Below are 539606 nucleotides of genomic sequence, written 5' to 3'. Positions count from 1 at the left end.
GGTCTGACATTCTCTTCTGGCCTTCATAAGCAACTATACTCATGTCCCCTCACACATACAAGAGAAATGAAATAACTCTTCAAAAATACAACTTGCATTTTAGTCAGGCAGCTAGGATTTCCTTGGGGTTATAACAATTAATAGTTACATTGGATTCTACTTGATTATAACTTTTAGCTGAAATTGCTTTTGATTTAGTTGCATAATAGTTTCAGCCACTCAATGAGATTGATTTTTAGGTTTAGTTGGCTTATAAAAATCTTATAGCTCTGCACTCTTGATGTACAGTTCTACTTACAGAGTGATATGTCCTACTAACATTGTGTTTTGAATCTCTCCGATTGAAATAACCGGAAAGAGTTCCTGTGCTGACAACTCTGTGTTCCCCTTCCTCACAGCCACCTGGAGTGACAGTGTTTGTAAATAGCTCATATCGAATTCATTCAAGAAATTACAGACATTCTTTGGCAAAAGAAATGAAATAATAAGGAAAGTATTCTATAGTTGATCTTGAACTCTGTCACCAATGGTTTACTGTAGCACATACTTTGAATACTTAAACATTGTGGTCAGCAGCACCTATATATGGAGCCATTCTTTTATATAAGGGCTCTTTGTTGTCTGGTTGATTTTCCTCTTAGTTTAATTTTAACTTTTGTCCCTAATCCCAATTTCCACTCAATATCGTGAAATATGAACACCTCCCTTTAATGTATGCAGCATATACGGTTGGGAGCTGTGTGGCCTAGTTTTGTATCATCATATGAATGCTTGTCCAAGTTCTCCACAAGGCAAAGCCCATAGAGGTAGTCTCTCACTCATCAAGAACCAGTGACTATAGCACAGAATACTGCTGGGACCACACCGCCTGTATACTCTCTTCTCTCTTACAGTGTTGATGATTTTCCAGACAGTTTTAGCATCACTTTTTCAGTCACACATGGAACTGATGTGATCAATTCCAGTAACCCCACTTTTTTCTCAAATATTATCCCCTAAAATTCTTTGAAAACTGTTGCTTCTCAGGGTTCTTATCTGCAAATACCAGCTATCACTCCAGACCCTGGAAACTGTTCTGATTCAGCACTGACAGGATCAGAGGCAATAAAAGTTAATGGGCAGTTGAAGAAGTGCAAGCTAACTATGCAGGCAGCTTATGGCAGATCACCCCTATTTCTGTAAATATGCTTTCAGTTTTGAATGATACTGTTCTTCAGAATGTGTGCCTATGTTTATCACCTTTAGCTTTGTAAAGACAGGATGTGCCTGGCTCAATATTTAGCCAAACTAGCAAAATGGTGAAAGCTGTTTCTGGTTTAAAAGTTGTTTTGATGTAAAGGTTGGGAAAAAACATATTTGAATTTTTTTTTCTAATGAAAGTTAATGCTAGAGGGTGGGAAAAACATGCTAGTTTTTGAAGTGTTAATAGTGATGTCTTGAGCTATTTTGGCCAGCCACTTGTGTGAAACTCATCTGGTAGTTGGATACTTCTTCATGTCAATGCCCCTTCCCTGTCTCAGGACCTGAACCCAGGCTGCAGTGGGACTATGGCAATATACCCTTTTCATGTCATTTGACAAATGTAATCACATGGCCAACTTTTCTTCCTCTGCAAGATGACTGACTCTGTTGTTTCTGGGGCTCATTGCAAAATCCAAGGTATCTCCTTGTTGAGAATTATGTAAAACTTCCTAATGGTAACAGGAGATTTTCCTAAAGGGTGAAGTTTTTCTGAGTATATCACCATGGCTAACTGTGTGTCTTGTAAGTCCATAACACTAGCACCACCTCTGAGTACACAGAGAGTTTCAGCTTCCTCACATGGCTTGTAAATTAGTCGTTTCTCTTAGAATTCTACACATTCACCCTTTCACTATTTTATCCTTTGTTCACTTCATTCCCCACATTTCCTCACCATGATTCACACCTTTAGGGAATTCTGTGAGGATTTTTCAATAATATACATCTGGAAACAAGATGGGTTTGCCAAAGATCATATAGTTGCTAAATTCAACTACCTTCTACCATAGAGTTCTAGCATATGCAGTGTGTTTTCATCAACATACTGAGAGAACCCATTTCCCCATGTACTCAATTCACTACTTGTGATATGTAAAAAGTTATCACTATTTTGTCTTTTCTCTAATCATTTCATCTATGATTTAATTCATTGAACAGAAAGTCATCTCTGTTTACAAGTTGTCTTTTTATATTAAATGTAATTTGGGGATCCATATTTCTTTCACTTCCCTTCAACAGCATGCTGGTGGGGTAGGTGTTTTATCAAGGTTTCTATGATCAAAAGACATTTGGGCAGAGCAAGGAAAGTGTGGAAAAACCTCTGCTTTTGCCCATGTTGCTGATACAACAAGGTCATTGTATTTATTTAGCTGCTTGTGCTTTGGGTGTTGGGAGGTACTAAAGGATACATATCACTTAGAGTGGTTCAGATCTAGGTTCCCAGATTGCACACACATACAAAAAGTGCCTATAGTTATGAATCAGGAATTTGATGTTATTTTCTAAAGGTCAAATAATTTATATTTAATGAACTATCTTGGCTTGGTTAATTGGTTTGGCATACTCTTCCATGAAGTACATATTTTTGAGTTTATTGGTGGAGAGCTCTGTGTTGAATATCTCTTGAAAATGCATGTGCACAGATATTTCTGCTGTCTTGAAGATGTTGTATTGAAGATTATGGTTAAGAAGGAAATAAGATTCATGGACAAAGCAAGCATTACAGCTTATTCCCCATGATAATAAATGTAGCACTTCATCTAGGCATAGAAATTTTTCTAGAAGAGAGTCTTAAATATATGATATTTTATTGATTCCAAGATGTTTATGTTTATAAAATGTGTCATTATGTATTGTATGATTAGGAAAGAAAAATATCAATTATATTTGTAAGATATCATGCAATTTTAAGTCAATGGCATAGTCTGTTACAATGGTAGGGCCATAAATCCTGTAAAATGTGTTTTATGTTTTATATTTATAAAATGTGTCATTATGTATTTTATGATTAGGAAAGAAAAATATCAATTATATTTGTAAGATATCATCAATTATATAAAAGCTTTGATGTACAGAGCATAAATAGAATTTTAACATGTAATTTTAAGTCAGTTTTATAATCTGTTACAATGGTAGGACCATAAATCTTTATAAAATGTGTTTTATGATTCAAAATTATATGTTCACTAAAAAGTGATGTCACTTAGTGTTCTGTACCATAAGGATCTTACTCCTTTAGTTTTCTAGAGGATGTAATCTAAGAAACTACAATGGTTCAGAAGAGCGTCCTGAGACAGGCAACCCATTATCATAAATTGTCATCTATATCCTACATGATAGACATTGGACTCTCCAACATGCAGCTTAGGAGCTAAAAATTCAGGGACATTACAACTTGAAGGTAGAACTTTTTGAATTGCAACCGCATTTTGCCAAGAAATTTTGATTTGACCCACACATGTAAGTAAATAAGAAAGGTACACAAATAAAACACCAATGACAAATCATAAGTTTTTTGTAAACCATTTGATATATAGAATAATATCATTTACTAATGAAGAAGACAAGCCTACATACTGATTATATGGATGCGCTTATTTATTATTACATAAATGACTAAATCTTAGTTGTATACTTGATTCTTCATAATAGAGAGCATCTTCAAAATTTTTAATAATTGATCAATAGTTTAATTTTATAATTGTCAGTGATGACAACATTTTCATAAAAATGCATAACAGAAAATGGCATAACTATGTTTAGTGTAACCAGAAATTGCTGGAAATTTTGTCTGTATCCCAAGCTACAATTTACAATAATTTTAAAATAGATCTCATGTCAGTAACTAAAGATCAATTTTTTAAACCAAGCATTCTAATATAACACAACCCACAGACAAGTTTTATAGATACTGATATGCTGAAGACTGACAGTAGAAACATGCTGACTTTTCATTTTCTGTAATAAAGCAATGTGTTTCTGTGAGAATGGAAAGCTTTACATGTATAGTAAAGTTACTGCAGTTCACAGCATACAATGGTTTTGGGATTGGAGCCAAGGTGTTTTCAGTTGCATTCATTGGTGGTGTGGTTAATGGTATGCACAGTACCAGTGCACATGTGCATTCAGAACCAAAGCTACAGTGAGCTTGTGCAAGGCAACGCGAACCAGTACCACCAGAAATACCGCTGATTTGGAATTCATTTTAGCTCACTTCATGCTTAGTAAATTTTTTCTTGGAAAGGTTTCATGACTCTCACATTTAGTTGTACAACTTCTGCTGCCATATAAGGTTCGGTTTGGTCCCACAGCAATAACACATTCATGACCAACAGTGGAACACTTTTGACTTTGTTTACAGAGGTTTTTGGTGAATATTATCTGTACAGATGCTTCTCGGTGATAGTAAACTTTCTTGTGAAATGTAAATATCAATACTAACTTCAGAAGCAAAAGAAAGTATGAATAGATCTGAGAAAAATGTGAAAGGCAATAAAAGAATACGAATAAGATATCATTATATTTAAAAGAGGTATAGATTATAGTTCTATCAAGTCATGACTATTAAAGAGTATAAGAAGAATGATGTTTAAAAATATGTGTGTATATGAGCCTCCATGTGCTGAGATGAGCATATGGAGACCAAAGAACAATGGGACTTGCTTCTCTCCTCCCACCATTCTGTTCCTTGGATATAGCTGAGGTAGTCAGGTTCAAATTCCGATCATCAGGCTTCGTAGCAAGTGCCTTTACTTGCTGAGCCATTTTGCTGGCCCCATGAAAACTGTAATGTATATGACAAACTATAATAAACCTGGTCTAAAATTAAAAAGATAAAGACTTACCTATAGACTATACTTGCTTATAAATTAAGAAAACAACACAAAATAAAACACCCACAAATGTTACACCAAGGGGGAAAATAACACAATAGATTAAAAAATTCAACACACAAATGCATTTCACATCAAGACAGAACACAAAATTGCTTAAGATTGATAAATGAAGGTAGATTATTTTCCAGATAGCATTAGGGCAGTTAACTAAATATTTGAAACAAAATAAAGTTAAATAGCTACTCTATGCCAAACAGCAAAACAATTCCACCTGAATTAGAATTTAAATATCAATTAAGAAAATATAAAACCAAAAGAAATGAGGGTGAACATTTTTAGAAGATTTGAAGGAGGAATGGTTTTTCAAATATGACATCAAAGGCGAAAGTAACAGAATTAATCATTAAGATACATAAAATGTCTATTTTTCTGTTTCTGCAGGTACAGCAAAGAACTTTCTCAAAGCCTACTTCAGTTGATAGTCATGTTAAGGCCTTACTTAATCCTCTTCTCCTTGCTCTCTTGCTTCAGTGGCTTCAAATTATGGTATTTTAATGCTAAGTACTATTTGGTGGTCATGTGTTCATACTTCTATATTTAAAAGAAACTTGCATTTTAACTTGCTAGAATTAACTGAAGACTTGAGGAAGAATAAAGATTATTCTTTATTCTGTTATTTCCTGGAATTTTGCATTATTTTCTTCGTAAAGAACAATGCTTGTACATATATACACAGACATCCATATACAATTGTGTCTAGATGCACATACAGATTATCACAGAGGTTATGACTTGTGTGTGTGTGTGTGTGTGTGTGTGTGTGTGTGTGTGTGTAGCATTTCCCTCCAGCCAATCACAAGGCATATCCAACAGAGTTTGTAATCTCTTTTTTTCATGTTCTACATTTAGGCATTTGATTTACTGTTACATCTTAAAGCTTACACATGTTTCATGTATTCTTTTGAGTATAAGTGTTACTTGATAATATTTCTTAAAAGGAATTTGTGATAAATACAATTTAGTGATGTCTCTAAAATGTACACAAATAACTAACAAAGTGAAAATCTGAAATATTTAGATCATTGTGACTCAAAGAAATGCAGTCCATGCAGAATTTTTCAGCCCATTAGTAAAGGACAACCCAGCTTTGAGGTAGGTAGAAAACTTCTTTAGTGAACACTGGAGACAAAGGATACTCAGTCTTAACCAAAAGGCTGAGAAGGAATGTTGGAGACAAATTAATCTTGTCATTTAAACTTACAGAGTTTCATGGTTAAAGTTTTATTTAGAATGTGTGTGTGTGTGTGTGCGTGTGTGTGTGTGTGTGTGTGTGTGTGTGTGTGTGTGTGTGTGTGTGTTTTACAGTTGTGAAAAAATATATTTTAGAGTGTTCTCTATCAGTGGAAGAGCTGGATGTTGGTAACAGAATTCATGTTCTAGAAAGGGCATCGTGCTACCAATGGCTATGATAGCAGAGCTGTGCCTCCCAAATTTTAATATCCAAATAAATAACCAGAAGATATCATTAAAATCATATTAGTATCCAGTAGACTTTTTTTTAGAGTGCTGATTCAAACTCTATTGACCTGTGTAGAGTCCATGATTCTCTATTTCTGTCAGTCTGGTTGCTGATACAAAAGTCCTTCTAGAATGTGGAGCACGTTTTCACTATTGGCAAACTAGGGTAATGGTAATGCAGTTTGGAAAACAGTTCCTAGATTTGAAGTCTGCATATTACTTAACAAGTGGTTTGGTTTTGCAAATTCGTCTTTTTTTTTTCATTAAGGACAATTATGTAATTATAATAATAAAGCTACCATTTAGAACGTCAGCTATGGGCCAGCACTATGCTATGTGTTTGGCCTACATATATTAATCCTCGAAACAATCTGACAAGGAATGACTGTACTCTCTTACAGTTGACCGTACTGTGATTGGAATGGTGAAGCCACCCGTCCCAGGGGCATGGTAAGTGTTTTGCTTTTTCCACAGTGGGCTCTTTTTCTAAAGCGATGTCAGAAACCAATGTTGACAGTGCAAGCCGTGGGCCCAGAACAGCACTTGATATCTAATAGATCAGTATTAAATAATACCTCCTTTCACTTCAGACAGGGTCAGTATTACACATTTAACTGTGGTCATCAAAGATAACATTACAAATTGACAAGATTTGGGAAAGAGATCACTTTGGTAGCCTGTGTCCCTAAATCCTATATTTCTCTATTCCTCGGCTCCATTTGTGTGTGTGTGTGTGTGTGTGTGTGTGTGTGTGTGTGTGTGTGTAGGAGGTATTTGTGATTGGTGGTCACAATCTTATTATCCTGCTCCATGGAATTTGATGAGACTGGTCATCAAAAAAAAAAAAAAAAGCCTAATCCCACAGCTTCCCCTCTCCACTGACACCATCTCTACCCAATGTGCTCCTTCCCTTAATCCTCCCTCATTGCTTAAATTCTTTGTTTAAAAGTTCATTTTTAGATATTAGTGTTTTTCTTTTTTCTTTTTTTTCAGAGCTGAGGACCGAACCCAGGGCCTTGTGCTTGCTAGGCAAGCGCTCCACCACTGAGCTAAATCCCCAAACCATGTTTTTCTACATATACAAGCTGTCTTGTCTGTATGTTCATTAGATTTTGTTAGCTCCCTTGGAACCTTGGTTGTGAGGCACCATGCAGATGTTGGGAACGGAACTTGGGTCCCTGGGAAGAGCTACAAATTTTCTTAACTGCTGAGCCATCTCTCCCGTCCTGGCTTTCTAAACCTTGCTGTCAGGGTCCTTCCTACCCTCCTTGAGGAATCGGTACAGTGTCGTGTTCCATACAGTAGTTTGAAATGGTTTTAGTTTTGTTGGGAGTTGTCAAAACTGGGACTGCAGCTGAATATGTTCCTGTAGTTTTCTTGTACAGTGCAAATTAGACTCGGTGACTATCAAGAGTCAGTGTCTGATGACCTAAATAGATGCAGGTGAGCTGATGTAGCCATGAGATCATTTGATAGGCCAGGGTTTCTCAGATCAGTCTGTAGAACAAGGATCTCTGGGAACTTGTTTAAGTACAGTTTCGTGGGCTCCACTCCAGACATAGTCAGAGTCTCCACTCTGAGTCAGAGTCTCTGAACTTGGATTTGTATGTTTGATCAAGATCTCTAGATTAAAGCACAAGCTAAAGTTGGTTCTAATCTAGAGCTTCATTTTCATATGAATTATTTTGCAAGTTATAAACACACAACTTAGATATTAACACTTATAGACAACTACTTATTAACTGCACATTCCACTGGCTTTATGAAAATGGAAAAGAGTACTTCCTTCAGCTCAGCAAAGGCTATTCACAGGGTCTGTAAGCAGCAGATCACACTCGCCCATCACTCATTGCCTCCTACAGTCTTGTGTAATGAGTTATCTGAATATCTTCATCCAATGTCAGGTTTCCATACACACATGGTTGTGATGACAGAAAAAGCTATCAATGTGAAGGAGAGATGTAATCTGGAATTTTTCTTCAGATTGTAAATTTAATCCTGACCCATGTCCTTCCTCAATATTTCCCCTACAGAAGGAAGGAGTCATACTAATGTGAACAAAAGAATTATAGTGCATATTGTTACTCAATTTTAGATTACCCCAGTTATCCTATCAAGCATCTCTTCTAATCCAAATCTGACCAACCAAAGATCAAGTTGGGATTTTTGCATCTCTGTTCCTCAGATTTTCACTCTAGGTTTTTTCAAGTATTAGATTCATGACTGTTTGGTTAGTTGAGGCATTTTTCTTTTTCTGTTCAAAGAGATACTTTGTTTAATTTTAGGAAACAGATAACTCCATGCTAAAGGAAAACTCGTAGAAGCTGTAAGAAAATTAAGAACACTGTTCAATTATCAAACCCAACTATTTCCCTTCACTACTGTGCAATTCTACACTGTTTCATCTCATCTCAAGGGATGACATAGGAATTCACCAGCAAGAAGTGGGAGGGACTGTCTCCTGGAGTCTGTGTCTGAGCTCCAGTTGACAGCAGTTTGAAAAACTCAAAGATTTTGAAACTTGTCTTTGAGTGGTCACAGTTGCATCTTGAATAATAAAAACAAGAAACTGTGTAGAGAACTACACAACATTATTTAAAGGCCCAGATGACAATATCAATAAGTTAGGACAGTTAACACTTTTAGTGTAAATAACTTGGAAAATTATTCAAACTTTTGAAGATTACTGGAAAGATTTAATGCTCAATCAAAATTCTATTGATTTTTGAAAACAGTGAAAATTTAATTTTTTTTCAAGAATAAATGTGACTGTATGAACATCTTTAAGAATATAGATTTGAATCTTAACATTATTTTTAAATAGATTTTAAAAGCTAAAGTGTTGAATTTTGTGGATAGAGAACTAATTGATCTCATTCTATAAAGGAGAATAGACAGACCAAAATTAATTATAAAATAGCAAAGTGTCATGGAAAATATATTGTGTAACATATGATAAGACTGAATTATACAGGGGCAGAGAAAATGGTCAAGTATGAAATGCTAACACACAGACATGTTGGAGAAGACTGTGATCTTAGAGCAAAGTTAGTGAAAGGAATCAGCAGGATACAAACATTCTCAAATTCTGAGATAAACCTTACCCCCCAAAAACATTATTAGTAAACTAATATTGGTGTAATCTGTTCTAACTATTCCTAGAAAGGGACAAATAAATAAACAAACAAATGAAGGAAGGAAGAAATGAAGGAAGGAAGGAAAAAATAAAGGTGGAAAGAAAAAAATCTCATAGCCAGCCAATGCTTATATCTTCTATATTAGTGGTTCTCAACTTGTGGGTCGCATCCCTTTTGAGGTCAAATTTTCATAGGGGTTGCATATGAGCTATCCTGAATATCAGACATTCACATTATGACTCATAACAGTAGCAAAATTTCAGTTATGAAGTAGCAATGAAAATAATTTAATGGTTGGTGGGTCACCACAATATGAGGAACTGTATGAAAGGGTCATAGAACTAAGAAGGTTGAGAACCACTATTCTATATAAACTAACCATGACTTTAAGATCTATAACTACTTTTGAATACTTTTCAGGTGAATTTTTTGTTATATTAATTTTATTTTGAATTATGTGTATGTGTGTGAATATCTGTGTGTGGGTATGAGCATGTGAGTGTTGGTACCTGAGAAATTCAGAAGAGGGAGTCAAATCCCCTGGAGCTGGAGTCGCAGGCAGGTGTTAACTTCCTGATGTGGGTTTGGGAACACATTTGGCCCTCTGGAAGAGCAGTGTGCTGTTCTTTACCACTGAGCCCTCAATGTTTTAGCTGTGATACAGGGTTCTAAAAAGTTTGGAATCATCTCAGCCCCTCCAGTCTAGTAGTGTAGCTATTCATGTAAGTAGCTCAAAAACCTAAATAATTTGCTAATTGTATTATGTATTAACTTTGGCTTTTATGAATTTTGGATTACTGAGAACTAAAGTACAAGAGTATTTTTTAATAAGGGGATTTTCCTTAACAATTTGGAAACAATTGCCGGGCGGTGGTGGCGCACGCCTTTAATCCCAGCACTCGGGAGGCAGAGCCAGGCGGATCGCTGTGAGTTCGAGGCCAGCCTGGGCTACCAAGTGAGCTCCAGGAAAGGCACAAAACTACGCAGAGAAACCCTGTCTCGAAAAAACCAAAAAAAAAAAAAAAAAAAAAAAAACAAAAAAAAAAAAAAAAAAAAAAAACAATTTGGAAACAAAAATGACTTTGCTCAGGGAAGTTCTTGCAGAATCTGCAGTGGACATCATATTTCTCTAGCAGTAACCTCAATGTTCTTGAAGATCTCAGCCACTATGGTGAAAATGCCTTTCTGACTCCATCATGCTGCCCATTCATAGAATACAATAAAGATTCCAGAAAGAGCATTTAATTGTTAGGAGTGGTGTAAATGAGTACAAATCCTGACACAGACAATGGAGTAATCAAACAAGTCTAGGGAGAAAAACAACCCCATTGTACACCAATTATTCTTGAAGGCATACCTTGATACTTTGATAGGAGGGTAGGAATTGAGGGAATGGTGATGTCTTCCTTGAAGCACAAGGTTATTAACTGTTAAAATCCTATCATAGCACAATGGGAGAAGATCTCCAAAAGAGACTCAGAAGTAAACAGTTCTGCTTTAGTAATTAAGTCCCCGGTTATCTGTGTGAGAGCCTTGTGTTGACTTTGACCAGGGAAGATGCCATGACAAAGAAAGCCAATGCAGATATTCCAGTAGAGCCTTAGAGGGCTGATGGGAGGAGATGGTGGAAGGAAGAAACAGGGAGTGGCATGTTATGGGGATTTAGTACTTATAGATACTTTAAATGCAGTCTTCATGGTTTAGATATAAACTGTCTTCCGGGAAGGCCTACGTGTCATCATTTGATTTCCAGGTGGATCAATTTTAGAAGGTCACAGAAACTTTGAGAGGTGGGACCTGGCTGGCAGAAGTAGGCAGGTGGTATCTGGCCCCTTCTCGTTCCTGTCCTCAGCAAGATGACAAAGCTTCCCTGCCACAGGTTCCCACTGTCATGGTGTTATTTTTCAGGTGCATGGGGCCAAGTGGCTGTGGACTGAAACATTTGAAAATGAGTAAAATCAAACTTCTTTTTAACATTGTTTTCTCAGGTATTTTGGTTATCGTAATGTAAAAGTAATTGATTCAGGGGCATTTTTTTTTAAAGAAAAACCTACTTTAAAAGTGAAAACCTAGATATAAAATTCATAGCATTGATGGTCTTGGAATAAAGGAATTATTAATGGAGAAAATAAAGTCCCTCTGAAGCATTCTCAAGGACAGATTACACTACCCAAATTGAGGGAGGAAAAACAGTAAGTAAGAGCAAGGAAAAACAAACAAACAAACAAGAATGTAGTCTTAAGATACTTACATGTGACGTAAGGCCATATTATGCCCTGAGTCTTGAGTTTGTAGAAGGATGTGGAAATCCTATCTATATGGTAGTGATACTCTAAGTACTTTTATTTATTTCTTTGTTGTTAGCTTAACCCAAGCTAGAGTCATCTGGTAAGTGGAATGCAAAATGAGGAATTGCCTCCATCATATTCGCCTGTAGACAAGACTATGGGGCATTTTCTTCATCAATGATGGATGTGCATAGGCCCAGCCCATTGTGGGCGGTGTTACCCGTAGATAGGTGGTTCTGGCTGTATTAAAATGGTAACTGAACAAGCCATGGGGAGCAAGCTGGTAAGCATCCCTCTAGGCCCTTGATTCAGTTTCTGCATCCAGGTTCTTGCCTTGACTCAATTCCCTTCATGATGTTTTGTGATATATAAAGTGTAATAACCCTTTCTCCCCAGTTTGCTTTAGGTTATAGTCTTTATCACAGCAATAGAAAACAAACTAAGACAGTAGGCAAGGAAAAAATGCAAGAGTTTTAGGATAGTGGACGTTTATACCAGGGTTCCTGAAAACTGCTGAGTCCAGACAGTATGCAGCAGTGAAGCCCCAAGAAGCCGTAATGTGAAGCTGTGAAGGTGAAGCCTCAGTTAAATAATAGCTCGAAGATGTTGGAGATGCTTGGATTATGAGCTGTCTACTGAGGAAGGATGCAGTCTGAGAAAGAAATGACATGTATTAAAGGACTCCAAACTGGAGCAGTTGTTTCCTCAATCCTGAAGCCCAGATAATGCCATCATAATTCTCCGATACCAGACATGGAGTTTCAAGGTTATTCTGAAGCGTTTCCATCTTGCTTTCATCTGAATTTCCTTGTCATCCTCCCACTCTTCCATTTTGAAATGTGAATGCTTACCTTGTACTTGTATCACTTTTGTTTTGTTTTGTTTTTCATGACAGGGTTTCTCTGTGGAGTTTTGATAGCTGTCCTGATCTCACTCTGTGGACCAGGCTGGCCTCAAACTCACAGAGATCCACCTGGCTCTGCCTCCCGAGTGCTAGGACTAAAGGCGTGTGCCCTCACCGCCCAACCTTGTAACACTTTATGCTGGAAGTTTTCAATTTTTTTTTTAAAATAACCTTTTCAGGGTTTCACAGTTAAAAGCCTGAATCTCAGGAGAGTCTCAGTACTTAGACTTCTGGGAAACAATGGGCACGTTAAGATTCAGACACCTCTAAGGAGTGATTAAGTGTATTTCACATTAATTATGAGGGGATAAGACTGTAGGTCAGGGGTGAAATACTACTTTTAAAAATGTGTTAGGTAATAATTAAGATGTGGAGCAAATCTTTTATATCCATGAACAGATGCATGGATAAGTAGAATGTGTTGTACATATACAACAAAATTACATTCAGTTAAAGAAAAATGAAACCATGGCATTTTCAGGAAAGAAAGTGGAGTGGAAATTTTCATATTAACTGACATAGGCCAGACTCAGAAAGACAAATGCAGCACAGACAGACACACAAAGGCGGACTCACAAGACAAATAAGTTTTTCTTAACATGTGAATCTTAAATTGTAAGGTTCCTATGTGCGCACGTATGTTTCTGTGGAGGCGTGCAAGCCTCAGAACATGGAAGAGGATCGTTCTTCTCAGTCTGCTTCTTCACTGATGATGGCTTGCGGCCAGGCATCACTCTCCTCAGCCATCCCTGCTCTACCGTGATGGCCCGCACTCACAAATCAGGAGCCAAAACAAACCCTTCATCCCACTGGTAGCTTTTGTTGAATATCTTTTAGCAGCAGCAGCAGCAGCAGCAGCAGCAGCAGCAGCAGCAGCAGCAGCAGCAGCAACAACAACAAGACAAACCCTCCGTAACCAGCACAGTAAACTGGTGATGCTGGGCTTGTCCTTCCCTGATTCTCATTTTTTAAAAAATTTTCTAACATGATTTATTTATTCTTTTGTGATTTTATGAATTTTTCCCTCTTCTAAGTGTAGTTTTAATTAACGTGGTTTCTGTAATGCTGGCTTAGTGGTAACACATTACTTTTGTTTATTATGAGTGAGGAAGATTTCTATCCTTCAGTTTTAAAGAATAATTTTTCTGGATCTTAGTCTTGGTTTCTCCTGGATTTTAAGTTTTTGTTTTTTTTCTGAGAAGTCTGTTGTTTCTGTGATATATCTGACTTTCTGAGTAACTCATAATTTCTCCTTTGTGGCTTTCAGCCTTCTTTCTCTGTCCTGACCCTTGAGACTTATAAACATTTTAAATTAATTAACTAATTAATTAACTTGTTTTTTTCCCCAGCCAGATCACAGTTCCCCCTCCCTCTCTGCTCTCCTCCCAATCTCTCTCCCAACCTCTCCCCAACCCCATCCACTCTTCCTCCTTTTCTCTTCAGAAAAGTGCAGGCCTCCCATTTATATCAGCCAGCCATGGCATAACAAGTTACAGTAAGACTAGGCACCTCCTCTATTAAGGCTGGATAAGGCTACCCAGTAGGAGGAGAGGGTCAAGCAGGTAACAGAGTTAGAGACAGCACCTGCTCCCACTGTTAGGAGTTTCACAAAACCATGCTACACAACTGTAACATGTGTACGGAGGGCCTAGGTCAGTCTCATGCAAGTACTCTGGCTGGCAATTCAGTATCTGTGAGTCCCTATGAGCCCAAGTTAGTGGCTTCTGTGAGTTTTCTTGGAAAATCTCTGTGCCACATAATAATCAAACACTAAACATACGGAACAAGGAAAGAATATTAAAAACTGCAATGGAAAAAAATGTCAGGTAATATATAAAGGTAGACCAACCAGAATTACACCTGAATTCTCCATGGAGACTCAAAAAGCCAGAAGGCCCTGGACAGATGTCTTATAGACTCTAAGAGACCATGGATGCCAACCCAGATGACTATACCCAGTAAAACTTTCAATCATTGTAGATGGAGAAAACAAGATATTTCAAATAAAGTTAAATTTAAATAATATCTATCCACAAGTACAGCCCTATAGAAGGTACTAGAAGGAAAACTACAACCCAACGAGGTTAACTACACCCACAAAAGAACAGGCAAATAAATAATCTCACACCAGTAAAACCCAAAGAAGGGAAACACACACACACACACAAACACACACACACACACACACACACACACACACACACACACACACACACTACCACCAACAACTAAATAACAGGAATTAACAATCATTGGTCATTAATATCTCTTTTCTTATTTTATTTTTTTATTAAGAAATTTTTTCATTCATTTTACAGACCAATCAAAGATCCCCATCTTCCCTCCTCCCTTAATATCTCTTAATACCAATGGACTCAATTCCCCAATAAAAAGACAAAGGCTAACAGAATGGATATGAAAACATGATCCATCCTTCTTTCTACTTCATAAGAAAGACACCTCAACACCAAAGGTAAACATTACATCACAGGAAAGGGTTGGAAAAAGATTTTCCAAGCAAATGGACCTAACAAGCAAGCTGGTATAGCAATTCTAATATCTAACAAAATAGGATTCCAGCCAAAATTAATCAAAAGATATGGAGAAGGACATTTCATACTCATCAAAGGAAAAATACACCAAGAAGACATTGCAATTCTTAACATCTATGCTTCAAACACAAGGTCACTGACATTTGTAAAAGAAACATTACTAAAGCTTGAATTACAAATTGAACCCCACACATTAATTGTTGAAGGCTTCAATAACCTACTCTAACCAATGAACAGGTCATCCAGTCAAAAACTAAACAGAGAAGTAATGGAGTTAACAGACGTTATGATTCAACAGGATCAACCAGATATCTATGGAACATCTCACCCAAATACAAAAGAATATACCTTCTTCTCAGCACTTTGCATAACCTTCTCCAAAATTGACAATATACCCAGTCACAAAGCAAGTCTCAACAGATACAAGAAAACTGAAATAACCCCCTATACCTTATCAAACCACCATGGATTAAAAAGTTGGATTTCAACAACAATAGAAACAACAGAAAGCATACAAACTCATGGAAACTGAACAACTTTCTATTGAATCACTATTGGTCAAGGAAGAAATAACGAAATTAAGGACTTCCTAGAATTCAGTGAAAATGAACACACAGCATACACAAATTTATGGGACACAATGAACTCTTTAGGTTTTAACTATATGCTGTGGAAGCTTCTTTTCTGGCCATGTCCATTTTGGGAGAGTGTCTTCTCTGATTTTTTAAATAGTCTATATCTCAGTTCCCCCTTCCACACCACTTCTTTAGAGGTTTGGTCTCTTCAATGTGCCACAGATGTCCTCAGTATTGTCATCATTCTTATTTTTTCTCTGTTACTGTTTAAATGTAATAAACTCTCAACATTGTCTTCAAATGGTTTTTTGTCTTTTACATTATATAATATGTTGGTAATGCTTTCTACTATGTTTTATAATTTGATTTACTGAGATGTTCATTTTCAACATTTGTCTCCCGCCCCCAATCTCTGTCTCTTTGCTGAACATCTTGTCCAAGTTGCTGAATTTTCCATCCGAGTCTTCAAGTGATGTATTTACTTTATGCATTTATGTACTGACGTCCTCTCTGAGGCCACTGAGCATTTTTGAACAAGATTGAATTGTTTTTTAAAACTAGGTTGAATTTGTATCCAACATTTCAACAGCTTCAGGATCTTTGGATTGAGTTAGTGAGAAGTTATGACCCTAGAAGTCATGTTGCCTAGCTTGCTCATGGTTCTTTGATGTAATCTGTACATCTGTTGAGATGACCATCTGTCTGTTTTATATGAGCATCTTCAGAGTGAGCAGCCTTCTCTTGAGGCCTCAATTGTGGTACCCACTCAGAGAGTAGACAACAGAGCCCCATAACCACAAGACAAAAACAAACCAGATATAGAAATTTAATAAAAATCAACAGTAAGCAGAAGAAAAGGCACCAATAACCAATGAAAAGAGAGGGGGAAGATAATATAGAGTGAATTACAAATTTAAAAATTAATGAAGGTAAAGATGATAATAACACAAGAATAAAAGTATGGAGGATGGTGGCAAAGGGGGAAAGAGAAGCAAGATTAAAGTATAGCAAAGGCAAAAGAAAACAATGCAAAGAAGAGAAATAAAGAGACTACAATTTGATTACAAAATAAAAATACTTAAGTAAACTGTATAAAAGATGGAGAAATATAAATTAAAAACATGTAAAAATAAAAATAATAAAATAAAGTTGGGCCTGTGCCACAGGCTTATAACCTTGTTTACTTAGGGAAACGAGGCAAGAATAATCATAAATGCAAGGCATGCCTGGGCTATGGAGTGAGTTAAGGGCCAGGCTGGGAAAATTTGTGACACTCTTTCTCCAAACAAAAAATACAAAAGAAGTTGAGAAAAAAGTTCAGTGGTACAGGCCTTAACCTAGTCTATACTGGGCCCTAGACTCAATTCCTACAAATAAAAAGTAGAAACACATAAAAAAAAATTATAAAAGAAAAAAGGCTATTGAGCTTTGTTTCAGTTCCTTCAATACTGGAACCGGTCAGTCCTGTCAGGCCGTACACGGAGTGTATTGGAGTTTCTCTCTCTTTGCACTCCGTGTAGGTTGGTGTAGGTTGACTAAGGGCAGGTTGGCCAGGGCTATGTTGTCAATATCAAGGTTTGCACTTACCTGAGTTGTGGACTGAAACCCCTTGCTGACACTAATGACCTCTGTGGCCTGCGGGCCCAGGCAGGTTCCTACTCATTCCAGAGACAGTCTCATAACCAGGGACAGCCAAAGTCCAGAGAGCTGGGAGTCCCCACAAGAGTGGGAGCAGCAGAGAGCTGAGCTCATTCTGGAGTAGAGATGCAGAGCTGAGGAACAGACTGCCTCCCGGGCTCGGCTTTCTTCGACGCCACAACAGGAAACTACCGAGCGTGCTCCATAAAGTTTAATAAGGAGGATAAGATGTGGGGTAAATCAGAGTAACTGCTTCCCAGCAAAGAAAACCATAACCACCAAATCCACCGCGCCCTCTGGTGGTAAAGTGCATACCACATTGTTCTTGAGACTTCTGTCTTAAAATGTTTCGTAATTCAATGGCAAGTGGTCAGCCTTGAAATCATACATATTCCAGTAATGTTATATGTGCTAAGCAGGTTATGCATACAATTACACTATATTCTAACTTATATTAAAAATTGTATGTGTGTGTGTGTGTGTGAAACAAAGAAACAGAGGCCATAAATTTGAGAGTGAGCAAGCGAGCATAGGAAAGGATGGAGGGAGAAAAAGGAAGGAGGAAATCAATATAATGATATTTTTATCGCAAAAATTAAAAAATCCAAAAAAGTAGGTACCCTTTGTAGAACAAAAATTTAGGTAAAGGGAGAATGCTATTTAAGTAACTATTTTTGTGATGGTATTATTAGCTATGTTTCCATGTCTATCCACTTAAGGAGTTAACTTTATTATAGTTACATTTTGTTTCTTAGAAGCAAAATTCTGTTAGACTTTTAGTAATTCCAATGTAACTACAAAACATTTTCCTTTCTGATGGCATACATTTCTAGACCTGTATGTGATTTGAAATATTTGGTCATTGAAAACTAAATTTTATCTGCCAAAACTCTTCATACATGAGGAGCTGAGGGTGCACCTTATTGGATGTAAAAATAAAACAGTTGGTTGTGAAGTAATTAAATATACAACCTCATCAAAGTTAAAGCTTACACAAGGTGGGGCATTTGCACCTCAGGAAACAAATTTAGTAAAATAGCAACCTTAGATAATTTGCACTGTAATTTGTACTGTTATGGATTCTTATATGTTGATACAAATTTAAACTATTTTATATTCCTGTTTAAGATAATTTGTATATTGATACAAATACAGAACTATGTTTGTTACAATGTACATGTATCTCTACTCTTATTTGAAATATTTTTATATTGATACAAATGTAAATTTATATCTGTCATACTTTATGTATGTTCTACTTCTGTTTAGGATATTCAGTATATTGATATATATTTAAGATTATTGTCATATTGCATATCGCACTATATATTCCTACCTCTGTTATAAATATCTTGTGTATTGTCACAATTTTGAAGTCATCGTTCTTCACCATACATTTGCTTATAGACTGTTTACCTTGTTTACATGAAGCCTTAGTCCTTAGGTTATTTCAGTAGATAAGACTTATAGATTTATAGTCACCTATGCCTGTCATCTCTATAGTTACGTTAGTTAGTTTATCCAGATTTACAGGTACATAGGTCAGATGGACAGGTAATCTTCAAACACTTTATAGACCTAGAGAATATGGCATTTAAATAACTTAGAATTCTGTTGACGTGAGACACAATTGCTTCTGGCTGCACCAATTTGATCCTGAGAAAATGTTGGGCTTCTAAGACATTTCCATTTGGAAGTTTGTCTTTTTGGCACAAAACGGCCTACTGGGCAAAGAACTGCCTGACTGATGACTGACAGTACAAATGCAATGCTGTCCTTTCTGGACAAGTGGGACACAAGGAAAGCGACCACTGTACTCTGCCAAGACAGGGTAAAATGGTCTTTCAGAATTCCTGCTTCTGAAAATGGTCTGTCAGATACTCTAGGCCTGTAGCCAATTTGAATGCACCAACAATGCTGAGAAACATTAGGTGACTGTCCAGGCTGCCAGCTGTCTTGGTCTACTCTTGCAAGATTCCCGAAATTTGCTTGCATCCATCTACCATTTCTCAGGTACCATTATGTTCCTTCTCAGGTCTTTGATGGGATTGAAGACTAACAGTTATAGTTACAACTTAGTATATATAATATCTTAGATAGAACATATTAAGTATTAGATTCAGGTTCTTTAGGATAGGACACCTTTTGGAATGATCTTTATAACAGGCCATTTACCTATGCTCTATACTTCTCTGGATTTTAGTATGTGTTTCTTGCTTGATATTGTTTGCATTGGTTATAGTTCCATCTTATCTAGGTCATTATCGCTCATTATTCCTGGACAATATTTGATAACCATTCCTTTGTATATAGTCTTGTATTAGTTTAGAACCTTATTATTTAGACAAAAAAAGGGGAAGATGTAGTGGGTAGCCATTCCAGCTTTGATCTGGAAGTTCCAACCCCCATTGAGACTCGGGCAACTGTCACACCTATGAGGCGGGGCCGGGGAGGTGCCTGGAGACCCGAGAGCTGGATGGGCGAGTGCTCTCTCTGTGCCGGGACCCTGAACAGTGGAGATGGACTGAGCAGAGCTCCAGAGAACACCACTGGACTGTGATACACCTTCCCCAGACCCTGCGACCTACCTTTCCCTTTTTGTAAGTTGCCCACTAAATAAATCTTCCTTTTAACTAAGTGGAGTGGCCTTAATAATTTCACCAATAAGCTTTACATCATGAGATGTTATCCAGGGGATGTGTGAAAGAATGCCATGTGAATAAGCCCCCCAACACTGGCGGCTCTGCTCACAATTCAGAGTAGCAAACGAGAGAGTGAAACTGAGCTGCCGTGGAAGCAGCTACAGTGACATCTACCTCTGTTCAGAGATAAGAGCCAAACTGCCCATGTCTGCTAGACATAGACTAAAAGAAAGGCGGTTAGTGGGGGAAATGCCAGAAACTTAAAGAATGCAATGGTTGTGCTTTCTCAAGATGGTATAGATGATATATTTGGTCCTTAACTGATTGTCCCACCACAAATATTTATCAGTGACTATTCTCTGAGAGCCTTGTGTCACTTTGGTGATGTGGCAACTTTTACCGAAATTTGAAAGGCTCCTAAGTGATCCTCTCTTACAAATTTCTTCCATGATAATAATGAAGGGGAAATGTAATGTAAATAAGAAATCTTCAAGAGACCTAGCAAGAAGCAGGGGGCTGCACAACACAACAAAAGTGGACATTTTTGTGAAGGCTTTCTGTCTTTTCTTCATTATGTAGACAACAAATTAGCCTAATTTATATCTCACCCATTTAATCCTACTCTGAACAAAAAAAATAGAAATCACAATGCTTGGTTTCAAAGAATCTGAATCCACATCGAAATTTGGAGTGTGTTAATAAAACTCCTAAGCTGGGGGTGTTTTGGGGGTATTTTCCAAATTTGAGGCCTTTTTTATTTTTCACCAGCCTGTGGCAGATGTCCATTTTGGTTCATATGTCACTGGAAATGTTTCTACATCTTCTTATAGTTCCCAGGACTTTGCCACTGGCCTTTAGAACAGTTTTGTTGGCTGGTGACTGCTTTGTGGCTGAAGTCTGGGGTAATGAAAGCACACCGTACATCTCCCAGCTTCCTGAATTTACACTGGGGCTGTCTCTTGCTTCCTCACCCATATTCAGTACAGCTGAATTTCTTATGAGTCTCACAAACAAACAGTACTTGATATTTTCAGTATGCAGATAGGCAGTGATCATAAATGGTGATTGGGAATGATTTGATCACTGTCATACACATGAGAAAAGTCATCATTCAGTTTCAGGATTCTGAAGGAACCATGGCTCTTTCTAATCTACACTGAGTCTAGAAAAGAATTTTGGGATGATCCAAAGAAAAAAATTTTTCACCATGCCCCAGAAATGTATTCTCTCAGGTGTTTCTAATATAAGCTTCCAAATGAAGTGTTGTATCTCTTTAAATAAAAAACTGACAAATGAGAACTTTGTTGATGCATATGTATTTCTAAAGTCAAAATTACATCAAAAAATATTCATTTTAAACACTAGAAAACTGTGTATGAGGGAAGAAAGGATTTTGGAATGCATGTAGATAATTCTTTCAATCTTTTTCCATTATGGAAATCATCTCATTGTAGACTTCTTGAGGAGCATTCATTGCCCAGATAAAGTCAAGGTGATTGTAAGGAAGAACCTCTTTGTGGTAAATCAGGTTGGGGAGTTTGGGAAGCAGCATGTCAACATCTCGGGGATCAGCCAGGATGTCATGGCCACCATTCCACACTGCAATTGGCACAGTCATATCTGACACATCATATTCAGGAGGCGTTTTCTAAAACATGACAGGTGAAAGAAGTGAAGTTGAGGCAACCATACTTCAGACAGAAGCAGTGTCAATTGTGTGCTAGTTCCAAATGAAGTCTCATGACAGCGTCAAGAAAATCACCATTGCCCACAGAGTAAAGTGAACACATAATAGTTTGGGTCAATGTTTCTCAACTGCTAATAGGTCTGTCAATCACCTAGGAGTCTCGTTAAAATAAAGACTGACTCAGCAGATCTGGGAGGAAAGTCAGTGATCTCACACTCAACAGTGATGCTGCTGCTGCTGGTTCTAAACTATGATCTAAATGGTTGGGCTTTAGATGACAATTCATACCAATTAAAAACCTAGTTTTCAGTTCAGTTGAAGGAAGAGGATTTAACTAGATTCTTTTGTGTGTATATGGGATGGGTACATGCAAACCATGTGTGCATGTGGAAGTTAGAGTACAGCTTTCATGCTCTCCTTGCCATCCATTATCCCCTGGTGGATATACCAGGCCAGCTGGCCAATGACCTCCTGGTAATTCTCCTGTCTCTGCCTCCCTCCTAATAGGGGCACACGGAAGTGATTACAAACTGGGCTTCCATAGCAAACACTTTACCCACTGATCCATCACCTCAGCAAAGATTTGACTAGATCAAATCTAGTCAAATTGATTGCAGCAGATTGAAAATTAGGGTTATTTATATCTACCACTTGTGGAGAAAAATTGGGGAGGTTTAAATAGGAAGAGTGGGTAACAAACTAACATTGGGGACTTGCCTTGCTCAAAATTAGCCAATGGTAACCTGAGAGTTTGCCTGGAGCAAAGGGTTACAGATATCCTTTCATATCCTGTCAATTAATTTCCTACTCTGTGAATTATTGTGCAAATTTGTATTGACCACCAATTACACCAACTCCAGGCTCTGAATCCTTTGTACCATAGCATGTATGAGGATTACAAGGCATCTTCATGCTCAGAACTGTCTGTCTTTGACCTGAAAACACACCACCTTTTTCTTTTATGTGGAAAATATGTTTCATAAAATCATTCATCTGGTTGTCCAAAGGGAGAGGCTGATATATGAGAAAACCACTTAATCTCATGAATACCCACAACTGTTAACTTATTTCAGCCCGTTCCACTTTAGAAAGTATGTATTGTGAAGAGGCTGGGTTGTAAAGCTGGGCTGTGCAAAGACCATACTGTTAATTTGTGGAAACTCTTTGAATGGGACCTGACTTTACTCTGAGGGTTCATTTCCAGAGCATGGTAATTGGATGATGGGAAACTGGATAGCAGCATTACTTTGAAAAATGGATACTCAATATCATACTTTTCTTTCCTTTATGTCTCTGTCTTTTAAATTGTGAGCAATTTGAATCTCAAGAAACTTACCTGATTGTAGTGTAACATGTTCTGGGATGGGCTTCCCCAGTTAAAGGCTTGAAATTTCTTAGATCTGGCAACCTAATAAAAAAATATAAAGATAACAATTAATTTAAAAATTAGAAGGAATTAAAATTAATTAGGTAAAAAGCTCTCATAACCCACTTGAAAGCAATTCAACCTCCAAATATCTCATTTTCAATTTTTTGTAATTATTGAGAATATATTTTCTTGTTCCAAATAATTACTAACCATCTAGGATATGTGATGCTCAGTACAGAGCATATGTGAATGGAAATTCAGGTTTGTTTCAATTTTTTTTTTGCATGTCAAATTATAAAAGTAATTATTTCTTTGTTACTCAAGCACATGTTTTCATAAGATTTTCATGCACATGGGTTAAGAGTTATTTTTGTAGGTTGACATATATAGAAGAATTGTCTGTCAGGAACATCTTAAGAATGTGCTTTAGGTTAAGTACAAAGGTTCAATGTCACAAAATGAATGTTAACAACATTTAATAATGATACCTGGGCCCAGTGGAGGATGTCTTGAACGGATGTTCCTGCTGGATTATGCCCTAGATACACATCGAATCGACTCTAGAAATCAAACACACACATATATACTTAGGCTTAGATATATTTGTTTTCTGAAAAGTGACCATCAGTATGAGGCCAGAAAGTTTTATCTAATTTCTGAACCTAAATTCTCAACTTTCTATTTAGTATCAGAGTACAAGAGATTAAATATTATATACAAGTTCCTTGCTTTGCATGATTTTAATATATATTAAATAATTGTACACATACACACATATATATATATGATAGCTATTGTATATATTTAATTATAGTATTTTGTCTGGTCTCTAAATCACTTTGCTCAGACTCATTAGTGTTCTGAAGTTCCATTTCCAGATTGTGTAGGTCAATTCAATAAGGGGTCTTAGACTGTGGAGTAAGTCAACTGCCATCAAAGAGACTGAGTGAGACCTCCCTCCATATAAACAGCATAAGGAAGACCAGAGCTCTACTTTTGTTTGTTCTCTACATCCTTATTTTACTGTTATCTTTCTCTGAAGACTCTTATAGATATAACACAAGAATCAATCTGTTTTTTTTTTGTTGTTGTTGTTGTTGTTTTGTTTTTTGGTGGAATAAGGACAGGTTGTTCAGCTACCTTCCTCATCCATAATGAGAAATAGCCTCAAACTGAAAAGAAGAAGGAGTCCCTTACCACCATAAAAGGAACATAAAGAAAAATATAAACAAATGTAGATGCCCTTATCCATCTATAGGTGGATCACTGGTACTGAGAAGACAACTGAAATTCCTTAGTCTCCATAGAGACAGTAGCTGAGTTTCACTACTGTGTTCCCAATGAGTACAGAAGTTAGTATACTACATTTTCACAATAAAATTAATTTTTTAGGAGTTCAACGGTATAAATTAGTCAGGATAGCCCTGTAATTCCAGCTACTTGGAGGCTGAGTCAAGAAGATCTCTGATTAAAGCCCTGCCTTGGCTGTGGAATGACTGGGAAACTTACCAAGATCCTATCTCTCCCCAAAAATTCTATTTAAAAAATACTGACAATATACTTCAGTGGTAGAACCTGGTCCTAAAAAAAGCAAAACGAAAGAAAGCAAAAACCAGCAGAAGTATGTGTATGTGGAATAGTAATGTATGTGTGTATGTGAAATAGTAATGTATGTGTGTATGTGGAATAGTAATGTATGTGTGTACGCTATGATCATTGTTATGTGTTTTATGTTATATTTTATCTCTATTAAATATTTCAGCTAATTTGAACTTTAGAATAGTGTGTGTGTGTGTGTGTGTGTGTGTGTGTGTGTGTGTGTGTGTGTGTGTAAACCAATACAGGAGTTTAAATCAGTTCCAAAAGTAGGATTTAAATTAGGCTGATATGAATCCATATGTTTATGGACCTCATGATATTGGATTTTCTCATGAAAACTTTAGAACTCTAACTCAGAGAATAAAAATGCAGGTCAAGATATGGATAAGCTGTTATACAGCTTCACTGCAATGAGTTTTTACAAAATCAGTGGATGTGACCAGCAGTATTAAAAGCATCTATGACATTGATTTGATGACTATGCATTGTCTTCAGCAGAGTCTGCCCAATAAGGTTCATTCCCTTCTGTCACAGAAGGTAAATGCCATGCCAGCCAAAGGTTTTGAATGGGAACCAGAGATGAAATTGGAATGAGCTTTGTGATTTCTCTGAGGTCTACTGTAGTGCTGTGGGCACAATTGTAAGATGACTCTTAGTTCTTGTGAAATACCATGTCTAAGTGATGATAAAGCAGTCAAAAGCATTTGAAAAGAGTTTCTTGAATGGAGGTCACAATGCATACACACCACATTCAAATTCTGCCTGTCAAATCCACACATGATGAATAAAGCGTTACTGCAGAGACGGTCTAGCAGCTCCCGGGAGCACACTTCAGTACCAAGAAATTGATCAAAGAAGTTGTGTGGCATGAATATTTTGTCACCAAATATCATCTGAAAAACAAAAGCATCATTAGAACATGGCAGCAGCCAAGCTGTAGAAAGCCTACTTAACTGATGAAGCCACTCATTCAAGTGTGATTATACTTGTATTTTTGTTTAGTTTTATAAGTTGTTTTAGGAGTTTCCTGTTCTTTAGACCTGTATCTATCACCATGTACAAAAACCAACTCCAAACAGATCAAAGACATAAGTGTGAAGCCTGAAACAGTGAAACTTCTAGAAGAAAGCATAGACAGTACCATATATGATGTAGGTATAGTGAAGGATGTTCTGAAGGAGATTCAGCCTAAGAAGGCCAACACTTGACAAGTGAGATCTCATAAAACTAATAAGCTTCTGCCCAGCTAAAGAAAGAACCAACTAGGCAAATAGGAAGCCACAGAATGGAAAATAATTTTTGCTAGTTATACCTCTGGCAAAGAATTAATATCCAGAGCATATAAAGGACAACAAAACAAAAAAACAACCCATTAAAAAAATTGACATAGAACCCGAAGAGAGAGTTCTCAAAACAAAACAAAACATGGTAGCTAAGAAATACCTCAAAAATGTTAATTGTCTCTAACAATTAGAGAAAAGCAAATCAAAACAACTTTGAAATTTCATCTTACCGGAGTCAGAACGGCAAAGACCAACAAAACAACAAACAACAATTGCTGAGGGGAGGGGAGGGAAGCCCCACACTCCCTGTTGAGAGCACTGCAAACTTGTGAAGCCACTCAGGAAATCACTGTGGAGAATTCTCAACAAAATAAATCTACCTGTCTATACCACTCATTGGCATGTACACAGAGGACTCCATATCATACTCTAGAGACAGTTGCTCAACTATGTTCATTGCTGCTGTATTCACAGTAGCTAGGATGTGGAAACAATCTAAATGTCCTTCAGTTGATGAATGGATAATAAAAAAGCAAAGCACATACAACATGGACTACTATTCAACTGTAAAGAAAAAAGAAATAATGAAATTTGCAGTACATAGATAGAACTAGAAAAGACCATATTGAGTGAGGTAACCCAGACTCAGAAAGACAAATGTTCCATGTTCTCTTTCTTCGAGGCTCCTAGCTCCAAATGTTTAGATATGTTAGTACATATCCTAGAGCAACAATGAAACCAGAAAAGTAAAAAGCGGCCATTGCCAGGGTGGGGAAGTTGGGGAACAATAAAGATAGGAATATTAGGGTACAAATGATCTGATTGAGGCAACGAGATAAAGAATGGGTTCTAATTAAGGAGGAGAATGGAGATAATTACAGAAGAAGAGGAAGGAGGGTAAAATAACATCAACAATGTCTGAAAAAGTCATGAGGAATTTTACTATTAACTATCAACCAAAAAATTACAACACATGAAACTTTTTATATAAATATACATATAGAGCTTAAATGAAAATTTCTCATCTGGACTGATAACACTCTCTCCAAGAGCCAAAGACCTTTTACCAAAAACCCCAACAACAAGCATGAGAGGCTCTCATTTGATTGATTGAAGTTGTTGATCAGGATTGTCCAAGAGACTTCCAAAATATTACAGACTATTGCTATTGCCCTTGGTTGCCCACCACAGGTGGAAGGTAAGATCCTACTATTGAAAACACCAGGCTAGAGAGATGGCTCAGTGGTTAAGAGCACTGACTGCTCCTCCAGAGGTCCAGAAGGCCGGGCGGTGGTGGCGCACGCCTTTAATCCCAGCACTCGGGAGGCAGAGCCAGGCGGATCTCTGTGAGTTCAAGGCCAGCCTGGGCTACCAAGTGAGCTCCAGGAAAGGCGCAAAGCTACGCAGAGAAACCCTGTCTCGAAAAACCAAAAAAAGAAAAAGAAAAAGAAAACACCATGCAATTCAGACATGGGACCCAGAGACCCTTGAGCTGGAACTGACTGAAATGCCTCCTCCAGGAGAACTAGCTTTCATGGTCCCAGAAGGCATCATGCAAACTTCCAAAGGAGGTAGCAACTAACAGTTCTAATCAGCTATGACAACTATGAACCACACAATGACCAGCATGGTGAGATAACCCTAAGGATGCAGTAGTCACACACATAGCATGATGGTAACAAACAGCTCTCTAATTGGACTTAAGACCCACTCAACAAGAGGAAATTGTTTGGATACAAGAAAGCTATCTCACTTCCCAGACATAGTAAAGTCATGGATTTTTGGGGAGAACCTACAACTACCACTTTGCTAAACCAGCATAATCCCTAACTACATTCTAAATAGTTTGCCTTTATGCCCACAGGTAAGTGTAGTCCTCACCCCTCATAAAGGAAACTTCTCTTTGCAACAGGCAAGAGATCATTATAGAAAACTACAATCAGTCAAAATGCAGAGTTGTGCAGCCAAATGTCAAGTGATACATCTACAATACCATCCCACACCTAAGATTCAGAGAACTGTGGAGGATGGCCAGAAAGACTGTGAGAGCCAGATTGCCAGAGAGTTTGCTGTGACACTGTGGATCCTTGTCATGCCAGAAGCTACATCCACAAAGTCTCACCAGCGTGACTCCTAAACATGAGCTGAACAAGGATGACACCATGAGACATGGTAATGTGGACAGGAGGAAAGACTATGAGGACTCTATCCTACACAAGGAACTACAGGCAACTAAGAAAAGCTGATAACTAGAGAGGTAGCCTTTCCTAAGGAAGCAGAAACCAATTGTTTATCCGATTCCAAATGGTCATCCCTGAAAAATATATATACAAATAACACTATACAGATTGAACAGGTTATATTAGGAATATATAGGTATGTGAATGTGTGTATATGTGTATAGCAACAGTTAATGAAAAAAGAGGTCATGAATTTGAAAGAGAGCAAGGAGGGATATGTGGAAGTGTTTGGAGAGAGAAAGGGGAAGGGGGAAATGATGTTATACATTCTCAAAAATAAAATATTCATTATGTGTGTGGGGGGGGACGGAGGGGTACATATGTGCCACAGAAGGTGTGTGATTAGAGGACAACCCGTGGGAATCTTTCATTCTCTCCTCCCACCATATGTGTCCCAGTAGTTGGACTTAGGTTGTCATACATGGCAGCAATGTACTCATTGAGATATTTTACCCCCTCTTTCTCTCATTTAATTCTCTCAATGAAATTGTGAAATGGAAAGAGCAGATTCAGTGTGTATTACTGAATTGAGGACTTTTATAGCCTCTTGGAGCAAGTAGAAGACACGATGAATTATAAGTCAGCCGGAGTAATAAAGATTATGGAATCAAACCATGAAATAACATGGCAGACTGTCATAATTACATATCAACACATGTGATTTGAGTAATAAATTATGAGATCAGGAGGGAAAAAATGGGGACTCAGAGAGATATCTCTAGGAAAATCTTTAGACTCAGTTGTGTTGAGGTTTGAGATATTTTGCTTTCTCAATTTTATACCCAAGGAAACATGGCTAGGAAATAGTGTTTCAGACTAATTAGTACTAGATTATACCCGCAATTCTGTTTCATGCCTGTGATTTAATGTCTGAGTGCCTTCTCCTTTCAGTTTCTCTGTACTTGCTACCTGATAATCTGAACATAAGAGGCTCGGTGCAGCAGGAAATGGTCGCAGCCATCTCAATGCTTCATAAAAGCTTTTTTTTTTTTTGCATAAAAGCTTTGTTAATACATTTGACTGTAGGCAGTGTTTTTGGCTTTAGGTGTGCATGCTAATTTAGAGTGAAAAGAGAAAGATATAATTACTGTACTGTACTTATAGCTTCAGACTGAATCATTCTTATAAAGGAAATTGTCCAAATGTGCAGGTGTGTCTGCATGTGTTGGCTCAAGTGCAAGAAAAGTAGGGCATTAAGCATTTGAATAGGAAAGTGCTATTATTTCATTCCTAGATGTACCTGTTCAACAGGCACTAAATATTTATGGTCTATTCAAGTCCATAGTACTGTCCTATGAAATTTCCATTTCTTGGGACAAGAGTTCTTAGGCAGACCAAGAGCCTTTAATTGGAGGTTATACAGTATTTACTTTGTTCATTTGTTAAGTTCTTTGCTTTATTTTTTCCTTCCCTTCTCTCCCTTCTTTTCCTCCTCTTCCAAGTTTCTATGGCCCTACCTACTTTTCTCTGTTTTTAACATCCCATTTCCTATTTTGGAGGTAGAAACGCTACCTTGACACAGGTGTGTAGAATGCTTGGACAGTGAAACACCCTTGAAAAAGCAAAACACTTATGACATTGACAACCCACTCTATCCTGATCAAAACCAAAGGAATAAATGGGGATCTCAGAGGATAGAGGGTATCAATACATTTTAACACCATGAGAGAGATAATATAAACACATACAATTTAGTTTGCGGATAAGAATATGTTCATCCCTAAGGAACATAGATTTACTTTGTTCACTTTGAAATCCAGTGGCAACTGGATACCTTAAATAGAATCACATACCTTGAAAAGAAATGAAGGAATAACTGAAAGCTTTTTCAAAGGGCTTTGTGCATATGTCACAGTAGCAACTGGAGCTAGTGCATAAAAGGTCTTGATTCTTTTAGCCAGTTCAGGCATGGTAGAAAAGGCAATAAAACCTGAAATAGAACAGACCATCAGTAAAGAAGGTGTGTGCATGTGTGTGCTGTTCTGTTTTCACAAGTGTGATATTATTTTGGACTTGCTAAAATGCCACATGAAGCAAGCTGTGAAACTGGCACATTAGTTTTTCGAGATAGTGTAATCATAGCGATGGCTCTTTAAATATCCACTAATGAGCAAGAATTAAGACGTTCAGTCTTCAGTTAACTCAAGATAGAGGCAGAGTGGAGTAATTCACTGTCAACACAAGTGGTTTTACTTATCTTGATAAGCTGTACGCACACTGTTGCATTACGCCTCAATTCAATAATTTTATAACCTGTTAGTTACAAAACACTAAGTTATATTAAGTGTGTGCAACAGAAAGTTAGTGATATGAGAGCCCCTGCACCAGGCACAGTTATTGGCAGATGCCCGCAATCTCAACACTCTGGAGGCTGAGTCAAGAGGTCAGGAGTTTGAAGTCAACCTGAACTACACAGGACAGCCTTGTTTCAAAAAACCACCAACAGCAACAACAAAGATGCCTATGATTTCTAGGAAGGTAATTCCAACAACTACCTCTCAGGCTTCGTTTCACATAGCTTTTGTAAGTAGTAAACACATCCTCCTTTGGGATTCCAGAATTCTGGGCTGCCCCTTCCACATCAGGATGACTACCTCTGACTTTGTTTCCTTTATCACAGAACTCTCATCTTGTAAATGAAGGAATAACTCAAGCATGTGCTAAGACCTCGCCTCTCCTTTATGATTTCCTTTCTACTGATATTAAAGGCTGATGTCCTTATATTATTTAAAGAACCCTGAACACGCTGTTCTTCCAAGCTGCTGCAATGTCATCACACTCTGTTTCTCTCTCATTGTCCCTTACTCTGACTCATTCCCATGATGAACAGTGTCACTGCTGCTCCCTGAACTTGTTATTCATCTTTGGATATATTTGCTGTTCTCCCTCCTTAGAACATCAGGCTACCACGCATGCACATGACTCTTCTATGTCTTTACTCAAAGGGTGTTTGCAGGATTTCTCTGTTGAAAATAGCTTCAAAAGCCCTCTGAAGCTCCCTAAAATCCTCCATGAGGTATATTTCCCATAGCATTACCATAGTTTGTTGAACTCTATGGTACTTTTAATCTGTTACTTTTCTGCCCCCTCCCCCATTTAAGTAATATAAAGCCAGAGATTTTAATTTATCTTCTTTGGTATATTATTTGGGCAAATGATCTGGTATCCATTTAAAAAATGATGAAATGGAAAGAACAAATTTAACTAGGAAGCTTGAACATGCTGCCTTGAGAGTCAGGTGATTTGACTGGTATTGGAGCCATTCTATTGAACTATTGATGAAGACTCACGCTGCTTGCTAGAGTTATTAATTTCACTGCTTGATTTGTCCATCTCCAGTCCTTATATCACTGGATTGCAGTGGTTATTGCATTTTATAAAGTTGCATAGTAGTGGCTATGCTACCGGGCAGTGGTATAGGAACTGTATCCAGTGTCAGTGTTTTTACTCACCAATAGTGGTGCCCTGAGAATGGCCAACATAGTGCAGCTTCTCTTGTCCAGTTTTCTGTACAATGAAGTCTATTGTGGCTGGAAGGTCATATTTAGCCATTTCATCAAAGCTGTAAGAAAAAAGAAAATCAAACAAAATGCATTTTCTTGTTATAGTTTCTAAAACTCGAGCATATTTACTGAGAAAACTCCATCTCCACTTGAGAAATAGAAAAACTAGACACTTTAATTATTGCCAATTATAAACCCTTAGTTGGTGCCAGGTGCCTCTGGTGGGGGGATGCTTGTAAGCAAAGGTCATCTTTTTCAAACAATGCATAACAAACGGCTGCAATAAAATCTAAACAAGATAGTATCTGTGAGTGAGAATTATTTTCATACCTGAAATAGGATAGCAGATTTAATAAGCGCTTGAACTCTATATTAAAACTCCATCTAATATGAGTCCCATCCCTGTAATACATTCTTCTCAAATCACCCAGAGTGATAAATGAGAACTCGAACAATTTTTAGTGGCTTCTCATAGTGCACAGAATGAACTTCAACACCCTCTCTACACCCAGTCCTTGTCAACATCACTAGTGCTGTCTTGTGTCACTGTCTCCCTCTTACTCACTACACCATGCACACATGGGCTTCCTATCAGCTCTCAGAACCATTGAAGCATTCCTGTACCTCAGCAACATCAGCCAGATGCTCTTCTGACCTCCAAGAGTAGGGCACAAGAAGGAATTGGGTACCTTTGATAGCTTCCCTGTGCCCAAACTCTGGACTTTTGATGCTGATGCAGGTTACTGTCCCTCCTTCCAGTTATGACACCTCCCCAGTCTACTGGCTTCTCTCCATGGAACTTTCTAGGCATGGGGAGTTGCCTTGCATCCTCCCCTTGGCTGTGTTGTTAATTTTATTTGGAAAAGCATTTTTAAGCATCTCTTGATCTTGGGTATGGAGATAATAGCAAACTTGAAGGAAAACTACCCTAGAAGTGAGGTATATAGAAGATTCAAATGTTGGTTTAGAATGATACGGTTCTTCACCTCCTACCTAGAGTAGGGATGGGAAAGTGACAACGGCCCTGCTTGTAGAGCCCAGATACATGCCCATTTTGAATTATCCTCTTTCTTTACCTGAAAGCCCAGAATTGAACTGAGTCTGGAGAAAAATATAAATTTCTCCTGGACCATGTGTTCCCTCGGCTGTTCCCCAGCCACACATCATAGCCAGCGTCTGCCAAAATGAAGGCCAGGCTGTTGTTGGGCAGATTTGCGATCCAGTTTGTGGCTGATGCGAGCAAACCATGCTGCAAAAACACCACAGGTCTGTGGCCTAGGGAAGAAGATTATTCAAATGTTATGAACTTACTCTTTATGGTAGATAGACATGTGGTTAGAATCAAGTATGTTCACTTTGTTAAGGTTGTCTTTGACATCTAATTATCTTTTTCTCCAGCTTGTTTCAATGTGCCAAAAGTGATCAAATTGTACATCTTATTTATTTATTTATTTATTTATTTATTTATTTATTTATTTATTATTTCTATGTATTTGTGTAAACCTGTATGAGTTTATATGCACCACATGTTTGCAGAAGTCTTCAGTGACCAGAAGATGGCATCTGATCTCCTGGAATTGGAGTTACCGACAGTTGTGAGCAGCCAGCGTGTGGATTCTGAGAACTGAAGCCAAGTCCTATGTAACAGCAGATAGGGCTCTTAACCGCTGAACAATCGCTCTGGTGAATACATTTTATTTTTATTTTTATTTATTGCATTCACATTTATCAACACAAGACCTTGTATATGCTAGGCAAATGTACCACTAGCTACATCCTCATCTCATTTTGTATACATGAAATATGCTCACTGTGTTATATGCCAGTTGTATGTAAATAAACATATTACAAGGATTGTCTAAGGAAATTAAGCACTGTGTAAATGTAAGTTAAGAGTAATAAAGTTATGTTTCACTATTTTTTGTAATGAGAAAAAGAAATGAAAATTTAACAATATCGTCAAAATAAAATGACCTTTATCTATTTAGGAAATAGACTTCTTGCTGCCTCCCAACCTTCCCCTCTACAATACAAGTTGGTTAACTCTTTTCATGCACTGGGATTCAGCTTACTTACTGTGTTGAAAGAAATGGTCCATGATTTCTTTCTTTCTTTTTTTTTTACATTTTATAAAATCTTTATTGATAAATAATTCACATACTATGAAATTGAAGACATCGATGTTCTAAAATAGAAAGTGGTGATGGTCCCCGATTTCTTTAGCTGTGTTAGAAGCCTTTAATAGTCTGTATATAGCGACAGGAATGCATTTTTATCATGATCACTTTCTCATTCCTCTGCCTCCTTGACTTGATTGCTATCTATTTAAGATTGGAAATACAATTTTGTGTTGCATTTCCAGAGTGATCAGGACTTATTTAGAAAGTCCTTAGAAAGAAATGAAAAGGGAAAAAAGAAGTAGAAAAAGATAGGGGATGTATGGAGAGATGGAGGAAGGAAAGGGGAAATGGTAAGGAAGAAAAGAGAGACAATGAGGGAATGGAGGGAGTTTGTACCTAAATTCTCTGAATTTTTCTTCCCATAAGGAATTCTGTAGATCCCCAGAATGTAGCCATCTTCAGTAATAACTTCATACTCTTCACTAGGATATCCCCAGTAATTTATCATCTGGCTCTGAGAAGAAAAATTAAAAATAAAAGTTTATGTTTTAACTAATTTAAAATGCATCTAACAGATTTTCTAATGAATTTTAACTAAAAGTTAAAACTGCACTAAACGTATAGACCCATTGTGACTCTAATTCCAGTAGTATCCCTCAGTAACTCACAATATTCATGTTTGCTTCAGGGCTTTCAGGAGCCAGTCTCCCCAGTAAGCCATGTGTCCCTCCGAATGCAGATATCACACTTGTTACTGTCAACAGCAGCCACATCTTGGTCTGCCCTGAAACAAAAGGATAAGCTATATTGTGGTTAACCCACAGTGCTTCTATAACATTCAGAGTTTGTGACGATTTTACTTCCAAGAGACGTATAGGGATGATTGAGTTTGATTATAGTCTGTTGAGCAAAAACCTGGGAGATTAATGGTAGCTTGGGGGGCCAGCCTCCAGCTACCACTTGGGTATGCAAAAGAATCCACAAAGGTAGAAACAGTTTAGGAAAAAAAATTATCTACCTGAGGGCTAGACTTTTTCTATTTGAGGGTATTTAGAAATTAGTTTCTACCTATCTGAGGGGTAAAATAAGAAAACACATGCTTTCTGATGGTAACTTACTCTTTTTCATCTAGAAAAATTTCTTTCTCTGAAAATCTGTCTCCACAAGATACATTCCACATTGTTATATTCTCCATACAGCCAAGTTACATTTCACACTGTTACATTCTCCATAAATTCTCCACACAGCCAAGTACCTCTTTTGCACAGTTACATCTACACATTTCTTCTCTCTACTCTGTTACATTCTTTCAGATATTATTACAGCATTTATTCACTCTTTATTCACTCATTCTCTCATTCATTCACTCTTTCATCTTACTCTCACACTTCTTCTCTGCCCAACTTTGGACAATTGTATGTTACAATTTCTCTCTGCCCATTCAGCTACATTTCTCACTTAGCACACACACAAACGCACACTCACACATTCATTCTTATCCTCTGCCCATCTCTTAAACCATTCCTTCACATCGCTTGCTCTCCTCACATCCAAACAATGCACAATTACATGTTACACTTTCAGGGTGTGGCCCATTCTTATAACACATGACAAGTCATACAGTTTTTTTCAGGCTAGGAAGGTTGTGTTGACTGGCCAGTGTAATGCTTGGCTAAGCATTTAACTCTAAGATGGTGATAGTTCCCAGATAGAAAGTAAACAGTTGGCTGCACCTAGAGCCTGCAACATAAGTCTCAGCATAGGCTGAGACTACATGCAATAAGTCAGTTATTATAGGAGGTTATGTCTACTAAAGTTGCTTCAGTTCTGACCCTGATTCAGCAATACTGGGAACTAGTCTTTGTGTATTTTCTGTATGGGCAGCTTAGTCTACTTTGAATTTTTTCTAAAGTCTAAAATTAGTGGTCTTTGAGACTGAGAAAACTGTTACTTTCCTGTGTCAGCAAAGAAAAAATTTTGGTATTATTTCTATTCATCAGAATTATACAGCTTAAACATAAGTCATCTTCCTGACCGTCCAAACTATAAGTGTGCCCAAAGATGGAATATTTACTCAAGATAAATGAACAAGCAATGGGGAAACACCTATAGCAGTTCTAAGGGAGGAAACACAATAGTATACAAGAAATTACAGACAGAAACAACTGGTCAGTAATAGTCAGTGACCCGAGCTCTGTCAAGTGAGGCTCCCTAACAGGGATTGATTTGGCTGGTGGGTCGACCAGCCAAACAATAGCTGTCACCTGTTGTATACTCCCATGGCCCTCAGAAAGTCCCCCTTTTTTGTTTTTTAAAAAATGATATAAATCTTTCTTTATAGATAATAGGTGTAGATATAGGTAATATATAGGAATTTTTATCTTAATGTTTGACATAGTTTAACTGTGATTGTGTCTTCTCTCTTTCTCGTGTGTGTGTGTGTGTGTGTGTGTGTGTGTGTGTGTGTGTGTGTGTGTTTTCAAATGGGTCTGTGTAGAGAGACAGAGAACAACTTGGCTGTTTTCCTCAGGATTTAGAGTCTTTCACTAGGCTGGAGTTTGCTGAATAGGCTGGGTCATTGGTCAGAAAGCCCCAGGGATCAACTTGTCTTCAAAGTTGTTATCTTTTATGTAGTTATAAAGCAATGCAGGCTGATAATAAATGAGTGAAAATTTGAGATTGCAAATAGCCAAACTGATGATCCTATCTTGCTATATCTAATCACTCATAAAACCTGAATAGATTCTACCTCCTTGTGTTTTTGCATTTTGATTAGTATTTCAAATTATAAACTTTGATTTTGGGAATGGACATTGCAACATGCTTTTTTTATTATATGATTGTAATTGCCATTTATCTTTTAGTAGGGATGATACTCAGGCCATCTTAGCTTACTTCAGTGTTGTAAGAACCAACTACCAATTCTAGAATATTCACACATTGAGGTTAAGAAAAAAATATGAGAGAGAAGTATTATTTTTTTCAAGTTTGAAGAGATGCCATATACAGGCTAGTTTTAAACAAAGATCTTTTCAGTGTGTCTGAAATCTGTGGTGGTATTGTGTTCTCCAAAATATTGTGCACCCTAATAAACTTATCTGGGGTCAGAGAACAGGACAGCCACAATATTAAACATAGAGGATAGGCAGTGGTAGCACACACCTTTAATCCCAACATTCCAGAGGCAGAAATCCCTCTGGATCTCTGTGAGTTCAAGGCCACATTGGAAACAGCCAGGCATGGTGACACACGCCTTTAATCCCAAGAAGTGAGCCTTTAATTGCAGGGAGTGATTGCAAAAACAGAAAGATATATAAGGCATGGAGACCAGAAACTAGAAACATTTAGCTGGTTAAGCTCTTGGTTGGTTAAGTTTCAGGCTTTTGAGCAGCAGTTCAGCTGAGATTCCTTTGGATAAGGACTCAGAGGCTTCCAGTCTGAGGAAACAGGATCAGCTGAGGAACTGGCAAGGTGAGGTATCTGTGGCTTGTTCTGCTTCTCTGATCTTCCAGCAGTCACCCCAATACCTGGCTCTGGGTTTGATTTTATTAATAAGACCACAAGACCATTTAAGCTTCCTGCTACAGAAATCATTTCGTGTGTGTGTGTGTGTGTGTGTGTGTGTGTGTGTGTGTGTGTGTGTGTGTGTATGCTGTGTGCTAGAAGCAAATTTGGTGATCATATATGAAAAGATTTTAATTGTGTACAGTAAAGAATTTGTAAAATTTGGATCATTTGTTTCAAATGGTGTTGTTTGAAAGAGGATCAGGTATCTATTGTGGGATATTTGTATACTGTGTGAAAATGTATTGCTGTGATTGGTGTAATAAAAAGCTGAATAATCAATAGATAGGAAGGAGATATAGGCAGTACTTCTGGGCAGAGAGAGAGATAAACTAGAAAGAAGAATCTAGGTGTGGAGGAAATGCCAGGAGACATGGAACAAGTTAAGTGTACAGAAATGGAAAAGATATTTTTAAAAAAGCCATGTGGTAGAACATAGATTAATAGAAGCAGATTAATTTAAGTCATAAGAGTTAGTTGGGAGCAAGCCTAAACTAAGGCCGAGCTTTCATAATTGATAAGAAGTCTCCATGTCATTATTTGCAGAATGATGGTCCCAATGAAAAAGTACTATTAGAAGTGTCAGTTGTTGTCAATATTTCAATAAACACTGCATGATTACTTATTCGTGTAGTACATTTTGTAAAGTTCCTGACTTTCATGGTGCTGAACTAGAGATTCCAAGACCTAAATCTAATCATCTGGTCTGAGAATTTAGCCACTTAGTGTTGAAATTAGATATAATGATATCTCTGGAAATAGATTTAACTAAAGCTTTGCTGTACAATGAAAATTCATGAAGGGATAAACCAATTTATAAAGAACAATCACCTATTTAACATCAAATCAGATGGCTGTCAGACTATTAAATAATTCATGCTTTCTTTTTAGCTTTTGTTGTCTCAATTAAGTAATTTGCCTTTTTAAAATGAGGCCATTCAGCCAATGGTTTGAGTTATTGGATGGCCCAATAACAAAACAGGCTTTGAAAAACTTGAGGCATGATTAAATTCCTCAAAATATCTGACATCAAATTCCAGGATAATATCAGTAACTATCATGTATCCAATAGTATACTCACACATATAACATGCAAGTGAGCTATTTTCATAATTTTTTCCTTTTTCGTAAAACAGTGCTAACAAGAGTCTGTTCCTTGGTGCTATAAGCATTCATTATGTAAATAAGTAAGCATAAGTATTGTTGCTATTATTATAACTAAGTATTATTGTTATTATAACATTTAATTGAAACATTCCTATTAAGTACTTGGCATCATGTTCTTTATTTTGCAGGTGAACAAAGCAAGACCCCACAAATATGTGGAATGCACCCCACCCTGTATTTAAAACTGTGCTGGCTGTTTCTAAGGAGTATCTTTTCCACTACTATAATGCTTCATTGGAATGATCTTAAGTAGCATCTATAAGGAGCAAACTGGGGACAATTTCCCCAATGCATTCCATAATGCAAACCAAACTTTTGTTTTCTTGAGTTATAATTTGAAGAAGTGATTAGTAGCCTGTTGATCAATGTTACAAATAATGGTTAATTCAATACCAGTTGGTGGATAATGTTATGCTATCATATCAAAAATAATGCTTTCTATGATGCTAATAGGCTGATTTCAAAAGGACAACATGAAAGAATAAATCCTCACAGTAAGTATTTATGACACTAATAGACAAATTTACCAGTTAGTAATAAAGAATTTCATTTATACATAACAAAGAAAAATGTAGGCCAAATTCTAGAAGGATAATACATAAATTAAATGGACACATTTATATTGTGATAGTTGAAGTAAAGAACAAAACAGACTGATTTCAGTTAATTTTGATCCTCAAACATACTTACAGTGTCCTCCAAAACAGGATTCTGCTTCTCTGGTTGCCTTCTTTGGCCAATGGGCAATTGTTCATTATATACAAAACTTCAACAATGGCCCGAATTGATTGTTCATTCTTTGATTAAATTATCATAGGTCCTTAATATCTGGACATCATCTGATATTAAAAGTCAAACCTTAAAATCAAATATTGCAGTTGAGTGCACATAACATTGGCTCCTCATCGTTAACCTTTAACTAATGCAAACATTTGCCAAAGGCTTGTTGATTAGAAATGATTTAGGAAACAATAAAAATGATAACTGGTTAGAGATAAACATAAGCTTAAACATATAAAAGCCATTGAGCCTAACTTACAATCCAAATGGTTCTGCAGTTGGACTTAGATTAAAAGGCTTATGGTGACCTCTGAATGTTAAGAACACATGAGTCATGTCTTGCAGTCTTTGAAATTTACTGGTTAGAGTTTAAACATTGTGAACTATTTTAGCATCTGTATTTCCATGCTAGTACTTAAGTATATGGCAGAAATAGTGAGGAATAATTATTTTGGGGGGAAAAAGTCAATCCATAATCTAACACTTATCTCCACAATACAGCGAACTGGAAGTATATTGAATAATAAGGAAGCATTTGGAATTATCAAATAGTAAGTGTAGTTATGTATCTCTATATGCGAAGGTTCCACTTCCAGTGTTCCCTGATTGTCATTGACAGCCACTAGATTTGTAAGGGCAAAGACGATACTTCATTATTAAGAACAAGTTGGAAATGAAAACTTTTACTGTTCTAAGACCATTTCAATCCAGGTAACTAGCAAATAGAAAGTAGATTTTATGTTTCTTCACCCACTTGCTTAAATAATAGCAGGGAAGCATATGGTGTGTTCTTTTGTTCTTTCACCCTAATCTAAGAGGATTTAACCTAAGAGTCTTTGGGAAAAAATGCAAATCCTACTAGTTGTTGAAAGATCCATGATATTTGCGAAGATTGCAGCTCAACAGCAAACACATTCCTACTTTTTACCCTAAATTTACCTTAAATCTGATTCTCTGGGGGTAATTAACACAGCCACATAAGCTACTAAAGGGGAATTTGGTTTCCAGTTTACCACATGATGTTTTCTTAGCACGCGGTCCTCACATCCTCTTTCTTCTTTCTTTTATCCTCACTTCATCCTGGGTTTCAGCTTAGCTGTCATTTCCTACAGGAAGGCTACCCATACGTTGTTCTTTATACATAAATATTGGGCTAAGGAACTGATTCCTACATTCCTGCAAGAGTCTGTATTTACCTCTATTCAAGGACTTACTATCTGATAGGTTATGATAGCTATTCATTAGGACACACACATACACACACACAAACACACATACCTACACACACTTCTGAAGTCCAAGAACTGAATTTTGTTCATTTACTCTTATTTTCTCTGCCTAGAATTTGTCTGAAACAAAATGTGTACATGATCAGTAAATGTACATATTGTTTTTAATTAGAAAATATTTAAAGACATAAAAATAATTGCAAAATTATCTTTAGAAATTTGTGTGTGTACATAACTAGCATGCAATATGTACTTTTCAGCAACCAACTCTGTGATTAAAAATTTCACATGATTACTTTTATGGAAGTATAATACAAAAGAATATGCTTAAGTATCCATGAGGAAAAGTTAAATAAAATATAATTATTTTTATTGCTAATATCAACAGTAAAAATATTGATGACAATAATAGAAAACTAGTTTTTTCTTTCAATTTTATTTTAATTGTATAAGATTATGGTATATAGTATGGTAATTCCTTATAGGAACAAGTTATATACCTGTATGTCATGTGTAATGAACAAATTCAGGCAATTAATGTTTTTATTTCCCTAAAATATTAAAAAATTACTAATGTATAATACTTGTAATTTCTTCTGAGGTATAGTACACATATTTACATATATTAATTATATAAAACAATGCATTTTCATACATACATATATATATACATAGCATACTTTGATCATACCAACCCTCAAATTATCCCTCTACTTTTGTTGTTAGTGTGGGGATCAAATTTAGAGCCTCTCATGTGTTGATCCAGCATCCCCACTTTGTGCTTGGCCCTAAAGATTACAAATAACAAGTAATAATGTAAGTGAAATCCAGCATCCCCACTTCTAATCCGTGGGGTAATCCACTAAGCCCACCCCAGCACATGGTATTTCAAAATATATATACAATATGTGCTGATACAGTTGAACAGTTAACTTTCTATCTTCTCATTATTTTGTATGAGGAGCTCCAGGTTTTTCTCTCCTAGTCATTCATTACATGTATAATATTTCATCATGAATTCTAGTCCTTCCAATGTTCTATAGTTCATCGTAACATCACTTCTATACATTTGTGCTTGAATTATCAGTTGTCTAACCTCTCATTATTACCACTTGCTACTCCCATTTTCAGCTTATAATACTTACCATTATAAATTATGATCAACTTTTAAAAAACACCCATACATGAAAGAGAGCAAATGCACTTTGTATTAAAAAAAATGTATAAACTTTCAAAAGAAAAGACTTGAACAAATTGTCCCATGGATTCTAAAACATATGATATGGGCATGAAAAAAATCCATTGGAATCCATGGAATTTATTCTCAGCATAAGAGACATGTGAAAAAGAACATGAAGCAGATACTTAGTTGTTCATGGGAATCTGGAATTCAAGAAAAATACCTACATAGAGAACATGAATGTGTGAGTGTAATAAGTATACATAAGGTAGCTAACCTTGGGATTAGATGAAATCACCAAGGGAAAGTAACTCAATTTTGACTTTGTATTAGAATCTTGAGGAGAAAATTTAAATATAGATGGCTGAATCTCATTCATTCTGAGGATTTTCAAAGAAGTATAACTGTGACAAGGTAGGAGAGAAGAGTGAGTGTATGGTTCATGATTCCTCCATAATTTTAAGAGTTTTAAGGTTTGACATGAAAGAACCACCATCTTATGATGACCTATAAAGAGGCAAGAAGGAATTTGCTCCAAATCCCCTCCTGTCTTTTCATTGACAAATTCACAGCTGAACAGACTGTTTAGTAGTAGAGTCTACTTGGAGGAAACAGATAACAGGCATGCTACTAAAGGATCGTTGAGTTGTTTTCTTCTCCCTGTATTCTGTCCATCATTAGACATTGCTGCCCATGTCCTCCCACTGTGATATTCTGCCTTGCCATACCTAGGACAAGGAGCAGTGGGGTGAAATGAGCTCTGAAATCAGGAGAGAAAGGAAATCTTTCCTTCCTCAGGAAAGGAAAGATTTGTTAGAGATAGAAAACTGAGTAACACATTGCCCTTCTACACCAGATAAGATAGGGCAGGAACATTTTTTTTTATTCTTAATCCTTAAGACTACAGTAGAACAGATTATTGAAAATCAAGCCAGACCTGTTTTGTTGACTTCTTTAAAGAGAGTAAAATAGGTATGTTTTAGAGTTTCTAGACAATGGTTAATTAGTCTTATGGAGTTGGTCATGCTACTACTTAACTAGTTAGTGTAGATGGAAGTTTCTCTGGTCCTACCCAGCTCTGCGGTCCCACAGCCATTTATAAAATAATCACTCAGAGGCTTGTATGAATTAGAAACTGTGTGGCCATATGGCCAATATCTTGCTATCTAGCTCTATCATCTTAAATTAACCCATTTCTATTTATCTATGTTTTGCCACATGGCTGTGGCATTACCAGTCTGTTGGCATGTTGTTCCTTGCATGGCATATGGTGATATTTTATTTGTACTAAAATGTTATTTGTATGTTAATAAATAATGTTGCCTGGAGGTCAAAGCTATTAGCAAGCCATAGGAAAGCTGGGCTGTGGTGGTGCTTGCCTTTAATCCCAGCACTTGGTAGGCAGAGCTAGGTAGATTTCTGTGTGTTCAAGGATATAGCCAGCATTGGAGACACACACCTTTAATCTCAATAACAACCATAGAAGACCTAAAGGTCTGTACAGACAAGCAGTGATGAGGTGGTTATGTGGTTGGGTTTACAACCAATGAGAAGGCAAAACAGAAAGTCTTTATAAAGACAAAAACACAGGAAGTAGCTCTCTTTCAGAGAGGTAGGACAACCACGAGAGGAATGGTAAGGTTTTTAGCTCTTAGTTCTGACCTCTTGGCTTTCTTCTTTGCATTGGTTCTGTGTTTCTTATTTAATAAGACGGTTGGTTACATCTACAGTGGTGGGCTGCCATCTCTCCAGACTCCACCTTTCTCTTTCCTGTCTCTCTCTTGGATTTCTTGCCTGCCCCTAAGCTGCCTTGTCATAGGCCAAAGCAGCTTATTTATTACCAAGGGGAACAACATGTATTCACAGCCTACAGAAAGACATCCTCCCCACAAGTTAGTCTTGAATTAATCACTTAAGTATAGAGATAAGGATACTGATCTCACTCCCAGAATTAAATTATAGCTTTAGTCCTTCTGAGGCTTGCCTCCTCCATGAGGCTCAGTTGCAATAGGGATAGGAAATATTTTAAAGGACTCTGATACAGTGAAGTTAATCATAAGATAAGAAAGGTATTGAAAAAGTTTTATCTAAAGATTCAGAGGTACATGGATAAAATGATGAAAAGATGATTAGGAAAAAGAAAAGTCTGAGATGTCTTGACTCAAACTTTCTAGTCAATTTTGCCGCCTCACTCTTAACCAAGTATATTGTATAAGCACAAATATAGAATTGTCTTTGTCTGTGGAATGAAATGACCAGAACGGGATACACAGTTGTGAGGTTATTAATGGAATGATCTGTTAGGTAAAGATAACGCTTTGTTCATTACATGGAATTTTACTTACATTATTATGTGTTATGTGTAATCTTTAGGGCCAAGCACAAAGTAGCATAGTAGGTACCAACTCTAATTTAAGAGCAAGGAAAATATCTTGAGTAGGTCCACTCAGCTAAGCACTGGTGAAAGCTGATGCTTTTGACAGTTATGGCCACTTACCATTTTTATCAACCTTGTGAACCTTCTACATTCTTTACAACTACAAGGGAAATTGTCATAAGCTAAGATCTTGTACTGACATATTCAGTTCAGTTTGGGTACTTTTTGGTCTTGTCTTTTAAGTTACATTCTCCCTAAAAGATGGTGTTATTTTGGTTTATCTCAGCTGTAAAGAAAGTTGCTTGCAAAGATTTGCTATGACTAATGACAGGTGTCTATTTATAACCATTTGGGACTCTGGATATTGAAAACTAGTACTTATCTTCCTCTTAACAAATTCCCCATTTCCCATTCTCATGGTTCCTTACTCCTTTAAGGACTACTACATTTGAAATTAAGTCTCTGCTTGATGGTACATATACTTTTGGAAGCAGTGGTCTTCATTTGCTCTCCATCAATAATTGATTTTATGAGATCCATACAGATTAAATCTCCAAGTTTCCTTTGGGAGTTAAACAAAGCATGAAGAAACTAACGGACCAGGGAATGTTTATTTCCCCAACTCTCCTCACCTCCACTCTTTTCTCTCTCTCCAGCAAATCTTTTTCTGAGTGAATAATCTTCAGCATAGCTGCAAAGAAGTTGACGGTCTGATGAATAGAAAGCTTCAGAAGTGTTTGATGGTTTTCTCCAGTATGTGACAGGATGTGAATTCCTACCAAGGCAATTCTTACTGTTTTCTCAAACAGGAAGTTATTGCCAAAGGGAGGAGAACATAGTTTCCTGCATGTTTCAAGACCAGGAGGGAAATAGGAAGTTTAAGAAAAATAGTCATAGCGTTACCTAAAATCCTAACAACAATTGATTCTCTGCAAAGAGTGCTGGAGAAAGTCAACAAAAAAAGCTTGGCCTACTAACAAATTTTCAAGATAATATTAGCAGACAGATAATCTTCCTAGTGAACTAGCAAACCGTGATATGCACCATCTCAGAAGAAAGGAGCAAGGGACAAGAATGGAATGACCTCTAAATCTGAGAAACAAAGTGTTACCGATTGAACTTGAAAATGCTATTTTTAATACTGACATCAATGATACATTTTTGATACACAGAATTGAATATTGATATCCAAATTATAAAGCATTAATGTATATCAGTAAATTTAATGCAAGGAGGAGGAGCCATTATCAAATTCTTATTCTAGAGTTTGTGGTCGTTTTGATGATTACATTTATGTCAAAAGTCTTGCCAGATTTTTCTAATGCCGGGGTAACCTCAGCTGAGCAAATTCTCTCCTGATACACAAATCTTATCTTGCTGATATGTACTGTTCCAGTTTGGTATTGTAAGTTTCTGTCTCCAAAAACCACATTGTGGTTCTGCTTCCTGCTTTTTAATTAGCACTTTTGATACCCTGGCTCCAGAAAGCAAGCTACATCTGATGTTAGAGATAAATAAAGAAAAATGAACATACCCAGGAAACTAAGAATTCTGAATCCACAAACAGGAGTTTTACATACATTAGAGCATAAAATACAAAGGTAATCAAATATCAGAATATATCTGTTGTTCTGTTTTCTTTTTCTTTTCTTCTTTTGGGGGGTCAGAGTCTCTCTATTATGTAGCTCCGGCTGTCCTGGAACTCACTATGTAACAAGGCTGAGCTCCAACTCACAGAAATCCACCTGCCTCTGCCTCCTGAGCACTGGGATTAAAGGCATATGCCACCATGCCCGACTAACTTTTCTTCTTATTCTCCCCCCGCTGTTAATTAGCTTTATTGGGTACAGTTTACAAGCAATAAAATGTAACTTATTCCTGATGTCTTAGAATTTTTGATAAATGTCTGCTATCCAGAACCATCACTATAATAAAGAGAGATGGCATTTCAGTCTTTCCCATCCATACCTCAGTCTCAGCCCTGAGGCACACTGGCCTGCATCCTCTCACAGTACTTTTGTCTTTAGAAGTTCATGCAGATGCAATCTTATGACATGGGTTCTTCCTGCTGGGCTTCTGTGACCTAGCATAATGTTTCTGCTGCTCAACCATGCTCTCACATGTACCATTCCCTTGGTTTCATTGAACCTACTACAATCTCTGGTGTGACATTGACTGGAAATTGTGAGCAGCGCTATCCTAGCTTCATCTCTGCTCTAAGAGGCACAGCACTCAATCTTTCAATATTAAGTATGATATGTATATATGACTTTTATTAGAAAAATTATATATATATATATTATTAGGAAAAACTCTATTTTTTTTTACAGTGCTGGAGATGGAGCCCACAACTCTGTCACTCAGCTATATTGGTCAGACAATGGTGTTTTGGGAAAGGGTCTTTCTATGTATGTTAGCCTGGCTTTAACTCATGAGAAACCTGCTTCTGTCTCTGGAGTAGTAGAATTGCAGATGAATTCCTTCACCACCTGCTTGGCTATGGTGTGTGTGTGTGTGTGTGTGTGTGTGTGTGTGTGTGTGTGTGTGAGAGAGAGAGAGAGAGAGAGAGAGAGAGAGAGAGAGAGAGAGAGAGAGGGAGAGAGAGAGAGAGAGAGAGAGAGAGAGAGAGAGAGAGAGAGAGAGAGAGAGAGAGAGAGAGAGAGAGAGAGAGAGAGAGAGAGAGAAATGTTTGTGTTTGCATGGGTGAGTGCATGTGTGTATGAAGGGTGCATATGTACACGTATGTACATGCATGTGGAGAGCAGAGACAGATGTTGGGTTTCTTCATTGATTGTGCTCCACACTTTGTTCCTTGAGCAGAGCCTTTCACTGCACCTGGAGGTCACTGATTCAACTAGGCTGTCTGGATGATGTGTTCCAAGGACCTGCCTGTCTCCACCTCCCAGCGCTGGGATTACAGATGTTTGTCACCATTTCTGAATTTTACATGGATGCTGGAGATTCACACTTGGGTCCTCATGATTGTGCAGCAAGGACTTCACTGACTGAGCCATTTTCCCAGCCCTAAGCTCTTGTTTGTTAGGGGATAATAGTAAAAGATAAAAACAAAACAGAAAGTAACACATCAGAATTGAACAGAACAAACAAACAGTAGAAAAAGAATCCAGGAGAAGCTCAAGAAACAGACCCACTCATTTGCACACCCAGGAATCCTACAAAAACACCAAACTGGAAGCCATACTATACTGTCAAAAAATCTGATGCAGACCTGTGTAGACCCTGTGCATGCTGCCTCACTCTCTCTGAGTTCATACAAGTATCGATCCTGATGATTTAGAGAGCCTTGTTTTCCTGGTGTCCTCTCTCCCCTCTGGCTCTTAGACTCTTGGTGTCTCTTCATCTTCCTCTGGATTCCTGAGAGGAGGAGTTTGACGGAGATATCGCTTTTGTAGTTGAGTGTTCCAAGGTCTCTCCTTCTCTGTGTAGTGTCTAGCTGTGAGTCTCCGTGATTGTTCCCATCTGCTGAGGAAGAAGCTTCTTAGATGACAACAACTGAACAAGTCTATGAGTGTAGTAGACTGTCATTTGCAGTTATTTTTATTGCTATGTTCTTTTTTCTTTTTAGAACGGTGGCATTTAGTTTTACTCTAGGTCCCTGGGATATCTAGTCTCAAGTTCTTGAGATCACCCAGTGCTGGGTATGGGTTCCATCTTGTGGAGTGGGTCTTAAGTCAAATCAGATATTGGTTGGTTACTCCCACAAGTTTTGTGCTCCCATTGTCCTAGCGTATCTTGCAGGCAGGACACCATTGTAGATCAAAGGGTGTGTTGTTCAGTTGTTGACATTTCTCCTTTAACAGTACGCAGAATACCTTCCTGTATCGCACACTAGAACTAGGGGTGAAGGACCTATCTATGTAGGCACCAGCTTGTTCAATGAGTCGTGTAGATGTTGTCTTCAGCAATGAGGCCTCGCTGTCAGTTTGTGAAGAGCAACCTACAGTCTTAACAACAGCCTGAGTTGTTTGGGCATTCCCATAGGACGCTTTTGACTGAAAATTCAATTAGTCATAACTCAATCCTGATATTGGAAGCTTTACTTGGTGACAAGAGACAGCCACTGGGGCCCATCTCCTGCATTATTTGGCAATTTTATTTAGATTGCCTTTATATATAACTTTCATTTTCTTAAATCACTTATCTTGGAAGTATTCTCCACTGATGGCTGCAAGTTGGATGAAGTCCTTAATTAACTGTCACCTGGTCTTTCAGCCTCTTGAGCTCACCTGTGCAGCTGAACTCAAATAGTAATTCATGAAGCCATTTCCTAAATGCTGCAGTCAATACAACTTTCTTACTAATTAGGTAGATGTTTAGTGTAAGATAAAGATTAGTCACTTGTGGTTGAATACACACTCCAGAAAAATGTATCCATCACGAATTCAACTAAGGATTCATTTTTATGAATATCACTCAGTTCTCAAACTTTTGTATTAAGAATCTTCACGGGGGGCTGGAGAGATGGCTCAGAGGTTAAGAGTACCAACTGCTCTTCCAGAGGTCTTGAGTTCAATTCCCAGCACCCACATGGTGGCTCACAACCATCTGTAATGAGATCTGGTGCCCTCTTCTGTATACATAATAAATAAATAAATCTTTAAAAAAAAAAAAAGAATCTTCTCATTGTTAAAATTATTTGGATCCTAGAAGAGAATGTCTCTTTCTATATGTGTACACATACACCATACACATGTTAGTGAATCAAGTAACAATTCTTCATATTTTGAGAATCTCCCTAATATTTGGCTTCTCAGAAAATGGTGGGATTTTTTTTTAAGTGAATGTATTCACTATTTTGTGATACCATGTATCAGGGAAAACTAATAAGAGATTCAGAGAACCAAAAGTCAAATAATGCTTTTATGTTATTGTGAAAATATTTTTTTAAAGAATTTATTTATTTCTATTTTATGTGCATCAGTGTATGTATGTCTGTGTGAGGGTGTCGGGTACCCTGGAACTGGAGTTACAGACAGTTGTGAGCTCCCATGCGGGTGCTGGGAATTGAACCTGGGTCCTCTGGAAGAACATTTAGTGCTCATAACCACTGAGCCATCTCTCCAGCCCGAAAATATTTTAATTTATACTTCATTATATATTACCATTATCAATTAAAACTCCAATAAGTAAATTGTAGTATTAGGTATGTCCTATATCCATGAACATGTCTTTATATTAGTATTTGCTGAGTATCAAAAATTTGATTCCTATAAAGTGGCCAATAGCACAATAAAATACTTATACTTGCTTCTTCTGTTCTGTTTTTGTTTCAAAAAGAGGAGCTCCTGTGACCATATGCAGAGGTAGAAGTAGCTGTAGCTTCTAAAGTACCCTTTCTCCTCCATTGGGTATCAGCAAGATCTACAGTTACAGCTTCCTTTTTTGTTTTTATTTTTTATATTTTAAAAATATATATATTGTATTTTTCTTCTTAAAACTTCAGACAAGTTGAAAAAATTTTGATTTTTTTACATGATTCTGTGTGGATTTATTTCATAGGGGTTTATCTGAGTAAAATTGAAGGAGTACTATAATTTCAAAATTATCTAATGTAGTAAATCATTCCATATACCCAACTCTTTTTTTCTTACCTATTCCTTTCTTGCTTCCTTTTTTCTTTTACTTTTATTGATTCTTTGTGGATTTCACATCATGCATTCCGAACCTGCTTATCTCCCTTCCCCCTCTCATCTGCCCTTGCAACCCCCCCCCAAAAAAAAATCAAAACCAAATTTAAAAGAAAAACCAAAAACCAAACAAGCAAAAAACCCAAGCAAACAAAAAAGAATTGTCTGGAAGCTGTAGTGTGGCCTGTTGAGTCAGTTAACCCTTTAGTCCGTTCATCTTTACTTGGAAGTGTTCACTGCCAGGAGTCACTGGTCTGGCTCGAGGCCTCTGGTTTCTGCCACACCACCTATAATGGGCTCTCACTGGGGCTCTTCTTGGATAGCCTGTTGTTGTCCTGTGTCATGGAGATCCTGCAGTTTTGGATCGGTAGGTTCATCCCCTTTACACGCTCCAACAGTTCATAGATTTGGTGGATGTTGGGTGGCCAACTCATAGCCCTGGTTCTGGGCCTGGGTGGTGGCTGGGCTGGTCAGGTCGCTAGCTTTCTCTCATTGTCACTGCCTGGATGAGCTCTCCAGCACAGCCCAGGCTAGCTCACCCACTGCAGCCTACAGCAAGGAGCAGGACCAGTTCTGCTGCTCTCAGGCTCTCTTATCTAGGTCCTCCTCTCTCACACTGACAGGGCCAGTTCTACTGTTTTGCCCAGACAAGGTGCAGGGTCCTCTGTCCTGATTGTTGCAGGGTGAATAAGAAGGGATGGCAGGGTCATCTCTTCTGCTCTCTTGCCCTCGGGGCTGGCTCGCCTGTGCCCCCGAAAACAGGATCAGTTCTAGTGTGCTGCCCAGTCAGGGTGCAGGGCCTGCTCTCCTACGTGCTGCAGCTGGTGTGGGGAAGGGCTAATTCTCTCACTCTCATGACCCCGGATCCAGCTCTCTTGCCTGCCACAGGTAGCAAGGGACAAAGTGGGGAGGGCATCTTTCCCTCACCCATGCTACCACATGACAGAAAAGGGAGGGCCAGAGTCAGCTCTCCTGTTCTCATGTCTTCAGGGTCAGCTCACCTGCATCCCTACCAGAGTCTACTCTAGTGTGCTTCCCAGATGAGGCGCATGTCTATGGTGAGGGGTGGGGCTATCTTTCCCAAGTGCAGGGGATGGGATGGAATGGGGAAGTGGGGAGTAGCTCTCCCGTGAGGAGTAGGGCCAGCTTGCCTGCTATAGTATTCAGGGAAGAGCATGGCCAGCCATCCTAGGGCCAGTGAAGGACAGGGCTGGCTCAACACAGCATGGTTCCACTGACCCCCATGCTAACACCAGCCATGGACATCACCACAGACCCCAGCTGCAGCAGTACCATGGACCCAGACTTGGCCCTTGGCAGCAGCTCGGGCCCAAATGCTACCACAGCCCTGGCAGCAGCCTACCCAGATCAACATGGCTCCAGAGGCAGCATGGCCCAAGGCACCCACATGGTCTAAGGTGGCTGACCAGATGCCAGACATCTGCAGAGCCCTAGGTGGCAATTAGAGTCATGGACACCACCCTAGACCCTGGCCTCTTCAGGGCTATGGACCCAGACATGGTCCGAAGCGGTGTTCTGTGCCTGGATATCTCCATGGTTCTAGGTGTCAACACCAGCCACGCAGAGCAGCATGGCCCCTGGAATAACACAATTCTTGGATATTGACATGGTGACTGACTAGACCCTGGTCATCTGCATGGTCCTCAGTGACAACTGGAGCCCCAGATATCAATCAACTCAGACCCTGGCTGCTGTAGGGCCATGCATGTAAATATGGCCCTTTGCAGCAGCCCTGGCTGAGATGATTCAATGACTCCCATGTGACTCAGATCAAGATGTCCCTGGTGGCAACATGACCATTGGACACCCTCATGGCCACAGGTTGCAGCCCAGACCCCAGGTATCTATGTGGCCTTCTGTGACAACATAGGCCATGGACATCAATACAGACCCTGGTTTTGGTAGGATCACTGACAGGCAGCTACTCAAGGCCTGGATGTTACCATGGTCCCAGGTGGCAGCTCAGGCCATGCAGGCTGGCCCTCAGACACAAAATGGCCCCAGGGGGCAGCCCAGATCCCCAACATTGGCATGGTATTCTATGGTCTCAGGAGCCACAAATATCAACAAAGACTGACTGCAGCAAGTCCATGGACCCAGACTTAGGCTTCAGCCTCAGCCTTAGTCCAGATGATACCATGGCCCCAGCTGACAGTCCTGGACACCCAAATCAGCTTGGCCTTGGTGGTGGCACAGCCCTGGGACACCAACATAGTCGCATCTGAGTGGCCCCTGGTGGCAACATGGACAAGGGACATCAACACAGACCCCTGTAGGACAACAGACCCAGACATGGTCCTTGGTAACAGCCCAGGCCAGGTGGTCACCATGGCCCCAGGTATGTACTTCCCTTTTTAATCCTTGACCTTTCATTGGCTGTAATTCCTTACTATATAAATCACTCACTTCTAGTGGTGACTATGTGACATTCATTCTTTGAGACATCCCATTATTGTGTAAACACTTGTTTCACTTATAAAGTCCTTTTGCTTTAAAGATTCCCAATGGCTTATTTATCCTGTCAGAACCTCCAATTCTTTACAGGAAAGTCAATTAGTATAAAGTGGATATTTTCTTTGTTTCCTCCATGTTATAGTAATTTCATTAAATAGTATTAGTATATGCTATTTTGTAATAACTATTGTATCTCACTAGGACACACTTTTATATACTCTTTGAAGATATATTTTTATTTTTAATTATGTTTGCATATTTGTGCATGTGCATGTATATGTGTCTGTGTCTCTGTCTGTATGTGGGTGTGCATACTTGAGTACATATGTCCATGGAAGCCAGAAGAGGTTATAGGATCTCCTGAAGCTGGCATTATAGATAGCTGTGAACCACCTGATGTAGTTGCTGGGAACTGAGCTCATGTCTCCTGCAAGAGCAATGTATTCTCTTAACAGCTGAGTCTTCTCTGTCGCCCCTACTATATTCTAAAAAGATAAATACTCATTATTTAAGAAGTTCTGCCTATGGAGACATAAACAATAGTAAGTATTAGGCCGTTAGAGAAGGAGGACTGTAAAAAGTGATTTGCTGAAGTATTTTCATGTGTTAATAGAAATGTCAAGACTAGAAAAGCAAGCTAGCCTGACCTAGAGCTTTCTTCACAACTTACAAAATCCCAAAGCAGTAAAAAGCCATTTAGCACAGGAGTTTATCAATATATGAGTTCTGTGCATTACTTTGGTTCACTGTGTCATTTCAGTGCCCATCTACTCTTCACACCCTTTCTTTGATTTGACCACTGTCCACAAAAAAAATTCCAGTATCTTCAACCTGATCTCTCTCTCTTTTCCCCCTGCCATGTATGTGTGTGTGTGTGTGTGTGTGTGTGTGTGTGTGTGTGTGTGTGTGTGTGTGTGTCTTTATCTGTCTCTGTCTTTCCCCAACCCATTCTGACTGATGCTATAACTTTGGACCACGCATATAGTGGGCAAACACTCTATAACTGAGCTACATCCCCAACTTTACCTAATCTTTTCTATGCTCCAGTGTTAACTTGGGGTCTCATTTCAGTTCTGTTGTCTGAGTTTGTAGGGTCCTTGGCACATTGCTTAAAGGCTACAAAGATTTCTTTACCATTGAAATAGAACTGTATACCTACTTCAGAGCTTAAAACTCAGTGAAGTATATGCATAAACATGACATAGAAAGGATTCAGTTAATACTAGAGATTATGATTGACCAGATTTTCTTAGTGCATGAGGATACTTACTCTTCTGTTGTACAAATGCCTATCATTCATTGATATCATTGATTTACATGTGCTTTCAAAAGACTCAAAGAATGGGAAACAGGAAACAACCCCTAAAAGGTATTTCATAGTTCATGCCGTTAACAAATGTGGCTATATATATTAAAAACAATGAATGTTTACAGAAAGGAAGAAAGAAGGAAGGAAGGAAGGAAGGAAGGAAGGAAGGAAGGAAGGAAGGAAGGAAGGAAGGAAGGAAGGAAGGAAGGAAGGGAGAGGGGGAGAGAGGGAGAGAGGGAGAGAGGGAGGGAGGGAGGGAAGAAAGAAAGAAAAACAATTCAAAGTGACTTCTTCATGTGAGTTCTACAGTAAGCTTTTGTGTAACACGTGGAAGGTTCTTTCAAATATTTGCATTGTTGCTGACACCTGGCAGTTCATGTTCTAATAATGACAGAGATGGATTTGTTAACAGCTTTTATGCATTGAAAGTTACTCAATCACTACAACTCCAATCCAGATCCAGGCTTGAACATGAGGGTTCCTTTTAGGTATCAAAAGCTGTGTTTTCCTGGTACTAGAACTTTTCTTAAGAAGGATTATATGAGGGAAATGGGGTAGATACACTTTCATTCCAAAATTCGCTCTTGCTCAACTATTGAAACTGCCTTGTGGAGTCATTTGCATGTAACCAGTCTCTTCCTTCTCTCTAACCTCTCAAATTAGCTCTGTTAGCAATCAAGATTTCTATGACTGCTGCAGGTTCTTTGTAATCTCACTTCCCCAGTAGTAATGCTTTGTTACATACATATTATGTCCTCACTACCTTTGTCCCTCCTGACTTGAATCTAGAATGTCTGTTTCTGGCCATTTATATCAATGGGGTCATGAACTCTCCTGAGCTGAGAAACAATAACCAAGGAAGCCACTCCTACTTGCCAAAAATATTCAGTATCTTAGAAATGTGTAAATTAAGCTGGCTAAGGTGTTGCACTCCTTTAATCCCAGCGCTTGGGAGGCAAAGACAGGCAGATCTCTGTGAGTTCGAGGACAGTGTGGTCTACAAGGCGAGTTCCAGGACAGCCAAGGCTGTTATACAGAGAAATCCTTTCTCAAAAAATTGTACGTACACACACACACACACACACACACACACACACACACACACACACACGGTGTAAGTTAATTTATATAGTGAATTAAAGTTGGAATTGTCAGCTTAGCTCAGCAGTGGTTCTCAACCTGTGGGTTGAGACCCCTTTAGGGATCAAACAACCAACTTTCACAGGGGTCGCATATTAGATATCCTGCATACCAGATATTTAAATTGCAGTTTATAACAGTAACAAGATTAAAATTATGAGGTAGCAATGAAAATAATTTTATGGTTGAAGGTCACTACAACATGAGGAACTGTGTTAAAGGGTTGCTGCATTAAGAAGGTTGAGAGCTACTGGCTTAATGTTTAAAAGGATTCAATTAGGATTCAATTTAATCTCATTATTAATTGTGTTTATACCCTCTTCTCCAATAGGACACGTGCCTTTTTAAATAGTAAATTCTCTCAATAGGCATGATTCTCATTCTGAAAAAGTTTTGATAAACATGTCTGTCATGTGGTGTACTGGAAAACAACGTGGAAACCACACATTCAGCTTCTAGTCTCTTTGAATCCCTAAGAGGTCCCAAAATGTTCACTGTGGACTCAGTTTTAGGTTTGAAAAGCTCATTTAAGATACTTACTCTGCTGTATATAGAAAATAGCCAAACAGAATCAAATATAGATAGTGCTTCTTCATGGCAATCTCTGCACTAATGAAAAAAATAACCTTTCCTTTCCTTTTCTTTCAGGAGAAACTGGCTCTGTTAATGATTCAGCCCTATAGTTTTTTTCTAAAATTCTACATATGTACTGTCTCAATAACAGGGACAAAAATGTGGGGGGGGGAGGGAGCGAAGAGAGAGAGGTTGTGTGTATGTGAGAGTGTTCATGTGTGTACACCTGAATATGTGCTATGGAGGCCAGAAATCAACTTTAATGTTCCTTAGGAGTCATCCACCTTGGTTCTTGAAAGTCTGATACTAAGACCTGTCAATCACCAATTAGGCCATACTGAGTAGCCAGTTTGACCTAAGAATCTTCCTGTTCTATGTTTTAATAATGAGATTACAAGTGCATGCCACCATGCCCATGCCTATCTTTTTATGTGGACATTGGGAATTGATCTTGGCTACTTAGTTTGCATTGCAAATGGTTTACCAATTGAGCTATCTCACCAACTAGCTCCAAGGAAACAAAATTTTGCCAAAAGTATGTAGCAAAATCAAAATTCTGACTTCAACCATAACTGTAAACATCTATATTTAAGCATGATCTTTTATAGTGTAATATGCTGCTCCACAGAAATGTGTGGTGTTATGAGAGGATAGTCATGGTTTATATAACTTGGTTTTGTAAATAGAGAACATTGACTTATCTCACATGGCATTCACATTTGTAAAACATACCTGACAGATCTTAAAAGCAGGATATGACCTTCCTACAGTGAGATGAAAATGACATTGCAGAAGATCCAAAGGATAGAGTGGATGAAGCCAAATACTCAAGGTAGAAGACCAAATGACAGGACAGAGTAGAGTGATGGGGGAAACCACACAAGACTGCGCAGGTCATATTCAAGATCTGGAGTTTAATCCTAAAAGCAAAAGAAACGAATGAATCATATAAGCAATGAAGAAATTTTGAGGATTCTGTGGTTTTTGAAAGCCTCACTCATGCTGTATTGTGAGAAATGAATCAGAGATGGAAAGGCAGCACACAGGGAACCCAGACAGAAAGCTTTTATCAGAGTCCTGGGGGAAACATAATAGTGAGTTAGAAAAGAATCATGATCTTCAAGACAGTAGGTATGAAACACAATTAGCAGGGAGAACCAACAGACGTTAGGAAATAATGATTTGCATATGAGGTAATAAGGAAGTAGAGATGCCAAAGAGAATGATTAGGATCACATTTAGCAGATTGCCATTCACGTGTCATCCTCATAGATGGGTACCCTTCAGGGACCAACAATGAGAAAAAGTGAGAGACTGGTACACATGTGAGTTGTCAGTAAGAGCCAATGAAATGGTAATTAGATGTTCCAATATATGTATGTATGTGTTTGTGCATGTAGGTATATGTATAAAATAATATTCAGAGAGAAGGGGCCAATAATATAAGTGGTGGGGGGCATGGAAGGGGTTGGAGGGAGGAGATTTGGAAGTGTCTGGAGTAAGGAAGGGGAAGGGTGAAGGCTATGTAACTATATGTTAGAAAAAATTTTATAGCATAGTATTAAAATGAATTTTTTTACAAAGGCAGTTTGAGTTATTCTCCTAGAACTAAGTGATAAGATTTGGGTGGAAGAAAAACATTTCAAAATTAACACCCTAAACCATAGTAATAATTTAATTTAGTGAAAAAAGACTTACTATTAATGCCTCTGTAGATTGCCTTTGAAAAGATATAAGGATATGCTCACATAAAACATGCTAGCATAAGCAAGGACAAATCCAATTAGCTAATCTCTGGGTCCTTTCACAAATAAATAATGAAGCAAGATTATTTATTTTAAAAGTCACATAGAAGTAAGTATTGTTAACATCATTACCTTTCCTGAAAGTACTTTATATTGGCAACCAATGTCCTTCCAGACTCCTCCTCTGAGGAGATTTGATTTTGAGCCATGAAGCATAGGATAAAATATAAGGAATAACTCCAGCCTTTTGCCAAGAGAAGTAGCGATTCAAGATTTTGGTTAGAGAACGTTGATAGGATTCAGGAAAATAGTACTAAGCTAAGCATGTATCTCTTGGGACATTTGTCTCAATTGTTTTCTTTGTCTCATATTTTTTTGAGAGTCCTCTGATTCTGTTAAGTGATGCTATGATTAGCCCTAATCTACTCAGCCTTAAAGTACCTTTCAGCCAGTTATGAAAATAAGTTCCACATCCCTGATCACCTTGGGAACCTCCTGCATTCCTGATCGTCTTAGCAACCTCCCATCCCTGATCACCTTGGAAACCTGTACTTCAGTGTCTAGATAACAAATGAAACTTCAAAATTAAAAAAGAAGAAGGAGGAGGAAGAGGAAGAGGAGGAGGAGGAGAAAATATGTTGTTTGTTACAGGTGACAATAATTTATTTACAGATATCTCTTTTCTTTTGGATGTGCAAGGAGTATATACCACTAATACCATTTAAATGAAGTTTCCTAGACTCCACCAAAATAAAGCCTTGATATATAGTTTATAGTTTAGCAAATGTCATCTCAAAAAGGTGTCCAGTTTAATTTTAATGATAATAGAGAAATTAATAACCTTTGAAAATCATCTAAGCTAGCCCATGTTAGAGAGGATAAAGTGGGGTCTTAAAGTGTTGAGGTAATTTTCCCAAAAGTACACAGTTGGTTTGGAACAGCATCATAACTAGAACACAATACTGTGACTTATTTATTATACTATGTAGCCAAAGGTGACTAGAATATCATCAAAACTAAAAAATTATCATTTGTTTATTGAAAAATAAAAACAAAAATAGTTTGAATATATTCAGTCAAAACTATCCAAATATCCAGTGTAGACAATGCCCACCTGGTACTATTACCATAATGTAGACCTTAAATTTTTCTCAAGTATATGATAAAAATCTGCATTCACATCTCTGGGTAATTTGATGGAAAGTCATGATTAGATCATTTTACCTTTGAAATTAATATTTTTCACTTGCTGAGTTAAGAATAAGGCAGTGATAGGAACACAGAAGATTTTGTATTTCATCATTCTAGATAAGTAGCAAAGCTAGTACCTTTTGTATGCTATAGTTTCCCCCTTCAAGTTGTAACATATGTAATAGAATAGAGGGGATTCCATATATCTTGAAGGCGCTTGTTCAAAGAAATAAGTACAACACAAATACAGTTTTAAAAATGTGCAAAATCTGGGCTCCAATCCACCTGCCCCTCAGCCTCCATCTCATTGCTTCTTCTTATTCTCTACAGGCCTTGTCTATTCCTGCTTCCCCTCTCTCTTCCTGTCCCTTATCCTCCTTAAATCCACAGGTACAGAGGTTCAGGAATAAAAACACCCGAGTCACATGGAAGAAAAGATGTGGGGACTCCTTATGAAGACACCTGTTTGGAAATTTAATCATAGCGATGGTTTTCATTTCAGTTGGCTATTTAGATCTAGCTACGGGGCTGGCAAATTATAAGCCATGGTTTAAATCTGGCCCACTGCCTGGGTTTGCACAACCTGTGAGTTAAGAATCCTTTGGTACATTTTAAATGGTTAAAAAGTAAAACCATATCTATGACTTGAAAAAAATACATGAAATTCAAATTTTAGTTAATAAACTTTTAACTCAACACAGCCATTCCTACCTGTTTACATGTGGCCACATGTGAACTATAATAAAAGCTGAATAGTTGCAACAGGCACTGCATGGCCGTTAGAATCTTACAATTTCTTTATGACTTGTGTAGTAAAGCTATGTTGACCCTGATCTAATCTATTGCCCATTACTGGGCCTCTTGCTTACAACCTGCTTATCAGCAGCCTCGTAATCACTGATTGAGACTGAAGCCTCACTCCAAGTACTGATTTATTTCTAGATAATGGAAAGTTATTTTTGAAATGTATTAGTAGGATAACAATGCATAAATACTAACTTTTAAAATGATTTTATTATAAATCTAGAGACAGATGTTATCAGGAACTTACAGCATGAAGGTTTGTCAAAAATTGTGACCGGAACTACCATATGGCCCAGTAACACTACTAAATGGCAGTTCTAGTTCGTTTTTTGGCCAACTCCATGCTGTTTTACTAACTCTCACCAACACTGTGCAGGAGTTCCTTTTTGTTTATATCTTGCCAGTAATTCTTTTTTTTTTTTTTTTTTTTTTTTTTTGGTTTTTCGAGACAGGGTTTCTCTGTGTAGCTTTGCGCCTTTCCTGGAACTCACTTGGTAGCCCAGGCTGGCCTCGAACTCACAGAGATCCACCTGGCTCTGCCTCCCGAGTGCTGGGATTAAAGGCGTGCGCCACCACTGCCCGGCTCTTGCCAGTAATTCTTATCTTTTGTTTTTTGATGATAGCAGTTAAAACTGTAGTGAGTCAATCTGTATTGTGGTTTTGAGTTTCATTGCTTTAATGGAAAGCTGAAGATATGTGGGTGTTGTTGAGACAGATTAAGGCAAACATGCTTTCTCCTAGTCAAAAGATACAATCTCAATTCAACTTTTGGCCTTGGATAGAGACCAAACATTCTTCTTTTTTAAAAAATTTTGTTTTGTATTAGCTTTCTTTTCTTTTTTCTTTCTTTTTTTTTTTTTTTCTTTTTTTTTTCCCCCTGCATGTGAGTCTGGGCAGAACATGCATGCTTTGTGCCTGTGAGGCCAGAAGAGGGCAACAGATCCCTGGGAATTGGAGTTACAGAGGGTTATGAGCCACATGTGAGTGCTAGGAATTGAACCCAGGGGTTAAGAAAGATCAGTCCATGCTCTTAACTGCTAAGCCACCTCTCCAGCCCCAAGACCTAACATTATAAGATATGTAAAATATTATACTCTACTGTCCTCACTTTTTAAGAGTCATCCAACTGGGCCTGTCAATCACCTGCTTTCAAGTCTACAGGCTGGTTCACGTGAAGTCTTGCTAAGGAGATGGGAGGAATAATTACCCCCTTAGTGAGGTTCTCCCAGAAGCTCCTCTCCGGGCAGTTGCTTGCAGGGCTTCCATCATGACACATTATAACAGAAAAGTGTAATTTCTTTTTTTTTCTTCTATTCTTTCTTTCTCTTTCCTTTTGGATACTGGACAAGGCCTGGGCATACCTTCCTGGGAACTCTGGGCTTTCTCACTCTTTTTCTCTGAAGCCACTCTTTCCTCATCCACCATGGTCTGCACTTGTGTAGTCTGTACATTCCATACTTCTAAGAACATGTATGCCTTGACCTTTGCAAACACTTGCAAGATGGTAAATTGGCTTTTAGATTTAGATTGCATCCAAAAGTGGTCTAAGGTTTATCTCCATCAGTACATAAATTATCAATAGCAGGAGGTCTGGGTGTTGCCCTACTGGGAATGGGCGGAAAAAAAAGTTTTCCAAAGTGGGTGGTGGCCTAGATTGCTGGGTTGTTAGCCACATTTGTTTGTCTTACAAGCCAATACATTTCCTAATAATTACAGCCCTCTGAATTGTTTTTTCACAACAGTGGTGTCCTAACAGTGTGGAAGCCTCAGACAATCGAGTTAATTGGTTTTATGTCATCTGCTAGTGCTAAGTGAACCAGGATGAGTCCAAATGAATGTCACAATTGAAACACGAAGAAAAAGTTTAAACCAAAACCCAAACACATCACGTCAAACCAGACTATCCAGAAGTGCAAACAAGCTGAGAGTATTCTGTCAAATAATATCTCAGTTTTCCTGCCAAATAGCTATACAATCATTCAGCAAATGATTCAATAGAACCTTCAAAATGACAGTTACTTCTCTTAGGAGAAACTGGCATCAGAAACACAAAACAAAGCAAACCAAGGTCTAGACTGAGAGAGTTTGCCAGCATCATTTGATATCATGAAACTAAATAACTAGAATATTCCTCACAAATAATACTTCTTCCCCCAATCTCCCCCCTCCCAAAAAACATTTTTTTACAGTTTTATCAGTTTACATTTATCAGCAGCAGATGCCCAAGACTCAATGAACCAGGGGCAAAGGCAAAGTTAGGTACATATTTTCTTACTGGTTGTCTAAGCTGAATTGCTACTGGATACTTGGTTCCATGAACTTTCCATCTTAATTCCTGCATATTTCAAGTGATGTTAGGAAAAGAAAACTAATGATTTTGATTTGATTTATCTACAGTTTGGCTAGGCTGGGGAGAAAGGACAGATCTTAGATTCTCTATACTGTTGATGTAGCAGTGTAACAGGTTTATAGAAGAGATAAAAAGAAAGCCAGCAAATGTAGGTAGTGGTGACACAACAGTGAGGTCTCTTGTGAGAACTCTGAACACTTATCCTGGGATGAAGGGTCTGACTTTGACACCAGGGCCTCTGTTTATTATCTTTCCAAGGATAGGGCTGTGGGGCAATTTTAATTCTTAGGGTCTATTGTTTTAGTGTCTTTCTTATTTTTTTTCCATTTCTGTTGTGGTTAATACTGATTTCTAACTTGATTGGATTGAGATATGCACAGAGAATTATCGAAGTCCAGTTGTGGGTGTCTGTGACAACATTTCTGACGGGCTAGGATTGCACTAGCCCATATGCTGGGGTCTGGTTGAGTAGAAGTGGAGGAGAAAAACTCCCATGAACCCAAGCAATTCCTGTCTTTACTTCTTGGTCATGATAAGGTAAACCTCATCAGCAATGGTGTCAACATGTCCAGGGCCCACAGAGTCAGCTGTGGTAGACTGAAGCATCTGAAACTCTGAGCCAGAATAAGTAGTTCTGCCTTTTGACATTTTTTCTCAGATATTTTGTTTCAGTGTTGGTAAAACAAATGCAATTTCTTAAAGCCAACATAGAAGTAGATCTTTCTTCATTTCCTTATCTCATGTCTCCCTTTTAAAAAGCCTATGCTAACCCAAGTCGAAGTAAATTCTATGGTACATCTAAATGACACGCCTGATTTTCATCCATCAGTGCGTATTTCTTTTGAAATTTCTTAAATTAAAAAATATACAGTGCACTTAAAATTTTCAATGTATAGTTATTATTTATATATACAAACATCCTTCAAGAAATGCAAAGGCATGGTTCCAGGATTGCTTAAGACACCAAAGCCTACAGATGTACAAATCTCCCACTAAAAAAATGGTAGCATATTTGCATAGAACTTACATCTTCCAATAGACAAAGCACTAATGTTCTCTGTTGTGTAATTATTTCTGGAAAAATGCCACTCATTGTATGATTTTGTGTAAATATGGCCTTGAAATCAGAAGGCCAAATACAATCATTAAAACACAGTTTGGTTAAACAGGATTTTAAGGACTAACTCTGTACTTTCTAATGTAAACATCCTAAATAAAGCCAAACAGGATGAATATAAGAACAGAAAAGAAATAAACCAGAATCAATCAAAAGGGAAAGTGAAGCTATGTTAATTGCCAGCAATGTAGAATTTAGGACATAGAATATTGAGAGAGAAATTGAAGAATTGCATAGCAGGAGCACTCCATTAAAAGCATATAAGATCCGAAATATATATTTACTTAAGGCTTCACAACATGGAGAAAAATCTGGTAGAATTGTTCAGGAGAAATACACAAATCCACAATTGCATGCAAAGATCTCAGTTTTCCTCTATTAATAATTTGTGTCAGAGACAGAAAATCAGTAAAGATATGAATTTTGATACGGTTTTGGATAACATAAACTAATTAGCATTAAAGAATAGTCCATCTAGCAGTATATACATTCAATGTATATTTTTAAAGCATCAGATGAAGTTTTTTTTTTTTTTTTTTTTTTTTTTTTTGGTTTTTCGAGACAGGGTTTCTCTGTGTAGCTTTGCGCCTTTCCTGGAACTCACTTGGTAGCCCAGGCTGGCCTCGAACTCACAGAGATCCACCTGGCTCTGCCTCCCGAGTGCTGGGATTAAAGGCGTGCGCCACCACCGCCCGGCTTTCAGATGAAGTTTATGAAGATAATTTTTGCTAAAATCTGTCTTAGTTACTTTTCTATTAATGTGAAGAGACTTCATGATCAAGGCAATTTATAAAAGAAAGCATTTAATTTGGGACTCACAGTTCCAGAGGATAGTAGAATCTGTGACCATCATGGTGGAGATTATGGAAGCAGGCAGGCAGGCATGGCACCGAAGCAGTAGCCAAGAGCTTAATGTTGAGACAATAACCACAAGGCAGAGAAAGAGAGCCAATTGGAATGGCATGGGGCTTTTGAAAACTCAAAGCACACTTCTCCTCCATCAAAATCACACCTTTGAATTCTTCTCAAACAGTTCCACCAACTGGGGACCAAGCATTCAAATATATGAGCCTGTGAGGGCCATTCTCATTCATACTGTCACAAGATCTATAAAATAGTGTGCTGTGGGATATTGTTCTGTATGCTGTGAATATGTATTGCTCTGATCGGTTGATAAATAAAGTGCTGATTGGTCAGTAGCCAGGCAAGAAGTATAGGCAGAGTAAGCAGACGAGGAGAATTCTGGGAAGGGGAAGGCTGAGTCAAGAGTCACCAGCCAGACACAGAGGAAGCAAGATGACAAGACAGAACTGAGAACAGGTACCAAAATAAGAATTATGGGTTAATTTAAGTGCAAGAGCTAGTCTGTAACAAGCCTGAGCTAATGGCCAAGCAGTTATAATTAATATAAGCTTTTGAGTGATTATTTTGTAAGCAGCTGAGGGACTGTACAGCTGCGTGGGGCATAGAAAAACTTCAAGCTACAATAGTGATTATACAGTGATCGAGGGAGGAATATAGGTAATATCCATGAACAGACCACTAAATTTCAGGGGAACAAACTGAGATAGTTGAAGAGCAGCTGCCCTGTAAGTTGGATACATGTAGAAGAACATTGGTTTTCATAGCACATAAAGAAAGTGAAGTTTAGAAGCATAACAGAGGAAGAGAATCCAGAATGCATTGAAAGTTTGGCAGGGATGAGTTGGGAATGTGGGGTGGAGTGGTGGTGGTGAGAGTAGGGGTGGAGTAGAAATGATAGTCATGGTTCAACCCCTGCAACCCAATTCACTCTTCTCAGTGTGGACTGTGTGCAATTGCGGAAGTTTGAAATTCTGCTGAAGACAGAGGAAGAGCCTCAAGAAATTTGTACTCTATTTTCAATAGGAAACAAGTAAAAGAAGAAAAGAAGAGGAGAAGAAAGGAGAGGAGAGGAGAAGGGGGGAGGGGAGGTGAAGGGGATAAGGGAAGGTAAGGGAAGGAAGGAGAGGAGAAAGGAAAGGAGAAAAAGAGAAGATGAGAGGAGATGAGAAGAGAGGAGAGGAGAGGAGGAGAGGAGAGGAGAGGAGAGGAGAGGAGAGGAGAGGAGAGGAGAGGAGAGGAGAGAAGAGAAGAGAAGAGAAGAGAAGAGAAGAGAAGAGAAGAGAAGAGAAGAGAAGAGAAGAGAAGAGAAGAGAAGAGAAGAAGAGGGGAAAGGAGGAGAGGAGAGGGAGAGGGAGAGGGAGATGGAGAGGGAGAGGGAGGGAGAGGAGAGGCATCCTTTGCCAGCACTAGATCAAACTGTGTGAGGACATAGACTCCAAGTCACAAACAACAGTGGATGTACCATTGAGATGTTATATAATTAACCAGTTCGGAACCTTGGGGTCCACATAACATATTGCTATCTCTTCTTATCACTAAACTGTACTCTATGACATGGCATGTTGAATACCTCTAGATAGAGGAGAACACTTTTGAGTCATTTTAAAGTTAGGAATCTAATCTTAGCCTTAAACTGAAGAAAACTACATACAAACTAATCCTGTACCTTCACCCATGGAAATGACTACATAGAGCATGTCCCTTCACTGATACCCATGCAAGGACCACATAAAGGCAGGACCTGTGCAATGGATTTCATAGACACAGGCCCTGTACCTGGACTCCAGTGTGGGAGTGCACAGAAACAGGCATCATACTGCTCTCTTATGGGTGCTCAGGAGAGACAGTGCTGTATCGGGGTCTTGGCAAGGGACCACACAGAGATTATGTTTCCCATCCAGCTTCTTCCCTTTGCTTCTGTGCTTCCCTTTTAAATATCTAAGTTCAATTTATTTGATCCATCTTATCCTGCCTAGTTCTGCTTCTCTGAATTAGAAAATGTTCTGATTTTCTTTTTCTAGAAATAAGCTTCCCAAAATACACAATAGGGCTAAACTGGATGTGCCTTGATTCTCTGATGGCATTTCTTTGCCTCTTACTCTTTTCATTTTCCCTTTAACTGGAATTGCCTTAATGGCTTCATTGTCTTTCTTATTCTGTATGCTTTCCCTCTTCTATTGTTTTCTGTGTCTCTGCTACTAACAGTCTTGTTTATTTAAATTTTTTTTTGCATTGCTGCTCTTACTAACTAAACTCTTAGTGTACACCATGCTACTAATACTTTTTTCTCCAAAATTGTTTGGTCTGAAAGGGCACTGAATTTCATTGCCTGGTCCTATATTTCCATGATGGGACTGCACATGAGTTATGCTGATTCTGCACTATCATTCAACTCTAGGAGTTAGGCTAGAGATTGGGCTAGTGTCCCAAGAATGTGGGCTGAAGGTATAGCTACTGAGACTCAACCCCAGTCCAGGAAGGAGAAATGATGCTCAATGTTACTATATTAGTTTCACTTGAATTCACTTGAATTTGCATTTCAAAAAAAAACTAAATTTGTTGAGTGAAAACAAATCCAACCTACAATCTAATTGGGATCCAAAAGTCTAGAAATAATACAAAGAGATATGAACCATTAGCATAATGTTTGTGAAAGTCGAGAGATGTCTTATTTAACCAATTCTGTTGCTATGGTAAATGACTAGGACAAAGAGAAACTTAAGGAAGAAAGAGTTTGATTTGGATCATATTTCTAGACTCTAGAATCGAGAGGTTCAGAGGTCATCATGGTGAGGAAGGCATGACGTCACAGCAGGGTAGGTAGCTGGCTGACCACATCTCATCTATACACAAGAAGCAGTGCTCGCTGGTTTTATCAACTTGACACAAGCTAGTCATTTTAGAAGAGGAAACCTCAACTGAAAATACGCCCCCATCCATTTGGCCTATGGACAAGCCTGTGGTACATTTTCTTATATTTTTGGGAGCCTAGCTTTTAAACAGCTGAGCCATCTCTCCAGCCCAATAGTAAATTTTCTTGATTGGCGATTGACGTGGAAGAACCTAGCTCACTATGGACTATGCCAACCCTGGGATGGTGGTCATATGTGCAATAAGAAAGTCAACTGAGAAATGCATGAGTAGCAAGCTAGTAAGCAGCACTCCTCCACCTCCTCGGTATCATTTCCTGCCTCAAGCTTCCTTTTCCGCTTGAGTTGTAGCCCTGATTTTCTTTGATTATGGACTGTGATACAAAAGTGAAAGTGAAATAAACACTTTCCTCCCCAAGCTGCTTTTGATCATGTTGTTTTACCACAAAAATAGAAACCCCAACTAGGACAGAATGATGGTTAACAGAAAGTAGCCCATGGCCACAGACCCCTGAAGCCCACCAACTGTGACCTACTTCCTCTAACCAAGCTCTACCTTCTAAAGGTTCCATTTAACTCTCCAAACAGTGCCATCTGGGAACCATGTGTTCACAATCATGAGCCTATGGGGGACACAGACAATAAGGCACTGGTCTCTTAACACAGGTATTTATGTAAGGGAAGGGATGGTAAAGGTGAATTAAAATATGGTTCCTCTTCATATAACTAGTGTTTGGTGACAGTGAGTATAGCTCTCTGGAAATATGATGTTTATTGATGAAAATACTCAAGTAATATACTTATGTTTGAAGTGTATTCTACTTTAGGTAAAGCATGGCTTTCTTTACAAATTTAGAATCTTTTTGAAAAAATAATTTTAAATTATCTATTTATTTATTTATTTATTTAATTTTTCTCCTCCCATAACCTTCTTCCTACCCGCATCTGTTCCAAACCCCCAATTCACTCCTCTTCCATTTCTTTTTAGGAAAGGGTAGACCTTCCGTAGAACATCAACAAAACATGGCCTATCAAGTTTCACCTCCCGATGACTAAGCACCTCCCCATGTATCAAGGATTGCCCTAGCATGAGGAATAGGGTCTCAAAAGCCAGCAAAAGAGTCAGAGATAGTCCCTGTTCCCAGTGTTAGGAGTCCCACAAGAGGACCAAGCTACATAACTGTAACATAGATGCAGAGGACCTAGGTTAGTCCCATGTAGGCTCCCTGCTTGTCAGTTCAGTCTCTGTGAGCCCCTATGAGCCCAGGTTAGTTGATTCTGTGAGTTTTCTTGTGGTATCTTTGACCCCTCTGGCTCCTACAATCCTTTCTCCCCTTCTTGTACAGAATTCCCTGAATTGTGCCTAATGTTTGGCTGTGGGTTTCTGCATCTGTCTCCACCATTTGCTGGATGAAACCTCTCAGATGACAATTGAGCTAGGTACCAATCTATAATTATAGCAGAATATCCTTAGGCATCATTACATTGACATTTTTTTTTCTTCCAGTCATATAGAATCTTAATTACAAGGTAAGATATATGTTAATGAGTTTCTCAACTTGATGATAAAATATCTGACAGAATAAACTTTAGGGCAGAAAGGTTTGTTCCAGAACATAGTTGCAGAAATGAGTCCATTATGATAGCAGAACCATAGAAATTTGTATTGTTCAAAAAATTCAATGATACATGCTTTATTTCACAATATCACATGAGGTTATCTGTTGTGTATTTGCAAGAGCTATGGAAAATTGTATCTTTCAAGTCAGACTAAGCCAAGCTGTCTCAAACCAGCCATTGCAATACAAAAAGTGAACACAACAAAAAGCCAGGTTCTTGCCAGTAGAATGAGACACATGACTTGGAAAGGTCACATCAGTCCACTTTAAAATTATGTAAAACCATGATGTGTTCTGAACCATCCAACAGAATACTATTTATTCTAGCTATTGGATCTAGTCCACAAGGAAAAGTATTCATAATGTTTCCTGTAAGCTTTTAGTGCCTGAAGCTACAAGTGTCTCACAAATATCCTGTTCTTAACTAGCAAACATCTTTGAAGTTATAAAAGAAGCAGCATTATTATAAATGCCTTTTAAAACTTCAAAAAATTGTCACCTACAATTTATCATTCTTATGCTATAATTCAGCATTTTAATGGCATAATGGCACATCATGATGGCAAACTTCAGTACTGTGGTGTCAGAATTTAGTGTTGTGATGTTGAAATGTGGGATTTAGATGTTGCAATGAAAAGTAAATTATGAAGGCATGTGCTGTGGAATGTCTTTCTGTGAATGTGTGTTGCTCTGATTGGTTCATAAATAAAGCTGCACTGGCCTATGGCAGGGCAGGATGGAGCCAGGCAGGAAAATCCAAGAGAGACCCTGAAAGGAGAAAGGAGAGTAAGGGGAGATGTCAAACCGCCATCCAAGGAGCAACATGTAACGGGACGCAGGTAAAGCCATGGTACATGTGGCAATACATAGCTTAATAGAAATGGATTAATTTAAGATGAAGGATCTAGCTAGCAAGAAGCCAGCCATAGGCCATACAGTTGATAATATAAGCCATTGAGTGATTATTTTATAAGCAGCTATGGAACCTGAGGGCCAGGCAGAATGCAGGAAAACTTCCACCTACAGGCATGATAGAGCATTGTGATAAATATGAAACAATAATGTCAAAATTTAGCATTGTGATATCACAATGAAGCATTCTCAGCGCACAATGGAGGATCATGGTGTCAAAATTCTTCATTGTGGTGTCAGAATACAGAATTTTGATGGAAAAAGTGAGCACTATGATAGCATAATTGAGCACTGTGATGTCACAATTCAGCATGGTGAGGGCAGAATACAGTATAGAGGTATTGCAGCAGAGTATGATGTTGATGACACAGTGGCACACTGTGATTCCACAGGAAAAAAAATCATAATGGCTTGATGGAGCATTGTGTTGTCATAGTACAGCATTGTGATGGCATAATGAAGCCACAGTTTTGTTTTGTTTTGTTTTGTTTTCAGTGTGCAGTGTTCCTTTGTGAGCCTTCCAAATTGGCTTATTGGCCATAAATTCATAGTTCATGTTTAGCATGAAAAATTTCTTCCTTCTTTGTTTATGGATAGCATGCTGCATACAGTAATCTGGATTGAGAATTGCATCCCAGAGCTTGAAATCCTTTCTGGATGTTAGAGCCTCTGTTGAGAAATGCCCTGTTAGTCTAGTATGTTTCCCTTACACTTGGTGCTCCTCCCTTACAATTTTCAAATATAATTTATTTGTTTTGCATGTTTTATGTTTAATATAAAATAATCTCAGGAGGTTCCTTTTTGTTCTTGTTTGTTTGGTATTCTAAATGTCTCTTGATGTTGTATGGTCATCTCCTTTGCCATATTTAGGAAAATTTGTGATATGATTTCATTTTTCACTGCTTATATTTTACTTATATTTATTTATTATTCTTGTGTTTCCTTAGTATTAGATTAGGTCATTTAATGATATCCTATAGGTCTCATGTGTCCTATTTGTACTTTCTTATTAATTTATCTTTATTTTGTTCTAACTCACATATGTTGTTTTCAAGTCATGATATTCTACCATAACTCTATTAATTCTATTGTTGAAGCTTTAATTGAGGTTTTCCCAGACCTTCTAAAAGTTTCATTTCCCATATTTCTTTTCTGCCATGGTTTGACAGCTTTTTTCTTTTTGTTAGGCATATGTGTCTCCTCTGGGAACTTGCACAGCTTAGACTAAATAATTGTATGAAATTTAATTACATATATTATTTCAGTGGTGGCATTCACAGTGTTTAAGTGGGACTAAGTTGTAGTTGGGTTGAGGTGCTTTCTCTCTCCACTAGATAGAAATGAATATCAATACTCAGAACCTGCCTGAGTACTAACTATATTCCAAGCACTGCCCTGGCCCTTAGCTCTCCCTGAAAGATACAATAATATCGAACCAGCCATAAACAGTGGTCATGTTACCTGTAAAAACACTAATTAATTAAAATAAAATAAAGTTTAAAAACCAAATAAATAAATAAAAAAGAAAAAGGAGAATCTTAAAACCTTTCCCATGTTAAAAATTGGAAATATCACAATGTAGGGAATAAGGACCCTGTTTACTGCTACTGTGGATGGGATGCAAATAAAAGATAAATGAGGAGATAAACAACATAGCTGGGATCAATTTAATTTTGGTCATAATTATTATGAAATCGGTAATTCATATATTATCCTTAAAAATGGTTAATTATGTCAAATATGAGAAGTTGACTGAAAAGATATGAACCCTAGAAAAACTTACTCTTCAGAAGATATAAGCCTTAGAAAAGGTTACTACTGATAATATATAAGCCTTACTAATAATTACTAAACAAGATAATAAAATTTTGACTGCTAAAATATAAGTTTTGGGAAAACTTACTAATACAGATAATTTCAGACACAGAGAGAGAAATCTATTTCACCACTAAATTGTGAAATTAAAGAGTTGCTGCCTAACTTTATAAAAAAAAAAAAACCCTCAATTATCCAGTCACTATACAGAAACAAGCACCAAGCAATTGGAAGAGCTCACTGGAATCCTGTTGAAATGTTGCATTTGAGGAGATTAAGGTAGCGATAGTTCCATGTGGCATGCATTCACCTTTAGTGAGGCAGATATTAAATTCATGGGCAACTAGTAGCAGAATTATTCCACAAGACTGCAAAGATTTGGTTACAGCAGTATTGGAACCTGATCCACAGTTACAATGGCGGTCTTGATGGATATATGTGGCTAGCGTCATCGAACAACAAAGTAGGGCTAGAGGTAGTGAAATTCCCCAAAATCACTTTCTTGGTGAGAATGATTATATTGATTCACAAAGATGGTCTATATATGATGGATGAACACATCTTGGCTCTATGCAGTATATCAGCTCTGAATGCTTGGGGCAGAGTTGAAGAAGCTAGAAAGAGAACTGAGTCATTTACTAAAATTATACAAGGCCCAAAAGAAACCTTCATTAATTTTTTAACAAAGATGGACTTCAGCTGTAAATAGAATGACATCAGATCTCAAAGCTAAACAAATACTAATTGAATGTTTGGCTTTTGAAAATGCTAATTAACAGTGTCAAAGGGTAAACAGGCATTTAAAAGTGAGATCAACACCCATAGATGATTGGATCCGACATACAGTTAATATTAAATCTCATACTCATGATAATACTTGGGTAGGAGAGGTGATTTCTAAGAACTTTAAGAAAAATAAAAATGTCAGATATTTTAATGGTGATAAACAAGGTCATCTAAAAAGGGATTGTAGGCCAGGCATTCCTAGAAATGTTTTTTCTAGAGATAATCCAAACACAAGGCCCCAGCCTTCTGGAATATGTAGAGGGTATGGCAAAGGTCAACATTGGACTAATGAATGCAGATCAACAGGGGACAGACAACATAACCCTTTGTCAATGGCATGCCAAATTTGGTTCAGTCATTCCCTGTCACCACAGGGGAAACTCTTCCACATAGCAATTAAAGAACCTAATGCCTACTGGGGGAAAAAAACTGCTTTAGATGATGGAACAATTTTAAAAGATAAAACATAATTTTTAGGAGAAACCATAAAAACTAATATTTTGGCAAACTTCTATAAACAGTCAAATATGGAAGTTAAACATATGAATAAATGGCATTACGTTGAGGGTTGGTAGACACAATGGCATATGTAACTAAAATTGCACCAAAATCCTGGCATCCACATTGGCTTCTTCAGGAGGTAAATATTGAGCTTCAAGGGATTGAAACTTATCTCAGGTGAAACAAAGTGCAAGATGGGCTGAATGTATAGGGATAGGAAGACAGAGAGGAAAATTAAAGTCACATGTGGCTAATAAAGCAATGAAATGATGGGGACATGGTTTGTTACAGCAGTGGAAAACACGATCAACATTGCTCCAATCTCCAAACCAAACCATAAGATAGGGAATGGTTCCGAAAGAAATGTTGAAAGGTATTCTCTAGAGTGGTCACAGATTATTCAAGTTATACATAAATAGAACCCAGCAGCTAGTGACCTTTTAAATGTACCAACAGCCCTACCTTTAAAATTGTTAACTAACAAACCTGTCTGGGTGGAACAATGGCCTTTAACATCAGAAAATTACAAGCATTAGAACAGCCGGTACAGGAGCAGTTAGATGCTCAACATATTGAAGAATTAACCAGTCCCTTGGAATTCTCCTGTATTTGTTATTAAAAAAGAAATCTGGAAAACAATAAAAGTTAACAGATTTGAGAGTCAGAAGTAAAGTTATTCATCCTATGGGCTCTCTACAGCCTGGAATTCCCCTGCCTTCTCTATTGCTTAACAGATAGTCTATTATAGCGTTTGATTAAAAGACTGTTGCTTATGTTTGTTTGTTAGTTTGTTTTTACTATATTGCCAAGGGCTGTGGGAGTATTCAGCAGGTGACAACTAGTGTTTGACAAGTCCACCCACCAGACATATAACTCCCTGATGGGAAGCTTCACCTGGTAAAGCCATGGGTTTGCTGGCTGTGGAATCCAGTTGTTTTCATCTGTAACTTTCTCATGTGCCACCATTATACCTCCCTAAAAGAACAGCTGTGGGGTTCTTTCCACAGCCCTTTGGTGGTGTGTTTTACATATTTGGACATACTTATAGTTGTGGATGGTCAGTTTATGATTTCTGTTTAAGCTGTATAATTTTGATGTATAGAAATAATACTGGGATATTTTACATTACTCAGACTGACATAGGATTCTCAGTCACAAAGACAGACTTTTACATAGACAGCTAACTTTAGACTTCAGAGCAGATTCAAAGTAGGCTGGTTGCCCCTAGAGACAAATACATGAGGTCACTTTTCCAGGTGATGTTTTGCTTATTCAAGGTCAGAGCTTGAAGCAATTTTAGATGTAACTTTCTCAGTAATTGACATTTTGCACATAGTCCAAGCCTCAGTTGATGCTACAGGCTTAAGTTTCAGTCAACTGTTTACTTACTGTCTGGGATTCTTCACCAACTTAGAGCTACGTGCATGGGTCAATGTGACATTACTAGCCTAAGAGAAACTATGTGACTTATCTTGTGTTTTGAGAATGGGTAGGGCCTTGAAAAATGTAATTTATAATTGTCCAGATTTTGGCTGACAGAGAGCAGCAGCGTCTTGTGGAGATAGATGGCTGTGTAGAACCGTGTGAGAGCTGCTGCAGAATATGAGTGTGTGTGAGTGTGCGTGCGCTGAGAGATGAAGAAGAAGCATGAGAGAAGTGTGAGAGAGTGAGTGGATGAAAGAGTAAGTGACTAAAGAATGAGTGAATAATGTACATGTGTGTGTGTGAGTGAGTGTGACAGAGAGAGCTGTGTGAAGGAGCTGCTGCTATGTAGAGGAGCTGTGCCTAAGAACTGTGTAAAGGGCTGTATGTTGAGAGAGCTGTGTAAATGAGATGTTTAGCTGTAGCTGTGTGGAGATTTGTAACTGTGGAACAAGGAAGATGAACGTGTATAGAAAATACATGTAGAAGAAAAATGTAAAAGCTAGATTGTAGACATGAAAACAGATGGAACTGTGTATAGAGATGTATAGTCATATGTATGTAAAGAAAGATATGTAGCTGTATGTATGGAGTGTAGCAGTGTGGAGACAGAGTCAGAGACTATTTTTTAGATTAAGTAATAGAGAAAGTTATCATCAGAAAACGTGTCTGTTTCCTTATTACACCAGTCATAGACAGATTAAAAATTATTCCTGAATCCCCTCAAATAAAAAAGTTTCCTAACCCTTGCTACTCTGAGGCACCCTTTTATTACCTTGAGCTGATAGTAAGAGTTGGTCTCTCATGGTACATGATACTATACCATTACAAGAACAGGATAGAAAAAAAATTGGCTTTCACAGTGCCTACTTTTAATAACTCCCAGCCTGTTAAAAGATATCAAAGAATAGTTCTCTCACAAGGGATATTCAACAGCCCCAGCCAGTATCAATATTTTGTACAACAGCCAATGAAAATAATTCACAGTTTCCTCAATCTACAATTTTCATCATATGGACCATAACTTACTAGCTAGTATAAACGTAGATACCTTAGGAAAAAATGTTTATTAAAGAAGTAAAGAAAATATTGCTTTGCTGGGGCTTACAAATTGTTCCTGAAAAAAATACAAAGAGTAAATTTTATTAATTACCTGGGATGGAAAATTTACAAAAAAAATTCAACCACAAAAGTTACAAATCAAGAGAGATCAACTGCAAACTCAATGATTTTCAAAAATTGCTGGGAGATATTAACTAGCTATGACCCACAATTAGATTAGCAACTCAAGAATTAAGTAATTTGTTTCAAACCTTAAGTAGTAGGGACTTAAATAGTCCAAAAAAAATTATCAGCTGAAGCTGAGATATAATTGACTCTGGTAGAAAAAAAAATTACAGGATGTACATGTGGATTGCTTGGATCTAGAGCTTGACTATATTCTAGTTATTGTATCTTCTACTCATTCTCCTACTGCAATTCCTATGCAGAAAGAAGATAATATTTTAGAATGAATATTTTTGCCACACAAACAGAACAAAAATTAAAGACCTATATAGAAAAGGTTTCTGAATTTATTCTAAAAGGAAAATTGAGACTTCATCAATTAACAGAAATGGACCCAACAGAAATTGTACTAATGCAAAAATTTCCTCTTATGGGCAGAAAATGAACATTGGCAAAGAGCTTGCTGTAATTTTTTGGGAGACATTAATAATAAATATCCCAAAAGCAAGAGACTTCAATTTATAAAAAGAACCAATTGGATCCTCTTTTATATTGTACAGGGAACACCAATATCTGGAGCTCCCAATTCTAACCTGGTGTAAATAAATTAGAAAATTTAAGTAAAATGGTATAAAGCTCTTATGATTCTATTCAAAAGTCAGAATTATATGTTATTCTCATGGTATTATTAGATTTTCCAGAGCCTCTTAGTATAGTTACTAATTCTCAATATGCAGAAAGAGTTGTTTTACATATTGAAATGGATGAACTTATTCCCAATGATTCAGAATTAACTTTGTTATTTATTCAGTTACAGAAAATCTTCAGAAACAGGAATCATCCCCTATATATAACACATATCAGATCCCATACAGGTCTACCAGGCCATCTAGCACAAAATTATGATCAAATTGACTGTCTATTGGTAGGAAACGTGCTAGAAGCTTCAGAATTTCATAAAAAAAAAAAAACCATGTTAATAGCAAAGCTTAAAAAAAAATTTCTGTCATTTGGCAACAAGCCAAAAAAATCATAAAGAAAGTCCTACTTGTTTTTGTATAACCAAACTCTACTACCTGCAAGAAATAACCAAAAGGGAACTCAAAGTTATAAAATTGGGCAAATGGATGTGTTTTATTTTGCAGAGTTTGAAAAATTAAAATAGGTACAGCACACCATAGATACATATTCAGGATTTCAATAGACAACTGCTTTAAGTTCTGAAAAGACTGATGTTGTAATTACATATTTATTAGAAGTTATGGCTATAATAGAATACCTGTACAGATTAAGACTGACTATGCTACAGCATATGTCTCTAGTAAAAATGAAATTTTTTTCTGTATATTACCACATAAAATATATTACAGTTATACCACATAATCCTACAGGACAAACAGTGATAGAAAGATCTAATCTCACTCTAAAAGAAATGCTTAATTAACATAAAGAGGTAATAACAACCTCTAGAGATAGATTACACCATGATTTATTAACTTTACATTTTTTAAATGCTAGTGAAAAGGGAACACCAGCTACAACAACAAAAAAAAAGAGAGAGAGAAGAAAAGGAGTAAATTGGCCTAAAGGTATAGCACACTTCCAACAGGGTAAAATTTCATAGACCTTTTAAAATGTCTGGGTTTTTTTCTGTTCTCTACAGACCTGTTAGGCAGGTGGTATTTATGTAGTTCCAAGTCAATTAAAAACTAAATCTGGCTTTGGAGTTGGAGCATGGTTCTCTCCTTCTCTAAACCCAAACATGTTTGTTAAACGAAAATCCAAAGTTTCTATCTCATATCAGAAGAGCCACCTGGCATGGGACAGAAGAAAACCAAAAATCTAGGGACTTTAATTGTCACTAATCTCATATCCCTTAGATTTATTTTGATTCTTTAGAACTTTTCTTAAGGTATACATACTATCTCAAAATTAAAACTTTCTGTTTTGATATTAATACTCATAGAGTACTAACTAATTCTAACCTTAGCTTTCATGTAGCTTCCTGTATGTGATTTCAGGTTGGATTCTGAATTACAGAATTAAGCCTGTTTATCCTGGATGTATTTAATAGATTATGGTGCTGTGGGATGTTCTGTATGTTAAATGTGTTGCTCTGATTGGTTAATAAATAAAACACTGATTGGCCAGTAGCCAGGCAGGAAGTAAAGGTGGGACAAGGAGAGAAGAAAATTCTGGGAAGTGAAAACAAGGCAGAGAGACACTGCCAGCTGCTGCCATGACAAGCAAGATGTAAGGTACTGGTAAGCCACAAGCCATGTGGCAACTTATAGACTATTAGAAATGGGTTAATTTAAGATATAAGAACTAGATAACAAGAAGCCTGCTTGCACATTTGAGTGGCAAGTGTCTTTACCAAGTGGGCCATCTCATGTCCTTTCTTTCTTCATTTTTATACTTCTCGTATTTAATATCTTATGTCACTTTAATGGACCAACTTTGTTCTGCCCCCTGTCTTATTCTTTTCTCCTTCCTCTTACTCCTTTTTCTTCCCTCTTTCCTTCCTCCCCCTTTAAAATATCCCCTACTGAAAATGCAATGCAGACTTTCTCATTCTTTCTCTCTGTCTTAGGCTATGGCTACAGCCTGCTGCAGTTGCCTGTTCCCGGAAGAAGCAAACTCCTCAATCAGGGAAGAGTCTTTTCTAATAGATTCTGGGCTCCCTCTCTGTTCTGCTCTGCAAAATAGATATTTCTTTACTAATGAAGGCCAGTGTTTTCTACTGTCAGCTTTCATTCAGATCCTGGCTCTCCAACTGATATTACTATCTATTATTATATCTTTCTCCTGTTACTCTAGCAATCTGTGCATAGATATTGTATGGCATATTCCATCAGAAAATCTTTACATTGAATATTTTTGTTCTGCTATAACAAAAACATAAAGTTGCATACATTATAAAAAGAGTCTCATTTAGTTGCCAGTTATGGAGATTTTAGACCAAAACAGACATTGGCTATTGTCAATGCGTGATGCTGGATGCTACAACAAATAAGAGATATGACATGGTATCCTAAGAAACAAGAGTTGGGGACAGGACAAACAGGAGGCTTTGTTGTTATTTTTTGTTTCTTTGTTGTTGTTTTTTTAAAATAAACTTACTTATGAAAAAAGTCCTTTCTATCCAAGCCTAAGCCATGCCAATGATACATTATTAATCCATTTATTGATGCAGTCACAAAAACCTAATGATGTCCCCAAGGGCCCACCTCTAACTATTCTACCACCACAGCCATGACAGCACTGTTAACTCTGGACACCTTGCTTCCAGCATGTGGACCTTTGGGACATAAATCACATCTCATATGTGTGGTAGGTTATTTTGCAGTGTGCAAAGAAGTGGAAGTATCTGGGCAATTCCATTTAATTCCCAAATAGATTATTTCAATTTATTCTTCTATAAGGAATGTGAAATATATTTGTTAGTATTTGTGGTAGGATTTGCTGTTGTTGTTCTTTGTTTTTTCCTATTGAGACAAGATTTTTTCCTAATGAATTCATGGATGTTTCTGTTCCTTTTGGCTATGAATGCTTTGTTTTCTCTGTTCTGAAGTTATCACCTACCAATTTTTATCAGGTTTTTGTGAATGATTAGTTGCAGAAAAATTGCATTTAAAGACTTGGTGGTTTAAAGTACTTACTACTCTTGTGTAGAATTTGGGATTGGTTCCCTGCATCCACATGGTGGTTCACAGCCACTTGTATCTCTAGTTTCATGAGATCCAAAGAACTCTTCCAGCCTCTGAGGGCACCGCACATAGCTAATGCCCTTACATATGTGCAAGAAAAATACTCATACACAAAATAAAAAAAAACAACAACAAATCTTTAAAAGTAACTCTTTTCACATTTGGAAGGTTTGAAATGATTCATTTGATTATTTTTCATTTATCGTGTGTGTGTGTGTGTGTGTGTGTGTGTGTGTGTGTGTGTGTGTGTGTTTCTGAATGTCTGTATGTCTGTGCTGCCATGGAGGTCAAATAATAACGGTAAAGTTGATTCTTTCTTTCTACCATGTTGGCTCTGGGGATCAGTGTCAGACCACCATGGTTGACCACATGTGCTCTTTTCATTGGCTAGGCATCTCACTGGCCTCATGCTTCACTTTCTAACTCTACAGCAAACTTCAACAATTTTTATAGAATTGTTAGCCCTAATGCTTTGAGATACAACAGGCTTTTGTCATTATGACTTAAACACACATACTGATGAGCTATGGTTTTGTCACCTAAAAGCTGAAGAAGGTATTTACAAAGAACACCGTGGGAACCAAGATACTGAGATTAAGGATTTTAGCAGGTAACTTAGCAGTGGAATGAAACTACAAAGTTGTTTTGGAACCATTTCCATCTGGAGGGCTTTACAATGTTTAACTTCTTTATCAAACTTCACTACAAAGGTAGCCACTATTTACTTTTAGGGAAGGTTATCTGAAAAAAACAAATATTTACAATGAGTGAGAAAGTAAAGGGAAATAAAACAATTTGTCCACCAGAACACATATGGTAACAGGGTCATATTCTGTTATCATAAATCTTTTGATTTCAAATCATAACATTTATAAATGAAATTTAATTATATCTTGGTTAAAGTCCGACTTTCTGTTGAAACCCACAGCCTTGATTGTTTTGCACAGAAAGACATTAAGCTGGTGTGCCCTTTGCTCTGCTCTTTGGGGTCTCAATGGTAAACAGCTTGGAAAGTAAGTGGAACAGAGCAGATAGATAGGTTGTGATAGAATTCATAATTATTGATCTGATGATATTAGTAGAGATAGAGTTCATTGTTAGTGTCTAGACTGTGAGGTTAGGGTTTGTTGTTGTTATTGTTCATATTTGTTCAATAATCTACATATTAATCTTTGTTTCACAAAAATATCCTTATTTCTGTACATTTGTCTTTTCCTTTCCATAATGCTTAACTCTTTATTTAAAACAATATAACTTATAAATTTAGAAATTAGAAACATACAGTGAGGATGAGCTGTAGAGCAGGCTCAGGGATTAAGAGCTCTTACTGCTGTTTTGGAGGACCAGGGTTCCCTTCCCAGTGCTCATGTCAGGAAACTCATAATAGGCTATCACTTCAGTTCTAGGACACCCTCTTCTGGTCTCTGGTGGCAGATGAACTTCCATGTACATACCTTACCTATATGTACATAATTAAAAGAATTCTTTTTAAAATCCAGAAATGTATGTTTATTCAGAGGGGGACAGGAAGAAAAATAAAACAATGTTTTTGCCCTAAAGAATAATGAATAACTCAGGCAGATGGACGTTACCCACAGGCCAGCCTGGGTTCTCAAGGCTTGGGCTGGCAGGAAGATATCCACAGGACCTTCCTGTTGCTGACAGGTGGATGACATTATGATGAGCAAATGTGTGGTGGAGAAATGGGAAAGAAAATGCAGGATAGTTCATGTGCTGTGGAAAGAGGAGGAATAGAAGAAGTAAAGGTGGTGAGGAGTAGACTGATGAGGGAGGCCTGCTTGCCACCTGGGGCCAGGGTAATGTCCAGGCCTGGGCTGCTGCCAAGGGCCATGTCTGGGTCCATGGTCCAAATACATCCAGAGTCTGTGTTTATATCCATGGCCCGTGTTACCACCAAAGGCTACAAGGATGCCCAATGTGCTGCCACCTGTAACCATATAGGTGTCCTAGGCCATGTCACCACAGGGGCCATACCCACCTGGTGCCATGGTGACATCTGGGCTGGAACTGGAGCTGAGAGTCATATCTGGGTTCATGGCCCTATTGCAGCCAGAATCTGTGTTGATTGCTGGTAGCCAGGTCAGAGAAGCAGCAGGTGGTAATTGAAGTTCAAGGTTTCAGCCCACCAGAAGGAAACTCTCTTATGGGTCAATCTTGGACAGGCAAGTCCCTGAGACCACAGACCCTAAAATGTCTTTTGCTTCTGCTGTGCCTTTACATGTTTGTTGCTGCTGTCTTTCTCTGGTATCTGGTATGGTGTTATTGGATGTGGGGAGAGCCCTACTTTATGTAATGTAGTGTGTTTATCTCATGGAAGCATCTCATTCTACTGGACATTTTTACTGGTGGATTTTTATGAGGATGATTCCTTCCTAAGCTGTACTGTCTGACTGATAATAATGTTAGCTTATACAGAGTTTTGATGATTAAAAATATAAACAAGGAGGAGGTGGCACACTGCTACAACACATGAGTTTCTATTGAGGAGCCATATAGACTGTGACTTAGGTTAATGATTGTTGCTGGAGGGCTTCTCTCCAGGTTCCACCAAGCCCTGCAGTCCCACAATCCACGTATAAAATAATCACTCAGACGCTTATATCACTTATAAACTGTATGGCCGTGGCAGGCTTCTTGCTAACTGTTCTTATATCTTAAATTAACCCATTTCTATAAATCTATACCTTGCCACATTGCTTGTGGCTTACCAGCGTCTTCACAAGCTGCTTGTCCTGGCCGTGGCTGCAGTGTCTCTCCCTCCTTCTTCCTGTTTCCCCAATTCTCCTCTCTCCTTGTCCCGCCTATACTTCCTGTCTGGTCACTGGCCATCAGTGTTTTATTTAAATAGAGCAATATCCACAGCAAATGATTAAGAAAAACAATTGAGTCCCAGTAGCCCAGCTAGCTTAAATTCTTTTAATATTAATGTTGGGAGATGTGTTTACAGCTTTCAGAGTGCATAATAGCTGAAATAAAGCTTTGAAAACAACTTAAATTTAGACTAAGATGTTTATTATCAAATAGCTTTGAGGTGACAAACCTAAGAATATAATCTAAAGTTTTAGAAAGGCACATAGTTGAATGCAGAACTCTTTAAAGACAGGGAACAAGAACAAAGCAGTCCAATTATTACTAGCTGACACACTTTTCTTGCTAAGATTGGTTGATGACCAAAGGTAATGATTAATTCCTTCCACTCATTCTGCTTTCAATCTTTTAATATAAAAAACTATTGATGGGGCCGGGCGGTGGTGGCGCGCGCCTTTAATCCCAGCACTCGGGAGGCAGAGGCAGGCGGATCTCTGTGAGTTCGAGGCCAGCCTGGGCTACCAAGTGAGTTCCAGGAAAGCGCAAAGCTACACAGAGAAACCCTGTCTCGGAAAACCAAAAAAAAAAAAAAACTATTGATGGATGGGTATGTACCCTAGAGATTTAAAGTAGAGCTGAACTGAACTGAATCTTTTTCATAAACAAAAGTGTAAGTTTGTGATTCCTTTAAGAATCCTTATAAATTACCTTTCAAGATAAATAATAAAATAATTGGCCCTTTCTTTTAACTGCAATATGCAGCCTGCCAACAAGAGTTAGCTGAGAAAAAAAAATGCTCTTTGCTTGTTCATGTTCTGTTAATCTGTAACAAGTTACTTAGATATAAATATATATGGGTTGTTGGGGTGACTGTTTTTTTTTTTTTTTTTTTTTTTTTTTTTTTTTTTTTTTTTTTTTTTGGTTTTTCGAGACAGGGTTTCTCTGTGTAGCTTTGCGCCTTTCCTGGAACTCACTTGGTAGCCCAGGCTGGCCTCGAACTCACAAAGATCCACCTGCCTCTGCCTCCCGAGTGCTGGGATTAAAGGCGTGCGCCACCACCGCCCGGCATGGGGTGACTGTTTTTAATCATGTAAGGGAAATGAAAAACATGTTTTTACCTGTATTCATTATAGTCATTCTCGTGAAAAATGGAATGTAACCACATTGTGCTTTCTGTATTGCCTGAAAGATTTTGTTGGGGTATATAAGCTATAAAAAAAAAGTTTACTAGAGAAGGAGGAGGAGGAGGAGAAAGAGAATAAAGGAGGGAACCATCAAGAGAGTGTGAGTGTCTTTTTCTCTAACCCCCTCAGATAGAAAAGTCTAGTACCCACTAATGCAGTGGATTTCCCTTCAGGCCCTAAGGTATCTGGAAGCTGATCCCTCTATTATAGAGATTCAGCTGTTTATTAAAGCTATACTTTGACCAACCAAGGGCCTGTCAAAAAGCAAGCCATTTATTATGAATATCTGGTGTTATCCAGCTTTTAATACTTCAGCTGTCTTCTGCTATGAAATTCTTGCATGCCCAAATATTCCTAGACCATTTGGCAAACAGTTCAGCTCCTTGGACCTACTGACTAACTCCCCAGTTGAGCCTAGGAGACAAGCTGGCTGGAGATGCATAGCTTTGTTTCTTGTGCAAATGAAGCTCAGACCATCCCCTTCCTCCATGCTTAGTGGCAAGGCAGAGAGACTGACTGAAGACAATAGAGCATTTTATGTAACCAGGTGCACTAAGGACTGGAGCAGAACTACAGAGGCCGACACAGAACCACAGAACCGCATGGCCAGAGAGAGGAGAGCAAGAGTGAAGGATAAGGCAGAAACAGAGGACACAGAACCACATGGCCAAACAGAAGGGAGGAAGACAGAGGTTCAGTAGAGGGTAAAGCAGATCTCTTGTAGAGTTTATCAGGGCCAGGGGTAAGGAGGCAGAAATGATAAAGATGGAGGATGAAGGAATGGAGGAGGAAGATCAGGTAAAAGGCACAAGAGTTTACTAAAACTATGAGGACAGGATAACGGGCCACAGAGAAGAGCTGAATGTGAGGACAGGGCTGAAACTGTATAGATAGAATTGGCTTAGAAGAATAAAGTGAATGGACTAAAGATTCAGTGTACCTAGATGCATTCCTGCGCCACTGGTAGTGTCCCTTCTGGACCCCCTGGGATAGTAGAATATTAAGGTTGGTCCACAGTTGATGTTCATGGCTCTTTGTGGTAATGTATTGTCCCGTCCCCTGTCCTCCCAATATACTGTGTTTCCCAATAAAATTTACCTGAGGATCAGAGGAAAAAGCCACCCACTATATTAGCATAGACGTCAGGCAATGGTAGCTCACACCTTTAATCCTGTTTCTTAGGCTCTGTGTTGATATCCACGGCTCCTGTTGCCATCAAAGGACATGCATCTGCTCTGGGTCTGGGCTGCCACCCGGGGCCATGTTGGTGTCTGAGGGCCATGCTGCCAATGGGGCCATGCCAATCTGAGTGACCTGTGCTGCCACCTATGGCCATGGTAACATCCAGGCCTAGGCTGCTGCCGAGGACCATGTCTGGATCAGTGGTCCTACTGCAGCTGGGGTCTGTGTCGAAGTCCAAGGCCTATGTTGCCACCGAAGGCCACACAGAAGCCTAGAGTCTGGGTTGCAACTTGTGGCCTTGTCGGTGTTTGAGGGCAATGCTGCCACCCAAATCCATGATGTTAGCCAGGCTCAAGCTGCCTCGGAGGGTCATTTCTGGGTTTGCGGTCCAGCTGAAGCTGGGATCTGTGCTGATGTCTATGGCCCTGTGTTATCATAAGGAGCCATATGAACCATGCGTGATGAAATCAGAGGGCCTTTGGCTGGCCCTGGGAAAGCTAGCCCTGCCCCTTGCTAGACATTGTAGCAAGAGAGCTGATGCCTACCCTCTCAGAAGAGTTGTTTACCCCACCACCCTGGCACTTGGGAGAGATGGCCCCACCTATGGGCATGGAGAGAACTGGCCCTGATGGCATGGATGTAGAAGAGCTGGCTCTGCCCCTCAACTGATGGAGGTGCCCCACGGGCCCAAATTGAACAGCTCTGCTGCCACCCAGGTCAACATCCAGGGCCTTGGGCAGGCCCTCCCTAACATCTACTCATCTGTGTTCTGCTGGAGCAATGTGAAAGGACTGATCCTGCGGGATCTCCATGACTGGGGGTAGCTGTGGTATATCAGAGAGGAGTTTTGGTGAGGGTCCAGTGATGATAGTTTACCAGAAACCAGAGGCCTTGAACCTGACCAATGACTTATTGTAATGAGCATTTGCAAGTAAGGCTGACTGGACAAAAGTGTACACTATGTGACACACCATGGCTCCCAATGCCACTAACACGAATGGAGAGATGTTGGAAGGATGGGAAAGACAGAGGAACAAAGAGGTTTTTGGTTTTTTGGGGGGGAGGGGGAGATGCTGCAAGGGTGAGGGGTAGATATGGAGGGGACTGGAAGATTAGCAGAATCTAATTGGGATGCATGATGTGAAATTCCCAAAGAATCAAAATTTCCCAAAGGAAGTTTGTTAAAAAAAATAAAATTGAAATAAATGTAAAAAAGAATATGAAATAACATTCACAAATATAACATATGAGCAATATGTTAACTCATCTTTTGAAATTATAAGTCAATGACTTTTAGCTATAAAATGGTGACATAAAAGTCACGTTATTAAATATTTTCCCTGAAAGAAATAGTATTAAAAATAAGAAAAATGGAGGATGTGAATTGTGAGAAAATTATGATATACATGTATTAATATAAAAATGTAATGATGAAATACATTATTTTGTTTGCTTAAAATAATAACAACAATGGGGTGCTGGTGGCACATGCCTTTAATCCCAGCACTTGGGAGGCAGAAGCAGGCAGATTTCTGTGAATCTGAGGCCAGCCTGGTCTACAGAGTGAGTTCCAGGACAGCCAGGGCTACACAGAGAAATCCTGTCTTGAAAAACCAGAAAAAAGATCACAATAATGACAATTTTCTATGTTCTCTTTGAAGTTAAAAAGCTTGTAGCATATTTGAAGCCTATGTTGACTATGTTTTTATCTCTGGGTTGTCAATCCACTCAACATTAACCTGGGCTTCCTCTGGCAAATGCTGGTTTTGATGTCTGGGCAAAGAAATGCTGTACCCAGAAAACAGCTGTAGAAGTTCAGATTGTATGGAATAATTGGAATTTAAGTAGGAAGAAATATCTTTATTTTTCCTTAAAATTGGGTACTCATTTTTATGTCATTCTAAATTTACTGATCTAGACTAATAGCATTTCACTCAAATATCTAAATATTGAATAACATTTTAAAAGTTGTACATAAAAAAGTTGCTTGGAATTTTATATTGTTATTTACAATGGTTAGAATCAAGATAAAGAACATTAAAATACTATTTCTGTTCTATCCCTTTGCTTCCCAACCACTAGTCAATTTGCTGTAGTTAGTATATGCACTTTCATTAGTGTAGGCATATACATATGTAACTCACAATTTTATTTTTATTTCTGGTTTGTGTCTTATTATTCTTGAGGGGAGAGGGAAAGAAAGAAAAAGACAAACAAACAATAGAAACCTCCACAAAATATCAGAAAAATTTTGGGAAATTTCCCTGTCAATTTGTAGAAACACCTTCTTTTCATTGTCATCTTTGACCTTCCAACAAGTTTTCCAAATGCTTTAGTGTTTCTTCCTACAATAACATAAATAGAAAATGCTTGTGTTTATTATATATGAAGCTATATGAAGTGTCCATGTTTACTATATGAGAATACTATATAAAGTGCCCTCTTGGTGGTCTGGCTATAGAGCAAATGTGCTTTGAACTTTAATCATTCAAATGGCTATGATTCTTGACATGTTTCCTTAGCTCTGTAAAATGTGTACCAACCGAAGAACATATCAAAATATTGTGTGGACAATGAATGAAATAGTGTTTTATGATCGAGTAACTTAGTACCTAATGTAAATAAGCATTTGATTAATGTTATCTCTTATTTTCTGGGACTCTCTTGAGAGGCATTTTAAAGGTCACAATTTAAAATACAAACATTTTAAATTATTAGTAAGTAATTCACATTACTACTGGTTTTCTAAGAGACACTGAAATCTGATCATGTTGTAATTTTTATTATAAAAACACAAAAACTCTTAAAAATAATTTTATTTTTAGAAACATTTCATTGTTAGTGCCCAGAAAGCTTTAGAAAAGTCAAAAATTTGAAAATTCATTCATGACAACTATTTCACGTTAGTAGTAGACATTCATGACACTTGAATCTTCATGGGAGAACACAAACATTTTTTGCTTACTGTGAATCACATCACCCATTTTCCCTACATCAGACTCCATCCTGATGTTTCCCTCTCTCCTGTACAGATAACCAGATTGGCAGGATGTTTCCTTACACATTTGTGATTGAATGGCTCTAAATACCTCCTGCTTATTTCTATGCATTTGTGAGGATCTTAATCTTTGGTTCAAAAGACAATGTTGTAAAAAAAAAAAAAAATACCAGTGAAGCACAAAAGACCACTCATCCTTCTATGAAACTGCTTTCTAATATCTTATTAAAATACCCTTACGAAATGTTTTTCTTAATCCTCAAGTATTTCATGTGTACAATAAAATACTAACTTATCTACTCCAATTCCTCTTCTAACTACTCTCATATTCCACCAGCATTTTCTCCTCTCAACTTCATGTATTCTTTTATTATAATCTGTTAAATCCATACTAGATCCAGTGAGCACTGCCCATTTGTGCACAGGTGTGGAGCTGTGCACTGGAGCATTGGGATGCTCTCTATAGCCACATCTTCAAAAAGAATAATTTTTCCACCATAGAAATTACTAACTGCCAATAACACCTCCGTAGGGCTGGTCCTGGAGATCATCATCTACCACATCTAAACTGGAGTTTTTGCTGGTGTTATCCTGTGCATGTGTAAGGCAGACAACCAGAGCTTCTTCCAGTTCTGAAGTGCATTAGCTGTCATGTTCAGAGGAGAGCCTTTTGTAGCCCTCCAACCTATCCTCTGGACCCTTCAACAGTCGCATCAATATTGCACCAGGGAGCACATCTTGTCTTGCAGGACAGTATTGCAGCATGCAGGGCCCAGAGCTAGGTAAGAGCACTGATGTCTTTTCTTTCTTATCTGCCTGCATAGCCCTATCTGACACCATGAAAGCTAGCTAGCAGGGGAGAAAATTCCTAGGTGTGAGATTGCTCTCTTTAGGTCCTGAAGTCAGAGTGTTTGGTGTTTTCGGCACTAAGGTCTTAACCTGAGTCATGGGGAGATAATCAAGGGCAATGGCAATGGCAATAGCCTGTCAGGGACAAGGACAAAATCTCTAGTTAGTGGAAAAATACAGACCCCCCCCCCATAAGACAGGGAACTAGATCATCTTACAGTCAGCCTAGCAACATGACATTGAGTCAGAGCCCTAGACCCTTTCACCCTGTAAACATCCTATACAAACATCCTGTTAGCTTGCCCCACCTTATGCAGATGACAGCTTCTTGCTCCCTCACACCCTGCAGGAACTATATAAACCCTTCTGGAGAAAATAAAGTTGCACCTTGATCAGAATCTAGACTTGGTGTATTTTCCTTTGTATCTCCTGTCCCTACATTCACTCCTTAGGGTGATCAAGTACCCGTTGTAGCCCTGCAGGCTGGGCAATAGCCTGTGCTGTTTGGGTGATTTCTGGGTCCTCCTAGACCAGTAACTTGTAGATATGTGTATCATGCCTGCAGGGTGAGGAAAATTCATTCTTGAGAATATCTGAAGGCAATTCAAAGATATGGTGAAGTTCTCTCTCCCTTCTCTCTCTCTCTCTCTCTCTCTCTCTCTCTCTCTCTCTCTCTCTCTCTCTCTCTCTCTCTCTCTCTGTGTGTGGTGTGAAAGTTTCAGTGTATAAGAAGTTTTTAGTAGCTTTTTATACCACCCTGGAAACGATCATGACATTTTGGATCAAATTATACTATCACCACCTGTGTGAGTAACTATGTCTATTCTCCACCTCCCCATTGTCCCTTTTCTGGGATGGCCTGCCAGCAGCCACATGATTACACCTGTGTCTGTGCAGAAGGATTTGCTATGGTTTCAGGAGAGGAGTGGGTTCATAGTTTTGACAGAGGAACTTGGTGAAGAACGTTGTTTGGCAACAGTCTGATATTCTAAGATGAACATAGATCACAGGAGTTCCCCTAGAATACAAATGACTGGCCTTATGACCTCTCTGAAAGAGAAATAGAAAAGCCCATAACACAAAATGAAAGCATTTGTTTGCATGGAGTAAGGCTTTTTTAGAGTTTGAATGGGTAAAGACCACTTTTAACTTTCACATCTTGTTCTTTCAAGGAATGTGCAGATGAAAGACATTAGTGATGAACTCCCAGTCACCATTAATCCAATGGTATTGCATTAAGGAAAGAAATAAGAGCACCTGTAGCTAGAGTTTTCCTGCCTGGCCCACAGTCAGGACAAATCTCTGTCACCTGCCAGTCCCACAGCTGCTCAGACCCAACCAAGCAAACATAGAGACTTATATTGCTTATAAACTGTATGGCTGTGGCAGGCTTCTTGCTAACTGTTCTTATATCTTAAATTAATCCACTTCTATAAATCTATACCTTGCCATGTGGCTTGTGGCTTACTGGCGTCTTCACATGCTGCTTGTCCTGGTGATGGCTGGCAGTGACTCCCCTGTCTTCCTGTTCCCTCCTTTCTCCTCTCTGTTAGTCCCACCTATACTTCCTGCCTGGCCACTGGCCAATCAGTGTTTTATTTATTGACCAATCAGAGCATTTGACATACAGACCATCCCACAGCAAGCACCCTCTCTCCTTGGAGTTGTTTAACCAAAGTGAGCCCATATTTGAATTCTCGACTTCATGCTCCCTGCATCTCCTGTCCTTTGTGTATTATAAGAGTCTGGATCTGTGTCTGCCTGGGGCTGTCTTGTGAATCTGTTCCTGTCCCTGTTTCCATGTGTGATTGTGTGTTTTTGTGCATTTCTGTCTATTGTATGGCTGTATGTGTGGTGTTCTGTCTGTGTGTTTCCCTAACAAATACTTTATCTCTGTGTTTATTGAACAGTACAGAAAGCATCATACAGGGAAAAATGGTACACTTTACAGAAATTGTTAATGGAATTTTATAAGGAATTAAGTCACTGACTGACTCAAACAACAAACAGTATTACAAATATCATTGTTTATCAACCAACCATAAATAGATGTTAATTTTAGAAGGCTGCTTCTGTATTTGCTGCTTTCAGCAAATGATATACATGCATTGTTCTGGGTCAGGGGCATGTAAGAATACATAATTTAAGATTACAGCTGTGTAGTAGTTTAGGTCATGAAAGTTGATTACATGGGAATTCTAATGCAAGTAAGATTAGTTCTTACATCACTCTCTTAAAAAACAGGTTAAACAAACAGGCTGAGTACACAGTAAACTAACAATCTTAAGTAACCTCAAGTGTATTATTAACTCTGGCTGTGAGGTCCAGCAAAAGTTCCTGTCTCTTAGAATGTAAGAGGAATTTTCATAATATCGCATCACCACAAAAGAGGTCTTAGTTTTCTTTGCATAGAAAACCCTAACATCACAGATAGGGTCGCATCCATAGTGCCTTGATTATGCCATTTGGTGTCAGATAATTATAGAGAAAGTAAATTAAACATACTCTCTTGTCAGGTTGATAGCTGAAAAGGAACCCAATCTTCTACATAGAAATCACAAGCCAGGATACTGAGCTTCCTAGAAATCAGTGTGAGTTGAGCAGGGCTTTGTAATGTTCAAATATTTTGGGAGGTGAGATCACCTTCAAAGGGCTTGGACTTGTATACTGTATACCAGAAGACCTTCATGATTTGGGAGGTTATGGAACCTTGGTACCATAGGCTTGCCTGGTAAATGTGGTAGGTCTCTCCTTCTCTTTCTCCCTCTCTCTTACTCCCTCCTTTCCCTGCCTCCCCCAACTTTTTTGTTTCTTGCTATCCCAAGATGTTAACAGACCAAGCCACATCACCTGGTTTGCCCAGCACCAAACGGAATCCTTTTTCTGCCTGGCAAAGAACATTAACTTCCATCGTTCACCCCTCCGTTGCTCAGATTACATAGGATCCTCCTCACAGTCTGAAGCATTGGCCTTTATTTATAGAGTTTTTCTTTAACTGTATTAGTCAGACTTTCATTGCTGTGACACATTCCTGAGAGAAACAGGGTCTATTTGGACTTAGGATTTCAGAGGCTCCATAGTCCATGGTCGGTAGGCTCTTGTTTTGGGGTAGTGGTGAGGCATTAGGAGATGGCAGCTGAGTAGGAGCAAGAGAGACAAGAGATAGAGAGAGACAGAGGCAGAGAGAAATCAGAGTGAGATTTAGCCCTAAGGGCACAATGCAGCAACCTATTACCTACAATAAGATTTACTATCTAAAATTCCCCAAACTTCCCAAGATGATTCTGTATGTTGGGAACCAAGCATTCAATACAGGATCCTGTGGGAAACATTTCAAACTTAAGCAGTGAGAACATTTCCTACTATAATGGATATGTTTCAGAGTTTATCCCTGTTGTACAGAAAAGGATAGGACAAAATTGGGACCTCAAATGTTTGGGGACTACATGATTGAAAAAGGGAAAGGTGAATGAATGAGGAGGTGAATGAGTTAATCCTTTAACCACAACATTGAGTTACCACATGGGCCAACATTAACTCATTCACAACACAGATCTCATTGTTTCCTGTAGTATAGAGTGAGTCAGAATTCAGAAGTGTGAATCTCTTCTGAATCCTGGTGTGTGTGTGTGTGTGTGTGTGTGTGTGTGTGTGTGTGTGTGTGTGTGTTATGTATATTTATTTGGCTACATTCTATTAAAAATTTCTCAGACTATAAGGGTTTTTCCCCCCAACAACTATGCCTCCGTTTTGCCCTTTTAACTCTGAATCTTTGGTCTGGTATAATTTTTCTACATACTCCGGTTAGGAACTATTTTTGTTATCATGTCATCATTGCAAAACTTTCTTGACCAACCTTACAAAGATGTTTTCATGTCTTTTTGTGTGGGAAAGGAGGGAACTGTGTACATGCTGGGCAAGTACTACTTGAGTGAACTGTACTGCAGCCCCATCTGGTGTCATTATTAAGAAATATCAGTAAACACACATTTGAACACATTGTGTGAATTAAATTTGAAAGTGATTGATGGTTCTTATGTCACTTTTTTCATTTTAGAAAAGCAACTGACTTCAGATAAAGTTACTTTAAATGTAATATAATTAAATTTTGGTGAAATTATTATCAAAAGTAGTTTAGGGTAAAAAGTTAAAGATGAAGTTCAGCCTTAGAGAAAGACTTGGAGAGATGCAGACATTCTAGTTACTAGAGCAGATGGTGAGAAAGAACACAGGCAGCCTCAGGCCACTGGGGTGCTGTGTTGCTGTATTGCTCAGAGTGAACAGAGGAAGACCAAGTAGGAAAACTTGTGGAAAGAGATGCGGAATAGTATGTGTACACACACACACACACACACACACACACACACTTTCATTCACTGCAGGTCCTATAAAGAAGTCCTTCTGTCCTTAGTATAGTAACAGATAACTTCAAGGCCTCTGTTTGAACATCAGAGCTGCCAATTGAAGGAAAGAAATCTCTACTCCACTCTATTTCTATATTTGATGCCATGAGTGAGAAATCTGTGGCATGTGTACCCTATGGGATCATGCATTTGAGCATGTGGGAAGTTATGGAACCTTTTTGGAGGTGTAGCCTTGCTGGAGGAAGTATGTCACTGGGGAAGGACTTTGAGAGTTGTTGCCTCTTCCCACTTCCAGTTCACTCTCTCTGTTTTCCAGGTGTGGATAAAGATGTGATCTCTAGGGTTCTTGTTTCCAACATCATGTCTGCTGCTTGGTGCCCTGCCTTCCCATAGAAACAGACTCATCCTTCAGGAATGTAAGTAAAAATAAACAAATTCATCCATAAGTTGCTTTTGGTTGTGATTTTTTTTATAACAGCAACAAAGAGGGAATTGACAGACCTACCAAATATATTTCTCAATGCGCATCACACAAGTTAATTCTGCCTGAAACCTTATGACATTATTTGTGTGAATTTTTGGGAAAGGAATATATAGGAACTTGTGGCTCCCAACACAAACTCATGTGCAACCTCAAAATGGCTTCCAGTTACAGGTTGGTTATTCATTCCGTGACCATCCCAGAGCACTTCTCAGGAGTCTTCTCACTCTGCCACTGTCAGGTAGTTAAGATGCTATTCTGCATCTCTTTCTACGCCAATTTTTCCCAGTCTGTGTCTCTCACCCTCTGATCTATAATCACAATAGTTCAAACTGAGGGAAGTAAGTCATATTTTTTCTAGGCCTTTGAGTTCTCTAAAAACTAGAGAACATGAGGTTTTATACAAAATTATGTCATTTATTGACCCAAAGGAATATGGTTAAATTATTTTTCTAACATCGCCCCCATCTACACAGATATCTGCTTCTGGATTACTACATGAATGGTGAATATAATAGCTGTCAAAAGGCTGGAATGTTGGTGGAAGTTTCTCTTCCACCTGCCTGTTTCCAAATACCCAGCAGCCACTTCTTAAATAATTGACTTGGAGGCTTAATATTAATTACAAACTGTTTGGCCTATGACTCAGGCTTATTACTAACTCACTCCTATTCTTAAATTAACCCATAATTCTTATTTATGTTTAGCCACCTGGCTTGGTACCTTTTCTCTATCTGACATTCTCATCTTCCTTCCTCTGTGTCTGATTGGTGACTCCTGACTTCCTCTTCCCAGAGTTCTCGAGTCTGGTCACCCCACATATACTTCCTGCCTGGCTAATAGCCAATCAACATTTTATTAAACCAATTACAGTGACAAATCTTTACACTGTACAAGAGAATTATTCCACAGTATTTCCCCATTTTTGTTTAATTAAAAAGGAAGATTTTAACCTTAATATAGTAAAATAAAAACAGTTATTAAGAATTATAGTAACAATATCCAATCCATTTGCATTTGACAAAATTAGAGAAAATACTTAATTATCTATCTAACCTTGGTGATTCTAAAATTTAATATCTAATATACTTTCTGTTATAACTAAGGGAAACTATAATTATAACTATTTAGTCTTCAACTCCATCAAAGACCCCATAAGGATGTAATGTTACCGAATAATAAGGACATCTGGCTGCCTGGACAGTCACCCAACGTTTCTCTGTGACATTGGGGCATCCATCTCTGGCCTACAGGCCTAGCATATCTGACAGACTTATCTGTAAAGCAGAATATTCTAAAGGGCTGTCCTACCTTGTCTTTGCAAGTTCAGCAGTCACTTTCTTTTGTGTCCTGCTTGTCCAATTTATACAGCATACTGTCAACAGTCAAGGCAAAGGCACTTTTTTTTTTTTTTTTTTTTTTTTTTTTTTTTTTTTTTTTTTACCCACATGGCTCATTCTTGCTATAAAGAAAACAAACTCTATATGGAGTTTCTTCAATGCCCATCATCCTCTTTGAAGTAATGGGTGCTGCCAGGAGCAGATGTGTCTGCATATCTCTTTTTCTGACCACATGAGCATTTAATCTGCTAAGCAGGCATGGCTAGGATTAAAGCAGCTGGCTTCACCCTACTCCTTGCTTCCTAAGAGTCTGGCTTCATGGTGGAGGTACTGGTGGGAGCTGCATGTATCCCCCCCAACTCTGGGGAGGTTTCAGGTCCATGCCACCACTGAGTAGCATGCTGCTGGCAGTTCATAAATACCATATAAATGTTTGGCAGCAGGGCCTCTTAAAAGAGCCACACTGTTTTTGAAACTAACACAGTCAGGAAACTGTCTCTTAAAGAAGCCATGGACTCTGCTGCTATCTTATTACAGATGATTGTGAGCCACCATGTGGTTGCTGGGAATTGGACTTAGGACCCTTGGAAAAGCAACCAGTACTCTTAACCACTGAGTTATCTCTCCAGCCCCACTTGGCTTTCCAGCATGGCACAGGTACCAGTGAGTCACACTTACCTCCCCAGTTCTGGGAAGCAGTATGAAATAGCATGGAGCTGTGTTTTCAAGCCTGTAGGCTGCAGCTGGGAGAAGTCTCTCTATACTGTGACCCTTGAGAGACTGTGGGATTCTGCCACGTTGCTACTGAAGCCCACCACAATGAGGGAGGGAAATGTGTTTCTGTGCTGTGGCCTCCATGAGCGACATGAACTAGGAAGCTGCTCTTGGCCCCATTCTAGAATTTCTTCTTAAGCTCTTTGAGGTTTTAGGTACAAACTCTTGCCACCATGTCTGGGCACCAATTGTAGCCAGATTGTTGCGGCAACGCCCGTGTTACTGATACCTGTTCACCATGTCCGATAGAGGGGCTGCTGATTAAAAAATAGAGACAAGAGACAGCGAGTCATTCGCCATGGCTGAATGCCAAATGCCATTTATTGAAAGAGGGAAGAAACCTTAAATACAGGCTTACAGTACAATAGAGGATCCCTGGAGGGCAGAAGTTCACTACCCAATGTTCTACATTCTTGCATCTAAGTTGTTTATACCAAATGCAGGATACAGGAACAATAACCTCCGGTGAGCTCTCCAATGATCATTAGGTGAGAAGGAAACCGGCAGGGAATCTGAATAGGGAGGACATCTGGTCAAGGTCGGCAAGCAAGGTGGCAGCCACTCACAGTTGGGGGCCAGGGCCCACAGGTCCCCCCTTTTTATTAAAAAAAAAAAAATGAGCTTCTGACTTAGGTTGCGTGGGACGTCAGCAGGTCACCTTACCCGTCATAGAGACACCTGCCCAGGCCACACAAGTGCTCTGTCTTAGGTGGATCACCACCCCCAAGCATTACCCGTCTCTGAATACTCATTATCATACAGACTCAACCACGTGAGCTGTAGAGTAACTGCTGCCAAAGATCTCAAAGTGGTGCTGGGCTTGCAATCTGTGAGACACAGAAAAGACCAACAGAAGTCCTAACCCACCCATAGCCAGGAGGCTAAAGGCAATTGAACCATTCCCTTCTTTAAAAGCCTTACTGCAAATTGGAGTCCTTGTAAGGTGGTATCCCATAAGCAAATGGAACTTGAGTTTTAATAATTTTTACAACTTTCAAAGCCAATTTTAATGTATAATAGTGGAATTAAATTTATCATGCCCAATAAGATGAAAGATTAACTAACTGTGGTAGCTACTTTTGCTGCCAGGGTCTCCATTGTGCTAGCTGTAGTAACCAATTATGAAAAAGCAATCCCAGAAGCAATAGCAACAGTGGCCACCACCACTATAACAGCAACAAAGGCAACAGCGATGTCAGAGTCTCTTCTGCAGCGTGTGAGCATCATCTGTGTCTAACTGCCACGGTCCACTGGCATGGACACAGCTCCAGGAACACAAACTACCAAGGCCCATTTTTCTTGATCCCAGCACTACTTAGGCTGACAGGTCTGCAAAAGAACAACTGAGAGCCATAAAGAAAACAAAAACAAAAACAGCAAACAAGGAGCAGAACTAATGGTCTCAATAATGGCTACATTCAGGCTCACAAATTTTAAGGTATCTTCAAAAAGGCTAGATGAATTTCAGGAGGCCAATAAATGTTTCACAGAGCCATTCCTGAAAAGTAGATACTATAACAGCTTGAAGAGGGTTGCAAAATGTGAAAAGGCTTAGCTGGCTTGCTACTGCTAGCAAATGAAGGTCATTGACCTTCAGAGTTATCCTTAATCTCCAAGGTGTGACACATTCTCAACATTTTTGAAAAAAGTTACCATACATTACCTTCTGAAGAATCCAACCACATGGCTACAGTTCCTAGGCTTACAATAATGTTTGCCAAGTGTAGCTAGAGTTTTCCGCCTTGCCCACAGTCAGGACAAATCTCTGTCACTCGCCAGTCCCACAGCCGCTCAGACCCAACCAAGTAAACACAGAGACTTATATTGCTTACAAACTGTATGGCCGTGGCAGGCTTCTTGCTAACTGTGCTTATAGCTTAAAGTAACGCATTTCTACAAATCTATACCTTGCCACATCGCTGGTGGCTTACCAGAGTCTTCACATGCTGCTTGTCCTGGCAGTGGCTGGCAGCGTCTCCTTCTGCCTTCCTGTTCTTTTATTTCTCCTCTGTTAGTCCCGCCTATACTTCCTGCCTAGCCACGACCAATCAGGTTTTATTTATTGACCAATCAGAGCAACTTGACATACAGACCATCCCCCAGTACAGCCAAGTGCAGACCATCTCAGACACCTGCACTCAGGCCCATGGTCCTAATCATCCTCTATGCAAACCTGCTGGGTAACGCCACAAGGAACCCAAGAAGGGCTCCCACAGGACATACATTAACATCCCACAGCAGCCAAGGCTGGCCATATTGGGCTCTCAATCCCCATTGGCATCAGAAGGGGAGAGTTTTTTACGAAGACCCAATAGGTCTCTGCCATGTTGGGATTCAGCAGCAGCCACAGAGCGCACACAGTGTTCAGGAACCCAAAGAGAACTTCATTGTCCTGTGGAAAGACACAAACAGATCCCCGGGCCCACACCAACACTGGATCGGGTCCCCTCCAAGTGCCAGTAGAAAGATCCTTCCATCGCACCAGAGGATGATGTGCAACAGGAGCCCTCCAGTGCTTATCTGCAGCGGATACTCCAGCAGAATCCACCAATAAAAAATTTAAAATATATAATATATATTGCCATGGACTGGCCCACCGGGAGTACCATGACCATAGGAGAATCAGGGCTTGGGTAGTCAGGAAGGCAAGGATTCGGCGACTGACAGACAGACAACAAACACACTCAAAAGTGGTTTGAATCTGCTGCAATTTTACTTCTGCAAATCAGTAGTTTATATACAGAAAAGAAAACTATCAAGTCATACAGGGAACAAGAGCTTGGCAATAATTCAATTACATCATCTTTAAAAATCATCAAGCACACAGTTACTAATCGGCACTAGACATATCCTTTCACTCACAAGAACTTTATGACACAAAGAGCAGTCTGTTTTTTTTAAACTTAGTACAGTTCCTAGACTTGTGTAGGCTTCTTGCAGCTGTGTCCTTCATCTTTATCTCAGCCGCTCGCTAGTTTATTATGCACTTCTACTTTTCTGGTTCTCATGACCCATTTAGCCAATTTGGATGCTGCAGATCCTCCCTAAGTCTTTCTTCAGTTCTTTACCATATATCTCTTCTAATATAAAATCTTTTTACCTGCTGGAATATGGACTCTTGTACTTTTACACCTGTAAGGGGAAAAGGTTCTGCTCTAGTCCTTAAGTTTTCCATGCTGAACTTCCTCAACAGAGGGGCCCACTATCTGCCTCCTATGAGATAATGTTTTCTTCCATAAATCACTTTAGTTGGGATTCCTAGTGGGTGAGTGTTAATTCCCTAGAAGTGCCTGAACTATTATACTTTCTATTATCTAGTGGCTTGAGGCTTGAGGTCTTTAAGGAATAGTTCATTCTGCTATATCTAAATAAGGTCCATGTCCAGCTTCCCCTTTCCTCCACAGTTCACAACCCAAGCATTCATTAATTTTGGCTGTGTTTTATAGATTAATTAGAACATTATCAGAAAAGCAGTTATACAGAACCCACAGCCCAGAGAGCTCATGATCTGTGAAGCACGTCTCCTTCGAGAAGGAGGCATAACACGGGCACTCTGCCAGGGACCTCCAGGGAGCTTAGTCCCGTGGGACACGTATCTCCCGTCCGCTATTATTGACATAATTGTTCATGTCACACGGACGACACTGGAGTTGGTGTGGCATTTCCCGGTTTTTTGTTTTTAAGATGCAGCTCCAGCAGATCACGCCTCACTGTGTGTAGGGAACGTAGGATAATTTTAAAAAGACAAGGAAATAATAACATAACCAAAAGAAAATAAGAATCAATACCCCAATGAATGTAAAGTATTGTGTCCAATCTAGAGGATTTAAGAGAGTGGACATCTGACTCAAGATCATGAGCTAAGGCATCTAAAGAGCCACTCTCCAAATGAGCTTTACTCATAGTCGTGATATCTTTTTGTAAAGCTTCCATGTTATGAGTGGTATCTGAATCTTTTTAGACTCCTTGTAGATGATTCTTATTTTTTTTTTAACTTTGACTAGCGTTATAAGGCAGGGGAGTGACATAAATATATTAATATGCAGCATGATATCTAGTCTCTAATCTATTTTGAATATTAGTCAAATCCTGTCCAAGAGCCAGTACCATTTTTTTAATACATTAATCTTTGTTTCTAATTTCTTATCTATAAGGGACTGTTTTGACAAAGCCAAGGTAACATTCTTGTTCAATTCATTAACAAAATGAGCAGTATGGATTTCTTGTACTAAGGCGGTGGTAGCTACAGCAAAGGTGGTAATAATAGCTATTAAGGCAGATATGCCCAAAATTAATGTAGCAACAAGTCTCTTAGGTCTAATAAGTGTATATAATTTTTTTTAATATCTGTAAAGCAGAATTTTTATATCAATCCTTTTTTATCAGATCAACAGGCAACATAACATAAGGTAGTCTCTTAACCAAAATAATAACTGATAATTCTTTATCTAAAGTTGAATCAATGCAATTAGTCAAGCGACATGTATGACAAAAAAATCTTATAAGAACCATCTACAACAGTAATATCTACATGCATAGGATGACCAAGTAATATAGCAAAGGGATAGCTTACACATGAGCGAACAGCATAAGGAATAGAAACTGTTTTATTAGGCCTTTTTTGAAGAATAACATTAGCACTGGCAGCCAATCTAAATAAATGAGGGGTATAAGACCAAAAACTGTCTCCATTGATGGAGTGCGCCTGAGCTGCAAGGATAGATAAAAGAGCAAGAAAATTAAATTCAGGGGTCTGTGGCTTATTCTGTGTGGTCACAAGTTCCGTGGCCTGTTGAGTCAGATTCTTTAATTGTGTCCAAGTTGGTAGGCTCCGAGGAGTCAGCGAAAGGTGTTGTAGTTTTTTGTTTTTTGTTTTTTTGTCTTTTTTTGCTCTTGTTTTTGTTTTTTCTGTTGTCTTCTCGAGAGGAGCCGGTGGGACAAGCCAATCTGGGATCCAGACTGGAGAGTTGGCATCCTGAGGAAAAACACATGCATATCCTCTCCCAGAGGAAATTAAGACATCCGTACCTTTCCAGGTGCTGGGTTAACAGGTCTTTTCCACATTATTTTTGGGAGGGCCGTATTTTTTGGTCCTCCCCCAATGAATCATATTTGGGGAATCTCCCTGTTCGTTACATTTAAATGATTGATAATGAAGAGAGAATGAGATAACAAATGATATGGAGAGAAATACACATTAGCTGCCTTTAAATGAGCTATTTGATTTTTTTTAATATTTGATGTGAATGTTTAATTACTGCTTGCCCTTGTAGGTTATAGGGGATTCCTATAATATGCAAGATACTCCATTTTTGTAAAAATTGATTAAAAGCTTTAGAGACATAAGCGGGGGCATTGTCAGTTTTTAACCTGTGGGGGAGTCCCATAACTGAAAAACTTTGTATCATATGTTGAATGACATCTTTTACTGCCTCACCTGTTTTTGTTGATGCGAACAACATATGGGAATAAGTATCCACTGTGACGTGAACATAAGTCAATTTTTCAAATTCAGGAATGTGGGTGACATCCATCTGCCATAAAGACAGAGGCTTCAACCCACGAGGATTGACCCCCACTTTAATGGATGATATACTTGAGGGCAATTTCCACAATTTTTAACAATTTGTCGAGCTTGTTCTCTAGTAATTAAACATCCTTTTTAAAACCAAAGCATTTTGGTGATGTAGTTTATGACTCTCCTTAGTTTTAGTTATATTTATAATACATCCCTTGGTTAATGCATCTGTTAAATGATTGCCCTCACTCAGAGGTCCTGGCAGGGCAGTATGTCCCCTAATATGTCCTATGTAAAACCTCTCTTTTCATTGTCTGATTAAATTTTGCAGTCCCTGAAATAATGGCAAGATATGAGAATGTCCTGATAATAGAGCAGTCTTAATAGCTGGAAAAAGTTTACCCACATATTTTGAGTCTGTATAAAGGTTAAATTTTTTTTTGAAACAGATCTAAACACAAGCAAGACAGCTTTTATTTTTGACTGCTGTGTAGATATCTGAGTTTCTTCTTTAAGTAACGGAGATCTGCCAAAGATGTAAACCATAGACCTTCCATTAGAGGAACCATCTGTAAAAATACAGACAGCAGCTTCCAAAGGCTGAGAAGAGGTTTTTGTAGGAAAAATAACTTTAGCTTCCTTAAAAAATTTTATAAGGGGATGCTTAGGATAAAGATAATTTGCCCTGTAAATTCTTGTAAGGCTATACCCCAGTTTTTATCTTTCTTTAAGAGACTTTCAAATTGTAGCTTATTATAAGGGATAATAATATCATCCATCTCCTTACCAAATAATTTTTAGCCTTTTGTTTAGTTTTAATAATTAACAGGAAGCAGAGATAAGGATAGGAGGCCAACATTTTTGACTGTACATGAGGAAGATGTATCCACTCTAAAATTACTTTTTGTCATAAACACCCCATAGGAGTATAGGGTGTCCTGAAAATAATAAAAGACCATTCCTTTCCATATGTAAATTGTTTTAACTTTGCTCTATCTAACTGTCTTTCTACCAATTCTAAGGCTCATAAAACCTCAAAAGTAAGGACACGAGGAGATCTTGGGTCAGCATCTCCTTGTAATAAAGAATACAATGGACTTAATTCTTCTGTAGTAATTTTTAAACAGGGTCTAATCCAGTTGATATTTTTTAACTATTTTTGAAAATCATTTAATGTTTGTAACTTATCTAACCTGAGATTTATTTTTTGAGAACATATATAATCATTATGTATCCATTGTCCTAAATAACTTAATGGCTTATCTCTCTGAATTTTATCAGGGGCAATAACTAATCCAAAATAGGTCAGTTGTTCTATAGAACACTGTAACAATTTCTCCAATACTGACATAGTATGATGAGCCAATAGGATATCATCCATATAATGAATGATGTAAGCATCTGAAAAGAGCCTGATCCATAAATTTTTGGCACAAAGAAGGACTGTTTTTATTCCTTGTGGCAAGACCCATTATTGAAATCTTTGATAGGGTCTCTTTAAATTTATTAATCGAATGTTAAAGACAAATCTTTTACAATCATCTGGATATAGTTTAATTGTAAAAAAAAAAAAAACAACCAATCTTGAAGATCAATAATTATAATATGTCATCCTTTGGGCACTGCCACAGGAGAAGGTAACCCTGGCTGTAGGGCCCCCGTGTCTACCATTGTAGCATTGACAGCTCTAAGATCTTGTAATAATCTCCATTTTCCTGATTTTTTTTTTATTACGAAGACAGGAGTATTTCAGGGACTATTGTTCTCTTTAATATGTCCTTTTTTTAATTGTTTTTGTACTAACTGCTCAATGGCCTGTATACCTTGTATCATTTATTTTTCCTGACCTATGTTATAACTTAAGCTTTTATATCTCAGACCTTATATGAATTTGTGTATTTATATTATAAAAAAACACCTTTTTTATGTCTTAAGGTATTTTTATCCTTATAGTTTAAGCTTAATTTTTATATCTTTCTGTTCAATTATTTAGCAAGAAACATAGATGGTTGATTATTAAAGTAGTTATTGTACAGTGGGTTTCTTTAAACAAAGGAATAATAAAAAGTTACTTTGAAACTTGTTTAGTGAGCTATCCTCTATTTGGAATTTGATAACAAGACAAATTATTTTTAGACCTGGAAATTAAAAATGTAATCTAAATGACCCAAAGTGTAATTTGAACAAAGCCCTGGTGGTAAGTAAGAGGCATAGTATAGTTTTATGTATAGTGGGACACTTAAACATTTTAAATGCCAGGGGGCTGAGTCAGGAATTTTTTAAGTTATTTATCATATTTAGTATGTTTATAAATTTAGTTTTGAGTACATTTGAGAAGTTGATCATTTATATGATAATCAAGCATTAATTTATATCCTTATAATTATCTTTAATAGCTCATAATTTGAGTAAAAGTTATTTGTAACAGTTTGTAGTTTAAACTAGTAACTTATAGTAGCTGGATGATTAGTCATTTGTATTTTTAATTATCTTCAATAATTCACAATTTCAGTGAATTTTTTTAACAGTTTATAGTATAAGTTAGTTATCTTTTGGAACTTTGTTTTAACTCTATTAGATTTGGCTTTAAAGTAATTATTTTGAATTGAAGTTATTTTAGCATTGAAATAAAACCTTTGAATCATAAGTATTATATATAGGGATATTGAAAATTTTATTAACTCTTTTATAGCATACTATGAATGAAAACAGATACAATAATCAGCAGCCCCTTGCTCGAACATGGTGAACGGATATCGGTAATGCGGGCGTTACCGCTACACCAGATGAATCTTTTCTACCTGATAGTACCTGAATAACCAGTCAGAGGCTTAATATTAATTACAAACTGTTTTGTCTATGGCTCAGACTTCTTGCTACCTAGCTCTTTCATCTTAAATTAGCTCATTTCTGTCCATCTATGTGTTGCCACGTGGCTGTGGCATTACCAGTCTGCTGGCATGGTGCTCCTTGGGCAGCAGGCTGGCATCTCATTGACTCCAACTTTCTTCTCCCTGTATCTTTGCTTGGACTTTTCACCTGGCTATAACATATCTTGCCATAGGCTAAAGCAGCTTCTTATTAAGCGGTGGTAGCAACACATATTCACAGTGTACAGAAAAACCATCCCACAGCACTGGAGCTTCATCAGATGTTGGAATTTAGCACTAAAAATTGTAACAGACTAGATCCTTGGTGCTCAGGGAGGTGTCTCTGAACTCCAGTCATACAGATGATTAGGACAATGTAACATAAAACTTGTACTGGGATGATAGCTCCATCTATCACAGTAGAATTTTCATGTTATATGTTTTTCCTTCACATTAACTTTGTGAAAAAAAGATTTCCAATATCTTCCGTAACAATTATGTCCTTTCCTTAGATGTACAGTTGTTACTGATAGACTTGTTCTTCTTATAAGTGATATAGTGTAGAGGTTAAAAAAATAATAAGCACACAAAACAAGCATAGCACAGTGTACTAGGAGCTTATAAATATTCATTGTTTGATCTTGAAAGTTTCTTAAAGTCTATTGGCTATAGACAGAATAAAATTGCATGCAATAAAGAAGTACATCTTAAATTAAGGACGTTCTTTTTTTTAGTAACAGAGAGTATACCCCAATAATTTTATATTTTATTTATTTTATATATTTTAAATATTTTATAATTCCTGAATAGTTACAACTTTTTGCTTCTTGTTGCTGTCAATCTTTTTTTTTTTACAAGTTTGGTTTTTTTTTTTTCAAATTTTGTTTGAGAGGAGGGTAGTTTTGATGTAGCATATTTAGAAATAGGTAGGTCGTCTTAGATTTTTTAAAAGATATTTAATGGATCTCTTGTATGTGAGGCAATACATATATTCCTCCTGTTTTTAGCCATCACTACACATTCTGTGTTTGCAGTATTGTTCCTATTTCATTCTTTTCTTTTCTCTGCTGTTATTACCTCCACTTTTTATTTCTCCCATTTCACAAACTGGTGTATGGAATTCCATAATTAAGGGTATCAAGCAAGGCGTTGGAATAATTATCAAAATTTAGGATTGAGGAAAATCCTAGATTAATTTACCTCTTGTGGTCTAGTGTTTTAGAGTGAATAGTAAAGAGTCCAAATCATACTGAGCCCTCACAGGTTGTCTTATTTCTTTGTTAGTTGCTATGGCAACAATGTGCTTATAGCACCACCAGGAAAAAAATCACTAAATTCCTGAGATGTTAAATTAATGAGAGTCTTAGGTGACAAGTCTCTATCTGACTTTCTTTTCAAATAGTGAAACACACTGTTAAAACCTCTTTTTAGATTGGGCATTCCACGTAGATGTATTAAAAACCTGATTTATTTCAGGAATATCTTATTGTATTGAAAGGTAGACACACTCTTAAATGAGTTCTTTTCTCCGTGGAGTAAGTTCTAATTTTATGACTTAGCATTTGCAAAGTGAATATTTTACTAATGCTCTTACTTTTAGGACAAATGCAAGTAATTTAGGAAAATGATTCAATGACTTACAAATCAAAAGTAAATAAAAATAAAGAGAAAACTGAGAAATTGTTTATACTGAGAAAATCAAGGGATCTTCAAAACAGAAGAAAAAATCCCCACAAACATATAAAAATACCCCACACATAAACAAATAAATGAACAAACAAAATACACACAAGAAACAATAAAACTTCAATGTGATTGATCTTCATTGATGCATGATAAAATTTCACTGAAAATGTGATCCAAAACATCTAAACCTATTACAAAATCAATTATGATTATAGTCAGGAATCCTCTTATGGTAAACGAGCTTGGAGATATTAGCTTTTAAAATCACAACATCTGTTGGATCTGCCGAAGCATCCTGTCCACACCATTCCACATGATAGTCAGAACCTTCATGTTCTCCACCTTGTAAAACAGAGGTGTGGTCTGAAGGAAAATGGGGAAGGATAACATTTAAGACTGGAAAATTCTATTCAATAACATGATAATGGTGATCACCTGATTAAACCATAAGCTTATATATGAAATCTCATCATTGGTCATTTAGGAATAGATTTTTCATTGTGTCTTAAATCAAATAAACTGAATGATTTTTCAAACTAGAAATTCTCCAAAATTTAGTTACTTTGTATATAAAATTATGGGATCAATAATGTCTGACAAATCACAACGCTGTGAACTTCAAATGAACATGGCTTCTAGGGATGTGCTTTGTACAGTGTTATATCAGAGAACTAGTTACTGTGCCATTGTGAACACATTCCAAGGTCTCTCTCCATCATGTTCCTGGGAAATATAAAGTAACTCCATAATAAGGATTCAGTTTGATATTTTCCTTCTCACAGGGAAGAGTCATTACATTTAAATAAAGGAAACTTGATTGTAGTGTTGCATATTTAGAAGTGTACTTCCCCAGTTGTAAGCTTGAAATGTACCTTTATGAATAATCTTAAAAAAAGACATAACACATTATTACTTAAAAATAAATAGAATCAGAAATTTCTGTATGTTTATTGTCTCTTTGTATAATATAAGTGTTGGGTGAAAATTCAATGTGTTCCATCATAAGACTACTCCTTACCACAATTACAGGTGCCACTAGATAAGTATCTACAGAACATTTCCAAAGAGATTATATTTCAAACAAGTATAAAAAATATTGGAATTAGCTGGGCGGTGGTGGTGCATGCCTTTAATCCCAGCACTCGGGAGGTGGATCTCTGTGAGCTTGAGGCCAGCCTGGGCTACAGAGTGAATGCCAGGAAAGGTACCAAAGCTACACAAAGAAACTCAGTCTCAAAAAACAAAAAACAAATTGAAATTATAATATTATGGAAGGAAAAGTTTGCACATATTTTAATTATTTTGAACTGTTTAACTGTTAGACTGTCACCTAAGAAAATGTCTGAAAAATGACATATAATAACTATTATTATAATTTCATAAAAATATTTGTTCTTATTTTAAATGGAAACTTTAATAATATCTGTTTTGTAGTATATCTAATTTTAATCATGGCAAATAAATTACATCTTATAAATAATTTTAAACAAAATGCTTTGAATTATTAGAGTTCAAGTAGATAAATTCTTACATGAAAAATAGTATGTATGCAATATCTATTTTCTAGCAGTATAAAGATTGCTCTGGTGGTTTATAATTCAGCTGAAATCAAACAATATTTGAAATTAGCATTTTCATTCAACACTGACATATGACTAAATTTTTTATTCATTAGACTTTCCTTTGTATAAAAAACTTTTCAATTTTAACTAAGAGAGAGGACATAAAACATAACACAGATTTGTGTTGAAAAATTGTTAATGTAATTGTTAATTCTACTGATTTGAGAAGAATAAAGAATGAGGCTGAAACAGCAGCCTGTCTCAGACACATGGAATACAAAGATGTTTGCTAAAGTGGAAATGCTAAGGTTGACGAACTATCTAAATATTAGTTCTGAAATTAAAATAAGACAACGAATCTCTTAATGTGAGTTTGGTTGCTTTATTGGTTATCAGTCACTGAATAAAAAGTCCCTTTCTCTGAAGACATGTGAAATTCAAGAATGTGTCTTACCTATAAAATTCAGGTGGTAAATAAATAAAATGGAAGTTAAAATAATTCACTAAATTTGTTTGGTATTCTGAGTTTAGAAATCACCTTATACACATGACAAATGGAACCAATGAGATAAAGTCATTTTGTATTTAATATCTGGACTACCATGAGTCCTAACATTTTTTTTTCTTGTTGTTTGTTTGCTTTTGACTAAGCAAGGACAAAATGTTTCATAATTTATAAAAACACATAATGGGCTCCTGAAAGGGTGGATTGAATTGGGTGAAGACTTCTAAAAACAAAACAAAACAAAACACACACACAGTATTCAATAAATTGTCAGGACAAAAATAGAAAAAATAATATTGGAAGGAACATAACTCAATATCTATCACAAATTCACAACAATCTTACTAAATGGGAAGGAACTCACATTTACCATAAAATAAGGAATGAGTCAGTATTGCCTACTTTCTCCCTTTTAATTCCATATAGTTTTTGAAGTCTTAATACAGCAATAAGACAAGAGAAAGAAATAAAAGAGATATAGATAATATATAAATGTATATTATATATAAATAACGGGATATAAACATGAAGTCAAGTTTCACATAATTTCAGATACTACAATCTTGTATATGCGAGATCCTAAAAACTCGACCAGAGCATTCTCAGATCTAATAAACATCTTCAGAAAAGTAACAGGACACAAAATCAACATACAAAGTTAACAGCTTTCCTATATGCCAGTTATGAACACAATGACAGGAAAATTAGGATGGAAAAAATTCCATTCACACTAGCTCCAAAACATTTAATTACTTAGGAAAAAATCTAACCAAAGAAGTACAGAAAAACAAGAACAAGGAAAGACCGTACAAAAACTTAATAAATGAAATACCTACAAACAACTTGATCAATAAATGAGCTAACAAAATGACTGGATAATTCTCAAACTGTGAAGACTAGCTGATCAATAGATAGGTTAAAAGTTCAAAATCTCTAGCCAGCCAGCAAATGCAAATTAAAACTGTTAAGATTCCACCTTAAGAAAGAAATCACTCTTCCAAGTAGTCCCCTTACTTCCATGTGTGGTCTATGGCAAATGCATGCTTGTGCATGTGTACACACACAAACATACACAGAGAGAGAGAGAGAGAGAGAGAGAGAGAGAGAGAGAGAGAGAGAGAGAGAGAGAGAGAGCGAGCACTGTCCTGCTTTCTTTTCTATTGCTGTGAAGAAGACCTTGACCAAAAGCAACTTTGGTAAGGAAAAGGCCATTATTGCTCCTTTAGTCATAAAATTTTGAAAGACTTTACTTATCTTCGTTAACATATCCCCTGAAGGTTTTGTCACATTTATACATGAATCATATAATCAAAATAAAGACTTAAAGAACAGAACATAGTTCTCAGAATAAGCTGTGGCAAGACAGTGATGAACACACACACACACACACACACACACACACACACACACACACACACACAAAACATATCCATTCTATTGAAAACAAAGTTAGAAAAATTTAAAGGTGATGATGGTAAACTTGATAAAATACAGATTGCACATTTGCCTATGATAGAAAGCATTAATAAGGATTTCAAAAGGCAGGGAGGACTGATGAGTAAAAAGAAAAACATGATTAACAATTTAGCACCTTTCAAGATGCATCCCCAGATGCAGAGAGGGCTGATTCAGGGAATTATACATGTTCTAATGTGAAGACTGTGCATTTTATTTTTTTAAAAAATAGTATTCCAATGTTTTGTGAATTTGTTTTCATGAACTCTTTTCCTTTTATTCATCTACAACCATTGAGCTGAGAAATAGAGTAGCTGTGAGACTCCTTGTTTTATTAGAACATAGCTGAGAAAACGTGGTTCTCAATGTTCTAACTAAAGAGTCTCGTGGCCACTCTGTTTTGATGAGTCTCAATGATATCTCTGATCTCCTCTCGGATGTTGTACTAATTGGCAACTGTTTTACTTCCTGATTACTCTTGGGAAGCAGTCCTAACAAAACCAGATGAAAAATCCTTTTCCCCCTTCCTATGATAGAATCACTACTAGTTAATCTTCTTATAAATTATAAATATGGCTCAACAACTCAAATTTTTCATGATCAACATCTGACCATGTTCTTTGTTATATTGTACAACATCAGGATGAATTTCAAATCAAGCATCCCATAGGATCAATTAAGGTATTGATACTCCTACTAAGAGGTTGCTCTGTGCCATATTTGGCAATTAGTTAAGATTTATCCAAATGAATTTTTTAGATTCCACCATAGAACTTTTACATAAATTATTGTTTTCTTCTTGCCTGTTCTCTCTTCTCTGAAACCCCTCTTCATTTTATTTTTACCATTTCTTCCTCAGACAGTGCCTTGTAGTACTGTCTGAATCCACAAACACAATGGAAGACACTAATGAATTCTTCACAGGAGCAAAGTGTTTGCTGGTGTTTTCCTCAGTGGATTCCACATAAATATGTAGATCAGTATCTCTCAAATGTTAATTTCTTCTACTACCCACCAGAGAGCTAACTCAAGAATGCAGATTCTTATGTTGTCTGGGTGAGATGGAAAGTTCTAGATTCCTGATACCCAACAGATGAAGCTTGTTGCTCTTCTGCAAACTATACAGAAATAGGAGGAAGAACCTTTTCTGCACTTGAACAAAGAAGTCAAATGTGTTTGCTGGCATCTCAAGGCTTCCTGTTGCACAAAACATAGAAGTCTTTGTGCTTGTAGCATTTTGTTTTACCAGTTGAATTGTAAAATTTCTAAGATGGGGTTTACTGTACTTTTGAAAAGAATTGAAGGCAACCAAACAAGTTGGGATTTGTTTTTTCTAATCTCTAAAAAAATTTCCCATCTATCAAGATAAAGAACACACTGTGAAGTACCTGTACTTTCAGTCACATAAATGCTTCACGGAAACATTACTGATGAGTATTTATTCATGGACATCTCTAAGTGCTAGAATAAATATTAGTTCTGAGAGATCATATGATACATCATAATATTACCTGATTATGGGGTCACAGCCTGTGCTCCAACAAGAAGGGTTGGCCACACATCCTTGATTTACCACTGTACCAGTTACATCCAACTAAGCAAGTAAAGGCATGAAAGGAATGTCTCTCAGGTCACGGATACCTGGACTCTATTCTATCTGTCCTGAGGATAATGTTCTAACACCTTAAAAATATTGTCCTGGTTCCTTTATCAGAGCTAATCTTGTGCAGAATGTTAGTAGTCATTCAAGAGGCTTTACAAAATTATAACTATCAAGAATGACCACTTTTGTGGAATATGAATAGACAATAATTATAAAGCTTAACAAAAACTACTCATTTAATAATTATGGGTAGGTTCTGCTTGGGCTTTCCAATATTTGGCCTGCATAATGTTCTTTTCTGAAGACCATACTCATAACACCATCAGGAATACTCAAACAAAATCTGGAGAAAGCTGGCATCAGTAACAATTCATTGTAATTAACCACATCATATAGAAAATCCCACCTTTTAAATCTGTCATTTAAGGGCAAACAAAATTCAAGATGGTAAAACCACCATGAATATGTGAATCTCAAATGTATTTTTAATTTTTGTTGAGTTAATGAAAATATGGGGCAGATCTGTGCAAATAGAATGGAAGATACTTGAGTTTTGCCTTTAAGAACAAAAACTACCAATATCTAGGTTACAGTTTGAATTCCCTTTATGGTGACTGGTCATTCCAGGTATTTATGTCTGTAAGGAGATGTTTCTGCTTCCTGTCTGTAATTTCAACACAATAAGGGCAAATCTATAATTTCCTCAAAACATGCTATTTATTTCTTCTCCATTCAAATATATTGGAGAAGGAGGGTATGGCTGTCAGGATGCTTTCCCCAAAAGTCCTTGTTTTCTGTGTCCTGTGGCATCTTGCTGTTTTTTTTTGTTTTGTTTTGTTTGTTTTGTTTTGTTTTGTTTTTTTAACTGTATCCTCCCCTACACAACACTATGTGACTTGTAGCCAACTCCTTTGGTGAAGAAAAAATGAACAATTATCCAACTATGAATGGCTAAAGACACTATAGTTGAAGCCTGTCTTTCTCATAGCACCCTATGGTATTTCAGGTTGTGCTATCATAGTAAAGCTTCACTGCATATTTAACACATTGCATATGGTAACTTCCCCTTAATATTTTTAATTACTGTTCTTATTAAATTATATCATCCAATATTCCGTTGCATGGGCCACAAATGTTAGTTTTGTCTTATGTAAATTTCAATGTCTCTATGAAATGCAGCCTTGTATTGTTTATTTCCACATTTCTTTAGACACCGTTTTCCCTCAAAGTAGTGTACAACTGGACCTCCACCAATGCTCAATTTATAACAAAAACGTAATAGGCAAACCTGAATGTCATATGTTTGGCAACATTATCCTATGTTATCTAAGAAGCTAAGAGAATCCCATTTACCTTGGTGGAATCTACCTAAGGCATGGGGAATTTTTAGAAATATTCTGTATTATCTATACTTTTTATTTTTCCTTGTGTCAGGTTCCATTTTGAAATACGTATTCTACCATTAAGAACACTGGCAGGGCTATTTATTCCCCATCAGGAGCTGTTTGAACAGCTGCAAATTATCCTGTGTATGTCGACAGTTTCCAAAAGACAGTGTTAATAAATGTCCATAGCCCTAGAAACTATTCATGTTGAAGTGAATTTATTTACTATTTTTCTATAAGAAGAGCCTCATTTGAAACACAAATGCCCTCAGAGAAGTAAATTTATCTCTATGTACGAGTTTGTTCTTTCACATTTTATGGAAACCTAAAAAACATAAAAGTTTTGAATCCCTAGTATATTTTTCTGCCTGTTTGATTTTAAGGATACACGTTTAGCATTTTAATTTATGTTATTTAAAAAAAGGCATGAACTTTCTCACTCACTGACTGTAACACCTAAACCATTATCCTTGCCATTTTCCATGGCCCCATTTTCTCTGTTCTGGAGCACTGGTGGCAGTCAGGTGCTAGGCCTGAACTTGTGGAGATGGTGTCTAAAGAAATATAGAAATAAGCATTACAAGGCTACATTTCTTGTCCAGTGTTGAAGGAAAGAGACTCCATCTTTATAGGCCTACAGTTTAATGGAAGTGGGACAGCTGTTTAACAATACTTTTCTACCCCCAAATGATAGAAGACATCTTAGTATCTCCTTTAGAATATAAATGACTGACTCTAAGAATCTTCATCTTCAAAAGAATAAAAAAAGTCTCTTGGGTAGAGAAATAAGAAAGTCCGTAAAAAAATGACAGTGTTCTTCTGTAGGAAGCATGCTATTCACTGAAAGCAAACAGATCACCAATATTGACTGTCTAGCCTTGGCCTGTGACAGAAGTTCTAGCATTCTTAGTTCAGAACATCCTAATCAGAGAGACACTTTACCGCTGACTTCTGTGCCTTATGTCTTCTGATCCTTCAATAGTTAGAGGCAGATACAGATCACAGATCTGAGAGCACAGACTTGTTAACACAGTCCTTGGAAGCTTAATTCCCATCTACTGAGCAGTGATGAGCCAGGACCCTGACCTTATAGTAAGCAGTACAGACTGCTATTTTATTCAGATCACCAGACAGAATAATCACAAGGGCAAGCCACAATGGCAGACAATTTGCAGGTGACAAAACCATGTTTTTTCTTCGAGGAATCTAAACATTTAACAATAGCCAGTTGTAATGAATAATCTAATGTAAATTCACTCTTATTCACTATACTTGGAAGGGGCATAAAGCATAATCCAAGAACAATTCCGTGTTTTTGAGTAAACTGACATCACGAGACTTTTGTCTTGGTTTCTTGGAATTTTCTCGAAAGCACTCAGAATTCTCACATGACTGTTCTTGGATCATGTTCTGACAGTAGGAGGGCATGGGCATGAAAGGTCAAAACTAGGCTGGGGCTTTTAAAAGTTAGGCTGTGACTGTCTTGCTTCTAATTTCTTGTCTGCCAAGGTGTTAACATACCTGTCAGTGTCACATTTGTGTGTTTATGCTTGTGTCTGTGGAGGTGGAGGGCAAATTTTCATTATATATGGCAGTTGCTGAATTTTGCAGTGAAGTTTCACACTTTTCCAGTGAGAAATCAGGTATATAAGTGAACAATTCAAAGCAGGATGTGGTTCCAAAGATCTTGAGAGACTCATTTTCATTATGATTTTTTGGCAGCAAAAACCCTTCCTCTCCACATGCTTATTTGGAGTTTTCTATTTTCTAAATGTCATTAAAGCACTGAATACCATTTGTGTAGGATACTAAATAAATAAATAAAAACAAACCCATGATATTTGCTTCTATTAAAAGAATAATACCACCCTCGGATTATTCTTTCCAAGAATTCAGATACACAATTTTATCAAAAGCTTAGGTTTTTTTTTTTAATTTAGAATTATGGTTGCAAATTTGAAGAAAATGGCTGTACTTCTACATTTACATGACTATAGTATCTGACAGAAACACACAATGGGAGGAAGATGTGTTTTGCTTTCATTTATTTTAGAGGGCTTCAGCTCACCACTATGGGGAATGAGTGTCAGAGTTCATCACAACAGAAGCCCGTGGTGGCAGGCAAAGGCATAGCCAAGAAAGTGTGTGACTATCGTCCCATTAGCCCTAGGCCAGACGAGGCAGCCAAAAGCCTGCCCCACTGAGTTCATCAGAGTTGAAGAAAACATGCAGAGGTCTTTTGAGAGTACTCCAGGATGAGACAGCTAGTTAATTACAACAAACAAAATCTTCTCTTGCTGTACTTGACCTTGCTAACAGTTTACTTTAGTGTCTTTAGTTGAGATCACCTGACACTTGCTTGGGAGGGATGCCAGTAGACTTTAAGAGCGCTTCACCGAGGTTATGTCTGTAATCCATAGTTCGTTAAAGATGGTGGGTCAAAACTTCATGTTGTTGTCCTTCCCATCCTCTGCCAAAAAGCTTCACTGTATATAAATAGTATAATCCTGACTCTCATCATAAAATAAAGTGTTTTTTACAGATTTGGAGACTTATTTGAGTGACATGTAAGTTACCTGAAGGAGTAAGGATAGGAAGAAAGTTCACAAAGTGTACAAGGGCCCAATGAAGCTGTGAAATTCCTGGGAGCTTTGTGACTGAGTAAGATTCAACTGATGCCCACAGATGTTTAAGGAAATCCTGCAACAGCCTGGACAAGCAAATGCTGCAGAATAAACAAGGATGTCTTGTGAAAACACAAACAGATACTCCTCAAAGACCCGAGGCTGTTAAAAACCCCAGTGCTAGGAGTCTGTGACCTCCTTAGGAGTATGAGCTTTGGCCTCACTAGATGCCTCTAAAACAATATGGGAGCTACTGTTGTCAGTGTTCATTTATATGGTTTTCTATTTACAGCCTGCTACTTTTTCTTACTTGTGTTTTGTAGCAGAAAAAAAAATACCATCAAGTCTTGCCACCAGCCACAGTGAGGGAACAGGAAGGCAGAGGAGACTGTTGGAGCCGCCACAAGGACAAGGAAGATGTAAGGTACCAATAAGCCATGAGCCATGAGCAAAGTATAGATTAATAGAAATGGGCTAAATATAAGAGTAAGAGCTAGACAATGATAGGCCTGAGCTAATGGCCAAGCAATTTAAATAATATAAGCATCTATATGTTTATTTTATTAGTGGGCTAAGGGACTGCTGGGGCTTGGCAGAACACAGAGAGAAAACTCCAGCTACACCACACTCTGGAGACAGAGTGTACTAGTTCTTGGTAGCACATTGAGCCTGAAGAAGAGGCCGACTTCTACATCACACACTCCAAGGCTCAGGAGACACCATGAAAAAGGCGGCATAAAAGATATAAGAGCCAGGGCCAGGGAAACAGGTAGGTGATCTTCAGACCTTCACCCTCCCCCTTTTCACCAAATCCAACACCCCCCACCAAGCCTCATCCCCATCTCTGTAGCAGACCACATATAGCTTCCTCTTTCTCTCTACCCCATCTCCAGTGATCATGAAGATCTCTTTTTTCAGCCTCCCTCACTACTCCATCCCTTTGCCTCAACTGCCAACTTCTGCAGGCATTCCCTGGAAACCTGCCAGCCATGCCTGCCAGGGAAACAGATCAGTGCCCTGCTCAGCCATCATCAGAGAAGCCTCCTCCCACAGCAGATGGGAACAAATACAGAGACCCACTGTAAGGATTATGTCCTTATTACATCACCAGCCTGTGATGGTGTCCCAGCCTAAAAAGTGGGCTCTCTCTCCCTGTATTCCCCCTGTCTTCCATGTGGTCTCTGTCTCTGTCTATGTCTCTGTCTCTGTCTCTGTCTCTGTCTCTCTCTCTCTCTCTCTCTCTCTCTCTCTCTCCTCTCTCTTCTAATAAAGCTCTAAAAGGTAACTATGGCTCATGATTCTTCTGCCACCGCAACGTCCAATGCATGGGTACAGCCACAAGCACTGCTATTTAACCAACACCCACAGCCAGACAGACCTGAGATCACTCAATCCTAAACGGGATGTCCCCTTCAAATCCCTTCCCTCAGGACACTATGCAGAAGGATGTAAGAAGCACAAGAGATGGAGGACACGCGCGCGCGCGCGCGCGCGCGCGCGCGCGTACACACACACACACATACACACACACACACACACACACACACACACACAAAGACCAATGCACCTGTAAACTTGCAGAGACAGAGGCAGTATACACAGTGCCTACACTGGTCTGTACCAGATGCAGTCTTCAACTTGAAAGAAGTAGACACCACCATCCCAACCCAGAAACTATCTCCAACTGATAACCACTTTTCTAATGAAGTTAGTTTTTTTTTCAAAGGAGTCTCACCAGAGAAACAAACCACATCTTAAGGTTAGGCCAAATGTCCCCTAGTAGACGGCCAACACAAAATGAGCTTAATCGCATTTTGGAGGTACTTTGTCTCATAATGTTGAGTCACAGCATTTTTTTTAACCTTACAGGTTCCATTGTAGCAGTTGGGGATGCCATCTTGACCAAAGCAACCATGTTAGAGGCTTGAAGCCAACCCTGACAGCAACCTGATTCTGTAAAGACAATCCCAGGAATTTAAGCCAGATAAACTATTCCATGGATGCAAAAGACCAAGAATGTTATCTCAGGCCTACAGGAATGCATATTTGCAGGAATGAAGTAATTGTGGCTTTTGCCTCTAACAACTCCTTCCCAGTTTCAGTCATAGCCATATTCCTGAATCCAACCAAAAGGCTGTGGTCAGTTGAAACTTAAATAAAATTTTGCTGATTGAGTCTGGGTGGCCTTTAGTGATCTCAAATTCTGCAACACTTTGTGTATATATTATGGCTTCCAGTTTTGTGTTTTTTAGGGATACCTGTGTGTGCAAAAGTGTATGTATCTGTGTCCATATGAGTTTCTTTTGCTTTTGAGTGTGTGTGTGTGTGTGTATCTATTTCCTTCTGTTTGTTTGTTTTGTCCTATCTCAATTTTGTTTGCTTGTTTATCCTATCTCATTATTATTCCTTATATGCCTGTTTGTTTTCTAAGGAGAAATAGAAAGGAAGTAGATTCAGACCCAGACAGGGAGAGAAGTGGGTAAGACCTGGAAGAGTATGAAAAAAAAAAAACTATATTCAATTAAACAAAAAAACAAAATTAAACAAACAAAAAATGTATAAGATGACTGAAAAATAAGAATAAGAATGTAAGATCTAGATTAGGGACAGAGTGTTGTTCAATAATTCCTCCAGATAAAACATCCCATCATGGAGGAAAGCTTACTGTGATAAGAATGGACTAATCCCCGAAACTGTAAGCAAAACCTCAATTAAAAGTTTTCTTTTATAAGAGTTACCTTGGATATGGTGTCTTAACAGCAACAGAACAGTGGCTAAGACAGAAGTTGGTACCAGGAATGAGGTATTGCTGAGAGAGCCTGACCATGCTCTTGTTGATAGTATGTGGACTTTGGGACTGTGTATTACAAAAGCAGTTGAATGTTCTAAGCTGGGCTTACTGGGCCGATCTAGTAGGAACATGGAAGACAGTGGTGATGAGAGCAATGTAAATTATGACAGCCTGGCTCAAGAAGTTTCAAGATGTAGATGTAACCATCTTATTAAATAACAAACACAGAGCCAATGCAAAGATGAAAGCCCAAGAGGTCAGAGTGATAGCTAAGAGCTAAAAACCTTACCCTTCACTGCCGCTGCTATCTTCCTCAGCAAGAGACCTACTTCCTGTCTGCTTGTCTTTTTTATAGACTTTCTATCTGCTTTCTCATTGGTTACAAACCCAACCACATGACCTCCTCGTCACTGCCTGTCTGTATAGACCTTCAGGTCTTCTATGGTTGGTATTGAGATTAAAGGCGTGTGTCTCCATGCTGGCTGTATCCTTGAACACACAGAGATCCGCCTAGCTCTACCTCCCAAGATCTAGGATTAAAGGCTTGTGCCACCACTGCCTAACCTTTATGTTTAATATTGTGGCTGTTCTGTCTCTGACCCCAGATAAGTTTATTAGGGTGCACAATATTTTGGGGAACACAATACCACCACAGGGAAGAGTATTACCAGGTAGCTTAGAGACCATTCTTGTGATATTTTGTCAAATAATGTGTCTACATTTTGACTTTCTCTTAAAAATCTGCCTGAGGCTAAATTAAAGAATTTTGGATTAATGACATTGACCGAGGGGATTTCAAGAGATCCTAGTATTGGTTGTGTCTTGTTTTTAGTGATCACTCTTATGTAGATCTATAATGAGAATGAGCAATCTGATCAAAAGGAAATACACGTATAGTTTGAGGAGAAAGGGAGAACCAGAAAATATAATGTTGGAGCCAAGTCTAGTCAGTGCTCAAGGAAATAAAAAGTTTAAAGAAAAGCCTGATGTTAATGGAATAAAAAGAACTGGTGAGCTCAGAGCAATATCCCATACAGCTAAGTTTCCAAATTATAAAAAGATATTAAAGAAAACTTTGAGAAGTAAAGGAAATCATCAACAACAGAAAGCTGATGCAGATATAGTTGACCAAGGGGATCAAGTTCCAGTGTCATCAAGTAGCAGGACTTGGCAGCTCCAGCCATCTGATTCTGGCTTTAGAGTCAAGGACACAAGAAAAGGGTCATGGAATTTATCTCCAAGACCAAGGAAAGCTGCTGAGGGCAGGCATGTGTCAGGGGTATCCCTGCATGGGGGCCCAGAGAGGCCATTCTGTGAAGCCGTGAAGGTGAAGCCTGGATTGTATTTGAGACATCAAAATGTCAGAGATGCCAAAGTTGTGGGATACCTGCCGAGGAGAGCTACAGACAAGGTGTGAAACCAGCCCAGGAGAAAGAAGTATGGTCCAGTTAACAAATCTGGGAAAATTTAGAGATCTGAAGAGCCACTTGGCATTAGACATGGAGATGCAGGGTTTGGAGTTTGCCCTGCTGGTTTTATGTCCTGTATTTCTTCACTATGCCCTTTCCCCCCACTTTTTGAATGGTAATGTATATTCTGTGCCATTGTATGTTGGAAGTATGTGATCTGCTTTTGATTTTGCAGAGGATTATATTTAAGTGATTGCCATTAGTCTCTGAGACTTTGAAATTTGAACTTTTCAACAGTGTTGAGACTATGATAGACTATGGGGACTTTTGAAATTGGGCTGGATGTATTTCTGCCTTATGATATAGCTACAAGCCTATGGGGGTCAGGGAGTGGAATATGCTGGTTTCAATAAGAAAGGCCTTCATAGGCTCATATATTTGAGTGATTAGTCACCAGGGAATGGAACTGTTGAAAGGCTTATAAGGATTAAGAGGTGTGACCTTGTTGGAGAAGGTGTGTCACTGGGGATGGGTTTGATTTTTCAAAAGCCTATGCTTGGCCTAGTCTCTCTCCTCCTGCTGCCTGCAGATTGGGATGTAGTGCTCTCAGTTACTTCTCCACCACCAGGTCTTCCTGCATGCTGCCATGCTTCCCAGTGATAACAGATAAACCTCTAAAACTGCAAGTAAGCTCTCAATTAAATGCTTTCTTTTATGAGTTACCTTGATCATGGTGTCTCTTTTCAATAATAGAACAATGACCAAGACACTTACCCAGACACCAATTGTTCTCAAAGGAGGTAACACATTCTGTCCTGCAGGGGAAACTCCTTGTGCTCAGGAAGTAAACAACTCAAAAGCTTCAGAAAATCCCTGAAACTGACAAGATCCATTAAATTCCTCACTTCTCGATTGTGTATAAGCCATAAGGACTTCTGAGAGACACTTTCAGGCCAACTGAGTCATGTGGAAAAGGCAAAAATGAGCTGAGCTGCCTGCACTCTGAGCATCTGAGGTTCCTAGAAAGATACTTTCAAACCTGTGGAGCTGTCTCTGAGTTGTGCAGTCCTGGTTTGTCAGCTGTCACGCGTGCCGTGGGATTTGGTGATGCAGCTGTCTTTGTGTTATTTCTGCTTTGTAAGAAACCTCAATAAAACTCATGCATTCACCAAGTTGGGCTGTGGTGGTATCGTTACTTTGCTCTGTTACTTGTTTTCTATCTGGGGAGTAGACAATTGTTCATGTGTTACCAGGAGGAGTGTCACACAAAAACATTCCAGTATCCTGAGCTCTACTGTAGGCAGCACAGATGACTTGGAACTCCATTTCTTTCAACGTGTGTGCTTGCCATACTTCAGCTTTCTCCTAAGATTTTTTTTTTTATAAACCAGTATAAGGGTTAATATAAAAAGACAATAGTCTTAATATATTTAGTTTAGATATAATTATCTAAATAAATTTAAGATATATTTATCTTTAGATATTTAGATATTTCTCCCAAATATAGTAGGTCTTATAAATTATCACTAGAGAAAGTTTGTTAACTATTCATGCATCATGTGCAGGTGGAATCATTGTGTTTGTGCTGAGTTATAAATATATACAAGAATAGAGTGCATGGATTCTGAAAAGAGTGACAGAAATCATCTTCTTCCTCTGAACTTTTCCAGGAATTACAGCTGACCTACATATCCAGAAAAGCTTCTCCAGAACCCTCTGTAAAGGAGTTTAGGGATATATAGCTGCAGTTGTTAACCTGGGAGAGAACATCCTGTCAAGGAGTTAAGGGTGCATCAGATCATGGGGCTCCTAATCTGAAAGCTCTGATGTGAGACTGACAGGTATTTGTGATGGACAGCAGAGAAGTTAGCAATCATTCAGCCATCTTCAAAGCTATGTCTTGTTTTTGCTTTTTTCTGAAAGCACTCTATAGGGGTTGCTTCTAACATCAGGATGAAACTTTTAATGGGAAATGAAAAATGTGTACAAATAATTATTTTTCTATGCACAATATTTCAAAAGACAATGGCATGAGGGCATGTTACTTTTTGAATTGATTTATTTGTTTTTTGGAGCTATTAATCTCTTTTTCCTTATGTTCTAGTATGGGGATTTGAAGTGTAATTAGAAAGTATCACTAAGTGAATATCCATCCTATGTTGCTATCTTTCAGAGGATGTAGGTGACAGTCTGTATTTTGATTCATTTATCATCAGTGTTATTTATGGAATTGTTCTGCACTTGGTAAGGTTCGGTGAAGCTGTTTCTGAATGGGGAGTGATGAGTGAGGGCTTACAGAGCACCACACTAGCTGAGAAGCTATACCTCAAATAGTCCACTATGGAAATGCATGAAGCTTACACCTGGGCTCTTCCAAAGATTGTGATTTGGCCAAAGCACTTCTCTGTAATCAGAACCAGGTCAATAGACAGATTTTTCCTGAAATCCTCCACAAAGGCATGAGCGTCATCTTGCAAAGTGTCCATTCAGACACATAACCAAGGACCTCTCTCACTCCGGCATATTATTAGAAGTGAAGATGGATGTGTATGCTTTGTGGAGAATTATTGCTGCCTGATAAAGAAGCATCCCTGCTGCCCTGCTCATGAATCACAGTCATGAGAATCCACTTATATCATTGCAGACATTTGTGGTTGCTATGGATTCTTTATGACAACAATGTTCTCTTTAATCTGCTCCTATTTATTTTGGAATAATACATACAAAAATTAGTTTCATTGAGACACTTTAGGAACACATTCCATTATCCTCTGTTCTTATTCTCCTCACCTCTATCCTTTCTGATCCGCCCCCATCGTGATGTCTGTTGTCTTCTTCCACCCAAATGGACTGTCACACACATACAGATTTCTTTGTACATTGTCCATAGAAAAGACGATTGAAGAAGATAGGACCGAGGTACCCACAAGATAACACTACAGATATTTTCAAATAAGTGTTTTCAGACATCATAGATTACATAGGTTACTAGATTTTCCTGTGGTTCTGTGTTGTGAAATCACTGGGTTCATTAGAACTGAAGATGCACTACCTAAGCAGACAGTTACAAAATTACAAAGGTTTAAATTGAATGAAGCCATATCCTTTCATTTACCTTTTTCTGGAAAAAGATAACCACGTGGGCATTGCCTTTCATTTTCAGAGACAAATAACTTTGATGATGGCTTAATGATTGCTGCCCAGAGGTTGAAGACTAGATCTGGTAGCAGATTTGTTTTCAAGTGTACCAATATCAGAATGATCTGGGAACATACCAGAAACTTACAGTGGGCCAGAGAACTTTAACATGATTTCCCAGCTCTGATATGTGCCAGTGTTCTAGAACCTCTGTTTGAAGGACACTATTGTTTAATGAATATGGTTTAAATGTATGGAGGCAATTGCTTTTGCATGTGATTGTTTCATAAAATTCTGAAGTTGAAGTCACCAAATCCCTCTGTAACAGTCATTCTACTATTTACTTTTATAGTATACAATTTGAAAACCTATGAGTGGAATAGAAAACTGTTTTCAGAGTTACAGATTTCCTTCTTGTTCTATGAATTGTTTGAAACACTAACTAGTTGACTAACTACTTTATAAGTATCTTCCAATGCTATAACAACTTATTGACCTAACTAAAATGTAGAAAAAGAACCTTCAATTTACTTGTCAATTTACTTCAACATACGTTGATTCCAAAGTAAGGGCCACTGAAATATTTTTGAACTATACACAAGTTGTTTTATTTAATACAGTATAATATAAGAAAAGGCATACTGGAGGAAATGAATATACAAATAATTGTTAGTTGCACAACCATGATAATTGGAAACATTTTGGGAAAGAATCCAGACACAGGGAATTGGTAGCAAGGGAAATTAATTTGATACTAAGTTTTATATATGAATGTGATCTCATGAAAGGAGTCAAGACAGAAAAAGAGTGAGGCTTAGAAGACAAAAGGTTCCCATTGGAATTCATAATACACATAATGTATATGTTATTTTTATATTATCAGGTGTTGGAAAAAATAAATGGCTGATACATAAAAAAATGAAAAAATATGTTTTACATCATTCTACTGTGCTATTTTGTACATTTACTTTTCTGAGTTCATTGCTGTATGAGAATTAAATGAGACATAATGACATTGGTGCCATCAGTCATGATCTATATCTATGTGACCAAGGAACGAAAATGTATTCATACAGAAAGTACTGAAAAAAAAAAGACTTAAGTGAGTCTCAGATGTCGCTTAGAGGTGAAACATTTGCTAAGCATGCACAATCTCACAAAATATGACAAAAAGGTACTTGTATGCCTCACTGTGGTCAAGAAAAAGCCAGAAGACAGTGAACTCTAACCTCTCACACCTTGAGACTAAATAGATCCCTTCTTAAAAATGGTTCTCCCAGGAAGGTGTCACAGCAACGAAAGTCTGATTGACACAGATATATAGAGAGTTAATTCAGGTACTGGAAAGATTGCTTACCGGGTGAGCATGTACTGCAACTCTGGCTAAAGGTAGAGATATGTAAATGTCTTCTACACCTCAAACAGTTCTGACACTTGGCAAGCTAGGCTAGGAAAGCTCTAACCCTAAGCCTAAGAAGAAAAGGGGGGAGGGAGAGAGAGACAGGAAGGGAGGGGAAAGGGAGGGAGGGAGGGAGGGAGGGAGGGAGGGAGAGTCAACTGTAATAGTTTCTTAGTTTTTGTGTTTTTATCTGTATGTGCATATGTGCAAATGTGTGTCTGCATATTTGTGTACTTGGGTGCACATGTCAGAGAAGAACCTTGGGTTTCATCTGTGAGGTGACTTTTACTTTCCAATGGTGATGCAGTCCTTCATTGACCTAGAAATTCATTAAGTGGGCTATAATAGCTGGCCAGCAAGCTTCCAGGATCTGTCTCTACCTCCCATCTCCCCATCATTGAGATTACAGGTGCTTACCACTATATCCAAGTTTTTAAAATGGGTTCTTAGGTCATCATACTTGGAACCATGCAAGTTGTGGATAGAGCCATCTGCACAGCCCTAAAGTAGTTTCTTGTTGCTTCTCTGGTTAATTGCTAAGAAAAGAGAGCTTTCCTCATGCCTCCTTTTCTGTGGTTCAGTTACATGGCTTTTGTTCTGCGTTTGTCCCTCTTCTTCAATTCTTTAAAGTATCTTCTGCTGAAATCCAGGGCAGAAGTTCTGAATCTCCTTCTTGTCTGAAACCATGGTTCTAACCTTTTTTAGTTGTACTCTTGGTCTGGAAAAAGAACATCCTCCTGTAATGTAAGATCTACAGAATGAATTCTGGACTCTCTCACTGCTCTATGCTACAGTTTTCCCATTTTTACTTTACTACTACAACCAGTACTTTCTACTGTTAACTACATACTAGGAGTGACTTTTCAATAATCCGTAGTGTATTGCCATGAATGTCAGTGTGCAGTGCCAGGTTGTCACGGACTGGCCCATCAGGAGTACCACGACCATAGGAAAGCCATGGCTTGGGTAGTCAGGAAGGCAAGGATTCGGTGAATGACAGACAGACAACAGTACCATGACCATAGGAGAGCCAGGGCTTGGGTAGTCAGGAAGGCAAGGATTCAGTGAATGACAGACAGACAACACACTCAGAAGTGGTTTGAATCTGTTGTAATTTTACTTTTGTAAATCAGTAGTTTATATACAGAAAAAGAAAACTATCAAGTTATATAAGGAACAATGAGAGCTTGGCAATAATTTAATCACATCATCTTTAAAAAAAAAAGCAAGCACACAGTTATTAATCGGCGCTAGACATATCCCTTCACTCACAAGAGCTTTATGACCCAAAAAGCAGTCTGTTTTTTAAACTTAGTACAGTCCCTAGACTTGTGTAGGCTTTTTTGTGGTTGTAGTTGTCGTTCCCTAGCTTATTATGTACTTTTACTTTTTTGGTTTTTATGACCCACTTAGCCAATTTGGATGTTGTAGATCCCCCTAAGTTTTTTTTTTTATCACATATCTCTTTTAATATAAAACCTTGTTACCTTTTGGAATATGGACTCTTACACTTTTACACCTGTAAGGGGAAGAGGCTTTGTTGTAGTCATTAAGTTTTTTATGTTGAACTTTCTCAGCGGAGGGGCCCACCACCATCTGTCTCTTATGATATAATGTTTTTTGCTTTTTGCTTTTTTTTTTTTGTCAAAAATCACTTTAGTTGGGATTCCTAAAGTATTTCTAGTGGGTGAGTGTTTATTCCCTAGAAGTGCCTGAAACTTTATATTTTTTTATCTAGTGGCTTGGGGGTCTTAAAAATAACTCATTCTTATGTTTTTGGTTGTGAGCCTAGCCTTTAACGGCTGAGTTATCCCTCCAGCAAGTGAGCTCCAGGAAAGGCACAAAGCTATGCAGAGAAACCCTGTCTCGAAAAAAACAAAATAAATAAATAACTCATTCTGTTAAATTTAATTAAGATCCATGTCCAACTTTCCCTTTCCTCTATAGTTCACAACCCAAGCATTTATTAATTTTGATTGTGTTTCATAGATTAATTAGAACATTATCAGAAAAACAGTTATACAGAACCATAGCCCAGGGAGCTTATGATCCGTGAAGCACGTCTTCTCTGAGAAGGAAGTATAACGCAGGTACTCTGGCAGGGACCTCCAGGGAGCTTAGTCCTATGGGACACGTATCTCCCGTGTTTATGTCACATGGACAACACTGGAGTTGGTGTGGCACCAGGTGGCACAAAAGAAGGTATTTAGGAACACAGGAGTAGAAACATTCAAGGAAGAAGTTTTCAATCTTATTTTTAGTGGATAATGCCATTATGACATAACATAAGAGGTTATGTCAGTTTGTATAAAAAAACGAGGATGTATTTGTTGGCATTTCCATAAGACTTTGCTATTCTAGCTCGTAGTTTTATCCTTTGAGTTGTGTTTATTACTAAGGAATGCATGGATGTTTTCATGCATGTTTGGCTACTAAGATAGTTCCCAGATTTTAAGAGTCCTTTGCATTTCATTCAGTCATAGAAAAAAAAGCCTTAAATTGTGTTTGTTCACATTTGCAAGGCTTATTGTGAGTCATTTTATAACTCTGTCAACAACAACCTCCAAAAGCTTGTGATAAAATTATTGACCATAAACCCTTCTAAATCCACCAGAAGGTCATCTTTATGGTTGTAACAAAGATATATCAGCAGCAGCAATATTCTCTTACATAAAAAAAGAGGGCATTCATGTTAGTTACAATAGGGATCATTCAGGGAAGCAGGATGTGAGGAGGAAGAGTTTTATCAATTGATACATCATAGACCTAATGGGGCTTGGAGGATGTTTAATAATCATGCTCATCCTGAGAACTTATGCAATATTTGATTTTGTATTCAAAAAATATCAGATTTAACTACAAAAATAACTAACACATTTTAAAATAAGGAAAGGTCATCCAAAAACCACATTCACACCAATATTTATTGGAACACTAAGGGAAAAAGAGACTTATAATTCCCTTTACACCAGGAAACCTGAAGGCTTCACATTTGGTGGCAGTGAGTGAGTATGTGCTCTGGGATATCAAACCTGACTGATTTCAATTCACAATAGATATATCCATAAGTGAAGTTCATTCTATCTTAAAGACAACAAGTTTTAATGAAAGTTTCCCACCTTGATTCTATTGTATAGAATATATTTTATTAAAGTGTGTCTTTCTTCTTTTCTTCACCTTGGTGGCCTCAATATTAAGGAATTAAGAAAAAAACAACAGAAGAGAATATTCCAAACTGTGTTTGTTTCAGGGCAGAAAAGCAGGGCAGAGTGAGTAGCCTGTCTCTGGGCTCTGTCCCTTCTATGATAGAGGTAATGATTTAATTTTTTAAAATGTGTGACTTTACATCACTGTTCACAGAATAATACTTTAATAAGAATCTCTGTAGAAAGCAGCAAGGTGAGATTGAAAACAATGTACATTTTTATTACCAGTATTTGTGCTTCTGAAATCATGTTTTTTGTACATTCTAAAAACATCAATGTGATGTTTGTGGTATTATCAAAACAAATGAAACACCATCGAGCAATGGTGACAAAAGAAAGTCCTTCAGTTCTCACAAGTACTGGTTTATGAGAATGGTCACTGTCTTCCTCTCTAATCCCTGCCTTGTTTTCCTGTTATTGTTCTTCCCATCTTCACTCTACAGTTACATCGTAAATGCCTTGGATTAAGTTATCAGACAGTTCTGAAGGAAGAATCCAAATACTAATCTTCATCATTTAGGCCAACTAGCAAAGAACTTCCTGTGAAGTTTTTGCACAGTGGCATAAATTTATTTAATTTTTGGTGAAAAGTGAAGGGATAAATGGGTGGCTATTATGAATAGTGGGGTCACTTACTTTTAATGACATCCATCTTGTCCTTTGATATGTATAAAGTTATTTCTAAGTGTCTTATTAGAAGATACAGCCAACTTTACGGAGTGCAATGTGTGAGCATAATTAACATTCAATAATCTGAGTTCACTCTAAGATATTTTCTACATCTTGCTAACAACTATTTCCCAGCAGGCTTAACATGTGGGGGTTACTGAGAACAATATACCTTGTTTATATGTTTGGAAGTATATTTTGCATATTCAAGCAAAAACCCAGGAATCCTGAAGCCAATATGAATGTTGTAAGTTATTATCATCATTAATGAACATAGTTTCAATGACTTTGTCACTATTAATTTTACTCATCATTTCCAAACTGTCATGCTTATTATAATCTGAAGGATCTGTTTACATAGGAATTGTTACCCTGTTCCATGAGGAATTTATACTCTAAGAATCATAGATATGTCCAGATGAGCAAATTAATGAAAGTCCATGTGTTTTCTCTTTTCCATTTAGAGTGAGATAATCTCCTTCTGGGGTTATGTATATGAAGAGTATGAAGTTGTGACTGAAGATGGTTACATCCTCCCACTTTACAGAATTCCACATGGGAAGAATGAGTCTAGTCATTTAGGTAAGCTCAGAGTGAGAAAAAAAACAAAACATTGCATTGTATTCAGTTAAATATGTTCTATGCAGAACCTTCCTATTCAATTACTTATAATAAGAACCCTCAGACCTCTGTGATGCAGATATCCAAAGCTGAGGTTCTAAATGACACCTGGCTTATGTTGGTTGACATGATAGCAAGGATAAACGCAAATTACTTCATGGGTTTAGCTTTCTGGACAGGGTAGAAGCTCAGAGACCTGATGGGAAAGGCCCAGAACTTTCAAGCACATTGACTCTGTAGAAAGCTTTAGTTCCTGCTGGGAGAATTCATGCTATTCCTGATGTATAGCACCCATGTCATGCATCCATCTAGAATTTCAGACTACAAAGGCCATGTTCAAGTTCAGAGTTTTGTTGATGTTTGGATTATTTGTTAAATTATCTACAGACGAGGCTTTCTATCTCAAACATTTGTATATATTTATTATATTTTGTTTTTCATGAGTTTGAACTCTACTAGATGGGAAAATTACTCATAAATTTTAGAAATTAAAAACTTCCAGTTAGCTGGGCCATGGTGGCACACGCCTTTAATCCCAGCACCCGGGAGGCAGAGGCAGGTGGATCTCTGTGAGTTCGAGGCCAGCCTGTTCTATAAAGCGAGTTCCAGGAAAGGCACAAAGCTACACAGAGAAACCCTGTCTCGAAAAACCAAAAAAAAAAAAAAAAAAAAAAAAAAAAAAAAAAAAAAAAACTTCCAGTTAGAAAATTCATATTTATTCAAGGGGTATAGAAACAAAAATGGAACCCAACAGGTGTGATGATTACTTTACTAAAGAATATAGAGATATGTTTATGACTTTAATGTAAGCATAATGGCCCACTAACACTTCTTTTGTGGATACCAGGATATAATGGTGACCCAAATTCATGTTATTAAACACTTTCCAGAATGGGAATAAGGGGTCAAAGAGGTGATCCTGGAGGATGTAAATTGGCTGAAATTACAATACTTGCATATAAAATGTAGCAATGAGTCTCATTATTTTGATGGGGCATAAAAATAATGATAAATAACAAAGATTTTCTCTCTTTGGTTTTTAGTTTCAAAGCCAGTAGTGTATTTGCAGCATGGGTGGACTCTATCTGCCTCTATTTGGCTTGTCAATCCCCCCAAGAGCAGCCTGGGCTTCTTTCTGGCTGATGCTGGTTTTGATGTGTGGATGGGGAACAGCAGAGGAAATATATATGCCAAGAAACATGTGTACCTAGACTCAAATTCTGAAGAATTCTGGGCTTTTAGGTAAAGAACATAAACCTTTATTTTTCCTTAAAACTGGGCTAAACCCTTTTATGTCATCTTAAATTTATTATGCTCTAATACAGGCATTTCATGAAAACATCTTCTTATGGAACAATACTTTAAAAGATTGATGGACAAAATTTGCTTAGAATTTTGTAATTTTGACTAGTAATTAAGAGGGAAGTAGATTGTATATTACATATACATGTATTTTACATGCAAAAACTCATGAATTAAACATATAGTACAAGTCAGGTCTAGAGTGAACGTGCCTTGAAATTTAGTCTGTCACTTAGCTGTCTATGACAACTCCTTTCAAAGTACACAAACATAAGATCCTATCAAGGTTTCTGTGGACATTGAATGAATGGACCATCTAGACAGCTAACAGTGAGTAAAAGATAGGAGGTATTTGATTAATGCAATTTCATTATTCAGATTTCTCTTTAGAGAAACTCCTCTAGTTCATTTTTTAATACATAAAGTGTAAGTTTTAATTATTAATAAACAACTAACTCATACTATGTTCTTTTTGTGTCATGCAGTTATGATGAACTCATAAAATATGATCTTCCTGCCACCATTGACTTCATTGTGAACAAAACAGGACAGAAGCAAATTTACTATGTTGGCCATTCCCAGGGCGCCCTTCTTGGTATGTGGAGAGATGGAGATCTGATTGTTTGTTATTTTTATTGTAAAAGCTCACAAAAAAATCTTCTGAAAATATATTTATATTTTGGAAATGACATTATCTCATTATTTAGAGATACTTAGACTAGCCAATGATCCTGTTATTAAATGGTTTTAGGTAAGAAACATCCAAGCTTCTTGTTGTTTAGTAGAGGGGTTTGGTGTGTAGCCCAGGATAACTTTAACCTCACAATCCTGCCTTAGCTTCCTGAGTGATGACATTACATGTTTGAGCCACAGGATCTGGCTAAGTTTTCAAATTAACAGCAGGCACAATTAATATATTTGCTTATCTACTTTTTTTTTTTTTTTTTTTTTTTTGATTTTCGAGACAGGGTTTCTCTGTGTAACTTTGCACCTTTCCTGGAGCTCACTTGGTAGCCCAGGCTGGCCTCGAACACACAGAGATCCGCCTGGCTCTGCCTCCTGAGTGCTGGGATTAAAGGCGTGCGCCACCACCGCCCGGCTGCTTATCTACTTTTTAAACATCATTCCAAACATGTAACACCTTTAAATAATGATTGTGTCACATATATTTGGGATTCTCTGCAACTGGAGTTTCTAAGACTAAGTATGCGTATTTGTTTCAATGTCCTTATACTGATATTTTAATAGGAAAATGATACGTAGGCACTGTTTGGGATTTTTTTTTTTTTTTAATTTGGGCTCTTTGAGCAAAGTCTGAGGGCCCAGTGAGCTTCCACAAAGCTTCACTCTCCTTATATTTTTTCTGGACATGTCTAAGGCATGTCAATTTTATACTAAAAATCCTATAAATAATAAATGCTTCCAAATCTGACTACCTGGAAAAACATTGCTAATTAAATTGCATATCATTTGTTTAAACATGTGGTGTCATTACTACTTGAAAGATAATTTGCTGTCTGTTACAATATATAGTGTACACTAAAGAAATCTGATTTTTCTAAACCTCAGAAATTAATGAGGGGGGCTATGTCAAGAACAATATAAATCCTCATACATTTAGGGTCATTTTTTTTTCTTGTGGGACCATCTTCCTAGGAGATTCATTGCAGGATGAATTATTCAAGTATCTACCAATTTGATCAGCTCATTCCCCTTTGCAATTATGCCAAGCAAAAAATATATGTGCAAATCACAAATGTTGCTGGAGCTCAAAAGCATTGTTAATAAAACAAACACCACGAAAGGCAGAATGACAATCACAGAAGTTTTATTTGATAGTCTTGTAGATAGTAAGTAGGAAAGCAGAGAGATGTGGTGCTGCCAATCTGTGGCCACAACAGAATAAATTTCTAGAGATCAGGAGAGATTTAAGAGCTCCAAATATGGTTGATTTCTTTAAAATCTTGAGACTTTTGTATCAATAGTCATTAAATATGATTATATACATGTGGACATACATACACACACACTCACACACACATGCAAATCAGGACATTGGAGTAAGGAGCACACAGAAAGCCATAGAGATTGTTAGGTGGCATGGAAGGGACATCTCCACTCTCATGGAAGACTGTAGGCCAAAAATATTAAGCTTAACCCAAACTTACAGGCACACTTTTGGAACAAAGATTACTTAAAGACCACAAGCAATTGTAAAAAGTGTGATGATTATGTGAAGACCCTTAATATATGCTAACTACTGTCAGGGTGACCAGAAGAGAAAAGAAATGTTTAAAAATGTGCACTGGCTACACAACACTTAGTAAACAGGATCCCAACAGTATAAGTGTGTTGGTTCGTTTTTTATCACCTTAATGCAAACCTAGACATATCCCAGAGGAGGGAACTTAATTAAAGTACTTCTCTGATGAGACTAATCTTCAAACGTGTCTGTTGTTCTTTTTCTTGATAGGTAATTGATGTAGAAGGGCTCATCCCACTATAGGAAGTGCCATTCCTTTGCAGTTGAGCCTGGGCTATTTGAGCAAGCCAAAGGAAGTAAGCCAGTAGGCAGCATCCCTCTGATATCTGCTTCAGTTCCTGCTTCCAGATCCCTGCCTTGAACACCTTCCCTAGCTTTTCTTGATAATGGTCCCAAATCTCCAAAAATGATAAACTCTTTCCCCTCCAAGTTAATGTTTTATCACAAAAACACAAGGCAAACTAGGAGAGGAAGAGAGCTTTATTAGTAAGTTCAGGAAAGGTTCATTTATCTAATTGTTGTTTATTAAAAATTCAGTAGGAGCTGGGTGGTGGCGGCACATGCCTTTAAGTCCAGCACTCAGGAGACAGAGGCAGGCAGATCTCTGAGTTCGAGGCCAGCCTGGGCTACAGAGTGAGTTCCAGGAACAGGCTCCAAAGCTACACAGAGAAACCCTATTTCAAAACAAAATGTACTAGGAGTCACCCAATGTCAAGCTCAGCACCCCAAACCATTCATTCAAAGAAATTGATGCAAGTAAAAGAAAGAAATTCAGTGGTGCACGCACAGGTGTTTTAGAGGGGAATTATCAGAGATAGCCTTGAAATATATGAGAAAGAACACACACTTAATTACGGTGGTGAACTAGCCAAATGACATAAGGAGTTTAAATCAAGGTATTAGAGTGATGGCTCAGTGGTTAAGAGCACAACCACTCACTCATCCAGAGGATCTAGGTTCGATTCTCAGTACCCATAATGCATCACACAACTGTTTGTAACTCCCATGACAGGCGATCCTTCATTGTATTCTGGCCTTCTCAGGCACCAAGCACAAACCTGGTGCACAGACCTACACACAGGTGAAACATCCAAACACATAAAAATAAAATAAACATATGGAAGACTAGTAAATTAATTTCAATTTTATTTTCTTTCAGCCTTTGGAGCATTTTCAACCAATACACAACTGGCTCAGAAGATCAAAATCAATTTTTCACTGGGTCCAGTTGCAACTATTAAACATTCAAAAGGGGTCATCCGCTCAATTGCATTCTTGGAAAAAACTACGACCAAGGTTTGTAATACTACTAGCATGGTGCCAGAAACAGCAACACACTTAGAGTTTTCAAAACAAGGGAGTGCTGTTTTCACTGCTGTTTCCCTCATGGCCATAGTATAGTGTGGGTTTGAGTGTAGCATGTCTTGGTATGAGTTCTACTGTACTGTGTCTTGGTGTGGGATTGGTTGTAGCATGTCTTGGTGTTGAGTCTACAGTAATGTGTCTTGCTGTAGCTTTGGCTGCAGCATGTCTTGGTATGGCTTTTAATGTAATGTATCTTGGTGAGTCTGAAAAGACTATACTTAAAGTTTGCTCACCTTTTTGTATATAGGGGTGTTCATGGTTGACATCAAATTTGAAATTTTTCAGCCATCTTTTCTTCAAATGTCCTATCACACATCTTTTCACTCACCTCATCTACTTTCTAATCTTATGTGTGCTAACATGTTAAATGCTGTCTCATTATTCTCTGAGAGTAATAGAATTTCCCTTATTAGAAAGCTACAAATGTGTCAAATAATGACAAACTCTATAAACTGGTCTGGTTCAACCTTGACAGACAAGTCAGACTGAGAAATCCTTGATATTTGGTACTTCAGAGGGTTTGCTCTGACAAAATTGATCAGAATTGTTTTACGTGCCTACTGGTTTTGATGGACACTTTTCTTAACTTTGTGTAGAATTATGCTGCAGTGAAATAAATCATCTAAATGTTTATCAGCATCTTAAAATGCTGCTTTGTGGTTAGCATACATTCCTTCTATCCTCATTTTTTTATTGAATAAAATTCACTCTCCATGTGATAGCTGCTGTTTTAACATGTCATTTGCAGACCGTCTTCGGTGAAAAAGGCATACTTTTCAATGAAGATGCTGAGTATTTTGTGCAATTTTTCTGTCAGCGTGAGAAAATTGCAACAGTTTGTAATAATTTACTTACTTTGCTATTTGGATATAATCCCCAAAATTTAAATGAGGTAAGCATGAATTTTGATTTCAATCAATATTTTGTGTGACTGCCATCTTCTATTTTTGTTTTTTACTGCTGCCATCTTCTTGATAGGTGAACATTAAAATTGAGAACTATTTATTTACATAGTGTAGAATATATTTTAATTTTTTTCCTTTTTTATTGAAAATAGATTTTAATATAATATATTCTGATTATGATTTCCTCTTTCTCAACTCTTCCCAGGTCCAACAGTGGGTCCACACCCACCCAAACCCAAACCCTTAAGAACAGAATATTTTAAGCTGTATAATATGTAATTAATGTGATAAAGTGTGACACAATTTACATATGATTTATAAAGTTACAAATAGGACTATGTCAAAAGTTCTATCTATTTATGAACAAATCTGAATATCATGCACAAATAATATTTTTATTCAAACTTCCTCTTTTTAAATAAAACTTGTATTAATAATCATTCATCATTCAATTTAAGACTTCTTTCCAGAGAAATACTATCATATGAAACATGAAAATATTTGCATTTTAAGTTAATTAAGGCAAGATTTGATTCATAGAAGTAGCACAGTTTTAGAACACTATTTTAAATTTTCATGTTCTTAGAAAGACACTAATTATGTCTTCCTGTCTCCCAGAGTCGTATTGATGTGTATGTGGGACATGCTCCTGAAGGAACTTCAGTTCAAACCCTGCTTCATTACACTCAGGTAAAATTTGTCCATGCTTTCTTCCTTTTCCTGTTTAAAATCTCCTCTGATAACACACGACAATTCTATCTGTTTTAGTAATCAGTATATTGCATTTGTTTTCAAATAATAATAAAATTTTAATATTTTAAGTTGTAATATTTCTATAAAAATTAGAAATTCAGTACAAATATATTTTATGTAAAATGAACACCAGTTTTGTCAGGCTTCAGGGGCTGGTGGGAGATAAGAACGTCAAGTGCCCACAGGAACAGACATCAAACTAAAAAGTTTTCCTCCCAGTTAGTAATAAAATGTCTCCTGTTAGGCAACAAAGACATTCAAATGGATCCCTATAAAGCATGTCCACTAATTAATTTTTTTATTTTGAAATATTTTAATTTTTAATTTTATGAGGAAGAGGTATTTTGGGGGGTTGCTTATACTCACTGGAATGAATTTTTTGGTTCCACTGACATATAAACTGACATATAATTTTTAGAGTAACATGTCACATTCTGATAGCTGGCTCATTCAATAACATTTGACTGAGGAAATCTGTTTATCATCTCTCTATATATCAGAATTTGAACTTTGTGAGGAAAATCTATGTGCTCATGTTTAAATATTAGACTGCTATGAAAACCTTAGTCCTTATTATTATATATTTTTTACAAATCCAAACAATTTTTTTTATCAACACAAATCTGTGATATTTTTTGGCAAAAGTGTTGGGAGTCATTGGAAACATTTTATACAAATTAAATTATACATAAATGATGAGTATTTAAATTTTATACCAATTTTGAATGCAAATATCATTTTAAAGTATGTATTGATGTAAACTAAATATTATGAAAACAAAAGTTTTTATAAAGCCAGGAAATTAATATTATATGTGTTTTAATTTGGGTTCAAATAATTTTAGACATTTGGTTATTTTCATAGAGTTATGTTTTCATGCACATATGTGTGTTTATAGCTGTGTGTCTGCTGGTACATGTGAGTATGCAAGTCCTTTTCACATGGGTTTACCTGCATTTGTAGCTAGAGGAAAACCTTGTGTTTTGTTTTTAAACATTGGTCACCTTTTATCTGAGACACTGTGTTACAAGACATTTGATTCCACTGTAAATATATGTCACTGTGATTGATTTAATAAAAAGCTAAATGGCCAATAACTAGGCAGGAGATATAGGCAGAACTTCTGGAAAGAAGGAAGAGGAATTCACCAGCTGGATGCAGAGAAAGTAGGCCATGCAGGAGGAGAGGTAAAAGCCATGAGCCACATGGCAGAATGTTGATTAATAGAAATGGGTTAGTTTAAGTTATAAGAGCTAGTAAGAAACAAGCCTAAGCTAAGGCTGAGCTGGATAATAAGAAGTCTCTGTGTTGTTATTTGGGAGCTGGCTGGTGGTACAGAGAAAGATGTAATTCATCACTGTCTCTCATTTGTACAGAACTTGCCTAGTAACCCAGTATGATTGGCCAAAGGAACCCAGTGTTCTATCTATTACAAATGCACACCATGATACCCTACTTTACAAACTCAGGATTAAGGGCTAAATTCAGACCCTGGTGTTTGCAAGACAAGTATTTTACTGATTGAGATATCTCCCCATCCCTAAATAGTTCCTTATTAATAATTATTTACCAGTTGAATTTTACTTTATCTCACTAAAAGTAAATTTAATGAAATTTCATATTATAATGAATTTACTTTTAAAAAGTAACTCAAAAATAGTCTTCTCTTTTTAAATTATAATAACTAGATTTTTTTTCAGGGTTATACTACATATAACATTGAGCTAAAACAACTTAGGTATTATTAAAACATATATGAAATATACTTTATTCACTAGTTTTTCTCAATCTTTTTTCTGTATTTGTCTGATATGAAATATCTGCATATATGCTTTAGTCTCCATTAATCCAGGATCACATGGTGTGGCTATAGAGTTCTACTGTACATTTATATGGCCCCATTGAATCTGAATCAATGGTCATACAGAAAAAAGGAATTAATAAAGCTCCACTATCCCCAGTTCTTTTTCTTTTGAAAGGCTTTGTAATGGTATGTTTTATCATTCAGGGAATGAGAACAGGCATATTCCAAGCTTATGACTGGGAAAGTCCATTTCTGAATATGCTGCACTATGGTCAGGTGAGATTCCTTTTACAACGTGTAATCACTCCTCCCTTTGGAAAATGTATGAAAGAATTAGATAAATGGGGTAGGTTTACACTTCCCAGGACTTTGGTGGAGATAGACAATAGAATGGCTTCAAAATTAGGAAACACTTCTTTATATAATATTAATGAAATATTATACAGTAACTATTTCCAAATATCTTGTCATTTGAACTTCACATTTTTTTTTAAATATTAGTCATTACTGATACCATAATTTTACATGTAAAGAACCTAAGATTCAGAAAACTTCTGTTTTGAAAATCATTCAGTTTTTTTTTTTTTTGATTTAAGGGTTTGTCATTGGCATATTCCTATCTGAGAAGGCTGAGATTTCACAACTTACTCTGTAGTCATAAATTAATAATTACCACTTTCATTTAATAAAAAAGAATCAACTTGCTATCCATAAAGTGATATGCCATTAATTTGAACATTACTGTTTTTCACTTCCTTTAGCCTACACCCCCACAATATAAGATAAAGGACATGAAGGTTCCAACTGCTATGTGGAGTGGTGGAGAAGATTTTCTGGCCGATCCAATAGACGTTGGACAATTAGTAGCCGACCTCTCCAATCTCATTTATCATAAGAAGATTCCTGAGTATAGTCACATGGATTTTGTGATAGGTTTAGATGCTCCCAACAAAGTTTTCAATGAAATTGTTGCATTCATCAATGAAGATCAATCAAGTTGAAGTTTATTTAGCTCTCTATGTATTTTTCTGCTTCTTTTGAGGATCTGTTGATTTTCACAATGTGAAAGATTCCTGATTTTCTCTTTAATCAGCTTTAATTAGTACATCATTAAATCACTTTGCTAAATTATGTGCATTTGTCCTGAAAATAAGAGCACTAATAAAATGCTTATTTCATCTTATGAAAGCTTTCTGTTTCATGGATGCTTTTACATCACTAAGAAGAAGATTTTTTTGTTTATTTCAAAATAATATTTATTTAATTCTATGTCTCTCTGTGTGCCTGAGTATATGTGTGTGTACCACCAGGGACCAGGAGCCCAGAGGTCAGAAGAGACATGAATCCCTTGGAACAGGAGTCATGGATGGTTGTGAGCCACCATGTAGTTCCCAGGAACTGAATATGTACAAGATATGTGTAGGCTATGGTTTTCTGAATAAGATGTAATAAATTATGAAATAATAGCAGGAACTTACATGTGGAATTTCATAAGATTTTCTTAAATTCTTCATAGAAAATAGAACAACTTTTATAATCAAAAGACAATCTATAGAGTAGTAAGAAAACTCTGACAGCTATTCGTGTGACAAGGGATTAATATCCAATACATATCAAGATTTCAAAATTAAGCACAAAAGAAGGTAACAACTCAGTCAATATGTAAGAAATGTACTGAACATGTAATTTTTAAATGAACAAATAAATGATCATTGCTTACATGAAAACTATTCATGCCCTTCACTATGAGATAAATGAAAATCAGAACTTCAATCAAGATTCCATCTTATCCCTTTAGAACAGCTATCATTAAGAATAAAAAGAAAACAAATAAAAAAATTAAGGTAAGGCTGCATTATACACTGTTTATGGAAATACAAATTAACCCAACCACTATTGAAATGAGTATGGAAGTCCCTCTAAAAATAAAATCAGAACTATCAGATTACATAGTCATTTCACTTCTAAGGATATATTGGAAAGGATTAAATAAAATGGAGAAATCTGAATACCCATATTTGCCATGCCACTATTTAGAATTGTCATGAAATATAATCAGCCTCAGTACCAAATTAATCAACAAAATGTCTTTATTGTGCATGTGTGCATATGTGTTTGTATGTAGATACACATAAATAAATGCCATCATTCAGTCACAAAGAATAAAATTACATCATTAACAAGAACATGGATGGAACTGGAGATCATCATGTTCAATGAATGATCCATATTAAGAGAGAAAAACTTTCATATGGTTTTTGTATAATTTAGAAAAAAGAAAAAGCACATGGTAGTAAAATTGGTGATGGAGAAGAGTGTAATACAAAAGGACCAGGGAGATAAAGGAGGATCAAAGGAAGATGAACATTATCAAAACATGTTATATCCTTCTATAAAAATGTAAATATATCATTGTTTTTCACTGCTGAGTAGTATTCCATTGTGTATATGTACCACGTTTTATTTATCCATTCTTCAGTTGAAGGGTATCTAGGTTGTTTCCAGGTTCTGGCTATTACAAACAATGCTGCTATGAATATAGCTGAGCAAGTGCCCTTGTGGTATGATTGATCATTCCTTGGGTATAAGCCCAAGAGTGGTATAGATGGGTCTTGGGGGAGATTGATTCCCAATTTTCTGAGATAGTGCCATATTGATTTCCAAAGTGGTTGTACAAGCTTGCATTCCCACCAGCAGTGGAGGAGAGTTCCCCTAGCTCCACATCCTCTCCAGCATAAGCTGTCTTCAGTGTTTTTGATCTTAGCCATTCTAATAGGTGTAAGATGGTATCTCAGAGTCATTTTGATTTGCATTTCCCTGATGATTAGGGATGTTGAGCAATTCCTTAAATGTCTTTCAGCCATTTGAGCTTCCTTTGTTGAGAATCCTCTGTTTAGTTCTATAGCCCATTTCTTAATTGGACTGTTGGGCATTTTGATGTCTACTTTCTTGAGTTTTTTATATATTCTGGATATCAGCTCTCTGTCAGATGTGGGGTTGGTGAAGACCTTTTCCCATTCTGTAGGCTGTCACTTTGCCTTGTTAGCCGTATCCTTTGGGTTTGCAGGCAAATGGATGGATCTAGAAAAAATCATCCTGAGTGAGGTAACCCAGACTCAAAAAGACAAACATGGTATGTACTCACTCATAGAAGGATACTAGATGTAAAACAAAGATGACTAGACTGCTACTCACAACTCCAGGGAGGCTACCTAGAAAACAGGACCCCAAGAAAGACACAGGGATCACCCAATGACAGAAATGGATGAGATCTACATGAACAACCTGGATGTGAGAAGGGGTAATGAAGGGCAAGGTTCGAGGGAAAGAGAGCTTAGGGGAGTGGGAGATCCCAGCTGGACCAAGAACAGAGAGGGAGAACAAGAAATAAGAGACCATGATAAATGAAGACCACATGAGAATAGAAAGAAGCAAAATGCTAGAGAGGTCCACAGAAATCCAAAAGATACCTCCACAATAGACTACTGGCAATGGTCGAGAGAAAGCCCGATAGGATGGCCAAACACCCTAATTGTCGTGCTAGAAATCTCATCCAAAGATGGGCGAACCGGATGCAGAGATCCACGGCCAGGCCCCAGGTGGAGCTCCAGGGGTCCAATTAGCGAGAAACAGGAGGGATTGTATGAGTGAGAATTGTTGAGACCAAGATTGGAAAAAGCACAGGGACAAATAGCCAAACGAATGGAAACACATGAACAATGAACCAATAGCTGAGGAGCCCCCAATTGGATCAGGACCTCTGGATAAGTGAGACAGTTGATTAGCTTGAACTGTTTGGGAGGCATCCAGGCAGTGGGACCAGGACCTGTCCTCAGTGCATGAGCTGGCTGTTTGGAACCTGGGGCTTATGCAGGGACACTTAGCTCAGCCTGGGAGGAGGGGACTGGACTTGCCTAAACTGAATCTACCAGGTTGAACTCAATCCCCAGGGGAGTCTTTGCCCTGGAGGAGATGGGAATGGGGGGAATTGGAGGGAAGGGGGCTCGGGAGGGAGGAGGACAGGGGAATTCATGGCTGATATGTAAAATTAAATTTAAAAAATGTAAATATGAATTTTTAATTAAAAATTGTTTATTCTAAAATTTTTAAATGACAAATTAGAAAAGAAATAAATATCAATTAGCCTTTACATTTTAGCCTTCTAAATTTTTATTCTACAATGACAGTATATAATGGCTGCTGAATCCTTAAACAGTTGAATTCCTTAGTCTCATAGGAAGACTTGGGTGCTCTTGAGCGCCCCCCTGAGGTGGCCTTGGAGTTGGTGCGAAGATGGTCAAAAATCAACAGCCATCACAGCTCCCCAAATGGGAAGGCAACTCCAGGTTTGTGACACACATTTCTAATGATTGAAACCCTCAGAGAGTAAGTGAGTGCAAAAGAGAAAGAAGTTAATGAGCTGCCGTGGGAAGGGGAGCTCCCGAGAGCTGGGCAAAGGTGCTGTCATTCAGCTCAGCCATCACCACAACTGCCTATCAGGAGGTATCCCAAGGGCAGATTGTCCAAATTGGCCTTGTTTTTGTTTCAAGTTTTTAAAAATGCTTTGCAAAGTGGAGAAGAACTGCAGGGAGGGTAGACGTAAGCTGCCAATCTTGTCACTACAGTTTGCTTGTCTCCATGGCTTCTCTAGGAAGCAGGAAGTCTTTAGCTGCAGCCCTCATGTGGTTGTCCCCACACAGCAATATGTCCACTCAATAGCATGGACTGGGGTCCCGTCCTGGCTTCCTTCCGGGAAGCAGATGCTGCAGACAGACCCGAGGTGAGTCCTGCTGAGACCCAGAAAAGAACATTGCACCAAAATCGAAACACACAAATACCAAACCAAGATTTCTAGAAACAAGGTGAGTGGGGACTTTGTCAAAAAAGATCTTAACTTCCCTGTCAAAATCAATCACTCGGAAGTTATTCAACTGAGATTTCCTTCACAGGCATTAAAAATATCCCTGGATTCTCTCAAGACAAAAATGGAAGCAGGGGCACAAACCCAAACAAATCAAGGTCAAGACTAAGGGAGTACCAGAAAAAAATCGAAATCATAAAATTGGAATCATTGAAGAGTCTCCACTGATAATACCAGGCTCCCAAGAACAATCCATTGCTTCACTAATTCATCAAAATGAGTTTACAGAAAACAAACACCAAAGTGGCAGGGAACCACCAGGAAAGATTCAGTTAACTATGCCCATTCCTCCTTGATTACTACAAGCCCACGCTGTTACTGAGTACTTAAGTCCATGACACTGCCACGTTAATTTCTACTTTAAAATGTGGGATGGGGTTGGCTGGAAAGGTGTCTCGGTGTTTGCCGCTCTTGCAGAGAACCCAGTTTCGATTTTCCAGCGTCCACTGGTGGCTCACAACCATCCATAACTCCAATATCTGGGATTCCAACGCCTTCTTTTGACCTACAAGGGCACCAGATGTGTGCAGGATACATAAATACTTGCAGGCAAAACAGTCATTCACATAAAATAAAATAAAATAAAATAAAATAAAATAAAATAAAATAAAATAAAATAAAATAAAATAAAATAAAATAAAATCTAAAATTAGGACTCAGAATCAGGCAATAAAATAAATGAAGATTTGTAAAACTGAATATGGCCTAATATCTTCAGAATGGTGAGAGATCTGAGTGCCTGTTTTGTTTTTTACATTGTATACTACTTTCAGTATTTTGTTACAAAAACACCTAGTGTCAAAAATATTTTTTAAATTTCTAATTTTTTTCATAGTGAAAATACAAAGGAAGGATATATATAATAATGAATAATGTATAGTGACTATGGAATTAAATAAAATGTGTTAATGCTCATGTAATAGTAATAAATATTATTATTATGATGTTTAGTTTTTTTACTTTTTATTTGTTGCAAAGACTCCTTATTTTGTTATGAAATCATATGCTAATTTTCTATAAAGCAGCTTCTTTTAAAAATTAATATTACTAGATACATTATGAATCTGTCTCTTTGCACATGATTATTCTTTCTATGATGCCATTTTATGGAAGTCTGAGAACCATGTGTTATGCTACTGTAAGGAAATACTCATTCTATTTGTATTCAGCATAAATATTAACTTGAATGTTCAGTGTAATCTGTGTATATTTTAATTTATATTATACTAGAAAAGAGCATGAGATTTCTTGATCAATCAAACTGTGACACCTCAAGCAATAGCCTTATAATTTCCCCATGCTCATGTTTTCTTGCTTATGGAATAATCTAGTGGTAGCTTCATGAATAGGTGTGGGCTTGGACAGATTGATTTTGCAGTGTTTCAGGAAAAGTGCCCATCACGATAAACCCATAGTTAAGTTGAAATAGGACAGTTGTTTAGTAACTTTTTGATACTCTGTAAGGGTAGAAGACACCTTAGGATTTCACTTGGAATTGAAGTAACTGGCTACACATTCCAGATTTTCTTACATCTTTGAAACATTATCAAAGTCTTTTGGAATGAGAAAGAAGAAAGTCCATAGCAAAAAATATAGAATTCTCTTTGATGAAATGTGTTGTTACTCTCCGAAAGGAAACAGATCACTGATATTGAGCACCTAGCCTTGGCCTGTGACAGAGTTCTAGTGTTCTTTGCTCAGAACATCCTAATCAGAGAGATGTCTCATTGCTGACTTCTATGCCTTGTGTCTTCTGATCCTCCAACAGAGTTACAGGCAACTGCAGACATGAGTGCACAGAGGCCTTAACACAGTCTGGCATTCCTTCCGTGTTTAAGCAACAGGTTAATGGCCATCTACTGAGCAGTAATGACTCAAGACCCTGATCTTATAGCAGATGGTACAAATTAAATCAAATTGTATTAGTGTCGATAGTCACACAGTAACATTGGTATGACTTGAATGTGAAACTGTTTGAATATGTTGTCCCTAGCCTGGGGCACTACTCAGAGTGGTTCTAAGTATTTAGGAGGCTAGGCTGACATAAACATCAGAGTTAAGAACTGTGTTTGGGCCATTAAGGACTGTGTCCACACCTCATTTCTGGTCCTGCTGCATAATTCTTTGCTGCATCCTTGCATGGTCTTGAAGACTTGACCTGACTGGGCCAATGAGGAAATGAAGACAAGCATACACTTTGACCAAAAAAAAAAAAAAAAACTGGGAGAGGGTGGGCTCCATCTCTGATAGAGAAGCCTCAGGTCTCTGGAAGCTCAGGACATTTATTGTATCTAGTTTAACCAGGAGTCAGGGTTGTTATAAGGAGGTAAGAAATATGATTGGATTATTATATACAGCTGAACAAGGAGACAGGTTTAGCTAATCTCAGTTGGAACATTTATTTATTGTTCATTCATTTACTCATTTATTTGTTTATTTTTGTAGGAGAGTCATCTTCAGGCCTGTAAGTGTCCCAGGGGCTGGGCAGGGGGTGGTGGTTATGGAGGACATTTTCTGCACACACCATCAACATTTGCACTTGGACCAAGAGGGAAGACATTGTCATTTTCCCATGGGTCTGTGGCTTTGGAATCCTTGACATGGCTGTGCCCATGTCAAACAATATATTTTCGTTTAGAATTTTACATACTCAGAGCTCCCTACACTTTTTGATCTGTCAAGGTATTAATAAGCCATGTATGAATGTTGCCCTGTGTGAGAGAATATGCATGTTTGTGTTCTGTGCTTTCAGTGACATTTTATTAAGAAACACTGTTGCTTTCACATTTATCTAAGGGGAAATCAAATATCACATCATGTGACCAATTCTAAGCAGGATGTGGTTTCAAAGCATCAGAGGACAGCTTCTGATATCAGTCCTTCCATAGAGTTTCAGACCAGGGTCTTGCTGTTTACAACAGTGTCTGCTGAGCTAGCTGGCCCAGGAGCTCTCAGGCCCAGTATTCTTCTACTTCCCACATGCCTGTAGAAACCATTGAGATTACCAGTGAATGCTATAGTTACTAACTTCACTTGGTTTCTGGGCATTCAAAGTCAGGTCCTCATGACTGCAAGAAAAGCAGTCTACATAGTGATCTTTTACCTAGTTCTTGTGCCACATTCTTATGAAAATTCTTTTGAATTGTTTACCTGGATTTTCTCTAACTCACTCTCATTGGAGGCCATTACTATGGAAAGGGTAATTTATGAGGAATCGTGCTACCTTGATGCTTTGTTTTTCGTGTGTGTGTGTGTGTGTGTGTGTGTGTGTGTGTGTGTGTGTGTGTGTGATGGAGGTTTGACTTTGTGATTAAGTCAGTGACTAGATTTTGGTTTGTTTGTTTGTTTGTTTGACTAGCATCTAAATTTGCAATGTTCCAATGGTACTAAATTATACTAGGGTTGAATTAACATTTCTCTCCCCCAGACTAGGAATCTATTTTGCTAATTTGCAGGTCACAAGTTCAGGGCACTTAGCTTGATCACTTATATAAGCAAATATCACTGGTTTTGTCCACTATGAAAATGTAGTCATAGTCAATTAAATACAGTTGCCTCTTGAACATCAACACCAATAATTTTTCTGAATTATTTTATCTTTTTGAGCTGTGAGATTGTATCTCCTAAGAATGTCAGCTGCCATCTGCATAAATTCTCACCAACATGACTATGTGAACATGAGCTGAACAAAAACAACAAGGGATACGATAATTTGGGCAGGGGAAAGTCTATGAGGCCTCAACCCTATACCAGTATCTTCTTGAGGGTAAAAGGATGCGGATATTATTTTGTTTATTAGAATATTAGTAATGGTGGGTGTGAATGGGAAGCAAGTCGGCAGAGTAAGACTGGCGATTGTTGCTAGGACAACAGAGATAAATTAGAATGGGATAAAACAAGTTGAAGGGGTGAACAATAATGACAAGGCAGGGCAAAAGGTGGTGCTGGATAAAGATAGAATGATGTGAAAAAGAAGTAAAGACCATCAAAATACTAACGCAATCACAGTACTCAGCAGACGGAGACACGGTGAGCACTCTGCTAAGATTTATGGCCATTTGATTGGGTTGTTTCCTTGATTTTATTTTTTATAGATATTTATCTTGTGTCAAATGTAGAGTGGGAAATTTTTTTCCCTCTCACTCTGTTATCTGCCTCTTCACCGGATTCATCATTTCCTTGTCTGCTCAGAGGCATTTCAGTTTCCTGGTACGTCATTTGTTGTTTGTTGGCTTTATTTCCTGAGCACCCAGAGCTGTGTTTAGATGTGCCTGTACTTACAATGACTTAACTTTTCTTCTAGTGCAGGTTTTACACTGAGCACTTGATCCATTTGGGTTTGATTTGTGTGAGAGTGAGAAATACAGATCTAGTTTCTCTCTTCTGCATGGAAACGTTCAGTTTTCCAAGCACCATTTGTTGAGCACACTGTCTGTAGTTGGTTTCCTTGACTCTTTGGTCTTTGGGGGCCTGCCACCCAGCTCCTAAATAAATACAGAGACTTATTCTTTTTTTTTTTTTTTTTTTTTTTTTTTTTTTTTTTTTTTTTTTTTGGTTTTTCGAGACAGGGTTTCTCTGTGTAGCTTTGCGCCTTTCCTGGAACTCACTTGGTAGCCCAGGCTGGCCTCGAACTCACAGAGATCCGCCCGCCTCTGCCTCCCGAGTGCTAGGATTAAAGGCGTGCGCCACCACCGCCCGGCCAGAGACTTATTCTTACTTATGAATGCTCGACCTTAGCTTGGCTTGTTTCTAGCCAGCCTTTCTTAAATTACTCAATCTACCCTTTGCCTCTGGACTTTCCCTTTCTCTATTCAATATGTCTTTCTTTACTTCTTACTCTGTAACTGGCTGTGTGGCTGTGTAGCTGGCCTCTGGCGTCCTCCTCTCCTTTTCCTTTTCTCACTTCTCCTCCTTCTCCCCATCGTTCAATTTATCCTCTCAGTCTAGCAGCCTCGCCTATCCCTTTCCTGCCTATCTATTGGTTGTTCAGCTCTTCATTAGACCAATCAGGTTAGACAAGCAAAGTAACACAGCTTCACAGAGTTAAACAAATGAAACGTAAAAGAATGCAACACATCTTTGCATCATTAGACAAATGTTCAACAGCATAAAAGAATGTAACACATCTTTAACTAATATTCCACAACAACTGTCCTTTCTCCATCGTGTGATTTTGGCATATTTGTTAACTCTTTGGAGGCTGTGAATCGTGGACTTGTATCTGTCTGCTATCTATACATGTGTCTGTTTTTGAACCAGTCTCATGCTGTTTTTATTACTATTGCCCTGCAGTACAACAAGGTAAGGTGCTGTAATGCCTCAGCCATTCTACTTATCTATTTATTTATTGTTTATTTATTCTTACTTTATGTATATGAGTGTTTTATATGCATGTAAGTACACCACATGCTTGAATTTTCCTCAGAGGCCAGAAGAGGGTGCCAGATCTCTCAGAACTGGCAGCAAAGAACTGAGCCTGGATGAGTAAGTGCTCTTAACCAGGGAGCCATTCCCCTGGGCTCAGCATTATCATTTTATAATGATTTTGTTCAGGATTTCTTTGTCCATCAGGATTCTATTATGCTTCTATGTGAGTTTGAAGATTCTTTCCTCATTTCTGTTGAGAACAGCGTGTGGGTTTCAACCACATTCAGTCTGCACATTGATTTTCCTAGGATGATTCTTTTCACAATATTAATTTCTCAATCTGTGAGCATGGGATGTTCTTTCGTGTTCTAGTGCCTTCACTGATTTCTTTATTCAGAGTTTTAGTGATGAGTTGTAGAGGTTCGTCATCTCCGAGGCTAGGTTTACTCCAAGGTATTTCATTTTCTGAAGTTATTGTGAATGAGCTTGTTTCCCTCATTTCTCTCTCAATATTTTTGTTATTTGTGTACAGAAAGACTACTGATCTTTGTACATTACTTTTGTGTACTTTGACGGCAGCATTGCTGGTTCTAGGAGTTTTCTGGGACAGTCTTAGGTTCTCTTAAGTATAGAATCATTTCTAGGAACAAGGGTAATTTTATTTCTTTTCCTATTTGTATCCCTTTTATTTCCTTCCTAAGACTCTGAGAACACTTGAATGGAATTTAGAGAGTAGACAGCCTTGTTTTCTTCCTCCTTCTAATGGGACTCCTTCAACGTTTTCTCCATGTTAGCATGGTGTTCACTATGAGTTTGTCAACTCTAGCTTTCCTGTTGAGATCTGTTTGCTCCATCCTATTCTTTTCAGGGTTTTTTTTGTCATGAAAGAATTTCAGATTTTGTCAAAGGTATTTCTCTACCTATTGAGATGACCATGTGATTTCTAATTTTAAGGCCATTTATATGATTTGTTACATCTATTTTCATGTGTTGAGCAGCCCCTGTTTTCAAGAATAAAGCCATCTTTGTCCTGGTATATGAACTCCTTCATGTGTTGCTGTATTCAGTTTGCAAGGATTGTGTCAAGAATTTCTACAACATCATAAACATAAGTCTGTAGTTCTGGTTTCACATTTTATCTTTATTTGCATTTGGCAACTAATTAATACTGAGTTCATAAAAGTAATATGAGAATGTTCCTTCTGTTATGATTATATAATAACTTGAGAAGCATTGTTTGTAGTTCTTTAAAGGCGTGTGGATGCTTTATTACTGCTTCAATCTCTTTGCTTGTTTCAGGTCGGTTTAAATTATTTATCTAATCTGCATTAAAAGTTGGTGGGTCAGACACAGGGGGAAACATTTGTCAGCTTTCATGGAATTTAGGTTTTTAAAATATGTCCATATAATCTGAATTTCACTAAAATATATTACTTTGTCTCTCTTTTATTTGTAATTTTATTAATTCTGGTTTCCTCTTTTGCTTTTGGTTAATTTTGCTAAGGATTTCTCTAACTTATTTATCTTTTATCATTTTTTTGGTGTTGGTTTTGTTGCTGTTTTCATTTTATTAACTTCTGCTCTTGTTTTAATTATTTATGCTTATCCCCTGCTTCTGTGTGGTGATATTTTATTTGTGCTTTGATAAATAAAGCTTTCCTGGAGAATCAGAGGGGAGAAAAGCCATTACAAGTAAACAAAGAAGTTAGACAGTGGTAGCACATGCCCTTAATCCTGTCACTTAGTAGGCAGGATCTCGGCATGTTCAAGGCCACACTAGGGAACACAGCCAATCGTGGTGACACACACCTTTAATCCCAGTACAACCATAGAGGGTCTGGAGGTCTGTACAGGCAGACAGAAAGTGACAGAGCTGTGTAGGAAGAGGAAGCGATGTAGGTGGACAGAGAGCAAATCAGGTGGCAGAACAGCAAGGCATATGTACATGGGTAGACAGGAAGTAACTTGAATTTGGAAGCTGCAGAGTTGGTGAGGTAAGGTTGGCTGGTGGCTTTTCCCTATTTCCCTGATCTCTCTAAGGCTTTCACCCCTATATTTGGCTACTTTTTTTTTTATTTAATAAGACCATTTAGAAACTCATCTACACTTCTGTATTCTTCTTTCTCCAAACTCTTATGATGCATTAAGTCATTTATTTTAGTTCTATATGACTTTTTAACATAAACATTTAAAATTGTAGATTTCCTTTTTACAATTGCTTTCATGGTGTTTCAGAGACATTGATACACTGGGATTTCATTTTCATTTAGTTTAGGAATTTTTACATTTCCTTCTTGACTTCTTCAGTGGCACATTCCTTGTTCAATAGAGTATTATTTAATATCCATGAGGTTGTATACTTTCTGTAGTTCGTTTTGTTACTGATTCAAGCTTTAATTCATATGGTCAGATAAATATAAGGAGTTATTTCATATTCTTATAATGCTGAGATTTGCCTTGTGACTCAGTAAGTGTTCTATTTTAGAGCAACTTTCACGGGCTTGTAGGAAGAATACATATTCTGTAGTGTTTCTGTGGAGTATTCTATAGATATCTGTCAAATACATTTTATCTGTGATATCATTTGACTACAATACTTTTACATTTATATTTTGTTTCAATAACCTGTCTGTGGGGCGTTTACTCACCACCCCCACAGTTCCCCAGAATTTTCTTGAGTGCGAGCAGCAGGAAATATTAGATAGAAGGATTTATAGCGGAGAATCTTGCGGAGATCAACAGATAGAAAATAAAGGATAGCCTCGAGAGGGCCTGGAACCTATTCCAACGGGCCCGGACTGTCTCTGGCCCAGGGTTTTTATAGAGACGCCAAGGGGTGGAGCAAAAGACCTCCTCCCCAGCACAGCCAAGTGCAGACCATCTCAGACACCTGCACTCAGGCCCGTGGTCCTGATCATCCTCTATTCAGACCTGCTGGGTAAGCCACGAGGAACCCGAGAACGGCCTCCCACACCTGTCCATTGGTTAAAGTGGGGTGCTTAAATCCCCTACTGTCTTAGTTTCCTTTTCTGCTACTATAGTAAAATATCCCCACAAAGCAATTTAGGGGACAAAGGGTCTGCCATAGCTTATTAGCCGACTACTGAGGAATATTCAATCTCAACTGGTTGTGTGCACTTTTATATGATTGTTATAGCTCTACTTCAAAGTAGAAGAAATTGGAGTTCACAATAAACACCTTGAAATAAAACCACTAAAAATACAATGATAGACAACAGAACTTAAATTCGTGTCTCAATTGAAAACTAAGTACATGAGACTAGCACATCCCAGGAGAAGGATGAGCTTAGAGATCTTGAAGTCATTTGTTGTGCAGACAAAATGGGCAAGGCAATCAACTGAGTGATGTGAGCAAGGAGAGCAGAGGAAGGACGAGGATAGGATGACACAGCACGGCATGACGTTGTATAACAGTAGAGCTGTTAGGTACTGGAAAACAGGGCATAACATTTGTTTATTTTCACTTTTAAAAACAAGGCTTTTTGATTCTCAGAATTTTTTAAGGTGTGTCTGACTAGGGTGGGCTTGAACTTCTAGGTTTAGCTTATCTCAACATTTACGTGGATCTTTCAGCAAGCCTCTTTGGTAAAGAGCCCTTTATTTTCTCTAGTAGATTAATATATAGATGTTCTTATTTATAAATAGGCAATAAATTTCAAAAATAGGAGATATAGCACATCCTTTCAGAAAGCAATAAATCATGTTCTAAACTGAATATAGTCCCATAAAATAACTTTTACATACTATGTCTAAATCCTAACTTCAAAATGGATAAAGCAACCAGTCTTCAAATGCTATTGTTGGACATTCTATGAATACTGCAAGTAACTGTGAAGCCATCCCTGGTGAGGTATCTTGTGTGCTGCAGGCAGCAGACCCATAACAGCCCAAGTGTAGTAGGAAGGTTTCTCTGGTCCTACCCGGCCCCCGCAGAAAAGGTTTCTCTGTGGCCCGCTTATTTAAAAAAAAATCACTCAGAAGCTTATATTAGTTATAACTGCTTGGCCATTAGCTCAAGCTTATTAATGACTAGCTCTTACACTTAAATTAACCCATAATTTTTATCTATGTTTAGCCAAATGGCTTGGTACCTTTTCTCAGTTCTGCCTTGACATCTTGTTTCCTCTATGTCTGGCTGGTGACTCCTGACTCAGATCTTCCTCTTCCCAGACTTCGCCTCATCTGCTCACCCCACCTATACTTCTTGCCTGGCTGCTGGCCAATCAGTATTTTATTTATCAACCAATCAGAGCAACACATATTCATAGCATATAGTACGAGATCCCACAGCACCCAAGTGCCTTGGAGTTCATAACACTGTGTACCTCAGATGCTGAATATAGAGCATGCTGCAGGATTTTATGTTTACTCTGCTGGATTTCTGTCTTACTTTTATCCAATCTTTTCCTGCTATTCTCCCATCCCATCATTTTGGAATAGGAATATTTACTATGACATTGTATCTAAGTAGTATCTAACTTTTCTTTTTTGATATTAAAATGCTAACAATTAAAAGTTTGCTTTGCATCTCAGGATATCTCTTGATATCTCACAGAAGAGATTTTCACAAGGTGTTCACACTTGAGGACTCGAAATTTAACTAAATTTGTTTAGACAAGAGACACGGCCAGGAGCCTTTGAGGAGCAGTGACAGAATGTTGTAGTGTTAATATGAAAACTCTCACAGGCGCTCATCTAGTAAATGACCATTTCTCTACTGGTAGCACTATTTTAGAATATTGTAGAGTCTTTAGGGCATGGAAGAATTCTTGTAGTGGGAAGTTAGCAGGAATGTGCCCTTTAACTTTATAGCCAGGCTCTTGGTTACAGAGCCCTCTCTGCTTCCTGATCTTCCACATTGTGAATAGCTTTCATCACAGGTTGTAGCCACCATAGATAGAATAAACCACTCTTAAATGCCACCTTCCCTTGGGACATTTACAGAATGAATATTTCTCTGTGGTTTCTATGGGGTATTTTAGTCATAGTAGTGTAAAGCTAATTAATACAGTCATGTGCATAGATCAGAGATGGATTTGTGTGAACTACTTTTATTGGTGTTTACAAAAGTATGATTTAATGTGGGCTATGAATTTGTTCTCTGAATGTGAATGGAAAATCCTTCACACAAGGTTGATGGTAATGGCTTAATCACTTTTTGAAAAGTTATTTAAATATCCAGACTCTGGAGTCAGACTTCGTGCTTCTGTGAAGCCTTTCTACTCACTGCTCTAAGATAGTGAGCTAAATTTTACTTCTCTGCCCAGATTACATCATCTGCAAGTTAAATTCAATAGCAGTTCATAAATTATAGTTAATTTTTATTTACTAACAGTTCTAAAATTACTTAGAATGTGTTAGCTGCATTACTGCCTGTAAAATTTTTAGAGTACATTTTTAAGTTACATAAATATTAAGTACTGTTATCCCCAATTACATTTCTCTGAAGATTTAATTTTATTCACTGGATCCGAGATACATCCCTGTGGTTTAGAAATAGTCTAATTATTACTTAGTACTCTGTGAAGTATCTGTTGAATGACTGAACTTCTCCAGGCTCTGCTACATGATTAGAAAAGAAGAGAGAATGTCTGAGAAAATGTTTAAAGAAACTATGGATGAAACTTTGTCTGGGTTGATGAAGACGTTAATCCTGACATGGGCATTGGTTATGTTTCCAGTGAACTGCAATATTTGTCAAATGAAATGTCAAGTATTACATAAGAACTTGTATCACAGAAGGATGCATCCTGAAGTATTCCAAAGCTGCATTAACTCATGATTTACCCTCTTTCCCACATCTTCATTCTGTGATTGTTCCATGTTCCAAATGTCCTAAAACACTTAGAAAAGAAGATAATATTTCAAGATGTGCATTTTCCTTAAAGCTGTGACTGTGACACTACTTTTCTTTCAATTGCTGGAGATGAAAAATTCTACCAAAGCTTTTCAATGTTTTTGAAAATAGACATGTAAAATTACTTATACCAAAATCTTGCAAATATGTACAAAACAAAATTATCAGAATACTGGAAGACATTCCTCCACAATACATTTTCTAAAATATTAGTGACCAGGCTATATGAAAATACCCATGAACTGATGAGCAGAAGAACAATTCAACAGAAAAACAAACAAGGTGTAGTTGGTTGTTTCTTAACTCTTTGGCTTTTGGGGGACCTGCGACCCAGCTCCCAAATAAATACATAGAGGCTTATTGTTTCTTATGAATGCCCAGCCTTAGCCTGTCTTGTTTCTAGCCAACTTTTCTTAACTTAAATTATCATGTCTACCTTCTGCCTCGGGACTTTCATCTTTCTATATTCTATATACCTTTACTTCCTTTTCACTCTGTTTCTGGTTGTGTACTGGGTGGCTGGCCCTGATGTCTTCCTCTCCTCTTTTTCTTGCTTCTCAATCTCCTTTTCCAAGATTTCTCCTCCTCTTTATTCTCTCTGCCTGCCAGCCCTGCCTATCTTTTCTCCTTCCTTGCTTTTGGCTGTTTAGCTCTTTACTAGGCCAATCAGGTATTTTAGACAGGCACAGTAACACAGCTTCACAAAGTTAAACAAATGAAACATAAAAGAATGCAACACATCTTTGCAAACATTAAACAAATGTTCCACATCATAAACAAATGTAACACATCTTAAAATAATATCCCACAACAAGAAGGTTCCACATTCCTCCAAAAATGAGCATGGTGCTTTGTGGCAGGGTCTTGTGTTGTTCCGTTTGGGGGAGGGAGCGAGTAGGCATAGAGTCAACAGACTGGGAGGATGTTGAAACAGCAAGCTCAGTTTATTCAGGAAGAGCCTTATATACCCTCCACCCTGCCCTGGGAGAAGTTCTGATGAATATGCATCTGCTGATGTGATATGGCTGCCTCTCATTGATACAGGTCATCTCCAGATCATGTCTCAGTTGTTGTTGCTAAGGCCCTTAGGCAGTCCCAAGTTGACTCTCAGAAAGTATCTTATTACTGGTTTGGGCTGCCTGGCCCTCAAACCTGTTAGGGCTGAGACATCCCACAGTGCATATCTATTTTACATATGTTGGGTTTTATAAATAATTTCATATTATATCATTCATTTTGAATGTATACTCTTATACCCTTCCCTTCCACCTCTTCCCTCTTACTTTTCTCCTTCCCTCTTTCTCCCTTATAGACTATATGTGTGTACACATACACATATATACATACATACATTCATAAAACACATATTTGGTTTTATGTACTTATAAAAAAAAATCTAAGATCCACAAATGAGAATAAACATGCAATATTTGTCCTTTTGAGTCTGGTTTATTTCACTTAGTAAGAGTATTTCCAGTTGTATCCATATTTTAGCAAATAACAGTTTCATTCTTATGTTAGAATAGAACTTCATGTGTATGTTTTCTTTAAACAATTACCTGTTGATGGATGTCTGGATTGATTCCATAACTTCCTACTGTGACCAATAATGCAATATGTATTGATGGGCAGGTAACTCAGTGGTATATTGACTTGGAGTTTTAGTAGATATGTAAATAGGTTATAGTTAGGTCATCTGGTAAATTTGTTTTCACTTTTTAGAAGGCTTTGGATTCTTTTTTATCAAAATATAGAAAAGATTTCTCAGAAAAAGTTCCTCAAGAAGGTTGAGTTAACTCTACTTAGCCTTTGTTTACTGTAGAATTTATGTATTATTACAACAGAGAGATATGGAGGTCATCAATATGACCAAGTAATACATTTTAGCAATGCTAATGATAGGAAATCCCCTACATTTGTCAGTTTCATTGCTATGATGAAACGCCTGAGAGAAGCAATTTTAGAGGGCAAAGGTATTTTGGTTCTTATTGCCAAGCAATTTCATTCATCCTTGTCGAAGGGTGTGATAGCAGCTTAAATATGGTTTTCAGGAAGGAAGTAAGGGGAAAACTATCTGTCCTTCTCCTTTTCCTAGGAATGTGTGGTGGTCAGAATCACTCTGAGGGTGGATTATGTTCCTTAGTTAATCTGATCTTGAAAAGCCTCCACTTACAAGCCTATATGTATGCTTACTAATATCTTGGTCCTTCAAACTTCAAGACGGCCATCAAGAGTGGCAATAATGATAGGGATATTTCATGATCTTACTATCTTCTTTGCTGTAGAGAAATGCAGATGTGATTATTATGAATCTACTTTCCGAAGTCTTTATTCATAAATTCAAAGAAACATTGAGCCTGACTTTATTACTTTACCACAATGAAATTGATGGTGACTTATTGTGCTGTAGTTGCTACAATTTAAATGGAACTTCAAAATTATAACTAAGCTCAATTTAAAATAAATTTAAAGCCGGGCAGTGGTGGCTCACATCTTTAATCCCAGCACTCGGAAGGCAGAGGCAGGCAGATCTCTGTGAGTTCGAGGCCAGCCTGGGCTACAGAGTGAGTTCTAGGAAAGGCACAAAGCTACACAGAGAAACCCTGTCTCAAAAAAAAACAAAACCAAAAACAAAAAAAATAAATTTAAAATGTAATAAAATAGACTAACATATAAGATAAAGATTATATATATATATATATATACATATGATATGATTTCTGTGAAAAAATTCTTCCAGGCTGAGTATGCTACAGACATAAGCACATAGAGGACTAACACCTTCCTCTCACAAGATCATATTTACACAAAAGCTTGATGTCCAAACCACATTTCTGGAGAGAGACTTTCAACAGCTGGGTTATTCACAAGGATTTCTCCGTGTGTTGCTCATAATGAAAATACTCATTCTTTTTATGTGACTTTCTCCCACTCACTGTATTTTATACTTATTTCTAATCCAACACCAAATAATGATTATATTTGCACAGAAAGTATGGGTTACTAATTATTTAAAGTTAAATAACAAATAATATAAAAGAGCTATTACATTTAGGGAATATAAATCTAAAGATAGTTGTATTTTGGCCTTATCCATATTCTGGCTTATAAAAGAGTTGTTTATAAGGAATCCGAGGTATGTTATACACGCCACCAAAAAATGTTGTTTATTGAGCAAATGACCCCAGATCTCTCTACCCTCCCCTTTCTGGTGACTTTGCCCCCTACAAGTCCCCTTTGTTCTCCTAGTCTATGGACTTCAGTTTCACGTTATATATTAACACAAATTTTATGTAACTGTTGTATTAAGTTTTCCTGAGGAGACACAAAGGAAGTCCAGTTACCTCAGATGGGCACTAAGAACAAACTGAAATCTGATTTCATGCAAGTCCAACTTGGTGAGACCAAGGAGTTCATTGGGCTTTCTAAAAGAACATAGGTGAGGGGTTACTTACAGGAGCATGGGTGATCCCCCAAGCAACTATGTCTCCACAAAGCCCTAGCCCATCATTGAAGGTGAACTCATGAAAGATGCACCACTATACGCTATGTGTTGCCTTTAACTTCATTCATTCTGAGCAAAGCAGTTGAGAGAATTCCATTTGACCTTGCTTGACCCTACCTAAATGTTTATGGAATTATTTGTAATCTTCTGTGTTATTTACATCACCTTTTATTTTTCCCCTATGTCTGGTTCCATCTTTAAATAGCTCCTGCCTGGATTCTACATCTGTGAATATGTATCTCCCTGTTTGCACTGTCACCAGGGTGATAATACTCATTCAGTAATTGTATCCATAGCTGAAAACTCCTGTTGTGAGTTTTAGTAAGGACACCTTTAGTTTAAAAAGGCAGTGCTGGTAAATCAATGCAGTCCTAAATTCTTCATACTGATATAACATCATCTTTAAATGTTCTATAAAAATAGCCTCTCTAGAAAAACAGAAATGGTGAATTTGTCCCTATATCCATGGATTTAATTCATATCTAGTTGACACTTAAGGGAAACCTGAAAATTTTTATGTGTTATATTACTATAACAAAATTCTCAGAGTATTTGTTTTTTGCTTTGGTGTTAGCTGAAATGTTTTAACTAAAATGCTAGTGTTTTAATTTGCATATCCTTGAAATAAGAATAAAACTTATATATCTGTCTGACCGCAACACCTAAAGCAATAGTGTTATGCTTCCCCATGACCCCACTTTCTTACTTCTGGAATAATCTGATGGCAGCCATATGGTTGGACCTGGGCATGTACAGTGGGGTTTTCCAATACTGCAGGAGAAGACCCAGTCACTATAAACCTATCGTTTATTTGAAGCAGGGACAGTTGTTTAGTAAAATTTTGATACTCTGTAAAGGCAGATGACACCTTGCTGGATCCCCTGGAATACAAGACCTAGCTACATGCACCAGATTGTTTTTCATTTTGAAATGTGAACATAGTCTCTTAGGATGAAAAGAAGAAAGTCCATAGCAGAAAATGATAGCATTCTTTTTCAGGGAATGTGTTGTTACTCTCTGAAAGGAAACAGATCACTGTTATTGAGAGCAAAGCCTTGGCCTGTGACAGCAGAGTTCTAGTGTACTTTGCTCAGAATATCCTAATTGGCAAGACACCGCACTGCTGACTTCTGTGCCCTGTGTCTTCTGATCCTTGAGGCACCCGCAGATCTGAGCACATGGAAGACTTAACACAGTGCTTGGTGCTCCTTTCATCTTTGAGCAGAAGCTTAATTTCCATCTACTGAGCAGCAATGAGCCAGGACCTTGACCTTATAGTGGGCAGGGCATATTAGGGAGCACTGTGATACGTTCTGTAATCACACAATAACACTGGTTTTCTTTGAATCAGAAATGTCTCCACTCTGTTTAAAGATTTCTGTCCCTAGTCCTTGGCACTATTTGTAGAGTTTTGAAACCCTGGTAGAGTATGCAGGGATGGATGTCAGTCAAGAATGTAATGTGGATTTGAATTACTAGGCCAGACCCCATTTCTGGTCCTGCTCCCTCACTTCATCTGGCAAACTACGTCCAGTGTTCTACCACTAGGGACCGAAACACCGCAGCCCTCATATCTTCCACACTGATGGTGAACTGGGACCTGTGAAACTATGAGCCAAACAAACCTTCCTTGGAAGAAGTTTATTGTCATGTATTTTAGCACAAAAGGGAGAACCTTGTTACATTCATGACCCAGTTATATAATCAAACTATAAATCTCAATGTAAAATTATCTTTACCTAAAGTAGAAAGACATGTATATAAGATATATGGTATATACTATAACACAAATGCACACACACACACACACACACACTACAGCTGGAACTGGAAAAATAGATTTCCCATCTTTTGTGATTACATGTCCTTACTCTCAATCTGTCTAAAGGCAGTACTCAGTCGTTTCCTGCTGTAAGGACTGTGTCTATTGGCTTTTGTTTCGGCTTCTTACACTGCTGGTTCTATTTTTACTGAGCTGCTTCCTTTTTAAAATAAATTTTTGGACCTTTTAACACTTTTTTTTTTTTTTACTAATGTTTGTCATTTGTTGAATTTAAAAATACTGCCCCCAGGTATACAGTGTAGCCTTTTCTACTTTGTTGAGTTGTCAAGAAATTCTTTGTAAATTTTATTCTTAGGATTTAAGTCTGAAAATTCCCCTCAAAGGTTCCTGTTTGTATTTTTGGTTCACAGGTGGTGAAACTGCTTTTGGAGTCTACAGAGCACAGAGAAGGTGGACTCTACTCAACGGAAGTAGACTAATAAGGGTGGAAATGCGAAGATTTCGGCCTGACTGCTTCCTGACCGACCCTTTTATGAGAAGTGTCCACCCCCAGCTCATGCCGCCACGAACTCAGCCATTCTTCCTCTGCCAGAATGGCCTGGATTTTGCTCTCATCATTGATTTCTGTCGGGTATTATGGCCAGAAAAAAAAAAAAAGAATATCTAATCATTTGGTTCATATTTACAACCATAATTTTAAATATAAACACCTATTCATATTTTAATAAAATACATATCCCAAATCTTGTTTTCCTGCCTTGCCCACAGTCAGGACAAATCTTTGTCACTCACCAGTCCCACAGCCGCTCAGACCCAACCAAGTAAACACAGAGACTTACATTGCATACAAACTGCATGGCTGTGGCAGGCTTCTTGCTAAACTGTTCTTATAGCTTAAATTAATCCATTTCCATAAACCTATACCTTGCCACGTGGCTGGTGGCTTACTGGCGTCTTCACATGCTGCTAGTCATGGTGGTGGCTGGCAGTGTCTCTCTGCCTCAGCCTTCCTCTTCCCAGAATTCTCCTCTCTCCTTGTCCCACCTACTTCCTGCCTGGCCACTGGCCAATCAGTGTTTTATTTATTGACCAATCAGAGCAATTTGACATACAGACCATCCCACAACAATATTTACAAACATAATTTAAAATATAAACACCTATTAATATTTTAATAAAATACGTATCCCAAATCTTGAAACAAAATGAGTTATTTGCATAGATGAGGAAAGCATGTGTGACATGCAAGGCTTTGATGTTAGTTAGAAGATGGAACTATCAGAGAATGAGAATGTGATGTATAGGGGCATGAAAATGTGATTGATGGTGGGAGTGTAACACCTAAGCAAAACACTGTCTTCAGGATGGCTATTCGAACTACGTAGAAATTGGTTGAGATATATAGATTTGGGACATGACAAGTGTCTGAGTGGCTACATTAGTTTAATTTTCAGATGTTTTTAATTTGTGAGTTCATAACAATAAAGGGGTGTTTTATAAAATCCTTCAAAAATAATTGTCATTGTCTAACAAAATTGAGAAACTTTATAATGCCACATACCTACATTAAAAGTTTGGAAAGACTTTAAAAATCATGATTTAATGATGGATCTGAAGGCTGTGCATAAACAGGCACAAAGCAAACTCAAAGAGTAGACACAGGGAAATAGCCAAAATTAGTGTTTTGCCAGTTTTCCACACAAGAGAAGAAATGTCAACTGTGCTATGTTTAACATTTTATGGTTGCAATTTCCATCCCTGTATTACTTTGCCAATGGGCATATGCATAGTACTGTCCTTAAATTACAATACAGTATTGAAACAATATTTTGCACTTAATAATTTCAAAATGTTAGCTAATTATCTCAAATGATTAAATATAATATATGTATGTGTTTATATAATTATATATGTAGGAAACATTAAGTTTGTAAATTATGCTTTCAGTAGGAGTAGATAAATTTCATTATGTGGCTAAGACACTTAAGCATTTTGCCAATTTCAATATACAAAGTTCATAATAGTTTCTTAACCTAAGTATAAGTGACATCTCATGCTTCAAAGAAATATACCAATACTGAAAAACTTAAAGTGTGGAGGTGGAAAGACGTGGAAGATACTTGATGAGAAGATGGCAAAAAAAGAAAGAGGAAGAGATCCAGAGAATATGGGGAGGCAGAGGAGGAAAAAGAAATATTTGTCTCATGGTAAAACTGTGTCTAATGTGTATGAATTCAATGTATTTTATTCCAAACTAGCATGTGGAGGGAAGTTAAACACTATTTCTTCTGTTAATATCCTTTTGTAATCTCTATTGCTCTTTAATAACAGTGTAGCTCTGTTTATAGGAGAGTTTTATAGATGCCACTAAATTAGACTTAGTTACACCTGCTTTTTCTGATATTGGACATAGCTCAACATGGACAAGAACAAGAAAAGTTTCAGAAATGTGTCCTAGATAGTTTTATGTTGATCTAAACTAGAATCATTTAGGAAGAGAGACTCAAGAAAATGCGTGGCCTGTAGGCAAGGCTATAGAATATTTTCTTAATTAGTGGTTGATGTGCGGGGGGGGGGGGACTCAGTCCACTGTGGGTTGTGCAACCCCTGGACGGGGGGACCTTTGAAAGTAGGCTGTGCACGACGTAGGGAGCAAGCCATGGCACTTCTTCATGACCTCTCCATCAGTTTTCTGCCTTTACTTCCCTGGATGATGAACTATAAGATATAAGATGAAGTAACCCCCTTTCTCCTGAGGTGGATTTTGGTCATGGTGTTTTGTCACAGTAATAGAAACTCTAACAAATACAGAAGGCAACAGCTCTACTTTCAATATAATGTGCCACATTGTGCTAGTAAACAATTTATATGAAGACAAATAAAAATAATAAAAATGCATGGCTTATATTCTTTGTCTAATTTGATGATATGGTCTCTGTTTTACAATACATTTGGAAGTTATAAGATTTGTATTTGGTAATGCTATGGGAATTTGGATTGTTCAAGTTGGTATAAGCCAAGTTGTTTCATTTGCCTTTGGGGAACTGCATGTCAATGTCCTTATCATTGGAAAAATAAAACAAATGAAGCTGGGGGCAGGATGCGAGGTCACATCCATTCACTTGGAACTTATTTAGATCTCTAATGTTCCACATCCTCTGACAGAAGTCTATTTATTCTAGCATGTGTAAATAATCCATGAGGAAATAAGCATTCATAAGTATTCCTTAATCATGCCTGTGACCTGAGTTACAGGCGGTTCCAGGTTCCAGTTACAGGTGTACCCTCTTCTTCAGAACTGGTAAATTTTCTCTAGGGTGATTAAAGAAGACTACCTATGTTTAACCCCTTTTTGGAAATTTTTGCCATTGCCAGGATACCAAGTAATGAAGAAAAAAATGTGACCAAAAGAAAGACTTTGACAGGCAGGGCATGAGAAAGGTCCTGTGACATGGTCAGTCAAGGAACATAATCCTTTCAGCTTGGGTGGTTGGGTCTGTTAAGAATCCAGAAACTTAATCTCACCCACACTACACAGAGGTTGCATTTAGTTACATCATGGTGGTTTGCACATACCAAAATTTAAGAAGCACTCATCTAGGAATTCATCACTTTCTCTCACCATGACATTAATCCATTAGGAAAGCCACACATGGAAGAATACGTTGATCCTGAGTTTAAAGTGGCAGGGTCCTTCACAGACCCACTGTGTTTCTGAGGATTAAAAGGACTGGAGGACACTTGATGAGAAGACAAAAGAGGGAGGAGAGAGTGCAGAGAAATAGAGGGTGTAGAAGAGAAAAGAACAATATTTAGTGAAAGAAAGTAGTGTCTAAGCCTGTTTGTGTTAAAAAAAGAATATACAGACAGTGATTTACCAACCATAACCTTTGTTGATCTCATGGTACTGATGTCTGGGTATTTCTAGGTCCAGGGGCTTTGTCTACTAAAGATTTTCTCCCTTGTGTGGACTCTAAACAGAGGCTTGAAGCAGCATTGGCATCTGATAAATGGTAAACAGGATGTATAAGATTGTACAGCTCACGATAAGGATGATTCAGTCCATTCACCCATAAATTCATGAATGTATTAACTCCTTCACTAGTCATCAATTAATACTTCACATTAGGAATTAAGTTAGCATATATTCTTCCTGCACATATTCACATACTCAAATCATGGAAGGTGCTGGATGAAAAATAGCATCCTTCCCCTGAGTTTTACAGGAAAAAACCCTAGAAAGCCATGTTTACACTATTAAAATAGTGAAAGACAATGTTCTAAAAATTATTTCATCTAAAATGCTTACAATTCTAAACAATACAGATAAAAGATAAAAATGTTATTCTCGGATATGAGTTCAATGGGCAGAGGTAGACATGAAGAAAAAGTTTATTTCCTTTCCATCTTGTTCTATCACAGATTTGTTTATTGGTGGTTTTTCCTTTCGCTGTGTTTGTTTTGATTTCTGTGTCAAAACTTTCTGTCACCAATGGCACACTTTGAGTTTTATAAGATGAGGCTCAATCTTCAGTCTTCTATGTGTCACTCTCCAGTTTCCCCAGCACCGTTTATTCAGAGGCTGTCTATTCTCCAAGGTAAGTGTGTATCCTTTCTGAAAAAATAAAATGGTTAACGCTGTTTAGTTTTGAATTGTTCTATCATATCCCACTGTATTTTATTCTATACGTTTGTTCTATTAAATTGTATAATTGGCTTCTGTTCTATCCTGTCTTTTGTGTTTGTACAAAATCCATGCTGTTTTTGTTGCTATGTCAAGCCTGACTTGAAATCAGACATTGTTATACACACAACAAATATTTAAATTTAAAAAATTAAATTAAAAAATAAAATGTCAGGGAGTAGTGGTACATATCTTTAATCTCAGCACTCAGAAGACAGAGGCAGGAGAATTTCTGTGAGTTTGAATGCAGCCTGAAATACAAAGCAAGTTCAGACCAGCCAAAATTACCTAGTGAAACTGTGTCTTAAAAAAGGTAGGTAGGTAGGTAGGTAGATAGATAGATAGATAGATAGATAGATAGATAGATAGATAGATAGATAGATAGATAGAGTTAGACAGACAGACAGACAGACAGATAGACAGATAGATAGATAGATAGATAAGCAAGCTACTGAAAATCCAGTGCAGATATCCTAAACCTCTCTCCCTCTCTTAAATTGTGGTTCCATCCCTCTGTAGTTTCAGTCTCCTTCATTGCATTAAGAACATCCTCCTTTAAGGGCCAATTTCTACAGAATGGATTCAGGAATCTTTCATTCCGTTCCTCTTTGCAAAATTCCCTATTTTACTTTGTTAGTGTAACCAGTGCTTCCTGTCATCCTCCTTTTAGGATGATGCCTCTCCAGCCATCCCTAGTATATTCCCCCCAGAGATTCTAGTATTCTATGTATGGCTGTTTGCAGCCATATTCTACCTGAATCGATTTTATATTAAACATGCTTAGATAATGCCTTTTGTGTGTTGCTATAACAAAATGTGAAAAACTGTGTTCATTGTAAAGACAATCTTTTTTTGTTTGTTTTTTTTTACTTCCTGTTCTGGAGATTCTAGAACCTGGTGCTGGAGACAAAGCAGACTTTATTTTTAATATTATTGTTTATCTTTATTATTATTATCTTATTTTACTGTGATTGTGCCTTAGTGCATGATGAATATGTATAAGCTTGTGCACATGTGTGTATGTGTGTGTGTGTGTGTGTGTGTGTGTGTGTGTGTGTGTGTGTGTGTCTATCAGAGGAAAATTTTGTGTAGTCAGTTCTCTCCCTCTACCTTTACCTAGAATCCAGAGATAGGACCAAGCTCAGGTCATCTAGAAAGAGGGACCTCAGTTGAGAAAATGTTTCCATTAGACTGGCATGCAGGCAAATCTGTGGAGCATTTTCTTGAATAAGGATGGAAGTTGGGAGATCCAGGCCACTGTGGGAGATGCCACCTCTGGGCAGATGGTCCAGGATGGTATAAGAAAAGAAACTGAGCAAGCCGTGAGGCAAGCAAATAATCAGAATCCCTCTAAAGTCTCTGTTTCAGTTTATGCTCCCGAATTCTGCCTTGATTTCCTGCCGTGGAATCTGTTAATGATGGACTATGATCAGGACACATAAGCCAAATGAACAATTTCCCTTTAAGCTGCTCTATGCTATCATGTTTATCACAATAAAGAAAGCACATTAGGATAATAATCATGTGTGTTCTCACATATCTTGGTTCCTAATGCTTTGCCATGTATGTGTTTTGAATATCTCCCAGGTTCAACAGCTTTTTTCCCTTAGGTAAGTTACAGAAAAACTGCTTTCAAAACCTGACTTTGTTCACTCTTGCAAGATTTATTAGTGTGTAACTTCAATAACAACAAACAGTAAAAGTGTCTGAAAAAAATCTGTCATGCCTAACTGCTGTGGTATATGTGTCAAATGCTCTGATTGGTCAATAACTAAAACACTGATTGGCCCGGGGCCAGGCAGGAAGTATAGGCAGAACTAACAGAGAGGAGAACTGAGAGAACAGGAAGGTGGGAGGAGTCACTGCCAGCTGCCACCATGACAAGCCGCATGTGAAGATGCCAGTAAGCCACGAGCCAGGTGGCAAGGTATAGATTTATAGAAATGGATTAATTTAAGTTATAAGAACAGTTAGCAAGTAGCCTGCCACGGCCATACAGTTTGCAAGCAATATAAGTCTCTGTGTTTACTTGGTTGGGTCTGAGTGGCTGTGGGACTGGCGGGTAACAGAGATTTGTCCTGACTGTGGACAAGGCAGGAAAACTCTAGCTACATCTAACATCTCAAAGTACAACAGAGGGTCATATTTACAGCTTTACCAAAAATATATACTGATTAATTATCCCCTTCATAATCGCTGAAGAACTCTTTGATGATATTTACCTTAATGAACAGTCAGGGTACTGGGAAGTGAGAAAGAAGCTTTCTACCATGTGACAGATCACAGAGATAGAAAAGCAATAAAGAAATTTAAGAGCTATTCAAATGTTTGGTTTCTTAGCAAATGTCAGAGTTCACTGAAGTCATACCCACTGTGCATTATAGGGAAGGTCATCCAAAGACATATTTGTACAGATATTTATATAGAGAGGAGAGGATACAGAGAATTAAAATTTCAATTACACTCCAGAAAGCCTAGAGACTTTGCGTTGGTGACAGTGATAATGAAGTATGGTATTTCAAACTTTTTAAAATTTCAGTTCATAATTAACATATTAATAAGTGAAGTTCATTCTATTTCAGCACAATTTCCATCGAAATTTGTCAGCATGATTTATTGTACAAAAAATATTTTACTAGAGTGTATCTTTTCTTCTTTTCTCCATTGTGCTTCGATGTTAATCATTTATGGAGAAATAAAACACTAGAACAGAACACAGAGCAGGGTTTACTGTGACTGGACTTTATATCAATGAGAGAGTTAATAATTGGTGTTGAAAATATTTCATTACCAGTATTTGTACTTTTTTAAAAGTATGTCTACAAAAAATTCTACAAGTATTTAGTGGAATATCTTTTGTGTTAATACTTATCAATAAAGGGGGGCAGGTTGGCAGTAGTGACTAGATGAAGCCTTCTGAGCCACAAACTTTAGTTCCATGTGACTATTCATCCCACTTTGCTCTCTCAAACCCTGTCATAGTCTTTCTTTCACTCTTCTTAGCTTTATTCTGTTGTGGTCAAGTCGTAAACGGTTTTGGGTTAACTTACCCAACAGCATTATTAAAGAAGCCAAATAATGATCTTGATTAAGCTAAAACAAGTTCCAAACACCTTTCTATAACATTTGCAGAAAGTGAGATACAATTATTTAAGTTGCATGAAAAAAATTAAGAGACAGAAAGGTGGTTTTCTGGACAGTTTGGGCAATGACTTCAAATATCATTTAAGCTGTCCTTTGAAAAGTGTAGAGGTATTTTTGAGTCTTATAAGATGATATGACCAACTTTCAAATATGGGAGGTGACAGATGGACATCATGTACATCCAATAACCTGAGTTTACTTGGGAACACGTAGTGTATCAAGCTAATAACTATTTCCCAGCAGGTTTAAACGTGGTGGCTACTGAAAACAATGTGCTTTGTTCATGTAATTGGAAACATATTTTGTTTGTAGAAACCCAAACTGCAGAATCCTGAAGCCAATATGAATACTGTAAGTTATCCTCATTAATCAACACACTTTCAAAGACTTGTCACTATTAATTTCACTTACCCTTTCCAAATTGTTGCATTTATGTTAATCTGAAATTTCTCTTTACATAGACATTGTTACTATATTCTACAAAGAAAATTTACTGAAAATTCATTAAAGTGTCCAGATGACTAAACTAATGAAAGTCAATGTGTTTTCTCTTCCATATTTAGAGTGAGATTATTTCCCACTGGGGCTATAAAAGTGAAGTATATGAGGTTGTGGCTGACAATGGTTATATTCTACTTTACCAGATTCCATGCGGGAAGAATGAACCCAGAATTTCATGTAACAGTGAGAGACAAAAGGTACTGAGATTTAAATGCATTCTGTGAAAACCCCTCCATCAGTTACCTCTAATAAGTCCCAAACCTCCCTGGATTCCACATGCAAAGCCAGGAGTGTGTGTGTGTGTGTGTGTGTGTGTGTGTGTGTGTGTGTGTGATACCCGCTGTGTTAGTTGATACTATTAGACAAAACAGCACCATCTGTCTCATGAATTTAGATTTTCAACAGGATAAAAGCTCAGAATCCCTGCCTTAAAGGCCATGAACCTCCAAGCACAAAGACTCTGTAATGCTTGAGTTACTGCTGTGAGAATTCACAGTTCTTGATCATGATAGCTGCACCTGGTTCATTCTGACTGTATGTTTAGACGTGCCACAAACGATACTCATGTTCAAAGACTTATTGTTGTTGGAGTTATTTATTAAATATTTTTCATATTATCTTTTGCTCTACATGAGTTTGAACTCTTTACTAGAAAATAATAAAGCTCAGAATTTTTCTGAATTAAAAATAATTAGTAAGGAAATTCATATTTATTCAATAATGAGCAGGAAGAAGAATGGAATCCAATCCAATGAGCACAGTAATTATTTTACTCTGAAGGAAATGCATGATATTTATGGCTATAACATGAGGATAACCAGCTGTTAACACTTCTACTTGGATTATATCTGCACTGTTGCAAACAAACAAACCAACAAACAAAAAGACGAGCCTTGTTGCCTTTAATCACAGCACTGGGGAGGCAGAAGCAGGTGGATCTGTGTGAGTTCAAGGCCACCCTGATCTACATAACAAGTTCCACTGAGACAATGTCACAATGCAAAAACAAACAAACAAAAACACTAGCCAGAAACAATAACAACAGCAACAACAACAACAAATCCAACAGTACTATGATGACTGAGAATATTATCAAATATTTCCCAGGAGAGAAATAGATGACAAAGAGAATAAGGGAGGATGCAAATACAAGAAAACTGCAATATACATGTATAAAATAGAATGAGCTCCATTATTTTGCATTCTTAAAAGTCAATAATAATTAGCAAATATGTTTTCTTTTCAGCCACAAAGCCAGTTGTGTATTTGCAGCATGGGTTGACTCTATCTGCTTCTGCTTCGCTTATCAACCCTCTGAGCAGCAGCCTGGGCTTCCTTGTGGCAGATGCTCATTTTGATGTGTGGCTGGGGAACATCAGAGGCAATAGCTATGCCAGGAAACATGTGTACCTAGACCCAAATTCTACAGTATTCTGGAATTCTAGGTAAGAGGAAAGATATTTCTGTTTCCATTTTTGATAATCTACCAACTTTATTGATCATTTTAACATGTCTTACCCAAACATGAATAAAACCTGGTCAGACATAAGTCATAAGAATACTATATGGTATGTTATCTTATAAATTCAGATCTAGAACAAAAGCATTTAGAGATATAGTCAGTCACTTAATTGACTCTGATCCTTGGCTCTGTTCAAAGTGCACAAACAAAAGATTGTGTCAAGGCATTCTGAGCATTGTAGGAAATAGGGATGTGAGGAGGAACATGATGGAGACTATGCAGGACTTATTGATCAGTTTTATCTCAGTACCTATGCACCCCCTTAGAATTTTTTTCAAGTCAGGGCTTCCCCTGTAAGGATAATGTTCAATTATTATAACTATCTAAATTCCTTCATTTCTGTTTTATACAGTTTTGATGAACAAATAAAATTAGACATTCCAACCACCATTGATTTCATTGTGAACAAGACGGGACAGACACAAATTTACTATGTTGGCCATTCCCCAAGGCACCCTTCTTGGTATGCTGAGAGAGACCAAAATCTGCCTGTACTGTAATTTTAATTGCATACCGCATAAACATTCTCTAGAAATAATTTCATTTATAGAAAGCACATTTTTGTCAGCATTTAGAAACATTTAGACTACCCAAAAAATTAAAATCCAGTTATTATAATGGTTTAATTTGGTAACAGACAGCCACATTTGTTGTTGTTTAGCCCAGGATATTGCTGTGTATTCCTGGCTGGATCCCACCGTGCAAGCCTCTGATTCCACTTCTCAGATGGTGTGATTACAGGCATGAACAACTGTCCCTGGCTAATCTTCTTCAAAATAACAGACAGAATAATACATGCTTTTGTTATCTGCTTTTTAATAAGCATCTTTTCAAAGATACGAGACATGTGAATAGTGTAAATGTATAAGAGTTGCTTGGGATTATCCACACTTTCCAAAATTAAGCCTAATACATTGTCTTGATGTCCTTAACTGATTTCTTAAAGAAAAACTGATTTATACATACTGTTTAGGAAAAGTCTTATTCATTTGGATACTCTGAGCAGTTAAATTCTGAGGACCCAGTGAACATCCACAGAGCTTCAAGTAGTATTTTATTGTGCTGATGTGAGGCATGATAATTTACATGGTGTGAATACAAGAAAAAAAATGCATGCTTCTAAACCTCATACTCCCTGGGAAATCATTTCTACTTAATTTGCATGCCACTAGTCTAAAATAGTGTTCTTACTACTTGGGTACTTTGCTGGTTGTTAGCTACAATGCACATAGCACACCAAAGAAATGCACTTCTCCCTAAACTCACAGTCCATTGCGGAAAGGTGTGGGTTGAATAGCACAGACCCTCATATTTCTTGGGCCACATGTTTTCTCTTGAAGATGTCTTTGTAGGATATTCATTGCATGATGCTAAGTGGTATCTGGAGTTTCCAATAATTAGATGGGAGTAAATGGATCCACTCATTGTGCTTGACTTGTAACAAGCAAAATTGTCTTTCCCTATTAGTAATACTCTCTGAGATCAAAGAAATCCTTAAGGAAGAACTACTACAAAAATGGAATGATATTTACTGAAAGTTTTCCAGGTAATCTTAAAACTATAATTTGATTATTGCGTATGTGTACGCACACACACACACACACACACACACACACACACACACACACAAGGGATTGGAGAACAGACGAGTAGGAATCCACAAATATCATTCTCCATCCATAGAAGGGGGCATATCCAACTACTAGAGAAAATTATTATTGTAAAACAAAAGGTTAAGTTGCAACCTACTCTTCAGAATTAATAGCTCCCTTTTTTATTTCATGCATTTACACATATACAATTGCTAAACAGATAAAATTGCCAGCTGTTCTTTTCGCATATATGACACGGGCTAACAGCCTCAACTCAGGGATATTAAAAACAGGGAAAACCACTTTTTAAATCTCATTTGGAGCTCTCTTGTCCTGTTTCAGTTCCAGAGCAGACTAGTGGCCATTTATCCCCGTGAAAACCTTCATGTCAACTCTAAAGGTCAAATAGGTGACTCCTCTAGACTTCAAACCCTTTTTCTTTTTTTAATATTTGTTTTTATTTATTTTATCTGAATGTTTCTGTGTAAGCGCATGCTGTATGTGTTTATGTGTATACATATGTGTGTGTGTGCATGTGTGTGTTGTGTGTGCGTGAGAGCACCTGTGGAAGTCATAGGACCATCAGATCCCCTGGACCTGGAGTTAGAAGCAGTTGAGAGATGCCTGATGTGGGTGCTGTGAATGAAACTCATGTCCTCTGGAACAGCAGAAAGCCCTCTTCAGATTTCTCTCCAGCATCCACATCTTTATTCCCAAAGTTGTTTTCTTGGTTTTGTTATGTATACCGTGTTAAAGTCAGCATTCTACTTTTTATTAACTGAACAAAGCACACATTTCAACAAAGTCAAGCAAAGAAATTATTAGTATTCTCATGTTTTAGCATTAAGCCCAACCTTTAGTGGCTGAACCATGTCTCTAGCCTGGTGTCTTGAACCTTCAAACTTGTAAGAACAGAGTATCTTTTCTTTCAGTTAATGCTTCATTAACTTCTCTGGGTTTGTTTACCTTGATACCTCATTGTCTGTTGCTAGTATATGGCAAAACTTCATTTCATACATCGAGGCTGTATCTTACATTGTTGATAAATTCATAAGTTTTGCCCACTTTTTTTGAAGATTTTATCTTTCATGTCTAGAATATCAGGTTTCCTTTAATACAGTTTTGTTCTATTTGTAGTTTTTAGGGTCTTAGTATCTACATTTGCTTTCAATGTGTGTAAGTTGGCATCTGTGTTTGTGTTCCTGTGTGTGTGTGTGTGTTTCTTGTTACAAAGGCTGAAAAGTACAGCTCAATGATGCAGACACATAATGCAAACTCTCTATTATGGATTCAGAGGGAAACTATTTTATCCTTTACTGTGGTTATAGTATTAATTATAGTCCTACATATTTAAATATGTCACTTTCAGAAAGTGTTTGGAGAAAAGGATATAATGACCAGACCAGATGATAATTGTGTCCTCCAGTTCTTGTGCCATCGGGAGACAATGCGAACTGTTTGTAATAGTTTACTTGCAATGCTGTTTGGATATAACACCCAGAATTTAAATGAGGTATGTGTGATTTTTGTCTTCAGGTCAATGTTTTTTTATAGTGATTGTTGATGCTATGATCTTCTTACTAGGTAAACATTAAAAATGAGAACTACTTACTTGCATAGTATATAATATCTTAACTCACATAATAATGAATAGTTCATGTTACAAAATGTGGCATAGTTTGCATATAATTTCTAAAGTTATAAAGATGGCTGTAAAATACATCTATATTATATATGGATGATTATCTGGATATCACAAATTAAATAACTAATATTGTTTCTCTGATTTATCTTCAATCATCATTTTAAGATTAAAACTTATCTCCACCACATACTATCACAAAACAAACAAAAATACCTAGCTTCCTTGCCATGATTCAGGAAAGATTTGAATCATGAAAGTCACAGCATTCTGAAATACTATTTTAAACTTTTATACTCTTAAAAAGATACTAACCTTGCCGGGTGGTGGTGGCGCATGCCTTTAATCCCAGCACTTGGGAGGCAGAGCCAGGCAGATCTCTGTGAGTTCGAGGCAAGCCTGGGCTACCAAGTGAGTTCCAGGAAAAGGCACAAAGCTACACAGAGAAACCCTGTCTTGAAAAACAAAAAAAATAAAAAAATAAAAAGATACTAACCATGTTTTGCTGTTTCCCGGAGTCATATTGATGTGTATGTCAGACAAATTCCGGCAGGAACTTCAGGTAGAAGTATACTTCATTTTTCTCAGGTAAACATTTTTTGTGCTTGAATTCCTTTTCTGTTTTGTTTGAAATCTTCCCTCTTGGTGAAATATGCCAATATCTCTATGATGATGATGATGATGATGATAGAGTAGATAGTGTGTGTGTGTGTGTGTGTGTGTGTGTGTGTGTGTGTGTGTGTGTGTGTACCTGTGTGAATGTTCTTTTGCGATGGTGGACATGTGTGTTCCAGTGTCTTGGAAAATGAATGTGCTTGCATGTGGATAACAGAGAACATCCCTGGGTGTTGTTTAAAGACACTATCCATCTGTCATCTGAGATATCTCTCACTGTTCTAAAACTGGCCAGGCAAGTTAGGCTTTTAATTAAAAAGCCCCAGGAATTTGTATGTCTGTGTCTTCTGAGCTTTAGGATTTCAAATATACACCACCACACTCTTCTTTTTAACAGTGGATTATGGGAACTAAATTTAGGTCCTGATGATGCCTTCAAAGCAAACATCCTACTGACTAAGATTATTCTCCACTTCCAAAATATTTCCTTATTAACAATTATTTAAAATTTGAATTTCATTTACAGTACTAAATTTAAATATAGTGAAATTTAATATTATAACAAATTTACATTATAAAATAACTTTATTTCCATTCATCCAGGATCACATGATGCGATCATAGAAGTATAGTGGACATGTATGTGGTTATAGAGAATCTGATCCAGTGGGTCACATGAAAAAGGAGTCAATATAGATCCTTAATTCCTAGTAATTTTGCTTTTGGAATGTTTTGTAAGTAACAGCCTATTTTATCTTTAAGGGAATCAGAACAGGTTTTTTCCAAGCTTATAACTGGGGCAGTGAGTCTCTAAATATGCAGCACTACAATCAGGTGAGTCTTCTTTTACAAATAGTAATGATTCCCCCCTTTTGGAAAGTGTATAAAAGGTCTAAAGAAATGATTATTTTAAAAATACTGTTGAATATTTTTATACTTCCCAGGATATTAGTAGACAGAGGTCATAGAACAGCATCAAAAGAATGAAAATACTTCTTTATAATACTTTACATAGAAATAAGTATTTCTATAGCTTACCTATAGTAATAGAAATGGCTTATCTATAGAAATAGAAGATAGCTTATCTTTAACTATAGAAAAATGTATTTCTATAGCTTATCATCAGAACTTCACAACAACCTTATGCATCATCTCTACCATAAAGAATGTAAAGTTTACAGTATTTCTAGTTTCATAAAATTGTGTATGATATATGATAATGCTTTACCAGTAGTCCATTCCTGCCTTGACACATGTTGAGAGTTCCTAAATGCTTTCTGTGGTCTGATGTATATAATCACTGGATCAATTTATAAGTTAGAATGTAAAACTTACAATTCCTACTTTGGTATGTTATTAATATAAATAAGCTATTCTTCCTTTTCTTTTATTCTACTCCTCCAATATACAAGGTGGAGAACATGAGGGTTCAAACTTTCATATGGAGTGGTGGACAAGATATTCTGGTAAATTCAATAAATGTTAAAACCTTGGTAGCCAAAACCTACAATCTAGTTTATCACAAGAAGATTGGTGACTATAATCATTTGGATTTTATAATTGGTAAAGATGTTGCTGAAAAAGTTTACAATGATTGGATTGCATTCATCAAAAAAGATGAATCAGGGTGAAGTTTCTTTAGTTCCCTTCATGGTTTTTTCTGCTTGTTTTGGAGGGTGCTATGCCCTTTCTTAACGAAATTTCTTGATTTCCTCTTTTTAAAAAAAAAAAAAAATTTTGCTGTAGCCCTGGCTGTCCTGGAACTCACTCTGTAGACCAAGATGGCCTCAAACTCAGAGAGCCTCCTGCCTCTACCTCCCAAGTTCTAGGACTAAAGGCATGTGCCACCACAGACAGGCATAATCTTCTATTTTTATCCTTGTATAATTTATGTAAATTGTTTCCATATGTCCAGAAAATATAAAATCTAATAAAATATTTAATTCATCTTGCAAACAATTTCTAATTTATGCATACTTATTTATTCATCACTGAGAGAAGAACTCTTTGATGTTAAATTTTATCTGAAATAAGAAAATTTCACAATAGTGATGCAGGAAGAAGACCCATGATATGTCTATGGTGGACATATAGTTATTTCTTTTACCATTTATTCTAAATAAAACCTGAGATAATTACAAGCAGCCTTGACACACACCATCAATGTCCACTTCCCAGCTCAAAAAGGCCACACAATCACTTATCCCCACCTCATCCTCATCCAAGGCCTTTCTTTCTCTTGTCCTGAGTCCACCAGAAAAATTCATGATCCAGTCCAGCTAGATGAATGTGAACACTACCTCTCAAACCAAATGCTCTATTCCATTGGATATTAGACCACAACATAGACAAAATCCCCATAACATTTCCCCGCTTTTTTTCTAATTAAAAAGAAAAGGTTCTAACTCTAACATAGTAAAACTATATACAATAAAAGTAATTATCAGGTATTGCCCAAACAGAAAGAAAAAGTATTAACCTTAACAAAATGAAACTATATACAACAAGAACAATTATCAAGTAAAAAATACATTCACAATGTCCAGTCAATTTGTATTTGGCAAATTAGAGAAAATACTCTCTCTGCTGTCCTTTCTTGAAGAGTCCAAAGTTTCATACCTAATTTACTTTCTACCATGATTAAGGACAATTGTAACTGTAACTATCTAGTCTTCAACCCCATCAGAGACCTGAGAAGGATATAATTTTATATGAGTAAACAGGAAGTACAGAGCAAGCAACTTTCCAAATTATAAGAAATGACAGAAAATAGCTGACTACCTGGAAAGTCACCCAAGGTTCCTTTGTGAGAGAATCCAACTTCAGCCTAATGGCCTAGAATATCTGACAGACTTTTCTGAGAAGCAGGAAATTTTAAAGTACTGTCCTATTCTATTTTGGCAAAGTTTGGCAGTCCCTTTTCTCTGTGTCCTGTTTGTCCAGTTTGGACATGATACTGTCAGCAGTCTAGGTAAGAGCAGTTTCTTGCTCAAATGGCCAGCTTTTGCCACAAAGAGAATAAACCCCATTATGGAGGTTCTTCAATGACCATCATCCTTTTATGAGATAGATTTGGTGCTGCCAGAAACAGACATGTCTCATTGCCAAGAAAAGCCTTATGTTATTAAAGCATTTTAAATGCCATATTCTGTAGACCTTTGAAGTCTTTGAAGATCACCTATCATATCTCTGTATGACCTTGAAAACATACTAACATGACTGTAAGCTTGATAGTTATGGGTGACTAACTATTAACCTGTATTTCTTTATTATCCTATATCTTTTAAGGACTAAAACTTTATATTACCTAATTAAATGAGCTGCATAGGTACAATACCTTAAATAGAAATAGAAACATATGTATAGAATAACAAAAATAACCTTAAAGTTGTATCAATATGCAAAAACATCTTAAACAAGAGTCAAAACATTTATACAGTATAACAAATATAACTTTAAATTTGTATCAATATAAAAAATCCATACCAATGTAAAAATTTTCAAGATTAATAGTTGCCTTTGGGATTAAAGTAGATCCTATAATCTACCCTTTTTCCTGTCATTCTTATATCCCTCTTTTTTCTTTTCAGAAAAGGGATCCCTGAACCTTAACTCCTATGAATAGCATTTTCTTGACCATGATCAGTAACAACTTGCAACCAACCCCACTAAACAATGACAAACACACATGACCACTGAACAACCAAAAACAATCCACACCACCTCTTGGGAATGTGGGCATTGTGTTTTCTAGACTGTTTCCTGTTGACATGGGGTGCTGGCATCTCTAGGGGATCCTGAGAAAATAGAGATAAAGGTCAAGTCCGGGGAATCCAGCTGTTGTCCAGTCTGGTGTGACAGGACGATGCAAGTTTATCTGAAATCCTGGCTGCAGTAGTCTAAGAGGCTGAACCATATCAACTAACTGTCTTGAAATTGTCCTGAGCAGTTTATAGTTCAAAAATGGTCTTCAGATGGTGTTTTTCAGCCTAGTGGTGTTACCACAATTCAGGTGGAGTCGTCATTATGGGACCCCATAATCTTTTGGAGACTTCAAAGTTCACTGTTAGGAATGTTAATCGTAAGCTATGGAAAACTTAAACATCTTAAGTGTCATATGCAGCAGATTGGAGATGTTAAAGAATCATAATCTATTAAATACACCTGGGATACATATGCTTAATTCCTAAATACCTGCTTTATACTCAAGCCTGAAATCATGTACAGGAAGCTACATGAAGCCTAAGGTTAGAATTACTTAGTACTCTATATGACCATTAATATCAAAACAGAAAGTTTATATTTTGAGATAATATTTATACCTTAAGAAAAGTTTTAAAGTCAAAATAAATCCCAGGAATATTAGATTAGTGACAATATAATAGTCCCTAGATTTTGATTTTTTTCTGCCCCATATCACATGGCTAAAGAAGGATGTAATTCTGAGATCAAGTCAGGTTTATTCAATAAGGAACCAGGTTCAATCAATAAAGAACACTCACAATACAGAACAATGTGGTGATATTGTGTTCCCCAATATATTGTGCACCCTAATAAACTTATCTGGAGTCAGAGAACAGAACAGCCACTAGATATAGAGGCCAGAAAATGGTGGCATACACCCCTTTAATCCCAGCATTTTGAAGGCAGAAATCCGTTTGAATCTTTGTGAGTTCAAAGCCACACTGGAAACAGCCAGGCATGGTGACACACGCCTTTAACCCCAGGATGTGATGGCAGGAAGCAGAAAGTTATATAAGGCATGAAGACCAGGAACGAGAGCAGGTTAAGCTTTCAGTCTTTTAGCAGCAGTTCAGGTGAGATCCCTTCGGATGAGGATTCTGAGGCTTTCAGTTTGAGATCAGCTGAGGAACTGTGAAGGTGAGGTTAGCTGTGGCGTGTTCTGTTTCTCTGATCTTCCAGTGTTCACCCCAATACCTGGCTCCAGGTTTGTTTTTATTAATAAGACCTTTTAGGATTCGTGTTACAGAATGAGGCTGCAACACCACTACTGAGTTACCACTGCTCTCATTTCCAGTGGCAATCTGGCAGGTCCAGAGGAGGTCACCAAGCCGTGGCTTCAGTGAGCCCTCCACAGTCCAAGAGAGCACATGACCCTTCTCCCTGGCTTTTATGAGGTCACATATCCCCAGAGAAGACCACACCCTTTGGGCCAATCTTCCCCATGGAACTGGCTATCAAGATGAATCCCCACAACAGCTTTCCCTTTTAGTCTAAGAAAGAAATTTCTAATCCTAAAAATAATAATAATAATAACTATATACAATAAGAACAATTATCAAGTAAGAAATGTCCAGATCATAAGTAATAGGCAATTTTATAGAGATTACTCCAATAGCTGTCCTTTCTTGAAGAATCTAGACTTGTACCTAATATGTCTTTAGCTAAAATTTTTGAGGATTATAACTCCAACTATCAAGTCTTCAATCCTGTCCAAGACTTGAGAAGGAAAATAATATTACCCCAGTAAGCAGGAAGTATGGAGCAAGTGACTTTCAAAAAATGCAAGAAATGACAGAAACAGCTGGCTGCCTGGACAGTCATCCAACGTCTCTCTGTAACATTGGGGCATTTAACTTTGGCCTATAGGCCTAGAATATCCGGCAGACCCTTTTTAGAAGCAGGGAAATTTGTAGGACTACCCTGTTTTGGCAATGTTTGTCAGTTGCTTTTCTTTATGTTCTGTTTGTCTAGATTGAACAGCACACTTACTGTCAGCAGTCAAGGCAAGGGCAATTTCTTGTCCAATAAGCCAGTTTTATCTAAAGGAATACAAACTCCTTATGGAGTGTCTTTGGTGCCCATCATCCTCTCAGGAGTATATCAGTGTGGCAGGAGCAGGCATGTCTCACATCAAAAGAATTTTAAGATATTAAAACATTTTAAGTGCCATATTCTGTGGGTCTTTGAAGTGTTTGAAGATCACCTATTTGGAACATAAATCTATATGCCTAGAAAACCTATAATTTTGACAAACATGGGTGACTAGTAACATGTAAATCTTACTAACCTACATAGCTTAAGGACTAAGGCTTCACATTATAAATACACAAGCTGTAGAGGTAATACCTTATACAAAAATAGAAACAGATGTACAGTATAAGAACAATAACTTCAGTATTGTGACATTATACAAAAATATCTTAGAAGCAGAAATGTATAATGCAGTATGACAAAAATAACTTTAATTTGCATCAATATACAAAAATATCTAAAACAGAAGAAACATATACACAGTACAACAAAAATAATTTTGAATTTGTGTCAATGTGCAAAAATATCTTAAACAGGAATAGAAACATATATACAGTGTAACAAAAATAACTTTGAATTTGTATCAATATACAAAAATCCATATCAATGTAAATTATTTTAAACTGATAGTTGCTTTTTTAGTTACAAGTAGATTTAACAATGTACCTTTTAATCCTATTATAGCTCTCTCTCTCTTTTTTATTTCAAACGAGATCCTGAGTCTAATCTTTATTGCCCCACCAACAACCCTATAACAATTTATTACCAACCCCCTACAGATGGCAATTATCTATAACCCCAAGAAAAATAAGAACTATCTACCCCACCTATTGGGAAAGTGGGATTTGTGTTCTTAGAATTACTTTCTGTTGTCTGGGGGGTAACAATATCTCTATGAGACCCTGCAAACTAAAACAATGGTTAAGTCTTAGGAGGACTAGCTGCAACATTTGTAGCCAGTCTCTGAGAAATGGGTAAAGCTTGTCTGAAGTTCTGGCTGGAGTGGTACAAGTGGACCATCTCAGTTAGCCACCTTGGAATTGTCCTGAGCAATATGTAGTCAAAGCTGATCTTTGAGTGTTTATTGGCTCAATGGCATTATTATAATCCAGGTAGAATTGTTGTTGTAGGGCCTCATCATTCTTTTGGAGACTTCAGATATTGCTGTTAGGAAAATTTATTGTTCACTGTGGAAAAGTTAAACATTATTAATATCAAAACAGAAAGTTTACATTTTAAGACAGTATTATACCTAAAGAATGATTCTAAAGAGTTAAAATAAATATGAGGGGAAAGAGATTTGTGACAATAATTATCCCTAGATTTTGATTTTCTTCTGTCTCATACTAGGTGGCTCTTCTGATATGAGACAGAGACTCTGAATTTTTCTCTTTTTTTAAAAAATATTTATTTATTTATTTATTTATTTATTTATTATGTATATGGTGTTCTGTCTGCATATAGACCTACAAGCCAGAAGAGGGCACCAGATCTCATTACGGATGATTGTGAGCCACCATGTGGTTGCTGGGAATTGAACTCTGGACCTCTGGAAGAGCAGTCAGTGCCCTTAACTGCTGAGCCATCTCTCCAGCCCCCATGAATTTTTCTTTTAACATGTTTGGGTTTAGAGAAGGAGAGAGCCACACTCCAACTTCAAAGCCAGTTTTAGGTTTTTTGTTTGTTTGTTTGTTTGTTTGTTTGTTTTGTTTTTTTTTTTTTTGTTTTTCGAGACAGGGTTTCTCTGTGTAGGTTTGCGCCTTTCCTAGAACTCGCTTTGGAGACCAGGCTGGACTCGAACTCACAGAGATCCACCTGGCTCTGCCTCCCAAGCGCTGGGATTAAAGGCGTGTGCCGCCACCACCCGGCCAGCTTTAGTTTTTACTTGAGTCAGGACTAAACATATTTTGAGATGTAATGAGATTTTACCCTGTAGAAAATAATTGTACCAATAGACCAGATTATTTCTTTACTTGGTAATTTTTTCCATATAGTTTTTCCTTTTTCTTTAGAAGTCTATATGTCCAAAGGACTTTTACTTTTTAAAGATGGATATTTTTATTTTCCTATAAAGATAAAAATAGAACTCTGCCTTGACCCTTGTTTGGTGAATTTCCTTTTGACATGTTAAATTGCCATATCAGTTGATAAATTATCACTTTCCTTATCAAGAGTTTTTCTGTTGTTCAAATCAAATCTTTATTAATTTTGATGGCATCCATTGCTTTTCTTCTCCTGTGGAAACAAAATCAAAACCACTTCCCCAGTGTAACATATATTTTCATTATGAGATCAACACATCCTTAAAGTATATAGACTGATTTAATTTAGTAGTTTTTTTCCTATTGTCCAATGTCCCTCTGTAGCTTTTGTATCTTTCTCATTAGCATTTAGAAAATTTAAAGTTATAAGGCATTATGCAATCTATTGGGGGGGGTGTCTTTATTTCCCCTTTTGAGGCAGGTAAGGCCAAAGCACTGGGCTATGCCTTAAACAAACAATGAGCTGTGACATGTGCAGTAGCGTCTTGACCCAGAGAAGCCTGAAACTGGACCCCCAAGATGACAATTGCTGACATAAGACCCAGAGCCAACCAAGAAATGTCACAGCAGCTAGGAGCAAAAGCCTGCCAAACAGCCCACATATAAATAGCTCAGCTCTTTGTGTAATAAACAAGATTGCTTACAAACTCCTGGAGTCCGTGCCATTAACTCTGCATCTACTCACCCCCTCCCCCCGGGGTCAGAGAGAGCAAGACCTCAGCTGCAGAGCCAGCAACACTTTTTTGTTTATTAAGCATTTTTAAGAGTGTGATTAGGTCATTCTATAACTGTTTGTCCTGTAGGATTGTGTGGTATACCTGTAACATGCCTTATATTTTAATATACAAAAAAAAAAAAAACCTCTTTTATTTTACTAGAGACATATGCTGGAGCAATGTCAGTCTTAATTTGTACAGGTATTCCCATGATGGCTGAGTTCTATTAGATGTGTAATTACACAATCAGCCTTTTCAGAACTTAAAGCAGTTGTCCATATTCAGGATTTCAACAGCAGGCCTAGGATACACAACAAAACCTCTCAAATAAACATAAAAAAGCAAAGAAAAACATATAGAGATTAAATTTCTGTGTACTTGTCATAAATTTTAAATCTGTGCTCAACAATATTAACATTAAATGCAGGTAACTTTTTTCCCTCATCTGTAACTCTCTTGGCCTTTTAAGGTCATGAGAAGGCTAGTTGGGCATTACATGCTATGACGATCTTCATGGTATTCCCAGATGTCAGCTATTCTAGATCACCTAGATTTGTGTGATTGCAGAGCATATGTTGTACTTTAAATCACCATCCTAATATTCCTCCAACACATAAGGAAAACAAACACCTTGTTTATTTTCTCTGCCTTTCATCTTCCCAAACCAGATAAACTGGCAACTTCACTTAGGGTTTTGTTTAAACTGATTTCTGATGTTTGTTAGTATCTTCAATGTTCAATGGTGTGTGTGTGTGTGTATGTGTGTGTGTGTGTGTGTGTGTGTGTGTGTGTGTGTGTGTGTGCATGTTTGATCCTGTACCCTGTAAGTTTGCTCCACACAATGACCAGCTTGGTCCAGTTCTTTTTGGCCCTTTTGTGGATTTATTTATTGTAGCAGGAATCTTAAAGAGTCTTATTAATAAATTCAATCCTGAGCCAGTTATTGGGGTAAATGCTGGAAGGCCAGAGAAGCAGAACAAGCCACAGCCAACCTCACCTTGCTAGTTCCTCAGCTAATCCTGTTTCCTCAGACTGGATACCTCTGAGTCCTCATCCAGAATGAATCTCAGCTGAACTGCTGCTCGAAAGCCTGAAAGCTTAACCAGCCAAATGCTTCTAGTTTCTGATCCTCACGCCTTATATACCTTTCTGCTTTCTATCATCATTCCCTGGGATTAAAGGCTCATTTTCTGGGATTAAAGGCGTGAGTCACCATGCTTGGCTGTATCCTTGAACAGATGGATTTCTGCCTCTGATATGCTAGGATTAAAGGTGTGAGTGCCACCATTTTCTAGCCTTTGTATCTAGTGGCTGTTCTGTCTCTGACCCCAGATAAGTTTATTAGGGTGCACAATATTTTGGGGAACACAATACTACCACAATTTAGTTTTGATATATAGGATTATGTTTTATATAATAGTTTCTTCTTTTCCTCTATTTATTTGACCACAGCCTAGTGTATTCAACATAATGATACCCCATTATCCTTTCTTATCCATCCTCCTTAAGCCAAATGCCACCTTCTTTCCAACTCATCTCCCTTTTTTTTTCCGTAATCTGATTTTTTATTAACTGGGCCTAGTTGGGTTTCTTTCATGGACATGGAAGGGGCTGTGTTTAGATGAACAACTTACCACTGAAGAAAATGATACCCCTGCTTCTGGACATATATTTGTTAAATTGTCTTTTTCTATTTAAAATTTTGCTTGTGTTTTATTATATTGGCAATCAGTTGCAAAATAAATGTTCATAGATGTACCACGAGAAAATATTCCATCATACATTTAGTTGTAGATGCAAAGTATTTAGTCTATGGACTTTTCACAGAGATATGGTTTCATGGTCTGAGAATGTTAACTACCATTGCTAGTTGTCAAGAAGAAATGGTTGGCAGATTGTTATTGATGAATGCTTTCTATATATTTTATCATGTATGATCTTTTTTCAGTCTTTTAACATTGCAAATTACCAATTTTCTGAGAATTAAGCTAACATTCATTCCAGGGACAAATCTTACCTTTCTGAATGTATCATATTTTCTATAAATCTATTTTTACCAGAGCAAGCAGAACAACTGGGATTCGTATTTTCTATGTTCTTAGCATTTACATTTGTTTTCCATTTTATTTTATTATTTGAGACAAAGTTTTATAGATTCTAGAGTGTGCTTGAACTTGCTGTGTAGCTGAGGATAGCCTTGAACTGTTCTTGATCCTCTTTTCTGCACTTCTTAAGTAATGGAATTGCAGGTGTTTGTTATTATGTAGGTTTTCATCAACTGAGCCACACCCCCTGCTGCCATCTTCATTTCTGAGAAGTACTGGTTGTGTTTTCTTCTCATTCTAAATTTAGTGTTCAAGTAATGCTGACCTCATAAAAGGAATAGGGAAATATTCCAATACTTTCTTCTTTATTGGTTTTTCTAGAGAGGATTTCTCTGTCTAATAGCCCTGGCTATTCCAAACCTCACTTTGTATATCAGACTGGCCTGGAACTCACAGAGTCTGCCTGCATCTACCTTCTTAGTGTTGAATTAAGGCTTAAAACACCACCACCTGGCTTTACTTCCTTTTTTGTAAGATTATTGTATTTGGTGCATTTCACCTGTAAAATCATGTGGGTATGAGATTTTCCTAGCTGGAAACTATAAGATCATTTTTTTTAAATGGATACAAGACTACTTAGATTATCCACTTTTAAGTGAAAAAACATACAATTTGACTAAAATCCATGGCCCTATTTAATCTGCAACACTGACTTTATTACCATAGGTTATCCCTCTATTATTACACTAATAGTTACAAAATACTAAAATATAAGCTTTACAGAGGTCTAATTTTACTCTCTGGGCCAAGAATTCTTTTAGGGCAACATATGGGCAATTGTAGCACTCTGTTAGATTCATATTTTGAGAGAAGCAAGAGGGCATGCCATGCTGAGGAAAAGTACCAAGCCATGTGGCAAAGCATAGATAAAAAAATATAGGTTATTTAAAATGTAAGAATTAGGTAGTAACATGGCCTAGCATTTATAATTAATATCACACCTCTTGATACTTGGTTTGGTTTGGGAGCGGCTGGCAGGATAGAAATTTCTGCCTGGAAATGGTGCCCGAATGTTAGGCACCCTCATCCACATAAAGCCTAAGAAAGCTTAAGAAAAGGTTCCAGGCAGGGTGGTGGTGGTTCATGCCTTTAACCCCAGCAGTCGGGAGGCAGAGCCAGACGGGTCTTTGTGAGTTTTAGGCCAGCCTGGTGAGTTCCAGGAAAGGTGCAAAGCTACACAAAGAAACTCTCAAAAAACAAAAACAAAACAAAACAAAAAAAAAAAAAAAAGAAAAAGATAAAAGAAAAGGTTCCAAACACACAAAAACAGAGCCAAGCATGGCTTTTTACTCATTCTTACAGTCTCGTGACAGCCACAGTACAGACATGTCTCCCAGCAGCTGCCTGCAAGATGGAAAAAGCTGCCAGCTGCCATGTGCTCCCACCATGCACTAAGCTGAACAGTGCTAACAGGTGACATAACAGCTAAAGATTTAAAGATTTGCCTCACATGATCAGAAAACAATACAGATGCTCTGTAAAGAGAGATCCAAACAAAAATGTGGTGGTATTCTAATTGTACTGAAATGTGATTTTGATTGTATGTTAATAAATAAAGTTGCCCCGGGGGTCAGAGCTATTAGAGCCATAGACAGAGTGTGGCGGTGGTGGTGCACGCCTTTAACCCCATAGATCTCTGTGTGTTCAGGGATACAGCCAGCACTGGAGACATACGCCTTTAAGACCTGGGGGGCTGTACATACAGACAGTGACGAGGCAGTCACGTGTTTGGGTTTACAACCAATGAGAAGGCAGAATGACTATGAACCGACTTACACACAGGGAAATAGCTCTCTTTCGGGAAGCCAGGACCACCGCAGGAGGAAGGGTGAGATTTTAGCTCTGAGCTCTGACCTCTCGGCTTCTCTTTTACATTGGTTCTGTGTTTCTTATTTAATAAGACGGTTGGTTACATCTACACAAAAAAAAAAACCTCTAAATGTGTTACAGTGTATTTAATAATATACATAGGCTTGGGAGAAAAAAGAAAAAGGATATATACAGTCATAAATTAAAAATAGTAAAGCCCTTTAGAAAGTGAATAAGGTAATAAAAACTAATATGCCATATAAAGATAGAAAATACACAGAGAATCTGGATCCTGTATGTTATTGTGCTGCCTTTATATTTTTGATTGCTGATGAACAAGCAATAGCTGCTAAGATACATTGGATTATAGAGACTGCTACATTAAACTGACCTATATATTTTTAAAATGCCTTGACTTCAAAATGGAAGTCAAAGATGTTGGATCTTTATGTGACTTAGACATCAAAGTGACTATGACAATGTTTGGTTTCTATTTTGTGGAATAATTTGAGTATTATTGGAGTTAATGCTTTTTTGAAACTCTTGTAGAATTCTATCTAAAACCATGTGGCCATGGGCTTCTTCTTTTGTTGGGAGATTTTAATTATTGCTCCTGTTTCACTAGGTTTATAGGTCTGTTTAAATTGCATGTCTGATCTTGATTTAACTTTGGTAAGTGGTATATATTAAGAAAATTATCCATTTCTTTAAGATTTTCCAGTTTGGGGTAGCATAGGTTTTTAAAGTGTGTCCTTATGATTCTTGGCTTTCTGTGGTGTCTGTTGTTATGTCTCCCTTTTCATTTCTAATTACATTACTTTGGATCTTCTCTGTGCCTTTTAGTTTATTTGAATAATGATTTGTCAATTTCACAGCTTTTCTCAAAGAACAAATTTGTTGTTACATTGTTTTGTATTTTTTTTTGTCATGGTTGTTTCTCTTGTTTCTATTTTATTGATTTCAGCCCCAAGGTTGGTTATTTTTTGCCTTTCTACTTCTTTGGAGTATGATTTCTTTTTGTTGTAGAGCTTTCAGATATGCTGATGACTTTCTAGTGAGATCTCCCCAAACTTTTATGTAGGCACTTAGTGCTATGAACTAAATAATAGATCAATATTTATCACCCTGCACAAAACTCAAGTCCAGGAGGATCATGACTTCAACATAAAATGAAACACACTGAACTTGATAGAAGGAAAAGCAGGGAATATTCTTGAACTCTTAGGCACAGGAGACAACTTCCTAGACAGAACATAGATAGCACAGGGACTAAGATCAACTATTAATAAATGGGACCTCATGAAACTGAATACTCATGAAAAACATAAACAAAAAAAGCAAAGCAAAGAAAATGGGGCTGGAGAGATGGCTCAGTGGTTAAGAGCATTGACTTCCATTGAAACTTCCCAGACATGCCACTCTTGCCCTGGGACATGTAGACCGTGTGGCCATGGCTCTGCAGGATGTTGGGGTGTGCCAGCTCAGAGGCCTGGATATGTACATGGGTGGTTGCTGAGTTGGTCAGCCCTGGCCTCTTGAACCATTCCCCTCATGTGAGGGGTGAGGTCATCTCTCCCAGGATTGTGGTGAAAGGTGGAGCCATCTTTCCCAAGTGTGAGGGGCCAGCTCTCATATTAGGGGCATGACCAGCTTTCCCATGCCAGGGTGATTGGGGTCTGTTATCCCAAGATCATTGGCAAGGGCTTGGGTTAGCATTCTGGTGAGGTGGAGATGAACCTCCCCCAGCCAGTGAGGGGCAGGGCCAGTGAATGGCAGGGCCAGCTCTATTCAAGCCACCCTGATCTGCATGGCCCTGACAGCACATGATCCTTGGTCACCAATATGTCCTCAGATGTTGGCCCAGACCTCAGGCATCTGCATTTCCTTCAGTGGTAACGTGAGCCACAGACATTGACGTTGACCCTACTCTTTCCTGTGCCTCTCTCTTACCGTATTTTGGGTCCCCCAAAATCTCTATTGCTGATTCTAGTCAGCTAGTAATTGACTCTGCTTCCAGATTCAAGGGTAACTTTATTAACAGTTTCAGAGTATCACAGTGCCATCAAAAATCCCACAACACATACACATAAAGTGCACAAATAAAAAATAACACTCAGCCTTGTGTCTGTATATATCACTCCATATTCAAAGTAATATAATTATCATATCTACTTGGGTCTACTCTTCATTATACTATATGAATAAACATGAATCTCTGTAGTAGGTATTCTTCATTTCAAAAATTTAGAGGCTATAACTTTTTAAATAAAAATTTCAAAGTTATTAAAGCAAAATGTAATGTATAAAAATGCATATACAGATTATTTGTTATAACTGCTACAGAACAACAGAACCTGGGACTTGAATATTACCTGTGGAGCCCAAGAGTCTGGGACCTATGGAACCGGGAACAGCTGTTGTCACCAGAAGATGCTAGTGAACTCTTAACACAGTAACTAAAGGTCTACAGAGAGCCAGTGAACCTAAAAGACCTGGGGCTTTTATGTACACAGGGACTCTGACCTCCTGTCTAGTACAGAAAGTAAACTATTTCTAAACCTTTGTTGTGAAATTACAAAAATTTCCATCTTAACAATTCCAATTCAAATTTTCCCTCTATTTGTTTCTGCATTTGGACTTGCACATCCTTGATATAGATATAAGTGAATTTTTTTTAATTATATTGAATCATAAAAGACTAAGCAAAGTCAAACAATTCTGAACAGAAATAATGGGCCAGGGAGTATTATCATACTTAATTTCAAATTATAGTAAGTAGCTATAGTAGTAACAACAGCAAACTACTGACAAAAAAGCCGACACACAAATCAATGGCATAGTATTGGGAACCCAGATATAAGTCCACACAATTTCAGTTGTCTTTATTTTTGACAAAGATGCCAAAAAATATACACTGCAGAAACAAATTTTTCAGCAAATGGTGCTGAGAAAACTGGATTTAATCATATAAAAAAATAAATTCTTATCTCTAACTGTGCACAATTGTCAACTCTTACCGTATCAAAGACCTCAACATGAGACCTAATACCTTGAAAGCTGTAAAGGTAAAAGAGGGAGCAGGCTTCAACTTATAAGGTAAGGATGCTCTGAATAAGAGTCTGACACCATAGAAAATAAGACAAATTTATAGGGAATGGTATTCAAGTGGAGGCAAATGTTTGTACAAAATTTGTATAGATATTATTGTAAGTATTGATATACTTACAGCATTTGTGTTACACACTAGAAGCTGTTGATGCCAGAAACTGAAGGATCGGAGAGAATAAAGGAAGTTATGGACTGTGATACACCCTCAGACACAAGGTCACATAATACAGGATTGACTTTTGAAATTAACTGTGAAAGTAAATATACGTAATAATCACTACATAATATGAATGTCTAATTATAATTTCTATTACTTAAAATAAAATATTTTATGAATCACATGAAACATACTTCTATTTTATATGCAGTCATATGTTCTATTATTCTTTAACTGTCACAAATTATTTTTAACAGTTTGGTAGAATCTCATTGTCCTCTTTTTGTTTCTAGTATCAAAAGCCTGAATTTCTGTGTGTTATAAAGAAAGCAGAATTTTTTAGTTTATAATTTTGGGGGGGTAAGAATATGGCAAAGATACCACCTCAACACTGGTGAGGAACTCATGGTAGTTGGCCTTACAATGGTGGGAGAGAAACCCAAGATATTTGGTGAAACAGGAACCAAAAGGATCCAGGTTTAATTTCCAGAACGTAAATGGTGGCCTACAACCATCTATAATTTCAGTTCTAACACCATCTACCACTCTCTTTTGGCTTCAGGCACACATGTGGTGCTCTGACATGCGCGAAGACAAAAGATCCATACCCATAAAAGAAATGCCAGTTGTCTCTGGTGAACACATTTTGGTTGAATTTCCCATCTCTAGGGTACCATGTCAGTAAATATAAGTATAGAACTCCTAATAAATGACAAATTTATATAAGACAATATGGTTTGGCAATGTAATTAATTGTATTATATTGAAATATTATCTTGTACTTTGTAGCACGAATCTTAAAAGTTCTTATTAATAAAAACAAATCCGGAGCCAGGTACTGGGGTCAACGCTGGAAGATCAGAGAAGCAGAACAAGCCACAGCCACCTCACCTTGTCAATTCCTCAGCTGATCCTGTTTCCTCAGACTGAAAGCTTTTGAGTCCTCATCCGAATGGCTCTCAGCTGAACTGCTGCTAAAAGCCTAAAAGCTTAACCAAGCTAGTTCCTGGTTTTCATGCCTTATATATCTTTCTGGGATTAAAGGCTCACTTCATGGAATTAAAAGTGTGAGTCACCGTGCTTGGCTGTTTCCAGTGTGGCTTTAAACTCACAGAAATCCAGATGGATCTCTGTCTCCAGAAGGCTAGGATTAAAGGTGTGAGTGCCACCAATTTCTGGCCTCTATGTCTGTCTAGTGGCTGTTCTGTTCTCTGACCCTAGATAAATTTACTAGGACACAGATATATTTTGGGGAACATAATATATCACCACAGTACTTAATATTTTCAAAGTATTTAAGAATGATTTTCAATAACTTTTAAATAGATAATAAAAAACTTGTAAGCCTGTAAATGATACCTTCAGTAGGAAAGGGAAAATTATTTTTATTGTGTGTCTAAAACACATCCTTTGCTAACGTCACTACACAAAGTTAATGATGGTTTCTTAATGTAGGTATCAATAGCAACTTAAACCTCACAGAAATATATCTATACCAAAGCACTGTATTTGTGGAGGAAGAAAGGAGTGGAAGACATTTAGTGATATTTAAAAAGAAAAAGGGTCCAGAAAAAGACAGGAAGTAGAGAAGGAAAGAGATGCATTTCAATGAAAGTACAGCAGTATCTAATGCTTTATGGATTCAATATATTGCCTATTTCAAAGCAACAAGCATAGAAAAGTGGAACACTTTTAGCCTGTGAAATCCACATTGCTTTTCAACAACAGAATTGCTGTATTGATAGAAAAGTTTTACATGTGTTATTAAATTAGAATTAATGACATCTGAATTTTCCTGTGTTGGACTCAGCTCAACATGAAATAAAAAGAAATTACAATTTGAGAAAGGTAGGGACTCGGTTTAACAGTTTCTCTGAAGAAATCCCCAAACACCATGGCTTATGGCATTTGATGAATTTAATGATATGCTCTCAATTTTACAATTCCATGTGAGGTTATCAGAGAGGGATTAAGAAGCTATGGAAATCTGAATCTTTTAAATTGGAAATAATTCAATCTTTCTCCAATAGGCTACTGGAGGAATTTCAATCAAAGCTCTTGCCAGTGGAAGAATTAAAAAAAAATGAATCTGAGAGGGAGGTCATGTCCTGCCAACTTGGAAGCTGTGTGAAGCCATAATGTTCAATATAGTTTGACAGAAGTGATATTTATTCTAGTCTTTATCAATAAGATACAAGGAAATAAGCATTCATACGTTTCCCCTTAGGCTGCATGTGACATAAACTACAGGTGCCTCAAAGTTATTCAGGGCTAAAAAAATCTCCAGGAGTTGACCAAAAGGAATCCCTGCCTCTTTCAGGGAGATTGCCTCCATCACTGGCTTGTGGGTATGTCTGTGGGAGCATTTTCATTCTTTTCTTTTTTTATTAAAAACTTTTAATGCAATATATTTTATCATGTTTTCCTCTTTTTCAATTCCTCCCAGATCTTCACCACCTCCCTACCCACCCAGCTTTATATTCTCTCTCTCTTCCTCTCTTTAGAAAAAAAGACAAAAAAAAAAACCCCACAAAAATGAGAATAAAAGCAAACAGGCTAATGACCAATTAAAAAAATTGCCCAAAGTAAAACAAAACAAAAGGTCCATGAAAATGCCATGGAAAGGACCCCTATTTCTAAACCTTTCTTGTGAAATTACAAAAATTTCCATCTTAACAATTCCAGTGTTCAAATTTTCCCTCCATTTGTTTCTGCATTTGGACTTGCACATCCTTGATATATAGATTCAAGCCTGTATATTTGAGTCATCCAACTTCACTTCCAGGTCTGTCTAGCAACCACATGACAGAGTTGATATTAAGCTGTCTTTAAATCTCCTCTCTAAGGAAATTAGTCCACTACTTCACAATTTAGCCTCAGTACAGAAAGTAGCCACATTTTTTTTTCAAACTACATGTGTGATCTCTAACCCACTTGTGAATATTGTTCTCGTTGAGACCTCTTGAGCTGGGTCGCCATAGTCTCCATATGTTGGTCCATATGGTGAGAAACACGAGTACCAACTGGTTCATGAGTTTAGCTTTATGTACTAGACAAGAGGTCAGAGTCCATGTCTGTATAAAAGCTCCAGTCTTTTAGGTCCACTGGCTCTGTGTGGACCTTTAGTTACTGTGTTAAGAGTTCACTAGCATCTTCTGGTGACAACAGCTGTTCCCGGTTCCATAGGTCCCAGACTCTTGGGCTCCACCTGTAATATTCAAGTCCCAGGTTCTGTTGTTCTGTATCAGTTACAATAAATAATCTGTATATGCATTTTTACATTATATTTTGCTTTAATAACTTTGAAATTTTTATTTAAAAAATTATAGCCTCTACATTTTAGAAATGAAGAATACCTAGTACAGAGATTTATGTTTATTCATATAGTATAATGAAGAGTAGACCCAAATAAATATGATAATTATATTACTTTGAATATGGAGTGATATATACAAACACAAGGCTAAGAGTGTTAATACTGCCTTTTGGGTTACAACTTAGTTTCAGTTATACAATGACTTCTAAATCATATTAAACACTTCTTAGGAGGGAAGTATGGGTAAAACAGAAGGTAATAGATATGAATATGAGAATATTTCAATCATACATATGTATAAAATACAATAATGAGCTCTATTATTTGTATGCTTAGGAACAAATAATAAGTAACAAGTATTTTCTGATTTTCTTTTCCACCACATGTCTAGTCATGTATTTGCAGCATTAGTTGACTCTATCTGCTTCTGTTTGGATTTTCAACCCTCCCAGTAGCAGCCCAGGGCTTCCTTCTGGCAGATGCTGTTTTGATGTGTGGCTGGGGAACAGCAGAGGCAGTAAGTATGCCAGGAAATTCATGTAATAGCCCGGGATTCTAAAGAATTCTGGGCTTGTAGGTGAGTATTGAGGGAGGGGGAGGTCACTTTTACTCTAGTTTTTTTTTTTTTTTAACTGCTTAAAATGTTTTGTTTCATCCTAAGTTTATCAAACTCAGTTGAGGGAATTTCACTAACATATCAAAGTATTGAACAGCATTTTTTTGAAATGTTGACAGACAAAATTTGTTTAGGATTTTATGATTTTAATTTTATTAAAATTAAAAGATGAAATAAACATAAGATATTGATTCCTATATTACTTCCTGCATCCAAACTAATAATTATTTTGCCAATTCACCTACTAATTTCAGAAAATAACTCCATTGAAGTATGTTTAAATAAAAAAGTTTATATTTCATATATAGAATTTCATTAGTGTAGCCATTTGTAAATTCCCACAATAAGCAATGTTTCTTTTCATTTGCCATGGTTATTTGATTTTTCTGATAAAAGAAGGAAGGAAAACTATATATAATTAATTAATATAAAGAAAAATACTTTCTATTCCTCTCAAGTTATTAAAATGTCTTCCCATTTTGATCTTTGCATATCTACCAGCTTTACTGACAACTTTAATATGCCCTTCTCATATACAAATATAAAACTTGTCAGCTGGGTGATAGAGTTCTTAGGATCTGAACACAAGCTGGTAGTTTGGAAAAACTGCAGCCTTGTTTCCAGTGGCCACACAGGGACCAGGAAGTGATGCTGTCATCCATGTCATTCCACTTTCCTATGGGCCACCAAGGTTAGAAACGAGCATTGAAGGAAGTTTCCTGGACTATGATATTATCCTTCTTGTTTCTTGGATACAAGGGTCACCCTTTCCCTAGAGCCCCAAGACCTTGCAGCCTTCTGGTATCTAGGGTACCACTTTTCACATGCAGAAGCACTGAGCACTCAATGAAGTTCATGCTAAATGCATGTTAGCCCTTCTTTAGTTCTCTGACACACTTTCTCTCTCTCTCTCTCTCTCTCTCTCTCTCTCTCTCTCTCTCTCTCTCTCTCTCTCTCTCTCTCTCTCTGTGTGTGTGTGTGTGTACTAAGAATCTGTATTTCACAGCACGTAATCTCCTGTGTTATTTCACCATGATATAAATTCTATTTAAAATATTTATATCTATTCTATTTTATCATTTTAAAGTGCATTCTTTGAGAATATATAGGGAAAACACAAAATTAAATTTAGACCAACTCATAGATTGGTCTCCAGATACGTGTCATGCAGGGAGATGAATTACTCTCCACGTGGAAATCATTTAAATCTTTCTCCTTTTAACTATATATAGATTATCATGGTTTATGACTGAAAGGTCTTTCAAATCCCTTATGTTTTTAGGACAGTTGTTCATATGCATTTATGGTCATTATGTTATTTACTTCCCACCAGCATGTAGAGGGAAGCAGACCAGTATTATATGATAAAAGATACTAAGCAATCTCCTGTATGCTCTACCAACGTCTGTCACAATGTTCTACTAATAGATGTATTTTATAAATATCAGGACATTATTCTAGAGTCATCTGACTTTGTTTGCTCTGGATTTATCTCAATATGGAATAGAACAAAGCAATAAAACCTGAGGAAGGCTTTAGTTTTGTTTCGTAGCTATAGATGGTGATATCCTGGTGAGCAGTCTCTCAAAAAGAAAAATATTGCATGGTTGGGCCTGTTCTTGATTTTGTGCTGCCAATCTGTAGTAATTGAATGTGGATTCCAAAAAGGCTGAACTAGAGTATGGGCTCTTTCAGAACAACTTCAGATGAGCTGCCCCATGATGCTATTGAAGAAACAATAAACAGGGCTGTTGTCAGTACAAGCATAAAACAAGAGAAGTGGAAGAATAGGACAAAACCTGCCAATTTGAAAATACTATAAAACCAAACACTGCATCATTCAACAAGACTAAGACTAATCCTAGCATTTGAAGATAGGTCACATGGACATATCTACATGTAAATTTCATCTAAACATGCATGTGACTGATACTGCACATGTTATTTAGGATATCTTGTTAATGGGTGGCCAAACAAATGTTTTCTGAGCCCATCAGAGAATCTTGATGTTTTTATTTCAAGAATTTTCATCTCCCAAGTTTCCGTGTTCAGGAATGAAGACAGGAACGTGACCAGAAAAAAAGACTCTGGGGAGCAGGAGCCACAGAGCCCACGATGCCTGATGTTCTAAGCACATCTGGCAACAGCGGGGTGAGGTGCAAAGCTCAACGTTTCTAACTACTAGCTAAGCACTTTTTGTTCCTCCTTCACTCACACACACTAAAAGAAGCTTGGTGTGTGACTAAGGGAGGAACATGGTGGATTGTAAATGCATTGGAGTCTGGAAAGGGCCACTTTTCTCTGACTCTACTTTCAGACGAAATTCTAGGACAAACATCTGGAAAGCAGTTGTTTCCTGAGATGAAAACTTCCAGTGTGTCCCTCTCAAATGCTCTCTTTGTAGATGATGGACAGACTAGAATTTACTGTGTCTGTGCAGGGTACTGCAATACACAAGGGATTGTGGTCTACTATTCTGCTTTACTTTCAATTTTATCTCCTTTATTTGTGAGATTATAGTAAAATTCATAACTTCCTTATTCCTTTCCAACTCCAAACCCTCCTATATAACCCTCTTTTCTCTTTTTAAAACCCATAGCCTTTATTCCATTAATTGCTGTTACACACACACACACACACACACACACAGGCATGTACACACATTTGCATGCTTTGTTGTTTGGTTGGTTGGCCTTTGTTATGCAATTCTGGGGAGGGACTGAGCATAGAGTCATTTTCATGCTGCTAAGCAACCCCAGGTGGTGGTAGTTCTCACCAGGGTTCTAAGGAAAGACAGTTCAAAAAAGGTACATTAAAGAGATGCAAGCCAGCTGGATTTTATAATCAAAATCTGACCAACTGCATAGGAAATAGAAGGTACACATGAAGGACAAGTCATTTACCAAGGAGCTGGAGTGGGTGGAGCACTTGAAGGAATATAAGCAGCTGAACCAGAACAAGTTCAATGCTGTGCTAAAAGGCTAAGAAAATCTTAACAAAAGAATCAAATGTACAAGAGGTTTGCTGTCCTGTTACTGTCTGTGGAGATGTGCATGGCCAATTCTATAACTTTGTGGAGCTCTTCGGAATTGGTGGGAAATCACCAGATACAAACTGTCTATTCATGGGTGACTATGTAGACAGTGGTTATTATTCTGTGGAGAATGTGCCTCTTGTAGCATTAAAAGTGGGTTATACCAAGTGCATGACAATATTGCAAGAAAATTATGAAAACTGACAGATCACCCAAATGCATGGTTTTAATGATGAATGTATTCAAAAGTATGAAAATGCCAATCAACCCGTGGAAATACATTGTACATCTCTGATTATCTTCCACTTATAGCTTCAGTAGATAGAAGGTTATTCTGCCTCCAAGGTGGCTTCTCTCCATCCATAGATACACTGTATCATAGAAGAGCCCTGGATCATTTACAAGAAGTTCCACATGAGGACCCAGTGTGTGATTTCTTAGTCTCATCCAGATGACCATGATGGATGGGGCATTTCACCATATGGTAAGGACTACTCATTTGGACAAGATAATTCTGAAATATTTAAGCACCCCAATGCCAATGGTCTCACACTGGTGTCTCCTGCTTGTAATAAAAGGATATAATTGGTGCCATTATCTGATGTGGTTACCATTTTTATTGCACCCAATTACTATTACCATTGTGGGAACCAGGCTGCTATCATGGAATTAGATGACACTTTAAAATATTCTTTTCTTCAGTTTTACCTAGCAGCTCACTGGGAGAGCCTCATGGGACAGATGCATCTCAGACTGCTTCCTATAAGTTCCTTCTCTGGACCTTTCTTTGTATGTGGAAATATACCTGATATATATGTATTTATATGTATGTGCGCGCACACACACACACACACACACACACACACACACATATATATATATATATATAATTGTGATGTCGTGACATTAAACTACATCATGGATTAAACATGCCATACTGGTGATGAGCGATTAGCACAACTGAGACTGAACTTCAGTACACCACATCCTTGATCAGGCAGCCTAATGGTCTGCCTGCTGTGTTGTAGGAACCATTTTTCTTGACTGGTTAAGCAAAAATGGTCATTGACTACTTAATCCCCTTTGGCTCACTTGAAAATTTTGTTACAATGTTTAACTGGCATGAATTAATAGAGTTGTAGTTATATTTTTTAGGAATTCACAAGCTGTCTTCCACTTAATTCATTATTCTTTATTTTATTGAAATATAGAATCAGAAGGTGCTTGGAAGTATGTTGTCATAACATTAAAGAGATTGCCTTTCATTTAAACTAAATTAGTGTTTGATGTTGGTCTGCATATTTCTGAATATTTGTCATGACAGCGCTTATGTCCTATCTGGTGTACCGAAAAAAAAATAAACTTTGCAATTTAAACAAAGAAAAGAAATTTTTTATTTCAGTAATACCCTGAATAATTTACATTGCTTTTCAACAATGGGGTTGACAACTGTTTTATTGATAGAAGACTTTTTATAATTACCATGAACTTATATTTAAACATTCAGGTTGCTTATGTTGGACTTAGCTGAAAATTGAATAGTGGCCGGGCGGTGGTGGCGCACGCCTTTAATCCCAGCACTCGGGAGGCAGAGGCAGGCGGATCTCTGTGAGTTCAAGGCCAGCCTGGTCTCCAAAGCGAGTTCCAGGAAAGGCGCAAAGCTACACAGAGAAACCCTGTTTCGAAAAACCAAAAAAAAAAAAAAAAAAAAAAAAATTGAATAGTGCAAGTGTAGGAAGGCATTGGCTTTGCTTTCAACATGGCATTCAGTAATGACTTACACTAGGCAGTTTTTCTGAGGAATAAACAAGCATGTTCTGTATTATTTTGCGATTTTGATATTACATTTTTCATTTTGATATCTGAATTTGATATTTTTTAGGATGCATATTTGAGAAAGTTATAGACATCTCTTTGAAGTTGGCATAGGCAGTGTGAAATGAACAACTCAGACACTGGAGAAATGTAAGAATAAGACTCTGGCCAGTGTTTAAAAACGATACAACTGACATTCAAGAACACCAGTTTTGTCAACTTCAGTATGCAAGACAGTAATGTAATATCACCCAGCAATCAATATTTACTGTAGCATTTGGAAATAAGCATGGTTATATAACCCCTTAATGTTTTATTCAAACACACGTGTCCTAAACTACACGTGTCTCACTGTATTCCTGTTCTTCACAGCTAGCAGAACTCTCAGGCATTCGAAGAAGAATTTTGGTTGCCACTCCCTCCCATAATTTTTGAAACTTTAAAAATTGTTATCTTTGTTAGACACTAACCGCAGGTGGCTACTGAGTCATCAAAATGTGACAGGTTCAAGTTAAGATGTGCTATAAGTTTTAAAAAATAAGAAAGCACACATATTAAAAAAAAACATTTTTGGGAGAAATAATGTAAAACATTATAATATGTTAAAGCAGTCAATGTTGAAATAATACATTGCATACAATGGGTTAAATACAATGATACATTTTTTAAAATATACAAGTTCTAGCCTTCAATGAGTGGAGCAAGAAGGCATCCAGAAGGAAGGCTTTGGTGTTCTCTGCAGCAGGGAGCCTGTGACATGCAAATGCATCTGACTTCAGTGCTCAGCTCTTGAGAGTCCTTCTCCCTGTTTCTTTCTCTTCCAGTGTTCAGCAGAGGAAATGTTCATCTGGGGGATGGGAGTTAACCCAGGGCCCAGAGCCTCCTTCTACCATGCATTGCACTATCAGAATCTGTACTTATTTAGATCGCTGGTGGGTAGTAGAGAAAATAACATTTGTCTAATCAGCTTAGTCATCATTTTGCTTTGAGGAAAAAAAAAAACTATTTGGAAAGGACACTTTTCTCCTGAGATGAATTTATCAGAGTCCTCCAGTGAACCACTGTATTTGTTGATAATGTCTACGAGAGATACTTGAGGAAAGATAGTAAAAGAAGAAAGTGGATAGGACAGGGAGAAGGAGGGGAAAATAGAATTATGTAACTCAAGGTAAAGTTTTATCTAAGTCTGTTTTACACTAAGTGGATCTCACAGACAGAATGACTTATGAAGCAAGAAGTGTTATCCTTTCATGGTTTAGAGGCAAGGAGTTCATAGGCCAGAATTTTTATTTTAGTTTTTTTTTAAATTTTATTTTATTTACTTACTTATCTATTTATTTTGCCCGTGGGTGAGGACTCTAGATGGAGGCAGTATAAACACCTCATAGCAAGAAGGGTATTTGAAAGGAATAGATCTGATTGAGATTTTTGTGACAGACCCATAGTAAAGATAATCATTAACCCACTAATCCACAAATTCATGAACCATTAAACCATTCACTAGTCACCTCCTAAATGCCCCACACTTTAATACCTCACAGTGGGAATAAAGTTAAAACATGGATGTTGGTGGAGACAGGTAATCTTTAGCAAGTGGTGGACTAGAAGTCTGAGCTCAACAAACACTTAGAAAAAAACACTTAAATTCATGTCTAGATTATCATAGATAACCTAATTAATGTAATATAAAACAATAACAAAAATTTAGGAAAATCATGTTTAGAGTTGTAGCCCTTTCTGTAAAATATAGCCTGCCCTATAAATTAAATGAACACAGATGAAAACATAATAAGAAATTTAAATTTCTTTTATGTCTATTTTTTCCTTTACTTGTTATCAATCCGATAATTGAAAATTTTCTCCATTTCTTTGGTTTTCATTTCTTTCAGTACTTTTTATTGTTTGTTGCTAGTAAAATACATTTAGTTTTTTGATCATATGAACTATTATTTCTGTATTTCACTGACTTCAAATTAATGTTACTTTCTTAATCTCTTAAAATTGTATTACAACATGCAGCAATACAAATGAACTAATCCACATAAACATCAATAAATAACTACATATAGCATATGAGAATCACTGACTAGATAGATAGACATAGATACAGATATAGACATAAAACCAATGTTTTATGTGGTTAGGAATATGTATGAAAAATATAGAAAAATATGTAAGAAATTGGCACCATCATGTAGACAAGGTCAAATTCTACTGAAAAACTTTATTGAAAAACCCTCTTAAGAAAGGTTGATTTTTACACTAAACTCTGTGAATTGTGTGGCCAGGTAAAGGCCGGGTCCTAGGTCTTCTACAGACTATTTGCAGGAATGTCTATATATCCTTGGTTGACTAGGAACTCACTGCGTAGTGCAGCCCACATTGAACCCATGGGCCATGATCATGTCTCTGCCTCCTGAGTACTGTTCTGAGCTGCCATGATCAGCTCTATTTCTGTCCTCCAATATTTCTCCATAGACTATTTGTAACACAATAAAACATTACTTGCATAGATAATTCAGTCAACTACATTTTAACTTTAATTAGAATCTATGGTTTGTTGAAATGTTTAAATTAAACATAAAATAGTGTTAGTAGAATAATTAATTACTATCAGTTAGTTTCTTTGTAACATGGGATGGAATATCCAATGTTCAAATATTAACTCAAAGTTCTGAAAATAGAGAAAATCATTTTTACAAGTCAGATAAAGATTCTCCATGATTTCTTATCTGATAAATTTCTTCTCAATATATGTGTAGACAGGATAAACCAGGGGTAGAGATCACAGGTACAAATGCAGAAGTGGAGATCAAATATCATAACCATTCCCTTATAATCTGAGAAATTATTGACAGCATGTATACCAGAGAAATATATCTGTCACAAAAAATCAAACTCCTGACCGGGCAGTGGTGGCACACACCTTTAATCCCAGCACTTGGGAGGCAGAGCCAGGCGGATCTCTGTGAGTTTGAGGCCAGCCTGGGCTACCAAGTGAGTTCCAGGAAAGCCACAAAGCTACACAGAGAAACTCTGTCTCGAAAAACCAAAAAAAAAAAAAAAAATCAAACTCCAGATGCTGGCTTTCTTTACCCTACAGGGAATTAAGAGTTTAGACCAATGTCCAATGTTTTAACTGTAGTCTCCTGAATGAATTAATTAAGGCAAATGATATATTTTCTAAACACCCATTCATCCTTTTATTCACCACTCTCCCTCCAGCTCTCTACGCTGCAAGTATTGTTGTCCCATTTTGCCAAACATCATAACAAAGTTAGAAGTGCAGGGAGAAGAGGTCACATGAACATCTAGAAAGGAAGACTAGGAGTTTGATTTTTTATGACAGATATATTTCTTTGGTATACATGCTGTCAATAATTTCTCAGATTATAAGGGAATGGTTATGATATTTGATCTCCACTTCTGCATTTGTACCTGTGATCTCTACCCCTGGTTTATCCTGTCTACACATATATTGAGAGGAAATTGATCAGATAAGACATCATGGAGAATCTTTATCTGACTTGTAAAGGTTAAAAGTTAAAGGTTCTACCATATCAGCACTGTAACCCTGGACATCAACCTCGAGCACATGGACCTTGAGGTTCAGGTCATATTCAAACAGTAGCATATGCATTCTCTGCTATCAATATGCCAGACTTTTTTCTAGGAATATAGAGATAGAAATTTCTGCGGGAAATTTTGCTGGACAATGAAATTTATTTTCTCAAGATATTCTACTTTATTACAGGGAATATGAGTTTGCAGATATTTTCATAATCTTTAGGTGAATGCAGTGTGTTTTTTCCTATTGAAATTTTTACATGTTCCTGAATGTCTTCAACATTCTTGCTTTTAATGCTTTGTCATTTTTATATTCTGAAAATACCATCATCCACATTTGTACTCATGTTGTACTTAAGTCATATATAGAGGAAAAAATGCTTTTAAAATGGCATTGTTCACAGTCTCAATGTTTATGATGACTCATTTTGTAACTCTATACAGCAGCTTTCACATTTATTCAGTTAAGAACAAGGGTCACTACTACAGTTTTGAGGAAGGTATAACACAGTGAGTTCTTCTCCAGCCTAAAAGCTAAGGAAAGCTTCACTAAGAATTAGGACATGGAGAAAGGTGTTGGCATGTGAAGATCCCAGAGCTAAGGAAACTCAGTAGAGGTTTTGGAACTATGTCAAATTTTAGTGCTTTGCAATATTTGACTTCTAATTGATAAACACTTGAGTTCATTGTTAAAGTCAGAACTGTTCATTACTAGGAAAGGTCATCCAAAAAATACATTCACTGATATATTTATGGCGAGCAGGATGAAAAAGGAGAAATAATTTTTCATTCAGACTACAGCAATCAAAATAGTGAGTATGATACTCTAAACTTTATGTATTATGTTACTTTAGGTTCATTATTTAAAAAAAGATTAAATTATTTAGACCTTGGGTGCAACATGATTGCTGAATTTTACGACCTTGATTTTATTGATAAAATTATTGTGCTAATGTGTATCTTTCTTTTTTCCAGCTTATCTGGCATCTTGATTTAGAGAGCTGAACAAAAAAAATTAAATGAAAGAAAGATCAGAAGCTATATCCTGTGCTCGGGACAGGAGCAGGGACACTATCTGTGGGGTCCATTTCTTCTATCAACCTGAATTGACAAATATATGATTATTAAAATTGTGTGTACAGAGTAGCACTTTAAAGTAATACTTATAGGAGGTGGAAAAGAGATGCTTATTACTCATGTTTGTGTTTTTTAAAAAGCATGTATTTTAGAAATTCTAGTAACATTAGTGGAATATACATGCTCTTCACAGTTATGAAAGGAGGCCAAGATAGATGTGGTGGCCAGACAAGAGTCCTTGGTACTCAAAGCTTCAACATGTGAAAGCTCATTCACTCTGCTTCTTTTTATCAACCTGAGCTATCTTTTTCATTAACCTTTTTGACTGTCCTCATTCCACTGTTAAAACTAAAGTGCTCTGAATTAATTAACTTCTTTAAAGTCATTAATAAACAAATTATATGCTAATCTTGGTGCTTCAGGATAAGGAGGCATCAGTGATGTTTTATTAGCAAATGAGTGAGAAATATTTTATTTTTATGAACAGCTAAGGGAAAGACAGATAACTTATAAATAGTATAGTCAATTTTAATTTCATCTAAGCTGTTCTTTGAAAGGTATACAGTTCATCTAAGACTCATTATATAATATGAAAACTTTCGGTTATAGACGATTTCATATGGACATAATACACTTGCTATAAGCTGAGTTCATACTGTTCTGTTAGCTACTTCATGACAATAACTATTTCCCTGCAGGTTTAAAATGTGGTGGCTGCTGAGTACAATGTGCCTCATCCATGTATTTGGAAAGATATCTTGTTTATCTGCAATAAATATGAATCCTGAATCCCACATGAACGTTGTAAGCTACTCTTATCACTAATAAAATTACATGCATTTGCTTTATCTCTATGCGTTTCATTCATCTTTTCTGAATCATTGTATCTCTTACAATCTGAACATTTATGACTTCATTCCAAGAGGAAATTCTATTTTAAGAATTATGAAACATGACTGAGTATAAAAAAAGTCATGAAATTCATTACTGTGTGTTTTCTTTCCTAGAGTGAGATTATTATGTATTGGGGTTATCCAAGTGAAGAGTATGAGGTTGTGACTAAAGATGGTTACATCCTCCCAATTAACCGCATCCCTCATGGGAAAAACAACACTAATAGTTCAGGTAAGATCTGAGTGAGGTAAATATTGAAGCATCCTGAGTAAATGACACTTTAAGCAATGACTACCTAAATAGTTACCTTCAAATTGAGTAATTTCAAAAGAGCAATTGTAGCTCCTTGACTCCCATAGTTAAAGTTGGGGACTTAATGGAGCCTGGTTTCCATTTGTCACTGTGAAGACTGAGATTCTGTAGGAAAGACTATTCTTTTGCACAGTTAAATATTGATTAATGTTAACTGACATCATAAGTAAAATGAAGTCTTAGCACATTCCTGTTCACTAGCTTCAAAATCTTTTCAGTTCCATTGTGATTATTTGAAATTTGTTGCTTTCATGTTCAATAACACTAACATAAAACATTTTTATGATTGTTTTTGCAGCCCCAAAGACAGTAGTATTTTGTCAGCATGGCTTATTTTCAACTGCTGGTGTGTGGGTTTCCAATCCTCCCGACAACAGTCTGGCCTTCATTCTAGCAGATGCTGGTTATGATGTATGGATGGGGAACAGCAGAGGAAATACCTGGGCAAAGAAACACTTGTACCTAGACCCAGATTCTAAAGAATTTTGGGCTTTTAGGTAGGAAAAAATTCCATGTAACTTTACTTTTGCCTTAAAAGAATGTCAAATATTTTAATGGTTGAATAAATCTGTGTAACTAGATTGAAGGCATTTCACTTGGGGTGATATTTTAGAAGATTGATTTGGATGACGTAGTTTAGGACTTTATGTATTATGGTTACTATGCTTAATAATTATAATAAAATTCTAATTTTAATCCTATTTTTTCTACTCTCGAAATACTAATTGTTTTTCAAATCAATCCACTTATTTTAAGAATTATACCTCTCTCTCTCTTTTTCTCTCTTCCCGAGTGCATGTGTGTGTGTACAAATGCTTCAGTGTGTATTTGGAGGCCAGAAAACCAGGCTCTCTTCTGCAACCATGTTAGTACTGGTGATTAAACTCAGGGCAACTGGCTCGGGAAAAGGTGCCTTTGTTCACTGAGTCATTCACAGGCCTCGTCCATGTCTTTATAAAAATTTTTATTGAAGTAAATTTGATATATTTAAACATTAAAACAGGGCTGGAGAGATGGCTCAGAGGTTGAGTACTGGCTGTTCTTCCAGAGGTCCTGAGTTCAAGCATCTGTAATGAGATCTGGTGCCCTCTTCTGGCATGCAGGCATACATGCAGGCAAAACACTGTATACATAATAAATAAATAAATCTTAAAAAAATAAAATAAAACAGTAAAACAATGATTTGGAAAATGTAGAAGTATGCATACAGCCATCCTCCATTACTTTTTACTTTGAGTGTGTATCCGGATTGTGTGTGTGTGTGTGTGTACATGCTTGTGTGTATAATACATGTGTATATTCATGTCCATGTGTTTGTGTGAGGATCAGAGCACAAATTCAGGTGTAATTCCTTAGACTCACTGTCCAACCTTGAAATCATTAAGTAGAAAAGGCTGGCTGGTCAGCCAAAAGCCTATGATATGTTTATTTCTGCCTCTACATTGCTGGAATTTCAGGCACAGACCAGCATACTTGACTATTTTATTTGAGGTGGGTTCTGCAAATCAAACTCTGACCTCAATTGCTTTCCAAATTGAACTACCTCCTCAGCCTGATGCTATTGATGTTTTGTGATTGGAAGGAGTAACAGGCAAGGGAGAAAAGACAAGGGTAAAAGTACATATAAGTACTTTGGGTCACAGAGTACTAGAATATCTCCTGGAGTTTATTCTTATCAATCTGCTTAAACAAGTTCCTTCACATTTACATCATTGTACCTCTAACAACCGTTCTCTTTCCCTCTCCCATATTCTCTCTCTCTCTCTCTCTCTCTCTCTCTCTCTCTCTCTCTCTCTCTCTCTCTCTCTCTCTCTCTCTCTCTCTCTGTTGGGGACTGGGGGAGATTTTATGACTTGCTTCCCAATCTTAAATAATATGATGTTCATATGGAGAACCTAGGATTTTAGAAATTTGGCTCTAGAGCAAAGGTGCTCTGAATTAGTCTTAACTATTTTCACTGTGGACAGAGCAATGCTAGCTTAATTCTGTGCCATGTGTACAGTTGTAGAAACATATCATGAGAAATCTGTGAACATGGAGAAATGATGCTTATAAGGTGGTACCATAGTAAATATGCAAGGAATAATTGATTATTGATACCATTTGTATCATATAGACTCGATAAAGACATCATTTGAAACAGAAATTATTTACTTATTGGTTAATAACTGGGTCACATTCTGTCCATTTTTTCCATGCAGTTATGATGAAATGATAAAATACGACCTTCCAGCTACCATTAATTTCATCCTGAAGAAAACAGGACAAAAGCAGATTTACTATGTTGGACATTCTCAAGGCACCCTTATCGGTATGCTAAAATTTTATCCTGAAGAATAAAAATATATATGCATAATTTGCAACTGTTTGTAAAATACAGACAAGCTTTTTGACAGCTGATAATAATTGCAACCTGCTTTTAAAACACCAAATGTTGAAACTAGTTTCTAACACACAAGTTATTTAAATGAAGTGCATGTGCGAGATACCTCTAATTTCTCTTTAGCCAGAATTTCTGAGACTAGTGACTCACTGTGTGTGTGGTACTCCTCATATGGCATTGTACATGTGGAATATTGGTGTGTCAATTCTGCTTAGGAAAAGTTTTATGAGTCTGACTTCACTGAGCTCTTAAGCTGTACTGTCTTGGTCATTTCTCAACAGCTTTTACTGGTATTGTTTGAGCTTGTACCAAGTATATATTTTCAAACAAAATGTAACAAAGGACAGATGGTTCCAACTGTCTGACTGCCAGGGAAGTATTTCTAATTCATGTATTTGTTCAATTTATGGTGCGATAGATGACTGATAGACAGATAAATTGATTGTACACAGATAAGTAGATAGATTTGTATATATGTGTTCACCTGCACAGGTGGACTGGAGCTGATACAGAGAGGACTTCTGAAGACAGAAATGACAGAGATTATAAAATCAGTATGTGACCTTTTGGGTCTGTGTCTTCTCCAAAAGTTAGGGAAGAGTTTAAGAGTGCTCAGCAGATCCTTAAATATGGTCAGTCTGGCTACTCAAATATGTGAGCCAACAGTCAGTAAATAATAAGCAGAACAATTCACAGTCAGTGTGGGAGAAAAAAGCAAATTGAATGGAATTTTAAAACTCTAAAGTCATAGCACTCTGGTAAGCAAAGTAAGGGAAATCTCCAAGGCCAATTTTAAATATCTGACAAAGGGCAGGCATAAGCTCTGTAGAATAGCCTAACCATCCAGACAATTTAAAGGAGGAGGGAACAGAAGCAAAATAATCTCTTTTTATTTCTTTCAGCTCTGGGGGCTTTTGCAACAAATCAACAACTGGCTGAAAAGATTAAAAAATCTTTTTTACTGGCTCCAGTTGCTACTGTTGAATATATCAAAGGCACCGGGCGCCTTCCATCTTACTTCACTCCTACGGCTTTTAAGGTTTGTGGTGAACTCACAGTGGTGTTAAACTTCAAAATTAGCTTGTTAAAGAAGAGATCTGCCTGTACGGTCCAGTGCTGACTCACCTGGATAGCCTCACTCGAATGGCTACAGTGAATCTCACCGCAAATTTGGGCAGCCTGAGTACTGTCTTACGCACTTTCTCTAGAATGATAGTATTTTTCTTTTATCTCTGCTTCTCACTGATTTAATTTTTCACCGTTGAGAATTTCATACATTAATGCTGTTAGTGTCAGTGTTTTTATAGTTTTGCTCATTTAAAACTCTTTGTGTGGACCTGTTTTCATATTATAAGCATACACCAAAATTTCCACGTCCTGTTTAACTTAGCAAGCCTGCCAGTCATTAACCCTGAGTAACTTCTCCACAAGATAGAAACTGAGACTGCTGGCAAACCACAATGCTCATGATTCTCAGAAGTTTTTATTCAATTGAAACTGATTTAAAAAAAAAAAAGTCTAGTACATTTTATAGGATGCTTCTTCTCAAATTATGTACTGATTGTCATAATAATAAACTAAGCCAATCTACCATTCAGTAACATGCTATAGCTTTGTTCTATGCCTTTCACTCCCTATAAACTTTGTGCTTTCTACTACACAAAACACTTTCCCAGACTAAGAGCTGCTCTTCAAATTTGTCAATTTCAGCTCCTTTTTGGTGAAAAAGAGTTTTTACCCACCGCTGCTTTCAGTAAGCTGTCCGGATACACATGCAATGTTATGGTAATCAACACTGCATGTGCTGCTCTATTAGGATCACTGGGCGGATATTCCCCGGGGCAATTAAATAAGGTATGTGACGTTTTCTTTCAAATTCATTGTTTTTTCATGCAGATGAGATAACAAGTCTATATGGCAATGAATCTTTAATTCATTCAGTATGATCTGTGTTAAAGTCAAGATGTGCTTTGCATACAATTCCCAAGTTATCAACATAGAAAATCTGGTATACACCACATATAAATGAATAACTGGGTGTCATGCATGAGCAAGTTTCATCTTTTTCTTCTACTCACCTTGGTTTAATGCATCTGCTGTCACTCATCTGTAACTGATCATCCAGTTCAGCACTTCTGTTTCAGAACTAAGGATATTTCCACATAAACTATCATATAAAACATCAATCATTAACAAAAGGAAATTCTTTGAGAAGACAAGTAAATAAATTGACTCATATTTTTAAGAGCTAAACTCTGCTTAATATTTGACCTTCATAGCATGTTACATTCTTTGAACAATTTAACATCAAAATCCACAAAATATATGTTTATAGTGATTCTTAAGACAACTAGAGTTTGGGTTGCTTCATCCAGCCTTAATATGAGGGGAGGTGCTTAGTCTTATTGCCTTGATCTGTCCTGTTTGGCTGATATCCCTGGGAGGCCTGTCCTTTTCTGAAAGGAAACAGGGGGCGTAGATCTGGGGGGGGAGGGGCTGTCAGGGATTGTACTAGGAGGAAAGGAGGGAATTTAGCCAGGATTATAATACATAAGAGAATAATGAATAAATGAATGATTAAATAAATAAATAAATAAATAAATAAAATTAGCGTCAACTCTCTTGAGAAGCTCACATTCAACCAAAGGTGTGTGCACAAAATCTACTTAATAAAACTCAGTGGTGAGCCATGAAGTCACAGGCATACAAGTAATGTTATGTGACTTGAGAAGATTGTATTTACATATTTAGGAATATGTAACATCAATTAAGGAAGATATAGGTAATGAATGTGAGATGGAGCAAGGCAGGGGTATGTGATAGAGGTTAGAGAACCAAGAAAGGGGAAAATCACATAATTGTATTTTAATTTCAAAAAATTAAAAAAACAAAACAAAACAAGAATATTTAGACTCTTCACCATGTTCAAAGTCCAGTCTTTTCTTGTAAACTGATTGGAGATATACTACATGAGTGTTCTATGTGCATGTATGTCTGTGCACCATCTGGTGTGCGTAGGGTCATTGAATACCCAGAAACTGGAGCCATGGACAGTTGTGAGCCACCGTGTAAATGCTGGGGAATTGAATCTGGATCCTTTGCAAGAACAGCAAGTACTCTTAACCACTTAGCCCTCCCTCCAGCCCTGAAGATATGTTTTTATGGGAGCAATACAGTCTCAGTATTTTTGAGTGGTCTGTTTCTGTGGAAGGAAACTAAATATTGACAAATACATGTGGTGTCTGACTTTCTCCCAGAGCCGCATTGACGTGTATATAACACACAGTCTAGCAGGAACATCAGTTCAAACTCTTCTACATTATGCTCAGGTACAATTTTTTAAAATATGTCTCTTTCTTTTCTCCTGCTTTTGAAATTCTCCTCCTTTATAAGTTTCAGAAAATCTCTCTCCAGTTGGCTTTGTGGTCAGGGTATTACATCCCTGTAACATGAATCTTAAAAGGTCTTATTAAGAGAAAATCTGGAGCTAGATATTGGGGTGAAAGCTAAAATATCAGAGAAGCAGAGCAAGCCAGCCACAAGTTCTTATCTCTACAAAATCCTCAGTCTAAAGAGAGCAAGTTCTTGTTTCTTCACGCTTTATATACCCTTCTGTGTCCTGCCATAGTACTTCCTGGGATTAAAGGTGTGTGCTACCACTGCCTGACCTCTAAAACTAATTTAGTGGCTGGCTCTGTCCTATGATCCCCAGGTAAACTTTATTGGGGTACACAATATATCACCACACATCCCTTTTGTTACATTAAAAGGAGTATATCAGTAAATAGGATCTTTGTAGGAAAATGTGATAAAAGCACAGTGGTTATATCATTTTATTCTCAAAGAAAATGGCTTTCTATTCCAATAGGTAAATCTATATACATACATTTTATGTCAAATTAGCACCAGTTTTAGTAATTAATTTTATAGATTAGTGTAAGATGAGAACTGTAGGTGCCCTTAAGGTCTATGAGTAAAGTGTGATAGCTTCTCTATCTACTTATTTAAAAGAATCCCCTGTGTGACAGTGAAGATGCTCTACATGGAGTGAGGTCTTCATATAGTGTCATTTGACAAGAGGTAAACTGGAACCTGCACATAGGGAGCAAACCCATCTTATAAGGGTTTTTAAATTATTTTCTAACATATACTTTTAAAATTCTATACATAAACATAACTTTTGCATAAAATTTGTCTTCACTGACATGGTAAATTTTATTCTATTAGTCGATTACCAATAAATCAGTATATGTCACATCCTAAGAGATGTGTCTTTATAATGCTTTGCTGACAAAATTCTATTCCAGATTCTGCAACTCTCTTTAACATTTCCAGTTTGTTTATGTTACTTACTTCTGATCACTAGAATTCTCATTTTTTCTACATTTAGATACAGAGATTAGGCAACACTTATCTTAATATTTTTGAAAATTCTTGTGTAATTTTACAGAACTACTTAAATTAAATTATATATGAAGGATACAAATTTTGTTACATATAAAATATTAATGCAAATAGTAACGCACTAACACTGAAGTATATTTTGAATTCAATTGAATTATAGAGCAGTAAAGAAACTTTTACAAGTAGTAATTTGAGATTTCATATATTTGAATTTTCTAATAAGCATTAATTTAGATTCTTATAATTAAAAATATTTTATAATTAAAATATTTATAAGCTGATATTTACTACATACTACTAAAACTAAATATACCATAAAATGATGCATCAATTTTGCATACTTAAGCAATTAAGCTTTTTATTTCATGGATGATATATTCTCAGCTTCTTATGGGCTTTTCTGGCTGTGGAGTATGTATGAATTGATACATTTTAAATAATATTAAAATGTTTGCAAAGTATATTTTATTTGAGGTGTTATAAAAGTAAGTTTATATTTTTTGGTGGTCTTTTTATATATATTCATATAGTGTGCAATTTTCTAGGACTGTAATTTAGTAACCATTGATCAGGTAGTACATACCATTGAGACAGAAAATGTACTGGGTTTAATCAGAGCCAATGTGTCATTATTGTAAAATGAGGTAATAAAACTCAATAACTTCTGTTACTATTATAATATAAGGCTTTTTAAGTAATCCTATGTTTTATCTTTATTTAAGGCAATTAATAAAGGTGTATTTCAGGCTTATGATAGGGGAAGTCCAGCTCTAAACATGCTCCACTACAATCAGGTAAGTCTTTTCATCCAGTTTTAATGATCTGACCCTTACACAAGGCATATAGTATATGAAATCTAACCAAAGCCCTCTTTTTTTTTTTTTTTTTTTTTTTTTGGTTTTTCGAGACAGGGTTTCTCTGTGTAGCTTTGCACCTTTCCTGGAGCTCACTTAGTAGCCCAGGTTGGCCTCGAACTCACAGAGATCCGCCTGGCTCTGCCTCCCGAGTGCTAGGATTAAAGGCGTGTGCCACTACCGCCTGGCCAAAGCCCTCTTTTGAATAAAGGCACATTTTATTTTTCTTAGGAAGGTGGACTGCACAGAACTTTCAGAGGACTAAAAACAAATAGCATTATTTTTTATAAGATAATACTGTGAAAAACAATATCCTATCTATCATGTCATTTTAATGTCACAAAATTATATGGGATTTATCATTTAATGATATAGTCATTTCACATGTAAATCCAAGGTTCAGAGAATATAGGACTTACATGATTTCAAAATTAAATAACAGTCCACTTCAGTCTTTGTGAGGTGACACATCCTGGTAACCTCAGGATTAAGAATGCTGACTGCAGAGGATTCTGACAAGAATCCAGATTAGGAGAGAATAGAAAAGTTAGAAAGTAGCCATGTCCAAAACTAAAGTAAATAAATATATAAAAAATAGAGTCGAAGCCGGGCGTTGGTGGCGCACGCCTTTAATCCCAGCACTTGGGAGGCAGAGCCAGGCGGATCTCTGTGAGTTCGAGGCCAGCCTGGGCTACCAAGTGAGCTCCAGGAAAGGCGCAAAGCTACACAGAGAAACCCTGTCTCGAAAAAAAACCAAAAAAAAAAAAAAAAAAAAAAAAAATAGAGTCGAATTATTTCCTGACAAAGGCTGAGATCCTCAGTAATTTTTATGGACAGAATAAGCCCATCACTATTATTATCCTGTCAAGAAAGAGAATAACCCATCAGCAGTGTTACATTTTTTTTCTGTTACGTTCTTTATGATTTTCCATTAGACCACTCCTCCGGTATACAATGTGGAAGCCATGAAGGTTCAAACTGCCTTGTGGAGTGGTGGAAATGACTTTTTGGCTGATCCAAAAGACGTTGCAAATTTGAAACCCAAAATCTCTAACTTTATTTACGATAAAACTATTCCTGAATTTAGCCATCTTGATTTTATAGTGGGAATAAATGCTAATCATGAGGTTTCTCAGGAAATTTTAAAACTTATTGATGAATCTAAGTGAGATTGAAATATTGCTTTAGTTTTCACATTTTTCAAACCCTTCTGAAAGTTTCTTGCTTTTATAAGTGCAAATATTATCTTTCTTGACACTTTTCTTCTTAATTATCTATGATTTTAAGCTATTACTTCATTTATTAGATCATTTGTATTAGTGAAAAATTGTGAACATCGAGAAAATAAATCATTTTGTGATGGTTTCTTAATTGATGTAGTTTTTAAAAATAGTTTGGCATGCACATTCTTGAAGAGAAGGCCTCCTTTTGATTTGAGGTAATAAAATGCTAAAACACTGAAGCAGGACGAGGCCAGGCCAATAGTGTGATTGCAGATATTATGCTGTCTTGAGAGCAGACTGTAAAATGTTTCACACATTAGGACCAAGACTCCGTAAGAACAATTAGTCTTGTTGCTTAGAATCCACAAGTCTTTTTTTTTTTCTTTTTCTTATTAAGACTTTTTTTTTCATTTTACACACCAATTAGAGATCCCCCCTCCCCTCCTCCTGCTCCTCCCCAGCCTTCCCCCCCGCAACACCCCCCCCATTCCCCTCACAAGAAGTCTTATTCATTAGTCTGTGGAGGCCCACAAAGATTCCTAGTGAGATCTGAGCTTGCTTTACCCAGCAGAGCTGCATTAGGGGATGGCTTGACCATGTGTGTGGTTACCAGGTATTTGGAAGGGTCTGCACTTGGCTGTGCTGAGGACGAGGTTTTTGGCTCCACCCCTTGGCATTCCTTTAAAAAGTCCTTTAGAAGAGACAGAAGGGACCGGTGGATAAGGATCCAAGTCCTCCTAAGGCTATCCTGTGTTTCTGTCTTTTTCTCTCCCCTCTATCCTATCTAAATCTCTTGTCCCTCACTCCTCAAGAGTACCCTGGGCGGGGGGGGGGGGGGGGGGGGGGGAGACAGGTCTCCCACACTAGTCTCAGTGCAAATTCCCCAGTCACACTACCTGTGAGGACCAAGCACTGTTTTGAATAAGTCACTCTGTCAATATTCTCTGGTTTGAGAGGAAGAAGAAAACACTTCAAGTGATCTGAGCCATTGACAGATAATTTTCAGCATTGATAATTCATGGAAGGTCCTGAATAATGTGATTAATAAAATATTATATATATATATGTATATGTATATTATATATGGTCTGGTACTCTCCTTGCAACCTAAACTGACTGAAAATTCAGTGTGTGTGTGTGTGTGTGTGCGTGTTAAGATATGTTCCTTCTATTCCAAGTTTCTTCAGGACTTTCATTGATTAAATGTTGGATCCTTATGAAAATCCTTTTCTCCATCTATTTATGATCATATAATTCCTGTCCTTTAGTCTATTTATATGATTATGCATTACATTTATTGGCTTGGAATATGTCAAACTATCCTTGTTATTTCTGGAATAAAGTCACCTTAATGATAAGTAAGTTTTGCTCCTTGAAAGTATTATTTTTATTTTTCTTTCATACATTACATCCTATTCACTGTTTCCCCTCCCTCCAGTCCTCCCAGTCCCTCCTATCCCACTTTTTTTCTCCCTCAGATCCACTTCTCAGAAAAGAGCAGGCCTCTCAGGGACATCAACAGAACACAGCATAAAAAAGTACAATAAGATTTGGTACAAAAATCATCCTGAGTGAGGTAACACAGACCCAGAAAGAGATACATGGTATGACTCATTTATAAGTGGACATTAGTTGTTAAGTATAGGATAATAATGATACAATCCCCCAGACCTAGAGAGGCTAAGTAACAAGGAGGGCTCTGTGGAATAGCGCATGGATATCCCTGGAAATGGGAAATAGAATAGATTTTGCAGGTGTACTGGGGTCAGGTTGGGATAAAAACAGCAGAGATGAGGGGAATGGAGAGAGAGAGTACTGGGAAAGATAACTGAAATCTACACGAGAGAGCCTAATGAAGAGTCCTAGTAATGAGGGATACAGAGCCAAAAGAGTCATCTTCTGTAGCCAGGCAAGGCTTCCGGTAGAGGGATCAGGACACCAACCCTACCACAAAACCTTCATCCTACAATATGTCCGGCATGCAAGATATGCTGGAGTATTGATGGCACAGAACTCGATGGAGTAGCCAATCAAAGAGTGATCCAACTTGAGGTCCACTCCAAAAGAGGGAGCCCATGCCCGACATGCCTGGAGGTCCAGGAACCAGAGGCTGGATAGCCCAAAGACCTAGCATTGAACCAAACATGACAAGGGAAAAAGTCAATGAAATGATTCCGAAAGATATTCTAGTATATTCATGGGTGCCGAACGCAACCATCCAGCAACCACTGGGAGCAGATGCAAAGACCCACAGCCAAACATTAGAAGGTAGGGGGAGGGAAGTAGTACAGGAACCAGAGGGGTTGAGGACAACATCAAAACATGGTCCACAGAATCAACTAACCTGGACTCATAGGGGATCTCAGAAACAACTGAAAATCATGGACCCTAGATGGGACTGAGCTACGTCTTCTGCATATATGTTATGGTTGTGCAACTTGGTGCTCTTGTGGGACTCCTAACAGTGCAAGTGTGACTGCATGTGGAAGAGGGTGTCTCTCTGACTCTTTTGCCATCCTTAAAAGTTAAGTTTTTCAAGTATTTTCATTGAGAAAATTTTCATCTGTGTTCATCAGGGAGTTTGAGCTATAACTTTCTTCTCCTTGTGTCTTTATCTGGTTTGAGTATCGGGATAATATGGCTCCATGAACATAATCTGTCAGTGTTGTAAGTGTTCTACTTTCCTATTTTATGGACCAGTATGAGAACAATTGGTGGTAATTCTTCATTGTTGAGCTGATGGAATTGAGTTATGGGTCCATTTAGCTGTCTAATGAGCACTTTATTTTCTTTAGAGTTTAGAGAATTTTTAGTAATGCTCCAGTCTATTTGTTACAAATTTATTTAAATCATCTCATCTTGGTTTAATCATGGTTGTTTATGTGCATCTGGAAAATTATCCAATTCTTACAGAATTTTTTAATTGACTGGAATATAGGCCTTTAAGGAACACTCTAGAATTTTTTTTTTATAAATTTCATTGGTATCTGACATAAATGTCTCTTTTATTTGTATATTTATTGATTTAGTCTCCCTCCTTCTCTTAATCATTTCTTCTACCTGCTAATTTGAACTTGGGATGCTCTTGTTTTCCAAGTGGCTAACACTGTTGAATCATTTTATTGAAAACTCCCTTCTTTCTTCATAGAGGTCATTAAAGCTACGACTTCTTTCATGATGGCTTTCATCATATCACACCTGTTTCAGCGTGTTCTGTACTCATTTCAATTCTCGTAAGTGATTTCTCACTTTCCTTCTTGATTTTATCTGACATATTCATTCAATAGTGTGGAACCTGATTAATCTCCATGAGTTTCTGTGTGTTCTATAGCTTCTTTAGCTATTAATTTGTAGCTTTGTTCCATTGAATGATATAGAAAACAATTATTTCCCTTCTTCTTATATTTGTTATGACTTATTTCATGACATAATATGTGATCTATTTTAGAAAACATTCTATAGGCTGATAAGAAGAATGTATATAGCACATTTTGGGATGGAATATTCTTTAGAGGTCTGCTAAGTCTAGATGTCATTTTACTCTGACATTCCTTTTATTTTCTGCCTGGATGACCTTTCAACGGGTTAAATGAGCTATGGAAATCACCTCCTATTATTGTATAGATGTTCACACATGACTTTCCATTCAATAGTATCTCATGTAATTTAGTGTGCCTATGTTTGGCACATATATGTTTAGAATTTTAATTTATTCTTGATGGGTTGTTACTCTAATGAATATGAAGTGTCTCACCTTCTCACTGTTGACTAGTTTTAGTTTGAAGTCTACTTTGTCAGATACTAGAAAAAACGTGTCTGCTTTTATCTGAGTTTCAGCTTTCACCCTAAGGTAATATCTGTGCTTTATAAAATGCATCTCTTGGAGATTAAATAGATAGATCCTACCCTTTAAGTCAATTCTATTATTCTCTATTTTTAATGTTGAAATAAAGTCCACTGATATTCACTTATAACTGAAAGACAAAAATTATTCCCTATCATTGTTGATTTTGTAGTGTTTCCTAATCCTCTTGCTAAATAATTATTCAAACATTTATTCTTTCTTGTGGCTTTATACATGCATCTGTCTCTTTTTTCAGTATGAAGAATTCCTTCAGTATTACTCTACAGATGCAGCTTAATAATAATGAATTATCTAAGACTAATTTTACTGTGGGAATTTTTCCTTACCTTTCAATTATGATAGCCTGTTGGATATAGTAATCTTAATTGAGGTTTCTTTCAGAATTTGACATGTTTTTATAAATGCCTCAATCTTTTGACATTTCTATTGAGAATTCTTATGGAACTTGTGCAATATACTTACTTTGTTCTGAATATTTAACAACTTAGTCATGCTATTATGGGAGAGTTGTCTCCTCAATGTCAATTTAGGGTTCCCCAATATCTGTAGTATCTGTAATGACATATATTTAATTTAGAGAATTTGGGGTTATAATTTTATTGATACTGTTTTCTATTCTTTAGAATGAAATTCTTTCATCTGAATACAAGATCCTTTTTAATTTTTAAAATCATTTTAATTTATGTGTATGGATGTGTTACCAGAATGTATGTCTGGCACCAAATGCTGGCATGGTGCCCAGAGAGACCATCCAACCAGAGTTACAAATGGTTATGAGCAAACATCTTTGTGCTAAGAATTAAACCCAGGTTCTCTGAAAGAGAAGCTAGTGCTCTTAACCTCTGATATATCTCTTTAGTCCCATAATATACAAGATTCTTAGATTTTATTTAAATGGTGTATTGCATATCCAGAAAATCCTATTTGTACCTTCTTAATAATTTATATTTTCTTCAAGCTGAGATAGTCTGTCCTCTCCTTGAACTAGTATATTAGTGAAACTTTCCAGGATCTTTTGATTCAACTTACTGTGTTGTTCATTTCCATTATTCCCGCTTCACTTTTCTATTTCTTTATTTAGTTCCATTTTTATATCATATTTAGAATTTCTTGTTTCCTTAAGTTGCTTGTGTTCTTTTGGAATTAGTTCAGGAATTTATTTTCTCAATTTTTTTTTAATTTCATGCTTTTGATTTTACATATATTGGCAAAACTAAGTGGACACTGGTTTTTTGAAAAGAAAAAACAAAAGTACATAAAATAGGAAAGGAATAGCAATGGAGGGGATAGGGGAGAGATTACAAGAGAGAAATAGGGGTATATTAACTAACATTAAAAATAAAAAGAAATGAAAAAAAACATAACTGACCATAGTTGAAAATATTCTATAACACACACACACACACACACACACACACACACACAGAGAGAGAGAGAGAGAGAGAGAGAGAGAGAGAGAGAGAAACAGGAGGAAGGAGAGAGATGAGAGATATATACCAAGCAATGAAAGGAGGTGGTTTGTAATGCTAAATGCAAAGAATGAGAACTGCTCACACACACACACACACACACACACACAAAAAAAAAAAAAAAAAAGCTGGAATTTAAAAGCTATGTAATAAAGTTAGAATCCTGAAGTGGAGGAGACATTTACTCAAACATGGAAAATCTATTTGGTGAAATTATGGCAAACCTCCCCAAATATAAAAAAAGAAATAAACGTCTAACAGAACAGTCATTTAGAACCACAAATAAATGTGACTGGGAGAAGATCTTCCCATCATATATGACAGTCACAATATCAAAACTGCAACATAATAAAAATATTAGAATTTGTAAGTAGAAAACACTTAAAAGTCAAACATACCAAATAATATCAGATATTTAACAACAACAACAAAAAAAAAACCCTTAAACCAAGAAAGAATGAAACAATTAACAGCTAAAAGTAAATAATTAACAAGCTAATTTAAAGCTACTCTGAATGGGAAACTAGGCAAAGAAATTCTGTTGACCATAAACAGTTTACAAATGACTAATCAAGTACTTTGACTTCCTTAAAACTCTGGCTGACAGCATTTTAGAAAATCTTCATTTACCTACACATGCCTTTATTTGAGCATTCCTCTCCAACCAAGTACTTCAGTCCTTGAAATATTCCCACCACATGCAAATCCAGTTTCTCTTTAAAGACTTCCCAATGGAACAGCTACTTCCTAAGAACGTCTCTTCTATTTTTAGATGCTTCTAATCATTATTTCAATATATTCTTTGGTTAGATCCAGAATCTACATTTTGTTTTAAGTTACTAATTTTAGTATATCGAAAATACATAATTCCCCTATTTTTCCACATATATTAATATAAATTTCTCTAGGTTGGACATCTCTATCTTCTTTATCAGCTTTTCACTTGAAATACCACCAGTTTCTGTATGATAATTTTAAAATCTGAAGCCCAATACTACCAAACATAGTATTGATCTGGCCAATATAAATGTTGGCCATCAGCTCTCTATTTCTGGGCATTATAATACATTTACCATAACTTAGCTTCATTCATGAACTTAAGGATAACTGAAATCTTGAGTTTTCTCCCCTTATTCTGAAAAGTTGTTGTCTAGATATAGATTAAAACTAAAGAGTCTAACCCAATTGGCTATTAATTTCATAGACAGCATGTTGAAAAAATTTAAAGGATTAGTTTTGTCATTTACATGGGACACATATTTATTTTATGCCACTTGTGCCATCAATGATCATTTGACTTACTAATAATATAGTGAAATCAAGTAATCAATAGTACAGTTAAATAAGGTCAGAGAGATGTACAACAAACACCCTATGACATGTGTTCTTGGCTGAATGGCATTTGTGTATTTTTACAGTTGTTATATAATTAAATACATTCTATAGGAAAGAGTTCTAAATCATTCAACTGATGTATATATTATCTTCAAAAATCATGTGTATCTTCTCTCAAAAGTGAACTTCATGCTGGGCGGTGGTGGCGCACGCCTTTAATCCCAGCACTTGGGAGGCAGAGGAAGGCGGATCTCTGTGAGTTCGAGGCCAACCTGGGCTACCAAGTGAGTTCCAGGAAAGGCGCAAAGCTACACAGAGAAACCCTGTCTCGAAAAACCAAAAAAAAAAAAAAGTGAACTTCAGTGTCTGAGAATTCTTTTGATTCTAGTTTCCAGGGATACTATAATGGCATTGTTTCTACCCATTTTGGTGATTTTTTTCTTTAGGAGAAAGACAATGAATAAACAAACATGTACAACACAAGATGATGTCTACAAAACGATTAAGTGATAAAAAGACATTAAAATGGGTTACTAATATATGAAGTCACTGGCTGGCTATTTTAGGTTGAGATGTTAGAGATGACCTTTTTTAGGTGGCTTTTAAGCAGGACTATAATAAAAATATGACACCATTGCAAAGATCAGTAATCAAAACAAAATAAAGGTAAGTAGGGAGAGTAAATATAGTAGAACAGGAACATGCTTCAAATTATTTTGTAACAAAAGTCTTCTCTAGGTTACAGCATCATTCCCACTTCTGCAGAAAGATGTATTAATGCAAGCAGCCAACTAAAGGCCCACTACCTTATACCAGTAGCTCTCAACAAAGATTATAATGCACTCTGGAGGTAAAAAGTGATGAGAATTCACAAATCATTAAGTTACCTTTATTCTATGGCTGTACCAAATTCTAATTCTGAAAAAATTTCTTACAAGAGCACATCATTTATCACAAGCAGAAAAATTAAAAGAAAAAAAAGTGGGAGATAAATGTCTGATTTAAACAGAAGTTAAAATATAATGAAAACGGCATAAACAAAGGTCTTCCATTGCTGTGGACTGTGGAAAATGTGGGTAGGAGTTCATGAAACAGAAATTTCATTAACTAAACCATGTTCCGGAAATATGAAGACACCAAAGTAAGATGTAAAGATGTATTGTAGAAATACCATTGAATACTTTTTAGGCTAATGCAATCAGAGAAAAACTTAACTCTATCTGCCATCCAGAGGTGTGCAAGTTTATGGAACCAATAATGACTGTTCTACAAAGTAGGTTCAGAATAGAGACTGGTAGCAAGAAAACCAATTAGAGAATGACTGTACTAATTCGGGTAAGAATTAATGATTGCTTGAATTCAAGTGATAAACACTGTGAGACAATTGCTTTTTAAAATTTGGAATGTCTAGTTCATAAGAATAAGGTGAAAAGAGCTCCCAGGCAATTTAATACCTCCTTGACAGACATGTAATTTGGATACCTTTTCTGTTCTAAAATTCCATGAAATCAGATACAAAAGACAATGGAGAAATTGTCAGAAAGACCTGATGATAAGTCAATGCCATGGATGAGAAAATAGTAGTCCTGGAAGGTGACTGTGAAGTTTCAGGCCTAATTGTCTGAGATGATTTGACTATTAACAGAAACTGAGTAACAACAAAGATGGTCAAGTGCAGAGAAGCAGGCTCTAAGGATGGATGGTGAAACCCATTTGAGGCTTACTATTGCCATGATTTATAGCCCTGGGCAAACTTCCTTAAACTTAAGTGTATTTACCAAGTATACCAGTCTTCACAGATAACAATCAGAATCAATGGCCTCAAATACACCTTACTATTAGTCAATTTTGAGACATCAGCACTGTATGACTAAATACCACGATTTACACTTCTAATTTCAGAGAATTATCTCAGACTATAATCAATCTGAATGCAGTAACTTACCATCTCATTCTTTCAAACATGCTAGCTTTATCTTACTTATAGCTAAGAAATAAATGGCTATATATTTTCTCCACAATATATTTGAAATTATATGTGTCTTCTCCTGTATTTCTCTATTATTGTATATGTGTGTGCATCTATAAAAGTGTGGGATTACACTATTTTGTAGCCTTGTTAATCAGTATTATGTGAAAAGTAGTTTTCCATACATCTTTTTTGTGTCTTTAATACAGATATATGGACAGCCATATCTAACCAATCATCTATTTATTGTATACTTCAGTATTTCTAGTAGCACTGCATTAAATAAATTTATAAAGCTTAAGCTATACCTGGGTATTCTTTCCTCCAGCGGAAATAGCTAGCTTGACAGTTTTAAGACTTTTGAGACAGGCTTATCTCAGAGATATTACAGGTTAGATACCAGACTTCTGAAATTAAAAAAAAAAATGCAATGATAAAGTGATGTAAATTTTTGATTTATGAAAAGTTCTTTTAATACTATATTACACTAAAGTATCATCTATGAAGTATACAATAATAGCATGCCAAAAAATGCATATGCCTGGGTTTATGTATTATGTCTCCCAATATACTGTGTCCCCCAATAAAGTTTATCTGAGGATCAGAGGAAAAAGCCAGCCACTATATTAAACATAGAAGTCAAGCAATGGTAGCACACGCCATTAATCCAATCACTTGGGAGGAAGAGATCTGTCTGGATCTCTGTGAGTTCAAGGCCACACTGGAAACAGAGCCAGATGTGGTGGCACATGCCTTAAATTCCAACATTAGTTAACTATGGAGGTCTGTACAGACAGACAGGAAGTGACAGAGCTGGGTAGGTAGAGGAAGAGATGTAGCTGGACAGAGAGAGCAAATCAGATGGAAGAACAGCAAGACATATAGGTGTGAGTATACAGGAAGTAGGTCTCTTTAGAAGCTGAGGTGCCAGTGAGGTGAGGGTGGCTTGTGGCTTTTCCTATTCCTCTAATCTCTCAGGTTTTCACCCCTATATTTGGCTCCGGAGTTTTATTTAATAAGACTGTTTAGGAAATTTGTCTACATATTGTGGTGGTAATCTAATTGTACTGAAATGTGATTTTGATTTTATGTTAATAAATAAAGTTGTCCGGGGGTCAGAGCTATTAGAGCCATAGCAAGAGTGTGGCAGTGGTGGCACACCTTTAATCCCATAGATCTCTGTGTGTTCAGGGATACAGCCAGCATTGGAGACATATACCTTTAAGACCTAGGGGGCTGTACATTCAGACAGTGACGAGGCAGTCACGTGTTTGGGTTTACAACCAATGAGAAGGCAGAATGACTGGAAAATCGATTTACAGACAGGAAGTAGCTCTTTTTCCGGAAGCTGGGACACCTCAGGCGGAAGGGTGAGATTTTAGCTCTGAGCTCTGACCTCTCGGCTTTCTCCTTTACATTGTTTCTGTGTTTCTTATTTAATAAGACGGTTAGTTACATCAATAACACATGCCTTTAAAAAATACTTTACTGGGGTCAGAAAGATGGCTCAGTACTTAAGAGCACTGACTGCTCTTCCAGACAACCATCTATAATGAATGAGATCTTATGCCTTCTTCTGGTATGAAGCCAACATGCAGGCAGAACACCGTATACAAAATAAATAAATCTTTAAAAAAATTTTTTTAAAACACTTTACTGTTGAAATGATTATCTAAGATGCTGATGAAATGATACCCACACAAACTTGTTCAATTATTACTGCAGGATTGTCAATCCTTCAATTTGTTACAAAATAAAAGGAATACACGTGAAACACAATGAAACAACAGATTCTTACATATTGCAAAACTGTATTCCTGAAAAGATATCCATTATATTTGAGTGATTTGTCAGTATTTTTTTTGCTTTATCCTTAACAAATGTAGGCATTTAGTATTTTAAATGAGAATTCCTAACATGGAATGTCATTTTATTACCAGAGTCCTAATAGAGGTCTGCAGTTGAAATGTATGAATAAGTTAGGTCCAGTCACTCACTTCAAGACAGCAAACAAGTTATGCTGAGAAAGCAGGGAAGGATTTTAATCAATTAAGGTGGAAGACAGAGGTTAAGTTCTCAGCCCCTCTGCAGACCTTCCAACAGTTCCCAGATTACATGGGGGAAGGCACAGAAGTTGAGGCAGGGGGCATAAACACCTGCTAATCTATTTTGGACAACCTGTGTCTGATTGATCAGTATCTCAGGGTTGGTAAGGTGGCTCTTAGCTCCGTAAGAAAACCACTATTGAGGTTGTAGTTTCCACTCTCATTACTGATGTCTGTCCATTAGACTTTCCTGGAGTCTAAGATGTCCCAGGAAAGAATGAGAGTAAAGGAGACAGACACAAAATGAGGGTAGTGATATTAAGTCTTATCCTAATTCTTGGACAATTGCTGGCCACCGTTAAGTCGTTTTACACTTACATTTTTAAATATATTTATTTATTCTTCTCTCATACGTTACATTCCCTACCGCAATTTCCCATCCCTCCAACCCTCCCAGGTCCGCACCACCTTCCGTCTCCCCCGGATCCACTCCTTATTTTTGAATGTAGAACAGTTAAAGATATCTTTATTGAGTTTTGTGGTTTTTTTTTTAATTTTTAGAATTCTATTTGATATACATACTTTTGGTTTTGTCATTTGTGTCTTATAAGATTTTATAAAAAATTCATTTTCACACATAAAAATTTATTATTTCTACTTTGTTAAAAAACAGTTGCAAATCATTATGCATTCAATCCTTTGTCTGTTCTTTTACTGCTATCCACAGATGTCTTCTGAGGGTATCGGGGTTCACCCATATTTTCTTGAAGTTCTTTTCTTTGATAAACAAAAAACTGATCAACTAAAAATTTGATTCATGGAAACATTTGTCATCATGTAGACATTAAGCAAAACTTGATTTTTAAACGTTTTCTTGCTACTTACTACTGCCACAGCATTTTCCAGGTAACACTTTATTTTCAATGGTTCCTATTTTTCAATTCCTTTTTGTTTCATTGAGAACTTCTAGAACAAAGTTGAAGGTAGGACAGTGAGTGGTGGTGGCAGAATCCACTTCCCATTATATCCCCTGGTGCACAGTGAACCTATTCGGACACAGAAGTTAGCATTTGCGGACGGGATAAGTGATGTAAAATTTTCTGGTGAACCTGTGAGACCAAAATAAGACCAAAATGCTCTCACCCCAAAACTAAAGGCCTAAGACTGCTCCTTTTAGCTACAGGCCATAAGTTACTGGAACAGGCCAGAAGTTACTGAGACCAGTCAGTTCAGATTCCAGAAACCAGGAAGTGTAAAAGTACAGAGCCACAAGATAGTCACGAGGTAATGCCTGCCAGACTATGGAATGTCCTCTCCCTGGTTTCCAGGGTAACTGATCACAGAAATGCCTCCACCTGAGGGCAGCCAATGAGAAATGGTGGCGGGCAACCACTCCCTTAGAAGTAATTTCTAGAAGTCCCTAGAAACGAGCCAATCAGAATTGTATCCATACTAGCACCCCTAAGTGATGTAACCTTGTGACTTTTCCCTTTAAAAACTGAGCTTGCAGACAGGTGGGTGCTTCCTCCAGCCTCCACTGCGTTGGATGTATTGGACGAAGTCCCTGCCTAGGCTTGTAATGCTTTTGGATATCCAGAATTAAACCTTGCTTTTGCATTCCGGCATGCTCGTCTTTGGTGGTCTCTCTGGGGGTCACGATCTGGGCACAACAAACCAAGTACCTGTCTTCTTCAGAACTCTGAAAAGGACGCATTGTTTCCCACATTTCATAGATGGAGATGTCAGGAAAGACACATCATTTGTGGAAGGATACATCATCTGCAGTCTACGAACTACAGTCACAAAAACATCTTCCCGATTTCCAAACCCTTTTCTGTCACCAGAAGCAGCCTCTTCAGACTCCAGAAGAAACCCAGCTGTGGCATCGCGGCTGTTTCCGCCTCCTCCCGAGGCCGAGGCCGAGCTTCCAGATTTTTCTCCGGGGGCCGATGGGATTGGGGACTCACCAGGCGAGCTCCTCGCTGCAGGCCGGGCTGGGGCGGGCTGTCTGGGTCCGGGTCACGGCTGCGGGCTTCCCCGCCCTCTCAGGCGCAGGCGGCCCGCCCAGGGCACGGTCCTGAGCCTCGCGGGGCCACGGTGGCCGGGCGCGGGAGACGGCGCCACTCGGAGCCGCCGCCGCCGCCGGGCCCGCGGAGAGCCTCGCCATGCCCCGGGTGCTGGTGGTGGGCGCCGGGCTGACGGGAAGCCTGTGCGCCGCGCTGCTGAGGAAGGCCATCGCGGGCCCCCTGTACCTCGCCCTGTGGGACCAGGCTGGGCACGCAGGTGAGTCGGAGGGGAGAAGGCCTCCGCGGAGCTGCAGGCCGGCCACCCGGCCACCCGGCCACCCGGCCACCCGGCCACCCGGCCACCCGGCCACCCGGCCACCCGGCCACCCGGCCGCCGCCGCCGCCGCCGCCCGCCCGCCGGCTCTCGGAGCGCGCGCCGTCACGTGACCCGAGGCTGCGGCCGCCGGCAGGCCGGGTGCGCGCACGCGCGCGGCCAGGGAGCGCGGCCCGGGGGAGGCCGGCGCCCCTCGACCCCGGGCCCACCGGGTTCCTGCGGGCCAGGCCTCGCTGTGCCTTTGCGGCTTTCTCTAGCGTCCGCAGATTCCCAAGCCTCCCCTTGACCAAGACTTTCCGAATGTCTAGACTGAATGTCCTGACTGAACAGCCTGCCTTGGTCATTCTGGCATTTCATCCATTTCCTTGTTCACGCAGTATGAACTAGTAACACTGCGAGGCAGTGGTGCATGATTCCCGAGTCCTTTATTTATTCAAATAAAAATTCCAGTGACCTAAGGCCCGGGACAATAAGCAATGATAAAGACTTCAGCTTAGAATTATATATATACATATATATGTATATGTATGTATGTATGTATGTATTTGGACAGAGACAATAAAGCCACCAGACTATCTAGGATGATTTGTATAATTTCAAAAGGTTCATTCTATGCACTGACAATTGTTTATGAATTATTTTAAGGGGGAAGAATGATTACTGCAAAAAGTCCTCATAATCCCCGATGCACAGCGGACTTGGGAGCTCAGTACATCACCTGCACTCCTCATTATGCCAAAAAGCATCAAGAGTAAGTTAGTCACTACTCCGGAGTCTTACTTTAACACATTTTAAAACTTAGCCTCTTATAACAGTGAAATAAATGTTCTTATGATCCTTGTGAAGATTGTATAAGATTATGTATGGAACAACAAGAACAAAAAAAGCTCAATCCATTTTAGTAATTGTTAGTGTTGAAGATGGCAGATAGTAATGAAAGTCAGTATTTCTAAGCACGTTTAGATTGGGGCATATAATACTTTTCCATGTGCTTTTCTTGACTTCACTTTTATACAGAGAAATAGGACTTGAAATAGAAATTATGTCAGTAGACAATTTACAGACTCTTGAAGGATTTTTTGTTCTTCACCTGAATTACAAGTTTTGTTTAACACAGTGTACATTGAGTTGGTCGTATGAGGATTTATAGAGCGATTTGATTTTTTTTAGAAGACAAGACAGTGATTACAGAGCTAATCAAACTGTACATTTCCATGTAATTGTTTCAGATTTTATGAGGAGCTGTTAGCTCATGGGATTTTGGAGCCTCTGACCTCTCCTATTGAAGGAATGGATGTGAAAGGAGGAGATTGCAACTTTGTGGCCCCTCAAGGAATTTCTTCAATTATTAAGCACTACTTGAAAGAATCAGGTAGGACTTGGATTTTCTCTGCCTTTTAAGATAAAAGTTGTGCATTCAATGTTCATATCGTATAGATGATTATAAAAATAGTTATACAGTTGTCTTCTCCTTTAAAATTAGCCTTTCCTTCCTCCAAAGTAAGCCTGGAATCAGTTGCAGGGTGTGTGTGTGTGTGTGTGTTTGTGTTTTTAACAAATGTTTATTTTCCTATTGAGCTGTATGGCTGTCTCTATTTACTACTAATCTGTTTATATTCGTTTCCTTATAATATAAACAAGGCATTATTTTATATAAGCTATTCAGTATCCTCTTTTGTTTCATATCTTTGGCCTATTTTTCACACCAACAAATTTAATTTGCTTTGTTTTCTTTAATGTATGTCCAAAATAGTATAGTATGTGTATATAATTATTTATTCAACTTTCTTGTGTATATTTATATTTTGAGGAATGGGAGCTGTCTTGAGTTTTAAGTATACAAACAGTTTTTCATCTCTCACCTTGATGTGGTTATAGGATTGAATTCTAACAGGCTGTGTTACTCTTAATGACTATCTCATTAGCAGAAAATGAGAATGTTCCTCACACCTTAGTGTTATGGAAATTTTAAATTTTTACTGGCATCATAGATTAAAAACATCATATTTTTGTAATTTTGTTTTTTTAGTTCCTAACTTTTGAGTAAATTTATACCTCTTTTGCTTTGTTAACCAGCTCTTTGCAGTCTTTCTTTGGATGTCTTATTCATAATTGGACCATATTCTATTAGGATTTTTATTTTTTTCTATATGCAATTTATGAATGCTATGATAGTTGATATTTTATAAAAGAACAAATAGAGGTTTTCATAGGTGATAAATTATTTTTTCTATTATAGAGCAAGCTATATATATTGGAATATTTGTAATTTGGCTAAGTACCCCATTCAAGATTACTGTAGAAAGGTATAAGCTAAAAATTTATAGTTTCATGGCTATTTGTAGAATTATTACAATTTTTGTCTTCTTTGTCAAACATTACTTAATGAAAGCCTCAAGAATCTGAACATGAGAAAGGCCGATGAGATTGACTATACAAGACACTTAAAAAATACAGTTCTGGGTCAGGCCATTTCTCCATTCAAGATTCAGACTATGAACCTGTAATCGAGTTCTTCAGAGAAACAGAACCAGTGGGGTATATTTTGCTCCCCCACCCCCATTCAGATATTCTATGTCCAATACCAACTGTAGTTCAGAAACATTGAAAAAGGGCTAGGCATGGTGGCACATATGTTTTCTTAGCACTTTGGAGGCAGATGCAGGATCACCACAAGTTCAAGGACAATATGGGCCACATAGTGAGTTATAGGCAAGGAAGGACTGTAGTGTGAGATCCCATCTCAATAAACAACCAAATAAACCAAAATTTAAAAAACAGTTCCAGAAAGTTCTAAAAAGCAAACATGAAGTTGCTGCACAACTTATAGTATGCTCCATGAGAGGGGAGTGATGTGTAGGCACATTCACTGACTCACAGACCCTTAGTCTGTCATTAGGATATGACACCTTGTTTTTTAGTCCATGTGCAGTGATATGTATAGTTGTTTGTGTGTGTGTGTGTGTATGTGTGTGTGTGTGTGTGTGTGTGTGTGTGTGTATGTACTGAATTTGTATGCTTTTTTCATTCCATAATTCTCTAACACATTATAAAAAATCTATTGGTTTATCATGTTTTAGGTATTGTGAGTAATCTAGAGATATTTTAAAGTGTATTGGAAGACATGTGTTAGTTACCTACAAATATTTTATGTAAGTGACTTGAGCACCACTACAGAAAATGGATAGGGAGATTGCTTAGTGGGTAAGAGGCTTGCTGGGAAAGCAAGATGGCCTAAGTTTAAACTTATTTGCATCCCCAGAACCCACATAAAAGCTGGGTGTGGCAACAAGAGCCTGTGTCCCCAAGCACTGATAGGGCAGAGACAGGAAGGTCTCAGGAATTTGATAGCTAGCCAGCCTAGCTGAGGTGGCCAGCTTCATGTTCAGTGAGAACTTTCCTAAAAACATTAGGTAGGGAATACCGATTTCTCTTCTGACTTTGACATGCTTGAGCATAGCTAGTTATCTATGCATGTGTATACACACACACACACACACACACACACACACACACACACACACACACTGGAAGAAATTGGGATGGAATGAAAAACTATATAGTAGGAACACATTTGCTTTTATAAAATGTTTAAAGCTGAGTAGTCTTCTATCTTTATAGCTATGTGCAAAATTAAAAAATTCTTTTTAAGTAGCGTAGCATGCACTGGATGTTGTAGAACTCTGTCCTCTGGGCATCGCTTGGCTGTTCAGTCTTTCAAATATTAGCAAGCTATGATTACTTGTCCAAGACCCTCGAAGGCTGTCCCCAGTAATACTTCTATTGACCTGGTGGTAAAGACATCACGAGGCAGCTCAAGAGGTGCATGAGTTCCACTCTTCCCTGACGATGTAAGTGGTTAGTGAGCTGCCTGTAAGTAATCCCAGTTAAACTCATTAGTTTGCCAACTTGGACTGGGGTTGAACCATTTCTTGGGTGTTGTTGCCCTCTCCTGACTGAATAGAAAAAGTGCAACGTGGAGAAACTGAACAATTAGACAGTTCCTGTCGATAACGTAGAGTGCAGTAGTGGGATAGGGAGACATTAAACTGTTCCTTTATAGTAAATGCTAAGGAGGATGTAAGCACTGTGAACAAATATTTAGTAAAAATACCTAATGTGACATAGATTTTGGAATGGTGAACTGAAAAAAATGTTAGGAAAAGTGTCAACAGGGGAATTGACATTTCATGGATACATTAAAGTCAACAAGTGTGAACTAGGGCAAGAGGCAAGGGGTTAGAGTTCTACAGAGCAGGATTTGGAGCAGTCATGAAGTAGACACAGCAAAGTGCATTCAATAAATTAGAAGTTTATAACTGGGGAGTAGTTTGAATGAGCGAGAACGTGGCAAGATGAAGTACAAGATTAAACTTGGTTCAGGTATAAGTGCTTTGTAAACAGTGTTAGAAGATTTTACACTTTATCTTAAGTGTGGTAGGAAGCCATTGAAGATTTTCTGCGTGCAGTTCATGAATGATCAAATTTCCTAAGCTCAGAGTGCCTCTTGAGAAAATGTAGGTTATTCTCCAGAGGATTTATAATTTTAATGTGTCATGTCTTAGGAAAGTTATTGATTATTTCTACAAGGAAATTCCTCCGTCCTGGAAACTTTGATCCAAACGTAAGAAAGACAATTTTTCTTTCTTCTTTGTAAATACTAAGTATGGGGTGGATTTTTTAGGAGTCATATTAGCTTTGGGTCTGCTCATCTACTGTAGTGATTTTGCATTTTTTCATGTGTCATACTTTACTTACCCTACTAAATAAAGGAGCTTGTAAAAACAAGGTTTCTGGGCCTAATCCTTGGAATTTAGTTTTTGTGACTTGCTTGGGGCAATGTGCACATGTGTTCCTAGTGCTGCTCGTTTCGGGTCAGCACTTACAACACTTCTGATGGTCAACTTACAGAAGACCTTGAGCCATTGGAATTTATGTCCAAGAACTTCAGCTCAAGCTCAGAGAACTTTATAGGCTAGTGGATTGTAATCCCTTTAAGTACGCACACAAACACATACAGAGAGAGAGAGAGAGAGAGAGAGAGAGAGAGAGAGAGAGAGAGACAGAGAGAGAGAGACAGAGAGACACAGAGACAGAGAGAGACAGAGACAGAGAGAGACAGAGAGAGACAGAGAGACAGAGAGAGAGACAGAGAGAGAGAGAGAGAACAATAACAGTTCTCTTTTTAAAGGATTATTTATAGAGGACAATGTAAACAAAATAGAATTATTTGCTTGAATTGGGGTCTGGAAAAGACCATGGAGTAAGGTAAGCAGAGTAAGACATTCCAAATAAGTAAAAAAATTAAACAAAGTTGCTTTGTTGGGATAAAGAAATGATGGGTAAAAGTGAAAATTATTGTACCTTCCCAAAGCAGAGACCTCGGAAAGGCTCCAGGCACCTTAGTAACCCCCCCCCCCTTGCCTTCATGTTTGAACAGAACAATGTAGGATGACAAAGTAGTCAGTGATTCTCTTAGTTCTGATCCTTAATGAGGACTTAATCTCCCCTACAGCCATATTTTAAGATTGTGTAAGGGTATATTGCTAGGTATTACTAGTGAGAATTAATTGCTGATACATTTACTGACTGATGTGTATTCATAGAGTCTGCAAAGGTGACAAGCTTGCTCGTCATCTGTATATGTTTAAGTCATGATTTAACAGATTGCTATCTATTCTTTATTTTTGAAATAAATTGGTATAATATGTAACAAATAAATTAGTATAATATGTAACAAATGTTTGACTAGTATGGTGGCCCTCATATAGATACCTGTGTTTAAATACTTGGTCCCTAGTTACTGGGACTGCTTGAGTAGGATTTGGATGTGTGGCCTTGTTGGAGGAGTTGTGGCCTTGTTGGAGGGGTTGTGGCTTTGTTGGAGGGGTTGTGGCCTTGTTGGAGGGGTTGTGGCCTTGTTGGAGGAGGTGGTTCACTGGAACTGGGTTTTGAAGTGTCAAAAGCTCACACCCTTCTCAGCTAGTCTTCTCTCTCTGTCTCTTGCTTGTTGTCTCAACATGTAAGCTCTCAGCTACTTCTCTAGTACCATACCTGCCTGCTTGCTGTCATGCTTCCCACCATGATAGGCACACTCACTCTCTGAAACTATAAACAAGCCTCCCCCTCGTTAAATGCTTTCTTTATAAGTAGCCTTGTCATGGTATCTCTTTGTAGCAATGAAAAAAGTAGCTAAGACAGCTAATAAATATTCTTCCCTTTTATTGAAAATAGATTATTTTCTCATACAATCTAGTCCTGATTCACATACTCAGGAGTTCCATTAAAAAAAAAAACACATTAAGTTAAAGCCATAATATATATGCAGAGACTGGTGAAGACCTGTGCAGGCCCTGTGCATGCTACTTCAGATTCTGTGAGTTCATGTGAGCTTTGCTCAGTTGATTTAGAGGGAACTAACAAATTCTTAATGAAAGTTAGCTATGATGTAGTAGAAATAGATTTAGAAGAAGTAGTAGTAGTCACTGTAGTAGTGTTGCATAATTGTTTCCTTCATAGCAAACGCTGACTGAAGGCCCAGGGGTACAAGTGGTAGAGGGAAGAATCGCTATTGAAGTAGAGGGCAAAGAAAGATTTGACTACAGAAGATAAGGTTAAGGAGTGTTTTGTTTACCTGAATGGATCTAGTTTGACTTTTCACTTCCTCCTCATTCATGTGGAAAAGTCTGGTAAGCAGCACCTGATTTTGCCTTTGGAGCAGGTGCAGAAGTCTTCTTCAAACAGCGTGTGACCCAGATCAACCTGAGAAATAACAAGTGGGAAGTCTCCAAGGAGACGGGCTCCCCTGAGCAATTTGACCTTGTTGTCCTCACCATGCCAGTTCCTCAGATTCTGGAGCTTCGAGGTGACATTGTGAACTGTGAGTATGCCTTGCTATTTACCTACTCAGAGAACAGATTGAGAGGGCTCAGATTTGCTCTTCCCTTTGAGAGAAAGATCTATTATCAATGCTACCAATGTTACATTTAAAAAATTGTTATGGTATACTTCCTGAAGTTAGTCTGGGTCGTAATGAAACTTACAGAATGGTTTTTAATTAGTTAGAAATTGAATAGTTCTCTTATTGCCCTTGGTTTAAAACAATTTAGTATTGTTTTGGATGTGCTATAATGTGGCTCGAAAGAGCAGTGTCTGTGTGGTCATCGTGAAGAAAAACTGTTCATCGTGACTTCTTATTGGCTTGCCTCATCTCCTATCTTCTGCTCTCTGGGATACTGCTAAGTATTTGCTACTGTTGGATGAAGTCACTTAGCCTCACTGATGAGTAGGTGGATGTGATAGAGGATACATTGCCCTGATGGAACTAAAATTATTTTAAAAGAGCCAAATGTATAAAAAAAATAAAAATAAAAAGGAAATTCTTCCTTTGAATAAGAAAAAGGCAAAAAGAGAATTTTCTCCCTAAAATTGACATATTTTAAGAAGGAATTTGGTGGGCCATTGAAAAGCAGAATAACTCATCTTCATAAGCAAATCCAATATTATTGTTTTATATTCTGTTTACTTATGTGGAGAATCTTTTAAATATTATAGAGGTTTTGTTGAAGAAAGCAAACATTCATTGTGAACCTGGGAAATGTTGATCTATCTAGTGGGGTGGTCAGTTTTTTATTTATTTTATGTACCTGAGACATGACAAGTGGGAGGTCTTCTCAGAAGCCGTTCTCTCCAAGGGTTTGAGCCTGTCCCCATGGTACCAGTTGCTCCTGCTTCCTAGGGAGGCAGACTATGAATCTCCATTTTCATAGAACCTAGATAGTAAGGGCTGTGGAGAATCAGTCACTCCCAAAACATGCTATGGTGTGTTCAGAAAGAGGACCAGGAAACCGGCATAGACTGCTTTGCCTGGAACTTACTCAAGATGACTAACTTACTCAAGATGACTTTGAGCTCTAGACTCCCCCTCTGATTCATGATCCTGCCAACATGATGGGTTTTAACTTCATTGTGAGCCAGAGGAAACCCTGCTTCAGTGTGTATCAGGGGAAACCACACTTCAGTGTAAGCCAGTGGAAACCCCTCTTCAGTATGAGCCAGGGGAAACCTGTAAAAGTGACTAGTATAGTTGGTGTATACAGAATTGTGATTTCATCGGGCAAAATTGTCAGATATGGGAAATTTCATGTGAGCCAACCAAAGTAATAATAGAGATAAAGGAGCTGGAATAAAATAATGAGTAAGGTCAGTCATTAGTGATATGGATTTCAAGTTTTCTTAGGACAGTACAGACTACTTTGAAGCCAGGCATCATGGGAGTCTGAATCAAGAGCACTACAGATTTGCGGCTTGTATGGGTTAGGGACTGACTTACACACACACACACACACACACACACACACACACACACACACACACACCACTAACAACTTTGGCTGTGTTTTTTCTTTTCTATTTAGGTTTTTCAAGATAAGATTTCTCTGTGTAGCCCTGTCTGGCCTAGAACTTGATCTGTAGACCAGACTGGCCTCAAGCTCAGAGATCCACCTGCCTTCTGCCTCCCAAGTGCCGGGATAAAGGCATGTTCAACCACTGCCTGGCTCTTTGATGTGGTATTTCTGATTATGGTGTTATTCATTTTTTTATTTTTTTCACAAGTTACCAAAAAGTCTATAATAGCAAAGTCTTTCATTTTTTTCTTTTGGAAGAGCATTTTAAGTGTTACAATTGGTTTAGTGTTATTGACTTTAGATAACTATCTTATTTTATTTATTTTTCATATAAAATATGCAATGGCTAGAATATGTGTAATGGAATCGGATTTCCTATATTTTCCCCAGACTCTAATCTACAATTTAGGAATGTGCTTTAAATGTAAATATCTTTTCTGTGGGCAACTGTTATCTACCTTCGTGGGTGGGTAGGGAAAATTGGATACCTAAGATTTGATTGAATACATTTAGTGATAGGAGACATCCACTTGCAAAGTTACATATTGCCATCTAGTGGCACAAATATATTGCACTTCCCCAGATTAGGCTAGAAAATGAGTAGAATGTAGGAAAACACTTTGACTATAGTATAAACCACACATCACAAGCAAATTAAAATAGTCCCAAGATAATGCATTAACCATGTGCCCAAATCTGCAAAGTTTGCACAAAAGTTAGTATGCTACCAGTCCCACAATTGTATCAACTGTGAACAGCGTGCTCTTCTCTCTCTAAATCATGTCTAAGCTGTAGAGTCAACAAACTACCATATTTTACCTGAAAAATTTTGACTATTGTTTCAGTGTATTGTGAGTTATCTTATCTACTTATCTCCTTTTCTATTTTGTCTTTTATAGAAGAAACAGAACTATTTCCTTTCTTCTGGCAATTAATAATTATTCTTTTTCTTAGCTAGGAGAATAGTGATGCGTTAAGGACCATATAATTAACCTCTCATGACTTACTGCTCTGTAATTGTGTTACTTTTTCCATGTTAATATTACCAAGACTGTCTCCATCTCCAAAGCAACCCTAGGCATTATTGTCCTCTCCATTCTTGCTAGAAAGACTGAGATGTGAATCCCCAGCATTGTGGTCAGAAGGCCAGTACCAATGGAGTACTGAAAGCATCCACTCCAATTGTGATGATGTTACTCTGTGCCATTGCATCCAGTAGATTTTTGTTATTGCTGTTGTTTCATTTTTTAAAAAATGAAATTGAATGCCCCAATGAGTATGTTTGGACCCTGACCCCCATTCCTTGAGTAGCTGTTGCCTTGCTTGCTGACCTTGATCAGATGTCCTCCCTGTGCTAATTCCCTGCAGGTTTCCTTCCTCCTAAAACAGCTTACCTGAGGTTCCTTGTTTGTGTATCTTGCATATTGGTATAAACAGCTAGGATGCAAGAATGTAAAATATCTGTAGCAAACTTCTGCCCTCTGGGGTTCTCCCACTGTGCTGTAAGCCTGTATTTAAGGCCTCTTCCCTCCTTCAATAAATGGCATCCGGCATTCTACTGAGACGAATGACCAGATGTCTTGTCTCTGTTTGTAATCCTCAGCCCCTCACTCGGACATGGCGAACGGGTGGTAGTGTGAGCACTACATATGTTAATGTCCATATATATTTAGAATTGATATATCCTTATGACAGACTGTCCCCATAATCATTGTGAAACTTTGATTTGAAGTATAATTTGCCAAATATTAGTATAGCTACACTTGCCTCTTTTTTTAGTTCTATTTACTTGGAATGCCAATTTCCATCCTTTTTTTCCCCATAAGGTATATTTCTTGTAGGCAATAAATACGTGGGTCTTGTTTTTAATTTAATCTACTAATCTGTCATTTTTTAATTAGAGACTTGAGGTCATTAACATTTGGAGTTATTATTGAATAGTATGTAGTAATCTGGGTTGGAAATTGCAATCTTATAGAGTTTAAAATGTATTATTCCCTATTTTCCTTCTGTTTCTAAATCTGCTGTTGTTCTGATGGTTTTGCCTTGTATGTGATTTGTTCTTTCTAGCAACTTTTCCTATTCTTTATTTTAAATAATGTTGTGTGTGTGTGTGTGTGTGTGTGTGTGTGTGTGTGTGTGTGTAGCTGGAGTTTTCTTCAGTCCTGCCTGGGCCCACAGTCACTCAGACCCAAATAAACACACAGATGCTTATATTAATTAAAACTGTTTGGCCTAATGGCTCAGGCTTCTTGCTAGCTAGATCTTACACTTAAATTAACCCATAATTCTTATTTATGTTTAGCCACATGGCTTGGTAACTTTTCCCAGTTCTGCCTTCACATCTTGCTTCCTCTGTGGCTGTCTGGCAACTCCTGACTCAGCCTTCCTATTCCCAGAATTCTCCTCTCTCTTTGTTCCGCCTATACTTCCTGCCTGGCTACTGGCCAATCAGCACTTTATTTATTAACCAATCAGAGCAACACATTCACAGCATACACAGCATGGATATACAGTTCTTTTCTTTTCCTTTCTTGCTGATGTTCCAAATGGCTCATTTCTAGGTGGACATTTATTTTTCTAGATAAGGGGAGTTTACTGCTACAGTTTTATTGATTATGTTTTCTAGGCCTTTAGTCTGTGCTTCTCCTGTGCTCATTTATAAATTTGGTCTTTGTCTTATTTACTTTTCTATTGCTATGACAAAACATATGAACAACACAGCTTACAAATGAAAGTTTTTAATTGAGCTTACAGTTTCATAGGGATAGGATCCATGGTGGCAGAACAAAGACTTGGTGGCAGGAACAGCTGGCAGCTCAAATCTTAATTTGCAGGTAGGAGGCAGAGAGAAAGGAGAGAGAGAGAGAGAGAGAGAGAGAGAGAGAGAGAGAGAGAGAGACAGAGAGACAGAGAGAGAGACAGAGACAGAGCCAGAGCCAGAGCCAGAGCCAGAGAGGAAGGACACTAGGAATGGCATGAGTCTTTGGAAACATCAAAGCTCTCCCCATTACCCACTTCCTTCAATAAGAACATACCTCCTAATCCTCTAAAAGTTCCACCAACTAAGGATCAAATATTTAAACATATGAGCTTATGGGGGACATTTGCATTCAACTGACTACATTCCACTCCCTGGTTCCCATAAGTGTGGCCATATCCTAATACAAAATGCATTTAGTCCAACTTCAAAAGTCCTTATAGTTTTTCAATCTCAACACTGTTTAAGAGTCCAAAGGTCAAAGTCTTTTCTGAAATTCAATACAATCTTTCTATTGTAATCTACTATAAAATAAAAAGCCCATTCCATATTTCCAACATATAATGGCAAAGAATATACATCAGCATTACAAAGGGGATAAAACAGGACATAGTGAGGAAATACTGGAACAAAGCAAGATCAAAACCCATCAGGGCAAACTCCAATTCCTTTAGCTACATCTCTAATGCCAAGTAGCTTATATGGCTCTGCTGTTTAGCTTTCTTGCTTACAAGATGCATCTGTCTCTTGGGCTAGGTCCACCCTGTGGGTAGGACTTCTTGACAGATATCCCTAGCTTTGGCACTTGTACCCTTTTGGCATCTCCAGTGCAATCCAGGTTTCACTTTCACAGCTTCACACCTGACCTCAGTGGTTTTCTGTAACTATGGAAGAAAATTCCATAACCCTTGACTAGTGCATCCTTAAGCCATGTGGATGACACTGCCAAGTTTAGCTACCAACTTGGAGTGAACCCTAGCCCCTTGGATCATATTTGCAGCAACATGAATTGTTACTTTTTAGGAGCAGAAAAATTTCTTAGGCATTTTCCTTTTGCAGGCTGGAAGCTTAGCCGAGTGGGCTCTTGCTCTGAGGGGACCCCACCTTTATTTCAGTGAGTATCAGGCCTCCCTTTAATCTCTTTATCCCTTTTAGCACAAGTCTTGGCTCCAGTATTACATTTCCTGGTGCTCTTTTACACATAGACTGTACATTTTTTATTTTGTGTACCCACATGAAAATGATGACTGATAACCATACCTCAGAGTCTATATTAGGTTGTCTTTAAATATTTTTCCATAAAATAATTAGTTCATTACATTTCAAGTTAGCCTCAGACAAATTCTTAGGACAAGGGCAGAAAGCAGCCACAGTTTGAGCCAAATATCACAAGAACAATCTCTAGCCTAGTTGTAATATTGATCCTGTGTGAAACCTCTCCAGCTGGGCCTCCGTAGTCCATGTTGCTTTAAGTACTTCTATCTTCCAAGATTCTACTAGGATGGTCCATTACGCTTTGCTTACAACACTCAACTTTTTCTAGCCCAAAATGCTAAAGTCTTCCACATCTCTCCAAAACAAAACAAAACAAACAAACAACAACAACAACAGCAACAAAAAACCCAGTCCAATTTTAAAAAATGGGCTATAGAGCTAAACAGAGAATTCTCAACAGAAGAACTCAAAATGGCTGCAAGACATTTAAGGAATTGCTCATCATCCTTAATCATCAGGGAAATGCAAATCAAAAGGACTCTGAGATATCATCTTACACCTATCAGAATGGCTAAAATCAAAAACACTGAAGACAGCTTATGTTGGAGAGGATGTAAAGCAAGGGGAACACTCCTCCACTGTTGGTAGGAATGCAAACTTGTATGGCCACTTTGGAAATCAATATGGTGCTTTCTTAGAAAATTGGGAATCAACCTCCCTCAGGACCCAGCTATACCACTCTTGGGCATATACCCAAGGAATGCTCAATCATACCACAAGGACACATGCTCAGCTATGTTCATAGCAGCATTATTTGTAATAGCCAGAACCTAGAAATAACCTAGATGCCCTTCAACTGAAGAATGGATAAATAAAATGTGGTACATATACACAATGGAGTACTACTCAGCAGAGAAAAACAGTGACATCATGAGGTTTGCAGGCAAGTGGATGGAACTAGAAAAAATCATCCTGAGTGAGATAACCCTGACTCAGAAAGACAAACATGGTATGTACTTACTCATAAGTGGATACTAGCTGTAAAGCAAAGGATAACCAGACTGCAACTCACAACTCCAGGGAGGCTACCTAGTAAAGAGGACCCTAAGAAAGACACAGGGATCACCCACTGACAGAGAAATGGATGAGCTCTACTTGAGCAAACTGGGGTTAAGGGGAAGTAATGAAGGACAAGGGTCGGGGGAAAGCAAGCTTAGGGGAGCAGGAGGTCCCAGCTGGATCAGGAACAGAGTGGGAGAACATGGAAAAAGAGACCATGATAAATGAAGACCCCATGGGAATAGGAAGAAGCAGAGTGCTAGAGAGGTCCCCAGAGATCCACAAAGATGACTCCACTACAGACTACTGGCAATGGTCAAGAGAATGCCTGAGCTGACTTGCTCTGGTGATTGGATGGCCGAACACCCTGTCATGATCGAACTCTCATCCAGTGACTGGTGGAGGCAGATGCAGAGATCCACGGCCAAACCCCAGGTGGAGCTCCAGGAGTCCAATTGACAAGAGAAAGGAGGGATGATATGAGCAAGAGATATCAAGACCATGATTGGAAAAAGCACAGGGACAAATAGCCAAACTAGTGGAAACACATGAACTGTGAACCAATAGCTGAGGAGCTCCCATGGAACTGGACCAGGCCCTCTGGATAAGTGAGACGGTTGATTAGATTGAACTGTTTAAGAGGCCCTCAGGCAGTGAGACCGGGACCTGTCCTTAGTGTATTAACTGGCTTTTTGGAACTTAGGGCCTATGCTGAGACACTTTGCTTAGCCTTAGTGCAGGAAGGAGGGGACTGGACCTGCCTCAACTGAATCTACCAGGCTGAGATGACTCCCCAGGGGAGACCTTGCCTTGGAGGAGGTGGGAATGGGGGGTGGATTTGGGGGGAAGGCAGAGGGGTAGGAGGAGGGAGGACAGGGCAATTCGTGGCTGATATGTAAAATTAAATCAATTATAAAATAAAAATATTTATAAAAACTAACTAACTAACTAAATAAATAAATAAATAAATAAAACTCTCCTTGGAAGATGTCATAGAAACAAACAAACGAAAACACATGATCAGGTCTGTCATAGCAATAGCCCACACTCTTGTACCAACTTATGTCTTTTTTTTTTTTTTTTTTTTTTTGGTTTTTAGAGACAGGGTTTCTCTATGTAGCTTTGCGCCTTTCCTGGAACTCACTTGGTAGCCCAGGCTGGCCTCGAACTCACAGAGATCCGCCTGCCTCTGCCTCCCAAGTGCTGGGATTAAAGGCGTGCGCCACCACCGCCCGGCCCCAACTTATGTCTTAATTAATTTTTGTTTGCTTTTACAAATCACCAATGCCAAGACAACTTAATTGGTCTTAGAGTTTTGGAGTGTTAGGATCTATGATGGCCAAGTAAAGGCATAGTGGAAGGAACAGCTGAGAGCTCATGTCTTGATCTGCAAATAGGAGGTAGAGAGAAAAAATACTGGAAATGGTGTGAGTCTTTTGAATCATTAAAGCCCACTCCCATTTTACAACTCCTTCAACAAGAACACACTTCCTAATCCCTTCTAACTGTCCTGCCAACTGGAAATCAAGTATTCAAGGTGTGAGCCTATGGAAGCAATTCTGTTCATTCACCACAGTCATCTAATACTCAGAGATCTGGCATGATATGTTTGTTCTTTCTTTTAATTTTATCTTTGTTGTTTGTTCTTCATACTCAATATTCTACCTTCTACCTAGTCTATTCTATCAAGGAGATTTCTTACTAAGCCTTTTTATTTGAGATTTTTGCTTCTGAAACTTCAATTATATTTTTTTCAGTATCTGTTCCTTTTCTAATCCTTTATCATATTCTGTATTGAGTTTGTCCTTTCATTTAACGGTTTTCATTCATTTTGAAATTCATGAGCTTATTCTTGACCTGTTGGACTTTATTCTTTGAATCCTCTGATGTTATATCCAATTAACTCTCTCTCATTGGAATCTATCACTCTGGAATTGGCTATTTGGGGCAGAGTTGTACTCTCTTTTTCATGTTTCTTGTGTTTCTAAGTTATGAGTAGCACATCTGGTCATTGGATAACCTTTTTTCTTTATAATTCCTGTATTCTTTCTATTGCAATATTTTTAGTATTCAAATTGATTGGAGTGTATTTCCTTCCCTCTGGACTGAATGTGTTGCTCATTAGCTAAATCCTTATCCCACCTGATCATTGTACTAGTCACTATCTCTAGCACCATTCTGAGAGTAGGCTATTATTCTACATTCCTTCAGACAAATACTCTATTTCATTACCAAGTGCATAAACTTTTCCATAGTTTGGAAATTCCATGCCTTAGATTTTGTCCCTGTTGATTACTGATTGATAAACATTCATGTGATTTCTGGCCTTTTCCTACAAAAAGGTGTGTATCAGTAAACATACTTGTCTACATATGCTTATGTCCTCATGCTTTTAATAGTATACTGAGTAATAAGTATCCCCTGAGGGTAATTTGTAGGTCAAAGTAGCCATATGTCTTTTTTTTTTTTTTGGTTCATTTGAAAACTTATTGAGCAGCATATGAAGGCATTAAAACATGGTCAAAGATATAAGGCATATGTATGAATAGTAGAAAGCAGTAAAGTTCTTTCCCTCACTATAGTAAATGAAAATGCTTTAGGAAAACAAGAGATTGCTTCCAGCATTCAAGGATTGGAGGGGAATGGGTGGCCAATCAGGAAAGGGGATTGAGATGAAAATAGAAGACTTCAGTCTGGATTGTTGATGGTACTCAGTATGGACTGTATTTGCTTCTCCTTTTCCTCTTTCCCCATCTTTTAGCTTAATTTACCAGGTATGTCCAATGTTCTTTTTCTATACTTGATTGTATCTTTGCCTTAATGTCTTCTACAGAACCAGGTCCTTTTGGTGTTTTAGGAGGTTTTTTTTTTTTTTTTACTGTCTTTTGAAGGACTCTTGACCTTTTGATCTTGGTGTTGATGGTTTTGTCTTGTCCATTTTGGTTTAATTTTTGTGCATTTTTTTGGCTGTGGTATCATGTACAGATTTCTTCACTGGAAATTTTTCTTCTGTTTTCATCTCTTAAATCATCATCATCTTCATCATCATCCTCATCATCTTTGACAAGTTTTACTTTTTTCTGTGGACCTTGTTACCACCTCCAGGAGCAGATCGCTTTCCAGACATACTTCTGAGTTTTATATCCTCCTCATCTTCGTATTCTGACTCTGCATTTTCCTCTCCAGGTACTAGGTGCTATCCACTAATATGCACATTCCCTGAACCACACTTCAACCTTAAGACAACAGGTAGTGCAATCTCAAAACCCCAGGGGAAACTGTTGGTTGTACAGACACTTTCACAGTTGCCAGAGTTACTTTAATTGCTTCTGCCTACTATGATATGTAATTCGTCTTTTGCCCTGCCCCCAAACTGATGGTTCTTAGTGATAACTGGTGTTCATTTTCATCATTATCACCGTGATAATTTCATAAGCCTTTAGTTCACAACCATAAAAGTATATCTGAGGCCTAAGAGGGCTCATGTCCATGTCCATCAAGTGTTCCATGAGGTGGAGGCATGCACCTGGGTGTGAGAGAATCCAGACAGAGAAAACCACCTATTGCTTCTCAGAACAGACATGAAAGATGGAATCATACCAGACATATCTGTATGTCTTAATGGGCTTTGCCATATGTTTGTAGCTAGTCTTCTTAATGTTGGATAACACATGGGGTTTTTTGTACATATATCAGCACTTAGTATTTTTAATTTCATATCATTCTTTTAAAATTTCTGTCAAAGGAATAAAAAGGTGCATAACTCTGGCTTTAATTTGTAGTGTCCTTTACTTAAAGTAAAATTCAGCCTTTTTAAAAATAAACATATCTGTCATTAGATTCCGTCTTCTGCAAATAACCTGGTCATCTCCTGTGCTTTGGGTCTCAGTCTCTGTTCTTTGAGAACACTGCACGTGAGGTTTGTCACGTGTTATTGCAGATGTTTACAAGACTGTTGCTTGTCTTTTACTTTTGTTTAGGTCCGTTAGCATAATAATTTCTTGAGGTTTTTACTTAGTCAGGAATCCTTTTTTCTTAAATATATGATACACTTCCTGACTGTATAATGACAAGCTACTACCCCACTATGAAGTCAAACACATATCCCTAATTTAATTATTTATGCTTTATATTTAAATATTTATTCCACCTAGAATATGTGTGTCTTAGTTAGGATTTTATTGCTGAAGAGACACCATGACTATAGCAAATCTTATAAAGGAAAACATTTAATTGGGGATAGTTTATAGTTTCAGAGGTTTAGTCCATTATTGTCATGGTGGGCAACATGGTGGCATGCAGGTAGACATGGTGCTGGAGAAGGAGCTCAGAGTTCTACATCTTGATCCATAGGCAGCAGAAGCAGACTGTGACCCACACTGGGTATAGTGTGAGCATACAAGACCTCAAAGCTCACTCTCACAGTGACACACTTCCTCCAACAAGGACACACCTACTCCAACAAGGACACACCTCCTAGTTGTGCCACTTCCTATAGACCAAACACATGGGGGCCATACCCATTCAAACCACCACTATGTGTTTATTATGAAAAGAAAAAGACAGGTTACTGACTTTGTTTCCTCCTACAATAACAGCCAATTATATTGACACCACTCATTTAATGTGAGAGTCTTTTCCCTCTGAGCTGAGATTCCTCACTTGCCATATGTTAGGTCCCATATACACTTCTTTCCTCTACATATTTATTCTGTTCTATTTTTTTGCTTCTTTTTTTATATCTTTGTTGTTTTCTTTTATAGTCACTTGGTCATTGTAACTCAGTTTTAGAGTCTAAACTCTATGGTGATAGGCATGAGACAGCTTGATTTTACCCAAAATTGCCCTCAAAATTCTTCATATTTGTACTTCATATTTTTCTAGAGGGGGCTGTTTAATCATATGATTTTCATTTACTACAACTTTCAAGTTATTTTGACTGAAAGTGCCACTTTGTTTTTAGGACTCTGTAGTGTTTAGGTTTAAAGTTCAGTAAAAATGTAGAGCTCATTCTGTCTAAATTTCACTTAGAGCTACCTGTGATGTGATGGGCTGGCAACAGAGCTTATTAAGTAGTCTGTTCTTAATTGGAATATCTCTTCAATATCTATTTATTCTTGGCTAATGTTGTAAGGACATGGCTTTGACTCCATTGTTGTTCATGTGCCTTTTCTTACTATTGGTAGTCTATTTAGAGACAATGTGTAATTTGTTTTCTTGATACAGTGAACAGTGAGTGCTTAGGTTCACATGACCATTTCAGTTGCTATGAACAGCCCTGTCTTCTAGCCTAGGCAGTGCTACAGCCAGAACTTTGCCAAAGCCCTGAGGACTCTATAGTTTAACAAATACCAATTCACAAATGAAGGTTTGGTTACTCCATGTGGAAGCTTCCTCCCAGGAGGAATCATTTTTCTGAATCATTCTCTTCCAAGGAGGGATATAATGTCCTTTCCCATTTGCATGGTTTGTAGAATAGAGCATGCTTCCACTAACATGGTGTCCTCCAGAAGCCTGAGCTGTCACATCCCTTGGGGTTTTCCTGTCTTGACTGGCCAGTAGAACGCAGAGTAGTAAGGCCAGTTATTATCAGTCTTTCCAGAACTCATTGTGAACAACTTTTCCTAGTGACTTCTTACCTTCAAATGTGAGATCATTATTCCTTCTTGTCTCAAGATTAATAGCAAGAAGGATAATAGGGTTAAATATTGTTGGATTAAGTTATTTTATTTTCTGTGAGGCAGTCACTGTGTTGCCCAGGCTGGTTGAGGACTCATAAACTCAAGGAGTCTGCTTACTTTAACCTCCTAAATGACTGTAAATAATGGCATGTGCCATCATACCCCACTCAGATAACTTAACGTCTGGAATGCAAGGATTTTTCCTAGTTATATTTTTATTGATATGTCATAATTTAATAACAATCATGACCCTATAAAGAAAATTGCTTATTGATCCCCTCTACCTTATTTTAGGTTCCTATTTATCCCCAAAACTCAATTCGAACCCATTCCCTCAAAAAAAAATTCCCTACTCCTTGTTTTTTTTGTGTAATATTTTTAATACAAAACTTATTGTGATTTATTAATGGCTAAATCCCCTGTGTAATGTGTACCTTAGCTGATAGGGTTTAAATAACATAAAAATAATTGCTGACTATGTCTTTCCCACTCCTGTTTTCCCGGGCTTCTCTTCGGGACCACACAAACTGTAGCTCATCAGTCTCTCTCTAATGATTAAACAAATGAAAAGGAGGTAGGAATTGCAACTTGAAGGGCATTCAGTATCAAGAGAGAGACTGCTTTAGAGAGAACCAGTTCTTAGCAAAGAGAAAGTTGGAAATAGAAATGCCTTTTAAATATGGGAAAATGAAAATAGATTATCTTGGCAGGAGAAGCTTTGTAGTGAGAATTTCAGGAGATAAAAGTAGATGTGGATTTGGAGGAGTGTGTGGTGAGCTTTGAATCTTAACATTTGTTGAACTTAGTTCATCGGGAATACTGAATCTATCTTTGAAAACTTGGTTAGGCACATTAGATGGTAATTAACTTTACTTAATCGGATTGGAAGAAAAAGTACTAGTAGAACTTAATGAAATATTATTGAAAGATCTTTTAGCTATAACATATGTTCATTTTTAAATGATACTTAAAATATGAATAAGCTATACTGCAAAGTCTTCGACCTTGGTGTCCAGGTGCTGTTGTATGACTCTTTCCTGGAAAGAGATGAACTGTCTATTCTCTGAAGATGTGCATTGACAACATGCCAGATGAATATAGCTTCCCAAACAAAGCTTGGTGAGACAAAGACTTTTCTTGGTTGATTTACTTGAACCCACCCCAGCATGGGTGATAACTCCCCAGAGCTGTATTCCTGGAACTCCTTGTCCAACCTGCAGTCAGGCAGTTCTATCAGTCTTCACCTTGCCATTATTAACTGCATTTATAACTGTGAGGGGGAGCCTTGTAAATCTTGTAATTTTCTGAGCTTCCTGAACCTTCTAAGTTTCCTTAGCTTCCTTAGCTTTATGGGATTCCTGTTTTCTACTTCCCACCAGAAGTGAATATTTCAATTTGGCGGAAAGGGCTACTAAGCATGTGCTTTGGAATATGGTAAAACATTGCCCTAGTGAGTACATTGATCCTCCTTTTTGGAACTTCTAGATCTTTCTATATAGAATGAACAAATCAGATCAAATGGTTTAACTTAAAGTAATTCAAATGTTTGATTTGTCTTTGCCATTGTGCTGTAAAGATTTTGACTTGAAGCACAAGAAACAGTTATTTTGTTGATCCAGCAACATGTTTCATTGCTATTTTAGCCTGAAGTTTCCATAGGAAAGGTGATAATTCAGTTTCCCTGTGGACCTAAATGATTGTGCCTAGCTACCTACAAGCTTCTGAACTGAGATCTCAATTTTAGAAGAAGCAAGCATTAACCAGTTATTCTATTTGATTTTTACCTTTAATACTCACCTCATCTACTTACCTTTAAAAATAAAGTGTTTGCAAAACAACAGATTTGGATCCATTTCTACTTATTGTTCTACCTTTAACGCTAGAGCAACAGCCCAAATTGAGCTTTCCCTCTGCAAACACAAGAGTCACCAGAAACAAAAGAGATGGCCCTTGCTGTACTTGAACATGGTTTGAATGTAAAGTGTACCCTGAAGGATCATGCATTTGGTATGGGGATCCTCAGCTGGTGAAGCTATTGGGGAGCTGGTGACACCTGTAGGAGATAGAGTTTCTGTGGAGCAAGTACTGCACAGAAGCAAGTCTCCAGGTTTATAGACAGGTTGTTTCCAATCTGTTCTCTCTTCCTTTCCCACTGAGATGTAAAGATTTGAGTCTGCTCCACACTCTAACAGCAGCCATGAAGCCCCTGTCACCATGCCTTCCCTACCATAATGGAGCATACACTCAAATAAGCAAATAAATCCTTTCTCTCAGGCTCACTTCTCATCAGGCCTGTGGTCACAGCCACAGAATAAGTAATATTGTCTTCATTTTGGAGTTGCAAGTGACCAGGCATACCTAATTGTTTATTCTCGTTTCCCATCTGTGGTCTCAGCCAAACATAGGGAGATTTCCTACTTGAGTTCCCCTCTGAGACCACCTAGAAGATTATGGTGGGTCCAACATCAAACACATTTTGTGAATATGAAGTAAGCATTTGTATACATTGTGTCCCTTTTCATAAACAAATCATAAGAACTATTTTTCCTGATTTACAAAAGAGGAAAGAGAGACCTGGAAAAAGTAAGTTAACATAGCTGTTGAATAGTTTCAAGTTCAATTATGGCTTCCAATTCTGCTCCAAACTTTAGTAATTGTATCAGTTCACCTGTGTCTCTTTTTATCGAGCACTGATACATGAGGATGTCCCTTGCTTGAGATGGATGCATCTGTGATACAGTTCTTTCACATCTTCATTCTTAACACTCATACTCTTGATAGGGTAAGATGATTTAACTAGCATACCTGGCTTCTACCTAACTGAAGAAAATGCTGTAGTGCTGCCTTGCTGGTACTTCCTCAGAACTCAGAATGATTTTTCATTCAGAGTCCTTTTATAGCAGAAAGACTTGAAAAGAGTTATCAAAACTAGAGTTAATGTGAGAGAGGTAAAAAAGGAAAGCTAGAATTCACTGAATTGCATCGTTACCACCAACTGAGTCATTGAATCAAATTAAACATTTTTCCTATCTGAACTGACAAAGACATTTTAAAGATAGAACACGTTTGAGAACTAAGATGTTGGCTTTTGGGCACAAGTTTCCAACGATTCATATAAAATGTACTGGATTCAAAATTAGAAAGTATTGCTGTAATTACTAACTTAAATTATGGAATTTTAAGCATTAGGCTTAAAAGAGACAGAATAATAAAGGAAAGGAGACGTCTCAGCATTTTTAACTGGATGAGCTCTTGCCTAAGTTCATTTCTGTTTTTCATAACAGTATGTTATTTGAGAAGTTTTGTGCCATATCAGAGTATGACACATGCTAAAGACTTTTCCTGAGCCTGACTTGTTCTCATTCTGACTTGAATGTTTTCTTCTAGAAAAGATACATTACAAAATAATTTGAGTAGCCAGAAAGGAACACATCTGTAATTTTAACTGGTATATTAGTCACAGTTGATTTAGTGAAGCCTTTCAAGTATTGATCTGTTCTAAATTTGCTATATGAAGTAGCCAGAGAAAAATCACTATATTCAGAGCAGAGTTTACTCCATTTCTGTGAGTTCTTAGGTTTTTTTTTCTTAAAAATTTATAATTTTGTTTGCCAAGTACATATGAAATTTTACTCTAGGAAAATGAATTGAAATCCTTTTTATTTTTAATAATGATTATTGATACAGCTTTACTTTTACTTAAATGTTAAATTCATTTTCTACTATAAAATCTACATTAAACATTTTCTATGTGCTAGAAATTTTAAGTACAGCTGTGTCAAGAAACTTTTATTCAAATGTATTCAAAACAATTAGATGTGAGATGATACTAATAGATGAGACACTTTTCCATATCATTTTAAAACAGTAAGAAGAGAAACAATTAGAGATCCATGTGTAAGGATGGTGAGTGCTAAAGGGAAATAAAGCAAATTAGTACATGAAAACCATGGTGGGGGTGTTGAAAACCATGAGCAGGGCTGTGGGGAGGTGGAGGATGCGTGACCAATGAGACTTTCTGATGGGATGTCCCAAAAGAAGGAGCTAGAAGCAGAAAATCACCAAGAAATGGCCACGGAGTCCATGTCTGGTCTGGAGAGAGGACAGTGGTGGGAAATGAAGCAGAGAGGAAGCAGGGGCTGGTTACCGAGGGGTTTGTGGACTATGACAAAGACCAGGTTTTGTTCTGTGTCAGAATGAGGAATCATATGATCTCACTTGGATTTGAGGACCATTTATCTTATTGTATGAAGATAAAGACTTTAAAAAGTGCTTTCCATAAAGCAATAGAAAAGCTAGTTTATTTTTAATTGACAAGTTATCATATGTCTGTGGTGGTATTGTGTTCCCTAAAATATTGTGCATGCTAATAAACTTATCTGGAGTCACAGAACAGAACAGCCACAATATTAAACATAGAGGATAGGCAGTGGTACACACGCCTTTAATCCTAGCATTCCAGAGGCAGAGATCTACCTGGATCTCTGTGTGTTCAAGGATACAGCCAAGCATGGTGACTCATGCCTTTCATCCCAGAAAGTGAGCCTTTAATTCCAGGGAGTAATGGCAGAAAGCAGAAAAGTGTATAAGGCATGAAGACCAGAAATTAGAAGCTTTTGGCTGGTTAAGCATTCAGGCTTTCGAGAAGGAATTCATCTGAGATTCATTTGGATAAGGACTCAGAGGCTTCCAGTCTTAGGAAACAGGATCAGTTGAGGAACTGGCAAGGTGAGGTAGCTGTGGCTTGTTCTGCTTCTCTGATCTTCCAGCATTCACTCCAATAACTGGCCTCAGGTTTGATTTTTATTAATAAGTACCTTTAAGATTCATGCTACATATGTCCTTATGGGGCCCAGTGTGGTACTTTAATATATGTGTACATTATAGAATGATCAATTCAGAATAATATATCTCAATTTTTAGACATTTTCCTAATACCCTGCTATAAAAATCTTTCACAGACATAATCATGTTATCAATACATACAGAATAACATGCTTTATTATATAAAATAGTTAGACATTTTTGCCAGCAAGAATCGAGTTTTGCTTTGTGTGGGAGATACCCAGTGCTACTGAGAAAGGCATGTTAGAGATGGTTCTTCAGAAGCATTTTTCTGTGAAAGAAGGGGCAAAGAATTGGGCTGGTAGTTAGCAAATGAAGTAGGATAGGTTTTACTGCATTGTTTTGTAGGTTTAAGATGGGTGCATTATGCTTTCATGCCCATGGAGACAATCTATTAAGAGAGAAACAGGTCATATAGAAGCAACCAGAGGTGTCACACACAACCTGGTATTGAGGAAACAGAATGGACCTCTGTTAGCAGCTAGGTACCATGAGGCAAAGGAAAGCCCATGAGCACAGGTGGAAGAGACTTGGGACCTGTGGCGGGAAGTTCTGTACTGAATGATTTGTTTTCCAAAATCATTAGCTGAACTTGAAGAAGGGCTACAGATATTGAAGACTTGTTGAGAAGAGAGAGGCATTATACAGTCCCTTCACACTTGAGCTAAGTGGAAATTGGAAAACTGAGCAGCACCAGACCCTTTTGTGAGTTTCTTGAGCTCACTGTGAGACTAGGTCATCAGTCTTTTTTTTCTCTTTAGCCTTTAGATCAGTGGTTCTCAACCTTCCTAATGCTGTGACCCTTTAATTCAGATCCTCATGTTATGGTGACCCCCAACCATAAAATTATTTCATTGCTACTTCATAACTGTAAATTTGCTACTGCTATGAATCATCATGTAAATACCTGATATGTAGGATATCTGATGTGTGACCCTCAAAGGGGTCACAACCACGGGTTGAAAACTGCTGCTTTAGATGCTTTAAATATTTGAATGAATAAATAAAAAGAATCAAGAAGCGAATCAGCACTGTTTGTGCTGCCTGTGCCTGAGGTGTTTTTCAGTTTACTACTTACATGGTTTTAATTGGAGTGTTTTACCAAGCACTGCTCTCATTCTTGCAGTTCTTGTGATTGATAATTAAAATCCGCAGTGCTCTGAGTGCCATTTTTTTTGTTTGATGATATGAGGTAAAACTGAAACCTAGTTTTGAATATGTATATATGTGCATATGTTTTACATATATATAATTTTCATGTAAATGAAAGAATTAAATATATATATATTTAATTATATATATATTTATATATATATAAATTATATATATATATAAATATATATAAATTATATAATATAATTTATTTAGAAATATATATATATATATTTCTAAAATTCTGAGCTATGCTTAACCTCTCACGAATCTGTTTATATTTACTCAGCCTATTCTTGGCCTGCCATCTCTTCCTAGTCACAGGAGGGATGAAACTGAATAAAACATGGCTCCTACCTCTGAATGCCTTGTAGCCATCTGGGTGTTGGGCATTTTTAGAAGAGACATGTATACTGCTCCTTAGAATCCATAGAAGATATACTCAGTATACTTAGGAAACTAGGTTCCTATATAACATCACATAGAATTTTCTATCACTGAAAATGCAGAATGTTTTGAAATTTATAAAATAAGAAATGAAACATGGTAAATTCAGCATACAACATACAAAATCTTCCTGACAGAGCGTTTGTTTCTCATAGGGTCTGCTTTGTCGTTGCTATAATTGAGTACTTTGTAGAATGATAATGAAAAATAATTATTATATTATTAAAATTGCTTGACTTTTTTGCAAGATCAGTTGGGCTATGGGGTGGCTAACATAAACCTGGCAATACTTTGTTCAGCCTTCTGAGGCCCAGGGGACTCAGTACTCTTGGACTGCAAAACACAATACTGAACAGCAGGTGGCACCACATGTACGTTCTTTTGAAAGCCAGTACCTCAGCCCTAAGACACTTTGCAGTGGTTCTCTGCAAAGATTGCAGGTGCATCCCAGGATTCTATTTTCCCTTTAGATTGCTATTTGCCATGCCTTGTTTGCCAAACAAGATACAGAAAATGAATAGGCTGTTTGCTAATGCATTTCTTAGCAGTCAAATTGTCAGAATAAACTCTATTGCTTAAGAAACAAACACAATTAGTTAATGGTTTGTCTATATAGATAGTTGCTAGGGGGAAGTTTAACTGGACAAATGTTATTTAAAAAAATCTAATAGATCAAGGTTCTATTTTTTTCATAATAATCCCTCCCCCAAGGAAGTAATCTGCCAGGTTGCTAAGGTACCAGTGTAAACACAACATTGCACATATTGACTCAATAAATTGTGAGTTGATTTTGCTATGATTTTAACTATTTGAATAAAATGACTCAGTGTCCAACAACTTCTTTATGTAGTTTCCTTTATATAGCATATACAAGAGAATATTTAAACTGTACAAACTGTGGGGGGGGATATGCACCTGTTTGTGTATGTGCTTGTATGCATATTTGTGTGTGTGTGTGTGTGTGTTATTGTATATTGTATGTTTGTGTGCATGTGTATGTGTTCTTGTCATTGACCATCGGGTATTGAGATCACATCACTCCACATTTGAAATGTCATGTAATGGTATACTGGGGAAAACCCTAGGAACACAGTAGCTCTTATAAGACAGTCGATGTATAGAGCAATTTCTCATCTGAGGCTCTTTGTCCCTACATGTGAACATCCTTTCATCTCTTCTGTTTTCATATGTGCTGTCATAACAAACACCTGCTATTGAAGGACTTAGAAACAGTTTGGTTTCATTTCACTCCCTTGGTGCTATCCATTCTTATATGGACAGATGAGAATTGAGATCTTGAGTGAATAACTGTAGCAATTATGAGCATTTGATTGATGTAATGACGTATCAGCAATCATTGCACGTGTGAGTGCATGTGTGCACGTGTGTGAGTGTGTGTGTATATATGTGATTGGTATTTGAATGGAGTTACTTGAACACAAGTTCAGAAAGTAAACATAAAGGCAGGTGAAGGCATTTTATTGTTATTTATAAGCACCTTGGTGATAAGTTTATATTTTTCTTTGTAAGACTAGATTTGGAAGGAAAAAAAACAAAATCAGGATTCAGTTGAAAATTTAAAAATAATTGTTTCTCTCTCTCTCTCTCTCTCTCTCTCTCTCTCTCTCTCGTTTGGTTTTTCAAAACAGGGTTTCTCTGTGTAGCTTTGGCGCCATTCCTGGATCTCGCTCTGTAGACCAGGCTGGCCTCGAATTCACAGAGATCCTCCTGCCTTTGCCTCCCAAGTGCTGGGATTAAAGGCAGGCACCACCAACACCCGGCCCAGTTTTTGTCTCTTTAATCTAGTAAATGAGTTTCTTGAGTTATTTTCTATTACCATGTAGTGCTCCAAGTAAATATTTCTTAGATAAATATTTAATTGAATAGCAAAACCCTTACTATTACATGTTTCCAGGAATCAGAGAAAGTCATTTTCAGGCTTTGTTTTCAACTGCTCCATGCCCAGCATTTGCTTATATTGTGTTGAGGGATAGCAAAAACAAGTAACAACCCTTTGCTTCTGTCCCTTCATTAACCTTTCCATGGTGGCTGGAGAGATGGTTCAGCAGTTAAGAGCACATGTTCTCTTGCAGAGGACCTGGGTTCTGTTCCCAGCACACACGGTGTCCTACAACCATCTATAACTCCAATGTCAGGGAATCCTGGGACATTTTGGCTTCTGGGGACATCAAACACATGTGCAATGCACATATGTACATTATTGGTGGAAGTATTAAGGCAACTCCACGTAGTTAAATGGGAGGTTTATTTCGTGGGGTAACTTACAAGTAAAGGGATAGGTTACAGGGTCCGGGAGAGGTGAAGTGCAGTCCAGTGGTGTTCTCTGGAGAACTCTGCTCAGTCTACTTCCAGAGTCCAGAATCCAGGAACCAAGAGAGTGGGCACATCGGGATCTCAGGTCCTAAGCACTCCTGTCTTGGCCCCACCTTGTAGGTATGACAGTTACCGGAAGCCTCAATGGGGGTAGTACTTCCAGGACAAAGCTGGAACAGCTACCCATACCATACATGTAGGCAAAACACTCATATACATAATAAAAAGAAATAAATCTTTAAAAAAAAAGAGGCACAAATTGTTCTGTTTGCTTTCTTAATTGCTGATAGAATGATTTTTTTGAAGTGTTATAAACACAATTTTCATTTCTATATAGACAGTTACAATAAAGCCACTGGAGAATACAGGGGGGAATCTGGGTAGGATTTTTCTACAGATCTGCTGCTGCTGCTGCTTTTGCTTCTTTGTCTTCATCCATATGTAGAAACCAATTCCACATGGATAAAATACCTAAATGTAATCTAAAACTTCTGTAAAGCTACTAGAAAAGTAAAAAATCAAGAGTGGAAACTCCGTGATGTCTGGGCTTAGTTTCTTGGATAGAACTCCGAAGGCACAGACAATCACAGCAGAAACACATGAGTGAGCTTGCATCAGTCTTAGAAGTCCTGCCCAGGAAAAGGATCTGATTAAATAACAAAGAGACTACTAATATAATACATATATATAAAATACATATATAATAATAATTTCTTTTGACACCAGGAAGCATGCCTTCATGTTTGCATCTAGGCGCTAGTAGAATGATATATACTATGCATTTATTTAATGAATGTTCTTTCAATGTGTGGAATAGGAAACTATGTTTAAGCTGCCATGATGTCACATTTCTGTTACCTCAGCATTGAGGAGGCTGATGCAAGAGGATTATTAGTTCAAGGCTAGCCTGGGGTAGTGGGACTCTACCTTCAAAACCCAACAAGTATGTATAAAATGTGTGACTATATATGTGTAATTATTTAAAAGTGAGCACAACTAGTTATTTCATGAGGTTTACCAAAAGTGAGTTTTAAAATTTCATTTAGGTAATCTCTTAAAATAGTGAATATTTACTAAATGACACCAACCCCTCAAATTCTTTACCTCAAATGCTTGTTCTACAATTGTGGATTGGCCTGTTCATATGAATATAGCAAATAATTACCTTGTCATATTTGGAGGCATCCACTCAGACACATGACTAGGACAAAATAAATTGGAGACAAAATCAGAGGAAACTGGTTTGGGGCCATGAGGAAAATTAAAATATTGTTAGCAAATAATACAGATAGTTTTACTCGATGTCTCAAGACCTGAAATGAAGGTCATGTGAAGAATTTTCAGCAGTGTTTAGAGGGCACTGGAGTTAGGGAGTATATTGAAAAGTACACTTTTTCACTTTGGAAGACCTTTTTAAAGGCTCTGATATTTATTTCCATATTGTCCATAGTAGCTTATTCAGGAAGAATTTCTAAAAGTTTTGGTGGACTTCACTGCATAAGCTGCTCAGCGGGTAGATATTCAGCATCTGTTAAACTCCTGCCTCTGAAGCAGCACACGTTACATTATTTAGATATGGTATCTCGTCTAAAAACATAACAGTGTAAACAAGACAGACAAACGAGACTAGAACAACCAGATGTAATTAATCCCAACTGTCTAAACTTTAATGAGGCCTCAGCAAAGTCCCTTGCTCACAGCCCCTGAGTAATGAATTAGAAGATGAAGAGTCAACATGGTCAGTTTGAAGGGCATTATAGACATATTATGCTAAACATATTTAAGAAAATAAATATCACTCTCAGTTAAGCCTCTCAATTAATTTTTTTACTATTACTACTACTACTGCTACTACCATTGTTTCTTAGATTTGTTTTTTGAGACAGAATCTTATCCAGTGGGCTGGCTTGAACTCACTATGCAGACAAGGCTGGTCTCAAATTCATAGCAATCGACTTCAGTGAGTCTACCAAGTGCCAGGATTATAGCCGTGCTCATTTTCAGTTAAATTTTCACTATCGTTTTCATCACTGGAATTTGTAGAGTATAGTAGTTATTGGGAATTTGTGCTGAAGTCTTGGGTGACAACACTGGTGTCCTATATGGCAATTCTCAAGAGAGCCTATAGCTTCAGCATGAGCAAAACTCCAGTTTAAAAAAAAATATACATTCCCATACATTCATATTTCTTTGTAAATTTTTTCACAATGCATAACATTTCTTTAAAAATTTTGTGTAGCAAGGTAGGGAGTATCCCTCATTAAAGATCTGATCTGCAATGCTAAAACCTCCTGAAACAGCAATGTTTCTGAATAAAAGATACCAAAGGTGTATAGCTCAGGGCTCATCTAGCAGGTGTAAGAGACAAAATTTGATCCTCAGCTCCACAAATAAAATAAACATATCAATTTTTGTATTAGAGTCATGTGTTATGCAGTGCTTTTGGTTGATGATTGGCTGCAAATACAGTGATTTTTCCACAGATTATAGTGGAGCTGAAAAGTCCCTTGTAACCTGCTAGCATTGTAGTCATGTTAATCTCCAAAGCACAGTACATGACTCCCCTGTAGGTGATGAAGCTGTTATAAACAAACCCTCTCTCAAGGTCATGTGAAAGTACAGAAAGTACAACTGTGGATATGGACAATAATAATTTTTATGATGATCATAAATAACCGTTAGTGTCTTATGGATTTTATAAACTATACTTCCTATGATTGTTTGAAAAAGTACTTCAATTAATTAAAAGAACATTTCCTATAAACAGTATGATGTGGGTTGTTTTTTTTTTGTAACAGCCTCAAGCACATTATGTTAACTGTTTCTCTCTCTGTCTTTCTCTTTGTCTCATTCTCTTTACCCTTCCTTCCTTCCTTCCTTCTTTCCTTCCTTCTTCCTTCCCTCCCTCCCTCCCTCCCTCCCTCCCTCCCTCCCTCCCTCCCTCCCTCCCTCCCTCTGTCCACACCCTTTCCTCCCCGGTCTTCTTTTAGATAGTTTCTTGCTGCAGAGTCCACTGTGGCCTTGAACTGCCAATCATCCTGCCTTTGCCTCCAGAGTGCTGGGATTAAAAGGGTCCACTGCCTCCATACCTGAAGAGTTTAAATTATTGTTAGTAGTACTGCATTGCTCTGGATTAAACTCAGAGCACTGAACACATTAGGCAAGCACTCTGCCATCTCTAGCTCTTTTCTACATCTACTGATTGCATTTTATTGTCTTGTTCTTCACGACACTAGGAACAATAGATTATTATCTACACACACACACACACACACACACACACATAGTTATAGATATGTAATATGTGTACATTTATTATACTTATTTATGTGTATATATTATATATACATGTATATCACATGTACATATATTGCATAGCCTACTACATAGTAGGCTATACTATCTAGGTATGTTATGTATTCTGTATGTTTTCACAGTGGTGACTATTCATTTCTCAGAAAGTATCCTCTCAATCCCCATGTTATAAGTGACACATGATTTACATGATTTTTTTGTAATAAATCTCCCAGGAAGCCCAATGTAGCATGGCACTCATATAATGCAGGGTGGCCTTAAGTTCAAAATACATCTGCTTTGGCCTCATGAATGCTGAGCTGACAGGCATGAGCCATCCTGTTCAACCTACATATACTTTGGATATAATAATGATTCTTTATTTGGATTCAAATTTTTAAGATTTATTTCCTTTCCTTATTCTACTTATGGTTGAAAGTAGCATTGATATTTATTTAAGATGTAAAACATGATGTTTTGATGCACATACACATCATAAAGTGTTTACCACTATAAAGCTAAAAAACACATAAGGTATTCCATATATAGTGAGCAATTTAGTCTTCACAAGAATTTAAAGATGAGGACATTGATGATTAAGTTTACATGGCTGAGGGAACTGAATTTGTAATCCAGAGCACATGAATCCATGAGCCATATCTTAGCTGTTACATCCCACTCTTCATCGGTGTTTACATCGCTTTTCATACCAAAAGCTAAGTAAGTAAATAAATAAAAATAAACTGAACTACGGTTTAGCAGCTGTAGCAGAATTGTGGTAAAAAGGCAAAATGGACAGTTTTCATTTTCTATATTTTGATTTCCAGTGCACCAGTCAGAATAATCACGCCTCAAAGATGTCTGCATGTTGATTCCAGGAACTTGGCAATGTGTTTTGTTATAGGGCAAACAAAGTTCTGCAGATATAATTGTTAATGATTTTGAGATGGAAAGACTATCCTGTGGACCAAATGTAATCTGACAAGAAGGGAAAGAGTCAGAATCCAAGAAGGAAATGTGATGACAGGAGCAAAAGTCATAGCAATTTGCCTGCTGGCCTTGAGATGGAAAGGGGTCGGCCAGCAGGAAATAGAGGAAGCCTTTGGAAGCCGGATAAGGTGAGGTCTGTGGCCTTCTAGAGTGTATCAGGAAAAGCACAGCTCTGTGGGACTGCAATTCTGTTCTTGAGAGATCTACTTCAGACTTCTGAATTGCAGAACTTTGAGGTAATAAGTTTGTGTTTTTTGTAGGTTCTGTATTTGTGGTAATTTATTAGAGCAGTAATAGAAAACTGATATAGCAGTTCATTCCAATGGAATAATGCTTTTTTAATCTATATAATTAAAACATAAAATAAAAAATATTAATACATATAATGAATTAATATAAATATAATAAGATATATTTTATTTTTAATTACAATATAATTACATCATTTCCCCGTCTGTATCTTCCCTCCAACACCTCGCATGCCTCTTCACGCACTCCCTTCAAACTCTTGGCTTCTTTTTCTTTAATTATTATTGTTACACACAGAGAGATAAATGTATGAAAAACAACCTTCTGAGTTCATTTATTGCTACTTGTATGTATGTGAATGATTGTTTTAATGAAATTAGCTCATTCTCATGTGATTATGGTAATAGTATTAAAAACAACCTTTTCTGAGTCCTTTATGTAGGTATCTTTTATGATGAAAATCAGTCTGTATGTGTGTGTGTGTGTGTGTGTGTGTGTGTGTGTGTGTGTGTGTGTGTATGTGTGTGCGCATGCATGCGCGCACCTGTGTGTCTCTCTGTCTGTCTGTCTTTCTCTTTCACTATTGCTAGTGCTTTTTTCCAGTTAATTGCTTCATAGTTTATTTAGCAAAAAATGATAGTCTGCCTCATTGTAAGAAGGTTTTGAGAAAGTCATTGGAAAATTGCTAGGAACTTATGTAAGCATAGACTCTTTAATGAGATAATTCTCTTCCTTGTCTAGAAGAAAAAAGGGCTATTATTTCATAAAGGATTATTTATATGCATCTTATCCATAATAGGGAAATCAAATACTTTGAAGTTTCAAAATTCAGATATTTGGTAAACATATACTTTATCCAAGATAAAATTTGTTTTACCGGTAGTTTCACTTAGCATGTTCCTAGAATCGATATGTTAGTAGGTGCTGCATAACTGTACTAACTTAGACTATTTAAAGAGGTAGTTGTCTTTTAATTAAAGGAGTTCAGGGTAGCATACCACTGGAAAGTGCACATGCACAGGTAGGGGAATTTCACATCTACTTTCACTTCAGACTCTAGGGTTCAATATTGGATTAGTACTGCCATAAATCAGTATATACAAAAGGGAAGACATTTTAAAAGTAAATTAGAGGAAACTTTAATGTGACCTCTCTAGACACTATTTCAAGGTGTTGCTATCTTGTTTAGGACCATGCTTCAGAATAGTCAAATGAATAAAGCATATGTTCCCTTCTCCTTAACCTTTCATTTTCAACACAATAAAGGCCATGGATACGAGTCATGAACCTAGTTCAGTGAGCGTTTGCTGCACATCAGTTCTGAGTGCTCTGTAGGCCTTCTACATGGCTTTTTTATTTTTTTGTCCATTGCATTTTGTCCATTTGTCTCTTGTCTAACCATTATTTTGGTTTCTTAATAAGAAGTCAATTAAATCAGAACTTGAAGCCTTTAAAGTAGTGTTGCTGGGTTTTCTTATACTTAACTACCTAGAAATTTTATTTAACATACTCTATAATAACATGACATAATTAAGAAAGATTTTCCACATTTCTTGCCTAGATGATTGCTAATTGATCACTGACATGACAGACTTTTATGAACCATAAATTATACCACACAATTTCTTTTTCTCACATGAAGCCAGTCACTTGGGCTATTTTTAACTGTTACCATTATCAGCAGCTGCTCTGTGGTGCTGTTTTCATTGGCTCATTCATTGTTTGGGATAGGAAAGTCAGAAAACAGTGTCTAATAATTTCTAACAAAGTTAGAAAAACGGGCAGAACTTCATTCTTCACTGTTGTTTGCTACATAAACCAGTGGACTGTCTTCATTTTAACAGTTCAGAAATTTTTTTAGAAGCTTGTACTTTTAAGTTCTTATTCAACTCAGCAAAGAGGTCAGCAAAACAGTTTAAAATATTCACAGTTGTTGGAACGTCTCCAAATGGGCAACAATGTTAAAATACTTTGATGAATTTATAAATGACATTATTATCAGGTATAAGAAATGAATCTAGAATTCATTGTATCTGTTTGATGAATAACACTCCAGAGTGTGTCTGAAACTCATTGTTCATTTGGATACACTGAAGAATGGTGCATTTGTCCTAAATAGCTTCTCCTTCCAATAACCCAAGTAAGCGACTGAGGAGAACTGACACTTTTATGTTGCTGGACTTTGAAATAATAAACAGGTATGGGTTCATGAATGACAAACACTACTCTGTCTAGGAGACAGAACTTCTACTTTTTTGTGTATTCAGATGAAGAATGAATTTCAGGCTTCTTTCATGCTTTACATTGGAAGCAGGGCCATGGGAATGATGCTCTTTTTTTTTTTTTTTTTTCCTTTTATTTTATTTTACAATACCATTCAGTTCTACATATCAGCCACGGATTCCCTTGTTCTCCCCCCTCCTGCCCCCTCCCCTTCCCCCCAGCCCACCCCCCATTCCTACCTCCTCCAGGGCAAAGCCTCCCCCGAGGACTGAGATCGACCTGGTAGACTCAGTCCAGGGAGGTCCAGTTTCCTCCTCCCAGACTGAGCCAAGCATCCCTGCATAAGTCCCAGGTTTCAAACAGCCAACTCATGCAATGAGCACAGGACCCGGTACCACTGCCTAGATGCCTCCCTAACAGATCAAGCCAATCAACTGTCTCACCTATTCAGAGGGCCTGATCCAGTTGGGGGCCCCTCAGCCTTTGGTTCATAGTTCATGTGTTTCCATTCATTTGGCTATTTGTCCCTGTGCTTTATCCAACCTTGGTTTCAACAATTCTCGCTCATATAAACCCTCCTCTTTCTCGCTAATTAGACTCCTGGAGCTCCACCCAGGGCCTAGCCGTGGATCTCTGCATCCAGATTCCTCAGTCCTTGATGGGGTTTCTGGCACGACTATTAGGGTGTTTGGCCATCCCATCACCAGAGTAGGTCAGTCCCGGCTGTCTCTCGACCATTGCCAGCAGTCTTTTGTCGGGGTAGCTTTGTGGATTTCTGTGGGCCTCTCTAGCACTTTGTTTCTTCCTTTTCTCATGTGGTCTTCATTTTCCATGGTCTCCTATTCCTTGTTCTCCCTCTCTGTTTCTTGATCCAGCTGGGATCTCCCGCTCCCACAGGCTCTCTTTCCCTCGACCCTCGCCCTTTATTACTCCCACTCATGTCCAGGTTGTTCATGTAGCTCTCAGCCATTTCTCCTTCATTGGGCGATCGAAGACACGATGCTCTTGTACATACATAAGGAAGTTTTGAACTGATATTTCAAAATAAAGGCTTGAAAGATAATGTGCCATTTGTATCATGCAGTATCGCATACAAAACTTGCATTCCCCCCATGAAGCCATGCAACAGTCTCATTTGGTATCTGTTTAATGACTCAGAGGTACACTCAGTACCTCTGCCATTAGCAACTTGTCTGAATTTAATATCCCTTTGCTGCAGTACTGTCTTACTGTGGAAGCCCCCTTCTTAGGTAGGGATATTCTTTTGAACTCATTGATTCTACAGTATTTAGCACTCATCCTGGCTAGTTTTTTGCTGGCCTGACATTGACTAGAGTTATTTGGTAAAAGGAATCTTAAATGGCCCTACCAGATTGGCCTGGTGAATGACTGGGGGTATTTTCTGATGTGGGAGGTACCAGCCCACTGTGGGCTGTTGCCTTCCCTGGGCGTGTGTCCTAGGGTTTATAAGAAAGCAGGTTGTATAAGAAAGCCATGGGGAACAAGCCAGTGATCAGTGCCCCTCAGAGCCTCTACTTTGGTTTCGCATCCAGATTTCTCCCTTGAGTTCCTACCTTGATTCCCTCAATAGACTGTGACCTGGGGTATATAAGTCAAATAAATACTTTCCTACCAGAGTTGCTTTTGCTTATTGGATTTTATCACAGCAATAGAAACCTAAGACAGCAGCACCACAACATGTAGTTGGTGTAGTAAGTCATTCATGTGTTCACTTACCTTATCTAAATGTTTGAACTTCACTGGCTAAAATATGGATCTAATTTTTAATAAGCTAAAATTTTGATAAAAAGAGGAGAGGAAAAATATAAACAAAAATCTGCTGATAGTGCATAGACATTTCAGAGTATGAAAATTTGCCAAGATGATGAAAAGGTGCTTAATTTGTGTCATAAATTATACAATGAGAATGGCAAAAAAGTATGAAGTGGCATTTAAGAAATTTCAGAAAGATGAGGACTTACAGATGAGAAAACTTAAAAATGTTTTAGATGAATTTCCTCACATTGTAGGTGTTCATTTTTGAGATTTATCCATATTTCTACAATGTACTTCCCAAATGAGAACAGCGAGAATTGGAATCCTGTGAACTGGGGAAGAGAAAATGGGTTGGGGAGAGCTTAGAGCATGGGAGGGCTCAAGGAAGAGGCTGGTGCCTCATCAAGTCAGCTAATAATATGAGGAATTTGACTGGAAATACTGAGCAGAAGGGCTGTGTGATTGACATGTGTGAACAAAGGGAACCATAAGGAAGTGGGGATACACAAGCTGTGGTCAGTGACAATAAGCCTACTTCTTTTTAAACACCCATTTGCAAAAAGGCTCCTATAGATTTTTTTGCTTTATTTTTTTCTTTACTGTGCATAGAACCTAGGTCGTTACTCATAGTAGGCAAGTTACTACTGAGCTCTAGCCCTTCTTCTTCTTCTTCTTCTTCTTCTTCTTCTTCTTCTTCTTCTTCTTCTTCTTCTTCTTCTTCTTCTTCTTCTCCTCCTCCTCCTCCTCCTCCTCCTCCTCCTCCTCCTCCTCCTCCTCCTCCTCCTCCTCCTCCTCCTCTTCCTCCTCCTCTTCCTCCTTCTTCTTCAATAGAGTCTCACTGAGTTTCCGGCCTCTCCTTGAACTTGCTATCCTCCTGCCTCAACATGGCTAGTAGCTGAGATTGTAGGCCTGTGTCACCAGGCCAACAAGAAATGATTTTATATTATTCTAGGGAAATGTATTAGAAAGTCTCTTGAGATGCCTTAGCATTTTTATTGTATTTTGTGATTACATTTGAAGATGCTGATTATCTTATTTCTTATAAAACTTGGAGGGAAGCCTTCCAAGGACTTCACTGCTCTCCGGGCCCTTCGTAATTAAATCTGCCTCTTGAGCAATAATTTTAGTATCTATTATCAGTGCTCAGGCCCCTGGAAGCTCTACAGCCTCCCAGCTTTGCTATCACTTGTGGTTTGCAGACTCTCCAGCAGTGCTGTCTAGTGCTCCTGAAAATAGTTCCTAAATGCTTTGCTAATTTATACTGACTGGAATGGGCCCATCTTTTCCTAGCAATTGAATTTGGCAAATTAATCATTTAACCTTTTCTGCTCCATGCACAGGCCTCACTGTGGGGTCCTTAGTGTCCCACCAAGTGTCACTTCATCTTTACAGAAAAAAGTCAGGTCTAGAATTATGAATGTGTAATAGAAGAATTGCACTCTGTCTTTGTAGATAAACCAAAGCAAATAAGACTATTTCTTTCTAAATGTATTTAGTGAATCCATAGGAGAAGTCAAAAGGGAATTCTATGCTTCTCTGCTGTTTATTCCCAGGCATGATCTAAGCTCCTTGGCTTCTTTCTGTTGTCACTGAAAGTTTGTATGGGTCTAAACACTCATGCTTCCCCTCAGCCTCATACTTGCTCTCACAACTGATTACAAGACATTCGGTCTAAACACTTAGGCTCCACCTTCGTTGTGAGTGACAGTTCTCCATTCATTGTACCTGGGAATTTCTAAATCACAGGGATCTTCTTTTAATCAAGCCATGTCACTAAGCCGAAACTTGCTGAAGGAGAATCCCAAAGGTGCATAACTACACCTCCATGCAAAATACCAAGCTGTCTCTCTTTCACCTGCCTCCTGGGGATGCTTTAGCATATCCTTGAAATGAGCTGTGGAAGATAATGTTCTCTTCATTCCTCTCACACACCCATGAGGGATACCAGACTGTGAGGGCAGCTTCTTTCTCTTGATCACTCCCCCCCCCCCTCAATGAACACTAAAAGCAGGAAATCTTTGTTTGTCCCCTGTATTTTTTCACAGCACAACAAAAATATTTCTCTTTGCCTGAAGGGTCAATTTGACCTGGACCTGGACCTGACAAGAATCCTTAACTTTAGAGGCTAACAGAGCTAGCTGTTAAAAGCCAATTGTCTCCTCAAGCTACAGGAGGTTAGAAATATTCCTCTTTAAAACCCTAATCATCTAGCCCTGACTTCCTGGTTTCCTAATGCAATGCAGCACATTCTGGTGTCAAGCCAGTTCTTGGGCCATCCAGAAAGGGCCCTCTGCTCCTTCTCCTGCTGCCTGTTGAAAGGCAAAGAGGGTAAATGCGTCAGACACTGCCGGTCATTTTCATGACAAACTATGTATCAATAAAAATGATGTGTAGAAATTCAGGGATACTGGGTATGCTTCATTATGTTTTAGCAGTTGATTTCAAATAACTGAGAACAGCCAGAATCTGTCGAAAGAAACACAAAGTGAATGAATTACATGGCAATAAAAAAGTTAAAATATGTACATCAACATTGTCCCTTTTAATCCTTTAACTAGTATTGTTGTGGTTGTTCTTTCCAAGTATTGAGCTTTTAGTTTAAACTTAGAAAACTTGGAAAATTTATGAATTGCTTTGTATCCCATTATGAAATACGCAGTTTCAGTTATTTTCTCCATTTATAATAGAAATGTCAAGGCTATAGTTTTCGCAGTCAACAGTTTTATCATGTATGAAAACAGCTGCAAATTGTCATTCCTAAAATGCAAGCCATATTTTAGAATGTTTCTTTCAGGCCACTGAAGAAAATTACCTTCTTTGTGAAGTAAGAGGAAATGTATGGTCACCACCATATTATATCAGATGTGATCATGTTGAGATAGAAACCAAGGCTTTCACTGTGGATATAGCTCAAAGGGCAGAGTGCTAGCCTAATATTCCAGCAGCCCTGGATTGGTTCCTCAGCTGGGGTTTGGCTTAAACTGGAATGGTAGAGTTACATAAACCTGTAATCTAACCATTTCAGAGGTAGAAGAGAACGATCAACCTCAGCCAGCTCTAAGCCATCTTGTTTCGAACACAGAAGACACCTAGGGTATCTGAACCTCAATTTCTCATATGATACAGCAATTTTTCCTTCTTTCTAGCAATTTACCACACAAAGCACTTAAATTTGTAACATAAGAAGAAATTATGTGTGGCATACCTATAAAATAAAAAAAAAAAAACTTGTGTTTTCTAGTATTCATAACTAGTTTATCAAATGTGGGATTTTTAAAGGAAATGTTACATTTATCCCACAATTCTCAAAATACTTTAAAATATACTATTTTTATTAATACTTCAAGAATTTCATACATGCATAGAATGTATTTTGATCATAATCACCCTTCACTCCTTCTACTACTTGTCCCAGATCCATGTCCCACAACTTCCTCTCCTTCTTCCTCCTCTTCTTCCTTCCTTCCTTCCTTCCTTCTTTTCCTTCTCTTCCTTCTCCTTGTCCTTCCTTCTTCCTCCTCTTCCTTCTCCTCTTTCTCCTTTTTTTTTTTAATAACCTACTGAATCCATGGGGCTGAGGAGTCATGTACTGGAGCATGGTCAATCTCTCAAGGACCACACCCCTAAAGAAAACTGACACTCCGTCCCCAAGGAGCCATCACCTGTCAATAGCTTCTTAGTTAGAGGCATGATCTCATGAGCCTCTTCATCTTCCATCCAAAGTGTTAACTGGCTTGATCTTGTGCAGGTTACTATAGCTTTTGTGAGTTCTTGTCACGTACAAATATTCTTAGATTACATAAGAATAGATTTAGGAATTTGAAAGTGCTCTGTAAAAATTCTTCAAATTTCCACATGCTTTGAAATGCACAATTAATATCACAGGAATGATCCAAATATTTTCCACCCTACTAAAACTTTTCCACTTCTAAGGGGAGAAGATTTTAATTTGCTTGCAGATATTCAAAAGAATAAATAATATTCGTTAAAAGCAATTCTAGAAGCAGACATTTCAAAATACTTAAAATAATAGTAACAGCAGTCTTTTTGAGGAGCATTAATTTTGTAAAAATTGAGTCCCCTGGATGCCTTAGTCTTTACAAGTTTGTTTGGTACTTTGACAGTCATACTTCTAAGGACAAGGTAAAGGATGCTATGCTTTTAGAAAATTTCATTTCCTTGCTTGCCAAGATAATTGCTTCTCTAATCACCTCTGTTTTAGCTTTTGGCATACTTGTCATTGATCTTTGGAGGGATGTGGGATCTTGCAGTTTTGCAGAATAGCATGGCCTATTGTGCCAACTTTCCACATCTATGGCAAATTACTGGAGAAAATAGGCTTAAAGGAAGAAAATTGTATTTAGGTCCACAGTCTCACAGGTTTTAGACTGTATTTGAACAACTCTGTTACTTTGGACTCAGGCAAATGCAAGCATCATGACATGATGAAGAGTCAATGGTGAGACAAAGTTAGACATCGTTTGGTGCCTAGGAAGTAAGAAGAGATAAAAGAAGGTGCCAGGAGTCCAACACTCTTTTCAAGGATACTTCCCCCCAGGAACCTTTCTTCCAGTAGGTCCCACCTCTTAAGCCTTCTGCCTCCCAGCAATACCACAGGCTGGCAGCCAAGCCTTATGTATGCGGATCTTTACAGAATATTTAAAACCCATACCATGACACACACACTATTGTTGTTTCCTCATAGCCCTTAAAAAATAGGTTCTTTAGTAGTAAAAATATGTCAGCAAAGTAAAATTTCACTAATTGTGAGAAAAAGCCTAAATCTTAAAAATTGGATAATTATTTTAAATCCTTTTTTGTCACAGTACCTTTTATATTTGAAATTATAATGGCATTATTCTGATGAAAGTGACATCTAATTTAATTAGTTTAATATAACTTTTTAGTTTATAATTATAAAAGTTATAGCACAATGTCTTGTCTATAAATTGTCAAAATCTATTAATGACATAAATGAAAAAGTTTCAGTTTAGTTTTTAGAAATTACCAATTGATTAAAAATATCATTACATCCTTTCTGTTTGTCCCTCTCCTCCCTCCAACTCCTCCCACATGCCCTCCCTTCATCTCCTCCCATGTTCCCCGTACTCTCTCTCTAATTCATAATCTCTTTCTTTGATTATCATGGTTACACACACACATATATAAATAAAACTTATTGAGTCTGTTTAGTGCTTCTTGTATATGTATGATTTCGAGGCTGATCATTTGCTATTGGATAACCAGTTAGGAGCCTCATCTCTGGGGAAGATTGATTCTCCCTTTCATTAGTCGTCAATTGCCTATAGTTCTTTGTCTAGGGGTGGTGACCCCGAGATTGCCCCCTTCCACATTAGCACCTCTATTTGTGTTTTCATTGTTCAAATCTTGTTTAGACAGGCATGCTGTTGAGGTACCATGGCTGTAGCTTCCCTGTAATGCCTAGGAGACAGTCTCACAGCAGATGTTCTGGACCTGTGGCTCTTATAATCTTTCTGCTTCCACCCCTGTCTTATGTGATGGTCCCTGAGCCTTAGTTTAAGTGCAGGAGCTTGTTGATGATGTATCCATTGGGGCTTGACTTCTTATTTAGAAGTTGTCTTGATGATTATTTAAAAGTAAATAAAGATAATTTTATGATCTTATTTTGAGTAATCAATTTTTTAGTATACACAGTTTTTTGCATTGATTCTAAAATCATGAACCTGAAACCAGTTTTAAGAAAATATTCAAGCCAAGGCGGTGGTGGTGCATGCCTTTAAAACCAGCACTCTAGAGACAGAGGCAGGCAGATCTCTGTGAGTTTGAGGCCAGCCTGGGCTACATAGTGATTTCTAGGAAAATTGCAAAGCTACACAGAGAAACCCTGTCTTAAATAAATAAATAGATAGATGGATGGATGGATGGATGGATGGATGGATGGATGGATGAATAAATAAAATATTCAATATATCTATGTTAAAGCTAAGTTTGGTATTTATAGAGGTTAATTCATGGCTTATATGTACTGAGAATTCCTGTGCTTCCTGGTACCACATTACCTTTACTAGATGCTGAAGGCAATGTGGTAGAGAACCAGATAGTGTCTTCTTTACAAGTCTGTACTGTATAGTTCCCGTGGGGCTACAGAGAGAATGCACAGAATGAATGGCTGTAGCACCCTCACTCTGAAAGTCTGGGTCCTCTTCTTTGCCTAGAAAGATAGTGAATTTGAGCTAAAGTCTCTAATTTCATTTCATATCAGAGTTTAATCTATCATTTTCTGCATTTTTCATTATCATCTTTATTGGTATAGACCTAGCCTTCAAATTATTAGTGTTGTTATTGTAGGATATTTTATGTAAAAGTATTTTGTAAGCTGTAAAAATTGTTTAACTGGAAGGTAGTTGTTACTAAGCAAAAAAAAAAGTCTATATTTGCAGAAAGTAGAAAACATTATAGACTTGTATAAGTAAGTAGATCATAAGAAAGTAGCTAATAGGTTAACTCCTGTACCAGGGGATGATGCTCTCTTCTGGTATTTGTGGGCACTGCATGCACATGATGCACAAAAACATGTAAGCAAAACACCCATAAATATTAAATAAATTAATCTTTTAAAAATAGCTAAGCAGAAGGCCTTTTAGTTTTTTTGTTTGTTTGAAGTTGGGCCACATGTAAAATATTGTGTTTGGAAATCATGATGGCCTAGAAGAATCAAAAAAAAAAAAAACCTACTAGATATAGATTCATAATCAGGATAGTATATCAATTGGTAAGTATAAATAAACTGATTTTATATGACCCAAAATGTGCATATAGATAATACTGGACATTCATGAAAAAAATAAATAAGCATCCATTGGCTTCATGTCTGAACTCGATAAAGCTTTTGCTTGCTTCATAAATAATAATGCGGTTACCAAAAAGGCCCAGCCATCCAGTGACCTCCCTCCCCTGCAACCTGGATTGCTTTCTTGATACTATTAGTACTTGGTGAAGCAAAGTTCTAACAATTCAGAAGAGGAGGAACTAGAAGACACTCCAGTCAAGTGGTGTCCATCTTCAGGTTCCTAGATAACAGATGTGTTTCAGAAGTTCTTTGCAAAGACACTGCCCAAGAGACTTATGCATCAGAACACTGTGATGACGCTGAAGCCAGCATGATCTCCAAGTTAAAACAGGATTGTGGTTTTGAGAATCCCCCAAACTTCAGTCCATATTTCAAAACTTTAGTGTAGGTGAAGATTTGAATGGATAATTCAAAAAGTATCTTATAGATTCAGAACAGCTAGACCTACCTCTGTGTCAGCACTTATGCCTGGGTTCTAGACCTTGGGCTGGCCTTTTTAGCAGTCTTTCACAGTCACCTTGCTGTTTGAGTTAGACCACACTTATCAGGGACACATAGCTTTCTATATCAGCCATTACAATGGCAGAAGATCGGCATGATTCTATCAACTATTGAAGAAAAATTTACTAACTGTTTCCAAAAGGGGTTCAGGGGTTGGGGAAATGGTCTGGTATGGTGATATTTTAATTGTACTGAAATGTGATTTTACTTGTATGTTAATAAATAAAGTTGCCTGGGGGTCAGAGCTAATAGCAAGCCATAGCAGAAACTGGGTGGTGGTGGTGCACACCTTTAATCCAAGCTCTTGAGAGGAAGAGCTAGGCGGATCTCTGTGTGTTCAAGGATACAGCCAGCATGGAAACACACGCCTTTAATCTCAATTCCAACCATAGAAGACCTGGAGGTCTGTACAGACAGGCAGTGACGAGGAGGTCATGTGATTGGGTTTATAACCAATGAGAAGGCAGAATAGAAAGTCTATAAAAAAGACAAACAGAAAGGAAGTAGGTCTCTAGCTGAAGAGGACAACAGCGGCAGTGAAGGGTAAGGCTCTTAGCTCTGACCTCTTGGGGCTTTCATCTATGCATTGGCTCTGTGTTTCTTATTTAACAAGACTGTTCATCTACAGTCTGGTGTACAAGAGTGTTTGATTTGCAAGCATGAGGATGTGGGTTTATATCTTAAGCACCAAGGCAAAAACTAGGTACTGCTGTGTGTGCCTATATGCCCAGTTTTGGGAAGCAAAGTCAGGTGGATACCCAGAGTTTACTGACCAAGAGGCTAGCCAGCTGAAGCAAGAACAGTGAAATGCTTAAAGTATGTTACATTGGTATAATGTGATACTACAAAGAAGAAGAAAAAGAACTTCTAAATACCTGTAGTACTCACATAACTCTCAAAGTAGAGTGAAAAAAAGCAAACAAACTAAATACACGAGAGCATAGAGTATTTGATTCCATTTATGTGAAATGTAAAAACTACTGTGTGCTATTAGAAGTCCAGGTAATGTTGACTTGATGTAGAAAGATGAAAGAGTTAGTGACTGGGAGGAAGGAGTACATGGGGAACTTTTCAAGTCCTAGTGTGTTCTCTTTCCTGATTAGGATCCTGGGAATGTTGGAGACCCAGCAGGAGTCATCTTGGTAAACAAATCCATCAAGATGTGTACTTAACTAAGCATCCAGTTTTCTAGCAAAAGGCTTAAAAGTCAGGGGAAAGATGTTATTGATGATAATTTTATAGTGTAGTTCTTTAAATGTAGGGTTCCCAGGGGTATTTGGAAGAGAAACAAAAAATGATGTCTCTTAGAACTTTTTGCATTCTGCAAAGCTCTGGAGAGTTTCAGCAGTGGAAAATTTTAATTGGTGGTCAGGGATGATTAATGCAGCACAACTGGGTACAAGTAAGGGATGAATTGATTCATTTTTATTTGTACAGAAATCTTTTCAGTTTATTTTCACATGATTTGAAATGAAACACGCTAATAGTTTTCCATAGCAAATTACATGTTGGTCCTTTCAGACTTGTCCTCAAAACACTACCAACGTTTTGGGTGCTGCTTCAGATGACAGCTGTTAATCGGGTAGCCAGTCTTTTGATTTAAATATAGTAACATGCAACCCTCAGCATGGAAGGTTCACTTCTCCTCTGTTTTAAAGTTAGATTAAATGGTGTTGGTGTCCATCTTTACAGACATGAAGTGCATCAGTCCTGAGCCGTTTTGCTTTGGTTGGAGGCTAGCTGGTCTTGGTTTTACACAGGGAGGTGCAGGGCTGCTCAGAGAGACCTGTGGCTCTCTTCTGCAAGGGTTAAGTAAAATAACTGTAAGTATTGTTTTCAGCATTAACTAGCCACAAGTATTCCTTCTCAAAGAGAATGTCAGTACATTTCTTAATCATGGGGACCATAGGTTTTAACCTCCAGGGCAGCTGAGTGAGAATTTCACTAAGTAACTGCTGGTGTTTTAGAACCTTCCTCATTTTCAAGATTCTCGTGATGGCTAACTAAAAACAGAGTTCACCTAGCACATTTTCCTCAAGTTTTCCATGGTGTTTGCCATGTTCTGTTGGAGTATTTATTTGTTGTACCAGGTTTGAAGTTTCTTAAGGCTGTAGTCACATCTTGTTCTTTTTGTATCCTCTTTAGAATTCATGGAAATAACTTATATGAAGTAAAAGCTTAATAAATGGTTGTTAAATTTTACTTTTGATCCCAAGGAACAAATTATTAAAAATAATACCATAAAATAGATTATGAAGAAAAGAATGGTTTATTATTCCCATAGGAGCAAAGTATTAAGTATTTCTATTTCAAATGAAAGATTCATTTTTAGCTATAACTAATGGTATATCATCAAATAAAGTATATAGCAACTAAAATATTCTGTGATATCTTTAATTAAATAATATTGTAGATCTGGTAAAGCGTTTCTTATTATATCATTTACAGTTTCTATGTAGGTATGACAATGCATAAATAAAATGTAAAGATGTAAATTAGATTATGTAGTTAACAGAAATGCAAAGGCAGTCATATATATCGATTCAAATTGACAGTAAATTCTCTTCCCCCCAAAATTTAAGGAACTTAGGTAAATGAATTTTATAATATAATGCTTGAAAATATCTCCAGTGAATGTCAAACTGATGCTTTTATTCTTAAGAGAGATAACAGTTGGGAGACAAAAGCAATCCAATGTAATTTAAGTATGTCCATATCTTCTTGTAGGCATGCTCAATGTTTGGCTTTAGAGGCAATTATGATTTTGCTTCTGGGAATGAAGAGCTGATTTGAAAATTTCTGCATTCACCATCTATTTATCCAACATAAACCCATGGAGTACAAATAGATTTTAAATGAAAGTAAAATGTACTTATTCCATTCTATTTAATAACTAGTTGTGAGAATACTTCACATCCACTGGAGAGCCATGAGAAATATTATCACTGCACTGGAACAGGCTTATAAAAGGGATGTTTGGCAAAAGTTGTGCACTGGTTTATTATGTGTGATTATGTGAAATTTGCTTAAATTAATAAAGGTGGCAAAAATTCAGCACTGACAAGAGATATATAGCTATTATTGAGTAGCACAGAAATCTGTGATGTGGCCAGGTATAGAGACCACTTATGTGGCTAAACTCAACCTAGGGGGAAAAAAAAGCATTGATTTTTGTACTTGGAATGTCCTTGCTCTCTCCAGCAGCTTTTATCTGGACTAAATGGAATTATAGTGTACCTAATGCAACATGGGTTTTTCAAATGCTCTGATGAATTCAATTCATCATCAAGATAAAATACAAACAACTTATCCAAAGGATGAATCTAGAAATCATGCTTTTGTACTCTCCTCTCTTCTTGTACTCTTGCATGACCTTCTGATTTTGTGGTTCTCTTTGTGGCCCTGCAATACTTATTAACTTCAGGAATGCTGATAAAAGAAGGCTAACCTCTGATGTCCTTCTGTCCCTCATGTAATCACAACAACCAAAATCAGATATTTTCCTCCAGGCCTTACTAGTTGAATACAGTGGCTTATCCACTTTCATAAATATTTCTTAATTTTTGCATCAAGCATTAGAACCAGTGTCTTTAGGAATGTTTACTGGAAACAAATCCTCATTTTGCCTTCCATTACATGATACTTATTCTTTTCTTTTCATTTTTAAAAGCAGATTCTCATTTTTTTTCTTTATTAGGGAGTCAGCCACCATGCATTTCTGTCAGCCATGTATTATTTCATTACCTTCTTTGATGATCCTATCTTGGAGCTCTCACTCTGTTCCTATGGATTTATCACATACTTATTAGAAAGAAGGTTTTTCTGAACAAAGTATATTCACCCAGAACCAAGGCCACACCTTCTAAGAATATAATACATTTTTAGTTATGCAAAGACTAAAGGATTATTATCATCTAGCTGCAACCACTGTAAGATGTATTAAAGGTTGTACTTAGAAGCAAACCATTTAGAAAAGAAGTCAGACACAAGAAGCAATGGTGAGTTTAGTCAGATTTGTAGAAGTATTTCATCATTGATCAACCATGATAAACAGATAGCTTTTTCATGGTTTTTAAACTAAAACACCAAACAAAATATGTACTTATATTTGACCAGTAACTAACTTTGGAATTCTAAAAAGAGATAAGTAAAATTACAGATTCTGAGGTGACAGTAACAAAAATAAAGAAATGAATAAATAAAACTTGGAATTTTAGAAATATTGAGTAAATTATTATCAAAAGTGGAACAAAGGAAATGGAGAGGAGAAGTAACGGGTTAGAAATCAGGTCAGTATAGTAGTAATCAGGACAGAGTCAGCTTTTAGGGACTGAGGCTTCACTGTAGCCACATTTCCTCAGTCACTCTTAGTAACAGTGTGTGGGAAAGGTATAATAATTTCTTTATTTATGTTGAGATGCATTAGAGGTTTTTTTTTCCCCTTCAAATTGAGGCTCTACTCTTAGTCCTTTCTGTTTTGGTTTTGTTGGTTTTGGGCTTTGGATGTTTGAGAATTTCTTTGTCACTCAATTTCTATTTGGACTGTGTGGTACCACAATTCCTATCATCAGCTGTGTGTGTGTGGTGGTGGTGGGGGGCTGGTACATTTCACTGAGGACAACAAGGTAATGCTAAAATCATGTAGTGGAGACCTCTCAATAATGCTGTAGTAGCTTGTATGAATTAGGTGAAAGTATTTCCCAGTCTAAGCATGTGGATTTAAAAGTTGAAGATTTTATGATGTTTTTGGGAAAAATAGTCCCTTATTCTGAGTTACCAAAGTGTTCCCTGAGGAATCTGTGAGAGGGTGCTCCTGAACACTAGTACATTGTGGCCTTAATTTAAATGTGCCTGTTTTTCAGAGACAGGCCTTTAGTGTCCTGCCTGCAGTGTGGTAAAGGTGGAGAGTATGGGGAGAAGCTCAAACCAAGATGGCTGGAGTCTAGGAAGCCCTGATGAGATAGGTAGCTAGGAGGACTGAGCTAGAGAGTGTGGTGATACATTATGTCCCCCAATATATTGTGTACCCTAATAAAACTTATTTGGGGTCAGAGAACAGAACAGCCACTAGTTTAGACATAGAGGCCAGACAGTGGTGGCACACATGACATTAATCCTAGCATTTGGGAGGCAGAGATCTATCTGGATCTCTGTGAGTTCAAGGCCACATTAGGAACAGAGCCAGGCATGGTGGCACACACCTTTAATCCCAGAACTTGGCATCTCATGTCTTGCTTAGGAAAGACACACACCTTTAATCCCAGGAAGTGATGGCAGAAAGTAGAAAGGTATATAAGGTGTGAGGACCAGGAATTAGAGGTTTTTAAGCTTTTAGGCTTTTAAGCAGCAGTTCAGCTGAGATCCCCTCCGGGTGAGGATTCAGAGGCATTCAGTCTGAGGAAACAGAATCGGCTGAGGAGTTGGCAAGGTGAGGTTGGCTGGGGCTTGTTCTGTCTCTCTGATCTTTAAGAATTTACCCCAATATCTGGCTCCAGGTGTTTTATTAATAAGACCATTTAGCAATTCGACTTACAAGAGAGTGCTTCACCACTGAGGACATGAGCTTTCACTTCAGTTTCACTAAGGAGAATCAGATGCACCCATATTGTCATCCTATCTGTCTCAGTTACTTTTCTATTGCTGTAAAAAGACACTGTGACCACAGCAACCTATAGAACCTAGAGTTTTGTATTTGTTTGTTTTCTTACTCTTTTCTCTTTGGCTCTCTGGAGGGGGACAGCACCCAGCTCCAAAATAAACCACATAGAGGCTTACTCTTACTTATAAATGTCCAGCCTTAGCTTGGCTTGTTTCTCGCCAGTTTCTTTTTTTCATTTTAATAATCCCAACTACTGTTTGCCTCTGGGATTTTACCTTTCTCTATTTCTGTATATCTTTCTTTAGTTCTAACTGCATGGCTTGCTGTGTAGCTGGGTGGCTGGGTCCTGGAATCCTCTTCTTCTCCTTTTCTTGCTCCTTGATCTCCTCTTCCCAGATTTCTCCTCCTATTTACTTTCTCTGCCTGCCAATCCCATCTATCCTTTCTCCTGCCTTGCTATTAGCCATTCATCTCTATATTAGACCTATCAGGTGTTTTAGACAGGCAAAGTAACAACACAGCTTCACAGAGTTTAACAAGTGCAATGTAACACATCTTTACATCATTAAAGCAAATGATCTACATCACAAGCAAATGTAACACACTTTAAAATAATATTCTACAACTAAGTTTATTGGGGTTTACAGTTCCAGAGGGTTAGAGTCCATGACTAAGTAGTACCGGGGAGTATTGCAGCAGGCAGGCAGGTGTACCACTGGATCAGTAGCTGAAAGTTTACATATTCTCTACAGTAGGAGGCAGGGAGAGAAAGAGATAATTGGAAATGGCATGAGCTTTTGAAACCTCAAAGTCAACCCTTGGTGACATACCTCCTTTAACTAGGCCACACCTAATGCTTTCCAAACAGTTCCATCAACTAAGGACCAAGTATTCAAATACATTATTCTATGGAGGTCATTCTCATTTAAACCACCACACTGTCTAATTTCATGTTTTTGGAGATCAAGATTTCCTTGGTCCAGTTGAGAATCTAGTTAGAACTGAGTAAGAAAAATATGCAGATTGTTAGAATCTAAGTCCTTTTCTACCATTATTCTCATGTTCCAGTTCCTGAAGCTTTCCATAATTCTTTAGCTCTGCAGGCTTCTTGATGGTTATCTTCTTCACACATTTAGACTTCAGCTCTGAGAATAAAAGGCAGTCGCTCTCCATCTATCTGCTACATAGCTTTCAAAAAATTGTTACTCTTGTGTCTTCATGGCAATACTAAGGAAACAGAATATACATGGTCCCCATTTCTTCCTATTTCATCAATGCTCCTATCGTCCTTATCATTTTGGACAGGAGTTTTAAGTATGTACATCAACTTTTAAATAAGATTTCTAATGTGATCATTAAGTACTTGCTATATTGTACTGAAGGTTGCTGTGGCTGCATGGTCCTCAGTCTTTAAAAAAAATTATATATATATAAAATTAAAAGGCCTATTCCGCCAACTCTTGCTTTGATTTTCTTTGGCAGTTGTTGAGTTGCTATGGCCTTTGCAAGGCTATGAAGATGAAGTCTACTTAAACCAGAGTACAGCTGTAGATTTGCTCAATTCGTTGCACCTTGGAAGCCAATTCACTTGGACTTCACATCATCACACAATCTTGACTGGTTTCTGTGGCACTGGGCCCGTGTTTCCATGAGTCATATCATAAATTTCATAAGGACAAAGAGATCTTGGCAGATTAAGCATGCTTCTATTATTACTGGGTGGTATAATCTCCAGTGTCTGCTAAAACTATGATTTGATGTTGCAAAAGAATACAGAAAAGTACCAAACCACACTCTGTTTTTACTATCTTTGTTGTGCCCTGAAGTAATATTCTAATCAAATAAATAAAAGTCGATATTCTTTACCACTCCATGAAAGACCTGAAAATGGTCTTCATGGGTGAATTTCTATTTGCAATACCATAATAACAAATGTGAATATCTAGTTTTTATAGTTTGTGATTTGGAAGATATGAAGGTCCACTCTTTTTGTGCTGGATAAGTTTGTATCCCAGTATGTATCTGCATTTATTATAAGTGAACACCTAAGCCACCATGGAAACCCAAGGAGCACTATTCGCATATGCAGGGAAAACTGCTCAGAAAAGCAGTCCCTCCTTAGCTTTGAATGACCTTCTGCATTGCTGAGGCTGCAGCTGTCTCAACTCTCATTACCTAGGTGATCTAAATGAAGTATTGTGGTTCTCTAGAACCTTTATAAATATGAAGAAAGTTTATAGTATCGTTACAAGTCAATACCTGTAGGTCCTCTGTGCTTTATAGATTATATTTCATATAGGGATGATCACTAGGTTTTGGGGGAATGGGAAGTAGAGAGAAATAATTATAATATTAAGTATTTGGTCCAATCCCCTACATACACACACAACCCAACAGCAAGCCATGTATTGCTTCACTGATAACTTGAGCATGTCAAATTTCTGAATGTGAGATCTACATATTCCTTGTCTTTATGTTGTAGAATTGGAATAATAAACTGTAGTGTGGTCTGCTCTTGGAACCAGGCAAATGATTTAATACTTGAAATTTACTGAAAGATTAAGTATAGTTAGTGTTTCACCCAATGCCATACATAGAGCCAGAGTTTGTGTTGCTACAAAGAGCAGAGATTGCTGTGGGATTTCTTTCTGACAGGAAAACCTCCAGCTACAAGAGATGACTCAGTTTTGTATAGTAGGACTTTTCTGTGATTCTTAGTGTGTTGTCTATATCCTCTGATAAGATAAGCATTAGTAATTTGTGGTTTTTGAGCATTTGAGACATGACTAGTGTAACCAAAGAACTGAAATTTTCACTTTGTTTAATCTAAATACCTAATTAAAATGTGCTGTTATTTTACAACAAAATTAAATTATTTTATGCAGCTGATACAATTTGTAAAACAGAAAATGCTCTTAGCATGACTATGGCCCAGGTCAGAATCTCTTTTATTTATTCACTTATCTATGCTAGAAATATTAACTATTAATATACATTGTACTACATCCACTGTATCATACTAGATACTATAAGAAGTATATTCTGCTGATAAATTCAGCTCTGAGAAAAATGAAAACATTTTCAAAGTCACAATATATAAGTGAACTTGACCCAGTTAGGATGGTATGCAAATTATTCTTGTGCTGCTATAGAACAGTGCAGAATGAAAACAGTGTTCTAGAAGCCATTAGGAACAGTACCTAAAGCCAAGCAAGAGAACCAAAATCATGAACCTAAATATTTAAAAAAAAATACCTAGTCAGATTAAAGGAATGATACAACTAGAAATTACTGGAACATAGAGTTCAAAAAACTATAGTCGGAGCTGGGTAAAGACAGCTGGGATTGCTTCAAGTGTAGAGAGGGAATGGCACATCCCAAGATGGTTAGCTAAGATGCAAATGGTGTTCTTCAGAGCAGCTGAATGCCAGCGACCCTTAGGTGAAATCCACCCAGCAAGTGTGTGGGTGTGCATGGGTAGGATGAGCCTGGCTTCAACCTGTATGCCCTAATAAAGTCCACCTGGCTTAACTGGAAGGGGAGGAGGGGAGAGTTTGGAGTGTGCGCAGTGATCTTAATATTTAGGTGATTCTGAATCCATGCAGGTTAAGAGTCCAGTTGGCTTTGTATTTGCAGTTTCCACAAAGTACCCTCCTTGTCAAAACTGATCTCCTACTAAAAAGCTGTAATGATTTTTTTTTCTTGGATCCTAAGGAAATTTTGGAATACAGCAATGAAAAGGGAGCATTTCATCTTTTACTTTTATTCTTTGTGATTTTCTAAACTCACAGGGAGAATGGAGTGTAGCCAGATGGTCCTGATGCAAAGTAAGTGAAACAGAACAGTCCTGGTAATGCTGCCATGGAGTTACTTTGTTTTGTAGGTTTGTATCGCCCTCTTCATGAATGATTTGAAATTCATTGTTCAAAGGAGCTAAATGTTTAGTTTTTAATAAAAGAAATTACTCTTCACACTGGGCCAGAAATAACAGAATCAGTTTACTTTTTTTCTCAGCACAGTGGGGCACATACGCAGCAGACCAGGAGCATTCATTTGTGGTGTAAAAGAAAAACAATTTTTTCTTTAAACACTGTATTGCTGTGCAGCTCTGGATGGCCTGGAACTCACTATGTAGACCAGGCTGGCCTTGAATTCACAGAGATTTTTCTGCCTCTGCCTCTTATGTGCAGGCATCTGGCATTTAATTTTTTTTTTATGAAGAAGGTTAGAATATGTTCCATGTTTTAGGAATCTTAAGAAAAGTGACTCTTAAAAGTTCTTTCTCATAACTTCTGTTGGTATGATGGTTTTAACTACAAATATACAAAAAAAAAAATACTTTTTGTTGTATAATTATCCCCTCTTCCTGGATGCCATTGCCCCATGGGATCCTGTAAACTATCCATCAGGCCCTGTGGCAAGACAATTTTTCTTTGGGGAGGAGGAGTAACTGGTGAATCAGGGCTTTTCAGCTTCTGCTCTTTTTGTTTATCTGTTTTGTCAAGGGGGACATCAGAGCTGGACCGTGTGTGCTAGACAGGAATCCACCCTAACCACATCCCAACTCCCCTCTTCTTCTCCTGTCTTGAGTGAAACAACTGCTGGCAGCCTTGGCAAAAATATTTGACCTGATTAGTTGCTTATCAGCCTTGCTTTCTTATATCATTAACATTAAAATTTTCATTTTGCCTAGTATTCCTTTTTCACTTTTATTTTTGAGATACCCTGATTTTTAGGTTTTTTTAAATCAGGATTTCACAATGATGTGTAGACTGTCCCAGAACTTCTGGAACCCATGAACATCCTGCCTCTGGCTCCATAGTGCTGGGATTATGGGTAGGCTACCACACCCCGTTATTACTCCAAGTTTTAATCCAGTTTGTGCAGGATTAAATTTTTGCACATTAGATTAGTCATATGCTCTTTCAGTATACACTTACTGACCTTCAGGCACTACCACACAATTTGCTAATGTTTCAATAAATACTTTGAAATCCCACTGTAACTTTTGTTTCAGGACAGACCATAAATTGGCCCCATTTCAGTGAAGTGCAGTTAATGAACGATGAAAAGTCCTCATTAGAAGTTAAGTCTTCCAAGCCGGGCGGTGGTGGCGCACGCCTTTAATCCCAGCACTCGGGAGGCAGAGCCAGGCGGATCTCTGTGAGTTCGAGGCCAGCCTGGGCTACCAAGTGAGTTCCAGGAAAGGCGCAAAGCTACACAGAGAAACCCTGTCTCGAAAAACCAAAAAAAAAAAAAAAAAAAAAAAAAAAGAAGTTAAGTCTTCCAAACGTGCTAATGCCATGTTCTGGAATAGCACTAGCCAGAAAGCTGAGCCTGCCAGCACTTGTTTAAGCATTTGCTCTAGGATGGAAGTAAAGCAAGAGTTACTGGGTCTTAAGTAATATCATTTAGCAAGAGTTACGATGGAAATAAGTCCAAATATTGTCTAAAATCCAGGCTCCGTTTTCCTTGGTGAGTGTTCCAGGGTTCGCTTAGATCCTGGTCTTCTCTTCTTGCTGCCCGTTTCTTTGATGTTGTTTTCCTGTGCCATAATTTTAACTTCTCTTTTTTTTTCTTTTGTACTTTTGGATATATTTTCCTTATCTATGCTGCAATTGGTAGTTTTCTCAAACTTTTAAAATTATTTAGTGTTTTTTTATTAAATCTTATTAACCAAAAATCTTGTAATCCCCATTCATATTGCCCGCTGTGAGTAGGCTGGATTTCATCGTGTCTCACTAAAACTCACAGCAGTTTATCATCACTTATGGGATAAGTACCTATGATTGTCTTAATCCATCCAAATCTGGGAACAAAACAGTCAGAAGGTTAGACACATTTGCTTACTCCAGACTGGAGCTTTGCTTTGCCTTCTGGCTCCAACTTCCTTTAAAGTTATCCAGTCATTCCTGTCAAACCACAGTCTATCAGAGCAACAGAAAGCTTTTTAAGTGTGGTGAGTAATAGAACCAATGAAACAGGCATCAGCGTTATAGGACCTGACAACATCCTTATTTATTTCATCTTGATGGAGGCTCGTAGTTCTATGGAAACAAGATTTTCAGAAACTCCCTTAATGGCAGTAATTTTTCAAGTTGGAGCAAACTAGAAAAATTGATTCAAGAGTAGGATGACTAGATATTTTTCAGCATGTTTCCATGAAGGACCTGAAATACACAAAACAAGAGAGCATGGTTTGTGTTTGAGGGGGGTGATGAAGAAAAACAAGAAGCCAAGGCAAGAATATGATGCTTTGAGAGACAGGGATAGATCTTTCCAGGGACCTGGATGTTAGGACAATGTTAACGTAGAATTTTAGCACCTGGTAATTTACCCCTGCCCCCCAAAGTGGTTTGAATGTCTTCAATAGATTCGTGTTTTTGAATACTTCATTTCCACTTGGTAGGTGTTTGGGGAGGATTAGGAGATGTGATCTTAGGGAGGAAGTATGTCACTGGGGGTGAGCTTTGAGATTTCAAAAGACTCACTACTTTTGAGTTCTTTCTTTGCCTCCTACATGTGGATCAAGATGTAAGCTCTCAGCTGTCCCTGCCGCCATGCCTTTGCTCTACCATCATGGACTCTTAGCCCTCTGAAACCATTAGCCCAGTTAAATGTTTTCCTTTACAAGTAGCCTTGGTCATGATGTTTTGTCACAGCAATAGAAAGGTAACTAATACACTCCCTCTCCCCTGTAACTCCTCCAAGTTGGTTTTCAGTAGCCTAGTATTCTGGATACATAACTCTGATTGTAGATTTAGAATTTCTCCTCCAGGTAAAGACTTTTCTGTATATGTTGTGTAAGACATATATTCAAAAATGTGACTCATCTGCTTTGTGCGTAGGAGATAGAAAGTGGTTAAAAAGAAGACCAGATGTAGGATCCTCTACCCCTCTTAACAATTCTTTCTTTCCCTTGCGTCATCCTTTAGGAAGCTGTTCACATTGTGTACACATCTTCAAAATTTTCATATGTTAGGCACAATCTTTTGGATTACTGGAACTTGCCAACCAGAAAATAATCCATAGGAGAGACTAGGTAGCATTTCTGGAAAGAGAGAATACTCTTAGAGGGAAAGTGAAGTTGGGCTAGCTTGTTTAATAATTATTTGGGAAATACTGCTTCTGAGAATATTGTTTGATTCATCACTGCCCCCCCTTAAAATATCATATGAATCATGTAGAGATGGAAACTGTAGAGAAAGATGAAAACATTCTCTCTAAAGCCTCAGAAGCTTTTGAAACAATACTGCTTTGGTATCTGAGTGATTGCTACAGCATCAAATCAAGAGATAAGACATTTCCAGTCTCTAAATCACTGTAACTTTTACATATTTTAGGAAATGCAAAGCCACTGGATCTATTCAGGGGTTCTGGTCCATACGTGAGAAAGCAACAGGAGATCTGGTATCCATAAGAAATGAGTGTGATTGGCAAAGGAAGCAGCATCCTATTATTTATGGTGATAAATCAGTGATCTGTTAGCCAAAGGTGACAAATAAACACAATTAGATATCGTATAAGGTCTCAGATACTGAGTTTCAGATGGTTCCAGCATTGTGAGGATAGAGCCACCCCTCCAAAGCAGAAGGAAATGTCAAGTATGTATACCGCAGGCCTTGTTCAAGATCCTTTGTGAGATGATACTCAGAAATCAGTAAACATTGTGGAGCTTTTCAGGATGTTTTAATAGGGTTGAAGGCAGCAATCTGGGTTATTCTTTCTTAGGCTTAGAGAAAAACTTTCCTATTTGTTGAAGAAGTCTCAAACTCAAGGATGATAGTTGGCATTTTAAAGAGAGACATAAATTATTTTTTAGAAATTATGTGTTTTACTTTCATAAGATTAAAGGAATGATAACTGTGCTTATATAACCATAGACCTTCAGTATTCTAAATTAAATTCCATATGGGATTTTACCAAATACCTGGTGTTCATTAAATATTAGTGTACATATACTTCTCATCTTTCTCTTTCAAGCTGGCAGATGTTTTGTAATTTAAGGAAGGATATAGAAGGAACATTAGCTAGGCCTTAAAAAGAACAAGATATCAAGCCTAAATAGGCATCTTATTCTGTATACACTTATATTGTAGGGATCAGGATACTGGAAATCAGATCTAGGGTCTTCTACACACTAAACAAGTACTCTGCTACTGAGCTATGTTTCTAGCACTTCATGTGTTATAGGCTAGGACAGTAATACCTACAATAAATCCTTACAACCCTCCTGCTTCACTCTACTTAGTATTTGGACTATAGGCATGCACAACCATGCACAACTGGAGACTTAAGTACAAAGATGCCTCAGGAGGAACCAGACTTTCTGAATCAGGATCTGTGACTATAGGACTGAAGACTGAGATACTTTTTTTTTCTTAAGATAGAGTATTAGTAGCTCAGGTTAATCTTCAACTCATAATCCCCCTGTCTTAGGCTTCCAAGTGCTGACATTTTGGATGTGAGCCACAGTGCTAACTCCCAAGACACCTTCAGAATGTTCTTCAGATGATTCTGGTGAGCAGCTAAGTTTTTGAGTCACTGGTGTGTACAATGGGAAAGTATTGATGTTTTTCTGCTTTTTCAAACAGAGGCACAAAAGTGTCACTTCTTGCTTAAGGAAGTGGCCTGGTTAGTTGAAAAGAATACTGGGGTGAAATCTAGCATTAGACTTAATGATGTTTCTGTAACATAGGAGTTCATTGGTAGCAGATGTAGTAGTAAATGTTACTTATTCATCCCTTTCCCCATTCGTTGAACAGTGATTCCTTAAAACAAATGGCTAGCATCCCAGGTTTACTCTGAAGGTTAGCTTTCTATCTTCATTTATTGTTGAGTATCAGCTATGTGCTAACCACATTTTAGTGTTCTTAGTTTCAATTTTTTACAGTTATTTAGTGAGGTGTGTGTGTGTGTGTGTGTGTGTGTGTGTGTGTGTGTGTGTGTGTGTACATGAATGTAGATAGAGGTCACAGAAGGTCAGAGAACAATTTGCAGGAGGTGGTGCCAGCTTTCCACTGTGTGTTCTGAGTATTTCAAGTCATCCAGGATGGAACAAGTGCCCTCATCCTCTGTGCCGTATGTCAGGCCCTCCTTTCCAGTTCTGATGATAGAGATGAACAGCAATTTTGTCAATGTTTATTTGTTTACAATTTAGTTTATTTTTATTTAGTCACAAATATAAATGTTTATATTTTTATAAAAATATATGTTTTATAAAACTCCACAGTAAGATTGTCTAACCAAATTTTCATGATCATATTTGTCCTATTTTAACTACATACTGTTATTTTGATATATTGAATATTTTCTCTCCAATGTTGATGTAGGAAAGCTTATAGTAGGCCATAAAAATCCTTTATCCACAGCACAAAGATACCTGTGATTATATTATACATATGCATGTTATTATTATGCATAAATATGTATATTCTTAATGTCATTTGAATGAAAGCCCTTATGTACTTCAGTAAAGTATTGTGGTATTAAATTTTACATAGACTTGGGCTGGTGAGACAGCTTGAAAGCTCTTGCCTTGCAAACTTTGTGTCCTTAGGTCAATCCTCAGAACTCAGGTAAATGTAGGAAACAACCAATTCCCAAGGGTTGTCCACTCATCTCCACATGTACCATGCCCATCCCACCCCCATAAAATAAGAATAAAAATAATAAATATGTTTTTAATTTCTTAACCTGTTAGGGTGAGGGGTTGTTCTTACTATGATCCAACTTGGAATAAAGCAGTGATTACAAAACATCCAGTGAGTTTCCTTTGGGATTAAGGTTTATCCTAGGTGTCCATTCAGAAAATTTAGATTTGTAACAGAATCTTTGGCTTTGTGTGTGTGTGTGTGTGTGTGTGTGTGTGTGTGTGTGTGTGTGTGTGTGTGTTTAATTATTTGAGAATTTCATACACACACAAGGTGTTTTGATCCATTTTCTTGGTTTTCTATTCCATTCCTTCCAAATCATCTCTATCTCCCATATCACGTTTCCCTTCCAACTTCAAGTGTTCCTTTTTAAACCCACTGAGTCCACTCAGTGCTGCCAGGATGTGCATAGGTGAGGGACCATCTACAAGAGCAAGGACCACCTTCAAGGGGCCACATAACTAAAAACGTCATTTTTTCCCCTTTCCTAGCCGTTGTTAATTGCCCTAGCTGCTCAGTTAGGAGTGAGACTTCACGAGTGACCCTGCTCCCACCCATTTTTTAATTCCATTAGGCAGAGCAATACTGTATTTGCTTTACTCCGTGTTAGAAACACAGTTTTCCTTTTCTTTCTTTTTTTTTTTTAAAATTTAACTGTTAATTATGTGTACATGGGGCTGGGAGGGACTTTGGGTATATGAAATCTGCATGCAAATGCCTGCAGAGAACAGAGACTTTGGATCCTCTGGAACTGTAACTATAGTCAGTTGTGAGCTGCCTAACATGGGTTCTGGAATTGAACTCAGATTCCCTGAAAGAGCAGTACACTCTCTTAATTGCTGAGCATCTCCCAGTCCCATGGTGTTCCTTTTCAAATAGCATAAGAATTGACTCTTGGAGCCAGCCTGCCTTCCTTCCTTCCTTCCTTCCTTCCTTCCTTCCTTCCTTCCTTCCTTCCTTCCTTCTTTCCTTTCTTTTTTCTTTCTTCCCTTTTCTTTTTTGTTATTTTACTCTCTTTTGTTTTTGTTTGTTCTTTTACTTTTCATAACTAACTTAGACTTCAGGAATTTGTGTCAATAGGAGATATGACAAAAAAAATTCCCTAACTGAATGACTCAGGGGCCTATGTTGAAAGATTTTTAGAGTGTCACTAAAAATATTAGGTGAATAAAAATGGCTTGTACCAATTACTTTTTAAATTTATCAGCTTTTATGTATGTTTGTATGTATAAAACAGAATGCAGTTTCTCTCAGTTTACATTATAAAACACATAAAAATAAATACCAAATTGAAACTCTGAGACATCATAAAAAATCAATACATTCAAGCCATTGGATTTCCAAAGCACTTCTAAAACACAAGTCTTTTAGATTTGTCTTCAACTAAATATTATTATCCCCACTTTATAGCCAGTGTCTGAACATCGAAGGACAATGTCAGTTTTGTTAATAAATGATCCATCAAATCCATGCATAGTGTAAAAATGTTGATACATTTATTCATTCCTTATTATGTAAAAATCTGTCTGTAATAAAAGGATTTTTATGCATAGGGCAATGGATTTATGCACAGTGAATTTATAATGGTTTCCCAGATGTTCATATTTAACTAGCAACCATTCATGAAAGGAGTAAGGCTTTCAAAGGTTATCTTCCTGATTAATAGCTTTTGCTGTTGCTAGCTGGGTGATTTTATAGTCAGGCGGAGAATTAACTATGTCATTTCCAGATCACAGCTATCAATATAAACAATATAATTTCACATATTTCAATAATATTTTGAAATGAAAACAAGAAATTACTTTATTTCATTTAATGATTCATGTAGTATCATAGATCTATTGGCTCCTCTTAAATATTACCAGAAATGAACCATTTATCAAAGTGAATATATTTTAATATAAACATATTGCCACCATCTGAGATGAAACATAAGACCACAAGAGCACTCTTAAGGAAGGACTTCATGTTTCATGTTGGAATTTTTTCATAACATTATTGAGTATGCTATTGTGTCAAATTTTGTTTTCTAATAGTGCTATCTCTTTGAAGCCACTACCACAGTAGTAAAGAGGGAAATATTAACTCAGAAAAACACCAGCTTTTTAGGCAGACTAAAAATTACAAGGATTGCTCAACACATCCAGCCATGAAATACTGCTGTGAATGCATGTGCCTTTATCAGGTTAAGTAGCTTATTATAATCAGATTAAATCCCTACTCATATAAATCTATTATGGTTTATGACTTAAATCCATGAGAATTATAACAGAGCTTTGTCTAATCAAACTCAAATTTAATTATATGTTCACATTATAATCTAGAGAACATAGGTCAGAGGTTAAAATGAGCTTCATGTTTTTGTCTTGAATGGAAAATAAGAATCTTTTTTTTTCTCAGTTGTAACATGCTTGCCAACACACATGAGTAATCCCACCTGCCTCTAATAATCTGCATTTAGGAAGACCCTAATTCAGCCATCTTTAGCCCTCTATAGTTCCTAGGGCCCTTGTAACAAGATACTACAGGTTTGGTGTTTTAAACAGGAGAAATATTCTGACATTTCTACACCTAAATATCCACTAGAGTGTTGGCAAAAATTTACCCTTTTTGACATATTTCTCTTAAACTGTCAACCATCTTATCTCTGTATTCATATGGTCTTTCTGCATGTGTACACATTAACATCCAAAAGTTCCCTTTCTTATAAGGATCCCATTCAGATTGGCTTAGAGCCCACAGAATTACATCATTTCACAATAATCACCTCTTTAAAGAAATTATCTCCAAACACTGTCACATCTGAAGTCCTGGGGATAAGGACTTCAGTGTCTGAATTTGAGAGACACATAATTCAGTCTGTAACACTTCCATGCATTACCTTGACTGTCGTTCTCTTCTTCTAAACATTTATTTTGTGTCTACTAGTATGACAGATAATGAGCTAGAGTCTGAAAAGCATTGATTAATGAAGAAAATGTAGCCCTTTCTTGCAGAGATCTGGAGGACAAAGGAAATAAGTAATTAATTGCATTTTAGTGTAGTGATCAGGATGCACAAAAGATACTTTGAAAGAGCAGAGCCACCGAAACCAGCCTTGGGAAAGTTAAGGAAAACCTTTGTCATAGAAACAAACTTATGGCCAAATCTTAAAGGACCATAGCCATCACTAGAGGGAAAAACAGCTAGGTAAGTCTACAGAGAAGGAACAGGTAAGAACTGATACATGTTTGAAGTAGTGCAGTGTAGTCTCACCCTCCCAAGTCTGGCAGGTTTCTAGAGAAGTCTGTAAGAAATGGGGGAGTACTAAGTTGGAATTTAATACTATGGAAAAGTAAATTTACATAAGATGAAGTTATTGTGCTTAGAAAATAAGTCATGTCAACAGAGAAAGGAAGCTTGGAAAAATTAACTAATAGTATAAAGATTTTCTTAATAATATAGAGTATTCTACAAACCAATTAGAAAATGTCCAGTAATCAAGTAAGAAGATAAGCAGTGGAACAGAGTTGAAGTAAAATAAATGTGTCTATTTGTGGTGGTATTTTATTTGTGCTTTCATAAATAAAGCTTGCCTGGAGATCAGAGGAATAGGAACAGCCATTATAAGTAAACAAAGAAGTCGTGCAATGTTAGCACATGCCTTTAATCCTATCCCTTGGCAGGCAGGAATCTGCCTAGATCTCTGTGAGTTCAAGGCCATACTAGAAACAGTCAGGTGTGGTGCCACATTCCTTAAATTCCAACACTAGTCACCCATGGAGGTCTAGAGGTTTGCACAGACAGACAGGAAGTGACAGAGCTGGGCAGGAAGTGGAAGTGATGTAGCTGGACAGAGAGAGCAAATCAGATGGCAGAATAGCAAGGCATATAGGCATGGATAGACAGGAAGTAACTCGCATTTAGAAGCTGCCGAGTTGGCGAGGTAAGGTTAGCTGTGGCTTTCCCAAATTCCCTGTTCCCTCTCAGGCTTTCACCCTTATATCTGCTTTCATGTTTTTTATTTAATAAGACCATTTAGAAATTCATCTACATCTATTATTTAAAAAAACAATTAACAAAAGCAGAAGGTCGCTCTTGGAGGAAGTGGCCACTTTGCACCCCATGACTGGAGCATCATTACTACTTTCTAGAGGCTTTTCTCGGCCGCTGGCCGCGACACTCCACAGCCAAGATGCCTCGGATTATGATCAAAGGGGGCATGTGGAGAAATAACAAGGATGAAATTCTGAAAGCAGTAGTAATGAAATATGGGAAAATTCAGTGGTCTAGGATTGCCTTCTTGCTGCATAGGAAATCAGAAAAGCAGTGCAAAGCCAGATGGTATGAATGGCTGGACCCAAGTATTAAAAAAACTGAGTAGTCTAGAGAAGAAGAGGAGAAACTCTTGCACTTGGCCAAGCTGATGTCAATGCAGTGGAGGACCATCACGCTAATCATTGGAAGAACAGCAGCCTAGTGCTTGGAACACTATGAATTCCTCCTGGACAAAACTGCCCAAAGGGACAATGAAGAGGAAACAACCGATGACCCCTGAAAACTTAAACCTGGAGAGAGAGATATCCAAGTCCAGAAACAAAACCAGCTCGGCCTGATCCAATTGATATGGATGAGGATGAACTTGAGATGCTTTCTGAGGCTCGAGCCCGCCTGGCCAATACTCAAGGAAAGAAGGCTAAGAGGAAAGCAAGAGAGAAGCAGCTGGAAGAAGCAAGGTGCCTTGCTGCCCTCCAGAAAAGACGAGAGCTCCGAGCAGCTGGCATAGAGATCCAGAAGAAGAGGAAGAAGAAGAGAGGAGTTGATTATAATGCCGAAATCCCATTTGAGGAAAAGCCTGTTCTTGGTTTTTATGATACTTCGGAGGAGAACTACCAGGCCCTTGATGCAGATTTCAGAAAATTATGGCATCAGGATCTTGATGGGAAACTGAGATCTGAAAAAGAAGGAAGAGATAGAAAAAAAAGACAAACAGCATTTAAAAAGGAAAAAAGAATCTGATCTGCCATTGGCTATTCTTCAAACTAGTGGTGTCTCCGAGTTTACTAAAAAGAGAAGCAAGTTAGTGCTGCCTGCCCCTCAGATTTCAGATGCATAGCTCCAGGAGTTTGTCAAGGTAGGCCAGGCCAGTGAAGTTGCTAGGCAGACTGCAGAGGAGTCTGGGATCACAAACTCGGCTTCCAGCACTCTACTGTCTGGGTACAATGTCACAAACAACAGCATTGCCCTGAGAACACCACGGACACCCGCCTCCCAAGACAGGGTTCTGCAGGAAGCTCAGAACCTCATGGCCTTGACCAATGTGGACACTCCATTGAAAGGTGGGCTGAATACCCCACTGCATGAGAGTGACTTCTCTGGTGTGACCCCACAGCGGCAGGTTGTACAGATTCCAAATACGGTTCTGTCTTCCCCTTTCAGGACTCCTTCTAATGGAGCTGAAGGGCTGACTCCCCGAAGTGGAGCAAAACCCAAGCCAGTCCCTAACGCCACCCCAGGTTCTCACCGCTTAGAGACAAGTTAAACATCAACCCGGAGGATGGGCTGGCAGACTACAATGACCCCTCTTATGTGAAGCAGATGGAAAGAGAATCTCGTGAACATCTCCGTCTAGGGTTGTTGGGCCTCCCTGCACCTAAGAATGATTTTGAAATTGTTCTACCAGAAAATGCTGAGAAGGAGCTGGAAGAGCGTGAAATAGATGATACCTACATTGAAGATGCTGCTGATGTGGATGCTCGAAAGCAGGCCATACAAGATGCTGAGCATGTAAAGGAAATGAAATGAATGCACAAAGCTGTTCAGAAGGATCTACCAAGACAGTCTGAAGTAAATGAAACTATTTTAAGACCTTTAAGTGTAGAACCACCTCTAACAGATTTACAGAAGAGTGAAGAATTGATCAAAAAAGAAATGATTACTATGCTTCATTATGACCTGCTACATCACCCCTATGAGCCACGTGGAAATAAAAAAGGAAACTGTTAGATTTGCTACTAACAATTCAGAGCACATTACCTATCTTGAGCATAGCCCTTATGAGAAGTTCTCCAAAGAAGAACTGAAAAAGGCCCAGGATGTTCTGGTACAAGAGATGGAAGTGGTAAAACAAGGAATGAGCCATGGAGAACTCTCCAGTGAAGCTTACAACCAGGAGTGGGAAGAATGCTACAGTCAAGTTCTGTATCTTCCTGGTCAGAGCCGCTACACAAGAGCTAATCTTGCCAGCAAAAAGGACAGAATTGAATCCCTTGAAAAGAGACTTGAGGTAAACAGGGGTCACATGACAACAGAAGCCAAGAGAGCCGCAAAGATGGAAAAGATGAAAATTTTGCTTGGCGGTTACCAGTCTCGTGCTATGGGGCTCATGAAACAGTTGAATGACTTATGGGACCAGATTGATCAGGCTCACTTGGAGCTATGCACTTTTGAAGAACTCAAGAAACATGAAGACTCTGCTATTCCCGGGAGGCTAGAGTGTCTGAAAGAAGATGTACAGAGGCAACAGGATTGAGAGAAAGAGCTTCAGTAGAGGTACACAGATCTGATGATGGACAAAGAGACAGGCAACGTTCTGAAGCCCATCTGATGCTCTGCCACAGAACTAGTTGCTGGTTTCATACTCTGCAAGACTGAAACTGATGTTTCTCTTCATTGACAAATTCACCCAGCACCTGTGGTTTTCAGTTGTTTGTTTTGAATGATACCTGTGGTATTGTATTCCCCCAAATATTGTGCATGCTGATAAACTTATCTGGGCTCAGAGACAGAACAGCCACAATATTAAACATAAAGGATAGGCAGTGGTAGCACATGCCTTTAATCCTAGCATTCCAGAGGCAAAAATCCACGTGTTCAATGACACAGACAGGCATGGTGACTCATCACACCTTTAATCCCAGAAAGCAAGCCTTTAATCCCAGGGAGTGGTGGTAGAAAGCAGAAAGGTATATAAGACGTGAGGACCAGAACCTAGAAGCATTTGGCTGGTTAAGCATTTGGCTGGTTAAGCTTTCAGGCTTTGGAGCAACACAGTTCAGCTGAGATTCATTCTGGATGAGGACTCAGAGGCTTCCAGTCTGAGGAAACAGGACCAGCTGAGAAATTGGCAAGGTGAGATAGCTGTGGCTTGTTCTGTCTCTCTGATCTACCAGCATTGACCCCAATAACTGGCCCCGGGTTTGATCTTATTAATAAGAACTTTTAAGATTCATGCTACAGATAACGTGTTCCGTGTTACAGACTTGGACTCCAGGATAATGAGGGTTTAAATTTTCCAGATGCTCATTCTTTGCCAGTGTCACATTTGCAAAATTTTGTAGTTTAGGCCTTTAATTTAAAAAGCCTGACTTAAAATACTTCCTGTGAGTAAACCCTTGAATAAAAAGAACATGAAAAAAAAAAGAAACAATTAACAAAACATAAGTGTTGGCAAAAGTATAGAGAAATTGAAGCCCTGTGCACTGTTGGTAGGAATGTAAAGTGCTAAAAATACTATGAAAATGAATATAGAGGTTCCTCAAAAAAAAATAAATAAAATTGTGGTTACCTTGCAATCCAGCTAGCATACAACCTGTTTGTGTGTGGAGTGTGTGTGTGTGTGGGGGGGGGGGGTTTACACTGAGATCATGAGTTCAATGAGATATCTGTACTCTTGTGTTCATTGCAAGGTTATTCACCACAGCCAAGGTATGGAAGCAACCTCAGTATCCACCAGTGCAATGGATAAGGAAAACATGACATGTACGTATGTAATCAGAATGAGATTTAGTATTTCATAATCAGATTATAAAGTAAGGACTGTGTCTTTTTTTTTTCTGTGTGGATGAATGTGAGAAGCATGCTGAATGAAATAAGTCAGAAACAGAAAAATATTGTGATCTAACTCCTGTGAGGAATATGCTTTTAAAAGAGTTCAACATATCTATATGTGAAATATAATTTTAAAAGCTTCAAACACACAGAAATTGAGAGAGGAATTTTGATGGTCATGAGTAGGGTACAAGAAGAAATGGACAGATATGGTTTAAAGGGTATCAAATTGTGGGCATCTACAATAAACAGGATTCCTCTAAACACAATGGTGAAAGTCAACTTGTATTTGGCCGAGCATGTTAAAGAATACCTGGAATTGAGAACCTAAGAAATTGAGGCAGGGAAATTCTGAGCTTCAAGCTAGCCAGATCAGTGTGGTAAGATCCTTTCAAAGAACAAAAATTCTATTTTTTCTGGATTTTTCTTAAGTAAGTAGATTTTAGGTGCTTCGTCTCACATAAAGAGTAACTATGTGTATTAACGTGCTTTGCTCTAGTAATTACTTCACAGTTTTTGTGTATCCCATAGCATTGTATTATACATCTCACATATGCACAATGAAAGCTATTCAGAACAAAGGTAAAAATTTAGTGTAAAACAAGAAATGAAAATCAAGTGGTTCATAGGCGTGTAAAAAGACCAAATTTGTATGTATAAATGCAAAACAATATACTTTCACTTTTTAACATTTGATTATAATGTAACATAAAGATGAAGAAAAAGAGGCCCCACTCTACATTGGTGGTAAATATGTCAGTTGTTAGTAATCTTGACAGAGAGAAACTTGGCATTATCCTTCAAAATAGTAAGTGTACAATCTCAGTAATCATTTTTTAGGAGGTAGCCACACACATTTGAAATAGTGTTTATAAAGGTTTTTAGTGCAACATGAAATTATAAATGATATTAAGTATTTCAGAAGAGGTATATATAATGATATCCACAATTTATTCTGTAGTGAGAAAGGGTGAAGGTACAAAAGTATGATAAATTTTAAAATATTCATAGAAGCTTCCTAGTTAGTGTATGAGTGTTTAATGTAAAATTATTTAACTTTCATATACATTTAAAAATATTTTTTTTTTTTTTTGGTTTTTCGAGACAGGGTTTCTCTGTGTAGCTTTGCGCCTTTCCTGGAGCTCACTTGGTAGCCCAGGCTGGCCTCGAACTCACAGAGATCCGCCTGGCTCTATATAACAGGAAAATCCTGCTGATAATTAAATCTTAGCATACGGGAATTGCCTTTTAATGATGGTGCATTTCTATCATAGAGCACTATAGCTGTTTCAAACAAAAACGAGACAAATGCTCATGTACAGAGAGGGTTCTACAATACATATTACAAAGTGGGATAAGGCTGTTTCCACAACTATTATTTTAAAATGACATCTCTAAAGAACATGCTAAAATTGGGGAAAATTTAGCTGTGAACTGGAAGAACTTTGTCTGGAGGATGGAATAGGAGATCCATTCTTTTATACATTTTTGAATTTGGAATCATGCCCACTTATTATTTACTTATTAATTATTCAAAATAGAATTTAAATATGCACTTGATATAATAATGTTTTACTTTATATCATTATTGCTGCCCGCTTGCAGGCCAGGTGTTGTTATTACCATGTGAAGGCAAGCAAATTAAAAAGGTCCCGAGAAACTCAGTAATTTTCCCAAAACCATGTAACTAATGAAGCAAAAGTCACCATTGACAGAGATAGAGATCTCTCTTAATTCCAAAGCCTTTGCACTGCCAACAGAAATAGAAGCACTATGTCCCAGGCAAAAGACACTGCGTGATCAAAGCCACAGAGGGGACAGACGGGAAGCATGCTTTGGCAGCTGTGGGCAGCCTAGGGTCTGGAGTGCAAGAGGCATTGTGCAGAGGTGTGGGGAGGGCAGGAAAGGAAGCTGCAGTCCAGACCTGAGGAATCGAAAATGCCTCATTAAGAAATCTGTGCTCCAGCAGCTACTTAGGAGTCAGCGTTAATGTTAGTAAATATCTTCAAATTACTTATCGATTATAAGCAGTGAAGAATTCAGAGACATAAAATGTAGTGTTTGGAGAACCCATGTTGCTTTCTGACATAAGTGAGGTAATGGATAACAAATGTTTTATAAAACACACAGTATGTTCCATTATAATTTGTTATGTTAATGTATCTATAAAGATACTTCTTATGTATAAATGAAATTTCACAAGTAGAAATATCCACAAATAATGTACTGTAGAAAGAATTTTGAAAATGACACTTGTTCCCAGTGTGAGAAGATACAGATAGAATGCTGCCCACTTTTATCTCTAAATCTGGCCTTTCAAAAAGAAAGTGATAATAACTAATAAAAGAAGCCAACACTAATAACAAATTTTACAAACCAGAATTTCCCAGCTTATTATAGTATTCATCACCTTTAGTGGATTTTTGCCATGAATTTTATTTTTTTACCTTCAATCGCAATTTTTAGCTAACATTGTGTGTATTCATGGAGTGTTTCAGTGCATGCTATATAATTTATATAACTTTACTGATTGCATTTAATGATGATTTTTTTGTATTATATATAGAAGTTTAAACCTGGAAATTATCTAAATATCCACAATATTAATATGCTATGTAAGCTAACTATATATTTATATAGTTGTATAGATATATTAAAATAAAATTTGAAAGACTTTTGACTGGAAAATGTAAGAAATAGCCAGAGTTATAGCTGCAACACGCCTATCAGTGTGTCAAGTGTCAGGTCCTTTTGCAGACGTCATCACCCTTGGCTGACCAGAGAGCTTTGTGCAGTGTCACCCCTTTCTTCAAGTACTGTCTTCACTTGGCTTCAATGACACTATCCCTCTCTTGTCCTTCTTTTCCCTGAACTGTTTTTCTCAGGAAGTCTGTCCTCTAAACCATTCAGTGTTGGAATGCCCCAGAACTGCAGCCAGTGTGCTCTACCTCGCCCCATCCTTCCTGTCCTGATCCATTTGCAGGACCTTCCAAATGTGCTCTTGGCTTGAATCTCTCTCTCCCCTGACCTCCTCCTTATTCAGAACCTTCTCCTGCTTATCCAATAAACACTTGTAATGAGATTGTCCCAGATACATCAGGCTTTTCCCTTCACAAATGTGTTCTTCCCACAAGATTCCCCATCTCAGAAAATGACAACTCGAACTCTGATTGCTCCTGTCTTCATTTTTTTATACCCACATCTTGGTTGCCCTGGAATGAGGGAGCTGCTGTAATTATGTGCGACTTGTGACTTAGTAAGAAGTGATTATCCTGTGAAGCAAGGGCCCAAGTTTCTCTGTACTGATGCAGATGGCAGCAAACCTGCCTGATCACTGAAGGTGAAAGATAACCCTGTTTTAAAATTGGTAGACATCCCCATCTGAATCTGTATCCTATGTATCACACTGATTGCATTCACAACCTGTTTTTCATTTGTAAAAGAGGCATAATAATTACTTATACATTATATAGCCCTTTTATGTGGGTTAGGTTTAAGAACTTAATAAGAGCGTTAACAATGTAATGATCATATAGTACACCTTTAATATTGACTTGCTTATTTGTCTTTTGTTTTAATTTCAGGCAATACAAACATATACTAATTATAATAGAAGTTGCTATGCATTAACCATAGTTATGAAGCACTTTAGGAATATAAGAGGTTTGACGGAAGCTATATTCTAAAGAGGATTATGATGTAAACCAGTGGGTTTTTTTTTACTTCATACTACTAAATAATTTCTTGCTAGTTTATATAATGGAAAAAATAAAGCATTTTTATTTAGAAAAATTCTCTTTTTCTAAACCACTTTTTGTAAGTAAACTTAATAAGAGAACTAACTGCACATATGCTTTAGGTTTTTTTAATGTAGAATCTTTACTTCTATTGCATAACTCAGTTGTAGCAAGTGTGCATTCAATTTCTACATACACTATATTTTTCTATTGAGGAAACTATAGTGTTCCCTATAAACATCTAATATAACTTTGATATACTTTCATGAAATAAGTAATGGTTGAGACTTCCAATCCTAAACTATTTTCTAAATAGTTTATTTGTATTAAAAGCCTCAGTAGATACATGTATTCTAAATATTGATACCCTGGGGATTACTGACTGGTTATTTGGATGGTGAGAATGGATACCCTGACAAATATATGACAGTTGAAATAGGGCTACATAGACCATACTAGCAACAGCATTCCTCAATTCTTCCAGGCACATGATTATCCTTACTAGTGCTTTAAAAGATATATGAGAGAGAAAAAATATTTGAAAAATTGATAGTTTAGTAGTTAATAATCATAATTTGTAGACCTCATAGATGATTCTACATAATCCATTTTATTCTTTAGAGAAAATAGATCATATATAATAACTCCTCAAATTTGTTTCTCATTTCTTACATAAACCATAATCATTTCGAATTAAACTATTCTTAGGGATTAGTTTAATAATTTTTAAAATTTTTAAATGGTAATCCAGTGTTATATGTGTTTCATTCTTATAACTGAGCTTAGAACTGTCCTTTTTTTCTCTCTTCTTTGTCTCTCCTTTTCATATTTTCATTCCACCATTCATTTTAATGTTCAATGAATTCTTTTCCAAAAAAAAAAATCTGTCCACACCATCTACCATGTTTGGAGTTGGGAGTGCACTGAAGAACAAGACACACACTGTCCATTTATTAATGGAACTCAAGATGGATTCAATTCTGTCATTCATTTAGGATAATGTGGAATAATGGCCTGTCTGCAGTACTGTCAAAACTAGCTTGTCACAAAATCATGATCATGCAAATAGAAAAAAATTGAAGAGTCTATCAAGGGACTCTTTAGTATAACTCTGACCTTCAGAGTTCTACCTTGTATTCCATATCACTTCACTGTGAGCTAAATAGTAGCCACTAAGGGATTCCATTTAGACATGCACAAGAAAGACGTTGGGCAATATTAGAAAAGGTTTAAGAATTGAAAATAGTTAATACTTAAATAAAAGTGAATTTTTGCTGAAGGAATATGGTAATTCTAAAACTATTCCATCTAGAGATGTATAAAGTCATGCATGGTACTTTTGAAAATGGTGGAGTGACAATAAATTGTCAGCTGTACCTATGTACTAAGCTTACAATGGAAGTGGTTGATGTCAACATGGTCAGTGCTACTGTTTCTTTAAACTCCTATGCTGTTTTCCTCCTTAGAAACAATCTCAAACTACCCTAGATGGGATAAAATATTGCAAAAGTAAAAGCAATTGTGGAAAACAGGTTCCACTAAAGACAAGGACATGTGTTCTGGCAAGCCTTTTGTCACTTGACATGAGCTAAAGTCATTTGGGGAGAGAGACTCAGTTGAGAAAAAGCTTCTGTAGGATTGGCCTGTAGGCAAGTCTGTGGGGCATTGTCTTGATTAGTGATTGATATGGGAGGGCCCAGCTCACAGGGGCCATTACTCCTGAACAGGTGGTCCAGGATGTAAAAAAAAAAAAAAAAAAAAAAAAAAACCAAAACAAATCAGGCTAAACAAGCCACAAAGAGCAAGCCAGTAAGCAGCACTCCTCCGTTGACCTCTGCATCAGTTTGGCCTCAGGTGCCTGCCTTGAGTTCCTACCCTGACTTCCCTGGATAATGTACTATAAGCTGTAATATGAAATAAAACTCTTCCTCTTCAAGTAAGTTTTGCTTATGGTGTTTTATCAGAGCAGTAGAAACCCTAAGACATAGGGTCTTTTAAATTCCACTGAACTATGCAGAATTTTATTTTAAAGTTGGAACTGATATGTCACATCTTGATTGTTAGCAACTAAAGCTACCAGCATCAACTTTACCACCATTACCAACAATAACTAATTAAACATTGATGATGAAACACTATTAAAAACTGTTAGGATCCTATCAAAGTCTGAATAACAATAGTACTGAATAGTAACAATAGTGTAATCTTGGCACACTTATAGAGCACTTAAGTATGTGTCCTGATTGTGGCAAATACCATTTTAGTGGACATTATCTCATTGAATTTTCACAACATGTCCATGTGGTAGACAGCTATTAATATTCCCATTTTACATAGGAAGAAATAAAGGCATGGAAAAGTTAGGCAATTTTTACTAGGTTAGAGTATGTGAGTGGTGGGATTATTCAGTTTCAGGCCTTTATAATCTGGCCATAATTACAGTTACAATTCCTCTCCTGACCTTTTGGCTTATTCAATAACGTGTCTCAAGCTATTCATCAATTGGAATTTGTTATTTTCTTAGAGTCTGATACACACACAGCTGACAACTGAAGACAGGATAAGAGACTTAATAATAAAAGGCTTCAAAATAGTGCTTACTTATCGGATAGAGAGCTTTCAGGATTCAAATTTAGAGTTTCAAAAGACGATGATTCATTTTGCAGCTGTGACTGTTAAACCATTAACTGATTAACCTCTCTCACTATTGACTGTTTACCATATTTTAAAGTTGCAGAAATACCCAGTTAATCCCACAGTTATCAATTGTAATGACATTAGATTTACATATAATCACAGCTCAAAATCATGCTTGTGGCTGTAATAAGTGGTTACATTCTTTTATCAGTGGATTTAGTTTCCTAGCAGCTGATAATTTTGAACTCTTGATGTGTGCTGCATTGAAATTAAATATTCATTATGATCTTTTGAAGTTTACATTGGAAAGTGCTTCAAAAACTATCAGTATATCAAATTATAATGCACTGCTTCTCTTTTAAGAAATGTGATAATAGTAATCCTTTGTGAATTTTGCTCTTTACAATTCCTTCATTGGTGCAGATGTTAGCAACTAACATGGAGCAGCTAAGAAATGCCTTCTGATAAAACTCTGGAAAATTGTCAGCCATAAATCATGAGTTTTAAATAGGGGGAGAGTGCCTTGTAATCCAGGATAATTTTCAACCACGGATGATTGTAAAAGGATAGGTATAAGACTTTTATTAACACTAACCTATCTTAACACTGTTTTCTGGATTGCTTTGCAGCTCATTAAACTCTTTTAGGGATATCTTGGCGACTAGCTGTTTTGTACTTTCCAATTGATAATCTTAATAGCTCAGAAAAATATTCAGAGAAAATTAATATAAAAATTAATGTGTGACAGTACATGCATGGGTGTGTGTGTGTGTGTGTGTGTGTGTGTGTGTGTGTGTGTGTGTGTTTCTTTTGGACGAATAGACCTGCAGACTATGCATTCACATTTAATTGCATTTCATAAATTTTACCTCAGAGTTCTTAAACTTGACTGATGGTTAACAGTAAACACATATAATTATTCTTTCATGCAACTTGGCCACTAGCAGTGATTTTCATGGCAGCAATTTAACAGCTGAGGATGTAAGTCAAGATTCATCATCAAGGATGCTGAACCTTAAAAGCATGTGGTTTATGGTGCTGTTAACTCTCTCTGCATCTACTTTGTAGGAAAGGGGAACCAGAAGTACAGTTATCTTTTCTTCTGTTTTGAAACAGCTCTCTCTGTAATCCAAGCTGGCTTAGAACTCACTGTGAGGCTTTGTTTGTTTGTTTGTTTGTTTGCTCGTTTATTAAATTTATTTTATCTTTTATTTGTATCTAGGGGCTGGAAAATGGCACAGTGACCAAGAACTCATGCTGCTCTGGCAAAGGACCCAGGTTCTGCAGCCACCCCCCAGGTCAGGCAGCTCCAAACCACCTGTTAAGTTCAGCTCCAGGGTAATCTGATGCCTCTGGCCTCCTAGAGAGTCATCTGCAATCCAGTGTACATACCCACACACAGCAACACAAACATATACATGATTTCAAAGTAGTCAAAACAAATCTTTTAAAATAAGTCAATTTGACTCATATATTTATTTTTGCTTTTTAATTAGTCTGGGTTTCCTATTGTTATTTTGTTGTTAGAGATGTTACTTTTGGCATATTTAGGGTGGTGAAGTAGGTGTTCTAGGAAAGGAATTGGGGGCCTCATTTGCTTTTAGGCAAGTGTTTTGCCACGAACTACAACCCTGGGCCTTTTTTTTTTTTCCTGAGCCATTGTAAAATAAGCTGCTGTGTTACAGGCATTATAAGATCTAATCCCTAAGTATTTTATCATATATCACCTTATTACAAGGAAATTCTATTTAAGGAGTAACAATAGTGTATTTTGTTTGTTTGTTTGTTTGTTTTGTTTCCCATAGAAGTTGACTGCAACAGTCTGGTGACCGTGGGTTTGGAACTGTTCATTAGAGCCTGTTGGCTCATCAGTATGTTCACAACAGGATACTAAACCCTCTCCACTTCTCAGAGTTTCTTAGCTGCCAGTAGGTCATCAGAAATCAGTAGGACCCAGTGAGCCCTTTACCCATCCACAGATGTTTGTCAGGAGGACCCAATTTATGTAGGGCCATTGCCAATAGGCACAAGTATTTGAGTTCATGATTGTCACAAACATGTTCTGCTTAGGAAATGGTATTTTGTAGCTCTTCTCCCTGTTTTTCTGACTCTTACATTCCCATATCCCTTCTTCAGCAATGTTCCCTGAGCCTTCAGGGAGTGCCATAAATGTCTTGTTTAGGTATAAGTCCTCAACTTCTTTAATCTCAGAAACGTATGCAGCCATAGGTCTCTGAAATCATCTGCACTCACTACAAGGAGAAGCTGCTCTGATTAAGATTTAGTGTAGCTTTTACCTGTGGGTATAAACACAGATGCTAAAAGGTGATGGTGCTATATTAGGTGAGCAAAGTAACAGTATTAAGTCCCCACTGGGACCTAAGACTACCTTGGTTTTGGATTGGGTTTACAGTGGAGGGATGGATAACCACGTGTAGAGTCATCTCAAATCCATCAGTGAACAGTTGATTATACTGTAAAAGTTGTGCCACTGTTTACCAGAGGGCTCATCTTGCCTGGCTAGTTGGAATTATAGTTCATAAGAGTTCACATTTGGGTAAGACCGTTGATGCTTTTACTTTCCCAACAGCCTGCATAACACCATGGAGCAATATGTAAACTAGCCAGTCGGGAGAAATTGTCCAGTTCAGTTCCAACTGGGTTTCCCTATATCCTGCATCTAGAGCATGTGGCATCTTAAGCCACATTCTTAAGTAGAGTTTTACCAACTAGTACTGGTGGGTAACCAAGAGGAATGGTAAGAGCCTATATTGTTTGGGTGGTTACGAGGGCCACCCTGAACAACTCCTACAGAAGAAGCCTACACCTGGCACAGGGCTTTTTGTTTAGTGACCCATTACTTCTAGGACTGAGATTGTCTAGTTTGTGAACTGTTGGCCTTTAAACTCTCTTTTACGTTATCTTTTAAAATTGGGTTACCAGACAGTAGGTTTCCTAGTGATTTTTTTTAAAGATTTATTGGTTTATTATGTATATATTGCTCTGTCTGCACGTATGCCTCCAGGCCAGAAGAGGACACCAGCTCTCATTACAGATGGTTGTGAGCCACCATGTGGTTGCTGGGAATTGAACTCAGGATCTCTGGAAGAACAAGCAGTGCTCTTAACCTCTGAGCCATTTCTCCAGCCCCCGTAGTGATTTTTATACCCTCTTTGTTTTGGCCTTTTTGCCCCAGTTTTCCCTTCCCAATCCTCATTAACTATGTACTAACATCCTTCTTATATTAGGATACCCACCCCCCCACACTTTATTGTCTCCTTTAATTGTAGTCTGAATTCTGGAAGTACTCCAAATTAAACACACAAAATGATGGAGTTGAGGCTAGGATATTCAGACAAGAAAGTATTGTGGCATTTGTCTTTCTGGAGTAAGATTATTTAATTCCTTAATGTAAAGTAGATGCCCAGGAGTGATATGGCTGAGTCAGACAGTAGATCTAGTTCCAGTTTTGTTTTGTTTTGTTTCTGTTTTGAGGAATCTCCAGACTGGTTTTAAAGTGCCTCGATAGTTGACACTCCCACCCACCATGCATAAGGGTTCTTCTTGCCCAATAGCTATGCTGTCCATTTTGTCAGCTTCTGTACATAAATGCACCTTATTGTTTCTTCTAAATTTTTGAAAGTAATTTTTAGTATTAATACCACATTTCTTCATGCTCACGGTATATTTCTTTAAATATACATAATCATAGTTCAGTTATCAAAATTAGGAAATGAGCACAACTATGTTTACTAGACCTTGTTCAGACTTTACCAATTGTATCAAGAAATAAAGAAATAATAAGTTGGTCTTTGTTTGTTTAGTTTTTGCTCCAGGATTCTGTTCTTGAACCCATTTTACTATTCTTTGTCACATTTATATAATTTTCATTGATCTGGAATAGTTCCTATGTTTCTGTCTTTCTAACCTCAATAGTATTTTTTTCAAGTTTTTGGACAATTATAATGGAAAATGTCCTTTAATTTGGATTTGTCTAAATGTTCCTCAGCAGATTTGAGTTTTGCATTGTTTGGCTAAGTATGAAAGTGTGCTATTCTTAGTATGTTTTTGAGAGAGAGAGGGGGAGAGAGAGAGAGAGAGAGAGAGAGAGAGAGAGAGAGAGAGAGAGAGAGAGAGAGAGACCATTATGTTGATTTGCCCCATCATGCTGTAAGTTCAGTGATGCTGACTGGGGATGAGTTTGGATAATGTTTTTGCCACTCTTCGATACTATGTTTCCTTTTCATTCTTTACATCTTGTCCAAATCCTATCCAAACACAGTTTATGCTCTTTACTAAGATCTTCAGCTTTTTCTGTCTTAAATGATCTCATGATCACTTTCTTATAAATATACTTTGCTCTAAGTTACTTCCAGAACTTTACTTGCCTTGGCTCACAGAGCCTTTCTCTAATGTATTCTGAGCCCAGGTGTTGTTGTGTCTCTTCCTTCTCACACCTTCCCTTTGGACAGGTGCTCCTTCCTTCCCAGAACTCTTACTGGCTTAAGCCATCAGTTCCTTATGTAAGACATTTTGCATGACGTTTCTTCTTTGTCCTAGTTTTCCTCCTGCCTATTCCTAGTTTCTCTTTCTCTCTCTCTCTCTCTCTCTCTCTCTCTCTCTCTCTCTCTCTCTCTCTCTCTCTCTCTCTCCATTTCTGTTTCATGAATTTAGGCTTTTCGTATAGTTCTTTGCAAATGGCTTTCCTATATATTTTATTTCATTTTAAAATAGCTTCTTTTTGTTGTTGCTTAATGAATTTTTGTTTGTTTCGCCTTAAGTGGCATGGTCTTGTTACTGCATGGAACAAGTCCAGGAAGGGTCAATTTCTTGGGCTGAAGCAATTCTTTACCTCAGCTTCCTGAGTAGATGCCACTAAGGTGTATACAGCTATCTCCAGCTCTTTGTTGTTGTTTTTTAAATACGTAGTTTTTATTCTCCAAATCTCCCATCTTCTTTATTGCATCTTTTTTATATCTCCAACTTTAATGCCAGAAAAATCACCTTCACCAAGCTTTTTAAACTCTCTTTCAAAATAGGCTAGGGGAGTTTGAAGCTTGCTTCCCAAAGGCTGCCTTCAGACATGAAAACTAACAAGTTAACTCTGCTGTTCCTCTCTAGACTCCGTGCTTGCCAAGAACTGACTGGGGCCTGTTATTCTTCTTCCTATGTTTACTTGAATTTTGTTTTTGTGATATTTTCAATAACTACAGATTGTCCAAAACAACTGGGGCCTACTTTTTAAAGCCACCTGGCTTATTTTCTGTTTTCTTAGATTTCATATCCTTTATCTCTTGGCATTGCTGCCAGAACCCTGGATGCCTCCTGCTTCCCTTGACATGCTTGTTCTCTTTTGTCTTTTGCTTCATTTCCATCTTAATGTAATCTTTAAGGTAACATTGCATTCCTTAGCGTTTTAAATTTAGTGAGCCTATTCTCATTCTTCCTGGGACCATCTCCATCGCTATGTCTGTCCTCTTCCTAGAGTTCTTCAAATTTGCTCTCATATGAGACACTAAGTTGTAGTTCCCACCGTACATCACAGGTAGATGCTTTCTTGATCTGCTTACTTATTGTTTGTTGAGCAAGATCATATTTATTTACTTACCCCAACTTTAAAATCTTCTCCCATGAAGTCATCTGCTTTACGCAAATTCCTTTGTGTTGTTTATGGACAAAGGTAAAGTACATGAGCCTCAAAGTTGTCAAAATTGTGGACAGGGTTTTGAGTGTTCATGTTGAGACGTGGCTTATAGCTTCATCAAATTCTCTTGTATCAAGTTCTGGTGTAAGTACATATTCCCCAACGCATAAGCCAACTGGTACTTTTTGTGCATTTCAATGCCTGGGGAAATAAACGATCAGGTGCTTGAGTATTCCTTCTGTTACACCATTCATGAAGTGTGGCCTTTGCTGGGTAGTGCAGTCGTTCTCCCAGAACTCTTCCTTAACTGGGGGTGTTTCAGATTGCCGTGGACTCGTGAGTCTTGTCACTCACTGTTCTCTGGGTCATTGTCTTCTTCCTTTTATACAGAGATTGTTTCGCTTGATTTTTCCCATATAAATGTCCATCTGTGGTGCTTCTCTCTACAGGAAGCTGCATGAACGTTCTTTCCAGCTCTCCAGCTCTGCAGCTCTCTATTCTGCCCCCTTTGCCTTCTGCAACCCAGATGGAAGGCAAACAGATGAGTTAAAAATGCTCGCCTCTTTCCCTTTCTGTCTTTGGCATCCCTCTACAACTTTTTTAAGGCAGCATCCTCTGTCCTGCCCCAGTTTTACAGAAGTGCTCCGCCTTTCCTCCTTCCAGAGTTCTCACTTGAGTCGGACACTAAGTCCTGAACCCAGAAAAATCTTCTGAGAGCTGCCTATCTCCGCTCTCATTCCACTCCTGTAGACCTTAATCTTACAAGCTCAGTTAGTCTGATATTGCCCTAGCTAAATTCAAGCCATTTCCTTCCATTTTTCCTCCCACCACCAGTCCTTCTTCACTCCTTCCTGTGTTCCCATATATCATAGTACTCCCATTTCTGTTTCATTTCTGCATTATCTTCTTGCTCCTAAAAGTTTCCTCCTCTTCCATCCTCCAAATGGGCAGCCAGCCCCCTTTGATTTCCTTTTATTTATTTTTTATTTATTTTTTTACAGTATGCTTCTTCACTTAAATGGAGATTATTTATTTTGATACAACCTCTGTAGCTCTATAGTGTTGAGATCAGATGTATATATTATCTTACAAAGAATAACTAAATATGCAAAGTTTAACTTGAATGTGGTGGTATTGTGTTCCCCAAAATATTGTGCACCCTAATAAACTTATCTGGGGTCAGAGACAGAACAGCCACTAGATACAAAGGCCAGAAAATGGTGGCACTCACACATTTAATCCTAGCATTCCAGAGGTAGAAATCCCTCTGGATGTCTGTGAGTTCAAGGCCACATTGGAAACAGGCAGGCATGGTGGCACATGCCTTTAATCCCAGCACTTGGGAGGCAGAGCTAGGCAGATCTCTGTGTGTTCAAGGATACAGCCAGCATAGAGACACACGCCTTTAATCTAAATACCAACCATAGAAGAGGTGGAGCTCTGTATAGATGGGCAGTGACGAGGAGGTCATGTGGTTGGGTTTACAACCAATGAGAAGGCAAAACAGAACGAAAATATAAGGCATGAAGACCAGAAACTAGAGGCATTTGGCTTGTTAAGCTTTCAGGCTTCTAGCAGCAGTTCAGCTGAGATTCATTCTGGATGAGGACACAGAGGTTTCCAGTCTGAGGAAACAGGAGCAGCTGAGGAACTGGCAAGGTGAGGTGGCTGTGGCCTGTTCTGTCTCTCTGATCTTCTAGTGTTCACCCCAATAACTGGCCTCAGCTTTGATTTTATTAATAAGACCTTCTAAGATTCCTGCTACACTTGAAAGTCTAACAACCACTTGCCATAAAAGCTATAGTCATGGAGCCACCTTGTCATGCTATTTATCTAATGATTCCCATTTCCTCTTTGAGTTAAAGGTAAGATTTAAAAAAAAAAATTGGCTCCATTCGCTGTTTTTCTTGTCACTTCTATATCTGTGTACATCTTTCTCAGAAAGATAACCTTTACTTTTTGCTACCAGTAAAACATGAAGTTCTTGAAGTTATTCTGTAAAATCTTTGTCCAGAAGCTTGCTACCAGTTTATCATCTAACATTGTTTCATAAAAATAGACCAGGGTTGGGGATGGAGAAACCACTCAGTTGATGAAGTGTTTGCTATATAAGCATGAAGACCTCAGTTTCAGTCTCAGAACTAACATATAAAGACAAGCCTGGTGGACTAAGTTTGTAACCTCCAGTCCTGGGAGTAGAGGGAGTAGAGATGGGAGGATTTCTGGCATTCACTGGCCACCCAACCTAGCCTAATCAGCTGTCCATAGGCCAATGAAAGATCTCCCAAACAACTCACTTAAAACAAATGGGACATGGAACTAAACTGAAAGTTTTCAAAATGAAAATGGCTGAGAAACATTTTAAAAGGTGTTCAACATTCCTCACTATCAATGAAATACAAATTAAAACTACTTTGAGATTTTATGTTATCCCTTTTGGAATAACTAATATCAAAAACCAAATGATAATCAAATACTGGTGTGTATGTAAGGATAGAGGAAAACTTATTCGTTGCTGGTTCAATTTACCACATGACCCAGCTATACCACTCTTGGACATATATCTAAAGGACCCTATATCCTACTATAGATATCTGCCCATCCATGTTCATTGCTACTGTGCTGTGTCCTGCATGTTTCCGGTGATTGACTCGACTAGAGCAGTTAGGGAATGAAGAAAAGATAAATATGTGAATACACAGAAAATCTGGGATCAGGTAGACTAGAAAAACTTCAACATGCCAGGGGTTCTGCATGTCTCTGCTATACAGTGAACTGGAAGTTGGGGTAATTGCATACAACTGAACAAGGAGGAAGGGTTTATGGTATGCAGCTCAATCAAGAAGACAGATTTAGCCAATATAGGTAGAAATAGTCTCCATAGGGAAGAAGCCTTGGCCATAAATATCCAGGGGTAGAAAACTATGGTGGACATTTTCTACACATACTATCATCATTCACACTTGGATCAGAGAAAAGCTATGCATTCCTTCTAAACATCATAGAAGGGGAGCTTTGCCAATTTCTCATGGATCTGAGTTTTGGATCCTGAGATGGCTGAATCATGTCAACAACATGAATCTGTTCTGGACTTTACATACTTAGAGCTTCCTCGGCTCCCCAGCCTGCTCTATTCATAATAACTAGAAAATTGAAAAAGCCTAGATGTTCATAAACTGATGAATGAATAATGAAAATGTGGTACATTTGTGCAATGGAATATTAATCAGATGCTAAGAAAATAGCATTATAAAATTCATAAATAAATGAATGGATCTGGAAACATTTATTCTGAGTGAGGTAACCCAGACCACCCAGAAATACACATTGTAAATTTCATCTATCTTATTTGCAGATGTTAGCTTTGAATCTTCAGATATGTGTGCTTGTGGTAGTTTGAATAATGAATAATGTGGTAGTTTGAAGAATGTCCCCCAAAGGCTCATATATTTGAATGCTTAGTCATCAGACAGATTAGAAGAATTAGGAGGTGTGACACTTTTGGAGTATGTGTGGCCTTGAAGGAAGTGTGTCACTGGGGATTGGCTTTGAACTTTCAAAAGCCCATACCAAGCTCAGAATCTTTCTCTCTGTGTCTCTTAAGTGGACACAATGTTAAATCAACTCCTAATGACTTATCACTATACCAATAGATTATCGTATCTTCCAGCCCTCATCAGAGAAGCTTCCATTTGTAGTAGATGGCAATTAACATAGAGAGCCCCAACTGATTGATGCAATACTAAGAGACTATGGAATGCTCTGCCCTGAATGACAACAATAACACTCTCCCTCCTACCAAGGGATCAAGACAGAAGAGGGAGCAAAAGGATTTTAAGAACATTAGGCAGTAGATTACTACAAGGAAACTGTTTTCTGGACATAGCAAAGGAGAGGTGGATGTGATTGTTAAATACAGATTCATTGCACCTATCAATTCATAGCAGTTGAGACAGCATGCAAAGACCTGCATGGACTTGAACCAGACTGAAACCTATCATAGAGAGGGTATATGGGCATGAAGTCCTGCCCCTAGCTAAGGGACTACTTTGTTGATGGCCTCTGGGATAGGAAGGGTCAGGTTTCTTTAAGAGTATATTCCTTAATGGTAGACTATTCTTCAGTAAATATCATATACCCATGATTATATGGGAAGCCTAAACTATACTTAATAAGTGTAAAAAAAAAAAAAAAAAGCCAGGCAGTGGTGGCACATGCCTTTAATCCCTGCACTCAAGAGGCAGAGGCAGGACGTGCTCTGAGTTGGAGGCCAGCCTGGTCTACAGAGTGAGATCCAGCCAGAGCTACACAGAGAAACCCTATCTTGAAAAGAACAAAGTAATAATAATAATAATATGATAAAATTAAATAGGACACAAAGTTAGAGAAGTAGGGAAGAGAGTATGGATATGGGATGAGAAAAGGAGAGGTGGATGTGATTGTTAAATAAGAGTTGCTCTAATCACTAGGAATTGGATGTTGTAAATGCAGCTATAAAAAGAATAGGATTCTTTCTCCTTCAAAGTCAATGAATTGAAAGCAAATCTCAGTGTTGAACCTGTAGACAGTTGGGGGCAAATGTTTGTGTTTGTTCAGAAATACAAAGTAGTGATATTTAAGTGCAATTTATTATTTTCTTGATATACAGATATCAAAGTAAGCTGTTGGGTAGTTTTCAGTGAATTTAAGTTTATATTAAGTTTTTAATGAAAAGGAATCAAAACTTAGGTTTGTCCTGGAGAGAGAACTCTTCTTGTATTTGGCAAGTACCAATCAAAATTGCCCCAGATTCAGGAAAACAACTGGACCAGCACTGGGCCAGTGTCTCCAGTCTAGATGAATGCTCTTCTGTTACATTTTGTATTTGAAAGCAGTTTCTCTACCAAGTTGGTTTATGAATATGTACCATTCATATTTAGAAACATAAATTTTGAGTCATCTTAGGATCAATATAATGAATATTTTATAAAATTATGTAGAACTTTAAATACTTTAATTATAATGCAGAGAAAAAACAATCTGTTCCTTTACATTAGAGTCTTTTATTAATTTGATTTACTCCCTGTTGAGTTCCTTATTTATCCTAGACAGCCTGTACACAAAGTAGCTACAGGGGCAAATATTCCTCTTGTAGACTGATTATCCATGAAGCAAATACCACTGAACTTCTGTTTTCACCTTTTTACCGGAGGTCTTCATCATTTGGCATGTAGCCCCCGAAGCTAAGTGCAGCACTATGCAAAGTTTGTGGGTCCCGACCCTTGCTTTCCCCACTCCTTTCAAATCTGTCCTGCCCATTGCATGTGCTTTCACAGTATCTGCGTGCTGTCTGCTTTTCTCACCGTGCTTTTCCCATCTATATGCTCTGTGGATCATGCCTGGCTCTTGGCGTTCATCTTATATCTGACAGTTTTCATTTCAGTGTTAGAATCAAGACATTGATATTTAAATACTACATTATTTTCCATCTTATAAATGGTCTTCCAATGCTCAGAAGCATTCAGGGATTTTTTATAATAGTCATGAGCAGTGGCAAAAAATGACTATAGCTCTGAGCAGCTTCATATTACCATTATACCTAAGAAGATAGTTGTGATATTTGTGATCTAAAGGTGTTCCTTACAGTGGAAGGGAGGATGCAGGAGAAGGAAGAGCCAGAACAGAGAGAAAAGGGAGTGGTATTACCCCACAATAAACAGTCTGAATATAGATGTATATCTTTGTGGCAAGACATTAGTTTGAACTAGTTAAGATGGTGGAACAAGCAGCTCATTTGTATAAAAAATGTTCAGGAAGAAAAAAACTTTGAAATCAGGAAAAAATTATCTGAGAGGACAATTTACTGAGTGTTTTAGAAATGATCCTAGAGTGATTGATGTCATATTGTAGATTTTCATCAACCAACAGCTCATGCCTGTCCTACATGTTGCCCACTGTTCTTATGTGTAATTCCTGTTAACATCACAAGATGCTTCACATGAGATGGGGAAAAAGATTATGACCAGCTTAATCCCCTATTAAATATCCATTTGCTACATTTATCATATGCTCTGTTAGTATATCACAGTATCCATCACTAGTGGGAAAATATTATGCTACATGTAAGTCCTATTAAGTATCCATTTATTATCTATCTAACTATACACAAGATTATCATAATGCCTCATTTAAAGCTGGTTTACAGATAAACTCATGCCAGATCCAGATAGTAAAGATAGGAGCCCATCACATGGATTTAATTGCTCAGAGAGAAGGAAAAGCAGACTAGTATGTCAACCAGTCAGCCAAAAGTTAATGAATGAGAAAACACTTGTCCACAAGTATTTTAACTAAAATAGACTCAAGTACTTCCAAACATTTCTTTACTTTAGAACATTTAGTTGCCCATACTCATGATTTTATCTGAATTGTAAAGTGGCCTTCTGTAAATAGTGGAAGAGAAGAAAACTTGTGCTTTCAAGTTGAATCATTCTTTTTCCCCCATTGTCAGAATCCACCTACAAATCATCTTCTTCTAATAAACATTTGAGGATAATACAAAAGGAAGAATTTAGTGACTCCAAATGCACAAAAGTAGGGAGGAAAAGTGTATGAGAAATTAAAATGCATGACAGTAATTTATATTCACCTCCCATAAAACATTAGCAGTTTGCATTCTGGTTCTCAGAACTACACCATTACAGCCTTTCAAACTTCTGATGTTTCTTCATAGGATGCACTGCTACCCTGAAGATTTCAAAGCATCATATCCCGAGAGTATTCCAGGAGATGCTCTGTAGAAGAGGGAACAATGGGACTAAAGGTCAAGTTGCCAGGGAAAGTTTTAGAAATCTCGGTTTCCTTTGGAAGTACACAGTTCATCCTGTATGAAAGGCTGTGCCACACAGCAACTCATTTATCTTCAGTTAGCCAGCTCTTCTCAAAGCAGTTTTCACCATTTTAACCTTTTATATGATTTATTTTATCTGTTTTAAAAAACACTTTTTGTTCCAAATATCCTTTAACTGATATCCTCACTTTGGAAAATACTGGGTGGAGCCAATTAAAATTTTCAGTTTTTGGGTCCTGCTTGCAGCTTCTTTACATCCTGACCACCTCTTCTACAGGCGCATACCAATCACAATTGTAACAAGGCATTAATTCAACACCCCCTATATATCTCCCATATATGTAAATTGGGTATATTAGAGTACCTTTAACATTATTTGGTTATAGTAATGTATTTTTAATGCAATGTTATAGTGACTTAAAGCATTAGGTTAGTAGCTAATTTTGTAATATAAGTCAGAGTATTAAATAGACTTCCTTTTTAGTTAGGTCATTAATTTGGCCTCTCATATTCAAACAATGATGGAAACTTTTAACTCAGATCTACATTCTGAAAGAGAAATATAACCCTGGCATTAAGTATCTTTATTTTTAGGCCTAGTGTTTATAGTTTTTCAATTTCCTGAAAAGTTAGCATTTCAGTTCTCTGGTCTAGAATCTTACCATAATCCTATCCAGTGCCAGCCAGGAATCAGACCCACTACCCTAAGAGTCAAATGGAAAGCAGGTGCATGTAGACCTACCTTAGGCTAAAACTGGTGTGTCAGACTGGAAATTGTATCCCTGGTGCCGCTTTTCTCTTGTGTGCAAACCATGGGCTAGAAGGCCTGAGAATCCTAGAAGGAAACCTCAAGTGGAGTGCTGAATAGTAACACTAGCACTGGCAGGCCTGGCAAGCAGACCAGTTTCCTCAAAACATGTAGGAAATGAGACCCATCAGCTACATGCTTGCCATAACCAGCAGTCTTAAATGCTTTCAATGCATGTGGCATTTTATGCTTTGTTAGAGGTACAGAAAATTAACATGTTGTGGGCCTTACTGTGAGCATGAACATAGAGTTGGATCATTGTTTTGGATGAAGTTACAGTCTTACAAATATTAGGTAATTTGTCCTTGCTTTATCTGTATACACAACTAGAGTCCATTTAATTCTGTTTGTGGTACAAAATCAAGACAATTATTTCCATAAGGTTTGAAATGTCCAAGGTTTTTTTTTTTTCATACCATATTGCTCTTCTGTTTTAGAATTTAATATGTTACAACACCTAGGTGTATGCTATAGCTTAGGTATCAACATAAGGGAGTTTCACAAGAGAAATGCATTTTATTACAAAATCCAGTTTTAATTAAGAAGAGACTGAAGGCCGGGCGGTGGTGGCGCACACCTTTAATCCCAGCACTCGGGAGGCAGAGCCAGGCGGATCTCTGTGAGATCGAGGCCAGCCTGAACTACCAAGTGAGTTCCAAGAAAAGGCGCAAAGCTACACAGAGAAACCGTCTCGAAAAACAAAAGAAGAGACTGATGTTTAGGTAGTTCAGCCTCAAAAGCCTGGAAATCTGAGTATACTGAAATCTGATTGATTGAATGAATGAATGTTGAAAAGTCTGTAAGTTATACTTTTAAGCTGGGCTTTGTAGCTCACAGTCTATTCATAAACTATAATTTACACTGGCTGACAAGAAACAGGAATTCTTTTGAAAAATAAATAGCTTGCTACATTACTTGGCCCTGTTCTGTGTTGTATGGCAGCATTGCTAGCATTTGGTTTTTTTGTGTGTGTGCACAGTTCTTTGGTGAGTGGATATAGGAGCTTCCACTCATGGGCTTAAAAGGTTCAGACATGTCTGCAGCTAAAAATTCATCTACAACTGAAGTAGCTGCATGCTATATGTGTTCTTTTGCTAATTTTCTTTTTTGTTGCTTTATAAAATTACAAACCTTGTATTAGAGAATTAACCTTAGAAGAGAGTAAAAGCTTCATTAATTCAGTTTCTAAAGAATAAATGTTTTGCTCTGATAGCAACTTAAATTATTTCATTTAGGTAACTGTTAGATAAGCAAATTGAAATTAGAATTCTGTAATGTATTTTTCACTATAACACCTCACCAAAAATCTGCAAAGTTTAATTTTAAAATAATTTCAAATACTCTCTCTGTAATTCTAGGCAGGCTTCCAATATAACTGGTAGCACTAGCAATCCCATCTACTCATCTCTAGTTGGTCAACACAGAAAGCTAGTAACTCTTAAAAAGATAGTGGTTTGATCAAAACCAGACTACTTAATTTTTCTTTTTTCCTTTAAAAAAAAGTAGCCTGCATATGGTTTGGGTTTTGTACTGATTTAGTTTTGTATTTTTTTTATAGGAAATATGTTTAATATTTTTTAAGCTCAGTTTCTTAGCTATGATTTGACATTATACAAAGCACATTAATGACACCATAGACTTAAAAAGATTTGTATAATGAAAATATAATCAGTAACAATACTTACGTGCAGAATCAACAGGCTTATAATTTATCAATACTACCTTGCCTTCAAAGCCCTCCCCAAACAGTGAAGCATCATTTACCAAATAATTTTAATTTCAAGTAAATGATCTTTAATAAATATATAAGAATGTCATCCTTTGCATATGAAATTTCTTAGAATACTTTCTTCTGATGCAGTAAAATCTCTCGTGTACAAACTGATGGCTGGAATTCTTATACCTCAGGTGTTGAATTGGGCATCAAGGATAAATACATTAGGCATGGTATTTGTTGGAAATAGCTGAAATGTACATCCCTGTGTCTGGACTGGTGTATACACGTAGCCCTTTCTGTAAGAAGTACCTGCTTTATAAAAAAATAAATAAAATGGTGGATCCAAACTGATGAAGTCCATCCTATTAAAGTTTCATTGGAAAACATAGGCTCTCCATCCATTTTGGCCTTGTCTGTGTTTACACAAAGGGAGCAGCATCAAAGGATGCATGCTCTGGCATTCATTCTGGCCTCATCTCACAGAGCTGTGGTTTTGATGTTCCCAATTCATTGCCAGGATCTAAGTACCTGGGTACCATGGTGATAAAGTGCCATTGAAATACATAGGTAATCAGCCAGTGTGCTGGAGAATTGATTTTTTTTTCTTTCCTTTTCTGAACAAACAAAAGCAGTTCTCTCAGAAGCAATGAGGATAAGAGGACACTTACCATTTACTTCATGAGAACGGCAATGATAAGGAGAAAGATGCCATTTAATTAATGATTTTTCTTAGGCAAAGACTGTTTCTGAAACTAAACTATTGAAAAGTCTAATTGAATTCTCCATAAGCAGAACACGGGCCTCCCTTTCCTTTGTTTAAATTTGCAGGCATAGAAAAGGAAAATCATTTGGTTTCAAGCTGACTTCAGATCCATAAAGGAATTGGAACCAGGATTCAGAACTCATGAATTTTGAGATAAGACCACTGAATAGTGTGTACTATTACAAGTAATTATCCACACTTTAATCACTTGTGTGTCTAAAAGAGCATATTGCAATTTAAAAGAAGGCATGCTGTCTAAAATGACTGAAGAATGTTTCAAAGTCCTCAGGATTTCTATTGCATACATTTCATTTTAAATGTTGGCAGCTTTGCCATTCAGAACTATGACCCAACTTTCTTCTTCCAACATTTTACTTTAAGATAAATTGCTTTGCTTTGTGCTTTTACCTAATAATGAAGCACATTCTTAGCTATGTCAGTAACTATTGAAAATCTGGCTTCTCATACTTCAACTTCTCTTCATACTCTTTAATATTTTATTATACATCCTCATTTTTGATATTATAATTATTTGTTCTCTAATCTAGTGATCTTTTCTTTGAACTCATCTCTCTGAAGATTTTCAAGATATTATCCAACCACTTCCACTTCCTTCCATGACAGATTAATTAAAGTATATTTGACATATAGTAACATATACATATACAGTGTACAGTTTGATGTGTTATGTATGTAGATGTCCATAAACCCATTTGAGACAGTGTGTGCAGATGTTGCCCTCCCACATACAAACTTCCTCACTATCCTTTGTGATCTGTACCTCCTTCCATCTGAAACCCTTCAACAGCTGGCAGTCACTGCTTTCTCTCTGTAGACAGGCTTGCATTTCCTCGGATTTTATGTAAATAGAATTATACCATGCATCTTTTTATGTCCTGCTTTTTATTTATCATAATTAATTTAAGTCTTATGCATGGTATTTCATGCATCATAATACAGTTCTTTTTCTCATTAGTATTCTCTGTGTGAGATTTAGAACACTATCATTCATCCATCTGTTGATAAAAAGGTGTCTTCAGTTTTGGTTTATAACAAATTCCTGTGACCATTTGTGGTACCCTTTGTGTGAACAGACATTTCCTTTTCTTTTGGGTGAACACTTAAGAGTGAAAATCTATATCATATGTTAGATATTTGCTGATTTAAAGAAAAATCAAGTTATTTTACAAGTGGAGTTATCACTTTAAATGTCCCAACAAATAGCAACACATGATATAGTCTCCTCTATTTTAGCCATTCTAATATATGTGCAGTAGTATTTCATTGTGCATTCAGTTTAAAATTCCCTAGTGACTAATGATGTCTATTTTCTTTGGTAAAATATCTACTCATATCTACTGAGACTTTGCATTCAAGTGCTTCTTTAATTGTTTCTGAATTTCATGGGGCTAGTCTAGTTTCTAAGTCTTTCCTTATATATGTGCTTTTAAAATACTTTCCTTCAGTATAAAGTATCTGTTGAGCACTAAAAGTTCTTGATTTTAAAGATTTCCAATTTGTGAGCTTGTAATTTTAAAACAACTGTGAGCAAAGTGTTGCAATCAAGATTTTCTAAACATAAGTATCTTCTAAAAATAAATAATATAGTACTATATATTAAATAAATAATACAATACTATAGTATTTCAAACCACATTTCATATAATACCATATTATTTATTTATATTTTGTTTTATTTATTACTCTGCTGAAGGACTTTTATTTTTTAAGTTTTTTTTTTAATTTAAAATAGAATTACATCATTTTTCCCCTTCCCTTTCCTCCCTCCAGCCCCTTGGTACACTCCCTTCAACTCATCCCATGGCTTCCATTCTGAAATTGATAGCCCCTTTTTCTTTGATATATATGTATGCATATGTATGTACAAAAATATAAAAACAAGTTGGAGGAAGTACATCACTGAAGGTGGGCTTTGAGAGTTCAAAGACTCTGTGCCACTTCCAGGTCATTCCTTCTACTTCTTGCTTTCAGTTCAAAGTGAGCTCTTCACTGCCACTCCTGCTACTCTCCACGCCTCCAATTCTTCATTGTGGACACTTATACCCTGGGATCATAAGCCAGAATAAACCTTCTCTTCTTTAAAAATGTGTGTGTGTGTGTGTGTGTGTGTGTGTGTGTGTGTGTGTGTGCGCGCGCGCGTGTAACCTGCTGAGTCCATTTTTTTGTTGTTTGTGTGTATATGGTTCCAGGGTTGATCACTTTGTATTGGATAACCAGTAAGGGGTCTCATCCTTGGGAGAAGCTAATTCTTCCCCTCCCTGAAATCAGTAGTTTTAATAGTTTCTTATCTTGGAACAGAACCACATAAAAATTTTCTCCTTTCAAGTTAGCATGTCTATTGATTATAACATTGCTCTGGCCATTTTTGTGCAGCCATTTCTAGGAGCACGTGTTTCACAGAAGATGCCCTGTTATTCTAACTCTTACAGTCTTTCCACTTCCCACTTCCACAATGTCTCCCAAAGCATAGATGGAGGAACTCTGGTGTAGATGTATCCATTGTGGCTGGATTCCCCAAGATTCCGTGATCTCTGGACTGTGTACAGTTGTGGTTTTCTGTAATGGTCTTCATTTGTTGTAAAGAGAAGCTTCTTTCATGAGGAGTGGTAACATTACTTATATTAATATCTGCAGATTTGGTGCTAGGAACTGAAGATGAGATAGAGCATGACTTTCTCAATCCAGGTTACCTCATTCCTAGTATGCCTATGCTTCATGTGCAAGTTATCCTAAAGAGAAGGTAACCTGACTAAATGGGACCTTAGAAAATAACATACATATCAATTAGACATAATTAACAGCTTTAAAAAATTGAAAAATTCTGTTCCAAAAATAAGCCTCAAGTAATATAAATATTTAGGGATATTTCTGATAAAAATATCTGAGATACAAACAATGAAATTATAAAACACAGTTGATCAAATAAATATGTAATAAATAGAGATATATCCATCCAATAACCACTTTTAAATTTTGTCATGCTTTTTTTTTAAACTATATCTTTTCAGTAGTTCAACCTCAGGGGCAAAAAAAAAGAAAATATAATCTTAAGAGTGTTCTGTTTGCCTCTTTCTTTGATCACAAATAAAAACACAATTTATAGAAAATTTAGTATCATTCACAAATAAATTATTCATGGACTCTTTAGCTGCTGTCTGTGTTAGCCTAGCAGTCTATTCTGTTTCTCCTCCTGCATTCTGTCTTTGGCACGTCCACTTCTCATGATCATATTCTACGGTTCATAGAAGTGGAGGGAAGAGCGGATCTGAACTTGGTTTTATTTTGCTCTGTAATTAAAGGCCTTTCTGAAAAACTAAATTCAATGCCATGTTTAGGAATTGCACTTATCTTCCCTGTCCCCACTCAATGTCCTTCGTTACCATAGACAAATGAGAATTGGCGATAGTTGCAAAGTACAAATATGCACATTTAAATATCAAATGATGCTTTCTAAATCTGTTCATGTGCTTTATCAGTGAACATTCAGAACATATTTGAACTGCATTTCTCAAGAGAGAAGCCTGTCTTTTCCGAGAAGAATTTATCATAACAATAACCATTTACTTTCAAAATTGGCTACATTATAAAATTGATTTGCTAGCTGTTGAGATTAAAACAAGCTTTTACTGAAACTCCCATGAAGTTTTATTCATCCCTCACCTTTAATTTATAATCTTCTAAAAAGATTTGTTTAATGTGCTTATCTTGTCATAGATACAAGATATAGCTGAAATATTATGTCATGACAAGACATGTCAAAATTGTTCAAAACAGTATCCTAAGTTATATAAATGTTACTGTGGGCACAATAAGCAAACAAAATATATTGTAATATAATTTTTCTGATTGTATTCACTTGATCATTACTTTTCAAAATTGGGTACTTTGTAAGATACCCAGTTTTTACTACCACTATGTAAAGTTTCTGTGATCTACAAAAGAATAAGATTGATTTTACTATCAATTTGTAAGGCTTTTACATAAATTAATTTAGGGTACAATTACTTGCACAGTAAAAAAATAATGTTTTTTGCCTTAATATGAGGTATGAGGTTTTTCATTTTCTGGAAGGATGTATTATGAACAATCAGCAACAATTGAAGATAATGAAACTCAAATTGTCAAGAAAAACTATAACCCAAGAATTGACAAATGAAATTAGAAAGCTCCCGCACATCAGAGGACACTGTTAGCAAAGTGAGCAGACAACCTGCAGAATGGAAGAAGATCTTTGCCAGCTACACTTCAGAGAGCTAATGTCTAGAATACATAAGAACTGGAATTTTAAAAAAAGAAAACAACAAGCTGCCAATCGATATATGGGTTAATGAACTGACAGTTCTCAGAAGAAGAAATACAAATGGTCAATGAATATTTAAAAGCTGTTCAACATCCATAGCCATTAGAGAACTACAAATTAAAACTGTTTGAGATTCCATTTCAGTCAGGTCAGAATGTCTGTCATTAAGAAAATAAATGGCAGGGGCTGAGAGATAGCTCAGCAGTTAAATGTTCTTGCTATGGAAGCCTGGCTATTTGAGTTCATCTCTGAACCCATGCAAATGATGTAAAGGCAGAAGGTAATGGGCTGCACAAAGTTGTCCTCTGACCTCCACATGCTGCTATGATATATGTGCCCTACGTGCATACCATGCACAAACATACAATATTAATAATAATAATAAAGTAAAAATTAAAAATAAGAAAATAAATAAGAACAAATGCTAGCAAGGATGGAAGAAAGGGGAACTCTTTTTCACAGCAGGTGGAAATGTAAAGTGGTGTAGCCACTATAGTAACCAGAGCAAACCAGGCATCCTACTGCTGAACATATACCAAAATGGCCTGTATATTTCAACACAGATACTTGCACATATGTTTGTTTTTGTTATGTTCACAATAGCGAGGAAATGGATTCATCAACAGATAAGGAGAGAATTAAAGTGTGGTAAATAGAGGGTAGAGAGATAATTCAGTTATTAAGAACACTTGCTATTCTTGCAGAAGACCCAGGCTCAGTTTCCAGCACCCACATGGCAGCTTACAACCATCTGTGACTCGACTTCCAGGAGATCTGACACATTCCTCTGGCCTCCAGAGACACCAGGAACATGCATAGTGCACACACACGCATGCAAGCAAAACACTCATACATATAAAATAAAAATGAATAAATCTTTTAAAAATTTGGTAAATATACATAATGGGATTATATTCAGCCATTATAAAAATGAAGTAAGGCAGTTTGTAGAAAATGGGCAGATCTGGAAATTGTTACATTAAGTGAAATCACCCAGGCTAAGAAATACAAAATCTTCATCAAATATGCAGATTCTAGTATCTGAGTTTAGCATATGTGCGTTACATGGCAGTAAGTATGAGTATAAGTCATAAAACTAGGAAAGGGACCATAAGAAAGGGGAAATGGCTTTTAAAAAAGAGGATGAATACAATAGAATGATTGACAGATGAAAGTGGCATTATATAATAATGTAATGCTGGGTGTGGAAGTGTACGATCGGTTAGGGGAGGGGCACAGGCTAGGATAATCACCCAAAAGAAAGTAGTTGTGAAGTACATAAGAAAACCTGTTACTTTGTGTGTGAAGTTTCTAAGAACACAAAATAAAAGAAATAATGGTATTTGATCTTTGATTAAAATAAGTAAAAAAACGACTGTAGTAACAAGAAATAATTAAGAATATCAACAAGCACAACATTTATTCAAGCAGCAAGATCTATGATTATACATCATCAGACATTGAGGGAATATTGTTAGCCATCAGTTCAAAAACTCAGTTAAAAGAAATCCATTCCAAAATGTCTTAGGAAATGTATCCATTCTGTAGGCTGCCATTTTGTCCTATTGACAGTGTCCTTTGCCTTACTTTGCTTTTCAGTTTCATGCCATCCTATTTGTTAATTGTTGATCTTAGTGTCAGCACTATTAGTGTCCTGTTCAGGAAGTTGTCTCCTGTGCCACTGTGTTCAAGGCTGTTTCCCACTTTCTCTTCTATCAGATTCAGTGTATCTGGATTTATGTTGAGGTCTTTTATCCACTTAGACTTAAGATTTGTGCTTGATGATGAATATGGATCTACTTGCATCCTTCTACATACCTGCATCCAGTTAGACCAGTACCATTTGTTGAAGATGCTTTTTTCTTTTTCTTTTCTTTCATCTATTTTGTCTTATTTTAAAAAGTTTTTTATTCATTTTACATACCAACCACAGATTCCCCCCTCTCATCCCTCTTCCTGGTCCCCACCCTCTGCTTCTCCCCTTCTCATCCACTCTTCCCAAAGGGTAAGGCCTTCCTCCCATGGGGAGTCAACAAAGCTTGGTACATTCAGTTGAGGCAGGACCAAGCCCCTCCCACGTGCGTCAAGAGTGAGCAAGATGTCCGACCATAGGTAATGGGCTCCAGAAAGTCAGCCCATGCACTAGGGACAGATCCTGATCACTCTGCCAGGGACCACACTAGATTGAACAAAGCAACATGCTACCCACAGAGATGAATCAGTTTAAAGTGAACTAATGAAGGAAAGGTATCTCATGTGAGAGTATCCGCAGAAAGCTGTGAGGGCAATATCACCATCAAAGAAGACAAATTTAAGACAAGACAAATATTAGGAAGAAAGGGAAATGTTTCATAATAAAGGCTCACTAGCCCAGGAATATATATGAACTGTAAGTACATATACTCCTAAAAACAAAGCAAAAAAATTACATGAAATGAATCTGATAGATTTAAAGGGGAAATTAAATATAGAACTAAATCAATTAATTTTGAATAATTAGAAAAAACTTAATGTTATTTTTCATGTCAGTAAAATTAACATGGTATTTTACCAACATGGGCTCTGCTGTGGATATTGTTCTATATAAATAAAACACTGGTGGCCAGTGACGAGGCAGGAAGTAGGTGGGACAAGGAGAGAGGAGAATTCTGGGAAGCGGAAGGCTGAGGGGGAGACACTGCAGCCACCGCCAGGACAAGCTGCATGTGAAGACGCTGGGAAGCCACCAGCCACGTGGCAAGGTATAGATTTATAAAAATGGGTTAATATAAGATAAAAGAACAGTTAGCAGGAAGCCTGCCACGGCCATACAGTTTATAAGTGATATAAGTGTCTGAGTGATTATTTTATAAGTGGATTGTGGGACTGCGGGGCTTGGGGAACCTGGAGAGAAGCCCTCCAGCAACAAATGGCGCCCAACGGCTCGAGCTTCCACCTTAAACCTGAGAATATTTAATAACCAATTCTAAACAGAGCCAAAACCAGGTTCCTGCTTCTTGTCTCATATGAGCAGCTAGACGGCGCAAAACGCGGGTTTGAACACTGGCGGGTTCCTGGCGTGTACGTTTGACCGGCAGTATGGCGGAAATGAGACGTCTGCCAGCGGCACATTAAGCTGTGTGGTAGATTTAGTCTTTACTAGTATTAAAAAAAAAAAAAAAAGAGGTTTCTGGGCTACACGCTGCTTTGATAAAAGCTTAGACACACTATTTCTGAGACTTGATGACTCCCAGAGCTGGCGGAAAATGTACCACTGCCATGTTGGGCAGCTAAAGTGGGTGGAGCCAGCAGCCACAGCGCAGTTTCAGTCTTAGAATGGTACAGTTTAAAGCAATAGGCTCAAGGCTCAAGGTAATATAAAAAATAAGCCACGTAACGATGGCTACCACACAGAGAATCTGGATTATGTTGTCTTTGATATTTGTAACTGAAGAAAAACATTTGATTTCAAAAGCTGTTGAGTTATGCCAAAATGTATATTTTAAAGGTACCTTGACTTCAAAATTTGGATTTAAGGATATGTTGCTTTGGAAAAGAGGTTCTGCTTTTGTTTCCACAGAAAGCCAGAGGCTATGGATTTGTTCCAGATTAAGATACATCAGGTTTCAACAGCCAAGACCCCCTGAAAGGTCTCCGATGACACCATGGCCCAGATGATCCAGCATCCAGAACGGTTTCAAGGCAACTGGTTCAAACAATACAGCCTCACGTACTACCCCATAGGTCTAAAATTTTCTTTGCATCCCCATAAGATACAGTGCCCCCCTCCAGCAGGAAGTAGTAAGAGATGCTACGCCCAAATTCCCAAATATACCAAGCTGGCTTTAGAGGTGGAATTGGCTCACTCCCCCTCTAAACCCAGACATATTGCTTTAAAAAAAAAAATGGTTAGGCAATTCTTGTGTCCCAAATCAGAAGAGCCCTCTGGTGTGGGACAGAGAAAACCAATATTTTTATTTAAAACAGATTGATTATAAATGTGATCTCTTTCTAAAAAAGAAAAGGGGATATAATATAGATATATAGGAGGATATAGAGGTGATAAGATAAAAGGATAGATTAATTAACCTACTTTTAAAGAACAACTTGTTTAAAATGTTTTACATTGGTATAGATTTTAGTTTATGTTTAAAATGTTTTACATTGGTATGGATTTTAGTTTATTGATACAAACTTGAAGTTAATATTGTTATACTGTATATATATGTATTTCTATTCTTGTTTGAGGTATTATGTTTATGTAACTCATTTAAAATTGTAATGGATAATTAAAAAATAGATTAATAATTAGTCATCTATGATAATCATATCTGTAGCCATGTTAGTTAAGTTTTCTTGGTATACATAGATATATTTCAGATAGATAGGTAATCTTCAAACACTTCATAGACCTAGAGAATATGGCATTTAAATAACTTAAAATTCTGTTGATGTGAGACACAATTGCTCCTGGCTGCACCAATTGATCCCGAGAGAATGTTGGGCTTCTAAGACATTTCCATTTGGAAGTTTGTCTTTTTGGCACAAAATGGCCTACTGGGCAAAGAACTGCCCTTGCCTTGATGGCTGACAGTACAAATGCAATGCTGTCCTTTCTGGACAAGCGGGACACAAGGAAAGTGACCACTATACTCTGCCAAGACAGGGTAAGATGGTCTCTCAAAATTCCTGCTTCTGAAAATGGTCTGTCAGATATTCTAGGCCTGTAGCCAATCTGAATGCACCAACAATGCTGAGAAACATTAGGTGACTGTCCAGGCTGCCAGCTGTCTTGGTCTACTCTTGCAAGATTCCCGAAAGTTGCTTGCATCCATCTACCATTTCTCAGGTACCATTATGTTCCTTCTCAGGTCTTTGATGTGGTTGAAAACTAGATAGTTGTAATTTCCTCAGTTATGATAAAAGATAAGTTAGATATAAAACCTTAAACTCACAAATATAAGATAGATAGGACATCTTCTTTAATATTGTAACTATAATTCTTCCTCGGTAATTGTTTTGTTATATATAATTTTACCATGTTAAAGTTAAAACCTTCCTTTTTAAAAAAAAAAAAAAGAAAAAAGGGCAAGTGCTGTGGATATTGTTCTATATAAATAAAACACTGGTGGCCAGTGACGAGGCAGGAAGTAGGTGGGACAAGGAGAGAGGAGAATTCTGGGAAGCGGAAGGCTGAGGGGGAGACACTGCAGCCACCGCCAGGACAAGCTGCATGTGAAGACGCTGGGAAGCCACCAGCCACGTGGCAAGGTATAGATTTATAAAAATGGGTTAATATAAGATAAAAGAACAGTTAGCAGGAAGCCTGCCACGGCCATACAGTTTATAAGTGATATAAGCGTCTGAGTGATTATTTTATAAGTGGATTGTGGGACTGCGGGGCTTGGGGAACCTGGAGAGAAGCCCTCCAGCAACAGGGCTCCATTTCTATATATGCCATATACATACATAAACTCATATACACTCATGTGAACATGTGACAAAACACAGGAGTTAGCAGTACTTACTTCAAAGAACTGCACACCAGTTTATAAATTTTACTAAAGCTCTCCTCTACCTAGAAGAAGCAGGTATTTGGTAAGAAGAAATTAAGAATTTGGTAATGTTTCATAAGTTCAGAAAATATGAATTTGACTAAAGATTTCTCCTAAGGATAATATTCAGCAGTTAGGCATCAACTTAGAAGTGATTACCATATTCAACCCAAAGCTTTTTCAAAAAACTGACACCTAATTGGTTACTAAATTGAAAAAACTCATGGTATGCTTAACAGACTTAAAAGTCTCACATGAGTTGACATTTTTGTCACCTCCTGATACTGGAGTGGAACTACCCAGAGCCTTGCTTATTACACCAATCAGATCTACATCTCCAATCCATGTGATGTTTCTAATGATCTCAAAGGTACGACCAAATCCACAATATTCTACCGAAGAAACAAGCAGGACTGTGCAAATGAGATGAAGTTTCTGGTGAAACTGAGTAATATAAAAAATATGCCCAAAGTGAGTATGACGAAGTTGAACCCAGAAGACCGCGTCTGTAAGAGTGCAGAGACCTAGGAAAGTGAAGGTTTCTTAACAAGGTGTCACATACATGATCTTGGGAATGAAGCCTTTCGTCACCATCTGGTGAGGAGTTTTTATTCACATATAGCAGCCATACTTTTCTTACTGGTTACTCAAAAGAGTAGAAACTAAAAATTTTAACAGAAAAGAACAACGGGTCTGAAAAAATTGTTAATAGAAAATAGGTCATTCATAGTGACAAATAAAAGGAATTTGTTTTATTGTTTTTTGATGAGACAGACCAAGAGATGGCAGTATAAATTATGCTATTAATTGATAGTTGTAACGTTTGACTCTAGTTCCTTGGGGTGTCACAAGTCCAGGGGTGACAATGATGGCATTGCTATTTAAAATCACTAGTGATGTTTCTGGAGTTCTGATGCTTGCTGCTTATGTGGTATATTGTGCTAAACCTTCATAAACATGTTGTGTTGTGAATGCTCAGATTCATTCCATTTTTCAGAGTGAAAAACTGGATATTTTCCTTAGGTGATAACTAGATAGTTAGAGCATGTCCTACTTAGAGCATTAGGTAGGAACACATAGATGCTCTGTAACACCCAGCTGCCAAAGTTAATTTGTGTCTTTTTTAATTATAGGAATTCTTTGCAGAATGATAGTGAAAACAAGGAAGTGAGCATTTTCTTCAAAACAAGGCCATTGAATTATTCTTTTAGTCTAATTAAAGTCAACAAAAGAAGTTGAGGGCTGGAGAGGTGGCTTAGCAGTGAAGATCTTAGCAGTTACTGGCTGCTCTTCCAGAGGTCCTGAGTTCATTTGCCAGCATCCACATGGTGGCTCACAACCATCTCTAATGAGATCTGACGCCCCCTTCTGGCCTACAGGCATACATGCAGGCAAAACACTGTATACATAATAAATAATTAAAAAAAAATAAGTTGAACATCTGACATATGTTTAACATGGTTCTAGATGCTGGGGCATAGGAAGAAAAAAGCATCAAATACATCAAAAACTATCCAAATAAGAAATGTAGAAAAAAACATGCTAAACATGCACTCCATGCTCATTTGAAACTCACAAGTCTTAGAAATGGTTGCTGCCATCTTCATTTACAAGTAAATAAGTAGAAACTAGTTTTATTTTTATTTTTTGGCATGATAATTTATTTTGACCTAACTCGAATGCACACTTGGTTTCTCATGTGGTTTGAGAGAGAAGATGGATGAATAAATAGCAGGTAGATATACACACACATAGATAGATACAACAATGGTGCAAAGTAATCAATTATGGCTGTGTGAAGTCAGAAGGGGAAGAACTCAGTTTGAACCAGTTTGGACAAGTCACCCCAGTATTCCTAAAACGGAGTGAATGGAGTATGTAACAAATGTGTTGTATAGTGATGAACACAGCTTGTTTGGTGTAAACAGTTTATTCATTAATTTACTCATTCAATGGGGATTTATTCAGGTCTTCCTGTCAGCTACTCAATGCACTAATTGCTAGCATCTGAGAAACCAGCAAAGAGCATGACAAGCCCAGATGACTCTGCTGAGTGAAGAATGCTGTTGCAGAGAAATGGAAGGAGGCTAGCCAGGCAGAGCATAATTTGAGGGTCAGAAAAGAAGCCCCTTTTTTCCTGCATCTCTGTATTAGTTACTATTCTGTTGTGATAAAACACCATGACCACAGACAACTTAATTTGGGTTTTGTGTTCCAGAAGGCATGTCAATGGCTGGGAAGGCATCACAGCAGGTGATAGATCAGGAAGCTAAGAAATGACGTCTTCAATCATACATAGAAAGCAAAGAGAGCCGACTGGACGGGTGGCAAAGCTATGGACTTTCAAATCTGTCCCCAAGGATTTTTTTAATGTTCTAATTGTATTTCCTATTGTTGACGTATTAAGAAAATAGATTACTGTGACAAAATTCATGAAAGAAAATTGATTGCTCTCATAAAAATCAAACATGTAAGCTTAAACTTCAGTAAATTAAAAAAAAATGTCTCTTCTGTGGTTCCCTTCTTTGGCTCTTCCCATAAGTAACACTCCACAGAGCCATTGCTTCTTCACATTTTTTAGGCCTGAAACTACAGTTTTAATTTTTCAATAGAGCATTCATGTAGGTCAAAATTATGCATTAAAATGTAAATTTCTTCCGATGAATAAGTTGAAATGGAAATATGAAGTTGAGCAGGTTGTCAGCGTGGCTCAAAGGCATCAGCACAAATAAGTACCACTTATAATTCTGACTCTATCTGTGCAGAATACACTGCATTTTTAATGAATAGGTTGACTTTACCCGTGAAAATATAAATGCAATCACCTGGGCTAAGATAAGATTTTTTAATAATTGCTTATGAGCAGCAGAGGGATCCCTAGAATTCAGCCCAGGCCTACATATTCATGACAACTGCTTGGCTCTTCATATTCTGAATATGGAGCTCGATTCACAAGTTCATATGAAGACATTCTTCATATGTACAGTAGTCACTCCCGATAATAAGTTGATAAATGGTCTTAGTGATAAAATTGAGCCAATAAGGTTTCTCCCTTGAAGCATGAGAAATGTGACCAAGATTTCAACACTTTTGAACATATAAATTATAATCTGAGTAAGGAGTTGCTGGTTTGGCGAACAAAGATGGGCAAATAGATAGGGTTGAAGAATGAAGGAAACATGAAGAGGAAATAGAGACTCTTGGTGGGGAGCCTTTGGGCTTTAGCACAGATCATCTAGGTTTTTAAGTAATAGATAAGTGATAGAATTTGACTACTTCTTCATAATTACTGAATACCTATATTTGTAGGGACAGATTTGTATATTGAAGTTTTTTAAAACAACTTAATGAAGTAGTTTTTGTGCTGATTTCTACTTTGAAATATTCTAAGATTGCTTATTTAGATGGTAGCTTTGATGAATATTACTCAAGATAAAAGGATTCTGCTTCTCAGTAGGTCATGTACCCATATTAGGGAAAGAAAAAGCCTTATTCGTGTTCTTCATTGTTCCCTTCCTGGCATTGAACAGTCCACTGAGGTTAAGGGGAGTGCACAGAATTAGGGACTGCTTTTCACTACCTGTGACCAATGCCTATCTGCTAGGAGTCTGTGATGCCATGAGGCCCATACTGAGAATGAGTGCTTAGAAAAGGGTTTGGTAATTTGATATTGCCATGACATCTAAATATACAATTTTTTTATTTAACAAAAATTAGACATTATTTGATTTGAAGAGTTTTTAAATAAAAAACGAAAGCAAAAGAAGTAAATTCTAGTCCTTTCCTACACTATTTACAGAATAACAATTCTGTAAGAAATCAGTAGGTATTTTATAACAAACATACTTTTCCTTAGAGATATCAGTAAGTTATTAGCTACAAGATTCAAGGACTGTCTTGTGAACTTATGGGTAAATGGAGGGACACTTAATTTGTGGTACATCTACAAAAAGTAGCGCCATGTCTTACTGCTTTAGTATAAGCATTCATTTGATTGTTGATTTATTTGATTGATTTATTGTCTCATTATATGTCCCACACTGACGTCCAATTCACAATGAGGCCAATTTAATGAGCTGACATTAAATTTATGATTCTGCCACCTCAGCCTCCCCTGTGTTAGGATATCAACATGAACCTCTACATCTAGCTATGCGTCATTTTTTAAACTTAATTTTTGATGACTTAACATGATCTACAATGTTGCTCCTGTACCTAATGCTACTATTTTCTAACTCCATAGTTTTTAATTATTTTAGAGGTAACAAAAACAGTTGAGTAAGTGAATAGTAAGAGGAAAGGGCCCATCTTAGGAGCCAGAAGTTATGGTTCTCCTATGATTTCTTGATCATCATTTAAAAAAAAAAAAAAGGAATTTTGGAAGTTCATATGAGGGCTATCTTGAGACTAAGAGTGTTGAAGTTCTTGATAGAGGAAGGTATGATTAGTAATTGAAAAGACAACACAGTGAGTCTGAACTGATGAGCTATTTTTAGTGTCTCTCATAGAATCTAGAAGGAAAGAAAGAACCGATTGTTTTAAAGATTCACTGAAAAGGTGCTTCAGTAAGATGAAAAGTGGCCCTAGAAATGCTCTCAGATGCCAGGCTTTTACAGCCGTGACGAATTCATCCCAGGAGTAAGGTCTATGAAGAAGATTACTGAATTTCCAAGAAGAATCACCTTGCTTTGTTTTAACTAGTGTACTTAACTTCCAGTCACCTTTCTCTTAAGCGTGGTAACACTGAACCAGCTTCATTGGTCATAGGCCACTGTTTCAGAATGGGATTCTTAAAAAGTGTACAGCAGATGAAACTCCCAGTGAAATTGGTCACATGGTGCATACAGAGAAACACAGCTTCATGCTTACAGAAGCTTTAGTGGAAGGCCAGAGGAAGCTTTCCACTCTTTTGTGTCCAAGACTTCCTTATCAATCTTATAGAGCCCTCTTTCTATGTCCTTGACAATAATAAGTCTAAAATTAATAAGTCTCAGTCTCCCATTGTCTACCCTCCCACAGCCTTTAGGACATATATAATAGTCCATATTTTAGGATAGCAATAGCTGGCAGCTCTACTGTCTTTGCTTTTTATTTTTGCCTTTCCTGTTTTTATATTTTTCCAAAATTGTTGAATAGGGCATCTTATTTCCTTAGTTCCAGACATCTGGCTTCAATAATAATGATGGAAGCAACTGTGCCTGTTTGACTGAGTGCTGACTCTGCCTGAGGATTCATTCTTCGTGTTTGGCACTCACAACTTCACAGACTCCTAGAACAATTCTCTGAGCCAATTATTACTCCTATCGAGATTTCATACATGAGATACTAAGGATTGGATGGAGCAATTTACTACACAGAGAAACTATTGACAGAGCTGGGAGGGAGCCCAGGTCTGCCTGACCTCAACACATTCTCTTAACTACCTCTTTGTTTACTCAAAGCTGCCAGGAAAATGTCTGATTTGAACCTCCCTACTGGAAGAGGTATTGTTATAATCCATTCAGTGCTATTGTCAACTAGTAGTGTCACCACTATAAAAGGGGGACATTTAAAGTTAGAGGGGCATTTTGTTATGGGAATGCTGGAAGTGGGCATGTGCTAGTATTTAGTAGTGAGAAGCAGGCGAGATATAGCAGTAAAAACTGGCCTGCAATTCTGAGAACTGCCTCATACAACAAAAAATTACCATGCCTCAAATGCCAATAATGCCCCATTTAGAAACAATGATAATGGATGAGAATCTAATAATGGATTCAGAAAGCCTAAATAACTTCCCTGAATCCGGAGCAATAAATCAAGCTGAGTTCTGTCTGACTGTAAAGCTTGTGCTTTTTTCATTTGATTCAACTCCATCTAACAGAACATTAAAATATTATGTATAATTTGATTTGCTCACAGAAACACCGTATTTTACATGCAGCATCTGAAACATAATTTATTTAGAGACTAGTTAACTAATTTCCTGATTGAATGTTCTTTTAATATGTTTAATGGAGATAGCATGTATCTGAGTATTTGCCAGATTTTCAGAGGAATGTTAAAACTTAATGAATGAAACCATTAAAATTATATTAAATAAAGAAGGCAGCATATTCTGGAACATACAGTCTTCTCCACTGCTAACCAGGAGTGGAATAAACTCATTTAAGAAAGGGAAGAAACTGGATGGAAGAGAGCTCAATGAAGACAATAAGAGAGGAACTTTTTGCTTGGCTATTTAGTCCATGAACATCTATGGTGAGGTCTGTGTGTCCACTACATTATTTGCTTCTTCTAAAACTTCATTTTAAAAAATTCCCAGGAATCCACAAGAATGACCCCAGATTAGACTATTAGCAATGGTAGAGAGGGTGCCTGAACTGGCCTACCCCCATAATCAGATTGGTGAATACCCTAACTGTCATCATAGAGCCTTCATCTAGTAAAGGATGAAAGCAGATGCAGAGATCCACAGCCAAGTACCAGGCTGAGCTCTGGGAGTCTAGTCAAAGAGAAGAAAGAGGGATTATATGAGCAAGGGAGGTCAAGATCATGATGGGGAAATCCACAGAGACAACTGAACCAAGCTTGTAAGAACTCATGAACTTTAGACCGATAGCTGTCGAACCTGCATGGGACTGTACTAGGCCATCTGCATACAGGAGACAGTTGTGTAGCTTAGTCTGTTTGAGGGGCTCCTAGCAGTGGGATCAGAATTTATCCCTGGTACACGAGCTAGCTTTTTGGAGCCCATTCCCTATGGTGGGATGCCTTGCTCAACCTTCATGCAGTGGGGAGGGGCTTGGTCCTGCCTCAACTGAATGTACCAGACTTTGCTGACTCCCCATGGAAGTCCTTACACTTTTGGAGGATGAGATGGGGGATGGGAGGAGGCATGAGAGGGGGATCTGTGGTTGGTATCTAAAATAAATAAATAATTTTCTTTAAAAAATAATTTTAAAAATTTAAAAAGAATAAAAACAAAAAAATTTTAAATAACTCCTTCAAAAAATAAAAAATTCAATCACAAGCATTTTATGGTTGAAAGGTTTGCCTGAATTTAAACAAGATGATATATCCTCCATATAAAGGCACCTCCTTAATGTGCTTTTTTCCAGAATATATGCTCTATTTTTGGCAGCAGCAGTAGAATTTTCCAGACAAAGATATAGCTTTGGGATGGGAGGGATTATGATTTCCATGATCATAGGCAGTATACCATTGATATCTGCAGAATGTATTCATCCTTTCCTGACATTAAGGCCTAGTGCCATCATTTCGAACACTAGGAAAAATGAAGAGGAGCTGCACATGAAACACACATGTGGGAGAAACTGCCACCCAGGATTGCCTACATGAAAGGTGTTTCTGTATGCCAATGTTTCCTTCCTATTTTTATAACTTCAGATATATTTAAAATCCCCAATGTAGATGGTTTTCTGGGACCCAGTGAGGCCAGAAACCACAAACTTGAGCATTTGTAATATCTTGGAGTCTTATTTAAAATCAAGATTTAAAAACCCTCTATTACATTTTACCACGCTTAGTGATGGGGGAAGCTTTGTTAACAAGTGCTTCCAAGTCATAGACTGCATGGGGCTCATGGGCCACACTCACAAGGTGTTTGGTACTCAATCTCCTTAATAAATAGTTATTGAATGTACGGATGTACCTGGAGCCTGGCCTGGCATATCTATTTCTGTCCACAAGGGTTTTAGCATATAGCACACAAGTCTACAGTCTGAAAGGTCTTTTCATCTTTTTCTTCCCATCATCTCTTTTCAGCAACTTTTGAAGTCTTACTGTGGATGGGTCTTCCATTTTCATGGCCATCATACTGTTTCAAGACATCCTGTCTCCTGGCTTGCTATCACATTTTCTCTGGTCCAGATGCCCCTTCAGTTCTTCTTTAAAATATCTACCCAAGTCATCTTCCCTAAACCTATGCTTATATTCATTTACTACTTTTCTGATGGCTCTGTCCACTTGTCTACCTAACCTCCCTCTTTTGCTTTCTCTGAAAACATACTAGTTCTCATTTTTGTTCCTAATTGTGCTTTATGCATTCCTACACCCTTGTCTTTACCTTTGCAATTGCCCTCTCCTGTGGACAAAAAAGGGTTAACTCAGCAGGCTTGAGTTATTACAGAGCTTGTAAAGTACAAAGAAAGTCTGTCTTCAAGACTAACCCTTGGTGAGCTCCTGAGAGATAATCTCTGAACTCTTGACATATTCTTCCTGATTAATATTTTGGTATGCCTATGAGCCTTAGGCCATGTTATCCTAGTATGAGAAAATCCTGACGATATGATTTATGGTAAAAGCCAGTTTGGGGCCGGTAAGATGACCTGAATCTGATCCCTGGGACTCACATGGTAGAAAGAGAGCACCAGCTCCCCCAAAATGTCCTGATCTCTACTGGGTGTACTATGGTGCAGAGAGGGGTGGGAGGGAGAGAGACAGAGAGAGAGAGAGAGATTTGGGAGGAGGTGTCTTTGAGGCATGGCCATAAAAAAGGGCTGGAATTTGAGTAGACATGATCAGTCATGAAAGCTCTGAATATCTATATAACTGATTCCCCAAAGCAACCTTGAACACTGAGGCTCAGGTAGGCTTCCCTGGCTGGCAATATTATGCATATGTTGACATCAATAATCCCGTGAGTCTATGGGTGGGAAGTACATGGAAGATAGTGCTACATTTTTTTTCTGGGCATCCACTTACCCTTTCCCTTTGATGACTGTAATGTATTTGTATATAACCTGTGTATATAACATCTTTTCTAAGGTCTGTGAAGCCTTCCCACAAATCATCAAGCCTTAAAAATGGCTTAGGTCCCCTAACATGACCCCATAGGACCAACCTTTCTTTTCTTCCTCACAGTACATAATACAGTAGCCATCCCTTACCATGGTTTCAATGAACCAAGATAAACTGGCATCATCACAGATTGATGATCTTTATTCTAACATAACTAATATCAGAAGGTCAGTAGTAGCCTGGCAATAGGTCCTAATGGATATGTTATTGGCCTCCTGCGTCTTATCATGTAGGTGTTGTATGATCTTATACCATCACAGGAAGCATGTACATGATGGAGTGACAGGGTTCCTGAAAAAAAAAAAAGTTCACACAACTTTTATTACAGTGTACTATTATAGTTGTTCTATTTTGTTCAAAGTTATTACTCTCATGCCGGATTTTTAAATTAAACTTTATTATAGATTTGTGTATAGGAATCAAACTTGTACACTAAGACTTGTCCATGGTTTCAGGAATCCAGTGGATGTCTTGAGTGGCTCTCTTGCACATAAGAAGGAGCCTGAAGTCCATTCCTTAAGAGATTGCTATAATCCTTCCTTTCCACCTAGCTTTCTCAGAAGGGAAACAACAAGCAGAGCCCTCTTCTGGTAAGAATGCCTACTGGAAAGGTTTTCAGAAAAAGGAACTTGTCCATGTTAGCAAAAATTATGTGAGCATATCATTCAGTCCTGTTGTTTTTTTTTTTTTTTTTTAGTTCACCCTGTGTTATTTCACAGAAGGGTATAGTATGCGTATATCTGTCTTGTTGAAGAAAAAAATGAAAATATTCTAATTATACATAATCCCTTAATAATAATAAATTACCATTACTCAGTACATTCTATTTAGATCTGTACTAAATTGCTTTGTTTAAATATTATGCTAAGTGTACAGCAGATTTTTGTAGAGGTAGGTTATATTCACTTAGACAAAAACTAAGACACATGATTAAAATTCGTGTGACTCCACCAATATAATTATCACCAGATAATCATGAATAAAGAATGATAAAAATATGTATGCTGTCATTGATAGGTTCCTAAACCTATTAAGTTGAAAAATTAAAATTAAGTCCTAAAACCATTTTATAGTATCCTACAATTTTGTATCACCATGTATATACACAGGAAATACACTACAGTGCTATTCATTAATTTGTGAAACTAGTAAGAAGTAACTTTTTTCCTCCTAGAACATTAAATAATGATGAGATGATGAATTTGTCTGCTCTCATGAAATAAATATGAAACAGAAAAAATAGATCTGAAATTAAAAATAAATATTGTATGTATACATAGGTAAATGGGGAGAATTTCAACCTAAATTTAAGGCAATAAGAATGCATTCATGCATACTATAAATTCTACTAATACTTGTAAAAGTAAAGAGTTTTTGGGTTTTGTTACATATCTATTTCACAGGAACACTGTTTTAAATGTAAGACTGTATTCATGGATCTAATTCAGTATATATTGTGCATAATCTCACTTGCAGAGAAATTAGAAAATGGAAAAAAGCACAGAGGAAAATAATGACCAGTTATTTCTAAGAGCAGCACTTCCTTGCTGTATTCCAAGAACAATTCTATGAGCAGATGTGCTAGTAAGCTTTCTCAAAGAAAGGAAAGGGAGGGAAAGGCAGGTAGGAAGGGGGAGAGCTTAGTGCTTAAATACATTTGAATAACACTGAGTTCCCATCTTCTCCTTATTGTAGTGCAGAGATGTAGAGTAAGGAAGCCTTCCAATAATACACTTTTCTCTCATTCAATACCTAAGCTGTTTAAGTACATAGTTAACTGTATAACTTTGACCCCTAACTGCCTATCCTTGAGCAACCCACAAGGATATTGCTTCCTCCCTTTGAGATCAATGAAAGCAACTATTTTTATATACAGGACCATTCTGTGTTATTCCATTCTGGAAGATGCAAGCATACATGCCTTAAAGAAGATAGAAATGCTCATGCCTTGCTTGTGAGCATCTCATTCTGTTCTGTAGACCATGGAGTCCCCTGCATTGTCCATGGAAACTCCTGTGCAAAATGAGATGCACTTTACATATATGTCCAGGTCACTTTGGATTAGAAGACTTCTCCCCTCAATAAGCCAGCTGTACTGTCATTGTTTCTGTCTGGGCAACTTCAAGGTCCCTGCCATGGTCATGTCCAATTAGAGAACACCACACTCAAGGAAGCTCAAAGCCACAGTTTTTGTCAATTATTTTTTAATTCTTCTAGTCTAGGCACTATTTACCAATCCAAGGTCAGTTTTACTGTAAGTTGGGTTGACTTGTAAACATAGTCAGCATACTCCTTCATCAGGTAGCCAGGTAATTAAAAGTTGAAATCTCAGACAGAAATATAAATAAGTTTTGGTAACTATCTGCAGACATTTCTAAAGATAAATCTCTGTACATGTATAGGATTATTTTTTAACTGAATTTTTCCTCTTTATTAAAAATAGATTGTTTTCTCATATAATACATCCTGATTACAGTTTCCCCTCCCTCTAGTCATCCCAGTTCCTTCCCACCTCCCTCCCACCCATTCTGAATCCATTCCCTTTCACCTCTTATTAGGAAAAAAAAAAAACAAAAACAAAAAAAAACAAAAACCCAGACTTCTAAGAGATAACAACCAAAGTTGACAAAATAAAATAAATAAGAAAAACAAAACCATCATATCAAATTTGGACAAGACAAACCAACAGAAGGAAAAGACCCCAAGAAAAGTCACAAGAATCAGAAAGAGATCCACTCATTCTCACAGTCAGGAGCCCCATAAAAATACTAAGCTGAATTTCACAATATATCCACAGAGGACCTGGTGCAGACCCATGTTGGGCCTGTGATTGCTGCTTCAGTCTCTGAGTTCAGATGACCTTTCTCAGCTGAGTTGAAGGACTTTGTTCTCCTTGTGTCTTCCATCTCCTGTGGCCCTTCTGTCCTTCCTGCCTCCTCTTCCAAGGGCACGAATTTGATGGAGATTTCCCATTTAGAGCTGTGTGTTCCAGAGTCTCACTCTCTACATAGTGTTTGGCTGTGGGTCTCTGTATTTGTTTCCATCTGCTGGAGGAAGAAGCTTCTCTAATGCTGGCTAAGTAAGGCACTGATCTATGAGTATAGCAGAATATTATTAGAAGTCATTTTACTGTTATTTTTTTTAGACCATTAGTGCTTGGTTCTACCCTAGGTCACCCAAACAGTATCAGGTATGGGTCCACTTTGTGGAGTGGGTCCCACAAGCTTTGTGCCACCATTGCCCTAGTGTATTTTACAGGCAGAATAGATTGTAAATCAAAGGTTTTGGTGGCTGGATTGCTGTTTATGTTTCTCTTTTGGTAACCTGCATCATACCTTCCCATACCAAAGACACTAGAACATAGGGGTGAATGTTCTATGTAGGCACCAGCTTGCCCTCTCCATATTCAGTGAGTTGTGTGGGTGTTGTCTTCAACAATGGATTCTTGCTATCAGTTTATGGAGAGCAACCTATTGTCTTGGTAACAACCTGGGTTAGTTGGGGATTTTCATGGGACTCCTTTGGCCAACAACTCAATTGGATATAACCTAATACTGGTACTAGAAGCTTCGTTTGGCGACAAGAGATGGCCATTTGGGACTTCATCTTCCTCGTTGTATGGAGATTTCATTACGATCTTAGATTTTGAGAAAGTTTCCACTGCACTAGGTTTTCATACCACCCCTCAACTGCCCCTCAGTTCTAGCTGTCTTTCCCTGCATTTCCTCCCTCAATACCATCTTTCCTCCACCTCCTTACCCGATCCTCCCATTCCCATCCCTCCTACCCCCAGGCCACCCATAAAATCTATTCTAGTTTCCCCTCCCAGGAAGTTCCTTGTGTCCCCCCAGTCCCTTCCTCTATATCTAATCTCTCTGGGTCGATAGATTATAGCTTGGCTATCATTTACTTAATGGCTAATATCCACATATCATTATTTTTATTAAAATGAATCCCCCAAAGTGGTATTAAGTCAAAAAGAATATGTTCTCTAGAAACTTCTGATGCACGAAGCTGGAATTTTTTTCTACAAAGGTATACCAAATTATAATATAATTGGTAGTACTTTTCACCTAGATGTTCACCTGACTTTCGAGATCATTCATATGCCTCTTTACCTGAATAGCCCTACCAGCCTCTTTAACATTCCACATATTTCTTTACTTTAACAAGCCTTGCTTATCCTTGTCTTCCAAATAGAATGGCCTTATCTCAATTTTTCTATATGGTGCCATCAGCATTATCTTTCAGAGGACACTAGAAATGATATGTGATGTTGAAAAGGTATTCAGCCATGGTTTTTCCTAATGCCAAATCAATTAGAATTTTTACCTCACTGCTTTCATGCCTTTTGTATTTTGTTCCACTAGCTGTTTCAATGCTATTCCAGGTATCCATTATTAAATCAATGTGTGTCCCTCATCCTAGATACATGACAGACTTTCATTTGTGATTCCAGAGCTCAAAGCATTCTCAGTGGTCTGTAGGATAGGCACCATTAAACATACCCAAAACCACCATCTTATACTACTCTTGCATATGATCTATATAGTCAGTGTGTACTGGCTGAATATATGAGATAATGCTGACACAATACCGTACTGACAAAATCCCTGTTCTCAGGAATTATAAATTTCAAAGAAGAGAGAAAAATAATAAAACAATAAAATAATAATAATAATAATAATAATAAAACAACAATGAGAAAGCCATCATATGTTGTATGGTGATATATGATAGGGATGATTTTAGAAAATACTAGCTGCCTACTCTCAATAAGATTGTCAAGAAAGGTTTTGGTGTGGAAGTGACAAGCTGAGATCTTCATGTTTAGGAGCTGGCAGTGCAGAACTGCAGAGAAGAGTGGTCACAGTACACATAAGACCTAGTACAGATTGTGCAAGACAGAGGCTAGTGTATTCAAGGGTTGAACCTAACCCCCTTTAGATATCGTGTAGTAACTTCAGATAGTTTTTCTCAGTACTCACTAAAGACCCAAAAAATATTCTGAAGTGTGCCTAGAGGAATATAATTTCCAAACATTTAGTAATTGATACACGAACATTAATGAATTATAACTCAGTTCAGCCATTGTCTCTGTGTTCCTACCCCCCTAGCCCTCCAGTCGACCCACTCTCCATCTCTGAGTCTGCCCTGGACCCGAAGCACAAAGAGCTTAAAGGGCAACAGGCAATTCAGTGTCATCTTATGTTGGTTTTTGTTTTTCCAGTTCTTAATCAGATGTAAGAGAAATCCTCTATTTTTATTCCACAGAATGTAAGGTGCATTAGAATTTTTGTAGGTATTTTGTAATGCTTCTAAAGCTGTTGGGAGATTATTAGGGCAACGCTTTCCAAACTTTATGAATGGAGGACCTCTGAAGACCTTGTTAAGCACTGATTCTGGTTTGGCAGGTTTTAGGTGGGGCCTCCATTTCTATCCTTCTAAAAACCTTCCAGAGAATGCTTGCTGCTACATGTCCACGGCCCCCACTTCAGTAAAAGGACATAGACCCTCAGCTCTGATCTCAGCTCACCCTTCGATTCTATTAAAAAGCTGCCTCTAACCTCCAGGGTACATCCCAAGATGATTAAGTCTGAGTTGGTAGTGATGGGACTCAGGACTAGTTCACAGATGTCCCAAGGAGATCCCATTATTTGAGAGGTCATAGCTTAAGAGTAAAGATTAGTAAGGTGTCTATTCTCTTTTGCTAGATCCTGGGCTAAATTCTAGTTATAGATGCTCCCCACCCCAAGTATTCTTTTAGAAAACAGACCTCAGAAGAAGAATAAGTCTTGCCTATCACAATTCTAAAAGTCTAAAGACAGTTATAATGACTGAAAAAAAAACATAAAAGTTTTGTTTTTACTGGATGTGGGTGAGCTTCCTCCTCTACGAGCAGGTAAGAGTCCCTTCTTGTCCTTTGGCTGTCTTCATCTTAAACTTTTGTTACTGAAACTGGCTTCTTTTATAATAAGTTTTCATTTCCTGAAATCTTTGGGCAAACTTTTAGGCATAAAAGAAAAGACCAGCTGCTTTTATTGGCCTTTGCCTTGCAGCCCAACAACGTGAAATAATAGTCTGAGATTGTATCATGCTAGTGTTCTTTCCAAACTCATGGAAAAATGACACCCAACTAGAGCCCACTATAATTAACTCTTGGATGGCCTTCCCATTATAAATCCCAGTTTTAAGAGACTTGTGATGCAGCTGTGGAGTTGTGCTCTTGGCTATCGCTTGGCTATAGACAGTTTCAGCTGAGAGATGTTTTAAAAATAATGGAAGAATATTCATTGAGCAAGGAGAGTGGTTTCAAAACCAATGAAATACTCACAATACTCAGACATCCTTATCTCTCTATTTTGCCACTAGAGGTCTTGATTTCTAACCAGTAAAATGGAGTTTGTTCAAACATATTGAATCCAGATGTTTAATTTGTCAAATATTTGGTAGTCTGTGAATTAAACTGAATGCATTTTGAGGGTCACAACTCAGTGAGAAAGATGTTCTCTGCTATTTTTCATGTGCAGAACTAGGATGAGGCAAGATTATGTTCTTTGAAGTTACTGAGTCTCTTGCTTGTGCTTTATAAAGGGAAGAGCTATAGGGAAAAAACAGCTGACTTGCACTCTAGTCACTTCCAAACTCCCAAAGGGTTTCTGAAGTGCCTGCCATAAATTCAAAGTTTCAGAAACTGCTGATACATTTAGGAGTGTCAACGTTAAGATAAATATCGACCAGTATCATGATAGACATCTTGATTTCTGCTTATTGGTGTTGTGAGTGTTTTCTGAGATAGCCTCTGCTGATATCCAAAAAGGAACTGTGGCCTTTTTCCTGTGGACCTTTTTCTTCTGATGAGCATTCTTAGCAAGCAAGTCTTAGCCTTCCTGTAGTACATCTGCCCGTAGTATATGTCCTCTTTCCTCTTTTCCCCACTTTCCTCCCTGCGGTTGTGTCCTAATAGAACCCATCTATATACTGGTTGCACCAACTAGCTCTATCCAGAGCTCCAGTCTAGTGTGCATGAGTATTAGTTGTGTAGTCATCAAGTCAAGCCCTAGGATTTTGTGTGCCCAAAAGATAGTCCATATGTGCAACTGAAACAAACTAAATAAATAAATATATATTGAAGTCATAAATATTGAAGTCATAAAATTTGATGTTTCCTTTGAATTAAAAAAATGACAAAATAGCATAAAGGTTCTATTTAATAACTATAAATAGAAAAGCGGTCATTAACATTGAAAGCATACTTTTTTTTCCTGTGTCAAAGATACTAGTTGACCAAAGGTTTTCTGGCTATTACTGTCCATTTGCTTGGCCATGTTTATTGTACCTAAAATAGCTACTACCCTGCATTTAATTTAGATTTAAGTTCTAAGGGGTAATGCATATCACCCCTCCCCTTCTCTGGACAAGAGATCCCTTCTCCTTGAATACTGTCTTACTGTCACTTACTATCCACATGACTCACACATTCCTCATTGGCTTCCTTGATCTCTCTGTTCTCTATCAACATGGCTCTTAGCTCTTTGAGTTCAGAGACTATGTATGTAATTGTTGGAACAATAATGCTATAACAGTTCTCTAGCACTGTACTCAATAATTATTTATGGTACAAATGACTGATGAATGAACAGATCAGCAACATAGAGGTATAGGTATCTCTACCTAAATAAGAACATGAATCCATTTACTGGTATCCCATAATGCATTCTAGTTCTAGTTAACTAAATTGAGAAAAATTATTTGGTTTGAGTGAAAGAAGTCTCCTTACCTAATAGTGGCAAGTAGGAATAGTAATGGCAGTTAGCATTTACTGAGTGATCAATTTCTAAACACTGTCTGAAGTACTTCACTTCCCATGCTTCCTCTAATATGAAGCGCACTGCTGCTGTTACAGTGTGCAGATGCAAAAACAGAGCTTCTAGTCCCAGTCCCTACAGCCAGTGTTTCGAATCCATCATTCTAACTTCAACTGCTTCAGGACCACTCTACGTGTATGATATGAGCGCATCCCATCCCACCCTCGCCTTCTTTCCCCATGTGTATCATGACTGACTGGCCTCACATCACACGGTTTGAAGTCATCGTTGTTACATTTGGTGGCCACCACACTCTGTGAAGTCCATATTCTCAGAAGACCATTTCCTGGTAGTGCGCCTGTGTTTTTCTTTCAGTTCTTTACTATTCGTGTTTTATGATTTGGAGATCATGAAGTGGCAAGCTGTGTTGTGAATATAAGCCATTGCCACAGAGATTTCTGCTTCATTTTAGAGCCTCATAATTTGTTAGGAGTTCTGGTTTGAGTTTTCCTGACATCTTAGTGCTGACAGTTTTAGCAGAATATGTCACCATTATCAGTTGTCTCCAGGGTATTCATGGGGACATAAAGATTTCTGTGATTGTCTAAGATCATTTGCTGCTTTATGAAGTATAAATTGCTCACCTAGGTATGCGTACTACTGCTAAGGGATTTTTCTGACCCCAGTGGCTATATAGTCATTTAATGCTGCTTTAACTTTAGAGATAGCAAATATTAACTTGGAATCATTTAGTTTCATTAACTCGTGTATTAAAGCTGTCTTTATACATAGAGAGGGATAAAACCTGTGAAACTGAGGGACATGAAGGAATCTTTCCTTTTCACACTTCCTTCCCTTGCTGATGTTACTGAATGGCAGGGCTGCTGATAAGCTGTGTGAGAGCACTTTCTCATCTTACAGCATGGATATCTGCAGATTCTGCAAACAGTAGCTGATGGCCAGTATGGAAATCTGCTATTTTTTTTAACTGATAGCTATGTGAAAGTTATTTATATGTCTAAGACCATACAGCTCATCAGCCCCAGAATGAAGCTGGTCTCCAGACACCTAGTTTACAGTATTTTGTATTATTCTAAATTCTCAAAACTTGTTTGAGAGAATAGCAAATATAAACATTGGAAAAGGGATCAAACATACACGCACATGTGTGCACATGCACACACATACACATGCACCCCCCAAATATTTTCCAAAAACCTATAATAACAGATATGAAAACTATATAACCTAGACAGACACTAGACTGACTTAAATTTGAGGTTGAATAAAAATGTATGTATTTTGAATTCTTCTACAGAGGAATTTAAAAGAAATTGCAACTTCGTAATTCCTTTAGGCCTTTTTTTTCTGAATGGAATTAATGCCTAAGTGATATATAGAATCTTGTCTTTCATCATGCCCCCAAGAAAGATGTAATGTAATCAGTTTACTAGGCTACCTTGACAAAGTATCACTGACTACGTGTCTTTTGGTAGAATGTATTGACTAACAGTTTTGAGGCCGAGAGTCTGAGATGAGGGCATCAGCTGGTGAGTTCCATATGAGTTTGGAGAGGAATCTGTTCTACTTATATCCAACAGCTTGTGTTTGATCTGCTGACCATCGTTAGCATCCTTTGCTACATAGAAGCATTACCTTGTTTGCATTCGTTTTCATACAACATTCTTATTTAAAAGGTGGCTTTCCATCTCCTGGGTGCAGGTTATTCTCTTTGCTTTGCTTCAGAACTATTAAATACATGCTTCTACTGTAGCATTTTCATTTATTAAAGCAGTTTTGCTTTTATATCTGACTCTTCTGACTGAATAACTGGAGCAGACAGACGGTCTACCTTATTCATGAGACAGCATGTTGTTTATTTTCTCAGTACCTAGCATGGTGACTGACACATAATGCTCAGGATGTTTTAGATACACAGTGAAAGTTCATTAAAGCTGAAATTGGCACAGGAGAGTTCACAAAGGAATATTATTTTAAAACTAGAAGAGGTCTCATATCAAATTTTATCCATAGTGTTCATCATACCAAGTGTTCATCCATTATTTGTTAATCTACACAAATATAAAGTGGTAAGCAAATAACCCAAAATAGTACTTGTTGAGAAGATATTTTTAAGTATAATAGAAAAGCCAAAACATATTTATAGGATAATTATCATTCACAAATTCTGAATAATATAAAACATATGGTCTATGGAAGCCTTGTACATATTTTCAAATAAGTCCTAAGCATTATAATCAGATAAATCACCCTGGGAAATCTTTACCATGATAAAATTATTCTAAGAAATAAGTAATGAATAATGTTTATCTAAGTATATTTTATCTACTATTTTGCAGAAACTAATAGCAATGTGTTTTGCCTTTCTTTGGTAGTTACTAAATATCACACCCCTAGTTCAAGTCCCTTTTAACTGCCAGATCATATTGCTCAAATACATATCCAAAGGTTATCTAAAGCACAATTCATATATCTCTAACCTTTTATCACATACAAGATCTGTATGTGATAAAAGGTTAGCGATCTTTGTACCCCAAAAGAATGAGATGTGTTCTAGTACTAGATTCTGTACACAGTTCCAAAACACATGAGAATGTCTATCACACAAACTTTCTGTCAGAGGCACAAAGATGGTGTGAGATCCTGATTGCTTTAGGAAGCCAGAGAAAGTTTCGCAAGGACTTTGATCTAGGTTTCGAGCTATGGCTACTGAATGGTAACAGAAGAAAAAGAAAAACTGTCATGGGAAGCCCTGCTGGTTTTAAATTAGGAAGACTTTAAAGGGATCATCTGGTTATCACTTTCACTTGCCTTTGAACTGACATGTGAAAGGTGAACTACATTTTGCAAAAGGAACAGAGTCCTACTGAAACTACTCTAAACCTTCTCATCTCTGAACCTAAGAACTGTAATCTTATGTCCTACCTAAGCTCTGAGTAGATTGTGACCCCTGAATATAGAACCTGATTATGGAAGTTCAGGATGTACAGCCATAGGGATGGGCTCCGTGGTAGAACACTTCCCTAACATATACAAAACCCTGTGTTCTGTTCCCAGCAATGAGAAAAAGAACAAGAAAACTTGCTGTAAGTTCAGAATCCAAAGAAAAATTATGATCATTTCCAGGAGCCTCCTGGGAGGATGGGGAATGATTAGGGCAAGTTTCTTCATCCCCAATAAGTCATTTTTTCCTTCTCATTGTGAAGTGTTTCCACCATGTCAAATATTGACTCAGAGAGCTACCAGAGCCTTTATTTGTACAACTTACTTACAACTGGGGCCAACTCAGACTCCACAGACAGACCTCATCCCAGGAGCTACAGAAAAACACCCAGTGTCTTTTTGTTACAGAGAAGAGGCAAAGTTGGCTTTCTTGTCCTGTGTCAACTGAAGTTCAGTATAGCATGACAGAGGATCACTGGGGAGGTCACAGGGAAATAATCCGTAAGAAGTCAGAGGAGTAGAAGGAAAGCTTGTATGTATTATCTCTGAAGTTATAAATGCAATTTTTCAACCATTCCTCAGCCATGCAGTTTCATTCACTGAACTAGTTTGAGTAGCAACTATATGCCAAGCATGCTGCTAGACATCAGTCACACACCACCAGCAAAATAGAGGCAATCCTTTTGATACAGGGATGCATTTTGTGGAAGAAGAAAAACAATTAGATTATAGCTTATGATAAGTGCTATAAAATTGATAAATGGGAAGTTACAGCAAATTGGTAAATTGAGGAGACTTTAAATCTGGGAAGACTTGCTGGAAGCAGTGATATTTCAGCTGGGACATGAAAGAAAAGTAGGAACCTTCAAATATCAGCAGATGTAAAGGTAACAAGCTAGTTTTTTAAGATCTGTTTATTTTTATGTTCTGTGTATGAATGTTTACCTGAATGTATAAATGTGCATATGTGTATATAATGCCTGGAGCATCTAGAAGAGGGCATCATACCCAATGGAACTGGAATTAAAAACACTTTGAGCCAATGAGGGTCCTGGAAACTGAACCTGGGTCTTCTACAAGATCAGAAAGTGCATTTAAGAGATAAGTCATCTCTCCAGCCCCTGGGATATTTTATTTCTATCTCACAATAATGGCTACACTCTCCATTTTAGTAACAAGAAGATGGAAGTAGGAAAAATATGATTATTAAGTTTTTAAATTGTGTACTAATAAGCAGGTAGTCATAGAGAAGTGAGATTTTCCCATTTTGCCTTACAACATCACTTCCTCAAAGAGCGACAAAATCATTTTTACTGTCTAAGCCCTAGTTCTCACTTATACGTGAGAAAAATAAAGCGCCATCTTCCTGAGGGAAGAGTATTAAATGGTGGGTATTAAATGCACTAGTATGCTTCCTAGAACTGTGAGGAAATCAGGTAATATCCCATCGTTGTTAACTTGTTTGCTCTTTGTTTTCATTTTCTGTGCCAAGCTGAGAGGCAAGGTAAATTGCTTGGTAGCTGTGTATTTCTGAGCTGTAAATTGTAGAGGTCACTTCAATTTCAATTCTGCCTAATAGTCCACTTAGTGTTGTTAAAGATCTAGAGTGACCTAGTGCCCTTTAATCAGAAGCACAATTCTGCAGAACTCAAGTGTCTCTCACTGAGCAGGGACTGACCTGACTGAGGTGATGCTGGACAGGAGTCATCAGCACTCACATTCTCCATCTGCAATGAGCAATGTTTGTCCTCTGTAGACCAGTGGAAATGTAGAGAGAAGCAAGCCTAGTCATTTCTTTGCCTATCACTGCAAACCTTGAATTTCCTGAGTGTCCTGGAGTTCTGTTGCCTCAATCCAAAATTGATTAGCAAGTTCCAAGGGGTGCATGGATATAGTACTACTATGGCAAATACCAAACAGACTTGAAGGGAAATTTGCTTCATATAAGTTTGCCTTTGTGAATTGCCTCTCTTTCTCTTCTTGACATTCCAAAAAAAAAAAAAATAGTTTGTAGACCAATGATTCTTTGCAGTGAACACTTTCAAGTAAAGATATATGGATAGAAGGGTTTACTGCGTGACTCACTGTGTCACACTACACACACACACACACACACACACACACACTATATATATATATAGTTTGGTCTTGTGGCATGGACTCTAGATTGAATGCTGAATACCCAGGAATAGACTTAATCACTATAAACTTCTAAACACATTTCCATTAATGGACATAACTTCTGGAAAATATAAGTTATAAGAGCTATAAAATTTATTTTAATGTCAAATGAAAATGCAAAACTGGGCTTACTCTTCTCAAAGCCTTTTGCAAACAGTCACCCCCTTCTTCTCCCACCCACCTCCTACTGCCAGATCTCTCCTCCTTACTTCTCTATCAGCCAAAAAGGATGAAAGAAAACCTCATACCATATGTTACCATTTACCACTAAATTTCTGTATTACAAGAAAATTAAAATTTAAATTTAAAAAATGGAAGCATTGTCAGTTCTTACTGTGTCTATGGTACCATACAATCTGCCCTCCATTTATTTCATCCTTAGAGACTTGTCCAGCTGTCCATTTTTATAAGGCATTTCCATGTGTTCTCTAAGGAAATGTCCCCTTTGACTTCTTACCTGAGGTTCTTATTTAAAATATCCTCCAGACTAAGATGAGAATTGAGAAACGTGCCTGCTCTTTTCCAAGCCTTGTTGAGGACTGTTTCATTTTTTTTTCTATCTCTCATAATCCATACACAAATAGTATTCTTCTGATAGCCTTTGTAAGCAATGTTGTTCTAGACCAGTGGTTCTCAACCTGTGGGCCAGGATCACTTTGGGAGTTGTGTATCACATATCCTGCATACTATATATTTACATTATAATTCATAACAGTAGCAAAATCACAGTTATGAAGTAGAACCAAAATAATTTTATGGCTGGAGGTCACCACAACATGTACTGTATTAAAGGATCATAGCATTCAGAAGGTTGAGAACCACTGTTCTAGACCTTATAGGAAAAGCAAATGACAATTAAATAAGGCCCTATTTTTTAGAGATCATAATACAATAAATTCAAAGCATCACAGAAAAATTTAACCACACCAAGTAGGAGGTTTTTACTTTAAAACAGTTGTGCAGGACGAGCCAATAACATTCAGAGTACAGAAATAACTTCTCAGGATGGTGCAGCTAGAGAAAAACAATGTTGAGTCCCACTCAACCGATTGAATGATTCTGAAGCAGGGAGTGTAAAATTGGGGGAAAAAAACAGCTATGAAATATAGACATAGATAAAGAAAAAGACAGAGACACAGGATTGCTTTGGGAGGGCTCTGGGTCAATACTGCAGACACAGAGTTAAATTACTCAAAGCCTTTAAATACCCAAAGCAAGGGGGGGCGGCAAAAAGACCTTCCCCTTTCAAGGACATCATGGTTCAAGGTACAAAGTACAATCAAGTGTAAACACCTCCTAAGTACTCACAGCATCTTGCTGTGGGATGTCTTTCTGTATGCTGTGAATATTTGTGGCTCCTATTAGATAATAAACAATGCTGTTTTGGCCTGCGGCAAGAAAGCTTACAGCCAGGTGAGAAATCTAAGCAGAGATACAGAGAGAAGAAGGGAGGAGTTGAAAGAGACACCAGCCCACCGCCAAGGCATCAACAAGATGCCAACAGAATGGTGATGCCACGGCCACATGGCAACATATAGATTAATAGGAATGGGTTAGTTTAAGATGAAAGAGCTAGCTAGGAAGAAGCTAAAGCCATAGGCCGTAGAGCTTGTAATTCATATAAGCCTCTGAATGACTATTTTATAAACGACTGCTGAACTGCCGGGCCAGGTGGAATGAAGAAACATCCAGCTACAACATCTGGTGACCACGCCTTATGGCAACATATCCTGTAAATAGGCCTTGAAGTATAAGACACCTGGTAACCACGCCTTTGACCAAACATCCTATTATGCAGCCTTGCAGGGGAGGAAACAAGCTAGGATTCTCTGACCTTGAGTTAAGATGAAAACAAGCCACAAGCTGGGGTCTCTGGGCCCCCACAAAACAGGGCAGATTCCTGAGTGGGACTGGACTCTGAAGGATTCAAAGTTGTAAATGTTTCTAGAGAAGGAGGGTGAAAAGGAAGCATACTAGAGAGGGAACACTTTAACAAATAAAGAAAGCACTATTGTTAGTGGGCTCTGCCTCATGGAAAAGTGTTTTCCATATTGAATATGCCCAAGAGAATAGAATCTTGACATAGAGTAGCCTTTGTTATGCTTCTGTTCACATGTGTCCCACATCTTTAGAATAGATGTGCTGGCATCTAGTTGGAGGATTATGATGAATGACCATAAAAACAATTCAAGATCCACCTGGCTAACATACCTTGCTGTAAGCTGGCCCAAAGTTGGACTACCTTTTATACCCATTTCATGATTAAAATGGGTATAAAAGATTCTTATTGTTATAGGGTAAAGAATTTGTGTGAGAGGTTTTAGAGATGGTTCAGTGGTTAAGAGAACATGCTATTTCTTTAGAGGAACCAAATTTGATTCCCAGTACCCATAATGGGCAACTTGCTACTGCCTGTAACTCCAGCTGAGGAAGATTTGACACCTTGGGCCTCTGCAGGCACCTGGATTCATACACACACACAAGAAGATAGATAGATAGATAGATAGATAGATAGATAGATAGATAGATAGATAGATAGATAGATAGATAGATAGATGGATGGATGGATGGATGGATGGATGGATGGATGGATGGATGGATGGATAGATAGATAGATAGATAGATAGATAGATAGATAGATAGATAGATAGATAGATAGATAGATAGATTCCTTTTTTTTTTTTGAAGAATTTGAGTGATGAATCAGGAGGAATGCCCAAAAAGTGGACAAAACTATGTTCCCACTGCCCCCTTTGTCTCTGTCTCTGTCATTGTGTTTTTCTTCCTGCCTCCACCCCCAGTGTGTATGTATGTGTGTCTGTGTGTATGTATGGGGCATTGTTTTCAAGAAGCTCGAAATTGGCTCAAAATTCGACAGGATGGAAGATGTGCACACTGGGAAAATTGCTGCATAATTATCTCACCCCATTGTCTTGCTACCTCAAAAGTCAAATCTAGCTTCAAGGCTGCCAGGCCTTCTATTGGAGGTCTGTTTGAGAGCTCAGAAGATTGATTTAATGGACTCATCTAGATATTGAAGGTGACTACATAGTGAAGCAGTTGAGGGAATGTCCACAACACTTTCTGAGGCGTAGACATTCTAGTAAAATGTACCTCCTCGCTCTAAGTTAAGTTGCAAATGGCCTCCTAAAAATTGCAGTATATCAATGGAAACCCAAGAGACCCTATATTCATTTCCTTATGGTGTACCTCTCACCCATGCTTTGATTTGAATGTCCTTGCATTCATTCAGCAGAATATCTACTAGGCATGTGTGAATGTGGGGCTCCAGTAATCTACACATGCTCTGGTGAGCATTTTGGCAGCAAATGGTTTCCTTTAATGATTTGCATCATCATCATCTTCATTGTTCCTGCACCCTGCTGATGTTTTTCTCACTGGGATGGATCAATGCTTCAGATAACGAGCTCACATTCAGTATTATAATTTTGTTAGACATAAATCCCCAAACTCCTTGCAAAAACAACCGTTGTATGCTCATGCTTTGTAGATGAAAAAAAACTGGTGTATTTATTGACCATGACACCTAAAAATTAGCAGAAATTAGGAGGGCTAATTCCAGTTAAAATTCCCCCAACTCATTGCTGTACCACCAAATGCTAATCCCCGGTTCTTGATCAGAAAGAAGAGCTCTTAAGACTTCAGAGGAAACCTGAGGAATTTAGCTAGGCCTGATGTCTTTCCTAAAATGTAGATTTGTTTTAAAATGTGAACAGAAGGAAGAAGCTGCATTTATATCCTATTCTCTTTAGATCATTTAGAAGGGCTATGCTATATAAAATATGCAAGTAGAACTTAATGGGCTCCTTCCAAAAGCCACTGGTGGTGTGTAAAAAGGCAGGAAAGAAAAAAATCTCAAGACTTATTATAGTGAATTTCAATGGTAAACCACAAAATTGCCCAGTTCTCTGGAGGAAAGCAACATGCTGAAGGAACCCAAACTGCAGAATACCTCCCACCTTGAGCATGAGAACAATGGAACAATTGATAGGTTACTAATGACCCTGGAGTGGCTGCTATACAGCAGTCCTTAGAACATCCACTAGGGTTGGTTCAAACCCAGTGCTGGCTGTACTTCCAGGGCATGTTGCCCATTTTGCTGTGAATGTTGCCTTTGAGTCGTGGAGTGGGTGGCCCTGCCTGTGAGGTAGAGGTCCTTGTTCCCTCATCTGGATCCTATTCTCAGCTCAGCAATTAAATTGTACTTGACCTTGGGCACCTACAAACCTCAGTTTTGCCTTATCTATAAAAAAAAATCCCCATGCTTCCTTCAATTTCTAAAGTTACCACATGTTTGATTTCTGTTGTTCTTTAATATACTCCTTCTTGATATTATATTAGGACTTCTAGATACAGGCTTCATAGCCTTTATCAATATAATACACTGTAAGAAAATATATGTATTATCAAATACAAATAAATATATAATATATATTATCAAGGCAAGAAAGAAAAGCACACTGTATGTATACATCAAGAAAGCCATAAGGCCAGTTGTGGTAGCACACGCCGGTAGGATTTGCTGAAGGAGCAGAGGCAGGAGGATCACGAGTTCAAGGCCAACCAAAAAAATAAAAATAAAAATAAAAATAAAAATAAAAATAAAAAAAGAAAGCCATAAGAACTTTAATCTGCTAGACCTCAGGTGTTTCTCCAAGCCCTGTAATGACAGTCTGGATCACCTTTAGCTGTCATGCTTAGTATGGGGAGAAACACTGTGGATTGTTTGTGCTTCATGTGGTTGAAACAGAAAAGAGTTTTCCGACAGCAAGACAAATAGGACACTCTTTCCAAATATTGAGAATTATGCTGAGAACATGTTTTGACAGCAGGTGTTATTACTGATGACCCCACCATGGCATCTTCCTTCCTTTAATCCCCTAAATTTACTAGAACTAAGGTCACCTGGGACCTCCTCAGCCTTTCCTGGAGGTGGATTGGTATTCACTTTCAAACAAAAAAGACTCAACAATGACTTGGTATACAGTATAACACAGTGATTTAATAGGCTTTTTGTTTTATTTATTTTCTGCAAAAATAACAATTATTAGGAGGGATTTTTTTGTAATATAAATGTAAATAACATATTGACTATCTGTTCCAGTGTTTTCTCAAAGGAAAAAGACAAGGGAGAAAGGCTTACAATTATAAGGCTATGAAGCTAGAAGCAGTTACAGTAATAACTTTACCTGCATAGACTTTAAAATCCTTGAACTTATTGCCTTAGGTTAAGAACTTTTTTTTTTTTTTTTGGTTTTTCGAGACAGGGTTTCTCTTGTGTAGCTTTGCGCCTTTCCTGGAACTCACTTGGTAGCCCAGGCTGGCCTCGAACTCACAGAGATCCTCCTGCCTCTGCCTCCCGAGTGCTGGGATTAAAGGCGTGCGCCACCACCGCCCGGCTTAGGTTAAGAACTTTTATTTCCATAAATTTCCTAGAAAACATTAGACATGCCACTTCTGTTTTACATGCCAGCCTTGTGATGAATATTCCAGAGCTTACTTCCACACCTGCAATATTACAAGTGCAATATTCATCTAGTGCACACTGGACCATCCCCTGCTCTGTATCATCATTATGCTTTCATAGCTATTCTTCCAATGCCTTTGAAGTTATGTGGCAATTTTGGGTGCCCCTCTTGTTACTCATATATGAAGTTGTTGATGATAGATTGATGATAGATTTTGCTTATTTTCATGTTTATCATTTTGTTTTCAACCTTTCCTCACAAGAAATTATCATAGTACTTAACAGTTGATAACATTCGGTATATCCTGGTTATTTTTCTGTCAACTGGACATGAGGTAGAGTTGTCTGTAAAAAGTGAATCTCAGTTAAGAAAATGCTTCCATGATATTTGCATGTAGGCAAGTCTGTAGGGCATTTCCTCAATTAATATAATTGGTGTAGGAGGGTCAAGCCCATTGTGGGCAGTGGTAACCCTGGCCAGGGAGCAGCAGGCTGAGCAAGTCAAGAGGAGCAAGCCAGAAAGCAGTGTGTCTTCTTAGCTTCTGCCTGAGTTCCTGCTTCCAAGTTCTTGCTCTAACTTCTCTCTCTGTTCCTGCTTTCCTTAGTGATGGAGTGTGATCAGAGAGTTGTAAACTGTAATAAACCCTTTCTTCCCAAGTTCCTTTTGGTCATGATATTTTATCATAGCAAAAGAAACCTTAACTAAAACAACAAGTATCTATTAAATTGCAATAAAATGACTATTTTTATAGATGATAGATAACAAGTGTAAGAAGTACATCCAGACTTGGGTAACTTTTAGAGAAACAAGCAGATTGTCTCTGTTCCTTGATTCTCAGCCAGTCCTGCACATACCCTACTTTCATTCCCAAAATTTTAAAACTCCTGGCTCCTTTGTTTGTGGAAGGGAAAGAAATCTGATAAGCCTACCCATATTGACTTTGTTATGTTTCCCCTGGGTGACCTAATCACCTCTGTTTATTTGAGCTCTGAGTAATTCTTGATTGGGTTTTATAACTTTCAATAAGGAGTTGACCTTGGGGGAAGTTTGAAGGTTAATCATGTACCTGACCTCTCTCAATTCAAACCATTGAAAACAAATACAAAGGGCTGTGGAACTGTTGCATCATTCTTAATGGAACCCCAATAGACTCCTAAAGAATAATGTTCCTGCTGGGCCGCAACGTGAGAACATAACTTTAAAAAGAAGTTGGAACTTTCTATTACTTCTCCAGACATACTGAAGAAACTATCCACAGAAAACACTGGATCTGCAGAATCAACTCAGTATGTATTTCTTCCCAGCAGGCCACCCAGATTCCACAGGAAAAGGTCAACAAGATCTCTGCTATAGCTTGGATATTTAATACCTCCCAAAGGCTCTTGTGTTAAAAGACTTGCTCCCTAAGGTAGAATGGGGACCAAGAGAGAGAGTCTTTAGATTATTGAGAGCGTGCTCTGCAGGAAATTGTGGGACCCCAGCTCCTTCCTATTCCTTATTTCAATCCTGACCATAGGGGAACATTTTGCTCTGCCACAAACTCCTTGCCATTGCTACTTGACACCGCCACCAGAGGTCCAATAACAGTAGTCAGGCTTGGAGTGTCATGACACCTTTACTGTATCATTTAGAGGAAGCAGTTCCTGTTTAGAAACCAGGATTTCTAAAATCACAGGTCCTGGAATTATGGGAACAACTTGGGAGGGACGGAAGTGGGATTTTTTTTACATAGCTAACCCTTGGTTCCCATGATTATGGAGATACTCATTTAGAGTGTAGACTAATCCTGAGACAGTGGCACCCTTTCATTCCAGAAAATCCCCCACTAAACTCTTGCCACAAGTATACTGTCAATGGGCTGCTTAACACATAATCTAGCAACTCCCAGAGAATGTAAAAATCAAACTAACACTAGTTGGTCCCATTTATTCATGCCTTTGAGATGGAGGGAATTATACTGGGACATGGTACATAACCATAGGTCCTAATTTTAAGCCCTAACAATGAGGCAGTTACTTGGAAAACACATTTTATCTATACAGATGAAGAATTTGACGCTCCAGAGTTCTCTCTTTGCCAGTGTCACACATGACTGAAATTCAATATTCATGCCTGCTTTTGAATTTATACCCTTTCTATTCTATCACCAGGTTCTAATTACAGAGTCTTATTTAATTGTCAAAAATATGATATTACCATGAATGACATAAAATGAAAAAAACAGAGACTCCTTCTGTTTAGACAGTTTGTAGTGGATTATGTTTCTGGGAAGTTGCTTATCTGAACTGAGAAAAGGCTTGACTTGCCCCTTGATTTGTCTTTTGCAGTAGAAAGCAAGCTCATATACATATACATATACATATACATATACATATACATATACATATACATATACATATACATATACATATACACATACATATATGTCCCCATTCTAGCTCACCATTTAGGTTAGAAAACGTGACCATACTTGGACCCAGTTCTAGCTCACCATTTGAGATTAGAGAATCTTCCCATACTTTGACCCTGGCTTCAGCTCACCATTTGAGGTTAAGGACTATGCTCCATACTTCAGTTCCAACATCTAGTCTCCGTTTGAGGTTTGAAAACACACTGAGACTTCAGCTCCCACCTCATGTCATCCTAAGAGGCCAGGGAGTCTGAAGAGAAACTGGCCTCACATGAAGTCTACTCAAGCCTTGATCCTCTCTACAGCTCTTCCTTGTTTAGATAATAACCAAGGCTAACATAATAGGCCACCTTGGTCCTTCACTGTTCCTGCCCCTTTGTGTCTTGTCCCCCCCCCCATAACCTATTTTCTTTCTTTTCCTTCTCCATAAAACACACACTGCCCTATTACAGATTTTCTATGACTCAACCTCCAGAGAGAGGAGATTGTGCTGTGTTATTTGTGTGTATCTATAGCAGCCTCTTTTTAATCTACTTTTAACCAAAAATCTCACATCTTGACTCCTACTTCTTTTCTCTGCTTCTACCATTCCTTCTATGTGTGTCCCTCTTTTCTACTTCCTATCTATAAACCTAATAGAGCTCACTAATCCTGCTATGATTTTTTCTCTTTATTTTTTACACTCATTTCCTCAATAACTAAGATACTAGTACATACAGTACTATTGGTGTCCTTTTATTCCTCAAAACAATTGGTATTTAAAAAACAGCAGGTTTATAGTCAACTGACACTCTATTTTCCTGGTGAATTTACTACTGGACAGAGACTGTGGTTGTAGACAGTAATCAATATGAAGGAGAGGTCTGGGGAATGGGTCTGGGGTCTCTGAAGCAAACTAGTGAGTTAAAGAACACCAATCCTATGGCAAGTGCCAAGTTCACCTGTGCTGTATTTACTTAGACCTAAGCCATATAAAGTAGAGCTGTCTAATGGAGAACCGAATATTAAGGTCTTAGTTCAGCTCTACTGGAGTTGTGTGTATTGTGTGAGCAAACAGGAAAGTAGTGGCAAGCATGATCAAAGGGAGCATAAAAACACAGAGAAATAAAAATGAAAGCACAGAATTCTGTGGAATTGAGTGCTGTCCATGAAAAGAAAACCCAAGAATCAAAAGGGAAGGAACTGCGTGTGGGAGAAAAGAAACAAAAGGAGAGCTGTGAGAGCGTGAGAGACAACGGTGAGAAAAGCTTGGGAACTGAGAAGGAAGTTGAAGGAGTGAGTGAAGAGGCAGTCATAGAACTACAGTGTCAGGAGAGAAAAGGCGTGAATTCTAATTGGTCCAGACTGAGAAGGAAGACAAGTAGAAGGATGGAGTCAATAGAATTTTGTAAGTACCAATCAGATTCTGAGCATTAAAATGAGGCTTTCTTCAGATGAATGCCCCATTCTGAATCATAAATGAAAGGGAGGCTAATTTGGGTGAGCCATACATAGACACACTTTCTGGGTCAAGTTGTGGTATTAAATATATATATACACACACGTATATAAATCACCAATTATGCTGAAAAGACTAATACTTTGTATCAGTAAACTACTTGTTTTCTTTCTCTCTTCTGAATATAAACAAAATTCCACACAGAAATGCATTATGCTACATATAAGAAAATACTAACCCCTTATCAATTTTATGTAATACTTTTGAGGACCCAGGAGGATCCCTCCTGAAAAGGGCTTCTGAACAGTTACTATAGTCCAAAGAAATGCTCCCACCTCTTGTCATGTTATGTGAACTTGTTACTTCTGTCAGAGAGCTTTGGGGAAGGTGTCACCATGCAATATATTAGCTATGCTGCCTCTTCTGCAAGGGGCCATTTCTTTCCTTGCACACATGAAGCTTCGAGTTGGCAGAGTAGGTAAATGAATGCATCATGGCTAGGACCTGTCCTTTTCAGGAATCCCCTTAAGATGTCCTCTCTATGTTTATTTGTCAAAGAATAAACTCCCTAACATTTGAAAGTAGCTGATGCATCTTGAACCCATTGTAGATGCTTGTTTGATATTTTAATGCTTCAAAAGTGAATCTCTCAGGAAACATGCCCCGGAATCACAACATAGAAAAGCAGCCCTCACTGCTGTGCCTACCAAGCAGGATGTGAGAGAAGAAGGGAGTTTACTTGTGCTTCCCTGTGGGAACAGAATCACTTTCACATACTCCAGATCATTGAGCAGGGGACTCCAGACTTAACCTTTACCTCCTCCAACAGGGGCAGTGTTGAGCACTGCAAACATACTGGAAGAGGGCTAAGATCCAAGCTAATGTCCCTTTCCTTCACACCTCTGAAAAGCCTTGACACAAATGCCAATTTCCAAGCACACTCGCACACACACAAACACAGTACTTTTTTGCCTTTCTTACCATAATCCCCCCAGCATGATTTCAATTAATTACCACCAACTTGTGTATATAAGGAGACCTGCGGGGAGGGAGCACTAAGCTCCCTCTTCATGGGTGCTGCATAGGTAAGAATGCAGCAGAATTAGAAGAGAAATTTAACTGGATTTTTTTCTATTAAAGAAATTGTTAAATATAGGAATTTATAAATGGTCGTGAATTCCCAAAATAGGTATGGGTACATGAACAGACATGAAAATGAACTTCCTCCTGATGTCTCAGTGTCATCAGAATATACATAACTTGTGGGACCAATGAAAATAGCCAGTGCTATTGTTTTTCAAAAGAAAATACAAAAGGAAATTATTATCCCAGATAAACATGAAATGGCCAGTGACTCAGCCATGCTTGTGAGCTTACAATTATGTCAGAGACCCATTTTCTCATATTGAAGTCAAAGTCAGAGCCTTCTTTCTTTGTATTTGAGAACATCCTGGATGATACATTATTATAAGTGTTTCATAATCCTATCTGGGTAGAATGTAATTAAATGAAGTCATGGTATGCTTAGATTGGAATATTACCAGTCGTAGATCATCTGTTCTTCAAGTCTGAAATCCAGAACTGAAGTCCCAACAGTTTATGTTCTCCCTGCTCTGCTCCTGCTTCTCTCACTATTCTCTATATCCTGCTAGTCTCCCCTCTCTCACAGACAGCCCTGGCCATGCCTACTGTGCCGGCCATGTTCAGGTTATTTCTTTCTTTATGCTCTGGACTCATCCAGATGCCTCTGACTGTTCTTTCTCCCATATCTACAATAAAAGCCTTCCCTTAACCATACCAGGGGTGGTCATGTCATCAGTTTATACACTCACCAAAATTACCTTATGTTATCAGCAATAAACAAATCCTCACAGGGTGGCATTTGAATGACAGAACAGATGTTAGGCTTCAGAAAATTGACAAATGGCCCATAAATAAGCTATGAGGCCTTCATTATTAAGTAGCACACATTTCTGTTTAAAATTACTTAAATAAGGAGCTGGAGAGATGGCTCAGTAATTAAGAGACTGCTACTCCTGCAGATGACCAGATTCTGTTCCTGTCACCCACATTGGGTGGCTCACTAACACTATATCTCTGGCTCCAGGGGATCTGATGCTCCCTTTTGGCCTCCACATGTACAAATGTGCTCATAGACATACCAGAAGGCTTTCTCACAGATCTCATTGCTGGGACTGGACCTCAGGAGCATCTGTGAGCACCAGAATAGTAATTCCATGGTTGACTTGGACTTAATTACATCTTCCCTCATTCCCTGAAAACCAGGAACAAGTTAGCCTTATATAAGACATGAGTCATATGGGGGTTAATGGGATGCTGTAATGGATTCAAGTTTTATTAGAAAGTAGGATGTGGGAATAAGAATTGGGAAATCTTCCAGCAGTCTCCGTGACAGCCCATTATCCTGGGATCTGGAAATTCTTTGCACAGAACTTCTCACTGAGTTTCCTTATAAAATACATTTTATAATATAAAAAAACATTAGGAACAATTATTGTAGTGATTCTTATTATGAAATAAGTGTCTAGGTTTTAACATAAATTATTTTCAGTTATAAATTTAGTTTAGCTTGATCTCTTCCTATTTAGTGCTTTAAATTCAATTTTTTACTGGTATTTTTTCTACATTAAAATGTTAAGGAAAAGTTGCAGAGATGGGCAGGTAAAACATAACAACCTTCCTCATGCAGACTGATGTTTCTTCAGGGTAATCACACAGGGACAGAAAACAGTCTATTGGTGTCCCACCAAGAGATCCTCGTCATAAAGGAGAACACTTAAATACCTTAGTGAAAGCAAGTGTTTTCTCAAACAGGACCTAATGTGCAATTGTTGCTCTTGTTGTGAAGTTGCTTAGTGTTATAAATTATACATTAGCCCCCAAATTGCTGTCAGTACCACCTCTGTCATTTGTGTGCTCCATCAATAAATCATCCTTTTTCAATATTAAGCACATCTTTATCAACATTTTGGTCTTGAAATTATAAATCTCAACCTTGTATAAATAATACATGAAAATGTAGATGTTATCTGCAAACTGATATTGTTATTGGTCCCTTAATAGTAATGAAGTGTGACATTTAGTTGGATGAGTTCTTTCTAAAATCTAGAAATGGGTCCCCAGATATCATGAATTCTTCTCTTCGGGCCTGTTATGGAGACAAATGGCAGAAATCTGAGAGACAAAGACCAACTTGGAGCCCAAAGGATAGTTTTAGAGAAACAACTCTAAAAGGCACTAGGGGAGTTGTTTGTGTTTTGAGTTTTGTGGATACATATAGTACTCTGTAGCCTGGCAAGGTTTCTCACTAGCAAACTGAAATTAAATATGAGATGCTAGGGTCAATTAATAAATACAGTTGGGAGTGTTTTGTCAAACCTGACTAACATAAGATATAAAACTTGCTTTTAAAAAAACTATAAATTTGATATATGTTATAAGGCAGAGAGCTGTAATTCTTATTTTAATTTGGAGCTGTCTTGGGAGACCCATCTGGTCTATAGTTATCTCTGATCCAAAGGAAGAATAGTAAAATTTTGTAGGACAAGAAACAGAAAACACAGAATGAGTTCACTGCTGGCATGGGTGGTGTAGCTCCTGGCACATGCATGGCCCCCACAAGTCTCTGGTACATCTCTCTTTGTTGAATGACAGTCGAAAGTGATCATGCTGAAATCTAGAGAGTCCCCCCCACCAGGCCAGGAGGTATTCCTGTCTGATCACTGATGAGGTGAGAGCTCCCTCTTTACTGTCTCACTGTACCTTTACTTGTGTTCTTGCACCTTGCCCCATCTTCCCTAACATTAATGAGTGTCATGACCCTGCCCCAGGATCTTGTCATCCTTCTCTCTGGCCCCTCTTTGTTTCTTTCCTTTTTCCTCAATGCCATTGGGTTAGAGTCAGCTCTGGGACCTTTCAGATAGATTGCCTGTTCAGACACTTTGCTTATAAATACCACTCTGTGAATAGATCACATCATTATTTACTAAAATAATGTAAAAATATTTCATAAGTATGACATTCCTTCTTGGTTTGGTAGACTCTGGATTAGATCATCTTAACTAGTTTATCTTGTTTAATCCTCTAAAAAAAGGCTCTATAAGGGTGCTGATATTGTAGTCTATGCATAAGATCTCAGAATCTGGAAGGTGGAAGCAGGCGGGTCATGAGATCAGTACATCCTCAACTATATAGCAAAGTGGAAGCCAATTTGAGCTACATAATACCCTGTGTCAAAAAAAACTGAAAACCTATAATCTTTTCTTTCTGTACTAGAGCTAAGTCCATTTCGTGATGTAGATGGATGGATGGATGGATGGATGGATGGATGGATGGATGGATGGATGAATATAGATATCACATATACATCACTATGTTGCTTTCTATATTGCCTAGAAATTTTTAATTTCAAATTCTTAATTGTTTTATTGTCATAATATTTTCCCTATTTCATTCCTCTGCTATCCCCAAGACTTTTCTTAGAATACAATGATTGTTTGAAGTACTCTATTAGTTCTAACAATTCTGCTTCCTGACATTTTATTTGTTGATTTACATTTATATTTTTCATGTTAGTTTGGTTTACCCTCCAAATGGGTGTTATGATCTTCATTTGTCTCTGCATTTAGTGTTTGGCTGGGTATTTTTTTTTCCATTGAGGACACCAGGGAGATATAAGTTCTAGCTACAAGTGGTCCTGAACAGAGGGGAAGGTTCACTATGTGCTCACAGTGCTATACTGGATGCCTTCCCCCTTGTTGAGGGGACATCATGCTCCTCCCAGTAACCTCATTGTTCTTATGATTCCTGCCTTTGCATTTCCAGGATCCTTCTTTGCGTCAGAACACGGAAGTAAGAGGGCAGCTCATCGTAAATGAGCTCCCCAGTGTATCCAGCACATCTGCTTCTGCTCCTGGTCAGACTTGTCCTAGGCAGCGTCCACTCCACTCACCTTACCAGCATGCACTGCTGCCTGCATTTGGCTGTCTGATTCCTCCAGCCTTTGTCTTCATCTGGCTTCTAATTTTCAAGTATTATTCAAACTCCATAGCCCATCAACACCATAAATATATCTTTATCGCTGCAACATATTTTACAATCATTTAAGTTATTTTCCTATAATTTTAAGAGATCTTTCATGGGAAGGAATAAAGATTCCTGTATCCAGCCAATCTTTCTAGCCCAATCCTTACTTCCATCCTCCAGATTAAATACTGCACGGTTCAGTACTTGCCTACCATGTGCAGGACCCAGAGTTGTTCATGTGTAGGGCCCCAGTGTTTTCCCTAGCACCAAATATAAATGGATTACTGTAGTTAACTTAGAAATTGTGTCTACAAACCTGAGCTCTGGCTGTTCTGACTGAACCTTTGTTACTAGATTCTCTGACAGCATTATTCAGTCACCTTTTCAGAACACTGCGCATTCACACACCATGTCCTGTTTGACCCACACAGTATAAGCCTGGTAGAGATTATGTCTGTTGTGCCCAGTTTGTTAGTAAGGAAACAGACTTAGAAATGTTGACTAGTCAAGGAACTCGTGGCTAATGATGTTGTAGAGAAATATTTCAACATATGCAGCAAATAATGATAGGTAGGTAGGGACTAAGAATTACAGATCTAAAAAAAAAAAAAATAGAAAACACTCTCTGCTTTAAGACCTCACTACATAGGACCTGAAGGGTACTCCAGTTTCTTATCTGCCACCATTTTACTAAGTCTGCTTGTACTCTAAGCTTTGGTCCTACTGTTATACTTCCCTCCCTCCCGCCTTCCCTCCCTCCCGCCTTCCCTCCCTCCCGCCTTCCCTCCCTCCCTCCCTCCCTCCCTCCCTCCCTCCCTCTTTCCTTCCTTCCTCCCTTCCTTCCTTCCTTCCTTCCTTCCTTCCTTCCTTCCTTCCTTCCTTCCTTCCTTCCTTCCTTTATTTTTTCCATTACATGCATATGTTCTTATTCTTTTGGGAGATTTCAAGCACCCACCTTAGTTTTGTTTTGATATGAATATATCCATTAATACATTATTGTGTCTTAGAAAAATATATCAAGGAATTAGCCCTTGGGTTTGAAAAAGATTTCTAAGATGTCCTTAGTGCTCAAAAAAGTATGCATCTCTGCTTTTAAGATAGCTATATAGTATGATTGGAAATAAAAGAAAATGAAACAGCTGTGTCAATGAGAAAGCATTGATGAATGAAAATCTTGTCTTCCAATTTAAGCAACACTAAATTCTTCTTAAGCAACCATATCGAATGCCAGACTTCTGAAGACTTCCATGTCAGAGACAAAATAGCAAACCTATAATGAAACAGTTGCATTGTATTATTCTGATTTGGGTCCTGTTTCTTTGCTCATTTGCCTCTAAAAGAAGACAAAGTCAGCAATCCCTCATTGGCAGAGGACAGTGGCTTAAAAATTCTGTTACCTTTTCTGAAAGGAAAAAAAAAAGAAGCTTGATCTAAATCCTTAGTTACTCTTCATTAGAAGTTATTGTTAGTAACACTAGTAATGATCATCACAGGATGTTCACAAAGCTGGCATCTCTTGGTTCCAGGGCTGGAATCTTCATCATTTCATTACGCCTGTGCTATCTAATATTTGTTGTCTCACTAACACAAAGACAAGGAAGTAAGTAATAGGAGCAGTAAAATTACATTATATTTAATTGATTGTAGATAGCTTTATAATGTTTTAGCCCCTATCAGACTATTAGAGAAGAAATGTTATCATGCCAAGATAATATCTGATAATATCAAAATTATGATAATCAATAGGATAAAAGAATATACTATTAAGGAAAGTGGTTAGGTAGCACAGCTTGCAAATAATCACATGATAAAATCAAAACTCAAACTTTAGTCACCTTTTTCAAAATTCCCATGGCTATGCTACACTGTCTTGTATGCCTAGCAATGCTTGGAACAACTATACCATTGGTCTTTTCTGTCCTGTATCCATCCATCAAATGGAGATCTTGGTCATATGATATGTGAGTTTAGGATTTATTAATACCTTGGATTGTCTCTTCTCTGCCTCCCAACTCAACTTAGTAGATAGTAACAGAAAAATCACAGTGTATCTAAGAAATTTGGGACTTTCTCCCCATTTTACTGGTTGAATATGATAGATTTTGGTTTAGGGGTCCCATTAAAAACATGAATTATAAATATTTATTTCAGCCTACTCTTTCAGGTCGTTCATTTTGCTACCTCTCCAAAAATTGAAGCTAAAATACATAATCATGGAGTTCTTATGGAAGGTCAGATTTATAAGCTCATTGATTTTTTAAATATTTATTTTATTTTTTAATGTGTATGGTTATTGTTCCTATGTGTATTTCTGTGTACCATGTGTGTACAATGTCCATGGACACCAGAAGAGGGCATCAGATTCCCTGGAACTGGACTTACAGATGGTTGTGAGTGACCATGTGGGCAGTGGTGATTGAACCTAGTTATATGGAAGAGCGGCCACTGCTCTTTAACCACTGAGCCATGTCTCCACCCTCATTTGTATTTGATTTGAAAACTTTGACTTTTGTAATCTTAAAATAACAATGTCAAGAGTTATAGACCATATATCAGCAAGGGATAATAGAGTAGGTCATAAAAACTACTCAGTACCAAAAAACTAATAAAATAGAAATGAGGGGACCTGGAACAAAGTGTACCTGAGAGGTAGAAAACAGATATATATATATATGTGTGTGTGTGTGTGTGTGTGTGTGTGTGTGTGTGGTGTGTGTGTGTGTGTGTAACCATACAAATAACGGAATTAAATGTAAACCAAAAGGCCCTTTAAAAACAAGACATAACTGCATATTTCTAAAAGAAACATACTTCAAATAGAAAGTTAAAAATTGGTTAAAATAAAAAGGTGACATTATCATGCTGACCTAATAAAGCCAGAATGGCTATAGTAACAAAGATTTCTTAGATATAACACCAACAATACACTCTATAAAAGAACAGATTGATGAATAGGACTAAGCTCAGGAAATGATCCCAGCCAGCTTGTCCTTCTTAGTGCTTTAAGACAGACCAGGCTGAATTCCAGGTTCATTTAACATTTCTATTCAGGAAACGAAAATGTATGTATTGCCTAGTGATCCTTTCTTCTTCTTGCTCTTCAATGTAGCAGTTAATAACTAATATTTGTACTAAAGTTCAACCTACAGATAGCTTTTTCTATGCGTCAACTTAGTTTTATATCGACTTTCTAAATAAAACTGCTTGGTTCCTCTTGGAGCAAACTGATGCTCTGTGAGTTTCAGTTCCCTGCCCAAGTTGCACCGCTAGAAAGTGGGGGTGCCTGGCTTCAGGACACATTCCTACACTTGATCTTAGCCAAAAGGCCGAGAAGCGATCAGGACACATTCCTGAACCACAGACCCTGGTTCATTCTCCGTCTCACTTTGTCTCTCTATACAGATTGTGAATTAATTCCTTGTTTTTAAAGGGAATCTTTTTTAAGCCAGTTCTTGGGGGAAAGAGAGAGACAGAGAGACAGAGAGAGAGAGATTAAGATTAATGAGGGAATTAATTCTTTCATCACACCAAGGTAGTACTTAGTAAACCTTCATCTGTACAATCAATCATGGCTAACATGCATGTTGGCAAGTATTCCCAAAGGGGGAAATGTGGGACCAACTAGCTTCTTCATCTTGATGAGATGCTTTAGCCTCCAGTGACACTCTGCCCTTCTGCACTCAGGCTACTGTCATGTAATGTCACTCCCAAAGTGACTAGCCACTGCCCATAGTGTAACTTCTTTGTCCAGTGAGGTCTAGCTTTCTGTTTCTCCAATACTATGTAAAGAGTGACTCACTTCAGGGAGCCTCCCTTTGAATTCAGTACTCTTGGCATTCGGCCCAGTTCTGTAACAGCCATATACCCCAGAGGCAAAGTGATGCAATTCTGGCAATCTGGGTGTCCTTTTTATTTCTCTTTTACATGTGTTTATATGTTTGTGACTGTCCTCTGAGAATGGCACAAAGCAGAAACGATAACATCCTCCCACAATTCTCTGAAAGCATCAAAGCCGCATGGACCTCCTTATCAGGCTCTATCACCTTATTGTGTTGCGCACACAGTTAAGCCATTCAGAAGCCCCAAACACTGTATTTAATGGTGTTACATTTATACCAGTATATCTATTACAAAAGACACTGAGCAAGATAAATGAATAAAAATGAATTACTCACCAACCAATTAACATGAAGGAAACAGACTCTTTACAGCGTTATCAAAAAAATGCAAATTCTATTTTCTTGCGAATAATAGTCCTAGTCCCCTTGCTTGAAAAAATAAATTCAATATCATATTTTCACATTATCTTGAGACAGAAATGGAATAAGAAATTTGAGCAGCAGAGGAAGCAAACTAATTTACATCAGGTGCCACATAGAGTTCAGTGTGCCTAGCACTAACACACTTTTACCTTTGTGATTTGCTTTACCTCTGACACTAACCTCCATTCTCCCCTGGGTTTTTTGTTTGTTTATTTGTTTGTTTGTCTATGTTGTTGTTGTTGTTGTTGTTGTTTTAATTATGAATGCCCAGCCTTAGCTTGGCTTAGTTTCTAGCCACCTTTTCTTAACTTTACTTTAACCCATCTATCTTTTGCCTCTGGGCTTTTCCTTTTCTATTCGTGTATATTTTTCTTTGTTTCTTACTCCATGGCTTGCTATGTAGCTGGGTGGCTGGCCCCTGGAATCCTCCTCCTTCTCTCTCATTCCTAGTTCTCCTCTCCCACTTTTCTCCTTCTACATATACTTTCTGCCTGCCAGCCCTGCCTATCCTTTCTCCTGCCTTGCTATTGGCTGTTCAAATCTTTATTAGACCTTCGGGTGTTTTAGACAGGCAAAGTAACACAGCTTCATAGAGTTAAACAAATGAAACATAAAAGTAACACACCTTAAAATAATATTTTACTACATGTTTTTTTGTTTTGGTATATTCTGGTCCTGGAACAATTCTGGTAACAAAAATAAAGTTCATTTTCTACCATCTATCAGAGGTAAAAGAGTTCAAAACTTGTATATGTCTAAATGCCTTTGCTACTTGTTAGCTATTTGACATGCTGTAAACATGTTTACAGAGGCCAGGATACAGTTGCTTCCCACGTGAAAAAAAAAGGTAGGTCCCTGAGAGATCTGCTGGAGTTACCATACAAGATAGAAAATCCTGGGCAGTTGTTTAATATTAGACATTGCAATGAAATTAAATTTTCCAGATGGAATGATGAAAAGTTTCTAGTTGCAGATTATCCAAAATCCCAAGTAATTCTCTCACTTGAAATGCCGTAAAGAGCCAGCCACCCTGTCAGAGAAATATGGATTTGTTCTTCCATGCCATATTCGTCTCATTTCAACTTGGAGTAATTTTGGTGCCCCAACAGATCAGCAGAAGCTGGAGTAAATGCAGAGCATCCACCAGTGGTCATAGATACAGTTAATGTATAGATGGCAGAGATGAATTCAATATACCAACCTTCCCAACCATACAAATAGTGCTAAAGACAAAAGAAACCTCTGTGTAGCCCAATCTCTTTGAGCTTCCTCTTTAAAACCAGGGCTTGTGAGAGTGCCTGTGGGAAACACAAGGCAGATAGAGATAATCAGTACCTAGATGCTGTTTTGCTAGCTATATGAAAGACACCAGTTCCTGCTTATAATTCATTCGGACAGCTAGGTTATAAAATGGGGGGAATAAACAGAACCTCTTTGACTCAGTTTTCTCTGGCTGTTTTTATTTTCCTGAGTTATTTCATCTTTATTTTATGTTTCTGAAGCGCTCCCCATTTCCATGGTGCTCATAATCCTATAGAATCATGCTACATGTAAGAAATCTATGTTGCAGACCAGTTAAAAGTAGAGGCCAGCTTGAATCCACATGAGCCACTTGGTACCTGTGATGTTCAAAATAATATTTTCTGACTCCTGGGGCTGTGATAGTTGAGCTGACACACACAGAGCATCTTAAATAGTCCCATGCAGGGCATAGATCCTCTGTGAATGCTACATAGATTAAGTCATCAGAGTGAAGACTAGGGAAAGGTATCCATCTATGCTCTACATTCTCCTGTTTGTTCAGGGGCTTTGATTTCCTGTGGAGAGAGGATGAAGCCTGAGTGTGTTGTTGACATAAACACAGCTGTGTCAAGGGCCCCAGCGCCTCCAACTCGTGAGAATGCCAAAGCCTTCTCCTGCTTAGGATCAGGGAAATGACAGAAAATGTCAACTCCAGCTTCATCCTCTCAGATGTTTACAGCCCAAGACTACACCCCTACAGAAACCTAACCACCACCAAGATTAACCAGTCCTTATTCAGCTATGTATAATAACCTCCCCTTATCCTTCAATTGTGTAGAGTAAATCCACCTCCTCAATGTGGATGTATAAGATAAATGTGCTGAGCTTCCATCAGAGTGCACATGTCCCAGCCAATCCCAGCTTTTTCCGTATGTGTGTCAGTATGTCTTTCCTTTCGTTACCCTGTTTCCCCAATCAGATCACTCCCTAAAGCTATGCAGAGCTTGGAAATTGACTGTTGTGAAGATTTCCACCCATGATTCCTTTTTTCTAAAGTAAGAGAATGAGGAAGTGTTATTTGTATACAACACACAGCCCCCGTGGCAATGCAGTTATCTCTGTTGGTATTGAGGATGAGTGATGACTATTACATGAGCCTGCTTTATTCAAACAGGACCTTAGTGGCCCTGACAGCTGTGACTTCCCCTCTGTTTTAATTCATGTGTTCTTCTCTGTGTTCCACATTAGACTACTATCTTCTTGAGGGCAGAGAAACATAGAAGGAGTGCATGAGCAAATGAATTCAGAGATATTGAGTATACTTACTGTCTAGCTTTCTGTTTATAAATGAAGTTCCAAGTTAGTCCTGTAATATTCCAGAAACTTTTAAATTTGGGGGATTCTCTCATGTATCCTTTTCTGGAACATCCTGCCTCATCTCTAGTTTCATCATTTCTACTATAGTTCATTGTCCCTCCAAATCAAACACTCCCCTCTATTCTTTACCATCTTTTCTTGTTGAAATGCATTTCCTTCCCTTTTACTTACTTGAATTCTTACTACACGCACTTCAGAAATCATTTTTTACTTCTTATAGCAGCTAGTGTCTAAACCACTTAGCTGTCAGCTGATACACACTGTTCTGTACCTTTAGTCACCTTTTTACAAGAAATACGCTTAACCAGATTGTAAACTCCTTAACCACAACTAGGCCTTATATTTCCACAACCAGATTTATACTTTATGCTTGGTACAATAATCCAAAATAATGTTTAATGGGATGACTTGCTCCAAACCACCTTAAACATACTGCATGGCAAAATAATACTAAACACAGCCTTCTGGAAAGAATAACCTGTAGGTACATTGGGAAAGTTCAAATACTGCGATACAGTGGAACCAAGTGGGAAGTTGCCCACAGAGTTTCACCTGTGTTAGTTCCTGTTCACTTTGTACTTTATTTTTATTGATTCAATACGACCTTTTTTAGTTTTTGCTTGATTTACACTTTGGAGATAGGGAAGTGACATAAGAGTATTTAACTTTTAATTTCATGCACTAACAAAAACGCTACTGCAGCATTGTTTATTTTACAAAAATCATTTCAAAACAAAGCAAGAGACAGCTACTGAATGTGGGCCATCTGTTCCGATGAAGTGTAGGGAAGGCGTGGATGGGGGTGAGGTGTGATATGCACAACTTTCTCCCTCCTCTTCAAGCTTTTCAGGAACATAGTGCTAATGACTGTGGTGTGGAAATCACCCATATTTACAGTGTGCAGCAATATGCTTAAGCATCCTGATTATCAGAGTGTAGCCAACCTCCAGGCTGTCTAAAAAACTATAAATGAGCTGGACTCTGGAAGGCCATATAAGTTCTTGTTACATATTTTAAATTCTGATAAATTAGTCTAGAACAATCCCATGACAGTGATGCTTTTCCAGAAACTAAGGTTGTCTTTGACTCTGGACACCTCCTCTACCTCAGTGGCTGAGAGCATCTGGTACTGTGCATGTTCCTTAATCTGTATTCATGTATTAAAATCTTTTGTATCAATTCAATGTGTAAATAAAGCAAATGAGTAATGTGCCAGCATCTCTGGGAAGCTAGATTTCTTCACTCATTACCTTATGAACAAAACATTTGCCTGTGACTGTATATTCACAAGGGAGAATAATGTCCCATTTGGATGGACGTCATTGACAGTACAACACTTGAGGACAGTGAGGGTTGCTTAAAGTCACCAGCTAGCACAGAGCCATCCCCTATGGCTACCCTTATTTCAGTGAGATTGCCATACTGCTTTTCTTATGTTCTACTTCCCAGAGAGTCAGAGTCCATCAACTTCTATGAAAACACTTTAAAAATACCATGTCTTTTCTAGACATGAAGTTCCTAACCTTGTTTCTGGCTTATTTAATGTTTTCTAGTGATAGCCTTCCAGATTTTCTCTGCTCAATCTCTCCAGTCTTCCAGAGGCATCATGTGGAGCTGACATTCTGCATAGTCAGCCTCCACCTCTGTTTTCTACTCATTCACTCATTCATTCCTCTGTCAGCTTATGTAGATGTACTCAGTATGTGCTATGCACTGTCATGTGTGCTGAGAGAACAAGACACAATTCAAATGCTCAAGGACCTTTAATTCTAGTTGAGAATGAAGGAACAAATGAGCAAACAGACTTCAACCCAACAGTAGTAAGACTATGTAAGAAAATAAAATAAGATAAGGGAGAGGGACAGATGAGGTGATAAAAACAATTTTTTGCATGACAGATGAGAAAGGTACGATACAAAGGGGACAAATAATTGACCTCAAGTCACATGCTTAGTGAGTGACTGAACCAGATTCAGAGCAGAGCTGCCTGCCTCAAGAGCCCGTGCTCTTCAGCACTGAACCAAGTTGTGTTCTTGACCCCATGCAATCCCACACTAGAGAGCTGGGAGCATTTCCATGGGAGGGAACCCACCTGCCCTCAGCATCGCTGCAATTCCTACAAGAATTAATACTATTAAAAAAAAAGATATCCAAGAGGATTTGTAATACCAGGGTGTGGTCCTATCAATTGAAAACAAACAAGCCAAAAAACAAGGCTTAGTTGAAAAATACCAAGGTGGTCAGTATATTTGATTAATTTTTTAAAAATTCAATCAGCAAGATTTTTAACCATTTATCCAAAATCTCTTTTGAAATTATTCTGTATGACTCAAATCTACTGTAAACATTGTTAATTTCAGAAGACTCTTAAACACATAAACTCATTATCACTCTCTATTCGATAAAATATTTTCTCAGTCAGTGTTTCCTTGGATGTGGCAAATCCTTAGAAACTTACTTTAACAAAGTCAGTCTTGTGTCTATTTCTATAAAATTAGTTTCTAAACAATTATTAAGAGCATTGACTATACCACAGTGTCTATGAATAATATTACGGGGATGAAATGAATAACATGTCCTTATGATGTAAGGGATGTGGAAATGCTGACAGACGTCCGTGTGTCCGGGGAGGTGCAGCATATCTGTAAACATAGGCAAGCTCACTGAGCCATCCTCTGTAACTTGGGTTCATGAGCAATCCTGTTAGATAAAGTAGAAACTAGATTCCATGAAAACTGCTTTAGAAAGAGAGGCTAATAGGATGCCTTACCATAGCAGAGAATATTCAACAGTTTTAGACCCATTACCAAAGCTCCTGCAGTTTCTAAAAGTACTGTTACAAATATCTCATGATAAAAAACCTGCAACCTCCTTATAATAAAAACAAAGGAGGACAAAGTGACCTCGCCCACTGTCTTTCCTTTTTTTGTTTTGTTTTCATGATCTTGTCTTCTGTGGGATGTCTATTAGCTTCACACCTAAGAAGACCGCATCATGGCACTGGGACATTTTCTGTTTGTTTGTTTGTTTGTTTGTTTGTTTGTTTGTTTGTTTGTTTGTTATCTTGTCCTTTGTGGGTGTCTATCAAGCTTCATACATAAGACCAGATCATGTCATTGGAATACTTTGTTCATCATCTTGTCCTTTGTGGATGTCCATCAAGCTTTACACCTAAGAAGACCAGATCATGTTACTGGAATACTTTTAAGCCAAATATCAGAAATCTGTTCAGAGAATTAGTCACAATTAGCAGATAGATAACTCTGAAGAAACTTAAATAGACCAACCCTCATAATCTCTAGGTCCCTAGAAGAAATGGCAGTCCAACAGTCAACATTTGCTGAAGGAAACTTGGGCCACTTTAAAAAAAAAATCTATTTCTAATTCCTTGAAAGAAAAGAAAGGCCAAGTGATTTTTAAGTGATTTGCTATATGCCATAGCTTGGATTTGAAATAGTAACTATCAAGATAAAAATTATATTCTTTGTATACTTAACTTTTTCTTCAAGGCTTCTCGTTTATATCCTCCACTCTTCTGTATAGTATAATATAATATATAAAAACTATCCAAAATAAAGCATTGAGGAGACAATATTAACCACAGGATTGAGTATAAGAAAATAGGGCACTCTCCTTCTTCCATAGTAAGGTTATGCTTAATATTTTATGAAGTAGTCATTTTAAATGTAAGTGACTGTTTCATAGCAGAGCACACATTAATGAAAGACAGAACATTTCTCTTTAAATATATAAGCCTTCTCAAGAGTTAGCTCCTTATAGGAGATACTTGGGTGCTAGAAAGATTTTATGAATTTCTGTCCTTGAAGAACCAGATCAAGCAGAGGTAAGAAAATAAGCACATCCGAGATGAGTTGCAAACTGAATGATCTTTTATAATGAGTGGTGATGAAAACAATGATGTGTGGGCTTTTACATGGAGCTTTCTAAAAGAGGAGTGGAAAATAAAAAAAACATACTGTATAGAGGAATTGTCAGCAGTGCAGATGGAGGACACATACCAGCAAACAGACTGGCTGAGACAGGACATCGTGTCTAAGTTCTTTTTTCTTGCATACAATAAAACAGTCATCAAAGGGTAGTGATTGAATGGTAAAGGGATATTTGTGGACAATTAATCCAATAATAAAACACAATATTGATTTGAAAGGAGAATGGCTGAAGGAAGGCAATCTAGTTGAGGGACCAATTCAGGAGTCCAGATGTGTGGAGAAAGCACAGACTGGAGAGGAGGCAGTGAACTGACGTGTGATAAACTTTATTGAGGTACAGGTGGGCCCTTTCTGGTGTAGTTGCTGATACAGACTTGATCTAATTACAGGTATCCAGTCAGATACAAGTAACTTTTTGAAACCAGCCATACCCTTATATTTCAAATAGTGGTAGTGCTTAGTGCTGTTCTAATAGATTGGTTGGTGCCCTTTGCCCCCAAAATTCACACATTAATCACTGGAATTCATAAACATGTCATCATTTGGAAAACTGGTCTTTTTAGAGGTAAGTAAAATAAGTCTTAAGAGAGAACACTCAGATTACCTAGATGGTTCCTAGATCCACTAAAAGCTGTCCTTATAAAATACTCTTAAGAAGAGCAGGAAATAGAGTAGCAGACAGAAATTTGAGTAATGTAGCCACAAGCTAAGAAAAAGCAGCCATTAGAAGCAAGAAGCAGCATAGAACAGACTGTCCTCTAAGTCTCTGTAAGAACTGTGATACTACCAATAGCTTGAGGTGGTCATGTTCCAAGTTTCCAGAAAGCCTCTAAGGTCAGACAGTGAATTCTGTGAAAGGAGGTCCTAATACATCATTGCATGGTATCACTCTGCTTCCTGCCTGTGGACACAATGTGAGGAGCCACATCATGCTTCCATATCCATTCCTTACCCCCCATGATAGACTATGTCATCAACCTGAACCAAAATAAATCCTTCCTTCTTTTCAAAGATTCTATCACAGCAAGAAGAAAAGTAACTAATGCATAGCCAATAAGAAATATTTGATATTTATGTGATATTTTGTTTAACAATAATAATAATAATAACAACAACAACAACAACTGTAAAACTAGGTGCCTACTCTACAGTAGGCCTTCTGTCAGTGGCCTTTGTAAAAATGTTCTCCTTTTATTCTCACAAAAAATCAAGAAGATCAATTCTAAATATCATTTTATAAATGATGAAATAATAATCAAGATAAACTAAAGTGATACATATGCCTAGAGCCAAGGCTGTTCCTCTAACCCTAAATCAAGTGCTCTTTATTAAGTACTATGTAGCATCCAGAAAGGAGAATATGACAGGGGAAATACTCTTCAAATTCAAAAAATAGGGAAAATGAAATGTTTTTTATTTCATTAAAAGACATTTGAATGTTTTGGGATTTTGTTTGTTTGTTTCATTGTGTTCTGCTGATACTATGCCTTTCAAAACGTAGAAGAATAAGAAAAGACAAACTTGGAAGGGCATGGGGAGAAAACATAGTCCCAGTCTTATTTTCTTTTGTATTCTCACTTCTTTCCTTCTATGAAAAAGTCAGAGAGAATTCTATATGGACACAGGGGTGCTTAGATCACTGGAGAGCAACCTCTAACAGCCAGTAGAGTGACTTCTGGAAGTTTGGGGAGATACTCAGCAGTTAGGAGCTGGTACTGCAGGGGGCCTGGATTTGGTTCACAACACCCACATGGTGCATTATAACCATCTGTAACTCCACTTCTAGGGATCCAACACTCTCTTCTGTCCTCTGTGATCAACAGGAATGGCCATACATACACCCAGGAAAACATACACATAAAATAAAAATAATAAATCTTTTAAAAAAGGAATGTCTCTGTGGTAAAGAAAATTAAGACACATGATCAACCAAAAACCCAAATCATAAAAGTCCCAGGGGAAAAAATATCCCGCTGCTACCCTAAGCTTGCAATTTCATGAAATAAAAATGAAGAACACTTACAATGAATTTGTTGTAATGATCCTGTGGGCTGGATGTTGAGATCTTGTCACTGTCTTAATAACATGTGTGTTTCAAGGACTGTGGCTCCTGTTTCAGGAGCTGCCCTTTACCATTTTATTCAGCACTGTTGGCATTTTGGCCTTTTAGGGACCATCACACCATTACAGCACTTTTTAATTTGTCTATGAAACTAATAAAGTGGACTCTTTACAACTGTTCTATTTAAAGTATCACTGATGAAAATTTCTCATAAATATATATTCCTATCAATTATAAAAGAGCCACTTCATTAGTCAAAGGCCTTTAAATCTAAACTCTGCCTTACAGATAGGCATTGGATACCAAGAGTCAGAAATTGCTGGAAGCACATAAAAGGAAACAGTCAATTTAAAAGGTTTGAGAATTATCTTCTCATGCCACTTGATCCATTAGCCTAAGTCCCAACAAAGTAGTTTTTAGACCCTGCTATTTCAGAGCCTCAATAATTTTAAAACATATAAAATTTTGACTAAAAAAATACAACATTCCCCAGATGAATACAGAAAAATAACTTAGCTGACCTCCCACTCCCCTCCTTCATTTCATGAAGTCTGAGAAGACCAAATTCCCATCCTATATTACTGAGAATTCCCATATGGAAGTTTGTGAAAGAATTCAGTCGTTTCCCTAGTGGAAATTCTCATCGAGCTACAGGGGATGAGAATCTGGTTTATAAACAATAAACATGAAATTCTTTAAGACTTGACCTTGCCCTCCAGGAAGCCCCAGATGTTAACTGAGAAAAGATACTCTTGGGGCTACAATAACTGTGTTTCCCGGGCTCTCAGGAACTTAGTAGGCCACTCAGAAACTGACTTTATTGCCATCAAGGGGTGTAACTATATTTATAAAATTGCTTCATCTTTTTCTATTCAATTTTCAATATGGTCAGAGCCTGGATGCATAGGAACAAATCAAATTTTAAGTAGAAGCCTAAAATTGTTTTTGCAAGTGGGGTTTTAAGTACAAAAATTGCATATGCTTGTTGTAAAAAAGATTAGGTCAAGTTACCAGGTACTGATTGAATAATTTTGAAATCTTTACTTATAATTCACTGTATCATTTTCTCTACACAAAGAGAAGGGAACATTTTTAATGTACCTCGATTGATAAGGCAGATTTGCAGTAATGAGAAATGAACTCAGTGATCATAGAAGCTCAAACGTAGATCTGGCCATGCTAAATTCTGTCAGAAAACCAAAAGTGGCAAGAAAGCATGTGAGAAGTCACCCTGTAGGTCATTCCCAGAGCAGTATGGATCAGATACAAAGAGAGGGGCACCTGAGAACCACAGCTGCTGGAAACTTTTATAATGTGTCCTCTTTCCTAGCTTCTTGACTTCTTGTCAAGAAATCTATAAACCTCTAGTCTAGGAGATAGAACAGACATCCTCTACAGAGTGTGATGGCTGTCTCTGAGTGATCACTATGTGCCAAGATTCTAATCTAAGGACTATACTTGCACATCTGATCTCATCTTGACATGAACCCAGAAAACAGGACTACTGTTGTGGGCAGTTAGCAGATGGTAAAACGAGTAACTTGCTTTTTTTCTTTGGTTTGGTTTGGTTTTTTGAGATTTATCTATTTTTATTTCTTGTGTGGGTGTTTAGCCGGCATGTATGTCTGTACAATATGTGCAGGCAGTACCCATAGAGGCGAGAAGATGGCATCAGATCCCTTGGAACTGGAATGAAAAGTGGTAGAAAACCTTCATGTGGATGCTGGGAATGGAACCCTGGTTCCTCTGAAAAAGTAGCTAGTGCTCGCTCCAGCTCCAAGTAACTTGCTTAGTTATACAACTAACAAATGTGTATGACGTCAACTTTTACTCTATAGACACATAAACCAAAGTCACTCTAGTCACCATATTGTTCTGCTGAGAAAACAACTGAGAAAGTGCCAGTCAGTCAACACAGTCTAATAAATGGTATGTTTGAAGTTTTGGATGTAAAATTTCAGTTTTGTCAATGAAGTCAAAATTAGTACTCTATCTTTTGGCTATAACTGCACCCTCAGTGTGCTCTTGAATTCTAGGTCTTGCAAGGGCCATATGCCTTCTGAGCTTCATCACAAGCTCCAACTATAGCATGGATGGTTTATTTGGGGAGAGGTGTGAACTGTTTCAACTATTTTTAGGCTCATTTGCCCATATGTCTAAAGTATTTCAACCCACTCAGTGATTCTTTTCCAACCTGCCAGTGTCTTTGTTCAAACAGGTATAGTGGCCCAAATGTATATATAATGCTGGTGCTTGTCATGCTGAGGTAGGAGGCTAACCATGGGTCCCTAGGCTACACTGTCAAAAGGGAAAAAAAAAACTTTTGGACCTGAAGAACCATGAGCTGCCTACGAGTTCACACATTCTATCTAGCATCTGTTTGCTTCCCATCTGAGCTGAATGGTACTTTGGTTAAAGGAAGCATTTAAAACTAGAAGATTTGGGCACTTTTTAGCCTTCCTCTACTCATCTCTCCCAATGCTCTAGACACCCACAACCTGATTTTCTGCCTATTTGTCCCAAGTATTCCTCCACACTCAAGATTACGCTTCTATTTTTTCATTGCAGTAGATGTGCGACCACAGAGGCAGTCTGGTAAAGTCATTACAATCAACTTAAAAGCCAAGTTTGGCTAAGTGACTGAATCCTTTATAGGAAGCTTGATGGGGATGGTCATTTGAGTACAAAGGAGTCATGGAAATATTTATAATATTTTTGAAAGGAAGAGTTATGACCAAAAGGCAGATAGTGAAAAAAAATTACCTATAAATTTTAAAATAATATTTCTGTTTTTCTTATTTTCCCATGCAAAATAAAAAACTATACATATACTTTAGGATTTCATATGAGAAGGAATTACAGTTTGAGCTGAACCTATAAAGCCAAGAATATGAATAATCTGAAACCAAGAGTTCTCATTCATGAAAGACTTTGAAAAGTACAAACAACATATTGATGGTATGACATCATAACTTAGGCCATCAAATAACAAAGAAAAGAAACAGTAGCCCTAAGACCAGTGAAAAGAACAGCTTCTTTGCTCTGAGCTTCAGTTTCCCCATCCCTAAAATTAAGCCACGTGATCTTTATCTCAGCTTTCTCTTCAAAGTTAGGAGTGGTTGACTGCCTTTGTCTTACATACATGGGTGGCTTTCTGCTGTGCTAATAATACATCTCTTGGGGGCAAGCTTCAATTAATAAAGACTGAATTATAAACCTGTGCATTTTTATGAACAGATTGAGAATATTGACTTAATAGTGCCCAGGTGTCGAAAATAAATGGTTAAAGAACTCCTTATAGTTCCTTTAACGTGGAAGGTGTGTTTCCATGGAGCCAGCCTAAATAAGAAAATGACTTATGGTATTTATATTAATGACTTCCAGAAAGGTTTCTATTTATTTAATTTTAATACAGATATATTGGTGGGGACTGTTTCATTTTCATATTAAATATAAAATTAGGTGACCGAATTAAGGCCATGGTTCTAAGTGGTATACCTGGTAAACAGAAAGGATGGGTAGAGAGTACTGACAAAATGAACCTCCTCACTGGCTCTGCAAGGGGAACACAGAAAAGACTTGTCTAAAGCATAGTTGATCATGAGAACTGGAGACAAAGAGAACAAGCCTTTAATAGTGCAGACCAAACTAGAAATAAAACAAAGAACATTTGTTAGCATCTTGGAGAATGGCCATCAATGCAAAGCAGCTATATTGTAAAATAAATTGACAAAGTTTAGGAACATTGGTGTGTGTGTGTGTGTGTGTGTGTGTGTGTGTGTGTGTGTGTGTGTGTGTATTCCTAACATATATATAGACATATATATGTGTTCCTAAACTTTGTCAATTTATTTTAATATACATATATATATGTTTATATAAACACACATACATATGCATATGTATGTAATAACAATTAATGAAAAAGAGACCATAAACTTAAAAGAGATTAAGAAGGGTATATGAAAAATTTTGGAGGGGAGATAAATTATATAGTTATATTTTAATCTCAACAAATAAAGGAAATAATTTTTAAAATAAAAACTTTAGATGATAAAAACACTTTAAATTGACAAGATTTGCATAATGGCACAATGACCACACAAGCTGATATGCCAGTGTGAATGGGGGAAATTTCACAAAACCCCACCCATAAATAAAGAGTTACAGTCAGTCAATGGCTAACGCAAGAGGGAGAATCAGTTTTCTCCAGAGATGAGCTCCCTAATAGGTTATCCAATCTCAAGTGGCCAGTTCTAAAACCATGTACATGTGAGCAACACTCAAATAGACTCGGTAGGTTATGTACACCTGAGTGTGTAAAACAACAACAATTAAATATATTTTACATATATTACATAAATATATGTATATTAAATGAGATCATGAATTTGAGAAAGGGGGAATCATGGGAGGAGTCAGAAGGGGGTTTGTAAATAATATAAATACAGTACTCATCTATGAAAATCTCAAAGTATTTGATGATTAAGTTGATGTAAAATCAAGTTCTTATATTGTCAAGTTGGAATGGATCCTTCAAAGTAAACTTGCTCTATCAGGGAAAGGAATACTTGCCGTTCACTCTCGTTACCATACCAAAAGCAATGCTGGCACATACAAGCTTAACATTTGTGGGATGAGTAAGTGAATGTCAGATGGTGGGAATTAAGTTTGCAAGGAGAATGAATGAATGAAGCCAGTAGATAGTACAAGGCAATAGCTGGGACATATGATCTAGAGCAGGAAGGAGGAACAGGAAAGAGGAAAAGATCAAGAGCAAAAAATGTTGTCCAGTGCCAAATGGTCAGCCCTAAAAACATACATCCAGGTAATAGTATATGGATTGAACAGGTTGTGTATGTATATATGTACATATACATACAGGCATGCAATAACAATTAGTGAAAAACGAGGCCATAAATTTGAAGGAGAGAGTGAAGGGGCACATGGAAGGGTTGATGGGAGAAAAAGGAAAAAAGAAATCTTGCAATCAAATTGTAATTAAAAAAAATTTTTTAAAAGAAAAAAAGCCATTTAGTGCTGGAGCAGAGAGTTGGGAATGTGACATCTGGAAGCAGCTGAGAATGAGAAAAGTGATTCTGGCCCCAACTTCGATGCATTATGTGAACTCTTTCTGAGAATCTATTTCTTCTTGACATTTTCCCTCACTTTTTAAGGGACATAAGAAATTCATTAAACAAATAGTATATGAATAATTCTTTTTTAGTGCTGAAAATCAAGAAGACCTGTCCAAAGATACATAGTCTAAGTATTTCCAGTTTCTCTTCAAGATCACTGCTAGGGTAAACATTATGCATTCGGCCGTTATTTAGAAAGCACCACTTTCTGACATGTAGTATAATAGACATGGGTAAAATTTTCCATATGTTAGTGGAGTAGTTTGAGGCATAATCTACGAAAAGCAATTGGAAAGCTGTGAAAAATTTAGAATCACTTTGTTTTCAGTATTGCTAATGCCTCCCTGCCTCCTGTTCATTTCCCTGCCCTTTGCCATCTGGTCTTCATCATATGTGCTTTCTGCAAACTACCTTTCTCAAGATCACACATGGCTGCCTCATCCCAATTGGCCGATGTTTCTTTTTCAGAACTTGTGTTGTTGTACTTAATATTGGTATTTTTAAAAACTGCCGCTTCCTCTGGTGCTGTGGTTAGAATATGGTTTGCTGTACTCTGACACTTTGGCTAAATTTTGATTGCTGTCAGTGTTTGCTCAACAGTGTTGAGAGGGAACCATCATGGGAAGTGTTTGGTTCCTGAAGACAGAACTTCATTGACTGATGCTTTCCAAATGAGAGTGATCTCGAATTTTCATATGATTGAACTATATACATTGAGACTGGATTGTTAGGAGAGGGAGCCAGTCTTGGCTTTCTTTTGCTTCCTCACTTGCCATGTGATCTCTGCTCAATGAGATCTTCACCAAAAGCCAAACAGATTCAGCCACTCAATCTGAAACTTTCTGGCCTCCAGACCTGGGAGCCAAAATAAACCACTTTTCTTTACAAATTACCAATCTCAGGTTCCATTTTCACAACCAAAAATAAACTAAGACACCTGATCCAAAAGTTTATAAAATGAGCTTCAAGCCACAGATATGTGAATTCAGATCAACTGTTTGTTATGAACCTGAGCTAATTACTGAAACTAAATCATTCTTCCTAGAGGGGGGATTTCATAGGGAGAAGGCCTAATACCTGGCTCATAGTTAAATAATAGAATAAACACAGAAATTGTTATTTTGAGTTCCCATTCCCTCCAGCCATACTGCTACTGACTTGGTGTCAGCTCATTTCTTCTCTGAATTATTCCAGTGGTCCCCTTATCTATACTCCTTCCTCTAGGCTCTGGTGATTCCATTCTGTACTGGGCAATAATATCAAATATAAATTGCTTCACTCCTTAAATGAACCAATTAAATGCTTCCTGAAATGCTTTGGAACACTGTGAGTTGTGAAATAAACAGAGAGCCGACACCTGAGTGTGATCTATCTCAGTCTCATCCTTCCAGCCTCATTTTACACAGCAGCTCTCCTCACCCTTCTCTCTGGCCATGCTGAATGACATTTCGGAGTACTTTCTGTACTCATACACATCCTTGCTCTACTTGGAACAATTTTTTTCTGTAATTCTGCATAGAAATTCTCTGTGCATCTTCAAGATTAACATCACCATTATCTCTTTTAAAATTCTTCCTAAAACAAAGACAACTCTCCCTCTGAAGTGATACTATCATGTGATCTATAGTTAAGAGGTAACTATTAATCGTCTAGCCTGTCTTCCCAAAAAAGTTTTTCTTAAAGAGGGACTGTATCTTTGGCTTTCAGTTCTTTTTGTAGGGATTGAAATATAGTATACATAATGCATGTGTGTTGGTTTAGCCAGATAAACAATGACTTTTAGTGTTTTGGTGAAGAAAAATAGCACGTATGATTTGAGTCAGTCTGAATATGAAAACAAACAAAGCAGAATTAGGTGGGCAGATTGAAAAAAAATGGTGAAAGCAATGTGAAACAGCATTGAAGTTTACTTAATAAATATGTATACATGTTTATTTTTCTCATGATCTATTGAGGAAACATATTTTACTTTTTGAAAAGGTAAGAAAAGTATACATGTTTGTGTAAGCCCTAAAACATGGGGAAATGATTAAATATAAATTACTTGGAGCATGAAAAGTGAGGTAAGGCCACAAGGATTGACATGAGGTTGGCTAATAGACTCTACAGTGATCACCTCCTATATAGCTCACTGACAGATGAAAAACAGCAGAAATCATTACAGGAAATAGCCTTGTCTTTTGGAATCATGGAAATTTAGCCTGTTCTGCAGCAAGACTCTGAGCCAAGCCATGGATCAACTCCAAGAGAACAATATGAAAATCATGTGTCTTTTTATGCATTTTCATGATTTTTAACCTCTTCTGAAAGAGTCCTTTGAATTCATTCTTGGGTTCTTGGCTAAGTTCAAGTGAAGAGTCCCTTGAACCATACTAAAAAGGGCTGTGGTGCTGTTTTTAAATGCCTCAAACCGTTACGCTTTAACACTGATCACTGAATTTAATTCTTATACTTCATTATATTTTTACAGGAAATAGTTTCTTTTGTAACATCCTAGAAATGTTATTATATAGAGAAGTGATGATAATTCTGTAACTCTAGTTCTCTGAATGTGTTGTCTGTCTGTCTGTGGTCCCTGTTCTTACCATACTGTGATCAAAACTCAACTTTTATTTTCTGAAGCCATGGTCAAAGAAGAATGATATGAGAAAAGATAACAATTAACTTAATTATTAATGATATAATTGATTATGCTAAATTATGGTTAAATGCCAAATTCATACTAGAACTATAAATATATTTGAGGACTCATTAAAAGATCTTTTATCTACCTCACCTATAGTACAAACAGCAATAGAGCCATTGTATTTTTTTCTCCCTTACATAACTTGACATAAAACATTTTTTGAGTTGTTTTCTTTCCTTCTAGGCAAATTACTTAATTTTTTAATTTAAGATCAAATGAAAAAATTCCACAATTAATAATGAAAAGAATATGCAAAACTCTGTTTGCAATACAGAAAATACATGCCATTCTCCTAATGTTATTATTATTTTGCTTTGTTTCATGAGACAAGGTTTCTCTGTGTAGTTTTGGTGCCTTTCCTGGAACTCACTCTTTAGACCAGGCTGGCCTCGAACTCACAGAGATCTGCCTGCCTCTGCCTCTTGAGTGCTAGGATTAAAGGCATTTGCCACCACCACCCAGCTGCCATTCTCTTATTTAAAAAGAGTTACTTTTTATATACTTTTTACCATTTATATGCCTGATGCCCATGCAGGCCAGAAGAGGGCACCAATACCCCCTGCAACTGGAGTTTGTGAGTCACCATGTGGGTGCTGGGAACCCAGCCCAGGTCTTCTGCAAGAGCAGCAAGTGCTCCTAATTGCTGGGCCACCCCTGCACCCCAATTCTTGAATTCTTTACTACTGTTTTGTGAATATTACCATCAAAAGATATAAACTACACAGTCCAATGGGCCAAATCCAGTCTGACTTCCAATTTTATAAAGTTTTATTGAAATATAACTGCACATACATTTATATATTATCTGTTAATGTCTTTACAATTTAATGTCAAAGTTAGTAATTATCATGCATTGTACTGCTCATGATCTAAAATATTTACTATCTAAGCCAAAAAAAAAATGCTTGTTGCTCTTTGCTTTTTTAATAGTGTGTATTAAGCCGGGCGGTGGTGGCGCACGCCTTTAATCCCAGCACTCGGGAGGCAGAGCCAGGCGGATCTCTGTGAGTTTGAGGCCAGCCTGTGCTACCAAGTGAGCTCCAGGAAAGGTGCAAAGCTACGCAGAGAAACCCTGTCTCGAAAAACCAAAAATAAATAAATAAAAATAAAAATAAATAGTGTATATTAAGGTAAATAAAGTCTGATGCTTAGAATCTGGAACACAGACTACTAAGATGGCAACTTTGACATAGATTTTATTTTTAAAAAATTAAAGGAATTTAAATTAAATTTAATTAAAGAAAAAGTCGGTCATCAATAATGAATTTAAATACAACAATAATTATAAAAATGACTTAGTTTCTCTGTTTGAGAGCTTAATATGACAAGTATTTATGTGCACTGTAAAGTGAATTATTTGGCTATCTTTATTTCATCCCTTAAGTAAGTAACATATATTTTTCTGATATAGTGGAGATAACCTGTGAGCTGTAACTGATTTCTTACAGAAAAATAGAGACTATGAGCTATCACCATCTAAAGTTGGAGACCCTGATGACTCAGAGACTCTTTCTGGGCCCTGTTCAAATCATTTGAAATGGAAATGAATGATTCATATGTGTGATGGCTCTAGCAGAAGTAAGACAGGAGTCATGATTCATCTAATATTAGTCCGTTTGTGTGCTTTGTGGCACAGAGTGAAGAACTGCATTCCTGGTGCCTTGAGATGTGCGTTCTTGCACAGGTTCCCTTCCAGATTTGGATCCCAGATGGAAAACAAGGCTAATTAAATTAGCTTCCTAATGGCTTTACTGTGAAAATGTTCACATATAATATCTGAAAATGAGAAATCATTGATGGGACATGGTGGCCTCAGTGTACATTCAGCTAATGGCTGGAGGATATTATGTATAGATGATTATTTGCTCATATCTGCAGCACCATATGTGTTAAAATTTTTTACACAGCAAATGGTTTTCTAAAGTTGAACAATTTTGTATAAAGTAATACTTTTGTGAACTGAATTACATTTTCCTATTTATTTAAGTTGCATTTTACTAAATGGATCTCAACTAAAGTTTTATTCTCAGCACATTGTTCGAGAAAATATACCCTCAATTTAAATAAAAATTCTCAGAGAGAAATATAATTTACTTACTAGAATCCTCTTTTTGAATAGAGTTATAAAAAATTAAACAGTAAGCAAAACTGTCCCTAAGTAAAAAAATAAATAAATAAATAAATAAATAAATAAAATGACACTGAGTAAATACAGATTGCAAATATAATTGTCTTAGTCTGTGTTGCTGCTATAATACACTACCTTAGACTAGGTGTCTTATAAGCAATAGAAATGCATTGCTCAGATATTTGAGGGCCAAAGGCTGCAAGATCAGGAAGCTAATAAGTTCCGTGTCTGATGAGCTCTTGGTGTTCAGCAGCTGGTACCTCTTACTATATTCTCACATGATGGAAAGGGCAGCACAGCCTAATTCAGCTTCCAGGAGAAGGGCACTCATCTCACATGTGAAGGATCTTCCTAGAAAACCCTAACTGTTTCATACTATCACATCATCTTCCAAAATGATGCTTATACATTAAACAAAGAAACAATAATAAGGTTTTCACATCATAATGAACATTCTCACAAAGCTACCACATTTATCTTTTTATAATATATTTTGTGCACATTTCAGAAACCCTTAGCTGAGATGAAGAAAATATATGCATTTTAGCAGCTACATTTATGTAATATGCATATAATCTCCATAATAACTTCCCTCTTTTGTCTTTCATCAGCACACTGCTGGTGTTGGGAGTGAGGGTAAAAAGATACATTTAAAAAAATCCAGCAAGCCGGGCGGTGGTGGCGCACGCCTTTAATCCCAGCACTCGGGAGGCAGAGCCAGGCGGATCTCTGTGAGTTCGAGGCCAGCCTGGGCTACCAAGTGAGTCCCAGAAAGGCGCAAAGCTACACAGAGAAACCCTGTCTCGAAAAACCAAAAAAAAAAAAAAAATCCAGCAAAACAGTGGATAGGACCACAGAGTCAAAGTTCAGATTAATATTGATTCCCTCAAGAGAACACATTTGTGTGCTATATGTTAACCCAGTCTGCAAGTCAGGTCACCAATGTCATTCATGTTTTATATACAAAAACAGATTTCCATGTCTTGTAGAACAAATACTCATGTTGAAATTAGAGAGTGCAAATTACTTTCAAAGAAGGATCAGCTCTCCTTTCCCCCTGATGGTGGTCCTGTGGCAGCAGCTGTGGCTGGGCAGCAGTAGGCACTAGGGAACATGACTTTGTTCTGTTCACCACTGTATTCCTAGCACTTAGCACTCAGCTCTTAAGCTCCAGAAGGAGCTAAAGGTGCCCTTTCTTCATTTCTTCTTCTAACTCATGCAAAAGAGGTGTTCCCCTCTCTCTTTTCCTCTTGTGATTCTACCTGTTTAATTCTTATTCCTCTTGCCTCTTCTATGCTGTTAGTCTCTGCAAAAAGCCATCCATGAATGACACGGCTGCCTCTCTTTTTCTCATTCTCTCATCATTAAAAAAAAAAAAAGAAGAAGAAAGACAGAAAACTAAAAATGTGTAGCTGAAGAAAACTAAATCTCAAGTGAACTCAGCCCTAAAACATTAAAATAGACCTTTCCTGTTGCATTCCTGGCCCCCATGGGGAGGAAGTTAACACACTCGAGAAGATGGATGTTGTGTTTCTCATTGGTTGTAGGCTCCCAGATAACACGAGCATCTAGACCTTAATAAGAATTTTTTGATGTTGATTATTATGATGGTTCAAGGGAGCAGGAAATTGAAAGAATCAAAGAAGAAATGAGTTCTGATCTTTGTCTGGCAGATTTGTATCTGTAGTCCACACCAAAGCAATTATTTTTAGCCACATCTATGAAATTTGAACATAAAGCACTAGATACACATCACTTAGTTATCCTTAAAACTTCAAGAAAGCTACACTAAAGCCATCTCAATGTGGTCATCGTCTCTGTGCTTAGGGATCCCCAGAGGAAAAAACATTTTCTATTTCCCAGGTGCCAGGAAGCTTTTCCTATGCCTAACTGTAATTCTTTCTCTCTGGTGTAAACCCTGACTCCACCCAGCTGACTGAAACAGATCTTTATCTTCATCTGGATAATATTTCTTTGCCTATTTGAAGATGGTTATTACAGCTTCCCTCTGCTCTAGCACTGAGTTGGCCAAGTGATTTTAGTTCTCTTAGCTTTGCCTAATTTGTAACTCAGAATGTTTGTTTGTCTTTTCGGTGCCCCTCAAGTATGTGGCATTGGGCATAAATTAGCAAAGAATAATCCCAGTCAAATTTGGGCAATGCTGTGCCCAGTGTCCGAATCACCTTGGGTTTTCCTCACTGTAGTTATCTATACACCTGGTTACTAAGCCTGTGTTGGCCACAGTTTACTACTTTTGTGTCTGTTTGTGATCAGTTATACTCTTTAGAACTTCCCTATAATTCTTGAGTCATGTTTTTCACATCTTTTAATTTAAATTAATTCTAATTGTTTCCCAGATAAATGACGCCTCTATTTTGAATACTACCTGATTTGGGCCTTGGGGGTTAAGACATCATTTTAAAGTCTCACCTCTTTGATATCAGGAAAATGCTATAGTATTTTTTTCAGTACAATGCCATGCAGTAGCAGAGAAGGTATATCCAACTCCTTAATGACACAGATAATGAAACTGAGTCTAAAAATAATTAAACAAATTGTTCCAAGCACAAACATTCCCAAAATCAGAGCCAGGGATGAAGCTAAGTTCACCCGCTACTCAGGTGCACATGAAAACTTTCTTTAAGACACCAAAACCTTTCAGACCTGCTTTGTATACCTCACCAATGTTGATAAGCTAGAGTTGCCACATGAGAAATGTCTGGAAGCTGACAACTTGAAGGGGGTTCATAGAATATCACTTTTATTACAAATTCCACAGTGCAATCATTGAGTAGTATGTACACCTTAGGCTGTACTTTAAAGTTATATTAAGTGAAACTACTTAATTTATTTTAGTTAGCCATAGAAAAGCAAAAGAACTTTTTATCAAAGTAGGTTCTTTGTGTTTTATTGTTGGTTTTCTTGTTTTGTTTTGAGACAAAATCTCTGTATTATGCCCTGACTGGCCTAGAGCTCATACTATAGACCAGACTGACTTTGAACTTGCTGTCATCCTCCTGTCTCACCTTTCTAAGTTCTGGGATTGCAGGTATCCACCAACATTCCTAGCTTGTTTTTAAATTTCTGAAATGTAGGTCTACGGCCGGGCGGTGGTGGCGCATGCCTTTAATCCCAGCACTCGGGAGGCAGAGCCAGGTGGATCTCTGTGAGTTCGAGGCCAGCCTGTGCTACCAAGTGAGTTCCAGGAAAGGCACAAAGCTACACAGAGAAACCCTGACTCGAAAAAACAAAAAAACAAAAAAACAAAAAAAAAAAAAAAGAAGGAGGTCTACAAATTTCATCAAATGTAGACAGCACAGACTAATTGCTACCATATCGGCAATCCTATGTGTTTTCCAATTATTTGATGGAAATTTTAGACACTATACTATTTCATCTGTAACTGTTTCATCGCATAAAACTAAAAGGTCAAGATGCTTATTTTAAATTATAATGGTAGTTATAACAGACTCAAATATTAACAAATTTCTAAAATATTTGGTCACATATTTGCTTAATAGAATCACATGATCAAGTAAATGCTCACAGTTCTGTAGGTTTTGTGTGTGTGTGTGTGTGTGTGTGTGTGTGTGTGTGTGTGAGAGAGAGAGAGAGAGAGAGAGAGAGAGAGAGAGAGAGAGAGAGATCAATACTACATTTACTTGAGATAAAAACTAATATTTTGTAGCATATATGCAATTTCAACATAAGCAGTTGAGTTTGGTGTCTTTTAATCTATGAATTGTCTCCCCTACACGTACCTCAAAACCAGACATTCTTTCTTCTGCTGTTTATCCCTCCTACTAAGTGCATTCTAACTATGTGACTTAGTAAGTTCATCTAATTCAAATGTCCTGTAAATTCATAATTATACTAGGTATGTGATCACATCCAGCTTTACTTTGGAGGTGAGTAGAAAAGACTACTTCAGGTCATCTTCTGTCATGAGTTAAGTTGTTACTAACTACTAATGTGAGTTTCTGAGACCCGTTAGTTCATTAGGGATTACAAAAATTTGATAGTTTTCTTTATTGGCTGGAATATTTTTGAGGAGCAGTCCCACATTAGCTATCATTGATTCATCAATGCTTTGATAATATCTTGTCAGTAACCACGGGTTAAAACTTGTTCTTTTACAGGTTCACTTAATAAAGGTGGACATGAATAACTTGAGCTCTTAAGTCCCTGTGTCCTCATCATGGCTTCTCTATGGTCTCTTGAAGATATTTTAGCATATACTCAGTACTTGCTTTTGTCCTCCTTCTGGTGCTTTAAATGTGACACTCCATTGTCTTTTCAAAAAAGGGAGTTAATACAAGAGTCTGATGATAATCTGAATTTCTTTCCCATATACATGATTTGATATTTCTGCTTAGATACCCAAAAGGCTTGTTAATATTTCAATCATACTTTTCACTTTGAAACTATTAGAGTCTTGTAGTTTTAGTAGGCTATGTTTCATCAATGCCTGTTCTTGGTTGGTTTTCTAGGCACATGGTGCACTCTTTCAATGTGTAGTATTGATGAGACTTCTTCAAAGAACGGTTTTCTTGTTTATTGTGTTCCATTTTTCTCATTTTCTTCTGCTACTCTCATCAAGGCTCACCCTGGCATCCTAAACCATCTGTAAGGGAATTATTGTTTGCCTCCCTCTTGTCTTAAAACGTCTTTGTAGGGGCAACCCATGAATTTTAATAATTTTTGAGAAGAAATGAGCCCAAAGAGATTTTCTTTTCTTTTCCTTTATTAAAATTAGCTTAAAATAATTAGGTTTCAATGTGGCATCTTTTCTCAAACAAACTATGTTTTTGTTCTTTCTCTCCCCACCTCCTCCTTCCTCATCCTGCCTCCTCCCCAGGGTCCTCCCACTCTCAACTGTCTCTGTCTGTGTTCATGTCACATGGGAACCTGTACCCTCACCCCTTCTCAGCCCCTCTTGTTCCCGCTCATGGTCTCCCGTCTAGTTGCATAGACTATGCTCACTCTTACAACTCCTCACTTACATACACACAAACATTAAACATTAGGATCCTCGTGTGAAAGAGAACATGTGATTTTTATCTTTCTGAGACTGCGCCACCTCATTTAATATAATGCTTTCCAGATTCTTCCATTTTCCTGCAAATTTCAAATTTTGTTTTTCTTTACAGTTCAGTTAAATTCCACTGTGTGTATGTTTCACATTTCCATTATCCATCCCAAAAGAGAGTTGTTTTTAATTCAAAACTCTATAGCATTCTATACTACAAGATGGAATTGGGAAGGTTAGTCCTCGTATTTTCAGAAACCTGCCTTTGCAACTGTTTCTCTGAACCCACTCTCTCCACACTTGCTCCAGTCCCCCCAGCCCGTCTGGATTCTCCTCTCAGCAGTGTCTCTGCAGTGCGAGATGAGACTCTGTCTCCAAGGAGGCTTAATTGTTTACTTTTAAGAATTGGTGATGCTGGGCTGATCTAGCATCCCCAGACCTTACTGAACCACAAATCCTTAAGCCACTTACACCTGGATTCTGCCAATCCAAGGGTTTCTCTTGTACACAGCATAGATTTGGATCAGGTTAGTTTGGTGGTTTTCTTCTTTATCCATTTGCCAAGGTCAGCCTTTTAACAAATGTGTTCATATATTTTAACATTATTATTAAGTAGGATACAGCTTCCATTTTGATGTTTGCTTTTTTGCGTGGCCTGTGACTCTTTTGTTACTTATTCTTCCACCTCTGTCATTTTTTTAATCATAGAAGTGTTTTCAAGTGAGACATTTTAATTCCTCTGTCATTTCTCATAGGGTAATTTTTAAAGTTGTTTGCTTGGGGCCAGTGAGATGGCTTAGAGTGCAGCTGTGCTGGGCAGTGATGGTGCATGCCTTTAATCCCAGCACTTGGGAGGCAGAGCCAGGCAGATCTCTGTGAGTTCGAGGCCAGCCTGGTCTACAGAGTGAGATCCAGGACAAGTACCAAAACTACACAGAGAAACCCTATCTCAAAAAAAAAAAAAAAAAAAAAAAGCTGTTTGCCCCCAGATCTGACAAACTTGGTTTGATTCCAAGGAGAGACGACCCAATTGTGTGCTGTGGTACATGCATATACATACATACCACACGCAATAATAATAATAATAATAATGTAATTTAGGGGTTTTTATTATTTTAGTAGTTTCCTTGGGGCTTATAGTTACTGTCTTAAAGTTATATGTAGTATATACCAGTCCATTTTGAGTTACTATTAACTTCAATATAATACAAAATCTTTCTTTTTTTTCATTTATTCTCTGCCCCTCCCCTGGTGCTTTTTTGATCATACAAAGTACATATTCAATGTGCTATGTACATACCAACACAAATGGTATTATTATTTTATAATCTGTCTTTCAAACATGATAATTACAAATGAAATATACTCATACTTTTTGCTTTATAATTATTGCTTTATAAATCTGTCTTTTAAACATGATAATTACAAATGAAATGTACTCATACTTTCTTAAGATTTATTTTCTTTTATGAGACTGATGTGCTGCCTATTTTACTAAAGACCTTCCTACTAGATTTATTTTATTTTTAACTATGTGTATGTGGGGATGGGGGTGATAAGTGCCCCTGAGTACAGGTGCCCATGGAGGCCAGATCTCTGAAGCTGGAGTTATAGACAGCTGTGAACCACTTGACATGTGTGCTGGGAATCAAACTCAGGACTTCAAGAACGCACACACTCCTAACTGCTGAGTCATCTTTTCAGCCTCCTATTTAAACTTTCTTTTATATTTACCTACAGCTCGTATTTGCTAGTGGGTGGTAGTAAAAATAACTGTTCGTTTGTCCTGCCTCTAAACTCAGCTTACTGTCTATCAGCCTTTCATTTGTGCCTAAAGAATTCTTTTAGTATTATTTGCAAGGCTGGCCTCCTGCCAATGAACTGTCTCAGAGTTTTAGTCAACTAAATATGTCTTGGTTTCTTCCTCACCTCAAAGGACAGTTTTACTGGACGTACAGTTCTTAGTTGATATTATTATTATTATTTTCAGCATTTTAAATATCATAGACTACTGTACTCTATCATTACAGCTTCTGATGGAAAGTCATTTGAAAAGCTTTAAACATGAATCACTTCTCTTTTGATCCTTCAAGATTCTCTTGGTTTTTAGCTTTTAGTAGTTAAATTAGGAGGGTCTACATGTGGGTCTCTGAGGTCTTCATTCTCTTTACTGAGTTAAGCTTATTGCAAGCACAAACTAACAGCTTTCATCAAATTTAAACATTTCTTGTATATGTTCATCTATTCTCCCCACTTCCCCCTCTCTGTCTCTGTCTCTCCCTGTCTCTGTCTCTCTCTGTCTCTGTCTTGCTCTCTCTCTCTCTCTCTCTCTCTCTCTCTCTCTCTCTCTCTCTCTCTCTCTCTCTCTCTCTCTCTCTCTCTCCCCTATCCTTCTGTGACTCACCTTTAGAGTATTCCCTGACTCCCCATGACACTGTTCAGTCCTCCTCTGGGGGGGGGTGTTTTTGTTTTGTTTTGTTTTATCCTCAGCATCAGTACCGCTAACTGACCTTTCTCTGGGTAGCTGATTGTTCAGTGGAACTGTTTGGATCTTCTGCTGAGGCCCTTTAGTGCAATTTTCACTCCTGTTAGTTCACATCTCAGCTCTAGAACTTACATTTTACCTGTCAATAATTTTGCTGTGTTGATCTCTACCTGTTGAGAAACTATTCTCATATTTCATTTTACATATAGTCTTACTTAGTTCTTTGGACATAGATAAAATAGATTTAAATCTTTCTCTAGTACCTGTATCTTGACCCCTATAGGACAGTTTATATTGGCTGCTTTCTTATTTATGGTGCAGTGTGTTCTATTTTCTGAGAATAGTAAGTAATTTTATTGAAATAGTACATTTAAAATAATATCACGTGGCAACTCTTAAAATTTGAATCTCCCACCCCACCATGGTTAATGTTTCTATTTTTGTTAATGTTGACTTCAGGTTCAATTTCATTGTCATAGATGGCCACCTTAGTCTCTGACAGTTAGCTTTGAATTCAGCTAGTGGTTGGAACAGAAGCACACGAACACCCCAGTACTTTCCAAGGAGTACTGTGTGTATTTGAAGCACACCCGCAGCACTCCAGAGCAGCATGGAAATCTGTTTTAACTTGCATTTTCCTGCTTTCATAGAGCCGTGACATTAAGCAAAAGTCAAAGTTTGGGGTTCTGCCTGAGTAGTCATACAGCAGTAGGTATGCTCACATCCCTGTGAATGTGTGGGTGGCCTTATAGGCATCAATAACATGCTCATGCTTTTTAAATCCCCCTTTGGACATCTTTCCCCACCTTTTCCTTTAACCTTTGCGAAGCTCCTATTGTGCCTCAACGGTCACCCTCTCAGGTAGCTGTGACGTTAGACAAGCTCTGCTGATTCTTTTCTACAAATGATTGCAAATCCTTTCTACCGTGGAACATTGAGACTCAGTGAGTCCTGAGTCAAGTCAGCCACAGCCAATGCTGTGTTCGGTTTATTTTCAGGGAGCCATCAAGCAGGTCAAATCGTGGCAATTGTATGGAAGTGGAGCTTAGAAGGAGCCAACCTGTTCTACTTCCCGGTGGCTGCGCAGCAGCCATGACTGCGAGATGATAGCTTTTAAGGTTATTACGAAGCTGGAAATGGCGTGGTAGTAATTAAACCAAAGTAGAAATCTGACATCACTAACTGTTTTAAAGGATAGTCGTCTGTGTTCCTTGCTCAGTGCTCTCCTGAGTGCTGTAAGCCCTCACTTCCTCTTGAGGGCTCTGAACAGTCCCTTCTGGCCGTGTTTGCAGAGGTTTGCTTCATGAAGTGAAGGTTCCCAGCCCTGGTCTGCCCTTTCCATTCATCCCTGCGTCTTCCTGAAGAGCAAGCATCTTAGCAACAGTCTTTGCTATACTAAAATGAAATCCATTGGTAATCTGACCTAGCCAAACACACATTCTCAAAATGGTCGGTGTAACTGTGTAATTGGGAAGAAGTTGGACACATCTATTTGTGGGCTCACTTTGAATTGGGACATTACAAATGAAGTGACTAGAGTTGTGTTCTTCAGAGGACTCCAGATCCATCTGTGGGCATAGATGTTAAAACTAAAGTACTCCAAGTGTTTATACTAGTGAAACAGTGTGCAGTCTTCCCTTGATTTACATCAAATTTGCATTTCTGAAAAAAAGAATGGGAAAATAATTGGATTTTTATTTGTTCTATTTTGTCTTAATGTAAAACTGAATTTGATCCTGGGCACAAGGCATTGCAGACAAGTTTTAGACTGTGTGAATGGTTGGTAGAGCCATCAAAACCAGCGTGGAGTGGAACCACCCTTCATGTCCCTGTCCCCTGAATATTAGCCTCCTGAGACAAGCTACTCATACCTGGCCCTTAGAAAGTTTTCAAACAGCCGCTAGGGGGCAGTACTGCTCCTCGAGAGCCTGATTTAGATGTGCCGGCTTTAGATGATCTGCTGGTCATTGTTTTATTTTTCTTTGGACTTGAGGTTCACCATATTCAAAGATGGGTCTTCGGTCAGTAAAGCAATGATCTGACCAAAAGCAATTATGCCATATTCATAGCTTACCTCTACTGTCTATATCCTATCTTTTAGGAAATTTTAAAACAGTCACTAAATAATTAGAGGACATGTTTATAGATGTTTAAATGCTCATTTATTTTCCTTTTAATTTTTAAATAAATTTTATTTAGTGTATTCAGACAAATAAATATGGAAACTGATCTACTCGGATAAACATTGCTTCCCTCTGTCTTAAAACTCTGGGTGCTTAAAGAACAGCCTTGACGTCTTCATGGAATTGGCTGACCCCCAAATCTGCTTTTATAGCATGTTTCTTTTTGGTGCATGATCCAGATTGCCTCCCGAAAATCCTCACTTTATCAAACTCTTTTGACAATCACATATCTCTACAAAGAAATGCTGGAGTCAAGACCTGGTGTACTGAACCAGTATTGAAACCCTTGCCATTTTGGTGGAGGCATCATGATTTTATCAACTTTTATGATGAGTATAATGACAAAAGTCCTACTTATTCTTAGTGAACCATCACCAAATTCTACTCCTCTGTTCTGATCATGACCGTTTGTAAATACAGCCATGAATGTTGTAATTGCCATCATCTCTATCTGACCTTTGAGATGTAATACCCAGTTGGTCAGCACTGCAAGGTAACGCGAATACTATGGCTCCTTTATTTCACTCTGATGAATTTCAGAGCACAGTCTTACATGCTTCCTTTGCCTCTGTAGCACCTGCTTGCTGGATCCCTAATTCTGCAAGTAGATTATATCATTTATATTAAAGTTGATTCTTTCATATCTCTATCCAGTCATTTGGTCTCTAGATAAAAAGAAGGGAAGAGGAAGGGAGGAGAAGAGAGAGGGAAGGAAGGAAAACAAGAAAGAAGGGAAGGAAGAAGGAAGGAAGAAAGACGGGAGGAAGGAAGGGAATTCCTTGTTTATTCCACTAGAGGGCACCATGACAATTTTCAATTTCAAAGGAAACTATAATAGGCCAGCTTTTCCAAAATTGGAATGTTAAAATAAATGGGCGTAATTCAAGCAGCAATAACTTGATCAAGACATTGTTCAGTTATGAGTTTAAAATCCTTATAGAGTGATTCATTTTGCTAAGGATATGTTAGTCTCAGAGACATAATTTGACAAATCAAAATGTAAATGACCAATGGGTAATAGTCATACATTCTTGCCATCCCTCAAATCCCCCAAGCCTCAATCTAAACAAGAGTTTCCTTACTTTTTCAGAAATTATGTTAGGGATTCTACAAAAAAAAAATTCTAAATGATGGCAGTTTATTAGAGACCACAGCTTCCAAAAGAATTAGGCCATACTAGGATGTGCTACAGGATCCCTGTCCATAAGTGTTGGTGCAGAGGTGACATAGAACACAAAGAGAGCTAAAGCTGTGGTGCTCGGGCATCCATCCATCCATCCATCCATCCATCCATCCATCCATTCATTCACTCGATACAGTTCTTAAGTTCCCACTGTGCACTGCTTCCCTGGGCCTCTAGAGTAGTAGCAGTGTCAGAAATACTAGGTTTGGCTTTAATGGAACGTGACTAGAAGACAGACATAAAAGAGGGGGTTAACAGTCAAATAAAAACATACACATTTTGCAATTGAGAAATCAAACAGAAAGCCAATGAAAACGTTTTATAAAAGAAAATACTGGGGGACTTACTGAGACTAGCTTGGAAGAGAAGCCCTTGTGCAGGGGACAGGGGACAGGAAAAGGAGTCTGCTATGTGATGATATGAAGATGAGAAGGAGTGTGACTGAGGAATCCTGAGCTGGGGACAGAGGTTCTGATCAGGGACACTAAGGAGGCCTCCGTGTGTGGAGCAGTGTGCCCTGGGCAGAGGCACTCAAAGTAAACTAGGCTGGACCATGCTAAAAATTTTGAATTTCACTCTTAGTGTGGCTTTTAAGCATTTAACATGCTCCAAAGAATCGATTTGAAAGGATGAAGATGAAGTTAGGGAAGAGAGAGTATAAGAAGTTGGAGAAATGAACTGAATCACCAATGCAGTGGCTCGGAGGAGAAAGAGGTGACAAGGGGGAGGACAGAAGCAACATGACTTCACTGTTTTAGAAGGATCATCGACAGGCCTTGCTGAGGCCTTGCATGCAGGGAGGGGATTAAGACACACACAAAAAATGACTTGCCAGTTTTCGGCTGGAACAACTGGATAAATGGTTGTGCTGTGGGCTTAGCCTGAGAAACGGGTGGGTTCCCACTTATATAGAGAGGGCTGTGAGCCATCCCGGGTAAACATGCTCCTTGTGAGTGCTCAAGACAGAAGCCTCGTTTATACCACACAAGTCCCTACCCTAACGTGCACAGAGATGTGCCGTGTGCCGTGTCTTCAAGGTCTGTAGCGAAGGGCAGGGAGCTTTTCCCCCTTGCTGCATCTCCCACTACTCTCTCTGACGTGGCTGCTGATGTTCGTTTCTGTGACCAGAGTATTAGCTCTCTGTTCCTCAGACTAACTCCCAATTGTTATCCCTGGAGAATCTGGAGTGTCAACAGCTCTGGGTTTGGGACAGGCGACCTCGGCTTTTTTCCTGCTAACTGTGTAACCTGGGGGATGTCATTTCACTTGTAGAAGCCTTGAAGGTCTTTCTGAAGGCACTATCAATGGTGGTGTGTAAGCCATTGTGTAAACTGGAAGCAGTTACATAAACAGATATTTTTGTTCTCAATTTCATCTCAGCTGCCACCTTCCTTACAAATAACCTGCCATTCATTTTGCCCTGTTCTCCTCCCTTTTTTTTTCTTGCCTGCTTCTTCTACCTCCTGTCCTTTCTGCCAGATAAATTTGCTTCCCTGCAAAAGGCTGATTATTTGGAGACATCATCACTAGCCAATCAGAGCTCACCGTTCCTTCTGACTGGGAAGCCAATCAGATGTAAGCTCCAGGTCTCCTTTCAGTGTTGCTAGGGTTTCAGGTCTACTTCTAAAAGCTGGCTTGCTTGCTGCTGGCTCATCCCCCTCCCCCACCCCACCCCCTCCCCGCTCCCTACCCCTTTCCCTCCTCTCCTCTTTTGGCTTTGGAGCAATTCCAAATGCTTAAGCCTTCCGGAAGTTTGGGTTATTAAGAATAAGCAAGGTTTAACTGTGTATTTTTTCCCTTGAGAAACAGAGGACAGCTATTCCATGTTCGATTTTTAAAGCATGTGTTTTAGCAGCTTAATGTCCCTTGGCTCCATAAAACGGAATTTAGTTGTGTTTAAGGGAATTTTTTGGTACAGATTGACTTTTATTCAGATGACTAGAATATTAAACTGGCATTAAATTTGGCAGTGAAATGTCCTATCACTTGAACCTCATTGGGCTTAACAGAATGAATCCTAAGTATCTTAAAGCGTTTCCCGTTTTAACTGATGATGGATGACAGCATCTGATAGCATCACAGTTAGTATGTTTTGTCTTGAACTTTCAGTGCTGGGATTACTGGAGAAAACCACTGATCAGCAGTGATGGGGACTGTCACCTTATTGCTAAGTGGGTGTCTCTTCACTCACATCTGACTCATCTATGGACCCGTGGGTCCTCTTTAAAGGCTCTCTAGCTGGGCGTGTGAAGATGTCCTAAACACAAACTGGCTCTGCCTTGCAAAAACCTAAGGGCAATGCCAAATTGATTAGGATAACAACAACCACACAGTGATGTCTTTCTCGTAACCTCTGCTACATACTTAAGAACCGGAATAATATGAGGATTTGTGTGTAAAATGACCAAAGACAAGTAGCACAAAGCCAGAATTCTGTCCGAGGCAGCTTAGAAAGGCTTAATGATTAACAGAGGGGGTCTCTGCCTTCAGGCTCTGACCTTCAGAACTAACCAGCTTTAAGCTTTTGGTTCTGTTCATTCAAGTCACTTGTATCAAGGAGAAAGGTACTCCTAAAAGGCATCACCACGCATCCATCCAAAAAGAAAAAGTGCAGTACTAGAAAATATGTTTTCGGATAACGAGGACTTAGTCCTAAAGACAGTGTTAATTGCTCAAATAATATTTTGGAGGGCTGCATTTAGGGAAGGCCTTGGTATTACTGCATATCCTGCAGGTGAAATGTATGAAATTTGGTTAACATGGTAACGGCTCTAAAAATACCTAGGCTACAGTTTAACCACAGAGTTTCCTCCTTAATGTAAAAGAGCCGTTGTCGTGAGGTGTTCAAAAGTGCAACAAAAGCGATCTGTCTGACTTCGTGCAAGCAGCCTGTTAAGTCAAGCCTGGCCAGGCCAGTGTGCAGCCTCTTGGCATGAGAGCAATAATTAAACTTTTGTGAGCCTGGTGAGCCTCTCCAGCAAAGCACAACCCCGCCGATAAAAATGTTTAAGCATTCTTGCCCTGTTTCAACCTCTTCTGCCCCCACCCCCTGGCAACCAAGCAGGGTGTGGCAGGGGTTCAAACAGTCACTACAGCGTGACCACAGGGCCTCACCCAAGGAAAAACCTGGGTCACAGAGACCCAAGGGGCAAGGAGGCTGAGGCGGTTTCCCCTGCAGCCCCTGCACCAGGCTCACGTAGAGGGGGCAGGGAAAGCAGAATTGCTCACTTGAGGTTTTGCAGTGAGGCCCCTTGCTTGACAGGGACAAGGGGTGGTGGAGGGTGTGACCTTTCCCTGGACGTCTCTGCAGTTACCAAGGCTGGGCTCTGTTGCTGGAGGGCTCGGGTACCTAAACCCGCCTGCAGGGCTCTCCTGAACTCCGAGTCGCCTTTACAGGGTTAAGAGCTTTCTTACAAAAATCAGTCTGTCTAGATTGCGTGGTTTGGTAAATGAAAATAGTGACACCCACCTAAACTAGAATTTCAGATAAACAATGAATAATTTATTTAGTAAAAGAATGTCTGGTGCAATATTTGGGATACACTGAAAAAACTCATTGTTCATCTGAAATTCAGATTTGGGTGTCATGTATTTTATCTGACAGCTTTAGTAAAATCCTTCCATTCCTTTTCTTCTTCAGAGTCTTCTCACCTTCCAACGCCCAAACAGCGTGTTTGATTGTACTTTTGCTTAAGATTTTTGTTTTGTTTTCCTCTACCCTGCCTTTTAAGCCTTGGTCAGTTTACAAAGCCAGAGGTGGAGAGAGGAAGCAGCAACTGCTGGGTTCATTCTGACCCCAGTGTTGGGTGCTTTTGATGCCTTTTTTACATATTTTCTTTTATATGTATGTATGCCTTGCCTGCATGTATGCCTGTGCACCACGTGTGTGCCTAGTGCTTGCAGGGGCCAGAACAGGGCATTAGATTCCCTGGAACCGGAGTTATAGGTGGTTGTGAGATACCCTGTGGGTGCTGGGAATAGAACCTAGGTCCTCTGAAACAGCAGCCATTGTCCTTACCTGCTGAGCCTTCTCTCCAGCCCAATGAATGGTCTTTTTAATCGCCATATCATTCTGTGTGATGAGCTACTTAGAGCCCACATTTTATAGATAAGGATGCCCAGCTCAGATGAGGGACCTGACCAAGGTCATGCAGCTAACAAGTACCAAAGCCAAGTAAGAATGATGCTAACCTGGTCGCAGTTACCTAGTCCACTGCATCAGTCATATTTAAATGTGGATTTAGTGGTTAATGCATATTAGATTCTCTTTCCTAAGAAATGGCGATGGCACAGAGTTCGTAAATGAAAAGGCACAAGTTGCCCCCTGAATTGGAACTGTTTCCCTCAACTCATTCTAGATGACTGTGTTTGTCACTTTCCTGTAAATGAACTTTCAATCTACTTCCAATTGCTCTTTCCTAAAGTGACTCTTTATTTTATTTTATTCATTTATTTATTGTTGTTGTTGTTGTTGTTGTTTTTCTCGAGACAGGGTTTCTCTGTGTACTTTTGGTGTCTGTCCTGGATCTCACTTCTGTAGACCAGGCTGGCCTTGAACTCACAGAGATCCACCTGGCTCTGCCTCCCGAGTGTTGGGATTAAAGGCATGTGCCACCGCTGCCCGGCTCCTAGAGTAACTCTTAAGTGCTCTTTGCATGATATGTGATGTAGCACCGTGTATGATAAACATCACCATGTGATCTAAGTGGTACTGAGGCTGGGACAGCAGCTGCCACTATGACTGTAATCCCCCATAGACAAATTTAAAAGCCAAGGCTCCTAGGTGTCAAGCCATTTATTGAAAGCCACACATCCTACACCTGGCAGCTGAGAAGACCAGATTTAAGTCAGAGTTGATTGGCTTGTCGGTGTACAACCTTGGGAAAGATTCTGAACTTCCATTTCTCTACAAGATAATTATAAACAGTAGGGCTTCTCTCCAACAGACTCAAAGCTTGTCACGGAGTAAGCACTCAACAAATATAGGCTGAGAAACTGGGTTTGTAAATTCCACTGGGTGTTATAGTTTGGATATAAAATAGTCACAAATGCCTTTCTGATGAAAGCTTAGTCTCATGTGATGTCATGTTGAGGAGTGATTGGATCACGAAGTGCCAACATCACCAATGGACTAATCCTAGTTTGGGGAAGTTGGGACTGTAAAGGTGGCCATACTCTGAAGCAGTGGTTCTCAAAAGAATGACCCTTCACAGGGGTCCTATATCAGATATCCTGCATATCAGATATTTGCATTACGATTCATAGCAGTAGCAAAATTACAGGTATGAAGTAGCAACAAAAATAATTTTATGATGTGATGGGGGTCGCGACAACTGTATAAAGGGTCACGGCATTAGGAAGGTTGAGAACCACTGCTCTGCAGGGTGTATCTTGCTCTGGCTTCAGCTTCCTCTCTGCACTTGTCTGCCATATGAGACACTGTTCCACCACACTACCTACATGATATTCTTTCGCAGTGCATGAAGGCCCTAAAGTGAAACCCTTGAACTTGGGATCCACAATAAGCCCTTCTTCCTCTGTCTTCTCGGGTATTTTGTCATTGTAATGAAAAACTAACACCTTTGACAACAAGGGTCAATCAGAAAACATTCCAGGATAAAGATTGCTTACAATTGTTTTCGGCTTTGCAATCTAAGAGGCAGAATCAAGGATCTCATGTAGGCACTCTTGTGAAAAGAGAGAAAAAAAATTCCAAGAATAGTAAGTGATTTAGTAATTGTCTATAATATAACTCTACTGATGAAAATAGAATGCATTTACTTGGGGAAGGGGGTAATGTTTCAATTAATTGGGACTCAAAGTCAGTGTTTTCTATCATCAAAATCAATTGTACATGTCCATCTGTTAATGATGGTTCAGAATGAGATTTTACATATTTCATCTTTGAAGTGTCTTTTCACACAGCTGGCACTGCCAAGTGCTAATGTGTGTCCGTGAGCATATCATTTTCCTTGAGCGCGTTCATTGCTGGGAAGGTACTTAAAGAATTCTGTTCGATTCCTCTCCTGCTTTGCCACTTCCACCTGAAGGGTTGGTGGGACCCCCTTGTGGCAGTTCTGTCATTTTTGAAATATGGAAATTGCACTTGACTTGCATCAAGGTCCATGAATGTGCTGCTGGATCTGTAATTTTAGCTCAGGAGAACAGAGCCCCTGAATATTTGTGTGGAAATCAAGGTCTTGCTTCTTGTTTTAACTCTGTCAGCACAAGAAGTAGAGAAAACAGCTTGACGTTACATGTCAGAAACATTAGTCTTATTGAAATGACTTTGCTGAAGTATAAATTACACTGAAATGCCATTTTTGTCTTGTAATTTCAGTTGAGTTCATTAATAAACATTATCAAGTCTGTAAGAAAGTTCAGTTTCAAAACTATTTAATGTGCAGTTATAATAGTGGGTGGTAGTCTGTCTCATTCAAAACAAATTTAGTCTTGGCCCTGAGCTCAAAAAAAAAAAATCGTAATAACTTATTACCATACTTAGCAATTGGCCTGCTATGTGCTAGATAAGAACGACACTCAGATTCTGTTCTGAAAAAAAAAATTATCATGATTCTAATGCTGCTTAAAGCATCAAAGGTGAAAAGACCTCAATAAAACATGCTCACTCCAGATGTCCCACGGAACACCTGCTGATGACTAACACAGCAGATAGTCCTGAGTTTAGAGAGCCAGACATTCGCAAGCTCTATAAATTTTTACAACTTATCTCTTTTTTTCTACTTCAAAACAAATGTTTCTACAACTATTTGTTGACAGTTCTCCTTTAGGTTTTCTGAATTAATGTCCTCTTAGCTCTTCATAAAATATTATCACCTGCAGTTTTAAAATACAGCTTGTTTATAGAAGCTAATACTTAAGTCATTTCAAATGCAGGACTGATTCTTCATCTAAGTAATAACTACTGTATCAGTTCAACCTCTCAACGCATCCAGAGGCAAGGTAACCACTCACAGCCACTTGCCTGATGTGTTCGTTTTCAGATGATGTTGCTCTCAATATTCATGAGTTTCCAGTAATTATTTTGCCAAAAAGCTAACAATAATTTTCTTTTCTCTGGATAATTTCTTCAACATCTATAGTCAAACACAATTTAATTTATTCACTATCAATATACAGCTTCATTGCTTAAGAAATAAATGAGCTATTAAGAAAATCATCTTAGATACAAGATCTTTTTGTGTGAAGAAAATCCACAAAAATACGATGAAGTTACCTTTAAAAATTTTCGGGCTTTTGCTCACAGTGTAGTGGGAATAATGTAATGAATGTTTTTAAACTAGTACTAATGATATATCCTACCCTTTGAACAGAGCTACAACTTAATATTTTACATCTCAAATAATAAGTCAGTCACACTCAATGGTACATATCACTTGAAGTCTGTTTGCCTTCTTTCAGTGTGTTTGTTGTGAAGTGATAATTTCATTAAGAAGTTACTATGTTACAGAATTCCATGACACTTCTATCACTTAGCAAGTAACAGGCTGGGTACATGTGCACTATATTTAACAAAATGAGTTGAAGAGTGTATGAGAACGAGACAAAAACACAATAAGTCAAATGGGCAAAGTTCATTAATAAGCAGTATGCAGAAAAAGTCAAAATTGTCAGTAAACACACAAAAGACAGCCTCCCTGGTCATTGCAGTGTGGCATACCATCCCACATTAGGACCAAAGCAATCCCTGTACTAGATCAAGAACTCTGTGGCTTAGGAAATTGGACAGGTTATAAAATGTAGAGCTTGTCTCTACAATGTCTGAAGTCTCAGCTGGAAAGGCTCAAAAGCTGAATGACAGGTAAAAAGGTTCTGAAGTCATCCTGAAGCATCCTCACTCACAAGGCTGTGGTTTGATGTTGTTGGAGGCTGGAGCTGTTAGCCACCAACCCATGTTAGCTCCTGCAAATGGCGTGAGGGTCTTCAGAATAGCTGGCTTCCAAGATCAAACCTGTCAAGAAAACCAAGCCTAAGGTGTGTTATCTTTTATATGATCTAGCTTAAAAGTCATATATTGTCACTCTTGCTTTAATCACAAGCCTTTCTAGATCCAAAGCAAAGGCACGTGCAGTCTGTGCCTCCTGGCAGAGAGCATGCTAAAGTCACACTTGAGAAAAGAAGGTAGGATGGGGGATATTACTGCAACCATTGGGAGAAAATTTATCTACAGCACTGTTTATCAGGAAAAAGCAAATTAAGTAACTACAAATCCATTATCATGTACAAAATTGATAATTCCTTTCAATTTCATTAATTCCTTGGTAGAGAGAAGGAGGAAGAAAGAAGTTGAAAATAACAGAAACAGAATGAAAAATAGCATTATTTTTAACTATGAAAAAAAACTTGATCTGAGAAGAACTTCTTTCTGCTCAAAATGTTGTTAAACTTGAGCGTTTTAATTGCTAATAATCATGGAGTAGTAGCAACCAGCACCCTCATGTGTTTCCACAAATCTAGATAAAAACATCCAATTTGCAACTTCAAAAGGAGGTGAGAAGCCTGGAAAAGCAACTAAGCATCACAACAAACACTGTGAGAGACGAGGTAAAGCACAGAGATTCTAAACACGGGATTGTAAGGGACATGGCAGACAGTGACCTGCCGCACTGAACAGAAGTAGATGGGAGGGGAGAGAATCCACCCCACTCTCAACATTAAACAAAAATGAAAACTCTCCAGAAGCAGAGACTGCAGAAATAAAATTGTTGACAATGGAGTAACAAGCTCCGTGAGGCAGACACTGAGAAATTACCCACGGCCACCATCCTGTGACACTGCCCATTACACTAAGCATACAGGGAGCAAATCCCAAAGGAACTCTGCGACTAAAACTGCTCTGTTGTAAAAAGTACAAAATACTGTCACAACTATGCTTTCAAATGCCAAAGCTCCCCACATGAGCTTCTAAAAGCAGGAGACCCAGAGAACCATAGGGACACCCCGATGGGAGCTACCCCAAGCAGAAACTGACTGGAGCAAGAACACTCACACTAAGGCCAAGGCCCCGGGTGGTCTGATCTCTAGAAAGATGAAAAGATCCACCCAAAGGTAAGCATGAGTCAGGGAAGGTCTACAGAAGAGCCTTGGATGTAGAAATCTTTATGAGGAAAAGTCAGACCATCCAGCACCCGTGGGAAAGCAGACCTGGCCTGATTACACATATGTGTCCTGAAGTGACAGGCCATGCTGAGAGAGTGCTGACCGTTGCTGAGGCCAGGGCAGAAACTCAGCCCCACAGGCAACCTGGGCATCTACACTGAACACTTCATACCAAGCAGTCCGGTCAAACAGATTTGAACTGGAGACAGGTGGGCAGCTCTCACGTTTGCAGAGGTAACTCAGGTAGAGAAGGGACATTCTCTAATGCTGTAAGCAAGGGTGAGATTTTAACTGAAGACGTAATTATTTTTATTTCCCTTATATTTTTAAATCTTCACTCTTGCAAGTACTGGTTTTATGTTAGTTCTTCTGTTGCTTGGTTAGGCTATATAATTATTGTCTCTGTTTCTGCATCTATTCTAGTGTGTGCCACATGATTTCTCTTATGAGAGCTCATTTTATTTTCTTTCTATTTCATCCCATTCTATATGAACTTGGTAATTATAATTTCTTATACTTTTAGTGATCTTTAAGCTCCATTTCCTCTAACAATATACCAATTAGCCCTTCTATTCATTAGTTGTTTATCTTACAAATTTCTCTATTGCTCTTATGCTAATTTCTAGTCTTAACATAATTTTCCATCCCTACCCTTAATAACTATATCCTAGCATCCTTCGTTCTGTTTTTGTCCACTATCCTGCAAAAGTTGTTGTAGCTAAAGGGGCAATTGTTCCTCTGATTATATATTTTCCTAGTAAACCTATTCAGTAGTTGGTAGTTGTTTCTTCAGTTAATATTCTATTGCTAGAGTGATGCTGCAGATCATGGCTGGTGTCCTAAGAACATGGACTCAGGGTCTGGGTACTAGAATATACCCTGATCCAGAGGGTGGGTAGGAATGACCTCAATCCTACTATAAGCCAGTCTCACTTCAATATAACAAAATCTTCAACTGAAAGAACATGAGTGTTTAAAAAAAAAATATGACCTAATCCCAAATGTGTAAATGCCAGTGTATAAACACAAGAAACATGAAAAATCAAGGCAATGTAATTGCTCTGAAAATCAACCATCTGACATTAATGGGTTCCATGGGAATGAATTGGTGAAATATCAAATAATTAAAAAGAATGGTTAAAAGAATGTTCAATGGACTCAAAGAAGATATCAATCCTACATTGATTCAAAGAGAATATCAATAAATTGCTGAATGAAATAGAGAAGACAATAAAAGATATGAAAGAGGATTCAGTGGAAGAAAAACTAAAGAACAATGAAATTGAAATCTTGGAAGTGAAATATTCAAACAAATGAACAAATAAATGCACTACCAAGCCATCCTAATAGAAAAGACCAAGTGAAAGACAGTACTGCAGGCATAGGACAAGGGAGTTGGAACATTCTGACAATAATTAAGGTAAAATAATAAAGATGTACAAAAGACTACAGAAGCTCTTTGGGACAACACTCTAAATTAGATTTACAAATTATGGGCATAGGAGAAATACAAGAAATACAAGAAAATGAAAGCATACAGTATATATAATAAAGGCATAGTAGAACACCCCCCCCAATCTACGAACAGAGATGGCCATCCATACACAGGTGTCATTTAGAATGCAAAAAGACAAGACTATAAAAGAACCTCCCCACATCATGTTGTAGTTAAACCACTGAGTCTATAGAACCAAAAATGTGAATGATAATGTACTTTAATAAAACATGGAAGATAAACTGAAAGAAACTCTAAGGAGGAAATTTACAGCTACAAAAACCTACATTAGAGAGATTCTGAATAGGTCTTATGAAAGAAGAACAAGCCAAACCCAGACTGAGGAGATGGAAGGAAATGATAAAGATCAGAGCCTCAATCAGTGTAACAGAAACAAAAACAATAACACAAAGAATCAGAGAAACAAATAGTTGGTTCTTTGAAAAGATAAACAAGATTGACAAATCCTTAGATAAGCCTAAATAAATTCCAGCTGAGATGGGTTCATTGCAAAGTTCTCTTAGATCTTTAAAAACAAAACAACAACAACAACAAAAAAAAAAAAACTAACACCAATGTGTATCAAACTATTTCACAAAATAGAATAGGAAAGGAGGCTACCAAATCCGTTTTAACCAGTATTACCCTGATAGCAAAACCAGATAAAGAAACAATAAAAATGGAAATTATAGGCCAATCTTGTTATTGAACTAACATGGAAATGGCAGCAATAACAGACAGGCAAACCAAATTCAGCATTACTTTAAAAGATCATGGTCAAGTTGACTTAGTTTCAGTATTGCAAGGATAGTTCAATGCGTGCAAGCCAGTGAATGCAGTATATCACATAGAATGAGTTAAGGGTGTTATTCACATGAACCTACCCATAAATGCACAAGAGGACTCTCACAAAGTCCAACATTCCTTCATGATAAAAACCAGAAGAAGTAGGAGTGGAAGGACCACACCTTAATATAACAAAGGCTATATACAACAAACCTACAGTCAATATTATACTAAATGAGGGAAAACTCAAAGCATTTCCACTAAAATCAGGAGTGAAACAATTCTGCCCACTTTCTTCATTCTTCTTCATTATAAGACTTAGCTAAAACAAAAAAAGGTAAGAGAATGAAATTCAAAGGATACAAGAAGGAAAAAAAAACAGTCAAACTACCCTATATGCAGATAGTAAGATCTTCATATGGGAGACCCTGTAGCCCCCACCAGAAAACTCTTAGAACTGATAAACTCCTTCCACAGAGGAGCAGGATACAAACACATCACACAAAAAGGAGCAGCCCTCCTGTGTACCAATAACAAACATGCCGGGAATGATACCAAAAAAGCAACCCCATTCAGAATAGCTTCAAACAATAAATAAATAACATTTCTTGAAATAAACCTAATCACGGAAGTAAAAGGCTCTATAAATGACATTTAAGAAAGAAGTTGAAGAAGACACTGAAAGATCCAACGACCACTCTTGCTTCTTGCTCATGGGTCAGGGGAATTCATATTGTACAGATGGTTATATAACTGAAAGCATCTACAGAATGAAGCAATGTGATACCCATCAGTATTCCAAGGAGTGCTTACACAGAAATAGAAAAACAATCATAAAATTCACGTGGAAGCATAAAAACCTTGAGTAGTCGAAGCAATCCTGAGCAAAAACCAGTAATGAAAGTATCACCATGCCTGATTTAAACATATACTTTATAGCACAAACAACTTCAGACAGCATGGTGTTGGCAATATGTAGATCACTGGTGTAGAGCAAAACACTAAATAATCTCACACAGCTGGAGCACCTGATTTGTGACGAAGATGTCAAAGGGGTACACTGGGGAGAAGATGGACTCTTCAAACAGTCTAGGAACTGGATACCCACCTCTACAGGGGTGACCCAGATATGTGTCTCTCACTGCATAAAAATAATCTCAAGTAGATTAAAGACCTTACTAGCAAACCTGGAACCATGAAACTGACAGGGGGGAAAAAAAAACATGGAAAACACAGAAGATGTAGTCATGGGTGAGGACTTTCTGAATAGGATTCCAACAGTTCACAAATGAAACAAAGCACTGACTAATGAGATTGCATGAAACTGGAAAACTTCTGCATGGCCAGGGAAACAATTGAGTGAAAAGACAGTACACAGAATAGGAGGAAATATGTTCTGTTTATCCGACAGAGGATTAATAACTACAATATATAAAGAACTTAAAAATTAAATATCAGAAAAATCAATCTAATCACTAAATGGACTAACAAAACAGACAGTTCTCAAAAGAAGAAACACAAATTAACAACATCCTTAGACAACAGGGAAATGAAAATTCAAATACCATTGAGAGGCCATTCAAGCCAGTCACAATGACCATCATTGAGAAAAGAAAACAATAAGTGCTGGAAAGGATGTGGGAATTGGAGTGGGATCACATAATACACTGCTAGTGGGAATGTCAGTTAATTCAATTACTCTGAAAATCAGCACAGAGATGCTCCAGTAAAAAAAAGAGAACTACTATATGGTTTACCTGCATTACTCCTGGGTATGCACTCAAAGGACCACAAACCAACATAACAGAAACTTGCATATCTGTGTTTATTGCAGCACTATTCACAGTTGCAAAGTTATAGCATCAGTTTAAGTGTCTGTCAAAAATTAATGGACAAATAAATTTTGGAAATATATATGCCAGGGAGTTTTATTCACCCATAAAGAAAAATGAAATTATATTGTCTGTAATAAAATGAGTACAACTGGAAATCATCATATTAAGTAAAATAAGATTTAGAAAAACAGCCCATGTTTTCTTTCATACACACACACACATATATATATATATATATGTGTGTGTGTGTGTGTGTGTGTATGTATGTATGTATATGTATATACATATATACATATATGTATATATATAGGCATACATAGATGTAAACATATGACATGAATATTAAAGTGAGATCATCTGGGAGAGGAAATGGAATATTGGAAAGGAAACAAGAAAAAGGGTGGGGTAGGAAACATGGTTTTAAAAAAATCATCGTATACATTCATGAAAATGTCTTTGTGAAACTCATCACTGCAGTGAATATGGGGCAATAAAACTTATCACAAAATGCAAATTTTCTGATTTTAAATTAATACTTAGGATTATACAATAAAATATCATTTGATCACGAAAACATTTTTAATGTAAGTGTAGACGAATTTCTAAAGGTCTTATTAATAAAAACAAAAGTTTATAACTAATACAAGAACAGTACAATAAGTACAATAACTATATACAATATATACAAGCAATAAATACATCAACAATGTCTAGTCCATTTTCATTTGACAAATTCAGAGAAAATATTCCATTATCTATTCTATTGGTGAGTCCAAAATGTACCTAATTCACTTTCTATCCTAACTTGTATTATCAAAGAGAAAACTATCTTATAATGTCTTTGAAATCTATACACTTTACACTTCCTTGGTGAGTTTCTTTTCTGAAATTTCTTAACAAGGAAAACCATAACTATAGTTATCTAATCTTCAACTCCCTCAGAGACCCAAGAAGGAAATAATATTACCTAGTAAATCAGGAAGTGCAAACAAGCGACTTCCAAAAAAATGTGAGTTGACAGAAACAGCCAGCTGCCTGGACAGTCACCCGAGGTTCCTCTGCACGTTGGCCTATAGGCTTAGTGTATCTGACAGACTTATTTGTGAAGTAGGATGTACACAAGGTCTACAGCTCGACCTCACATTCAGTGTGAGTATTCCATGTACCAGATAAAACTGAATTCCACCAGTGTCCTGTCATGATTCAGAATTTTAAATTTTAGACGAATTTCTAAAGGTCTTATTAATAAAAATAAACCTGGGAGCCAGATATTGGGGTGAATGCTGAAAGATCAGAGAAACAGAATAAGCCACAGCCAACCTCACCTCGCCAATTCCTCAATTAATCTTGTTTACTCAAACTGAAAGCTTCTGAGTCCTCACCCAAATGGATCTCAGCTGAACCGCTGCTCAAAAGCCTAAAATCTTAACAACGGGACTCTAATTTCTGGTCCTCATGCCTTATATAGCTTTCTGCTTCCTGCCATCATTTCCTGGAATTAAAGGTGTGTGCCACCATGCCTGGCTCAGTTTCCAGTGTGGCTTTGAATTCATAGAGATCCAGATGGATCTCTGCCTATGGAATGCTAGAATTAAAGGTGTGTGTGCCACCATTTTCTGGCCTCTATGTCTATCTAGTGGCTGTTCTGTCCTCTGACACCAGATAAGTTTATTAGGGTGCACAATATGTCAGGGAACACAATATCACCAAATATTAGGATATAAAACAATTATTTATCTTCCTCATTGTGCCTTAATAGCCATCCAGTGTCATATCTAAATAAACAGAATCAAGTCCCCTGTCCTTGATTCAACCCGCTCTTCAACATGAGGGACTCTATGTACTGAGCACACAGGAGCATGTTTCCTGTACTTATGTCCTTATCTACTGGGAGTTGGACAAGAAGGTAGAGAGAATGACAAGAAGGTTATGGAGGTGTTGAGTGGGGAGGGGTGAGAGCCTTCCCTGACTCTAAAAAGCCAAAAAAGATGTTTTACTTAAAGAGAATTTTCCAATATACAAGATTTCCTTCCATGAATAAATAATTTTTAGTGATAGGTTGATATTGAAATTTGTTTATATGAGAAGTGCATACCTTATGTGGCAGTATTCTTTCCAAATCTATTAGAGCAGGTGCTGTGGATATCATTCTATATAAATAAAACACTGATGGCCAGTGACCAGGCAGGAAGTAAGTGGCCAGGCAGGAAGTAGGTGGGACAAGGAGAGAGGAGAATTCTGGGAAGCGGAAGGCTGAGGAGGAGACACTGCAGCCACCGCCAGGACAAGCAGCATGTGAAGACGCTGGTAAGCCACCAGCCATGTGGCAAGGTATAGATTTATAAAAATGGGTTAATTTAAGATAAAAGAACAGTTAGCAAGAAGCCTGCCACGGCCATACAGTTTATAAGTGATATAAGTGTCTGAGTGATTATTTTATAAGTGGATTGTGGGACTGCAGGGCTTGGGGAACCTGGAGAGAAGCTCTCCAGCAACAAGCAGGGCTTTTCTTTTCACAAAAGAAAATGACTTTATTTTGTTACTTACCAAAGCCACCTGCATATCTTAATATATTGTAAATCTGAATGAGTGACTTTATGCCTACTTATTGTCCTAATGCTATTTATGTGATGTCAATTATATAGTTAATTGCATAGTATATAGCAGAAGATATGCATGTGTTTCACACAGTTGGATTACTGTATGTACTGTTGTGTGAGTTTCATTATCATACTCTGAGCTTAGTATCTAACGCTATTAAAATAAAGCCAAGGATCAAACCACTAGCATAAAACAACAAAGACTGAGTAGTTTTTCCAGCTATGCTAGATTAAAAAGTGGATCTGCTCTTCCTGCCATATCATTTTGACACTCGTAAAAGGTTATTAACTTGAAATTACTAATGAAATATAAGCACTTGGTTTACAAATTGTGTCTTAAATCTGTCACAGAGACATTGACTCATCTATGCTGTATCATTCAATTTCAATTCAAATAGAAGTAAGTTAATGTTTTTATGGGATGCCTGCTCAAATTTTCTCCTTTTGCACATAAATCTTTATGCAAATGGGAAGTTTGTACAGTGAAAGTGTTACTGAGTGAAAAACCAGAGTGTAAATCAGTTTTCATTCCAGGCATCTCTGAGCTCATGAACTCAGAATATGAAACAATTACTTATTTTGTACATTCTGTTTAAATAGCAATCCAATTTCACATTTAAATAAACAAAAACATACATCCTCCTTTCCTAATTTAACTCACTGTACAACATGAAAGCATGTATTCTATTGAACATAAAATTGCTTTTTTTCTGCTAGCTTGTCTTTTGCTGTGAATTAAATGAATAAACTTATTCAACAAGTTAATAATTTATTTCAAATTACAAATCGGCATTTCTATAGAAAAAAATGACCTAATCTTTTTTAGGCTTACATACGACAAAGGTTATTTATCATTAATAAAGTAGAAATAATACTGTCTTACAAATAAAATACAGCTGGATAGGAGTAAAAATTTATTTATATTGGAAACTATTTACTAGGCAATGCCAAACAAAGAGTCAATACAAGATTACAAAGGGGATTTCAGGAAACTCTTACAAGTTGGTGGTCCTTTTGGACTTGTGATTCCATGGCTTCTTAAGATTTATTTATTTTTATGTGTGTGTGTATGTGTACTGTATGCATGCCATGCCCACAGAGGCCAGAAGAGGGCATCAGATCCCTGGAACTGTAGTATTCTGAGCTGCATGTGTACTGGGAACCCAATACCAATCTTCCACCAAAGCAGAAGAGCTCTTAACCACAAAGCCATCCATCTCTCCAGCCACTGATCCTGTGACTTTGTATTGCACTTAGAAACCTTGTGGCTTTCCTTAGGCTTTTATTGCCGAGTATTAAAAGTTATTTCCAAATGTATTTGATTGTTTTCTGTTATTTTCAAGGCAGAGGTCTGTTTTGTTGTGGTGGAAATATCCTGTGTCATATTCATAAATGAAATAAAAGAGAAAAGAAAAGAGGGCAATCTGTGTGCTGAGAAAGGATCTTCCTGTGATTGAGGAGAGAAATGGGAGCAAGGAGAGGGAGGGAGGAGAGAACATACTGCGGGGTTTGTGGGTTTGTTTTGTTTTTAGGTTCTAGACACTCTGAGAAGGAACTTTGAAGAAAGCTGTTAACTGAGAAACTTTGAGGGAAGCAAGGATGAGATGACTTGGGTTTGGTAGAGGAGAGGAAAGGCAGGAGTGTTACACCAGGTGACAACCAGCCAGAACCGCTTGTTTGCTAAGACAGGGCGTGAGTACCAGGACGCGGGACAGGCAGTCGGTATGGGGCATGCGCAACTGAGGGTAGACCTGGCTGCGTCCGAAGAGGTTCTGATGCTGAACGCTATGATATTGCACATCTCTCTGAGAGGAAACAGGACAAAGTCTTCATTGTCTTCCTCCTTGGTCCTCAACACTGAACCTCCGTCAGTGGGTCTTCCTTACAGCTATGTAGTATAGTTCTTTCCTGTGGCAACCATTGTTTTCTCTTACCCTTGTTCTGTTCCAGGGATGTAAATACGAAATTTCTAGTCGTCACAACACAGCAGCCCTCTCAGCTGGGTCATACTACTGTTTAGCGGGAAGAGAACCTGGGGTTCAGTGAGATTTTATATAGATATATCACATTCTGTTATCACATTGTTTTGTCACTTGCTTAGTTAGACACAGTGTTTTTATTAGACTCAGAAATGCAGGTACAGTTAACCCCTGTGGTTGGCACTGAACATTTGCAGTGATAGAAAGTTAAGATGAGAAATAAAGGAAAATAATCAAAACCTTACAGTGAATATTTACAGTTCAAGATCATAGATAAAGTGGAAACAAAACAAAAACAGCAAAAAATGAATAGTATTCCCTAATGTGTATTAAGAATGTTCTTTTAAAACATTGAAAAGAAAAAGTTGACCTGAAAATAAAAAATAATTGTGCTTTCCATCAAATTGAAAATGTTGCTATTCATGAAAGTATAATTATTTAAACATAAATAAAAATCCCAAAGGTTACACTAAATGAAGCATAGTGCCACTTATCATTTTTGTTCCCTATTTTGGTTTACTTTCTTTGGCTTTAGCTGAGCATTCTGGGTAGTTGTTATTTTGTAAACAGAAAAGCAGCTTGCGGGTCTGCAAAATAAAAAATGAACATATTTTTTGAGTAGCTCATTCCACCAGATTCTGACATTTTGCCTCAACACCACAGACTCCAGGTCCTGGCAAACATTGTTTTATGATTTCTAAAACCATGAAAGTTTTGAATTAGAATATTAATTCTCTTAAATCTCAGTGCAAAGTGAGTCTACCCATATGTGTGTGTGTGTGTGTGTGTGTGTGTGTGTGTGTGTGTGTGTGTGTAATACATATAATATCTATGGGAGAATAAGAAGTGACTTGTAATAAAATTTTTATTATTATGAATTTTAGAACAACTATACTGCTCATGAATGGCATGTCCTGAAGTAATTAAGTGGCTCAGCTAGGAAGAATGGCTGTAAAATATGCATGATGTTCTGTGACATTTTGTATAATAGCATACACAATGTTGTATTTTCATATTCTTTCCCATCTGAAACTCAGCACTTTTCCTGCAGAAAGAATGATGGCATAATGCTCTAAAAAGTTTAGAATGCGCAGAAATAAGGAAAGCATTTTCCAATCATTTTACTGTGGTTTGCTGACTTACAGTATGTGTCCTAAAAGGAGAACCAGAAAGCCAACTCCATTTAGATTCTGAAACGCCCAAATGAAAATTCCTGAGGATGACATTGTCAGTAACCAGGATGGAACTATCTTACATCTTTGTCCAAAATCCATACTCTGCTCTTGTAAATGTTTGATTGAGATGCATTTTCTAGTGGTCAACGTAGTGCTAGGTGCATAGTGGGCTTCCATGAAACATTGCTTAACTTAACTAACCATTCATTATATCAAAAAAAAAAAAACCATTTCTACAGCTGAAAGTAGATTTTTTTCATAATGGGGTGGTTAGACCTTGTTGCTATAGAAACAATCGAATGTCATTTTAGCTTCAAGGAACCTTCAGAGATAGAGGAGTGGGGAGTGAGTTTGTAATGCAGTGACTGTAAGAAAGTCAGAAGGTTTTATGAAGAGCCAGCTGCAGCCACATCTGCACAGCTAAATACTCTTTCACTTTGGTCACTGGGGGACAGGAGGAGAGAGGCAAAGAGGGAATAGAAGCAGGACCCAGGAAAGTAAATGTCTTTTTTACTTGAGATTGTTCTTTATAATTACAGAGGGAGAGAGTCAGAAAGAAAACAAAAAATAACCAACCAAACAACAACAACAACAAAAACTTCCTTCTCCCTGGTGTCTGAAGAGAAAACAGAGGACTCAATTCACCATCCATGCTGGCAGCAGGCTCAGTTTGGGCCTTCCCGATGCCATGCATTCAGGGTAGAGTCTCTCTGGTATGGAAGGATCGATCACCTATTCAACCGCAAAAGCTATGAACTTGCTCCTAAAAATCTGCCTCAGATATATGCATCTCCACTAGGAGCAAACTAAGATGAGTTGGGATTAATTAAATGGTATTCTATTTATATGCCAGAGGTACTTCTATGTCCTTTTCCTCACATTTAAACAGGATATAAAGTGCTGATAATTAGGATTCCACATCTAGGAAGCATGTAGATAAATTGGTCCTGCTCGATGGGAACTATATTTTCCTAGAATACCAATCGCTTTTGAAATTCATCCCATAGGCTTAAAAGAAAATCTATGTACAGCAACTAGATATAGCTTACATGCTAAATGTTTTTATTTGAGTAATAGTATTATCAGCAAGCATGTGAGTGTAAACATAGCTTAATTCTAAAAATTTCAGCAAAATACAACCTCAAGTGATCATACTACAAAACAGAGAAATTCATTTTTAGTGGCATTTATTTTTATGCAGTTCTGGAATAGAATTAACATTAAGAAAAGTAGCCAAATGTGGTGGTACACACCTATAACTACAATACTTAGTAAGCCAAGGCAGGAGGTTCACTAGTTTGAAGCTACCCTTGGTGGTAGGAAATTTACCCGAAATACGGGGTTTTATTCATTTCTAAAGACAAATACCTAAATCTTCAGTCTTCTAAAGCATATTTCTTTCTTAAAAAGTCCACAGTTTACATTAGGTTTTCAAAAATATTACCTCTCCCATACCTTTCACATGCATGATGATCGACCAAGTGTGTGCTCATTTTGTTTTTAACTTCTGCTTTGAGACACAAAATGTCCTTTACTAGTCAGAAGATATCGTTAGTGTAGACTACTCTGGTGTGTCCGAACATCAGAATGTCACCACGCTGGAATGTAACTCAATAGTAGAGTATATGTTTAGCAAGTGAAAAGCTCTTGGTTGGATCACTAGTGTGTGTGTGTGTGTGTGTGTGTGTGCACAGACACCTAATTACACACACAAAAGGTACACTCTGAGACATCCCAAAAGCCTTTTAAAAATCAATTACTATTGTGATTTCTCAATGCTCTTTTTGTACACTAGGTATTATGTTAAGTACTTTCTATTACCTAATTTCGTTTTTTAACAGCCCTTTAGGGTGGGCGCTATTATTATTCTCATTTGACAAGAAAACAGATGCTTGCAGAGATTAAGTAACTCCACTAAGGTCATACAGATGTCAGAACCAAAATTCAAACCCAGATTTTGTGGCTCCATAGATGCCTCTCGAGATAAAAGAACTGTTTCCCCAGGGAACTCCTCCGTAGCTCTAGCTGCTGAAGTCTGCCATCGGTAACCTCTAGATTTGTTGCTTGCCCAAAGTACTTCTGAAACTGTGCTTCCAGGCTTAATGGTTGCTGTGCCTATGGAGTCCAAGTGCACCCTCGATTTATTCCAGGTAAGGTGAAGGAAGACTGCTTCTGTGCCAGCTTTACACAAAAGCCATGGATAAGTCGTGAATGGTAGATTGTCAAACCCTGTGCCGGCTTCCTGTGGGAACTATTTATGGAAACTTGGCCTTTGATTCTATTCTTACATCCATTTTAAGTACAGAAAGCCAGCTCTCCTGGCTAAGACACCGTCATCTTTGTGTATCCACAGAACTGGATGGCCTGATCTTAGGAGTTGAATAGCTACAATACAAATTGCCCTCCTGACTTCCACTGCCCTGAGCGACAGTCCTTTCCATATGGTGGCCAATCAGAAAAGTAGCAGTGCTCTGTAATTAGCTTCAAGCAACAAACTTGTGGTAGGAAGTTGAGGCTTTGAGCAAATATTGACACGAACAGTGTTGCCATTAACTATACTATTGGGAATGGACACGTAGTAGTAGTGAGGATAGGTGCTTTATTATCAACATCACGGCATTCATTATCATGCCCAAAATGTCAGCACCAGGTGAAGAGGACTACAGTGGAAAGCAAAACCAACTCCGTATAAAACAGTGCGGACTTCATAAACCATAAAACACTTTCACTTTCACTCATCACACTGCGGGGGCCCATGATTTGACCTTAAGATGTTAATTTCTACCATTCATGAGAGTAGAATGTTACCTGACTTTGCTTGGGTGCTTTCTTAGAAGAAACTAGAAAAGCATAAACTTCACACAATTTCACTCAAGGTCCCAGCAAAGAAAGACATTATCTTTGAATGCATCTTACTGCAAAGATTTGCTGCAAGCCCTGGAATGGTTAAAGCAACCAGTAAAGGAAGTTGTAGCATCCAGAGACTAGGAACGGCAGGAAGCCATTATCACCAGTTCGCCTAAATGAGTGTGGGAATGATAGGTGGCCAGCATCCCAGGAGGATTGGAAACAAGAGGGGAAAGCCGCCTGAAAGGAGCTTAGCTGTGGAAGAGACAGTGGTGCCGGCACCAGCAAATCAGGCCAATCGGGAGGAAGCCATATTTATCATAGTTTCTGTCTCATTTTACACTACCGTGCCCTTCTATGTTCCTAACTGGCCAAAGGCTTTGAGAAACCAGAGCTGAAGGGAATTCAGATTCTAGACAGTCAGAGCCCTGGCTACAGATCAACACTGAGGGGAAAGGTGGCTGCGACACATTTCTGGTTTCTAACTGTTGAAATACAAGGAGTGAAGGAGAAACAGCTCCTTGATTACCTGCATAAATATTGTAACATCATATAAACAAATAAGACCTCAAGAGAGTTATATAATACACAATAAGTGAAAAAATCTCTATATTACCCATTATTAAAACTCACATTAATAACATGAAGAATGAAATAGGTTGATTAGCAAAGTGATGTTAACAATTTCCAAAGCTGCAAGTACATATTTGCTACTAGGTATGTGAGAGATGTTCAATTTTCTTATATGAGAGCCTAAATAAAATGTCTCTTTTCTTTCATATTAGAAAAAAATAAAATAGAAGCAAGGGTGTAACAAAATGGTTCTTTCCTGTATCATTAATAGAAACTAAAAATTGGCATAACTTTCTAAAAATTAACTCGTTCTGCTTCAAGCCTGAGGGGTATAATTAGAAACACAGATAAATATCTATACATAAAAATGTTTATAATGGCTATGATAACAGAAGAAAGAAACAAGGCCCAACATTAAGGAAATGACACCATCACACAACCTCTATTTCACTGTTAAAAGGTACATTCACATAGAGGTCTTCTGTCATATAGCAAACAAAAGCTTAGTCTGTAACAACTGTGTGTCTAACATGTTCACAGTCCTCTTTGAGGAAAACCAGGAAGATAGAAAGGAAAAATATTATCAAAACATTAATTGTTGTTTCTCTGGGTACTGACAACATAGTGATTTTTTCCCATTGTATATTCTTATGAACTTACCAAACCTAACGTGAGGATGTCTTCATTAATAGTTGTTAATGCCATACAAGAATGAGTCATAGAAATGCAAAGCCCATGGGATATAGCTCTTGCCTCAGGTTATTTATAATCTAGTTCTTTATTTTATGTTGTGATTGTTTAATAATAATTATTCATTTAACTAGGGCATATAAAATTAAATAGCATTCTCTGTATTCTTCAACTGATCTCTTTTCCTCTCACCAACTTCCCAAGCCAGACTTAACTTATCAGACTTATCAGCCAGACTTAACCCTATCAGACTTAACTTCAAAATAATATCCAAGCTTTCAGTATCTTGAAGTAGGATATTAGATACATGAAACCATACTGTTAAAAGAGTAAGGAGTGAGCCTCAGAGGAGAAAGCTTTGCATTCTTCTTGGAAGAGTCACATTCAGAATGTATAAAGAATTGCTACACAGTAATAAGAAAGTCAGACAACCCCACATGCCAACATTAGAGCCTACTCCATCTCAGTCCAAATGGATGGATGCTCATAATTGTTACCTCAGTATGCATACACATACACTTACATGGACAGGCACATGCATATATCATATATCTTATATGTATAGATAGATAGATAGATAGATAGATAGATAGATAGATAGATAGATAGATAGATAGATATCCTATCTAAAATGGAACTACTTCTAAGTTCCTCTGTTGTTATATCAAATTGAAGATACTGCAATAGCCATTAGGCCCAGTTTCATTCTTACATGCCTACTGTCTTCTCCTGTACCCAAAATTACAATTATTACAACAGAAAACATGTCATGTGTGTCTTTGACTGGCAAAGCAGTAGTAGCTTCCAACGTCAGAGTAGAATCCTCTGAGGAGACATCTCTTTGACAGCTGAAATAAGATAGCCATACTGCCCTCACCCATAAATTGTCGCCTTAAACTGCTTCATTTTTCTTTATTGCTTATTCTCTGTTTACCTGGTTCTGCATTTTAGAATTTGCCTCTCTCCCAATAACATGAAAGTTAGATGGGAGCATCTACTTTTTATTCCTGCTCTAAACCCCTCACATCAATATGAGAACCTGGCATAGGGTAGGGAAGGATGATGGATGAATATTTTGTCACCAAAAACAGAAAGCAGAAAGAGCATATATTACCATTCTTCTTTTATAGAGTAGAAAACTAGAGGAATGAGTCACGGTAGGAAACTAAGAAAACTAAATTACTTAATGTAACTCAGGAGTACAGCCCAAGTCTTTTCTGTTCCTGCCCTTTCCTCCTCTTCTTCCTGTCAACGCGCATGTGCACAAATGTGCACAAAGACACACATGAAACGGTCATGCATTAGGAACGGTTCCCTCGTTAATGAACTCTTCTCCTCACTCTACCTTTGAGCACTTTGACTGTCATCATAATCATAAAATGTCTCATAATTTATATGTGTAAATATATAAATAATAGATGATTTGAAGGTTATTGTGATATGCAAATACACATTGCCTAACTCTAGAGGTTGTGCAGTCCCATTGACTCACAATTAAATGAACGTGGCGGATGGCAGCATTCAAGTCAAAGTTGATTATACAGAAACTATGCACTTTCACTTGAGCCTTGCTTTGTGATTATGTGTCTTTTTGTTCCTTTGAGACAGGGCCTTACTGTGTAGCCCTGGCTGTCCTGGAACTCAATATGTAGATTCAGATGGTCTCAATCTCACAGACCTGTCTGCCTCTGCCTCTGCCTCCAGAGTTCTGAGAAGAAAGGTATGCACTACCATGTTTGGTTCTCATGTATCTTTTTCATATACCATGATACTTGATACATTATTATTTTGCTTTCTAGAATATATATATACATATGTACATACATAGTTGGGGTCCTTTAAGGTTAGTTCCTTCAGCATAAGAAATTTTCTTTCAAACAAAATGAGACAGTTTTTTAGGTCTGATCTGTATTTCAAAAACCAAAAACTTGACATCCTAAAGATGACATTTTTGATAAGTGAGCCTGTGGGAAATTGGATGGTTTGAGTCAGAAGTCTTACCTCCCATGCCCCATCAGACATGAGTGTTTATGGTTAGTTGCTTTTTCTCTATAGATACCAATTACCTTTTCAAAAGGTTACCCAAGGGGATTTGCCACTTGCCAGTTTGTTTAAAACTTAGCTACATGTACAAATATGGTGGAGGTAAAATCCAATTTGGCTGTCGACCTTCTTGACCCTTTAGTTTTAATTTTAAAAAATGTTTCAAGCATTTGTGGGTACTCAATAGCTCACAGTTTTGTTTGGTTGGTTGATTGCTTTCTTTTCAGTTTTTCTTAATTGAAAGATTGTTTGTTTGTTTGTTTTTAATTCCACAAATGGGCAATTTGGGGAGATGATCTTAACTTCTGTAACTTACAGCTCTCACCTCTTCTCTTTCAGAAAACAGTAAGCATAACTTGATGTCAAGCACAGCTTGAAAAGTGAATTAAATTAATAAAAATAAGGCCCATCATGCTCTGAACATAATGGGGCCAGTGTCAGGTGAACATTTGTTTATTAAGCAGGTAAAGCTTTTTAATAAGGCAGAAAATCGTGTCTGGAGGAAATGATAAGCTTTTACTTTTGAGTATAAAATAATCATTAATGTCTGAGAAGAAAGCAATGTTGGAGTTTATTCTGAAACTACAGTCAACAGGAACAGATTGGGGTGATAAAGATGTGTCAATGTCTAAAAATGAGAATTCTAGCTTCATTGTGACCAGTTAGCATGATTAAACCTCTCCAAATTGCAGCTTTCCAGAGATGTGAAATAAGAATATTTAAAAATATATAACATGCAAGACTGGTTAAATTCAACAACGTAATTCTAAAAAGTTTGTCAACTACTACTCTAATAGTATTTGTAATTTTTATTATTTCTGTGCTTAAATAATTATGGAATATTCTTCCCACCTCTTTGTATTCCTAAAGCCACTTCTCCAAGGTTTGACCAAAGATCCTTGAAATGTGCTCTTCTAAATCAGGATATTTCTCACTACATGAGAAATTTCCAAGTATTCTGTCTAACTATAAAAGTCTGTACCCTAACTGTCTTCCCTAAACCTTATTGGGCCTTGCTGAAGATGTCTATCAGGAAGGGCCCCATCACACTGATGACTGAGGTGTGGTCGTCTGCCTAAGAAACGACTACAGTGCAATAATGGGAACGTGACCCACAAGCAAGTTAAATGGCACAGACATATGAAGGGGCCGTAAGAGGTGAAGAATCAGTCTCCTCACCTATTACGTGGAAGTAATACTCAATTTTATAAGATTATGGTTATAATTACGTGAAATGCTGTGATAATGATTAGCAAAACCGTTCAACTCATAGTTAAGAGGCAAGTATACAAAATCTATAATGTTGCCAGACAGTCCATGGCCAGCAAATAGGATATGAGGCTGCAACAGCCACTGAGAGCCACATTTTGAGAGTCTAATGAACTCAAACTTTCATCTTACTAAATGGAATTGTACCAGCATTAGTAAACATTCTGAAAAAAAAATAAAACAAAGAGCATTACATGACCTTTCAGAATTCACGGTAAGAGGGGACTACTGGAGACACTTAGAACTTGTTTAAAGGAGCTTTGGGTTTGATGACTAAAGGAAAAGATGATATTTTTGAGTTTATGTTTTGTTTTTTTCTTCCACAGTAATTAGTGAATGCCAAAGGCAGCAACTGGCATCGGTGAGCTACTCCTCTCGCTATGCTCTGGGCCTCTTTTATGAAGCAGGCATGAAGATTGATGTCCCTTGGGCTGGCCAGTACATCACCAGTAATCCCTGCATACGCTTCATCTCCATTGATAATAAGAAGCGCAATATAGGTCAGTACTCACGTTGTTTCCCTGAAACAGAGTAATGATGGTGGGTGTAGGCTGAGAAAAATGCTATTTAATTGAGTGGTGCCATTCTGAGCAGAGCAAGTGTTTAACTCCAAGCCACAGGGTATAAAACTTAATGTCACATTTGCTCAGTCATGAAATACACAGTGAAACCAGAAAGGTTTTTCCAAAAAATCTTTCACCCCGTGGTTTGTTTTACTGAGTTCATAAAAATAGTGGCAGAGAGTTTAAGACTGCAAAATGGCCTGGGTTCTCTGGTTCCATTTGGATCCATGTCTATGCAAACATTTCTCTCGCTGTCTGTTTCTTGGTAAGATTCCGTTGGGTTATTTTGTTTATGCTTTTTTAAATTTGGTAATTGATGACCTTCCACTTCCACAGCTAGATTAAAAGGTAAATTTTACCATGCTATGAAAGTCATCACTTCATAATATTTTGATGTCTATGTACATTTCATCTTTTTTAAATGGAGTAAAATTGGTTTCCATGTGATATAACTAAAGTGCCTGGCAAATGCTTCATGAGAACCTTCCCAGGACTCAGTAAGCTCTACACTTTACCTTTTTGTTAAAGATAGTTCTAAAACTTAAATTTGATTTGAAAAACCATATGTTACAGAGGCATACACAGGCTCTGAGAGTTTCAGGCTAGCCTGGTATGCACAGCAAGTTCTGGGCTAGCCAGAGCTGCAGAGTACGACAGAGAAAACACACACACACACATACACACATACACACACACACACACACACACACACAGATGGAAGGAAAAAAGGAAGGGAGGGAGGGAGGAAGGGAGACAGAGAGAGAGAGAGAGAGAGAGAGAGAGAGAGAGAGAGAGAGAGAGAGAGAGAGAGAGAGAGAAAAGATTGAATCACAAGAAAAAGGTAACTGATTGATTTCAGAAAAGAAAAGTGTGTGTGTTTATATCCATAGGATTGTGGTAATATCTAAGGTAATGCTTTTCATAAATAAACCATAATGATCTAAGATGACAAAACTCACAAGAAGAATCATAGTTGAGTTTGTTCATGCAACAATGTTTTCATCAGCCCATTAGTTGGAAGTCTTGCCTGATGAAATCACCAACTAGCGTCTCTTGTCTTGCCAGAAGTTTATGATGGGCCTAGGCTGGACTGTGTTTTCTCTATCAGAGCACACAATCTTAGGAAAATGTTTCTTTTATAACTTAAAACTCCCCAAGGGCTGGGCTGTTTATGTTAACATGATACTAACATCTATATGTGATCAGCAGCTATGAAATGCCTTGTAACAGCAATGGACATTAGCTGTTAAATGTAACCATTTCAACTCTCTATCTGTTTGTTCTGAGGAAAGGAAAATAATCCTTGATCTTCTCAAGTTATAGACCATGAATTAGACATTATCTTTTGTGTGTTACTTCATAAGATAGGATATCTATGAGGATATATAGTCAGCTGCATGTAACCAAAAAAACATGTTTGAATAACATAAGATCATTTGTATGATTTACTATAGACAAATGATGAATTTCCTTGGTTGATCTGTTGGAGACATAGGATGTCTCTCAGTGGTAGAACATTTGTCTAATATATGCAAAGACATAGGTCCAACCCTAGCACAAAATAAAATGAAGAAAGAAATTTGTAAAGTGAACCCTATGCTGCCCGGTATTTTTATCACTATGACAAATACCTGAAAGATCAACTTCAAAGGAAGAAAGCTTGACTCTGGCTGGTGGTTCCTAAGGTGTCAGTCCATAGTCTTCATGTACCACTGCTCTGGGCTTGTAGTGAGGCAGGACATCATAGTGTATGTTCTCTCTCATGTGCCAATCCGAGCTGCTAATTGTGTGTGTGTGTTGTGTGTGTATGTGTATGTATGTATGTGTATATATATATATATATGTTTAGAGACAGAGACTCAATATATTTTTTGTATATATATATATATATATATATGTTTAGAGACAGAGACTCAATATATTTTTTGTATATATATATACATACATATATATGTATTTATGTGTATGTGTGTATATCTATATATGTTTAGAGACAGAGTCTCAATATATTTTGTGTGTGTGTATATATACATACATATATATGTATTTATGTGTGTATGTGTGTATATATATATATATATATATATATATGTTTAGAGACAGAGTCTCAATATATAACCCTGGATTTTCTAGAACTCACTATGTAGACCAGACTATCCTGGAACTCCATAGATATCTACCTGCCTCTGCCTCTTGAGTGCTGGAATTAAAGGCTATGCCACCATACCCAGCCTATATTCCAATTTTTTATATGTATGCATTTATGTAGGAGTGATTGTGGGTATAGGACATAAACTGGAAAGGGAACCATGAGACAGGAAAAAACAGGATTTAATAAGGAGGCAACATAGGAAGAGTCAACAACATATGAGATGTGAAAGTGGAAACTACCAGGGACAGATGGTACGCATGAAAAAGAGACCAGGGAAAGGGGCTAAAAGGGACGGAGATCAAGCAAAACAAAGTATGTGTGAAAATGCCATACTGATACCTGTTATATTGGTGAAATTATTAAGGCCACTCCACGGAGTTAAAAGGGAGGTTTATTTTGTGGCATAACTTAAAAATGAAGGGATAGGTGGGTTGCAGAGTCTGGGAAAGACATAGCACAGTCCCGCGGTGTTCTCTGGAGAACTCTGCTCGGTCTACCTCTAGTGACCAGGGTCCTCTCTTGGCCCCGCCTTGTAGGCGTGACAGTTACCAAAGCCTCAATGGGGGTTGGAACTTCCAGATCAAAGCTGGAATGGCTACCCACTACACTGTTACTTTGTATGATAGTTCTTAAAAAGAGTGTATGGCAGAGCAAAATTATCCACCTCATGAGGGCAAGATGCTGAAGTAAGGAATGCCAGCATTGGCTGGCTTTTTCATCCTTCCTCTTTTATTTCTCCTGGCTATCCAGCCTTTTATGTCTCCTTCCACTCAGTAATTTATCTCCAGAAGCATCCTCACAAACATATCGACAGATGTTCTACACTAATTTTGTCAATTCTCATCCCAATAAAATTGACAGTCAATATTAACCATCACAAAGCCCTAATCCCAATGAGATTGTATTTGGAGATTCAGTTCAGGTAATAATGATTACATGGAGTCCTAAGGGTGGCATCCTAGTCTAATAGGATCATGGCCTTAAGAGAGAAAACAGAAAAGCTTCCCTTCTCTCTATTGCTACTTTCATATTCCAAGGGAAAATCTATGGCAGAGATATAGCAAGATAACAGGCATCTGCAGATCAGGAAGCAAGCTCTCACCAGGGATGAAATCAACCAATAACTGGATTGGATCATGGGGTTCTCAGGCTCCAAAACTGAACAGAGTCCATTTATGTGAACTACACAGTCTCCTTAAGGTTCTTTTTTTTCCCCAAGTTCCAGAGATCAAAGCTGGAGCCTTACACATTAGAAGCATAGCAACACACATGGGAAGAACCACCACCGAGTCTTCTCCTTCTGGAGAACCTGTCTAGTATTTCATTAATGTACCCATTCTCATATTTGCATATCAGACCAGAATTGCTGCCTGGACCAATTCCCAACTAGGCAGTTGTGAAACAGATGAGAGTATCGTAAGTCTGAGGTGGGGAGAGTATTGTATGCCTAAGTCGAATATACTCCTGGAGCTGGTATCACAGTCCTGTTTGCCATGAGAAGGTTCACTACCTGAAGAAAATAAGATTTTGTTATAGAGAAAAGAAGAAGGCATGCTGATGGCTGTGTGGCCCTCAGTACTTCCTGTCATCTTCAAGCCGAGTTACATCTTACGTAGGAGGTAAAGTTCTAAACTTATCATAAAAAGAAAAGAATCGCATATATTCAAAATTACCTTTTGAGACCCATAAAACTACATGATACTTTTGAAAATGGCAAAAATCAGTAAATTTGATTGTGGTAGTTTGAAAGAAAATGGCCCAGCTGGATCAGGAGCAGTGTGGGAGAATGGAGAGGAAGATACCATGATGAATGAAGACCCCAGGGGAATAGGAAAAAAGCAGAGGGCTAGAGTGGTCCCCAAAAATCCACAAAGATACCTCCACTGTAGACTACTGGCAATGGTGGAGAGAGTGCCTGAGCTGACCTGCTCTGGTGATTGGATGACCAAACACCCTGGCTGTCATGATAGAACTCTTATCCAGTGTCTGATGGAAGCGGATGCAGAGATCCATGGCCAAGCCCCAGGTGGAGCTCCAGGAGTCCAACTGGTGAGAGAGAGGAAGGATTGTATGAGCGAGAGATATTGAGACCATGATTGGAAAAAGCACAGAGACAAATAGCCAAACTAGTGGAAACGCATGAACTGTGAACCAATGGCAGAGGAACCCCCATGGACCTGGACCGGGCCCTCTGGATAAGTGAGACAGTTGATTAGCTTGAACTGTTTGGGAGGCCCCCAGGCAGTAGAGCCAGGACCTGTCCTTGGTGCATGGGCTGACTTTTTGGAGCCTGGGGCCTATGCTGAGACACTTTGCTCAGCCTTGGTGTAGGGAGGAGGGGACTGGACCTGCCTTGGCTGAGTCTGCCAGGCTGGGCTGACTCCCCAGGGGAGACCTTGCCTTGGAGGAGGTGGGAGTGGGGGGTGAATTGGAGGGGAGGGCTGGGGGTGGGAGGAGAGAGGACAGTGGAATCTGTGGCTGATATGTGAAATTAAGTTAATTATAAAATAAAAATACTATAAATAAAAGAAAATGGCTTCCAAAGAGAGTGGCAGTATTAGGAGGTGTGACCTTGTAGTAGTTGTGGCCTTATTGGAGGAAGTGTGTCACTGTGGGGGTGGACTCTGAGGACTCCTGTGCTCAAGCTATGCTCAGTGACACAGTTCACTTCCTGTAGCCTGTGGATCAAGAGGTAGAACTCGAAGCTCCTTTTCCAGCACCATGCCTGCCTGCATGCCACCTGCCATGAAGATAATGTGCTAAATCTCTAAACTGTAAGCCACCCCAATGAAATGTTTTTCTTTATGAGTTGCTGTGGTTGTGGTGTTTCTTCACAGCAACAGAAACTCTAACTAAAGCATTGATACAACCGCTCTTCACCATTTCACCACAATTTACATTTCCTTGAGTGAGATTAGGTTAAATAGCTGGGTTGCATGTGTAGGATAGAGGGATGTTTTCTACTGGGAAAGTCACACAAGAAGGAAAGAAAGAGTCATATCTCTGAACAGATTTAAGTTTTCTCTACAAATGAGGTGGGAGGGTGTGTGAAAGCACCCACACAACACGAAGTAACAATTTATAAAACTGAATGGATCTAAAAAAAAAAAAAAGCAAAACATATCAAGAATCGCTCATGGTTGTCAATTTTTATAATAATAAGTATTTAAAATTCTCTTAATATCAGCAGCCACACAATTTTAAAAGTGAGGAGCCAGATAAGTTAGAAATCGTGTCTTGCTATATGCCTATTGTGATGACATTTCAAGTTGCCAAGAAATACCTTCTTTTGTCAACTATATGGAAATTGATCTCTCATGTATGCATTAACTTGTGTAAAGCCTATAGTAACAACTTTTCTTAACATAAAAATTTAACCACCTTCACTTAAGCTGTTTTAGTTTTTCTATCCGAGTCCAGAGTACTAAGTGTGTCGGGTTGATGTAACATGATATAAATGCTTTTAAAATGCAATTCCATGTGTTTTAGCATACTAACATCTAACTGGGTGAGCAAGAGACATTCTTGATGTTGTTTCTCTATCACTACCCCATATCTAGCCTTTGGTGGATTTTCTTGAATGAAGAACTAGTACCATAATTCACACACAAATAATGAAGGGGACATTTGTGTTCTGTCAGAGTAGAGCAATGTAAACGCAAATAAGATAGACAAAACTTACCAGGATTGAGACCAAATTACAATCTGTTAATAAGTCTCCAGGGACAGAAGATAAAGAAATGACCAAACCAGACGAAGGTCAGGGCATATTCATTTGTTAGGTGTTGGAAACAGGCAGAAAGTGCAGAAAGCCACAGCCAGAACCAGCTTTCCCCTTAGGGAGAGGAAGGGAGCTCCAAGGTGCACCAGACCCAATTTCAAGTGCCCACAGTTTGAGTATGACTCAGTATTAGTTCATGTTCCTAAAAATGTTTTCTGTGGGATACTGGTTCCTCGAGTGCCCTTTTTCTAACGAGCTCTGTTATCAAATCAGCTTACTGACAGATTTAGAGACTTCCAGAAAATACCTTATTAAAAGAAATTTCTACAGAAAAGACACCTTCATTTCTTCAAGAATTTTCCAATTCATGGATCATTTGAAGGTGCATCAAACCGATGAATATTTTTCAATCCACACCTGAGAAATCCTGACTTGATGTTATCTTTTGTGCTTCCTATTTGGCAGGAACACCGGGCCAGATAGGTCTGGTCCTGAAGGCATTCAATTTTATGGACTTAGAAGCTAATATATTGTAGGATTAAATAAAAAGGCCGTTATCATTTCAATAGTTCGGATCTTGAATGTCCCCTAAAGGCTAATGTGTTTAAGAGGTGTAAACCTCACTTAGGAAATGAGGTAAACTTAGGAAGGTGAGGCCTAGTCACTGGGGGTGTGCCCTTGAAGGAGATCCTGGAACCTCAGTGCCTCTTTTTCTATTTTGTCTCCCAGTCATGAGGTCAGCAGTTCCAGCTATGATGTGCTCCCTTAGCACAAGCCCAAAAGCAATGAAGTCAAGCATTTGAGGGCCAAACCTCAAAACCTCTTAGCCAATGTAAATCTCAGATTTTATTATAATATTATCATCTATGGTATTTATTGCTATAATGAAAAGCTCACTTACTTGAATGATTTTTGAAATTATTTTTCAGGTTAATATAGGGGATTTGGACATAAAACTAAGATCTAGATTAAAATTGTGGTTCTGAAACAGTCTAGTAATGTGCCCTAGCATGAGCCTTTTACTTGTCACACTATTTTTAAATAACAAACACGTGTAAAACTTCAATGGCCTGAGTATGACTGATGTTTATTTCTTGATCAGCCCAGATAGGTGTTGATTGGTAGGTAGCTTTCTTCAAAGAGCTTCTTCAGGCAATAAACATTTAAGGACATGGAAATGCCAATCATCTGGTTTGATCCTCATATGTTGTACATCTGTATCAAATTATCACTGTGTCCCATAAATAAACACAATTAGTATATGTCAATGAGGAATGTTAAAAAGGTGATGGAAAGATGGCTCCATGATTAAAAGCACTGGCTGTTATTCCAGAGAACCTGGGTTCAATTCCTAGCACCTGTATGGCAGCTCACCCATATAACTTCAGTCTCAGGGGATCTGACACCTCCTTCTGGCCTCTGTGGGCACTGCATGCACATAGTGCACAGACATGCAGGCAGGCAAAGCACACATATGCAGCAAATAAAAACTTTTAAAGGGTTTGTAGATGTTTAAAGAATATTAGAATAAAAAGGAAATCATTAACAGACCCAGAGTCCTCTATCTTTTGACTTGCTATCTCCACAAGCATCTAATCAGTTGATGGGGGAAAATGAAGGGCTAGGCCTATAGACAGTGTACACCAGGTAGACTCACATTCTGTTAATTAGAGTACAAGTAAGTGGGACACACTGATTCTGAAGTCAAGTTGGGCCTGTCTTTTACCTGTACATGTGGGAAGGAGAAAAGTGGGTTTGGCAAACATATTGCCAGTTCTTGATACAACATGTAGTATATAGTATTCTATGGAAACCTGATTAGACATATATGAATGGTAATTAGCTTTCAAATAAAAGTACAAATCTTTTAACAAGTAATTACCACAGAGAGCAAAAACTGAGTAATTCCAAGGAAGGCTACAGACTCAAAGATTCCAGATATAACTAACAATGTTGTTCATGTAGAGAGGACAGGAATGTGCCACACTAGTGATGTGTTTACCACCTGAGATGTCTGAGACCCCTTAAATGTCTTAAATTTGGTGTTAATCTAAGCTAGGAGTTAAGTTGCTCATATTCAACTTACTCCTACCACTTACTAATTGTATAACAATAGCTTACTTAACCTCTCTGCATCTCCATCAATATATTAGGTAATAATAATCCCGGAGGTACTGAGGAGTAAAGAGTTTGAGTATATACTTCAATTAAGGACTTCACATGGAACTTAGCAAATGATAAGTCGGTGTGTCTGGTACCTACTACTATATTTAAAGATTCTAATCTTCAACTTAGATATTATATTCTCCAAAGCAAGGGATATAAACATAAAAGTCAAACTTAAGTGAATTTTGTCCTCTGTTACCAGTACATTTAGGATTCTGGGCAACTTAAATAAATAAAGCATATTAATGATCTTGAAAATAATTGATTATATTTTTATCTTGCATTCCTGTTGTACAACTGCAAGACTGTTGGTGTTCAATAAATGGACAATGGGTAATAATCTAAAGCAATTAATGCAACTTGCAACTCTAGAAACATGATGGCCAGTGGACATACTTGAATAGTTTTCAATGTCTGATCAAAGATACCCATTCAATTCATTAAAAAAAAAAGAAGATAAACAAATTTGAAAAACTATCTTTATCACATGAAACTTATCATTGCAAGAATTTTATTGTTAGGATGATTTAATAACAAATGCCTTTAATGATTGTTTCCCAAAACATTTAGAAATGTTCTTCATGGATTGTTTATTTCATCAGATTTTACATCATGAAAGATAGGAGTATAATATAAAAACCAATAAGTAATCATGATAGATACAAGACCTAAATCCAGTCAACTTGTGATCAGCTAATAGATTATTCTTGATTATTCCAAATAAGTAAACAGTCTGTGATATGACAGCATAAAATGATCTGTTCTGAGATTTGAATAATGTGTAATTCCTTGAATCTGCAGAAAATGCAGTCTATTGTAGTCAGACTTTCTCATTGGGCATTTTTGGACTGCCAGTCCCCAAATAATGACATGAAAACTGATTATTAATTATGAAAGCTTGGCCTTTAGCTTATACTTGTTCCCAACTAGCTCTTATAACTTAAATTAACCTGTTTTTATTAATCTACATTCTTACCTTTCCTCAATAATGTATGTCTGACTTCCTCAGTGTCTCACTGGAGTCTCTCACATGCCTCAGATTTTTCTACAGTTCCTCTTTCCCTTGAAGTCCTGCCTATTGGTCATTCGGCTCTTTATTAATCCTATCAGAAGGCAACTTGGCAAAGACATCTTCTTAGTGTATAAAAAGTTTATCCCACAACAGTCTAGAGAGGTAAAAAATTTTATAAATAAAATACAAAAAGATAAAAGCAAAGGGAAAGTCAGGAAGGGAGAAAGGAGAAGAACCATAATCATAAAAATTTGTCATGGTTCTAGTTCAGATTTCTGCTTTAACATCTGAGTTCTCAGAGTAAATAGCAACCACGCTAAAAATAATAGGCAGTAACAACTTACAAAATTGTATTATAGAAATAGCAGGTTTCAAGTTCAATTATAAAACTGATGCTTCCATATAAATCAGGTAAGACATTTTAATTAAAAGAAATCAAATACTAATTGCAAATGAGAATTATTATAGTTATGCTATAGAATATCACAGGGTGTATATATAGATAGATAGATGATAATATCAAAACTTGTTAGGTAATGATGTAACAAGAAAAAGTTATATATTTGAGCATGTAAAAATATCTATATACACAGTAATATATAACATATGTAAACACTTTTATAAAATGCATGTTGTATATGCATATATATTCATATTTTAAAATAATAAGTTGTAAAATATGCTCATTTTATGTATTTCCCACATTTAATAACAAAAACAGTCTTTCATTAGAGAAAGAAATAGCTCAGCCTATTTTATAAGGAGAACATTTGCATACAAAGTCAGACCAAACAACAGACCCCTTTTAGCCTCTGTTTGCCCTGTCAATCTGTCCTCAACGGGAGATTACATCTAAAATAACACTTGTCCACCCACTTGCCAAGCAATTTATTTCAGCAAGATAATTGGTGCCAGGGTTGAAAAAAGAATATCAGCTAAATCAACTAAATGTATACATCAAAAGTAGTCTAAAATATGAAGTATATTACTAGGATGTGTTTGTGTGTGTGTCTGTGTCTGTGTCTCTGTGTGTCTATCCTGTGGCACGCACAAACACACACACACACACACCACATGCATGCACACCACACACGCACACCATACACACATGTGTGTATACACACACACATGCACACACACACTCACATACACCACACACACACACACAGACACACAGAATGATGGGTTCTTTCAGCTAGATTTAAATCCAAGATTTTTTACTTACATGTTTTCCATTTTCAAATTATTCAATTGGACAAATATGCACAAATAAGTTTTGAATGCTTTCTTTGTGTTAGTCCTTGCACAAAGAACTGAAGATTCCAAAGTCCCCAATATAGTTTCATGAAGTGATCAAATGGGAGATTCTGAAGGTAAAAGGTACCATTTGTGTTTGGTTCCACTAATGAGTGGAAAGCCATTTAGGGATCCATACAATATAGAGTGTAAACCTTAGGGCTTTTCAAAAACACTTAGAAGCTCCTGTCATCACATACCAAGTAATTCTTTTAGGTGAGAAAACAAAGGATGAGCCTAAGAGATTTGCAGATTTTTAAGTTGTTTATTGTATAAGTTACATTGCAACCTTCCCATAACTTCCTACTGTCTCAAAAAATGATCCTAATCTGAGCAATTGTTTCATGTCCTTGCTTCCTTTTTGCTTCGAACGGAACTGGTGTAATAAGTTAAAGCCCAGGCACTTTTTACAATGTCTTGGCTGAAATTAGGTAGGAATGTTTAAGTGGGGTCCTTTGCCGAATCTCCTGTCAGCTGAATTAATATGACAACCCTCACATCTGGACAAGAACCTTATTTTGAATTAAGATAGAATTCATCCTCTGGAATCTAATATAGAAAGCTCATGTCGATGTTTCTGTAATGTCTGCAACCATGTCAGCTGTTAGGAGAGATCGAAACTGAACGAAGGCTGTGTCTGTAAGACTGGGCTGTTTTGAAAGATCTTCAAGTTCGGTCCTTATTGCACTCTGAAATGAGGCTGTCAGCACTCTGAGCTGTAAGCCAGGGCTCAAAATAATGTGTGCTGCTCAGCTTCCCAGACAAGTGCCTGGTTTTCATCATTCTGGAGGCATCTCAAAACCTTTGCAAGTTGAGAACTGTATTGTAAAATTGTGTAAAACTCAGACAGCTTGTGAGCCTCGGGTTCTGGGAAATAGCAAAGGCTTGAGCTGGATGAAAGCTTGACAAGTCTTCATTGTGGTCCATTTTTATCTGTGACCATGACAACACTATCTAGAAGATATGGGATCATTACTTTACCTGGAGGCCCTTCAGAAAACAATTTCACCACTTCCCTTACTGTCAAGAATTTCTCCTCAGATCAATCTAAATGTCTCATGGGCTAAGAGGCTGCTGCTCTCACCAAAATTAGAGGTTCTGTTCTCAGTGCAAACATGAACCATTACTCATCAGACATCCCATATAGTAACTGGTCCTTCTTACCTTCATCAATATTGAAAATAATAGGTAGACATTATCATCATGGGATCATAGAGTTGAGTATCCAGTGCTTACCAAATATTTTCCGAGACAGCCATATCTCATCTGCAGGTTTGAAGATCCTTTCCCTGACCCTGAAATAACACTTGAGAATATGTAACTTAGCACTAACCATCTTCATAGCTGGCTATGAAAAGAAATGGCCGGGCAGTGAATTGTTTATTCTTAAGGCAAACTGGAAACCTGTTACTGTTACTCTTAAATTGTAGAAAATGAATGAACTCTTTGTTGAATTGCTAGATCTGAAGGTCACTGGAGAATATATATGAATTTCTGGCAATAATGAATAGAAGTCTCCTTTTAGTGATGAGAATATTGGGACTACTGGATTATGAGGTATTACCAGTGAGATCTGAGGTTTTACTGAAGTTTTTTTCTCAGAGTGGTACAGTAACCATTTTACCAAGGTCCCCAGGGAATATACATCTGCTTTCAATGGTGCCCTGTAACATAGACTTTAATTTCCAAAGTTACACTTCAAAGAATCCTGCTGTTCTCTTTGTGAAAGATATTTCTTTTTAATGCTTGGTTGAAAAACAACTGGGCTCCAGATGAGATATTTAACTTAGAAAATATGTGATAAACTCAGTAAAGTTGACATTTCTCCACTTTATGTTAACAGTTTTCTATTTGAATATCAAAATAACATTAAAATGTTATCCTGGATAGTATCTTAGTTACTGTTCCACTGCTATGAAGAGATATCACCACTGAGGCAAATCATATACAAGAAAGCATTTAATTGGGGGCTTGCTTACAATTTTAGAGTGTTAGTCCATGAAGATCATGGTGGGAAACAGACAGGCATGGTGCTAGAGCAGTAGTTGAGAGCTTTACATCCTGATCCTCAGGCAGTAGGCAGAGAGAGATAGAGAGAGAGACTAGGCCTGAAATGGGCTTTTGAATCCTCAAAGCCCACCCCCATGACACACCTCTTCCAAGAAGGCCACACTACCTAAACCTTACCCAACAGTTCACCAACTGGGGACTAAGCATTCAGATAAATGAGCCTATGAGTACCATTCTCATTCAAACCACCACAGATAGTAATCTTTCACAAGTGAGTTCATGTTTAATCCAGTGTTAGTGGGTGATGAACTCTTTATTGTATAACTCATCGGTGATCAAGTACCAGTGTTACTCAGCATTGTGCAATAGACTTTGAAACATTCAATCCTACCTTTAAGTTGTAATTTAGCACTTAAAATTAGGGTGACCCATGTGATGCTGCTCCTCTCTGTAGAGTAAAATCAGTTCAATGCCAGCATCTTCATGTGACTCAACTAACAGCTCTGTAACCATGTTTCTTAGTCGCTGAGTTTCACAGTGCTGTGTGAAAAGTATGTTGTCTCTCTAAAATGTTATAAGGTTGAATAAAATAGTATATACAAGTCCCCTGGTACAGCACCAGAAATGTTCATAGTAAATGCTATTTTTATAATGTCACAAACTATGTACTCTATGCTATTAGTCTATCATTTATATAAACATACTCATTTTGAGAATGAGACAAAATGCCAATAAGATGGGTGTTTCAAATATTATCTTTGTTAAAGTGACAGGTCTTGCATAAGGTGAAGCTAAATAATATCTTACAGTGTTAAACTCAGAGCACAATACATTAAATGGGATTCTTCCTGTTCCTGGAATCTCAGATCCCTTTTCAATAAGATTTTTGTTTTGAAGATGATGTACAGACTATCAGAGAACAGGACACCATCTGGTGAGAGCTGACTCCAAGGATTGAGACTATTTCAAAAGTCTAACTACAGAGTTTCACCACAGGAAATCACTGTTTCATAAAAGCTTTATATCACTTGACATTTTTAAACTGCCCAGAATCACTAGTCTGTCTTTTTGCCACTTTTAACATTATTGACTCAATTCAGCCTAAAATGCCTTTACCTTATTATTAGTGACTTTCTTGTTATTAAGTGAGCAGAGAAGACTTTGATGTATTCTCTAAGATCCTGTGCAGACCTTGGCATTTTTAATGGTAAATCCCCCTATAGACTTCATATATATGCTCACTTATATAATGAGAGTAATCCACATATACTATACAGGATGTTGCATTCCCTGCATAATATGAATGAATATTAAACATCAGAATCTAAGAAGAATCTGTTGAAATTCCATTAATATTTATAACTCATCTGTGAGACTAGAGGAATTCTTTAGTATAATATATTTCAAATTTGTAATTGTAATAATACATTTCTCACTGAAATAGGTTTCTATTCTATGTAGTACTAGTGAATTCTTTGCTAATGTTGTTATATGTCCTTACCCTACTTAGTAGGGTCAGGAAGGTCATTTGAAACCTGAGCTCAATTGAGCCTAATTCTCTTTTTTATTAAAAATAAAATCCCTGTTTGTTTCCTTTCCCCCTTATTTCCATAATAATTGCTTCTCGGGATTGAAGAATTTTTTATTTAATTGAAGAATCTTGCCCAAGTACCCAGATATAATCTCTAATATTTTTTAAGTCAAAATATATAACAGGAAGGATTATTCCATTCATCTTATTAGGAAAGGAGGTAAGAATGCCCACAGTGGCCTGATTGATTTCATCTACAAAGAACATTATAACACTAGCTTAAATAACTTCATCATCTGATTGGTCTCAGATTTTAAAATTCAAAATTTTGTAATATCAAAGCAAAATCTTCACTGTAATGAATGAAATGAACTAAAGCAAAGCTTTTGGTCAACTCTAGCCAAGAGATATACATCATCTTTTCACAGAATCCTTTTGAACAGTGACAGATCTAAAGCTGAACCCATCCATACAGCTATGACAGTGACAAAGTGACATTCTTAGAGGCAAACTAGTATACAGACTCAAGGAGGAAATCCTGCCTGATTCAGGAAAAACAGGACAATCATAATATCACTTAACACACAAAATTCCATATGGAACATCAGTACTGAATAGGACAGAATACCAATTCACAACAAAAGGTGAATTCATAGCTCTGGTAAATATTGAGGAAGATGGAGCATTTCAGCAGACTGTCATCATAGAAAACCTGGGCTTTTGTACATATTGTGAAAAGTGACTGCAGCTAGCGAGAGCCTAAAATCCAAATGTGAGTTAGGTTAAGCCCTCTGCCCTAGGGACCTGAGTAAGGTCCAGTTAAAAGACTATTGAAACCTTCTGTTTTTTCCTTTCGGCACTGCGAGTAAAAGCTGTAACGGGCTGAAAACCTCCTGTTGTCCCAGGATAAATAGATGTTTTCATTAAGCTTGGGAGGTCTTAGCCAAAGGACAAAATTTCTCTTAAACAGGTCCAAAAATATGTACAGTCCCACTAAATGTGGTTTTTTGTTTTTTTTTAAAATGAGCAGAATCTATGGAAGTTTTAAAGGAATTGATGCTAGGAAAAAAATATTCCAGCCCTGGACAAAGGTAGAAATTAGAAATATTTGTGAAAATCGCTTTATTCATTTTTTTTTTCACTGACCCCTTTGTTCCTCCATGCTACCTACAAATTGCTTATCTTCACAGTCCTGTACTTGGTCCTTTTCCAGTCTTTAATCCTAGCACTTGGAAGGCATAGGCAGGTAGATCTCTATGAATTTGGGGGCAGCCTGGTCTACAGCCAAGGCTACACAAAGAAACCCTGTCTTGGGCGGAGGAAAAACAAAACAAAGCAAAAAAAGGAGGTAAGCTGAGCCCAAAGATGCAATGTGAACAGTTACATCATCTTGACTCTCTGCCATTGTACCTTGAAATGTGAGCCAAAATAAACCCTTTTCCCCTTCAGTTTATTTTGTTGGGATATTTTATCAGAGCTACAGGAAAAGTAACTAGGACAATAATTATATATGTGTCCATGATTTCTTTGTTTAATATCTAATTTATCATCAAATTTTAAGGGTCCATAGATGGATCTGTCTGCTCAGCCTTGTATCCACTTGTAACTACTTGAGTTGATGCTTAACATACAGTATGTTCTCAATAGCATGTGAGTCAATTTATAGTTAATTATGAAGTCCAATCGAAGAATGAAAGAGAAAAACAGAAAACTTTAAATAACTTGGTTTTCTCAGATATGAAATATGAGAGTCTGTCTTTGAAGTCCATTCTTCATGAAAGTACATCTTTAAAGTTGTATATTTGAATACCAGTCAGGGCAATTAATGGGCATTTCCCAAAATTTTAAAAGTATATAACTCGGGAGTTAGAACCCTGAGTGAGGTTTATGCGATCTGAGGGATGCTGGGAAAAGCTGCTGCAGCTGGTAGCTCTGCCATCTGAAATAGAAGCCCAGAAAATTGGGGTGAGTGGAAGTAAGAAACACGGGAAATGCAACCACTTTCACTAGTATTGGCCTAAGTGTAAAGCACTTCTCTCCTCCTCTTAGTTCACTGATCAAAAGATGGCTCTGACTTGTTGCCAAATAGAAGGAACTTCTCCTAGAGCATGGAATGTTTGGTAAAGTTTGAACTGTCTCTTCCAGAAAATTCAAAAATCAATCTAAAGATGTTTCCAAGTCTTAAACAAAATTGGCTATTAGAAGGTACTATAAACCCATATATTGTCTTAGTGTTGGTTATATATTAGATTATTAGTGTCCTACTTTTACAAAACTCTCAGATACTTTTCTATAAAGGCCTTTGATATGATAGAGCAAAATGATCATTTAAAAATTATCCCTTGTTATGACCATGATTTTATTATATGGGCTATAATATTCTAATTATTTTTAAAGAATTTTATGTCATTTTTAAGATAAAGATCAGCATCTATAAGCCATTAGAGAAATTATCTTTATAAGGATAGGAATGTATATGTTCTTTTAGCTCCCAAATTGTTTTTGATTCTATAAGGAATTCATCAGTCACACATATGCCTGTTGAGTCTTTATTGTTCTGTGGCAGTAGGCCAGACATTGTTCTGGGTGTCCAGGTGAAAGGGAGAGTAGTCTCCTAGAGCAAGGAATATTTGAGTATACCCCTATTCAAAAGATTTAAAAGTTCAGCTTCCATGTAAACCAAATCCTAATAAGATCCCATCTGATTTTACCTCTTTTATTTCAATAGAATTTTGGGGATATATATATATTTTTAAATCCTATTCAATGAAATGTTTGTGGAGTCAAAATAATGATGTCTCAGTGAAGCATTGTCTTTTTGAAAAACATAAAGATGGAGGAGATAACTTGCCTTGCAAACATGAAGAGCTGAGTTTGCTCCCCAGAAGCCACCTTTTAAAAGACTGTGTGTACATGGTTGTATGCACACGTGATCCTAGTGCTGAGTCTGCAGGAATAGGCAGAGCCTCGTCTACTTGGCAAGTTCCAGCCTCTGGCCTCCCGAGACCCTGTCTCAAAAATTTGAGGGGGAGAGTACCTAAGGAATAACACCAATGTTGATGTCTGGACTCCACATGCCTGCACAGACACAGGTGGCCTAACAAAACACACACACACACACACACACACACACACACACACACAGACAGAGACAGACAGAGAGACAGAGAGACAGAGACAGAGACAGATATTGCTCACTCTATGTTTGTATTCATTATCTTGTTAGAAATTGGTCTCTGAACCAATCAGTGTGCTAAGCTTTTTAGATGCTTTATTACATTTAATCCCTACAATAGCCTTATAACTATTACTATTATTATTATTGTTATTATTATTATTATTAGAGAGAAAACTAAAGTTGAGAAATTAAGTAAAAACATTGAATCAGCTTGAGCTTTATCACCAGTATATACTTTTATGGTAAAAATAAAAATTTCTGTCCCATAGAACCTAAGAAAAACTCCCTGTAGAGACTTAGTACTCCACCACCTACCCTGTAGCATACTGAGATTAACTGAAATCTAGAAACTGGACACTTCTCTTTAATATTCCTCTCTAATCTGTATTTTCTATCTCTTCTTTCATGAAAATTGTGAATTTTAAAGCACATTCCCTAAAAGATCAGTGTATGACACTGTCTTAGAGTTTCTATTGCTGTGAAGAGACATCATGACCATGGCAACTCTTACAAAGGAAAACATTTCATTGGAAATAGCTTACAGTTTCAGAGGTTCAGTCCATTATCGTCATGGTAGGACATGGTGACATACAGGCAGACATGGTGCTGGAGGAGGAGCTGAGAGTTCTACACCTTGATCTTCAGGCAGCAGAAATGAACTGTCTCACTGGCATGACTTGAGCATATATGAGGCATCAAAGCCCACCTCTACAGTGACACACTTTCTCCAACAAGGCCACACCTACTCCAACAAGGCCACACCTCCTAATAGTGCCACTCCCTATGGGCCATGTAGTCAAGCATATGAGTCTATGGGAGCCAAACTTATTCAAACCACCTGTCTTAGTTAAGGTTTTTATTGCTGTGAAGAGACACTATGACCATGGCAACTCTTATAAAGAAAACATTTAATTAGGAGTAGCTTACAGTTTCAGAGGTTCAGTTCATTATCATCATGAGAGGGAACATGGTAACATGCAGGCAGACATAGAGCTGGAGAAGTAGCTGAGTGTTCTACATCTTGTAGGCAACAGGAAGTCGAATGACACACTGGGAGGTTTCCTGAGCATAGGAAACCTCAGAGCCTACCCCTACAGTAACACACTTCCTCTAACAAGGCCATACCCACTACAACAAAGCCACACCTCCTAAGAGTACTACTCACTATGAGCCTATGGGGGTCAATTACAATTAAACTATCACACCATCACAGACACAGTGTTCTTTCTAATTTCACTTGCTCCCTCCACCCTTCTCTCAGATTTAGGTTCGTCAAATCCTCAGTACACACCTCTGTTACTACCCTCCTATCCCATTCCCATCACCATCACCAGCATGGAGAATCCTGGAGAATGCAGGACTCTAGAAGCATAAGTTCTTCTCCTATGAATTACACTGAGATTCATGACACAAATCATGAAAAGAACTTGTTATTCAAACTCTCAAGAGACCCAGAATTCCCTCACTCAAGACCATTTAAATCTTAATATAGGTGACCAAGAGTAGTATTTTAGAAGTAAATTTAAATTCACCTGAATAAATCTTTAAAAGTTAATAGTTCCCAATCCTGTGTGTACTAATTAAGCTATTGTTTTTTACACACAGCTTTCCACAGAACTGTGATACGTGTTAATTTTTTTATCCATTTTAGTATATAAATAAAGTATCTATAGTTTATCAACAATTATTCTAGATAATTGAAGTGCTGAAAAGAAACCAAGACTTTCTTAAACAACGTAGTGCTTTGTTGTAGATTATTATTTTAAGGGATGTTGTTTTTGTTTATGTTGTATTTGTTTAACTCTGTGAAGCTGTGTTACTGTGCCTGTCTAAAACACCTGACTGATCTAATAAAGAGCCAAATGGCTAATAGTGAGGCAGGACAGAGAAATAGGCAGGGCTGGAAGGCAGAGAGGATAAATAGAAGGAGAAATCTGGGAGAAGAAAGGAGAGAGAGCTAGGAGCCAGAGAAGGAGGAGGACCCAGGGGCCAGCCACCCAGCTACACAGCAAGCCACGGAGTAAGAGTAAGATTTAGAGAAGTAAGAGACTGGGAAAAGCCCAGACAAAAGATAGACAGGACAATTTAAGAAAAGCTGGCTAAAAACTAAGCCAAGCTGAGGCCAGGCAATCATAATCACAGCCTCCGTGTGTGAATTTATTTGGGTGCTGGGTGGCAGGCCCCCAAAAAAGAGTAAAACACTAACAACAACAGTGCTTTTCTCACCATACTATAAAATAGCTCATTTGACCTCAAAAGTGGTCTGAAGGTCAAGATTAAAGTCACAGGAAAAGCTTAAGGATTGAAAAAGCTCAGATGAAAGTATTTTCATCCTTTTGTCCCCATGGACCAGAAACTTCCACACTGGGGACAGCATAGATATCAATCAGAGAAAGAATGAGCTTCCCTATTCAAACTGTCATCGCGAATAGGATCTCAGTGTGTGTGTGTGTGTGTGTGTGTGTGTGTGTGTGTGTGTGTGTGTGTGTGTGTGTTCCATTGGTGTAGACCAATTTTATATGGTACTAAGTTACATAAAACAGTTTCATAGAAGTATACACTATATTTTGTGCATATCCTCCTTGTCTTCATCCTCTTCCCTTTTCTTAATATCCACTCCCACTAGGCCCCCTTAGTCTTACACAGTTTCAATTCCACTCTCATGCCATACTACATATACAGTTTTATGTATCTATATAAAATCCAAGACCAACAAATAAGAGAAAGCATGTAACATCTGTCCTTCTGAGACTGATAATTTACTTAATATGATTATCCCTGGTTGCATCCATTTTCCTACTAATATTTATTTCTTACTGAAAAAAAATGTACATGTATGCCAACAGAGGAATGGATAAAGAAAATACAGACCTTATTCCAGAGACTTCTGGAAAGTTGAAGCTAACAGTCCATGAGAATGGACTGTTTTTTTAAATCCCTTTACTTTACACATGAAGAAAATGAGGCCCAGAAGAGGAAGTCCAAGGCTTTTTCAAGTAAACAGTCAGATCTAATTTTCTACAATATGCTAAAAACAAGTAAAATTCAGACCAGGAGGAGATGTTACTGGGGATTACAGGGTCTCTTTTGCAGATCATTAGTCTCATAGATAAAAGAATTTAACATGAACTTGGAAAGAAGCTCAAGGATAATTTTATTGGGATGTGAGAGAGAAAACAATGGGACAAATTAGGGATCCCAGCAGCTGCTGGAAAGAGAGAAGTGGACAAGGGGAAAGTAGAAAGCCATGCTTCCAGAGAGAGAGGAAGCAGACAGGCTCCGCAGTGGGAGGCTGGCCAGTGCAGAGAGCAGTGTTCTCAAGAGAGAATGCCTAGCATGTCAGGGTCAGTAGACTTAGGGCTCTGGCCATATCTGAAAAGGGAGATATAAAGAGAGAAAGGAAGAAATTATGCTTTCTGCGTTAGAAAATGAAACATGACCAAGCCTAGCAGTGACGTCTGTAGCAGCTACTGAATGCCTTGATCTTATATCTTACATTTTTGGCGTCGTGTGACACTCTTCTTGAGTAGGTGCAAACAAAAGTCTACTCATCAAAGATAGGGGAAAATGTCAAATCAAAGTAAGGATGCCACTGAAGTCCAACCAATGAGTTTTATTGGGATCACTTAAGAAAATGGGTAAAATGTTACTTAAGGAGCAGAAATGGTTCAAAGCAGCTGTATCACCAATAGCCTTCCCCAGAATAGGTGACAGCTCACAAAAGCTGTAGTAAACAACTTGCAGGTAGGTCAACAGGTTGTAAAGTGTCTCTTCCAGTCAGCTCAGTCAGTCTGAGCCTCTGCCAGGCAACTCAGCTGGTTGAGGGTGCCTCTCAGCAATCCTTACTGCCTACATAAGCTTGAGGAGGAAGGGACATGGTGAACCTGATTTTAGTTTCAGGGACTTCCTTAAGCTTCTGAATTGTTTACTTTCTGATTTTAAAAGCTTCCTTAGAGAATGGAATGAATATGTGCCCCACCCCCTTTAGAACATCTTGGGTCGTAAAGAGCTTCCCCCTAAGATATAATATTTTATCTCCAACAAATTACTACTCAACAATAGGGCTTGCAGATGCCCAGTTATCTGTAGAGAATCATCCCCAGTGTTCCACCCCAGACCCTATGACCATCCTCCTGCTCCTTTGCCACACCTCTCTCCAGCACTAGCAGATGTAATGGAAATAGCATGTTTATTATTCAAGGAGGCTGAATTACTGGAGAATGTTATCATTTACTTTCTTAGCTGGCTGCACTCTCTGTGAATCGTTTTCCATTATTTACTGTAAAATTGTTTCCCAAATTTGTATACATTTTCTTACATGGGTGCTTCAGGAAAACATCTTCTCAAACTGGAAGTTTGAGCTTTATTTCATTTCATCGTGTGGGGTTTTCCAACATGTTTATAGTTAACCAAATGCCCATCAGAATGGTTATCTTATACAGAGCTGTTTAGAGGATATCCATGTGCCTTGTTAAACATAATCTATCCAAACATATGTAGCTTTGTATAACAAATATACATGTGCATTAGTTTTAAAACTTCCCTTGTAGAAGTCTTTATTTAAATTGGCAAATGCATACATCTACAGATTTGTTAATGTTTGCTGACCTAGAATAAACAAGTTAAAGAGCCTTCAAAACTTTTGCAGAGGAGAAATTAGTAGGTATGTTAGTTTTTTAAAAGATATTTACATATAGCAACAGTTAAAGAAAAAGAGGCCGTGAATTGAAAGGGAGCAAACGCGGGAGGGTCTGGAGGGAGGGAAGGGAGGGAGAACACGATGCAGTTTACATTACGGTTTTTAAGAAGCTAATCTTTCCTACCCGGTGAAGGAACAGCTCCTGGGGGCCACATGTGGCACGTGTGACTGTTTGGCTGCAAGGATTTAGTGCTGCGGACTGAGCTCCAGTGCTGCTGATCTGACTGTTCACTCAGTGGGTGGGGAAAGCTTGTTTTATGTATCCATACTCCGTAGAAGATGAGGACTAAATTATCCCTTCTTCAACAAATATCAAGTACTTGCCATTTGCCACATCCTGATATAGGCATCAGAAATGTAAAATATAAAACAACAACAAAAATTCTCAAACAGAAAAAAAAAAGCACTGAACAACAATGGAGCCGGTTTTATGGAGACCTTTCTTTAATTGCAGAGAATGAAGCCCAGGTGAGGTTTGGGTGTTGTGAAGGACACGGGGCAAACTCCACCACAGACCCCAGGAAGTTCTTCCAGACAGATGTAATCTGCAGTACCACTGCATCCCACTCCTTAATAATGATCTTTGCTTTACAAACTCGTACATCCAATAGGTCACCTTTATGTGAAGAGTTGTTGGGCCTACATTTAGAACATCTGGAGCCCACAGATCGGTGTGCCAGCCTTCCTGGATATTCTGCATGTGGGAGCTTATGCTCTAAGCGTACAAATCACTTCCTGATGTGACATGTTTCAAAAACAGGCATTTTGATACTTTTGCTATATAAAACAAATTTTAGAGGGGATTTAAAGATGATTGTGTGTCTTAGGGTTTCTATTTCTGTGAAGAGATACCATGACCATGGCAACTCTTACGAAGGAAAACATTTAATTAGGGTGGATTGCTTACAGTTCAGAGGTTCAGTTCATTATCATCATGGTGGTACATGGTGGCTGTGCAGGCAGACATGGTGCTGGAGAATTAGCTGAGTGTCCTACATCTTATAGGTAATAGAAAGTGGTCTGAGACCCTGGGCAGTATCTGGAGCATATGTGAGACCCCAAGCCTGCCTCCACAGTGACACTTTCTCCAACCAGACCACATGCCCTAGTAGTACCACTCCCTTTGGGGGACATTTTCTTTCTAACCACCACATTGTGAATATTTTATTTTCCTATAAATTGTTAAAAATTTTACCTAGTTAGTGCCTCAGATGAACTAATTGATTAGTTAACTTAAAATGCTAAGATGTTATTTGAAAGAGTTCTAATTTATTCCTTTGGGACAAGGAATATGGTTCTATGAATGTAAAACTGTAGAGAAAAAGTTGCAAGGTGTTTTGGAAGGTTGGACAACATTGCCTTGTACATTGTTGAGCTGTGGGTAGATTCATATTGTACTAATTCCCAATTGCCAAATGCAACCAACTCAATTAAACCCAGATTTCAACTACAGTAACAACAAAACAATGCAAAACAAATAGGTCCTGATCTGTGAATTCATGTACCTCTCAGTCTCCAGAGAAGACAAACAGACATTTTCACACAGTGCAATAGGCGTTGTTTGAAAGCACCTTCTCCCTATATTTATCAGTGCCCTATAAGAAGTAAGGAAGGGCACCACCTCAGTGATCCCAGTTCTCTGAAATGAAGTGAGTCCAGCTTGATAGTTGGGAAGCAGTGTTTGAGCACTTTCTGTGTGCCAAACCCCAAACTTCTCACTTTACATGGCTTTAATCTGCATGGTAATCCTGGGCTTTGTCACCTAGACAAAGAAAAGATAGACCACTGGGGTCGGGGGAAGGTATGCAAATTCAGTTTGCATGTGGAAACACTATTCAGAAGTTAACCAGCTGAACTAAAATTAAAATAAACGTGCCAGGCATGTGAGCAAGAGGGCTAGGACTAGGAAGAATGTGGAGAGCGCCACTGTGAAAGAAGCCAGTCTGCTGTGTCTAAATGCTTTGAATGTTTCTACTCGTCTTGACTTTCTTTGCTTTTTATTTATGTGTTTGGGTGTGTGCCTGCATGTCTGTCTGTGCATCATGTGCCTGGTGCCTTCCGAGGCAGGAAGAGGGCCTTGGATCCCCTAGAACTTGAGTTACAGGTTTCTTAGGGTTGTTGGTTGCCATGTGGATGATGGGAATCTGATCCAGGTCCTCCTGGAAAGCAGCCAGTGTTCTTAACCACTGAGGCATCTTTCCAGCCCCAGTGTGCTTACTGTTCCTTGAGTAAGTGGCTCTATTTCTAGGACATTTCCCCTGCAGGTAGCTAAATAAAAGTGCAAGAAAAAGACACGAATTAGTCTGTTTTGACTCCTGGGACAAACTGTCTTCAACTTGCACATAATTTATCAATAACAAATTGCTTCCAGTTCTGGAGGCTCAGAATTGTGAGAATGAGCCACAAGACACATGAATATGTGGCAAGGACTCATTTCCCATCTTGGACATATCTCTTCATTCTCACACTGTGGAAGAGGTAAACAACCTCCTTTAGAAGGGCACTGAGGCCACTCACAGGCTCTGCTCTGTGACCTCTTTACTCCCCTACAGTAACACCTCCCAGTACTATCATGCTGGAGCTTAGATTTCAGTGAATGAATTTAAGGACAGACATTCAGTCTCTGGAAGGATAAACATGTTCATTACAAAATTGTTTGTAATAGTAGCAAGCTGTGAAAAAAAATGTCCATCTGTAAAAGATTAAATAGTAAACCCTGGTAATCCCAATATTATTAAACTACATAGATGGCAATGAACTGATAGGAAGCTCTATAATGTTTTTTGAGTATACAAATCCAGTTCAAAACTCATGGCAATAGTTGGCTTCCATTCCATTTTCATACCGTGAGTAAGTATTCAGGTTCATGTGGAGAATATTTCTGAAAGGGAACCTTGGGAACCAGTGAGCAGCATAGCTATCATTGGATACTGGAGCTGCCGGATCTTGAGACAGAAAGTTCCTTGTTGCTTTTCCCCTTTGACCATGTTTGGATAGCTTTTTATAGCGTTATCACTTAGACAAACACCGTTTAAAAAAAAGATGATCCCACCCTCCCTTCTATTACTCACAGTCATATTAGAGACTTTTTGATTTTGTTTAAAAATGGCATTTCAAAAATATGTCAGCCTAACCAATTTTGCTGTTGTTTTCTCTAGTAAGTATCAGTGCATAATATTGACTACTCCATTGGAGACACACGGAAACATCATGACCAGCTAAGTCATTCTGCCAATGAGTGAGGAGATGATATTTCTGATGCAGTTTCAACTAATGTCCCTAGTCTGGAGAGAGTGGAAGGAAGTACCCAAGGTGTCCATGCTAAATGAAGCATATATTGTTTCTTAAGATAGAAGATTATAGTTCTAGATCTTCTGTAAGTCTTAGATGGTATGCCATAGTTTCCTAATAAATGTTAGATCCAACCTTCTGTAGGAAAGGGAGCAAAATAGCAATGAACGTCAGCCTTATTTCCTGTCATTTAAAAGACTGTCATTTCAAGTCTTAGCATTTCCCTTTTCAAGATAGGCATTTATCTTTAAAAGGGAAGTGAAGACTTTTCGGATAATCTTCATGTCTGATTGCCTGCCGACAAGAACATGATTTCCCTATTCATTTATCTTCAAAAATCTTTGTTGGGCCATTTGCTTTCTCCTATCACTTCTTTGGAAGTTGTTACATTTGTCTCCCAAAGGAAAGTTGTCCATTCCACTCTCTTCTTCTGTTTTTACTGGATATTTAAACTGGCTGCTGTTATTGATTAATATGGACAGAATCTACCTCAAGAGAAGCACTATGAAAGAAAAGAACCAATATTTTCTCCCAAAAGATAGTGGAACAAAATGCAAGAGGTAAAGGGGGAGCCCACAAAGCCATCTTCTCTCTATGCCCAGTCCTTTTGAGAAGCACTTGTTCCCTGAACTTGGCATTTCTGTTAAAACCATAAGTTTATGTTGGATGGGTATAAATCCCTGAAGCAGACGAAGTTGGAGGTACTGAACTTGTCTGGGACATGACTTGGGGAGAGTAGGCCAAATTTTAGTATTTGGTCAATACTTTGTAAAGCAAATAAACCCTGAAAGTGTTCCTTCTGTTCCTGATTTGGGCCGACAGCAGACTCAGAATAACTGCACACTGCCAAGAGACAGGATGCCAAGAGAGAAGGCTTTATGCACATTATCTGTCCTGCTCAAAGAGTGAGGGAGGAGAGAGGCCTCAGACCGTATGTCAGTCTGCTAAAGTCCCTTCCTGCCCTTCTCTTCTTCTTCCTCTTCCTCTGTCATTTCTCATCAAGGAGGAACTAGAGCCTCAGTGGAGTCTACAGATATGATTTACTTCCTCTCCATCAGAGTTAGTGCTGGGTCCCTGGGCCAAGTAGAAGAAAGAGACACTGTTAAGAAAAGCACTTCCAGCAAGAGGATGAGGATGGTTGACAGGTCCACTCAAGTGGAGAGAGGGAAAATTACCAAGCCGACATGTGACTCTTGGCTTGCTTAGTAGTGCTTCAAACAAGTTCGCACAGATGTGTTTCCCGAGCCTCATTCACTTACACCACGAGTGTGGTTCCATTTAACAGGTACCAGTCCTGCAACAACATTGTACATGCTTTGTCTCTTGCTCACAGAAATGTACCCCCCTGAAATGCCTCCCCTGTGTGTCTTGTGGTGCCAGACACTGCACTGAACACACATGTGTCCGTCTGCTTGTACCAGTGAAGAAGAATCATTTTCGTCCATTTCTGTTTCCTCTGGGTCCACAGCTGTGTCTGCAGCTTCCTCAGTAGCTTTAATCCTCTGCTTTTCTCTCAGAGATGAAATTCAGAGCTGGCTTTTGGGAACCAAATCCCTGTCCCTTGCTACTGAGAAAAAAAAAATCATCTACCAGACGAAAAATCATAGATGATTTGCATGTGAATAAGAATTTCAACTTTTAGTGCAAAGAGTGAAAATCTGGGGACAGGAATCCTGTTTGACCTAAGGATGAACAACCCACATAGATTTCAAAATGGGAAATCAGAAATGACAGGAAGTAGCAAGAGACTGTAGAGTTAATTTTTCCATGTATCCAGGTTTCCAGGTAACAGTGAATGCACTCTTTCACATCCCTTTGTGTTTCTATGACATCACTATAGTGCTAATACAGGCTAGGAGTTGGTCAGTGATAGCCATTCTCATTCACTGTCTGTTATTATCAAATAATACCAAGCCATTTTAATTATTGTAGCTGTATAACACATTTAAATATCACAAAGTCTTCACTTAATTTTTTTCAGAAAAAAAAAATGGTATACTGTCATGTTGAATAGTCCCTTTAGACCTAGTTGTCAGTACCCAAGTGATGTTACAGAATTAATTCATTAATTTTCCTAATGACTGTCCTTAAATAGAGAGAAATCATCTTACTATCGAAATGTTTTAATTTGATCAATTTTTATGTAATTCACTGTTTTTAATCAGACAATTTTCCCTTCTTACCTGTAAGTCATTTGTCCATTTTTATCTTATTACAATGACCAGAACAATTAAATACTATTGTTGTTTCAAAGAATTTTTGGTTTTAATGTTACAATGAGAGGCTACATTATTTCATTTTAAAATCCAATTAAAAGAGTAAACTATCTCATCTTAACAAAGTCTGCTTTTTCATGTTATCATGTATTTCTCATAAATTTATATTAAATGACAATGGATGTCTCTAGTATAAATTGAGATCATCACACTTCACTTAATTGTACCTATTAACATGATCTATTAGAGTAGATAAATCATTGGAAGTCTCTATGGTTCTTGATGCAATTTGTTCAGCACTGGTGATCTCACTCACGCTGGGCAAGTACTCTGCAACTGAACAATACACTCAGCACAGTTTTTCTTAATGAGAGACAGTCGGAGTTAGTCGCCTGGGTTTGCCTTGAGCTTCCAGTCTGTCTGCCTCAGCCTCCGGACTAACTAGTGACCATCATGAATTTTCTCTATAATCATATTGAAGAATGATCTGTATTTTGGTATATGTACTTGGATCTGTAAATGTGGTGTGTGTGTGTGTGTGTGTGTGTGTGTGTGTGTGTGTGTGGTGTGTGTATATGGGTGTGTGTGTGTGTGTGTGTATGTGTATAATCAACATTACAATAGTTTTGTCATTTGAAAAAAAATCACAAGTAAAACAGACAAGTCCTGAAGTTGGAGTCAGAGTTTTCCCTTAATATATTGACTGTGTTTTCAGTTTCCTTGGTGTTTCTTAGTTAACATTCATTTTCTTTTGGTTTAATAGGTTTTCATATGTTTCATTCTCCATGACAATTGCTTTCTTTATTTTATAATTTAAAGGCATCTAGCTTGAGTTCTCCACTCTTATGTCTTTAAGAATTTCTCTATGTCTGATATGCCCTGTCTGTCAGAACAATACAGCTGGGGTGTGTGCCTCTCTTCCAGTAGAATGGAAAAACACAGGACAAAATAAAGACAGAACATATCTCCCCTGAGATGCCAGAAACCGCAGATCTACCCACAGGCGGACTTGGTGCCAGAATTCATTCTGCCAGCATACTGCATAAATCTAGTTAAACTGATCATAGTCAATATTGCCCACAGGTATCTAGCAGAAATAAAAGATTGTGAAGGAATACTTTAAGCTTGGGCCTCAAAGAAATTGTAAGATAAAACTCCTAAGAGCCTCCATTAAAATGATGTACATGTGTGAATATGTGTATATATAACGTGTAAATATAGAAGTATATATTATATATAGGTCCATTAAAAACATACAAAGACACACACATCATCAGCAGTCATCCAAAATATTTTTTTAATTATTTAAATTATAATTTTAAAAAATTATAACCAATTTTATAAAGCCTGAAGATTTAGGAATACCCTATCCTGATATAAAATGACCCTATTAGATATGCTTAAAGAAATGAAAGTAGTATGCCTGAAGAGAAAGAAACTGGCAAAATTGATCATGGAGATTCAGACCCAAATAAAAGTTTGCCAATGAGAAATAATGTAAGTTTGAAATTCGAAGGACAAATTAAACACAAAAATAAACAGATATATGGGGAAGCTGGTGAATTGGTGAATAAATCAGAAACAAAATATATTTAGAACTTAGAGTAGAGAGAACAAAATAGGAAAGATCTAAAATGGAATCAAGCCCAGAGGGTGGGCTGAGGGTCTCAAACATAGTTACTTGGATTCCCGTGAGAGTCAAATAGAAAGTGCAGAGAGGAGGAAACGCTGGGAGAACCAGAAGCTGAAGATAAAGCTGAGTCCTTGTGTTCTAGAAACCCAGGGAGTTCATAGAAAAGTAAACAAAATTCAAAAGCAGGAGTGCTGAGTCAAACTGCAAAACACCAAAGCCACAAAAGAAAAATGACATGCAATGGCCCAAAGTCAAATTAAGGATTGATTTCTGGAAGCTAACTTACATTGGAATTGCATCCTTAAAATCCTAGTGATGACACTCTGGATTTATTGTTTTATACTAATAAAACTCACATTTCACAAATGAAGATGAAGACCATTCTGCAAAATCAAAGCCTGAAAGTGACTCCCTCCAGGAAGGCATCATTTAAGGAACTTTAAGATAAGACACTTTGGGAAGAGAAAATAAGCCTCGTGGCAGATCTGCTACCCACATTAGATGGTGCTGGCACTTCTGCACACACCAGTAATTGCGGTGCTGGGAGGTAAGACAACTGGATCTGGGACCTGATGAGCTCCAGGGTTAAGGACAGACCATGTCTCAAAATCTAAGGTGGAGAGTGATTGAAAAAGAGCCTTGCCATCAGCCTCTTGTCTCCACATTCACACACACACACATATATGCTCACACACACACACACACACACATACACACACACACACACACACACACACACACATGCTCACACATATGCTCACACACTCACACACACACATGCTCACACATGCTCACACACTCACACATGCTCACACCTGCTTCTACACTCACCCCCCCACACACAAACACACATGCTCCCTCCTGTTCCCACACTCACCCCACACACAAAAAAGTAAAAAAAAAATGCATAACAAAAAGATAAGCTTTATATAATTTTCAAAAAGCAACTCACACTGAAAAAAATCATATACAAAGAAAAAATAAGATTTCAACCAAAAACAATTCTAGGTATTTATAAGGTTCAAAATATGTTATTAAAATGTTCAAATATCAGGAAACTAGGAAACTAATAATGTAACATCAATAGAAAGCAGAAATTGTTTTTTAAAAGGACAGGAGAAATTGCCAAAGGTACTACCATCAGACATTTCTCTCATTGACTGACAGTCAATTGTCAGAATTTAGTTGCTAAGAATCTCAAAATTAATGTTATACTAGTGTAAAATGTTAATTTAGAGGAGATGGCTTATGGGTAAATCACTTACTGCACAAGCACGAGGACTGCTTTTGGATGCTCAGGACCACTTAAAATCCTGGGTGTTGTGGCACACACCTGTAGTCCCACTACTGACAAAACGGGAAGCAGAGACAGGCAGATCCCAGTAAACTCATGGCCATCAAGCCAGACCTATGTGGCAGAGTTCCAAGACAATGAGAGAGCCCATCTCCAATAAAAGGTAGAAAGGTAACACAGAATTTTATGAGAACAAAAGGAGGTACAATCATCTAACTGATGGCAGGGCTCCTAAACATCAAGAGGTCAGATGTTGCTTGTAAGGTAAAATTGCTGCCTGCAAATAACCTGAGATCATTCAACTCCAGTGAGATGGTTGCAAGACTGTCATTTTCTTTGAACAAGACAATGGCTGCTACCCTTGCAACTCTGATGGAAGGTTTACTGAACCGACCCAGGATTCTTTACCAGAGCATTTTACAACTTGAATTGTGTCATTGTGGGTCAAGGGCAGCAGCCTACTGTCCTGGGCAAGCCAAGTTGTAATGAGGGTGGCAATCTTGAAATCTCCATGACACGAGTTGTACAGAGAGTTTTTTTCCTGCCTTCCTGGCTAGCATGACCTCTGTCTTTTCCCATGTGTTTTTTTAAATATCCAAGAACTCAAGTCTCTTAACCCTCATTCAATTATAATCTTTCTAAATAGGAAACCTGAGGCACTATCACTCAGTAATTTTTTTAGGTACCTTTAAAAGCACTTGAAGATGTAACCAAGAGATGATCTTGTTCAAACTCTCAATATAGGGATCTTTGTTCTAATAGCCTACAAATGGAAAACTAAATGTGGTTTTTAATCACTTTTGCAACACAACTCTTTCTTTTATGCAGAATGTAGCAATTAGAATTATAAGCAGAACCATGTTTTTCTATCAAAAATTATTTTCTCAGTTTTCTAGTGTTATTATTAGCCTATTATTAGCCTTACCTATTGATACTGAAATGCTTTCTTTCATCTACCAAACTAAAAAAAAAAAAAAAGGAAATGAATACCAACACTCAAGACTGTTTTTAACTACACATGTACATGTATGACCATTGGGCACAAACACATACATACACAAAAGCTAATTCAACATCCAAAATATTATATTCAAAATCAAATGTAACATTTGAAAGGATAGACTATGAGGTCATTTGACAGATTTTAATGCAACATATAGATCACATTTTACCAACACAGTTTAGTTCAAATTTTGCTTTCTTTAGTAACTTTTTAGGTAGCGTGCAAAATAAAGGTTTCATCATGACAGTGTCACACATACATGTCACCGCATAGCTTTTGTCGGCCCTGCTATTTATTGCCCCCCCCCATCCTGTCTCCTCCATTCTTATTAGTCTTACTCAGCAAAAGTCTCTTTTATGCAGCCTGGTAACCTATACATATATGTTTACTCATGTCTACAAACTGCATATGAAGGAAAACATGATAGTTTGTCTTTTCCTCCATTGCCCTCTCTTGTCTGTCCCCATGAGACCTAAATCCTAGTAACATATTTGTTGTTCTTTGTGATTTCCTGTTTCCAAACCTTGGTTGTGTTTAAACTCTAGTCGACTCTTTGTATCTTCTTTTTTCACTTTAGCTTCGAAAAGTGACTTTTAGTTTGGGGGTTGTAGTCATTTGCTTTTAAACTTATTCTTTAGTGTAAATTTTAACATAAATTCTCAAAATATGTTCAATTCCAAGAATAAAAAGTAACCAGGTTATTCACTGTTTTTTTTTTCATTATTATGTAAGAACCGTTTCAATTTGAGTTTTAAGGTTCCATTTTGTATTGATCTCCTGGTGGGAGATGGCTATTGTAACCGGGCAAAACTCATCATGCACCATTGTTGGTCTCAGTGACTGGAGGAGAGCACCTCTTGATGCTCAGCACATCTCTAGCATTTGTGTCCGTTTAAAGCCTGCCCGTGATACAAGCAGAGCTCTATTCTCCTGCTTCCCAACGCTGATGAGGTATCTTTCTGTCTCTAGGAAGATTTGGTACCACTTAATGGAGAATGGCATTGCAACCTCCGCTGTGAACAAACTTCATGAGTTTTTTAACTGATATTTAATAGTTATTAACTGACATGTAAATAGCATCTACTGTCTTAGGTGCTTTTCCTGTTGTTGTGATCAAACACCCTAGCAAATGAATTTAAGTAAGGAAGGGGTTATTTGGCTCACAGTTCAGGGTGCAGTTCATCATAGTGGGGAAGTCATGGCAGCAGGAGTTGAAGCAGCTGATCACGTTCCATCAGCAGCAGGAAGCAAAGAAGACCAACTACAGGTGCACAGACGGCTCTCACCTTTTAAACCATCAAACTACAAAGGCAGCATGCCAAGGAGTTCTTACTGTGGGAGCAGTCCCTGGAAGAACTTGCAGTTTCACACTTGTAGGAGGCCGGCTCCCACCTTTTCAAGGGTTTCTATGAGGGAGATAAGAAATACTAGATAGAAAGATAGCAAAGAGGAGAAAGACAGAAACACAGGATAGCTTCAGGAGGACCTGGATCAAAACCCAACGGTCCCTTCTGCCTCTTCAAAAGGGCCTTTTATAACAATGTCAAGGGGCAGGGCAAAGGACCTCCCCCTTGCTAGATCGAAGCACACTGCACAGCCAAGTGTAGCCCCTTCCAAACACCTGGTAACCAAGCCCATGGTCAGATCATCCCCTTATGAGACGCTGCTGAGGAAAGCAAGCTCAGATTCTCTAACCCTGAGTAATTTGGGCCTCCACAAATTCCCACGGCTCCCCTCCCCCCGTTTAGTATATTAAAGGGCTCCTAAGCCCCCTTAGATAGACTATGCCTGCCTTAGCACTGATGAGTCTTTCCCTCTGTGCAGGGCCTGTGAAGTCTGCACTCACAGAAGAAAGACTCAGCATTCTAGGGATGTCTTCTCCACTGCTTAGTTCTGTTGTTCCAGTTACAGTGAGGTGAACGGTGGACAATCTGAATCACCATGCACTTAGAGCACAGTCTCTGTCCATACCCCAACCTCATACATATGATACACATGGGATTTGATATAAGCACTGATTGCACTTTAGAAAAGTTTATAGCATTTTGAGACTATCCCTTGTGTTTATCTTTAAAATCCATAAGCCAGAGTTCCTTGAGCTGAGTGAAATGGGAAAATGAAGCACTTATATTAAAAATAATTCATGGCTATAATTTGAGCAACACCTAAGAATGTTGCCCTTTTAAGTGAATTATTGCCTTCATCCTGTATCTTACTTTTATGAAGCATCTGCTTTGTAAACCTAGGTAAGTACAAGCTTATTCTGATTTTACAGAAAAGAAAAAAATAAATCTCTAAAATATAGAGAGGCTAACTGGGCATATGCGAAGTGATTGGCTTATGCCACTCAACCTTATACTTTTGTAGGTAGAAATGAATCAATATAGCTCAAATAGTATAAGCTCTTATAATACAAAATTAGAGACATTTAGAATCAAGTTGCCAATCCATCAGTGCCTTACTACATAAATATATTCTTCCTAACTTTTCATTAATATTATTTAAACCAAAGTCATGTTACCGTTCTCTCCAAAATTATATTTTCTAATGACTTAGTTTCCTAAATGCCTTTAACTTCATGCTTTATTGGTTACCTTATGTTCTTCCAAACTCATTTTTTTACTCATGAAAATACAGCAAAAACAAATTCAGTGACAAATAAAAGGAGGAGTTATAGATGGGAAAGACTTCTATTTCTTTTGTTAACTGGAAGATAAAGCATAGTGGCACAACTCGCCACTTAAGAGGATGAAGGAGGTGATCTCAAGTTTAAGGCCAGCCTGGGCTACTTAATATGACCTTGTCTCACATACACACAAAAGATACAAGAAATAACATTAGGAGGAAAATTCTCATTTCAAAGAGATAAATTATTTTTCAAAGTGCTAAACATAATGTAGAATTGTTATAATTTTAGTAAAGTATTTTGCAGTCTTCCTAACATAAATATCTTTTTGAGCAACCATTTCATTCTCAGAACTTAAGAAAATAGAACATGTATAATATAATATATAAAAGGTTTACAACTTGATAATAAAAGAAGATAAAAAAATACCAATGAATTTAACTGTACCCGGGGCAGGAGGTTCTTAGCGACTCTTCGAGTTTCTTAGAAAGACCTGACATCTTGTTTTCTAAAGCGTATCTGCAACCTGCCTTTCTCCCCAGGAGAGCCAAAGCTGGTTCAGAAACAGCCTGATATACGCTGGAGCCATTAGTCTGTCCTCTGGCTATCATGATCACTTTCTAACTACGGATTCAAACCCTGGACTGTGATTCCGAATTCCCCTGCTTTAACACGTATCTTTCTGTTCCTCTCACACTGCAGAGTCATCAGAATTTGGTCCGTCCCTGGTGATCCACACCACTGTCCCATTTGGAGTTACGTACTTGGAGCACAGTGAGGAGGAGGTGCAGGAGTTAATCAGCCAGCAACTGGAAACCATTCTGCCGGGTTTGCCTCAGCCAGTTGCTACCAAATGCCAGAAGTGGAGGTATTCACAGGTAATCTGAGAATATAGTAGCAAAGTGTAGGCATTTTCTGGATCAGCTAGCAGAGCTGATGTCACTTTAGATTCTTCACCATTCTCTGGTAGGAGAAATGAATGATGGCATCTTTGAAGTTAATATGGGTTTGTCATACACACGTGTGATTTCTACAGGTGTCACTGTCCTGCTACTTCCCAGTGAGATGTTCATGTCACTTTTACCAGTTTTGTCCACATCCCAGCACACCCTGAAATTCTGGAGTTTCTTACACAAGCAAGACAGGTTATACAATCAAATGCAGCTGTTTCTCTGGAGATTTTCCAAATTGGCACTATGGCTGTGTGGTGTAGCCACTTGATCTACCCAGATTTTTGCAGTATGTCACGTTAACATTGTGTGCATAGTTAGTTCCCAGCATTTTCTTTTTTATTGAGTTTTTACTTCAGTCTGAGTGGTGACAGCAGAGGTCTTTCATGAGTAACTCTAGAATACTCAACTGAGCTGCCTTCCAGAGGAAGCTAACCCTGCTTATCATTCTTCTAGGTCAGCCTTAAAGCTCTTAATTCGTGGTAAATCCTGACTTAAACACACACACACTTTTACTAGAGTTGGAATACTGTTCACAGCAATGTCTTCAGATCTGTAAACTCGGTTGTGAAGTCATGTGGGGGTCAATGAAGCAAAGGTCAGATAGAGTGAAAATGAAAAGATGCAGAGACTTGGGTTTCCCCCCTAGGGTTTCTGAGCCCATTGATGAACAGATTTGTGAGCACTGTTGGTTATCCAGCTGTAGAAAGCCTTCAGAAAAAGTGGTGTTATGGGAAATCGCAGCAGATTCTGTATGTTTTAAAGGGCTTTCCAAATTAGAGGAAATAGTAAATTACTCACTAAAATATTGCAGCAGGTCTGTGTTTACCCATATCTTCTCAAGTTAAATTATACAGTGAACCTTTGGGGAAAATATTTACTTAAGCATGTCATAATCACTTTAGAAGACTTTGCTCTTTCATTTTAAGAGCATTGAAAAATCTCAATAGCTAGTGTCTCTAAATGATATTTAACTCAATTTTAGGTTGACTTGAAAAAGAAGCTGGGGAAAGAATCTTATGATAATTTGAAGCTGGGTATATTGCACATAAGTCATCCTGTCTATTGTAAATACTCCTATAAAAGAACAGTATTTTGTGAAGTTTCTCTTTGTGCTTTTCCCATAAAAATTTACTAATAGACTAAAAATAGTTTTTTATTCTACTCATTTCTTACAAGTTGATAATATTCCAAAAATAGCCTTGTCCTAACCATTTAAAAAAAAGGTTTACAATATCACAAAATTTAATCAAGAGATTATTTTGAACACAAACTCTAGCAATGGTTTTGATTGGATGTTTAAATCATTCCACTGCACTTATAACTCTGTAGACTTGAAGCTACGCCGGCTGTAAAGGCTGAAGGGAGACAAGCTGTTGTCCAGGATTTAAAGCCTGCATTTCCCATTGTTCAAGCACATTGCTAGGATCCTGAATACCCGTCTACAAAGAGCAACATTGTCTTTGTGGGGAACATCTCACCCATACACATTAGAAAAAAAATTATGACCAATGAAAGGACAAGCAACTTAAAATAATCTACTTATAGGTACTCTCCTCAAACAGTATGTCCCCAGTGCTTCTCAAAGGTCCATCTTAACCTTTGGAATTTGACAAAGAAGTGTCTTCCCTAAGCCTTGCCATCATGGCACAAGTGGCCTTGGTGCAATTAGTCAACGTACATTTGTATGAGAGTTGGATATAATACAGTACTAAACTGATAAGAAGAATAACGTAAACCAGAGACACAAAAGAGGAGGAGCAGAGGGCTACATTTTCTTTGCCAACCGCCCCCCCCACATCTCTGAGCAGAAAGTGCTTTGGAGGAGGAAACCCCAGCAGCACTTCTGTCTAGACCAGTTCCCACTGTGTTCCTTCTCTTCGTCTCTCCTCCTGTCTCTTCCTTCTGTTCTCCATACACCATCTCATTCCTTTCCTTCTCTTTCTCTGAAAGACAAAATGCCAGAGCCCTACACACCTTTATTTATGAAAGTTTATGTAGACTATAGAGCCAGAATCTCTGTCCCAAACAATACTAGATGGTGTGGATTCCCTGTCCTAGATTCTGCAGGATCAATACTTTCTCTCCACTAATTTCTTTTCTTCCTTTTCTCTTCTTTTGGGACACTTGAACTGTATCTTGACACTAAGTGCTAGAGAGGGTGGAGGGCCTGGGCTCGAAGCTGGGTAACTCAGAGGCATGATCTTATTTAATGTCAGAAGTGGACACACAATTGGAATAGCCAAAATGCAAAAGCCTGAGAACATGTGATGCTAGTGAGGGGCAGATGGGCAGCAACTGTCACTCATGACTGGTGGGATACAAACTAATAGATGCATAAGTAGGCAGGCTAGTTGTTTTTTAGAAAGCCAGACAGTTGGGAAGGATGGAAGAATGGCTAGACTAGCAAAGATTTTTAAGGTACTGAAAATATTCTGACTCTATAATAGTAAATTACATTATTCATTTCTCCTAATCCATAGATATACAATATTAAAGATGAATCCTAATATAAGGTATGAACTTGGGGTATTTTATTGTACTCACGGCTATGACAAAATACCAATATAAAAACAGTTTAGCCGGGCAGTGGTGGCGCACGCCTTTAATCCCAGCACTCGGGAGGCAGAGGCAGGCGGATCTCTGTGAGTTCGAGGCCAGCCTGGTCTCCAAAGCGAGTTCCAGTAAAGGCGCAAAGCTACACAGAGAAACCCTGTCTCGAAAAACCAAAAAAAAAAAAAAAAAAAAAAAACAGTTTAAAGAAAGAACAGGGGTTTGTGGAGTAAGATTATGGTTTGAGGAATTACGATCCATTATGGCTCAGCAGATATGACTACAGAAGCACAAGGCTCAACCTGTTCCTGCAGTCAGGAAGCAGAAAGAGATGAATACTGATTCTCAGAACACTTTCTCTTTACCCTCTTATATTCAGTCTAGAACCTCAGCCCCTGTGAAAGTTCTACCCACATTTAGAATGTATCTTCTCTGCTTAAGCATCTCTGGTAACACCTTCACAGGTGCACCTAAAGATGTATCTCTTAGGTGATTCTAAATCAAGACAGTGAAAGATTAACCATCATAGGGTGATAGGACATGTCAATTTAGAGTCATCAATTTAATTAGCTCACAAATCTGAAAGCTAAAGGTCCAAACATCATGGCACTGGCACCAGTGAAGGCCCCATTGGCTAAGTCACCTCATGGTGTATCATAGTAACAAGCACACAGCAAGCAGGAGAGATTACCTGGTGACCCATGAAGCCAGAGTCAGAGTCATAGGAGCTCTGTTATGACAACTGACTCTCACAACAAGTAGCTCAGAGCCTGATAACTATTTTAATCTCGTCCAACTTCTACCCCCAACAACCCAACCAGCTCCCACTGAACTCCATCTCTTTAATGCCCTGCTGCTGCCACACAAGGAACATAGCTTTTAGCAATGCGAGTCCTTGAAAGACACCCACAAACCCTGTCCACACCATCATGTACTCTAAAAAATGCTCATAAGAGGGAGCTGGAGAGATGGAGAGATGGCTCAGTGATTAAGAGCACTGGCTGCTCTTCCAGAGGTCCTGTGTTCAATTCCCAGCACCCACATGGCGGCTCACAGCTGTCTGTAACTCCAGGGGATTTGGCACCCTCACATAGACATACATACAGGCAAAACACCAATATACATTTGAAAAAAAAAGACCTTGTCTCAACAAAAAAACCTAATGTGGATAGCACCTGAGAAACTGAAGAGTGACACCTGAGGCAGACACACACATACACACACACACACACACACACACACACACACACACACACACGCGCGCGCGCGCGCGCTCATAAAAATAATATATATACAGATTTTAAAAATCCACTGGCAACCCCACATAGTCATATAAACACATTGTGCTTTAAAAGAATCTTGAGTTGGCTAGTGTTAACCCACTATAATGACGAGAAAAAAAGGCTCAGGGAGGAAAATTAAATAACTTCCTTACACTCCCATAATGATGTCATGGTGGACCATAGATTCATTGGATGAGTACTCTTCCCTTCTGGGCAACTAATCATTCATAGGTTCAAAAGATTAGGATGTGAACATCTTTGATGAGGGCTTTATTTCTCTCAGTCACACCCTTTCCTCCAGTTCCTCTGGCAGATCACTCTAAGATCCCATGAAAAATCTTTTTTTTTTTTTTTTTTTTTTTTTTAGCGTAGCTGGGAATGTTATATTTCTTTTTTTAATTAAGAAATTTTTTATTAATTTTACATGCCAACCACAGGTCCCCCATCTCCTCCCTCCTTCTGCCCCCAGCCTTGCCCCCTCAACCCACTCCCCATTCCTTCCTCAGACAAGGTAAGGCCTCTCATGAGGAGTCAGCAGAGCCTGGTACATTCAATTGAAACAGGTCTAAGCCCCTCCCCCTGCACCAAGGCTGTGCGAGATCCCACATAAAATCATAAGGGGAAGCATCGACATTTTAAGGCTCCAGCTACGATCTTTAAGAAACTGGGGTGTATTTGTCCATGGGGACAGTTTCTCGTTTCCCTGGTGCTCTATCTCCGGAACATCCACAGTGACAGGAGGGTAAGCATGTTCACTAGCCTCCTCTGTGAAGAATGCCTACAACATCACCAGTTTTCATTCGGAAACCAGAGACACTAATAGCTGCTGGGGCTCTAAGACTCTAAATTCAATTTTGTCTTAAGCAACATAGCGGTACATTTTTGTGGGTGCTGCCAATGGAGGGAAAAAATGTGTTTGGACAACTTGGCAACTCTTTCTGTGCTTCTCATCTAGGGTTTGGATAGAATTCCTCAACTGCTGGGTTTGGGTTTAACTGAAGAGAGCCGTGGCAGACTTTTTTAATGGTTCTCAGTTCTTCCATTTTACATCAATTTCCCCTCCATAATTTAAATGTTTATCCAGTTAATGTAATTTGGTGTTTTGTCCATACAGCATTTCATTAAGGATTCTGGAACAAGTTGGTTATTTCGACACTTTCAGCAGAAAAATGATCACTGGAAATGCCTTCCCACATAACCTGACACAGGACACTCAGGTGTGCTGCTGACCCTGCTGCTCTCAGCACCCTGGGCCATACCTTGTTTCAGTGTCTACCTTGGGGACTCCTTAAACTATTGCTGGTGACCGACTGGTGTTGAGGTGGAACTATGATTTCCCCATCCTTCTTTGCTTAAAAAGAATTAGTGACTTTTTAATAATAATAATAATTATTATTATTAATTTTTTTGTTTTTCCAGACATAGTTTCTCTGTCTAGCCCTGGTTACCCTAGAACTCTCTCTGTAGACCAGGCTAGCCTCGAACTCAGAAATTTGCTGCCTGCCTCTGCCTCCCAAGTGATGGAATTAAAGACGTGTGCCACTACTTATTTTTAAAAGTTGTCAAACACTAAAGAGATCAGGAGAAGAACTTTAGAGCACAGAAAGATAGTTGACATGTTGGCATCCTTGGCAAAATAAATGAATGAACTAGCCTATTGCACAGCCAAATGAGTTATCAGTACAGCAATCTTTTGTCACTAAGTTTTTTTCCCCAGTGGTTGGGTTTCTTCTGCACAGAATGGACCTCCAGATTGAAGATATGTCATAGAGAATGGGGAAAATAGCTTTTTCTAGCTATACATCTGACATCTATAAGGTCCAAAGAAACTTAAGAATTAAGTACCAATCAATAAATGAGCAATTTCACTGAACAGACAGTTCTACAAAGTAAAAAAGAAAGAAAGAAAAGAAAAAATATAGATGGCCAATAAATATTTGAAAAAGTGTTCTTAGCATCTTTAGCCATCAAGGAAACACAGATTAAAACTGCCTGGAGATTGTCTCACCAAAGTCAGAATGGCTGACATTAAGTCCAGGTGAGGATGTGGGGGAAGATAAACCTTTACACACTGCTGGTGGGAATGTAACCTGGGACAGCCTCTATGGAATGCAGTGTGGAAGCTCCCCAAAAAAGCAAAAGTCAGGCTGGAGAGATGGCTCAGAGGTTAAGAGCACCAACTGCTCTTCCAGAGGTCCTGAGTTCAATTCCCAGCACCCACATGGTGGCTCACAACCATCTGTAATGAGATCTGGCATCCTCTTCTGTATACATAATAAATAAATAAATCTTTAAAAAAAATAAGCGAAAGTCAAAGAACAATATGACTCAGCCATTTCACTAAGGTATACACCTGAAGGACTCTATGACAGAACACTACAGAAATACCTGTACAACCATGTTTACTGCCGCACTATTTATAACTGCTTAAAAAGGAACCAGCATAGATGTCTGTCAACAGATGAATGAAGAAAATTCGACACATACACACAATGTAATTTTGTTTAGTCATAAAGAGAAATAAATCATGATGTTTTCAGGAAAATGGAGGCAACTACTCAGTCTGTATGTGTAGCTGGAGAGTTTTCTCTCCGGGTCCCGCCAAACCCCGGCAGTCCGACAGCCCACTTACAAAATAAACATACAGATGCTTATATTATTTAAACTGTTTGGCCTAATGGCCCAGACTTCTAGCTATCTAGTTCTTACATCTTAAATTAATCCATTTCTATAAATCTATACCTTGCCATGTGGTTCGTGGCTTACTGGCATCTTCACATGCGGCTTGTCATGGCAGCGGCTGGCAGTGTCTCCCTCTACCTTCCTGTTCTCTCAATTCTCCTCTCTGTTAGTCCCGCCTATACTTCCTGCTTGGCTACTGGCCAATCAGTGTTTTATATGTTGACCAATCAGAGCAACACATTTGCCATACAGACCATCCCACAGCATGTATGTTACTTGCATGTGTATGTTTTCATGGCTGACCATTTAGTATTGAATAACCAGTTGGTATTCTCTTACTTGGCAAAGACTGCTTCTCCAGCTCTCACCAGAATTCCTTAGCTGCCTGTAGTTCTTTGTGGAGGCTCGAGGCCTCATGAGCTTTACCCTATCCACATTAGCGTGTCTATTGATATCAGTCTTGTTCAGCTCATGCTTAGACAGACATGTTTATGTATGTAATAACAATTTATGAAAATGTGGACATGAATTTGAAAAAGAACAAGGAGGATTTGTAAATGCAAGGTTTTGGAGGGGAGGGGAGGAAGGAAGTGTAATTATAATCTCAAAAAACAAAAAAATAATTTTTTAAGCTAACAAAAAAGCAAAATTTGTTGCTATAATTTAACAAAAGGCTATTCCAGAATGGAAAAAAATGCAATTAAAAAAAGAAAGAGAAAAAGAAGCTGGACTCAGAAAGGCTATTATGTTTTCTCTCATAAATAGATTCTGGATCTAACTTTATATTTGTATGTGTGAGAGAGAAAAGTTGCAGGATTAGAGAGGAAACTGTGAAAGAGGAGGAAGAGAACTTCAGTTGGAGGCAAGAGAAGGGGAAAAGAAAGAATATTGGAATACACATGGCAGCAGAATGCACACTATTTGAGGGAACTATGGGAACAGGCAATAGGGCAGTAAATGAGAATAAGGAAGGATAATGGGGAAGGGTGGTTGTGTGGTTTGGGTGAGAATAGCCCCCAGGTTCATATGTTTAAAGTCCAATGGTGTATACCCATGAGAATTCCATAATGAAAGCTATTACTTTGTACTCTAGTAAAAAAAAAAAAAAAAGGAAAGAAAACTGTGCGTGCACATGAATACAAATGCTGCATACAGGTATGAGGTTTATATGAAGAGCCTGAAATCCTCCCATGAACCCAGTGTTAGAAACACTATAATACACTGTATTATGCTGTAAATACACCATCATTATTGGAATAAATCAAGAGCTCTTCAAAACTTAGTTCTTTAACATACTATTGCAGTCAGTGGAATATAATCCAGCAATTCAAAGATGTTAAAAGAAAATTCAGCTTTTACTGATCTTTGGTAGAACCTTAAAGGACACACAGAATCCTAACATCAGCAGAGCCTTTAGAAGCATCCCTTCAGCACATACTACTTGTCCTGGCTAGTTTTATGTCAACTTGACACAAGCTAGAGTCATCAGAGAGAAGGGAGTCTCCATTGACAAAAAGCCTCCATAAGATTAGGATATAGGCAAGCCTCTAGGACATTTTCTTCATTAGTGGTTGATACAGGAGGGCTCAGCAAGCCTGGGGAGCAAGCCAGTAAGCAGCATTCCTCCATGGCCTCTGCATCAGCGCCTGCCTCCAGGTTCCTGCCCTATCTGAATTCCAGTCCTGGCTTCTGTCAATGATGGCCTAAGATTTGGAAACATAAGCCAAATAAACTCTTGCCTCCCCAACTTGCTTTCTGGTTGTGGTGTTTCATCTTAGCAATACCCTAAGACACCACTTGCATAAGATCCCTTGGTTTTCTCTTTATACCCTTGACTCTTAATCATCCACAGAAACATCCCAACATGTAGGCTCATCTTCTCTCCACTTTTCCTCACCCTTCCATTCACATTCCTGCTTTTGACACTGACCTACTCAGACAAGGAAGGATTTGCCCATTTACATGGAAAACCCCTTGTTAGAAGGCATAGGAGAGAAAAGAGGAACTATGGACTACTGCAATGCTAGAGTTTTCCTTACAGATTAGATTTGGAGGTGCCAAGGCAGTGCACACAGAATTACATTATTCTCTCATAGGGATAATTTCTTGTAAGTGAATGTGTCTGCTTTCAAGACTGAACTGGCAGGAAGCAATCCATGTTTTTCTTTCGCTTTCATTTTCTATTGTTTTCTTCAGTAAGTTGAAATTGCCAGGTGGTATCATCTCATAAGGACTGGGGTTTTGTGTTTGTTTGTTTGTTTCCTTCAGAGTAGTCAGTTACCTTGACAAGCTACACCCCCTTTTCAACCAGACTTGGCCTTTCTAGTGTCAGCATTCCATTTCTATAACAAAATGTGACACGTAATCACTTATAAAGAGAAAAGATTTCCTTTTACAGCTGTGGGGAGTCCACTCAAGATTGGTTAGTTTTACTGTTTGGATTGTGACAGGAGCCTGTGTCAGAACATAACCACTCAATCCAAGAAAGAGCCAAGGTGACAAGGAGGACAGGGCTGGGGACCCATAACCCTCGTCAACAGCACGTCTCTGGTCACCTGAGGACCTTCCTCTTGCCCTCACAGATTAAAGCCTGCCACTTCCCAATGAGACCACTCTGAGGCTCTGAGGCTTAATCCTCTAACACATGAGTCTTTGGGGGACATTTACAATCCAGTCTATCACACTTTGCAAGCCTCTTATCTGTTGAATCAACTCTCTGAAATTAGACATTGTATTTGGTATTTTAAAAACAACAAAAGTCATTTGATCTTTTTAATGAAGTAGATTGTCAACTTGATAATTTTATTAAATTTTTAAGTAAAACCTATAGCTGATCTTTATCCAACTGTTTTAATGAAACTCATAAGCTAATTTTGAAAGCAATTTAAATTTATCACCCATGAAAGACACTATCTAGTACAGATCACAGATAGCAATATGTAGCTTTCTAGCATGAGTGCTCTGAAAGATAATTGTCAGTTTTATTTATCAAAGCATATTATGTGTTTCTTTCCATAATAAAATCACTTTCTTTTAATTAGTCTGTCACTTGTATTGTGACTTTTCTTCTACACATGTGCTTTATGATTCCTAGATTTTTAATAATGTGTTATAATTATGATCTTGAAACTCTGAAGTCAGAGTGACTGGGATTCTTACCTGGGTTCTGTATGTGCCTCTGGGCAAAGAGATTGCAACTCTAAGTCCTCACTGGTGAAAAACAACAGCTAAACCTACCCTGTAAATTATAGTTAGGGTGAACATAGAGAATACCATAAAACATGTAGCACAGACACTGCACAGAGCAGCTTTTCATCACCACTACTACCCAAAGTAAGTGCAGGAGGAGGGGCCGTGCAGGGGCTGTGGAAATGTTATCCTTACCTCTCAGCACACCCCACTTTTCCTTTTATTTTTTAACTCTTCTCTTTTGAGAACTTCTCTCTTCTCATTTCATATACATAAATAGTTCCAAAATATGATGTTTAAGAATGGATTTGATGCCAAAGGCTTTGGCATTTAGCCATGGCCTACAAGGAAGTGTTGGACAGCATCAGAATAGGACAAACGAGAGCAGTAGAATGTTGTCTTCATTAGTGTGTCTTTTTTTTTTTTTTAAGCTTGAAAATTTCCCTGCTTTTTGCCATTCTCCTAAACTAACTTGTACATTTTTGGTATTTGATAATTTAACACATGTGCCCTGAACCAACATTGCCTGGCATAAAGTTATGGCCACAGAGCACTCTTGCTTACATACCATATGTCCATAGACCTTTAGCATATTGGGAGAGGTAGACTATGGTATGAGCCAATCTAGCAACAACAGGAAGCCTGGCAAGTGTCATTTTTAAATGCACCATTGAATCATCTCCCACATAACTGGCCATTTACCTCCGTTCCTACGACAGAACATGTGATGATATCATTCGGAGAAGTCTCATCCTTGATTTAGAAATGTACAGTCACAGTTTAATTGAAGTTTATGCAGTTAAATATCTCTTTTTACAAAATTCCATAATGTATGAACTATTAAATGTTTGAACACATGTACATTTAGTGAAGTCATTTTCCTCCTCAGGCACTACTGAGACTCACCCTGCCATTTAGTCATTATCACACTTACTCAAAATAGCTAAATTATTTTAAATGATGATACTTAATAGAAAATGTTTTAAATGTCTAATGAGAAGAAAATGTCATATATTACATATATTCATATTCATCTGAACCCAATATTAAAACTAGATGGTGGATGCTATTGCGTGGGTATGGACGCACTAGAAGTAGCTGCTGTTCCAGCAGTATTTCTTGAAAATTAAGTCTACTTAACCTATTTAAAGTAAATATCAGTGTTATGCTATAAAACTAACAAGTTCAGTTGATAAAACCTATTTATACTACATTAGGAATTGATAGTATATATTCATGTTTTCATCAACACACATTTGTTGAACTCTGACTATGTGTAACACATTGTACTGGATTTAGAGTCATCTCTCATCCTTTTGGGACTTTCCATGTAGTCAATCAGAAAGGGTGACCACTGAGCATACAGTCATAGTGAAGTACGGTGTGACACAAAAAATACACAGAGTGCTATTTGGAAGCACAGAGCAGACTTGGGGAAGAAACCATAAGAAAACCATAAGCTTCTTAAACCATTTCAGCTGTGTATTCCAGAATGTGGAAGTCTGTAGCTGTGTACATCTTTCACACCTGAATAACCTGAATAATAATTAATAATTTATATTAATTACAAACTATGGTCTATGGCTCAGGCTTCTTGCTAGCTAGCTCTTTCATCTTAAATTAACCCATTTCTATTAATCTATATTTTGCCATGTGGCCGTGGTGTTACCAGTCTGCTGGCATCTTGCTCCTTGGGTGGTTGGATAGCACCTGCCCCTGACTCTGCCCTTCTTCCTGTATCTTTGCTTGGATTTCCCGCCTGGCTATAACCTGTCTTGCCATAGGCCAGAGCAGCTTCTTTATTAACTGGTGGTAACAACACATATTCACAGCTTACAGAAAGACCATCCCACAGCAGAAGTCAGACTGGAAAAGACCATGATAGTAGCAGTGTTTCAACAATACATGAAATTTTTGAGAGAGAAAGGGAGAGGGGAGAGAGAGGGAGGGAGGGAGGCTGAGAAGGAGGATGGAAGGGAGAGGGAAAGGGAGGGGAGAAATAGACAGTGAGATATATGAGTGTCTGTCTGTCTGTCCCCTCAATCTTCCCTCCATTCCTTTCCTACTTCCTCCCTCTCCCTCCATACTTCCCCTTCATTTCTTTCCCCTCCCTCCTTCCCCCTGTATCCCTTCCCCCTCCCTTCCCAATTTATTAGTCCCTTCCCTGGTGTAAGTCACAGAGATCTGTCTATAACTCAATCCCTCCTTTCCCTGCTCTAAGAGACTTAGATTCTTCTCTATAGTATAGGTGAGTTAAGGATTGGAGAACTCCTGGACCATAGAGTTCTAGGAAGTAAAAAAAAAAAAAAAAACTAGAATTCAGACACAGTCCCATTTAAAGGCTAGTCCTTTTCTATGGTTTTTTAACTGCTGGCAATTTTTGAGTTTTAGTATTTCCCCAATGGTGACATATTGCCATCCCATTCTTCCCTTCCTAGAATAAATCATATTAGCATTTATATTTCGATTTTAGACCGTCCCCATATACTGTTCCCATCTGATTTTCACATCAGTCTTGATATCAGGAAGTAAATATTATCTCTGCTTTAAATGAGAAAAGTCAGGTTTCTGATGCCTAGAGTGATATAACTAGTTAGCAATGAAACAGAAACCAGAGCACTTCACTTTAGACTCAGAAGCCCATGTTTCACATCCTCTCAAGAATGAGCTGAAGGGCCGGGCATTGGTGGCGCACACCTTTAATCCCAGCACTCGGGAGGCAGAGCCAGGCAGATCGAGGCCAGCCTGGGCTACCAAGTGAGCTCCAGGAAAGGAGCAAAGCTACACAGAGAAACCCTGTCTCAAAATAAAAAAAAAAAAAAAAAGAATGAGCTGAAAATGGACCAGAGACCTAAACATACAACCTTTAGCTATAAATTTTTTAGCTGAAAACATAGGGGAAAAATATGTATGACCTTGGGTGTCATAAGCATTTTTAGATAGAATGGGAAAAGCAAAAACTACTAAAAAAGAAAATGATAAATTATATCTAATATATATTAAAAACAGTATCTTTGAAAGACACCCTAAGAAGAATGAAAAGACAACTGCAGAAAAAAAAAGAAAATGTTGGGAAAGCATATATCTGATAAATGATTAGTATCCTAAATGTACAGGGAATTCTCACAAATCAATAATTTAAAAAACAAACAAGAAAAACGAAAATGCAAATGACTCAATTACTTGAAAATGAGCAAAAGATTTGAAGAATATGACACTAAATCCGATACTGAGATTTAATCATTGGGTCATGAGAATTTTACTCAAGAACTATCCACACATTGTTGAAAGAAACGAACAATGACCTAAATAAACCAAAAGATGCCATGAATTGAAAGACGATTAGACCTGTCAGAGACACTGATACCCAAAGGGATGCTCAGATCAACTGCTCTCTGTGTCCAGATCCTGCTTCCCTGTGCAGAAATGAAAAACCCAATTTAAGAGGCTAGGAAGACAGTTCAGAGGTGAAGAGTGGGTGGTGCTTTTGCAGAGGACCCCAGTCTGGTAGCTCACAGCCACCTGTGTTTCCAACTTAGGGAAACCAGTGTCTCTGGTCTCTGCCAGCACCGTACTTACATGCATGTATCCACAGATTCACACACACACACACACACACACACACACACACACACACACACACACAACACGTACACACAAGCACACAGCACGCGAAATTAAGAATAAAATATTGTATTTAGAAAACTGATTCAATATTTTTAAATAGAATTTCAAGTCTTCCTTAAAGAGCCGAAAACAATCTTTTAAAAGAAGAGCTAAATTGGAAGACTCACACCTTTCAGCTTCAAAACTACTACAAAGCTGCAGTTGTCAATTTAAAGTGGGACGGACATAGGATGGGCACCATTGACAAGACAAGTGGCAGTCCCGATCAGCTGATTTCTGACAGTGCTCCTAGGTCCATTAAACGGAGACAAAAATAAAATAGTCCCACCAGCAGGGGCACTGAAGCCACTGTACCTCCATAGACAAGAGGATGAGGCTGAGTCTGCTTCATACACCATACCCAAGTCTAAACCAAATGGAAAACACAAACTGCAATATAAAATTCCTAGAAAAAAAAAAGGGGGGGCAAATCTGCATGACCTTATATTTGACAGTTTTGTAAATATTACATACAGAGGGGGGGGGAGGAAGGGAGGGAGGGAGGGAGGGAGGGAGGGAGGGAGGGAGGGAAGGAGGAAGAATAAAAGAAAAAATACAGTTGTAACTACCTCAGAATTCAAACCTTTGTTCAAGGATTATCAGGAGAGTAAAAAGAGACTAGAGAGATGGCTCAGCAGATAAGAGCTCTGGCTGGCCAGAGCACTGTCTGATCTTCAAGAGGACCGGGGTTCAACTCCCTTCACCCTCATGATGGCTCATCACCATTTGCACTTCCAGTTCTAGGGGATCTGACACCCTCTTCTGGCCTCCACATTTACCAGGCATTTACACTATTCACAGCTGTCCATGCAGGCAAAACACCCATAACCTAAAAGGAAATAATAATTTGTAAAAGAAAATAAGAGGACAAAATGAGAGAAAAGATTGATGGGTCACATATCCAATAAGAATATACATGGAGGCTATGTAAAGAACTCAATCCTACAACTCAACCTGGGGAAAAGCCCAATTTAAAAGTGAACAAAAGACCTGCATGGACATGATGCAAATGAAATACAGATGATTACATAAAAATGTACTCAACATCGTTATTCATTAGGCAAGTGTACAGCAAGACCAGATAAACCATAAACTTACACCCATTAGGGCTATAAATTTATTAGCATATGTTAATTATTTAAAATAATATTTTTCATTGAGGATGGCCATAATTTTTTTAAAATACAAAACAATGAGTATTTGTGAGGATATGGGGAAGTGAAGTGCTTGCACTTTTCTGTAAGGAACATGCAATAGTTCAACTACTTAGGAAAACAGCTGGTGACTCCTTAATAAGTTAAACATGGAAGTAAATTAAGATCATGTCATACCACTCACAGTTAGCTGTAAACACAGAAGAGTCAACAGAATGTATTCAGATGTTCTTGCCAGAAGTGTTCAAAATACCTGAATTTATAAACAGCCCAAATGTTCATCAGCTGATGGAATGTAGCATCTTCATACACTGAACTACAATTCAGGCATAAAAATTGATTAACTACTGATAGATGATATCTCATGAAAGCATCATGCTAAATGGAAGAAACCAATCACAAAGGTCCTATCTCAGATAGTTCCATTTATGTGACATCTCCATCACAGACAGATCCAGACACAGCACTGAATATATATTCCAGTACAGGCCACATATTCAGAAGTAGTTGACCAACACAGAATGGACCCCACAGTTTTTTGTGTTCTTTTATTTGGTTACAGTTTGGTAGTTTTTTGTTTTTGTTCTGTTTCATTTTGTTTTTCTGTTTGGGTATTGTTGATTTTTTTGTTTGTTTGTTTGTTTCTTCTTTCTCCTCCTCCTCCTCCTCCTCCTCCTCCTCCTCCTCCTCCTCCTCCTCCTTCTTTTTCTTCTTCCTTCTTCCTCTGGCTCTTCCTCTTCTTCTTCCTTCTTTTTCATCTTCTCCTTCTCTCCCTCCTCCTCTTCATCTTCCTCCTCCTTGATTTGAGGGGTTTGGCTGTTGTATTGAGTTCTTGTTGATCTTTTGAGAGAGAACTTAAAGTTGAGTAGGGATGGAGGGAGAAGTTCTGAAAGGACTTTGGGGAGTGGAAGAATATAAACAAAGTATATTTAATTTAAAAAAGTGTTTTAAATAATAAAAATACAATGGGAAAACCAGGCATGGTGGTACATGCCTTTAATCCCAACACTCAAGAGACAGAAGTAGGTGGATCTCTATGATTTTGAAGCAGCCTGATCTACAGAGTTCCAGGACAACCAGAGCCTGTCTCAAAATATATTTTTTTCTTAAAATGTTAACAAAAAAGAAAAATGCTTTTTAAAAAAAGGAAGTAAGTGGATTAGTGTATGCCAGTCGATGTACCTAATAGTGAGTTTTATGTTGTTTACCACATACAAATAAGGATAAATGGAAAGTAAGCTCATACACACACACACACACACACACACACACACACACACACACACACACGCACTCACGCATGCACACACGCACTCATACACACACACACAATGCTGAACATCAGAACATCATTGGCTATTAGGGACATGCAGTATAAAACTTCAATAAGAAACTATTGCTAATCTGAAAAATGGCTCATATAAAAAAGTTCTGAAACTGGCACATTCTGGAACTGATGTGAAGGAACTAGGACTCTGGCATGTCACTGTGGAAAACAGGGTACCACATCTTCCCTGAGAAACAAGTTGTACCATCTTGCAAAGTTAAATATATGCTTACCTTGTGAGCCAATGAATCCACTCTTAGAAATGAGTATATGCACATCAAAAACACCTTCCAGTGAACATTCCAGCTTTATTAATAATTTCCCAAGCTAGAAATAACCCAAATATTCATTACCTAAAAGTAGATAGAAATTTATTGTTTATTTATAAATGAAAAATTACTCAGTATTAAAAACTTTTAATAATGTGAGTGAATCTCAGAAGCATTAATCTAAATGGATGAAGTCAGATTCAAAGTCTGCTTATATGGCTCTCAAGTAAAGAAAAATGTATAGTGACAAATGATCACAGGAGGGAATTACCCATGAAGGAGCATGAGGGAATACGGTGCACAGATTGAAATGGTCTCCATATTACTCATTATGATGGTTATGTGACTGTGGACATTGCCAAAGTTACAGAATAGTCCATGTATCAAGAATGTTTTTACTGCATTTAATTTTAACTTCAACTAAGCTGACATTAAAACTACCTGTGCCTTTTATAATCCATGATTGTCTCTCTTTAGAGCACAAAGTTGACCCTTTTATTTTCATGGTATTAAAAGTAGAAGGCAGGTCATTTCAATAACCCAAAATCCTTTTTCGACTTAATCTCATATTTCAGATAAAAAGCTCCTAGGTCCATTCAACATGAATAAGAACCAGAAAGAAATGTCAAGGGCTAGACTTCAGGGTCATCAAGAAGAATAGATGGAGAATGGGAGATGGGATGCAGAAGGGCTGGATGAGTGAAGAATTACGTTAAGTTAAGATCAAGTTAAACATGGGAGAGTGCTGAGTTGGGAGCAACAGTTTTTCATTTTACCTCTGGATTCACCACTGCAAGCATTTTTGCCTCTATGCATTCTACAAGCTCAAACAATCAGATTCACTAGGAAACTGCTGTAGAGCACTTATATTCAGATGAAAATAAAATCTATCCGCCCTCTCACCTATCATAGTACACAGCAGCACCTGGGAACTAGGCAAATATCTGAATAATTAATGAGTTAATACACTAAAAGTTGCTGAAGGGCAGAGCAATTTTCCACTAAATTAAAAATTCTAAAGGGACATGTGTTGTGACTATTGTGTTGTCTGTTCTAACTGAGACAGGGCTGGAGGAAGCCATATGTTGTTCTTTATTGTGTTCTTGTTCTGAATAAAGTCTATCCAAATAGGCTGCTCCAATGCTTTCAGAACTTTAAAAGAGACCCAATATAGACCTCAGCAATCAAACTCACAATGTCAGCAAAGTGTGTCCTTTGCAGTCTGAGATCCCTGAAGCTGCTCTGTGGATCCTATCATTGATTTGTGGCACATTCATCCTGCATCTGCCCAATGGTTTATTAAAATTGGATACACAAATACCAATAAAGTGAACAGCCCCACTGAGAGTTGACCAAACCACATCATTTTCTCCCACACTGAGGACATATTGTAGCCAGTAGTAATTTTACAGCAGCTCTCTGTCATACTAGACACAAGGCTTTACAGCCAAGCATCCATAATATAGTAAGACTTTCCCTAAAGGACAACAAAGAAATGGGCTTATGAAATCACCATTAAAAATAATAGAGCATTGAAGAGGTGAGTAGAACAGAGGAAAGAGGAGGTGACAAACAGAACACAGATGGCCCAATTAAATTTTACCTTCTCCGCGGGAAGGTACCCGTGTGTAGATTAAGCTCTTTATGAATATTAAATTCTGCAACATGAGATGAGGTGGCACTGGGATCCTTAGAAATCACTAGTCAGATGTGGTAAATCATTCAAAAAAATAGATTTTAAAATGGACAAAAAGGTATAATGAATGCCCCAATTTGTCATTATTTTTCCAGTTCTGAATCACTTTTCCATAGTATTAAGTATGTGGTTGACAGATAATTTTAACACTATTCTTAGTGATATAGTGATATAGAAACATATAACAGATATATGCTCTGTGTGTATATTGTTCCTGTTATGACACAAAACATAAACATATAGAGAATTTTTAAGAAAGAATTTTTAAAGGCATGGGCATTGAATGGCTAAGTCACCCAGAAAAAAGTGATCTCTGTACACTCTGATGCCTGTAGCTTCAAAGAAGCTTGTATCATGTGTGTCCTCTCTAAAACACGACTGAAAGTCTTTGACTTCACTGAAGTGTAGTTACAGTGTGGTAATAGTATGAACTATTAGGTTCCCCAGCTTTTGAAATTAAGGTGAATGTGTTTACATCCCAAAAGACACACAAACTGTTAGTTAGCTTTGTGGTTCTGTGGCAATATACCTGTGAAGAAAACCTTTCTAGGGAAATATTTGTATTTGTCTAATGATTTGAGAAGCATCAATTCATGGTCATCTGAATGAGGTAATGCTTCATGGTAGGAAGGCCACAGAAAAGGTAAACTGTCACTTCATGGCTACTGAGAAGCACAAGAGGGGTCAAAGTTAAAACATCCCTAGTGACCTAACTTCTTCCTACAGGCCCATCTTGTAATAGTTACTCCACCACAGGCTGGGAACAAGTCTTTAAGACATGGGCCATCATGGTACCCTACTCTGATATCATGGCCTGGGTTTACATTCACATTTCCGAATGCTAGAAAAGGCAAGGAACTGTGAAAATGTGTCCATCAGTCCCATCCATCTGAGCCTTCAGAGCTTTGCATTACTGCCAGTGTGGCCAATAACACACACACACACACACACACACACACACACACACACACACACACACACACACGATGGAGGAAATGCAGGGCAAGGATATTAGTAGCGAAATTTACCACAGGCAAGTCAATGTACGACTAGGAGACACTACAGCTTCCCTGAATTCAGGTGAAATTTAAGGTTCACCCTGAATGGGTTCGCCAGAACGAATAGTTTTTTTTAAGATACAATATTCCTATTAAAGTCACAAATGAGCACTTGGACATCTCTGCTATCAAGACTCATGCAAACTCAGGGAAATTGAAGTGAGCCACTGGAATGTAATATAAGAATATGGGGCCAGGGGGCGGTGCCACATGCCTTTAATCCAAGCATTTGGGAGGCAAAGGCAGGCAGATCTTTGTGAGTTTGAGGCCAGCCTGGTCTACAGAGCTAGTCCCAGGACAGCTAGGGCATTACACAGAGAAACCCTGTCTCAACAAAACAAACAAACAAACAAAACAAAACAAAAAACAAACAAAGAATATGGTAAAAATTATCCAATCTCTTACATGGCTAATTTTTTTGTATGAATTAGCTCATCCTATATTCCCTCCATTATCCATGAATTGGCCTTGCTAAGACGTCCAATGAATGCCTGAAATTGAAAATAGCAATCCACCCTATGTATATTCTGTTTTTTCCTGTACCTGTGTAGTAGTGTTAAAGTTTATTTATAACTTAGACACAACAGAAGATTACCAGTAAATAAAGCAAAATAAGACAACTAAAATAACATACTGTAATAAAAATTCTATGAAGAACTGCCATGAGTCAGTTCATACATATAGCATGGATATGTTAGACAATTGATTGACATTCTGGACAGAGGAGTGGATGCATGAGAGCTTGTCAGGCTGCTCAAAGCAGCGTGTCCCTTTAGATGTATAAATTGTTCGGTTCTGAAGTATCATTTATCTTCAGTTACACATGGCAAAGGAACTGTGGAAGCCAACTGTCATTGGTGGAAGGACTCATGTTTACACAGTACTATCCTGGATATCTGCTGGGGATCTTGATATGCATCCCCTGTGGATAAGGAGGACTGCTGCCTTCAGAAACATGTTGAGGGATCCATACAGGTTTCAGATACATTGTTTATGTTTTGAAGTAATTGACACATGCTTTTTCACAATGAAAAATAAAGCTTTGAAAACTGTGAAGTATTATATAGAAAAAAACTGAAAATTCTATAGAAATGCCTTCCTTTTGTGCAAACAGTAATTTTTTCAAAGACCTCCAGAATTGTAGGAATTTCAACCATAACAGCTTCTTCCACAAAGGTGCAAGCATAGATGATTAAACCATAAAGACACTTCCTCTGAACCAAAATGGTGGATTGATGAAAAAAGCCTACATCCCAGATCATAGTTTTTAATTTATATTAAAATCATCTCTTAGAAGCTGTATCACAAAGGACCAGCACAAAGTGTAAGGCTTGGCAGCCGAGAACGAATCACCACAGCTGTATGTGGAGGCCGGGACAGCAGGGCTGCTAATAGCTTTACAGTGATACTCATGGTTTTGTTAGTTCCTGACTCCAAGCTAACATCTTCTAACATCATCCGAGTCATCTTCTCCGACTCTGTTTTTCCCATAATTTCTGATCTTTATATATGTGGTCCTGCAGAGCTACACCCGCAGACAAAGCTTTCTTTCCAAATACATTTAGAGCCCTGGTATGACATTCTATGGAAGGCAGGATCTTAGGAGACTTTAGAGAAAGAATTGTAATTGAATTTGTAACATAGAGGAAGTGACCCTGCTCCAATCCTTTCTCTTCACATTGAAAGGTCTCTAGTTTGGAGAAAAGCGGGACATGAGGCTATCTATCCTAGCTTTAGTGGAAAGAGAAAAAAAAAAAAAGCAAAGAATAATGAATTCACACATTTCTTCTTACATCTGTTCTTTAGTCTTCCGGTTTATGGTTGGTGTATAGGATCCTAACCATGCCAGCTGCAATCAACTGGTAGTGGCTGCCTGGAGCATTGAAGCAAAGGTGGTGCAGCCACTTCCGCTCGGTGCAAACGAATACCACGATTGATTAGTGATGTCTGTCAGGAGTTCCTGTACATGTCACCCTGAGGCACTGTGGCACTGTTGGAGAAGGCTGGATTCATCACCTTTCCTTTACCTTTGTAGATAAAGAAGTCAATTCTCTGATTAGCAGCTATTCCTGTCAGTTCTACATGATGCTGTTTATTTAGATGGACTGAGAAAATGAAGAGCTTGAACCAGTATGGCTGGATGTATTAAAATCCAGACAATGAGATGCTGATGCTGTAGCCCTGTCTCAAGAGTCCTGCCACTCCTTTATTATCTTTTTACTCATGGGCTTTTACTACTTATTATGTATTTCACCATATCTCCTCTCTTAATCTATTTCATATGTCTTATTTAACCCATTATAAGATACCAGCAAGGAGCAAGGAGACAATCAAGATGTGGGTTTCATACATGTGAACTTGGTTATTTTCTCGTTAAAGTGGGCAGCCCCTGAACCACAAATTATTTAATTATTTAAGCAGTCTGGCCGCCGTCTGGAAACTTTTGTTCCACTGAAAAGAAATTCCAGTTAAACTCTTTTTCTGTAATGTGTGATCTGAACTTGCAGAGGGGATGTCAGTGGCTCAAAGGGAAACCCCAACAGAACTCAATAATGCACTCTTACAAGAAAACCATGACACCCATGTTCTAGACAGTACTGAGAGAGGATGGATGGTGTGGGGAAGAACATGAATGTCGGGGGTCAGCGGCTCTGTGTCATCAGTGAAGTCAAATCCTGACTATGAATGAGTCTCAGGAAAGACTTACTCAGTATATTTCCTTATTAACTTCTTTATGTTTACAAAAGATGTATTTATAGTTATGATTAAAATAATGTGTGCGAGCGAGTATGTGTGTGTGTGTGTGTGTGTGTGTGTGTGTGTATTATGTCTTAGGGTTTCTATTGATGTGGTAAAATACCATGACTAAAAGCAACTTTCAGAGGAAAGGATTTGTTTCATCTTATACTTCCAGGTAACAGTCTATGGCTGAGGGGTGTCAGGGCAGGGGTCAAGCGGGGAAGGAACTGAAGCAGAAGCCATGGAGGGTCACTGTTTCTTGGCTTGTTCAGCCTGCTTTCTTATATCCCAGGACCACTTGCCCAGGGCTGGTACCATGCACATGTGCTGGGCCCTCCCACATCAATCACCTAGTAAGAAAACATGCTACTGACCTCCCTACAGACCAATCTTATCGAGACATTTTCTCAGTTAAGATTCCTTCTTCCCAGGTATGTCAAGGTTTGTCAAGTTAACAAAACCCAGTACACTGTGTATAATTTACAAACAAAGCATTATAAGTAGTTACTTGGCTTTATGCATCTAGGAAATTCACACACGGGATGGAGATAACTCATTGGTCCACATCAGTATAGACAGCATATGAAGAGTAGACACACACATGAAATCCCCGCTTGTGGTGGCTTTAGTACCTTCCAGTTGCCATCTTCCTAATGAGCCTGCACACTCTTAAACTTACAAATAATAAGCAGAAGGGAGCTTTAGGGGAAATGTTCTGCTCAGTTGTTAGCTGGTAATTCATCAGTGCCATATAATTTAATTTACTCAATAGTAAATGCCAGATGCCAGATCACATGGCTGAAAAAGTGGGCCACTGATTAGCCAGCCTGCAGTTTGGATGAAATCAATCCCATTGCATCGAAGGCGGAATCACCCATTCTGCAATTACCCAGTGAGGAAAATATGAAAGCGTGGAGTGTGTTTTGGCAAGTGTCTTCAGCCATGTGAAGCAAAGAGTCCTGCAAGAGAGGATCTTGTCATTGTCAAAACCGCAGTCTCTCACAATAACACAGCCCTTGGCTGTGCCTCCAGCCACAGGCAGGAACCACATCTCAATAGTTGTATTTAAAGTATATATCAGGGCTGAAGCAGCCCTGTGGAAATTCAGGTTTCTCTGGTTCACATGTATGACATAGCTGAACAGAAAGAAAGAACGCTTGCCTGCTCTGGGTGGCTAATGTAATACTCCTGTAAACTTAGATGGACTCGATGTATACATTCAAAGCAGAAAAGGCAAAGTGGTTTTTTTTTCCCTAGGTGATTTAACTCCACCTGCAGAATAAAATGAAAGCTCTCAAGTCTTTCTCATAATGGAGAACCATCATAACAGAGAGCGCCTCCCCCCCCCAACGCCCCCCCACTCCCCCCACCCCCACCCCCGCTGATCTCAGGTCCTACCATTGTTCTCTTTACCATATGCCCTGTTTCCATGCGAGCTGAGACTCCCTTCCTTTCAGACTTGAAGCATTTTGAAATTGTGAATGTTACCACCTGACTAGCTTAGACCTAAGTTAGAAGTTTCTTCCTTGTTAATGTTTCACTGACAAATCAAATAGCCCAACTTGTTAAAATCCTACCTAAGCAAAAATTGGAAGCTCTAGTTGAATACCCAAGTCTGTGCCTCTCTGCCCCCAATATTTGCTTGTTTGCTGCTCAAAGGTCTTTGTCTCAGAGGTTTCAAGATTTTCATCTGTGTGTATAGATGTTTCTATAAAGTAGCCTCCAGAAAAGTGTGATTATGAGACTGTCAGCATTGTGTTTGTATACCATAACACAGGTGTCTCAAGATCTTTACCTCTTGTTAAAGCAAAATAGAAGGGCTAGGAACAGCTTTTAGGTTTGCCTAGCATGCTGAAGACTGTGGGCTCACTTTCCAATCCTGAGGGTCAGGGGAGACAAAACATAGCATAAAAATAAGGATGTCTCTGCAAAACGAGACCTCTGAGAACAGAGCTTAGAAAGCACATGTGGAAGGGAAGCCCGTCTCCACTCATCCAACACAAGTGTTACAGGACTGTGTGCTCCTGGCTTCTTATGTGGGTGCTTGGCAATGTCAATTCAGGCTCTCATGTTTGCACAGCAAGCAGGCTTGCCAACTAAGCCATTTTCCCTCGTCACCCCTTAGAATCTTTTAAAGCAGTGGTTCTCACCCTTCCTAATGCTGAGACCCTTTAATACAGTTCTTCATGTTGTGATGACCCCCAACCATAAAATTATTTTGTTGCTACTTTATCACTGTAATTTTGCTACTGTTATGAATTGTAATATAAATATCTGATATGCAACCCCTCTGAGAGGGTCGTTAGACCCTCCTCCAAGGGGTCATGACCCACAGGTTGAGAACCAGTGTTTTAAAAGCAGAAACGTTTTGCAGAGACATTGGGTCAGGAGCTGTCTTAGTTAGGGTTAGTATTGCTGTGATGAAACACCATTACCAAAAAGCAAGTTTGGGGGGGAAAGGCTTTATTTAGCTTACACTTCCGTATCACTGTTCATCATCAAAGAAAGTCAGTGCAGGAACTCACACAGGGCAGGAACCTGGAGGAAGGAACTGATGCAGAGACCATGGAGGAGTGCTGCTCACTGGCTTGCTCCTCATGACTTCCTCAGCCTGTTTTCTTATGGAACCCAGGACCACCAGCCCAGGGATGGCACCACCCACAATGGGCTGGGTCTTACCCATCAATCACTTAATAAGAAAATGCCCTAGAAGCTTGCCTTTCTTAATTGAGGTTCCCTCCTCTCAGATGACGTCACCTTGTGTCAAGTTGACATAAAAGACATAAAATTATCGAGCACAGGAGAACAACACAGGAATTTGGAGTGGGTAAGCATTCAGACCATAGCATCTACAAATCTAGAAGTTCAATACATTTCCAGTTATTTGGTAATTAAAATTTTAAACATTTGAGAATATATATGCAAATATTTTGGCAAGAGGTAACCTTTGGGACAGTCTCTCTCTCTCTTTTTTTTTTCCATGCGTGAAATTTTAATTTCTCTAGGTAGCAAAAGCCTGGCAGGCATTGCCATGATAGTGCAGTGGCACATTGAACGTCAACTCCAATCTTTTCTTCTTCATCTTTGCTTTTTTCAGGTTACAAACTCAGCTGTCAACTGTCCTGGCCAGATGACTCTTCACGTCAACCCTTCCCTGGTGTGTGGAGGGGATGGATTTACTCAGTCCAACTTCGATGGCTGCATCGCCTCTGCCCTGAGTGTCATGGAAGCATTAAAGAATCATATTTAGTATCTATGTTCTTGTTTTCTACATTGACTTTGGAATTCTTGTTTTCACAGACCTCTGTTATTAATTATTCTGTTTTCCATTTTATGAAGAGGAATTACTTGGAAAGAATGTCTCCACTTAACTGTCATTTTTCATATGAAATATAAAAACAATGTTATAATTTTGATAGCTACCGCCCGTAGTAAAATGATAATTTCTTAAACTTTACTCCTTCCCTGCTTTTTTTTTTTTTTTTTTTTTGGTTTTTTGAGACAGGGTTTCTCTGTGTAGCTTTGCACCTTTCCTGGAACTCGCTTTGGAGACCAGGCTGGCCTCGAACTCACAGAGATCTGCCTGCCTCTGCCTCCTGAGTGCTGGGATTAAAGGTGTGCGCCACCACCGCCCGCCCAGCTTTTCTGATTTTCTATGACCAATCCTTGTTGGAGTAAAATGGTGCTTATTATGAACAAATAACCCATCCCCAGAATTATACTAAATCAAAGTTCCCATTCACAGGCCCAAACCTTTATCATCATTTTGAAAATTTCAGTCTGAATAAAGAGCAATCATTATCACGTCTCGTTTTATAACTTCACACATATCTTTGAATTGACATTTTTGCAAATTATTGAAATGCAAGGTTTCTCTAAGATGTGGAGTAATTTTTGTTTCTTTTACTTTCCAAGTTATTAAGGCTCTGGGTAGTAGGTCACATATGTCATCAGACTACAGTTTGAAGAGCAGCTTGACCCACAAAGGGACCCCCTACAGGTTGGCAGAAAATGACATGAATCATCTTCATTTTCCATGTTACACAATACTTTTTAGCCCTAAAGCAAATTCCAGTCTTCATATGTGAGATAAAAGCTAAACAGAACCAAGAGGAAGTTTATCAATCTTTAGTACTAGACCCCCTGTGGTTGCTACTGTCCATTATTGCTCTTGGACTAGGCCACAGCTAATGAATTTTTTGTTGTTCAACAAAAAATCCTACTGAACAGCAAAGAGATGCATTTTCAGTCTCTTAGTATTTTCTAACTTAGTAGTTTGGCATGTCACCCATATACTTCCACATTTGGTCCCATGATTGCTGGCTGGAGAAAAATTAAGCCTCGGGTTTCCAAACAAGCTAGTTTTGGTTAATTTGGAAAGCAAAATAATGACAGTTTGTCCTTAAAAAAAAAAATCCGTGGGTATGAGGGTAAGTGTTTAGAATGCATTAGAATGCAGTTGGGAGTTCTGTTTATTAAGTGGTGGTAGTAGGGTCTCCTCTAAGAGCTATAACCTTACGGACCCTGGGTAGTTGGCTAGGTTTCTAGTATTAGTCATGGTTTCCATCTTATTGAGAAGACTTTGAGTCCTATTAGACAGCTGTTGGTTACTACCAATGTATGAATACTACTATTGCTTCAAGGATATCTTGCCATGCTGGTCATTGTTGTGGTTGTAGATATCACAGCTGGATAAGACTATTGGTGCCTTCCCTCCCTTGTTCTTCAGCTCGCATAGCACTTTCCAGTACTATGAAAACTTGTCTCAGGAGGCTTTCAGGTCAGATCCAGCCTTATCCTCTGTGTCCTGTGTGCAAAGTGTCAACAACAGGGTCTTACTCCAATCTCTGGGAAGCAACAAAGGACAACAGCAATAGCATATTGCTATTGGGGATATTGTTTGGGGATATCTCTTGGATTCTCCTGGCCAACAACTGGGAAGGGGGTTTGTCATGCCTGGTGATGGAGACCATTACAGAAAACCACAACTGGTCAAAGGAAAAGAACCACTAATTATGAGGTGTCTGGCCCCCATGGATACATCCATAGTACAACTGCTGTACCTAAAGCTCAGAGAACATCTTGGAAGAGTTTATAAAAAGATTGGAAGAGCCAGAGGACCAGGATATCTGCAGTGAAATTGTGTCTCCTAGAAATCGTAGGGAAGCTGCACTCAGGATACCTCAACACTATGACTACCTCAACAAGACCTGAACAAGGGCACCAATGAACATGTTAAGGTGGGAAGGGGAAATCTCATGGGGCCTAGCCCCTGAACAAAGAACTATAGGCAGCTAAGGAATGCTGAGAGAGAGAAAACGAGTCTTTCCCAGGGAGAAGCCTCCTAAATGGTTATCAAGTGCCACATGGTCAGCTCTGAAATCACACACATAAAGCAATACTAAACAGACTCAGCAAATTTCATATATATATATATATAATAATTGAAGAAAAAGAGGCCATTAATTTGAAAGTGGGGAGTAGACATGGGAGGGTTTGGAGGGAGGAAAGGGGAAATGATGTAATTATATTTTAATTTTTAAATAATTAAAAAAGAAACAGATTTAAGACAGTCTTCAAATTTGCTATTAACCAAAGATGGCCTTAAATTTATGATCCCCCTACCTCTTCCTCCTGAATTCCGGGATGACAAGTATGCATACTACTATCTTGGTTACTTTTCAGTTGCTGTAATGAAATGCCATGACCAAGGCAACTTGAAGAAAGAATTTATTGGGACTCACAGTTTCAGAGGATGAGTCCATGACCATCATGGTCGGGAGCTTGGCAGCAGGGGGGCAGACACATCACTGGGGCAGTAGCCAAGAGCTTACACCCTGAGACACAACCACAAGGTGGAGAGAGCTAACTGGAAATGACATGGGCTCTTGAAACCTCAAAACCCACCCTTTGTAGTACTCTTCCTCCAACAAGGCCACACCCATTCCAACAAGGCCACACCCCCTAATCTTCCCAAAGAGTTCCATCAGCTGGGAGCCAAACACTCAAATATATGAGCCTATGGGGGGCATTCCCATTCAAACCACCACAGCCCTGTTCATGTGGTGCTGAGTATGGGAGCCTAAGGCTTTGTGTGTGCCAGGCAAGTACTCTACCCACTGAGCTACATCTCCAGCCCACTGTTTCATCATTTTGAAAGCAAAGAAATAATGTTTCAGATTCCTAAAGTAGGAAACATCTATCCAAAGAGTGTGTCCCTTGGCAGCGTTAAATTACATTCACCTGCTTCTTCCCGAATGCATACCTACACAAGCACTGGCAGAGCTTTCTGGTTTATCAATAAATAAGGACCTGTTCCTCCGGCATGTGAGGATAGCTTGCCTTTTAGCAATAAATGGGAAAAACTAAAAAACTAAAATGCCAGCATGTGACTAGTGTCACTTCATTTGAAAGCATAAAAAGGAAAAAATAAAATGTAGTTTCTGATACAAAATAATGACAAGTGATTTATTGCATGATGCTGGTCCATGTTTGATGAATATTTGTCTTTACTTTTTTTCTTTCAAGTACCTAAAAAGTCATTCAGCGGTCTTTATTATTGTGTTTTAAACAGATATGTCTGAAGCTATTGGACAAAAAAATGTCCTGAACCTTTAAGAACAATGGCACACTTATGTCCTTCAAGGGGAGAAAAAACTTGTAAAGAGGGAAGTGGGTTAGTTACAGAATCATTCTTCCAAGCCATTACTAAAATGTTTCATGGCTGTTCATCCTAAGCATGTTATCCTAATACTCCTGTACATTTGTTAGATGTTGACTATGTGAGCAGAGACCCACCCTCCTCACTACCTAGATCATTGTCCCTTCACTGTTTCAATCATTCTGAAGACCCCCTGCTGCGTTTGAATTGCCACTTGCTTCTTCCCCCTTAGAAAAGAAATAGCTAAGGAAATCCATGCCTTAGTAGCTACTGGAAGGATGCTCTAAGAGACTGAAGGAAAAGACGTCCACCATTACCCACCTGAGACTACGGGAGTCAGAGACACTTTGAACAGTGCTGGGATATACTTCTACTTCACAAGACCGCACGTCACCAGTGTATTTCCAAGTAAGGACTTTTATTAGTCAAGCTAGCCAAAGAAAGCTGCTGTGTTTTGAAAGGAGCATATTCAAGTGAAAAACGGCTTGAACAGTGGGGTGATTTAATACTTGTTAGCTGATAAATATAGCCTTTGCTGGAATAAAACTTTATGATGCACATTGAAAAGCTTAATTACTGAACTGTCTCTGCACATCTTGCTCAGGCAGCCAGGGTGACAAATTACAGCAGTAGAATAGTCTTTGCACCTTTGGCATTTCTGAGAGAGAAGGGTATGCCTAAAATCACCAGGAAAGCAGTAATAATCCCAGACCAGATATTACTGAGGAGAAAAAAGACACTTCTTTGAGTCACCAAGCCTTCTGCACACAATGCCATCATATCCACCCCCCACCCCCACCTACCCACCACTTTGTTAAGTGAAAAAGAATAAGGTCAATTTTACATTCTTCTGGCATTTCGTCTTTATGGAAGCATGTGGGTTTATATTCTCCTGTGTTTCTTCTTCCCAACGCCCCTGTGAAATAATCAGGACAGAAAAGCCTTGTCCACGTTTAACAAATAAAGAAACCAAGACCCAGAGCTCACCCAATCAATGTCATGCAGTGACATGCCAGGACAAGAACCTACTCTTCCCATGACCCGTTTCTATTCCCGGCACCACTCGGCTTCCAGATGAGCATGATAATTACAGCTGGCTGAAATGGTCATTGGGGTACAGTCCACACCGTGTGGGCTTCTTGCTGCTGTTCCATTTCAGAGAGCTAACGCGAATCCTGGTGTGATATGTATAGGAGTTTGAGGTGGAATAAAACCTCCATAAGTACTGGCTAAGCGATTTCTACGCCTCTCAGTTCCATTGGCTGGTTTGTCACCTTCTCTGAGGGTGGGGACAGTGGGGCACTCGCTGTGGGAATAGCTGCATCCGAACGATACTGAATTTTCATCCAGCGGCGTTTGTTTCACCTCCGATCCATCCGTCCTCTGCACATGTTTCTCTTGTCCGTTTGTCCCCCACGTTTCATTCTCTCCTCTCCACTTGCTTTCATTTCTTCCTTTCTAGTTGTTTCTCCTGCTCCTTCCTGGTATTTAATTTCCATGTATAAATCCAATCTCATTGTGACCCACAGGAGCTGCACTTCCTGGGTTTTGTATGTCAGGATTTTGTGGTGGTTGTTATTCTTGTTTCTAAAATATTTAAATATTTAATGTTTATTATTCTATGACTCTAATTTCTGATTTCCAACCACCAAAAAAAATTAATGCAAAACTTTAAAACCTGGCTGTAGCTTTCACTGATCTCAGTGCTAATGACCTCAAATTGTGTAATTTTTTACACTAATTTACTTTTCCTGTGACGTATGTGCAGAAGCTCTGTGCCAGGTCTATGGTGGACCCTTGTGATACAATAGTAGTCCTACCCTAAGAGTCAGTCTGGGAGAGCAAAATCCAGTGATAGGATACAGGGCAAAGGTGCATCCATTAGTCATTTTCCTGGTGCTGTCTGAAATACCTGAGGCTGGATGCATTATACAGAAAAGCAATTGCTTCTCCACATCCCTGAAGCTAGTTATCAGCTGCACTGAAGCCTCGTGGCATAAGGAATGGCGGTAATGTGAAAAAGAGATCCCATGGCAGATAGGAAGCCAGAGTGACCAGGTTTATCTCAGACCCACACATGGCTCCATTCTTCCTTGTTCTTGGGCTACACAGAAAATCCTTTCAGACAAGCCTATAACATCCCTTGGAGGAAAATCTATGTTTTAATGACTGAAAGGATTTTGTTCCTCACTATGTGACCTTGAGGCAATTACAACATCTCACTACACTCCTTCTCCCTCTGAAGACTGAGTCAATGGTACATGCCTGGTGAAGGAGGGAGAGGGGGAGTCAAGCAGGTCCTTAGTGTGTCTGAAAGTCTGTGAAGGTCCATTTCCTTGACATTTACCTGGGACATAGAAAAGCAGATGTTTAGTAGTTTGTACACAAATAGCAAATATTTTAGTAACTTTTTATTGTTGTGATAAAACCTGTTGATCAATGTACAGAAGAAAGACATTATTTGGGCCAAGAGTTCTAGAGGGCTAGAGCCCATGATGGCAGAGTGGAGGCATGGTTGCCGGAGATGGAAGCTGAAGGCTTCCATTCTGAACCATGGGCAGAAAGTAGAGAGGGTGAACTGGAATTAGCATGTGGCTTTTGGAACCTGTAGTGGTTTGGCTGAGATGAACCTCATAGTCTCAAATATTTGAATGTTAGTGGACTGTTTAGGAAGGATTAGGAGATGTGTCACTGGGGGTGGGCTTTGTGATTTCAAAAGTTCACACCACTCCCAGTTTCACTCTCTTTGCTTCCTTCTTGCAGGTCTGTAAGCTCTCAGCTGTTTTTCCAGCACCATAACTCTTGCCTGCCACCATGCTCCCCACCAGGACGATCATTGACTCACCTTCTGAAACTGTAAGCAAGCACCAGTCAAGTGCTTCCTCATATAAATTGCCTTGGTTCTCTTCACAGCAATATAACAGTAACTAAGACAAAACCTCATGTTTTGCCCCCTAGTGACATACTTCTTCACACCTTCTAAACCAATCCAAACAACAACACTGAGAATCAAATATTCAAATGCCCAAGAGTATGGGGCCATCTCATATAAACCACAGAAAACCATGGTAGAATTCAGAAATTTAAAAGCGTTCTGTCAGGCTGCATGAAAACCTTCACAAGGGCTGAAGAGATGGCTCGGTAGTTAAGAACTCATACTGCTCTTCCGGAGGACCAGAGTTTGATTCTCAGCACCCACACTGAGTGATTCACAACCACCTGTGGCTCCAGCCCCAGGGTATCCAACAACATCTTGTGGCCTCTGAGGGTACTGTACTCACATGCACAGACCCACACTTTGATATATATGCACAAATAATTTTTTAAATAATAAAATCAAGTTGAAACAAAACTTTCTTGAGACAGCAGGGTAGTCTACCTGGGAGAGCTAAGGCTTTCTTCTCTTTTCCTTTTAGAGTCTGTAAGCTGACAGCCCAGCTGGGCAAAAAGATGTTAACACAGTCCTCAGAAAGGAACCAAGAAAGGTCAATACCAGTGAAGATGATACAAAATAAGAACCTTCTCTGCAACAAATAGTCTTTTTCCTCATCAAATGCAAAGAACTACACACTTGCATTCTGCTGAAGATTATCTACTTAATTTTAGAAACACCAAAAACTAGAAGGGAGTTAGTTCCTGTTCTTTTTTTTTTGGGGGGGGGGGTTCAAGACAGGGTTTCTCGGTAGCTTTGGAGCCTGTCCTGGACTAGCTCTGTAGACCAGGCTGGCCTTGAACTCACAGAGATCCACCTACGTCTGCCTCCCGAGTGCTGGGATTGCAGGCGTGCGCCACCACTGCCCGGCATAGTTCCTGTTCTTAACATGCTTGGCTAAGTATGCAGATGCATTTACTCTCCCTAGTCTTCATTTTTAAAAGCTTAATTCAGGGTGGCTTCATGAGTCCACTACTTCCTAGATGTGTGATCTTACACCAATTTTTTTATGTCTTATCATTTCATATATAAAATGTGGTTATTAATTGTACCTACCTTAGGATTGTTCTGGGGTTATATGCTATAAAGTACTTAACATTATGCTCTCTATATAGAAGACCCTCAATAAGTGTCAGTTGTTATTATTACTACTATCATTAGTGAATTGTGACTAAGAAAAGAATCCCCTTTTGCCCATTACTGTATCCATAGCTAGCTAGGACTCAGCTAGGAGCCAACTGAGAACTCACTGGGGACAGTATTTAGGTAGTATTGTAAGACTAGCTTCTGAATGGTTTTTCTTTAAAAAAAAAAACTTATTGAAAAAGAAGGAGACAGGAAGGGAAAAGAGGGAAAGAAGTGATAAGGTAAAGAAAGGAAGGAGGGAGGGAGAAGGGGGATGAAAAGGAAGGAGAGATGAGCAAGAGAAAGAGAAGAAAGGGAAGGAGGCAGAGAAAGGAGGGAAGAAGGAAGGAAAGAGGAAGGGAGGGAGAAGGAAAAGGAAAGAGAGAGGTAAGAGGAGGAAGGAGGCAAGCAAGCTATGGGATGTTTTCTGTGCTGCTTGACAAGCCTTGCCAGGCCCTGTTCTCCCAGCTCACCTAACTGCCCGACTGTAAACAGATTTGTCTTTGGGCCACCAGCTTGCAAAAAATGACACAGAGACTTCTTAATAATTACGAAAGCTTGGCCTATAGCTTAGGCTTGTCCCACTAGTTCTTATAACTTAAATTAACCCATTTATATTAATCTATGTTTTTGCCTTGTGGCTTTTTACCTCTCTTCCATCTCTCACCTCCTGTTTCTTCTCCATGTCCTTTGGCATCTCTCCCCAGAAGTCCCACCTAACCTCTTCCTGCCTAGCTAATGGCCATTCAGCTCTTTATTAAACTAATCACAGTGACACATCTTCACACAGTGTAAATGAATATTCCACAATGCCCTATTGTTGTGACAATCTTCACAAACACACTCATTTGTCCAGTATTTACTTGTCAACAGAACTATAAGATTCACAAAAGCAATGCTCAGCTCATAGGTGGTGCTAAGGAATTATCTCTCTATCCAGTGAATGAATGAATTCAACTGAGTACCATTTCCTCTTCTACTATCTAAAGGCACCAAATGAAAACATCACTGTGGCTGAATAAGCTCACAGAACAAAAGCATATCTAGCATATCTTTAATAGATGATAATACTACAATAGCTACATGTTCCTTGCTAAGTTTCTGTTCAAAGATGTTTGGTTTCAGAAAGTCTTTATGTCATGCTCATTCCCATCACTGTGAAGGGCAGGAAAGCACAAAGCTGTTCCACCCCTGAAAAAATACACATGCGCTTCATACCATCCCATGTTGCTTACTAGTTGAAGTTTTCTGCAGAAGAGGCAAGAAAATGCAGCAGAAAAATGCACCTGGGTACAGAAATCTGCAAAGTCTGCTTTATGATCTACTTGAAAATCTGGGGTCATATATACTGATATCTATTTAAATTACAAATAATCTCGTTACCTGGAAAAGATAGGTTGTGAATTTCAATTGAGGTAATTTTTAACTATAAATTCCTATACTGTGCCACCTAACATATTAGTATCTTTATAGAATGATTGGCTCTTTTTTTCTGTTTTCTTTTTAGTCTTTATACATTTAGACAGCATTATAAAATCAAATGGATTTTTGCAAATGTAAGGAATCAGCGCTTCATTCGAACATAGAAAGCTCCATAGAAACACATTTTTGCCTTTTATCTTCACCTTGGAATCTCCAGTGTCCAGAATGGCACGGGATAGGTCAGAGACACCGAGACATCAGTGATTAGGGAGCCACACAGTGCTGTGTAATCAAGTGAGGCAGCAAAGAAACAGAATACTAACATTTACAGAATTTGACAATGTCTAGAGAGATGGCTCCATCAATAAAGCACTTGTCATAAAGGGTCAAGGACCTGAGTTCAATCCCCAGCACCCACATGGAAAAGCCAGGTACCCTCCAATCAGTTATCAAATACCAACCGGTCAGCCCCAAAAACATATGTATATAGGCAACACTAAATGGACTCAGCAAGTTGTATTCATCTATTTATTCATATGTGTATGTATATATATATATATATATATATATAGAGAGAGAGAGAAGATATATAAATCTATATATTTAAGTAGATAAATATATTTATTTATATAAATTTATATATAATTTATATGTAAATAAATATTTAAATATATGAATGTATAAATACATATATATACATATATATATATACATATATATATATATGAGGCCATGAATTTGATATTTGAGAGGGAGTGGGGGATGTGGGAGGAGTTAGAGAGATAAGAAGGAGGAGGTAAGTTTGTGAATAACTGTACACAAAAATGAAAATGTAGAAAAGTAATACCTGTGGTCCTAGCCCTGAAGAGGCAAAAACAGGAACATCCCTGGGGCTTGCTGGTCAACCAGTCTAGACAATTGGTGAGCTCCAGGTTCCATAAAAAATAAGGTGAAGTGATTGAGGAAGAAACCTAACACTGCCTTCTGATACTCCATACTTGCATGCACAACTGCACACATGCACTCACACATATGCCATACACATACCCAAATGACAAGGTAAATATAAATATTTTTAAAATGAGTCTCACTTGTAAATATATAAGCTCTACAAGACAAATATCACGTCTGACTTAGCTGATTTATATCATTAAACCTATCATAACTGTCTCACATTGGGGTCTTCAGTAAATTTGTACTGAATGAGTAAATAATTGAAAATGAACACACTTCATTCATAGAAGCTGTCCTTGGCACAGAATGCTCAAGATGGGCTTTGTCCATATACTTGGTATGTGTACCAGAATGGCAGGAGGGCAGGGGACCCAGATTCTCCGTAGTAAACTTGCATCACCATAGCTCTTTGGTGACATGTTCTGCTGCTGAGCTTGAGCTAGCAGTGTGCAATCAAGGTTCATTGGCTGATACTTCCTTTTTTTTTTCTCTTAAAAAGTCCATTCTAAGGTGGCAAGGGTTAGGCCTGGAATGGGACAATTGCCAATTCAAGTTTACACCAGGCATTTTAAACACTGTAGCAAGTATGCTTACTTACCCCTTGGACAAACAAGCAGACCATTTCCTGTGAACTAAAAACCTGTTCAAAAATAGGATATTAGTGAATGGGTTACAGAAGGTGAAAGTGGAAAGTGTCACTCAGTTGAGACAGGTTTAGCAGTCCTAGATGGACAAAATAGATACATATTATAGGAAAGAGCTAAAAGAATCATTATTGATAGTGAAAATGATTAAGGTCTACAATTATTTCAATAGCTTCTGAGATTATAAATTTTAATTACATTATTTGTAAAACCTCATGAAATTTTAGAAAATAGGAATCACTTTAGGAAGATAAAGATGATTGTAAACTATAGCAAACATCACAACTAAGAGCGACTTGAGGTATCACAAAAGACTGCAGAGAAGTTAGAGAACCCTGTATATGGTGCTCTAAACTTGCATGTCTGAGACTGAGAAATCTTAGGAAAGATTTCCTAAGTGGAAAAACTTAGGATGGACAGATGTTGGAAAGAAAAGGCAAAATGCCTACTGTTATCTATATAATTATATTGAAAAAACTCAGGAGTTTTCACTTTTAAATTAATGAAACGTGACTAGAGAAGGTGAGCTATAAATATTCAATGATCAATGGTTTTCTAAGTGTATAATAAGCAATACAAATACATATTGCACATAATGTTAACATAAAACATAATATACAAAGGAATGAACCTAGCAAAGTATATATGGAATTCATACAAGGACAATTGTTTGGAGTTTTACTCAATAGTATTTTATAAGTTTTGAAGGTGGAAATATAGCATATCCCTGGAGGAGAAAAGCGGGAATTATAAATTTACATTTTCTCCTCAATAATTTTAGGTGATACATGATCGTGGTGAGCTTTCTTTTAACCCAAAAATGTAATTCTAAAGCCAATCTAGAATATATTAACAGGTTAAAACAACAGAAAGATAATAAGCATGTAGCTTTGGTCCGCCATAAAGACAGGATAGATACATTAGGCTACAGTTGGCTCAAGATGACACAAATCCAGAAAAACGTTAGCTCAAACATAGAACTACCTGTGGTAAAGGGGAAGTACAAAGCCAATGAGAAATGAAGAACTGAGTAACAAGTTACTTGAAGCAAATTTGCAAAGTATTTGTCTTTAAAAATTATGATTTTGTTTTATTCTAAGAGCATATTACTTGTGCTTAAAAGTGAGAAAAGTGCATTACAAAACAGTAGCAATGAAGCCCTCCTTCTGCAGAAAAGTTAGACTCAAACTATTTCTTTTCCTCTCAGTATCTCATTGAGCAAGAAGAGCTAAAACAATTCAGTAAATATACAGACACACAAATACGTAGAAACATATTTTGTCTCGTGAGTAATGAAATTGCATACACATGTGTGTATGTCTCTGTGCATGTTTAAAATCCTGATCTGCATCATGAGTAACTGAAACATGCAAGTGAGGCAAGTTTTAGCATATCAAACTGATATCTTTTTTGTTTTGTTTTGTTTTTCGAGACAGTGTTTCTCCATGTTGTTTTTGTTTCTGTCCTAGATCTTGCTCTGTAGACCAGGCTGGCCTCGAACTCACAGAGAGATCTGCCTGGCTCTGCCTCCTGAGTGCTGGGATTAAAGACATGCACCACTGCTGCCCGGCTCTGATATCTTTTTTTTTTTTTTTTTTAAGAAGAAATGCTAAAAAGAATTGAAGAAAATACTAGTGGAAGTAGAAACGTTTACAACAGTGGTTCTCAAATGACTCTTTCACAGGGGCCACCTAAGACCATAGGAAAACAGATATTTACATTATGATTCATAAAAACAGCAAAATTACAGTTATGAAGTAGCAACAAAAATAATTTTATGGTTAGGGATCACCACAACATGAGAAACTGTATTAAAGGATCACAGCATTAGGAAGGTTGAGAACCACTGGTTTACAATGTTTCTGTGTCTTGAGTTGAGAATGTATGCTTTAAAAGAATAACATTTAATTCAACACTGTTATATGTTGAGAAATCTTACTTTAAAAGTAATCCAAGCACTAGGGAGGCAAAGGCAGGCAGATCTCTGAGTGCAAGTCCAGCCTGGTCTATAGAGCTAGTCCAGGACAGCCAGGACTATATAGAGAAACCCTGTCTTGAAAAAAAAAGATAGGAATAGAGACCTTTATCTGCAATATAATTAAGAACCAATCATAATAAAGAAAAACCAGAAATGACCTAAACAACACCAATACAAAATAGCTGAATAAATTCTGGTAGATCAAAATAACAAAATTTAATGCAATCATTTTTAAAATGCACTTTCAAAACATGTTTATTTCTTACAGTATTAAGAGAAACTCACAATACACTATTATATACTCTTCTCTCTAAAAACATAGGAGATGGGGGCTCAAAGGAAAGCTTGGGGGAGGGGATGGGGAGCGATGTAATTCTATGAAGACATACTTTTAAAGCTATGAAGTGCATGTCATCTGTGATTACCACGCTCTGGAAGGAGGCTGGAGACTGGCAGCAATAGAAAAGGTTTTTAAGCTACTACTGGATTTGGGTGAGACTAGAGGCATCTAAAGAGGCCATAGACAAGAAAGACATTTCAGGCAAAACTTTGCCGTGTGAGTGTGAGATCGCCAGCCAGTGAGGAAAGGCCACTCTACCGTGCTTCCATCCTTGGCTGGGCCATGGCCTTTAGAGAGGACAGAGTGGGGTTCCTGGGTTCTGAAGCCCAGCCGCCGGCACAGAAGCTCCAAGGCCAAAGCTGGGGGTTCACACGTGCTCTCGAGTCCCTCCGTGGAATTCACAAACCTGCGGCAAAGTTTTTGCAGAGGAGAATCCCTTCATCAGACTTTTAAAGATAGTGGGAAGACTCCAAGTGATCGCGATAGTCAAAGGTCTGGAGATGATCTGGCCATGTGTTACAATGCCAAGGTCATCAGTGCAGATGCCACGGGAGCTTGGCTAAAGGAGGAAGATGACTCACAGGAGAATAGGTCTACCCACCATTTACCAACTTGGGCTTTTAGGTCTGGTCTAAGGGCTTCACACGGTAGCCTGAATGAAAAAGTACACTTTTCTTTAAAATACAAAAAAAAAAAAAAAAAATTGAGTGAGAAAGTTACATTTTGTCCAGAGGTAACTCTCTGATGGTTCAGAAGTAAAACAATTAGACATATAGAAAGATAAACGAATGGATAGGTTAAGAGAGACAGAAGATGTAAAAATAACTAAACTAGAAGTTTAGATTAAAGATAAACAGGGATATCTGTATTAAGGAGCCTTAAAAGCCACTGAGGATGGACGTCTCACTAATGGAATCCCTCTCCAGCCCTGGGTGGAAACACAGTGTTCTGATCTCTCCAAAGATTAGAACATTACATGTTACTGTCTCCTCCCTTAAGAGGTAGTTCAAGTAGGCCTGTCAATCACCTAGCCAAAACACCACCCCTCAGGAAGGCTGATTCACCTAAAACCATGCTAAAGGTAGGAGAGCAATAATTATTCCCTAACTCGATAATGTACTCTCCCCTCCCCGAAACTCCCCCCTCAGCATGATCATTTAAGGAGCTGCTATCTGCAGCTTTGTTAGGCATGGTCTTTGGGGGCCAGAGCTCAGAAGAGCCTATCTTCTCATTTTCTGTCTCTTGGTTGCAAACCTGAGCATGTTTTCTCCTGTGCTGTGGGCTTTTCTCAGTCTTTCTCTGATGCTCTTACTGTTTGCTGCCATGTAGTGGCTTGCTGACCTCCACTGTTGAACATGCTGGCCTAACCCAAAAGCCATGGCTTCCTCTCTCCTCTTCCCCACATCCCTCACCCTGCAACTGCCAAGATTTACAACTTGCCTCTTCTGTAGTTTTCTCTCCAATTCTAACAAATCTGTCTCTGAGCCTGTTTTTAAAACTTTCATCACGAAGACTAACAATTCAGAAAGAGGACCCCCAATTCCCCTGATAACATATGGCATCCAAAGTGGGGCTCACTAGAATTTCTGGAAACATTTGTCCTTTTTTAAATCTTTTCCATAAGTTTAAAATTATAAACCTCCCCTGCTGTGGGACGGTCTGTATGTCAAATTGCTCTGATTGGTCAATAAATAAAACACTGATTGGCCAGTGGCCAGGCAGGAAGTAGGTGGGACAAGGAGAGAGGAGAATTCTGGGAAGCAGAAGGCTGAGTCGGAGAGACACTGCAGCCGCCGCCATGACCAGCAGCATGTGAAGATGCCGGTAAGCCACCAGCCACGTGGCAAGGTATAGATTTATGGAAATGGATTAATTTAAGCTATAAGCACAGTTAGCAAGAAGCCTGCCACGGCCATACAGTTTGTAAGCTATATAAGTCTCTGTGTTTACTTGGTTGGGTCTGAGCGGCTGTGGGACTGGCGGGTGACAAAGATTTGTCCTGACTGTGGGCAAGGAGGAAAACTCAAGCTACACTCCCCAAATACCCCCCCAAAAAAAAACCTTATTTAAAAGATGTACCAAAAGCAACTGTAATGTGCAGGCTACTTGAATTAAAATCACTTTTTTGTGGGTCCCTATTCACCTAGGAGATAATCAAAATGGTCATAGTTCATTCGGAGCTTAGTGTAGAATAATCTGTGAAGATGTGTCTTTCTGACTGGTTTATAAAAATCTGAGTGCCCAATAGCTAGGCAAGATTTCTAGGCACGGAGGAGACTGGGAAGAAGAAGGCAGGGTCACCAGCTGCACATAAGGAGGATGGAAGACATGGGGAAGGAGAGGTAAAAGTCATGAGCCATGTGGCAGGACATAGATGAATAGAAATAGGTTAATTTCTATTAGAAATAGATTAGAAACAATTAGAAACAAGCCTAAGCTATCGTACAAGCTTTCATAATTAATAATAAGTCTCTGTGTGGTTATTTAGGAGCTGACACACAGGACAGAAAAAGACTTGAAACAGGAACTAGACTCTTTCCTAAGTATTGGCAATATAGTAAGGGTTTCTGCCTTCAAAGTGGTTACATTCTAGTTAGTTAACATAAAATTCAAATTATTGGACCCTGAAGAAAGTTCATGGAAGCCACATTTTAATAAATGCCCCTAAGGAACAGGTTATACACACCAATGCACTATTGTTTTCAAATATGGGCTTTGACTTATGTGCTTGTTACAAAAGTTTAGTGAGTCAAAATGCCTCTTCATTTTTAATTAAAATAGTGAAGAAAAACAAGTGAAAACATAGAATCATGACACAGGAAGGAAATGGCCATCATTTCACAAAATTTGTTCCCACACTCTGTATCCCAGGGCATACTAAGGTTCATTTGGAAAAGCCTTGCTAGAAAGTATGTGTTCCTAGAAAGTATGTATATAAAATGCATCACGAATCCAGTTCTTCAACTTCACATACAACAGTTCCCCTGGCCCAAACAGTAAGATATGAAGATACTGGGACAAAGAGTCACTTTAAGAGGGACAGGCTTTTTGGAACTTGACTCAATGAATATCCCTGCTTGTAATGCTTCCTCCTTTTCCTCATGGGCTAAGCTGAGAGCAGCACTTTCCACAGATGGCCCACATCTCCAGCATGTGCTACATCACTTTGCTTGAAAGGCGTTACAGAGCTCAATGCCCTCTCTGTTCTGGTACCCAGCAGTAGAAGGAGGGTAGCTGTGGTAGTTTGAATGTAATTGACCCCCATAACCCTGAAGGGACTGGCACTATTAGTATATGTGCCCTTGCTGAAATAGGCATGGCCTTGTTGAAGGGAGGGTGTCACTATGGGGGCAGGATTTGAGGTTTCTTTTGCTCATGCTTCCCTCAATGTGATAGTCAGTCCACTTCCTGTTGCCTTCTGATCAAGATGTAGCCAGCACCATGTCTACCTGCATGCTGCCATGCTCTCTGCCATGATGGTAATGGACTGAACCTCTGAACTGTAAGACTTCACCTTAATTGTTTTCCTTTATAATAGTTGCTGTGGTATCTCTTCACAGTGATAGAAACCCTAACTAAGACAAAAGTACCAGGTACCAGGGACTGGGGTATTTCTGTGATAGGCCTGACCACCTTTTCGCTTGAAGAATATGTACTTTGGGAAAACAGATTAGAAAAACAGTTGAATGCTTTAAGTGCTGCTTAAAGAACCATACTAGCAGGAACATGAAAGACAATGATGCTAAGTATGATTTGATGAGCCGTAAGGGTCTTGCTTAAGAGATTACAGAGGAGAAGAATATTGGTTATATGCAACCAGTCTGTTTCTGTCCCACCTGCCAGTTCCCAAATAACCACATGGAGACTTCTTATTAACTATGAAAGCTTGGCCTTGGCTTAGGCTTGTTTCTAACTAGTTCCTATAACTTAAATTAACCCATATTTTTAAATCTCTGTTCCTTCATATGGCTTGGTTACCTCATCTCCATTTTGCCCATCCTGTTTCCTCTCCATGTGGCTGGCGACCCTGCCTTTCTTCTTCCTAGAACTCTCTCTGTCCAGAAGTCCCTGCTATACCTTCCTGCCTGACTATTGGCTGTTTAGCTTTTTCTTAAACCACACAGTGACATTTCTTTACACAGTGTGATCAAATATCTTGCAACAAATATATGGCCTAGAGATTGTTCTTGTGATATTTTGGTGAAGAATGTGGCTGCCTTTTGCCCTTGTCTGAAGAGTCTGCCTGAGGCTAAAGTAAAGAGTTTCAGATTAATTACATTGGCAAAGGAAAACTCAAAACAACCTAGTATGGACTCTGTTTTGTGGTTTTTAGTGGAAACTCTAATGAAGATTTATAATGAAAAGGAGCAAGCTGAGCAGAGTACATTACAAAATGTAAATTTGGAGGAGAAAAAGAGCACCAGGAAGTGGAACAGAGCGAAGTTCTGTGTTCAAGGAGATAAACAGCCTAAGAAATGGAATAAAGGGAATGGTGACCTCAGGGCAAGATCCCACCCAGCTAAGTTTTCAACTTGTGAAAAGGAATTAAAGAAAAATTTAAAGCTGGGTGTGATGGTGCACATCTTTAATCCTAACACTGGGAAGACAGAGACTGGTGGATCTCTGAGTTCAAGTCCACCCTTGTCTAGAGATCCAGTTTCAGGACAGCCAAGCTTAGGCAGTGAAGGACAGAAAGGTCGTGAAGATATAATTGAACAAAGGGGCCATGTTCCAGCTCCAGTAAGCAGTAGAACTTGGGCAGCTTTTGCCACATGGTTCTGGCTTTAGAGTTAAGGATAGAAGAAGTGGGTTATGGAATTTCCCTCTGTGCCTAAAGAAAGTCACTGAGGCCAGGCATGTGTCAGGGGTATCCTTGCATGGAGGCCTCGTAGAAAGACCATTGCATGTAGCTGTGAAGTTGAAGCCTGGATTGCCTTGGAGAACCTAAGATGTTAGAGATGCCAGAACCGTGCGACATCTGCCAAGGAGGGCTGCTAACAGGGAGTGGAACCAGCCCAAGAGAAAGAAGTGTGTTGCAGTCAACAAAGCTGAATGGAGTTGGAGATCTGAAGAGCATTTTGACATCAGACATGGAGATGCATTTTGGAGTTTACCCAGCTGGTTTTCAGTCTTAGCTTTAGCTCAGTATTTCCTCACTGTGCTCTCTTCCCTGCATTTTGGAATGGTAATGTTTATCCTGTGCCATTGTATGTTGGAAGTATGTGTTCTGCTTTTTAATTTTGACTTTTACAAGTGATTACAGTTGGGAGATTGCATGAATCTCAGAAGAGACTTTGAACTTTGGACTTGAAAACATCGTTGAGACCGTGACAGCTATGGAGACTCTGAAGCTGAACTAAATGCATTTTGCATCACGATATTGTTACAAGTTTATGGGGGCCAGGGAGTGGAATATGATAGTTTGAATGTAATTGGCCCCCAAATCCCAAATGGATTGGCACTATTAGGAGGTATGGCTTTTTTGAAATAGGTGTGGCCTTGTTGGAGCTAGTGTGTCAGTGTGGGGGCGGGTTTTGGGGTCTCTTTTGTTCAAGCTTCCTTCCCTCTACTTCCTGTTGCCTTCTGAACAAGATGTAGCCAGCACCATGTCTGCCTGCACACTGCTATGCTCCCTGCCGTGATGATAACGGACTGACCCTCCAAACTATAAGCCTCCACCTCAACTAAATGTTTTCCTTTGTAAGAGTTGCCAAGATCATGATGTCTCTCACAGTAATAGAAACCCTAACTAAGACAATAGCACACAGGAACTCCTGAACCAAATAGCTCCATTTGCTAAGAAACATTTTTTGCTTATTTTGGTTTATGAGGTATTTTGCTTTGGATTTTGGTTTTTAAGATAGGTACTCCTGTAGCCAAAGCTAGTGTGGAACCAGCCAACTCAGACCTTGAACTCCTGGTCCAGCCTCAGCTTTCAGAGTATTGGGATTACAGGCATATGCCACTGTTCCCACCTATGAAGATGCAGAAACAGGTACTTAGGGTATAATACAACCTTCTTTTCAGGTCAAAATGCTGGCTGTGTGATTTGTGCTCCTGGTGCTCAATCAAAACCACATGTAACTCATGTGTGACTCAGATGAGAGATTCCAGTTGTCGTAAATCAAAATGAAACAGGATAGGGTGAATAAACCCACATGAGACAAACTGAATCCTCCTAGGCACTTGGGGAACCCAAGAGCCTGCTGAGCTGAACAGCACAGACATGTTCCTGTGGTTCACTTATATGCTAGCACAGAAGTTTTCTGTCACCAAGAAGAGAAATCCAAAGGCTGGTTCTGCATCAATGATCCCCCAGGTCTTCGAGGGCAGTTACAGATGAGTCAAACTGGGTACACAGAGAAGTACTCTCCAGGCAAAAGACGCTTAGCATTTATCTGTTTCACAGCAAAAAGTGTGCCTTGTAGGGAACCAAAAATGGAATTACTCAAACTAAGAACCATCCCTACTAAAGCAATTCCATCCCTGACTCAAGTCTTGATATACCACCTGTGAACCCCACACAGGAATCTGCTCACTAGAGAACAGAGCTAGTTAGTCCTAGCTGGACTCGGATGTTCTCACAGCATGGGAGGCCAAGCCTATCCCACTTCAAGCCAAATCACTCAAATGCTTAATTCTGTGCAGTTGTGGTGAAGATTCCCTCCATCAAAGAAAGGCTGCTATACCACATGCCAGAGATAAATAAGAGAGGACATGATTGTTATCATGGCCACATGGTGACCCCCCACAACCTCCTAGTGACCCCCATCACCTCATAGTGACCCCACATGACCTCATAGTGACTCCCCCAGATCAATCTTTGCTAGATATCAACACATCACACAAACCACTAGCCCCAAAAAGGTGCTTTGTGTATCAACAGCACAGAAACCACCTCAGGCAGAGTCTGGCTCTGCAGGGGACAGAGGGAAGAAATCTCCAAGAAATATCTTGTTCTGTCCCCCAAAGGAAGGATTTGTGCTCTGTATTTTTAAATGAGAAAACTCTTTCCAAATAAAGTCATCCAGAAAAGTACTTCCCATTCACTTGGTAATTGGGATTGTGTATTCCTGTTCACTGTTGAGATATCAGCATTTGAAAAATGTGGTTTCCCTCCAACAAACAATGAATGAGCTAGAAATATACAGGCCTCCTCCTCTGTTAAATTCCAGTTGTGGACTCAACTCAGCAAACGCTGTGGTATCCTTGAGCTGAGTTTCCCGAGAATGCCAAGGAGAGACAGACTCAACTGAATCAACTGTTCACGGAGGGGAGCATGAGTTACTTTCACAGAACAGTGTCACAGCAGTCAGAAGCCATGCCTGCAACGTAGCTCAGCAGTAAGGACACTTGCTGCCACACTCCATGACCTGATTTCCACATGGTAGAAGGAGAGACTAATTCTAACAGATTGTTGTTTGACCTACACATGCACGCACGCACGCACTCACACACCTACTCACCCAAGAAAGAGAACACAAAATAGACCAAACTAACAATTGCACCAAAGCCCACCTTGGTGAACCATGAGATATTATTGGCATGGATGAGGGAGGGGTTCCTTACAGAAACCGAGATGACGCAGAAGCACGTCACTGAAGGCCCACCCCGCCACCCGTGATGACTCGTGGGAACTGCAACCCTGGAGGTCTCTGCAAGGCTTACAGACCGCTTCACAGCTGGAGAAATCTCTGCAGCTGGGATGGTTTGAGTTTCCTTCCCCATCCATTGCTTCTATGAGGCTGGTGAGGGACCTTCAAGAATTGTGCATATTTCAGCTTTCCCAGACATGTGATACTTCTTTATTTCCTAAGTGTCATGAGCCCCTCCCGACCCCTTCCTACTGAACAGGAAGTTTCAGATTGAATGAAACTTCAACACAAGGTAGCATCTTTTGTCCTGTCCTCTCCCAAACAGGTCCTATCTCTCCGCCAAACTAAAATGGCCTAAAAAATTTGAACATACATGTTTGCAAATTATTTTTAAAAACATCTCCACTTCTTAGGGCTTATTTGGAAATATAAAGGATTTGAGTTAGGTGACCAGACACTAAACTTTACTGTAGAAAAAAATCATTATTCAAGTAAATCCTTCTATCATAAATTTGTCACATATAGGAGCAGTTCTTCAGACTGAAGTCATACTCCAACTTCAACTTCTGAGGGTCCCTTAAGCTGTGAATAAAGGGACTTCCCAAGTCCTGCTTCCCAACTCTGTGACCCTGCTACAGATGGCCAATGTCAGACATTCATGGCTTCTGTTCTTGGCCCATTGTGGGGCAGCCATCCAAATGATGTATCAGAATCTCTTATAAATCCAGAGCTTCCGGTTATAGTTATATACTTCCTCTAGGCATGAAGCAGGCCAGGCCCCAGCCTGACAATGGCTGTGCATGATCTAAATCATGTCACTGTCACTTTGTGTTTCTGCCAGTGCATCAAATAAGCTGGGGGAAAGTATGACATTTGGGAGGAGGAACTAATAAAATTGATTTCATATACAATTCCCAATTTACATATGGACAACCCAGCCATAAGAACCCCACTGTAAGTGCCCTTGATTTGGAAGTATGTACCCTGTGAATGCCAAACTAGTGTCTTGTACATGAAAGCATTTTATTCACTCTCCTGATTATAAATACTTTTGAAAGTGACCAAATGAGTCAGAAATATTTTATTTTGTATTGCGTCCTCCCCCAAAAGGGTTACAGCTACCCAAGTTTTAATGATCTTTTATTATGAACTCCAGGACCTCACTGAGTGTGGCAAATGTTTGCTCATTGTTTTAACACTCAGTGCCTTTCTCCCTAGAGATTTTGTTTGAGTCCCCTTCCTCTCATTGCCCCCATTTCCTGTGGTTAAGGGTGGACGAGGCATAAGCTCTAAACTAGAGTTAATCAGCGCTTCCAGAATTGTTGGTCATGACAACTAATTTATCAATAAAATACTCATGAGAGAAACTTGTGCTACCAGATACAGAGCTAAAGCCTGGGGGTTAGCTTTCCACTGCACTTACACAAAAGACCTGAAGTAGGGTTTTCAAGAGCATGGCCATCCTGTGGAGCAAGTCTGAAGTTGCTTAAGAGCCACTGCAAGGTCATAAAGTCAACACAGTGAAAAGTAAGGACAAGAGGTGGAGACTCACTGACATGTGATCATGTGAGGTCTGAGAGGCACTTTAAGCTGAATGAGTCAATAAGTTGTTATTTGGATTAAGTGAGCCTGATCCAGTTTATAACTCTTACTCTAGAGAGAGAGATACATAATAGATATGAGCTATGTAGTCAACTCCATGCTCTCCACCTCTCTCCCTTGTACAATATGGCTATGTCTAGTCAGTTTCAATTCCCTTTTTAACTCATTCAGACACCACATCTATGACAGTGGGGATGACATCTGGAAACATATGGGAGCTTTCTTCTTATCACAATGGCTTGAAGGAGCGCCCACCCCCACCATTGGATGGACAAGGCCAGACATGCTAGACAGTCTGAAAATTATGTGACTATTCTGCACAATAAAGGACAGTTCCACCCACAATACCAGTAGTGGCATCATTGAGAAGCCCTCGGAGTGTGGTTGTTGATACTGAAATCCAGCCCAGACCTGGTGGCAGATGGCAGTTAGCATCTTTTTGCTGGAAGGATGAGAAGGAAGTCCAGAAGTCTAAGGAAAGAATATAAAATAGAAGACAGTTTGACTCCTGATGCTCTTCTGACCACCATTAACCGTTCACAGCACATTTCTGCTTCCTAGCCACTCTTACGTCACCATCCTCTAAGACCACAAGCATGTGGTTCAGTTTCTTTCATGGTATTTGTCATCAGGACTTCTCTACGAGCAGCCTGGTGTTGTCAGGCTTCTGTTCCTTCTAACTATGGCTCTTTAAGAAGACCCTGGAGCACATTCCCTGCCAACCACTCACCCAGAGTCCCTCTTCTACCTCTCCTCTCTAACTCCTTCCCGAGAACTACCATTAACCATTTTTGAAATCATGTCCAAACTCAAAATAGGAAAGTCTGACTTTCTTGTTGACTTGTCTACAAATTGTAGGCTTTGTACTCTCCTTAGGTAATTTTTGCAGTATGTTTTGGCAGGATTTTCTTTCTGCAGTCTATCTCCTCTTTGTAGTAGCTTGAATATATTGTTTATTGAGTCTGTAGCAACATGTCTTCAAACATCTGCCAAGCTTCAGCACCCTGACCTGAGAGATTTGTGAGTCATTGTACATAAAATGTCTGGTATATCAGTTTGGGTCTTCTGAAAAGCAGACGCTGAGGCAAATCAGATGTAGCAGAGAAAACATCCACAAAAGATTGAGACAGGGAGGAGGAGTTGGCCGAGGTGGCTTCAGACAATGAAGTGGAGCTGACCCCTACATCAGGAGAGGAAGAAGGAAGGAGGACTAAGGAGGAAGAGCCAGTACAGAACAAACAGGAAATGACCTCAGCTTGGCCCTGTGAGAGCTCCATAGCAGATATCGCCCCCTAGAGGACAGAAATGGCTCATGCACAACTAACCCTGGGTCTGGTAAATGCAGCAAGCCTTCTAGCTACAAACCATCTTCCTCAAGCTGCATCCTGTTGCTTCTTGAGATATGAAGGAAGAAGCATCCTTGCCCTAGGAGGAAGATTAACTAATTCCCTTGCTAGACCACTTACAACAAACTCAAACACTCCCTTTACTAAAAATGGAAAGATATATCCGTTATAGTAACTAGTAGAAAATGTGTCTTTCTACATGATCTGATTTTATTTTTAGGACAACACTGTTGAGAAGGTTTTGCTAGGCTGGGATGTGGCTTAGTAGTTGAGCACTTAGACAGCATGTATGAACACCTGGGCCCAATCCCTGACTGTGGAGGTGAAAAGGGCTTTGTACCATTCAGCTCCTTGGATGGATGAGGCCACTAAGGTAAAGAGAGCATATGTAATTTACTTAAATTGATCAAGTTATTAAATAACTAAGCTGAGACTTGGCTCAAGTCATTCTGACTCCAAAGTCTATAGTCTTAAACATATTCCCATAATTCTCTATTTCTCAATTGGTGTACTCAAGGCAGGCCAAGATTTTGTGGAGCCTGAAGTCTCTGGAGCCAGAGATACAAGGTGAAAGGAGGTCATCAAACACATTCAGTAAGAAAATAGAAAATTATGAAGACAAAATTCAACACAAGGCCTCAAAGAGATGCATATAAGTGGGAGTGGGGAGGATGGGGCTCATGCTTCATTAGCCTCAGTGAGTTCACTTTTGATTGTGACACTGTGATTATTGCCAACGCTGTTGCTAAGAAGGATTCTTATTCCCCAAATTGAAAATACTCATCCTACCAAAAGCAATCTACAGATTCACAATCTCCATCAAAATTCCAATACAATTCTTCATAGAAATTGAAAAAAAAAAAACAACCTTTGAACTTCATATAGAAACACATACAGAGAGAGAAAAGAGGGAGACAGTGACACAGACAGAGAGAGACAGAGAGACAGAGAAAATGAGAATAAAATAAGTGCTGGAAGTATCATCTTTCCTGACTTTAAATGGTACTATAGAGCTATAGTAATAAAAACAGTGTGGTATTGACATAAAAACATATATTTGTCAATGAAATAAATTGAAGACCCTGGCGTAAGTCCACACACCTTCTAACACCTGATTTTTGATGATTAAGTAAAAAATATATGCTGGAGAAAAAGACAGCATTTTTTATTTTATTTTATTTTTCTTTATTAAGAAATTTTCTATTCACTCCTCATGCTATCCTCAGACCCCCCCCTCCTCCCTCCTCCCACCCCCAGCCCTCTTTCTCAAGCCACCCCACATCCCCCAAATCGAGGTCTCCCATGGGGAGTCAGCAGATCCCAGCTCACTGAGCCTAGGCAGGTCCAAGCCCCTTCCCACTGCACCAAGGCTGTGCCTGCCCATGCACCAGAGACAGATCCCGATCCCCCTGCCTGGGTGCCCCCCAAACAGTTCGAGCCAAACAACCGTCTTCTGTGTCCAGAGGGCCTAGTCCAGTCCCATGAGGGCTCCACAGCCACCAGTCCACAGTTCATGGGTTTCCACTAGTGTAGTCCAAAAAGACAGCATTTTCAGTAAGTGATTCTGGTTCAACTGGATGGCTGCGTATAGAATAATGAAAATTGAACCATGTCTCTCGCCCTGCACAAAACTCAGATCCAGGTGTCTAAAGGACCTCAATAAAACCTGATACCCTGAACCTGATAAAAGAGGAAATAAAGATTATGCTTTATCTTGTAATATTTTGAATATATTCATTATTTTGTGTTGAGCCACATTCACAGCTATCCTGGGGTATATCAGCCCATGGGCCACATGCTAAACACACCTGTCGAAAACAGAATTGACTAAAGTCTTCAGGACAAACAGTCAAGGAATTCTGGGGCAATCCCAGTGCTCTTCTGAGATGGAGGGTGTTGAAGGATGCCTAATGTGTGGGTCTGAAGATAAAAACTTAGGTGGCAGTTTATCACTATGTCCATTTAGTAGAATAATAGATTAGCTTTAAAAAGTTGGTTTGCTGGTCAGTGATGGCATAAGCCTTTAATCCCAGCACTTGGGAGGCAGATCTCTATGAGTTCGAGGCCAGCCTAGTCTACAGAGCAAGTTCCAGGACAGCCAAGACTACACAGAGAATCCCTGTCTCAATCCCCTACACACACCAAAAACAAGTCAGGCTCACCAGGATCAGAGCATTAAAGATTGTTCTTTGGCCGGGCATTGGTGGCACACGCCTTTAATCCCAGCACTCGGGAGGCAGAGCCAGGCGGATCTCTGTGAGTTCGAGGCCAGCCTGGGCTACCAAGTGAGCTCCAGGAAAGGCGCAAAGCTACACAGAGAAACCCTGTCTCGAAAAACCAAAAAAAAAAAAAAAAGATTGTTCTTTGATCAAAGAAGAGTCCTAATATCAATCTTGGGCCTACACACTCGTGCACATGTGGGCACACGGGCACACGGGCACACGGGCACACACACACACACACACACACTAACACTAACACTAACACTAACACTAACACTAACACTAACACTATACACTCAGATATACATAAAAAAAATAGAAAATAAAACCACTGACTGCGCTTTCTTTCTCCATAATCACTGTAGCACAGTTCCTAAGTTCTGGTAAACGAATGAACCTGTCTTTCCTATTTAATACCTGGGCATCTCAAAATTCCCTAGGTCAGAATACCTCTACATAGGGTGACCAAGCAGGTCCTATTGTGGCCAACTGGCCAGCTTACAGGACTGGGGTTGTTGCCAATAACCCTTTCCCTCACCTAGCAGCTATGGGGAGTCATTTTCCATAATACCTCAGTTTGCTCATGGGTAAAAGGTAAGAATGAACAATTGTGGTCATCAAGTCATGGTTGAATTTCATATGGAAATCATCCCAGGAATGGTCACAGTCGCTATTAAAATGATACCTAAGCCGAATGTCTTATGGGCAACTCCTCATGTGCTTCCCACGCCTGTGCTAGAAGAAAGTGACACTCTGCTTTCTCCATGACAGCCATGGAAACTGAGGCTCAAAAAAAGCCAAGTAACTGGACCAAAAGTATCAGAGCAGGAGAATAATGGAGTCAGGATCAAATCTGACTGTCAGTGTTGTTCTTTCAACCAGCTGGATTATATTTCAGTGAATAGATCCAGAGTTCACAGTCCTGTACATATATCTTTACTGTCCAAAGTCCTCTGAAAATGCATAAAGTACTCTCTGGCAGGAATTACAGTTAGTTAGCAGCACTAATAAACTACTCTTTCTGTCCTGTCAGGAAAAAAAAATGACAACATTTACATTCTAAACCTCTTCTCATCTTCTCAAAATATTATTGATATCTATTGTGCTTTATTAGCATAGAAATACTTTGATTTATTAGACAGGGAAATGTGTACTCTGGAGGTCAAAGGTCTTCCCTAATGAGTCATAAGTCCCACTGATTCCTTAGCCCACAGAATTACTTTTGTGAGTATTATGTGTGCTTCAATTATTTTACTAGATTTTTTTCAGGTGAAAGAATACGTATTTGCTGTGATAAAGCAAACAATACAGCTCTACATTAGAGTTTAATCATCTTTCCCCTTCTTCTTCCCTTCAGACTCTAGTGAAACCACAGATCCGTGTGTAACTTTCTGCTACTGAGTGTAGAGATCCGTGGTTTGAAAGATAATATCAGAGATAGAATCATGGGGTTAAAGGCGCTAGTTTCAGTAAGTCAAGAAGCATGGCATTTACGATTTGTAGCACAAAAAATGATGTGAGCTTCCCTTGGTGGTGTTTAGAATCTGCTTCTTCTTCTTTCCCTGTTTGCTTTCCCCAGTGCCTAGCTTTTGCTGCACAGCCTCCAGGAATTCATTGACATTGGCTGAATTTGCTGTGTTCTCGGCTTGTCAGACATTTGACATATCTGCTCATCCTAATGAAGAGAAGGTGTGAGTCATACCCACCCTGCCACCCTCACCAGCTGCCCACCAAGTTCCTCTGAAGGATGTTCTGTAGTCTCTGAGGGTGATGTTATTAGATATTTGTATTGTGAGTGACGTCTTGGTGGGCACGGTATTGCCCTGGTGTAAACGCAACAGAGTTCTCCCACGAGCCTTACCGTTCCTCTAACAATGACAGTGTTTCTTGGGCTCTGTCTTAAAGTTGTTTGGCCAATGTTAGATTCATGTCATGTCAATCTTAGCATCATAATGTGAGTGGCATTCATCTGAGGCATAGACATTGGGATGAGCTCTGATGAGTAATTAAAGAACTTATTTTGAATGTGGAGATGATAGAGCATGGAAAAAAATCACAGAAAAAAATCAGCAACAATACGAGCTCAGTAGGGAAATTTTAGACATCAAACATTTTTTTTTTTATACAAAATACCAAAGGTCACTAGTCTCCCACATCAAACACACAGACATTTTTTTAAACAAACCCATTTCAGTCTGAGTCTCAACACAGGCCTAAAATATGTGTTTTTGAAAAAAAAAAAAAAAAAAGACCTTAGGATAATTTTAATTCTGTTGTTTTCCGAAAATGAAGGAGGAACTGTTTGAGATTTAGTTGTGGGGAATTGTGAACAGCATTTCAACCTTGCCCAAGAGGTTGACAATTAAATACTGATGCTGAAATCTAAATGTTCAGAATTGCATTCCTTTCTGATCCTAAGATGTTACTAGAGGGGCAAAGCGGGCTCTAGGGTGTGGCTTCCGGCCTGGTTTCAAGGAACCTGCAGCCCCCTTGTACCCACTGAGTAAAGGCTGAGAGTAGCATTCTACACTTTCTCCAATTCCGACCTCCACATTCATCTTGACATCGATTCAACAGGAGGCTGGGGTTTGATGAACTCAGCATAGAAATGATCCTTCACCCACGTTACCCGATGGAAGAAGGCTGATCGAGACGAAGGCTTTCAGGCTGTTCCCCAAACCCCCAACTTGGTCTCCTTCACATCTGCAGTCGTGTCCTCCGCAGGGAGTTGTCCAATGCAATGTGATTTTAAACATCTGTCAGCTAAATCAGAGCTCCAAATTTAGCTCTCGGGAACGTTATGTGGATTTGCGATGCTCGCTGGAGTACACTGCATCCATAAACAGCTCACAGGAGACAGCCGGGTGGTACTCCACTTGGTAATTTTATCTATGACACGTTTAATTTGGCTGTACATTTATGACAATTATGTAAAAGGGAAAATGTGACCGTTTCCTTACAAAGAGCTTTCTGCTGAGGTCTCTGCCTTTCTCTCCGACCATTTGCCTGTGTGTTTTTGTTTGTTTTTAATCCCCAGAGGCCAGTTTTATCTGAGTTTCCTGAAATTCTGTTCTTTATCCTGAGACATCTTTCTGGTCCAGCAAGAATGCAACTCTGCTGCATCCATCCTGAGGAAGCAGAAGTTCTACAATGCTTGGATCTCACTGGTCACCTTTTATCAGCCCGTAGCATGGCTCCCTTTCTCTTCACTGAATGGATACTTCTGAAGAAATGCTGAGCTAAGGAAAACAACAAGCCCATGTCTTCACAGAGGCAAATGTCTACTTGATGTTAAGCTCATTTAGGGGTGTGTAACTAATCCTTTCATTTCCTGAAATCGTGACATCCTTAAAAAGAGACAAGGGGAGAAGTAGCCTTGCAAAATAGTATGGCCATCAATAAATGTTTTATCACAATAGATGTAGACGTATTTATTTCACTTAGATTCATACAAAATCTCACAGCTTCCAAGATCCAGTGCCCCCTTAAGCTCTCACTCACTGAGTCCTCAGACTCAGTTATTCCATCCTTTCGGCTCGGAGGCAACCGTATGAGTCTCAGCTCTGATTTTAATGTATGATGATATTAGGGAGAATCTTCAAACGCTACCAGGATTGTGAAAGCGGTAACTATGGTGTATGATTGATCCTGTGTCACCAGGGTTAGGATAGGCCCAGGACGAAGGCCTAATGAGACTGTAGAGACAGTGAGTCAGCCCATGAGTGACAGGCGCGGATCTGAACTGCTTAAAAATATTGTCTCAAGGCAGGGGAAGGTGCCCTAAGCACACTGCTGATGGTCAGAGGGGATGCCCTACAAAATCACATACATATGGGCAAACCCATACTTTTTACTCACCCATGGACTGGAACAAGAAGACCCAGCACAGGTTTTCCTTGCTATTAGAGAAAAGGTGAGACTCTCAGAGGAGTTATAACCAATTAATAGCCAGGACACAAGGTGGCCACAGAGCCCTGAGGTGGCAAGCAACATCTCAAAGCATCTTCTTCCTGACAGTCTTGGTGTTTAACACATACTCTTGGGGAGCATGATGATTCTTCCTTCTCCTCACCCCACTTCTGTGGCAACACACTTACCTTGGGAGGGTACATTAAGGAATAGTTAAAACCAAAGAGTTTTTGCGGCATCAGACAGAACAGGATTCAAACCCCAGACCACCGAGGCAAATTAACCTGGGGAAATTAGCAAACATCTGAGCTAGCTCATTGCATATAAAGGATTAAACTCGAGTAGAAATAAAGTACCTGGCACTAGCAAATGTTCAGTGTGACCAAAATTGTCATCGTTACTGTAATTAATTTGGGCCCATTTTTTGTAAGTAAAATAACAACAACAACAACAACAACAATACAAGCGTGTCTTGCAGAAATCAAGAGCAAAAATGAGCCTGGGCGTATCACCACTGCCCTCCATTGCTCATCTGGTTCACAGCTCTCCCTCAGCCGCATCATTGCGCCAACCCTCCCCCCACGCCCTCCTCCCTCCCCCCCCCCCCGTTGGGGGAAAGCCATCTCCCACCCCCTAAACTGCCATCTTGGAGGTTCAACTTTCCCAAAAGAGATCAACGGGAATCCTTTCCTTGCCCTTGATGTCATAGACTCCAGTGGATTCACTCTGAATGTAAGCTACTTATTCACCTGGAGAGGGCCCGGCATGCCTAGAGGCAGGGGTCAATTGACACCGTGGTCCCCAGGAAGTGGCAGATGTGGAGAGTCACTGGATTTATGGGAGGGAAATTATGGCCAGATGTTACAAGAGGTACTTTTCAAACTAGTAAAATGGTGGGAGTGCGATATTTTTAAATGTGAGAAAGTGTAAAAATGTCCTTAGTGAACAAAATTACATATATATCACGGCCATGAGCTGTACTCATTTATAAAGGTAAAGATTTATAGGAACACAGAGAAGTCGGTTTGTGCTGTGGTGGTGATTTTTTAATGTTCTCTGATTTAATAACAAACTTTGTTGAATGTGGAAAGCTCTTACAAGATTAATAACCCTTGAGCCTCTGCCGCCTAACACCTTAGCAAGGATTAGTTGACAACTGGCTAAGAGCCAGGCCTCTCGGGGTACAGCCTTGGGCCAGAAGCGGGAGGGAGGCGGCAGGAAAATGCCGAAAGTCCCGGAGGCCAAGCTCCTCGTTCTCCACTGTGTGCAGGCGCTGAGGCCCTCTTTTCATGGAGAGGCAGAAACCTGCCTCGGCGTCCTAAAACCTCCATCGTATTTTCACAGGACGTCTGTAAACTCCAGATAGAGACAGGACAGCTACTAGAAATCTCCCTGGGCAGTAGGAAGGCATCGGAAACATTGTGAAAAGCCGCAACGTGTTTTTCAGAACAAGACTGACTCCAACTTCCAAAAGCCCGACAACCATCCTATGGAAACGTTTCTATAGAAACAGATGACCCCGCGTCCACTCTGGGAGCCTCTGAACCCATTTGGCATTTTGTTCCCGGTTCCACCCCTGGATGCAGTGAGGAAAACCCAGGAAAAGTCCTTCCATTAGTCTTTGGCACCCTGCTTCTCCTCGCCTGCATGTCCATGTGCTGCTTCCTTTAATGTGTCCCTCGGGGACTGGGTAGCACAGATGGTCACTGTCACGTTAAAGCCAAAGACATATGAAGCAACTTTGGGAGCAGCGTGAGTACTTAACTCCTGCCCCAGAGACAGACCCCTGAGACTCTCGCCTGAATGGGGACAGGACTCCGTTTCAGGGTAGCACAGCCGGCAATCACATTCACTGTCCCATCTTCAGGGGAATGGTTTTGAAATTGCTCAAGCTGGCTACCCTGACACATTGCCCAAATGTTCCCTTAAAACTGCTTTTATCTGCAGCAAAGCTGTATATGGCCAAAGCTCCAGAAAAATTCACTGAAACCTGAGGACTTTGTGTGTTCAAGACAAATCAAAAGATTCCAAGTTTTGTGGCTGGGTCTGTTCCTTCCGCTCCCATCACTACCTTCTGGGTTGAAATCGTTAATATCACCAACTTACACAATTTGGCAGAGTTCATCTATAAACCGGCCCTCTTTGTCCTCTAGAGATTATATATACATATAGTCCGTATAACAGGTATATAAATTGCATTCATTAAGCAGTTGATTAAAACTTGCTCTCTAAAATTAATGGCTTTAAACACATTTTTCTTAAATTATCGTACAGTTGTGGAGGTCAGAAATCTGATACAGATGTGAGTAAGGCTGTGTGCTTCCCTAGGGACTACAGGTAGGAATCAATTGTCTCCCTTTTCCAGTGTCCACGGCTGCCTGCATTCCTTGCCCTGTGGCCCCTTCTACCTGCAGAGCCAGCAGTTGTGGATGGAGTCACGGTCTTAGTTTCCTTTCCTGTTTCCGCAATAAAATATTCTGCTAAAAGGAACTTAAGAAAGAAAAGACTTCTTTAGCTCACAATTCCAGGTCACATCCCATCATTGCAGGGAAATCACAGTGCCAGGAGCTTGGAGCAGCTGGTCACAGAAGAGAGTAATGTGTGCATGTGTGCTGGTACTCAGCTAGAGGGCAATGAGTCCATGTATGCTGGTACTCAGCTAGAGGGTAATGAATGAGTGCATGTATGCTGGTACTCAGCTAGCTTCCTGCTGTTAGACAGTATCCCTAGTCCAGAGAAGGGTCCCTGTTGTGGAATATTAGTTTACATATGTAAAGATGCGTTACATTTCTTTATGCTGCAGAATATTACTTTTGTGTATAGGTGTGTTACATTTGTTTGTGCTGCATTTGTTTAATGAGGTAAGGATGTGTTACGTTTGTTTGTGCTGCATTTGTTCAATTATGTAAAGATGTGTTGCATTTGTTTCACCTTGCCTGCCTAAGGCACCTGATTGGTCTAATAAGAAGCTGAATGGCCAATAGCTAGCCAGGAGAAAGATAGGCAGCGCTGGTGGGCAGAGAGAATAAGTGGGGGGGAAAATCTAGACTCAAGAGAGAAGAAGGAATCAAGAAAATGAGGAAGAAAGAGAGGGACATGCCTGGGCCAGAAGCCAGGTAGCCATTAGCCAGCCATGGTGGAGAGGGGGGGGGGGTGGGATTAAAAAGCCCTGAAGCAAAACATAGATAAAGAGAAACAGGATAATTTAAGTTATAGTAGCTAGCAAGAAGTAAGAGCTAAGATAAGGCCGAGCATGCATAGTTAATAAGAAGTCTTCATTTCTTGATTTGGGAGCTGGTTGGTGGCCTGAAAGAAAAAGCCTGCTGCAGATTCCACCTACAGTGGTGATGTCTTTTCAAATCAACTGACTTAATCAAGACAGTCATCCCTCAGAGGATTCCAGGCTGTGTCATGCTGGTCACTAATGCTGTCACAACTGGGCCCCTTGTCAGCTTGACGCCCAACACATCTCTTTTCAGCCATACTCTTTCGGCCCTTGTCTCCAGCCTTTCATATTTGTCTCATAATGAAAATACACCCCAGTTTTAAAAGTCCCCATAGTCTTTAACAATTGCCGGATTTTAAAAGTCCTATATCCCTTAACTGGTAAGTACTTCCAGAATACAATGGCTCAGAGTTAACACTCTTTTTTCCAAAATGGAAGACTTGGGAAGAAATAATCACACCAAAACAAAACCAAAATCCAGAAGGGAAAACATCAAGCGTTGGATCTAGTGCTCATAATGCAATCAGCTGGTTTCCAAAGGTCTTGCAAGGCCCTATCCTTTCAGCTCACAGAGGATGTCTTCTGGGATGGCACCAGTCCATGTTACAACACTTTGGCACTATCCCATAGTCCTGGTATCTCCAAAGCCCTCGGTCTCCACTGAAATAGAGGTTTCATCTTCATAGCTTTACAGGGCCACCCTGTAGGAGCTCTGACATCGACACACACTCTCTGGGCTCAGCTGCTTTCCACAAATCTCTCAATGTTGCATAGCCCATGCCTTCAAAACTAAGAAGTAACTGAATGGAAAATGATTCTAAGTTCTTCCTCCAGCTCAAGATGCAGCTCCACCACTCTCTGGGGCACCTCCTTTTCAGGAGCAGGGAATCCCTTCCCCTCAGACTTTCTCCTTCTAAATGAACTTGGATCTTCACAAGATGGAACCTCTGGGAAGTGTTGTCCTGGTACCTGAGATGAGACCTCAGCGGTGCTGAGCTCTGTAGTAATCACAGTTGCTTTGTCAGCACCAGCCCTGAATGGCCTCCTGTCTTAAGACTCTTCTCTAGCAAACAAATTAGTCCATTACCTCTCAATTCAGCACCACTTGGGTTCTCAGGACATGTACAGATGACAGTCATATTCTTGGCCAAAATAACGCATGAATGGTCCCTACCACAGTTCCTGATACAGTCCTTATTTGCCTCTGGAAACTTACACAGAAAGCTTTCAATGTTCAGTTTCTCTTAGCATTACTATTCCCAACTTCCAAGGTGTCACAAGAGTGGCTTGTTCTGATCTAATTCTAGCTTTCAGGACTTTTCCTAACCCAAAATACCAAACTCTTTCACATTCTAGCCACAGAATATCTCCAAAGGCCTAGGAACCCTACAGTCAGGTGTCAGCTTTACAGTCAGCAACAGTTTTACCTCTCAGTACCAATTTCTATGTTAATGGCATTTCCCATTTCTTGTGATAAAACGCTCTGATGAAAGTGACCTAAGGAGAAGTGTGTTTGGCTCACAGTTCCGGGTTACAGTCCAGCATGGCAGGGAAGTCACGACAGTCAGAATGTGTGCCTTTGTCACTCTCTCCATTGTGGTTGTGAAGACATGTCCAGCAGCCCCAAGCTTCTGCCACCCTAACCTCCCGGTGCCACCCTGCATCCCTGAACCAGGAGCCAGAACAAACTTTTCTCCCTTCATTTGCCTTTGTCGGAGTTACCACAGCAACAAAAAGAAATTAATGCAATAAAAAAGAAACTCAGACAATGAGAAAGAACAGAATACAATCTCCAATTGAATCACTCCAGCGCTGACTCTTCCGGCTCCCTCTTCAATGTCAAAAGGATTCCTGTGATGATCTTAGGCCCCTCCATGTAATTATGATCACCTTTTTAAAATTGAAAATAGTTTTTTCATATAATTGTAGTCTGACTTCAGTCTCCCCTCCCCTAGTTCCTCCAAAATCCACATCCAGATACTCCTTTGAAATCATCTCACCTACAAGGCTGCGAGGCCTCCTTGCCAAGTAGCATACTATTTTCTCAGTTCTGGAGATTTGGTTGTATATACCTTTAGGGAAGAGCATTATTCTACTCACCACAGATACTTACATGCCAAGCTTTAATTGACTTAACTTTCTCATCACATCTCTATCATTGTTCCCATTTTACAGATTAATAGATTGGGACTCAGAGAGGTTAGTAGACCACTCAGAAAATTGCAAATCAGGGCCTCAGTACCAGACCCAAGGAACCCCTGAGGTCACAGACGAGGCCAGGCATCTCTCTGCTACACGGCGGACATAACTGCGTTTGGTCATTTGTGTGCAGTTTTGCCTTTGCTCAGAACAAAACACCCTCTCCTCACCAAATCCCTGCGTGACCTAGCCTCTGCCCTCTTTAACCTCATCTCCCTCAGCTGCCATACCCACCATCTCTGAGTAACTTGAACTCGCTAGTACTCTCCTGCCTCAGAAGCTTTACATAAGTCTCTCCTGTACTATGGCTTCCCTACCATTCTGCCTGATGAGCCCCACACTTCAGGTCCCAGCTTATACATCACTCAAGAAAAATATAGGCTTAGCATAACACCTTCTTGTATACTGTGCGGTTCCTGACTAGTGCTCGTCATGGCATCGTGGTTCAAATGTTTGTCTACTTATGTGCTCAGTAGCATCTCTGATGCCATATCGAATCCATAGTATGTCTAATAAGTATCAGTAGATATTGATTAAATTAGTTAAGTAATGGAATTTGGGCCCATACTGGGTATGGCTTTGGGGACATAAAAAAGAACCAAAGGTTCTATTTAAGGCTACTGGAAAATTATGATGTGTTGTTGCCTTTAATATGCATTAAAAAGTCTAAACTCCTCTCTTCCCCTCAACGCTGTCCACTCTTAATGGTCAAGACTGGTTCAAATCAGAGACACTGAGCAACCATGTAAGCCAGAGGAGTGAGTAAAAGAATGAAAACGTTCTCATTTTAGCGGCCACTACTTTGGCTGTGTCTGTTTGTTTGTGGTTGTTTGTTTGTTTGTTTGACTGATTTTTTCTGAAGCACAGAGTCCTCTCAAACTCATGATACCACTGCCTCAACCTCCCCAGTGTTGGGATTGCAGGCATGAATCAATATGCCCATCCAGGTATCTTGTTCCTCTTATTCCCCTGACACACACACACACACACACACACACACACACACACACACACACACCGCCCCTGCAAGGTTGGGAAGTGGGAGGCTAATCTTGCCAGTCTTTGGGTCACCCATTGAGTAAAGCCATGAGTGGTTCTGAAGCATAGGTCCCTCTCTGTTTCCTGGAGCCCATGGTTACTGAAATACAGGAACTCCATTTCCACCAATTCTCACGAGAGTTTTAACATCTGTTTCCAAATTTGGCTGCACACTGACACTCCCTCAGGAGTTTTAAAAACTACTCAGTGCTGTGGCCCTCCCTTAAGGATAGAGACTTGGTAGCTCTGGGGTATGGCTTGAACAGGTTTAAAACTCTAAGGTGATTCGAATATGTTTGGAAGCATGGAGGGTGTTGACCTAGATAGGGACCAACTTAATGGCACTGCGTTGACCAAGGAGTCTCCTAGCCCACAGACTGAGGGGGGTTGCCCTCGGTTCCCCATTCAGAAGGGCCATGTTGAGGCCTTAGAATCTGCATTTCTAGTAAGTTCTCAAGAATTGCTGAATCACTCTGAGAGCCCCTCACCCAAGGCAAGGAGAAGAGAGCAAGCCCAGTGGGTCTGTGTCTCTCAAATCAGAATAGTAATAGAAACCGTTAAGGATCCTGCAATGTGTTCTAGTTGTGACAGGTTTAGAGGGAAGGGGTTACAAAACACACTTCTAGCAAGTTCTCAGGTGATACCTCTGCCGCTGGCTGGGCCAGAGACTCTACATTCAGCAGAACGAACTGGAACATTTAACCCTCATTATGGATAGAATGGATCCCTTGCCAAGACAATCTCTCTACTCAAGCCAGGCATCTTCACAGCCTCGGATGTTAGTCAAGTGTCCTTTTGCAAGTGCCCTATATATATAAAATTATATATATATTATATATATAATATATATATATATATATCTCAGATATATATATATATATTCAGTGGCTTATAGGGTATGGAAGCTGTCACAGAATAGGATGCAGCTCTTCCCATGACCCTGGCTGATCATCTTTCCAACCTCTAATCTGTCGTTTAATGTGTGTGTGTGTGTGTGTGTGTGTGTGTGTGTGTGTGTGTGTGTGTGTAACAGAGTTTTCTTGTGGAAGTCAGAGAACAACTTGAGGGAATCAATTCTCTCCTCCCACCATGTAGTTTCCGGGAATTCAGCTTGTTAGGCTCGGAGACAAGTCCTTCACCCTCTGAACCATCTCCGTGGCTCCCAAACTGTCCTCATGTCACCATGGTTTGTAACAAAACAATCAGGACAGTTACTTGGGTCAACTGCTTACCACATGTGCCCAATTACCATACAGTTTAAAAAATTAGTCAAAACACATGTCATGGTATCTCATATGAAGTATATTGATCACAGCAGTAACCTGCACTCCCCAGGCTAACCTTCACGGCTGGTTACACATGTAAAATGGTTGCCTGCTCACAGCTTAAAGACATCAGAGGGAACACTGGTGTTAGAGACACGGTAAATTATCTAATGCATTGATTTCCTGCAGTCCTGAATGCTTAAAGCTGTGATTGCTATTTGAAAGAATCTGTCCATATACCTACCTCCTTGTTTCCACAATGCTAGTCATGAGAGATTGTGGAAAGAAAGGCGAAGGAGCATGAAGACAAAAATGTGATTTGTATAAACAAGGTAAGTCCATTATAGTTCTCCACACTGGACATGTTCAAAGAAAAAAAAAAACCTCTCAACTCAGAGCTAATGCAACAAATCCCACAGCCCTGGCGGGGAGGTAGGACTCCTAGAGGAAAAGCCAGGAGCAATGAAGGGTGGATGTCAGCGTGTCCTGCGCATGCTTATTTATGGCGCAGCACTTCATCGGGTGACACTTCACAGGCTGTACGCTGGCGAACTGGAGAGCTTTGAAGAAAAATAATGAGCTGAGAGGTTCATGACACGCTATTAAGAAGTTTGTGGCCAGTTTGCTTTCGGTCTTTTCCAGACAAAGCAGTTTTGTCTGGAGCTTTAGAGGCTTCTGCCCATCGTCATGGAGGAGACATCAGAGATGTTCGAGCAAGTTCTGAACTCAGAGCCTTTTGCGACCAGCGATGATCAAGACTCCTGCGATGATTCAGTCTCACAGTCAGAAATGTTAGCAAAGGACCTGAAAAAGCTGACGCTCAACCCCAGTGCCGAGAAGTCCTCTTCTTTACAGCCAGTACGTTATAGTCGACGCCAGCATCGCCGCCCCCGTCCGAAGATGAGGGTGGTGGAGAACAACAGTGAAAAAATCTTGAGAGCGGTCCAAAGTGCCTTTCCCAAGAGAAGAGTCCGCACGCTACTGTCTGTGCAGAGAGACCCTGTGGCAAGGATGAAAAGATTTATGCGGATTGAAAAGAGACTAAGAAGCCGTAATGGAGAGAGGGATGAGAGTGAGCCGTTCAGATGCCTCTGCACTTTCTGCGTGTATCAAGGGTGGGATCCTGCTGAGAACGCTAAAATAGGTCAGAATTAGGACAGTCGGTTCAGGGCTGACGTGTGCACTGCCCTTACTGCTGCTGATGCCATACAGCAGGTGTGAAAAGCTTTTTTTTTTTTTTAAAGATCATTAAACCGTAAAGATTTGTGAAGTTGGAATGCACAAGAATGCCTTTAGTTTGACCCAAAGAAACAAGAATGAGTTTCATTCTTGTTTGTATTTCTTGGGGTTAAATACAATGACTCTAAAGAATGTCAGAATTCGGGGATGATTTGGTTTGGAAGGTAATAACTGGATGGAATAGATCTTTGTATATTCTAATTCACAGAAATTTGTAATAAAGGCAATTTTGCAATAAAAAAAAAAAAAAAAAAAAAAAAAAAGAAGTTTGTGATTGGATTTGGGAAATCAGATGGATCTCCAAGGAAAAGGGACCATTTCTGAGCCATTGCATTTAGGATATTTTTGAGCCCCAGAGCAGCTATTTATGAGAAGGAAGAGTTGTTTTTGTCTCAAATCCAAGCTCTGACTTATGTGTAGTGAAGAAGCTGCTTTTCACAGCAGACCTGAAGTCCCTGGAATATCCATGATGTCACCTTTTTCTACTGATCTGCCTTTGACTGCACAGAGGCATGCTATTAGCTTTGTGCTGTTTGAGCTAAATTCTCCCACATGCAGCCTAGCAATCCCAGCCAAAACAAAGTCAGCAGGAAATTTCACACTGGATGCTCAAGGTGCTCCAGGCTCAGGGAGATGAGAAGATCTGTTTTGGATGCTTGCATTATGCTAAGGATCAGGACAGAAAGAAAAGGCATCCAGGGTGGGATGTGGGAGTGCCTAGAGTGTGCAGCTTCCTGTCTTTCAGGTGGGGAGTGAGTGCTTCAGTGTTCTACATTCTCACCTTGTATTCCCAGGGCTTTTGTGACATATGTGACTGAAGGAAGCATTCCATTCCATTTCAGGTGGTGACCCAAGGAGACCTTGTTCCTAAAAGACAGAGGAGCCATTTTAGGATGTGATATCATAAAAGATAATAATATCTGAAAGGAAAAAAAATACACACAGAGTAACGCATACCCAGACGAGCACAGGATGACTTTGTGGTTAAACCATTTCTTCCATTGCAGATGACAATTTAACTCTTTGGATCCCAGAGTTCCTCCTACATACATGCAACCTTAAGAGGTGGTTCTGTAATTTGCAGGTCGAAGTGGGAAAGCTTGGGGACACTTGGTAGCTAGCCATGATCTTGAAGCTTAGACTGAGATCCCCTGTGACCCTTTCTTCTCCCCACCCACCCCATAGTAACAGGAAGGCAAAACCCTCGCCCATCCCCACCCCCCAGATCTAGTGAACTGCACAAACAATGGGGCTGAGCGCTCACCCTGTGAAAAGACTAATTTGGAGAAAATAAGGGGTGGGGATTAAAATGTTCTGCTAATCAAAAGCAACAACTGTTGCTGCTTCTCCAGCTTTCTTCACATGTCACATGGCTGATGGTACGTTGGCAAGCCTGCGTGCGCCAGCCCAGCTCTAAAATGGAAAAGCATTTGTTTCACATGAGCAAAACTTCTCTTCTTCTTCTTTCTTCTCTCTCTCCCCTGTGGGAAAATGAACTTGCTCTCAGTTGTGACTGACGTCTGACCACTGCACTGATCACGAGGACACTGTGGTAAACCACAAGCCCACTTGAAAATCTCTCTCTTAGGCATGGTTCCTGTGCCAGAGAGGGCACCATCCCTGCCTCTCAGCTCTGGCTTCCTCAGTCAAGGTTCCATTTTCTCTTTCTTCTTCTCCTGACAGTGAGTAGTCTCATCCCAATGGCCTCCAATTGGGCCAGTTCACAGAACAAGTGAAGAAAAATGGCAGCAGTTTTCCCATCTAGAGCCTCAAAAAGAGCTCTATTTGTACATGGCATCCTTCAAAAAAATGAAACAATACATGAAAACTTAAAGAGAGGTTCATATGAGATGGCTTGGTGGGGAAGTGTTGGTTACACTGTGGCGCTGTTCCTCGTGGCTGGCCGCGAGGAGAGGGCTGGAGGAGAGTCACGAGCCATGGTTACCTTTTTAGAGCTTTATTGGGGGGGGGGAGGAGTGAGAGGGGGAGCTGATGAGAGGAAGGAGCGGAAAGGAGAGGGGCGCACAGAGGGCCCACCCGCTTTTTAGGCTGGGACACCGTCAAAGGCTGATGACGTAATTAGGGACCAAATCCTTACAGTAAGAGCACTTACTTCATGAATGTGAGGATCTGAGTTCAGATCCCCAGCACACACATAAAAAGCTAAATGTGGCCAAGTGGGCCTCTAACTTCCTCACTGGGACAGGGGAGGCAGAGACAAGAGGATCCCCTCATCTTGTTGGTCATCAGCGTAGCCAAAACACACCCAGTTCCGGTTCAATGAGAGAGCCTATTTCAAGGATATAAGGCAGACAGCAATAGAGGGACATGCATGTAGACACACAGAGAGAGAGAGAGAGAGAGAGAGAGAGAGAGAGAGAGAGAGAGAGAGAGAGAGAGAGAGAGAGAGAAAGAGTCACTAAATAAATAAATCGTATTTAATTTTAAAACTTTGAATCTCTTACAAAGAGGGGAGGGCGTATGTCTTGATTAATATTAAGATGACCAGGCGGGATTTACACAAACTCCGTGTCTGAATCATCTTGCTTCTTGTAGCTGTTTTACACTTCCAGGATCCTGCCATCTGCCCACTCCACAGAAACACAGGAAAGCATTTCAAAAACAATGGCTAGGAGCGGGAGGGGAGGTGGGGGGGGGAGGGGGAGTGGGGGTGGGTAGTGGAGAGCCAACCCCCAAAAAACCTGCCTTTCTTTGCTGCTTTCCTGCAGAGAATGCAATGCCATTCACACTGCGGTGGGCTTGCCCTGGTGCTCCTTCACATCATCAGGCTGACAAGAAAGAACTTTGCACACAGATGTGACTGCCCTCTCTACTAAGTGGGAGGGGAGATGACACCCTGGGCCATTTGTCCTCCTCGGATCTGATGTGTGTCGATGGAATATAGGTCAGCATTTTGATGGATAGGTTGAAACAGGCCAGAAGCGAGAGGACCCCAGATCCATCCCCCTCTGCTCTACTGTCTTCTTGCCCACAGCAAGTGAAGAAGCCCCAATGGCCCTGAGAAAGCCGTGTGCAGCAGATGGAGCCAGTCTTTACATTTTGCACACTAATTCTGTAGAAATCTGGAGCTTAGCTGTGGCTTTATCAGTCCGGGTTTGGGCCAAGCTTTGGATTGAAGTTCAGCTGGCCTGGCCAAAGGCAGATGCTGGCTGTTCACACTTCCCTCGAGGCCTTATCCCCAGCCCTTGATTCAGATAGCAGAGTGGCCAGGTGACATGCATGTAGCTGCTGAGCATAACTGGGGAAAGGAAATGATTTTTGATTGCTGTGCAGTTCAAGTGGAAGCAGAAAGCACGGGAAAGGTTCTTTTCCCCCAACAGTGAAAGGAGACAAAAGAGCGCACTGGCCTTGCAGCAAGATCAATGCTTCAAAGGGATTTGGGCAGCCGCTTTGGGTTGACTACTTCCCTCTCCCCCACAGCTCATAGAAGGAAAACGATAATAAATAAAATGAGATTTTCCTTGTGAATGCAAACATCAGTGCCTCGATCTGGGGTGACAAACACTGCCAGATTAATGCTGAGCAGACAGGCAGAATGGCATTTGGGTCTAAGGTTTTTAACTTTGGGGAAATGCAAAATATGCTCACCAAAAAAAACTTCCATTGATGATTGAAGGTCACTGAATGGAATATGCTCCGTTCATATCTCAAGACTCCTAGAGCCCAGCATGTGACTAATTGGTCTTTGTCTAAAACAATGAAAATGAAATGGATTGGTAAAGGGTACTAGGCTGGGCTAAAAAGTTCAGCTAGCAAGCAGAGCTTCAAGGAAAATGAGATTCCCTTTAATTAGGTCGACATTGGATGCCTCGGTAAGAATCTTGCAAATATGAAATTTATCCTTTTCCAAATCGGTGTATTTGTGTTTTCCCACCACACACGTTGTGTTCAAGTGTTAGTGAGTATTTGTTCTGTTTCTGACCCGAACCCAGGCACTCCTCCACATGTCAAGTGACTTAGCCCTTACAAGGACCTGGAGGGGAGGGTCAGCTAACCCCATCATTATTTAACAGTGTTGACTTACACAGATCAGAGCCCAACTGGAGGACTCCTTTAGAGATGAGACTCAAACCTTCCTTTTTTGAAAACTCCACCGGGGTTTGACAACCACACCCTGCCTGCTTTAACCAGTGGCTTGTGCCCTGTACTCATAAATGTCAATTGCTATGAAGCCTTAAGTTCCCAGTTGAGAAAACCTATAATCTTGCAGAGGCTTCTTGAAATTGTTTGCCTACGACACTTAGACAAATGAAGGTTTAAAACATTTTTGTGTTGGTCATAAAATATTGTTGTTCTTTTTGATTTAAATAGTGTGCAAGTTTATAAGTAAAACTCTTAAATCTGATCTCTGTTATGTAAAGTTCACTGAAATCTCTAGATACAAAATAATACACAGTTTGTTTGAGACAGAGTCCTATTACAGCTTGTGCTGGCTTTGAACTCACTATGTAGCATAGTTCGGTCTAGAATCCATAATATTCCTGCCTCAGCTAGGATTTTTATGTGCTAGGATTATAGATATGCTCCATCATGCCCAGCCTATAGTCTGGACCATATAAGAAAAAATATTGGCTTCAAGAGTTGTAAAGTTAAAAAATATTAGCATATAGATGATTCAGTGCTAATTCAAGTTCATATTGACAGGACAGGCAGAGCGAAATGAACAGCAGCTTAGCTAGAGTTGGTTGTCAACACTTCTTAAAATAGAAGAAAGAGCCATAGTGTAACCTTTACTCTCATCTTTGTATTGCCTTTTCAAAAAAACAGAAGTTACAAGGGATAAAAGAAAGAAGTTTAAAATCCCAGAGATACAGAAATTCACAAAGGATTGCACTGGTCCTCAAGGACCAGGGCCAGACACAACCAAAACATGCGGAACAATGAAAACTATAAGGATGCGTGAGGCAAAAACACATGCAGAGAAGGAAGTAATTATTGCAGAGAGAGCTGGGAGGAAAGGGCCAGGAAACCCTCACAGACAAGGAGAACTGGAGCTGGAATTTCTAGACTTCGATGTGTGGAAAACAGAAGGAAGAAATAGATCTGCACAAAGGCACGAGCATGCGGCTGCCTGGCGTTGGGGGCTGGGGCTGTTGGGAGCGGGGGTGGTGTGGGGGGTATTGAGCACCGAGAAACAGGTTGTAAGGGCAAGGGAGCATGGGTGTGACGTGAGACCACCAGTGGGTTTTTTAAGTGGATTTGAGTTTCTGAAGATTACTGCTGTGGTGCTTTGAAGAATGAGCTGATCATCTGATCAAGAGAATGAAAAGCTGGTTGTTCCCCAAAAAAGTAATCAAATAGACAAACTCTTGGCATGATTGATTTGTTAAGAGGCAGAAATAAACAGTGCTAGATATGAAAGGGGACACTGAAGCAGAAAAAGTAAATATTTAAAAGCCGTAGCAGAGTCATGGCGACTGCTTGAGGCCAAGATAGCTGAAACCTTAGATTCACTGTGCGAGTTGTTCTGTTGGTCTTGCTTTTTGAGGCAGTGTCTTGCTATGTAGCCCATGATTTTACAGTCCTACTGCTTCAGTCTCCCTAGCTCTGGGGTGCACCATGTGTACCACCCATGCTCAGCCGCACTGTCCAGATTTTAGAAAGCATAAATTATGGAAATGAACTAAAAAAAAACTTGACTCTGCAGGAACACACAACCTGGAAGGGAGTGGGGTGATAACCAAAAGGCAGAAATAGGCTAAAAGGGAATATTAGATTCAGAGATCTCAGATCATTTTCTTTCTGAAAATTAAAAGAGGAAATAATAGCCTTTGCCAGTACAGGAACTAGAAGAATATTTTTACAAACATATTAAAAGCCATTACAATCCCGATGTCAAGGTCAAGTAAGGACAGAGTGAGACTCAACCTCATATATGGACGTACATGAGAAAATGCTAAATATTAGCAAGCAACCCCAAGTGAGTGTGCATAAAAATAGCACACAATGAATGTGTGTGGCATCTGAGGATCACTTTGCACTCAAACATGAACTCTATGAGGACCACACTGACACATTGCACAGATAATGGAAATGGTCAGTAAAATTCTACCCCGACTTGTAATGAAAAAAAAAAAAAACTTTGCCAGCTGGTATGACTCATAGTTCTATGGCCTATTAATTATTAATTTAGATTTTAAAACTCTAGATTTCTATAAAAGGGAGATGAATAGGTCAGAAGAAGATTGAGAGTGAAACAGAGAGAGTGCTTTGGAAAAGGTCCCTGTGGCAATTCCAGGTACAAGGTGTCGATGGCTAGAAAAGGCACACCATGGTGGAGACAGAGCAGAGAGCAGACTGTAGCAAGGATGGAGTCGGGAGATCAGTGGAGATGGGCAGTTGATTGGACGGAGGAGTGTGGTGGTATTCTAATTGTACTGAAATGTGATTTTGATTGTATGTTAATAAATAAAGTTGCCCGGGGGTCAGAGCTATTAGAGCCATAGCAAGAGTGTGGCGGTGGTGGCACACGCCTTTAATTCCATAGATCTCTGTGTGTTCAGGGATACAGCCAGCATTGGAGACATATGCCTTTAAGACCTAGGGGGCTGTACTTTCAGACAGTGACGAGGCAGTCACGTGTTTGGGTTTACAACCAATGAGAAGGCAGAATGACTAGAAAAACGACTTACACACAGGAAATAGCGCTTTTTCGGGAAGCTGGGACACCGCAGGCGGAAGGGTGAGATTTTAGCTCTGAGCTCTGACCTCTTGGCTTTCTCTTTTACATTGTTTCTGTGTTTCTTATTTAATAAGACGGTTGGATACATCTACAGAGGAGGAGGGTTGTAATGAAGAGAAAAGAGTCTATTAGGACTCAGGACTCGCAGCTTTCCAGAGCAGGTGGCTGGATGGCTGCTAGTTAATCCAATAAAACAAAATAGGGAGTACAGTTTAAAGACTTGTCGGGACACAGCAAGGCACTTACAGAGGAGTGCAATAACCACTGAAGAAAACTGAGTGTCAGGAACCTAGAAAATAAATAAATCATGCATGCATGCGTGCATGCATACATACATACATACATACGTAAAACTCTGCCTTCCCCGGAATTCAATTAATGTCAAGAAAAAGAGTAAGCAGAAGGGAGCAGGTAGCAAAATGGGCTTCTAAACCCTGTTCTACCAAAGAGTCACCACTTGATAAATGTTTGCTGAACTGGCCCAGAGCCACCAGCAACTTACTTAACTGAACAAGTCAGTATGGAGATAAGAGCTGAGATACCCAGATCCACAGAGATAAGGAAATAGGGTATCTCAAAGCACTACATAGAGAAAAATCTATGCTTAGTCATGCCCAATAGCAATATCACTAGTCATACCTTTTATTTTTTTTTCTTTGCTTAATTAGACTTAGAGAGATGGTCTCACTACATAGCTCTGGCTGTCCTAGAACTCGACATGTAGACCAGGCTGGTCTTGAACTCACAGAGATTCATCTGTCTCTGCCTCCCAAGTGCTGAGATTAAAGGTGTGTGCCACTAACCCCCCCCAATAAAAATATTTTTAATATTAAAAACAGAAAATGAAGGAAAGATATCTTTATCCTCTTAAATCCTGTCCCTTAATACATTTCTGAATTTTGGGACAACTGTTACGATTTGTGCATTGAAACTTAAACTTTGAGATAGGAGAGGTACTAACCTCTAATCCCAGCCTTGGGAGGTTGAAGCAAGAGGAATCGCACAATCAATGTGGGTAATTTAGTGATACCCTGCCTCAAAATATTTTTTCTTTTACATGCTAAGGGTGTCGTCATTCAGTGTTGAGCTGTAAGGGTTAATCTGCCATGCAGGAGGCTCTCTGTTCAATACTCAGCACAGGCTTCCCAGTGGCTCACAGGGATTGTGTACTGGTTAGTATTCAACTCAACAGCTCACCACGATCCTTTGATGGTTATTACTTAGTAACTCACTGTGATCCTATAGTGGTTAGTGCTCAGTAACTCACCATGATTGTGTAATGGTTAGTACTAACAGCTCACCACGATCCTTTGATGGTTATTACTCAGTAACTCACTGTGATCCTATGGTGGATAGTACTCAGTAACTCACTATGATTGTGTAATGGTTAGTACCCAGGAACTCATCTTGACTGTATAATGGTTAGTGCTTAGTAACTCACTGTGATTGTATAATGGTTAGTACTCCGCAGCATGGCTTCAGCAACCACAGCTTGAATACTTAGCTCAAAATATCATAGAAATAAATAAACAAATAACATTCACTAATGGCAGCATTATCAGTCAGTTGCTCAGATGCTCTGTTAACAAAAAGACTAGTCTTCCTCAAGATGATTGACAATTACAGTTACTTGGCTGTAAGGAACTGTGGAGAGAGTGTTGGGAACATCTGAGTGGTCCAGCTAGAGTTAGGGCAACTGTTTCATAACTGCCCAGTGCTAACACTTGGAACTTTTGCTGGGGGGGCAAACTCAGAGCAGAGGAAGAATATACTAGAATCTCTTGCCAGGAGCAATCTCTTGATGATCCAATCCAAGTAGCAAGATCCACACCAGGACAAAGGACTTTTGAAAGACACTTGGAAAGAGTTCAGTTACTCTGTGGTTAACCCATCAAAGGCATCTTCCTATAACCCAGAGGACAGCAGGCCTCGACATGTGCTGGCCATTTGGAGAGCAGATTCGTACAGAGGAGATCAAACATTTCAGGAGAGCCTCTTGCCTTGAAAGGACAGAGCCTTATGAAAATCATTAAGCCATCCGTTGATATTTATTTGCTTATGCTGAACTTGAAGCACAGCAAGCAGGAAGTTGAGGATGAAAGCCACTGACTCAGTTTCAGAGGCCTTAGTTCAAGAAAGGATTCCCCTACATGCCTGATTTTAAAGAACCTCCTAAGAGGACATCCCACCACACAGTTGGCACAAAGACGCCGTCTCCCTGTGTGGTAGGTTAATGATCACCTAGAGCTCCTTAGAAACCTAGATATCCTCAGGGAGTTGGAGAAATTCCATAGAACTAAGAAAACCCTTGCAATCTCAGAGCCTTAACCAGAAAAAGTATTTCCAAACATCTTCCTTTGTCCCTATATGGCACTTCGTATGGCTCACTTCCAGCCTTGTAAGACTGGGTAGCTCCATGACACACCCAATAATCCTTCTTACAGAACCAAAACTCTTTATTGATGCCTCTGATCCCATGACTTGGAAAAGAACGTGGAGTGAGTTCATTTTGCACATTGAGAATTAGCAGATGATTGCAATGAAGCCACTCCAAACCAGTGGTTCTCAATCTTCCTAATGCTGCGACCATTTAATACAGTTCCCCATGTTGTGGGGACCCCCAACCATAAAATTATTTCCACTACTACTTCATAACTGTATTTTGCTACTTATGAATCACAATGTACATATCTGATATGCAGGATATCTGATATGCAACCCCTGTGAGAGGGTCATTCAAACCCCCAAAGGGGTCATGACCCAGAGGTTGAGTGTTCTAAACCAAATTGATGACACAGGAATTCTACCTGCACTCAAATTTGAGGAAGCAGACTTGCAAGATACATCTGCCTCCTGGCCTCAACTTCCCCTTTCCTCAGATATGAAATTCCTGCTCAGAGGAGGGTACAATGGAATGCCATCATCCTTTCACTCCCAGATTCAAAACATTGTGCTTCTCGGCGCTGTGGGAAGTAAACAAGTACTCTCTGAAGCTCTGGACAGTCAGGAGGAGGTTGGCTCTCAAGGAATGGACTCAGTTTATTCCAAAGCATTAACAGAGACTGCCAATCTGTCCTCAGATATTCAACACATATGTTCTGAAATTCATTAAGTTAGAAAAAAGCAAAACCAACTTTTAAATCCAGCATGGTTCGTGTAAAGTACAGATACTCAAGGAATGCTTGTACACTGTTGAATTCATGAGCTGATAAATTTGAGAAATACAGTCTGGTTTGTACCATGGGACAGCTGAGTTGCTAGGAAGCTGTCCTTGGCTGCCTTCATACAAGTTTTAGAAAATGAACTACTCACTCCACCCCTATATTCTAAGGACAATCTTCCTCACAAAGTCTTTTCAAAATTCTCCTCTCTTATTTTTTGGGGGGAGCAAATGTCATTTGGGTCAAAACTGTCTATTAGCTTTTTTTTAAACGATGTGTATACACATGGGTATGCGTACATTTGAATGTACATAGATTTATTTGTTTGGAAATATGTATGTGTGGGGGACAGAGGACAACCTCAGGGCGACTACTATGCCCCACATTTTCATGTGGTTTTGGGGAATCGAGCTCAGGTCTCCATGCTTGTAAGACAAGCACTTTACTGACTGACCTATCTCCCCAACCCCTCCATTAACTTTTGGATATCTCTGACTACACGGTCCTCAAAGGGGAAAACTGTTTTGTGCATTCATTTACATTTAAGGAAAGGCAGTGCCTCCATGTTCCCTCACACATTCTCACTCAAAGCAGGTACCAAGTGACTGTCTGTTGCCTGATTGATTTATTCATTGGCAAACACTAAAAGTACAATCTGGCTTTTACCACATGTCAGTTACATTTGCAATACAAAAAAAAAAGTATCACTCTGCATTTTTACAGACTTGTATTCTTTGAAACAATCATTGTCTTAGAATCGGCTTGAAATTAGCTTCGATCTCAGTATTTAAGGGACAGTGTGCTTTATGCAATGAAGTAACGTGTGCTTTCACTACCCATGTTGCAGTGTGGCTCTGACATTTCCTGTGCTTGACAGAGGCTGGTTAATTCTCAGTAGGCCGCAGGACAGCCATTTCTGTAGTAGATATGGGCCTTGTGTGTGGCTGTTTCTGGAATAGAGTCACTATTTGGGTATGGCCATTTCTGTGGTAGCTGCCTAGCCTTGGGTATGGCCATTTCTGTGGTAGTTGCCTAGCCTTGGGTATAGCCATTTCTGTGGTAGCTGCCTAGCCTTGGGTATGGCCATTTCTGCAATCTAAAGTACCAGCATTTGTAGCTCCTTGAAGATCAAAATACACTCACAATGACTTCATTACTAAATACTGTTATGATGATTCTGTTATTAGTTATTAATTTCATACTATGCTTAATTTATAAAGCATATTTTATTGTAGGTCTGGACACAGGTGAAAAGTGTATATGGAGTTTAGTAATCTATGGATTTAGACATCTGCTATTGACGAGGGAGGAAAGGAAGGGGAGAAAAAAATTTTATTCTTTAAATCTGTTAAAATCTCTAAATACATGATTTAACTGCTTGTTAACTACAAGCATAGGCACAGCACGTGACAAATGTCAATTAAGCCTATGCAAAAGAAAAAAGCAAACCTAATTTGAGTATCTTTTTAAAGACCTTGTAACTATCAATGACCACTTTGCCTAGATCCATCTCACTTCCAAGCCTACGGAAGTTCAGTCTTTCTAAATGCTAAAGCTTGTAGGTAGCTCTCTACTCAACAGTGCTTCAGGGCGGGGCTGCTCCTCCGGGGGCTGGAGGAATGGACCAGTAGCCTCAGGCCCAGCAGCATCAACTCACTGGAATGGTATTGAACCAGTCCAGCAGGGACTGTCGGCTGTATGTGCAGGAGGCTGGCACAGGGTAGCAGCTGAGCAAGCGAGCTGTAGCAACCTTATGAATTAGTAGCATGAGGTCATTTTGCAGGGCATGAGGAAACTGAAGCAGGAAGAGATGAAGGGATATGTCTGGAGCGCGCTGAGGCCCTGACCTGAAACGCACCTCCTAATGAATGCTTGTGTTCTGCAACCTGCTTCCTCATGGCATGTTCCTCCTCCTGTCTACAGCACAGCCCTTCTTGTCACCAGTGAGTTAAAGAAAAAAATGTCCACCCTTGAGAATTAGCCAAAAAGAAAACCGAGCCATCAAGGCCGGTGTTTTCCCTATAACCTTTTTTTCTGAATCGAGAAATAGTTGCTTAGGCCCCCAGAAGGCCAGGCTATCCCCTCCTCCTTTATGAAGACTTCCTGGGCTTGGGAAGTTGTTCTGTGAGAATTGAGTCAGGCTGCCAGAGCCTCTGCCCCTTTCTTAAAGGAGCCAGAACCTTTTCTCCTCCAAAACCTGAAGACACAATTAAGGAAATATCGGCGGTGAGCAAAGAGTGACGCACTACAGATCATCAGAGCATTTAAGAAATCATGCCACATGCTAAGGACTTAACATAATAGGGGAGTTTAATACCAACAAACACCTAAATGACCAAAACTTCCTAAAGAGGTGGTAGACACTGATCAGACACCATTAAAACAACAACAACACTTGCTATGCGTAATTTTTCAGTAAAGTAGATGTGTTACGATTGACAATATATTAGTTGGTGGTTAGAACGAGATCTCCAAAGGTCTTCAATAACTGAGTAGCTACAGGAGTAATTAGTCACACAATTAGCTCATATTGGTTCATCTCACTGAAGCCACATGTGTTAGGGTTCTCTAGACAAACAGGGCTGTAGAAGGAATACAGGTTATAAGGGAGGATTTATGGAGGAGTGAGATGCTTGATGGGTAAGGGTGCTGTCGCTGAACATGACCTCTGACTTTTTTTAAAATTTTTTTTTATTAAGAATTTTTTTCATTTTACATACCAGTCACAGATCTCCCTCTTCCCTCCTCCCACCCCTCCAGCCTTCCCCCATCCACCCATCTTCCATTCCCCTCTACAAGAAGGTAAGGCCTCCCATGGGGAGTCAGCAGACCCTGGTCCATTCAGTAGAGGCCGGTCAAAGCCCCTCCCCTTTGTCTCAAGTCGGATCAGTGAGTATCCTAACTGTCATCATAGAGCCTTTCTCCAGTAACTGATGGAAGCAGATGCAGAGATCCACAGCCAAACACCAGGCCAAGCTCCAGGAGTCCAGTTGAAGAGAGAGAAGAAGGATTCTGTGAGCATCAAGATCATGATGGGGAAACCTACAGAGACAACCAAACCAAGCTACTTAGTAAGAACTCATGAAATATAGACCAACACTTGTGGAGCCTGCACAGGACCAGACTAGGCCCTCTGCATAATCGAGACAATTGTATATCTTGATCTGCTCAAGGGGCCCCCTGGCAGTAGGGTCAGGATCCATCCCTAGTGCATGAGCTGGCTTTTTGGAGCCCACTACCTATGGTGGGACACCTCAACCATCTGACTTTAATCCCTCGCACCCATGTAGTCAGTGGAGAGAAAGGAATCTGGCAAGTTGTTTTCCTGCCTCCACACAGGGGCACATGTGCACACAAGCCTAAAACTGGCAATAAATAAGACGGGATTGACTCAATTGACTTACAAGATGCAGACTGGGGAGATTGTCAGTGGCATCAGCATGTTGGAGAGTCTGAGCACCTGTAGTTACTAGGTTATTAAAGCGATGGGCCCCAGGAGTCCCAATCTTGACCTGAGAGCTTAGATGATCACTGGTCTTCAGTCTACACTGGAAGGCTGCAGAAAGCTGGATTTTGATACCAGCAAAGGATGGCATCAGCAGTGACAATAATGACGTGCTAGCCAGCAAGAAGCAAAAGGGGAAAAAACAGCACCTTTGCTCAGACATCTTCATTCCTGGACTGCCCGCTGGGGGGAGGAAATTCCTCCAGCCAGTCCTCCATGGAAATCCCTCACAGACCTGCTCAGGTGTGTATTTCAGAGACCACTCCAGCTCCAACTAAGTGGACAGTCAAATCAAATCAAATCATACTGCATTATAACAAAAAAGGTACCTCACATAGAATAAGTGGAGAGAATTCGGTAGTGTACTGACTGCTCCATGATACAATGGAAAAGATCTGGAAGAGAAGGGGATGGGGTGGGATTATATCAATTGTCCTAACCAAATCTTCCTAATGCTGAGATGACCATATAATTCAGAAAGTTCACACTCAATCACATTGAGGAAATCACACAGCCTCTGGCTCATGGCTTTGGTGTTTTGCATTACCTTTCCTTGTTAGGCATTCATTTCACCAAGGACAGAATTGCTCATGTGGATCTGCTTATCATCCATGGAATTTACTTTGGATCTATTTAAAGGCTGAATTTATTTTATGTGAAATACAATAAGACACAATTGTCAAAGACGCCTTTGTTCTATAGCCATCCTAGAGAAATGCATGGTTCATCTTGAATGCCTCTATAGTGGCTTATCTTGATTGCTCACATGATGGAATCTGGAATCGAGTAAGAGGCACAGCTCTGTGAGAGTGAAGTGTACTTCTAGAAGGTTAACTAAGCGGGGAGACCCTGACATAAAGTGAGCAGCACCTTCCAGCATTGACCCGGATATAAGGAGGTCTGAGGAAGGAGCAGCACTTCCGGTGGCCTGCCTTCCCTTCTTTCCAGTAAATGCATCTACCCTGTTGCTGCTGCTGCCATCAGAACCCAGCTTCTTGGGCCTTCCGATGTGGACTAAGGATCAGGGTCTTATGGGGACTGCTGAGACATCCAGCACCGAGGACTGAGGAACTGTACCGTGCTCACCCTCTCCAGCCTGCAGGTAGCCATTATTATTAGACTGCTCTCATGATCCATATAAGTCTGTTCTTGTAATTATATTCATTCTATTGATTCTATTTTTTTCCCTTAGAGAACCTTAGTAATACAACCATCTATGGTATAACTGCATTAACTGTTTCTTTTCTTTTTTTTGATAGGTTCTCCTGTAACCCAGGATGGCCATAAACTCACCATATAGCTGAGGATGACTATGAACTACTGATACTTCTGCCTCTGCCCAGCACCCGGAGTGCTGGGGTTGCAGATTTGCACCATCACACCTGACTCCTTAACTGACTTCCTAGTCTCCGCTTGAGCCAGTTTGTCCTGTCTTCATCTTCACACTTTTAGCTCTTACCCACTCCTGGGGTCCCCGTCCTTTTCTGCCTGTTGTTTTGCTGTCTGTCTTGACCTCATTAGCTTTCAAGTCCCTTAACAGGAGAAGTCAGCTTTATCTTTACAGCTGCCACAGGCTGTGCAGGGGATGTTGAAGCTACAAACGCAAGAAGAGTGTGCTGAGGACTGAGAAGGGAACTTAGTTGGTAAGGCGCCATGCTTTGTACGCATGGGGACCTCAGTTCCATCTCCAGAACCATGTGAAAACAGGCAGGAGTGGTGATATGTACTTAGAATCCCAGTGCTTATGAAGTAAAAAAAAAAAAAAAAAAAAAAAAAGTAGGTGGGTCCTGGGGCTCGCTGGCTAGCTGGTCCAGTACACTTAGGAAGCTCTAAGCCAGTGAGAGACCCTGTCTTAAATTTTAAAAGGTGGATGGTGCCTGAGGAATGAAATCCAGAGTTGCCCTCTGGCTTCCATAATTGCATACACACACACACACACACACACACACACACACACACACACACACATGCATACACACCCACATGCACATTTACCTGTATGTGCACCTGCACACACACAAAGATGTGCACACACAAAGTGTGTTGAGTTGCAGTGAATGGAATCTTGACCTGCCCTAGCTAGCAGGCCCTCAGCCAGCTTCAGGGTCCAGAACACAATAGGTCCTTGTATTCACCACTGTGAGTGCCCACTAACACACACACTCAACACTTGCAAATATTGGGAATACTTAGTGACTTCATTTCGAAGAGGCTTCTCTGGCAGCTGGCCTGCTGCTGGTTAGACAGGCACTGCCTAGGAAGACCCATCTGTCTCTTCAGTGAATGACCAAATTTATTATGCCAAGGAACAAAAGACACAGGGCAAGTGACTCTCGGTGCTAGAAATGCACTCTCGGACATACAGATGAGAGACAAGTTTGGGCACTGTGATGGGGAACTGAAGCCTCCTCCTCCTCCTCCTATCCCACTTCCTATTCTTCCTTCTTCCCCCGTACCCAACCCCCCATGGCCACAGGGAGCTACATTGGAATTCCATCCTAACCCCCAGGAAGTAGCCTCCACTGCAGGGAGGTCAGGGCCTGTTCCTAGCTGGCTCCCACTTCCTCTGTGGGACCTCTCCAAAGACGCCCTGGTAGCAGGACTCTGAGGCATTTAATTGAATACAAATTGGACTGACGAGTTTCCAGGAATTTCAGTGGAAAGTTGACTCCCCCCAAACCCTCAAGACATTTCCCAAATAATGAGAAAATTATTATTATCGCTGCTATTATTATTTGCAAAGCCCACAACCTTTAAAAAATATTTCTTAAAGGAACAAGGTCGAGCGAACAACTTTCAGAACATGCCTGAAAAGCTGCTCTTCCTTACAGTATTGGTAAAGCTGGCGATTCTGAAAGAAGGGGGTGGGTTTCTTGGAAGCCAGGCAGAGTTGTGAGATTTGGTGAGTGAAAATACAGGATGCCCAATAGAATCTGAGTTTCAGGTTAGTGATGAAAAGCATGAAGTGTGAGTGTATCCCGCACATAGAGTGGGATATACTGATGGTTTCTTTGACATCCAGGTTTCCCTGGTCATCTTTTATTTCACCAGACAGCTCAAAACCAGAAGGAGGCAGATCAGCAAATAGATTCCACCAACAAACATTTCCTTGGAGGCCCTGGCTTTGGAAGACCCTTCACTCAGCCCAGGATTTCCCTTGGAGTGTGAGCGGAAGGATGAGCGCTGATGAATGCTCTGTCCTTCCCTGCCCGCTGCAGCCTGTGGCAAATTGTGCCCCTCGAGCAGCTGCAGAGGAAAGAGGCTTGCCCTGTCAGGGTGGCTTCCCCCTTCCTTTGGCATGTTGAATTGTCTCTCCAATTCCCAGGAGGGAGACTTTTGCTAACTGCTTGCAGCCTGCCATCCAGTCTGGCCGCCGACTCCAGAGGTGGAGTGGTGGGGCTGAGTGGTGAGGAGTGAAGGAGTGGACTCCAACACTGGTTAGGATTTCTGGCTCTGCCACTTCCTATCCATGAAACATTAGGCAAGTTGCTAACCTCACTGGGCCTCCGACTCTGTGTCACTAAAATGAGGATGCTTGTAAGTTGTGTAGAGTATCTGGGGACTGGAGGACATGCAACATTTGTCACAGTCCCTGACACATAGTTGTCACCTCTTTCATATAGTAACCATTGTGATTATTGCTCTCTCTTAGTACTTCACACATCACATGTGACATCTGGGGTTGAGGCTCTCTATGCTTGTAACTTGGAATTGTAGTATTTTAGTCACTGTTCTATTGCTGTGAAGAGACACCATGATCATGGCAACTCTTATAAAAAGAAAGCATTTAACTGGGACTTTTTTTCAGTTCCAGGGGTTTTAGTGTAGTGTCATCATGGATGGTGGAAAGTATGGAAACATGCAGGCAGATATGGTGCTGAAGAAGTAGCTGAGAGTTTCCCAACCTGTTCCATAGGCAGCAGAAAGAGACAGACACTGGGCCTGGCTTAGGCTTCTGAAACCTCAAAGCCCAACCCCAATGACACACTTCCTCCTAGAAGGCCACACCTACTCCAACAAGGCCATACCTCCTAATCCCTCTCAAGTAGTGCCTCTCCCTGATGACCAAGCATTCAAAGATATGAGCCTATGAGGGCCATTCTTATTCAAACCACCACATGTACAAACATGGGGCTATGAAATTATGAAGTCCATGTACACCAGGGAGGGATCCCTTGGCTGAAAAATGACTTCATCCTCTCCTCAAGGACCCTGTCCCCTATTCAGTTCAGCACCCTTGTGGATAATCACTTCCACAACCAATGATCAGATCACTAAACAGATCTGAATTAGGTCACTCACTACAAGAACTCAGACTACATTAAGAAGGAGAGAGAGACAGAGACAGAGAGAGAGAGAGAGAGAGAGAGAGAGAGAGAGAGAGAGAGAGAGAGCCAAAAGGAGAGAAAGACAGGAGGGATTTCTGTCTACAATCACAGCCTTGTAAGCATGGGTATGGTGGCCATCTACATGGAGCTGCTATCTAGCCATCATCCATTCTAGTTTTATCTCTCTTGCTGTGATAAAACACGCTGTCAACAGGCATCTTTGGGGAGGAAAGAGTTTATTTCAGTTTACAGGTTACAGTCTATCACCAAGGGAAGCCAGAGCAAGGACTTAAGCAGGAATCTTAAACAGAAATTATGGAGGAATTCTGCTTGCTGGCTCAGAGAGATTCATGCTCAGCCAGCTTTCTTATATAACTTGAGACTGCCTGTCTAAGGAATGGTGCTACCCACAATGGATTAGGCCATCAACAATTAACAATTAACAATTAAGATAACCCCCCATAGACATAACCACAGGCCAATTTAATCTGGGAAATTCCTTAATTGAGGTTCCCTTTTCAGTTGAACCTAGGCTATGTCAAGTTAACATTTTAAGGTAACTAGGACATCATCCCTCCAGTAGTTCCTCTGGTTCCCTCCCTCAAATTTCCTCTGGGGGTTCAGATTTGGCAGAGACTCAGGTGATCCAGGCCTAAGCCAATTAGATAACTGGATTCCCTGTGAAGAAATGACTGTAGAAGTGGACAAGTGACACCAACAGAGATAAGCAAACTCCAAGAGAGCTAGTCTCAGGTCTCACTCAAGGGATTAAAGAAACTATGGGACTTCTGCCACTGAGGCACAGAACATACAAGCCAGAATGGGTGAGTGGCCCACCTTCCATCAGAACTGAACCCCTCCATGGATTCTGTCCCAGGAGGCCCTTCCCCAAGTCCATACCATCCCAGCTAGTCCCTGGCCCTGTGACTGGGCCCTCTCCCCAACCCCAGAAGACTTCCACAAAACAGGCACAGACCACACAAGTCAGAACTGGTAAGTGACCTGACTACCAGCAGAACTGTACCTATCCCTGGATTCTGCCCCACCCCTCACTGTACTCCCCCACCAACCCACCTCATCCCTGGCCCTGTTGTTGCTGGACTCTGCCTCAACTCCGGCAGACTTCCGCAACTGAGGCACAGACCACAAGAGCCAAAACTGCTCACCAGTCCACCAGTCAATAAGGAGTTCTTCCCCAGAATTCCAGCAGTCTCCATAGGCCTAGACATAATCCACACCACTTGAAAGAACAGATATCGTAGGCCCATGTACAATCCACACCATTCTAAAGAACAGTCCCAGCAGCTCTACTGGAGGCTAGGCTGGTCCTAGGTGCCTCAGAAGAAGACTCAGTCTTTACCAGAGGCCAGACGGGATCAAAGGACCCAAGGCTTCCAATACCGCAGTGGAGACACCCTATTGGACTGGACCTGAAGACTCACCAGTCACCAGAACCCTTGTTCACTTAAGCCAGAAAACCAGAGGAAACAGAAACCAAGGAACAAAACACCCACTCAACAAAGACAAACACAGGAATCAACACCTAGACCTATAATCACCCCAATTCACATGCCTAAATGCCAGTATAAGAACACAATCAATAATAGAAAGGGCAAAATGTCACCATCAGAATGCAGCTACCCTATGACAGCAAGACCTGAACTTTACAGCATAGCTGAAGCACAAGGAAACAATGTTAAAAATAACTTTATGAAGATGATAGAGGTCCTTAAAGAGGAAATAAAAAGAATCCCTTAAGCAAATGGAGGAAAAGACAACAAAAAATTGGAGGAAATCAATAAATCTCTTAAAGAATATCAAGAAAATCAAGAAAAAAAAACAGTTGATGGATACAAATAAAACTATTCAAGACCTGAAAATAAAAATAGAAGCAATTACACACACACAGAGAGAGAGAGAGAGAGAGAGAGAGAGAGAGAGAGAGAGAGAGAGAGAGAGAGAGAGAGAGAGAGAATGAATTCTGGAAAGGAAAACCTGAATAAGTAAACAGGAATTACAGCTGTAAGTATTACCAACAGAATACAAGAGATGGAAAAGAGAATCTCAGGCACTGAAGATGTGATAGAGGAAGTAGATTCCTCGGTCAAAAAAAATGTTAAGTCTAAAAAATTCCTAACCCAAAACATCCAAGAAATCTGGGACACTATGAAAAGACCAAATTTAAGAATAATAGGAAGAGAAGAGTTTTGCTCAAAGATCCAGAAAATATATTCAACAAAATCATAGAAGAAAAATTCCCCAACCTAAAGAAGGACACACCTATAAAGGTACAAGAAGCTTACAGGACACCACATAGAGTGGGCCAGAAAAAAGTCCCCTCACCACATAATAAAACACTAAACATACAGAATAAAGAAAGAATATTAAAAGCTGCAAGGCTAAGTAACATATAAAGGCAGACTCATCAGAATCACACCTGACTTCTCCATGGAGACTCTAAAAGCCGGAGGAGCCCAGACAGAACTCTTGCAGGCTCTAAGAGACCATGGATGCCAGCACAAACTGCTATACCCAGCAAAACTTTCAATCACCATACATGGAGAAAACAAGATTTTCTATGACAAAGTCAAATTTAATCAGTATCTATCTACAAACCCAGCTCTACAGAAGGTACTAGAAGGAAAACTCCAACCTAAGGAAGTTAGCTACACCCACAAAAACACAGGCAACAGATAATCCTACACCAGGGGGAAACATGCACACACATACACACACACACACACACACACACACACACACACACACACACACACACACAAACACATCAACAACAACAAATAGCAGGAATTAACAGTCACCAGTTATTAATATCTCTCAACAACATCAATGAACTCAATTTGCCAATAAAAAGATACATACTAACAGAATGGATATGAAGACAGGATCCATCCTTCTGCTGCATACAAGAAATACACCTCAACATCAAAAATAGATATTTCTCAGAATAAAGGGTTGGAAAAAGATTTTCCAATCAAACAGACCAAAGAAGCAGGCTGGTGTGACTATACTAATACGTAACAAAATAAACTTCAAACCAAAATTAATCAAAAGAGATGGAGAAGAACATTTTATATTCATCAAAGGAAAAATACACCAAAATGATGCTCAGTGCTAAACATCTATACCCCAAATACAAGGGCACACATATTTATTTGTAAAGAAACATTACTAAAGCTAAAGTTACATATCAAACTTTGAGAAAATCAACAAGGTAGAAAAACCCTTATCCAAGCTAACAAAAAGGCAGAGAAAGAATATCCAAATTAACAACATCATAAATGAAATGGGGGACATAACAGACACTGAGTAAATCCAGATGATAATTGGGTCATACTTCAAAAAACTGTACTCCACACAATTGGAAAATCTAAAAGAAACAAACGGATTTTTTGATAGATACCCACACAAAAATTAAACTAAGATCAGATAAATAACTTAAACATACCTATAACCCCAAAGGAAATTAGAAGCAGTCATTAAAAGTATCCCAGTCAAGAAAAGCCCGAGGCTAGATGGTTTCAGCACAGAATTCTACTAGACTTTCAAAGAAGAGCCAATGCCAGTACTCCTCAAATTATTCCACAAAATAGAAACAGAAGAAGTTGCCAAACTCTATGAGGCCACAGTTATTATAATAACCAAACCACACAAAGACTCAACAGAAAGAGAATTATAGACCAATTTCCCTCATGAACATTGATGCAAAAATACTCAATAAATTACTGGCAAACTGAATCCAAGAAAACATCAAAAAGATCATCCACCATGATCAAGTGGACTTCATCCCAGAGATGCTGGGATGGTTCAACATATGAAAGTCTGTCAATGTAATCCACCATATAAACAAAATGAAAGAAAAAAATCACATGATCATCTCATTAGATGCTGAAAAAGTCTTTGACAAAATCCAACACCCCTTTATGATAAAGGTCTTGAAGAGATCAGAAATACAAGGAACATGCCTGAATATAGTAATAGCAATATACAACAAGTTGACAGCCAACACCAAATTAAATGGAGAGAAACTCAAAGCAATTCCACTAAAATCAAGAAGAAGACAAGGCTGTCTACTCTCTCCACATCTATTCACTATAGTATGGTGGTATTTTATTTGTACTGAAATGTGATTTTAATTGTATGTTAATAAATAAAGTTGCCTGGGGGTCAGAGGTAATAGCAAGCCATAGCAGAGCTGGGCGTTTGTGGCGCACGCCTTTAATCCCAGCACTTGGTAGGCAGAGCTAGGTAGATCTTTGTGTGTTCAAGGATACAGCAGCATTGGAGACACATGCCTTTAATCTCAATACCATAGAAGACCTGAAGGGCTGTACAACAGACAGTGATGAGGCAGTCATGTGGTTGGTTTTACAACCAATAAGAAGGCAGAACAGAAAGTCTATATAAAGACAAACAGACAGGAAGTAGCTCTCTTTCGGAGAGGTCTCTTGGCTTAAGAGGCTAGCTGCAGCAGGCGGGTAAGGCTCTTGGCTCTGGTCTCTTGGCTTTCGTCTTTGCATTGGTTCTGTGTTTCTTATTTAATAAGACGGTTGGTTACATCTACAATATAGTACTCAAAGTTCTAGCTAAAGCAATAAGACAGCAAAAGGAGATCAAGGGGATACAAATTAGAAAGGAAGAAGTCAAACTTTTGCTATTTGCAGATAATATGATAGTATACAGAAGTGACCCCAAAAATTCTATCAGGGAACTCCTACAGCTGATAAACACCTTCAGTGATGTGAGGGACTAGGAGTAGAAGAGGGAGGGGAGGCTGCATTCCAGACGTAAAATAAATTAATTAATTAAATTTTTTAAAAAAGAAGAAACTATGAACTTTTCCCTCATGATCTGTGAAAGGGAGTGGGAGTCTTGGAATCACTATAGGCTACTTAGGAACGCGGACAAATCTATGTGAGAACAGAATTATAGTAAAAGGAGCTCAAGCATCTGGCAGGAATCTAAGGTCCTGTGAAGTCTCTTGAGCTGCTAGGTGGCAGGTCAGTGTCATCCCTGCCTTCGCTTCATTGTTTGCTTAGGCTTTCCTGCTACTTGCAGATCAGTGCAACACGTCTCACTGACTGCCAGTCATTCGGTGTCTGACCAGTGCCTTGATCTTAGCACCTGCCATTGGTAGCTTCTGTCACTCCAAGCTCGCCTTGGCTTGCTCCCTTGGCCTCACCAGTGGTTAGAGGTTTTAGCCTTAAGCTCTTGCCAAGGGCAGCACCACAAAGGTGTCTCCTTAGGGAAACAGGAAAAGAATACTTCACTGATGGTTACTGTACAAGGGAGTACCTGCCACTCCGCTAAGAATTTTGTTCCGTGAGATCATTCCACACACCCGTTTTCAGATGAGGGAACTGAAGCTCCATTGCTGAAGGCTTCCATAACAAAATACTGTAGGCTGGATGCTATCAACAACAGAACTTGTTTTCTCATGGTCTCTGAAGGTGGAAACTGGAGATAGTGTTTGTAGAGGTGGATCTTCTGTATCCCATCTGCCTGGCTTGCAAATGGTGCCTTCACATGACCTTTCCTCTGTACAACACCTTCATCCAAATACCTTCTTGGAAGATATAAGATGCTGTATAGGTGCATGCCCTAGTGACCTCATTTCAATTCAATTCCCTAGTAAGGGTTTTA

General features: G+C 38.3%; 4 protein-coding genes, 1 long non-coding RNA gene and 3 pseudogenes across 7 annotated transcripts; 5 read left to right on the top strand and 3 right to left on the bottom strand.

Annotated features, from left to right (window-relative positions):
- Positions 1 to 21440: 21440 nt before the first annotated feature.
- Positions 21441 to 34691, bottom strand: LOC102915178 (gastric triacylglycerol lipase). The gene is made up of 9 exons (XM_006984020.4): positions 34580 to 34691; positions 34308 to 34425; positions 32868 to 33066; positions 31741 to 31850; positions 30082 to 30218; positions 25512 to 25658; positions 23655 to 23726; positions 23134 to 23205; positions 21441 to 21758 (listed from the first exon to the last, which is right to left on the bottom strand). Exons 1-9 carry the CDS (start codon positions 34682 to 34684, stop codon positions 21528 to 21530), a joined length of 1191 nt encoding a protein of 396 aa, XP_006984082.1. The 5' UTR covers positions 34685 to 34691; the 3' UTR covers positions 21441 to 21527.
- A 91561-nt stretch (positions 34692 to 126252) lies between these two features.
- LOC102920850 (tear acid lipase-like protein) lies at positions 126253 to 136121 on the top strand. The gene is made up of 9 exons (XM_006984032.3): positions 126253 to 126354; positions 126572 to 126689; positions 127772 to 127970; positions 128516 to 128625; positions 131453 to 131589; positions 132407 to 132550; positions 133182 to 133253; positions 135325 to 135396; positions 135882 to 136121. Exons 1-9 carry the CDS (start codon positions 126253 to 126255, stop codon positions 136119 to 136121), a joined length of 1194 nt encoding a protein of 397 aa, XP_006984094.3.
- A 56680-nt stretch (positions 136122 to 192801) lies between these two features.
- On the top strand, positions 192802 to 193761 carry LOC102921164 (serine/threonine-protein phosphatase 2A catalytic subunit beta isoform pseudogene; annotated as a pseudogene).
- Positions 193762 to 200115: 6354 nt separating this feature from the next.
- Positions 200116 to 209536, top strand: LOC102921462 (tear acid lipase-like protein). Its single transcript, XM_006984033.3, has 9 exons — positions 200116 to 200215; positions 200419 to 200536; positions 200916 to 201114; positions 202819 to 202928; positions 203903 to 204039; positions 204711 to 204854; positions 206258 to 206329; positions 208127 to 208198; positions 209194 to 209536. The coding sequence occupies exons 1-9, from the start codon at positions 200117 to 200119 to the stop codon at positions 209425 to 209427; spliced, it is 1185 nt and encodes a 394-aa protein (XP_006984095.1). The 5' UTR covers position 200116; the 3' UTR covers positions 209428 to 209536.
- A 12306-nt stretch (positions 209537 to 221842) lies between these two features.
- Positions 221843 to 478355, top strand: Rnls (renalase, FAD dependent amine oxidase). Of its 2 annotated transcripts, XM_076562394.1 has the most exons (7): positions 221845 to 222447; positions 223150 to 223255; positions 223734 to 223876; positions 229226 to 229384; positions 417921 to 418094; positions 452688 to 452863; positions 477649 to 478355. In XM_076562394.1, exons 1-7 carry the CDS (start codon positions 222330 to 222332, stop codon positions 477799 to 477801), a joined length of 1029 nt encoding a protein of 342 aa, XP_076418509.1. In that variant the 5' UTR covers positions 221845 to 222329; the 3' UTR covers positions 477802 to 478355. The 2 variants fall into 2 exon arrangements, with proteins under 2 accessions (XP_076418512.1, XP_076418509.1); XM_076562397.1 differs by lacking the exon at positions 229226 to 229384 and having other exon boundaries at positions 221843 to 222447.
- LOC143271215 (nucleophosmin pseudogene) lies at positions 238923 to 241958 on the bottom strand (annotated as a pseudogene). The gene has a single exon (XR_013048445.1). The product of XR_013048445.1 is annotated as a nucleophosmin pseudogene (transcript).
- LOC102916531 (cell division cycle 5-like protein pseudogene) lies at positions 285611 to 290408 on the top strand (annotated as a pseudogene).
- On the bottom strand, positions 443860 to 444962 carry LOC143270958 (uncharacterized). The gene is made up of 3 exons (XR_013048153.1): positions 444632 to 444962; positions 444389 to 444507; positions 443860 to 444287 (listed from the first exon to the last, which is right to left on the bottom strand). It is a non-coding gene; the product is annotated as an uncharacterized LOC143270958 (long non-coding RNA).
- Positions 478356 to 539606: the final 61251 nt, after the last annotated feature.

The sequence above is a fragment of the Peromyscus maniculatus genome, chromosome 1 (assembly GCF_049852395.1).
Source record: "Peromyscus maniculatus bairdii isolate BWxNUB_F1_BW_parent chromosome 1, HU_Pman_BW_mat_3.1, whole genome shotgun sequence".
Lineage (NCBI taxonomy): Eukaryota > Metazoa > Chordata > Mammalia > Rodentia > Cricetidae > Peromyscus > Peromyscus maniculatus.
The sequence above is the reverse complement of the archived record's forward strand: the minus strand, read 5'-3'. Positions and strand labels throughout refer to the sequence as shown.

Bases quoted from the DNA above. Each gene is read 5' to 3' on its own strand.
- LOC102915178 (XM_006984020.4), bottom strand. From the start codon at position 34,684: ATGTGGCTGCTGTTGACAGTAACAAGTGTGATATCTGCATTCGGAGGG. The intron at 30,219-31,740 runs GTGAGTAAAAAC...GTTCTATTTCAG, and splicing joins TTCTCAGGGCACCACTATTG to GTTTTATTGCCTTTTCTACC. The intron at 23,727-25,511 runs GTGTGTATGCAT...TTTGATTTCTAG, and splicing joins ACAGGCAGAATTTGAATGTG to AGTCGATTCGATGTGTATCT.
- LOC102920850 (XM_006984032.3), top strand. From the start codon at position 126,253: ATGTGGGGGTTACTGAGAACAATATACCTTGTTTATATGTTTGGAAGT. The intron at 126,355-126,571 runs GTAAGTTATTAT...TTTTCCATTTAG, and splicing joins CTGAAGCCAATATGAATGTT to AGTGAGATAATCTCCTTCTG. The intron at 126,690-127,771 runs GTAAGCTCAGAG...TTTGGTTTTTAG, and splicing joins GAATGAGTCTAGTCATTTAG to TTTCAAAGCCAGTAGTGTAT.
- LOC102921462 (XM_006984033.3), top strand. From the start codon at position 200,117: ATGTGGTGGCTGCTGAGTACAATGTGCCTCATCCATGTATTTGGAAAG. The intron at 201,115-202,818 runs GTAGGAAAAAAT...TTTTCCATGCAG, and splicing joins AAAGAATTTTGGGCTTTTAG to TTATGATGAAATGATAAAAT. The intron at 206,330-208,126 runs GTACAATTTTTT...TCTTTATTTAAG, and splicing joins CTCTTCTACATTATGCTCAG to GCAATTAATAAAGGTGTATT.
- Rnls (XM_076562394.1), top strand. From the start codon at position 222,330: ATGCCCCGGGTGCTGGTGGTGGGCGCCGGGCTGACGGGAAGCCTGTGC. The intron at 222,448-223,149 runs GTGAGTCGGAGG...AATTATTTTAAG, and splicing joins GGACCAGGCTGGGCACGCAG to GGGGAAGAATGATTACTGCA. The intron at 452,864-477,648 runs GTAATCTGAGAA...TGCTTTTTTCAG, and splicing joins AGAAGTGGAGGTATTCACAG to GTTACAAACTCAGCTGTCAA.